Here is a 434,802-nt window from a genome sequence, read left to right as displayed (position 1 = left end):
TCTTTGTCAACGCACCATTGCGCAATGTAGACGCAACACTGGCCTGCTAAACAGGTCTCCAGAGCTATTAAATCCCACTTAGTTTGGGCTTCAAATGAATACCGAAAGGTGAAACAAAAATTCATAGTCAGCTGAAATTTTCCAAAAAGTTAACTTGGCTTTTTTCAGGAAACTTGAGCAGAATCAGCAGAAATGTCTACAACTTCACCAAACAAAAGGCAGCATGATGAACGACCATAGTAAATTTGACCATTGAGTTGCAAAAGCAGGAAAATACATGAGCACGTTTGCCTTACAGTTCAGAAGTTCCTGGTTTGAATCTCCATTCAGTCTGCAAGCTGTGATTCTAACATTAGGTTGTCATATCAGCAGTTTTCTGGCGCCGTTTTTTGTCTTCCTTAAACTCAACTTTCAACAACAATGTGGAAAATATCTAAAATCCTGGTGTCGAATGTACAAGAACACTGAACAAAACCATCCATCCATTTTCGACATGCCCGTCTAATGGAGCAAAAGACTGACTACACCACAGGCGTCAAACTCAAGGCCAGATCAGGTCCACCATGTCATTTGGTGCGGCCCGCAAATATAAATGATGTGCACATTTCCTCTTTTCTCGCTAAAATCACATCCAATCACGTGGCATCAAATGCACAATCCATTTGAAGGGAGACTTCAAACTTTGTTTATTTGCTGATTAGTAAATTACTCGCTGCAACCCTAGTTGGCAAAACGAATGGTTCTCTGAAGTAAACTCTAACAACTACGTGGTCCGCCTCAAAAAGTTGAACTGGTCACCAATCAATAGCAGTAATGTAATGATAACATTTACAATAATGATATAGTTTTGCCTTGCCAAAAAAAGCCACAGAAATATGATCTCATCATGGGAAAAGCCACCCAAAAGTGATAAAATGAAAACTCATGCCTGTAAAATACATGCTGTGTCAGTTAAAATTGACGGTCTTCACGGCCGTATCGATTTCAACTTGATGGACAATAATTAAAGGGCAGGGGAAAGATTTACACAGCTCCACTGGAAGAGTCTTGGAGCGATACATTTCATTGGCGAAAATTACAATTTCCAGAAAAACAGAACACTTTGTTAAGGACATAACAAGAACGAACTTCCTGTCACTCGCCATTCGTCAACATTCCCGACTGATGCTTTTAATCCGCCACACCTGGGTTGGCCGAAACGAACCCATCTGGAGTTAAGGGTGCAACACCTGTGGTTTAATGAACACCCTGCAGGAAACAACTCGAGACCAAGAGCACACATTCTGAGTTCCCATGTCTTGAATTCCATTGAGATAAAATGAATTGCATCGACTTCAGGGCTCAATGTGCAAAAGGTGGCAGGTGGAAATGGAGCAGAGAGATGTTCTCAGAACAGCAAAAACCTGCTCCGGGTGGCGGCGCAACTGGAACCAACTGCCTCGGGGTTAGGGCACGACGTGCACAGACATGTCGCAAAAGTCAAACCGGCTCGCATAGTGGGACTGAGACATGAGGAGCAATGGTAGAAAAAAATATGCGACATTTGCTTTTGCATTCACTTGCTTTCAAATTGAGTACTTGTATGATTTTACTACACATTTTACTTTGGCATTTGTTAGCGATTAAACAAATTGTGGAGTTGACTCACCGTACATCTTGCCCTCGTCCGACAAGATGATCTTCCTGCGGCCGCACGGCGGGTAGATGGCGAGGGCCTCCTGAAAACTCTGCTCGATATCCGGGCTCCAAACCCCCTCGGCGTCGCCGTCGATGGCCTTGTCCTCATTGTCCCCGCCGTCAAGCCCATCTTCTGGGCTTCCGTTGGCGCTCCAATCGTGGGACGCAATGGTGGCGGCTCCCCCTGGGCCCGAGCCCGAGCCCCAAAATGAAAGGATCGGGAGGAGAGCTGTAAAAACACAACCAAGACAAGCACTTAATTTGGACCACTTTTGTTAAAAAGGAAAAGTTTTGCGTGAGCCTAATGAAGGCCCTCGTTTGTTTATTTAGAGAGAGACAGACCTCAAAAGAAATGAGAAATGCGGGAACACATGGTCCCAAGATGTTATATCGTGAGATGTTAACAAGAGAAATGCAGAATCAAAACAATGTTGAAAGCAGCCAAAAACAATGTTTAAACTCCATAAAGAAACACCTGAAAGTACAAATACAAGATTTTTTTCGTCAATGTGCTGTGCGCTAACTTTAGCTTACATCTGGCAATTTCCATTCATTTGTAGTTCAATGGTTTCAGATATAGTGTAATGCTTAAGACTTTGACCTAGTCCTGCCAAGATCAAGATGCCGACAGACTGCTACTGAATCTAAGACTTTTGGAAATAAAATCCGAGGCCAGGCAAAAAAAAAACAACAACTTCAAAATATATCCCAAATGAAGACTGGTCTCCAGAATCTAAGACAACCCAGAGACGATAAACCCAGAGAGAGACCGAGACCCAGGCCAAGACTGAGTCTTTTGGGTATAAAATCCAAAACCTGGATAAAAACCTTCAAAATATGTCTTGAACCAAGACTTTTCTCAAGTGTAAAATGCAACCTAGAGATGATTCCTCAGACCAAGTATTTCACAGATTTTTGTGCCTTTGCGTTGGTTGATTGAATGCAAATAAATTCAAGTCAAACCATGATGTGACCTCACTAATCAGGACTGGCCTCGGAGAATGTCTGTGGTCTGGGAACTGTAGGAACTGTGTCTCAATGCGGTTGGATCGCGGCTGACGGCAAACACAAATCCAAAGTGTTTTTCAAGCTGCCTCCGCAGCCTCGCATTGTCTTCCAGACGGGGATTTATCAAGTAACCGCCATCTGAATACAAATCAGTATTATTTGCTTTTGTGAAGATTCACACTGGAGAATCATCTCATTTGACTTGAGGTCATTGATGAAGGAAAACACGGAATAATATGGACAATCTGGAGATTTCCAAGAAACTGGCACTGTTGTTTTTGCATTGTAGGACGAACTTGGACTACCCCGACAAAACCTGTTAAGCTGAATTTAGAATAAGTCCAAAATGTTTACTGCTAATTGCGCTGTCCCAATCCGTACAATAGTTTTTGACGTAGCGGAAAGTATCAGATCAAATTTGATGTTTTTTCATCACTGTTGCACTTTTTGACTACTGGAACTATTATTTTTAGTCATCTAAAAATATGGGTAGCAGATCGAATTGGTTCCAGCAAAAAACATATATATGTATTGAAAATAATCGGGAAATCAAATTTAAAAAATATATGCATCAGGACATCCCAACTTAACAATTGACAACAAGGAAAAACAATTTGACGATTCCAAATAATGCAATTTCCGCTCTAGAGCATTTAATCCCACAGATAGCCAATCAAATGTTCCCACCTTCAGACAATGAACCCTGTACATCCCCTCGGTTCCCACCGGCTGGAAATAAAAAGCCTGCCTGCATGAAATCCCATTTGCAGGCTTTAAAAAGCATAACAACGCAACAGGTGGCGGCGCTGTCACCCCGAGCCGCAGGACGTCGGAGCCGATCGGAACCGTGACGAAAGAAGCTTCCGGGAAGAGGCGCCGGAATTTGCTTCATTTGGGTTACAAGTGGCTCACAATGAACTAGTTTACACAGAGGCGGCGCACCAATGTTTTAAGGGTAATAGCACACATCCAAATGCAAAGTATTTCCACAACCTTGCATAATGATATCGCACCATTCGCAACATGCAAACTATACACAGGTGGACCTAGCTGGATTCGAACCCAGGTCCTCCACTGTGAAACTTTTTCACCTAATTCCGATCTTCTGCAAACGGGTCTGACGAAATCAGCGTTGGGAGATTCCCAATCCTCCCAAACTGATTTCACCGGTTGTGGCCTGCCACTTGTGTGTCCGCCAATCAGCTCCCACTCGTTTCATCCACCTGTTCTTTATCGTCTCGTTACCCAATTTCTGTGTATTTATACACCCAGTAAATCGGTTTGTTACTCTGACCTCTAGTCTGTCGTAGTGTTTTTGATCAGCTCTTTGTTTCTGGTCACTTTAATGAATAATTTTTTTGTACCAAGGCGCCCAACAAAGAGAGCATCAGTCGGAAGCACAACGTGCATTTCCGATCCGGTTCAAGTGAGGCGCTTCGCCGAGAACGCGGCCTGAATTCCAGACATGTCCTTATTAAGAAAGGGCCGCTGCTCGCCGACTCTCCTCCTGCCTCCCTTGTGTCAAAGGGACGCCCCCGCCCCAGACAGCCCCCTTTCCCTTTCAAACCTCCCCACCCAGCGTTGGGAACGTCTCTATCCAAATAAGGACAGGAGACCAGCGGAGAGGAGGAGTGTGTTGGTTGTGGCCGGGGCCGATAGTTGGTTTGTTTGTTAGGAGGGAGAGAAGGGAAGGGGGCCAAAGGGGAGTTGTTGTTGGTGGTGTGTGTGTGTGTGTGTGTGTGTGTGTGTGTGTGTATGTGTGTGTTGGTGTGTGTGTGTAGTTGGGAGGGGGATATCCAATTATGGCTTCCACTTTGGGGTTTGGAAAACAGAGTCATTGTTTGAGGCGGAATGCAAGATCAGCACAGTGAAGAGGCGGGGGCATTGGAAGTGGCGCTACTATTTGTTTAGGCGCTTTGTTTAGTTGGTTACCGATACTTTGCATGCGTGGGTTTTCTCCTGGTAGTTCATTGGAGTCAATTTTGTGCCACTTTTTTTTCCACTTCTATTTAAGGTTATTGACGGGTCACTTCTGGGAAAATCTGGATAATTTCCTATTGCTTTTGAGGGACGATCCGGGAAGCTTCTCGCTCGTACTTGATCACACGACTCTGGTAAATCTGGTTTTGAGGCGCCCTTGTCCAATGAGAACTGAAAGGCTTTAATTCACTATTTATAATCTGAATGCCCGTCAGGCAGAACAATCCCGTGGGCCGAATGCGACCCTGTTTGGGGCCACTTCCAGCCCGTGGGCCGTAGGTTTGACACCCGTGACTTGGACAACACAATTGGGTAACGACTCGGTTTTGGATAAAAGAATCCCCACAATGTGACTTTATGACACACAATGAAAGACTTGAAGTTGAGACACAACTCAGGCAAGACTCCTCCCGCATTCTGGGAGTCGGGCCACGGGACGCCCAGGCCAACATGCGAGAAAATTCCAATGTGCAGCAGGAATGTAAATAGCGCCGCTGCATGTGCACGTTTCATTCAAACGGCGCCATTCATGCCCTGTAAGCAATGGTGCTTTCCTCCGACCGCCGCCGTCTCGCAACTTCCTGCTCGGTGCAATCAGTCGCGAGTCTTGCTGGCAAGCGGCCGGCGTTTATTGCCCCGTTTCCTTTCTTCTTTGGGGAAGGAATGGTACGAGCGTTGAAATATGCTACTGAAATCCAGTCATTACTACTGAGTCACTAGCAGAGTTGTTGGGTCACATGGCAGGAAGCAGCTGGTAAAGCAGGAAAAAAGGGATTCCATTGTACAACGCAGGAAAAAAGTGGAACACAAAAAAGGCGAAAATAATTGGTGGACTACAAGTCGGTACTTTTTTACTCTGCTTTAAATATCATGTTCAGTGCGTCTTATTATTATACACACACAAATACATCGGCCTGGCGGCTGAGTGGTTAGCATGTCGGCCTCACTGTGGGGGACTTGGGTTCAAATCCAGGTCGCTCCGTCTGTGTGGAGTTTGCATGTTCTACTTGGGCCTGTGTGGGTTTTCTCTAGGTACTCCAGTTTCCTCCCACATTGCATAGACATGCGTGGTAAGCAGTTTGACACTCCAAATTGCCCCTAGGAATGTGTATGAGTGTGAATGCTTGTTTGTCTCCCTGTGCCCTGAAATTGGCTGGCCACTAATTCAGGGTGTCCCCTGCATTGACCTGGAGTCAGCTAAGATAGGCTCCAGCACCCCCCATGACCCTAGTGAGGATAAAGCAGTTCAGACAATGAGATTATGTATACACATAAACACACACACATTCATTCATTCATTTTTGGCAGTGGTTATTCTCACAACGATTGTGGGGGGTGCTGGAGCCTATCTCAGCTGACTTCAGGCACACCCTGAATTGGTGGCCAGCCAATGGCAGAACAAGCATTCACGCTCACACTATATCTAGGGGCAAATTAAAGTGTTCAAACAGCCCACCCTGCATGTTTTGGGGATGTAGGAGGAAACTGAAATACCCAAAGAAATCCCATGCACGCATGGGAAAAACAGGCAAACTCTACATAGTGAGGACCCACTTTGGTTCAAACCCCCAAATTTAAATTTGATGACCATATCAGCCCTCCCAATTCAAATGGATTATTTTATTGTCATCAATGGCAGCCAATAAATTCAACCATGACTCCCTTTTTCTCGCCAAATATAAAAAACACATTGTGAAGACATTTTCATCAAGTGGAGTATTTTGGGGGTTCTTTTCATTCTACGGTGTGTTTCAACCTAAATGTTTGGCTTCCAAGTGCTAAACCACAAACTCTGAAGCCTGATTTCAATCTGTACGACAGATCCAACACACACACACACGCACACACACACTTGACAGGGGAAACAACAGGACTTGGCAGGCAAAAGAAGCAGCTGCTCTCAAAGGTCGTATTACAGGAATAAGAAAACATTTTAGCGAGCGGTTCTGCGACAAGAACATGACTTTAGCCCCTGTCTGTCCACTTCCTTCAAAAATGATATGCAAACATTCCTGCCGTGCTGCACTCCAGTTCTAATAAATTTGCCGCAGCTCCTTCGATAACTTCCTACTACTTCCTCTCTGGCGTGATAGTCAGGAAGCAATCAGAGCTGAGAGTGAGAGACTCGTACCCGCGTCGTGCTGCCTAAGCCAACATTTGCACTTGGATATCGAAACATTTGAGTAAAATCTCGCTGCTAGAGAGACTCGTTCTGCACATATTTTACATTTAGCAACAAAAAGTGAAAAAGCATATTTAAAAAAAATAAAGGCTTTTCGGCTGAGTGGCGAGATTTTTCTTTTTTCCCCTCCATCATTGAAAGCCTGAATCAGCACATATTGCCAACGGGGAAAAAATTCGGAAACTTTCCACAGAATGTTGCATACGGAAACCAAACTCGCCCGGATTGGTCGTTCTGCGGCGAGGAACATTCAACCAGTTGTCATCTGCCAATGCTTCAGGCTGTCGGGGAAATGATCTCTAAAATCAACATTGCAGCCCTAAAACGTGACTGAGTGGTGCCAAGACTTATGTGTTTTTGTTTTTTGTCAATTTTACTTGGGATTGGTCATAATCGTTCAGACATTAAGTGCGAGGCCAATTAAGGGGCAGAGGGAGATCCTCCCCCCAACCCAAACAGCCTGATGGCATGGATTAAAGTGGTTTCACATGAGTGCCCTTGAGTCACTAGAACTGTGACATATTGACGATTCCTTTTTTTAAGGTTACTTTCATGTGGAACGTCACTGTAGAAGGGCAAGCGAGTAGAAGGACGACCAAAACAAAGACGACAGTGTTCCCCGATGGCCCCTTGCATAGCCTCAAGAGCTTATAATGGGGAAAAAGCTCATGGTCTGGAGGAGATATAAACCTAGGCTGAGTAGTCTTAGGTGAACGAGGAAAGTCCTTAGTTCAAATTCTTTGGTCAGGATTCAAAATAAAATTGATCCTCCCACATCCCAAAAACATGCACGCTACGCTGGTTTAACACTCCTAGTTTGAATGGTCTAGTCACGATTTGCCGCCAGTATTGGGCTGGGATAGGCTCCAGCACCCCACGTGACCCTTGTGAGGATACAATTAACCAATATGTCTAAAAAAAAAAGAAAAATAAATAAATATATATATATATATATATATATATATATATATATATATATATATATATGTATATATATAATATGTATATATGTATATATGTATATATGTATATATATAATATGTATATATATATATATATATATATATATATATATATATATATATATATATATATATATATATATATATATATATATATATATATATATATATATATATGTATATATATATAATATGAGATGTAAAGGGTGATCAATATGGAACATTTCTCAGTGTACAACAGGCGACACACGAATAATTTCTAGCCACAGTAAAGTCCTGTTTGATTAAAGTTTCAAGTTTAAACACATTCACGGTGGAAAAATACAGCAAATGCCATTTCATGATATCACACAACAAAAATGATAAAGCTGTGAAACGAGGAGGCGAGGTCGAAGGTCACCGCACGTACAGCAATCTGCGGCCGTGAAGCTGCGTATTGTCCCGCTTAATTGTCGTGAATGTGCTTCTGCCGAGAACCTTGCGCTTCACTGTGAGCCCTGCCTTGTGTGCTCATCACACAAGCACACACACAAGTGGTATTTGTTTCAGTCTGGCTGGACAGAAGGGCAAGTGTCCACCATTTGGGCTGTGCGACCACTCCTGCGTCTGCCGCTAAAAAGGCCCAAAGTGTACCCAATCGGATCAGATGGCATCATAAGATAGAGGTTTTAAAATGTAGTTATTAATAGTGGTACCGCTACTTGCGAATTCTTCTACATACCAAATTTTCCAGTTACGAAAGGCTTTGATATGCAAATTACTGTTCCAATATACAAAAGCAAGTTAAAAAAGCCACCAATCTATCTCTGATATTATTAAACATGAAAACAACTGCAACAAAAACGCTTGAATGTCTACCACGCAACAAACGTCTAAAGAAACTAAACCAGCATGTTTTGCAACAAGGTGACTCGGAGTCAAACTCATAAGTATGTGATAAGGAGAACAGAAAAAAGGACTCACTAGGGCCTCTCAATTCCACAAAATGAGACGTATTCCCCTTATTCCTGGCGATCTTGAATAAAAAAACATGCCCTGTGTGCAGCTGATAAACATCCTGAAGGAACACAGCTGGGGACAGCAAGGAGGGAGGACAAAGGGGGGCTTTAAAAAAAGGAAAATATACAATTTAAGAGGATAGAAAACTCCCAAGTAATCTAATTGACCTCAATGACATGGCTAGAGTTGAAAAACTTTGCCGTGAGCTAAATCCGCAGCAACTGAGAAACACGGGGAGGCCCGATACATTTGCGCTGCTTGGGAACAATGGGGAGAATCTGTCAGAGCAGCAAAATGGTTAATCCCTTCCAGATTTCCCTCCCCGACAGCATCTATTATCAAGCATCTTCTTGACGTGTCACGTTTTACCCGGACAACAATGCTTGGCTCGGCTTGTTTGCCTTTAAGAACATCACTTCCACATGTTGCAAGACACTACCCGTCCTATCGGGATGCCGCGCTAAAAGGGGTTTACCATCATAATATATGCGCCTGTTTTAAATCTCTATAGCCCCTTAAAAGAACATTAGACTGTTCCTACTGCTCCTATTTAGAGTACTCAAGTCTGTCAAAGTACCAAAGCTGACCTGCTGGCGGCAACATGGTTACCCAGACTGCCGAAAAAAAACGTAAGACAAAGGAGCAGCAGTAGAAGAAGAAATAGAGGTTGCTTTCTTATTTGTGAAGTTTTTATTACCCCTCAGCTACGCTCTTGTTTCCCTTTTCCACCAAAAAGTGAATTTTCTCAACTTAGAGATCAACCCAAACTGGGTGATAAAGTAATTTACTGCCAATTAATCATTTTAGTTATTCATTTGTCTCTTTATGAGTTTTTTTCCCCTACTGCTCCACCCTCTTGTTTTCCCTTTTCCACCTAAAAACTGAATTTTGCCATATTAGGATCAATGTCAATACCTTGCAAAACTTAGTGAATAAAAATGAACTCAGAGATAATGTACATGCATCAGTTTTGTGAACTTTTGTGTATTTCCCTCATCCACCCACATTTTCCATTTTCCACCTAAAAAGTCAAGTTTCTCACTGTCGGATAGGAAATTTTGTACCGTGGAAAATTATCAAAGAAATCAAACAGAAAGAAATCTATATCAAGAATCAACTACTTTTTTTGTAATCTTAATAATATCTTCAACTAACAAATGACAAGAATACACAACAATGTAATACTTTGAAAATGGTCGTACTATAATGTGTGACAGAAATTTGCGTAAAAAAATGCAGCACAAAAATTGCACTAAAAGTCAGCTTGGCAGATTGCGAAAAGTTTTTTGTCTCAAGCTTGACATTTAACGATTACATAAATGCTATGCACAGTGCGCTAAAATAACAACCCTCATACAATCCCAAAAACAAACTAACAAAGACAAGGTTACAAGATAATTAGTTTGCGACGGCAAAGCAGTCAAACGGAAACATTAACAGGTTCTTCTGCTCTCCCGCCGCCAACCAGACAAACGGCATTCTACACTTTGAGTCAAAGCTGTGATTTCAACTGCAAACCAAGAATAAAATAGCCAGCAATAAAGTGCCCAGGCTTAACATTTGGCCGGCACGAAAGACGTCGCAACAGGACAAAAAGTGACAATTCCCTTTTGGTTTTAAGTGGCACTTCTGGCTGTCATTATATAATTAGCTGAGTACACTCGGCTATGGTTTGTCACTGGGTGGGACCCTCAAAAGTGTCGCTTTTGCACGCTTGACCCTTAAACTTTAATGCTTTTAAAGCCTAGGAGCACACAAGTACCAATATTATAAATAATAATAAAAAAAGACAGATAAGCACAATTACGTTGAAGTGCAGTAATTAGGACAATGGAGTAACATTAGTGTAGTGCTGGACCTAATTTTCCATTTAGAAACAATAGAATAGGGGTGCCACAAACGACTATGTCGGTTAATCATCAAATATTTTTGCGATTATAAATCAGTTCATGCATGAATTATATTTTTCCGATTACACTACTACTATGTTGTGAACATTTTAGCTCATATGTGCAGTGGATACAAAAATTGAATGCAAATCATAAACGTTGGGCTAATATTATGTACCCGTTTTTCTAAAAGCTAAAGCGAATTGGGATTTTAGATATACAAATAGTCTGCTATCACTGAGAATTGTAAAAAAAAAAAATTCTTAAGAATTTGCATAGCATGACTTGAAATGAATAAAAAAGAATATATTTATACACAAAATGAAAAAAAAATGTTATAATATTGGTAATTATAATAATAGTTAACTCTAAAATTGTTTAGTAGTCGAGTCATCTGTTAATAAATCCTCCCAGATGAACAGACAATCCATTTATAAATTGCTAATTCAAGGAAAACAGTGTAGGTTCAGAAATAGAATCATGAAACCAAATTCAAACCAGATCTGATCCACTTTGAACTGCATCAATCCCATTAAACAAAGCACTATACTAGATGATTGAAGTTTTGAGATATGTGTATCAAAAGCTGGAACATGAACTCAACAACACATCATCAAAGTGAATATTAATCATTAGAATTAAGCCTGGATAAATCCATAAAACCGATATTAGCGAAACCAAATTCAAGTGGCATCCTCATTAGAAAGACACAATAAATAATAATTTCAAATGCCATTCAAAGTACTCAATACTTTCCTAAGCGTGTGTCAATAGAAACCAAAAATAACAAAGTTTTTCTTACCACAGCAAAGTCGAGTTCTGAACCAGATTTAAGCAGTGTAATCGCTCCAAAACGGTTCTGCTCTGCTGTTCTGGAGGGGGCCTCTACGTGGAACAAAACACAAAAAGCACACATGTCGGTGCGATTGTTCACTGTCAAACCACCAGCATCTTATTTTGATTTTGTTTTTTTGCTGTTTTTTCGTCGACGGTTCTTCCAGGGGACCAGCCGCACCAGCTTCCCCGCAGGAGCCATCCCACTCCCGGGTTAAAAAAATAGAAGGAGTCCCGACACTATCGTGTGAGCAACACCAGCGTGTTTCCTTCCTTCCTCCCTTGCCTTCCCTCCCGCTCCGCGGAAAAATGTCAAAAATGACAATGATCCGAAAACTTCACGGAGGGAGAGCAGCGAGCGTGGAGGGAGGAAAAAAAACCAACCCTCGGCAGCGAGAAGAAGCATTTTGCGTGGAACTTACCTCGTTACGATCCGTTCGTTCCAGCCGCAAAAAACGTGCTGAAAATGCCGACTTTTTTGGGCTGAAATTCCGGCGCCCTTGTTTTGCCCCAATATTTTCTCCGGAGCTTTGACAGTATAAGTGGAATGTGAAGTATGACTTTGGTATGAAATCAACGCACTACACTGGGAAGGCGAAGGGGGGAGGGAGAGAGAGAAAGGAAAAAAAAAGAGAAGAAAAAAAAAAGAAAAGACGTCCGCCGAGGAGCCATTGGTGAGCGTCAATCAACAAACTAGGGGGCGGTACCCGGGTGAGAGTGCAGCGGTTAATGTAGCCCTGCCCTGGTGCAAAAAATATAAAAAATCCCTACCATGTTATATCCAATCTACTGCCATTGACGGTGATAGACGCCCAATCAATTTGGACGTCTATCAACGTCAATGGTGGATGAGGACTTAATTGGTGAAATAACATGAAAACACTAAAGCAAGTGACTTTACTGTATTAGCAGACAATTTTTAAGTGGAAAAAATCTAAAAAATTAAAGCATTACGTTAGTAATAATTTTAGATGCGAATATGTCTTCTTTTCTCCGCTTTTCAAAATGCAAAGCTATTTTAACAGTTGGGAGGTGGTTGATGTGCTTCATTAGCTTCAATGTAAGTGATAAAATGGTAATTTTACATTGTGGTCAATGTAAATTTTCACCATCAATGACTCATTGAGGTAATGGACCACAGTACAGTCTTAATACAGGGGTTCAATTCACATGAAATTTCAAACACTTGTATCTGAAATTGTCTATGCAATATGAAACTAGAAAATGTGTGGGGATGGATGGATGCACAGTCTTCTGGTTTGCACAAGTACAAAAATTTGCATTGATGCGTTAATTATCGTTCTAGGGCACCCTAAAAACAACAACAACAACCAATTAAGTGGCCAAGAATGTACACGAGTACCAGCATAATGATAGTTGTTTACAAAAATGTTTCATTTCATCCTTTTTTTCTCCATTTAATATATGCGATCTTGGCATATCCCACAAACTGCTGTGCCGTTCACAGTGTATAATAAGTGGTTTAAAAATACTTAAGAAAAAAATGTAGAGAAACATTCACTTGCTTTTCATAGTCATGATTGAAGTGTGCACTGGCCTATGTAAAGTTTAACTTGTAATCTCAGCACTCTTGACGTCAGAGCATATAATATAGTATACTATAATATATATATATATACACATGCAAGTATCTATATATCATTTTAAGCAGCCAGCAAGCCACCTCATATTCAAGTTCAAATCTTTAAAATATTTGAACATAATGCAGTTCACAAAAAAGGAAAAGTATTCATAGGAATATATTCTTTATCCTCTGTGAAGAAAACAAGTACAGTATACTATGAGCGTCTTAAGTAGTAGCTGAGATTGTCTTTTCTTCTATATGGGTTTGTGTTGTACTGCCACCCGGTGGCTGCCTACCAAAACCATGGGAGAATTTGGTAAATGACACTAAAATAAATCTCAGAGTGAATACTTGTTGGTCAACGAGAAATTTCAACAAGAGTGAATGCTTCCACTACAACATAGAAGTGATAAAAATCTAAAAAACCCAAACCGTTTGTTGTTGGAAGTTGCAGAGAGGCCCTCCCCTTTTTCGGTGTAACATCTTTAGTTTAGGCTTCACTGAACCTGCGAGTTTGGACAACTGCCTGAGCAGGTTGAGGCAGAACACACCTCACTCTCTCTCTCTCGCATAGCCTCCAAGCTGTCATCTAAAAACTGGTTTTTCATTTGGACCACAGCTCCAGGGCACCTGAAACCTGTCGGATGATCGGCAAAGCATAAATTGGCTGTAAAACTTCATATAAATCTAAAATGTCAAATTAGACCGCGTGCATGAACTCAATTACTGCAGGACTACCTGTTTGGGTTTGCTTTTCTCTATACGACGTCTATAAAGAGTATTTGTAGGCCATGGTTATTTAATTGTAGTAGAAACTCTGATTTAATTTTTACAAATAATTTCGTCTTTGTTCATCACTCTATATTTTGTAAACTACTAATATAATGAAATGATCTTCCAGTAGATGTCAGAAGTTACATTATACATTATATATTATGAAAACATTATACATGTATAAAAAGCATTCAATTCAATGCAATCACTTAAACCCGAGAAGCACTTTGAGATCAGACAAATTTATGTGACCTTTGGAAAATTTCACGTTATAAACGGGTCTTGCAAATGTTAGAAGATGCAATCCCTTTATTCGTTCTTGAGTTACATTGAAAACAAACATAAAGTCAAAGAAACAGACGGACATATAGAACGGAATACATAACAACCACCTTCCAAGCAACTTTCCTGTGACAGTTACAAAGTTTCCCCTAATTTAAATTGGGACTCTTTATGAGACTCTCCAGGTTACCTTAGTGGGCCAGATGACAGTGTGAGCTCTCTCTTTTTGCACTCCTACAGGGAGGGACGACACACCTAAAAAGAAAACAGCGGCAAAGCAGCAGCAGCAGGTATTGTCAGTTTGTCACTGTCATCTGTTATCGGCGCAGATTGCTTAAAACAACATTTAACGGTGCGTTCAAAGGCCTGGGTTGGTCTTACAGGTGTGTCTGTGTCTGTGTGTGTGTGTGAGAGTGTGGCCTACAGAAAGGCAACAAACGGGACTTATTCGCAGGCAATTTTCCCGTCAAAACTTGAGAGTGCAATGGCGAAGGCCTGCACTGCACACATGGGGTACTTGTAATCCAAAGTGAAAATGTCGTCTGCTATCCGGCCAAACTGCATCACGATGTAGTCGACTGAAAGGCAACAAAGACCAGATGAGAGAAAGTTGGGTATTTTGAATCGCTAGCTCGACTCACGGTCTTTGCTGTGTACGATTTGGAAGTTCTTGATGGAGGCCTGAGTGACCCTGCCGTTGAAGTTGAGCACATGTGACGACGTTTCCTCGTTCCACACGGGTGTCTTATTGTGAAGATCGATCAGATTGTCTAGTCTTCGGTTCTGGTATCGCGTTAATAGGCCGTCGTAATCCTGAAAACATGCCAGATAATATGAAACAGTTCCGCATGCTCAAATTATGATTTAATTATGTTTTTATAGATCTTAAGCAATATTTATTTGAAACTTTTTATTCTTAGTAATGGAACATTTATATTAACCTTGTTTAAATTTCAAATGGAAACAAAATACATTTTTTATATAATATTAAAGTGGAAAACGGAAAATATCTAAATATTTTTTAGATTTTACAAAATGCTTTTTCACCTAAAAACACAACAGAAAATTGGATTAAAAAATTGAAATTATTGTTTTAAAAAAAGGGGAAATCAGAAAATGTACTGTACATCTATAACCATTTAAATTTTCTCTTAGAACAGAAAGTCGGCACACATGATTTACTTTCTCGGACCGCACAAAATGATGCGGCGGGCCAGATATGGCCCTCGGGCCGCCACTTTGACACTTGTGCTTTAGGCGATTATTACTAGCAGGGTTCTCAGATTAAAACCTCCGGTACGCCGCTGATGTGGTTACCATTGGGTAGTTCATGTTTAAAGCCATCAACACCAGTGAATGCTGAAAACATTGAATAATTTAGACAGTCTTGAGTTTTACTAGAACTGACTCACACTTCTGGGTCGGAGGGGTACCCGTTCATTGTTCTTGTCCATTCCCGGAATGATGACCGACATCCTTCTGGGTCCCTTCATCCCCAGCACATTTGTTTCCTAATGAGAAGTAGGAAGTAGAGTGTGCAATTTTAGTATGAGCAAAAAGTAACTTACTGTAAAAGAGCACATTTTCTTACATAGATAATGGCTGCCAACTCTTGCCGGGCGTTGGACATGTCCGGAAGGGCTCTTTCCGGATTTAGAGCATTGTCAAAGACAGTGAACTTTGTGCCCATTAAATTGGACCTGGACAAAATGGGAAAAAAGTTGAATCCGTATTTGCTCAGCAACTGTAGTATATTGGATCTGAATTTATACTGCATGGTTTAAGTAATCTGTTCTTGAAGCTGCAGTGTAAATTCGATCGATTGAATGAATGGTCGCATTACCTCAGCTTTCCAACAAAGTTATTGCCACCTCTTGACAAATCTGTGGCATCGATAGAGATGAGATAATTGGAGGTCGCACATTTCTTTCTCTTCCGGCCAGCTAACAAAAATGTCTAGAAAAGAATATGAAGGAGAATAATATCTGTTGGCTTAGTATGTGGGGAACAGAATGCACTTGGAATCAGTCAATCAATCAATCACCAAAAGAATTAATAAAGGGTTAGAGGAACTAACAGGTTGCAGAGAGGCTTAAGAAAAGGGAAAATTATAGGGTGGAAATGGGAAATAAAAGTCGTTAAAACTAGTGCTTAAAGCATTTTGTTGTCATTTTTGACATTCCATTTTTGTAACTAAAAGTCTTTTGCAGTGGTTTTCAAATCTTTGGGGGAAGAATTTCTGCTCAACTACAAAATGGACTTCAAATATTTTTCTGTAGTTTTAGAGGTTATTTTACAAAGAAAAGTATGCCTCTAGGAAGTCCAATAGTGCAAGTTTAAAGTATCACATTTAAGTGCCAATGATGAGGATAGATGATGGCGGCTAGCCCGATGAGACATCTGTCATCACCAATGATTACTAATGTAAGGTATAATAAAAGCAAAGAAAATCCAACAGACCTTCTTCTCATTGTCAAGATGAAGGTAGTAGATAGGATACATGCTCTTGTCCATTCCTCGCTGGTCTCGAGTCACTCTGCATTTGACGGTGGCGCCTTGAGGCGCGGGTTCCATCACAAACTTTTCCAAGTTGTCAAACTCAATCTCAGGTGAAGGCGCTCTTTCCTGCTCACAAAGGCGTCATTATTGTTTGGGCAAAATAACAAAGACACTTAAGACTCCTCCAGGTTATGTTCACACAAACTGGGCCATGAATGTTAAAAATGTAGGATTGGGTGTGCTCGCTTAAAATTGTGGAAAATGTTGAAATTACCTTTTTCTTTTTTCCTTTGCCTTTCTTCTTTTTGGATTTCTCTTCTCGTTCTGAATCGGAATCATCGTTCTCTTCGGCCTTGGCTGAAGGAAAAAGCGAGACGTTTTGGAATTTGTGGTTAAAAATGGGGGGCGAGTGTGTGGTAAGCTTGCCTTTCTTCTTGGTTTTCTTTTCTTTGTCTTTGTCTCCTGTCGTTTGGAACAAAGACGACGTGGAGCTGGCGGCGGATTTCTTTTTGGACTTTGTCGACTTGGTCTCCTCTTCGCTATCGTCACTCTCGGATTTGGGGGCTGCCGTTATTGGGGACAATTAAAAGCATAAATTAGGGGGATTTTTGACGTGCACTGACTCTATATGTTTTGTTGCACTGGTGCTGAAAGCCAAGTTGCCAATTGGCGAAAAACAATCTTTTTAGTCACCCTTCTTCTTGCTCTTGGAGTCCTTGTCGCCGTTTATCTGGAACAGGGAGGCAGCTTCCTTCTTTTTGTCTTTCTCTTTTGACTTCGACTTTTTCTCCTTTCCTTCTGAATCCTTGTCTTCTACGGAAACAAGGAAATGTTTTTATGCAACAAAACTTTCTCGCTGTCATTGACAAGGGTCAACGTTGAATTATTTTGAGCCAAAATGAATTACAGGTCAATGGCAGACAATAGAACTGGCCCTACTGTCACATGACTTAATTTTTTTAACCTATCCAATATGTCAAATTCAATGTGTCCCATGCCTAATACCCATATAGCTGGGATAAACTCCAGCACCCCCAATGACCCTTGTGAGGATAAGCAACATGGATTATGAATGATTCATTTGGGGTAAACAAATGTTTGCGCAAATACAACACTTTTTTTTAAAGCAGTGAAATGAGTATTATTTCTATACGGTGGAAAGACAGGCATTCTTGAATACTCGCTTTGATTGGCTACGAGACAACTTCCTTGAAATATTGGCTTTGATTGACATTTTTCTACATTATTACACATGTGAAAAAATGAAATTCTGCTGGCTTGTACTATTTCTTTTATTATTATTGACTTGAACCTAAATGCTGACGCAGGGTTTTCAAATACTGGAGGCTTCTTAACAGTATCAGTTGACAAAAATGAGACAAATCTGAAGACCAGAATAATATTGGAACATGCAATCCTGCTTTCTTTCCAGGTGTTTTTCTATTCTTTCGAGGGGAACACGAGCTACTCGCATCTGTCAAACAAGTTAACGCCAGCGCCTGTCTTTCTCCGTCTGTAACTTGCAACGGGCCGAGACTAAACTGCTGACGAAGCGCTTTGTTGATGTCTGTCGTGACTGTAGTGGCGAGCAGATGTTCCCAAGGTAAAGAGGCTGTTTATGACAGTGGTAGACGTCCAATTCATTTAAAAAGGGAAAGTATTATTCAATGATTTGTTTTTGGCACAATTACATGTAGGATATTCTGCTTGTTAATTCATTGGCTGCCATTGACACAACTTATTCTGGTTCTATTAGGGGTGACCCTACTTTGCGATTTTTTGATTATCGCGGCCATGTCTGGGCTACATTAACCGCAATATTTGAGGGATTACTGTAAAAGCTCTTAATTTTGACTTTTTTTAGTTACTATATAGCATAGAAAAGTATATTTTTCAAGTTGAGAATGTTAGTATCACAACATTACAATTCAGTGTACCTTGGAGTAAAAAAAAAACTTAATTTGTACAGAATATTTGTATGGAAAAAGATGAGTTTGTATCTACATAATGTTGCAGTTATTAATACAAAAGTATTATGTTGTATACAGAATTTTTTTATTGCACTATCGATACTTAGTTATGTATGTGTTTTTGTACTACCATAAGTCAATGGACGTTTATTGTCATGAAGTAAATTGGATGAAAATTTGTTCATTTGCTGCCACCTGAAATGGATTGGACATCTACTACTGATATACTCATTGAAGTTTACAGCTGACTAATCAAAAGACGCTTACAATTAGACGCCTATTACCATCAGTGACAGTGCACGAGTCATTGAACATGTCAGCTTAGCTTTAAATCGCCTTTAAACGGTGTACCTTTCGATCTGGACTTCTTTTCTTTGGCGGCGCTCAGCGATGGCGAGCTGTCTTTGGTTTTCTTTTTGTTTTTTTTCTTAGGGGTCTCCTCCTCTTCTTCCTCGTCGTCGTCGTCGTCGTCAGTTACGGAACTTGCTGCTTGAATAAATGTGATATTTAGATTGACGCTTCTGAGATGCAACGCACATTTAAAGTTACGAGTGGCTAACCTTTCTTCTTTTTGGGGGCACTTTTGGTCTTCTTTTTGCTCTCTTTTTCTTTTTCCTTGTCTTTTTCTGCTTCCTTGTTTTTATCAAGCTTCTTTTTCTTCAGCTTTTTCTCATCTGCAATGATACCAGAAAAAAAGAGGTTAACTCTGTAGTTTAAAAAAAAAAAAAGGAAAACAGTGATTTCTTTCTTTACTTTGCAACTCTGAAGTTTCTTCATTCTTTTTCGTTTTGAGCTTTTTGATCTTGGCTTCGCCGTTCAGTTTGGCCTCCTCCTTCTTCTTCTTTGGCTTCTGTTTAGTTGAGTTGCCTGGCATATATTTGCAAGAAGAAATTGTTAAAAATATAAAACTGGATGTAAGTAAATATAAATAAATAAATACACATATATACCACTAGAGTACAAATACTACTACCACTAATAATAATAATAATTAAAATCATGCAATTAAAATAATTTCTCTCCTGTCATTAGACAATATTCTTAATTGCAATAACACAATATTTATTATGAATATTTAAAAAATGCACAATAAAAAGAATGATCTAAAAAATGATATTTAAATTACTGCACAAATTATATAATAGTTTGTTAGAGGAAAAATATTGTGTAGAAAGTGTTTAAAATGAATATATAATAAATGCAAAAACGTATGATTATTTTCTAAAAGAATAATCTTTACCATAAATGTAATGTTTAATCCAATAATAATTATCTTTGTAGTAGTACTAATGGTAAAAGTACAACCACATGATTACTATGATCAATACAGGTTATTTTACATGCACCATGCATCATAGACTAAATGACAAAATACACCTAATACCAGTAAACAATAAAATTACAATAAATAAAATCGAAAGCATGAATTTGTATCTGTGTCATTAACTTACCCATCAAAACAACCATAGCAGGGAATGCAAGAAGGGCAAAAAAGTTACATTATATGTAAGCACCAGTCAAAGCTCATGATAATGATTATCTGGTTAAACACCAAATGATATAAAAATATGTATTTATATCTGAAATAACATTCCTGAAAAGTCAATGTGTACGTAGGAAGTCATTATGCAGTTATGCTAGTGAGTCACAGGCACACTACAAAACAAGTAGTCAGCCTTTACAAATCACATTGTAGTCTATGGAATGAATACTACTACTAAGCAAACTTTTGAAAGAGCTCCACAGTGACAAACGCCTCAAAGGAGGTCAGTGGAGAGAGGATGTAATCCTATTAGATTATTCGACATCCTGCATAGGCGCGTCAGACTTATTTAAGCGAGTCTTCCTGCGATCCAATACTCCGTCCACCATGTTACGACACAGCAGGACTGGACCGGCTGTCTTGACATAACTACAGTATACATGCAAAGGTAAACACACTAGTTCTTTCCAAATGGAATGACAATATCAGAGAAAACTATTTGTTCTGCTCTACAAGTGGGCAACAAAGTTGAACACCTGATTCAAATGCACAAATTCCAAATGTCCGTACATTTCAGAGAGTAGGTTCTTAGTCGATTCTAGTTAGAAAATAAACTAAAAGATTTCTTTTCTGCAAATCTTAACAAATTAGAATATAAACCGTTAGAAAAAATATTTTGAAAAATGACTTGGAAATTGTCTTTCCTTATGTATAAAATACAAATATATATTTTAGGAGCTTAATGAGCATTTCCAACATATTCTAAATGAATGAAATACCCTTTAAAAGTAAGAAAAAGTCTTAGTTTTATTTATTTTTTGCTTCAACGTAAACAATGTGGGAACACTATAACATGCCACATGGATTGTTTTTGTCCTAAATGAGAATGCCTCTACTGTTTAAATCAAGGACTTAAAAATGACTCCAAATTGCTCCTGCTTTTTGACTAATTCCTCATTAATTTCCCGTGTCAGCAATTACAAAAGCTCCTGACAATTAAAAAAATCCATTAAATGTCAATGCGAGTCCAATCCCTGTACCTCAAATTTATGAAACACGAGTCACATTCTGAATCCGGAAGGCTATGTCAAGTACTTCCAATCTCAATTATATGAAAGGACAAGTGAAGCCTAATCAAAAGACAATTGCCCCTTTTACCTTTTCTGCAGACATTCTGCTGAGAGCTCCAACGGCTTCTTGTAGTCGTTTTAAAATACAACAATAAAAAAAAATAATAATAATAATAATTTAAAAAAAGGCTGGAAGAAAATAAAGAAAGAGCGAGAAAGCGCCCTGTGTTCAGCACGTCTCCATGGGCAGAAAGTTGTTAATAGGATTTATGTGTGAAGCAAGCCATCTGCTGTGTAGAAACACGTCAACGGGTAAGTCCACGCGGGCCTAACGGCGGGGAGGGCTAGTGGTTAGTGTTTCGACCTCACAGATCTGAAATTATGACGTAGAGTTTTCCCCAGTTTGCAATGCATGAAGAATCTGAATTGTCTGTATGAGTAATAGATTATTTGTCTACATGTTCCCTACGATTGGTTGGCAACCAATCCAGGTCAGGTTGGTGCTTGGCAGGGAAAATGGAAGATGGAAAAATGTGTATTATTTACCTTAGTGGTTGCTTCTGGGGTTGAGTCCCAATTTTCCTTTTCCAGATCACTGTTGATGAAAACAGGGTATGAACAAATGTGTGTACTATTTTTAGCCAATCAAATGGTAGTATCTCAATTTACCCATCCTTCCTTGTTATGACATTAATACTTATTAACATATACATCTGTGGTCAAGACTTATATTGTGTTTGTGTATGGGTATATTGGACATCACAGATTAAATTTTTTTTGTGATTTGAGGTCACAGAAGGTAAAAAATAAAACATATAATGGTTTTAGTGTCCTAAACTTTGGCCTTTTGAAAGACCTGGTCAGCGTGTGAAACTGGAGCAAATTTCGTAAGTCAGTTTACGTAAGTGCAACAAGAAAAGATTTTCCTTCACCGCTTATTGGTTTAACACTACTTGGCGAACTGAGTTGGAAAGTCATTTGGTGTAATTACCAATGAGAGGCAGTTTAAAAAAAAAAGGGAAAATAATGTACTTGTAAAAACAGCTTCAGTTGGCAAATAATTTGATCCAATCAAGTGCAGTATACAGCACATAAAAAAAAAATCAAATATGAGTAATAACCAAGAGCAATTGGTTGACTTGGCAATCAGTGGAAATTGTAGTTGGGTCAAGAGCTTTTACATTCATACAGTTTGGGTATAAATGTTATATTTTGCATTCTGTTTTCCCACATCATAATTACAGGAATCAAGAAACAACAATAAACCTATCAAGTCTATCAATTTCTACATGAGTGAAGAATAATACAATTCTATTGGGGGAAAAATATTATCCCATACATATCTATATATATCAAACAATAAAAGTATACAGTAGCTGTTATTTAAGGACATACCTATCATGTTTCCAGGCCTCTTTCACTGCATGACGCTGGGCCGACATGGCTGATGTATAAAGGCGGCAAAATGGGCCCGGGTATGAATGCGGCTGCTCTGCCTGGGAGACTCCGCCGTAAATATTATCAAGTCACATGACCTGGCCTTTAAGAGCTTCATCCTCCACCCCCCGGGCAGCGTTCGATCCCACTGGCTCCTTTGTCTGGATTACGCTAATCAGCCACTTGCCATCTGCAAACATGAGTACAGTTTGTCAAATGGGGAAAAGCACAAAAACAATTGTTGTTCTTGAGAGGATTTTGTGAGGCAAGATGCAGTTAAGACAGCAGGGAGCACTGTTGGAATACTAAACTTGGGTACTGCACTATAGCACAGAAAATGTATAAATTATGACCACATATTTGTCCACAAATACACATGTTTGAGTGTATCAGTTAAAATGACATCATTTTCTAAAGGCCATTTTCTACATGACCTTATTGGTTGCCATTGACAGCAAATGACAATTATGACTCACTGCAAGGCTTTTCATTCGGAACAGATTGGACATGAAACTATAATCTTCATTAGTTTCTGTTTCCACCACATAATGAAGTGAATGATTGCAAAAACATACATTTGACAAATTATTCATAATTGACCTCATCAAAATAAACTAAAATCATAAAATATATCACTTTGTATGCATCCAGTTGATCTAAAAAAGATTGCACAGCACCTGTTCAAATGTGATGAGACCATTTCTTCTTTTATAGTGAAAAAATAATAAAAAACCCTTTTACCCCTAAAATACCCCTTTTCTGAATTTGGGAAGTATTTTTTTTCTTGCCCACTAGATGCAGCTGTAGCCCAAGACACAGTTGTTTTGAAAAAGAAAGAAAAAACAATACACAGGGAAGTAAATGAAGCCACACTGAGTACGGAATTTCAAGTTCTATAGATAGTTTAAAAGTACATTTTTGTGGCTTATGCAGATGTGAATGTGATGTTTCATATTCTTTTTGTCAGGGTTCATAAGAGCCATGAACCACACAAATTCTTCGTTAGGAAACACATTTAATGCTGGAGAGGATTTCCATAATAAGGTCACAGGTTCAACCGTGTGGCGACCCCAATTTCTCGGAAAAGACACGCTGGCGATGACCTGACCTGGCTTGCTCTGTAACTTTGGTGTGAATGATCAACTCGCAGACAGTCAAGACAAACAATAATCGCGCAACAGGAGGTATCGCTGTTTGCTGACTGTACAGTTTACCCATAGATGGTGCTTGTTTGAATTGTGGACGTGCCTGGGCAGCGGCGAGACGCCAGACAAGACCCGACAAGAAAACTCGACGTCTCCAAACTGATATATGCAGGTAAAGATACTCTCATTTCAGAAGAAATTTATTCACAATGGCGAAGATCGGTCAATCCAATGTTCATATATGTCTTGATTTGAGATTTGGATAGGCGCCAGCTCTTCAAATGATATCAAAGCAACCCAAAGTGCAGTCATTCTCATGCCCAGAACTCCACCCTTATGTTCTCAAGGAGTTCCCACCTCTTTTCATTTAAGGTTATTTTTGTATTAGGTTGGCAGATGCGCTATCATGTTTCTATTTGTCTCATCTGGTCTTCAGTGGACCATCAGGGCTGATTTGGCAAGTGCACAAGTTCCCTTATGAGACGCTATCATGTTCCAAAGGGCTGTTTCTGGTTTTTGAAACAATGGCGATAGAGTTGTGTCCTAATGAAACACATTACATGCTTCACTTGCCCTTCTTGACTCAAGATCTCCTGTGACTGCTAACAGGCTTTTGGACTGAAACAGAATCCAGTTCTATTCAATGACTTATGAACAAGGAATCAGTTTGTGGGAGATGCTTGAGCGGGAACCTTTTGGTCAAGAGCTGATGAACAACAGATAAATTGAGTTACACAGCTAACTAATCAAAAGTATATGTCAAGGCCCTAACAAATACTATCATCTTAAAGCAACATCATTGTAACTTTATCTTATGATCATGCCAACTACCAAAATAGTTCCACTTTAGAGCTATATTGTAACTTTCGGACTATATTTATGTCTAAAATGTCTTTTTCTGTGTCTGTATTCTCACCCTCTTGCCACTGTGACAATGCAATTTCCAGAATACGGGATAAATACAGTTATCTAATCTAATCTAAAAAACGACATTGTAAAATTTGCGGGTGTGGCTTAAAGTCAAGCTCCCATAAGGATGCCATTTTTCAAATCTTCTCATTATGATTCTTTGTCATTGTTTTTTGCTGTGAATTAAAAGGACTTTATGAGAAGCGGACATCCAATCTATTTAAAGTGGGACGATGGCAGCGAATGAATGTTCATTTGTCCGCTGCTCACTTCAAATTGATTGGTCGACACCACATGTCGAGATCGGTGACAGAAAACAAACAATGCAATCGTGCAATACTGGTGGAAACACATCTATTGACAGGTAGTCAATGACAATTACAATCTGAATATTGACCATGAAGTTCTCCAGATGCTGTAGCTGTGTAATCGTGCCTTCCCCACAAAGTCGTGTCATTTCAAGGTGGATTAGGACTCAGAATCCCACCACGAAGGCCCAGTTGCCAAATGCCCAACCCATCACTGCAGCTGCAGCATGCTGGGTAATGCGGCGAAGGCAAAACCAAGGCCGGAAGCGAAGCCCTCGACACCCCCTGACGCCCGGCAGGAAGTCGAGCTACTCGTGTGCACTTCCTTTTACCGCCGGCGCTCTGTCGCAAAGTCCCCGAGAGCAAGCACTCACTTCCCAGCGTCCCGAGAGAGAAAAAAAAGGAGGACTGGCGCGCGCTACAGGGAGAGAGAGCTGCCTCGTCACCCTTGTTTCTCCTAAATAAGCAGTGATATGTTGAACGGCTGCCAACGGAGGCTGGCCCAAACCCTCGCAGCGCAACTTTTACAAGCTGAGCCTTCGCCAGCAGGAAGGCAAAAAGACACAGAGCCCAGGCTTGGGAGAGAGAGGAGGCAGTTTGCTCCTCTACTTTCTTCCTTTCAGTGGTTAAGGAAAGTCAAGCTTTCAATTGCGGACGCAGGGAGGATTTTTTAAGGTGACGTCACAGAGAAAGCTGTCTTAGATATCGCCTGAGGAAAGAAGAGTGACACATGGTGGAGACTTCCAGTAGAAAAAAAAAGAGTCCTGATAGTTGTTTTAATTCTCTGGAATGATTTGCTCTTATTCTCTCAGTCCAATCTAGGAAAGCTTGACACGAAACAGCGGATTAAATGGTTCATCCTCATCCTCGATTGACTCCGCAGTTGGGAAAACCTGTACAAAAAGAGCACCCAGGCAGGTGCTGGACGCCTAAAAAAGACGAGTGGTCGAGAATGGGATCCGCCAGGCATGGACTACCTGGGAAGGTTGCCAAGATCTGACAAAAGGCGACGCGGGGAACGAGTCGTTTCGGGAAAGCGTTTGGACGGCTTCATCCGGAACGAACCTCGTCGGCGTCGCCCGCAGCCCGCCCGTAAGTACTCTGGATTCTTTTAAGCTGCCTTTCGTCGTCTGGCTCTAGCCCGTAATCCCGCAATAAAATGAGATGTCTTTGTGAGGACACGGCGGTCCTCAGACCAGACCACCTTTTGAAGTCGCTGGCTCAGGAAGAGCATCTGCCGTAAGGGTGTGACTCCAGGCGTGTTGTGATACTCATAACTTCTTCACTGCCGGCGCCAGAAGACGCCTCGGCTTTAACCCCGAAAAGCGTAAAAGCATTCCATCCTATTTTGGCGAATGCCTTCTTTGTAGGTAACACGGCTCCAGATATTTTTGTTTTAATCGGCATTTAGAAATGTGACTTTTCCATCGCCGTACGTTTTTGACCTCTGTGACATTTTTCGGAAATTTCGTAAATGGCCTACAGAGCTTTTAAAACAAACTAAAGAATGAAGCTGGAGTTGCAACAGTACCGTAAATCACAATTTTGACAGTAAAACTGTTGTTAAATGACAATTGGGTAGCAAAAATTCCATTCCAATTGCATATAAAATTGCTATGAAAATGACAGTAAATTCAATGACGAGTTGTAGTGATGCTGAATATTGATCGATTTGTATTATTTATCACAATTTATTTGCAAAACGAATTTGCAGAATTGCAAATTGTTGAAAGTGCATAGCACAAGACTGTATTATATAATTTTAAATATAATAGGTTAAATCAAAGGATGCATTGGGATTTTTTTTTAAAAAGCTATTCACAAGCTCGCATGTGAATTTTAGGTGTCATGCACAATACTGGCATCAATATACACTGAATGCTCTATGTAATAGAAACAAGTAATAATGGGTGGTCATTAAAATCTTCATGCCAAACAATGTTAACTGTTTTTAGCAGTGCACAATACAGCGGTTGTGCTTCCAAACCCACATGAACCCAATCCAGATGGAACCAGAAATCCTTGTTCGGAGCATGAAGGGGCTTGCAACGAAATGTAAGATTGCAGCAGCTTGTGTCTGGTGAATTTTTTGGTTTCTTTTTTTCTAAACACACACACACACACACACAAATCGATTTGTGCAAATTTGTCTGTTTTTTTTTGCCACCGCCTATGAACATTAAGGCTGCCGTTTACTTCCCCTGGCATGAACCCACTGCTTCCCATGACATTAAGCTGAGACCGTGGGGACCAAAGTCTCTTTTTTGGGCTTTTATCTGAAGATACACACATAAACCCACACGCATAAACACAAACTAGTCTTCCTGTTTGTTAGCGTGGCTGATTTACGGGCAATAAACGCTGTTTGATCATCCTCCTCGGACTCGAGCCGCTCTCCAACTACGACCACTTTAAACGGCAATGAGCAACCAATTACCAAATTTACAAAGTGAAAAAAAAAGGAAATTCTCAACACTTGTGTGTGTGTGTTAGTCATGTGAAATTCATTTTGAGATCAACATCTGGATGGTCCAGATGTCCTGTTAATGTCTGCACATTTGTCTGAACCTCTGCAGATTTCCTGCGAGTGTAACCGAGCATTCGCAAAATTAAATGCGGGGGGGGGGGGGGGGAACATATTTTCGGGATCTTTTTAGGAGTAGCATCCATCATTGTGTCATATGTTGAGGAGAGGAGGCTAAAGTTATAAAATACTGGCCATCTAAGAATGCAAACAAAGGTTTTTTTTTTACGTATTTCAACGTATGATCTCAGACGGAAGAGTTAAACAGTAAGTCAAAAAGATAACAACTTAATGGTGATATATATCATATTAGCATAGTAAATTATCTATCGCCACTACTGTTTAAATAATATTATATATTAGCCTAGTATTAGCTTTTCTCAACTCGGCAGTGATAATACTTTTAATGAACGACGCAGACTGACCACTAGACGTCGAACAGATAACTTATCGTCTATAACTGATGATAATAGACAGAAATAGAGCATTTGTGCAAACTTTAGGTGTGCATGTGTCCATACGATTCACAGACAATCCAAATAACCGTTGATTTCCCATTTTAAATTCATGGTAGCATCGCTAGATGACGAAAAGTACAATATGGCCCCATCAACGATGACTTGGACATTCTTCATGCATCGCATTTAAATTCTTCTAAAATAAGCAAATTGAAAAATAAAATGAGTACAATTGCTATCTTAGTTTGGTGACTTTCCACCTGTTAGATAATGACACAGGTTTGTCCGCAGACTGGACTGCATTATTTTCACTGTTATGGAACGTAGAGAGGGGAAAACACAGTTTTCTTGGTTCCCTTGAGGTCGAGTCATGCCAAGAAACGGTCATTGTCCACATGCCAACCCGCATCTCAATGAGGCAAAGTAAAGGCCTTGGAAGAGGGGGTACCAAGGGTACGGGGGAGCACAATAAGGATGCCAGATGCTCCTCGTAATGTCTGAAGCTGGCACTTGTTAGCGGAACGTCCACACAATGGACCGTGACTTTAGTCATCATCTGGTCTGCAGGAGACGGTCCGTCCATACAGAAGAAGACAATGTTTGGGGTGGGGTTATTCCTTACTCAAAAGAAAATAAGAGTGGGCATATAAGGCCAGCAGGTTATTTGTTTACCTTCTAGTTTGTGCTGTGCCAGTCTCCCATGCCCTTGTACCTTGTTTCTCTCTCACCCCTCCCTACGTCACCCTCGCAACACTGACACGTCCCGCCGCCTCCGCCAAAACATTTCAATCACTGTCGCCACGAATTGGGCCAAAGTGGAATCGGGGACAATAACCAACGACCCAGACGCTTTTCAGACGCTGCCGTTCACATGCTAATTTATGCAAAGAGTGCAAAGACCTTCACGCCGGTGCGCCGCGAGCCCGCCGTTCCCACATTGATTTAGTCGACAACACCAAAATTGCAAGTGAAATGTTTTTAAAGAAAATCCCTGAGCAGATCAACTGATTGGAAATTGTGCCTGATCCTGTAGACTAGTATCGGGTAAAAAAAAAAGATTCTCTTTATGATTCTTTTTTAAAGGCTACAATGCACAAGTAATCAGTTATACTGTTTTTTAAGTTGTGTAATATACTGTTAAATAAATTGCCCAGGTACAGGATTGGTACAGTAATTCCCCAATTATCGCGGCTTCACGACATCGCATCTACTTGTGAGGGAATTTTTTTTCCGTTAATTAATTTTTTTTTAAGTTCATAAAAATTTGAAAATCCACACTGAAACTCGCAAGCATAAGCCACTCCCCTGTCCTCCACTTGCTACCAGAACTGAAGAAAAGTTATAGGTAAAATTCAAAAAAATTTGAAAATCTACGCTAAACTCTGCAGCACTGAAGTAAAAAAATAAAATAAAATACAGGTGATCCTACTTCAAGGTTTTTCCTTTATCACGGCCATGTCTGGTCTACATTAACCGCAATAATCGAGGGATTACTGTACTCGGTATCGGGAGATCCTATATTTCAATCACCTTTCTATCAAACAAACTCATTTTCTTTCTTTCTTTCTTATGCCACAGGTGAACAGGATACAATCTTGTCCCATACAATCGATTCCTCTGTCCTTTGGACTGAGGTAGTAGATTGAATAGTTGTGGGGTTCCCATCCCCTCTGAGATAACTATACAATCTACTGTCTTTGCCCACGAGGCAGCTCCCTCGCCGACTACGAACACAAAATCCCGCCCATTCTCTCCATGTTAAACTCCACGGTGAGTGGAGCCTAGCGAGTTGAGGTAGTAGGTTGTATAGTTTGTGGGAATACGGCCAGTCCTCCCCAGAGTCGATAACTATACAGTCTATTACCTTCCTCGAGGGGCACAAAGTGAAGCTCATTCCACACAACCAACCATCAAAGGAACAAATGCTGCTTTTGTTGGGTCTTTATGGTCATTATGTGCATGATTTTTTAAATGATAATTCTGAAGGGCAATAATGTGAAACTGGCAATGTTCTTTCGTAAATAAAATAAAGTTGGCTATTTGATTTCCAAAGTGCATTACACTAAAAAAAAAAGACACGGTATGTTGTTTGTTTGTCAATATGTTGACCGCAAAAAAAATGCACACGTGCAACCAGACAGAGCCTCAAAAAAATGAGGAAGTGAAGAAACTTATCCAGTACTATACCTTTTCAAAATGTACTAAATATCCTTTTTGTGCAGACCAAACGGGAATTTTTGGGAAAGTCCTTGACCAGAATCCTGCAACACACAGCAAAAATCAAGTTATAACAGAATTTCAAAACTGCAAAGGTCTACTTTCACTTAATCATACATATACGGAAATTGAAAGTAATACTGAAATTAATTTCCTGAGGCCTGACATGTACCCAAAGGAGAAGTGTAACAAGAAAATAAGCAAATATGAGATGTGAAATTTAGCAGTTGAAAGCATGGTGAAGTTGAAGGATGGTTTTCGTTTGTCTTAAAAATCCACCAAGAAACAAGAAAATGCATCTTTTTCTACAATTAGATCATGAGACAAACATTAAAATAAGTAAAAGTCATTTAGTTTTAATTGTAAAATGTTATTGCATATTTAATGTAGCGCATCTCCATTATTTCTAATCAATGCAGGAAACTGTGTAGAATTTCAGTTTATATTTTTATGTATACAAAACAATAAATTCCAATCTGATCAAGACCGACCTATGTTGTGATTTTCCTGACTTTTTTGCAGTCACATTTTTTTTTGTTCTGGAAAGTTTGTTTCAGTGGTGTAAATTATATATTACTGCTGGCAAGCGATTAAAATTTTTTATCCGCAATAAACACATGCAGACCATTTTTATGTTCAGATTTTACATGTTTTGAATGCAAAAATGATAAGCCAAATGTTTTAACACAATTTCATTCTCAGGAAGTGAAAACAAGTTTGACTTTGCCAAATGTCTGTCAATCACACTGAGAGGGAAATGGGCCTTTGTCAGACTTTCCCAAACAACTTTTCATTGTACAATTGTGTAGCTAGATTTATATTTACATTGACCAAACATTATGTGGTTGGTAAAATGTTTTTTTTCTTTTCCTTTTTTCTACTGCACATTTGGGACAGCCTGAACATGCACAGCACGGATACTCGCAAAATTCCATTGTTTGCTCCAAAGCAGCTTCAATCTGCCACAACAGTGGTCTAAAAAGAATACTATTTATCACTTAATTAAAAAACAGGTTTTATTTGGCCTTTGCCATGACTGGATTGGTCTAAAACATTTTTCATAGAATGTGCAAAATGTGCGACCAGTTTTTCAATGTAATAGCAGACGTTTGAGACTTAATCTTAATAATTTGCATTTTGTTTTGATATTGATTTGCAAAAACAGTTCAACAGTCCGTAGAATTTTGTTGCTACTTTACTAATTCATTATCTGGTGTAAGGTGTAATCACTGGTCAAACCCTTGCTTTTGGTTCTGTTTTCATCCCAGCCGTCAACCCAAGAAACAGACTACTAATGAACCCCCCTTCCTGACGCTGCACATTCTCTATCCGGCGTCAAAGTGTACTAATGTTAACAGAAATAGAAAGAGGCACTCTTGACTTCCTCTAACAAATCAAGTCCGGGAAGAATGATTGAGTGTTGCCACGCAGAGACACACGATGCACCCCAGTGATGTAGCCTACGCCTCATCGGAGGCGTTTATAGCCATTTGCTGCTGCCTGGGCAATGTTCTGGTCATCGTCGCCGTGTGGACCACCAAGAGCGTCGGGCAGCCCACGTTTTGTCTGATCGTTTCGCTGGCGGCGGCAGATTGCGCGGTGGGCCTGGTGGCCATCCCGCTGGCCGTGCTGGTGGACGGCAGGGTTCGCACGTCTTTTGGTGCTTGCCTCTTCCTTAGCTGTGTGGTCATCCTCTTGACACTGGTGTCTATTTTATCCCTCATGGCCATCACAGTGGACCGCTTTCTTCGTGTCTTCATCCCTCTGAGGTAAAGGCTTCTTTGAGATGAGTCTTAGCAGGACTTTGGAATATTTTTGTAGGTTTTTGTAAGAGATTTTCAAGTCGGGCAAAAGGTTTAGCATGGTGCGTGGCCCTAAGTAGTTCTTTGCCCTGGTTTAGGCCTAAAGCTGTATTGCATAATACGAACAGCTGTTTTGTGTTTGTTGGTTTCTTCAGTTAGCTCTTTAGATACTACATTTGGATCTTGCGGAGGCTGGGATTTTTTTTCTAGTGGAAATGTTGAGATTTGTTTGAAATTAAACAGCATTCAACCACAGGACTTTGTTAAAAAATATATATGCAAAATGTTTTTTTCAAAAAACAAACACCATAGCCATTTGGTACCGGAGGACCAATAGTGAGACACTAAGCGAAATGAACTGGCTCATGGCGACCTGTCAGTTCTTCTAATCCTGTCCTTCCACCGAATGTCAGTTTTAATATGTCCCTTGGGTGGGTTGAAACTGAGATTGAACTTTCGTGAGTTCCATTGTTTGGCTCCGACGAAATCACCATAATAAAATGTCCCCTGCCTTTTTTCCAGATACAAAAGAACAGTAACACAGAGACATTCGTGGTCGGCAGTCGCTACATGTTGGCTCGTTGCTCTCCCTCTGAGTTTCATGCCCATGTTCGGTTGGCACAATGAAGACCCTACTTCCCACGGATCCCCCAATGCCACGTTCACCTGCCAGTTCATTGCCGTGATACCCATGTCCTATCTGGTCTACTTCAACTTTTTCCTCTGCACCCTGGCGCCTTTGCTAGCCATGTCAGCGCTATACAGCTACATCTTCTGCGTCATTCGCGGGACCCTTCGAGAAAAACCAGGCAACGGAGTCCAGGCCAAATCTCACATCTACCTGAAGAAAGAGGAGCAGTTGGCGGGATCTCTGGCCTTGGTCTTGGCTCTCTTCACTCTCTCCTGGATCCCACTGCATGTCCTGAACTGCATCGCCTATTTTGAATTAGCTGACGTGGCAACGAGTGCTTTCCACGTGGGCATCCTGTTGTCTCACGCAAACTCGGCCTTAAACCCAGTGGTGTACGCCTTCAAGATCCGCAAGATCCGGGTGGCTTACCGGAAGATATGGAGGAGATGCCTCAAGTGTGGGGAGGAGCTTCATGTTTCTCAATCCAGCCAGACTACAGACAACAACCAAAGCAATAGTGTGGACAATGTGCCCTTGCATGCTTAAAAGGGGACTCATTGAAAATGCTATAGCATGACTGTAAATAGAGTCCAAAATACACAATTGTAACTACTCAACTGCAAACTGTGCTGTAATACAGGGCAGAACCCAACATCATGTCCATGAAACTGGAGGCTTAGAATTATGCTATAAATGGTATTGGCTTTTTTGAAAGACCACATTCGTATTCAATTGGCAGAGTCCTAGAGTGTGCTGTTTTGAATTATTGGCTCGTGCGTGAGGCAATCCGACTATTCACAATCAATCGGGATTCAAATTTTCCATCATTGCCGTGCCCTACATTTCATACAGCATTAGTTTGAGGATAGAATTGCTGGGGACAACAGCTTGGAATGACCACTTTCGTGTTCATGCAAGACGTTTTAACAAGAATTCACCACTCGACTGCACCCTGGTGGTTATTCTGTGTTATCACGTGAAATAAATTAGGAAGTAGTATTTCACGTAACATTAACCCCACGGTGTCCTCATAGTACGTAGGGTATACTGATCCTCCAACAATTTAAGCATATTGAGTAGTTGCAACCAGACGTTCTGTTCATTCATATTTTAAATTAATCAAGAGGCATGTCCTTAACAATGCAACATATTTGTACATTTTTTAATATAATAAAATCTTGTTCCTTTCCTCACAATTAATCAAGAGGGTATAAATAAAATCACTATAGTCATACTCATAGTACTAATGCTTAAGGTTACATTTTACTATTCCAGTGTCCAACGAGAGTGTCCCCATAAAGTAAATTGCGTCATCCTCATAAACTGTGTGATAACCTGAACGATGTTTGCAGTGAGTGGTGCCTTGAATTGTATATCCTATCTCGTTCTGACACTCCTAACTCAAACACGCGATCACAATATATCCAAAACTATTTTCACCAGTGGCTTTTTTGATACCAATTTTTTTAAGATAATAAATTTTTCCACATTGCCTTGCTTACTTATCGCGACAGCAATCAGCGCTAATGCATCCATTTCCAATTAAAGTTATATTCAAAAGCCTTGCCAAAAGCATCCTTCCCATAATTACACTGAGACCACATCCTTTGAAACACACTCACGCACACAAGTTGTAACTACTACTGCAGAAAACGCCGGCACCCCCTTCAATCACTGAACTGCATTCACAGACTCGAAAGAGAGAGAGAGAGTGACTTGCCGAGTCTGAAACGCAGGCATTCGGCATCTTCATGTCAAGGAGAACAGGATGGACCACGGTAGAAAAGTGGAGGCCAGAAGTTTTCTCCGTTTCCAACCGTAGGGGTGAAGTATGTCTTCCTTTCCGGGAGTGAGGGTACGAGAGAATGTGGACATGGTTTACGTCTCGGTGGAGGCGGCCATCGCCTTGGCGTCAGTGGTGGGCAACGTCTTGGTGGTGCTGGTGGTGTACGTGAATCGTGCTTTGCGGGACACCACCTTCTGCTTCATCGTGTCTCTGGCGGTGGCCGACATCGCCGTGGGTGTGCTGGTGATTCCACTGGCCGTCACCATCAGTCTGGGGATCAGTACACAGTTCTACACCTGTCTTTTCTTGTCCTGTCTGCTGGTGATCATCACACAAGGTTCCATTCTGTCGCTGTTCGCCATTGCCGTTGACCGATACTTGAGGGTCAAGATACCAATCAGGTGAAAAAAATGGTTTGCTCTTCTGTGTTTCGCTTTCCGATGAAGTCCCCTGACCTAACCCTTGCGTAACCTCAAAACCTAATTCAAGTTTTAAACCTCTACTTAAAACCTTAGCTCATGTGTAAAGACATAAAATAGAGAGACAGACAACTATTCTCACTTGCAATAAAACTGTCACCGAATTGGAATCAAACCTACACATGCCCAACCAAAGTCAGGTGAATGGAACAATGCATGATTGGGTTGCCTTCAAATGAATGATCAAAAGATGAACCGAATGACCGAAGATACCTGAATAATGCGAGTTGTACTTCAATGTTTTAGTTAGGGCTTGAATCCTCGCCAACAAATGGCTTGCGGTTGCAAATAAAAAAGTACTTTTTGTTCCCTTTAGTCTACACTTTTACAGTCGATGGTTATCTTCATTCCAAACCAACACAACCACAAACATCTCAACTTCTTTTCGAGACTACCAAAGCCATCTTCATCTATCCTGCATAGACCTTCAACCGAGTTTTACCTGTTGTTTAAGCCTTCCGTAGAACCATATATCCTTCGGCCGATCAATGTGCTGTACATCTTAGGCTTTCAGCAAAATTAAAATGTCTGCCAAAATAACTGACATAGGCAGGAGTCTGTTATAAGGCAGCAGCTGTCTTTTTACAATTCCCCATATCTCACTTGATGCTTTTATTTGTTGCGGTCTTTGTTTAATACAAGTTACAGCACCATCGTGACGCAGAGGCGTGCATACGTGGCCGTGTGCTTGTGCTGGGTGCTCTCCTTTCTGGCGGGACTGGTGCCAATGGCGGGTTGGAACAACCGACAGGATCTGGGCAACCTGAGCAACTCCGACTACATGGTGTGCCAATTCACTGCGGTCATGCGAATGGACTACATGGTGTACTTCAACTTCTTTGGTTGGGTGATAGCCCCCCTAGCTGTCATGATCGCGTTGTACGCCGAGATCTTCCGCGTCATCCGCCGGCAGCTCAACCGACGGGCCGAAGCCACGTCCGATGGCGAGCGTTACTACCGGAAAGAGCTGAAGCTCGCTAAGTCGCTGGCGTTGGTGGTGTTGCTATTCGCCGTGTGCTGGCTGCCGCTTCACATCGTCAACTGTGTCGACTTTTTCCACCCGGAGCACGCCACGCCAAAGATGGCCGTGTACACCGGAATTTTTATGTCGCACGTCAACTCTGCTCTCAACCCGCTAGTGTATGCCTTCCGGATTAAGCGATTTCGGGTTACATTAACGGAGGTGGCACGGAGATGCTTGGCGTGCGGCAGTTGCGTGGTGGTCAGCCCGTATCCTGGTTGCCCACCAGCGGTGGTCGAGAAAGCGGATGCGGGCTTAAGGCAAGAGGAAAAAGCAAAGTGAGATGCCAGTAGCTTGGAATGCAGGCCTGTTAAGAACTAGGGTCTGCCCGCCGTTACATGGGGGTCTGCATAATACATTGATGGCTCAACTTGAGTAACCCAGATTTGCAGACACAAGCTAAGACAATTTTGTTTTGGATCGTTGAGTAGTAAAAGAAAAAAACAGGGGCTAAGTGGTGAAAGCAAACTGAACATTTTAAGCAAGAGCTATTGGAACAGAAATAGTGCATTAAAACATGTAATAGAGAAAATAAAAATATTCAAAGGATTACTCTATATTTGCCATGCTTAGTGGAAAACAACTATATTGAAGGATGGGAATTGAAAAATGGAATTTCCACTCATTCAATTGGTGAAACCAGATTTGAATTGTTTGTTGTTTGTGAAATTTCATTCATTCATTTTCGGAAACCGCTTATCCTCACTAGTGTTGTGGAGGATGCTGGAGCCTATTCCAGCTAACTATGGGCACCATCATATTGTTGTGAGGCAGACATTCTTATCCACTGTTTCCATGTGTATGATCATTATTTATAATTAGTATTTATTTATTTTTACTTGATTCACATTAAATTGCAGAACCATTATTACTGTACATACTGGAATAAAGAAAATGTTGCATTACCATCACTTACTTGTATCATTTGGGAAAAATGTTGGCTTAGGGTGGCAGAATTGAGTATAATTATACACATTTACAACTTCACTGCCACCCCATAGGTTGTATTTGCATCTTATGTCCAATCCATTTTAATTGGGAGGGGCTAGCAGGAATTTGCAGTGATTTATTGCTGCAAAACCCAAACTTGACTTGCAGGCCTTTGCTATATAAGCTAATTTGAAATCATAACCCCAACTTTTTTGTAACATAACCCTTACCGGACCTTTAATAATGTCTGTAAGAGAATTACCCCCGCAATGACAGTGCTTCTTATAAAGTATCACCATCTGCCACCATCTTCCTTGATGAGGGATTTCAGAAGTGCTGAGTGTGTTCTAATCCTCAGCCTTCATCTTAGAGAGGCCCGCCTTCTTACATTTATTTCCTCACATCACTCAATACAGAAGTAACCTAAACTTTGCTTTAAATTGTCTTCCTTGCAACTCATCAGGTAGGATCATTTGTTATATGAAAGTGGTACCAGAGTAGTATTTTTTTTGTCTGATCGACATTGACTGCGATTACCAGACGGAAAAGGACGACACCATGTCCAACACACGTGGAGCTGGCGGAGATCAGCGAGTGGAAGCTACCGAATCCTATATGGACGAAACGGAAGTGGCCTTGTTGCACTTTGGAAAATACAGTGAAGACCGACTGGCGCGTCCGTGGCAGCAATGGAGCTTCAGAGAAAAGGCCACGTACTTCATTGATCGCTTTTTCTTTGCTTTCCTGGTTGTTTTCCTGATTGTGCTTATGGCCGAATGCGCGTACAAAATTTGGTACGTGACCAACGTGGGGAGGATTGTGGAGTATGCGTCAGACGCCATTGTCTTTCTGTTTGACTGGCTCCAAGGTCAGGAGGGATACAAGGAGCTAGCTGAACTCTGAATTACATTTGAGCTATTTTGCATACATTTCTATGAACATAGGTAATCATAAATGACAATTTCTTTTTATAATGTCAGTTATGCTTGCTTGTCCTTTAAAGGGAAATAAATATGTACACTACAAATTGGGTTATTCTGTCGTGCCCGCCCTGCGATTGGCTGACCAATGTTTTAGGGGGTCTCCTGCCTGGTGGCCCTTGTTGGCTAGGATAGGCTCCAGCACCCCCCGCAACCCGCAGTTTGGAAAATGAATGCATTTATATGATAGTAAATTAAAAGTCTGCAATTGATTATATCAGGCTCAGAAGAATGATGCATATTCCTCACGAAAATATACCCACAAAATTTATCTGAGATTTGTTCATAAATAACAAAGGAAAAGATCAAAAATTATAGTACATTTACCTTCAACAGGAACATGAGCAGCAAGTTGACAAGTCTTCTAGCCTGTAAACAATAAGAAGTCAACTTTGACGTTTCAACAACAAGAGCAATAAACTTGGAGTAATAATGGCATTAATTTAACCCAAGAAAAATTATGGGATATAAATGTTGAGACATTGTTTGCACAGGTATCTATCTCCTCATCAGTAGTGTAACAATACTTTAGACGCATCTGCAATGTATGACAGTATAATGACGAAAGTAACTGTCACTCTTATTAAATAAAAATTGATATACACTCCAAAAAACTATTATTTCAAAATTATACGCTCAATACATACCAGTCTGCAATGAATTAAATTGTCTGTACAAGTATGACTAATCAAATATCCATTTTTATACCTTAGTGACAACAACAACAAACATACTCAATGAGGAATAGATCGCTATTGTTGTATGGTGAAAAAAGGACTTACAAGAATATAAAAATAACAATTCTTATTAGTTAACATGTGCGCACCGCAATTACCTGCGTGTACCAGCGCATGCGTGTTTTCTTTCTTCCAACCCGGAAGTGATGGGCATTGACAGTATGACGTACACGATTGTCAACTGAACGGACCAATTGAAGGGTTTTGCGTACTTACATATTTCAGACACGCCCCCTCTTCCCTCTCTCTTTCGGATTTCCGAGCGTGACCGACGTTTCGTGTCTATTTAGACTTAAAGTAAGTAAAATCCCCAATATTTGGCTTGTTTCCCCTTGCTATGCATAACGCTATAGTACAATAAAAGTGTCCCTTTCGTCATGTTTGATAAATAGAGTTTACCGACATACGATCTTCGCTTTATTGTGTCTTTAACGGAGGACAAGGGAAGAGATTCAGCCGCCATGCTGCCTTTCTTATGGCTTACATGTTGACCTGTTTTTTTCTACTACGAAACCCGGTTACTGCGTTTCCCCTAAACGTTAAATCGTATCTTCCTATCTGCTTGTCTTTTTATTCTTATGTTATGAATACTGATGTCTTTAGGCGCTTGCTAACCTGCCTATCCAGGCTAACTTGTTCGTCAAAATGTCCATCATCATGATTCAAATCAAGAGACTATACTACAACACCTTTCAAGAGCCAGATGGAGCATAATCTGTCAAATAGTTATTTATTTGGTATATTTCACATCAAAATTGTTACCTATCAAAGGCGATTAATGTCTTGGGGGTAATGTGAATATTGACAGTAATAAATTGTGCTTTCTAAAATGGGAAGTTGCGTCTGATGTCAATTTCCTGATGATTGGTGTAAAAATTGAATTCCAAAATACTATGTATTTGTAACTATTCACCTGAAATGGTACCTTAAAGCAGAAAACGTGGAAAAGCTGCTCCTATCCTTTCAATTGGGAATTTCATCTTTTACTCCATTCAATACTATGTTGAACCTTGAAATACAAATATTCCAAACAGTATGATAACTAAATTGTGTCCACAGAATGCGTTACGTGGCCGCTTACCTGTTGGCGGTGCTCGGTGGCAACAGCAGCCCCTCGGCCAAAGACATCAAGGCCATTTTGGGCAGCGTAGGGATCGAGGCCGATGACGGACGTTTAAGCAAGGTTTGTGATTAGTTTGCAGTCTAATTCTAGCAAAATCTGTAATTTTACATGCTTTTCTAACCTCGGCTGTATTTCTTTGCAGGTCATAAGTGAGCTGCAAGGGAAAAACATCAATGAAGTCATGAATTCAGGTAAATGTTTAGCAAATAAATACACAAATGCTTTACTAAGAAATGTTACATATTCATATTTCTCTTGTAGGTCTCGCTAAGTTGTCCTCCGTACCGGCGGGTGGCGCTGTGGCGGCTCCTGCTGCCTCAGGCGGTGCCGCCAGCGCCGGGGCTGCGCCTGCTGCTGGTATGTACACCTTACCGCACTACTCGTTTATACTTTGAAGTATTATAGGAAGTATTATAGGTCTTATTCTTCACCTTTGTTTTACAGCGGAAGAGAAAAAGGAGGAGAAGAAAGAAGAATCGGAAGAGTCGGATGAAGACATGGGCTTCGGACTCTTCGATTAATATGCGTTTCTTTTGAAAAAGCAATAAAAATGTAAAAGGTTTACACAGAATACTGTCTTTGCCCTCTTTTTATTTACAACTATTAGTCTTATCTGCTACACACATTGCTCAAAACAGACACACCCCACTTGCATGGCTTTTTACAGTACCAGGACTGACCTATGAGAGGCAGAATAGCACCGCATTTGAGATGTCTACCAAGCCACAAGATAGGGTTTTTATCATTTGAGCCTTGGCTGACTGCATGTAATATATTTAATTAAGGAAAGTTGACTAGTTGGTGACGCTGGTCGGTTATTTTAAGACCTTTTCAGCACATGACTGAAATTTGAGGCTTCGGCGAGTCAACCTTCATTGCATTTGCAAATGTGTAATAATAGAAATGCATCATGTCAAATTTTAATGTACTGGGTTGCATTATGATTCACCTAATTATATATTTCTCAGAAGAACCTTTGTTTTTCCTAATAGGAAGTTGCGCCACTCTGCAAATCTCCAACCACAAGGCATTTTTTTCCTGCACACTTCCTCTTTCACTGAAGTCTCAAGAAATGTCATTTGTTTTTTTTTAACCAATGACAGTAGGTACTAGCTAAATACAGTGCTGTTAATTTATGTTTACATTGTCCCTGCTGATTTGAGGCTTGGTAGTATATCTGATGGTTTGCTTTTTTGGTGTAGTGGCAGGTGGTCATAAAAAACTGAACGGAATAACGTGTTTAAGTGACTAACGCCATTTAGTGTTAAACCTGAGAAATGCAACATAATGTAGGCTGAATTGAAGCTGCTTCTGTGGGCCTCATGCAATGATATTTTCATAATTTGCTGCGGGGCAATTAAAACTGGCAGTTTGAAAACTGATACTACTACATTAAGATAAAGTACCAACTAGAAATAGCTTCTCAAGTCCCACCAAAGGGTCTTAGAGTGTTGACCAAAAAAGAGCCAGAGGTCATTTAGGTCACTCACCTCATTGGGACGTAAAGGCGCTCCTTGCCCATCTGCAGGGGGAACCTGTTCCTCAGTTGGGATACATCAATGCACGCTCCGACCTGGCTGCTGACAGGCTGCCACATTCCATCTGTTAATAACACATTTGCATTGAGCAAGGTGGCGTGCAGCATGACATAATTTGGCGCTGAATGTTCCTAAGGATTTGTACACGTTGGTATTTCCGTGGCGTGTTTTACAATTTCCACAATGTTGTTCCAACAAGTCAGAAGTTGGCAAAAAGGTGTGGCGCTTGTTGTCTTTCCACTTATTTGCTTGCTATGCTTAACATAGGCTAGCGGTGTCAAACTTAGTTTTGTCACAAGCCACGTTATATAATTTTGGTTTACTACAGGGCATTATTTAGGCAAAGACGTATAAATATTGAACTCATTTGAGTGTCATTGACAGCAGTATATGTCCATTCCATTTTGACACTCAATCAGCTTCAATGAAGGTAAACAAGGCTTGACTAGTGCAGCCTAGATTGACTAAATGATTTGTTAAAAAATATATAGACATCTTTCAATATAGTTGATTTCAAAATATATCTACTCCTGTTTTTTTGAGCCACTTAATATTTTTGTTTTGCATAAAACAGATGGTCAAAAGCAATTTTTAAATGTAATTTGTATTTGTATAGTCAATATTCTCTGATTTCAAAATTTTACTTTAGCAAAAACCCAACTTAATGCACAAGATTTATTATGGCAGACCACACAAAATGATACAGTGGGACCTGATCTGGCCCCTGTGCCGCCAGTTTAACACCAATTATGTAGGCTAATGAAACATGTATTTTTCATAAATCCCCAAAACAAAATCAGAGCTTTTGTTTATTTGACATTTTGTCTTATAAAAATGCCTGCATTCAGATAAAAAAAATGTCACATGGTATTTAAGCTCAAAATAAATACAAAAAAAAGTTTAGAGTTATACAATTTTGGCATTATGAATAATATTGCACGAGGTCGTTTCACGACAAAATCGGAATACAGTATTACGAGACTAATTGCACCTAAAACAATGTGTTTGATTAGTTAGTATTTTCTGTGATTTCAGATATAAAACTGAATCTAATGTTAATACATAAAATGAAATGCTGGGACATTTCTAGGATTTGCATAGTTATAACAGCTCAGCAAGAAAATCCAAAACTGACTGAAATTTCTACTTAAGTATTTCAGCAAACACTTGGTTGTGTTTACAACGACATGAAAAAAATCCACCATTACCCAGTTTTCATTTAAATAGCAACTTTCATGTAAACAATACAAAAATAAGTATTTAGCGCACCTGAGGCTCTTCTACACCAAATGGAATCATATTTCGAGTCCATTTTGAATAGAACCAACTTAAAACTCTCTTTAAAGTATCAGCGTCATAAGAACATGCTCTTCCGGCGTATTTAACAAAAGTGAGTCAACCTGGAAATGTAAAAGGTGGCCTCAGTTTAACGTCACTCGCAAAAATGTTTTTACCCACACGGCTGCTTCTTCCCTAAGAGGGATGGTCTGAACATGCCTGTAAAAAAAACACATTCATTTTTAAAAAAGAATCGCAATATAAGCCATATGAAAATGATCCAAATGTCTTACTTGTTTGTATTCAAATCGGTCTTGAAGGTATCGGTTTCCCAGGCCTGTGATGTGGCCGACATTTTGGCGAGAGACCCCCGCCACACGAGCGGTGAAGTCCAGCGTGAAGGCCAACTTGACCAACTCCGGAGCCGTTGGCAGTACGGCGGGTGGCTTTGGCGTCGCCTCCGTCTCTAGGTAGGCGTCAGCCAGCTTCTGGAAAGACGAGTATGTCATCCGCTGGAAAAAGCTATTCAGCGTGGAATTGTCTTTAATCTGCCAGAAAAACAAAGAAATAGCAATTATATGTTAACGAAACTTGTTAAATTGCACCACGTGAAGCACGGTGTAAGATTAGATAGCTCCACGGCAGCATGACGACATACTTCTCATCGTGTTAATGATAGAGTTGCTCACTCTGAAAATGATTGACCCAACTGATATTATCTAGGATGCAAGCTAACCAACGAACCTAGTACTTTACAAGTTTATGACCCAGATGCTAAATCTTTATACGATAATACCGAACCACTACGTAAATCAACTATCACAGTATCACCACATCACGTCTTGTATCCAGAAATATAGTATACCTATATGAAAAGTTTATAGCGTAGGAACAATAATATAAATATGAAACGGGGAAAAAAATGCCAAGTCACAATTGCAGATAATTTCAATGGCAACTAGAGAGTTAAATATTAGTACAGAGTCCAAATAATATTATTCCGGCAGGACTTGAGGAAATGAGGTATTACTGTATTTGATCTGATGATTGATGATCAATAATGTGTCTGGGAGTACGTAGTATTTTGTGAAGTTTAGATTTGGGTGGTGGCCACCGACTGACCTTGAGGTCGATTGCGTCTCCCTGCTCCTTTGTCAAGGAAATGATCCGGTTGAGGACTTCCTCTGGAGGGACGTAAACAAACAAGAGTTTGAGTTAGTCTGCTTGATTTAAAAGTACTCCAATTGATATAACCCAACACTTAATTTCCCTAATTTCAATCAATCTGATGAAAACAATGCACAATACCCTTACCATCCGACATGGGAACCACCTCTTCCTGTTCCTTTAACTCATGGAGAATCTTCTCTAGTTCTTCGGACACTTTCTCATAATAGGAGATGTTCGGTTCTACACTCACCATAGCTGCAAATCAACAACAGCACATTAGTAAACGCTACCAAAAGATCGGAATGACAAAATTGGTTCTGAAACCCTACCTTCTACTCCAGTGATATCTGCCGGGTTCAACTCCTCACGCTTATTCATCTTAAGAGACAGACGTTTCTTAGAGAATCTTCTCTTCAAGGTCAATCGCCTGGACGACTTTTTCGGCGAGAGGGTCGGCACCGCGGCGGGCAGGCACGTGGCGGCGATGCGATCAGAGTCGTCTTCGGACGTCTCTGCAATGTCGACAGGACATTCCTGCTGGTCTTTTTCCTCACTGTTCCTCCGCGAGAACAGGCCCACGAACTTGGTCCACAAGGAAGGCTTTTTATTCTTCTTGGACTTCCTGCCAACCATGTTGTCCGGCGGAAGCGGGTCAGGAGCGGGCGACTCAAAGTCTTCGTCCGTCAGGCCCCCGGATAGGTGAATGGATGGGTCGCTGGAATGCCTCCTCTTGGGAATGGTCACCCACTTAAGTTTTCGCTCAGGGCGCTTGATTCCCAGACATTCGTCGTTGAGGCTGAGGCTACGTTTGACGTAGACTTCCAGGAGACGCCGCGTGTCGTTGGGCGCCACTGAAATGACGGGATTATATTCTGTCCAATGCTGGGTTTTCTGGTATTCCATGATGGGGCAACTGCAAAAAAATTAGAGGAGGAATAAGGCACTTTCATTTCTTGCAGTGAGAAAACACATGTAAGCTTTTCAAACATTTTAGAATTATGAATGATTCACACTTGTAGTAAACAAGAGAATGTACAATGTTGCTCAATGTTTTATCTTTTTGTCCTATTGTGTTGGAGCAAGTGTCATAGAATGACTCAATCAGAAGTCAAAACAGTTCTTGCACGAGAGCCAATAAGTTCCGTGATACATCTTCAGTAAGTCTGAGGACACTAAATACACACAAAAAACAAATTCTCTAGTGCTTTTTGTTTTTAACACATGGTATTTGTCTGGTTTTTCTTCCTCATTTGCCTCTTTTGTCTATGTTATGACTTAACTTTGTTTTTGACATATTTCTAAATACATCAGCTTGTGCAACTGCAAGCACCCGGGTTGCAAATCTTCACAATAACTGTTATACTCTAATCACTGTGTTGTTTTTTTTCCAATTCCATTTCATGTAATCTATATCAAGCACACACAACTTACCCATTAAATGTATCTGTTGGTGACAAGTTAACTTACATCTATCTCACTATATATAGTATGTAGATTACCACTAAAAGTATGTCAAACAAATCATACAAATGGTACAAATAGTACTCAGAGTTATAACATTGTTGCTAAGAAAAGATCAACTGTGAGGACTCACCGAGTTTCAAGTGCTCAACTGTGTTAAAATGTTTTTATATTTCTCCAAGTATGCGGTCAAAGGAGGAAGTTCTCACTTCTGTTGCGCCTTGTTGTTGGCTACTCGTCTCTGTGCTTCACTTCCTCACCTGAGCTCAGGTGACGTCAATTCCTACGTCCAACTAGAGGGCGGGACTGGAAACTCCCCTCACTCACCTGCGAAAACCAGTTTATGACTGCAATAAGCAACATTTCCATCTTTGGAACTATCAGCACATCACCTGGCTGCTTAATTATCCCTCTTTTACAGCATGACGTCAAGGATAACAAACATCAGAAATACAAAATACAAATTACAATATTTTGTTGTGTGGTTTAATTACTCTATTATGTTGGTATATGTTCAAGCAAATATTGTGTCAAGAGTTATGAATATATATATATAAAAAAAAAAAAATATATATATATATATATATATATATATATATATATATATATATATATATATATATATATATATATATATATATATATATATATATTTTTTTTTTTTTTTATATATATATATTCATAACTCTTGACACAATATTTGCTTGAACATATACCAACATAATAGAGTAATATATATATATATATATATATATATATATATATATATATATATATATATATATATATATATATATATATATATATATATATATATATATATATATATATATATATATATATATATATATATATATATATATATATATATATATATTACTCTATTATGTTGGTATATGTTCAAGCAAATATTGTGTCAAGAGTTATGAATATATATATATATATATATATATATATATATATATATATATATATATATATATATATATATATATATATATATATATATATATATATATATATATATATATATATATATATATATATATATATATATATTCATAACTCTTGACACAATATTTGCTTGAACATATACCAACATAATAGAGTAATATATATATATATATATATATATATATATATATATATATATATATATATATATATATATATATATATATATATATATATATATATATATATATATATATATATATATACACACATACACACATATACATACATATACACATATATATCAAATGATAGAATCTCGTCAAAAAAAAATTGTAAATGATCAAGTTTCACACAGGTCTATAATTATTAAAATTGGACAATAAAAATGATTGATGTAATGGTTTACCTGTGCATAGTTGAAAGCAAAGACATTCAAAGGTAAGACGCATACATGACTGAGATGCAATGTTATCTTCCTATGACGTGGAATACAAAAAAGATAGTGGGTTCGAAAAGAAAATAGGTCAATCACCTGTTTGATTTCATATTACAATCCGCAAATATGATAATAATAGCCAGGTTTGCAATTGACATGATTCTTACAATAGCTTCTTCATTCATGGTTACCTTGAATACAAGCAAAAGACAAATTCAATATGACCCTCTTAACTTTGACCTTTTGATCCCAAATTAAATAACATAAATAAATAATCATTCTACCTTTGAGTTCACTTGAACACAAATACAGACAAATAGACATGCATAACCAATTAAAAAAAACAATTTCTGTAAATTTCACCAACTTGATGTGAAAGAAAAACATACTGTAGATCAGCATTGAAAACAAAAATGCATTGAAAGACTAAATGGGAAAGATGTCCTCGTCAGCAGTCAGGACGCCGAATCGACCTACAGGACTTGGTTGCCGATCAATAAGACACGGTGGATCTAAGCTACTCGTGTTGCGATCAAGGTCATTTTGGCGGTCGTTGAGTCATAACGACAGTCTTAAAGCAAAGGGCGAACTTTGACGCTAGTTTTACATGCAGCGCATAATAAGCGAGTGTGCCAAGTAAGCACGAGGCCGACAGGCTGATGTACGACTAACTCGCTTGCCTTTCTCGTACGTGCACAAGCCGCCATTGTTTTCAAGGAGGGGCGACTTGCCCACTCTTATGCTGTGGCTATTTTTAGACAATGGAGTATAAAACTGCTGTGTCACACAAGTCTGAGCATCTAAATCGGAAATGAGAGGAACACTCTTTAAAATACATGAAGTATTTAAATAATCAGTGCTGATATTTGTAATCCTAAAGTATCTAGAAAAATTATTGCCATCATTACTATTTGAGAAGGAAAAATGAGTAATACAGTCTTACGATAAATGCAAAATAAATGAATACAGTGCAGTATTATAAAACACAACTATATAATTACTATATTAATATATACTAGACTTTGCCTGACATTTGGATTCAGGAAAAAAGTAAGATGAAAACATCGCATGGGGGGAAAAAAAGTTCATTTAAATCCAAAACAAGAACCCTGACGATTCAAAACAAACTCGTATAATGACAATAAAAGCACTCAATTCAATAAATACAATTGTAGAATATTGCACAATCAATAAGACACGACTGATAAAAAAGACATTAATTTTAAAGGGAAAAAAATGGAACAAACAATAATCCCCCCTCCAAATATTGGACAACGAAAAAGAAAAAAAAAAAGGGAAAATATTTGTAAAATGTGCCAAGTATTCAGGATAATACAAAAAGGAGCCAAAAAAAACCCTAAAAATGAAATGAAAACACAATTGCAATATGTGTAAAGCTGCTATGTCACATGTCTGTTGACCTTAGCACGGATTCTTTTGGTGTAATACCTGATGAATTATAAATGACAGTGGCATCACATCAGCATCGACCTTGTGAGAGTCACCCGTGTGTGTGTGTGTGTGTGTGTGTGTGTTTGAGAGATTCTAGCTGTCCTCAAACTACCCACACAAGGGCACGATGTTTGTTCTCACCGATTGAAGCTTTTATAAATTATTCATCCGCTTACTCAGTCGGCCATTTAAAGCCCGTCAAAAGGAGAGTCGGTTGAAATCGGCACCGAAAATGGGGAATCTATGTGTCAATAAATGAATAAAATATATATGAGGCTAAACAAAATAATATACAATAATTAGGGAATCCAGAGTATTTTGCATTTTTTGGAAAGTGTTCAAAAGTTCAACCATGACCATAAGAAAATATTTAGAAATAATACAAAACTGGAGAAAAATATTTTTGTGAATTGTAACCCATTAATAAAAAAATAAAAAATAAAAACATAAATAGCTGGTATTAGAAAAGCAAAAAAAAGTCCAGTCAGTTTAAAATGACACAAAACTTTAGCAAAATATCAGAAAACAGAGGTAGGTGAGTAACTGAAATATTTAATATTTGAACAAAAAGAAACTACATGGAACATTTTTGGAAAATATCAGATAAACATGAAACGCACAGATTTTTGCATATTGAGTGTCAAAAATATTATGTAAAAAAACCAATTGGAAAAATAGAAAACAATAGTAGGACTTAGGAAGGAAAATCACCAAATATATATATATATATATATATATATATATATATATATATATATATATATATATATATATATATATATATATATATATATATATATATATATATATATATATATATATATATATATATATATATATATATATATATATATATATATATATATATATATATATATATATATATATATATATATATATATATATATATATATATATATATATATATATATATATATATATATATATATATATATATATATATATATATATATATATATATATATATATATATATATATACAAATATATAATACATATGTGCAGTCATTTCATTTAAAAAAAATCATAATTCAATGTGAATGTTTCTTATTAAACTATGACCTATTGCTAGATTAGTCCAGAAAATACACACATATGTATGAGGGTTAATATACAAAGCAGAACATTTTATACTAATAAGAAAAAGTGCAGACAAACCAGGTCAATGAGGTAAACAAAAAAAATTAAGTCACCCATGGTGCCTGGTACCTTAAGTATTAGTTGCAGTTTCCTCCAAACTATAAAAAAGTAAAAAAAAAAAAAAAAAACGTATAGTCAAGAAAATATGGTACTTTCTTTAAAAAAAAAAATCCCCCTAGTAGTATTCATTACCATACCTTTGGGACGGTTGGCAACCCTACTCAACAGTCCTCCATAATAAGTGCTTCTTCCTAACATAAAGTGCTGATTAGCCAAGTCACTAGATGATTACTTTCCATTCGCTATGAATTATTGCTGTGAGGTCAACCACTGGTCCCCCATGCCCATATATAAACATTATTGCATAAAGTACATTTATTGCAAGATTACATTCTCGGCCGCTTGCTTGATAAAGTTGATTTAAAATGACGTGTCATGGAGACACATTAAAATGCCACGTGCATTATAACTAGACCTTATAATTGGTTTCATTCCTTTGTCAAAAATGTTAGCGCGAGACTCATTTCTGCATGCCGTGCAATATAATGGTAATGTTACTTTGTTTCATTTCATTTGTGCAAAGTGAATGTGTCCTCTCTGCGCTTTTACTTTGAAAATATGCTTTTACATTTGGTATAACGGTGAGGATAAATGTGCTTCCCTGCATATATTAAAGAGACTCACAAAGTGCCTATGTGGAGATTAATATTCAGTGCAATTGAGCTCTTTTTACTTTCACTTTTCTATTGCATAAAGACGAAATGTGGCTGTACGATTGAGCTTTTGTATGTGCATGCGAGTTGTATTATTATTTACAACATGCAAATGATACTATGTCAAGTATTATTTAAGTACAGGTTCATTTTACTACATTGGGGGTGATAGTTGTCCAATCCATTTTGACTGGGAGGACTGACCATACCTCAAATGACCCATTGACCAAAACCTGAAACATGCCTTTGTGATATAATGTAAACTTGTCCTGAGACAAAAATCTAACTGCAGTTGTGATAAAAGTGATTCCTAAAACATGTTTTCTATTTCTTCCTATAGATGATCAATTAAAATATCAAATATACAGTAATACATACAAGCTTTTTGCTAGAATTTTGTCGCTATCATTCTTCAAATTGATAAACAATCTTTTTTTTTTTTACATTTAAAACATGATTATATATGTCAGACCCTGTTCATAAAACTATTTTAGCCATCTAATGGAAGACAAAAAAAAGTAATTTACAGTATATGGCTGGACAATCCTGGTATTAATTCTGAAGAGACACAAATGTTTTTGTATGGATGCATATTTTTGGGGTGTGGGAGAAAATTGGAGAACCCAAGGAAAACCTACGCAAGCCCAAGAAGAACATGCAAGCTCCAAACCTGTGATCCAACCCTCGATCTCAGAAATGTAAGGCGCTAACCACTCGTCTACCGGGCCGCCATTCAGGGGTGTATTGTTTATTATTTGCAGCATGCTAATTGGCGAGCACTACCGTGTGTACAGTACATCTGAATGGATGTAAATTGCACTTGTTATGATGGTTCTTCTTGTGCTGAGTTTTCTAGATTTCAAGACAACTTGTGTAAAGGCTCGATTCCGTGAAAAGGAGAAAAGGCGGCTCTATGAGCCATAGCCGTTCTTCTCTAGGTTCCAGTTGCTTTTGTCGATGGACGCCAAGCTGCCATGCTTTTCGGCCTGAGAGTTTCTCTGCGCCTCGGTGGCGGCGTCGATCATCTGCTTTTCCTCTTGCTCCGTCTCGCGGTGATAGAAGTAGTTGAAGTTGGACACGATGACGGGAACGGGCAACGCGATGGTCAGCACCCCGGCGATGGCGCACAGGGTGCCCACCATCTTCCCACCCATGGTGATGGGGCACATATCTCCGTAACCCACGGTGGTCATGGTGACCACCGCCCACCAGAACCCGTCGGGGATGCTGACAAACTGCGTGTGGGGCTCGTCCACTTCGGCGAAGAAGATGGCGCTAGAGAAGAGGATGACTCCGATGAAGAGGAAGAAGATGAGCAGGCCCAGTTCTCGCATGCTAGCCTTGAGGGTCTGGCCCAGGATCTGGAGCCCCTTGGAGTGGCGCGAGAGCTTGAAGATGCGGAATACCCTCACCAGGCGGATGATCCTTAAGATAGCCAGCGACATGTTCTGGCTTGAGTTGGTGTCGTCGTCGGGAGAGGTCGCCAGCTCCGTGCCCAGCGTGATGAAGTAGGGGATGATGGACACGATGTCGATGATATTCATGATGTTGTTGAAGAAGTCGCTCTTGCTGGGACACACCACGAAGCGGACGCCGGCTTCGAAGCAGAACCAAATAATGCAAATGGTCTCAACGATGAAGAAAGGGTCCGTGAGGAAGGCCAAGTGGTCTTTGGCGCCCGGGCGCGGACCGGAGCCCGGCCCACTGCCGTTAATAAGGTGGTCGGCGGCGGGTGTAAAGTCGCCGTCCTCTCGGAACTCCGGTAGAGTCTCCAGACAAAAGATGACTATGGAGATAATGATGACCGAGACCGAGACTAGCGCCACAGATTTGGCGGCGCTGGAGCTCTCGGGGTACTCGAACAGGAGCCAGAACTGTCTTTGGAGCTCGTTGGTGGGCAACAGGACCTCGGGTTCTTTGATGAAACCTTCGTCCTCGCGGAATTGTTCCATGGCCTCGTAACCCAGCTGGTAGAAGACGATCTCACTGGCAAAGACGTCTAACGGCACGTTAGCCGGCCTGCGAACCTTGCCCCCAGACTGGTAGAAGTACAGGACTCCGTCGAAGGAAGGGCGGTTACGATCGAAGAAATACTCGTTCTTCATGGGGTCGAAGTGGTGCCTTCGTTTGACGGGGTCGCCAAGTAAGGTTTCCGGGAACCGGTTGAGGGTGCTCATCTGGGTCTCGAACATCAAGCCCGAAACATTGATGACCACCTTCTGGTCCCGTTCTTCCACTGAGGCCTTCTCCAACGAGTCTTCATTGTCGTAGCAGTCCCGCGGCATCCTGCTGAAGACGCCGTCGGAACCCGACTCGCCGCTCACGAGGAGCTTCAGGTTAGAGATCAGACTGCAGCTACTTGAAGTGGCTTTGGACGGCGTGGAAGGGGACGTGCCCTCGCGGCGTACCCAGCGAGGGGACGGCCGTGGGGACGGACGGGGCGACGCCAAGCGGCGGGGAGATGGCTCTGGATCCGGGGCCTCCGACGTGGGCGACGTCGGGTAGCCGGAGTCGCTGGGGTCGCCCAAGTTGATGCCCGCATCGTCCACATTTTCGAAGTTAACCAGAGGAACCTAAATGGAGATATGGCAGGTTTTGCTCAGTGTTTCAGAGCCGGATTCGAATCCACTGTCATTTCAGCGCAAACCTCCATGGTTGTGCGTCTCCTCCTTGGCCGTCAGGAATGCTGAAGTGGGTCCCGCGTGGACCTGGGACCTGCCGGCTGGCATCCGGGGAGCTTGGGTTCTCTCCGTAACCTGAACGGACAGAATAACAAAACGCAAGCATGCTGCGATAAAGGCTTTTTTTCCCCCCAGCATTTTTGTTAGGATCAGCACACGACTCGCCATCTGATACCCCCCCACCCATTGTTCCCACTCGAGATCCTGACGGAAGTGAAACCTCGGCAGGTTTGCTCGGGAAATTGCTTACGCCCAATGAATGTCGGTGTGCTGATCAGGTGTTCCACGATTACTGCTTAGAATGTTGCAGATACTTCATTAGGTGCAATTTTATATGATGTATTGACATCCAATGGAAAATTTCACCTTGACAAAAGGAAAGGCCATCTAGAGATTGTTGTTCTTTGGGTTTGAAATATATACATCTTTTTTAATAAATCATTTTTTTTCAGGTTCCAAGTTGATTCATATTTTTAAACACCCTCTATTTATTGTTGGCCAATCAAACAATACATTCAAATTTATGGCTACTGCGCAGGACCAACTGTATTGAAGCAATACATAAAATCTATCTAAACTGCACTTTATTTATAATTTGATGATTTATATATGTTGCTATGGTCGGCAAAAATGTAAATTAATTAAAAATAAATGCATACAAGTCCAACGATATGACTAAATATTCCAAATCTAAATAAAAACATATATAATTACAATTTAATGATAATAATGGTAAAAATATAGCTGTATAAATGGTCAAAATAAATAGCAGTGGAAAAGGAGTCCGAGTATAAATCAATTTGTCAAATTGATCAATATTGCATGACAGATGAGGAAAAAAAATATCATTCACTTATTTTATATAGACATATTTTTTGGAGTTCTTGACTCCGGGTTCCTCTGAAGACTCAGTATAAGTGTAAACTGACATAATAGAAATAATGATTTAAAAAAAAACCTCAATCTTTAAAGAAGTTAAATCAATGCAATACTGGTCAGAGTCCAAATCTTTGTCACATGTATTCAATATTATAATTAACATGTATTAAATATATCAATATCAAAGTGATCACTCCTTCATCATGACGATAAATAACATTCACTTATTCTATTTTAAACCTTTTTGTGTGATAGGACTTAATCCATACATTAGTTAAATTCAAATAAATCCCATTTTAATGACTTTTCAGAGCATTTCTAAAACCAACATTGCCGTCTTAAAAGGGATTCACTACCATCTACACTTTACGGAGTCAATAGAGGTCATTCACGTCATGGTTATCTCCAACGCTTTCAATCAAGACAACTAAATTCTCCCAAAAATAAAAAAGTCCATCGGCCTTGATTCAACCTTTCAATCTCGCTCTATTGTTCTTCTTCCCATGAACACTTTTTTTTAATGCATTGCAGCACAATCCCAAATACTCACCACTGAGACTAATCCTTTTTTTGCCACGTCAGCAAAAAAAAAACCCCCGAAAAAGCAAAAAAACCCACCCAAAAACCAACATCCCCAAAACTTTGCCTTGTACCAATGACACCATCACCTTCACCAAATCCAAACAATCTTAAAGGATTACTCACCAAAGCTTGCGATGGATAATTGAACACCTGATAGCAACGGAGAGCGGTCACACACGCGCAAATACAAAACAACGCGCACCCGCTGGCGTGCTTTTAAATGCGGAAGGGGGACGGCGGGACGGGGGTCACCTGGATTCCCCCCACCCACCTCCCCCATCCTCCCATCAGCTCCCTGATAGGAGATTTAGCGCCTGACGTGGCGTGAAGGAAGGCTCAGCCCTTCTCTGGCTTTTTTTCCATCCTTCCCGCAGAGTAAGCGCGCGCACGCGGCGACCACGGTCCAATCCCACGTCACCTTGGAGATTAGACTGCATCGTGCCACCCCGCCAATACCTGACAGAGTACCTGCAGCTGCACACATCTGCCTAAAACACATCAGAAAAGACAATTGATTGTTTGTTTTTTCTTATTTTTTTTATGTCTCAGGCGTGCGTGAAAAACACGCGGTAAACACGTGCTACGTCATTAGGGGAAACGAGTCCTTCGTTGACCTTGGTCAAAGTGTCAAGTATCGATTGCGGGAAAGAAGTCCAGCAAAGTACAAATTCGATGCTTGTTATTGAACTCTATGTGACTTTTTGCAGTTTTTATGAATGTCAGCGTCGAAAAAGAATTCCCAGAGCAACGCTACGCGACAAATCTGTAAGAATACAGGTAGATAAATGTGTTTAACTGTTATTTTGGCCTTTCTAATACACGTACAACGTAGTAGTAGAACTTTGCGGTAAGCGGCGTCCAAGCACGGCGCTATCCTGGAACACTGCGCCACTGCAGCCCTCAAGGTCGCCTCCCCAAAAAACTTGCCTTAACAGTGGAGCGTTGGCGATCCATCATATTAGATCGCCGCCTTCAGGATCTCATTATGTGCACCCATGAGTGTAAACTTCTCAAAGTATGCATAAGCGGGAGGGCAACGGGGGAGGGATTTGAACGCCTGCAAGGTTAAAAGAGGACATTCCTATGAAAAGCTAATTGCAATACAACAAAATAAAATACAGGTTCGAACAATTGTCCTATACTACTTTTAAGTCCAGATCGCTACCATTCATCTGGGTGCTTTTCTTGTCTGACTTGTATTCTGCTTACACTACTTATGGTATATTCATACAAGAAAAACCTTCAATACTACTGAGAATTTGCTATTTTATTTTGGAGATGTTTTCCCTAACTTATGCATGGATGATTGTTGCATTTGACTACAGAAAACCACGAAATGCCACAAAAAACAAACCAATATCAACAGGCGCTGATCATTGAATGCCCCAAAAACAGCAAGTGAGGCGAGAGCAACAGGAATTGACCCATGATTTTCCCCAAATAAACTGAGAAAATGCCCAAATATTGAATGACGCAAAATAAAAAAGGAATTGACCCCAAAATCAGTAATGATCCAAAATCAACAGGACGTGCCACAACATTAAATAACTTTCACAACAAAATTGCTGAACGTCATAACCAGTACAATGATGCATTCGTCACATCTGTAAACTCAGTCATATTTGGACTTTTTTTTGACATTTTGCCAGCATTTTTTCACTTCTAAGCCCACCCAACAAACAAGCTGTCATACCTCACCGTCCACAATACTCCATCACTACTATCATGACACCAGGGCGCCTGTCAATGGATGGCGGGTGTCTATAATAGTCAGGGGGGGCTGCGGTAAACGACTAAAAGATGAGCCCCGCCGCAGTCCCGGGAAGTCGTGACTGAAACGTCCCCTTCCCGTGCCTGTCCTTCAACGCAGCACTCCATCCATCAAACCCATAACGCATTCCTCCCTTGCTGACATTCAAACCTTACCTGGCAACACTGAAATTTTACCATCACCATGTTTTTATATATATATATGTAAATATATAGAGCGAAGGGGCGGCCCACCAGCTTAGTGGTCAGCGCGTTGGCCTCACAGTGGGGCTACTGGGTTCAAATCCAGGTCGGTCCACCCATGTGGAGTATGCGTGTTCTGCCTGGGCCTGCGTGGGTTTTCTCCGGGTACTCCGGTTTCCTCCCACATTCCAAAGACATGCATGGTAGGCTGAATGGACACTTTAAATTGTCCCTAGGAATGACTAGTGTGAATGGTTGTCGTGTTCTGTGATTGGCTGGCCACCAATTCAGGATGTCAGCTGGGATGGGCTTCAGCACCCCCTGCAACCCTAGTGAGGATAAAGTGGAAAATGAGTTATAGAGTGAATGAATTATTGCAAAAAATGAATACACATGATAATTAAACACCCATTTTTGTCTTTTTTTTTACTTGATACAATCCTCTGTAAAAGACATAATTGGGCGCAATTTTCGATCACATGATGGAATATTGGACGTGGCTAATATGTCGTGAAAAGAAATGGCTCATTTCCCTTATTTTGCTTAAAAGAGTAGTCGCAACTTCAAAAGGCAGTTTTTGCATGTTTGTTTGCGTTTGCAGGGTCACACTTTGTTGTGTGCGGACCACAGATGTGGCAGGCTAAGCAGATTAAAAGCAGCGAGCCCGTCACGATATCTCCTGGCTTCGCCCAATCGTACAAGCTTAATTGACGTGTGTGGACGCCCGCCAGCAGTCACTAATCAAAAGACAAGTGCTAATCTCGATGGGTTGCCGTGACCAGTGGGAGGGAGCGCTGACCAATCGCTGAGCCCCTATGCTTTGTATAGTTACATTTATCTCTGGGTATGTCTTTTAGAGGCTATGGACGATATTTTAGATCAGAAATAAGAACCTTTTCTAAAAAAAGAGAGCCATAAACTACTCTTATTTTCTAATGTTACTTCTAAAGAGCCATTCTCAGAATTTAAAAGTAAAAATACATGCAAATGTGCCATTTTTACATTTTTTTTGTTTCATTTCACCACTTTTTAATCACAATAAGTCTGCTTTCTTTTGACAACATTATTTGCGCCACAGTGTCGCTCCTATTGGTGCATTCGGGACTCGGCTCTCTCACTAGTGATTTCTATATTTTACCTCACAGGTTAGTGGAGAGCCATATGGATCCATGAAAAGAGCCACATATGGCTCTCGAGCCGTATGTTCCCTACCCCTGTTGTACATGCAAGAATTTGTGAATTTATAGATTTGCAGAACTGGTTTCCCTTTGCGAAGACATTCGAAAAGCAAAGTCAGATTGAAAATAGCATTAAAAAAAATCCTTCCTCTTGCACTTCGTCCAGTTTTTTTTTTCACAATGTGAGCGTGCGATTATTCTTATAATTAACACATGATGGCCTCCTGTTATTTCACTCCCAATGGTGTTGTTATCTGACGAGAGCAGCTTTTACAACCCGCGTGCTGAGTCACAGCACGTGCATGGGTGTGGAAACTTTGAATGGGTGAGAAAAAAAAATGGAACACCACAGGGAAATGGTTGCTGGGTTAGCTTGTTTTAACGACACATCCGTAAAATGGGAGCGACCTGTAAAAAAACTATTAATAAGGGGAAAGAAAAGTTTATAGGATTTTACCTAAACGGTTTCGGAGCGTGACAGTCATGCTGATGAAAGCCGTAAAATTCATTTAAAAAACTATGAGAATCAAGTCAGAGGAAAGGGTGGTAGTATACGTATACTCTTGTACAGTAGGTGGCAGTATGCACCTAATTGTGGCTTGCAATTGGCGACGAATCAAAAACGTGGATATGCTAAATCGTTTGTGTTTGGGTAGACGTTGAAATTGTCATCAGGTGACACCGGACGACCTTAGCCAGTTGCAAGAAAGCTGTTGCATTAGTGCATTAGTTGTAAAGTTGACGATGGCCGCCGGGTGAACTTATGTTTCAGGGAATTGCCGAGTGAGATTAGAGAAAATGCAGCTTGTTTTCGTGTTAATCCTTTTAAGGGCAAACATTGACATTCGCTCCTGCTTGAAATGTTTGCTGATTGAATGTTGCACTTGGAAGGGAAGCAACAAAAGCCAAGTCATTTCATCGGGAGTTTTCATTTGCTCTGATGAACTGGTCTTATTTAAAATATTGACTTATTTTAAAATGTCATTTGAGACGTCGTGATTGGGCATATTACACTAAAACCTACTCGTCAAGTTCCCTCGGACCCCTAGAGGGCACAAATGCCCAAGTGTAACTTTTAGAGTGCACTTTGCCGCAATACAGTGCGATATGTTAAAGATGTTTAGTTTTTTCCCATTTGAACTACATTGGCTTAAAATCAGGGTTTTTATCTAAAATTGTTTTAAAATGTTAATCTGATAAAAATATGAAAGATTCATTGTCATACGACTATTATTAAAAACAACATTTGGATAATGTGACATTATTTTTTTGCTCCAAAGATTACTACACAATTAGATATTTTTGTTTAGATTTAGCCATTACAACAATCATTATTGGAGTACGTATTTTTTAACTTTTAAAGTACTATTCTAACAGAAATACACGATAATGATGATACAGCGATAATAGCACCACAAACAAGTCTTTGTTATTAAAAAAAAATCCTAAAAATACATTTTGTGATTAAAATTGGTTGGACTTATTATTGTTTTAATTATTTAGCTTCATTAAAAAAAGGGGAAAAATTAGTGTGCCAAGACAAAAAAAAGTAGTAATATAGATATAAAGTCAATAGAAGAAAACATCATTAAAAAAGTCATGATGATGATATGAAATGTTACAGGTTAGCTAGATATCAAAATATTTCTTTTAGCTTTATTATATTAGTTGAGTTAGTTTTTAGTCTAAAAACATTAATACATTAAAAAATCACTAAATAGCTATACGATATGATTATCTCTAAAGCATATAGCGCAGACATTGGCTTACACTTACTGTATAATTCATTTTCAGGGTTTTTTTTAGGGTGGCATTGATTCATTTTGCTCTAAAAGCTTCCGCTCTTCACAAGTGGTATTTTAAAGGATAGTGCCAAACTTTGTGATGAATTTGGAGGTGAAATCTGGGCCTTTTGCTCAAAAGAATCCATTTAAAGCCTAAAAAAGGCATCTGACTTGAATCCAATTTACTGTAAGACAGCTCCTATTGGTCATCAATGTGTTCCCACAACATCAAAATTAGAACTTGACTCCTATCAAGTCTTCTTTCCCTCCTCCTTCTTCTTTTCTTCTTCTCTTTTCCAAGCGGAATGCTAAAAATAGCACAACCGGCATTGGCTTTGAGCGTGCGCTCGTCGTCAAAGACACCGGGGGGCGTTTGTGGCCCGTCGATCTCGCTACAAAGCCCAAGAAAAGCGCCCAAAATAGCGGCAAAGAGGCCTTTCATCGATTTGGGCTCAAATTAGCCTCAGAGAGGAGAAAAGAAAATTGCAGAGGAAAATAAAAAACACCATTTTTCCGGAGTTATGAATATTATTATTGACAGCTCCTGGTCAGCGATATCAATCGGGACGACATGTTGTTTTTCAGGTCCGCAGATTGTCTTGTAAAGTGCAGATCAAACTACCGTTTGTCGCTATTCTCCTTTATGTACAAGGGGGGGGGGAAGGTGAAAATGGCGTTCATTCTTTCTTCAGCGCACACACACTTTACAACATATTGCATAATGGTCATCTTCGTCCATGTGTGTGTTTGTGTGTTTTCATGCAGGCCGGCCAAACGCCCCACAGTTGGAAAAGTTCGGGGCCATCTTGCACGTATTGCAACTTTCTCGGGTAGGGGTTGGTTTCAGATGCATAGATTTTGCCAGCGTTCCTCAGGAGTCCAGTTGGAATGGGAATAAATGGGGGATATAAGTGGAATTGTGTGGGAAAAACACTTTGTTTGGGGTGTGCTTGAAACACAAAAGACAACATTGTGCGTTTCTGCTACTGCTGGTTGGACGGCGTAAGGAAAGAATGGAAAAAATACAGAACAAATGTCCACATGCATAGAGAAAAATGACTTTTGTTGGACTATTTGAAAGTTATAGTACATGAATGACGTTCGCTGGGGATGCTATTTCTGTTCTCAGGAGGATTTAGTAGGGGAGTTTTAATGAAAATGTGACGTGAATTTGTAGAAAAGTTGTTGTTTTTTTAATTAAACTGGGGAACAATTTGACAACAAAGTCTTGTTGAGTTGTTTTTGATATGCTGGTTAAAACTAGGATTTCCATGCTGATTCTATTGCAATTTCTATCTGGAATGTTAAGTTCTTTGTTTTTTTTTATAGCTAACAACATCAAACATCAACAAAAACTGTGTTCCCCAGTTTTAAGAAACTTTTATAAATACTTGAAAATGGAAACCTAGAAAATTATTGAATAAAAATGTGCTTTACCTATTTGGTCCATCCAATTTAAAAAAAGAAAAGGCTAAAAATCATTTTGCTTTTCTGTACTAAAACTCGTAACTCAAAATGAGTGAGCTGAAACATCCCTACTAAATTCCCAATGAGAACATTTTCTCGGACTAGTGCTTCTTCATTGAATGAAAAAATGTAAGACTAACAACAACAACAACAAAAAAACCCAATTTAAACCACCTCCAACCACATTGGGCCAACTCCAATTTCCACCTGCACCAAACCAGACAAAAACGCTGTCTCATTTTCTCAGATTTTCCCATACGTTTTGGGGGTGTCGCGTGAGAGCGGCGAACGTGGGCGGCCGACAGCGTTGGCGTGACACGTGGTGTGGCCTAAAAATAGACGGGGCGGGCGGGAGAGTTCATTGAAAACGGCACCTGCGACGCACGGCCAAATGTCTCTGCTGTCGGTTGGGATCCGTCGGACCCCCCAAATGTCAAACCTGCAACGGCGGGTGGGGGTCTGCTACAGTGCTGCTAATTCACACCACCGTCGTAAAAGGGTGGACGGAATTCGGTCATTAATCTGCCACTCAAGTCTCTGGTGAAAGTGTACTGTATATGCCTATTGTCTAGATATAGAAAGGCCTATATATGATATGTAAATACGTCCATTTTTTTGTTTTTCTTCTCGAAGCTTCAAGTCATGCTTCTACGGATGAACTGCATGTCATGCAAAACTAGACTACAACCATTCTTCTCAATGGCGTCGGTTCGTAAAATCCGCTACGGCGACGCGCTTTTTTACGGCACCCTGGCGAAGGCTTCTGAGGTTCGGGAACATTTCGGGTTTTTGGCCTTTGTGTTTCTTAAAGAAAGTATTTCAAACTCTTTTGACCTCATTGGGCGCCATTAATAGCAATACATTTTACCCTGCCATGATTTACTCTTTCTTATAGATACCCCCCCCCCCCCAACTGAAAATGGATTAGATGCCTGTCCTGTGACAAAATAAGAAAAGTAATTTAAATGTCAAGAGCAGGGATGTCCAAACTACTCCAGGGTTTTAAAATTGTGAAAATATCATTGCAGGAAATTTGAGTTCAACCTACATTTTGTTCCACTTCTTAGTTTTAACACTGGATGGAGTCAGGAACATCATCAGGGACCCATACCACCCTGGTCACAATCTGTTCCAACTGATGTCCCCTGGCAGATGCTATAGGTCTCACAAAGTAAGGCCAAATAGACTTAAGGACAGTTTTTTCCCCACATCCATCAGAACTCTATACTTGCGGTAACACGACACACAATCCCTTCTGTGTAATTACTTTGGGGTGATGTAATATGAAAAGACGTTGGGCGGTGATCTGCCTTCTACTGGCTGACTGGAGGTAAGTGAAGGACAGGGAGAGGTAAGTGATCCACTAGAGGGCAGAATGCCAAATTACGAGTCTGATATGATCACTTATTTGGGTCTTTTGATGGAAAAGTACTACCAATTTTGTCATACGCAGTTTCTGGGTATGATGACAATTAGGCTTTTTGTCAAGTCAATGATGATGACAAAGCCTATGTCCAATTACTATTATTATTATAAACTCCAGCGCCTCCCGCGACCCTTGTGAGGAAAAGCAGTACGGAAAATGAATGAATGGGGTCTCGGGGGTTTGAAACATGAGAAGCTATTGAAATCAATGTAGGAAATGATAGAATTGCAGTATTCTGTTGACATGAATAAATTATTGATCTGATATGATAAAATGAGTGACATTAGTTGTGATTTTCCTTGACATTTTTGCTGTCGGTGGACATTTTCTTATTGTTCTGCTTGGACACCCCTGCTCCAATGTCGCATTTAACAGTCCGTCCCCCAAATTAGCGTCTATGGCGCCGCAAGAGTCGAGAATGGTCTAAATGAGTTTCGTACTATCGGGACCACCGTAAAACGGAGGACCCTGCCCACTGGCGACGACGATGTGACTACAGACTACGTGACTCTGTGTTCGGCGTGTAAACAAAAAACGCAAGCGGACGAAAAAATCTGTGACCAAACATTCAAATTGTCCTCAAAGCTCTGCGGTGTAAGACCAGTGTCTTGAAGAGAGTTTGCGTCGCGGCAACACGTTACGTAAAAGCGAAGCGCTTATCGGATATGGACCGGTAGCGAGGGCGTCTCGCCACTGGCGTATTGTGGGCAGCGCCCTCGGGGGTCTATCATCTGTGCGAAAACCAGACCTGGCAGTGGAACTAGTCGTTTTTTTTTTCTTCTCTATTCTATGTATTTTGCGGCGAAAGCAGTGACTTCAAGGTGTGGCATCAGCTCTTTAAAAAGCTTGTTTTTGTTTGTTTGTTTCCTCGCTGTGACATCCATGCAAATTTGCTTCCGTGTGGTAGTTTTAAGGGCAGGAGTGAAGAGCGTGGCGTGAAGAGCATCTGGCTCCTGAATTCTATTGCCTTTGAATCGTTTTTCTTAGTTTTGTTTGTGGTCTATCAACTACACGTCCGTGAGCATCTTGGTGATGTTGACGTAGTTTGTGTTGGCTAACGTGCAGTTGGCGGTCTTGAGGTTTTCCCGGCGGAAGTCCTCGTTGCTGTGATTGACGGCCTCCTGGATTTCCATGTAGTCCGACTTGCTGATGGTGGATCCGCTGCGGCTCTTCTTCAACTCCTCGCCCGACTCGCTCTTGGGCGCGTTGACCTGCAGGTACTGCGCCTGCTCCTCGCCTTCCGTTTCGCGGTGGTAGAAGTAGTTGAAGTTGGAGACGATGACGGGTACGGGCAAGGCGATGGTCAGTACGCCGGCGATGGCGCACAAGGAGCCCACGATCTTGCCCCCGATGGTGGTAGGGACCATGTCGCCGTAGCCCACCGTGGTCATGGACACCACGGCCCACCAGAAGGCATCGGGGATGCTCTCGAACTGGGACTGGCGCTCGTCGGCTTCGGCAAAGTAGACGGCGCTGGAGAAGAGGATGACTCCGATGAAGAGGAAGAAGATAAGCAGGCCCAGTTCTCGCATGCTGGCCTTGAGGGTCTGGCCCAGGATCTGGAGCCCCTTGGAGTGGCGGGAGAGCTTGAAGATACGGAAGACACGCACCAGGCGGATGACTCGCAGGATGGCCAGGGACATGGCCTGCTGGCCGGCCTGGCCGTCGTCCGGACTGTCGGCCAACTCGGTGCCCAGCGTGATGAAGTAGGGGATGATGGCCACGATGTCGATGATGTTCATGAGGTTGCCAAAGAATCCCGCTTTGCTGGGGCAGGCGAAGAAGCGCACCAGGAACTCGAAGGAGAACCAGATGATGCACAGCGTCTCCAGGATGAAGAAGGGGTCGGTGAAGTAGGTGGACGTGTACCGGATGACCGTGGTGTTGGTCTCCGGGGAAAATATCTGGGACTGGGACTTATGCATGCCGTCCTCCTCGTTGCGGAAGATGGGGAGGGTCTCCAGACAGAAGCTGACGATGGAAATGAGGATGACCATGACCGAGATGATGGCGATAATCCGGGCCGGACCCGAACTCTCCGGGTACTCGAAGAGAAGCCAGACTTGTCTCTGGAACTCGTTGTCGGGGAGGGGGCGCTCCTCCTCTTTGATGAAGCCCTCGTCCTCGCGGAAAATCTCGATGGCCTCGTCGCCCAGCTCGTAGAAGCGGATTTCCTCGGAAAAGATGTCCAGCGTGACGTTGACCGGTCTCCGCAGCCGTCCGCCCGACTGGTAGTAGTACAAGATGGCGTCGAAGCTGGGTCTGTTCCTGTCGAAAAAGTACTCGTTCCGCAGCGGGTCGAAGTAGCGCATCCTCTTCTTGGGGTCCCCCAGGAGGGTCTCGGGGAACTGCGAGAGAGTCTTCAGCTGGGTCTCGAAACGAAGCCCGGAGATGTTGATGACCACCCGCTCGCAGCACTCGTGGTCCGCCTCCGGGTCGTAGTCCAGCGGGTGTCCCGGGTGCGCCGCCGCCTCGTCGGACGGCTCGCCGGCGGCCACCGTCATCCTTGCGGTGAGCGTCCGCCGATCCGGGGCGGGGTGCGGGGACTCGGTCCGGGGGGGCCTCTCTCAGGGCGGAACTGCGGAGGGAACGGCGACACAACAAGGTCAGATAAACTCCAGACCTACTTCCCAGACTCGTACCTCCGTCAAGCTGTCGCCTGAAACTTGCTCCGCCGCCCCAATTAACACGCTAGTGGACTCCGCGTCTTGCATGTCAATTGCCTCCTCGATGCAGGCGCCGTCGGCGCGGCACCTCGTAAATTACGACGCCCTATCTGCCGCATCGTGCCGTTTCCGAGTCAAACCCACCGGTCCCCTTTTTTTTTATCCCCCCCCCCTCTCTTCTCCCCCACCAAACCATGCGTGAACACGAACGACAATGCGGCCGGCGCCCGGCGACAACATCACTGCAGTCCGACACGCGCGCACGCGCTCACGTTAAAAGGTAGCGCCCGCTCCGGATTCGGGTCGGGCGCCGGACGGACGCAACGTAAATCACTTTTTCTTTTTTTTTTTTTAAAGGCAGGGCCATCTAGAATACGGCGAGCTGCTGCGTTTGAAATATTCAAAAACACACGTGAATAATTGAAGAGCCCAAGGAAACAGCAGCCAAGGGAAGAAAAATGTATTCTCTTCGCTGCAAGGGTGATGAGTGGGAGGACTCTGTCACAGTTTTCCTCTCTTTTTCCCCCCCAAAAAAGGCAGAGTGAAAAATACCAAAACATGCCAATATTGTATGATTGTATGATGCACATACCTGCGGACATGTTGGTGTTTTTTTCCCTGCCGCTGCTCTGCGCCGCTCCCTTTTTCTCGGGAGAAAAAGCCTTGAATCTCGTGTCTGAAATGATGAGCGACGACGTGGGTAATTGGGCCCTTTTCCGATATGCGGGAGCGCCGATGATCACTTCATGGTGACGGTCGCCGCCGCCGCCACTGCTTCTGCTGCATCCTCTCCGCCGTGTGCGCCGGCCGAAGGCGACGGTGCGCGGGCGGGTGTGTCCTCGCGGCCCCCCTCCCCTCCTCTCCCTCCTTCCTCCGTCGCGCTTGTGATGCTGAGGATGAGGGCTTCCAAATGAAAAGGTGGGACCGCGGGAGGGAGGAAGATCTCGCCGACCAGCCTGGAGGGAAAAAAGTGCGCAGAGTGAAATTAGGTTGTTTTTTTATGATTTGAGGTGGAGGGTTACAGACTATGACGCAATTAATTGCAGCTGTAGACGGTCATGGATGAGAATTAATGGTCAAAAAGTTTGCTCTCTAGTACAAATCAATATGATTTTTTTTTGTTTTAAAATGAGGGTGTAACATTATTAAAACATGAATAGAACATTGCCTTCATTAAATGAAAATTTAAAAAAAAATCTACATACTAATGCACCACTACTACTACTTGTACTACTAAAATAAAGACGTATAAAATGCTATTTGTAGTATTGGGAATTCATGGGGTAAACCTTGTTTTTTCATGGTCAAGAGAGCATATTTACTATTTTTTTCTATTTGGAAATAGGTGCCTCCGTGTGTGAAAATGAATTATTTATAAACATGAAAAATAAAGAGGATAAAAATAGAACACTGCGTAAATGAAATGGTTTAAAAAAAGCATCAAATAAATAATGCATGGTTTTAAATATAGGATATGCTTCTTGAAGTAATTCAAATAAAGTACTTTTTAAAGGTGCATTATCTATTATTAAAATGATAAAATGATATTACAAATGAACCCCCACTACTACTGCTGATACTACTACTGCTGATACTACTACTGCTGATACTACTACTGCTGATACTACTACTACTACTGACACTACCACTACTACTGACACTACCACTACTACTGACACTACCACTACTACTGATACTACCACGACTACTACGACTACTACGACTACTACGACTACTACGACTACTACGACTACTACGACTACTACGACTCCTACGACTACTACGACTACTACGACTACTACGACTCCTACGACTACTACGACTACTACGACTCCTACGACTACTACGACTACTACGACTCCTACGACTACTACGACTCCTACGACTACTACGACTCCTACGACTCCTACGACTACTACGACTACTACGACTACTACGACTACTACTACTACTACTACGACTTGTACTATTAAAATGAATACTAATAAAATAATACTGTAAAGAAATAATAACAAGGGAAAGTGAAAAATAAAGTGAACATTGTGAAAAAATAATGAAAGGATGAAAACATTTGAATGCTTTAGTTAATTCAATGCTAAACCCTTTTGAAAAGTGCATGCTATATCATTACAATGACTAAAAAAGATTTTTAAAATACTCTGTTACACTGTTTGGACTGTAACCAATTCTGTTTAGGGTGCTTGCTGTGGGAAAATGAATTATTTAAAACGTGACAGAAAAAGAGGAAAAAATAGCACACTGTGTAAATGAAATGAAAAATTTAAAAAGTACAGAATACATAATGCAGGGATGTAAAGTTGCTAGAGTTAACTCAATATGTTAAATATTAGACATTGGGAGTCTTTACCTTACTACTTTAAAGACGACTCCTCCTAAATAACATTGACAAAAACAGACATCCCATCCACTTAAACTGGGAGGACAAATGTTATCTTTGAATGCCATTGACGCTGATGAATGTGCAACTCATCTTTACCGGGAAGGGCAAATGGTTTTCAAGCTTACCCGGCAACAAAGTGTCCATTAATAAGACATAAAAAAAATAAAAACACTGACAGAAATAGATCTAAAGCGCCACTGCGGCTATTTTAAGCCGTCGGCACAAAACGGCTCGATGGCGTCGTGTCCTCAGAGCGCGGGTAAGTGACGGCAGAACGTGACTTCGGGAGAGAGGCCTAAAGGTCAGCGGGATTCCCGTCACATATGGGCGAAAGGCGGGGTGGGAAGGGGGCTTTTGATTTACGAGGCTTTGCCAAGGTTAGCGTTGGCAGCTTCCATCAAGGCTGCCTCCATAATGGCTTTCCTAGCTTCCCCGTGACATTATTTATGAGACGGGGGACGACTTTAACCAAGGAATTGGACGCCTGTCGCGTGTTTGATGTTCTACTGTCTACACCTTCTATACGCCGATGCCTTTCATCCTTATCGGGGAATTATGGCCACTTTAGAATACTAGTTTGAGGCACTCCGAAGCGGTTTGGCACAGAAAAACGGGGTGCAGATGGTGAGGTGAAAGGGGGATGGAATGGCGGGTTGTCAGATGGAAGCCCAACGGGAGGGGACAAAATCAAATGAACATCACAGAAAGGATGGCACTTGGAAAGTAAAAGTAGTTTTTTTGTTTATTTCGAGGCAATTCTGGGTCATTTAAAGGTCATTTGCAATCACTTCTTATTCATTTTAGGTTATTTCCTGCTGATTTAAGGGAATTCAAGATGACTTTTGTTGTCACTTTCTCTTTAATTAGAGGCAATTCTGGCTCACTTCTTTTTAATCTGAGATGTTCATTGATTCCTTTGTTTTGTGGATATTGTTATTGACCAAAAACCTTTCATTGAATCCCATTCACACGTCCATGTATACATCCTTTCCTATTTTACAACTGATTACTAAAACTACAAAAATGTTTTTGCCCAACCCTCATGTCATTTCTTCACCACCCCAAAAAAAACAAATGACCTATCATGGACAAAAGTATTGGGACACGTGCCAATTGCACAACAGGAGCGTGAAAACTGAAGAAAACTGTGATTTTTGCAAGCAGGTCAGGTGCAAAAGGACACCACAACATTACTATTCAAAAGAATAAATACAAAATTGGACACGAGCATGATTCAGGAGGCAGGTGAGTCAGTGTTACTGAAGCAGGGATCCCCTTTTGTTGCCTGAGTCCATGCGTGCGTGCCCACACTGAGAAATCAAGCAAGCCAAGTGATGCATTTCCTCGGGGGGAAAGGGAGTTCCATTACAGCAAAGTCGGCTTTGAAATGATACTCTCTTTGGTGGGAGGTTCAGGAAGGAAAAGAAATATTAATAATGATCATGGCGGTGGTCCAGCGTAGGTTTAGTGTGATGGGGGTAAAAAAAAAAAACGAGTCTGGTTTGGAGAGAGGGAGGGAAAGTACTGCAGTGGACGTCTCTGCATGCTGCAGAGACGTCCACTGTGTTGTAGTGGGACGTGAGGGATTTACATAGATAGCCCCTGAGTCATGGGGATGAAAACTTGTCAAGGAGAAGATCAATGCTACCTTTTGGATTTCACCAGCAGTGAGCGACGTCCACCCCAGCTGAAGTTTGAGGGTCGTCCATTCACAGTAGAAGGTTGTTTGGACGCCAAATGGCGGGCCCGGCTTTTCAATGCTTGTTTCTGCTGGCATTATTTTCGCTCCTGGGGCCAAGCCTGAATTTCATTGCAAAAACATACATCACATTATTAAGCAAGGAGGGGGCATCTTTGCCAGAGGGAGAACAACATTATTATTTTTAATTCATTGTCTACCATGAAACGTGCTAGAAATTTGCATATTTGCAACTTTGCAACTTTTTTCTCGCACCTGGGGCCACACATGGGAATGTGCATCTTAGCCAGAGGAAGAACAACATTATTATTTTTAACTCATTTGCTGCCATTAAAGCTGCTAGAAATGTGCATATTTATGCTAAAAAAATTCTCACGGCCAATTGAACTTCACTGAAAGCTCAAGCATCAAATTATTTTTATATTTGAATAAAAACCGGGGGTGCTTTTGTCGCAATTATTCACAGTTCTCTGCATTTTTGTCTGTCCTACCGCCTGTTCTTGGATGGAGACTGTTGGAAATGGAGGTAAGTCACAAATCTGTCCGTTCGTCCGACTTTTTGCTCTTTGACGTGTGCATGATGGCACTTTATAAAGATTACTGGTCTTTAAAGGGCCTACGCTCGGGTAAAAGGAAGTCCTAAGAGGGAGGAAGCAACGTCTCCTTGAGGTACTCTACGAATAATGGATGACGGTGGGACATAGATACTAATCAAAAATGACTCAGTGTGCCCCAAATTCACTTTTTCTTATCTAACTACCGTTTTTAGTTAACCTTGTGTTTGAGAAGTGCAAACTTAAAGTTTTTGGGGAGGGCTGTAAAGGCCACTCACTTTATTGTTGTTGTTCTTGTGGACACTAAATTAAATCGCTTGTCCTCGGTCATTTGTGGACAGATTGGAATAGAATTTGCTGAGTATATTCAGGAGACCCTACGCATTGATTCTCTGAGCCCGATTTTTTATTTTTTTGGTCTTATTGATTAATATGTAATATTATAGAATAATTAATCCCATGATGTTGAATCAAACTAGTTTTGTCTGGGCAGTTGTAGTTTGTTTGAGCTTGTTTGTTTTAACCCATCTATTTTAGATAACACTTGTCCAAGTGAGGGTCACGGGGTGCTGGAGCCTATCCCAGTTGACAATACCTGAGACTGGTTGCCACTAAGTCATAGGGCACTCAAAATTTTAGTATGGTGATCAAAGTTAACAGAGGTCAGAGAAAAAAATCCCTGAAATAACTTATTAGCCTATTTTATTCAAATTTGCAGGCAGGTGTTATGATGAGAAGACAAAATGTGATGACATTGTAGGCAAAGCTAAGATGCTTTGAATTTGGCTCCTTAGGTTGCATTTTGCGCTTCCAGTTCATACATTGCATTGCTTTTGTCCCAGCAAATGACTGAGAGTATATTAAACATTTTTTAACAAAACCGAACATTTTTGTTGAACTCATTCATTGCCATTGCCACCGAAAAAGTGAAATTGATAGTAAATCTCACCCATTCATCTCTGGCGTGCCACGTGAAACATGGTCATGTGACCTGAAGCACCTGGCTTCCTCCCACTGCTGACGAGCATCTCCAGGGATCCGGTTTCCGTAGCAACCGGACTGAGGAAGAAAAGAACATTGCCACAGTGACAATGCCCATTTGGTGCACGCGCATCTTCCCAGTATCCGATATATATTTTTTTCCAATATGTGTTCACTGGGTGGTCCAAACTATGCCCGCTTCTGTGGAGGAGAAGATTAAAAAAAAATGTCAATGAAGGACACAGACAGGTACAAAGTCAAAAAAAAGGAGGGTAGTACCTGACATACTATACAAGGACAAAAGCAAGTGGTCGGCAAAACAGATAGAGCGTGTAAGAGTCATTATGGGATGTAGTTAGTCAGCATTTCATGAACATGATTTATGTGTTTTGTTTTGTAAAAAAAAAAAAAGTCAAACCTGGTGTGTAGACTTTTCTATTCTTATAATAGGAAAAAAAATTACATTGGACAAATTTACCAAAGTAAAGATTCATTTTATGTTGCTAGAATTAAAACTAAAGAAAAAGGAACCACTAAACAAGTTTACTTATTCAGAATGTCCCATTTCATGCCCTAGTTCTGGAGCAGATGTTTATTTTAAATGAAAGGAAAGTGGAACTTGCAATGTTTTATTATTGGATTTCTGCCCCCTGAAAAGGCTCAAAATAGTTTTTTCTCAGTGTTTATATGTTAATATAACAACACAACATTAGAAACTGGAAACAAAATACCCTTTTTCTCATTCATTTTCTGAACCGGGTGGACTGGCGGGTGTGTAGTTAGCCTAGGGACCAGGGTTCAAATCCAGGTCTGCCTGTGTGGAGATTCCATGTTCAGAAAATGAGATGAGATTTGCTGAACCGCTAGGGTCGTGGGGGGGTGCTGGAGCCTATCCCAGCTGACCTTCAGGTCAGGGTTGTTGGATAGACTGAATTGGTGGCTAGCCAATCACAGGGCATGAGGAGAGGGACAACCATTCACTCTTAGAGTCATACCTAGGGGCAATTTAGAGTGTCCAATCAGGTTGTCATGCATGTTTTTGGAATGTGGGTGGAACCCGGAGTACCTGGAGGAAACCCACACAGGACCGGGGAGATCATGCATACTCCAAACAGGTAGATGTGACCTGGATTTGAACCCATGACCCTAGAGCTGTGAGGGCGAAGCCTTGGCACAAAATACATATTCGTGTACCTGTTACATAATAATCACAATTCTTGTAATGTATTAGCTCAAGTCATTCGCTAGATGGGAGTATTGTGCTACTGATTGAAACAACACTTTCAAAATAAAACAACTTTGCCACACAACCTGACTGATTTTTAAAAAAATAATTTTGTATATATTATGATTTACTATAAAAAGTATGATTTGATTCATTTTGAAGTATTTTAAAAAAAAGACCAAATCTATTGTTGACCTACTTAAATGAGGACCCTCAAAATGTGGATTTAGTCCAAATGATCCTAAAACAGGCCATGAAACGAAGAATTAATAGCTGTTTGTTTATGGGATGCAAAAACAGGGAAGCCCTATTTTGTTGCTGGGGGAAACGGCGTTGTCATGGAAACTGCATGTGGAAGTGCAATCTTGGGATTTCCTCTTGGCCCCATGAGCCGGAAAAAACAAAATGTAAATAAATGTCACTTCACAATTACAATTTTATTTACAATTAACTTTACAGTATTTATACAGTGTAGGCAACTCTGAATTGATTAAAAAGTGGAGTTTAAAATTATCATTACTACTGAAAGCATACCTGATTAATAATCCCCATAAGCTATTTTGATTAAAAAAATAGACATATATAAAGAACACTAATCACTTAACAATCCAACATTTCACACCTTAGGCACACCTGAATAATATAATCGTAGCAATATCGGTGCAATAGCCAAAATGTGCCAGTAGCAAGCAGTATCGTCTTGAAATGAAGGTGGCAAAAATGTCTTTTAACCTCCGTTGACACCAGTTTCCATTCATAAAATGGTTTAAAAAATACATTATATTGTTCTGGCGTGCCTAATAAAGTGACCTGTGAATGTACATTACATCACTTTTTCATCCCTCCACCACTTAAAGATATGTACAGTATATAGGCACCATAAAGGGTTATTAATGTATGAATGCTACAATATAAACATGTTAAACAAGCCACTTATTTAACACATTTTCTCACAAAAATAAACAAACAGTTAAAAATTTAAATCAGCGTGAAGATGAATACTTTAAAAATAGACTCAAAAATAGAACTCCCATGAATAAGTAGAGGTACATTTTCAGGATGGATAAGAAATGTGCGCTTATTACCTTTTAGTTTGCATTTTTGCATGCAAATGATGGAGTGTCTTTGGCCACTTCTGAGAATTTAGCTTTCATGCTCATTGACTGCATGTTTTTCCAGATGATCCAGGCCAAGTGGTCAGGTGTTCAGGTGTTGGTTTGCAGGAGCACCTAAAATTAAATAAAAATACCAGGTACACACGGCACGCAAACTAATGAAGGTGCATTTGACATTGAAATGAAGTCAGAATGTGCTTTGATTTCCATGAAGGTTAGTTTTTGTCAGCTAAAACTAATGAAAAACAAAAAAGTGGGGGTCCAATGTAATGTGCAAAAAAACACGTATTGTTCACCTATGGGATTTTTCATTTTGTCAAATAGATTTAATTGTACACGACATCTTGGGGCCATGTATGTGTTTGATTACAATATTTTTGTAAGGAAAAAAATGTTTTTTTTTTTTTTTTAAATGGGTGATTCACTTTGTTATGTAATCCAAAAATATCGAAATGTGAGTTGTTGGTAATCCGACTTTATGTTGCACAAAAGATCTACAAAAAATATGTGTGTAAGGTCATAAAATGTCTTTCTCTTCATTGAAACGACTGCTGTATTAATAAACCTAGAGTATTTCTTATAATTCGTTGAGGGTCGGGGGGCCGAGGAGCAACCATGCCCAAGGTAGCATTTAAGCTAGAGGTGCCCCCGGCTTTCAAATGCACTTCTCTCTCCATCCTGAAATTTCACCCCAAAGTCCAAATCAAACTTTCCATGTGAGGAAAAAAAACACAGAAAAAGTTGGTTGAAGAAACATTCATTTTCCACAGATATGAACAATAATCAAAAATAAAAAATAAAAAGATATCACCGTTCCAAAACGACCCTGTCGACTTTAGACATCCGTGAACATCCTGGTGATGTTGACGCAGTTCTGACTGTTTCCATGAGGCCGCTTGTCTGGCTCCTCTGAGCCGACGAGGGGGTTGCCCACCCCTGCGAAAGAGTCGCAGGACACCCGTGGCCGGAGGAGCTCGTCGGCGGGGGGTTCGCTCGACGCCGGCTGCTCGTCGGCGTCCGTCTCGCGGTGGTAGAAGTAGTTGAAGTTGGAAACGATGACCGGCACGGGCAAAGCGATGGTCAGCACGCCGGCGATGGCGCATAAGGATCCCACGATTTTCCCCCCAATGGTCACCGGGTGCATGTCTCCATAGCCCACCGTGGTCATGGTGACCACCGCCCACCAGAAGGCATCGGGGATGCTGCTGAAGCTGGAAGTGGGGTCGTCCGCCTCGGCGAAGTAGACGGCGCTGGAGAAGAGGATGACTCCGATGAAGAGGAAGAAAATGAGCAAGCCCAGTTCTCGCATGCTGGCCTTGAGGGTCTGCCCCAGGATCTGGAGCCCCTTGGAGTGGCGTGAGAGCTTGAAGATGCGGAAGACGCGCACCAGGCGGATCACCCGAAGGATGGCCAGGGACATGGCCTGCTGGCCCCCGTTGCTCTCCGTCTCGGCCAGCTCGGTGCCCAGCGTGATAAAGTAGGGGATGATGGCCACGATGTCGATGATGTTCATGATGTTCCTGGAGAAGGAGGCTTTGCTGGGACACGAGAAGAAGCGCACCAGGAGCTCGAAGGAGAACCAGATGATGCAGAGAGTTTCGATGATGAAAAAGGGGTCGGTGAAGGGGCTGGGGCCCGGCGCGCCCCCGCCGTCCGTGGCGTTGCGGGTCGGCGTGCGCTCGTCGCGGAACTCCGGGAGAGTCTCCATGCAGAAGATGACGATGGAAATGAGGATGACCAGCACGGACACGATGGCGATCCCTCGTGCCGGACCCGAACTCTCCGGGTGCTCGAACAGGAGCCAGATTTGCCTCTGGAAGTCGTTCTGGGGCAAGACGCGCTCCTCTTCCCTGATGAAACCTTCGTCCTCACGGAATTTCTCCATGGCGTCCTCGCCCAGTTGATAAAAGCGAATCTCCTCGGAAAATATGTCGATGGGGACGTTGACGGGTCTCCTGATGCGCCCACCAGATTGGTAAAAGTAGAGGATAGCGTCAAAACTGGGCCGGTTCCGATCAAAGAAGTACTCGTTGCGCAGAGGGTCAAAGTAACGCATTCTCTTGCGAGGGTCGCCCAGGAGCGTCTCGGGGAACTGGCTGAAAGTTTGCAGCCGCGTCTCGAAGCGCAAACCGGAGATGTTGATGACGACGCGCTCGCAGCCGCCGCCACCGCGATCCGAGCAGCCCAAGTACGGCAGGGTGGTCAGGTTCGCCTCGGACCCGTCAGGAATGTTCTCCACCGTCATGTCGCCGTCGTCGCGAGCGAGCCGCTCCCCGACGGAACACGCCGGCGAGGGGATCTCGCCCGACTCTCGGCGGTCCATACGGGTGCGATGGAAGGAGGGAGGGAGAAAGGGAGAAAGGGAGGGAGGGAGCAGGTGGAGCGTGGGAGCGGGTGGGAGGGCTGCGGGGGTGCCGCGGCGGAAACACGCCTCTCCCACTCGAGCCCCGAGAGATGCGGTCGAGCCACCCGCCTAACCACCGCCGGCCATCCCCGTGGTGCGCTTGCAAGTGCAGGACGACGCGCTCGGCTAGCTCCAGCACCCCCCTCCAAACACAACACACGCGTAAAGTGTGCGCTCATTTATCTCCCTCACGCTCTCTTTCGCACAAAAATACGCGTATGACGGCTGCCAGTCGTCCCACTCATATGGATAGGGCGCCTATCGTCCTTAGTGACAGCCAATGAGTGGAGCATATATCCAGTATTTTCACGACTAAAAGGCGCACTTAAAAGTCTTAAATTTTCTCCAAAATAGACAGTGCGCCTTCTAATCCAGTGCGCCTTATATATGGAAAAAAACAGAAAACCAAAAACCACCACTGTTGGATATTAAAAAAAAAAAAAACGCCTGAACTGAAACAATACTGTTAAATATGCAGATGCCATCTTAGTTTACAACATCTTCCATCATATAGCTCCTCCCCACTGCAAGATTTTATACAAAAAAATCCAAAACATCAACGATGGCTAAATAAAACTAACAAATCCATCCAAAGCCCACTTTGGGGGGAAAAAAGCATTGGGCTTGTCCACCGAGCCTTGAATTGGACACCTCTAGTGTCGTGTCTCTTATTAAAGCATACAGGTGTATTAATATGAGCTCTAACATGAATTGGACTGATAGTAGCTGTCACTGTGTTGTCAGTGTGGCCTAAAGCAGATGGATGAAAGCAACACAATAGCAGGGCGCTTCTAATTGGGTCGCCTGGGCCGAGGCGGTGTCGTCTCTTTCTCTCTCTCGCTCTCTCCGAGGTGCTGAACGACAGTCGGCGTGTCAGCCAGGCTTATAAACAAACAAACACGAGCAGTCAGATCAGTGGCTGTGCGTAAACACGCACTACTAATCAGCATTTCCTATTTTGCGCACACCAAGCAAATCAGGATGAAAAGTGTCCCGCGCGTGTGCCTTTGTCAGCTCGCCGTTGTTTCACGCTTCATCAAAAGCCGCCGCCGCCGTTGTCTGGGCTGAGCAACACGTGCGCGGGTGGGGGGAAGGCGGGGGTGAGGGTGGCTTTTGCTTATTAATGAATCCAAATGGGATTCAGTGGGGTCTATTCTGAATGCTTCATTTTCCTTTCAACGTGTTAAAACCTGGAGAGAGTTGGAGAAAAGCTTGTCCAAATATGGCAATGCACTTAAAGTATGGAAAATCCTCTTAAAGGGTTGCCACTGATCCAGCCCAAAAAAAATAAAAAATAGATCTATGTATGATCCTCTTTTGCTGATAAGAAATAAAAACAGATTTGGCTAGTAAAATGGACGCTCAGAGTCATGTTTTATGGGGACATCACGTGGAATGAAAGATAACAAGGAAAATTCTATTTTTGCTCATTTCGGGGTGGACATTTTTCTCAATATTGACCTCTGCTTCAGGATGAAATTAATGTCACAACAGATTTATGCTGTTTTGGGTTCAAACAATCATGCCATCAACCTTGAGCTGATTCATTTATTCCTCCAAGCTGAAGGGTTGGCAGCCAATTGCAGGGCCAGGGGAGACTTACAACCACACACACACAATTTCAAGTGTTCAATCATTCTTTTAGATATATTTTTTTCTTGGGGCAATCGGAGTACCCGGACTCAACCTACACAGGGATGGGGAGAACATGCAAACACCATACTGGAAGGTCAGAACCCACCTGGGATCAAACCCTCGATCTCAGAACTGTGAGGCGGAAAGCCTCGCTACCTAACTACTAGATTTTTTGGACTACAGAGCGCACCTGACTATAAGTCGCATTTTTTTAAATTTTATAGGAAAACAAGTACAAAAACATGGCGCATGTCAAAGTAACAATAGTAAAATGGGGAACAATCGACTGAATAGGAATCTGTTAACATAATAGTTTTCCCATATAGCCAAAGAAAAATCACATAATAAGCTGTCAGTGGTCAAAAAAACTTATTTAAGTCGCACTTGAGTTTTAGTCACAAAGACACCAAACTAAGAAAACCGTGAATCTTATATTCCCCAAAAATACAGTTAGTGAACGGCAAACTTGAATTTGAATTTATCGCCCGGCATTCAGCTCTGCAAATTGCCTCCAGGGAGAATTTCCCTTTGGAGTCGGTCTCCTAGGCAACGCAAACGCTGTTGTTGTTTTTTCCTCCCCAAAAGAGAAAAGTAGTTCGCGTTGAAGACGTTACATAACTTCCGCTCTGATTTGTACAGGAGTAAGTCGACTTAGAGACTTTGTGTGATGCGCTCTGGCGGAGAAATGAGTGATGTTACATATTGGGATTAAGAGGAGGAGGCTTCCATTTATGCATGTGTGTTGAAAGCAAGGCTACTTATCACTAGGTCCAGATAAAAGGCTTAAAAGACCCCTGGAAGAGACCCACGCGTCCCCCTTTCCCGAGCACTTTTCATCTGGAATTCCCTTTCTACTCCAACTTATTTAGGTCACCCTGCGTTCCAACATGCAGACGCAAACGCTTATTGTGTCTGCCATCTCAGCTTGGGGCTGTGGAATAAAAAGGCAGAATTGACGGTCCCTGGGGGACGTTTGGACGCTCCGATAAGATGGAATGCACTAGAGAGCCGGCGGAATCCCATCCGGCTCCTTTTAGGACGGTGCTGTAAATTCCCACGATCCCCGCCGTCGACCGGTTATTTACTGCCGCGCTCCTATTGCCCACTCGGGTTTGATATATGCGCTATCAGGCGTATTAGTATGAGCTTGTTGGCATAGAAGTGCCTTGCTTTCAGTGGGAGATGCAACTACGTGATGGATTGGATGCAGTAAAACGTGCATGTTTTTACAACAGGGTAAACTGGGTTATAGTATATATCAATTGGCATATCTAGCCATCAATGTATATATGCATCTACCCATCTCTTGATCTATATACATTATAGGAAAGGTTTGTCCAAACGATCATCGGTTGTTTGTCTCAGTGGGCCCTGCGATTGACTGGCTACCAATTCAGGTTGTCCGTGTTGTTGTTGGCTGGGATAGCCTTTAGCACGTCCCGTGTGAGGATAAGCGGTAGAAAAAGTGAATAATTAAATATAGCCTGCACAAGAAGCTTTAGTTCAGCCTACATTTTGTTGTACTTCCGAACTTTAACACTGGGTGGAGATAGTCACGCAAACCTCTCTATAATCTAAGGCAGAGGCCTCCAGACTGGTCTTTGGCGCCGCTGTGGGTGCAGGTTTTTGTTCCAACTGATCCAACACAGTTTAACCAATGAGGTTTCTGTCTAAAAAAGCAGCACCTGACTGCAATCCATTGATTGGAATTTCCTCGAACAGGTTGGAACGAAAACCTGCATCCACTGCGGCCCTTTCTGGAATAGTTTGGGGACCACTGATCGAAGGGGTCAAAAATCAATGTAGGAAACTGTGTGTGGAATTTCAGCATTTATTATTATTTATTATTTTCTTGACTTTTTTCACTTCTGCTGAACGCAATCAGTTTGTTCTGCAAAATGTGTTCTATTAGCACGAATATCATAAATATTGCACTATCCTTCTACCATTGACAGTTCTAGATATCAAGTCCATTTCAAGGGTGAAGGCTGACAGAGAGTAATCATGTTTCACCGCCATCTTTGAGTATGGAGACTTAAGGATTTATTCAGCACGTTCACTGCAGCTGTGGCAGACCAGACGATCAATAGCAAAAATCGATGGCACGCTCATACATGGCCCACCAGAGCGGAATCGTTACACCATGCGCTGCCGCGAGGCAAGGTGAAGGCCAAGGTCGTAAATACCGCTAGAGTACTCTTACTCAGTTAAACGTGTTTTTTAGCGTCGATTGCTTCTGTCTGCCCCTGGTCTGGAAGCCAAAAGCTTTTCCATTGACACAATAAAGCTTGTAACGATGAGATCAACTATTTTGGTGAAAAAATGTTGATGTTGATCATTTGCTGATGTTAAAAAAACAACAACTTCTATGCCTGTCCTGAACACAATTGTGTGTTTTCGTTACTGCACTTAATCATTCTGATCGTTACTTTTAATGCTATTTGTTTATAGAATGCTATTTATTTCTATTACAATATTTGTCAATGCTGCAGAGGCATATTCCATTCTGAAGTCTACTAAGATTAGTGTGTCTTTAAAAACCTTGCAAAAACACCCATGATGAAGTCATGTCGGGTTATGCTTTAAAATAGTCCAATCAAAACACCTAAAAAAAAGCATGCATTGGTTCTTTCCTGGACTTTTAGATCAGACCCAGAGCATTGTTTTTTTTTAATAATAATTTTAAATTTATATATTTTAACAGGGATGGTTGCTATTGCAAGGAAAGCAGGTGGATTATAGGAAAAAAACGAACTCCCTAAGGGAGGTGAGTTTTTTTCTCCAAGCCCGCTTTGTCAGAGTGGATTTTGGCACCTGAAAGCTAACAATTGATTACAAACCCTCCACGCTTGAATATGTCACTCATAATATTCTCAATTCTTTCTATCCACTTTATTTTGTAGTTAATTCAAAGTAAACAAGTCTTTCCCGGAAGCCAATTAATCCGCTAGCGAGTGTGAGACAGGATTTGGAAGCATGTGAAGGAGCAGATGGGCGGACCAAAGTAACCCCGAATGGTTGCCAAATCGCGGCGAGGTGGCAGCACGCCGTCACGCGGGGATCGCGCCGTTGGGCCTCACTTAAGGAATGTTGGTGCAATATTTCAAAAATCAGCGTACGGTCAGCCGGGTTATCTTTTTTTTCTTCCCTTAGTTCTCCAGTTGAAAAGCTATAGGGAGAGGTTATAAATCAAATTGCCGTTTAGTAAGATATGAGGCGTTCCTTTGTGAGTGAGCTTGGAATCCAAGCAAGCTTTATTAAAAATAATTTAGCGAAATGCACAAGTGCATCATCATTTCTGTACAGCTAAGCAATCTAATAAAAGCAAATACAAAATTGGATTTTTAATTGCTTGTACATGCTCCTTTGGATAAACAGTCATTCACAATGTAGTGAACCTTCAATTATGGTTTAAATGTATATTTTCCTCTCAAAGAAAGATAAACACATTTAAAACAAATTTTAAGATTTAATATTTGATATGTTTTTTATTACCCTGATGTGTTCAAGTGCTTGGAAATATGGATCTGAAGGCCTCTTAAAGCTGGGTTTGAAATACCGGATTTTGTCGCATAATAGCCGCCTTTAAAATTGCGTTTCTTAAATTCCATTCGAAGTTGTGAAAGTACATTTTGTTTAGCATTTGATGTTTTTATCTTGTCTCTATTTTGAAAAACTGTCTTGTGTTATGGCATTTCGTTGATGTCAAGTCTAATTTGTGCGCATATAAGCCGTACCTTCGATTCAGTCATGATTTTTTTGGGTGACAAATGTGGCGTATATGCGAGAAAATACAGTTACAGATGTTATGGGTATGGAAGTGATAGTGTTTCATTGCTTTTCCTTGGTGATCTTGATGTCAAGACTGATTTCTTTGGTGACAGACATGTTTCGGAATTGAATTTTGATATTAAAAAAAATCTGTTAGAAAGACATAAATGCTTCAAATCTCAAAAGAGGTCGTGAGTTTGCATCACCCCACTTTTCTGACAAAATTTTGAAACAGTAGAATTCAAACTCTCGTGGCACAGATTGACTTCCCCAACAATGACCGCCAAAAGCAGACAATCAGTTTATGGCATAAAAAGCTTCAATTCCCAAAGCGGTGGTGAGTTTGCATCATCCGAGCTTTATACGACAAAAGCGCTCCAACTTCCTGAACGCGACTTGTCCTGATTTCGCGCGTCTTTCGGGAAATCCCGCATCCGGATACAATCCTCATTATGCCAATTAAAGTCTGACGACCCGCGGCACTTTCTTGCCCGGTTTTGCCGTCGTCTTCCCGCTCTGTCGTCATCTGCGCTGACCCGAATGGTCGCTGATTTTGGAGCGACGTTTTAACGCGACGTTCATCGAGCGGCAAGACTTACGTATGAGTGTGTGTGTGAATATTTGTACCCGCATGAAAGCAAGTGCGTAAACACTCCGCCTGGATTTTCCCTCCCTCTGGCAACGAATGAAAGTCCCAAAAAGTAGGATATAATCCTGATTTGCATGTTGCCACTCTGTTTGTGCGCATTTGCGAGGCGGAGAGTGCAGCTGCCGCGTTGGGTGGGCTCGGCCGACTGTGAAATGTGTTCTTAAACTGTTAATTTCACAGCCCGGATGGAAGGAAGCGTTTGCTGACGCGGTGTCACCCGAGGTCCCGTCGTTGCGTCCTATTAGCGAGGTAACCGTGGTTACCAACGGCGTGCCGTAAAAAGAAGTTCCCGCCATCTGTTTGGAGGAAATTGGAAAGGCCTTCTAGTTGTTTTAACCAATGTTCTTTTGCTTAAGTTTGCAATTTTTTTGTTGTTTTTTAGTGGTGTCAATGCCAAATTGGCGAAAGAAAATCGAGTTTAGAAAAGGAAAATGTCCAATAGTGCGTCTCGTTTCATCCTTCTGTTGCGAATTACAAAAACCTTTTAATGCACAAATTATGATTTATTTATTTTTATTCTAGTCATATCGGACAGGAGACTCAAAATTGTTACCCCGGAACCAATTGACCTTTCGCAAAAAAAGCGCTGGTTATTTTAAGTGATTTATTTCTGAGCAAAACTAGTGCTACACCCTCTAGATTGCAATTAAAAGGTTTGATGATTTGCGTCTGAAAATTACATTAATCATTTTCTGTACCGCTTATCCTCACAAAGGTCGCAGGTGGTGCTGAAGTCTACAACAAGACCACCCACCCACCGTGAATTGGTTGCCAGCCAATCACAGGGCACAAGGAGACAAATAACCAATCACGCATACACATGGATAACAGAAAGACTTCAACAATCCTACCTTTTGTGTTTTTGAGGCGTGGGAGGCAACTGTAGTACCCAAGTAAAAGCCACACAGGCATGGGGAGACCTTGTAAACTCCACACAAGAAGGTTGGAACCCATTGAAGACGGAACCTGAGGATTGCAGTGAACAAATTAAAAAATGGTAGCATGCTATAAAGGAATATATTCAATATCTACAGTAAAAACAAAGGGTTGACAAAATGGTGCATGAAAAGTAAAAACAAAATAAGTTTTAAGGCACTTACCAGGACGCTGTGTTTGCATAACAATGGGAAATATCACTTTAATGTTAACGCACTGCATGAAGCTAATTAACTTTAGTGAATGAAACAGCTACACCTAGACTTCATATCGGTTATTTGAATTTTTTAGAGTTGGGGGTACAAAAGCAGCTGAGAAAGGGAGAATTTTTAGTCCATTTATTAGAGATTTGTGTCATAGTATTTGATTAGACCCTTTCAACTGGAACAAGCAAAAGAGGGAGCAAACTACGTTGATTCAGGTCTCCACGAGGAGTCAAGAAATCAGTTTTTACATTTTTTTTCTGATCTGTGATGAGACGTTAACAGCACACTTCAACATCAACCCTGCGTCTAAATATAACCGTCATTACCATGCAACGACACCTTATGGATGAGCACCCGCAAAGCCTTCACGCTAAAGTGCTTTCCTGCCAAACAATCGCTCAGTTCTCGCTTTACCACCTCCGAATAAGTCTCGGACCCGAACGCGTTGTGGACTGAGAGTGTCATAAAGATCAAGTCACTTTTGGCCCGGGAGGGTTGAGGCCGCTGTCGGCCCGTCTGAGGAAATGGGAAGCTGCGAAAGCCTCATTAGGCGGCGACTTTGAGTCTTTCCGACAAGCGACGTGTTGTTGTTATCGTCGCTGACTTGCTCCCCCCGCCAGGAATGGTTTGCTGGGTTGTCTAATGAGTGCCCGGACCTGCCCCGTTGCTCGTCCTCGGAGACTCTACGGGCGGCAAAAAGGGATTTGTTGCGCTGGCAACTGGACTCTTCTTTCTTGAATGTGGTGTATATTTAATCATGATTCTCTCAGTCAAATTAGATTGGATGTCTATTGCCTTTGACGCCAGCCAATGACCATTGACTAGCCTTTTATTGCTTTTGGGGTATCAAAATCTTTTCTTTCAGGGGCAGTGGTACTTTTGAATAAAAACGTTTGAATTTTGGGACTTGCTGGTCTATACCGTGTGAGAAATTGTAATCATTTCCATCCTTCTTGTTCACAAGGCCTTTTTCCAAGTTCTAATCGGACAACAAGTGCCATTCAAAATCATTTCAATACGTTCTTGTCCCTTCTCTTCGCAACATTTTGACCCTGAAAGAGATATTGCCACATATCTCCACGGGGAGGCGATATATATGTTTAGCTGCCCTCCCTCTTGCCTGTCTGTGTTTTTTTTTTAGCCATCTTGTTTCAATTGCAAGCGAAAAGAGCGCCAGCAGTACTGCTGGAACCGAATGTGTGCGGCACGCTTAATTGGAAATGACAGCAAACGTTTAGGGATGTTTTCTTTCTTGAGCTTTTTTGGATGACATATGTTTGAAGTGATGCGATTGCATGCTCACCCAACCAGAGGGCAAGGACATGTGAAACAATTGTAAATGAGGGTCATGCACCAGACATGTGGGACCACTATATAGTGCTTTGTTTTACTCAAACATATGGCCTGCAGTCACCACCATATAAACTTTATATGTTTTTTTCCCCATGGTGTATTAATTCACAACTCTAATGAAGTTCAATGGAACAATTGCATTTAAAATAAAAATGATAAAACTGTACTGAACATAATCTCTCTGTTTTTGAGGTATTCACACATTACTACAAGCGATTTAAAAGAATGATTATATATTAGTAGTTTGACTATATATATTAATTAGAGAAAAATACAACAACAAAAATGTAAAAATCAGAAGATTTAATAAAAATAAAGTTGGAACATATTTAAAATGTGAACTACATTTCAAAATGTAAAAAATAAAATCAATTTACATTCATTTCTAAATGTTGCCCCAAAAACATATTTAATTTTTTATGTATTTCTATAAGTAGCCTTATTCTCTATTTCCTTAAATCATTTTCACGCTTTTCTTATTTCTTGATTCTATTTTTTTTAATTTCATTTTCTATATTCAGCATTAAGTATTCCTTAGATGTTATTTCTTAAACGTAAGTGTCAGGCATCATGGCTATACAGATGATTCACAAATGACAGTTAACTGGCCTCAAATTTGCGGATTTTGTGATTTTATCCTTTGCCGTTCAAAAATTCTTCACCGCATCAAACTGGCAAAGAATCTATGTCATAGAATATTCTGTACGTCTCAACCGTGCAGTATTTTCAATTCAAAGGGGAAAATCCTTATATAACGTTTTGCATGTGCCGGTAATTAACATTTCTACAAAAGGAGGAGCTCATGAATTATGGAACAACTCGTAAAAAGAGGTTTTATATTGAGGTGTGTGTGTGGGGAGGGGGGTGGGTGGGGGGGGGGGGGGTCTGCTTGTTGATCTCTGCAGGGCGGATGCGTCACTTCTTATTGAAGATGATAGACGTCCAATTATGTGGCGTCCATTCATCCTCCTGCGATTTGAAATGGGTTTATATCTTATAGACGTCCCATCCATTTGAAGTGGGAAGGTAGCAGCCATTCATTCATTTGCTGCCACCCTCCCACTTCAAATGCATTGGACGTTTAGTGTGGACAATGGGTTGATAGGTTGTTATTTTTTTTTAAAGTTTATCTTAAATAGGGCTTTAATGTTTTTTTGTGAGGGGGTAAATTATGCTACAGTATTTAATTTGCTAAGTGAATTAAGTAATAAAAAGGCGTGTCACGATGAAGCGATCAGGATGAAATGCCATGAAATTTGGTCATTTTGAAGGCTCATTACTCATGGAAGAAATTGGATCCGATACAGAATTGATGTCCGAGACAACACAGTCATTGTCCGGATGAAATGCGGAGAGTGCCCCTGAAGAAAGAAAGGGAAAAAAAGGCGATCTAGCCTGGGGCTTAATTTGCCCCACAGCGGTGAGGGGTGCGGGGGGGATATGCATGGCTCAAAGGTCACACGCTTCAAATGACGTCTGAGCAAAAAGCTCATCCAATCGTCCCATCTCAATTCGAAGAACTATGAAACCTACATCCAATATTTCTTCTATAATTCATCCGGGCTTCCTCCTCACTTTGGCAACGCCGATCAGTCGGTCTGTTCCGTGAACCGAAAGTCTGAAATTGTGGAAAGAGGAAAGAGTGGAAATCCACATCTGGCCCTGATCATCTCCAGCTACGAGCTGCGACGGCGACTTGACGGAGGAACTCAGCAGAATGACAAAGACGGTGCCGAAAATTGCTCAAGTCATGGGGTTTGTGTACATTAATATATATGAAACACTAATTCAGGTTAAATTTTCTAAAATGCAACAAGTAGAAAAGTAACTCAATGGCCGCCACTGACTCCAATTTTTAGATTGTCTTAAATTATTGCCTGCCATTGACAATTCATTTCATTTAGTGAGAATTGCAGCGAAAATGATCATGGGTTGGACGTTGATAGATGAATAATATAATAAGGCAATAACTTAAGACCTCCTAACAATTTGAGTTACTCTGGAATCTAAATTTCATGATGTTGCAGCGTATTCTTTTTGATAATGTCCTAACTTCGTTACAATTGTCCCTCGCGGAATAAAAACGAGCTCATGCCCCCTAGCGTTTGGAGTGCAAAACTCCAAACAGCAGCGTTGACGGCGGTAATGCTTTCGCGTAACGCGGTAAGCAGATTTGGCGTCCATATGCTCCCATTTGGCTCCAGATGTGCTAGGCTGCTGACATCAGTACGAACACAAGCGCTGCTTTTATTTTTCCGCCGTCATCTCACTTATGAGGAATAAATCAACGTCTCCCCAGTGACCTTGGCGTAACCTTGGGGCGGACTCGCGTGGGGAAAGGACACACGCTCTATTCCACAAGCGTGAAACTGAATCCCATAAACGCTCTTCATAATGAAGGCAACTTTTAAAAAAGGACAATTTTCACATTTTTCCACTGTTGAAAGGTAAATGTTGGACGCTGGGAATGGGTGAACTCTTGCGGGTTAGCCAGTGCTGCCTCGTAATATGTATCAGATTTGTACACTTGTAACGCAGACCTTTTTTTTTTTACAGGTTGAATGACAAAAGAAGGTGATCCAGTTTAAGACATCTGCTCACGATCAGCTCCGCAGGGAAATACGCGGGGGAATTACTGTACTCTTACAAAATTTTCACGCAACTTCGTAAAAAGTGCACATGTTCGAGTCAGACTGTGGGAAAATAAGAATGGGGAGCAGAGCTTTGAAAACTTCAGAAGGCACCAATGGCTTTGTTTTCTAAATACATTCTGCACAGGAAATGTGAATGTTTTTCTTATTAACCTCGGATGGTCACAATGTCTATCGCACAGAAAACTACAAGGACTGAGAAGAAAATGTAGCAATCTTAAAATTTAATGAGAAGTGAGAGTGACAGGGCGTTTAATGAATACAAATATGGAGTCAATGTCTCGGCACAATAAAAAGATCAGATAAAATGATCAGATGGAACCAGACCAGATCAAGATCCACCTGAAACCAAGTCTATATTAGCTAGAAATCAGAAATCACTTAGACCAATTGAACCCCAAGACTTTCTAGAGTAGGGATCAAGAAGTGCCTTAAAACAGAAATCTCTAGAACCAAGACCAGATCAAGAGTTAATTCAAACCAGTAATCCCTAATACCAAGACCAGATCATGAATTGCTTTATGCCAGAAATCTCTAAAACCAAGACCCGATCAAGAATTGCCTTATACCAGACGATATCAAGACTTTGAGGGGTTGCCACCAAGACCAGATCATGAATAGCCCTAAAACCACAAATCTTCGAAACCAAGACCTTAAAATATGTGAACTTGAACCAACATCAGTGTGAAATATCCATCACTTTAGGACAAATTTCTTTGAAATTCATTGAGAATGACTAATAGATCGAATAACATTCAACATGGAGATCCAACATGACAAATTCCTCCTGATAATCAGCATAAATCATCTTGCTCTGAAGCTTCTGGGTGTTTTTTATTTTATTTTTTGCTGAATTAACACAACAGCGGATCTCCTCTGTGCTTATTTGTGTTCGCTGGTGTGAAGAATGCACCCAAGGCGCCAATAGACATTCATTGAGCAATTAAGGAGTGCAACTGTTTACAAGGCATGTGATGGAAATACTTCACGTGACTCTTATGGTTTTCAGAGTGTCTCAAAAATATTTCTGAATCCAGCCAGTCGCAAAGAACCAGACAAGAGAGGCGGGCACTAGGACCTCAAGAGACATTAAACAAGGGCGCACAGTGTCTCGCTGTACTTGCACACTATCAGAACAAGTTTTTCAACAAGTGCAGAGAGCTCAGAGAGCAACGTTTGGGACAAATGACAGAGAATGTACTCGTCTCTCCTGAGGCATCCTGTAGACCCGCATTGGAATATATACTGCAATAACCCTGTGGCGGAACAACAAGTCAAGGCTTTGCAGAGGTAGACCAATATTTGACTTGAAACTCCTTGGAATTTTAGACCCTTAGAAAACTTTGCAGAAGTTTTTGGGGCCACTTTGGTGAAGGTTCTCCGCGTTTGCCGAAAATCACCACCCACTGCGGGATTTGAATGACTACCGTACTTAGCAGGTCGTAGATCAGCTTCAACGGGGAGCCTCCATCTCCAGCGAGTCTGCTGAAGCGTAGCCCCGAGGCTCATCAGGTTACACCGTGGCTGCTCGGCAGAGCTGCGCTTCTCTTCTCTGGAGGTAGAAAAAAAAATTCCTACAGAGTTTGTGTGGTATGTTGGCGTGGAAACAAGTAGGGCGCTGCGGGGCAATTTCCTCAAATTATTCTGCAGAGCACAGCAAATGAATGATTGCATTCTTGTTCTAATAACAGGTGATTATACTGGAGAAGACTTGCTACTATTTGGGTGTCTCTTCAAGAGCACATTTTCTCACAGGGTCTACTTCTTGGGTTTTTGATTTGCATGTCAAACTGTACATTTTGCAGTCATTGTTTGCTCAGATATCAACTTTGTCCGGGTCCTACCAATGATGAATCCAGGTTTGGTCAAGAAAAAATAGCCTTTTTGTAGAATCCGAGAGTGTGGAAAAGTCAGAGCGGGGCTGGAGAAGGTTGGTTCTAGAAAATATCAACTGTTACGCTAACTCTTTGTAGGGAAACTATCATGAAACTCTAGTCAGCGAAGCATTTGGTGGAAGGGTTAGGTGAGCCTTAAGTGATTGGCAGATCTCAGGTTAGATTCTCTGTTGCCTGCAGAGCTGTCGCCATAACCTTGAAAATCCTGAAGAAGCCTGAACTGATTTACTATTCACGTATAGGAATAAAGGTTTGTTCTATTTTTTCCAACTGTCCATCCGAATTAAAAGTTCAGGAATTGTGAATTTCAGGTCAAACTGTTGAGTGAATTACCATTGAATGGTTGATTGATTGCAGTGATCATTCACTGCCTGCCCTCTCTCGGAATGTCAATCAACTTTTGAGTTTTGTGTCAAAGCCGAGCGGCTAACAGCATTCCAAAAGAAGTTTGACAATCTCATTCTTCATTTTTGATGGTGAGGCCACATATTCTGGCCCAAACATGCCGATAGGTAAACTTGCTGCTCGGAAGGATGTTTCTGATGTCTTTCCAAACAGCCGCCAGAAAGCAAAAAAGGCTAAGCGACTCAGGCCTTTAGTCATTGGACACGTGCAAGCCCACCTTTTAGACACCGAGATTATAGCTAATGCTTTTAAGCAGCGTGGGCTGGAGGCGGAACGGTTAAAGATGTTGGCACGAATAACTGTGAAAGCTCATCTCTAGCTGCTCTACCTGATTTCTCTTGGGTGGACACTCAATACTCAAGAAAAACACTTAAAGCTTGGTTTTGATAGCACGAGAACAACATATGTTTTACTTAATGGCGGCAAGAAATTCTTATCCTCCAAGTGATTGTGAGAACGTTTCATTTCTTGTGCTTGCCCCTCCCTCGCCGGCACCCGAACCCGATTTACCCTCGATTCGCGTAAAAGACGGCAAGTACTGAAGCTTCCGTGCAGGCATGTCCCGTCGTCTCTCGCGGCCTGAGGCGCTCTCTGAACCCGCGACGGAGATACCAGTGAAAAACTTGCAGTGGAGCGTACACAGATACGTCTTGAAAAGTCAATGTTTCATTCAACAAATCTCGATTTTGCCACCCCTCGCCCATACCGCTGTATTTTGGGGGTTATCACTGAATACAAATCAAACACAAGTGAAGTGAAGAGTAACTTAGAAGAAGAGCTACAGAGATACATTGGGACCACACACATTCAAACAGTAAAACAGTGACTCATGAGCGCGCTAATGCTTAAAGTCCCACTATTACCTTAGGCAGTACTTTAGTGAATTCAATACATTGGACTTCACTGAGCCGCAACTTGCAGTCATTTTCTTTCTAAAATAAACCCCCAAAAAGTTCAGAACACAGTTTAAATGCCATTTCGCTATTGGCCAGGATTTGAGTTTTTTTCATCCATTTAGTTTCATTGTGTGCCGACCAGCTTTTAAATTGTTGTTTTTTTTGTATAGTAAAATCTTTTAAGATTCCTTGAGTTCAGTTTCAGTTTGGCTCATCTTACGATAAAATTAACTCTTGACTACTGTGTTGCCATTGGTTCATATGCCTTCTGTCGGAATCCTTGCATTGAATTATGTCACCGATTTCAACTATGCAGAGGCAAACCACGACAATTATTTGTTGTGGTTTCACAATTTTAAGAGTTTTGGATCTGTTTTGGAGCCTTGATATTTATTTTTTGATTATTATTTGACAGGAAAAATTAAGACTTGAAAATGGGGTTTCCTAAACTGTTCCATCTGAGGAATACAATGGAGGACATCCACATGGCATTAAAAATGATCAAGCCTACAACTGAAGAAAAACCCTGCATTTTTATTTCCAGGAATATATACTGCCTGCTATTGTTTAGAGAGCATCAAAATCATGAAAACGCAACATGCAAGCACAAACTATTGGTCCTGGCAATCCTCACAAATCCTGGCGGGAGACACGCGGAGCTATAAAACCAAGATCTGCTCTACACTTGTTCTCCGGCACACTGGCTTCTTCTTCAACACATTCCGTGATTTATTGTGTTTGCGGCACGACGGCACGCAGCGTGGGCCGTGTGGTACAAAGGGCGACAGACGTACGGAAACGCCGACGGAAAGAATGAAGACTGAATTATGTCCTGGCGGAGCGGTTTGATATTTTGTCCGAGGGCAGAAATCAAGAAAGTTTTAAATGAGATTGCTTTGGATTCTTGAGCATAAATCATGATAATGCCTTGTTTGGCTTTTATTCTGAAGTGGACCCCATGCTACTGTGATTCATAGTATGAACAATCGTTGTGACGGCTGCTTTGACTCGCGCTAAATGCCGTTTTGTGCTGAAATCCACATTGACGCCTCACAAGTTGCAGTTCCACAAACCCTGAACAACTTTTTTCATTCGCGTAACGTAAAAATCCAAAAAGTAACAACTTTGAAAGGAATTTTTTCCCAGTGGTTACGCCCAAAATATTTTGTGTTGAGAACGGCCCCTGAAAGCAAGCAAATTCTGGTTCACGCAATATTATACAAAACAACTTTCAACTCATAGTATTACAATTTGAATGCATTTGGATGCAGGCACGCACTACAGAACAGGCAGTTGCTGGTTTTTGGAATCATCACTAATTGAGAATCTGGTTTTAGTGAAAGTTTTGGGAGCAGTTAACAGGTCGTGCGAGGTTCTTATCATCAAACTCAGCTGTGCCCTCTCCATCTGCCAGATGTTATGCCAGCTAAGATTTTTCTTTCTTCTTCTTCTTCTTATTCAGTCTTTCACAGTTGGTCCTTCAAACATTTTTGGCAGGTTGCTCACTTCCTCGACCACAAGTCTTGTCCTTGGCACTAATGTTGTTTTTCACCAAAGGTTTTGGGATGAAATCGGACAACATATCCCAAGTGTACGACACATTTTGCACTGGCAGTAGATGTTTCGTGTCTTCCGAGTCCTGAGTTGGTCAATGCAATCAAAGAAGCTTTGGCTGAGATTGGCTTTGATAGCAAAGGGCGCTCTTATGAGGTTCGGCTCGGGTAACGACGTCCTGATCAGTTGATGGGAAATGTGTTGCGTTCCTAGTCAAACACCCCTTCGCGTGTTTATCATTGATGCTGATTATGTTTCATGTCATCTGCTATTTAAAAACGTTGTTGTGGTGTGATGGAGCATTCCTGTTGGAGCCGGTTTCACTTATGTAAGACAGCATATATTTTCCTCGGTTTTCATAAGCTGGGTTGAGTGTCTTTTGAACAGGAAGCACCAAGTCTTCTTACAAGACATTTTCAGATTGTAAATCAAACGAGTCACATTCACAGTCACGCAACGCGTGTATTGTGTTACACGGCTGGGGAAAAAATGGCCGGCACGCTGGTCCAGATGTTGTGTTCAGATCTTCAGCGAGTCATGGTCATCGTAGAAAAGTTTGGATATAATTGTTGGTGGTGTGAAAGACCAGATTTGCATTCAGGAGGCAAGCATTGAATGATGTTTCTGCACCAATGTCGGCAATAGATGTCCAATCTGTTATGCTAGAATGAATGTTGTGGTTTCGCCCATCAAAATGAAATGGGATATCCATATTGATCATAACAAGACCCACAAAAATGCAAAAAGACTCAAAGCCAGACTTTAACAGGACATCGGCTATGCTGGTTGAAAGCAGAAATTTGAGGGTGATTTCCAGAGTTCATAATTTGACGAAGACCAACTGGTAAAAACACTGAAAGCAGGGATATTTGAGATATTATTGTTATTACTATGTTTCCTACTGAACACATTAAAAGATTGTCTTAACCCTCCTAAACATTAATAATGCATACAGTTGAAAAAGCCAAAGCCACCAACCAAGACCTCCCTAGTGTCATTTTTACATCATTTTCTAAGTAAAACAGCAAACCTCACATCATTCTGTGATAATTCAAATTATAATTTCACCCCAAAAAATGTATACACATGCACAAACCTCAGCCTTGACCGGGGGCAGAAATTTGCAATGGAGTTAAAGCAGCATCATATTTTTAGTAACTAATAATAGCACTTTTGGCTTTCAGCTGAAATGGATAAAAAACTGAGAACTATTTTGTCCCATTTTGGCTATTGAACTTGTCAGTCAACACTGATGCTTAGCCCCTTCTGGAGAATTTTTTGAACCCGCCCAGTCAGAGGCGAACTGCTGACTAGACATTTATATTGTCTACTAAACCGCCAAAACTTTTTCACGTTAGGACCTCAAAGACGTGTCTGTTTTCTATGAGCGACTCAATGAGAGGACACCACATTTACATATCATCAAATTGCCCTAAAACTGACTTGAGCTTGAAAAACACAACAAATACTTTCTATGCTCTGACTCGAACATTTGGGTTGAATGAAAGTGTTTTTTTACAGAGCGGCTGTTAATAGTGTCCACATTGCAGTGCGTTTTGGAGGGAAAACTGGACTATAAAAGTGAAGTTAAGGACTATCCCAACGGCATTACAAGAAACAAACTAAATGAAATGTAGTATGCAAATTGTGACAATACCTTGCACAATGAAATGCACTTGGATTCACTTTCTCATGGGCACCATTCAACTTCCTATTCCTGCTCCTTAAAATAGGAATTAATGTACTACAATTTCCTGTAAAGGAATGTGTACTGCTTTTAAGTATTTTTTTTCTCATAGTATTACAATGTATGACATTTTTCTCGTAATATTATGAATTTATTTTTGTCCTACTATTTTTATTCTGTCTCTTTTACTCCATCGTATATCCAACATTTGATTCGCATCCGAGGATTCTGGGTTCGAACCCTGGTTAGCTTTCATAACGGGTTACTTTAAATGCATGCTTTTTTTTCAAATACTAAAATTGAAAATGTAGGTTATTGCTTTTGACAGTGTTTAAAGCAGCAGTGATGGGCAGTGCCCTGCTACCCAGCTTTGGGCACGCTCGCTATGTGATGTGTTTAGAGTATGTTTACGAGGACGTTAAAAGGAAGAGCTCTGCCTTGTGTCTTGGCAGGCGACGTGCGCTGGACGGGGGCCACATGGCAGGAGCCCCGAGCGCGGCACGCAGCTTCCCTCGCGTCCTCTAGGCGCCACGCTACCGTTCCCTAGCGGACACTGAAAAGGTGGGTGTGTCTTTTTAACTGGTTGCTCGCCACCGATGGCACTAGACGTCCAATCCGTTACTGTACTGATTCTTTAACCCCGCTAAGACCCAGACTTATGTAAGGCATGCATATTTATTATCTCTTCATACTTAGGCTAATTGTAACCTGGCAAGTGTAAAAACAAAGAATTAATATCATTTTACATGATGTAGTTTCTGAGAAATAGGATTTCCACTTCATAAATGGATGCCGGGCCATTGTAGTAGTCCAAAATTTAACATTGTAGTCTTGTGACATCCAAAAATGTGATGTCCACATTTGGACGCCAGGTCAAAAGAGGTTAAGGACAGAAAAAAACTTGACTGGAAGTGCTTACATCACTTCCTTTTTCTGACTTTAGCTTCCTGACCAACAGCGAGATGGGATTAAAACGACACTTTTAGGGGTTTATCCTCCAAAGAAAAGGCCTACGGGCTGTAGCTAGTGAAGTCCAATCTATCAACTTCAGTAAAGTAAGCCCCGAGGTGGCAAGGTGGCAGCGAGGGGTTTCCATCAGTGAACGACCCCTACCCCCCACTTTGGGTAAAAGAGTGTAATAAACCCACCTGACAGCGCAGCGGCTCGCCTTGGGCGCCGTCACGGGTGTCGACACGTCGCCTGTCATTCCCTGCAGAAAAGATTACAATTATTCCAAATGACACTTTCACAAGGGGTCAACGAGCCTTTCAACACTGCGCTCGGCGCCAAATGCGAGTGTGAATGAAATTTATGCAGCGCCTCAGTTTGGCAGATGATAATTGCAAGTTGCCGAGCATACTTCCGTCATATTCAATTAATTCAGTGTCACAATGAAGTTGGTGGGGTGGCTTTTTTTCCTTGTGTTTTGCCAGCTTCTTTTATGGGAATTTGACTTTTTGGGGTTTGATTTTAGTGCGAGAACGACCACTACTCAAAAGTTAGAGGTGAAAGCCAGAGACCGCCGTGGCGCTGGAGCATGAAAATATTTAAAGTGAATCAAAATAAAAATTGTTAACTCATTCCTTGCCATTGACAGCCATACAGGTCTAATCCATTTTAACTGGGAGGGGGAGACATTTATTTATTTAATGTCTATCGCTGACGATAGATAGATAGCAGTGTATGAGCTGAATTTGGGGTCATTAGTTTAAAGGTCACAGAGGTCAGAAAATAGTTTATTTGCCTGAAATATGATAAATGATGAGAAAAAATGAGTGATAACATTTTAGGGCATGGGGCAAATGTGGTGATGCTTTGAATTTGGCTCCTTAGGTGGAAATCTGGTACGCCTTACGTTTTTTTTCTTACTTCCCTCCCCCTGAAAGCCAATGAGTTCATATGTTTATTCTGATTACCATAACAGTGAATACTGTACTTCAGATGGCAGTAAACAGTTGTTGTCTTTAGTATATTAGTGACAAATGAAATTGACTAAATCACCCACTTCCACCGGCATCATTTAGGAGAGCTTTTGGCACCAAATAACATTTTTTTAGCCGCTAAGCAGAAGTCGGAAGGTTTTATGTGACCACTGACTTTTATTTGGAAGTTGGAACTGTTCCTAATTCCCTCCACATAGGCTCAGGCCCTAATTCCAGCTGGGAAAAAAAAAACGACCTGGCAAAACATCCTTTTACTCTTGGTACAGTGCTCAAAAATTCCTATTGGGCGAAGAGTTCAGCTTGGTTTGCTTGGACCAAAATGCGTTTTTTCCATGTGTTTGTTTTCTTATGTTACTAACGGATTTGTGAATAAACTGTCACTTCAGCAACTTTTACTTGAAAATTTGCATCATTTTAAAGGATTGCCAACGGGTTATTTTTTAAGATTTTTTTTTCTTACCTTTAACAAAAAGATGTTTTTATAATGAGGACAATGACTTTTATTTTAGCATGGATGAGGATCCATAAATAAATGGATGTAAATGTACATTAATGTCCATTTTGAGGAGTTTTTTCCCCCCAAAGTGATTGAAAAAAAAATACATATCGCAATAATAGTTTTAAGCATGGTATCGGAATGAATGGAGATAAAAAAAAATGATATGAGGCAATATACTCTCCTAAAAAAAGTTACTGGGACTTCTTTTCCACAGGCGGAGCGCCCATGAGGTCGTCTATGCTGGTCCTATTGCTTTTGTGCAGTGCCCAGGCCGTGGCCTCCGTCGGGGAGGACTGGGGCTCCCCGCGTGTGGACCCCAAACTCTTTGGCAGGCGGCGAAGGCACTCCCCCAGGGTTCTATTCAGCGCCCGGCCGCCGGACGGCGAGCCCAACGGGTCCCGCCGGAGCCGTCGGCGAGCCGTGCAGCCCCAGCACCGGGGCGTCTACTCCGTATGCGAGAGCATCAGCGTGTGGGTGGGCAACAAAACTAAAGCCACGGACATTTCCGGCAACGAGGTGACGGTGCTGCCGGACGTCAACATCAACAATGTCAATAAGAAGCAGTACTTCTTCGAGACCACGTGTCACGGCCCGCGCGCCGGAGACTCGGGGTGCTTGGGCATCGACGCCCGGCATTGGAACTCGCGGTGCACCAATTCGCATACGTTTGTGCGGGCCTTAACGTCATTTAAGAACTTGGTGGCGTGGAGGCTCATACGCATCAACGTGGCTTGCGTGTGCGTTCTCAGCCGCAAGTCGTGGCGGCAGTGACACTAAATTATTCCTGTACGGGGACTGCATGTACTTTAGATTTGATTTTTCACTATTTTGCATGAGGTTGCCTTCAAACCTATGGCTGCCATTGACGGTCGTGGACGTCCAATCCGTTTTGACTAGGAGGGGGGCCAATGTATATTGAAAATGTTGGTGTTGAACATTGAAAAATGAAAAATCCAAATATTTAATGAGTTAGAGTGGAGAACAAACATTCAGCTGATGAGAACTCAGCAACGCGCAGGTTGAAACTTGTCTTATCAAAGTCAGCCTAAGCAGACAGCAACATAACAAAACAAATACAACTATAAAAGTTGTGTTTTGCAGTACCAGGCTTGATGGAAATATTATTTGCTATTATTTATTAAACATATACATTTTAGATTGTGTTTTTTATAATTCATCGCATTCGCATCAAGGATGTTTTAAGACTGGGAATAAAAAAACAACAAAACGTGGCTTCAATTGTGGCTATTTGGACATTTTTCACCATTCCAGCTCAAGGATAAAGTTTCCCATAAATTATACTCTTGGCTCTTTTAGGAAATGTTATCATTAACCACCTATTTATTAGTATTGTTATTTTAGAAGTCATTTCCAGACAGTCAGAATCAATTGTTTTTATATTAGTGAGCTTCTGAAATCATCAATTAAAGCCAATACATTGTGTAATATCTGTAAGAGGTAGTAAAAACAAAGCAAAAAAAGGATGTTGCTTGCTTTTATGCCTTTATATTGGTTTTTCTTATTAATCAAATTTAAGCACAACGCTGCTCTCTAGCGAATAAACGCTGTAAATGCACGTGCCTCACAGGAATTGCACATTGTTAACACAAACTACTGCTGATACAACGTGAAAAAATGCATTTAAAAAGAAACAATTGGTTAATGATGTATTATTTAAACACTTAAAAAGTAACCGATGCAAGGAGTGGATTAGATTGCAATGTAAATGCTCATACCTTTTTCATAATGCCGAAAAAGCGTGCCAGGCTGGGGGAAAAATGTGTTTGCCGAAAAGGACACTGCGCATGCGAGGTGTTGCATTCGCTATCAGGACTTGAATCTGAAAAAAGAAATGTATTTATTATATAGAGTTTTTATTTTTATTTTTTTTAATTAAATGTTTGGTGGGTTGTATTCATCAGTGTGTGGTGTGCACAAAGTTGCGATAATTATTGACAATTTTAATTAAAAAAAACAACAACAACAACAACTAACTTTCGAATAAATATATATAGGCTTACTTTTGCATGTTATGTGGCCTTCAAACCCAACATTTGACTCGGAATAATTGGCTTCATGGACTGTCGCTCCATCATTTCTACAAAATATTCGGCAAAGATCAAAACAACAGAGTTTAGTCTAAAGAGAAGGTCTTTTATTATATTGAAAATAAGTGTTGAAACACAACAAACCTATTAAGTCGTTATAATTAGTTGCAAGAACAGTTGGTGTTGTGAGATAGTACGTGATGAATATGATACATTTTTAAAAGCAATAATTAATGTCATTTTTGTGGCAGAATTTCAGTTCAGGCTCCCCAGGAATGCCCCCCCACGCAGGCACGCACGCACTCAAGCGGTGGAAGGGATGGGCGTGGCCAGGCTGCATCTCTCGCTCACGCGCATGTTTTGGGACGTTGGTGCGCGCGCACGCTCCTGGTCGCGACGACTGTAGCCTGACGCGAACGTGCACGACCATCTCGATTGGAAGATCTTCGGAACCGAGCAGGTGGCAAACATGAGCAAAGTGCACGGCGGGATGAAATGCGTCAAATATCTTCTCTTTGTTTTCAACTTCATCTTTTGGGTGAGTCCATTCTACATCAGCGTGGGGAGGCTGGGGGGGGGGGGCATTGATTGAAATGACGTCATTTGTATTGTTTGTTGCAAGTTATCCGATGGCAATGTGCTGTGCATACTGCCATTTATGCTTTTTAATGCTAGAAATGGTGGATTGCATCTTAAAAAAGAGCAACCAGTGCATTATGTTGTTGTTTACAGTACACAATTTGCATGTTGCTGCTGCAGAGAATAAGCTGGAAACCCACCCATCCACCCACCCACACACACACACAGGCACAATCACGCGCACTCACACACACACACACACACACACACACACACACACACACACACACACACACACACACACACACACACACACACAAACACAAACATCTATTATAGGACTCATTACATTGTAAGTACAAAAAATGTATGGACTATATTTGCCTTGGAATATTTGGGATATTCTGGTTTTCTGGATTTGTTTTTTCATTCAATTTTCAAACAGCGTATCCTCACAAGAGTTGTGGGGGTGCCGGCGCCTATCTCAGCTAACTATGGAATGTGAACCTGAATAGATAAAAGTATGATTGTATAAGGTAAAGATGTTTTTTTTTTTTACAGAAATTGTGATTTAGGGCAATCATAGGGAGCTATATTTCATCCAAAGTCCAAACAAAAACATATTAATAACAGACAAGACAAAGCAAAATGAACTTTTTTTTAAATTTGCCCAAAATATCAGCTCCAAATGTCTTGAATATCTGTGTGAAGAATATCATTGATATATTCTTTGCGATATTCCAACATGTGTGACATTGAGCGGTGACTTTGTCACAGGAAACATCCTTAATCTGTTCGTCGGCTCGTTTGTTTTGGTCCGTCTCGCTTTCTCAGGTGTGATCAGATAAGACCACCCACAGCCAGGAGCCTTTTAAATTGGAATTTCACATGATGTAATCATGCAAGGATGTATTAAAGATGAATACTTTTCTCTTGTCAGGATAATCGGTACAGAAAAGGAATGAATGAATAACATAGTAGGAAAAAAATGTCATATTCATCCATTTTCTCTACTGCTTTTCTTAATTTTTGCCTATTTTTATGCCTCTTTATCTTTACTCTTCCTGCTATTTTACAAAAAAAACCTGCTTAAATCACGTAAGAAAATTAAATGAATATATCAATTTTTTTTAATGACCAAAAATGGTCTCTTAAGGTTTTAGTGTTAACTTGAACAGTCGTTTAATTAATCGATTGAGCATGCAACTCAATGGTGTTAGTGATGAACTGGAGAAAGTGAGCATCCCATTGAGAAAACCACGATTGGCGTCCGTGTCAAACCGGCACACCAGACAGCGTCTCTTTGTCGCCAGCCGGCCGTGGAACCGACGGCTCTTGCCACGCCGCCAAAGGAGGCGTAACGTTCCCTCGTTAGCTAGTTTTTAAGGGGGTGCGAGGAGCCGATGGGGCGGGTTACGTCACCCCTTGAAAACACCCAAGTGTGAGGCTGGCACGGCCTGTGGCCCAAGTGCACCATGGGAGAATGGCAAATGAATGGGGATGCTATACAGATGGCCAAATGAGGATTTGGGCTAACAATTTAAAAATAAATACGTTTTTTTTTCTCTTCTTATGAACTTTGACCCTATGCATTGTAATTTTTAATGAATTCAAATCATTAATCATTATTCACTGCTCACTCTTGTCGGGTTTGGCTATTATAGATAATGTATAAATATAGTTCATGTTAATTAAGAGTAACATTCAAAATTTCTTTTTTCATTGGATTCTTTTCATACCATTAATGGCACAAAATGTCCAATCCAATTTACTTGGAAAGACATCGGTAAACGTCCAATCCATTTTCATGGATCCAATTCAACGTCCTCTCCCTTGCAGTCAAAATCGATTGGACGTTAAGCGCCCAATTTGTTAAGTGAGTCCCCTGTAAGGGTTTAAACAATAGTAAGGGTTTAAACAATAAATATCATTTGTGCTTGACACGGTTAACCTTTGACATCACAACTGCATCATTTTGTCACTTTCTTTTTGTTTCACTTCATTGGACATTGTGCTCCTCCTTCTGCTCCGCCCATCTTGACCACTTGGGGGCAATATAACAGAGTCAAGAGGACGATTCAAAGTGAAAATAAATGTTTTGCTCTTTCATATTACTATAAAAGTTATCACTTTCATTTTCAAGACGTTAAATAGTGTCTTTTTCCCAATGTCGTCTGTACAAACATTCCTGAAAATGGACTCATTTATTTTTTGCACCCCCACAGTTATGCGGTTTGCTGGTTCTGGCCGTGGGACTTTGGCTCCGCTTTGACCCGGAGACGGTGGAGTTGCTGACGGGCAATGATGCCCCCGATACCTTCTTCATTGGTACGTGACTATCCAAAATATTTCACGTGAAATGAAAATGTTCCATCAGGATAATTTAGCACACAGCGAAAGCAATTTTCAGGTGTCGATGATGAATACTGTATTCAACGATGTCAGTACTTTGCAGTCGGCTCTTTTGTTTAGGAAAAACAACAGCTTGCTGTGCCCCCACGGGGCTTCGTTAAATTTGTGCTTCCTTTACTCGCTGGAAGGGGGTCCGATGATGAGGCCCTCAGTGTGCCGCCTGCCCTCGGGGGAGCGCAACAGTAGAGATGATGACATCCCAGCAGAAAGGCTGCCAAAGAAAGCTAGAAGGGTGTTTGTTTGGAACAAAAGAGTGGGATGGGGGTGCGGTACGGTGCTGCCGTCCGTTGGTAATCTGGTTAAACGTTGAATTGCAGTTGTGTTGCAATGCATATAGTAATTTTAAAAGTAGTTTTGTTCTATTTTATTATTCTTTTTAATATTTGGCTGTCAGTTAGGGTTTGATATTTCTGATCCATTTTGATAAATGAATTATTTGGTCCTCCAAGTTGTCCCATACGGAACATGAGATAGTTTGAATGAATAAGATGTCAATGGCAGGCAATGGATAAAATATTTAGGGCGGGTTTGAGATTTTTTTCATTTATATATGTATAATCAAAAGGAATTGGATGCCTAGTGTTGTTAATGGAAGGCAATGAGTTAAAAATAATGAGCATCACTCATATGTACATGTGGAAATTAAAAAAATATATATATATATATGATAACTAAATGCAAAACCAGAATTTTTTTTTAATTGTCATGGGGAAATCTGTTAATTATGAAATTCCCAAAATGTATTTACATATACAGCAAATATATATGTATATATTGATATGTATTTTTAGACCTGAAAAATCTACATGAAATTTCAACGGAAAGGAATTTCAGTAATCCAAGATGCAATCCACCTTGACCCCCATCTGACAAACAACAATTTTAAAATGCACCAACACCCACTTTGTACTATTTAAAGTTTTATAGGACTATTTGCAGCCTATTTATTGACGCCATTTGGCTCGTGTTTATCTCCCCAGCCGTCTATATTCTCCTGGGTGCTGGCAGTTTAATGATGCTGGTCGGCTTCTTTGGTTGTTTCGGGGCAGTTCGGGAATCGCAGTGTCTTCTTGCATCAGTAAGTTCACTCCAAGCGTTCTTAAACCTACCCACGAATGAATTGTAACCTTTGATTTTGCCTTGAAAACCTTCATTTTAGTTCTTTGCCTGCCTGTTGATCATCTTCGCTGCTGAGATTGCCGCCGGCGTCTTTGGATTCATCAACAGGGAACAGGTAGAAAAACAGGGAAGTGGTTCAAAAGGCACTTTAATAGAAATATGTATGTCTCTTCAAAGATTGTGGAGGAGGTGCAAAAATTCTACAGCAGCTCCATCGGCGACGCGTCCAATCCCAACGCCACTGCCATTGCGCTCATTTACCATAGAACAGTGAGTCCAATAGTTTCTGCTTTTTAAAAAAAGGATATTAAAATGAATAAAACATATTTGTATGTGCAGCTCGACTGCTGTGGAGGATCGACGTCGGCAGCTACATCGGACCTGTGCGAGGATGCCCCAGAGGGAACTAAGGTAAAGAAGAGTGATATGTAATGGCGTGCACTAGATGGCGCTCTCAAGCAGACATTTTCCCTATAATTCACTATAATTGCGCATAAAACTTCTATTTCTCTCAGTCATTTTCACATTAGCTTGTTGATAAAGGCTGTTTTACTTCCCTACTAATCAAATGACACAAATTTTTACTCCAAAAGAAAAGAATAGTCAAAGTTAAACATTTAAAACTAATATTCGCCATGTCAGTCATCTTGATACCTGCGTAATGTGTATCTCATGCTATTAGTGCACCCAGAGACTTGGTGAAAAGTACACCACTACGGACACAATCATAATATATGCGAGAAAATACAGTGATAATAGCAACATTTTACTTTCTGTTCTCAATGGGTCAAGACAGAGTAATATTTGGTCAATAATGAGCTTCCCCGTAAACACTGACATTAATAAACATTAATTGAAGAAATTTATACTAATAGCTAACAATACATGTCAATCTTTTTTGCCTGGGAGGGTTGGCATTGTCAAAATGGATTGGATGTTTACCGCGCTCAAAGACCAACATTCACAGCCCTTCCTTCTACTTTAAAAAAATTGGACGTCTATCGTTGTCATTGCTAGGTAACCAGTTAAAAAATGACATGTATTTACATAATAATAACAAAGGCATAATAAATTAAAAAAAATATTCATCTTATTTGATTTTAACTGTATTCACAGGACTGTCTGAGCGCCATCACGGATTTCTTCAATGAAAGGCTCCACATCATCGGCTACATCGGGATCGGCATTGGCGGAGTCATGGTGCGAATTCTCATTTTGTGTCAGTGACGCACCAGTGGAAATAATATTCAACACATCTTTGTCATTTCAGATCCTAGGGATGATCTTCAGCATGGTGCTATGTTGCGCCATTCGGAACAGCAGGGAGGTCATATAGCAGAAGACGTTGGAGATGCCTTCGCTACGCATGTAACAGTCGCTTTCTGCTTGTGGCACGCTCGTGTGACATTCCTGCTGTAAATATGGACGCCTCTTTTTATGTTCTACGTGCCGTGTGCCTCATTTTCTTGGGAGGACTAGCCAGCCTTTTCTGTAGAATTGACTTCATATACAATGTACATCATACTCCATGTGCCTACTGGACAAGCTTTGTGCCGTTAATGTGGGCCAGCACCTTTTGAAAAACTGGTTCAAATTTTAGCTTGCATGTGTTTTGCCTTATTGACTACTGAGCTTCCTATTGCATTAAAAAAATGTATGTTTTAGTTCATATTTATCTTGAATTCATTCACTGCTAATTAAATTCTGTAAATATGTATTAAAACCAGCCATAATAGTGAGATGTCCAATGAAAAAAAAGGCTAAAATAAATCTTTCAAACATGCAATAAGTACAGTAATAGTAAGTACACATCGGTGTACTAGTAAAATCATAGAAGGATTTCAGTCAACGTGTGCTTCTTTGTAATTGTGTGTTGTTATTAAAATAAACAAACCAACAAAGGGATCATATTGCATTATTTAATTACGTGTATCGTTCATACAGTAAAAAAAAGTTGCATGTAGTCGAAAAATACTTTCAATGAAAAGGCATCGCTGCAGGATGGGATTTCATTTTTTTGTGAATATGCCGGACAAGATGGGTGGACAAACGGAGGAGACATTGACATGTTGGTAACATGACTCTGTACACTTAAAAATGACTTCATGGGAGGCCTTCAGTGGCCTATCCCACAGTAACAAATGTACAAAGAGAACTTTCAGCTCCTTCCGCCCTCATGGAGGTGGAAAAAAAAAGAGCTACTGCGGGGAAAAAGAGGCAAAATCGCCACTCTGCACTCGGTAAAGCTGCCAAATGTAAAACAGTGCCGAGCGTAGTGAAGCAAAAGTGTTTCAAGTGCAACACAACTCTTCTTCCTCCTTACGTGGATGTAAACGGATAGAACGGAGCTGCCAGTAACGGGCTTCCTTCTTGATTTTGCGCGGGTGGCGCCGACCTCTCACGGCGTCAGAACACTGAGAGGCGAGTTGTCTAGAATGTATTCGCCAACGCCTACAAAGTACATAACTTGGGCGATGCCGAACAGAGGTGCGATGACCAGCGCTCGGCAGGCGGCGCCCTTCATGAAAGCGGCGGGTCCTTCCTTGCGTAGGATTTTGCTGACGCAATCCACAACTCCGCTGTAAGTCTCTTCAGCGGCCCCTTTGTTAAGTGACTGCAATCTGGTCTTCACAACTGAAAGGCGACAAGAATTAAAACGATTGTTTCACAATGATCGTTTCAAGATGTGTGCTGACCACTCGAGACTTACCATCACACGGATTAACGGCCACTGCGGCGGCGGATCCCGCCGTGCAACCCGAAAGGAAGGCCCAGTAGAAGGGTGACGATTGGTCGGCGCTCGGCTGCCCGAGTTTGTTCAGGTTGGCGAACAACGGGAAGTAGACCACGGAGAAAGGGACGTCCCTGAAACGCAGAATACATCAAAATGGTTGTTAAAAGTTGGAAGACACTTAAGAACTCTCTAAATCATTTTGACTGGGAGGGGTGAATTTCCGCCAACGTCGATAGCACTAAAACATGAGTTAAACCGGTTAAGTTAGCAGAAATGTTACCTCATGAGTGTGGCCCCCAGGCCTTTGTAAAGGCCTTGGACGCCCTGAGTTCGGAGAAGCTCCTTGGCGATCTGCGTCGCCGACGCAGCTGGCGGCGTTGCCATGGCAGCGATGGTTCCTGAATTGTATGAGCGGCTGAGCAGCGGGTTCGTGGCCACCTGCTTGAGAGCTGACGCCATGACTGGTTTTTGTTGCTGAGCGGCTGCGGAAAGATGAGAAATATAGATTGAGTATATCAAGTCGGCATCATGGAAGAGCCATGAGAAGCCTAAAGGGCTTGGTTTCAGATCTTTGATGACTCATTTGTGCCCGAATCTGTCTTACCTAATCGGCCAGCATCCTGCAACTGGATCTTCAGCATCTCCATTGGCGTTGTGACAATCACTTGACACATGCCGGCGCCACACCCAGCCATCATTTCCTTAAAAACTGTGAGACCCTGACTGCAAACACATGGAATGGGATGCCAGTCAAAATCTGAGCGGGTTTAAAGTAGCGGGGGGAAGGAAGAGCAGAATAAAAACTCACCCATTTTTTGAGAAATGGTGTCGGAATAAGTCGTTGGCGGCCAATTTGATGGCCTTCTCGGGCGTTACCAGGGTCAAATTGACTGCGGCACCTAAGGGAGAAACAAGACAACAGTTAGACGTGAAGTCATCACGTTGAATTTCGCATACATTAGACAAAATTCCCCCTCATTATCATTACGACACAAAAATTTCAACAGTCCTATAAGAGGCTAATAAAACACAAAAAGCTTCAATAAAAGAAGGTTATAGAGAAAACAAGGAGAGACAAAGACCAAAATAGAAAAGAAAAAGAGAAAGGAAAAAGAGAAAATAAAAATGGAGCAAAGCAGAAGTTAGTGAAATGACAAGCAAAAATAACGAGAGGAGACCGTGATCAGACTTTGGCCAAACTTGAAAATGGACGATTGTGAGTTCTCACAAGTCATTTTCAAGATTAAACAAAGTTCCAGAAGTGAACGAGCAGCACGGACATGACGGACAAGGAGTTGACTGACACGAGAGGGCAAAAAAAAATTAATAATAATAATAATAAATCAATAAAAATAAAATAATAAAACAAACAAACAAAAAAACATGTGCCTGTACTTTGAAATAGAGCAATATAGTAAGGACCATATATGGTTTGCCTCCAGCGTGGCTGCGCCTTATCGGCTAGCCTTCAATATCCCAGGGGGACCCAGGTCTGTAATATGAAAAACACAGATGCAGACAAACAGCATTCCTCACACAAGTAGAGAGCCATTACATAAGGCCCCCATTTTTTTTCTTATTAAACACTATATCCACTTTTTTTTCAATGATAACTAACAATCAGCGAAAAATATAAGTTTAACATGCGCATAGTTATGGACTGGTATAAATTGCAAGGTATATGTACTAACTGCTCAAGATAGAGTTAAAACTATTTTTTTAAATGATCACGTGTCATTAAGTATTGCAGTGTAACTTCCAAAGATGGTGAAAATATTTAGCTCCATAGGAATGTCAAATTACACATTGCATAATACATGTAATTAATGCTTTATCAATTTACACTGTTGATTTTTAAAATGATTTCATAATGAACAAAGCAACTATTCCGTATTCAAATGTGACTGAACCTATTTTTTTTCATAATGAATTCAGCCATCCAATAAATATATAGTTACTATCATAATTTAGCTAGATTTATTTTTGTTGGCCATTTGGGGACGCCATAATCACGTTTCATAAGAAAGATTTTTTTCATTTTTAAATGCCAAACGACTATTACTAGCATTTAACTTTGGAAGTTGCATTGCATAATGATTTTAACTCATCTGCTGCCAAGAACCACTTTAAATTGAAAGTCACCGTTGGAACAGGTTGGACTTCTATCTATTGTCGCAAATACTTAGCACATCCGGATTGCACCCTATCTTTACAATAACTTATTTAAGCAAGTCTGGTGATAGTAAACATTATATTTGGAAATTTACCTCTATACATGCCAAAGTATCCCTCGGATCGAACAGTTTTCACAAGACAGTCCATCCTACAAAAAAAAGTGAAACAATGATTAAAATAAAGACTTTCAAAAAAGTGGAATAAAGTGAGTTGTTAAAAAATGAAGATAACCAGCTGAAGACCAATTTTAAATAAACTTTCATTGTCACTTTCTCATTAATTACGGTTGGCAATTAAAAAAAGCCCTGATTGAAGTCTACATTGTGACATGAATGGGCAGTTTTTTTAATTGAGTAAGCAATTTATTTATCAAAACAGGCATGGTATAAAAAAAAACAATGGTCAACAAATTCAGGAATTTTAGGAATTGTGTCCACCCATGAATTACCACCAAGAGGGATTAGCAATACTCATACGCCTTTTCAAAGTAGAAAAGACAGGATATGTATGGTATGTGGAATGTATATTGTGCAAGTGTACTCATGTCAACTCACATGTTTTTGTAGACCTGTTGTCCTTGTCTCTGGTTCTGCAACCGGGTTTTTGCCAAATCAATGGGAAAAACGCAAGTGACACCCACAATGCCGGCGATACCACCATTGATGAGCTTGGCTGGGAGGCTGCAAGAGAAGTCATATTTAAAAAAATGTTAATATCACAAAGAAAATTTGACTTTTCAGTGTTATTGGCGATCCATCTGATTTGAAATGAATGTCTACGGTAGAACTGAAATAATGAAATAAGATTAAATGACATACCTGATCTGTTGCTGAGACATGATGACCTTGAGGTATGGATTTGAAGGTTTTTTGAAATGAAAGGCTGGAAAATATTAAAAGGCTCTGTTAAATGGATAGTTTTATAAAAATTGAAGAAAAGTCTAGAGCCACTTCTGTATCCAAACCTAACTGGCAGCACTGGTGTCATTGACGCAACCCACAACGTTTGGAGGCTTATATCCATTCGCCTCTTGAGCCACTAATTTGACGTCACAAAGTTTACAAACAGTGGGCGTAACCTTCCGCGAATTCCGGAACACCCAAATAAGGATTCGCAGAATCATCGCACGGAGAAGAGAAAAAAAAATCTATTCTACATGCAAAAACGATTTATTTGGAATACCTATATCATCACATTCATGTGCTGCTGCTCAATTAAAAAAAAATATATTTGAATCGGCTTGCTTTTTAAAAAAGTAATTTGGGTTTCAACTCATTGTTATCTATGCGTTTAATAAACTAGCAGCATTTAAGAATACAAACTAATGAGGGCACTCCTGTTAAACAATAAGTGCATTTAGTGTAGACCAGGACATAGTAAGTACCATTGTTCACATACTAATGCTGAGCATCCGGTTACCAATATCGGCAAAAAACAGGTTAAATAGCCCTGAAATGGACTTCATTGAAAAATAAAATACTATGATTTGAAATAATATCACTTACCAAATATTGCGTGTAGTTATTACTATGTAATCGACGTTTAAGTTGAGGAGAGGTTGTCATATACAGCTTCGTCTGAGGAATGCTACAGAAGAGTGGAAATTTCCATTGAGTCTTGACGTTCGCCTACAGGAACCCCGCCCACTCGACGTCAATTGGCTGCTGTTAACCCGCTGCCATTGGACAATCAACTGGTCTCGCAATCTTTTCCGCCAATGAATGGATAGACTCAAAGGGGCAGAGACGTAAAATGAAAAGGCTTCAAAATGAATAGGTCATTGTTCAATGTTAGAAAACTTGCATATCAGGTTTAAAAAGCACAAAAAGACACGTATTTAGACCAGTAGTGGTAACTTTTGACCCAATAAACTTTGCAATTTGTGTCAGGACTTTCGTTTTATTGTAGCCTTCGAAATGTACTTGACATTTTTGGCATTTCACATGTAAAACTCGGGCAAGGCCATTCATGTGCAAAAAAATAGCAGAATGCAGTAAGCTGTTGAGTTAGTTTTTTTCCAAGGATTTGGCAAGAAAATAAGTGGCAAAACTGGTTTCTTTCCCTTCACAAATGCTGTAAAATTCCTGACATGTTCCAACAGAAAAGGTTGGAAATGCAGTGGTATGTAATTATGCATCAAAGTTCAGGCCCATGTCAGTAGGTGGATACCAGCAGTAATAATACACTATAATAACATTTTAGAGTAGAATTTCCCAACAGTTTAGTAGTTTACAAAAGCGTGGCCAACAATGGTCACCTTTTTATGAATGGGTCATCACCTGTAGTCTGATAATCTATCCTTTTTGTGTCATCGCTTTTGCTTGGATTCATGGGACCTTGTTACAAGTGCCTGGGACAAAAAGGGTCGCAAAGAGAACAGGGTGGACACGACATGATGTGGGTGCGATGTCATCTATCACATGGTGACCTGCATCATGCGGCTATTAATACGCAACAGCTGTCAACCCGTAAGCTCTGTAGGGATGAGAGGAGTAATGCATAGCATGTAACCATCTTGCATGGAAAGTTTTTTGCGGAGGCAGTAGCTTTTCTTTAAGATCGTGACTATTTATTGTATTGTGTAAAACTCGATATTTTGACAGCCACCGCCTACCTTTGATCTATTACAATGACTCAGGTTCACGTGCCTCTCAATCTTATGCGACTTCTGGGAATGTTATTTTTTTTGCAACTAAGTGTACTAAGTAGTAAACACAGAGCAAGACCGGATGTGATTAAGTCAAGTGCGGCTTAGTAAGGAGGCTATTTAGAGGCTTTAATCGAGTGTTTATAATCAGCCTGGAAGTAAAACAAGCCCATTTGTGTACAATAAGAATGAATGAGGTCAGAGACCCGGATGCGCTTAAGGCTCACATGCCACCAGACAGTATATGATAGCAAACAAGATGATGATCGATTCAGAATAATAACAGGTAGTCTTCAGGGTAAAGGTACATATGTCTAACCGGTTTGGTGCACCCAGTGCCGCCCATGCCTGCCCGGTGGGCACATTCGTTGGTGTCAGTCCGACAGGCTCCGCAGTGGCAGCTGAGGGCCACCGGGTAGGTGAAAGCAGCACTAGCCGCTCGGGGACATCCGGGCAGCTGGGTCGTGCGGTACTCCACTTTATCGTAGGTGCAGCCTGCCTGGATCAGGAAGCGCGAGCCGAACGACTTTCTTATGTTACTGTCCTGATGGGCATATACACAAGCAGAGCCAATATTTAAGTTATTGTCCAAATGTTTTGACTGAAGTCAAAGGATCCAAGCATAAAATAAAACATTTGCCCCACAAAAAAAATAGAACTCACCGAACCTTTCGACTGTCACTAATATTCCCCCCAAAAAGAAGAAAAAAAATCAAAATTCATGAAGTCCCATATTTTTACATCCACTCATTTAAAAAAACACACATAGTTAACCCAAGACTATATTCAGTTTTTGCCAAAAATATACCACCAAAATTTGATAAAAAATGATATCATATGAATTTCAGTTGGGATTTAGCCATCATGTTTCCTTGCCAATGGCACCAATGGCAACCATTGACTTAACAAGGAGACCTGAAAATGCCCACAGAATAGGAAATAAACTATTAACACAATGACCAACCTTCAAATCAACGAATACTGATTACCATTTGTTAATTTGGAGTGTGTACAGTACGCACCCTGGAATAGCAATATCCCATGCAGATGGTGGTGTTGATGGCTACGCAATAGTCACACTCCGGCTTCTCCACGTACAAGGTGTAATCGGTGGCCAAGCACATCGGTGCCGCAGGACGGCAGAAGAGCAAGAAGAGACAGCAGGCCAGCATGGCAGTTTTCATGTCAGCTGGAATTGGAGTCAAGATGGCACCGAGCAAAGAAAGAAATTTTAAGCTCATGTGCTCTCTTTAGTGTTACCTGTTTGAGAGTAGCCCAAAGTTGCTGCGTCTTACAGTTTAAATACTCAATGCACAATACATAATGAATTGTCTGTCGTCTGGTCAGATTTTTATCTACAATCTGTAGCGAAATCAGGCCATTATGTTGATGACATGAATGAATTATAATTTAAGGTTAATATACAGTCTAAACCATCTCCAAATGTTTAATGCTTATTTCTTAGGATTCACTATGTTTGCCTAAAATGTCCTAATCTTCCTCTCATTTGTGTAAACATGAACCATGATGAATTATCTTCTAGCCTTTTTTTTAATTTAATGAAAACTTGTACTGAGTAAACTTGCATTACGACCAACCATAAACCTAATGTAATCTGAAACGTGCTATCTAGTCTCTAGAACATAAAAAGGTCAACAAAACATAATAAACATGATAAAAAAGCTTCCTGTACTCCATAAACCAAAGATACAGGAATGTCCTTATCCAGCCTTTCGTTGAATGATTGTCTGAGGAAAATAAGGTCATGTGGTTTGGATTACCTTATCAAACTTAAAAAAATGTCATTATCCATTATTATTATTACTATTATTATTATAAGTATTATTATTATTACATATTCTTATCCTTTTATGATATTTAAACAAGCTAGCAAGTTAATGAATGGTTTCACAGCAGGCAAAATGTTTAATTTAATTTCTCTTTGAGTGGTGGGAATAAAAATAATTTGAATCATGAATAATAGCATGAGGGTCTTATGAATTATTTCCCCTGTGTTTCATTATTCTGCCTCTCTTCTAAGACCGGGGACCGATTGAAGTGTTTAATCGTGATTAATCGCACGGCATTGTCATGATTAATCGCGTATTTCATTATTCAGCCTAAATGATATCTAATGATGGGCTAAGTTAGTTTTAAATCACATTGAATGACATGAGATCGTCTCCATGAATCACGATTAAACTCAGCATTTACTTCTTCTGCCAAATTTTCATTTTCATGATCATATTAACCCATGAAGACCCACGGCTTTATATATTTTATATTAATATATCTCGTGAATTCCTTAATTCCACCCGTTAGAGGCCTTGAAGCACTCTTAAACGGTCAGTTAGCAAACATTAACGCGAACAAGTGGACAATAACGTTAAGCATTTACCGAAACGTGTTGCACTTATTGAAACCTGAATGAAATCACCCAGAAAAAGCCATTATCCGTAAACACTATACAATAAATTGTACTTTTCTGTTGGAAAACAAAAGTTCTATTATCTTAAAAAGTAAGAGTAAATGGTTTGTGCACAATTTGAGGATTAAAACTAACAAACAACTAACAATGCCTGCTGTGATCATTTTTATGAGCAACTCATAGTCAACCGATGGTAGTATGCATTGTGTGACATCTAAACAACATGAGCAGATCACTACCAAATCTGTTGTTTTTTTTTAAGAATGAAAGCAAGGCAAAGCCCTGTGCTGTCCTCGATAGATGATTGACAAAAGGAAATATGTCTTTATGGTCTTGTATGCTTAGATAGGCTTAAGCAGATAGTGAGGCGGAAGACTGTCAGTGGGAATCAGTGCTGGTGACTCCACAGTACGTCGGATTTTTGTTTTGTTTTGCCTTACGACTACTTTTTGGGAACATATTGTTGACTAGTTTGAGATCTACTACTCAACTTCAAGACTCAGAACGTGAACTCGCCATGGTAGGCACAGGTGGCCCTGTGGCCACCTTCTCCGTGTGGGACTATGTAGTGTTCACGGGTTCAATTGTGGGCGCCGCCGGCGTTGGCCTCTACCAGGCCTTCCGAGGACGCGGGCAGAAGAGTAGCGCCGAGTTCTTTTTAGGCGGGCGGCAGATGACGGCCGTCCCTGTGGCCATGTCACTGACGGCCAGCTTCATGTCTGGGGTCACCATGATTGGCACGCCGGCCGAGGCATACCTTTACGGATCGTCTTTCTGGATATTTGCCATCTCCTATGTCATTATGTCTACCATCAGTGCTGAGATCTTTGTGCCTCTTTTCTACCGGCTGGAGATAACGAGTGCCTATGAAGTAAGACAAAAAAGTACAATGTATATAACGCAACTATCAATGGAAAATAAACTACAAATAGTACCTATTGTATGCAATATTTAGCAAAGCTGCTACCTTGATCTTCATATTTCGTGGTTTATTCGAAAATAATTGACTGGGTACAGTAATCCCTCGAATATCACGGTTAATTAAGACCAAACATGGCCGTAATAAACAAAAAACTGCGAAGTAGGGTCACCCCTATTTAAAAATAAAAATCTCCGAAGCCGCAATATTCGAGGGATTACTGTATTTAACATCAAGTAAATACAAAACAAGTGATTTGTTCCCTTTTCAATTTTAGTACCTGGAGATGCGTTTCAACCGGCTCATTCGCATACTGGGGACATTCATGTACACTACACAGACGGTTGGTAATAGACTGAAACTGTTTTGTACACTTAGCATAAGAAAAAAACCCACCTGGCTGTTTTGTGGAAAATGGAACCTTTCCATTGATGAATATGAACAAGCTCATTTTTCCCCCCAGTCAAATCAACTAATGGCAAGCTCTCATAACAGGTGCTGTACACTGGCTTGGTCATCTACGCTCCGGCTCTAGCTTTGAATCAGAGTAAGTAGCCCAAGAATACAATTTCATTAGGTCCAAATGACGTTCATGTTGCAGTGCCGTTGACAGTGATTGATGCCCAATGTGCCTTTTTGAACAGTCACTGGAATGGATCTATGGGGCGTGCTGGTAGCTACGGGGATAGTTTGCATTATCTACTGCACTTTGGTTGGTAAATCACCCGCACCTGTTTGTGACATTTTTTACTGCCACCCTAAATATCTCCAAGCTTCAATTTGATCATCTGCTTGAGTGAGCTGACACGTGTGTCATCTTCAGGGAGGCCTGAAAGCGGTCATCTGGACCGACGTACTGCAGATGGTGATCATGCTGGCGGGTTTCGTCGCCGTTATAGCGAGAGGGGCCGTGCTTCAGGGAGGCCTCAGCAAGATCTGGGAAGATGCCGAGGAAGGGGGGCGCCTTGAGGCATTTGAGTAAGGAAAGGCGGGTTGAATATCATTCTTGGGAAGATGTGTTAACGACTCAAGAATCCCAAAATAGGTTTACTACTACTAGGTTGCTCTGCAAATAATGAAGCTCGTAACTGAGGACCAACTTTGTATTCAAAGGATTTCCCCACATAAGCCATGTTTTTTTTTTTGGACAGCTTTGATCCGGACCCACTGAAGCGTCACACATTCTGGAGCATCCTTCTAGGTGGTAGCGTGACCTGGATGTCAATCTATTCCATCAACCAGTCCCAGGTGCAGCGCTACATATCGTGCAAAACACTTTGCCATGCCAAGACGTGAGCGCTCTCCTGCATGCTACATATTTTACTGAATTCATTTCATGTAACTTCTTCATAACCTGACAGCATCTCTCTTGTTTCTGGCTCAGGGCTTTGTATTTGAACATGGTGGGCCTGTGCGTGACTCTGAGCCTGGCCATGTTTTCTGGTCTCACCATGTTCTCTATTTACAAAAACTGTGACCCCTTCAGTAACGGTGATGTGCGTTCCACTGACCAGGTAAAGGGAACTTCAAAAACAGGCAATTGCACATTTATTTCTTCAATGATATAATAAAGTCTTGGTAAAAAAACAACAACAGTTGCTTCCCTACCTCGTCATGGACATCTTGGGCACCTACCCTGGAATTCCTGGTTTGTTTGTGGCTGCCGCCTACAGTGGGACACTCAGGTGAGGGGAAAAAATGTTATACAGGTGTGTCAATGTTAGCTGGCATCTGTTGTAATTAATAAAGTTTAATTACAGCATTTATCAAAATATGTAGGGGTGTGCCTGCAGGGCAAAAGCTAGTATTTAACTTTAAAACTATTACATTGTTCTAATTACTTGATGTGTGTGTACCATGTGTTGTTTTCTAGCACAGTGTCGTCCAGCATTAATGCCCTTGTCGCCGTAACTGTGGAAGACTTCATTCGTCCCGCATTCAAAAACCTTACAATGAAGCAGACTACTTGGATGAACATGGGTCTCAGTAAGTGACAATAAAATGTATTCAACGTTGATTTTCACATTTTTATGAACTTAAAAAAAATTCAGCACTAAAATTTTGTCAGTCGGGATAGGCTCCAGCACCCCGGCAATCCTAATGAGGATAAAGTGGTTCAGAAAATGAGATGAGATGAGAAAAAAAGGAGCAAAAAAAAAGAATTTGCGATAAGTGAAGTCTTGATAATCGAGGCATTACTGTACTAGTTGTTTCTTTCAGTGGAAAACTCACTGGTTAAACTACCTGTGCTGGATTGGTTGGATAAAAACCAACCTCTGCGTCATCCTTTGCACCGATTTGAATGCCTCTTATCTAAGTCAATGTCTTAACCCTTTGAAATGCTGGCCTGCCATCATTTCGCAGAGCATCCATTTGATCACGAAACCTAAAAATAAAAACGTCTCTGTTTGAATCTGTTAATCAGGTGTGGTCTTTGGTGCTCTGTGCATTGGCATGGCTGGAGTGGCTTCACAGTTGGGAAGTGTTCTGCAGGTAAACCATGATTTTGATCTCAAGCACCTGTGAACTGAACAGTGTCCTGATAGCATTATGTGTACAGGCAGCACTGTCCATATTCGGTATGCTGAGTGGGCCACTCCTGGGGCTTTATCTATTGGGCATGTTTTTCCGCACAGCCAACTCGACTGTGAGTGGTGCAAAAACATGAACTGATACACACCTGCTATCTCAACTGTTGGCACAGCAGCACGTATTATTTCACTGGCTTCTTGTTGACATTGCAGGGAGGCCTCGTGGGAATGCTTCTCAGCTTAGTGTTGACATTGTGGGTGGGGATCGGAGGTCAGATCTATCCGCCGTCACCATCAAAGAGTAACCCTCTGCCAGTGAGCATTGCGGGTTGTAACAGCACACTGCAATACAACATGACCACAGCAACTCCATGGAGTACTCCTGTCACAAAACCCAAGTAAGTCAATAGCACCATGTGTTCTTTTCAATGTCAATTAGGTCCAAAAAAATAGGAGCTGCCAGAATCAAATAGTACTTGTAACTAAATAGGTCACTTGGTGTGTTTTTTTTGATAAAAAAAGAATACATGTTTATCATGGAAAAAACAAAACAAAACTATTGGCGACTGTAATCATCTTGGCGTATCTTACTCTAGGTCCATTATCTTAAGTTTACGCCACTTTTGTGTCATTCTTGTCAATTATCTCTGGTGACTACTGTGAGCAATGGATTGAGACATAAATCAGCAATAAGTGTCATTGAAGTAAAAAAAAAACAAAAAAAGGAGCAATAAAATGGAACCTCAGTTCACTAGTATGAACAGAACCACACATTTTGCTGTGACTGTTGTCAATCCAAACAAAGTTTTTCAATCAGCTTCTCATTTACTTTCCACTATCATACATAGAACTGTATATGAATAATAAATATCTCCTGTTTATATGTCAGTGTTAGGCCTCCATTAGCAGACACATGGTACTCTTTGTCCTACCTTTACATCTCTTTCTTGGGTACAATGATGACCATTGTGATCGGCCTCTTGGTGAGCATGATGACAGGTGAGGACCACCCATCCACCTCCACTATGACATGGTGCTTGAGACCTTGTAAACACTAGATGCAAAAATGATGATTTACTGCAGGTGGCTGCAGGCAAACCAAACTGAGGCCCGAATTATTTGTGAGGAAATATAATTTGGTGTGTTTCAGCAGGAGTAGTAAATCAGAGGTAGGCCTTTTGTTTGTTTCCATGACTGAAAAAGCAAATTCAATTTACGGTTTTATTCTACATTCTTCTTTCATGACAGGACTTGAAGACCATAAAGTCTGCATCAGACTTGAAAATGGGTGTGGACAATTCACAATTTGTACACAGTGAAGGCAGTATTCTTGAAGCGACCAAGCTTTAGGAATAAAATATTTTTTTCCCCTCAAATGTAAATAGTTCTTGCACTTGATCTAACAGCTACTTTTATGATTTGTGTGATGAATTCAAAAGGAAAGGACTAGTGCTGTGTTCTCCATTGCTTCATTGTTGTCAGAGATGCACATTACAAGTATTTACTTGCAACATACCAATCCACCGCGTGATGTATCTTATGACAAATGCAGTTGTTGTCCTAGTTTTTATTGACGACAAAAAACAATTTTATTTATGTGATTAGACTGTAATTGCTGCTGGTCAACATTTGAACAAGTGAACTAGTATTTGGTCAATGCACAGGATTTGTTTGTATTTGATCAGCTATTTTTTTTTCACAGAATGTGTGCTTTTTTTCTCAACAAATTCAAATGCTCATCAAATAAATATTTTATATTTAGCATCATTTGTCTTGGGAACCTTATTCATTCTGTGTCAGCTTTTCAGGTTAAGTACCATACAACCCTTTTATACTTCAGATTTCCAACTTGAACTTGCTTACAAAGTTGGGAGTTCACCTTTTATTACTCAAACAATTACAGACATTGTCTTGTTTATTTTATTTTCCGAACACTGAATCCATTCAGATAATAAACAACAGGAAAAAGCCTAGTAAAACACCCTATTGTGAATATCTAATACAGTCTTTGCATACTACTATTGATACTACTTCAACATTGACTAATGAAATACTGTGAGTAGACTAGAATAGCAAACTTCTACTACAGCATAAATCCCCAAATACTAAACTATGACCACAACAGCAAACAGTGGCTACACAATAAAACTATAACGACTATTACAACACAAATCTCTACTACTACTGCAGCATTCTACAAAATAACTATATTTGTTTTACTCCGATGCGTATGACAATAATACACCCAACTCACCACTTTTTTTTTACAACACCACTGTTATTTACCCATTCCCACCAAAGATATGTATGCCCAGTAAAGTTGGAACAGAAAAGTGTGTAATGTTGTCCCCCAACAAACTTATGAAAAGATATCATGAGTGTTCTTCCTCTTTTTGTCAGAGTCAACAGCAGCGGTCCATCCAGCATCACGAATCCTCTTGAGGGCCGCAGACTTTGAGTTTGCAGGCTTAGCAGATGTGGGGTTCTGCAGGTGGGTGAAAAAAAAGAGATTTCAGAGTTTATAAACAAAAACAACTTTTAAACATGTAAAATATTTATGTTACCTTTTTGAATCGGGAAGTGCTGCTATAGGGTTGACCAGAGCAATGACTTGCTAACATGGTATCAAAATTCTGTGAAAACAACATTAACAATGCTTAATTATGGCTTAGCCCTGTTATCGAGTTACAAATACAAATATTTTCACCGAAACATTGTTGAGGTCAGAGCTGTCAGATGTGGGTTCCAGCTCTATGGCTTTTTTTCCCCAGCTATCCAGCTGTTTGGAAACAGGTGGTGTCTTCATTCTGTAGGTCTATAAAGCAGTACATATACATTAGCACTTTGAAGAATGCCACCTGACAGTTGAACTGCTCAATTACTTTTATTTTGTCTGTGTTTCCAGCCCGCCTTGACCTCGTTGCCGGTGCAGAAAAGTCTTCAAGACGCAAATCCTTGAGCTTGAATTTAAAGTTCATTAATTCACGTTTCATGTGAAAAAGACGAACCGGGGTTCTACCTTGTTCTTCTGTGTTCTTTGACTGGATATGTTTGAAGATTCAAATTCTAATTCCTAACATGTATGATGTTCCAAATGTTACATGTTATGGTGACAGTATATGAATACATCAGGCTTCTACAGACCTTGACAAAGTCAAACACGCTCATCTTTGCAGCCATGGATTTCGGTGTACTTGTTTGTCTCTCTTTATTCATCGCGTTGATGGCATTATCCTATAATGTACATGACACAATCAGTTATATGAAAAGGACATTTATGAAGGTATGACTGCATGTGTATTTGTTCCATGACTGTACTTTGTTGGCGTCTTGGGAAGACCAAGATGTTTTAAGTGATGACAATTCCTTTTTCATTTCACTTAACTCCTTCTGAAAGGTATCCTGACAGTACAGAAGATATTTGTTAAATTGGATACCAACATAAAATAAAAATAACTGCCCAATTGAGGTTTTTCCATTAATGCAGTAGCCTTCTACAGACCTTGGCGTTACCAAAGTCAAACATGCTTGTTTTTGAAGAACTCCCTTTTTCATATGTGTTCATGGCATTTGCCTTGAGGTACATGAATAGAACTGATTAGCTGATAGCAGCTGCTGTGTTTGTCATATCAATGCACTCTGTACCGTTTTGTTCCTTTCTTGGGATAGCTGAGTTGATTTAAATGATGTCAGTTCCTTCTTTGCGTCATTTAACTCCCTCTGAAAGTTCTCCTGATAGCAAAATACATAATAGTTAATAGCAACTAACTACTCCAAAAGAAAAATACAAGTATATTTCAATACCTTTTCAGTCAAATGTTGCTGCTCCATTAGCTTGTTTTCTGCCTGAAGGTTGGTTAGCTCAAGCTCCTATTTAAGATATTTTCAACCATAAATCTTTAGATGTGATAGCTTTTAGGCTAGATTCTTATCTGAAATGGTTTTAAATCGTCTGTACCAGTGACGTCCTGCTGTTGAGAGCCTCTATTTCACTTTTCTTCCTTTCTTCAACCTCTGCATCCTTTTCCTTGACCACAAGGTCATATTGGCTCTAGGAAAGACAAAATAGATAATGCAGTCATTACCTGTGTGGCAATTCAGGTTCTGTCCTCCAAAATCAGCTAAAATCGGCGAGGAGGGCCCATTATAAGTGTGTCAGAGCCTCATACTCCAAGCTTTAATGGATTGAGACAGACCTCCGCGCAGTATTGTGACATAACAGGCCTCAGAATGCACACTGTGGATGAAGTTATAATATGCAAGAGATTCACTCTGCGAAGAAACGCTTACTTTGTGTTTCTCCATCAGTGCAACCACATCTGCCATTTTGTGTTCACACTTGAGTTCTGCATCCTCTTTGCTCCTCACAGCTTCGGCGGTTGTCAGTCGCAACTCTTTTATCTGTGGGCAAAACAGTCATTCTGTTACTTTAACATTGAAAATCCCCCACAAGTCTTTGTTGTAAATGTAACCTCATTAGCAAGCTCGTCTGCTAGTGAAGATTTATCTTGGAACTCTTTATGCAGCTTCTGTATTTCTTCATCATGCTTCATTTTCATATTTTGGGACTCTTCATTCAAACTGCTCATCTGAAGACATCCAAATGGGCATTGAAAACATTTTCCAAAAGTGATTACTACCTATGACAAAAAATAGGACCATAACAACCTTTTCCTCAAGCTGATTTGTTTTCCTAAGCTCTTTTTCCATTAGGGTCTTAAGTTTTTCAACCTGAAATACACATGAAAAGTTAAACAGTGCAGAAACACATTGGCTGATCTAACACCTTATTGTCAAACCTCCTTCTGGTATTCGCCTGCTTTACGATAGGATCCAATTTTGTTCTTGACGAAAGAGCACTGAAAGACAAACAACGGTTTATTAGTCGTCATAAAGTGACAACATTAATAATAGCAAACTTCACCTTTGCTTCTGAGACTTTGAGCTGCCGTTCTGCTTGTTTGACCTTCTTTTTCAAATCCCCAAACTGCACAAAGTGGCAGGCACGTTAAGATTATTAAAGAAAAAATACCTACTGAGCTTTAGCCGATGTGCCTACGTTATCTTCCATTTTCTTTTGCAACTTCTGAATCTCTTGACACTGATCTTGAGTTAGGCTTTGCATGGCACAGACATCCACCCTATAAAATTCACAACATTTGAGCTATATTCAAGGACCAAATTCAGAAATTACAGCGTTTTTCACCGCGGGGGACTCCACATTGCAGAGATCTTAAAAAATCTCATCTACTTAATGTCTTTACTGCCGACTGACCTTAAACGTTGGTTTTCCTCCGTCAAAGCCTCAATTTCCCCGGAGAGCACCATGACCTTCTCCTCACTTACCTGCCAGTCAAATTAATGATGTTGTACTGATTGATAGACACAATTTGCAAACGAACATTTCACAACCAAACATGGGGCAACACTCAAACCTTCAAATTTTCTTTGACAGCTTCCATTTTAGAAGACTTGCTCTCAAACTTCTGCTCAAATGACTGCTTCTCACATTCACTCTGAATACATTTAGACAGCAGCTCTTCATACTTGGCTCTGGGAAGCAGAGTACACAATACTGGTTATTCACAATACAACTAGTGTCTCATCTCATCTCATTTTCTGAACCACTTTATCCTCACTAGGGTCATATTAAAAATGTTATTATGTATGTTTTTAATGTAATGTATCCACATGAGTTGCCAAAGAAGAGTTTGTCGGGAAACTTACTGATTCAGTGCAAGTTCTGTCTTGAGTTGCACTATCTCAGAGGTGTATTCTTCTGTTTTCTTCATTTCATTGAATAACTTTTCCTCCAGATCGAATAATTTGCTCTGTGAAAGAACACAAAAATGCAGATGGTTGAGTAGTACAATTGTTACATTGTGTCGGCTTTAAAATTCCTTCAGGTGATACAAAAACCTCAGCGATGCATTGCTTCTCCTTGAAACTCTCTTCTGCCTTTTCAGCAGCCTCCTGGAGCTTTTCGTTGTCTCCGCGTGTAATCTCTGCTTGAACCTAGTCCATTAGCAAATGTGAATTGGTCAGTGGTGGCATACAAAAATATATAAGTAATCTGAGATAGACGATGTGTATTACCGTGGCTTGCTGGGCTTGTAGAGTTTTTGCTGAAAGATCCACTTGAAGATCTTTCACCATGACCTCAAGTACATCAACTTCCGCTTTAAAAAGTTCTGATGAATTGATGTTTTTTTCCTAAGAGACACAAAGTGCAAACGTATTATTTTAAACTGACACAACAAATAATAGTTAATTAAAAATAAGGCTATGTCACCAAATCACTCAGAAGGACTGTGATTTGCTCATCTTTTCTCGAACCTTGCTCTTCAATTTCTCCTGCGTGAGGAAAAACAAAGTTACAATGGCAAATTTTTGGACAACATTCGAACAACTAAGACTCACGTAAGAGTTTGTTTGTCTTTTCGAGTTCTTGGTTTTGCTCCTTCAGTTTTTCCTCACACGTCTTAAACCTTAAAGATTAATTTCAGTACTGAAATGACCAGAGGAATCACAATGCAGACTTTTGGAGCATTGCAAAGATTGTGTACCTTTGTTCCTCAAGAGCTAACGAATCCTTCAGCTCCACAAGGGTCGTCTGAACTTGTTCGAGCTTCTCGGCTTGTTCATTTTTAACACGGAGAACCTCCTGCAAGCTTAAATCTTTGCTCGTGAGGATCTGTGTGTGCTCTTCTTTGCTCTGTCTAAGCTCAGCAACCACGGCTTCCAAACTCATCTTTGAGGGAGGAAGCATGTTTAAGCCGGAGCAAACAACCCATAGCTTTGCCACGTTTAAGGGGCACTTGAGAGTTATCGTGCCGAGCAGCTATGCAGATCAATCAGACATGGACTGTACGGTAATAGAACTCACCTCGCTTTGTTTATAGCGCTGCTCTGCTGAGTGCAATTTTTCCAGCAGAGTCTCTTGCTCCAATTTCAAACAATTCAGGTCCTCACATTGTTTAGCTAGAAAAGAATCCAACGTAGAAACATAAGTAGGCAGTAAATTAGGCAGGTAATTTCACATTTTAATTGTGGCACTTATTTAACTGGCTCTTTTTACCCTTAGCCTCTTGAATGAGTGTGCATTGATTCTGGGTATATTGGAGGTCACACAGGACTTTTTGCAGTTCTCCTTCTTTGTTCACAATTTCAGCTTGAAGTGTAGCCACCTAAAGAATCCAGCAAGCAGTGTTTTACAAATGCAGATACATTTGTCTTTTACACACTGACCTCTTTCTCATGACAGGAATATTCTTGCTCATATTTTTCCTTAAGCTCTTCCATTTTCTGTAAACCTTCCTTGGCTATGTATGAAAAATGAATATAAAGGGACATGAAGTAAAACTGAAATTAAGAAAAAGTGTGAAAGACCAAACCTGTTTCCATCTCCCTCTGATTGGCCTGAGCTTGACCCTGTAGCTGTTCAAATGCTCCAATCATTTTCTGTGAACATAAAACACATTATTCATTAACTGACTGCTTCTTACCATTTATTCAATAAATATAGAAATATATTTTACCTCAACATTGACACCATTTTCCAATGTAAGTTTATGCATCTCCTCTCTTTCAGATTCAACTACAAAACATAAAAATGTCAATTTACGGTACTACAATGAGACTGAGAGAAGTTCTGAACACACTCACATAACTGCATTTTGTTTGCTGCCCGATCAAATGTTTCTTTCAGCAAATTACACAAGTTGCGGGTTGCATTGTCTCTGGAAAAAAAAAACATTTATTAGACCATAAATATACAGTATAAAGAAAGTGTAAATGATGAGGAGGCTGATGATAATGTGAAAAGAATGAACATACTTGTTCCTTAAATCTTCATTTTCACTCGACTGTTCATCGAGTTTGACGCTGAGACTTTCATTTTGAAACTGTTAAAATTGTACATAGTGTATAAAATGACAATAATATATTCACAGTATTTGGCTGCGGAAAAGGTATGCACCTGCAAATCCTGAATGGCTTTACGTTGAGTCTCGATTATTCTTTTGTTCTCCTGAAGTTTTCTCTCGCTTTGCGCAGCATCACATGCCACTTTAACTTTCCAGCATTTGATTTTTTCCACCTCCTCAAACATCTTAGAACAAAGCTGACCAGGAGTACTGTCTCTCTATGGAGCATTAATGATTGCAGCAAGTAATTCATATTTGTACTTATTACATTTAGCAACCTGTTTACTATTTATGTTACCTCCTCTTTGTCTGTTGATGGTACTGTAATCTTGAAGCAATCTTTTGATGATGAAAAAAATAATGTATTCATATTTTCAAGTTTTGTGCAGGCCATCTTTATCAGTGCATTTCTGAGTTGACTTTACCTTGTGCGGTTGAATTAGTTGGATTTACAACATTTTTGTTGAAGGTGGAAGTCATGTTTTGGTCTTTAAGAAAATATTTACTTGGACCCTAAAGGGAAATTGCAGTTGAAGTAGTGCATGCAAAAAGTTTACACATCAATTTTGAAGTGTCAAAACATAGATAAATAAATATTCACTACACTTCATCAGACCAAATTGATAAGTCAACAATAAATCAAAATATTTATAGTTGATGTTTTTATTTTATTTTTTAAGGAACAAGCAAACTACTGTAGGTGGGCATGACGTACACAAGTAAACGCCAGCTATACATACCACTTTTTTAATGTAAAAAAATATCCGACCATTTGTACTTACCAGTTCAGCTCCATTATCAACATTTTCTTGAGGTTTAACAGCAAACACTTGGCTGCTATTCACCCTTGGTGGGACCAAGAGTTTGAAGTTGAAGCGCCCTTCTTTCTCCATCTTGCACTCAAATCTTAACTCTGGCTATATAATTGCGTCACGGGCAAATTAGAATTAAGCAGGTTAATATTCACATTCAAAAAAATATTCAAATGCATTGTTTTAATTGCCGGAAAATTCAGTTCTTACCTTCGGATATGACGAAACCCCCTTTTATGGTAATACTACCGAGGCCGTTTGGACGCAGATGGCGATGATATCTAGCTCGTGTATAATCAAACAAAAAAGAACGTTTATCTTGCAGGTAACCCTTCTTATTACTTCTTGATCCTACTTACAAGTAATTATTGAGGAATAGAGTGAATAACAAGATGGATCAATCAATGTAAAACTCATTTGTTACCGAAAATGTTTGTTATTTTGTTTGTATGTTAAGTACACCTGCAGGCTTGGCATTTCCTTGTAATTAATCAACACATTGGTCACGTTAGTACTAAATCCTTCTTCTGGCGTATAAATAATTGTAAAAAAACATCAGATTAAATGTCAATCAGGGGTTAGTTTTCAAAACCTGTTTCTTAGTTTCTTACCACTATGCTGTGCAACGTTGCCTCCCTCTGTCGACCAACAACACAAATAGTAGTAGTTAGTAATATTCCAAATGTCAGTTACGTTATCTCAAACCCACTGCCAAAAAACATTTTTCTTTTAATCGTGTAATTTAATTTATGCACGTATTTATTATAAGCATTTCTTAAATTTTATTAAAATCAATTGTAATTTTAATTTAATAATAATAATTATTAAAATTTTATTATAACTGATTTGCAGCAGAATTACTGTTGCCCCACCTTCAACCAGTGAATAATAATGAGGCAAAATGATGCATTGATACACTTAACAAATATTGTAGTATTTATTTGTATGAGGCAAGATTATACAGGGTAGACGTTGCAAAGTTCTTTTGTAACTGTGAATACATGATAAATGACTTGTGTGAGGTAACTGGGTGAATAGTGTATTTTACTGTACGAGAATATATGCAAGTAATCTGTGTTAATATAATAACATTTGTTAGCTGAACATAATGGTACATGCATAATAAGACAGCTCTTTCATAGAGGTGTGCAGTACATACGCTCCTTAATGCAACGTTTCCCAACCTTTTTTGAGCTGCAGCACACTTTTTTTTATTGAAACATCTCAAGGGACATCACCAATTGATTTATTTTAAATTTAGAATCATGTCGTCTATACTAACAATAGTCATTCTCATCAAAGTTATTGGGAAACACTGCCTTAATGAATTTGAGCCCTTTGCCGCATAAAACATACTTTGCATTATATGGCAGGGAACCTTATGATCATTGATTGTATGTGTTTTTCAAACATACAATAACAGTCCCTCTTTCAAAATTACTATAAAGATGTATTACAAATGCTGTCCGTTTAATTATATGTGACGGTACAATATAAATGTTTTTGTTGTTGACAAACACTGGAGAGTAACCTGGGATTTGCTCTTAATAAGCCAGGATATTTTCAGGTTTATTTACTATGACACCAAACGAATTGACTTGAAAGGAGACCAACACGTTTAAACAGCATCTGTGTTCCCGGCCTCAACCACTTTGGCTGCACTGTCCCTATAGGGTTTATGACATCCTACTCTGACCATGCGCTCCTCCTCTTTTCTCTCTTTCCTCAGCAAGCGGTAGTTGAGGCCCATGCCCAAGAAGAGGAGGAAACTGGAGACAATCAGGAGGATCCCACAGCCCTGGTATGTGTATTTGTAGTCATGGTAGATATCTTTGAACTTCCCTGCAAAGAGAAAAAAAACACAGGCAATTTCATTTCATTTTTGGAGTTTTACTGTAATTCTCAAATGTCGCCGAGTAATTTGATTACCTAGCAAAGGCGGCCCCAGCAAGACTGGGCCACATTCAATGATGGTGACCAAGCCAACAGCACTGGAGAATCTTTGCGCTCCAACCAGGTCCATCAAGGTTTCAAACAATACAGAGCTCAGCCAACCGAAAGCAAAACCAAAGAACATGGCGTAAATAACAAATCCTTTGTAGTCGACAGACATGGGGGCAAAAACGTGACACACGCCGTTATAGAGTACAGAAGCGGCAAAGAAATACTGGATTCTGGGCCTGACCCATTTGGTGTTGGCCACCATACCCATGGAGGGCCGAGCGACCATGTCGACAAAGGCCAGAACGGATAGTAGGAAAGCTGCTTTCTCTTTGGGGATGTCTTTGCTTTTTGCAAAGTTGCTCAGGAACACCAATGGCGCGAAAAGACCGAAGAACATGATAATATTTCCCGAAATGTAAAGCAAAAAGCCACGGTGCTTGAACAACGACAGGTCGATGAAGCTGTTCATGATTTGCGAACAGCTCCTCTTCCCTACAGTCTTCTCTGGCGGTTTTGGCTTCGGTCCGATGGGCCGCATGAGGGAACCGGCAACGCAGCAGTTTAGCAGAAGACCTCCTAGGATCAGGAAACTTCCTCTCCAGCCAAATTTGTCGTAGAACCAAGTGTTGAGTGGCGCCAACGTGGATAGGAAGACTGGACTACCAGCCATGGCGATGCCGTTTGCGATGGGTCGTCTCTTGTAGAAGTATTTTCCGATCATCGTGAGGGCGGGGTTTAGGTTGAAGGACAATCCCAATCCTAAAACACAGTTGCAAATATTGCTATAAACTCAGTCGCTGCCTATTTCAGTGATAAATGGCAAATTCATGTTGCAAACTAGCAATGCCATGGGAGCTCTTTCCTATATCCTCTGCAGCATTTGGACAACCTGTTGAAGTTTTAGAACACGAGATGGCAGAAGTGAGCAAGTCTGAGTGGAAAGAAATACTATAAGTACAGTACCTCCTACTACACCGATGCAAAAGTACAGTGCTTGGACAGAGTTGCAAAAAGAGGCAGCAACAAGACCCACTCCGGAAAGGCATCCTCCCAGCATCATGACAGTTCGACTACCATATTTATTCACCAGGATGCTGCTGATGGGACCTACGAATAGATAAAAAATAGATATAAGATAGACAACATGGTGACTGGATTGGTTTTGTGTGGATGAGAATGCAATTCTCTATTTTCCCACAAGAGAGCCATAGCACTACATCTGAGGCTCAGGAAACTCCCGACAACTTGTGCATCATTTTTGTCAGTGGTGCACTGCAGTAGATGTGTTTTCATTCCATTAATAAAAAGATCTGTCAGAAACACTGTGAGAGCTATAATGAAATAATCACTTATTTGGGTGGGAGATGCATGAAAAATTGTCAGATGTAATTTGTTTATGGAATTTCATTAAATTGACTAAGCACGTTTGAAAGATGATTGGACGCTCAGGCGTGGGGGGTTTATTTTGTGAGTTTGTGGGCAGGGCAATATTAGGGTAGTGTTTCAAGGAGGTTTTTTTTAGGGTGGGTGACATACAATACATTTAAATACATAATTGAAAATCCATTTGAAAGGATTTAAAAGGCATTTATATGATAATTCAAAAAGGTTATCATAAAATGTAAATTGGATACATACATATCAATCTGATACATACATATCAATCTATTACTACATATATTTATTCTAATTCATTACAAAGTATTTTATTGACTGACCAGAAATATTAACTTTGGTTGTGACAGTTGGTCACCCAAGTCTTAATTATACTGGAGTAGCTTCATCTAGATCAGGTGCTTTTCTCTTCTGATTGTATCTGTTGGCGGGGTCATCTTGGCAGCCCACCAGGCTTATAAACCCCTGGAAGAAATCCTGCGTAACCATGTGAGGACTATCCAATGAAGTAATGAGGACCCCTTTGCCCATGGGTCAAGATATGGACAGTCTCTGCATATCTCTGTATTTGAGAGGGCCCATGAGGAAGATGGCCATCTTGCCAAATCCCCCCACTGCCCAGTCCATCTAAATGGAAACTGACAGTTTTTGTTTAGAGGTTGTCTAAACTCATTTGCCAGTGCCTCGCAAGACAAAGGGTGTTTAAATTGTAATGCAGGCCATCTCTGCGCTGTCAATGAGTTCTTTCCTGGCTGCCCCACAGGGAGAGCTGCCCGGGATAAAAAGGTTGGAGAGGAGCCGGTGCAGAATATTATGAAGGTAATGGATAAAAAATGGAGGGAGTACAAGGGTGCGCAACAGTCACTTAATGAACTCGTACCGTTAACGTGCGGCGAATGCTTAGCGGCCGTCACAGCATCGTATAGAGGCTTTAACGTTCGATTCCCGTTGTGCCACTTGCCGTGAGTTTGTTTATTTGCATGGGAATGTTTGCATTAATTGGCCATGTCAACAGCCTTCTCGTGGAATGTGCTACTGTACGATAAGCAGCTTTGATTCATTTATGTTGAACATTCTGTCTTCTGATGTAATGAGGAATGAGTGAGGGAGTTTGACATGAAATGCACTATTGTTGGCTTGAACAGCCGAACTCACTTTTACGTAATTTAGGCATTTGCAATTCACCCAACTTAAGTTTTTTGGTTTGTTTTCAATTACCATATTTGTATCAAAACTTTGTGTAGTAACATGTTTATCCTTTAATGGTAAGCAAGTAGCTGTATGTTTTTGTAATTAGTTTTTGTATACCGTATAAAAGAAAGTGCAGAAAGACATGAGAGAGGGCCTATGTTTTTAAACCCCCTTTGAGAAATATCACAACGTTAACATCAATTGCCTACATGTTTTCATCACTAAGAAACAAAACTAGGACACGTACAGGTGTAGCCAAACATTCATTGAATACACTCATATTTGTAAACATCAAGGACAATTTTGAGTCAAGTTTGAAATATTTCAGTGGTAAAATGTTATTTTTGTGCATGCAGTTACCTCCGCCATACATGACCGCCAACATAATGGAGGAGATCCATGAAACTTGGCTGCTGGTCACATTGAAGATGACTTCAATTTCCTTGAAGAAAACAGTGATGGACTTGGGGAAGGCATATGAGAAGCCAATTGAGATGAAAGCCCCGATCACCACCATCCATCCCCAGCCGCCCTCTGGAGGGGTGTAGCCGACTGGCCCTCCAACGGCTGGTGCCATTTTTGAAAGGTAAGGGTGGTTCCTTTTTCTCTATGGGGTATCCTCTCTGGAAACAACAATGAACAATTAACTCACTGGGAACAATTGAATGGGGGTAATCTTTCTAATTCATTCAATAATAATACTATTTGATCCTTGATGAGGTATTATAATTATTATTGAAATCCCATAGTTAATATAAGTAAGCAACTAAACCCTATTTTGCTCTTTTTGCAAATGAATGTGACAAAGCATTCACACAACCAAATCCAAAATTATTTTACAATTAAATTAAAGCCTGGTTGCCTGCCAGGTTTTTAAAATATGAAGACGTGTCTTAACAATGACATTTAAACTGAGATCAATTGTATTGTTTATTTACAAGGTGAGTACTTAAGAATGAATGAATACATTATTGCATGGTACATGATCAAGAAATATTTGGATCCCATGCTGATGATGGTACTATTATTGTCGGTTTGATTTAAAATTTCACAGATTTTGAAGCCATTTTTCTGACTGTTTACTTAAAAAAACACAAACCTTTGCTAAAGATGCATGTTTAATGATCGTGTAATTCATAGTCTTTGAATTAAGCCAGACAGATCTTGGTGAATCATACTTATGAAATGATGAATACACACACTTCCTCAAATGTCGCTTTCTTAATCCACTTGATCTGGGATTGTTTCCAGTAGTCAGTCGCTGTCAATTATTCTAATTGAAACATATATCTATTTTCAACAATGTTAAATGGGTTAAATAAAAATATTTTAAAGAAACATTTTTAAAAAAGTGACAAAGAAAAACATTAATGGAAGTTAAGCAAGGAAGACATCATAAGCAAAGTAGTCCTCGTAGCACTCTGGAGTGGAGCACATCCAAAACATATTTCTAACTGGACATTACGGTGCAAGATTGAGAATGCTATTTAAGAGCTGGCTCCGTTCGGCTTGCACGCCCACCCACCGATTTCCCACAGTTTTGCTTAAGTCATGATGAGTAAGAGTCCATGTGGCAATTCAAACAACTAACGCTGTAGTTTACAATGGGGAGACCACTCGTAGAGCACATCGATCAAAGGAGGCAAGCGAGTAGTTCACAATGCTCTGTAATACCCCCACTACAACTGCAAATTGCTGTTTTTTTTCTTTAGCCCCCTTTGCACTTCATTTGGTTGAGAATTACTCGAAGACTGGTCTTATAAATGTATTGGATACGCCAGTTATGTGCAGTGACGAGTAAATATTTAATGTGTTAAAGAACTTTTGTTATTGAGCTGGGATTTTGACTGCTGCTATGCAGCTGTAAATGTGATTTCTCCATTGAACTAGTGAAGGGATGGAGAAGGAACTGCCGTATTTTGAAATTTACAACATTCATACACACCTGAGATACCACCTGCTGCACATAGCTTTCACCTTTCCCTTGAGCCATTCATTTCTGGATGGATTCCATAGACAAAGCATAAAAGCTTATTCCTGAATGAAGTTATTTTGGGGTGCTCTGCTGGCATTTAAAGGATGAAAAATTCCGCGACCGACTGAGCATGATGAATGGACGACACGGTAAACACGGATAAGGTGGATAAAGCGGCAATAGAAGGGAGATAATGAAAAAGCCTCAATTTATGTAAAAGGATTGATTTCCAAGCCTTAAATCAAACTGGTGAAAATTACATTCAATGAATAGACTAAGATGAGCAAGAATGGTAAAGTTGTAAAGGTCTAAAATGAGTACTTGGTGGCTTTTGTGTCTCTTCAAAGCCCAAAATCCAGCGCAATGATGGAAGTCTCAGCAGAACCACAGTGGAAATATGCATTACTGGCAAATGTGTACTCGACTTGCAATGAATTGATAAGGTAAATGATAACTTAAATAGTCAAATAATCATTAATAGACAATAAGAGACATCATCACAGGGAGCGTATGAACAGTTCAAATGGATTGGATCATACTTTTACCCCCAAAAAAGTAAGTAGCAGCAGCAGAAAAATTAAGTCCCATGATTAGAACTTTTCATTTCAAAGAAAAAGTTGTGAAATTATTGAAAATTTAAAAATATGTACTTTCATTATGAACAACTAAACGTGAACAACTGTCATTTGTGTGGTCCTCAGACTTTCATGGTCGACCACAGACATTTTATAGGAATTTTACTGCAATTTTAGACTCGTAATTTAATTTCCCTGACAAAGTTAAATTGTAGGTATTATTTGGCCTTGAATTTTAAACCTGTAGGTTGAACTGCTTAAATGGATTAGACATCTATCTCTGTCAATGGCCTGAAACAGCTTTGAGTATGTCATATATGATCAGTGTTGTACATCCATAAAGTTGCTATGAATCCCCATTGAAACCAATGGAAATGATGAGCTGAACACGCAGTTTACAACGCTTCCAGCAATTTCCTTCATTCTCCTCGCCAGCCGAGTTTTCGGCCTCTAGTGACTGCTAATCGTGTGGTTTTCTTTCATTGAATATAGATGAGTGTTGAATATTTGCACAGGGAAAGCAGATCTTTTAATACTTGGATATGTCACCATGACTAGACTACATTCTAGACTACCTTCACAATCAGGCATTTTAAAAGCTGAGCCTGGCTAGTGTTCATAGTGCGACGCCTTACCTCGGCTGGCAGGCGCTCTCTCAAACGGGGCCAGATAAGCTCAGCGGGACACGTCAATGCAGATCATGGAGGAGACGTCCTAAAAAGCAGCGAAAGGAAGACGCCGCATATGTTTCACAGACGCTCCAAAAGTGATCTCTTGAGTTCCATCCAGTCTGACAGCACTAAAACTTGCCGGCAGCAACCCTGCCTCAAACGTCATCAGATTTTTTTCGCTTCCTCAATATGGTCAAAGTTGTGAGTTCAGTGCCCAGATGAAATTTAGAGAGTGGTGCCAGGGAGGTTAGGTGGGTCACCTCTTATTAACTCGTGGAGGCTTAATAGTATGGCCTTACAATGCTTTCCCCACCCCTCTGTCATGTGCAGAGACCATGCTCACTCACAAACAGGTCCTTTGGCATGTGTGACCTAAGAGGATATCCAATCGGGTCTGCGCTCTAAGAGATAAGATGCTTTCTGCTACACGACTTCCTCTATCGGCCCATTTATCCAGCGTTGCATATAAGAAAACGTGACTGTCTAACAACAGATATTGTTGATCAGTGTCATATTTAACACTGTGGGTGAGCACTGACCCACATTTCCTTTCAAACCTCGGCGTCGTGTTTGAAGATTTGGTTTGTTTTGCCTTTGTTTGCAAAAATAATTGATTATTACTCGGCTATTGAAGTTATTGTTTGTGCCTGACACAGTTTACAGTACATATTCATGCAACAAGGCAGTTGAGTATAGAAATCAGAAAGGAACTGAGATTATATAAATCAAGCTGAGCCTGCTTCTACGGATTCAATCACTCCGAGGCAAGAACGACATGTTCTGGCATGGGGCCCCCCCCATAAGGCCAGTACCAGTGACAAATCCAGAACCTGCTCACTTCATTAGCCCAAGTGCCTTTAGCTATGTAAAGACTGTGGAATGAGAGGAAGCAAGGTTTCCTCATCTGTGCCATCACATCTCAGGATGGCTACATGTTGCAACATATTACCAGTGTGACTTTGAATTCCCAGATATGGCATGGCTTGTTTTATAGGTCGTAGTAGGTTTTACTGTTCGGATTAAATTGTCTACAGTGAAAGGGGTCCAGCTCAAATTGTGAGCTTGGACAGGATAAGACCCCCCAAAAATGTAGTGCAATGTATTGTTGCTCTATTAAGGTATTTAGTTTCTTCCTTTGTCTGGTTCTTTGGGTTTTCTTGTTACCGGGTTGTTATTGTGGTTACGTACTAGTTGCACCTGCTCTCTGTGTTTCAACCATTTTTAACGTCCCACAGTGTCCTTTTCAGATGTTCTTCATTTTGGTAATCTGCTTGTATTTAGTTAACACTTTGTTTCTTTCAGTTCTTCCTATACCTCATAGTTTCACTTTGTCTTTCTAGCATTTTATCCCCTCCATGGATATATATTTTTAATATATCTTCTTGGGTAATATCTACCATGCAGACTTGCATTCCTACTTCCCTGTATTTGAGTCTAGAACATACAGTAGAATTACCAATGACTAAGTATTGGGTAGTATTTGGAAGCAGAGTTAGGAAGCATAAACTAATTTAAAGTGGATATTGCAGGAGCCAAAGCATGGTATACTGTACATTCAAAGATTTCTCAGTTTGTCACCTCATATCACTCTTCAGCTCTACTTAGGTGAAACATTCATTAACACTCATTGGCTACGTGAGTTTCCATATGTATTCAGTGCAGCTCATTGTTGGAGAAAAAATAAGTCCATATAGCATTTTCAGTGGGATTAAAAATGATTATTTTAGCTAAAGACGGCTCCTACACAGTATAATAAGCTGTAAGGCGTCATGGCGCACGTTCTCCTTCAACGTGCTACCGTTCATTACTGCTCCTCAGCCCCCAAAGTGTGCCGCATGCAGCTTTTCATTTTACGCGAGTAATGCATGATCTTAACTGGAGTAGGTTGGCAAAACAACACCCCGCCGCGCGAGCGGGAAAGCAATAAACGCCGTGCCGCCTCCGCAACTTGGACGTGACTGAGTGTGATTGCGAGGCAGCCGACGTAAAGACGCGCTCGCGGGGCAAAAAGTCGGTGCCAATTACCTTTTACCCGCGCTTAGGTGCACGCGGTGCAGATGCAAGGGGAGTAAATCACGTCCTGATGGACTGAGAGGCGGCCAGGTCACGCGCAGAATGTTTCCAAACTCAATTAGCTAAAAGTAAGGAAACATCCATTCTGTTAAAGAGGCTGCAGTGACAGCAAAGCTTTCACCTTTACAGGGAACCAAACCAATAACACAACAACACATGCACTAATATGCTTCGCAATGTGTTTTGCAGCCTGTCTTGTCAATGAAATGCCAATTTTTAAAACATCACTTTTGATTTAGCTGTAAATCTCCATTGGATAACAAAAAATGCGGCAGAAAAGTTGTACTAAAATCTAAATGCAGTTCGACATTGGAGGCCTCTCATTCTTTTTCAAAGGAAAAGAAATATGTTTGTAAATAGTTGGAATTTCTGTAATTTTTGCACTAGGGAGCCTGAATATTAGCCTTATAAATTTTAGAATAAAACACTTTTTGTTTTTTAAATATATTGCACTGGATAGTAAAGTGCAGGATTGAAAATTGGGTTAAAAGTAGCTGTTTTTAGTCCCGACCTTATGGTAGTGGTTAAAACATAATCACTCCCTTTTCATCAAGGACTCCAAAAACTTGAATATATTCATCGTTAAGAGCCGAAGATTTGGACAATATTTGGTGAAACAATGTTTTATAAACAATAATCGATTATCAAAATACTTAATACTTAATTCATTGAATAAACGATTATATGGTGAAACGTGGGAGCTCTATTCACTTTATATTTAGTTTCCCATTTTCCTTTCAAAATGCTCATGGATATTAGTTTCTCTACCTAAGTAAAATCATGTGTAGGTTAATTGATTCTATCTCCTAAAAGAAAGGATATCTTTGCATTTTAAAGTTGAAACTTTTTTTTCAGTGACAGCTTGGAACTAAAATGACAGATTCTGTTTAACATTTGACATTGTACACATTTCATCTCATTTTTGCTTACAATTACACAATATAATCTCCATCCGGGGTATAGAAGAAAAAGGGAAATGCATTGAGTCGTTCAAGAAGTTACAATTTACAAAAGCTTTTTGTGGGCTGTTTTGTGAACGAGCCAGGCACATTTCTGCTATTGCTGGGATTGTAAACGGGACACAAAAGGAGGACCGCAACATAAACCAGTGGGCGCTACAAAGGGGAGCTATGATGATGTCGGAAATGACAGCTTTTGGAAAGCTTCCTGATAAATACGTCGTTTGCATGAGATTTTTTCTTCAAGGCTTGCACAAACACATTTATGTTTATACACACAAATTGGACTCTCCATTTAGTTTGGAGCATTTTAAGTAGCTGCTTTGTGTTTGACAGACATCTAGCTACACAATGCTTTGCTGTCATAATGTCAAAAACTACTGCAATCATGTTTTTTAGTGCAGAAACATCGTGATAGTATCACTGATTTGAAAAGCCGTAACTTTGAAAAGCTTTTTAATCATGTTTCCCTAGAAACATAAAAAAACACCAAGTAATATTAAAGGAATTTAAAATATTTTACAATAAAATAAAATATATCCAAGCTTGCTAATGGTCGTGTGATGAATAGTTGACAACCCTCATATAGCCAAATAAAGTAAATTGTAGTATTTTCCTAGTTATACTGCAACCTTCTTGTTTGTAGAAATGGACACTAGGTAAAGAATGAAAGTTACTACAGTAAGAATAGATTGGAAAAAAAGCGATTAAAAATGAAAGTTGCTTAAATCTTACCAACAGCAAAGTAAGACTAAAGAGGGATTCAAAAGGACACAGCGTACTTTTGAACACAGTACTGAAATGGCGGAGTCGACTTCCTGCCCCTTAGTGGTGCTTTCAATGGCAATCTCTTTTTTGCAGGCGTCACATTTCATCTGTGTGACACTTTTCATTGTACAGTATGAACAAATACTCCATTAGATGTGAAATACCGCGATGGTCTTTGATCTGGCCGAGCACAGAAAATGTTAAATGGCATTATCACACTATATTACAGCAAACCCACTATGGACCTTTTGTTGTATGTGTACGTGTATGTGTGTGTATGTACATATTTATTTATTGTATACCCTGTACCTACAATTTCCGCAAAAATGGCCACGCCATAGTCTGGGGGAAGTAGATGTCGGGACTTGGGAGCTGTTAAAACGGGAGAGGTGATGCGCCACTTTGTACAGGTGCTTTGAGAGCTGACCTTGAAGGGAATAGGGAAAATTGGCCCGTTGGGACAGGGTGGGGGTGAGGCACAGGGGTATGGTAACAAGTAACAAGAAGCTGCCATATATCAGAGAGGCAATTCGGAGCAGTTTATCCGATGAGGGTCAATTCTCGTTTCTGTGCCGTAGATCAGAGTTTTCTAAGTCTAACGCAGGCATCGGTTTGGTAACAAATATTGGGACATCTGACCAAATACAGGTCAATTTTTCTATGTTTCAGTACCAAAACCCTGTCCGTAGAGGGGGAAAAAAAGTATCCACTTCATGAATATGCAAATCCTTCATGCCTAATGTCTTTTTTCTCCCCATTTTTACATTCCCCACTGAGTACCTGACCCGTTTTATTTTGGATCACTGTCGCCGAGCACCTCTGAGAGAAGCCAGATGGCCGCTGTGTTGAGTGATACAATTTGAGAGACAAGAGCGCCGTTGCACTGTGCTGCCGCGGCCTTTTGGCTCCTTGCCCGGAGCTGAAAAAAAAAAAACAGCACACGGATGATGTGAAATACTTGAATTCTTTATCACCATCATAAGTAGGCTCTGAATACAGCTAATACAGGCCTGGCAAGTATAAAATGAGCAGGTCAGGGGACTGCTCTTGAAAGAAATTGAAGTTATGGTAGCCTTCTGAGTCTTCCTCCATCCTCTAAAGGAATTGGGCCATCTTGTGGACAGAGTTAATGTTGCGCTTCAGTCTCATGTTAAAAGAACTCTCCTTTCGAAATAGATATGAGATGCTGGTTAGTGTGGTCAAATAACTTCTTGCGTGTCAGGCATATCGATCGTGCTGGCTTGACATGGGGATCAATCAGAATTACCTGAAGAACATCAGGTCTTATCTAAGTGTTGTCGGGTGCTCGGTTGACTGTAAACAACTTAATTTGCACTCGCTGATATTGTATTTCTGTTCCTTTTAGGCTTTGAATTGATGTAGTAAATATCTCCGAATTTAAACTTTTTATTTGAATTCCATTTTGGTCTGTTTGAGAGGGATGGGCGTGAAATGAGTCATTCCCTGGTGACGTTTAGGATTGTTGGAATAATTTGTTAGATGTTAAAAATATCTATTGAATATGGCAACTATTCTTCCCTTAAAAATGTTGTTGCCCAGAATGTGAAAAGTTATCAAAACTAATCCAAATGTTCAACGCTGTGTCGTGAATTACAATTTTCATCAAGGTTTATCCTTTTGAGCAGTTCAGGCATTTAAAGTTTCGCTAAAGTATATCAGTATCATTGTGTATTTGTGCAAAAGAAAATCTATCTTCTCAGGAAAAAGCTAAAGAGCTAAAGTACGTTACACATTCACATTGTCATTTTTGGTGGTTAATGAGTTGGGGAGACAAAATATTCAAGGCCATTGGTTCTCCAACTTCAGTGTTTTAGTGTTTTAAAACAAGAAAAAAATCTTCTTTGCTCACTCTGTGCTCTGGACTAGTGCTTGTGGAAGCTAAAACTTAAAAATAAAAACTGTTAAGTACTGTAAATGATTGCCTAAGCTCGGTACATTACCCTGGAGATCATGCGAGAATATTTCGATCTGGTCTATAGGACGTTCGATGTTTTCCCCCATAAAGCCGATGTATGCGACGTACCCCAGCGGTGCTTTTTTGCATCTTATCCGCGCTCCGCTCATTTTCCGCTTGGGAAAGTAAGCAAAATTGACTGGGAATTGCTCAATGCAAACTAGCTGTTCTTGCTGCGTTGGTAGCATTGTGCAGGTAAGGGCAGGCTTTTCAATAAGACTCCATCCCATAACAGGAGACCGCCCGAGCGTCCATCCTGCAAATAAAAGCCATCAGCAGTCACGCATTTACGATGGCGCTTGTGTCCCCCGCAGGGACGTTATAAAAAAAAAATGCTCTTCATGCTTGGCTACGATAATGGATTATGTAGTCAAAGTGCCACCTTGGTCTCCTTTGAAAACCAATTTGTTGTGGTTGGTGCTGGAGAAGGTGATACTATTGTTTGAGCTTTTCCGTTAAATGTGTTACTATTAAATGATGACAGTCATTTAATACCCTTCTACACGTTAAGCAGCAAATTTGTGAAAATACGATCACTATAAATAAGAAATCTGTTTTTATTGATTGGACTCACCGATCATGAATCAGATTATACTTCACTATCACTGGTTTTCAAATTCGTCATTTTTACTTCAGTGATCGTCACTTCTTACTTATTCTTGAGCATTTTCCGTTGATTTTTGTTTTCATTAAGTAACTACATTTGGTGAGATGAATGGCAATCGAGTAAATCAACTATGTCAGTCTTTCCAGTTAAATTGGACTGACAAAGAGGAACAATCAAAATAACCTAAAAACAGTAGGAAAACCATTCAGAAATCATAATTGAAAGCAAAAAACAAATCAATGAATCAAAGAACTGTCCTATAAAGTACTACAGTTGTGTGTCACGTATATTGTAAACAGGGTGTTTCACAGCCAAAGGCCGGAATACTTTAGAATGCAGGCAGGAAATGAATTTGGGACAAACTAATGACCTAGCATTGTCCTTGTGATCTGGTGTGTTAATTACAATTGCTCAAAGGTGTGCTCCTTCCTACGCCAGTAGCCATTTAAGAGCGAAATAAAAGTAGGATGAATCACCTTGATTCTTTGTTGTCGAGTTGGTAGAGACACTGGAATGTCTTGAAGTTACATTAGGTTGTAAAAGCCAGTACAGTCATTTTCTTGGTATGTAGTCTACGTAATTGGTTAGTTCATTTGTTTCATATAAACACGAGACTGCGTGATTACATTGCACAGAGCAAGGATGTTTTTTTTTTCCTTCCCCAGTAAATCGAATGTTCCTCTAAGCTTAAGTGTGTTAGCAAGCACAACATATCCATCACAATCATTTCTCAATAAAGCTGCAATCTTAGTCTTGAGTTTAGTAAACAAAGCTACCGAGTAGAGGGGCTGTTATGTAACTCAATTTGCAGTAGATGTACATGAAGTCCTGCCTCCCAGAATGCTAATGCTACAACAGAGGCTTTGTCAGAGAAGCCCAAGATGAATAATTAATAGCCACCACAATTAGGATGTAATTTACCTAGACATTATGCAGTGATTTTATTAAGGACCGTTGATAGGTTGGCAAGAAACCAATGCAAAATTCATGGGGCCGTTGCACACTAGGAGGATTCAGAGTAAAGGGTGGTAATACAGGGATAACAAATCTCTCTTCTCAGAAAAAAAAATGTTTCAATAAACAGCTTCTTTAGAGTATGTGGGTGTTGGATTAGAGAGGAAACCTCTCTGCAAGGGGTCTCCTGAGAACATGATGCGCCAAGAGGCAAACACGCTTGGGACGTAATGTCCATAAGAGCTTACTTGGTGAAAAAGTTACCCAGCAGTATTGAAGGAGCGGTCTATACTGAAACCTTCACCAAATTTTATTTCCTAAATAAGAATGGTTCCAAAGCTTTTAGAGATGTAGTCAACTGTGAGCAATGTTGTAAGGCGACTAAATGTGAACACCGATGACAAAATTCATTGAGAATTATAAAGCTGCAAGCTTTTCATATGAACTTTCTTACTTAGTCAAGTTTGAGCATTACACTTGAAATTATTTAAAAGCAGACATTTGGACTTTTGGTATTTTACACTTTAAGTTGCTAGGCAACACGAATTAAAATGACCCAAAATGTCATGTTCCTCTGTCAGACCAAAATTTGAAAGTGAGTCCTTAATTTAGATCAAGATATTCAAAGAAATCTGAATATGTTATACTAGTGGGCAGCACAGTGAACGGCATGACTGCCTTCTGATTTTTGTTTGAACACTGTTCTCTTTAATTGTCTAGATTAGGCTATCTCATGCAATATTTGCAGTAAATGTCTATAATTCATATCCCATCTTCCTTATCCTCACAAAATTGGGTTACCCCAGCTCTTGGAGCTCCTTTTTATGAGCACCCTTTTTCCTTCTAGTTATATAGATTGTTTTTAATATGCAGCAGTCTGCGACCAACCTCACGGACATCTGTAAAATCGTTACTCTTCACCGTAATTGTGTAGAGAAACTTACATATTCATTTCAGCCATTGCAGACGACAATAAACGGATGCCCTTCTTTGACAAAGCACTTGACGAGACCGCTCGAGCCTCCTAAACGGGAAACATCGCCGAGCCAAACAGCTTTTTAATGCGCCTAACATCTGTATGCAGGCGGCGAATGTGCAGCGCGAGTCGGAAATGAAATATTCATTACGTTCTGTTTCTTGACGAAGAAACAATGCGACGGCCCTCCGATATATCCGAATGCGAGAAGCCGCCACCTTGCGTTCGGTCTTATTTTTGGTTCAACAAAACGTAAAGTTAGTTAATCAACAATGTGAACAAACTAAAACCATGCCCTTGAAAGAGGATAACCTACAAAGAGCACATTGTATGTAAATATGGTGCAAGCATTGCCATGCATATTTAAGGCCCCGACAGTGTAGCACAGGAGATAAAAATAATTCTCCCGTCAAGTGAGGACCTCCTTATGAAATGGGGTAAAAGCTATTCTGTGTTATCAGATTTTTGTAGCGAGAGCGGCGTTTCTTTCGGATTGCATCATCTTTTATTTAAATGTTAGGACCCGGTGCTAGATGACGACTGCTTTTCACAGCTTGCCGAGATCAGCCCGATGAGACGGGTTTCGGAATTGGATTCCGTGCCGCTCGCCGTGCAAAAGGTCAACGGAAAAACAAAACAAAAAAACAGAACGACAAAACAGCGGATTACACACTTTTTAGATATTGAAGATTATTTTATCTCTTGTGGAAATCCTCTCAAGGGGATTGTTTCCGTCTACAAAAAAAGATTTAGCCTCTGACCTTCAATTCATTTGATATCGATCAATAGCAAGATTAACCAATTGGATTGAGTGGCCAGACGCTGGATGATCAATCTCTACAATTCTGACCTAAGGCACACAATAATGTTTTTATTTTGGATGTATTGAGCCAACTGTGCAATCCAAGTTTCTAGACAAGTTAACTCATGGCCTACCATAGTCGGCATTAAAAAATTACTCGCCGCTAGTGGTTTACTTTGAGCCAATCGGCGTTGTCTCGTGATTGCAGCCATAGCCTGGGTAAATACATGTGTTTTTTTGTGTGTGAGTAAACAAGTGTACATACAGAATGGATTTGTGTGATCAGTATAAGTACACACAAGAGTGGATAATTGACCGCGGTACACAGTGTGCTGACTGTTTCCATTGTTTCTTGTAGATTGGGATTTTGTTTGGTGTGCGTATGGAAATTGGCAAATTGACATGATTGAGTTGCACTTTAATTTAAATGCTGAAAACTTTTCTGATGTGTTGAGCAAAGGAAACTGACACTTCCACATGCATCCAAAAGTTATTTTGGGTTATCTTAAAAACAAACAGGCAGACGGTATGTCTATAAAACAAACTTTTTGGGTATTCCCCATAGAAATTAGAATCTGTTACATCATAATCTGCAATTTCCACAAAAACTATACTACAGGAAGAGTCTTGGGGCTAACCCTATCAGTTCTAATGAATTGAACGTCTAAAGCTGTCAATGTTAGTGAATGACTTTAACACACACATTTTCCACGTGGCACTACAAGACCATGACATGTGATATCCCATAAACGCAAATTTAGTCCGAATGAACTCTGTGTAGGTTATCCAGTTGATCATGGCCACTTCAAAAAGTCCACGATGCAGATCCGGGTGAAAAGGCCTGCCTAAGCGAGATACAGAGTTGTCCGATTCAAAGCCAGCGCCTGCTTGTGGCGAGATTATGTTATCATGATAACATCTGACGCAGTTTATTGGATGTCCGCACTCTGCTAAAAGTCCAGAGTAGTCCAGAACACCCCGGGTTGTGCGGTACGGCCACTGGATTAAAAGGCAACACGCATTAGGGTTTGTGCATGTGTTTATCTGCCAATGCAGATGGGGATGTTCATGGGCAGCTACAGTGACTGTTTGTGTTGCTCAGTGTACTGGCGGCAATTTTATTTGCTGTGTCTTTGGGTGATAATAAGTAATAAGACTGCATGGTGATGTGGGGGGTGTCTTTTAGAGGTCGTGCCTTAGCTCCTTATGTAGGGTGAGGCTAGGCAAGTTAATGAGTTAATGCTGAGGTAATTTACTATAATTAATGGATGCATGTAATTTAATCACTATTAATTTAATATATTTATTTAATGCACACATATGAGTTAAATATAGGCTGTAGTTATTTTATTGTTTGCGCTGTCAGGTTTTGACTTTAGACATGGACCGTTTTAAGGTTTTAGAGGGCAAGTAACTAAAGAAAGTAAAGATAAAGATTATTAATTGTGCTTTAACAACTTAATTAATAAAAGCTAAATGAATGATAGACATCAAATTCATTTAAACTTGGAGGATTGCCTGCTTTGCCCCGATTTGACGTCTTGCAGCAATTGAATTAAATGACTGCCTGATAAAAGGTTAGTTTCAATCATATGGCATTAAAAAATAAGAGTGCTACACATTACTTTTGAATTTGTCTGCATAGAATGCAAGTAACCGTGATTAATAGCCACTGCAAAAATAATCACTACCCAGAACTAATTTAAGATTTCATTGATCTCCAAGGCAGAAATTGAGGCACTCATGAAGCAATGTTACATTTCTCTCTCAAAACAAAAGCTCCCAACACATGTCCGGACACCCCCATTTAGCAAAAGGAGTGTCCGCAGACACCCATTTATTGAGGAAATGAATTGTTAGGATCTGAAAAATTACCATGTTAACTAGATTAGGCAGGGCAACTTATCAAGTAATCTCCTGATAGGCTCTCCAAACGGCGTGATGGATGGCGTACCGCCTCGACGCACCGGGAAAGAATTCCTGATTGCTCGTTGCAATTATGTGTTGCCACAAAATAATACATATTAGTAGGTGTTCTATCTCCTCAAAGATGGGCACATTTGCATGAAATTCACTGTAGAAATGGAGCATATCCTCATTTCTAATACACTCAACAATAAAATCTCTTATTTCATCGTTAAACACTAACCAAATGGCATTTGAGGGATTGATTGGACCACACCTTGACGGCAATAGATTTTTGCATTAGACACATTAATGATCTCCTCATATCGATGTGTAAATGTTTAAAAAGGGGCTCGTGGACGCAGTGTGTCAAACTGCTCCATGAAATGTAAGATATTACGTCTTCAAATAGGCTCGGATCGCCTCGGAGAACGTTATTAAACATCAGCATGATTAATGGAAGAAAAAAATCATTAGGTGAATTTATAGTATGGATTTATAAGTTATTATGTAAATCTATAAATAATCATTTATATCCATTGTAGAAATAAATAGCTTTTATTTTGTCTTGTAAATATGACATAGTAGGACTGGGGGGGGGGGGGGGGGGTAAGATTGTAATTATCAGTACTATAATAAATAGACTGCATGGATATATGCATATGCAAACCGACTAGTTTGGCAGATATTGAACAGTTGCTCATGGTTTTTAAGTGTTGGTTCATGGATCTTGGCTGATCTAATGAATTTAGGGTTATCGGTGATCTATTGATTGCAAAAACATTAACCAATCTTGTCCGCCAGAAGCTTAAGTTAACTGGTCTATCTAATAAGATTTTATTCGTGGACTTGCATTACAAAATAGAATTTTAAAATGCATGGTTGAGGAGTCACTGGTTCATTAAAAATATGGGGAGGTGAAAAAAAAAGTCAGTTACAATAATTAGTGAATGATTAGGTACTGTAATCAAAGCAACGTAAACTAGGCTGCCCCTGGTGGGTAGATGTTGAATAGGAGCAGAAAAATGTGCACTTGGGGTGACATCATATTATAATGAGTTTTCATTCAAATGAACTTTCCTTTTGTGGGCTTCCATGTTTTATTTTAAATGGAGAGCGAGCCACAGACAAATCAAAGTGTGTTCTTCCGTTTATTCCTCAGAAATAGATTAAATCTTGCTTTTGAAACGAAATGAAATTGCAGCTTCCGTCGGAGCGACCCGAGAGAAGATAAAGATTATCCTTGAGGGTGTAAAATAAAAAAATAAAGTGATATAGAAAAACCTGACATGTGCGCGTTTGAAGACTAGCCAAGCGATTGCGACTCTTCTACTTAAACGCCACGTTAGGCATATTAATTTAATATGACTCTTGCTTCCCGAGAACGTGTTCAACCCGCTGCTAAATCAATTAGCATGGCTGATTGGGGGTTTAATTGCTCATTAGTATGACCCGGCGATGCTGTGGTCCCACGGGTGTACGCAGCTCTCTCCAGGGCTTTGAAAGTCAGTTCGAGTAATGCTAAAACTCCTTCTTACTTACTCACTCTTACATATGAACCTCTGTTTTAAAAAATAAATCATAAAATTATTACTCAGACACAAAAGTCTCCATTCCCCTGTTTAAGTGCCTGTTTTCTTGGAAACTAAATTCCGTATTTTCACGACTATAAGGCGCACTTAAAAGTCTTAAATTTTCTCCAAAATAGACGGTGCGCCTTATATATGAAAAAAACAGAAAAACAAAAACAAAAAAACACCACTGTCGGATATTAAAAAAACACAAATGCCTGAACTGAAACAATACTGTTAAATATGCAGATGCCATCTTAGTTTACAAAATCTTCCATCATATAGCTCCTCCCCACTGCAAGAATTTATACAAAAAAAATCCAAAACATCAACAATGGCTGGCTCTAGAGGTGACTGTGTAGTGAATGCTTCATACCTGGAAGTCAATAGCAATCACCATATTTTCACAACTTTAAGGCGCACTCAAAAGTCTTAAATTTTCTCCAAAATAGACAGTGCGCCTTATAATACTGTGCGCCTTATAATACAGTGCGCCTTATAATACAGTGCGCCTTATAATACAGTGCGCCTTATAACACAGTGCGCCTTATAATACAGTGCGCCTTATAATACAGTGCGCCTTATAATACAGTGCGCCTTATATATGGAAAAAATGTCATTCATTGAGGGTGCGCCTTATAATGCGGTGCGCCTTATAGTCGTGAAAATACGGTACTTATTATTTACAAAGTCAAAAATGCTCAACGTAGAGGGAAAAACTAAGTTTTTCACTGGAATATACGTCTCACTTTTAAGTGCAACTTATTTTATATGACACGCAGCAAGAACATAATACGTGAATAAATAAATCTCAGTATAAAAAGCGTTGTAACAAAGTATTTTTACTTTTATTACCTCCGTACAGAAGCCCGGCTACCATCGCACACACACACACACATACACATACATACGTCCACACGGGGAGACTAATATTTAATTTTCCAGCTCGCAAGGTTAACAGCGTCGTTTGTCTTTTGATGATGTGGCCGGCACATCGATTTTTCTTGGGGTTTGGCACTATGCGCTATTTCCCCACCGACCACAACATAACAGCAGAGACACAAACAACCCTCACGCACCTTGACCCTGTGCACCACAATAAATAAATAAAGAAACGGGGGAAAAAAAGCCTAAAAGCTCCATGGCCTTTAGTCGGATGGCGCCACAGCTTTCTTTTTTTTTCTTAAATCAAAATCCAATACACTCCCTTGGCATGCTCCCCCCACCCGCTTGCCTCCCCTTCCTCTACCGTTACTCAGTTCTGGATTTCACTTGAGGTTATTAACCTTTAGGCCTAGCGAGCATGATTTCGAGGTCCCTGCAGGCAACGTGAGTTGTTGGAGAAGGAACAGGTGTACGAAAAGCGGTGAAGCAAGAGATAGTTACAAAAGAAAAACTGCCGAATACGTCTAACAATAAGACAACAAAAACACATTTAAGTCAGGATATGGATACTGTAGCAGAGGGACTCTCTTCTATTTTTAATGCGGCGCAGCGCTTGTTACAGAAGGCAAAAATGCGCCCGCCTCTGCCAGATAAAAATGACATCCAACACAGTTTTATGTTTGTGTGTTATCAGGATGACAAAACATCGTTTTCATTGGAAGCTGCAGTCCAGTGATTGCATGCAGCACAGTGAGGAAGGTGTGGCATCTCCATCTCCTCTTCCTCACACTAGCATTATGTGAAGGGCTATAGCCACAAACATATGCTTAAACTTTACCTGACAGCTTGTCAAAGCGAGAAAGCTGGCATCATCAATGGCAGCCATTGAGTTAACAGAGAAAATGCAGAAATATGCTTTATTACTATATGTAGTACTCCAAAAACAAATGCTGCGTTTGACATACTACATTGCTAAAACAACTGAGCAAATAGTGTAAAGAAACTTTTTCAATCCAATATCAGAACATTTCAATATCGATAGTTTGATACACATCTGTACTTATAAAGAAAATACTAGAGTTTTATAGTCTGAAAACTATGGTCCCCTATTAAATATTCTCATGAATACACATCACTGAAAGTACTAAGACAAAACCTTGTATAAATAATGTACTTTGAAATACGTTGAAGTAATCTCCAGTGAAAATGTACCAACTGAACTCTGCACAAATCAATTAGAACCTAACGGGGTTTCATCCCTAACATATTAAAATGCTCACTTTACACATTTTGCAGTCAACAGAATGAAAGCCAGCCGTGATCCATAACTTGGTAACAAAAGACTTTTCATCGTCATTTAACCTTCACACTCAATTTCATGCCTGTGCAAAAAGCCAACGCTACTGTTTTCTTTGGACTCCTGCAGGCGCTTCTTGGGGAGCAACAAAGGGGAGTTCCACATTAAATAAAAAATGAGCAAAGCAGGCAAAGTTTCATTATTCATCTGGAGCTGGCGACTACCCAGCTTCCCATAGGGAACACAGTGCAATTTCAGTTGGCGGGATGTTGTGGTTTGCATTGCGTTGGATTGTCAACGTTGCAAACTCTGTCTTCCCTTTGGGGTATGGGTGGGAAAATTTCAAAGAGCAACTAAATCCTGGGCTTTCTGAATTGTCCACCTTTCAATTTAGCAAGTTAACAATCAAGGGTATTGACGCAAATATCTTTTGACAGCTTAGAAGAGAGTTGTTGTTAACATCTGCTTTTGTACCAAGTGGTGGACAAATAACAGCCTTTTGAGTGCTTTTAAAATATGTTCTTTTTGGTATTCCCAATATTAGCACATTTCTATTGGCATTATGTCCATTATGTGTGGCTTGGTTGCTTGTATGAGTACTTTTGTGATGATGTTACAAGGATGTTGCTGGAAAAAAAAGTTTTGAAGTGCGAGTTAATGGATGTCAAGAACGTAAGTGGAGAAATAGAGAGAATCATCTTTATACGCTGTGGATGTTGGGAAAACCACTTGAAATTAATTTACATTTTTTAATTAAGTTTCATCCTGAGCATAAATGCAGACAGGCGCATTTCCTTTGAGGAGAACAGGGAAAACAAAAGGGTAAAAAAATAGTTGCCAGTTTTGTTGTTTGAAGTTAAGTAAGACGACTTTGTATAACTGAACGATGCACAAAATTGTATTGCAGGCAGTATTCATTAGAATATTTCGTTATAATCATGTTTCAAATTGGTCATAATGTTGTGCAAAAGTGAATGTGCATTCACTCTAGTCCTCAATGATACAGAAATCAGTCTCCCAGTTCATATGGATTGGACATCTTTGGCCGTCAATGGTAGGCGTCGAACTAAAAACCAATGTGATTCTTTGTGGAATCGCTCAGCCTCATATGTCACATGCTAATGGATACTAGCAAGTACTCAACTTGCAAGCCAGTAGACCCAAGAAATGAAAAAAAGACAGCAAAAATACCTCCCAGAGCTTTAGGAGGAATCGCGAGGAGAAACGTTGGCAGGTTCTCTTGTTAGATTTGACATGCCGCATAACGGATGACAAGGCCTTCTCCAGTGGCTACAACATGACTATACGCCAAAGCCCAGCAAACGGCGAGAAAACTTTGCGAGAATCCCGCGGGGTGATTATCTGCTGGCTCTCTTTGTGTAGCCTCAGGATGGAAAGAGGAAATGTGTCTCTTATATACATTTGAGTCGAGAAAAAAATGTGATTATTTGCAAACAGTGGCAGTCGCCGCTGAGGCGGCTGCCTTTCCAGCATCGGGTGATGAGCGTGATGCCTTCCGGGGGTTTTGAAATCCATAATAACGCTGCTAAACTATGAGCTCATGAATAATGCATCAGTTTAGAGGAAATCATTGCTGCTCCTGAGTCAATTACAGCTATCAATAACAACGGATGAAATACTACACGGTGTGGAAGATTTTTGGTATTATGAGTCCAGGAGCTAACGTACAGTGCAATTATATCAGACCGGATGGAACTGTATTTGTGAGCCACCTCGTATAGTCAAAATAAGATATGTTACCGTTTGTTTTATATATTCAAATGTTTCCGACTCAATCCTCATCTCAGAAACTCTGTTGATGGTCGGAAGAGAATTTCAGATCTCAGTTGAATCTTTTTAAATCAAGGGTGTCAAACAAAATATTTGTCCTTTGCCACATAGTAGTTTTGTTTTTATTCGGGGGTGCATTATGTTTGTCCGGTTGCCAGAGTTCCTCCATTAATTGTCAACTAATGGATTAGCTATTTAGTTGAGGGTCAAGTTGTTGTTCACCTTTATATTGTCCAAATATTCTCTTTTTTTTTTTTTATTAAGAAAGAAAAAGCCAATTTTGATACTTTATAAACCTGGTGGGCTTTCAGGAAAAAAAATATTATACCATAGGGCATATTCTGAAATTTTTAATTACTATTTATTTTGATAAAAGGAAGGGAAAATAGAAGCAAATATTCTCTTATTTTGGAAAGAAACATGAACCCGATGCATTTTCAAAATAGGGGAGGAACAGATTTGACACATTGTTACTTAAATTAAACGACAGGCATTCAACGTTTGCAGAAATCTTCATTAAAGAAGAGATTATTTATGGATTTCTCCAAAAATGATTTAATTTTCATTTCTTGGCTGCTCCGAGCTTTTAGACACTCAATTTGCTATTAATGATTGTGAGCCAAGCGAGCTTGGTGAAAAATAACCTCCTCTGGAGGTACCCACCCGACATAAATCTGATTAGATGCAAGTGTGAAAAAGTCTCACCGGATAAACTTTGAATGGATTCACTCTGTGTTCAATACACACTTCATAATGGAGGAGCCAGAGGTAGGCGGCAGATGTAGAAGAATGTGTTTACTGCTGTGTGCAAAACGTAAAGTCTCTGCACGCGAATGAGAACAAATGTAGCGCAATGGAAGAGCATCTCTGGTTGCATCCATCATGAAAGTCCTGATGATACACAATCAGAAATTCTATCGAGCAAGGGTGGCCCAACTTTTTGTGAAATGAAATCACTGTCGCCTAATACCACTTCTAGTGGTAAGCGTGAAGGCCACCCGAGTCATCTGTGGCAATTTACAACATCCTAGCCAAGTGCCAATGATCGGACAGAGGGAAAAGGCAGACATTTTAAGGCGGCCGGCCAAAAGCGATTGGCTGTGCGAACAATGATTTGACACCAGCAGTAATTTTAGAAGTGAGAACGAAAAGGGATATTGACAGCGAGGGAGGGCCCGTGTGACAAGAAATCCCAGCGAGGGGCAAGCGAGGGGAAGATTGGACCCGTCACGGGTGAAACAATTGGCTTTGACAAGCAGATTTACTCAAGTTGTTTACTAAATTTTGGTGTTGGGAAGGTTTTCAGAGAGTAAAGAGGTGATGCATCCTTCATATTTATCAACTTGCTTTAGAATTTGTGCATTTGTACTGTTCATACTCAATGCACAGAAAAAATGTAACGCTCCGCCCAGTGCTCGCAGAGACATTACAAAGAGTTAGTTGTGATTTTGTCTTGCGTAATTTGACAGAAAACTTAGTTCTGGTACCCTGTCCTCACTTGGATGTACTCTTTTTACAAAATATTAAAACAAATACAGTCTAACAATTGATTAAACAACTTGAAACTTCTTTTTTTTGATTAAATGGTTACTATTTTCTAATCTAATTTATTTTGTTGAGTTGAATTGAACTTATTGCCATCATAAAATACGAAATTGCCTGCTTCAAAACGGTGAAAAAAATGCAGTTTTCATTCATTGACTCAATGACAAGTCTGTTTTTTATTTTCTTCATTACCGATGGTTTCACTATGCCGAAAAACAGGAATTTCCGTAAACTTGACGATCTTAGTATAAATATAATATATGTTGACAATACTCGGGAGGCAGACAAGCATATCTCTGACAAAGTTTTATAAACTCCCCGTTTTGGCAGTCATTTAAGAGTAGAAAATAAAAAGAAATGAGAGTCGTATTTTTTCCCCCTGACTCTGCAGTAAACACACTTTCTTTTTTGGGCAAAGTTTTCTTTTCATTGTTGTCTCACAGAAGGGAAGCAGCAGCTAATTTCTACCATCTAAAACCTCCATTGTAAGCAGTGTTGACTCTAGCTTTTCATCACAGGCAAATACACACCGTCACCTGTGGCGGTGCGTTCACGGACACCGTTTATATTCAAGGTTGATTAACAGCGGGGTGTCATTTGCATTATTAGAGACTGGGCTCTAATGAGACTTCAGCTTTTGGGCCTTAATTGGATTGCTTCACCGCGGTCCCTTATTGATATTTGCATGCCACAGTTCATCATGATAAGTAATGAGAAGATTATTCACTGGAGGTCTCCAACTGCAAGCTCCATCTGGGATGTGTGTATTTGTGGGCTACTGTCCACTGTGGGGGGGATGACAGCACAATGACAAAAGGGACAGGAATGAAATGTTTTGTTTTACTAAAAGCCGTTTGTCCTTGTTTGCTTATTTTAATGGTGGTGGAGAGTGCTGACTTGGAGGGAAATCTCCCAAAAATATGTTTACTTTAGGGATTAAGCCTTCTATTTGTCCTCATTTGTACTAAGTTGACATTTGAAATTGTCTTTTTAGATGAATTTTTGTGACATTCATGGTGTTTTTATTTTTTTACCTCCCAATCCTTTACAATAATTGTCTCATTTTTCTATACTCCAAAGCACAGGTGCCAAATAGCCTTCCACATTTTTTTGTGCATCGACTTTATTTCTTTTTAGAATTAAATTGCAAAAAATGGTCCTCACTAAAAGATATTGGACTACAGGATTCTGATAATATTTACTGTTCAAAATAAATGAATAAAAAAGGATAACTAACTTTCATTAGACATATTTTTCAGGAAAAAAACGATTTGTACACCATTGTACAATTTGTTCCCCTTACAAAATAACAATCCAATCTGCCAAGTTATTTTTTAAATATAATTTAGCATTTGTTTTAATGGGCCCTGATGAATTTGAGTGTGTTTTTAGAGAGAATAAAAATATGAGAAGCATGAAGCGAGGCGGCGCGAGTGGTTAGCACTTCGGACTCACAGCTTTGTGGTCCTGAGTTCAAATCCAGGTCAGTCCACCTGTGTGGAGTTTGCATGTCCTGTGTGGGTTTTCTCTGGGTACTCCGGTTTCCCCTCACATTCCAAAAACAGGCTGATTGGACAGAGGATCCAGGGTGTCCCCTGCCTCTGGCCCAAAGTAAGCTGGGATAGGCTCCAGCACCCCTGCGACCCTAATGAGGATTAAGCAGTTCAGGAAATGAATGAATGAATGAAACGAGGCGAAAGTCATACTAGATGCAAAATATGGTAAGAAGCAAATAGCGCATACATTTTGGCTGTTTGACACCCTTGCAATAAGATGCCTATACGTAGTCATTCTCAGCACTACATTTGTAGTTCTTATTAGCTAATAACCTGTCTTTTGTGAGGGGTGGAGGGGACAACTGTTCTTTCATGGCTTTGCGGTGTATTGTCATTGAAATATGTCCTACTACAAAAGCAGAAGTCATGGCGAGGACAAAAAGCTCCCGTCTCATTAGCAGTGAAAGCAACCTGCCGGTGAAGAACACCTAAAGGAGAACTCGGCGCGCTTCGAGTGTCCTTTGGGTGTCGGGTTCCGAGAAATAGCATTAGAATCTGATAATTAGCCAAGAGGCTGTGCACCGTAATTAGTCGTGAATTGTAGCAATTATAGGTGGCCATTTACGTGAGTGCGCAAACAAAATGTTGCTTCTCTGTCAATTTTGAAATGGTTTGTGGTGGCAAAAGTTCAATTCATGTACTTTTGCTGTAGTGCAGGGCTTTTTATCTCGGTTTTAATTGTTCCACTTTGCATAAGGACTCACAGACTGAATATTTTTCAAGAAAATCGTTTTTTTTTGTTCATTACTTTAGCTGTTTTACTGCCAGTGTTATCATTAGGTTAAAATACATTGCTTTTTCTTGAGAAAATACATAGATTTTGAAGAAATTTCTAATTTTAAATGGGACTTCATAGTGTGCTCTATCTTACTTATCTTAACAATGATAGACGTCCAATTCTGCTGTAAAATTGAAATTCGTTTCTCAATAAAAATGTATTTTTAAAGTGGTAAAATCTGGCAGCAAATGTTTAAAAAAATAATGGTTTTGTAAGAATAATCAACAATACCTTGTATAAAAAAAAATTATTCAGTCTATCCCTTGACCCATGCTTTTGAAAGACAGTTAAAACGTAGTTTATTCTCCGTCCACGAGAGGAGACATACATAGCCTTCATTTATTTTTTTTCAGTGTTCCCGAACAAATGTTAACAAAAAGTGCTGTCGCTCTCATTAAAGTGAGGTGAAATCCTTGTTACATGCACAGCATTAAAAATGCATTTTAGAAAATTAATTGTAAAAACAGTCATGGTATAACTTTTAAATCTATCATTTAACTTTGCTCGAGTTTTACCCAGTACTGCCAACCTTCAATTTCATTAAGGGTGTACCTAATAATATGGCTGGGGATGAGATGCAACTGCACTAGAGCACTTCTTCCTCATCATTGCCTTCACGATTCCCCAGACCTTTCCGCTGTGGTCCATTGCTAGCGACACTGTCCCACTGGAATCCCATTAACAGCAACTATCACCCCCCTTCTGCTTGATATTCATCGGTGTAAAAATGCAACCGGGTTCAGGAGCTGAATTCGCATCCATTCTATTGTTTTCCTCCAACTCTTGCAGTTTCTAAACCAAATGAATGCCAGCCCTGGAGGTTGGATTTGATTTAATGGATGGATGGATAACACGGCAGCAATGGGGCCTCGCTCGGATAGAAATATGTCCAATTTAAATGAGCCTTCAGCCTTCCGTTTGTCTACGAGAGGGTCGCGCTGTTCAAACCTGGGTGTCATGTATGACATGATGATGCTACATCGACAACTGTGGAAGCCGCCCTCATCTCAGACATTCTCTATGGAGAGGAGATGTGAATATGCCCGTAGCCATGTTTGACACTTAGCTGAATGATATTAGCATAAAACAGCATCTGGAGTTTGGAGGTTTAACTTACACAGCATGAAATATAAAAACGAGGACCCCTCATCAGCAACAGTTAAATGGTTTGTCTCATGCATTGAGTTCATTTAAGCTAAGAATGGCCCGATACTAGTTTTTGACTTATGATGTAATCCATTTTTTTTTTTGCCTATTCCGATCTGATGCTTACATTTTTACACCAGTAAGAATAATGCAGTCAGTCAACGACAGCTAAGTAGAAATAAAAATAATAATGGTAAAAAAGAACAGTTCAGTAAGGAAGTTCAAATCAACTTTTCCCATAGAAATGAAGTAAATACAAAAGTTAATTCGTTCCCACTCTCTGAAAAAACACCAAAAAACAGGATATTACCATTGAAAATTATTTTCATTGGTTCTAATTCACCATCTACTAACAGAGAGACAAATTACTATCTAGTGGTGATGATGTTCAACACTAAAATGAGACATTATTCAGTACAAGAGGAGAGAGATAGAGACACACATTTTGCACGGCATTGCGCTCGTAACATGACATACATTTCACTAAAATAAACTAAGATTATGATACAGACACACTTTGAAATGTTTTAATATTACCTCTCACTAAACTTAATTCAAATTTTTCTTTCATGTTTTTCACTTATCTTCTTCCGGCTTGGCTCCTTTTTTGCCTGGCTTCCTTCCACCTTCACTCTTACCCGGAGTTTTTAAAAGGAACCTAACCTAGGGTTGTTTGTTTTTGTCTCCCCTTTAAAATGAAGAGCCAGCTCCGTCACGGGTACACCACTGTCATATTTTTCGATTAGTTTGTGCTTAATATTGATTGCCTTTTCTTCGCACTACCCTTCATTGCAATTACAATTATCATGCTCCTTAGGACAAAAGGTAATCTCACTGGTTGATTCGCTACGACCCACCATCTCAAATATGTCTGCCTCCGCTTCAGCTACAACATTGCAGTATTCTGCTTTAGCTAGTGGAGACGTCCCTCTAACAGGGAAAGCCAGAAGGTTCCGGTGGTGCACAAATCCATATTTTTATGTTTATTTGGTCCTCTACTTGCCAGGTCACCAAGCATCATCAATAACATCAGAGTGGAATCTCAAACACTCGTGTATTAATTTAAAAAAGAAACCGTTTGGTTTTCAACTGTATTACGACAATTCTTGAATCTGCTCCTCAATTTCAATCCAAATTTTTAATATTAGAAGGAACTTTAACCAAGCGTCAGTCTCGCAACCCCTCAGTTTTTAGTCCTTAAGATTTAGATCTCGGCTCTGGTCATTAAGGGCAAATAGTGTATAAAGCTGATGCCCTAAGGGAAGAAGCATGTTTTATTCGAAATAGCTGAATAAAGCCTCCCAAAAATTGTAATTCTTATAATTCCAACATAAAAGTCAGCGCCGAGCAAAAAGGCTCTCTCCCTCTGGGCCGATCGTTTGAAATGGTCACGAGCGAGGAAAGGTTGCTCGTGAAAGTTGAGCGTCCGACTTTGTTCCCGTGCCCCGGAGCACATCAGCCAGCCTTCCACTCGCTTATGTTGCATCAGTAATCCCTCCGCCTCTCTTTGCGCCCGATTGGCCGTGGCTCTACGGAGCCATCAAAGCGGCGAGAGGCCTCTTTCTTTTTCTCCTTCTTTCTTTTTCTTTCTAACTCGCGGCTGTGGGCACAGGCGGTGCCTTCAAAGCACCGAAAAAAAAGATAACAAAAAATTAGGCAGGCGTCGAGGCTGAGTGGCATTTTTTCCCCCCAAAAAAGAAGCACAATCATCTGCATCTTGCTGTGCACCTCATTAAAGGCACGCCATGCCACCTTTTAAGCTGTCTTTTTGACTTGGGCAACTGTGGTGATGAATGAACTTTGACTTTGCTCCTTTTTGTTAGAAGTAGTTGAGTTATTTTTCAAGTTTTCATTGCTTTTGCAATATACGTAGTTAGCAGTTATTAAAGAGGACTTTAAGACACCCACCCTCAGATTCATAAATATTGGATTTTTTTTAGACAGTAGCCATTTGGCTTTCAACACCCTGAAATTATTGCTTGAAGTTTGTATTGGAGTGAGAGAACATTATCTTTGTTTTGATTTCACATCCATGGTGGCTCGTGTGCCAAATCTGGCCTGTTAGATGTTTTTTCTATGATCCGTGAAAGTCACTTGTATCTTGTAGACTGTACAATTTTGGAGGAAACATAGTTTCCCTCCCCAAAATACATAAAAAATGACTGACAAAATATACCTTTTTTAGTTACTTTTTGGTCAATTTTGAGGTCAACAATGTCTTCAAATTTTGTATTGACTATCAAAAAAATGAGCCATACTTTACTTGAAAATACTCTTTGGCCAAATCAGTGGCCAAATGTTCAGTTTTTGCAGAGTATTGGTCATTTAAGTCTCAACAAGCAACTTTTAACAGCAGCACCCCCCCCCCAAAAAAACAACAACAGCTGCATGCCAGCAGGAGTCCTAGCGTGTTGATGCCAAGTAAAACACATTTGATACCACCGTTTTGTTTGGATCCTTTTGACAACGTATCCGATTCTTCTTTTTCAACTACTGAGCTCAGACACTATTTCAGAACCCGCAGCAGAATGCCTAAATAATCTCAGTGAGAAATGTTTCATCATGTCTGCTTGGTGACAGCATACGGCAAAGATTCCCGTGGCAAATTGTTTGTTGCCAGCTTCGTTGTGTGGGTTCGGTCTCACATGTGCATTTGGGCCGGATTGCTTTATCCCCTCTTCAATCTTGCTTTTTGTTTCGCTCTCATCATGAAAATAAATGAAACTGCGCAAGTCTTCTGCAGAGGCGAGCGGGGCCCCCTCGACCGGAGGCCTTCGGGCTTGGTTGGTCGAGCTCTCAGCAGTACGTTGTCATGGCAGTGCAGAACGGGAGGGAGAACACGGCAGCCCGCGCTCTCGCGGAATGACAATTGGCGAGGCCGAGTGGGGTGGGGGCAACAGCAACGAAAACCGCAAAAGTGATGTTGTTTTGATAAGTCATGCCATAAAAATATCCATTTGAAGTGTTAGAGTTAAGTGATGGATGAATAATCCTCCTACCTCAGAAACTTTCAGATCAGATTTTGCATCCGTGTTGATTGTTTGTGCAGTTTTTGTAGAAGACCCATCGTCAATATTGAACAAAAAAAGTTTTTTACATGAACTCAACACCTTACACATTCTATTGGGTTAAAATATTCCTAATGGGTTGGGTACATGAAGCATATCTCTTCCAATCAGGCTTTTAATCCAAATAAATGTGTCCATGTAAATATAACCACCGGCAAAGTTCATTTGGCCCGCCTTCTAACCGAATAGGCGCTTTAGCTCAAAAGTTCTGCAGAGTTCTGTGGTTGGTGTATAGTTCAGCCTTCTTTCATGGCTTTATTTGCTCAAATGCTGCAAGTTTAGTGGGATGAGGGATCAAACCCCAGGGAAAACCGGTTGAGATCTTAATGAGTTGCGCAACTTCCTCTGCCGCCGCCCCGCATCCTCTGATGTAGCGCCGAGGCCAGCTTCGGAGGGACTTAAGTGTAATCCAGAGATGGAGGGAGATTTGCAGGTAGACAGGACGGAATTCTGATTTGATGACTTTGTTTTTCCAGACAGAGTGAGATGTCGGCCGATTGCACGTGTGCGGTGATGGATGGATAAATTCGCTCGGAAGCCGCAGAGGCTGACTGATTTCACACAGTCTCTTATGTCAAATAACTTTATACATGCTACTACTTAATCAGGACTAGATTAAGTGTGTCACAGCTGGCTTTGACAGCAGCCTCCGACCTGACTAGAGTTTTTGTCGCAAAAATTTGAGAAGAAAAACTCTTTGGTTGCAATTGCAGACGCTATACTTTAAATGAAGGATTGGAATTGGCTTTCAGAAATGGATTTTTAAATATCTCATTTCGTACATAACAGGGCGGAATTATTTTGAGGCTGACTGTTGATCCCATTACAGAAGAAGTTTAAGGCTAGCTTGACTCAATTCCCATTTAAAAGGATTTATTACCATTGTGTGCATCAAAAAAGCGGCTATACTAGAGGCTAGCTAGTGGCAGCTTTTAGCATCTGATCTGAAATGTCCATAATTCGCGACAATGGGTACCAAGGGGTTAAAGACGAGGTGTTTTATGGCTTCTATTTTAGCTATCAAAATGTGCAAAACCTTTACTTTTTCATCCCCACTAAAGGTGTTACTGTAGCTTCAGCCCATTTTAAAAAGTCATGAACTCTTGGGGATTATTCATAGCGCCAAAGTGTTAATGGAGGAAGAGGAGGTGACGGGGCGCTGAGGGATGCTACACACGTTGGTCCTGCCAGGGTGAATAAAGTGCTCCCGATCGCGCTTGGGTCCGGCCGAGTGTGTAATCAGTCAGAGGTGCGGCCTGTCTATCAAACTGCCGACAGCCCGTCGGCGCCGCTGAACGCCACCCAGATCAGTGGCCGTCATGTGACAGCTTCCAAACGAGGACTTTAAATTAGTTCCTTGGGTGGTGGAGCGATTCCCGTGAGTTCTGTCCACACAAACACACACAAACACACATACACATACATGCCACAAAGCTCCATTTCCTTGCTTAGACTCCCACCACCTACCCAAGTGTATGATCACAAACCATCAATGTTTCCTTTTCACAAAATATTCCAGCTTGTTTGATACTTTTGACTTCTTTTGCCCTACACTGGACATTGGACACATCTACGCAGAGTGTAAAAATAAAAGGGCCTGAAGTGTTTTCCTTTGTGGAAGTAGCCTCAAAATTGCTTTTGTCGAAGGCTAAAGGGGGAGTAAACACACAATATTTTTAGAAGGATCTGTATTATGAGCTATAGTATGTCAAAACACCACACTCTGATAATACTGCATGCATGGAATGATAAAATATATTGTGTGGTAGATTGAAAGTTTAAACCCAAAGTAAGGTAATTATATTCAAACACAGACATTTATAATCTTTCATGGAAAACACTATTTTAGATTCTAAACCTTTAATCCAGTGCATCTCAAAGCCGCACTATTATTAGTACAAAAGTTGTATTACAATACGTTAGTCTTTTTGATCTTGTTCATTAAATCTTTTGCTTTGTCATTAGAAATGTAATAACTATACAGAAAACACTCTTTTCATTTTTTAATATTTATTTAAATGTTTTTACATTTCTTGTTAATTAATCCATCTAACTTTTTCAAGGCCATAATAAATATGAGACTTTAGCCTGCCAGTAATTTCCGCGAGAAACGTCAACATAAAGTAAAGGGAGCTAATATTGGACTGCCTTCCAAAATGAATGATGATGCTCGTGAATATCACATCAAACATCAATTTTCTCGTAGTTTTACTGGCAATACTGCCTTTATTGTTTTTAAGTTTTCCATTTTGCAACGTGATTGCTGACCTTCTTTTAACAACCTCTTAAAGGATAGTGATTTATCATCAGCAACTGCAAAGTGAGTAAAACACAAAGAGGATTGATTACATTCTGTTCCTGTAGGTAAAGTTGTGTTATGGCACCTCCCTCCAAGAAGAGCATCTTCATTTGACGGAGCGGCTTGTCGATCTTCGCAAATAGTTGCCACCGCGTCGTAAATGCTGTTCAAATTTCTTCAAAATCTAACCCCATGTGATCTCCATAATCTAGGATTACATCGAGTAGGAAAGCAAAAAGAGGCAATCAATCTTCTTTAAAGGATTTAATCCCTTATGAAATAGACTAGATTATTTGCTTGGGTTAGGCTTTATGACTGAGATGTAATTCCCTGGGAGTTTCAATGCCAGTTTTGTGTTTGCCTGGCTCCCTCTTACTTCCTCCGGTTCCCCACTAGGGGATTCTTGATTTATAGATATCATTTGACCTGTTAAGGCAACAGTCTGCCAAAAGTCCAAGATTAAGTGCCAATGTCTGATCTGACAGCGGTTCCTGCTGCTAATTTTACATGATCTATGGGGCTAATACCTGTTCTCTATCCACGCCCGCGCCTCCTGTCGTGCCCTGGCGAGAAATCGACTGTATGTCAAACCGTCGCGCAATTATTGCGATGAGTTTTGGCACTGGGCTTGAGAACCTAGAAAGCAGGTTTTGGAGTTCATACTGCCGTTGCCCTCCAACAATGACTTTCTTGCCCGAACATGAGGGGTCGTCTCGTATATTTTTTCGAAGGTTTTCCATGCCTAGACATTCTTCAAAGTCTCCCTATCCAGTTCTGCTCTGGTCTGAGGTCAGGCAAAGGATGTATCAGTATCTCTAAAAGGAGACAGAGTAATGAGTCAAGTGGATTAAGAGGTTGAGAAAAACAAAACATCCATCCTTTTTCCGTTGTGCTTATCCTTTTCAGGGTCACGGGTGAGCTTCCCCATCCAGGCTGACTTTGGGAGAAAGGTGGACTCCACCAAGGACTGATGATGATAGGTCAGTGGGACTTGTTTCTACTATTATTTGAAGTATCAAGGACAGAAATCTCTATCGTCTTTAATGCTTCAAAATATTATTATTCCATATTTATGTGCATTTAGTCAATGCTTTTTAATTTGACCCCAAATCCGTTTTTACTGGGAGGGCTATCACCTTTGTTTGGACAAATATTTTTATACCTGGTCTAATCTTCGTGACACATTTAGTGCATGTGCAGCCTGTTCAATTCCGATAAAATCAATTCAACAATTATTATTCTGTCTAAAAACACAACAAACAGAACTTTAGCTGTCATCTCTAATGAATAATTAAAAACCTGTCAAGTTTGCCACATTTCTTTCTGAAACTATACTTCAAACTGTCACTCACATATAAAATGCATAAAAAAGCCACATAATCTGTATTAATGCTTGTCTAAAAATAGTTCCACTAACAAATACTCAATTTACTGATTAAAACACATTTTCTAAATATGTCAGTACCATCTGTCTTAATTCATCTGTACAATGTCTAAGACATGCAGTAATTACCAGCGGATTACAACACTACACATGCTACTGTGAATTAATTAACTATGATTTTGATTAAAATGTCTTAAAGAAACAGAAAGACCTCATCGCTAAATTTGCACTGTCAACTGTTGGTATGGCAGAGATGCTGAACAGCGATATAAACAAAATATTTCTAGATTATTTCATGGCTGCAGCACGTCGAAACACTGAAGCTTGAAAACCCCGTAGGCGTATCTTTTAAAGTACATAAAGAGGAAAATCTGTCATGCTGCCGTGTCCAATTCATAGAGATATCTTGCACAAGTCCCTGACAAAACCCATTTAGTCAAAGACATACAGTACATGCTAAATCCATACACGTGCAAGACAGTTTTTGATTAGGGAGATGGCACTTTTTAATGAACATGGTGTTAACTTAATCTTTTTAGCCCCTGATTTTACCACCTTAACTTGCTGGCTTCCATTAACCGCAATAAATGTCCAATCTATTTGATCCATGAACTGACAATTTCGCTTTAGTCCTCCGGTAAAATGCCTTCTTTCTTCTGGATTGACGGCAATAGATTTCCAGTTTGTTGGAATATGTTAACAATGACTTAGGTGTGCCACAGGGCTCAATCTTGGAGCCCCTGTTAGTTGTAAACAATCATGTTTGTAGTATTAACTCGCTTGCTGCCAGTCATTAGCAAACAATGAGTTAATAGTCTCATTATTTCATGTTAAACTCGAGTTTAGTAAAATCATTGTAAGATGCTATCCGTGAAGTTGTCCGATTCAACGCCATTTTTCATGGCTTTTAATCTGGACATTATATTCAAGTTTCCTTGCTAAGCGAATTCAACGTACCATATCTGGAAACTCTCTTATATCTGTTCAAATTGGAGGCAAACTTAGATCCTTTCATCCTGATGGGCTACGGTGAATGTCAGTACGACTGGAGGTTGGCCATGTGAGGGAAGATGAAGAGCCAGGCTAAATATCCCTGTGATGGATGCGGATAGCTCCGCCAAATCCAGATTGAGCCTCGCCAGCCGAGGGATGCCTTTGATATGCGAAAAGGGCTAATCCCCGCGGTGCTGGCTGCTGCCACGTCTTCATTCTCCCAACCACGTGCCCTTTCATTAACCTTTGACTCGCTCTGGCACTGCGTTGGGAGAGGCCAGATTGAAGTGGCTCATTTGATCCTGCCACAGTATTTCTCACAGCTTGCCCACTCCTCTTCAGGAGTAAGCGTTGTTGATATTTGTATCATTTTGTTTTCTCCATTTAAGACCTAATTATTACACACGGATATATGCATCTCAATCCACTACAGGGCAGCAGAATTGTGCCTAAGCAATCCAATTCAAATCAATGCCCATTTTCTGACCTTTGACCTATTCTCTTCTCTTCTTATCACTTGAAATTTGAGTGAAATGGGGTAATCCATATCATTTTTTTGGAAACCTATTCGAAGTCATTACCCCTGAATTGAGTCACCTTTTCTGTTTCATATTAAAAACATGCTGTAAATTTGATAGTTATCCCTTCCTGCGCTGTCAATGGCTGCCAGTGAGTCATATCCTCGATAGCGTTTACTCCTTGATTATTTTACACGCAGTATATAATTCAACTTAACATTAAATGGGTCTGCAATCACTCATTAGTTGAACATTTTCTCCTTTACTTTGAGATTTCCTAGTATATTGTGAGGCAATTTATATAGTCATAGTAGTTTGGTCCCAATTTTCCCTCATTAGAATTTCATTTGAAAATGCAACAAGCACACCAAGTCCACTCCAACCCAATCCAATATCGTGATGGCTGGATAAGGTGTTTGCATAATCCACGACCTCATTTCAAAGATTTTTATTTTCTAGGCAGTAAGAGGATAAAATAGATATTTTTGTGCATGGATCTGTTGGGACAGCCAAAACAAAGTGCTTTCTGTCCATGTTCGACAAAGTGGGAACAAAGAAGAGGGAGGAGGCCTTAGAGTGAAGTCGCATCATTAACGTTGAAGTGTTTTTAATTGTTTTCATGCTCCGTGCTCCTCTGAGAGCGCACTTCTACTCAGCAGCAAGTAAGCACATTGGACGTGAATAATCAGCTACTCGCCTTTGAACGGCAACACGGTAGCCATTGAGCACTGGGCCCTGAAATGACCATTTTGTTGTTTAATTATCTATGATGCCTCTGAGTGAAGCATCCTGGCCTGCAGCCTGTGTAGCCAACAACTTAATTAGAGCTGTACCTCCTCCCACCACTCCGTGCTCTGGGAATGATCCATCCTCGTAATATTGCCTCTGCAATGCAACACGTTATTTCAATGAAGACTATTAATATGATTTGGTCTTAACGTTGCATGCTGCTCATCTGCCTTTCCTCTGAAGAACTCTTATTTCTTGAAGCTTTGCTAATGTTGGACAGTTACACACTGTAGAATTCAGCAGTAAAAGAAGTGGGAATGGAATCATCGGAATCTCATGGCGCATATCAGAATTTTATGGGGATGCAGCTATGGATACAAATGAATTGTGAGGTGTATACTGTCTATTTCAATGTTGATTCGAGAAAGAATGGAGATATCGATGAACGTGGATTCAGTGATGAATGAGTTTGAGATCTGGATGGCATGTTACCGATCCGATCACCGGAAATAAGGCCTTGTCGTGTCTTTTTTGGAAGATCGGAATTGGGTAAAAATGATTGGTGGACTGGACGAAGAGTTTGTGAGTTGGCGTGCAAGAATTTGTTTTGGAAAAGTGATCCGAAATCTGATCTTTACAGTTTGGGCTCCTGGCGCTCATTTGATTCATGTTCTGCAGATTCTTTTTGCGTCACAAGACTTTTCAGTCAAGCAGTTTTAGTCGAAGCTGAGAGAAGAAAGTGCCAAAAAAACATTTTCCTGTCTTCCTCACCTCGTGTGACCATTCATGCCACCGGCTTGTTGTAAGCACCTGCGGTCGTCCATCACTGCTTCGCTCCGGGTGGATTGTAGACGGTCTCCATCCACCTCGGAGAGATTTGGCCCTGTATTTCAACTCCAAGCAAAACACACAGCACTTATTTTTTAACATCTGGCAACAACAGATAAACAAAAAGCCTCACCGTTTGCCCATGAAATCCACGTTAAACCACCCGTTAAAAATAGCACATTAATTAACCTTCACAGTTCTGTGACAATATCACGGCAATGCCAACTGGGTCTGCATCCTAAGCGGGAAATATCCCAACCGTAATAGGTGATTACTGCCAATGGCTCACCGGCGGCTGCTTTTTAATGAAATACAGACCCTGGTCTTTAGATGCGCTATGCAGTAGGTTGTGGCTGTCAGCTTACTGCTAATAATCTCAGCCAAATGACAACAGAGACCAAATGCAAACATGCCAATGAAGATTCAGGAAAATGTCATCTTGTTTATTGCGTTAATCCTGTAAAAGAAGCGATTTTGACGTCTGTGACCAATATTAAATTGAACCCCTTTGATGTCCAAAATTAGATTAGATTTTTTCTCCCTCTTTAACTCACTATCACAATATGAGTTAAGACTATGATTGCTTTTGTACAGATGTGATGTACAAATAAACCCATCTTTTTTATCCAAAGAATAACCCAGGAAAAACACAAAAAGATTTGGATGACAGGATCAAAACAAATATTTAAAATGCTAAGCTAAATTTAAACGCTTCCAATGTCTTGTCCTTCAAGTAAACCTTGTTGGTAAACCTCACACAGACGTTAGTTTGACATTTTTAGAAGGGAGCTGCTCCCAGAGGACCAATTTAGGTGAAGCAGAGAGCAAGGCATGCCACATTGACATCCTTAGCGTCTGAAAAGTGACACTTATAAAGAGTCGGAAAAGAAGACTGATACTCTCTCACTTACTTTATAGCTGACATCATGTTTCTATATGTGAATATTCTATATGAACTAGTTTAATTTTGTTTGGACGTCAATCCTATTTGAGTTATACAATTACATGTTTTTTTTTTATATAATTCAAATGTTTTAAGTAGCAGCCTATATGTTAACATCCACAATTACTACTTGCACTTTTTCGGGTATGAAAGATTTTAAGTGCAAAGTCTTAAAAGTACAATATAATAGCTAAATAGCCACCTGGCAATTACCCAAAATCAACAGGACGTAAGCCTAAATCAACAAAAAGCCATGCAAAAATCCCCCAAATAAAGAAAGTGACCTAAAATGAACACGAGTGCTTCAAAATCAACAACATTTGACCCAAAATAAAGAAGAATTTACCCCAAAAAATAAACAATATGGCCCGTAGATGCCCTAAGATCAACAGGAGACGAGTTAATCAACAGGCAGAGCATAAAATCTTAAGCAATGTCACTAAAAATTGCATTTTCTAATTTCCATGCACACTGATTGGCAATCCCTAGTGAGGTGAATGCTTTACAGAATGGATGCTTGCATAGATTATACTTTGCAATAATTAGCCGCCATAATTCAATGATCCCGCCTCTTAGGGCCAAACGCTGGCATCAAAAAGCCCTTTTATGCTTTGGGATGAACTGTATTTTAAGTCCATCTTTTGGCATTTGCAACCCTGCACCCCTTGAGTGCGCTTCCCAGTCGTCTCTGCTTCACTGGGGCATGTGATGGGGGAGCTTCCAGCAGTGTCCCAAGGTAGCCAATCTTTGAGAGATGACAGGCCACAAGTTCCATTTTTATTATGATTTATTCCAGTCAGCCACTTTTCTGTAATGGAAATTCATCGGGAAGCATCCCGGCCATCTGCGAGCGCCGCCAGACGTGTGCGTCGGCCCCATTTGGCCAAATGAAAGTGCACATTTTTTAATGCAAATATTTGCCAGACCATTTTGCACAACTCTAGCGTTGTGTACATTTCCTTACGATTGGATTGGCGTGTTTATTGGAAACTTTCTGCATACCGTTTTGCATCTACATAGTATCTGCTCATATCGGGAAGAATAAAGAACCACATAGTCAGCAGCAACAAAACATATAGTGCACATTCCCTCTATATATTGTCATCTCACCCCCTTAGTTTTAATGTAGAGTACGCAGAGAAACTATAAGTAATCGCTCCTATCATTCATCTTTTACATCCAGTCTGTAAACGTCCATATTTTTTACACTTTATATTTGGTTCACTTATTTTGCTGGAGCCATATCGGTGAGAGAAATAAACTTTTACTTGCCCAGCTATATTTTCTTATGGAGTGAATCTTCCTATTGAAGAAGTTTCGCGCTTTGGAGATTTATGAGGGAGGCAAGCCCACACCGTAACGTACAGTGTAATTCATGCCCGATCAAACTAAAGCGGAAAGATGTTGGAAAATATGATGACTTTAAATGGAGCCGCTCTGTCATGGGGACAGCTGGTGCCGTTCCTACATCTCACTTCCATTGTAGTCCATTCTCAATGTGTGGTAATGCGCCAGTCTGCATGGAACAATAACCCCTTTATGGACCCTGAGTATAAAATAGTTCAAACAAAGAAACCATAGTTTTGGTTGGTGATTGTATTTCGATCTCTGACCTGCTAAAAAAACTAAATTTGGGGTTTAAAAATGAGCCAAGAGTAGTAAATATTTTATTTTTATTGCTTTTTCAATTGAATGTTTTTAATAGAAGAAAAAAAAACACTGAACTGTAAACTTCACCCATCCTTTAATTTATTTTAATAAACTTTAATTAAAAAAATAACTTTCATTTATTAAATTAAACTATTAAAAGAAAAAATATATATATACACATAGTATGTGTTTATATATATATACATATACACACAGACATACACATACACATGTATTTTAATTTAACTTCAAGTTGATTTACTTCAGCGGGCCACCCAAATCATCCTGGGTTTCACTTGGCCTTTTTGGCCACTACGTTCCACACCTGTGGCTTTGCGACTATTATACAGATTGTGTACCCACGGTCAAACGAATGCAACGTCAATCACCAACCAATGTTATTCCGAGTCGGAGGCTCGCCTGAGCGTGCTCTGTCATGTTCTCGTCCTCCGCGTCAATCAACGTCGGCATCGGCCGAGCTGACTGCGTTGACATGCTGAGAGGTTTTTCCTCATTTGTGCTCCTCCGCCAATTACAGCAAAGATGTCGACGGCAGGATTAGGTTCAAGGCAATTGTAGTGTATATAATCTACTGGACGTAGATGAACTCTGTCAGTGCCCTTGACGTTGATAGACGTCCAGTCATGCTTCTGCTTTGAATTTCAATGTGTTCCTTTTACAAGTAGAGAGCCAATGCATTTCAAGTGGGAGGCCTGGCAGCCTGGGAAGGAATTTGGCATCCAATTATCCTTCGGCTGTGAATTTAATTTCCTTTCGGTTATCACTAGTAGTCGCCCAATCCGTTTTTAGTGGAAGGGCACGTTTGCTGCCCACTCTCCCACTTTAAATGGATTGGGCATCAATTGTAGTCCAGGTCAGCCAGTGAGTTGATTGTCAACTATGCTGCCTCCTTGCTCAACAATTTTGATAAAATACTTTATAAATATTTTAGGTCATAGCTTCTTGATTTTTTTTTGTCATTTTGCGATATGATTTTTTTTAAAAAATCATGTTATAACCAAGCAATCTATCTCTTAAACTACTTTTTTTCTTCTTAAAAGCATGACTTGTTTTCCTCTTAATATAATTCCTCTTTTTATTTTTTTTTAAGTAACACTTCAGCTTGGTGAAATTTGAACTTTTTCTCTCTTATTATATTAACTATTATGACGCAAAATGAAGTGCTCTTTTCCCATCAATTATAAATCCTCCGAGTATCCAAGAGGCATTTTAAGCTCTCACCTGCAAAGCAAATGATACCTTTGCTGCACGCGTCTCTCTTTCTTTAGCAGCTTAAGTCCTTTTTAAGTGGCAGCTGGATATGAAAAGCAAAGACAAAATATGAATAAAACATAAGTATTTGGAGAACATATGGATACAGAGGGTGTATCTTATGTAAATATGCTAAACAAATAGCATTCCGGGGGTATATTTAAATATATCCCTGCTAAGACTGGAGAAGGTGATGGTGGATGGTGAACTGAGAACGGAAATCTCATTAGTTTGATATCAAATAAAGGCTTCCTTCTGGAGGAAGACACGAGGGCATGTTTGTCTTTGAAGTGCATAGGATTTACACCAGAACATTTTGGCCTATTTCATGACCAATCGTAAGGGCACGGAGTTGGCAAAAGGAAGGGAATATTGACGCCTTGATTGCATTTATATTTGATTTTATATTCTATATTCTTCAGTAGTGCCATGTTTGCTCGTAACGAGTGTTTGGCTGAGAAAATTTTTCAACCTAAAAATAGTGAATAAAAATTGTTGAAATTGTACCTGCGCCATGAGGACTTTCATTCGAATAGGAAGTATTTAAACCGTTTTTGACACGTTTAGTGCTCATGTTCTATGGAGATTGTGTTGCTCCTGCAGGTTTGCATGAAAAGGTCGCATTGTAGGCATTATATTACATGGAACAAATTACATTTTTGAGGAGGAAAATGTCCAATCATATTTGTGTAAAGGGGCTTATCAATTGTCAGTCATTGTAAAGGAACAGACATCACTTTGTGTAAATGACCTGCATGAGATAGTTGCCTATAATATGTAAGTACGGAAATGCGTCCTTTCTTCTAATATCTGATCAAAAGTAAAAAATAATTTTACTCATCTATTTACTAATATAATTTTTGTCAATTGATGACATGTCAACATATTTAAAAAAGCAAAAGAAAAGCTACCAAATGGAAAGCGGAAGAATTGCTTTTTAATTCTTGTTGATTCTACTAAATATGAATTCAGTGGCACGGACTACATATGAATTGAAAGGGAACCAGGAAGTGTAAAAAATGCATCAGAGAGTTGCTCGATCCAATCCCAGTTACCGCTAAGTAGCCCCACATAAATCAGTTTGCAATATTTCTTCTTTGCCAATGGCCTGTTTTATCTGTTAATGATCAATTCCAATCACAAGTCGTCCACACCAGCGCGCATCTCGTGTAAATGTTTTGCCGCAGATTAACTGTCACGCTTTACCTCATTAAGCTCGACGCGTCAGGCCCGTCGTATGACACGTCGCGAAAGGAGGCAGCCGCACAATTAAATGGAAAGTCGACATCATGCAAATGCAACGCCTAATTATGATTGTGTGTCATAAGGAATTATTTGCCTGTTATTTGATCAGTGGAGGGCAGCGCTGTGGTGGGGAGAGGCACGCCTAACGACAATCTGATGGCTGACGCAAAATATTAGCGTTAATTCACAGACAAATTGTGCAAATTTGGAGGCTATTTAAAACCGGTCATACTTGGAGTAACACTTTAAGGATCAATAATTACAGCAGCCCTAAGAGACTGCTATATTTATACAAAAAAGATTTACTATTTTCATTTCTTCCCTCTTACCGCACACTAAACGGGCTAACCAGTCAATCATCAGTGATCTAAATATATTAAACAAAACGGTGCGTCATAGCTGCTGTATAATGTATTATTCAGCCATTACTGACACAATTGTAAATCAGTGTATCTGTTCATTTATTCATCTAAAGTATGTATACATCAAACTTCCATAAAAGGCCTAGAATCCATTCATGAGACCACCGCTATATCATAATAACCATCATCACCCACCACCAAAGCTTGCAAAAAGCCCAAGGTGGGATTGCGTTGATGGATTTGGGGGGGCTAGGTGAATCTCGATCAATGTGAGGAGCTGTAGCCGGTTCGCAGGGGGTCTCGCCGTCATCCTCAGATTGAAAAAGCAACACTCCCTGATCCATAACGTGCTGTTCGCCCCATGCAACATGGGCGCCGCCGTAAGACCATAGTGGGATTATGGCCATGTTTGTTATTTCAGAGCTAGAGAAATAATTAGTTGTTGTCGTAAATATCCGGCAGTGTATCGTAAAAATCTTCATATAACTGACAGGCCAGTGAAAAGGAGCAATTACAAGACTCCATAGGTATTATTATTATTACTTCAATTAGCACAATTCCTAATGATTCATTTTAAAGCAACAAGTATTTTTACAAGACTCCCACACAAATGGAAAATGTGGAATACAATGTTTTCAAAGGAAGCCAAGGGGGGGAATCTAATGCTGTTATTTCTCCACTGGCAAAGTCCTTCTACTTCATTCCACTGTATGTCAAATAAACAAGAATCATATAAATTTTGATGCTTGTGAAACCATTTCCCTGTTACCGTACCATATATTTTTGGAAACAGTTTATAAAAAAAAAGTCCTATTTCCCAGGTGACCTGCGATATGGGAAACAAATTAAAGCCTCGGCTAGTGCAAACCAAGAGGGGCCACCTAGAAGCACGTCCTGCCGTTCAAGGTTGAGCTTGTCAATAGAATCGCAGCCTCATTAAGGCAAAGCGAGAAGTGAGTGGTGAGGTCCACCGTAGTCCCAACTATTGTCATGAAAGTCATCTGGCTGGCTTTTCCCGCTGGTTCGCAGGCTGAGATAGTGATCTAAGAGGCAGCTCCTTGATAAAGATCACACATTGAGTGACTGGGACGCCCCCCCACACCCCTTTCGGCTTCACTCCTCTCCAAGGATTTAATTGAAGTCATAGCATCTTTGATCCAAAAGTTGACCCGAGTTACTCTTGTTTCGGAACCGCGCTACACCTCCCCGTATGTAGTATTACTAAAGCACTCAACTGCAATGAAATCCTCTCTGGGTGTTCTATTGATAATTCTGTTAGCTGCTATTTGTTGTCATTCATGCCCTTTGGTTAATAGTTAGCACGGCCTTACCCTAATGCCTGTGGCTCTGGAAGGCTAATACGTACCAATCGGTGTGTGATTTCAGCTTTGATCCACACCACGGTCTGCTTGGAAACCAACCGAGACCACTTGGCCCAGCTGTTTGGTCTGCATTAAAGGTTGCTAGTTTGTATTCACTCCAGCCCAAATGGTGGGCACCACCAACATTTTAGGTTTGGACCAGACAAGGCAGATGTGAATCTGCCCTAAAAATCTCTACATTTGAAGTCCCAAAAATGGGACGTTCAACTAATAAGGAATTTTCTATTTCCAATCTATCTCGAAATGTCTTCTGTTTAAGCACCTGGCAGGTGCCACGCCACCAGTAGATTCATCTAAAATCCAGGTGCACTCCGTTGCCAGATCCTAATTCCCGTCTCCACTCAGGCGTAACATAGACAGCCATCTTCATCCGTCGGTATTGTCGAGCAAAGTAAAGGCTGGCACTCACTCGGGCTGATATCAGGATTGTCGTGTATTCTCTCCCAATCTTAATTACCAAGTGTTCGCAGCACCCGGCCCCCCTGGCCCGATCCCCCTTGGGGTTCAAATGCAGCCCCCGGTAAGTGGGAGAAGCGTCTCGTTGTCTGCAAGCGTCGCTGTCAGGGCGGGACAAGGACCCGGTGATTGATGTGTTTCCCTGAGTGTTCCGCCGACTTGCCCCGCGCACCAATAATGACACATGATGGAAACGCTTGTCAACGAGCCATGAACGCGAATGAAGACGGATGGCGTCTAGGATGGGAAGTGAGTTCTGTCGGCAGCCAAAGTTGCCAGTGCTTTAGGGAGATAATCGGCTTGTGTCATTATCAGGTCGCCGTGGATTCCGCATGGCATTTTGGAAAAAGATCACCGTTTTTTTTTCTCTTCTTTCTTTAAAACTACTTGTCAGAGTTGACCTTACAGTAGAATGCTTTGGAAATGATAGAAATGCTCAATCATCTGTTGACCACTGAAACTTGGATCATTATCCATTATTTTTTCTTTATTATCATTTTAGGCAACATGGCAATTTCATGTCTTGTCATTAGATTATTCAATACAGTAGCCAATGAGTAGCAACATCATATGGAACAAAAAGTCCAGTTCTGGCCCCTGGGCCTTGAGTTTGACATCTATGCTCATGTAACGACACCCTGGACTGGTTGCGTCCAATCGTAGGACACTCATGGTCCAACCATTTACATTAAAATCGATGAACAACAGCCAGGATTCAAACCTCAAGACTGTGAGACGCAACTCCTCACCACTAAAGGCATTCTGCTGCCAAGTGAAACTCAATCACTCTTTTTGTCATTTTTATCTCTTTCGGTTCCATTTTCCTTGCGTTCCTTACATATAGAAAAAAAGCGTATTTGTGTTGCAGTTGAGACGATTAATATTTTTGTGTGGCTCTTATTTATGGATGGCATATTGATAAAAATATACATGTGTCAGATGAAAGGCTAGATAGCAGAAAGTGGTCTGAGGTTTTTTTTTTCTACCCCTGCTGTGGATTTGATATGCTGCTTGCTAACACGTTTTTTCAATGTTGAAAGGATTAATGATGTTTCTCATCATTAATGGATTATTTTCTCCATCTGTGTGACACAAGAAAATGTGACAAATTTCACACAGATGTTCACACAAAAAATACACGCACATTGTTACTCATAACTGTCTCACACTCTATTCATGTCAGCGTTTAGTAGGGTAGGGGTGTCGAACTTAGTATGTTTGTCGCAGGCCACATGTTTTATTCTTTATTTTAGTATATTTCATCAAGTACCACAGGAAATTTTATTCAATAACTGGCCCTTGGGCCTTGAATTTGGAACCTGTGTTGGGAATCTCGGTCGCCATTGACAATGACTTTTTCAACATTTTCTACTTCTGCTAGCCACGGCGTTATGTCCACGCTCTGGCCACCGCCACATTTGAGCGAGCGATTGTGTGTGGCTAAGCCTCCGCCAGAATGATTCATTGTGCATCACATCAGGTGGGGGCCCCGACGCCTCGGAAGACGGCATGAGCTCGCCTTCCCCTCTCTCTCCGTCGCAATTTTACGGATAAGCCGGATGATTTTAATTTGTCAAAACTGTTTACCAACACGCCACCGAGGCTATTACTGGTGTGTCACTGGGGAGCAGATAGGTAATGAAAAGCATACAAATGTTAGATGGGGGGGGGGTATAAGGAGGAGATGACGAGCCAAGTCGGGTAATGTAGGTGGACCTCTCATGTAAGGAAAGAAAAAGATGGCAATGATTTATTATTCCATCTTTTCTTTGGAATCAATTATGCGGAAATGCTAATGGCGGACATTAAGAGATTCTCTCGATGAATAATTCAAATATTTATTGTGTGCAAAGAGGAGGAAAGTCAAACATGGCGCCGTCCTCCACTCAATGCAGATGGAAGAGAGCGAGCTAATTGATTAGATGTAGCATCTCGGGGCACCATTGTATTAGTTGTTGGAATGATCAGACATTCATTCATCCATTTTCCAAATCGCTTATCCTCACAGGGGTTGCAGGGGGTGTTAGAGCCTATCCCAGCCAACTGTATTCAATTTCCATAAACATCCAATTTAAAATGTTCCAAAAGTTGTGTTTCCTAGTATTTTGTTGAATTTATTAAATTCACACACCTAAAAAAACGCACTAAACAAAATCAAAGGGCAAAATTTTCCCAGCCACTTTCTGGCAAAATGTACAATTCCACCAAAGTTTCACACAACTTCCCTATACATTTTAAATTGCCACATGCATTTCCAAACCTCCATTTATATCTAATTGCACCTATACCGTATTTACTCGCATATAAGCCGCTTTTGTCGGACAAAAAAAAAATGATGACTGATTCGAGGGTACGGCTTATATGCACATTTAAAGACCACACATGCACTAAACAGAAAGTGATCAGGAAATCCCTCAGAGTTAATAGCAAGTGACCCAAAATCTACAGGAACTTACGGTAAAGGGCCAAAGTGACAAAGTCACCTACGGTAGTTTACTGATAAGCAGACCATAGCACCACTACGGACTCTCTCCAACTTGAAAAGCACTTCGACCACAGATAAACGAGCAACTCCCAGGCGACCAATCGAGCACAGAAGTAGGGCAAAAGCCCAGTTTGAAAATAATCCATCTGAAAGACAAGACCCTGACGAATCAATCCCAAATGGAATGCGCGAAGGAGAGAAAGAGAGAAAGTGGGAAGAGGTGTCAAGCGCCTGAGAAGTAACTCGGCCACACAAACACACACCGGAGGACGACAAGGACGCGTCTGGGCCGCGGTCGTCATTTAGGTCCCGCTGAGAGGAATCCGCCACACAAGTCGAGGCGCATTAATGTCACACCGGCCCCATCACCGCACTTTAATTACACACCTGTTAATAACGCTGCTCTTGCACACATACTCTTGTTTGTGCGAGTGTGTGCGGCATGACGACTTATCGTCCATCTCGATGCAAACTGTATTATGACATCATATCCAGTACACCGGAGACTATACCAATATAGACTTGATTCACTGACAGATCATGTTGATCACATGCCTCTGAACATATTTGCTATCCCTTTAAATACGTGGACATCACAATTTAGGTATTGTCGGCCAGAATATTTATCCATTCACTGCCATTGATTAGATGTTAATTCCAGGGCAAATGAACATCGTTAATAACAATGAAAGATGACTGACTCCATAAACAAAGAAAAATCCATAATGAAATCACTTGATGATTGCAAAAGTAACAATAAATGACATTTTAGGGGATGAAGGAAAAAAATGGTCAAAATCAATCATTAGTTTTGAATTAAAACAACAGACATACTTTTTTTGTCTAGGCATCTTTCAATAACTTTCCTTGAAGCATGCACACAACGTTTATAACCCTAAATAATGTTAAAAAGCAGCGTATTTCGGTTCTGAATTTCGGTAGCAGAGTAACCTTCCCTAAACTGTAGCCATTGACAACATAATTAGTCTCCTTGAGCAGATACATCGGCAGACGAGTGGTTAATGGAAGGTTAGTTGCGGCCTGCCCTGGGGTTACTAAATGATTTGTCACGGAATCAATATGTTGATTGACAGCTTCAGACTGTTAGTAAGTACAGAATTCCCATTTGCGACTGCAAGCCAATGAGTGGCAGATCACGGCCCTGTTCAAATGCCAAGTTTTCATGATATCAGAAATCCAAGTGCGACAGCCCATTTGTTTGGTCACGTGACTCATCACATGACGGCCAACTCCGCAGTGACAGGTGCTCGGTGTTAATTAGACGAGGCTCAATGCGTCGCTCCGACAGCCGAGTGCGGCGCGGCCCCCACTAATCGCATTGATGTGATGGTCCCGCGGGCGCGGCTTGAAAGCAAAGGCTATCCCGCGTATCCCTCTGAAGTCGGAACGAGGAGAGAAAAAGTCATCTATTCCTCACAGATGTAATCTGGGCTCCTGTGGAATTTCTTTCCAGATGCCAAGAAGTGTGTTGAATGGTCACCAATAGATGACGGTGGATTTTAAAGCATTACAGCATCCTATTCGCTGTTGGGGCTTATGGGAAAATAACAAGCTTTCAGAAATGGTCAACATTAAATCGTACTGAACCGAACCCGACTAGAATTGAACGGATGGTTGTTGGATTTATTTATTTATTTTTACACCACTAACGCTCAGAGGCGGCAAAATATTGCGGACTGACACGCATACTAACAGGAATTCTTTATCCTCTGCCAGGAATTGTAAATCTTATTGTACCGCTGCACATTTTTGGTTGTCACAAGACTACAATGTTAAATTTTGGACTAATACAAGGCCCTGGCGTCTACTTATGATGTGGACATCATTTTTCTCAGAAACTACATCATGTAAAAAGATAATTCTTTGTTTTTACACTCATCAGATCCCAATTAGCCTAAATATCAAAGAGAAAAGAAAAATGCTTGCCTGGGTCTTAGGAGGTTTAGAGGAAATATTGTAGATGGATTTAGTAGTGCATCCCAATGCAAATAATGTTTTTTTTTCTCTACCTGTCTTTATGCTTCGTTGCATATTTAAAAAATATATATTTTATATATATACATATCTATATATTTAGAACTTTCCAATTTTTTCGTAATGTATTTTCCGATTGAATTGACTATATTTTCCATACTTGGTATGTATTCTTGCAACCATTTTTAATCTATGTTTGTTAAGTCATTGGCGATAATAGATGTGTTTTCTGTACTTTCAAGGCATTATAGTAAACTTAGGATCCTCCATGTTTTTCTGACATTATTTCAATAGCACCAAGATGTTAGAATTTGCTTGCAAGCAGAATAGCTGAACGTTATTACAATACATCTCACTCAGGGCGCTTCAAATGTCACCCCTACAAAGTTAGGACCTTTTTGGCAATATTGCCCGCTAGCAAATGTCAGCAAAGGCGCAGTGCCGTTGAGTGTCGCCCGGCCACCTACGTGACTCCTATGCGCAAATTCTTTTGATAAGAGACACCACCTCGCTACGCTTGTCGACGACACTGGCGCAGCCGATTCCTTATCGAGCACGCGTGGGATGTGTTCCGACCGTCATCGTCGTACAGTTGACGGATGAAGACGAATACGGTAGCCGTCTGCCGTGACCCCATTTGCGAGATTGACTGCGGCATCGTCCGACGGATGTTGCCGCTAAATGCAAAGCGCTGCTTTGATACGTCATTTATGCACTCACGATCCATAATGGGACTATTTCGTGGAAATACTCGGAACCTCTGCATTTTTTCGTAACACTTTGGCTAAATATACTTACTTTTCTCTTGTTAGCCCTGATGGTTGTACACAGAAATCCATATTTTGCAGCAAACACTGGCGAAATCAATGAGATTTTTTCTTTCTTTTTCACCGAATAGGTTGTCTGTGAATAGAGAGCACAAAAAGAAATCTTTGTTCGCACCTTTTTAATCTGCAGCTATCAGATGGTGTCATTTCTTACCTGGGAGAATAAGGAAAATAATGATTACTCCACACAAGTAGAAAAAAAACAGCGGGAACGCCATGTTCACCAAAATGACAGAAAATGAATGAGTGAGGGAATGAGGAATGGGATCAGACTTGAGTTTAAAAAGCTGTTACCAGATGCATTTCAGACAGCAGGTAACCCAACAGGATGGCTTTCCTGTTGAGAGGCCGTCTTGACCTTTTCAGTATGCATCAGCAGATTGCATTGCCCGGCCCTAAGCCAATCAACAGTGTGGAATTTCCAGGTCAGCATCGTTTTCTCCAACTAAAAGGTCACACAAGGAACGTCCGGGGTCTTGGTGGGCTCCAACTAACCAATTGCGTCATCACCTGGCTTGGCTTCCTTTTAGGAAAGTGTCGACTGTAACATCCGTCATTGTGCTGATAAACTGCAAAAACACATTAGTTAGGCTTCTAGATAAAATTGATTTTGTAACTTTTATTGTTCAGAATATTGTATTTGAAGTTTTACAGTATTTTATTGAATGACCTGGGAGGAGGGGGGATCTAGGGGTCGATATTTTAGCGCATTGGCTTCACAGTTCTGTGGTTGAGAGTTCCACAAGTCAATCCTCACTGTGTGTAGTTTGCAGGACTTTGTGGATTTTCTGTGGGTACTCTGGTTTCCTCCCTCATCCCCGAAAAAGTGCATGGCCGGCCAGTTGAACACCCAAAATCGTAAATAGGATTGGAAAAACACTTTAAAACTGTTGCATTTCTTTCTCACTTGTTGTTGACAAAGTGGGGTTGCTTCTTGTTTATTAAACAGAGCCAAAAAATGGCATTGATGCAATACTACAAGGAACTAATTGGTGGCTCACCCCTTAGTATTTAATGTCTCAAGCTTCCTGATGTAGAGATCACAATAACAGAGGCTTTGACAATTCCTTAATGCATCCCCTCTGCCTAGCAATAACGGTCAAGAGCGCTTACGAATGCTCTCGCCGCTGGATATTTAATCGCTCGATCAATCTTACCTGCGATGAAGGCTCCTTATCCGCTCTTTGGCAAGTGCACAGCCGTTTCCTCCCCGATGGGATGGCGAAATAAGACTAGCGACGGGGGAAGCGACATGGAAAGCGAGGGGAGGGAAGAATGTTTAATCTACACGTTCGATTGCTGCCAATGGCTGCTATTCTACTGCTCTGTCAGCAAATGAAGCGTGAGGCCTAAAGTCCATTTTATTCTCCGTACTTGTCAATTTTGCACCATCTCTCCTGCTTGGTTGCCTCCAGTCGTAGGTTTGAAAAAATATTTAAAAAGCAGTGTTTTAGAAAAGGATTTTAGATAGGTGGTACACAGCTCTAAAACATGTGATGATGTGACATTTACCGAGTGATAAAAAATTTTATTTGAAAAATGTTGGACCGTGAACCGCTTATTCAGTGGAATGGCATTATTATTATTATATTAAAGTGAAGTTAAAAGCAATGTGATGGAACAGCAAAAACAGGGTGAACTTTGGTTTTAAGGTCATGCTTTGGGTTGAGGTTGAACATCAAAACTTAAATGCACTGCACTTTTGTATAAACAGGAATGGATGCTTGGAGTAGAATCTCCACTAAATAAAGTGATCATTTCTCAAGCAAAACATTCTTGCAAAATAAACTTTTAGTCATGGTATTTTGTAAAGCTTGTTTTGACCAAAGTGACACATCATTAATTGGTCTACCTTTTAGAAAATTAAAAACTACTTCATTTTGGCCTTTTGCTCCACAAAAAAATCCCTTTTAGCAAGTTTGAATTACGACCAAAAGCATTTGTGAGCTTTTCCAACCAAATCAGACACATTTTTAAAGTAAAAAAAGAAAACAACAAATTTTGCTTCTTCTTTGGGGCCATCTTGTGAAAAATGGAGGGTGAAAAATGCAAAAACAAACAAGCACTAGCGCTAGTTGAGAAGAACCTACGGCTTTTATTGGTGGACAAGACACAGTCGTTGTTAGATCGAAACGTCGTAGCTCGAGCAAATTGTAACTCGAGGACTTGAGGTAAACAATGAAAATGGGTAATGAATTGGCCTAACTGCCATTCATGCTTTGCCTCACAGCAGACAGAGGCCTCAATTTAATTAACTTTGAATGATTACGACCACAAGCCCTGCTCAAGTTGCCACAGTTTAGCGGAAAGCTCTCTAACACTTCAATCTGTGAAAATAGTATTTAATCAGTGGAGTCTTTCATCCAAGAAATGAAGAGTTTCGCTTCTAAACACCTGTATTCATTTGCCAAAGACCCAGACTCAAAACAACATTGTTCAATTTACAACATTCAGCTTAATATTTAATCACATATACTACATTTTTATATAATATATGACATCCGATTATAAAACATCCTCTTGGATTAAGATTCCAACCCACGAGTGATTCATAATGTCACAAGCGGCAGTTCCAAATACAAATACGCCATTTGCACACTAAAAAAAACAATAAACACATCAACATTGATGTTTGTGTAACGATAAGAATACTTTAGGATTTTAAGACACATTGCTGGTTTAGACGAGGAAGGCTGCAAGGGTCGACAAGGATGCGCTTTTACTGCACTTTGTGTATCATCTTGCGTTCGTTGATTGTTCACTGAAGCATAATTTCTTTCATTTGTAGATTTACGGAGATTTGCAGGATTCCCATTATGGCTCCTGAAAGACGCATATAGTTGGAATGAATAGCTTTTGGTGATTTTATGACTTTTAAATACATAATTCTTGTGCCTCTATCTCAATTTGTTTTGACACTTGGACTATAGATCACCCAAGCAGTGTCAGACAAATTTACGACAAACTTTAACGGCAATGTTTGAATGCAATTCATCAATTTTGCGGGTTGAATTAGTTTTATAGAGACGAGTAACGTTTGCAGACCGATTAAACATTCCCAATTTTTGAAATGTCAGAGTTTAGTTTATTTTCAGGCCGCGCTGGGTGATGTGGAGGGCCGGATCTGGCCCCTGGGCCACCGCTTTGTTTTGGAACACTCTTGATTCTTTAAATATCTTTATGATAGAATCTCCAATGTTATTAAGATACTTTCAAATTGTTCATCGACATCACAAGACTCTTCAGAAGCTGAAGTAGTACTTATGGACAGAATATAAGCAACTTGTCATTGCTGACATTCAAGCCACACTACTTGGAGCATTTCCACTCATCCCTACCATTTTACAGATTGTAAAATTGCCCTTTTGGAGCATTATGGCTGATTAACAGGGAATTGTTGACCATCAAAACTTTTCCCTACAGACATCTCACAGTTAACCCTATTTTCCCTTGACAAGAACATCAAACCTATGCTCCTATGCATGCCTTCCTATTCCCTTTGAATATGTGATGGCTACTGAGAAAGCGACCCCGAGGGGTGAATGTCAAGCTAGAAAGAGGAGGACATTGCGCCTGATTGAAGGCGAAACGTCCGTCAGCAGGTGGCTAGCGTCCCAGTGTTTTTTCAAGGACAAGCCAATGGCCCTCCGAGTACGACGTCCATTGCTGGGTCGGATGGGTTTGCATGATTATATGCACAGTGTGAGAGCCATTTCTGGCTTCCGTTACAAGAAAGGGATCACACTGAACTGTGGGGGGACGATCATGTTCGAGCCACAGGAATAGACCGTATGGAGGATCCCCTGTGAGCACAAATGAGGATCATGAGTCACTGCACGCCTACATGCAGACTCTCACGTGTCCTGGATGGGCATAGAGGACACATCTGCTTTTGAAATTTCACTCCTGTCACATTGTGTCGCTGTCATCTCTCAGCAGCGTGTATCACACATGGTGTGAAAGAAGACATGAATGCAGTAGGCTTCTAGGCTCTTGATTGTCATATTCAAAGATACACTAACTGTGAATATAGTGACAAGGGTTTCATTTCTTGGGGAGTCCTTACATTTTCCAGATGTCTTGAATCAATTCTTGCTTCATGGTGAGAAAGTAGAGAACCCTACCAAAGTCAGTTGAGAGGCTGTAAACAGCCAATTTCAAGGCATGTGATTACAACCATTTACAGTAGCTTGAGTATGATTAACTTCTCACTCAATCCTATTGAGGATAAGCACTGTCATATTTGTATAGATTGTCAACATTATTAATTTGGGTCCTCAATGTGTGGAGTTTGCATTTTCTCCCAGGCTTGTGTGGGTTTTCTTGGGGTACTCCAGTTTCTTCTGCTTGGTAGGCTGGTTGAACTCTCTAAATTTCTATCATGTAACAGTCAGAATCGAAATCATTGAAGCCTCTTTAAAGTGTCGCTGTCACCTCAGGGGGTGCTGAATTGGATAGGTTAGACTTGACTGAGCCACAACTTGTAGCCCTTTTTTTTCCTGTAAAATAAACCAAAAGCGCAAAACGCAGTTTAATCCCGTTTTGCTGTTGGCCAGGAAGCCAGAGTCAGTAACTGGAATTGATGTAATTGAAGGCAGGCTTTCTCATCCGTTTAGTTTCATTGCTGTGATGGCCAGCATTTTAGTTGTTTTTTTTTTCTAAAGAAATTATATCGTTTCATTGGGAAAACGGTTAATACAACACAAGCCTTTTACTCTCTGTCTCTCACTGGCTTGTGCTGTGTAATGCCGATTCTACCTCCGGTTTCAACTTGTATGCTAACATCTAGAATCCATTTAAATTTCGCACAATGAAGACAAAACTCTAATTCTTCCCATTTTGTCCCACAACTTCTACCGAAATCCTTACTTTTGATTGCAACTTTGGCTTTGACTATACAGAGCCAAACTTTTACCTTAATTATTTCATTGCATAGTTTCAATGGTGAGTCTGATGATGATGAATCAGACTTTGAAATATTATGATGATGAATACGACTTTAAGGATTTAAAATTGTAAATTCCATTTGAGATTTGTGTTCATACTCGTAGTTTTTTTACCAGGTTTCCCATACCATATGTTAGGAATAAAGGTTTTGTAATGGCGACATGTGTCCACCATTTTCCAGTTACCAGTACTCGTGCAATCCTTGGTGTGAGTTGAGAAAAAGTGAAAATAAAAAATTACACCAATTTTTAGTCACAAATTATGGGTTCACATTATACACATGCACATTATCCTCGAGTAAAGCAATGTAGACTTTACAGTGTGTATTAGAGATTAGACATATGTCGACCAAGAGCCCCTTTCGGTATGTTGACCCCCGGCTCGTAGGACCAAAATGAGTAAATTGTGTCCTTGCTCCATTGACCAGCAGAGCTGGGTGTGCGTAGGTGATGTGTTAGTGTTTTGTATGTGTTGTGTCTTTGGCCCATCAACCAAATTTACTGACAGTGTTGCTTTGTTCCCCCACCCCACGAGAAGCACAGCGACCGTGCGCTTTCCCAGTGAATTTCTTTCCGTGATTTTTTTCCATGTTTGTTTGTTTTCACCCAGACAGCCGAAGAGAGAAATAGCGGCGGGTCATCATTCTTTACTGGTAGGTCTTTGTGCTTTTTGGTCCTGCAGTAGCTGCTTTACTGTGAGGGCCGGAGGGGGTGGGTGTCAGAGGCCAGTTGGAGTGTTGAGTTGGAACTCCCAGATTCATGGCTTGTTGCTGCAGCCTCTGCGACCTGCATCACACAGCCGCATCGGGGTAGATTGGGTGCACAGGGATGAATGAGGGTTGGACTGGGCACAGCGAAAAAAAATAAGACTCAACAGGGACATACACACTTGTGCAGTAATGGACAGGGATTGACAGAATATCCCGGTGGAGATGGAGTCCAATTGAATGGAAAGTGTTGAATACGTGTTGTATTTTCAAAGACGTTTTATATTTTGTAAGGCTGTGTTTATAGTTATATTTCAATTTTAGATTTCATTTTTGTTTACCTCTTGTACTGATATCAATATATCAAGAAAAATGATGATGTGCTGGTTTTAGTAATGGGACGGTAGCCATAGGTTTACTAATTAATGTACACATATTAGGTTTTGTTTTTGCTTGGACACAGATGTCATACATTTTTGGACCATTTACCTAGTAAAGTTTAAGGCACTTGGATCAATTAATTAAAGCGTGGGTGTCTAAACTGGTCCTCAACGGTCATAGTCCGTGGAGGTTTTCAATCCAAGTAATGAAAAAGATGGATAAATTTTCAACAATCTGGCGAATGGACAGTTTATGCAGGGATGGACAAGGATTGACAGATGGTAGCAGTATAGAAACGGTGCCCAGGGATGTGCAGGATGTGCAGTGTCAGACAAAGATAGATAGGCTTCACAAATATAGAAAGGGTATCTGTGGTTTGATTAGGTGCACTAAAAAGAACAAGGAATGACATTGTTCGGCGAATGAGGTACAAGTAGGGTATGCAGGGATTTGCTCCAGGTGCAGCAGAGTCAAAGGGTTGAGCAAAGATGGGCAGAGATTGACAAAAATTTATAGGGTGTGGACAGATACATGAGGTTTTGGAAAATGCATCAAGATGGAGGGGGATTTCGTTCTCCAGAATTGAAGGACTAGACTAACTGCACGTGGATTGATTGGTTGTGGTGTGATAGATGAGGATTTACAGACCAGAATGGAAAAGGTCTTCAAGAATGGACTGGCCGGTTGCGTCGGTTTAGACAGAAATGAACAGACACAACAATGTTTCCCAGCAATAGAATGGGATAGACAGAATATGCAGAGATGTACCAGTTGCACAGGTACAGCTGTTAATGAAACTCTGGAGAGTTCATTTTACTTTCCACTCGTATAAGTTGAGGGTAAAATAAAATGAAATTTTAACTGCTAGTGTCTCAGCAAGGCAAACATGCCAGTGCCATTTAAAAGCAATACCTCTCAGGAACCTTGAAGAAGAATAACAACAACAGTGGATGATTGGTGCATGCAAAGCAATGCTCGCATCGTCTGCCCCTTGAAGGACGTCCCAGGCTTTTGGGAGGGTGACATTTACAAGGTGCCAGGTTCAACCTTTAGAGAGCAGCTGTGGTCGCTTTGAATTCACGTCAGATACAATTTACTGCTACATTTCCAGTCATTACTGCAGGGAAACAAGGCAACCTTGTGGGACGCTCTTTATTTCGCCTCACGCTCTGGTCACAAAATAATGTACCACTACACGATAGCCTGATTGTATACATGTCACAGAGTAAAATGACAGCTGGTTAAGTATTAACACCTGCATCCCTAACAAAGCCTGCCTCTTTGCAAATACATCACTGCGGATTGAAGGCCCTTGTAATGAATAATTACGGCGCTGTGGAAAGGACGCACACGGCACAATAGAAAACAAAGAGATGTGTGCGTGGGTGGATAAGCATGGTAAAAACAGGCATGTGTCATGAATTATGCATGGGACACTACAAACGACACTATGAGAGAAGAAACAAGAAAGGATCCTTTCGAGAAATAAGTTGGATTTAGTCAGCCAGTTCTACCTTAAAGGTGTTTCTTTAGTCATGCTTACTGGAGATTAATTACCTGGGCTCATATGCACACTCGCTCATGGAGGATAAGCATGCATTGGATTGTAGATTCACCCTGTCTGGGATGTTCCACACTCAAGACCGGTCTTGGTTTAAGACGCTAAGACTTAGTTTTTGTCGTCTTGACCTCGATAAAGTCTTGACTTTGACTCGGTTTAATTGATTTGTGCTATTGTCTTTTAGTCAATGTAACACCAGTACCCAATAGAGTTACAGAATGGAAGTATTCTTCAGATTTGGTGGGTTATTTTGGAAATGTGTCGTTGATACATTACAGATGATTATTCATATTTTTAATCACATAGAATGTCAAGGCACTGTTGTTTTTTCATGTTCTATGCAATGACCATATTCTTTTTGATTGGTAGCCAACTAGTGTTGCAACAATACCATTTTGAATACCTAAAAATGGAAACAATACATAACAAAAAAATAACTTGATTTTTTTTACCCTATCTTTACGCAATCAGACCCAATTTCCTACAAATTCTAATGGGTTTTTTTTTATTGGGTACATCCCTAGAATGTACACTCACTCTAAATCTCCCGGGGAGTTTTACATTTTCATTGGAAAAAGGCAAAATACTTCTCCTTTTAAAGTGCAACTGTACATTCTGCTATTATGATCCGTCATATTTACCACAAACATTCCCCAACTGCCATGCGACCAAAGCTTCACGATATTGTAATTCAGTACAGCACTGCTGGGGACATTCCTCCCGCGCGTCGCATCTCATCGACCATGAAAATAAACCGTCAATTTGATTGACTGATTGAAATTAGTCCTGTAGGCAATTAGAGCCCCTGACACGCACTTGGTGAGCTGTTTATGAACTCTTACATTAAAAGACGTCAAGCTATTTGTGTCGCAGCCTCCGGTACCGCGAAATAATTGCGCTCTGCTGCAATGTCACACCCCATTGAAGTGCCGCCTCGTCCCCGCACGCACCGCAGGAATCGTCAAACGTGTCCAAAGTCAGTTTTTTTCCTAACTCGGTGCCTCCACCCGGTAAGGGATCGTGATAGGTAATGAGTGGCGAGTCAAGTGTTCAGGACATGACTTGGTGATGATCTGTATTCTCTGCAGGAGGCCCGGGCGCCAGGCCCTGGCGACCACCTCGCTTCCTTTCTCTTCGGGGGGTCACATAAATCGCAGCCTGCGCGCTGAGCCTGAAGCGTCATTATTAGTTGGGAAAGCGGCAAGGTAGACGAGTACTAATGTTATGAAGGCTTTATACAAAAGCTCCATTAACAAGTGGGATTTCTCATTGGGGTGGTTTTCTTGGGAGGAAATGGGCGAAGAAGCTGAAATCATGTCTAAGCATAATGTTCGAGGGAATGAGGCATAGAAGACAGAAGCTAAATCAATGCGCCTGCTCTGCTTCCCCGAACTAATGCTTGTGCACTGGCTCCCAGCCACAATAAGTCTAAATACCTTACCTAACGTGACCTATGGGAGCCTTCTTGTCAACATACATGGGAGACTCTTTCACATTGCCTTGAAGAAACATGGCTTAAACCTATTTAGTACTGCAAATAATGCTTTCAAACTAGAAGATGCAGTTTCTGGAGGATTCGGGTGGGGATGCTGTGCTCTATGGGTCACTTGTATATATTGAGCTATTTGCTAATAGTAATTCAGGTGACAATTTTGGTGGGATTTCCGGAGTTTAGGGAGTTTGTCCGGAGTCCCGAAGTTTGCATTGCATTTTTGGGGTTATCTCCTGAAATTCCAGAGTAGTTGGCAGCTCTGATTAATTAAGGCTGCAAGCAGTACTCGTACGAGTCGAACTTGACACAGCATGGGATGTTGCAAAATCAATCATGCGCATGAAGAAACGTGAACAAAAATTTCAAGACCATTGAGCTGTGTGGCCTCACCCACCTCCAAAACCCACATAAGTTTTTTATTTGGTCGAACAAAAGCATGAGTGCTAAATTTTGTGGCCATACGTGTTTACTAACAACCTGGAAAAAACTACATCCTCTCCATGGCCAACAACAGGTCACCATGGCAACAGGGACACACCTGTAGGACATGGGCTTTCAAATATTGTATGACAAAGGTCTTGTGACCATACTGACTGGAAGAAATAACCTGCTAGAAAGTAAAGAGACCCAATTTTTACTGCCACTGGTTGGCACTTATAATTTATGCAAATAAACCCTACTCTAGTCTTCAGTAACTGACTGTCTTCAAGTACATACAATTTTGTGCGAATACATTCAAAGTACAGCCAAGTTATTGTTCGTGTGTTATGAGTTAGCGGTTCCAAAAAATGGCAAAGCCCATTTTCAACTTCTTGTGTGGACAACTCTGATCATTGTTTTTATGGCACAAAAAGACCAATGTCTTAAGGCTTCTTTGGTGCAGGTTTGCGGTCAATAGGTCTTTTGTTCATGAAGGAGAAGCTTGTCCCGTAAAAACAGAGTATTTCCTGCTACCACTAGATTATTTAATGGAGGTGTGTTGGTGGAGGGAAACATAGAAAACACACTGGAAAGGGGTCCTAGATGACTGGAGTTGGGCAGCCATGTTGCACAGGATTCTTCTGAAATCTAGGGGCATAATAATTAGACTTTTTTTCCTGTCTTTGTCAACTTTTTATTACTTTGGCCTCATGGTAAGAACACGTCATTTTACTGAGGTATTAGAATATTAAATCCCTGCGAGAATGTTCTCGGGGTCCCCCTTTCATCAGATTTCGTTGATGCTTCACACGCACACGTGCCCCTTGATTGAAGAAATTAAATCGAATATATCAGTGTTCAAACGGCAGTGAGATAAAGGAGAATTGATTAAAAAGGGATGGCTGGAATTACTTGAAAAGGCGGGGTGGTGGTTTGGGGACCTTTTGCGGGGGCACGCTTAGCATATAAATAGTCAAAGGAGCAAGGAAGAGGAGCTTAAGTTATCGCTGCAATTATTCAACTCTTCTGGGTTTTGCGGTCTTGAGCTTGCTTGTCTGTCAAGATGATTCCAGGACACACCCACTAGGGGAGTGACAGTATATCCATATGGTGACATATGTCGATGCTTTGTATTGGGAATTGGTCGTTGAAATCCCTCCACCAAGAATTAATATGTCCATTTAAAAAGATTTGCCACCAAATATTTCCTCCAGACCAAAATGTTCTACTCAATAGTATCTATGTTGATTCATTGGCGCTTATTTGGATGGGGCAATTGAAAATTTGCTGATTGAAAAGAAAAATCACCACTCTCAGACTTGAATTGGATTGACATCTTATCACAGTCATGGCAACTAATCAGATTTTTAAAAAATAGATCTGTTTTTTCCCGATGCCAATTGGTCGAAAATGACACGATCGGTTTTCCCAATTTTCCATCTGATTGTTGACTTACCTGAACAGGATCATACTAAATTTAGACTGTCAACCCTCCTGGTTATAATGAATTGGACATCTACCTTGTGCTATTTAGGAGCTATGCTAGAATTGTGATGGAAAATCCATTAAAAAAACATGGCCTACAAGTTCAAAGCAAACGTAAGTGCTTTAATCTTCAGAGTGTCAAAGGATTCCAAATCCAAAACATTGCACGAGAAATTGCGCTGTTTCTTTCCCAGTCTGCATCCCCTCTGCAAACATTGGCCACCATGACACTTTTAAAGGTCCACTGACAACTTATGTTAAGCATGATTTAGCCTGCGGTGTCGGATGTACCGCAGAACTCACGCCGCCTTCATCTCTGTTGCTTTCTTGTCCGCGCTGGTCCTCAAGTTAAATAGATGAGAGCTGCTGATGTAAATTTCAAGCCAGCTACTTTTTTTTTATTCCAGGACCACCCCCCCAAACCCTACTTCCACCCCACTCCCACCCCCGCTATTTTAATAGCGGCGAAGCGCTTTCATCTTGACATCTCTGCCCGCGTCGTCTCGCTCTCAAAGCAGCTTGCTTGATATGATGCTTTAAAGCACCTTCTTGTTTTTCTCACCTCTACCCAAGCCCACATGCCGCACTAGGGTGCCATGATGGTGTACACCCCCCGTCTAACCTCCTCACCGCCGACATGTCAGCAGCACGCAGCGTTTTTGCTTTCAAAGCTGATGTGAAGCCTCAGAAACCCACTGGAGTGAAAAACCTCCGACAAGGCCAAACAAACAGTCGAGCATCGGGTTTATCTGATTCACAAAATCAGGAGATGTGGTACCACTCCAGCCCTGTAAGAAGCGGTACTTAAAACTCCACAGGGGTTGCAGATCACGTACTGATTTGGTCAATCGCTACCAGACAATGCATAAATAATGGAGTGTGCCCGCCAAACATGCAATAAACTCTGAAATTAAATCTACAAAAGAAAGGAGATAACATTTTCAAGTGGTTTTAATGATGTCATTCCGTAGGTAGATGTAGATGGACTAAAGATTAATTTCTGATATTTAAAATCCTCAGAAAACATCCTACATCCTGTCACTGCTGACATTAACAGCAACTTTTTACCATTTTTTATAGTTTGCCATTAGATAACAATACATATTTATTTATTTGATACTGATATTGACCCGGACATTTAGTATATAGTTACATTGTTTGGTTTTTGATGAGTTCTCCTTTGAGTTAACGTGGCAGTTTCTAGCATGGTGATGTTTTTCACTTGTTTTATTTTTACTTTCTAAAGGGTTTTCCTTTCTAAGTTTGGAATCGGTGGATTTGTCATTTATCTATTTTCGCTAACCTTTCGTCCACCTGGATGTCGCACTGTAGAAACACTTCACTTTAAAGCCACGGCGTGTCTTTGTAGACGCGTCAAGGACAAAACCCAAACAACGCTTCAAAAAGTGTTCATCAAGAACTGCAAAGAACGCAGCCACTGCATCACCATATGATACAAAAGGGCAAATCAAGCAGACGTCTAGGTTAGTGCTCTAATACTTGATCTCTGAAGCGTTGGGTTCTCCTTGAGCGATTGAACCTTTGCCAACACCGTGCAGATATGAAAATTGTCATTAAAAAAATCACATATGACCAAAAATAACACATTTATCTGAAGGTAGCCTTATTCTTAGCAACAGCTGCCTGCCTACAAATCATCAAGTAACTTCGTTTCCAACAGTATCCGCACATGTATCAGCATCAGTCCCAAAACAACATGACCGACATCAACAACCACTAATGAATGGATGGCTGCTGGGATGGAGAGAGGGATCGAAGGGATCGATCCGTGGCCCGGTATCTCATCCCCGTTTTTAGCCTCTGTCAAACAGGTGCCGAGGGGAGACGGATTTGGTCTGCCGGTGGAGTGGATTAATGGCGTCGAAGGGGAGTCTGGATGCAGTGGAGGGCTTCTCTGCTCGAGGCGGGATGGGGTTGTCAGAGGTGTTATTGACAAGACTCTGAATGGGGGAGGAACTGTCAGCACCTCAGGTGGGAGGGGAGAAACGCTTACTGGAGCTCGCTTGGTCGTGTGCCTTACCATGAGCATATACATCCACTCTGCTGTAATTTATTGTAGTAATGGTGGTGAAGGAAAATATTGAAGTAGATCAGAAATGTGTTGTTGTTTGAAAAGGTTGAAACAGAAGCTTGGATTGGTTGAGCCAATTCTGGCAGTCAAAATGGATTGTACGTCCTTTGCCTTCAATGGCAGCCAAAGAAGTTAACACTCAAAAATAGAATTTCTTCACTAGAAATTGGCTCGGTAACTCACTATGGAATGACTTAACACCAGTCTATTTTTTACAAAGTATCTGCACTACTTTTGAAGTACCTTTGCCAGCTCTGTGTAATTGATTACTGCGATCACACTTCCTGAGCATCTCTCGCAGGCACAATGATGAATGGTTGGAGGGCTCAGCCTCCCGTTCACCTTTGCCGGCACTTCCCGTTCTGTGAATTGAGCCGGCTCGCTCATGAATATGCATAGGTTTCGTGATGTGTTCACAACAGCTCGACACTGAGCATGTAAATTGCCAATTGCACCACGTTAATGACCCCAACACTACCCCGTTGTTCAATTCCCGTCGTCTTCGCAGGCAGGAATTAATCGTCCGCTGGCAGATTAGAGCAGACATCGTCGCCGCATGGAGATGTTTTCTCTAAATACATATTGCATTACTCTAATTGAGCGATGAGAATATTTGTCTAGACGATTGCTGATTGTGTGATGTTTGAGCAAATGCACCACACTTGTTAGACATTGTTCCCTCATCAGCGCAATTAGCCACAAGTCAGAGATAGAAAAAACATTTTCTATCAAGCGTGAATCAGTCAAGATCCTGACACTTAGTCTTCCCTCGATTATCGCGACTTCACATACTACAAATTCACATATCGCGAATTCACTTCATGATTTTTTCTGCTATTAATTATTTAAAAAGAATATATACATGTTTTAAAGTTCATCAAAACGTGAAAATTTACGCTGAAACTCTACTAGAACTCAGATCTGAAGAAAAAAAAGTAGTTATAATAGGGGTGAGCCTACTTTGCCTTTTTTCGATTATCGTGGCCATGTCTGGTCTATATTAATCGTCTTTTATCATCTTGTCATCTGTAAATAATATCAAAATCCCATAAAGATCTGTTCCTACAAGAGCAATGAGTAGATTGCAGTCAGGTGCTTCTTGTTTTCTGCAGAAATCTCATTGGGCAAAGCGTTTGTGCTGGATGGGTTGGAACAAAAACCTGCACCCACAGCAGCCCTTGAGGACCGGCTTGGGGGACCCTTAGCCTAAGTGCTCGCACACAGTTGGTATTCAAGTTAAAGTTTGAAGGTCACAGGTCTGGTAGCAGTTTGTGGCTCGTGCGCAGCTACCAACTGTTATAAATTCACCGTGCGGAGGCAAAAAAAGGAGGCCTGCAGGCTTGAGAGCAGCTCAGTATGCCGAGTACGTCGATCTTTCCATCTCTAGCTTTGGGCCACTTTCTTCCTGTGAAACATCATTTCTCAGGACGGCAAAAAAGTGCTGATCCCCCCAATCCCTGACCTCCTCCTTATTTAGTTTTGTGTGTTTCACAAAAGACACTCGACAAGACACCTCAGATTAATGAGCAGCACTATGTAAACAGGCGGCGCTGGTATTAACAAAGTTGCTTGTTTGTTGTCTAAGGACTGATAACTCAAATTTCAATTCAAGAAAATATGCGCCTTTGTCTTTGCTAAGTGGTAGCGATTAAATACATCTTGCAATAGAGCTTGCCGGTGTTTACAAGAGCTATTGTATCCACAAAGTTTTGTTCTCATGCAAAGTAATTAATAGTGTTTTTATTCAATATAGCATCCAACCCAGATGCAGCGGCTATGTTACCTCAGAGCTTTTGAGTAAACATGATAAATTACAACTTTTTAAACCTCATTATTATCAGCTAAAGAACTCTCAGGGTATTTCCCAATAGTAACTTGGCCAATGACTGGTCAATCAACCCTGTTCTGTTAACTACTGCTTACTTTGCTGGCACATTGTCTAATAATAATTATTCAAAAATGCACTAGAATTATGTAGAGAAATGAAAAAACAATAACAATAGAAGCATTTTAGGTGCTTACTATTCTATTGCTGTGTTGTATAAAGAGGAATACAGTAAATTATGAACAATAGTTCAATCCCTGCTGAGGTTAGGCGAAAAAGCACGAAAAACACTCTTTGAATGTTCTTCTAAGATCAAACCTATTAAAAGTCTCGTGTAGAAAGAAGCAGAATCTTTAAACGGAACATATGCCAGCTACACCTTCTGTTAGTCACAGCCTGAAAGTGGCCAGCTGGGATGCGACAGGAGTTATGAATATTGATCATTAGCATGCAAAGTAATGCGAGATCAATTTGCAGTGCTAAAGAAGCACCAGCTGCCCACCGGACGTAACGTAAACTGCTTGAACTCTATTTTAAAGTGACAGATTGAGTTTTTGCCGACCATTTAGGTTCTTTCCAGACCCGGGCTTAGAGTGCCGAGCTGGGATGAATTCAGGGGAGACGTGTGGGCGGAACTGGCATTTGAGCACTTGGAGACAAGGCGGAGGCGGTGGGGTCAACGGGCGCGACTGATGGATCGCCTTATCCGGACCGGCGAGAGGACTAGGAGTACTTTTTCTGCCGTCCCAGATTGTCCCATTTGTCAGTGTCTTGGCCAAATACAGATGAGCGCGAGTGTAAGACAGCAGTTCATTTTGAGAGGAGGGCTGGTAGGAGGAGGCGCCACCCCGAGATGAGCGCTTCGATCTGCTGCTTCAATTCAGAGTTTACTGTCAGCTTCACCAGGGGAAAGTTCTTTAACTTTGATTAGAAGACACTCCTTAGTGGTACAATCACTGGTTTGTTGTAGCGCCAAGGGTTGGAGTTTGGGCTTTTCGGTGTGGGCGTTTTTTCCTTCCTTGGTCTATTGATGGTTGATTAAAGACTAAATTCCCTGTAGTGGCTCTCTTATGGATAGAGTTGCACTGCAGGTCCATCTATCTGTGCTTTAAGTAGACTTTAGTCCTGGCAGACTTAAAGAAAGACAATTGGAGTATATTCTGGGCTGATCGCCAGTCAGCACACCTATTGGAGGATCTTTTGCATGGTCGTTGGTGAAAAAATGAAATCACGGCTCAATTTAAATTGATTAGTGATTAGATGAAACAACAATTTTTGTTAACGCTTAAGCTTTGTGATTTGTAAATGCTAATGTTGCATCTTTTCGTTATGCCACTTCGATAAGCTGCTATTGGGCTTCTAGGGCTGACTGTTCACTCTTAGCAATAATAATAGCATATCCCCTTGACAATTGCAGACTACGTTGCTTCTGAGAGCTCGGATTTTGCCACTCGGGAGCAAAATGGTGTCACTTGAGCCGTGTAGTGTAAATCTGCCCCACGAGAACCCGTTTGTCACTCATAGGATTGACACACAGGCTGCTTCCCAAAGGTTGAAGCGTTCCGGCCGCATAATGGAGCGCCGTATTTACCCTTAACAGCATTTCATTTGAGATTCAATGCATCAGTTCACAATTGTGCTTTTGACACTTGACAGCTGAATTGCGCTGCTCGCGAAATGCCTTCAATCAGAAGCTTGGTTCGCTGGTAATTCGAAGCACAATTTCAACATTGCTAAATCTTGTAATTAATCCATTCATATTGAAACACGCGTCAATGCCTTACACTCGAAATTCAAAGGGAAATATGCCATCAGCTTGTCAAAAGATCCCATAGTACTCCGATTAAGTACTCCTATTAAGGTGTTACTGCTGTGCCATTTTCATTTCTTTTCTACCCTTTCTTCATTCATCTTATGCAAAATGGGTGGCCTCATTTTGAAATTCATCTGGAATAAGAAGGTGCCTAAGATGTGCAAATATTTGCCAAGGCCAAAGCCAGTTTAAGTGACTCTGCCAATGCTTCGTTTCAAGTAATAATGGGATTCTTGAATTATTAGCTTTGTTAGGAACTCTTTAACCCCTTGAAGCCTCAATATACATTACTTATACTACTCTAGTGTACTTATACGTCTGGATTCTTTTGTTGATTTATTACTACTGACAGTGATAGACATCAAATCCATTTCATACTGGCATTGAGAGATCTTGTTTCATTCCTCGATCGACTGCTGCCAGGCCCTCACTCAAATTGAATTGGACGTCTATCTCCATTATTGGACGCCAATGAGTCATGACCTAAAAATAAATACATATAGAGATCTTATTTCGATCTTCTGAAAATGACGTGATCTGGCTCGATTTCTGATCATGTGAAGGGATCACGGACATCCCCGATAATGATGTTTGTCAAGTTGAAACTGACACGCCAAGCACCCAACAGCGAGAGTTCTCGGCATCTGATCACACGTCTGGAAGGAAACGCCGCACACACGTGCACACGCCTAATGTATTCGCATGCAAACACACCGCAGTATGTCGGAATCATCGCTCCCTAATGCAACCATCTGTTCTTCTCTTCACCCCGTTTTTTCTCGCATGCATTAAATGCCCAAGCAAACCTTGGCAAGGGGAACCTCGCTCCTCGCCGCCGTACGTACATCAGCGCAGATTAATGAGTTACCTGAGTGAGGACAGCTTTTGTGGGTCTAATGGGAAATTAAAATAGCTAACTACCCTGAATCAGCCAAACTAATAGGGAGTGCGACAGAACCCCTTTTGCGGGAATGATGGCAGAGAAGTGAGGCGAATTGAAGTTCTTAATGCGCAGTATGGCAGCTAGAAAAAGGCTAGTATTTTGGAACACTCTTATGTCATGTACATTTAGGATCATTTTTTGTCGATTTTAGGGTACCCTGTTTTTCTTAATTTTTCATTTGAAGTAAATGGGGCTTTTTGGTCAGGTATTAAGAACTTTTAGATGTGACATGGTGGCCTGGCAGCTGAGTGGTTAGCGTGTCGGCCTCACTGTAGGAGACCTGGGTTCAAATCCAGATCGGTCCACCTGTGTGGAGTTTGCATGTTCTTCCAGACCCGCGTGGGTAATTCGGTTTCCTCCCTTATTAAAAAAAAAACATGCATGGCTGGCCACCGATTCAGGGTATGCCCCGCCTGGTGGCTGAAGTCAGCTGGGATAGGCTCCAGCGCCCCCCCACAACCATTGTGAGTAAGCAGTTCAGAAAATGAATGAATTAATAGATGTGACATTAAAAAGGCGCACCACAAAAATCTGACGTATGAAACCAAATTCAATCCAAAGGAATGAAAAAAAAACATAAATGGTGAAATTTTACCAAATTACACTAACGTGACTGTTATTACGCCTAATGTACTCCAGTGTAGGAAGACACTCTTGAATCTTTCATGAAATTCTGGTTAGTCTCATAGTTTCCCAGGTACACCTTCCTCCATCTTTTCTATCAGCCAACATGTTTCAATCAGAAACGCGGCCTGGGGTCGCAAAAGTCACTGCGCATTACATCAGGACAACAGTTTTGACTGCTGCCATGACCTTCCCATCCCGCGTGGCCCCCATCGCTGTGTTGTAATCCACTCCACTTTCCATTCCGAGGTGCCACCTGAAGTTCTCTTGGAGAACAAGTGCATTATGGCTCTGAAGGGAGGTGCGGATGACATATGTAGGACGGTGTAGACAGAAGCTGGATTATTATTTAATGCTGTTCTTTGTCAGTTTTTTGTGTTTTTAATCTCTTGACGTCTTCATTTGCGTCTTTTATATTTGATTGTGCTTTTTATAGACTTCTAAATGCAGAATCATTTACAGAGCAGCATCACATCACATTTTCATAATGAAGTAATTCTAAAATATTACACAATCTAAGATATTGCACATTGTATTGTACACACATATACTGTTTATATCTATTATATGGTATATTTTCTAAATTATTTTAAAATTTTCAATCTCATTTCTTATTTTTGTGTTGGTATTTTTACTTTTAAGACATTCTGTATGTATTTTCGTTCTACTTTGTATTTATTTTCCATTTTTAGTATATAGTAGTTTTTATTTTCACTTTTATTTATTTTAACTGTATATATCTTCCAGAGATTCTTACCTGTTCACCTCCCTCCGCAGATGGCAAGTTGAAGCATGAGACAAGGATTTGTGGATAAAAAAAGAAAGCGATGGCCGGCACCTCTACAGAAGACGCCTTGAGTACTCGGTACGTACTACGACAGATTGTTAGTTGAGATCATCAGCTAGAGAAGTAGGTCTTGTAACGGTCAGTCTTACACATCTTTAATCATTTGTTGTCTGGAGATGGAAAGTGAGTAGCTGAAGTGAACTGCTTTGATAAGTCATTAGTATTAATCACAGCGGCCCACTTGAAGATTGTGCCACAAATTTGACGAATATAGACACACTCAATAAAACACTGTGTTCACAACTGGCATTTAGACCTTTAAGAAATTTAGCATTTTCTTTGGTGTGGTTTAATGTCAGAGCCTGAAGTTTTAAATGTGGGACATGCGTAGCGAAACCAGGTGCAAATGAAAGGCACTAAAAGCTCATTTATCCGCTGCCTGGAAAGATTGTCCTGAGTGATGATAGTGTTGTGCGTTATTGATTTCTTTTTCTCTCCCAGATTTGCTCACAAAATGTTTGCTCAGTTGAACGATTATCATTACACCAGGGTTTATAAATCCGTATAACAACATTCTTAGGTGATATCAATTCATCGTAATTCTGAAATTCCTCTTTTTTGCCATACTTAAGTTTATGGTTCACTGGTGTTTTCTTATAAAGCGGCTTACATTGTTATATGATGGCCGTAATGGCGTATTGGTGAATTATTTTTCACCTTTATATCATTAACAATCTTAAATGTTATATATATATGATTATATATAATATATAGTGATATATGACACAAAATAAGTAAAGAATATGGACCATTATGGTACACTGCCCTTTGACGTTTTGAATATAAATCAATATTCACACTATTAGACATGAGCGTTTATTTTCCCTTGAATTTATAAAACTTAATTTTGATCTTTTGACATGGTATTAAAATCCAAGGTTTTATATTAAGTACATTCATGATGATTTTATGTGGGGTCGTATATTTCCTCCCTATTTAGAATTTCATCAGTTTTAAGAGTGAATCAACATTTTTCCATTTGGTTGTTTTCATCAGGGGTCCTAAACCTCAGATGCATCTTCAACTGTTGTTTGGGGTCATACCATTGCATACTAGGTTTAAAAAAATCACTTAATTATTCATTAACCACTCCACCATTTCATTTTTTTGTCCTCACAACGGGTCATAAAAGCAGCTCATAATAATATCTTTTTAGATGGGTTGGGGTTATACTCTTGCTCTGTAGGTCATACATCACCCATGACATTTATTTTTGGGGATTTGCAGTAATTATTCTATTGTGAGGTATTAATCCATCTCTCATTTTATCTTTTGACATCAGTGTCATAAAATCCAGATATGAAGGGCAATATACAGTTAGTTTTATAGAGGGTCATGAATCAATAATCATGCATTCTCTTAGCCAAACAGAAAGACATTTGTCAGCGTTCACCTGTATTTCAGCCAATCAGAAGTCCGCACATTTTTACCATCTTTGTATGACTATCAGCCTCCCACTTTTCAGACAGAAGATGCATTGCAAACGCGGTTAAAAGTACACCACATGCCACAGTTGTCGTCATAAATGTGAGGGCAGACGTGTGAGCAGCCGGCGCCTTCGCGTCATCCTTCACGGGCTAATCGCCCCTCAGGCCGACCGAGCCTAGTGCGGAGAAACACGGCCAATGCAAGGCGTCAGGTACACCGGGAGAACTTTGATAGGAGAATTTGCGCGCATCTGGGTTTTAGCCTTGAGCGGGATAATCCCATTCTGCCTTCGGATCCTGAGACTCACTTGAAAATAAACTGTTTGGCAAGGCGTAACATTTTGAGCTGTAAGAAATAACATCCCGGCTCTAACACCACATGAATTAGCACATCCATTTTTGTTTGGACATATAACACACAGGCTATTGCCCGTAAAGCACAATCATTTTCTTTCAGATTTTTCTTGTACATTTTGAGGATTAAGTGGTTTTTCATTAGTCTGTCAGCTTTCATTATGACACGAGAAAATCAAATTAGTTTGGTGTATCTGACAGTTTTTCCAAACTAATTCATTCTGTCAAGATAAATGCAGCAGATGGTGTTTTTGTAAGTGAGAGCATGCTCTTCAATCAGAGCACTTAAGTAAAGTGGGAGATCTTTCATGTTTCGGATTCAAATGCTCATTGTGTTTTTGGTTTTGGTCATCTTGTTTTTGCAAAATCCAACATCCGAGAGTATTATCTTGTGGAACGCCAATGCTCATAAAAAAGGCCTGAAAATGTATTGAATTGTTAGGTTGTTTTGCAAAATAAATCCCAACTCGGTTCAATTCTGATGTTTCCCCTCACAGTTTGGTCCGACAATATTATTCATACATCAATAATTTTTACAACATAAACATCCTCTTAAATTTTTAGACATTTTTTCTAAAGAAACATAGGGTTCCCTCAAATTTGATAAAACAAACCAACAAGTAAGTGACCCAGAATAATTTTGCATAACCATTGACAACTGACAGCCAATGACTTAATCAGGGAAAGACCCAGAAATGCATCAAAAGAAATAGAATGTGACTAAAAATCAGACAAAGAAAAACCAAAAACTTCACAGCTCACACAAAGTCAAAAAAGTCATCCGCATCCAATAAAAAACACAAGAAGTATTTTAGTCATTTTATTTCCCAATCCACTCTATTTGGTCTGCCAGGGAATTCATTTTGGGGCAGGAGGAGTGGGAGGATTTTAATCAAGAGCCTGAGAGGCGTCCGTGTGTAAAATCCGCAGTGACACCAGCTATAAACTAATGACCTACACACAGTATTAGAAAGCACTGCAAAGACTTTGATTATCTGGAGCAACACAACACTAGTTGACTGCACGCCGGTGATTGAAATCCAGTCACTGAATGAATTTTGCAAAAAATATTGGACAGAATAGTGATGACACTGGAATGCTTTCAAGTATATTAACACAAGTAGGTTGACTATAATATAGCAACTAGAATATTATTCAAAAAGCTGGAACACAAATACTGTCATTCCAGTCCATATATTGTCAAATATCTGCAATTGGCTGGCCATCAATTCAAGCTGGCCTCCTGCCTGGTGCCAGCTCCAGCACCCCTCACAATCTCTGTGAGCATAAGCAATTCTTAAAATGGATGAATGAATGTCTCAGAAATGATTTTTTTTTGATGAATAAGGAATACATTTTTTTTTGCTATTTGTTCATCAACATCATTTTCTGAACCGCTCATCCTCACAATGGTCATGGAGGGTGCTGGAGCGTATGCCAGCTGACTTTGGGCGAGAGACGGGGGACACTCTGAATCGGCGGCCAGCCAATCGCAGGGCACAAGGAGACAATCAACCATTCAAGTCCACACTCATAGCTAGAGGCAATTTTGGGTGCATGTTTTCGGAATGTGGGAAGAAACTGGAGTACCGGGAGAAAAGTGAGACCACCTTTTCAGCAAAGTTTCTTGCTGGTTTGTTTGTATTCACACCAGCTCGAAAGGTGCGCACCACCAACTTTTTGGGTATTGTCTGAACCCAACGGGGCAGGTGTAAATAGGTCTTCAGAAACCAACTTGCTCCATCCAGTATTGGCTTCCCAGCTTTCCGACCTATGTCTGGATTTGAAGTCGACCTTCAATAAGTTGTCTCGGAACCCAATAAAACCAAAGTCAAATTTCAAGTGGTGTCGGCCAATCAGTCAAAGCAAAGCGAGGCAATTTCAGACTTACCCGGTCCGCACAAACTCCAAACTGAAGTACTCATTTGACGAGAGAGAAGCAAATGACTGGAGTCAACAGCATGGCGCGGCATTACAATCAGCCAATTCTCCAAACTCAGCCGATACATTTCCATTCAAGGTCCTTTTATGACAAAGCAACACAACCCAGAGGAGCTTTGTTACGAAAAGGCCTTTCATCATTAATAGAATATTAGCCCACATAAAGGTAAACGACGGAAGAATTGTGTTTTCCCCGCCAAAGGGCCTGTAAAGTGTGCAGAGGTTAATTGTCAGATCCAAGGGTAGATTTGCATCAGTGTTTGCCAAGAGAAAAGCTTTCTTTCCAGGGGCCGGATCACTATCTTCTTACTGTTACCCCACTCTGATTAATCTTAATGAATTATGCAAATAACCTTTATCTCAAATGATTTAGCAATGTTTCTCTATTGTTTTATTAATGCACTTTTGAATTACTCTGTATAATCATCAAGCCTTTCCCGCCGCCTGTTTGTAATTCATCGCCGGCTCTTTATTAAATCCGAGGCGGTCTCGGGTGGCTCGCATGCAGGAATGAGAAATTAGTCATTACTGTAATTTAATGATTTCTAACCAAACAAGCCGGATCGCTAAACACCCTCCCGTCCCAACTCGCTCCCACCCTCACTCCTCCCTCTTCAGCACAGGCCGTTGGGTTGGATTTGTGGGAGTGAATGCTTAAATGTTTTATTTATTTATTTAGACCAAATGAACCTTGTTTGAAATAAGCATCTTCCTGCAGTCAATGTTCCCATTTCAATTACAGACAGAAATTGTAAGAGGTTCTTTGATAGAGTCAAGACTTAACGAAGCTTACATAAGCGTCACTCTTGGTCCAAGTTTGATATTGGGCAAGATGTGTTGTGCATTTGGGGGGACTCAGATGCCGGTCTTGAAAGATAAACACTGGACGGATGGATGAGGCAGTCACCATGGCAACTTGACTCGTGATAGTGGGGAAGCGCAGTCCTCAGTAGTGAGTCAAAATAGTGACATCAGGTTTTCATTGGATTCGTTTGCCAACTGGAAATGAGATTAGGGGGAATTTGTGATCTCTTTTACTCTCGTTTAGCTTTTCAGTAACCAATAAGACTCAATATGTCATTCACAACCACTCTCGTTCTGTTACTCCTAACCCAAGGGGGTGGCCAAACCGGTTCTGGGTGGCTGCTGTGTGTGCAGGTTTTTGTTCCAACCGATCCAGCACAGACACTTTGACCAATGAGATTTCTCTAGAAAACAAGGAGTACTTAACTGCAATCCACTGATTGCCCTTATAAGACACCAGATTGAAGAAAAAGTGTCCTTTTATTGGTTGGAATGAAAACCCGCACCCACTGCGGCCCTTTGTGGAGTATTTAGCGCAGCCCTGTTCTAACCACTTACGTCACACCAAGACAGCAAATTCGGAAAAAAACCTTGCAATACGTTCCGCACAAGCAGATAAAATTCAGCCTACATTCTGTCGTACTTCCTAGTCTAAATACTAGATGGGGGTAGTCATTTTAACTGTTAACTGTGCCTCTCTGTTATCTCAGGTGTCAAATCCTGCAACACATAGAATTCAGAACTGTAATAGTGGCAGTATTTTTTTTTTACATCAATACATTTATTTACAATTTTGTTTGGGTATCCTATTCGAAATGTTTGAAAGAAAATCAGTTGAGTTTTTGTTGCTGTTTTATTTTGGTCAAAAGGAAACCTTGCAACTGGGTATTCAATAGATTATTTCATGAAAAGAGTTTGTTTCTATCTCTAGTTATTATACTTTGATCTGGGGGGCACTTTTTATGTACATACTCAACAACGCACCTATTGAATTTTTTCCACTACTCCATTCATCTATGCGTGTGTCTATCAATCCATTGCACAACATTTTGTCAGTCCCTCCCTCAGTTATTTCGACTGTCTGCCCATTCATCTGTCTGTCAGATAATCCATCCATTCACCCATTTGGACATCTAATCAATGGAATCTATTCATGTTTCCCCTGCAGTCCATCCATCTTCCAACTATTCACTTACTCATCACAGCAATTTTTCCACTAACTCTTGCATCTATCCATTCATTCAGTTGATCTCTAATCAATAATTTATGTTCTTCTCTTCCATGCATTCTTTCCACATCTGGCTATTTTTTTTTATGTTCATCTGCCCCCTCCCTGTCGAAAGGAATTGCATCTATTAGCAGCTAAAGAGTTAACATGGACACTTTGCAATAGAAAATTCAGCTCTAACGGAAAAAAAGTGGGTATTTACCTGTTGCTTCCTTTAATAAACAGTGAGACGTTTTTAAAACAATATCTCGTTTATTAGAGAGGGCATACTGATAACTTATTGGGAGCCAAAACCTCACAGTGGGGGTCCTGTGTTCAAATCCAGGTGGGTGCACCTGTGTGGAGTTTGCATGTTCTCCCTGGGCCTATGTGGGTTTTCTCTGAGTACTCTAGTTTCCTCCCACATGCCAAAAACATGCATGCTACGCTGATTGGACATTTTAAATTGTCCCTAGGAATGTATATGAGCATGAATTGATGTTTTTCTTCTTTTGCCCTGCGATTGGCTGGCCAGCAATTCGGGATGTCCCCCGTTTCTGGCCCAAAGTCTGGCTCCAGCACCCCCACGACCCTAATGAGGATTAAGTGGTTCAGAAAATTATGTTGATAAATGAATATATCGTCTCAGCCCTATTTGCCGACCAGTCTATTTTCCGTCAGCAAATCCATTCAGCCTTTTCCTTCAGTCCATCATCATCCTCCTACACATCTGTCCCACAACTTCATTTTTCGACTAATCAAATCATCCATCTTTTCCTCCACTCCATTTTGGCATCTACTTCACCATCAGTCCACTCATTCTTTTATCAAAATTACCATGCATCCATTCATCATAATCTCCTCCTGCTGGTTAGTTTAGTCATCTGGCTAGCCATTCATCACATCTTCATAATTGGAAAAAAAAATATTTCCATCCGTTGTTTAACTATTCATTGTTCATACATTCCATTTCCCCAAATCTTCCTCATGTTACCAGCCTGTCCAACCGTCATTTTTTTCTACCATCTATCCTTATTTTGCTCCCATCGTTCAATCTGCTAATTTGTTTGTCCGTCGTCCGACATCTCCAAACTGACACTTTTATTGTCTTTGGACCGGCAACTTTTATCAATGGGGAGACGCGGCGCCCGTAGGGAAATCATTTGGATCCAAAACAACAAAAAAAGAAAATCCCCTTTGTAGACATCCGGACAAATTATTTCAACTACGGCTCAAAACAAACAAAAGGCTTGTGAGATGAGGACCACCGGTTGAAAGCTAATCAAATAGAAATGAAGTCAAATCAAATAGGAGAAAATCAAGGTTTTTCAGGGTAAAAAATAATTATCAATCTCTCTCTCTCTGGGCTGGATTTTACTCAGTTTACATTTCAATATAAAAAAAAAGAAAACAACCTTCAAAAGTGTTTGATACGTGAGAACCAAATCCAAACAGGCCGCATCGTCCATTAGGTTTTATTTATTGAGATAATACTGACATTTTAATCGATGGTGGTCGTCAGGCTTTGAAAACAACAGGTACATTTCAATGTTTTGGCAAAAAAAAATCTAAATCTGTATTTTTTATTTCTTTTTCTTTTAAATCGTAGAGCCGCCACCGTTTCTACAAGTCTTTGCAAAGACGACTTGATCTCCTAACAACTGGATGAAACATAATGTCGCATCTCCATAAGGCTAAAAGGAATGAAAATGCTTATCTCACTTGATCTTCAACACAAATATGCTGTTAGAGTATCGGGATCTCTACGCGGCGAGAAGAAACACAAAGGTAATCACATCACATTTTGCTTCGGACGTTTTTTTTTTTCTTCTTTTTTTTCTCGTCTGCTGATATTATAATCCACAGTCTTTTCAGCTAATATATATCTTCATGTTGGAGTCCTCTGGTCCATAAGAGTCAAACTATATTACAAAGACATTTGGCGGAGAGTCGAGATACCGATGACGCTAAAGTTGGGAAACACTGCCTTGTTTGAAGCCCTGTTTTATCGTCTTTTTTTTCTTTTCTCTTTTGACGGAATGGCCGTGACCGAAAGTTCTGATTGGTCTCTCGTCTCCGACAATGCTAAGAAGAAAAAAAAATTATATCCCAGTGTCCTACTGTGAAATTAACGACGTCTGGCCACAAACAGACGACTATCGTGTGACCTAGAAAGAGAGTGAAAGGAGAGAAGAGTTAGAAAGCATTGCTCATAAACAACAGTCCATAAAATGTATAATAAAGTGCGTCTCTGCACTATCAATCATACGTGAAAGCGAACGCCGCCTTCTTCGAATGGAAGCGGCTTGTATCGATCGCATTCGGCTCTTTCTTCTTTTGCTCTAACAATGATATTTAACCCGAAGGCAATCGTTTTAAACCATCACACCGAAATAAATACTCGCTTGTTACGTCTTTGCTTTTTAATTGATTCTGAATATAGGCTAGCTTGGCGTAATTTACTCGCTCTGTTTTAGGAAAGTTTCCCTCCAGCCGTGTTGCCCACTGGAGAAAAGTTAAGGTTAATTTTTCATGGAACATTGCTGACTCGGTTTGGGAAAGGTGCTTTTCTACTTCAGGATAACACTGCTGGAAGGAGATTATGCTCAAGCTAATCATGAAATTTGAGCAACCGTTCCCCACTTACAGTCAAAGTCAGCCAAAGACTCATTATCGGATCTCTAAGCGATTATGCTGGGCAATTATCTTCTGGTGCGAGGTTTGTTGCAAACGATTTTTCCACAGCGCTCTGGTCGGAAAATCGGAAAAACAATCAAACCTGTTCAAAATTTACTACGGCAAGTACTCATCAACATAGGTTTACCGTTGTGGTCTGAAACGGAACAATAGGCCAGTTAAATACCTGCTAAAGTTGCAATAAATTGCTTAGTTCATAAAAAGGTTTGAGCTTCTCTGGTGGTCTAATCGTCTGCTTTCACTGTGAGTTTAGTTCAAACATTGTGAAAGCGTTAACAAACATTTTTAAGGGCACTTGAAAAAAGATACCATGTTTTATTCATTTTTTTTCTCATGAAAATAATATGACCTAGCAGCCCTAAAATAACCCAAAGGCCCAGAGGCAATCAGTTTGCAATCATTGTAAGGAGGGGAAGAAATCCACTTGACATTTGACGAGACTGGCGTTGATAGATACTTTGGAACTTTTTATGCGTTTGGTGCAGGAGGAATTTGTGATTGATTTTTGATCTGACAAATTCAGTTGACTAGTAAATTCATTAGCAGTTCACTATGTTAAAATTAAATGAAGTGGTTATCGTCGATGAACTGACACCTCTTAGGGCGAGAGTATCATCTATATTATGATTTTTTTTGTTATGTCTAGAATGGCTCCTGTTCTTGTATTGTCGACTCGTTGGCTTCTCATCTCCACCTGTTCTCTGTCAGCCAATTAGAATAGAAAAGCATATTGGTGGCTCATCTTGGAAAATAAAAAATAAATACATAAAAAACTGGCTATGAATGCTAACGTTTTACTGTTAGTTCTTAAGCGGATAATCGTTCCCAGTTTCCCCTTTCATGCGGGTGTTACATTATAGACTCACCTGTGGACAAAACCAACAATTGTTAAGAATAAATAAATAAATACAAATAATAATAATCTAATGCACTGTAGCACAACCGTAATGGGTGAACCTCCGATCCATTCCATAGATTTAATCATTTTGCTGCATTCACAGTGCACACAAGAAACACCTGCCAAATGTGGGCCCTTTCCACGGTGCATTCTTTACCATCTGGCACCTTCGGATGTCTTTTGCTGTAGATAGATTCGTTTGGCAGCCAGAGAAAGCAGACATAATGCCACAGTTTATACCTTCCATCCATAAGCAAGGAGGATTAACAGGATTCGCCTAGATTTTTTTGCGAGGCTGCATTAAAACCTTACATAAATATTCAAATGTAACCTGTTTTGATATACATTGCAAACACGCTGAATTTCATCCTTTCGCTTTAAAATATGCCCCACATACATCAAGATTATATTTTAATAGAATTCTGCAAAAAAAAAAATGTTTGCGCACTCAAAGGCTTGTCTAAGGTCAAATTGTCTCTGCGTCAACCGAAACAAGTTTTCTTTCTATCAATCGACGTATAATCAAAGCCATACTTGTTGAAAGAGATGTATTACATTAGCTCTGCAGTTCCGGCTGTGTAAATATTTATCGTCGTTACAGTAGCAGATGCTGCCCTTCCGAAGGCAATGCACGTTTCTGCCAAAGTGTGATCATCCAAAGCACAAGACAGAGATTGCTGTGTTGGGATGCGCCATCTCATTTTCACTTTGGGAACGGTGCGAAGAAAAAAAAAAAAAAAAAGGTGATTTTTCTCCTCCGGCTGCACTTGCGATAGAAGGCGGGAGATGCGGCAAAGGCGAGATGCGGCAAAGGCGAGACCCGGCGCGATGGGGGTGTCGCTGTGAGGGTTATCTGTGAGTAATCACACAAAGGGGTAGGGCCGAGAAGACCAGAGCTCTTTGGGGTTTGACGTATCTAAGCGGCTTCGGGAGCGCACGTGACACTTTGCACTGGTGGAGGTCCAAAGACCTGGAAAACACCCAACTCAGCAGAGGTGACATGAGTACTGACACTTCTTCTGAAGTACAGAAAATCAGAATGTAAAATTAGCAGTTTGCAGGTCCTGTTGACAAACACCCAACTCTGCAGAGGTGACATGAGTACTGACACTTCTTCTGAAGTACAGAAAATCAGAATGTAAAATTAGCAGTTTGCAGGTCCTGTTGACAAACACCCAACTCTGCAGGAGTGACAGCGTCTTTTAATACTGTTAAATATTGTCAGAGCGTCTCAATTCATATCACCAACGTGAGCCTCCAGTCAAGACTTAATAGGCTATAAAAAGAATCAATGGTGGTAAAAAAAAAAAAGGATTTTCACTAGCAATCCATCATATGAATATCGCCTCCAAGAATGCAGGCATTAGATCCATTTATGTATTTTATTTTAAGCCAAGCCAGATAGGAGAAGAAACAAAATGAATGTTCTGGGATGGTCACGGTGTTTACATGGCTTACTCTTGCTACCAGTTGAAAGGGTTCAAATAGATTAGATGATTAATGCCGCCATGGGCAGTGAATTAGTTTGGTGTTTAGAGAAACTTGATCAAAGATTAAGAAATAAATAAATAGTGATGAGTAGGGGATTTAAGATTGAGCCCTGTGAAACACCGTTGACATTATTCAAGCCAACTAAACCCACACTGAAATATATATATTTTTAGTTATGTTAAGATTTTACAATTCTCAAATTCATAATTTCTATGATGTAACTGATTTGGACTATTCCCACCTTATTTTTGTCAATTTGACAGTTTTCAATGCGTTTAAATAATTTGCATTATCAAGAAAGTAGAAAATATAAAATATTGGTAAAAATACATTTAAAAGATAAATAATTAGAATGTACTATTCATTTCCTCTTTTTTGAATCCTTTAAAATTATTGTTTACTTTTCAATTAAATTTCAATTTTTAGTTGGTAGTGGAGTAAACTTTGCCAGTTTATTATGATTGGATTGCCATCAGTGGGAACTCTGTGTTTGTTTCTGAGATTAAAGTCATTTTCAACACGAAAAGTCACCTAAGCTCAGAATGATCTTGTTTCCAAGGTCTGAGCGTGTGCACAAAAAAAGGCCTGCGGTCGCCTTCACTTCTTGTTAATATTGCTTCCGAAAACCCAGGCAGGTGTGAGAGTGTTGGGGTCCACATATTTTTCCCGCACTTAAGAGCGAAAAGCAATCACTTGTGAGCATCCACACTCACTGAGCGTCATCATTGCTGTTGTCAAGTGCCAAAAACTTGAAGCGTCTTTGGCCTTCTGTGCTCTGATTGATAGGGAGCGAGCACTGGGACATGACATCATTGCCGGTCACCGGTACTGAGAATGGAGTACGAGGGATTCAGGGAGAAAGGAATTTGTGCTTCCCGAACATGCTGTAATGATGATTTTGGGACATGAGGTGAATTGCTAATTTAGACTAAGATGACCTAATAGAGGTGACATTTAGATGGACACAATTCTGTAATTTGCTCCACGGTCCTTAAAAAAATGACCAACTAAACCCTTTAAAAATGATCAAAGTGTTCCAATTTCAAAGTTAAGATGTGATAAACATGGAAACATTAGAGAACATGATTAATTCATGTGTAAAAATGATTACCAAGCATGCAAAAATGTTTTCTGTTCGTGCAGATGCAAGGAAGAAGCTAATGTTAGGCTAAAAAAAAACCACATTGGGAGTTGTTGGGAGACAGCCAATGGGAGGCCAGCGGAGTGAAGTCAGTCAGAACACAATGCTACCGTGACCATTTCAAAATAAAACAACGGATACAGAAAATGTATTGACGTTTAGGGAGATTTTGTAACCTAGGTCTTTTTTTCGTATATTGGAACAGTTTTTGGTATATCAAAGGGTTTTGGAACTTTGAAATTGTGTATATTGAAGCATTTGTAAGTAGAGATAGCACTGTATGTTGTGGCTTTTGCCCATGGGTCTGAGATATATACACCGCAATTGGACCCCTGACTAAATGCTCCCTTACTTATACCATTCAGTGGATCTTGCCACACATTGAAAATGGTAAGCAAATCCGTAACCACATCAATGGTGTCCTTGTCTGCCATTCTCTTGATGAAAAATGTTCAGCACATTCACTGAGTCATTGTGCTTGTGATGAGTTCTTCTCGGGCCACCTTACTTGTCTCCAGCCGTGTTTCTGCTTTCCCCTCGTGGCGTTGTGGGAGAGCCTGAATTATTAACCCGGCTAAAATAAAAAGACTCGGCTCCGTCCGGGTCTCCTGTAGACATGAATAATGGACGAGGCGGCTCGGCGACAGCGTTTGGTGAGTCAAACACGGAGCGGAGTAGTGCGAGGGGGTGAAGGATGGCTAAGGCCGGCCCTCAATCTTCGTCCTAATTCCATTCCAAGTCGCAGTCGCACCCTCCAGCGCTTCCTGATATGTGATAATTGCCTTTCTGTTTAGGAACTTCTTGAGTGTCGCATGATTCCACATCTCATTTAACACTCAAAACACCTCATGAAAGTTGTGATAGAGTCGGATACGACACAGTTTCCATTTTTTCGATTTTGTAAAATGATACACTGCTCCTCTCTGTTGCAAAGTTGTTTTCTTCATGATGAATCAAATCAGTGGCCAGGTGTGCTCTTAATACCTTCTGTGGGAAACTTTCAATCATACTGCGGTAATGTTAAACTATCGTCATCGTTCACACTTCTTTTTTTTTTAGAAGAATGTTATTCATTCAGGTATGTGAAATGTTTTGGGAACTAAATTTGATAAAATTGCTTTAGTGTTTGAATGTTTTGTTTTAAATGTGCACTTGCATAAATAATAATTCGACTAAAGTCCAGTTTAGTGTAATCCATTTGTGTCAGAATTTGATCAATAGATACAAGATTATCTCATTATGAAATTGGTGATTTGGGTAATTTAGATCCATAGTTAATACTGTAATAGAATGCCAGAATTTAAAACAGAAATACATTTTTCTCAAACGGTTCTGAATGAATATTTAGATAAAAACATGAATGTAGATGGTAAATTTGAAATCTAATTGGTGTAAGAAACAGTCCTATAGCTGAAATGACATAAACTAGAATTATGAATCCTTAAACTGCCATAGAAACACACTATATCAAAAATATAATTGGACTATTTAGTGAGGAAAAACGTTAAAATTAAGTTGTACTTTTGGCAGCTGACCAATGCCACTAATTTCCAGTAAACTGCTATAGCAGCAAACTTATTCATATTTGCGCAAAAATCTCTACGACTCATATACAGTCCACAGAGAAAAGCCCACCTTGGTGGTCTTGACTTTGTTGCCCGTACTGCAGCTCCAACCTTTAAAGTCCGGCAGCACTTTGCACTCTTCGCCATCCATGCAGGGATGCATTTGGCACCACCACTTCTGTGCAACAATGGAGGCTGGGTAGAAAAATGCAAAATCTAAAGCTTTTTTTCCCCAGTAACTTTACTGTTAAAAGCATTGTAAGACATGTGAAAAAATGGCCAATTGGGGTTGATTAGATCCAAATTTTTTGAATTTGCTATCGATCTTTTTAATGTGGAAAATGGGACCCTGTAAATGTAAATATCTCAACTTTTTCCTCATAATATTATGTCTTTAATTTTGTAAAACTAAGTTATGTAACTACATTATTTTTTTTCTGGCAACATAACAATAAGATGCACGATATGACTTTTATCTCACTTGTCGTATTACAACTTTTCTCTAGTAATAGTTTTGTTTTGCCATTTTATGACTTCATTCTCATAATATTACAATGCCTAGAAACAAACAAAACAAAATGCAATTTCATTTGACATCAAAATTGATTTACAATTACTCACGTTGCAACAATGGACAGAAAAATGTTAAAGTTAAAGCTTTTGTCAATAACTTTCTCGGTCAACACATTGTCAGGCACATAAAAAAAAAATGTTTTAAATGTGCAGCAAAAGTCGTAAAGGGAAAGCAAGCCGTGTTGGCTGCGAGCCTCCGAGCCCGTCAAAGTGCTTCCCATAGCGACTAGACACGTGTCAACACGGAGGAAGCTGCTGTCAGAGGCAAGTTGAGTTATAGATTGATTCACTTGCAACAGAGGCCACAATTGACTTGATATTAAATGACCCAGTCTGGATGCTGTCTCCTCCGGTGGGCCATTCCAGCTTCAACCAGCAAGTGCTGGCTGAATCAACTGATCTCTATTTATGGCCCGAAGCCCAAACAATGAAATCGAACTGCATTGTTGCGGGTTTTTTTAATCATATCGAATCTTACTCTTTAGCAAGAACTAGAAAAATAGCATTTTTTTTACCATCCACACAAGAGGGAGCCGCCCTCGTGGTTCCAGCCACTTGTCCCGGGAAACAGGAGCATTTGACGGTCTGCGATCGCTCCTCTATCTTGTTCTTGTTGCAGCATCGGTGCGCCGCAATCACTTCGCACGTTCCTGCCTTCACGTGAACTATGACAAAAGCAAATGACAGATATTAGAATTCAAGCTTGGAAGACGATAATAGGTAGCATGTGTACAAAAGATTACAGTCAAGGTATTTGTGATTGACAATAAGTGTTTTCCAAGTGATTTGAAAGGACTCGTCTCCTACAAAAGATGATCAACAACATTTTTCGCATTTACTATTTCTTGAACACAGCATTTCTTTTTAAAAAAGGTGTCATTCTTGCCCAGAATGGAAGAAAAACTGTCTGCTTTGTCTGGAACAGCACCACTGTTATCGCATCACACTGAGACGCTGACCAAGCAGCAGTGTTTGGATCACGAGAAAAGGAAAAAAAACAAACCCTGACTGTAGTGCTCATCTCCCACATGACTGTGCAATGCTTTCATTGTTGAATACACAGAAACGTGCTCAGCAAGACCCCATGCATTATGCATGCACACCTGAGGAGTTCACACGGCGCACCGCAAACACACGTCGAGGAAATGTTCAATACAATTGCGCCATTGAGAAGCGATTTGTCTGTGGACGAGCAGCTGGCGCTACTTTAATCTGCTCTCGTGGAGTGAAGGAAGGTCGAACTTCGACCCCCTTTCGTATCGAGAGACCTCTGCAAGGGCCACCGAGTCATTTCTCGGCACGGTTTTCCAACAGCACAACCGGTTGGAATCCAGGTCATTCCCCGTGTGGGGGAATCCAGTCCGGCTCCCGCTCGGCAAGGTATCCTTCAGTGTCGGCTTTTCGAATGACCCCGTGACCTTTTGGCCAAGGAGATGTACATTCTTCCCTTTAAGGGAGCGCAACAAGACATTAGGGGCACCTGCGTGGTTTAATTAGATCCATTACAAGGGCTTTATTCACAGAGAAGGCGTGTCCAAGATGACCTTCACCAACTGGATTGCACTGTGCTTTGTATTTCAAAAAATTTACTGATATGAAAAATGAGGGGTAAAAAGTCAAGGATAAGACTCAAAGCTTTGTCTATTGCACTTTTGAGTATAATCGTGTTTATTTGGTTCTAAACTTGAGTTACGGGTTACGCGCTTTTCGAGCTGATTTTGCTTATGATTGACCAATCTTCACCAATCTTTGTTATGGGTGCAGAAACAGGGTGTAAATGAGGCAACCTGTTTTGTGACAGTCCTTCAAAGTGTGAACAGTTGGCTCCCAAACACATTTTTAGGCACAGGCAGCTCACAAAAGATTTACTTGCTTGTTTAATTTCACACTTCAGGGGTGGTCATGCACTCCAGAGACACAGCTATTTATAAACAAGCAATTAAAAAGTCAATTTTCCATAATATGCTCTCTCTAAAGTTTGCAATTATGTACAACTTCACTCCTATCATAACGAAAATTATCTGCATCACTGACAACAACTGATAACTAGAGAATTTGATTTCTGGATAAATTGCATGGGATGCTTTGGGGACATTTCCTGTTAACTTATGCTTTATTTTCAGGCATTTCTAGGTCACTTCCTTACATGCCCACGCACCCAATGACAATCTAAGTATTCCAACCATGACATATTGCATACTGACATTAGTTTAGGGTCACTTTCTGTTGCTTTTGAGTCATTACCAGGTTACTTCTTAATTTTTTGATGATTTTGGCAACTTGCAGTCTTCTTGAGGTAACTTTCTGTTGATTTGTGAAGATTTCCGTCTCTTTCCTGGTCATTTTCAGGTGTTTCCTGGTCATTTTGCAACTAATTTTGGTCACTTGTACTTGTTTCTGGCTAATTTACTGTTGATATAGGGGGATTTTGGGGAATTCTTAGGTTACTATGACTATTTCCCAAGTTTTTTTTTATTTTGATGCATTCTTATGTCAATTTCTTCTCATTTTAGGGCATTCCCAGGTCACTCTCTGTTGATAATGGCTCAGTTCCTGGTTTGGATGGACAAATCAATCAATGGCTGTTTTGGTAAGTCCATGTTCAAAATCAATAGAAATGAATGGGGAAAGAATGCAAGTGTTAAACATGCTGTTGTAAATTAATGAGAACAGACTGATGAATCAATGTGAATAATGTTCTTTGGATTGCACTGGAAAAAAAAAATCCAAGGTAAGTCGAGTTGATGCCAAATAAGTAAACTTTGGTTTTATCTGAGCGCAGCACTTTCTCTCAGAGTAATTTAGATGTTCACTGGCAAATTTAAGGCCGACCTGTCCATAATTTATACATGATTTATACATTTACAACCACATCTCTTCCAGTGGACTAACTGCTGTAGGTGAAAAAGCATTAGAGTGTCAGTTAGACAAACCTACTCACTGATGTGTGTGAAATCAAATATCGATACAGCTCTTTTATATTCATTGCAACCCTTGTTTGTTTCCAAATGTTGGCACGAAAGGCTAAACCGAGTCGAGAAAAATGTATCTTTGAGACGTTATTCAAACAGTTGAGAGGAAACTTCATTACACTTGTAAAGATTTTCAATCGGGATCTTGATTTGAAAACGAAATTGCGGCACAACTCCCGTCTTCCCATTAACCGCCAATGGCGAGATCTCATTTGAAACATTAAAAACATTGCGGTCGATACAACGCCCGTTCGCACTCACGTCAAAGGCGGGCGCCTTTACGCCTCGTCGGCCGACTCGCTGATGCGAAAATAAGTCGGCAAATAAATGAATAAACACCAGGTCGGAGTGTTTGCCCTTGCTCTGATTATCTTTCAGCTACCGGCACACCCTCTGGTCAAAGTTAATTTGCCGAAAGTCGCAACGGCGTGGAGGGAATATTCAAATGCGAAGCGGGGGAGCGAGGCGAACGGACGACAGGTGCAGGGAGCAGAGATCGTTGTTGTAAATCACTCGCTGGGGAAAGAAAAACAAATGCTGCCAGAATTAAGTCTGGACATAGACAAAAGAACCCACTGCAGTAGAATGGTACTGTAAAAGAAAAAAAAAGAAGATGACAGCGCTAAAGAAAAAACTTGTAAAAGATAAGATTCATTAAAAAGCATGAAGACAAATCTGCGTTAGTGCAGAAAGCCGCGCCGCATCGTTTAGTGGAGTCAAATAGCTAGTGGGAACTTCCATTTATTTAAATATTCACACATCAAATTCAAATCACTGAAGGCAATTTTCTGGGAAGAAAGTTTGCGAGGAGGTGAAATAAGATTAATGTTATGTTCTAAAATGAAAGCTATTTTATATGTATATTTGCATTTGGTTTGAGTTGTACTATACTGAACTTAGTTTGAAAAGAATGAAGGAAGGGAAAGTCTGAGTGTGGCAAGTACAAACTGTCTGAGTTTCCTAAGACCAGAACTTATTGAAGCATGACCAAGACCATAAAACTACTAGTGACAAACCTATTTAAATTCACTACAAACAGATGAAAAGATATTTGTACATCAAGCATCATCAATAGCACTAAAAAAGTTTCCAGTCATGTATTATGGATCATTCTTTTTTTTAAGGTTGAGGCAAAATCTCATGTTCAAATTGCTAAAAATCTGTTATTTTGTAACAGAATAATGCTAATACTGAGGATAACCTGTTAATGTGTTACACATTTGATCTAAAATTGTGAAGTGAATTCCGCAAGTGCTCTTCCACTCTTAAGTGCTGACACCTGCACAGAATCAACACACATTTTTAGTCCCTTTTTGTCCGAAAAGGTTATTCATCGTGCATTCTTTGGCTGGAGCCACCTTTAGTTGGAAAATATCATATTTTCTGGAATTTAAATGGCACTTTTATCATAGTTTGGAAAGGATGACTGATTTTTTTACTTCTTTTACTCTGACCACTACCTGTCTTTAATGTTTTTTTTTTTTTTAGCCTATAGTTATTTAAAAATACCCTGATGCCTTCTTAGCCTGTGCGTCTTATACTCCAGTGTCTTATATTTGTATTCTCTACCTGCTGCGACTTATAGTCCGAAAAATACGGTACTTTCTTTGTTTATTTATTTATCTTTAGGGCAGGAGGAATTTGTAGGTAGCAAATTGAGAGCATCATTGCAGTATTTGGCGGGAGAGACCTTTGCGATGATGTTCAACGACAAGAGCCATCAATTATTCAAAGGTCTCCCTGGTTTCACACGCACGTCTTTTATTTCCTCTTCACACAGTTTTCCGCGAAACGCGAATACGTGACAACGGAGGTTCATCGCGAAGGTCGATGGCGAAACTGATCGGTCAATGTTTTCCTCAAGGATACTTTGACAAAGCATGGGAGTAAGGTGTGTGTGTGTGTGTCAAAGCACCATAGTGACCCTGTCAGGCTGATAAAGAACAAAGCGTTGGCTCTCAAGTGTGAACGTATAGCACCAGCAGTGTAGGCAGGTGAAAGGTCCGGTGTGTGCGTTAGTGTGGGTGATCAATACGGTTCTATTAAAGCACTTAGGCCTGCCGTGAGTTAGAATCACATCAAGAGGAAGGAGATAAGACACCTCGTAAGGCGAAAGGACATAGACCACTAACGAGGACTGGCATGACGCCCAGCGCCCCCTTCAGACGATCGATAGCGCTCACCGTCGCAAACGACGTGTTTGGGAACGCTGATTAATGACCGCCATGAGATGCGTGCGTCGGTCATTTTGGGCCTCATTTTAAACATTTAAAAATAGAACTGTTGCAGTTCGAGAGTCCAAATAAAAGTGAATTTATTTGTATGTTGCCATTAAGGCTGAATGGGATTCCAATCCATTTTGATTGGGCAAGGGCTGGGCTTGATTATTTTTACAATGAGTTAGTCATTCACTGCGAATTCTTGAGCTTTAATGGAAAAAATATCTATATTCGTTGTAATAATACAACAGCAAAATTGTTCACCTTACATAGTTGTTGTGTGTTCATTTTCCCTTGTACAACCTTGTTTTTCTGTTTCCAACTAAAGATGCAAGGCACCGAAAGGCTAGTGTTTTCAGAGCAAATAATCTTTCTCCAAACAGTAGATTTGTTTGGGTTGTTTATTATTTGACGCTGTCAATATGTTTTCGGTTTGTCAGCTGGAGCTAAAAAGTCCATATTGTTTTCCCTTTTCCTTCTACGGAATCACATTGCTCAAAGTGAATGTTGATTACAGGGAATGAGTTGCTTACTCACTACCAGAATTAATTAAGAGTATTGCAAAGACACTTATTTATTCCTGTTTATCCCTTTTTCTTTAGTTGATTTCCTATATATACATTGGTTTTCCTTCTTTCACCTGAATGATGTGGGTGACGGTTATGAAAGGCAGTGGTAGCCCTTGAAATTTTATTGAAATGTGCCAGTCTTTTTGGTAAAATAAAATCTTTTTCTCCGGCTCTCCACCCACAATCCACCTTCTTGTTCAAGGTCAAAAGCATATACAACCAAACTTCACATTTTAGGTTTAAAAATCAGTGTTGAAATTCAACAAACATACCATCCCTTAGTGTCATTCTCAAACTAACACAGGTCAGTTTGACCCGCAACATAACAGGAACGTTTTAATAGGGTTCTGGCGTCGAAAAGCTTCACTGAATCAACTCTCCTTTGCACCATCCTGTACTAAATGAGATCTCTGTTGGCGATGGGCAATGTCGTTTTGATTGCCATTTCACGGCAGTATCTTTCTCCCGTGGCGGCCAGGTGAAGCTGAAGGATTCAGTGGTGCGACTGACAGCTGGGACACGCTTGTTAGCCATACTGCCCCACATGCATGTTCAATCAATTGTTTGATTGTCACCCTTGCGATTAGCACAGACAATAGGAAGAGGTAGAATATAATTATTATATCAAGGATATACTGGCCTCTCAATACTGAGCCCCAATAGAGCTGGACTTGGATTTCATGTGGATCATGGTAATCCTAATTAGAATGTATGTGTATTCTGAGAAAGACTCTGACAAACATTCAGGTTAAACGCGGGTGTGTGCAACCATCAAGTTGGGATGAAATCCACTATTGCATGAAGCTTTAGTGTAGACGCGACTCTTGTTTTCTTATCTCTTGGAAATTCAAACATGGCTTTTTAGTTGTACTTGATGACAGAAAAAAATGCAAATCTAAGGCATAACATAGGGGAAAAAAACCCAGAAAAAACAATATTCGCCCACTAGATTATATAAACAGCCCTTTTTTCTAGTTGTCTTGCCTTTGAATCATATTAGTTCTGTGAAAAATGAGCGCAATCAAAGAAAGTATGACAGCTACAGTAGTACAAATAAAGTGGAAGAAGGAAAGTAATGCATATGTTTACTTGTATGCTTCAGTTTCAGATACTTGTAGTGGAATGTAGCAGTTAATCAAAATTATTTTTGAACTCTTATAAGTTATTTATGCTTTTGTTGTGTTTTCACTAACTGCTTTTGATTTTCTGGGTTCATTTTTTTATCAACACACGTTACGCTTTAAGAAATATACTTTTGTTTATCACTATACTTTATTGATCCCTCAATGGGGAAATCCACTATCCAAAAAATTATGGACAAAAAACACTTGACTATGTATGTATTTTACCAAAAATACTTTTTCACCAGAGTTTTGATTAATGTGATTATTTTTCATGTGAAAATTACGGCATTTAAATACAAAGCAGGCCATAATTAACCACAGGATTTGTTTTATGTACCATTAAGAAAACACTTTGTTCATTTCCCCTTTATTTTATTTCAGATTATTTTTAGGTCACAAAGATATGATAATAACAGATAATGTTTTGGTTCTAAAAATATTTCACTTCTTGATGAGTGATAACAACGATGTCAGCATTATGAATATGACCACAAGTTAAATCATAAAACATCAATACGGCAGGCGAGTCCGCATTAGAGGAACCATAGATGACGAAAAGGTGAAGAAAGCAGGAAACAGAAATCTTTCATGTTAAGCCTAGTACTTAGTATTCTTTGGCTGGGACTGCGTCGGAATATACGCCGTAAAATTAGAAACTGAAGACGACCTGAAAGTCAGGCCCGAATATCAATAGGCCCGTTACATAATATGACACAGGGAGACTGCACTCGCATTAGACTATTTTATGGCCACATAACGACACTACTGGGATGCTGAGTCATGCACATGCAAGCAACAAAAGGCCAAAAAAGTCTCTTCTTTTTCTTCATCTCATAATAAAATGACTGAATTTAGATGCATACACACTCAGTAGAACTCATCATGTAAAAACTCCTAAGCGCAACTAGTTCATGAATGTTTACTTTGAAATACAGGCTTGAACCTATTTAATGAAAACTTCTATAAGAATACAAATTGGATACATCTACAGAGTTGCAACAATATTCTAGTTTTTATTTATTTATTTACTTGTTTTGGACAAAAAAGGCCCTTCAGGTATAGTAAAGTTGTTTAATGACCACACTCATAACTCAAAACACCCGTATTTTGAGTCCTATTTTTGCCATAGTCCTATTTTGTAAGAATCTATATTAGTGTGGCATATGTCAGGCGGTACAATGCTTGAGTGGTTAGCCCGTCTTCCTCACACTTCTGAGATGTAGTGTTCAGACTCTGGATTTATTGTGTGGATCATTTTTGTTCTTCCCGTTCCCTCGTGGGTTTTGTATGGGTACTGTGGTTACCTAAAAAATCCCCCCAAAAACAGAAAACAAGCATTTTAGGCTAGTTGAACACACTAAATTGTTGGTAGTGTGACTTACAGTCCAGTAAATACCTGACAGTTCTCAGTCATCGTAAAAAGACAACACGGAATGTGTGAAGAAACTACTTGTACTTAGTTGATGGTTATTTGGAAGCAGTTGTACTTTTTACTTCCCCAACATAAGCCCCCACTTCAGTTGCCTTACTTGCCGACTTTAGAACTTGATGGGTAAATGTTTTGTCATTGAACTTGGCGAACGGAGTAAATATCCGTACATCTGTCACTGGCACAGAGCGGTTCAAGGATCCTCAAGGCTACTTCACCATTTGGAAAAGCGATTAAATTCGAGTGATTGATTGAGGTAATTATTAGAATTTCTTGCAGTACGTAACTCTGAACACGGCACTAAAAACAACCGTTACAATGTTGAGGGCTTGCGATTTATGGAACCATAATACGGGGAATGTTTAGTGTACTGTTTGTACGTGAACTGGGGCGAACTGTGCAAATGGGTTTTCAAACTCTTTTGATTCAAGAGACTTGGCTAACATGCACGGTCAACAGATCAGGGATTTGGTTAATTGTCAGAGAAGTCGAGAGTGTCCATGCAACTCAGAAGACCCATCAGTGAATCTGTGTCGGTGTAACAGAGATTGTTGTGTGGGAATTTTCCCAAGCTTCCATTCAAATCATGTTAGGGTACAGTCTTTTTTGATGCACATGAGATCTGCTGTTGCAAAAATTAGCGACTAACTCCCCTCTCCACACCAGAAAAGACTGTTTTCTTCTAAAAGAAGATTCTGATTGTGGCAGCGGCAGTGCCGTCTTCTGGGCAAAAGGCACGTCTCTCCTGGTTTGATTCAGGCAATTGGTTCAAGTCATCTGCATTATTTAAATCTGGCGTTCCTGTGTCACCCATTCATGGTTTCATTACGCAAATAGATTAACAAAACACGCGCAATAACAACCTCGCCCAGGCAGGAGGGCCCCTTTGCTTGTGTATAGCTAAACATGAACGCTGTCAAGATATCTTTAGCATTGTTGCTAAGCACCTAACGCATCTGTTAGCTGCAAAGCCACACTGAGCAAGACATTTTTTCATTAACACTGTAGCAGACCGCTAAATAACATTACATCTGTGGTATTTTTGTATTTCTGAAAGGCATCAGACACTATAAGTGATTCAGTGACTTTTCCCTTCGATAAAACAAGTCTTTCTACTGCACCAGTATATAAACGAACTTTTCTTCTCTCTATTATTATTCTTTATGATTTAACCACCAGCATTTGAAGACACTGGCTGATAACTTCAAAAACAAGCTTGTTTTTTGAACAAGAAGAGGCACAGGCAACAAACTTGTTCATTCTCTCAGGCATGAAGTAATTGCTTTGGCACTCCAACACCCAGATATAGCGTGAATCCTCAATTCAGTTAGACGTGGCGCACCCAAAATCGTCCTTTTTTCAAGGCACCGCACGGAGAACTACATCAAAGAGTTAAAAAAGCGAGTGCGGCAGACATAAATCCACGAGGTCCAGGCCCCTATGAAATTCCAATGATTCATACAGTTTGCTCCACATTTGGGTAATCCACTTAGGTTCAAAGGCGCTATGCAGATTGCGCCTCATAAAAAAGTATATTCCGCAGTTAAAAACCTCCCAGTGATACTAAAAGAAGCGTAACGGCGGGAGTTAAAAATGCGGGGGTGCGTGTCATGCAGTATTAAATAAAACAGACAGGTAAAACAATTCACCAAACATGCAGAAGACAGACGGAACAAAAGCTTTTGCCGATGTCGACTGCTGAGAATACGGACGGCAAATCAGCTTTTAATTGAATTAAAGTATTCAGAAAAGACTCATTTTCGAAGCTGTAAACCTGCTGAGCTGACAATCAGCCTTGTAATTTTTTTTTTTTAAGTTTTCATTAATATTGGCGGAGGGTGAAATGTTCTTGGACTTTGTTCCTTTTCATGCACTTTGGTGTGCAAATCTCAAGTAAAAAGCAGTGGAAGTTAGAAGTGAGATCTTTAGCCCGAGACCGAACCCGGCCTGACCCAACTCGAATTCTAATCATTACTTCGGGTTTGGGTCGGGTCAGGCCAGGCTTCCAAGTTAAGGATAAACTAAAGACAGGAAAACTGAGAAGAGAAACACACCGGTAACAGTGAATTTTTAGAAAAGCTACAAATGGATTGTTGAATAAGCTTGAGAAACTTGCATTGGCACTTTGGTCTCATACGAGTGCAAAAAGATTGGCAGGTGGTCATCCAAAGCAAACAAGAACTACAAAGTGACCCCCGACAAAGATGAGTTTGACACTGTAATTTAAAGAACTATTAATTCATTCGCTATCACTGTCAACGGTAACCAATGAGTTAGTGAAACCAATCAACTATAGTCTTATTTTCCCTTTGGGGGAGACAGAAATAAAAGTTTCCCAACTCATTAGGCTGCTTATCCTCCTAGGTCAGATTACTGGTTGACAGAGCTGAAATGAGTTTTCCTGTTTCGCCCGCTTTGGTTGATCTTTAGAGAGTGCAAACAGATGAGTCAGCTCTGCCGCCCTGCCGAGCGTTGGCGCTTTTGACAAACCACTCATCCACCTATTCATCTATCTGACGCAAGGACAGGTTTCTGTACAAGCGCTTTAAAGGTAGTTAGTATTTGCGTTGACAAAAGCCACGCTGTGCGTTTTTCCTTTTGTTCGCATGCAATTTTACACTCTTAACAGGGTGAGAAAGCGGCAGTGTTTGTCACCATCTCATTTTCTACTGAGCGCACTCGCAGGCACGTTGGTCGTTTTACTGCTGATTTACTGTAAGCACTCGAATGAGCGCTCTTGACTGTTTCCATCCTTGTCACGGTCTAACAAGTTCCCTACTGATGAAAAGTAGTTTTGTGGCATTTAGTTGTCATTTGGCATTATAATGGAAAGAGGAGAAAAATAAAGCCATTCAAGTCTTCACATCCGGATTTATCTTGAAAATCTTAGAGATGTTCATTAAATTTTTTCTCAGTTATGAATATCTTTGCCAAAGTAAAAACCTTGAAATTTAAATGGTATGATAAATAATTCCCGGAATTCAATTGATCAGTAAAGCTGGCGTCTAGAATTTTTTTCAATTTTTTTTTTTTACAGTAGAATCATCAAGACCAATTTGATAAAATCACATTCAACTTCCACAAAAAAAATGTTAAAGTGACTCCAATTTAACAGTGACCAATGATAGAAATGATCCAAAATGACCCAAAGCAAATTGCAATTAGCTTAACGTGACCTAAAATGAATCGTGACTCATTTAAACGTAATGAACTGACTTTGAATGATAATATTTCAGTCCCATTCCTTCTAATGTGATTGGATCTCTAATTTCCGTTAATCATTAAGTTATTCATTGATCCAGAAATGTCCCAAAATGGATAGGAAGGAAGTGACTGACAATCTAGAGAAAGTAACCCAAAGTTTATAATTTCCTTAGAAATGATATTTTCTACTTTCTGTTCCCTGCCTAAATGTTTTTACAGTACATTTGAGTTCTATTTCTGCAAGCCTGGTGAGCTTAGCCGAGTTGTGGCTGCCAGCCAGTAGAGCACCACTAACGAGTGCGCTCTTGAAAGGCTTTTCAAGGCACGATCGATAGGCCACCACGCCGAGGCCAGCCACACGCGTGCCGAGCTCAAACCGCACAGCGCCGGCGCCTCTGTCCGCCGCTCGTTTGATCTTGACACGCGCGGCTATAGCGCTTATCTGTCATGTCTGGTCCGTAACGGCCGCCGCCGCCGCACGCCAACGCCGTGGCCACGCTCTTCATCTTTCAGCTCCTGCGGGTTTGACTGACTGACAGAAAGACAGCGTACGCAGAATGCACATGCCTCGGAGGATTTCAGTTACTGTTGTTGAGATGGAAAGTCTCACTATCGCAAGTTTCGAAAAACTGATTGAATGATTGAATCTCGTCAAAAATTTAATTATTTTTGTAACGGTTTGCTTCTACGTAGTTGAAACCGATGATGTTTTTAGAGGTCAGGATTGCAGCAGACTCAATGGAAAACAGTAGGACAGACTTGTTTTTTTAATTTTTTTTTATTGTTCGACGAGTTGGAAAATGCTTTATGTGGCTGTTTGCCTCTGCATAGTTGAAACCGTGGACGTTATTTAAGGGCGTTACAGGGTATATGACTGAATAGGAAACAGTAGCCGAGACTTGTTTTTGTCATGCGACAAGATGAAAGTGGGTCTGGGGAGGAAGTAAATCTTGAAGAACATGATTCCACTGAGATTTTACTGTAAGGGTTCAAACCGAGGGCATAATCACCCTAACCCGGCGTAAATGAGTGAAGAAGAAAGAGAACGCTCGAGACGGATGCATATAAGGCTTCATTAACATTGAATCTAGTGAATGGTAAATATCTTTCATTTGCATCTCTGGACTGGAAAGGCAATCTCAGCAGTTGGAAAAACAAATAATTCATATTACTCATCTGAAAACACTGATTTTTTACTAGTACACTTTTGGCAACGCCGGCGTCAAAAACAACACCTATATCTGTCGTTTTTAACAACTTTTCATTTGCAAGATGTCATTTGTCACTGGGTCAAAACAGTCTTCTGTAGATGTTTTAATCAACAACAATTTAACATCAGAATAGGCTACTTGCCAGCTGCTCCACTTTCTTGTTCATTGTCCTCAATCCACTAATTTTACCACTTGGTGGGAAGGAAAAAAATAGAGGCTTATCTCACAGTGATAGTGTTGGAGCAATTTCCTCCACAACCACAACCATATCCAACACTTATCAAGCATGTTCCCAATAAATACGATTACATTTCCTCGAACAATAACTCAAATGTGGGCCACCACAGCAATTAAACTTAAAAGATGAAATAGCCCAGCATCACTTTTAATACAATACTGGCTCTTGGCCAACAGCAGAATGGGATTAAAACTGCCTTTTGTGCTATTTAGCTTTATTTTATAATCTTGTAAACAACCCTTTGCTTACTATTTCACATTTTTTAAAATACAATCATACATTTATCACAATCACCTTTGCGCTTGTCCTTTAAAAAGCCTGCGTTTGTTTACCGTCTACCGTCCTCGTAAATCCTAACCTTATTATAATTGCTCATTTGTAGTCAGCACAAGCTTATCAGCAACTCTGCATCAGGTAGTTTCCTAACAAACTAATCCTGTTCTATCTACGGCCTCATAGTTCCTCACTGGAGGAAGACTGTTGAGCAAAATAAGTGAAAGCACAGGCTGTGAAATGCTAGCCTCCATTTTTTTTTTTCCGCCGCGCGCCATGACTTCCACGAGAACGGAGCACTGTGGCGACTTGTCCACACTCGGATAATAAAGCCAACGACCAAGGCGGAGCATTGACTTTACGAGAATGGAGCGCCAGAGAGAATGTAATAGGTTGAACTGCCGGAATTCTTTCGGAATGAGCTTTTTTGTTTTTATCTAAGGTTTCTCGACGTCCTTCTTTGTCTTAGATGGGCTATTAAAACACAGGGCGAGCACTTATTGTCTTTTAATGGTAGCTTGAGGTGGCATGCAATTCCATTTGGAGTCTAATAATAATAAAGGTTTTATTCGCTGGCTGCCATTGATGGCGCCAGGTGTCCAATTCATTTTGACTGGGAGGAGTAGGTGTCAATTCTCTTTTTAGTGCGGTGGATTGGACTCTTGAGGGCTGTCAATGATAGGGAAACTAAGGTTGCCACGATTAATCAAGTAGTTTGGTATTAATCAGTTATCAAATGAACTGGTATTGATTTTGATTTTGGATTTATTGACGACAAGAGCTAAAAAAAATACTAGCAAATAGTTTAATGCTTGCTAGTAGCTGTTTGTTCCCGAAACCCTTTAGGATTCTTTAATTCTTTAGGGCTACAAAGAAACGAGAATTTCTGATCATTTTATCTAAAACAAAATCAATGCTAATTTCCTTAGGCGGACCACTCCAATTGACATGCTGGGCCAAATATGGCCCACGGTCCACAGATTTCACACCATGATCTGAGGCCTTAATTATTAACGCTTGGCTGGGTGGACCGGCAAACAAAAATATGGCGGAATATCAATGCAGTCTGTTAATAGCGGCCGATCTTTTTGATCACTCGTAGCCGAAAATGAACAAATATTGAGCACTGCACAAGAATGAAGCCGTTACAGCCATTTTGAAAAGGGGTCAGCCTTGAATCTCCTCCTAGTTCTCGCTTCCAACCAAGCGTGGCCCATTAACAGCACTACAATTGACTAACTTTAAAGGAGGCCTCTCTAATTGGAAGATAAAGGAAGGCTTTTAGTGTGTAAGACCCAATTACTGCCACACTGTTAGCACTTCTCCCCTGATTGCATTCATTTGCCCGAATCGCTATCATCTTCCTCCTTTGGTTTCTTTTAAAATCGGCCCCCACCCAAAAAAAACACAAAAAAACACCATGTTCCAGGATAGCTGCAAGTAACTCATAAAGTGTCGAGGGCTAATGGGTTTACATTTCAGTTGCGATTAGAGGCTCGGTGCTGGGATAAAGGCGACCGACGGATTCTCTTGGTAACGCCGTTTATATCTAACGAGACACAATAAAACGCGAGAAAATAATAAGTACGGCATTTGCTTGCATGGAAACACTGAGGCTCACAGAGTAAACATACTTTATTTCAGTAATGAGTGGGTTGCAATGAATTTAGTTGTGTTAAAGGTGATCCACATGGCTCAATCTTAGAGGCTTTGCTAGTTTGAAACTATCATGTTTGTTTAATCATCTAGTAATTTTCTCTAGATATAACGAGGGCAAAGTGAATAAAACCCAAAACAAAACTAATTTTGATAGAAGATTATTAAATTAATAAATTCAACAAACTATAAGATAAACTCTAACTCGAAATTATGTCTCGAAATTTTAAAAGCAAATATATTGACAGGGACATGTTAACATTCAATGTTAATCCTAAAAAAAATGCAGTTAACATAATTGAAATATATGATTGAACTCAATCCAGTTTGTAAAAATAACTGCCCTCAATTGAATGTGAAGCTTAGCCAATGGGCAGTTCCTCTGCAGAAAAGCGTTCATTGTTTTCAGAGTTAAATAACTCAATTCTAAACACTAATTTCCGTTAACGCCTTAACAGGTGTGGAAAAGCAGCAGTTTGTATTTGATCAGAATTAAAGACATCAATGGTGTTCCACAGGACTCAATCTTAGAGCCCATGTTGTTTTCAAACTATCTTGTATAAATGTAGTACCTCAAAACTCAACATGTTCTCAACTCTGATAAACTTGTATGAAGAGGAGCATTGGGATTCCTTCCACGTCCGCACATAAAAAGCATCCAAGGCCACACACGGCCACTCTGCGCTCATCTATACAGCTGCCATTCAACGCCGCTCGCCCCGGACGTTTGACGGTTTTCTAATCTAGGGAGCTGCCACGGCGAGGAGGGGGCCCGCCTCACCTCTGTCAACCCCCACGGTGCATCTCAAGCAGCATCCGCGTCTCCGTCTCAATCTCCGGCCACGCCGACACTCGGTAAACACCCCGACCGACTGGGTCGGTAGAAAATGTTAGGCTGAAGGCGAGCCAAGCTTCTTAGGTCATCGATCACCATTGACGGTGGTGTTCGTCGAATCGCGTTGCGCTTTTTATAGTTCTGTTACCAAAAGCTCCCACTTTAAATTGATTGGACATCTATTGCCGTCAATGTTAATAAATTAAACCTTTCAGGGAACGCAATCACTCAGCTATTTGAAGACGTTTGGTTGTTAAAAAAACTTCAATATTAGCCAATTTTAGTAGATCGATATTTTATTTTGTTATTTTTGCTTAATTATAAGTACCGTGTTTTCTCGCATATACGCCATAGTTGTGGGTCAGAAAAATGATGACTTAATCAAGGGTATTTCTTACATGCACACAAATTAGACTTAACATGCACAAAACTGCAAGGTTACAAAGACAAAACGCCATAGCGCAAGACAATGCGGCTCATTTATTTCAAACTCGAAAAAAGGGAAATACACTTAACAACATTTATTTTGACATCTATGACAATCCTTTCGATTCATAGTATCTCAGAAATAGCAGATACGATGATTTGTCTGAAGATTTTCCTTTCAAAGTAACACACTTTTACTCCCTATTAAAACCATGAATATGGAGGTAAAAAAAATTTAATCAGGGGGCATCTTACACAAGAGAAATTGTAAAATTCAACAATTTTAATGCGAGAAAATACTTTATATTTATGCTTTTATGTTATGGTATTTGAAACCGTTAAATTAAAATGAATAAAAACAACTATACACCGTTTTTTTAAAATAATATTTAGCCGCAAAATTTCCCGTGGGCTGCAGTTGATCTCTGGGTCATATGCTTAAGACCCCGACCTTTAAGAATGCAATTAAAACCAAAACATAGAAGGACAAAAAAAAGTGCAAGAAAGGGTTAAGATTCCAACAGCACGTCCACTGGCGCTTGCTTTTAAACAAGATCAAGCATATAATGTTGAATCCCGCCATTAATTTGGGCTCTGGAGGATCTCTCTTTTCATGCGTTAACACTTTAAAATGAATAAGAGGGCAGAGCAGCCCAATGACATTTGCATATGAAAGCTGAAAAATAATCAAAAAAAGGGAGACAAAAGCTCTATGAAGCACAAAGTCTAGCGGGAGAGGAAGCCATTAGGGTGCATCACACACTTTCACAAAGCTTACACCATAAGCAAATATGGAAATATTGCACTGAATTTCAAATGAGAGCTTGTGCACAGTTGCGTGCCATTAATAAGGCCGCCTGGTCCTCCTCCTCCTCGCGTGTACCAGGGTGTGCGCCTACCTCAATATCAACCTGACAAGTCATTTTGATCACAATTTGCAGGAGCCACGCTGCTTAATGACTTGTATTTAAAACAGTAACAGGTTCACGACCCCTAAACGCTACTGCCGTAGACTTTTTTTCTTTTTTTCCTACTAGATGCCTCTAGGTGTATCTCACAGTTTTTCTTTTCCCTTGTCAACATTTCAGCGTTTGCCCTCGCAGTCAAAACAAGCTGCAGCTTTAAAAAAAAAAAAATCACATACATATACACACTTGCCGTTCAGAAAAAGAACATGGTTCAAGTATGGTTGGTCAGGGTTGAATACTCTAAAGATTAGGCTTTTGTTGTCTGAAAAATATGACTGCAATGTTAAGGACATTTAAATGATGAGTATTTCCAGTTATCACAAAGTGGCTTCTTTGAAGTACACAGTATTTTCCATTCAGATTATTTTCTGCACCTATTTTAATTTGCAGTATTTGTGTTAAATGGAGAGAAATTATTGGGGAAATTTTGAATAATGAGTACTTTACAGGGTATGTTTAAAAGTACTGTTTTTAACGTTTACTAAACTTGAGAAATGTCATATTTAACCCTTTCATACATGTGTATGTACAATGAAATGCCATCCAGGTATGACATTTTGCAGTTATATTTAATTTGGTAAAAACTTTCAAAGACTGCAAGAGACTTGAAGGTATTTTTAATAGTTGTCTCAATACTTGCTTCCAAAAGCATGTTCAAATACATCTTAAGTTTGCAAACCTTGATGTTAAACCTTCTGAGGTGAGAGTTTGTTCGTGAGCATCTTGGAATATAAAGTCAAAGTTTCAGATAGAAGATAGAAGTTATACATTTTGTGCAGAGGGTGTCAAATTTCTGTCCCGTATGAATAGCTCCAACTCCAGTTTGATCCCGTTGGTCATCCGAAATCACAAGCAAAGCAGTTCGTACAGCCAAAAGCTACTTGTTAGCGTGCCCACATCCTCTCTAGACCACTTTAACCTTCAGCCCTTTCTTCCCTCGCCACTTTTTAATGACTAGCTAATGAATGTAGATGGTGCTCCGGGGTTTTGTATTAATGCAGCGATGTGAGAGCGCGCTGTGCTGGGGTCATTGTCCCGGTGAAAAGTTCAACAGCTTTGGCCAAGGGTTAAGAGATTGAGTGCTAAAGATGTTTGTTTGTTGGACCTACCTTGATTTGACCTCGCCGGAGGCGGGCCCGATTAGTGAAATGTGATGCTGCGCTCAACACCAATAACCAGAGTGACAGTATGAATGGACGGGCGAATGGCGCCGACATAAGCCAGGGGGGATTAACTGATTTAGCAAATATGTTTGTAGTCATACAAATGGGATTTACAGGAACACTGTCATTGGCAAATGCATGCATCAATGGTCCATTTAAGACTGGATTTATACTACATTGTCCAAGCAAAGCAATCCAGAAATTCCCTCCATGTGGCCCAAGTCACATGTGCATCATGGGAGTGTGAATTAAAAAAGAACATAAAAATGTCAGTACAATACGGGAGGTATTAGTCATTCTGTTTTGTGACTTTTCTGATATATTTGATGTATGACAAACACACCGTCGATCATTATTTCAGCACATTTTCCGATACTTTAACTCGAGCTAACCGTTAACCTTAAATTACTAAAACAATCATTAATGTTAGGTGAATTTGACCTAATAGGCCTCAGATAAAATACCTCCATTTCTTCAAACTTCAATTCCTGTAAAAGTGCAGTACTGTGTACCAAACTTTAGAACCCCCTTGTAAACGTAACACTATACCATATCACATTGTTTTTTGAAAAGTATCGTGTATTACTTTCCATATCCCAACAACATGCATGCTGGGCTAATAGTACGCTAAAATTGTCCCGAGGTATGCGCGATTGGTTGTTCTCTTTGTGCCCTGTGATTGGTTGGCAAACAAATCAGGGTCCCCATAGGTGGCTGGGATAAACTCTGGCACCCCCGCGAAAATAACTAACAAGTAACCTTGTCCAGGGTGCAGATTTCTCCAGTTGGATTAGTCCAATCAGATATTGGTGCAAATCCTAATAAGTGGAATACATTAAATTCTCTAAGAGAAGTCAGTCGTTCACCACACGCAATTCCTCAATTTTGACAAATATCATTTGAAATTGTTTTTACATGAGCCCAGAAAAACTCTTATTACTCTAATTTAGGGTAAAGTCATTTTAAACTGCACCCATATGGACACTATAAATGAAAAAGCAAACCCTATGCAATCTTATTATGCAGAAGGAAAATGAGTTATATTTGTTCATTCTGCTTCTGCTACTTTTACCTTTTCCTCACATAAACACACGCACGAGCCCATATTACCTCCAGGTACAGCCTCTCCGGTCATGGATGCAGGCTTTTTTTGATCCTCCGTCCGATCAAAGTGTTCGGCTGGTGAGGCTTTGGCTTTCAGCGACCGTCGTGCGATGGGAATGAGGCTCATTATTTCAATGTGTATTCACACGTTCTGCCCATCCGCCCCAGGACCAGGCCATCTATCCATTAAAGGAAATCACTTTCAAAGGGCTTGTCCTTCCCCGACCATACACACACACACACACACACACACACACACACACACACACACACATAACACTCAGACTCAATGAAGGAGGATCTCCATTACTGTACTGGCAGACTAAAACTTTTCCGCTGTCGAACTGTTTAATGTGCACGAACGCAACTTTGGGCTGAGCACACAAAGCGGAGAAAGAACTTTCTAAATTGAATGCTCATCTTATTTTCTGAACCATTTTATCCTCACTAGGGTTGTAGGGGGTGCTGGAGCTTATCTCAGCGACTTTGGTTCAATAGAGGAACACCCTGAATTGGTGGCCAGCCAATCGCAGGGCACAAGGAGACAAACAACCATTCACGCTCACACTCATAAGTAAGGGCAATTTAGAGTGTCCAATCAGCCTACCATGCATGTCTTTGGAATGTGGGAGGAAACCGGAGTGCCCGGAGAAAACCCACGCAGGCCCGGGGAGAACATGCAAACTCCACACAGGTTGACCCACCTGCATTTGAACCTAGGTCCCACACTGATGTCGAGGCGCCCTATATAGAAGGCAATATCTATATATAACAGTAAAATGGGATCGACAGTATCAAAAAATGTAGTATTTAAAAAAAAAAAAAATATATATATATATATATATATATATATTTATATTATACATTATACATTTGAGTATGCAGTGATGTAGAATTAAAAGGAACAGAGTTGGGTATCAAAATCAGTATCAGGAATCAAGAAATGGCGTTGCTGTAGCAGTTATAAGTTGTAGAAGAATATTGCCTCAAAAAGAGGAAGAAAATCACGATACGTGGAGTCATGCAGAGACGTACCGATGTGGCTCCTGTGTGACGTTGCGCTGCTCAGTTGCCCCCAAAGAGTCACAATGCAGACACTCAGCAGCAGCGCCTTTCTGCACATTCCCCGCAGGTCCCGTTCCTTCATTCTGCTACCAAAAAAGAGAGATGGGTCACTCACGGTCAACTATTCTGCTTCAAACTAAACCATGTTCCATTTAAAGGCAGCATCCCACGCAGACTTTCTCTGTCAAAATTTCAAAAAACTGCAATGTTGTGATGTGTGCAAACATATCTCATATTGTAGATGTCAAGCTTTTGGGAGAACTTTAGGGTTAAACAACGAGAGGTGGGGACAGTAGCCAAACATTTTACTCGGGTAAACAATTCCGAGACTTACTCCGAATTTACACCATCACGTCTATAAAAAAAATATCTCAAGTCATTCTATACTTGTTGCGAATGTCTGTGAAAATCAGACAAAGGACATCATGAGGGCTATCATATATTGTATTTGTCTTTTTTTCTGCATGGGGACATTACAATCTCAAGAAAAAACATAAATACTTTTCATGAAAATGGAAATTATGGACAGACTTCACCATCCTTGCTGACAATAGAACTGTATTTCGGAAAGAAAATCGGATGTTTCATTGTGTATCGCTACTCAACTTCCTTTTCATTGCGTTTTTTTGCAAATAGTCCACACCGTCCCCCAAAAAATAGACTTTAGCATCAAGCCGACGATGACACCCACCACATCCTAGACCAAAGGTGGGCAAACTTTTCAGCCCGGGGCCACATTGACTTTAAAATTTTTTATAGACTGGCCAGGTCAGCGTAAGATACGATACATATAAAAAACTGCATCCGTTAACAGTACATATGAGACATAAACAGAATAAAAGGACTCAAGTATTTTCATTCTCATCACTCATCATTAAAGTCAAAAGTTTAAAGTACAAAGTAAAGTAAAAAGGAATGTATTTCGAAATATTAAAATGCCATTTAAAAAAAGATAATAGGGCTGTAAAATGAAAAACAAATAAGAGTGGACAGAGCTACTGCCACTGGCCATCTTGGGTAAAAAAAAAATCATATTTGCACGTCGGCGGGCCAGATTAAAGAGCCTAATAGGCCAGATGCGGCCCGCGGGCCGTAGTTTGCCCACCGCGTCCTATACGGAAATGCAACCGGTGAACCTGGTCAGATTGATTAGTATGCTTGAGAAAAACCTGCGACGTTGTGAATGCATCCAGTTTTGTCCCAGCTGTTGGCCGTGTAATCTAGCTTCTAGACCTTGAAAAATGTATCAAGAGCAGTCTCCTGTGTCACAACACAACCTCAAAGTCCCCAGATGATGGCAGAGATACTCAGGAGTTGGTCAAGTGTTTTCAGTCTGGGTTGTCTTTGGACGGTAGTGCTCTCCACCTCTGCGTGAGAGGACCGCAGAGAGTGCAACACAAGCGGTCCAATCAGCATCTTATCTAGCTGCCAAAAACTCGGCCCCGCCGGACTTGCGTGAGAATCAAATCACAGCTCTGACTTTGAACCGCGTTCCAGTGCTACATTTCAAATTAGTCAATTTTTTTGTTCCTTGCAAGCATCAGCAAATGAGCGGATGGTAATTTGTCTCAGTTTTTTGGGGGGGGTTAATTTTTTTTGCTTGTCTTTGTACTGAATGCCAGATACTGTGTTTGGAGTTAGATAAGAGAGATGGGAAATTTTATAGGGGGATTGACGATTGCTGATTTTGGAACATGACCATGCCTTGCTTGGGGGTACAAGTCACGATTTGTGGAGTTTCAGGGTGAGAGCTTTTTTTGTGGGGTTTTAAAAAGTCAATACAATTGTCGTAACATCAAAAAGTAAGTACTTGAAAGCTGCAGATTCTAGAATAGCTCATTAGTGTCGCATTAAATTGACACATCATATGTTGTTGCAGTTTTATGAAGCATGGACACTCATAAGGAACACACATTTTTGATGCACACACAAAATATTTGACACCAACACACATTGTGGGATTTATACACACATCTGACATGAGACATTTGCACACTATATTGGCCAATTGCTTGCACCTAGTTTTCAACTTCCGTTCATTTATTACTGCCTGACAACAAGCAAAATTAGGAAATTGAAACTCTGACCGTATATTTCTAGTTTGAGCCCTCAAAAATATATGTCAATATGAGCCCAGTCGTGTTCAGGTGGCCCGACGGAGGAGGCTTATTAGAGAAATGATTTGGGCAGGTGGACGAGTAGTGGAGATCAGGTGGCTCATCACGAAAAATCTAAACTCATTTACTGATACTTCTACAGCCTGTGTACACGTTGTCATCTCTTCAGTTAATCAAGCCCCTGGTTGATCCAATTACGCTTCTGTGCAGTCCAGATAAAAGTCACAATGTCAGAGCCTTTATGAAAACTCAATGGCAAGAGGATTTTTACCCTGAATCAGACTTGATGCAAAATGAGTGCTGGCTTTGTTAGATATAATCGCAAACAAATGCCAGACCTTTGTCGCCATACAAAAAGTACAATTTTGTTCTTATACCGTCTCTAGATGGAGCTGTAGTAGTAGTAGGGAATCTGGTTATAGTGTAGAAGTAGTAGCAATAGTAGGAGTGGTTATATTGTATGTCAACTAGATGGAATTTCATACAATGATTTACCAATATTGATCCATATATGAGGATTATAAATTGCGCCTTATAGTGCGGAGGTAGTACGGCGTTATAATATATAATAATCTTCACGTCCAAATATCTAGACTTTGTAAGGGAACCCATCGAGTTCCAAGAACAAAAACATGGCCGCTTTAAACGTTGCATTACATTTATAAGCTTTAGATCAATGGTGTGTAGCTGATGTGATATGAATAATAAAAAAATCACAATTAGTGGATTGACGACCCTTGCCGAGGCTTTATTATAGCCCTGGTCTATCTGTGACGCCGTTTCACAATCTTGTTTTATTTTCAATATATGCTTTGTAAATGTATGCTTTATGTCGCCATATGTCCCTCCTAATGCATTCAAGGTCTTGTCCTTTAGCTTTGAGCAAGGGCTCAATTTTTATCTTTTTACTTCATAGACTTTGTTATTTTGGATAACAAGCGGGCACAAGATGGTTTACTGGAACGTTGATGCCGGGGCAAAAACAAACCAAAAAAAAGCCATGCTTTGATCGCGACCTGTTTTTGTTTTGAGAATTCTCGCCGGTACTCATTAGAGATCTCTTGTAAAATAAGATTGTATTTGAAACCAAACTTTTCGTTGATGAAATTTCGGGTAAAAGTAACTTGTACGAGTAAATACATCATTGTTGTACTTGTAGAAGCAACTTGGTGTTTGACCTAACTGTATTTATTCACACCACTGAAAACAGAACAAAGAGAAAATGTACAGGACCGCAAAAAAGCCTGAAAATCTATTGTTTTTACATGTAAAAAAAAACTACTGAAATCCTACTTTGATTGGAAATATTTACTTTTTTTGAGGCAACCTCTAACTTGTGTTATAAATGGGAAATGCATCTAAATGTAGTCTGGAATTAACATTAATTTATAAGTCATATTCAACAACCCATTCATTCATTTTCTCAAAGTCTTATCACAAGGGTCACAGGGGGTGCTGAAGTCAGCTAACTCCGGTCAGGAGTTAGGTTGGGTTTAGACAGACGATCAATGAATTGGTTGCCAGCCCACATTCAATGATATTTTCATAATTTGCTGCAGCCTGATTAAAAACTAGTATGGAAATCCCTATTTTTTCGGTAGAATAAAGCTCGCCATGTCGTCCTCCTCCCCAATTTTGCCGTGCCCCACTTGCGATGATGCATCGGGACAGCTTTCTGATCCATGCTGTGTTTTCGCGCGTGTCCAGTGGCGTGGACCATGCTGAGAGGTCAGTGTGTGACTCAAGCAGACCTGACTGCAACACCATGGAGGAGGGCAGATAAAAAAAATACAAATAAAAAGAGAGAGAGAAAAAGAAAGAGAGCAACAAGGGTGGCAAAATCAGACAGAGGAGCTAGCCAAGTGTGTCAGAGCACTCTAGCAGCACCCAAAAAATCTAACCTCTTCCTCCACATTGCCCCCAGGGGTTTGTCCTTCCAACAGGTCTGAGCCTAATATTGGCTCGTGGAGCTAAATTCTGGGGCTTTTCTGCTCAACCACCTCTAAAGTAGCCACATATGAAGCGAGTGCACCACGGGAATACAAGAGCCAAGACCCTAACACCTGCTCTAGAGTTTTGCACCCCTGTCCGCTTCCATTTAGTGCAGCCAAAGACGCAATGGGAGGCGGCAAGTCACATGTTTTGGCATTTGGGCCATTTTTGAGTGGAGAAATTTTGCGAGTTAAGCCATGTTTTGTGCTTGGAGATGCTTATATTTGTCTTAAATGTTGTCAGATTGAATGATTTAAAAAAATATATATATAGGAAACTATAGTTTTAGCATTGATAATACTTGTGTTTCTTAATGCAGTTAGTTAAAAGTAAACAGTGTCAATTTTTTTAGCTAAATTAAATGGATGGAACGTTTCTAAATCAACTTTCATCTATCATGACTTGTTCTGATGACGAATAAATTAAGTTAAAGTTAACTTCTCAATTGAATCCACTGTTCTTGAAAGGTTTAAACAAATTACTGTCCTCCATAAACCTAGCCATAGTAAGGCCAGCCTATGAATCAAAATACCATTTTTTTAAATGTAAGACATTTTCTTAAATATTTTTGGTTTGCTTTGTTCTTGCATTTGTCAAAATCATCTAAAAGATGAGTGCCCACTCTCTTATGGAATACTCCGCTTTCCCATACCCCGTAGCAGAGGTTGTGTGTGGTCCCACTTCAGTGGGGACAATAGCTGTGATATTTGCCAATCTCTACAATAACCAGCACATACCACGCACATGTACTCCGTGGACGAGCGATTTCCAGCCGAATTGGGATGACTGCGTGATCAGCTAAGCGTGTCGCCTAAATCCCCGGATGAATGCGCCGAGAAAGCCACTATTTCCATAAAGTGATGGAATTTCCCCCCGAGCGTGTTTTTGTACCTCCAAATCTCGTGCAATCCGGCAAGACAGCTGCGGACAAGGGAACAGAGTAGGTGGGGGAGGGTTGTAAAATAAAAAAACTGAGAAAAAAACGAATTCCGTGTCATGAGACGGCACGTCGGGGGAAAATCGAGCGCGGCAAGGAACAGAAGAGCGGCGCGCGGATTTCGGCAAAAATCACAACTTGGGAGGGAAGAGCCTGTGTAATTTGCCGCCTAATTAACAGGGTGGCATATGGTGCGCTTGGCGGTGGGTGTGTATGCAATTACAAAGCTGTCGTACATGCAGGGAAAATGAAGAATCGCAAAACAAAGGTGAACTCGTAATACTCCAAATGTGTTCAAACATCTTTTCGAAACGCTGCATTCATTTAACGAATCTATGCTGTTGCATCCTCTACTATTTTCTGAACTGCTTATCCTCACAAGGGTCGCAGGGAGTGCTTGTGCCAAGCCCAGCTAACCACTGGCATACCTTGAAGCCGTGGCCAGGAAATCAGAGACAAACAACCATTCACACTCATGCCAAGGGTCAATTTAGAGCATTCAACCAGCATGTTCTTGGGATGTTGGGGAAAACCGGAGTACCCGGGCAAACCCATGCAAGCTCAGGGAGAATATGCAAACTCCACATGGTGAGGATCAACCTGGGATTGAACCCTCGATGCAAGAACTGTGAGGGTGACGAGCTAAGCTTTCGGCATGGATCACTAAAAATAATCATTTGCACCTTCAGGCTTGCTTTCACAGAATGAGGAAACAGGTGGTTTCTCAGAACACCTCTTAGACATTTTGAATGGCGTCAAAGCCATTTTTACAGCTTCAAAGGTGTTCTGTCAATCATCTGGCACAGCCTTGAGTCAGACATATTTAGTTTAGTTTTATCTGAACGCATCACACTCCAGTGCATTCACGAGTGCTCGGTGCATTAAAATCAGCAACAGGCAGACCAAGTTAAACAAGTAGGTCCATATTATTTTGCTTCAATATATAATATGTCCCGCGACCCTTGTGTGGATATTAATATGAATATCTATTATGTTGTCAACCTAAAGGTTCCACTGCCACATTTGTATTCGCCTGCTAGAAACTAGCAGTTTACAACGTTAGATTCCAAAGTGATTGTTAGTTCTATTTATTACAAGCACCATAAAATATAGAAAAATAACTTAAAATAACCACATCATTCCATCATCAGTAATCCACCCGGAATCAAGAGTAACTCCCCCCTTTGAGATATGAGCTTAATGTGTTCCTGGACCAAACTCGTATGTCAATTTACTCGTATCTCAAATCATTTTTTCTCATAGAAATGAACTAAATACTAATTATTTTTTTCCATCCTCTGGCAAAAACACCAACAACAGGATATTACAATGGAAAAACATCTTTTTATCGGTTCTAATTAGCCATCTACTCGCAAAATAAGAAATACCTATCTATTGGTTAGGATTTTTAATACTAAAATATGACATGATTCAGTACAATACAGAGTATGAAACCATTAAGCTTATATATCTTTACGTGAGGGAGATTTTTCTCCAATGTTGGGGCACTCGTATGTCAAGGTATTACTGTATTTATTTAATACATTCCTGTCTTCGATTAAACATCCGTCCAATGGCCCCTCCCAGCCGAAATGGATGCGACGTCTTGCCCCATCAACAGCATTCACATCTAATGGCTGCCAGCCCTTTTGGGTACAACATAGCAAGTGTTTCATTGACCTAAGAGTAATATTGTAAACTCAAAATCTTCCATAGCAAATCTTTCACTTGTCGCATATCACGATTTGGTTGCTTTTGATTCATTTCCATGTTAAATATAAATCTGATCAAGTCAATTTGGCGTCACTATTTACCCCTGCAGCAAAAAGTATTTTGTTGCTTTGGCACACAACATTCCAAGGCGTGAAAAGCATCCGACATTAACCGCGGGCCCGAGCACAGCCGTAAGCCGTAATAAGATCAAAGTAATGCTAAGTGGATCTTCAAGCTTTATTACCGGGTTTTCATCCGACAATGTGTCTGGCGGAGCAGAAAATTATCGGGCCGTTTTTTAAAGCAATGGAAGTCACCGGAGAATAAACAGCGTTTCACTCGGTGTCCTCACGCGGGTGCAATTAAGCCGTTGCTGACGGACGCCGCAGATAAGACGCGCCGAGCTGACTGATGGCGCCGTTGCTCGGCCCCTCCGTTCGTTTTAAGACTTTAATTAAAATCCAACTTGCCCGACAACGTCACTTGGTGTGGAGATTAACGACACTGCATTAACATGAATGGTTTTGATAAAAATGTTTATGTTCTACTAAAGCAACACTTTCAAAAGGGTGGTGGTGGGCGTTTGTGCTAAATGGACTTAACAAAGGAAACCCCATTTCATTGTTCCATTCCAGAAAATCACTATGATCCAGTACTTTATATTAATGTAGAATTCATTTGTAACCCATTTAAAAAGACAATGCCACGGTCTCAGGACGTATTTTACTGGATTGGATATTTTAGACTTGACTGAGGCTGGACCAATATAGTGCTTTTCTTTGCAAAAGAAACCCCAAAAATCACTAAATACAGTTTTAATCCCATTTTTTGTATGCCAGGAAGCCATAGTAAAAACCTAAATAGAAAATACAAATACGTACACTTTGTGTACACTTAAAAAGTAAATCACAATGATATTTTTTTCACATAACCCATTTTATTCATGTATTTATTTATTTTTTCAAATCACATTATAGTGTGATACTTTTATTGATATAAATAGTATTTGATTCTTTCCCTTTGTGAACATTGATTTGATACACACAAGTCATGTAACTTGTAAGTCAAGTTCCTTTTTGGTCTTAATCTACTTAAATGAATGCATTGCCATAATATCCAACTCCTAATAGTCCTGGCACAGCGTTAAATCAAATTTTATCACAGTGTTATCAATTATTGCCTTTTTATGATTCAATAATCAACAGCGCGGGCTAGCGAAGCAGCTAAAAGGGTTCAATACTGCCGAGTGAATAATTGAAGTGTTACTAATTACAGAGCTGCATAATGACTGATGGTGTGTGTGTGTGTGTGTGTGTGTGTGTGTGTATATCGAGAAATAATTACAGCTAACAACTCGGTCGGAGGCATTGAAATATGCACAGACGAACCATGTGCGGTGGATTCGGCGTGCGGCAGACGTGATTAATGACAGTGTCACCTGCGCACCTTCAACCTGACACCGATAGAAAGCCAGCTTCTGTTTGCATGTCGCTACTGTGACATAAGTTAGCGCGACACCGGGCGGGTTTTCGTCTGCTCCGAGCTGGCAAATTTAATTGTAAACCTCACTCACAATGTGCAAAAACATGAAGTGGTATTTTAATTGGAATATAGTTGTCAAAATACAACAGAGTTTTATGAATTGTTTCTAATGGGCGCACCACTTTTATTGGGCGTAATGGTGGTTGATAAGAATTAGTGTTCCATTTTATTGTCCAATCAGATGACAGATTCTGCCTGCAATTGTAGCCATGGTCATATAACCACACCCACAATGAGTTTGGAGGGAGGTCAGGTGGGATGTGTCACATTACCAACAATGGGCGACAAAATGAAGCTTTTCAAAATCAAAGGAAAGACTTAGCAAGTCGTTTTTTACATTAGCTGAGGCTGTCGGCACCATACTTTGAATCTGATGAGATCTACTGATAGAAGTACCTTGGCAATGAACTGGTTGATCGCGATCAACGTGATTAATTAATTATTTGCGGAATTTAAGGCTTTTTTCAGCCCACCCAGTGTGGCCAAATGGGAATTTTTTTACTGCTGCCCCTCAAAATGAACCGACTCCACTGTCATTAAACATTTGCATTCAAAGCCTCAGTTTAAATGAATTGGACATCTATTGTTTTTTTAATAACAGGCAAGGAGTTAACCTTTGCGAAAGGTTTGTGATGAATTGGGGAAAATATCCTTCAAATTATATAATGGAATGTTCAAATAACCCCTGCCAAAAAAGCAAAATGCAACTAGTACATGCAGTAAATGTGACATCATGTATTATATAGCCTTCTCCTTAAAATGATGTGTTTCAGCATAATTGAATTTAATATAGCTTCACTACAATATCTTTCATAATTGCATTATGGTTTTCTTTGCTTTTCTTATTAGAAATTGCGTGCAATGCTCATTCACTGCCATCTCTCCCACCATTTTGAGTTACTTTGATGACAGTTTAGGCCATGCATGTGTTAAAAAAACACACACACAATCATGCCTATGTCTATTCAGCAACGCACAAACACACACACACACACACACACACACACACACACACAAACGCACAGTTTGCTTCAGTGGTAGCGGAACAAAGTCTTTCCCCGACCCAAATCTGCTGCAGACAAATGCAATAATAACAGCATTTGCATAAAGCGAGACTCAGCTGTCGTCTCAAGCATTAAATAGGTCAGATTTAAATTTGTGAGCGCCAGTCAAAATCAGATTGGGAATAAAGTTGAAGATGGAAGCAAGTTTTTAGTTGTTATGTTTTTGAGTTTTACTTGTCAGAAATAATATTAAATCAGTCGCCACTACGGAGGGTCATTGACGACCAATCCATTTGAACAGGGAGGGTTGGTAGTGAATGAACAAATGGCAGCGAATGAGTTAAAGGTGCTATGAGATGTGAGTATGTTAAAAAATGTAATACATTACTGTAGAGAAAGATAATGATAGTACAGATAGAAAACGAATTTGGTAGACAAACATGTTTTTGTTTTTCTGGTTGTGACATCACAACCAGAATTGCTAATCATGTCTAGCTGTCTCGTACTACGCTAGCTACTAAAGATTGACAGGATGAGTGTTGATGTGACACACTATCAGACTGCAAAATTCTGCAGCAAATTCTGGATGTGAAATCATCTTCTTTTTTGGAAATTTTTCATTTTATTTTAGTGTGCTGCGAAAAAAAGACTTCATACAATCTACTTTAAATTTTAAGCCTTTTCCGACACTTTTTTGAATTTGTGGCTCTGCTCCCAGTTTAAAGTTACTTCCTGTAGTATTTCACAGCACCTTTAAAGCCAGACAGAGAGACTCTTTTTTTGCATACAGCCAGCCCCATACCTCTGGAAAAAGCACAAGTTTTTAGCCCTTGCATTATTTACAGCAAAGCAAGGTAGGGTTCCCACGTTCGGCAGAAGCGGCTTTGCGTGCATTCATAAATAATAAACGTGTGAGGAGCGTACATAAAGATGCTCAGCATGAGAGAGAATCAGCGAGGGGGAGAGGGGAAAGAAAAAAAAAACGCTGCACTTGAGTCATACAGGAAGAATGAAATAAAATGTGCATATAAAAATAGAAAATAAACATAACATTTGCATATGCGACAAGCAGGATTTTTTTTCATGTAGCATAACATACAATAACATGTGCAATGTGTGACGGTTGATTGACATCTAGGAGGGGGGGGGGTGGATGCGTGAGGGTCCATCTTAACTGTGAATTTCAATATTGAAGACAAGGTTAGAAGATATAAGTGCCAGGTGATGCACTACTTTGAATATGAGATTAGGTGAGTTTGTGAGTGAAATAATGGTGTTTATTGTGAAAGCAGCCTATCCTTTTCTGATGATTACTGAATATAAAGTATTATTATCAGAAGATTACACGATACGATGCTGAAATCCCGCTATGAGTGAGTACTTGTAGATAACACACTGATGCAGTTTATTGATACGAATATATAATTGTGAACACAGTGATTTGTGTTTCTTCACTCACTTTGTGAGTAAAATGGTGCCATTTTGATGAATCTAACCAAAGCTTTTTCGATGTTTGCTAATACCGTTCTGCCAATTCTGGGGTTAATCATCAAATTCATGAATATACCATAAACTTTCACTTCTTTGGACGATGATAAAATCTTTCCCAGTATAACAAAGAGCCTCAGTTCGATTTCAGTCACTTAAATGATATGTACAACTGAATCTGTTTCATTTCAAACAAAGCAATAAACCAAATCATTTGTAGTATTTGAGAAAATTGACTTTTAGTTGTGCCTGAGTCCAGGAGTTACAATACTCGAATTAGACCCCTCCCAAAATGCTATAAATACAGTTTGGTACATCCCTTGCTGGGTTAGATACATGGAAAAACCCAAAAAATTGGGATTAGATGTCAACCCGCTGACCTCGAGACCAATCAAGCCCGAATTTTCAAAAGCCCTGCCTTCATTGCTGCAAAGAGAGAAGCTAATGAAGGCCCCGGGAAACTGCTCGCTCGCTCGTGGCTCGTAATTGGACGTCCAAGCGAGTCGAGTCTACGTTTGGACGAGTTAATTGCGCCATGGACTTCAAAGTTGAGTTTGGTGACCTCGTGGCGATAAATCCATGAAATGATAGTGATTAACCCCCGAGAAGAGATTGAGTTCATCCAAAGAAACAAACATAACGAGGGTTAAATGGAGGCTAAAATGACTTTTACGCGGATACGCATTGCCTGTCAGTAAGCAAGTGTTATTAACACTACCACGTGAGGTTTTTTCCTTTCTTTGCTAGAAGCCTTTGCAATGTGGACTGCAGCATCTTGGCAGGCCCGTCCGCATGCATTGTGGAAGCCAAAAAGACTCCATTTCTTTTCCAATGGAAGCCGGTTTAATTTTTTGACAGCCCGGCTTAATTTCCTTTTCAGAGCGCTCCGTCAAAAGATTTTGTTATGCGTCGCTCATCGGTGTATTTTCAGTAGGGAGTCAAGCGTTTGCTTTTTTATTTTTTTGTTATTTTTACTTTTTCTTGGCCGTCTATCCTGCCTGTTTATGTGGAGCCATTTAGCGGTGAAACGAGAGCCGGGATTGAAGAGTAGTAAAGTCTGCTGTTTATTTGCTTCACTTGCTCTAAATTCTTGTATTGTAAAGAATGATGGACTTTGGAAGCTTAGTGATTTGGAAATTGTCTTCTGGGTAAGGAATGTTTTGGAAATTCTCTTAGTTTTGGTGTATTTTTAAATTTTGGGTCTTTTTTTTAACCTTTTTTAGGCATTTGGTGGTCACTTTTCAACTTACATCCAATTGATTTTGAAGCATTTTGGGCCTACCGCTCTTTTGGGGGCAATTGCATGAGACATTGTTCATTTTGTGATCATTTTTTATTTATTATATCAATTTTCTGTTTATTTTAGGCCATTTCTTGGTGACTTCTCATTGGTGATGAAGCGTTTTCAGGTTGTGTTTTGTCAATTTTGATTTTTTCTAGCTTATTTTTTTTATTATATTTTTATTTTTTTACATATTGGCTGCTATTGATGCAAATCAGATCTATTCTAACTGGCAGCAATCATTCCCTAGAGCGGAATAGACATCATTGGCACTGAAGCATGATTGTTCTCTGCCAATCCTCCCAACTCAAAAGGAATAATCATCAGATGATTTCAAAATAACTCCACATCTGGTTTCTACCAGCACTCTTCAAAACAAAAGCAGAACACACTCGTCCTTTCCAAGCTTGAGCACGGCTTCCTCACTTTTCCGCGTCAGATGGCACCCATAAATCTTTCTTATTGAAAATGTCACCGCGGCCCCACCCCGTCCGTCCCCCTCACCTCGCCGATGAACATCTACCAACCAAACAAAAACAAAAGATATATATTGTCAAAAAAAGATGAATGTTGCAGAATGACATTGGGAAGAAAATGAGGTCCAGAGTTTTATCCTACGGGTGGGGAAGTAGTGTGGGGGGGGTTCAGTGTATTTTATCGTTAAAAATGACAACGCAGCATATATCCACGTTCACCTGACCGGTGGAACGTCGTTAGAATATTCTGCTGCGCTTTCGTTTCGGACCGAACGCGATGAAAGCACTTTTTCCTTTTGAGCTTTTCGCTCGCTACCAATTATTTTGCCACGCTGACAAGTTTGACCCGCCGGCACCCCCCCCCTCCCACGCGACAATGGGTTCAAGTTCGTCAGTAAAGCGGTATCGGGTGACCGATTGGAAGCGACCGGATTAATTAAGCACCCCCTCCACCCCGGAAAGTTTCACGTGTCCGTAATTTGGTCTCACCTTCGCCACTAGAGATGCGATATCATTCGATTCCAAGCAGGAAGGCTCATTTATATATAGAATGATGTCACGGATTTCACTGTTCATTAACAGATCGTCTGACAGTGTAATTAAAAACAACTCACTGTGAGGAATTAATGACTCCGACACTCTGACACGCTCTTCCCGTGTGTAGTCATTTGACACATTTGAACTAGGAGGCCTGGTAGGGAGAATGATCATGTTTCAGCGCCATTGATGGCAATAGACAGTCCATCCAGTGTGCTTCAGTGCTAAGTCCTAGTAGCAACCGGAGGATTGGGGAGTGGCTTCTGCTTACGAGTTTCACTGTGGTTATTAACATTTTTAGGAAAAAAATAAAATTAACTTTACTGAAAATCTGTGATGTAGTGAAGCCATGATATTCGAGGGATTACTGTATTGGGGCTGCCAAAATGGGTTGTTATACATTTATTCCTGATAGTGATTCTTGTATGGTAGTGCAAACCTAAACCCAACATTTTCAGTAGAAAGTGAGTAAGGCTGGTGTGTAAAAAAACAACAATTTTGCGATGTTGTGCGACAACTTTTGACCTGCGACGTCCTCTTCTCGACCCCAGCCGCCAAATGGCCCAGAGTGATGCTGCGTCATGTTCATTAGATTTGAACCCACGTCACACTGCGGCCGAATTCCACTTACTTCCCTATCCCCTCCTCTATCCCTTTTAACCACACTTAACACTCTTTTCCACTTAGCGTCGGGCAGCCCCACGAGAGCCGGTCGTGGCACATATGCTCGGGGATGAGTCGAGTCTGAGTGGACGGAAGAGTGTACGGGCTGTTAAACACAAAAGCGGGAGTCCACTCTACCCCAGAGCTGCGCGTTAATTCCTCTAACCTCCAATCTGCAAAGCTTTAGCTCAAAGTGTCATCCAGCCACCACTTTACGTGTTATTTTCTATGTAAGCCATGAGACAAAACAGGCTAGCAGGACATGCAAATGTGCCTTTTCATGCCAAAAGATGAGAATTAGGGAGGTTTTACTTTTCAAATGGATTGGATCTGGTCTATTGCCTCCGTTGGCAGCCAATGTGTTAACCACAAAGAGAAGCAACATGTGCAGACTGTACTTCAATTTGTATTCCCGATTGATATTTTTTCTGAGAACTCAATTCTAATCTCCAAGATAAATCCGTACTAGCCTTGTCTTGCATTGCAGCTTGTTGATGGATAAAAATAGATTCTATTTATGACTTAAAACACACAAGTCTTTCCTCTCCACAACATTTGCTTTGCCATCATGTGCTCCCCAGATGGCTTTTTTTTCACAGTCAACATTAGACAGTCATTCTTTAGGTATGAACGGCCCAACTACACGGAAAAAGGAAAACAACAGAAGCAATGGGAAGGAAAAAAGGTTTGCTCATCAGGCCCTGATTCCTTTTTTTTTAAATGGGAAAACAAGAGGTAAAAAAATAGCAATACATATCGTCACACTAATTTTGTAGATGATCTCTTTGCATTGAACGTTCTAATTCCTCAGTTGGAAAAGCCAAAATAAGATCTACAATGGAGAAAAATCAACTTTAATTAACAGTGCCTCAGTTCTTCAAATGGAAAAGGGAAAACAAGAGGGTGGGTGTTGGAGGTTCCATTAGGAAACAGCAGGGAGTAAATAAGCAAATCATCATTCGCCACGTAAAACAGATTGGACATCTAAAAGCGATGAACCCATTGCAATTCACAGTAGAAGATTGAAAAGACCATTTTTTTCAGTTTTTTTTACTTGTATCAATAATTGTAGTATCACCTTATTGTAAGTTAATCATTCTTGTGTCAAATATTAGGTAGGAATTTCACAACCCTGAACACTTCACATCCATTAGCTTACTTCTCCATTGCAATTGCCATCCGTTGTTTACATGGCCACTTTTTGACACTACTTCCTCATTGTGTTCCTTTATCAGTTTGCCATGTTGTCTATCTACTCTTGCGTCCTCTCTGTTCGACTTGCATACAGGTGTGACTACAGCTCAGTAAAATAAGCCTATTTTTGCGCCTTTTGAATGCTGATAAGAAAGAAGGGGCTCCTCTTCTTACCATGCAGAAGCTTTACTCTGGGTGAAGTGTATAATCTGAATATGAATATAAATGATTGACAGTGAGGTAGGAGGACAAAATTACTAATATTCAAGTCTACAAAGACTTTCTTTTTCAAGTCAAAGCCTGGTTTATTACCTGGTAGACTGCCATTGACTGCACTAAACGTCCAATCTGTTTGAATTGGCAGGTTGGCAGCGGATGAACTCCCCGTTCAAATGGATTGGGCGTCTAAATGTGATTAAAACTTGTTGAAATTCACAGTAGGAGAAACATGATTGGACTCCTATCATCATCAATAGCAGTTTAACTCTATTTTAGATTGTATATTCATGTTTCATCTTCTAATGTGCAAAATCCTCCTACTTAAAAAAAATGAATCTGTCTGATGACAATAGTACAAAAAGCACAAATTATAATTGCATAACTACATTAGCATGCTGTGATGCAAATGGAGCGCAATTAAAAAAGATGCTAATTGAATTTCATAAAATCAAAGCTAAACACAGGCCTGAGGCGGAGCTCCCGTACACAAAAAAACATATTTTATTACTCAAATTAAAAGTGCAAACTAAATCCACCCAGCCATAAAAAAAGTTACACTTGATGGTTTATTTCGGAATACTTTAACAATATTTATTTAATTATTGTATCATAAATTGGGTTTACTAACAAGAGTGAAAATATCTCGCCGGCAGGAGTTCTACCCTCATTTGTCTCTACCCTTCTCCACCTGTGATTTGGCAATACTAACAGTTACTAACGAGCATTTGTCACAAAGGCTCCTTTCTCTCCTTCCAAACAGACGTTTTTCCCGAATATCTCCCATCATGAGCAGGCAAGCTGGCGGCAAGCTGCGCTCGCGCCGTAAACATTTGATTGCAATTTACCAAGCGGTCGGGAAGCGCCCAAACGAGCAGGAAAATCGATTATTTTGCGAGGTATTGTCAGAAAACTTTACACCAAGGGGATTGTCTAAACTTTTTTTGCAGCTTTGAGAAAAATCAAAGTGTAACATTTTTGAAAAATGATGTTTTTAAAATAGATTGTATTGTAAATGCCACATCTATTGCCGTCAATGGCATCAAACGTAATTATTCAATACCACTCTCCCCAATTGGAATGCATTTGACCTTTACAGCAGCCGATGGCAGTGAATTAATTAAAGGCTGCTAGCATCCAAATAATCCTGAGGTCTCATCTCTCATCTCTGATCTCATTTTCTTCCGCAGCTTCAACAGGGAAGGCCAGACATCCCTCTCCCCCAGCCACTTCATCCAGCTCTTCTGGGAGTATCCCAAGGCGTTCCAGGGCCAGCCAGGAGACATAACATCCCCAGCGTGTCTGAGGTCGAGCCGTGGCCTCCTCCCAAACGTGCCCGGAACACCTCCCAAGGGAGGCCTCAAGATGCCCGAGCCAACTGCTAAGGTATGAGGATTTATTAGTAAATAGTGAAAAAATAGTAAACGCAACTTAAAACATGATTAGCGTTAGGTTAGCGCTTCGGCCTCACAGTGGGAGACCTGGGTTCTAATCCAGGTCGATCCACCTGTGTGGAATTTGCATGTTCTCCCCGGGCCTGTTTGGGTTTTCTCCGGGTACTCTGGTTTCCTTCCCACATTCCAAACACATGCATGCTGATTGGACTCCCTAAATTGCCCCTAGGTATGGGTTAGGCTCCGGCTCCCCCTCCCAAGTCAGGATAAAGCAGTTCAGAAAATGAATGAATAAATTAATGAATGTTTAACAACATGAAATCTTACTGTCTATTTAAAATTATACATATAAGAAAATTACATACAACCATCATGGCTCTTTATCAGATGGGATATTTTAAAAAGAAACAAAACAAAATTATGTAATTCTACACCGTTTCTTAAATTGATTGGAATTAATGTAGAGACACCGTTTAAGTGATTAAATCCGTTGAATGTTTAAGATAAGAAATGCAACAGAATGTAAGCAGGACTTAAGATTCTTTTGTGGCCATATTCAATGCTATTTTCCTCATTTGTACATCCTGTGCTCCACACTTTGATAATGACGTCATATGGCTAAAAATAACATTTTTAGACACTTTCTTTGGGCTCGGGTGAAGGGAATGTCCTGTTTTCCGCGTTCAGATCGATAAAAGCTTTTTATATGTATTTTAAGAAAATGAGAAAGGAAGCTCTATGCCCAGAGCCCGTGTTCTCTTCGAGAGTTATTCCTGGGGGGTGCAGGAGGCAGGCAGGAGCAAACACAGCCACACACTCATTATTTTTAGTCCTGTTTGCTCTGGGCTCAGCACCGAAATGCCCTCTGCTTCCTCCTTCTCCTCCTCCTCCTCTTCTTCATTTTCCTCTCTCAGCGGCAGAGAAAGAAATGGAAGGAGGGCCGAGGACACGGCGTACACATTAAAATAAAAAATGTAGGAAATGACAATCGACAATTGGACGGTTCGTGTGAGCCTAAATGCTCACTTGGTGGAGGAAATGGAACACTCGCGTTGAAAGACTTTCCACATTTGAACTACGTTCAAGTCTGAGGCATCCATTAAATGTGTTGTTGTGCCAATGCTTTTATAGGCAATGAAAAACATTTGAATGATTATGAATGTCGGCCTAGAAAAATCAATTGAAACGCAAAGTGATACCATTTAAAAAAAAAAAAAACTATGGCTTTGTATGTGGTGATGCAAGAAAAAGAGACCATTCTATTTGCAGTTAAAACTGTGAAGAATAATCTTGTAGATATTTAATATTATGTATACAATTAAGCTGCTAAGGATGCTACATGATAGTGGAAAAATGACAAAAATATCAGTAAAATTATATGGTGACAAACAATAACCACTGGAAAAAAATGGTGAAGAATAATAATTATACTAATAAACGTTTTCCCTATTGCATTGGCAATAGTTGAAAATATGAATAAAAAATGCTCAAAATTGACTAGACTGATGCACAACATACTTTCAAAAGTTTTATATTTCATAAATAATGATAAAATAACTTGTGATTTAATGTAATGTTAGTAATGCACATTTCACGTCTGAAAAAGCAAAGATACAAAACTACAGAGGTGGAAAATAACTTTCATAGATTTAGACTAGACATAGAAATTATTTTAAGAATGAACCCATACATTAAAAACCTGACATATGTTCCAATTTAATTTTTTTAAAGTCATTGCCCAACCTTATGAATTTATGGCTTTACAAAATCTCGCACTCTTTCAGTGTACTTCCACCGTCAACCACTATTTGGCTGTAGTCTAATCACACTAACACTAATGCTGCGTACATTTTACCAGCAAAAAAAAAAAGAGTTTAAACAGGAAATTATAAATTCATAAAATCATTACAGAAGCCATGCGAAAAGTTTCCAGTTAAATGCTGCCATTGGCTGGCAAAGCAATGGGAAAGATCTGATTGTGGCGCAAAGGGCGTCGTGCTGCTTTTACATGGAAGCCCGAGACGAAGCGTGCATGATCTATCATGCTGGGCCACCTGCTTTCTCCAAAAGAAGCACATTGAAATGCCACACAGCTGCTGCGCTCAGCCGAGCGGAGAAAAAATAACACTACAGCACAAAAGGCGACTCCCGGTGTCTGTGCCAATATAGTAGATACAGTATAGTACAGTACAGTGTGCGAAAACGTGGTGAGCTTTATTACAGTATAGTTGTTGTTGTTGTTGTTTTTTTAATTGCTGTGTAAGGGCATCAACGATAACAATGCCAGCATTTTTGTGCCGTCTTCCAATAGTATGGGCACAACACCGACAATAAGAATGTCGACAATCTAACTGGAATTGGAATTTGGCACTTTTTTAATGTTGGATGATAATTGCCAGTTGTCTGATTATTTTGTCAGGCTTAAATTAAAATACTTTTCCAATGGAATCCAAGGATTGTAGTTTTCTGTAAATTGGATTATGTAATAGCAGTTTAGGATGTACACCCCCCCACTTACCTATTTTTTACCTTGGTTTTAGAGCATTGGTTTGCATTAGTATTTTTTGGTTTATTAATGCAACAGTTGTTGGTACTGTATTCATTCATTTTCTGAATCGCTTATCCTCAAGGGCTTTGTAGGGTGATGTAGCCAATCCCAGGGAACTATGGGCACCAGGCAGAGGACATTTTTTTGAATTATTGGCCGGCCAATCACATAGCACATGAAGATGGACAACCAATAATAGTTATGGGCAATTTAGAGTGTAAAATCATCTTACAAAACATGTTTTCTATTAAACCCTAAATCTCAGAACTGGATTATATTTAAAAAATATATACATTTACAAAGGAAGGCCCAGTTGGTGTAGTGGTCTCATCAACTGACTTGGGTGCAGTAAGCACGGGATCAATTCCAACTCAGTGGCGGTCTTCCTGTGTGTTATTGAGACACTTAAAAGTTCATTTGAAATCTCCAATTCATGAAAACAGTTGGATTTACCTTTACTCTATTAAGCACCTTGAACTCTGCAATGTTTCAATCCAATGTTTTTCCCCCAATGGAAATCACTCTTACGAGTATACCGTACACCAATGAATAATACCTAAAGTTAATCTTTTGGAGACTTCATTTGTCAATAGTGAGACAGATATCCAACCTCGATCGCGGTTCTTTCTTCCCGGAATGATGAATATCTCCTGCTCTCTTCCACTTGACAGCTTCCATCACCAATCACAGTTCATTATCACTGAGCCAGAACCCTTTTATTTCTGCCCGACGTGTTCTACTCCTCCCCTTTGCCTCAAACCTGACCGCTGACATCCTGTCACAATTGCGGAACAGGGTCTTCGGGGGGTTGGACGGCCTCGGAAAAATGTGCCGCTTCACGTAACTGAGGCTTCATTCCCACTACTGCCCAGAGGCTCTCTGGTTTTGGCAACATATGCCATATTATAATCCAAAAGTGCCCTCTGACAAATCATGAAAGCGGCAAAAGGAGCCGATTCTGTCAAGTTCTTTTCTGTTCCCGTCACTCCCTCAGAGAATGTAGACTTCACGTGCTTGTCAGCTTCTCGCCAACATCAAGACGCGGCCAGGCGTTTATCGACGGATTGCCGACAGCGTCGGGGAGCGAGACCTACGGAGTTGGGAGAGTCGGTTATGGCGGAGATGGGGGGGATCGATGAGGAGCTTAAACTAATACTTTTTTTGCCGATTTACAAAATCAAGTTTTCCTTTTTAATCAGCATTAACATTTAGCTTCTACTTTTGAGAAAGCGCTAACATTGGTAAAAAAAAATTGCGACCCTGTTGCTGGAATTTTGCATTTGAACAGAATCAAGCAATTTCTGATTTTTTTTCTTTATTTATAAGTAAGTTTCCCTTTTTATCTGCATTAAAACGTGACTAAATGGCTAGCTTCTACTTAAGAGAAAGAAAAGCTAATGTTAGTACAGATTTACAACCTCATTACTATGTCTGGTATTATTATTTACTATTGTGAATGTTAAATATGAAACGAGTCCTACAATTTTAGAACGATCCGTGGCATTTTCATCAATATAAATACTATATAACGCAAGAAAAAAAGACCTCCCCTCAAATAAATTGGACATGTATAGGACTCCATGGCCTGACCTTTCTCGGACACGTTTTCCCTCACAAATGATCAGCCCCAGTCGCGTAATGATAAAACCAGGGAAGTGGTAAAAAGTGATTGATCTCAGCATCCTAACAGGATCTCATATGACCTACCAGATCCATACTTTTAGCCGGCTTGATTCTTCGTTTTCGCCTTGGCTCGCTTTGCTGCCACTTTGTCAGCGAGTGTTGGACACAAAATAATTGCTTCTATATTTCCTCCATTGATTTCTGGCACACAGGGCTGGCTGTTCTATCCTCCTTACTTGCACATCCACGCCAGAGCCACCGTTAACACGTTTACAACTCGCGTTTTTGTTTACACCACCACTCGTTATTAAGATAATGTCACCATGGCTCTTGAATTAAGCATGGCCTTGCAATGTCCAAGCCACAGATGCCCTCGAAAAACAAGGGCCGAGTGATTAAAAGACGAAATAAAAAGCGCATTCTCGTCTTGCGAGATAGTGGCTGCCGGTATGCGAGTGACGGCGTGTTCGAATTCCCTATCGCAGTCATTGTTTTCATAAGGGTCGTAAGTCAAAATCATTGAGAGACTGCCAATGAGTTTCCTGCAGGTCCATTTTGAAGAAGAAAATCACACAGCGACCCTCCGTCATCTTTTCCCTGTAATGAAACTCCCTTGGTGTGATTTTCCGTGCTTAATTACTTCGCTTTCCATCCTACTTTACCCTTTCCACTTGGTGAGTCGCCGCTTTAATGAAGCACCCAGAGCTCTCCTGCAGCATGCTGCCATCATTTTCACTTACTCTTCTAGTCTGCTCTTCCTGGGATGACCATTCAGCAGAAAGGAGACTACAAGTGGGAAGAATTATCGATCACCTAATGCGTCACAATAATCCCATCTCCAATGTAATATCGAGTCCCCTTTAGGCAGCCAAGAGTGTTGAAGACCACACATCTCTCTTAAAAGAAATACAACTCCACGGCACAGACATGATGGAGGTTTGGGGGTCGAAACCAAGACCAAAACTGAAAAGAGCATGAATCTGAGAGTCTTTTCATTCATTTGGGAGTAGCGAACCAGACCAAACCTGACTAAAGACCCAAACAAAAACAGGACCAGGATCGACAACACACCAAGACTGAAATAAGAGAAAATCTGAGACAGGATTGAGATTTTCAAGGCCAAGACACAGAGCTGTGATTGGGAAAAAAAACACAAAGACTAATTCTTGAGACCGAAACAAGACCGAGACTCGGAAAAGACCGGAGACTTGCGAATCTTCAAATCAACAAATTGAACAACATCAAGACCTGATCTGACCTGACAATAACCAAGACCAACACAATACCGACAAAAGAACTGTTGGAATCAAGACCAGGACCAAGACCTAGAAGGACACATTTCCATCAAATTCGCCCCATGTCTTTGACTTGCTTGGCATTTTACAAATAGCTAGCAAAACCCGGTGATTTTCCATGAAATATACTGTGAAATATCCAACTTTTGTTCCCCTAAATCTGCTTCAAAAATACATCATCCCCTCAGTGTGAGACAGTATGCAATTAGTGAGCGCAAAAGGCATCCGTGCAGGCGCACCCGCCAGCGGCAGGACGCCCGGGGCAGGGCCGCTGACATGAATTATTGAATATTTGTAAATGAATTAACGCCTAGGGGAGGAGGTTTCACCTGTGAACAGAAGAGGGATTATATCTGTGGGCACAGTGCAGGAAGGCTTGGAGGGAGGAAAGAAGTCCACCTGCATCCAAATGCTTCTCAAATGACCGAAACAGGAAATGAGGCACGTTAGGATCGACTTATGGGGCCACATACTCAAACGCTGACAGCCTCACAACATCGTGATTTGGCTCATAAATCTTTCATTGGCAACCGTTTTCAGAATAGCAGATTTGGAGTATTCTGACTGGAACTTAAAGTATTATGTTTTATGTCTGTAAACATGAACAACACTACATGAAAACTGGGTCTTTTATCGGTAAAAGCATAGTTTGTGTCTGCTTTATTCTGTGGATTGGTTATCCAAAGTAGACATTTGCTTGTTTGCCGCCATTGACGAATTGTGCCTGCTTTATTCTGTGGATTAGTTGTTCAAAGTAGACGTTTGCTTGTAGACCGCCGTTTGACAAATGTTGGTTTAACTTTTGAAAGCCCTTTTACTATTATTTTTGGCTTTACTATTATATTTGCACGCATATTAGCCGCCTCTGTATTTAAGCCGCAGCCTTAAAATTGCCTTACAATCGTAGAATTTTACAATGTCCCCCGTATAAGACACCCCCTGGTTCACAATGTTCACCTCCATACTCATGGTTTTAATAGGGAGTACAAATGTGTTACTTTGAAGGGAAAATATTAAAAAATCCCTACATGTGGTATTTCTGAGATTCTGTAAGAATTGAAAGGATTGTCTGCTCTATTGCACACTCCGAAAGGGTATTGCCTGCACGATATTTATCGAGGAAATGATATAAAACTTTCTATAGACCAGTATCCAGTAGTAGCGATTGTTCCATCCGGAAATTAGAAAGTACACAACAGATAAAAATAAGCATGGCGGCCTTGAACATTTTATGAGAGTAGGATGCAAAACAGAGCGAAAATCAGGTGACACAAGACACCCCCCCCCTCCCCCCCGCCGGGTGGCCTCCCTTCTTTATTTCCTTGCACCCCCATCCAAAGCCCAGGAGAAATTAATCCCGCCGCACGCTGCTGCCGGTGAAATTGTTGGCGAGGGACCTTGTGAGTTTGCGTCTGTGTTAGGAAGCAAGACGGAGTGCGAAGACAGCCCGAGAGAACAACAAGGTCAGGAGAAGTAAATTGTTTTTCCGCGGCGAGGTGTTTAATTCGGCTTTATATAGGAAAAGTGGAAGATTGGCATGCTGCAGCTGAAAATGAAGCACAGTGTGTGTCAACTCAATCAAGTATAGGACTCTCAAATTGCTTCAAAACAAGATCAATATCTCACAATATCTTTACTCAATTGTGCCGATGGGAGTTGCTTCTTTGTGGATATGGAGGATAAACATGGGAATGTTAAGAATGCTTAAAGAGAAGGGGGGGAGGACTATTATGGAAGACGAAGAAGAAGAAAATGGTTAAAGGAGGAGAAAGAAGAAAATGGTGAAGCAGATAAATTGAGATGACAAGGTAGATGAGGAAGACCATTCACAAGAAGAAAAAATAGGAATATATGATGACAACGGAGATGACGTTGGTTGAGGAACTGATAAAGAAAGCAATAAGCAGAAGATAAAGGGGTAGTATTGTCTTAATTTGACAAAGATGGATAAGATGACACCAAGACAAAGAATTTGAAGCTCAGCAAATACAGTAATTCCTCAAAGATTGCGGTTAATGTGGACCAGACATAATCGAAAAATCACAAAGTAGGGTCACCCTTATTATCTTATCTCATTTCCTGAACCGCTTTATCCTCATTAGGGTCATGGTGGCACTGGAGCCTATCCCAGCTGACTTCAGGCCAGAGGCTGGAGGAAACCCTGAATTGGTGGCCAGTCAATCGCAGGGCACAATGAGACAAACAACCATTTATCCTCACACTCACACCTAGGGGCAATTTAGAGTGTCCAATCAGCCCAGTGTCTTGGGAATGTGGGAAGAAACTGGAGTACCCGGAGAAAACCCAAAGAGGCCCGGGGAGAACATGCAAACTCCACACAGGTGGATCGACCTGAATTTGAAAACAAGTCTGTCTTCGTATTTATTTATTCTCTTTTATTTCTGATTTTGGGGAAATTGTGGTGCAGTCTTGCGTGCAACAGTAAAGACTACGACTCAAACAACCAGGAAGAACGTGACTAACCCTAATGAAGACAAAGATGTTGACAAGTTAGACGACCTCGAACTCGGAGACAATGAAGACGAAGCAGAAAAAGTCAACGGCTAGGCCTGCCTGATCAATCCTTTTTCCATTACTTGTAATGGGCCAAAAGCTAAACACAACAATGTTTCTACATTTCCTGCCCTTATTGATTCTTTAATAAAAGTACTGATCTTGTCTTGTGGTTTACACTATTAATGTGATTCATCAGGCGGGACTAGGGGGGAAAAAAAGAAGAAAAAGAAGAAGAAAAGAAACAACACCAAAGAGTGAAATGTTGCGTCGGCACTAAAAGATCACGTCCGTTGTGTAGGAGGAAGAAGATGAGGCGGGTTCTAAAAGATGAAAGTGAGCGGCGTCAGTTCGCTAGACGTCAAGACTCAAAAGCTGACTTTGTCGACATGTGTGTCTTTTTTCTTTTGTGCAGAAAGATGGAACACGTTGGGATAGCAGCAAGCTCGTCTGGTTGACAGTTCTGAGTTCAAGTCCAAGCCCAGTTAAAAGGAATTGGACGTCAAGTACCATCAATGGAACTGGACAATGAGCATTTACACTTGGTATGTATGTCAATAGCAGGCAATGCGTCAAAGTTACAGAAATGGGGGTTTAACAGTAAATATCTTTCATAAGTTAATTTACTTTATTTTTTTGTTGGTTTAATTTGAATGTTTAAAGACAGAGAAACCATTCAAATATTCTGAATTGGATTATATTTACCAATAATTCTCTATCATTAGCAACCATTGACGGGGCAAGGTGTCCAATTCATTTTGCCATTGGTTCCCATTCTAAATTAGAAATTACAATTAGATGTATATCATTGTCAATGTCAGGTAATGAGTGCAAAGGGTGTGAGAGTAATAAGTTTAATCCATATATTTTTTACTTACATTACATTCAAATTTGAAAATGTGATTTAGGCAGTGAAAGGGTTCATGTAACATTAACAGTTTTTGGGGATAACTATGGCCTAAAAAACACACAGCAGAACAAGTTGTCGGTGGTCAGAGTGGAGAAAACAATAGACATAAATGTGTCACTTGAGTATAAGTCGCAGGTCCAGCCAAACAATGAAAAAGGGGCGTCTTATAGTCGGGAAAATACGGTAGGCGTCTAATGGCAGCCAAATATGAATCTGGGTTATCCAATGTACAATAGCATCAAAAAAAGATGACTTTGACAGCCCTGCTTTGGCCGGTCCACTTTTTTAAAGCCAGTGCCGCAGTCGCTCTCTCTCCCAACACGATTTTTTTTTGTCTCCACCCTCGCTAGCTGACATGCACAGGGCAAATTAGGATGAATAAATAAGAGATGGAGTTGTGCCTTCCTCTCCGAGTCTAATCTCAGAGGTAGGGGGTAGAAACAGCTTGCCACATTGTGAGTGAACGAGCGGGACACTGCTGGCTTTCAGGAAACCAATTTGTTTGTTTATTGTCTTCATGTTTTTTGTGGGCGGTTACACTCCAGTGCAGCCGGGACCATCGTGGACACGCTCGCCTTAAATGGCATCTATAAAACACTTCCTCCACCCTCCCCTTTCCTCGCCGAGAGAAAGTGCCACAGTGCCGCTTTTGTTCGCTACGGTGGGCCGTCCAATTTCCCCTTAAAACCACCGTCGGATTCGCCCTGGCGGCTGGAAACGGCGCGCCGAGAGGTGGAACAAAGTGCTTTCTAAACACATTAGGCCCGCTTCCACGCGGACGCTCTTGCCGTGCTTGGAAATCGGGCCTAATCATGGAGATAGATAGGCCCACTTTTTATTGCTGGCAACCGCTGTGTGAGTGACGGCTACAGTCTTAGGAAGGATGATGATATTCACATGCTCGCGCTGCTGCTGTGCTCGCTTCCGCAAATGGGAAAAGGAATTGGGAAGTCATTTTGGTGTCAATTCAAAGGGAGTTGTATTTGGAGGGAGAAAAAAAAACATGATTGGCAAAAGGGTGGCTTGTACAAAATAAAAATAGACTTGAGATAAAAGATAGCCAAAAATAACACACATTTAAGATAGCAGTTACAGAGCTCACAACTTATGTGGAATTTCCAGAGTTTACCGCAGAGAAGTAACAAGTAATCCCCAAAAATTGTCACCGACATTTTTTTAAGCAACTATCTCCCAAAAAGTGCCAAATTTAGAATTTAAATGCCCCGAAATTCACTATTTTTCCGCATTTTACTTGCACATTTGATTCAACTGCACATTAAACCGGATGAATTCGGTAACACGCTTGCAATGTGAGTCATCCGAGCATAACAATAACAATTGAATTTAAAATGTTACATTTTACGAGAATCACATTCACTCTTGATGAATACATAAAACTCCTGAAATGAGGTTGACAGAGTTTGACAGCTCTGAAATTGTACAAAATAATCATAAGAGATGAAAAAATGTAAAAATATGCAATAGCAAAAATAACCCGTGTTATAATGTTGTAGAAAGAAAGTTGTTGTACAAAAGAAATGTTTAGTTGAAGCTAACATGACAGTTCTAGATGCAGATTTGATGCAAAAGAAAATTGTATTGATAGAAAAAACAAATGCTTGGCACAAATAATTTATACTAAATTTAAATAACATATATCTTTTTGACAACTATTGCATTTGGCCCAAATTTAATTCCAAAGGAGAATATTGTGCTGATATCAATGAAATGAACAAGACTAATTATGTGTACGTTGTATTCATACCTGCCCCTTTTGTTTCAAACTTAACCCAAAAACTTACGTGCATTATCAGCACATCGGCTAATGTGAGTTGCGCTTCGTTGTTGAGCAAAAAAAAATGCCTACATCAAAATTACCCATGCATTATGCAAAGAAAATTGTCGATAAGTTGACGACCTATAGCACTACAATGGAGTTAAAGGCTTATTATGGTGTTTCACCCTGTAACTGTGTCCAATGGCTGAACGTTATTGGCACACGTTAGGTAGTCCAATGTTGTCCAATCCTTGGACTCTTATGAAAATTGTAATGTGAAAAGCAACCCGCAAAAGAAAGTGAACTGTTGACTTTCCTGGTGTGAATACGCCCTTAGACTCACACACTCGCACACAAATACACCTATGTGTGGCACTATTGATCTGACAGCGCAAGCCTCTAGCCCATGAAGAACACAAATACAGCCCGCGGTGGCTCCTTAAAAACTCCAGACGAGCCTCTTCATCCTCACCGTTCACCTCTTTCTCCCCCTTCTGGAAATGGCCTGGTGCTTCATGCATTTCAAGCAACCCGCCTGCCAACAGCGCCTGTTTGTAGCGCCAAGGTTGCTTTAGAAAAAAAAAAAAAGTGAAAATTGCCATACCCTGGCTTGCAATCTTTTTCTTCTGAATGCTTCATATTTTTCACAGACTTTTACGATACCTGATATGCTAACCTTGCTGACAGCATTGGTCCGAGTACCGTAATTTCTGGACTATAAATCATTCTTTTTTTCCTAGTTTGGCTGGGCCTGCAACTTTTATGTCCTTTTTTTCCTCAAAAACTGTTAATATGTTACATTTACAGGTGCTTTTTTCACGGTTGTTCCCTATTTTATCAGCACTTTAATGCATCATGTTGTACTATAACTTGTACTTGCATGGGTTTTCTCCAGGTACTGCGGTTTCTACCAAATAGCCCAAAAATTCCGATTTTTTTTCTCTTCTTTTCTTCTTGCATTCTTTGGCTGACTCGATTTATACTTGCACTTTTTTTCATAGTTTGACCAGACCTGGGACTCAAACTCAAGTCCGACATACTTTTTCTTCTCTTTGACCACCATTAGCCTGTTTTTTAGCCCATAGTTATCCCCAAAAACTAAATGTTACATTAACAGGAGCCTATCTATCCTGCTTTTCTCCATTTAACTATTTTTACAATTAAAAAATGCCCGCGGTAAGATACAATTTATACTCCAGTGCGACTTATATAAACTTTTTCCTTCTTCATTGCGCATTATTTGACTGGTCTGACTCATAGTCCAAAAAATACCATACTTTTTCCCCTTTTCATTGTGTATTTTTTAGCAAGTGCGACTTTTAGTGGGAATAATACAATACACGGGATTCAGACCCAACCGATACTATCACCAAACTGGACTTTGGATGTCACTCACAATCCGTCACTGAGTTTCCATCTCCGCTAATCTCTGGGTGGCCTTTGCGCCGCTTGTCAGCGTCGGCGGCCAATAACGCAGCACAATAAAAGCCTCCAGGACAACAGCGGTCCGCAGGCAGCTTCAAGGGCTACTGATGGCAATCTATAAAACAATATAATGGCTCTCCTGTCAGCCAAAGGGTGGGGCGAGGAGGGGAGGGGGGGTAAAGGGAAGATCTACGCCCCCTCGGTCTCTCCGAGGAGACTTCAATTAATCACTGCTGAATTGCATCGGCCCGCAATAGGCGTGTAAGGTTATTACCATGCTCTCTCCGCAGGATGAAATGCGATGATGGTGCTAATTGAGGCGAGGGGGGGGGGGGGGGGGGGACAGCTGACCGCACAACAGTTGTCAAAATGGATGAAGGGCAGTTGCAAGCACAAGGTGAACACGCGAATGGGAGATGGGATGTTGAAAATCACGTCAGTGTCCTTGTCACACACACCGTTGACAAGGCTTGGAAAAGCGTCTGGTCGAGATTCCCCAATATGTATCGCTTAACTGGGGAGGGGGGGTCCCAAAAGTGGGTTGGATATGGAGAGATTGTGTTAGGAAGTTGTTGTTCACCTGGCTTGAAACATCTGGTTCAAGCAGGTCATAACTGTTGGAAACTATTGGATATTGATTACAGGTTAATGGTCAAAGTCGGTAAAGGGCCGATCGATAGATGTCTTTGAATGGTTGTCCTGATCAATTCGCGTGTGTTTGGGCCACTGGGGAAGAGTAAAGATTGATTTTTGACATCTGATCTCCCCGGGAAATGGCAAGTCCTGACAATCATGAATCTGTTCAACGATGTGTTCGTTCTAATGTCAGTGGGCGACACTGAGTTTTTTTCCATGCCATGTTTGTGCCGATTAGAAGGGTAAACAATGGTCATCGTCACCAATTATCCTGTGGTGTGGCATGTGTTAACGGTGACTTTTTGGAAACCGATCAGTCCTGAACACGCTTAAATGCTATGCTACCAGATGCGTGAAAGGTTACACATATTGATAATCGGGACAGTTCAATGTCAGTTCCCTGTCACAGTCATCAAAACCCTGACAAAAGGCATCTGAATGATGATCTAGACCGATTTTCTTCCAAACCAGTCAGTGCCAAAAATCAAAAACGGTTTAATGTTGACGATCGCATATTTGTTTGTGTTCTCATCACTGGATATTGATGTGAAACAGCGTGAAGAATGCACACCTAAAAATAATCCCCCATCAAATCTACGAGCTACAGCACCCGATTCCCCTTTAATCTCAACACCCGTTTACTATTTCTTTACCTATTTCCAATGACAAATATCCAAAATGGTTATGTTACACACACTTACTGACACAATACCTGACAACATCCCTCTTAAATGCATAAAAACGTACATATTTATATATCTTGTATATCTTTTGTGTTTCAATATATTTTCAATGGAATAACATGTTAATCAGGTAGTACGGTGGAGCAAGTGGTTAGCGTGTCGGCCTCACAGCTATGGAGTCCTGGGTTCAAATCCTGGTCATGTCCATCTGTGTGGAGTTAACATGTTCTCCTGTGTGGGTTTTCTTCGGGTACTTCTGTTTCCTCCCAAATTCCAAAAACATGCATGGTAGGCTGATTGGACACTCTAAATTGCCCTTAAGTATGAGTGTGAGCGTGAATGGTTGTTTGTCTCTTTGTGCCCTGTGATTGGCTGGCCGCTTATTGAGGGTGTCCCCCGCCTCTGGCCCGGAGTCAGCTGGGATAGGTTCCAGCACCCCCCGTGAACCTAAGTGAGGATGAAGGGGTTCGGAAAATGAGATGAGATAAGATAATATGATTTCAATTGTAGGTGTGTTTAAAGTTTTGAAGGAACGTATATTCACCACTTCCAGTCAAAATTGATTGGACGTCGAATGCTGTCGATGACTTAAATGAGTAGTTAAAAATGTTCATAAATGATTTAATGCTTTTTTTGTTTTGTTTTTAAATGCGCAGTCTCTTCATGGCACTTTTCACATATAGCGAGTAGGTGGGTGGAACACTCACGACAAATGGGGGTTCACTCAAGCATTGCAATGTGTGATGTCACATTTAGTCCTTTAGGGGGATTCCAACGCCATCATTGCCATGAGCATTCGTTGAAAAGATAGCTCAAGCACCCCATGCCCGCCCACACCCACTCACACACTTTTACAGTAGGTGGGGAGGAGAATCCATGAAGAACTTAAGCCCATATGGATGTCATCTTGTTGATCATCTCCTGGTTGACCAAAGCATCACATTTATAGCCTTTGGATGTTGAGGAACATAGCTTTAAATTGGAAAGGTGGGGAGGGGGTTTGCCATTTCTTTTCCTACTCTAGTCGTTTGATCCAAAGAGCACGTAGCAACTTGTGCTTTGAATATACTCAACATGGCTGAAGTATAGGCAAAATAGATGAGCATTTCCCCCAAAGATGTCAAAATGCTGTATATTGTAAAACCTGATGGAGTTTCTCTTGATTGTTGGATTCATTATTAGTACTCATTAGCTGTATTTTATACAATTAGGTTCATTTTTTTGCATTTTGATGACAGATTCCTCCCAAAACAGCCCAAGCAGGAACTTTATAGTTCACAATAAAAGAGTAAAAGGCGCCCTACCTGTCGTCGTGATCTCAGTTAATCCCGAGATTTCATTTATTCTCCATTTTCAACCACAAAGCCCAGCCAGTCATCTTCTTCTCCTTGTTCTAGCAAAAGCAATTTCCCCTCTGCTCCACCAAACATCACACACATGTAAAAGATAGGCAAAATTTATGACGTTATGGATGATTTCAAGCAATCCACCGGTCCGTGCCAGAGGGATGGAGGAGTCAGAAGTGAATAAAAGTTGCAGCTCCTCAAGTTCTCATCTTCTGCTGCTCCCGAGCGTTTTGAGCACACGCCAAGCAGTCACGCATGCTTCCTACCAGGAGTCATTTTTTTTCCAAAAAAAGGAAGGAACAAGCCTCCATCTTGCTCACTGGTTGAGGTTGTATTTTCACTAGAGATGCTTCTTCCTCCGCTCGCTAGGATGATTTGCTTTGAGTCCGAGGATTTGGTGAGAGATGCCGAAGCTGTCGCTCTTTACCGCGGAGAAACAAAAAGCATCTGTGCTGGTGCTTCAGTGTCTCCTAGTGAAAATTTGCAGTACTCCAGTTTGGGAGGTTGGATGACCTCACTTTTGGGAGGGAGTTGAGGGGGGTTGTCGCACTCTAACAAATTAGAAAACGAGTGATGAAAAGAATATTCTAATAAATCATATTGACAGTGATAGTGAACGTCTAAACCATTTTCACTGGGAATTAAAGTATCCTCACTTTCGATAATGGAAATCACATTTATTTGCCGCTTCCAGTCAAAATGGCCAGTCAATGATCCTTTTTTTGCTGACTTTGGTTGCAAGGGATGGAAAATGTATTGATTGGCATCCCCACCATTGGGTCAGCATTGATGTGCTCATCATTTTTATAATTGGGAAATTATATGGAGTGAAGCCTTTTGGATGTTGTTTTTGTGCATTGACTGCCTTCTGAGCGGAAGCTGTGTGTGTGTGGTCATTGCTCTCGTCCAGCATTAGTGCCAGGAACTCTTCCCTTCACTAATTTTGTTATCATGGCAATTTTCTTTTCCGTTTCTCATGCAGTCGCTTCGCTCCGCGTGATCAGTCCAGCAAGTTCTCCGGGAACAATGAATCTTGTTCTATCTTATTCCCCTTTAACCACTAATTTACTGCCTGCTAAACATTGAATTTTGACTGCTATATCCGTCAATGGCAGCAACGGATACTGTAACTTGATTTTGTGTAAGCCATGTATTTTTTATGGCAAAAAAAGGTTGATTTTCATGTATGTGACACATGTTGAGATTAATATTTTGTGAGTTTTGAGAAGGAAGTTTGATTGATCCATAATTCATTGAATATTTTGTACCACATGACAAAGAGTGACAATTTCTGTTGTACTTCATCGTCATCTTGTTTTTCTATTTTATATCCTGTTGTAAAATAACACGTCGCCACATTTAATTACAAGAATAGGCGTTGTAGGATGTGTTAATAAGTTATACTATTGAATTAATGTATGTCTTTAATGAGATTCAGTTGCCATTAATATCTTGTAGCATTTGGTAATACTATATCCTATTGGAACATAAGATTTAATGTAGTTTTGTCAGGTATTATAACACATTGTAATGTCATTTACATGTGTTTATTTACACTTACCTCATAGGTGGCATATCATAATGTAACATATGTTAAAGTATTGATGCATATCTCTAATTCTGCAAAATCCCATAGCATTCATTTTGGATTCATATGTCTTAGCGCAGATCCAAACCAAACATCAGCCATTGTCAATATTTCACAGCAGCCAAACAAACAAAAAGCTACCTGATTAAGCTTAGCTTATTTGTGTATTTACATAGAATCAACTAGTTCCTAATTTGCAGCAACGTGGCACCCAACAAGGAATTCACAGCAGTCTTCCTCATATATCTGCACGGAGGAATTTGATCCTTTATTCAACCTTTCAATTGTCTACCAAGACATCGCTGTCGACGGGTCAGTTGGGAAAGCTGCTCTCTACTGGGTGTCAGTCCAATTAAAATTGATCATTAATCAATACCGTACTTTGAAGTATGGATTTGCTTTTTCAAACTCCCCATGAGAAGGTAATCATCCTAAATGGAAACACACAGGAAGGAATACACATATCCGTCCAGAGTGGATAGCCAACAATGTCAGGTTATTAGCATTGGCCCGGTCGAGCTGTGATTTTCCCATCTTATATAAGCCCAATGGGCTCGCCCCATGTTTTAAATCTCCACACCTCAATAACTGCATATGAATAGGGAAGCTGCTTTAAAAAAAATAAAAATCTATTCATATCTGTCATTATATGCTCGGCAAAGACATCATATTTCCCACCTTCTTCTCTGTCACTTGCCCACAGAGCGAAAAGATGACCTCATTAATCTTTGGAGCATTGTGCCGACCCGCCTCGTCATCCGCCTGACACCTTAGTTTGTGACACAGGCGCCGCTCATTAAATCATGTGACAGGATGAGGTCGGCCTTGAGGTGAGGAGTCTCAAGCTGCGTGGGTGAAGATAGCCGAACCCGCCGGTGCTGGCTTTTCTGTTCGGAGATCTCCGGCTTTGGATGTGGCAGCCAAGGTGAGTCATGAGTTAGCCGCGGTCACTTTGGTTTTGCCATGGAAAAGAGAGCTTTTTGTCTGTCATCTTCCTTTTATTTGAAAGTACTTATTCGCCTATAAAGGCTTTATTGACAACTTGTGGCATTCTGGTGAAATTTTATGGGAGATGTGGGCATGCTGTATTTAAAGGGGATGAGAGGAGACCTGTTGATTGGTGGTGTGTCCAAGTATTTGTTTGCGACATGCAGTTTCCAGTATACTACATCAAAATGAAGTATTTTTTATTTGTGTCCTTGGGATGTGAGTGTGCTGAATTAGCACATACTATATGATAGAATCAAGAGAATTGATTGGTAGAGTATTCATTTATTTGCCTTTAAATGCTTGTTGCTATCTTGTGGGATTTTGGTGCAAAAAACTGTTAAAGCGAGGTTGTTATTTTTTATGTTCTGCATGACACGTGGGGGTGCCTTCCTTATTAAAGGGAATGAGAGTAGTACAGTTGATTGGCGGTTTATGGAGTTTTTCAGTCGTCACACCCAATGCAGACAAACAATGATTCTCAACCTATCAGTTGCCAAGATTTATGACAGATATTGTTGTTTTATTTGTGTTTTTTTTAAAATTAGCAACAACAGCATGCCACAAAACATAAATAGTAATCATTGGATGTTTTTAGTGAGGAATACATGTTTACACTTTCAATCAGTGTCAATTTTCATTCATTTTTCCAGTGTTAGAATGTGTTTGAACATGGACTGCTCTGCTTAAAGCAAGAAGACACCACAGGGAGTCGTTCAAAACCTTCCCCTGAACCCCCAGCTTGCCTTCATTGTTGCCAAAGTGTGTCTGAAGACATGGGGGACGGCGGGCGAGCCACGGTAAGAGGGAAAATAGCAAGCATAATGGCCTCCGGAATGGAGCGGGCCATCAATAATGCAGAGGAAGCGGCGCTTAATGCCCCCCGTTAGTCCAACAGGTCGGCAGCCGCCGGGACAGTTATTCTTCCTCCGCCGCAGACGCTCGGCTAGAGGCCGCTACATCAAGGCTTTATGTCTTTTGCCGACCTCCGTCCCGCAAGAGTCGTTAATGGGTTTTCATCAAGGAGCGGCCATTTTGGATGAGAGCTGTAATCAAAAGCAAGTTCAAACAAAGGGAGCCATGTCGTTTCAGGTTGAGGTCGAGCCTGACAAAAGGGAAGCTGGAGAATATTAACGGCAATAGTCGTTCAATCCGTTTGACGTTGCCAAAAGTCCTGGTTCGACCGTTTTGACTACAATGGATATGTATCCTTTTTCAGAAATATGTATTAAGTATTTGGAAATGTACTTTAACTATATATACACAGCTGCATGTAAATCCTTCCCTCAATTGGCACACAATAGTGCAACTAAACTGTCAGTTTATCTGCCAGTGCATGTAATAATATTAAATTGTATTTCTAAGCAACATTAATAACACTCAGGGACATTATAAAAAAAGTAGTAAGAGTATGAGTCAAGTACATAAGGCCTTTTTTGTCAGTGTATGCATTTAATTCCAACTAGCAGTTCTTGGCGTCCATCTAGTGGACAATTTGCAGAACACCGCCTGGTTGTCACATGGGTGCTCCGACTCTCCGAGAAAGAAAAAAAAAACACAAAAGAGCCAGCTCGCTTCCTGAAATGCTCCTCGTCATCCATTGCGTCTTCTTCTGTTGGCCTCTCGAATCTTTTCATATCTCCCTCCTTTACGTTTGACCTTTTTTTATTTATTATTTTGGTGCAGCGCGAGTCGATGCCGAGGATGATAAGCAAAGTGAAAAGCGCCATGTCGTCTCTGGTGGGAGGGATGATGCCGAACGGCCATCATCACCACCACCATCACCACAGCCATCCCAACCATCACGGCGGCGGCGGAGGAGGCGGTTCACAGTCCGGGGGAGCCGACGGCCTGCCGCCGCGCTTCCCCTACGGTCGCCCGGACTTCCTGGAGCTCACTCCGGAGCTGCTGCAGTACTCGACCGAGCACGCCTCGCGCCCGGTTCTCACGCTCAAACGGGGCAGCAGGCTCCCTTGGCACACTGGATACGCCGAGTGAGTGCCGTCTTTATGGGGATTGTTGTTGTTGTTGGCATTTTCGGGCTGGTTGCATTTCAGTCGCACTTGCGCGTTTTAACCGGGAGCGGTGCCGCATAAATGGCAGGCGCGCATCATACGTTATGCTGCAGAGGCGCTACTTTCTTCGTCCACAGTTGTGTTGGTTCTATTCCTCAAATTAACCAAGGAGGGTTGTCGTGTAGGTTTTATTCTTTAGAATTGCCCCCCAAGTACTGATGTTATGTAGGTTCTTCTATAAGGTGATGCTGTGTGATGGTCTCCGTTTGTGTCGTCATTTCTAGTTCTGTTGTCAAGGCCTGTTCAGTGAAATATTTCAGTTGATGGGTAGGATTGCATTCTAAACCACAGTGCCTGATGCCGAAACCCACAATATTGAAAAAAATATATATTATGTATTATTATAGGGTGGCCCAGTGGAGCGAGTGGTTAGCACTTCGGCCCCGCAGTGGGAGACCTGGGTTCAAATCCAGGTCGGTCCACCTGTGTGGAGTTTGCATGTTCTCCTTGAATCTGTGTGGGTTTTCTCTGGGTACTCCGGTTTCCTCCCACATTCCAAATACATCCATCTCCAGCACCCCCCGTGACCTCGATGGCCAGCAGGGCTCAAGGAGATGGACAACCAATCATAGCTAGGGGAAATTTAGAATGTCTAACCAGCCTAATCCAGCTCTTATTGGGTCGTGGGAGGAAACCCGAGTACCTGGAAAAAAGCCACCCCTTTTGGCCACCGGTGCTGCCAAAATCACATAAAACCGAAAGATACTTACTGTTGCAATAACATTTGGACCTGATACTGTTCTTCAAAAACTATAGCTAAAACTTTTGACCTCATTTTTCATTTATAGTGACCAGAATTTAGTAAACTCATACAACTTTTATCCAGGAAGCATTATGCCTTTATACCAGTCTTACCATAATATGTTACAGAACGAGCAGAAAAACAAGAACTGACACAGGAAGTTGACACACAATGGAAATCACATCTACAAATTGAATATGGGACATCACACAAGCATTTTTATTTTCACTTAACACCTCAACTTCCTCTTATTTGACTTAAAAACGAGCATTCAGGTGGAGCTTTGTTTAGACTCTCATCCTCCTACGCCACTGATGAAACAATGAATTGAAAGTGTGCCAGTTTCACGTGACAAGCATGACTCACACATGGTTATGTTTCCACAATCTCTACATCTGTTGTATGACTGTTGAGTAGATGTACTCAACTCAAATATTGTTGTGCAGGTCAGAAAATAGTGTGTGGAATTGCTGGCTCTAACAGAAAAGAGTGTCTCTCAGTACTGGTTGTGTGCCAAAGTGCACAGCCTGATTTGGCCTTGCCAGCAAACTCTGTCCTGAGACTTTAAGTCTCCCTCTCCATTAGTCCTAATGTGCACCATCCTCCCAGTGCCAGTCTTTTGCTTTCAACTGATTAGAAAAGTTGGGGGAAAAAAGCCTTTTTTTCTGTTTTTGATAGGAAAATATGTATAATCCAGATTTGGTGGATTTGTCTATTTGGTCCTCTTCCATATCAGGCCTTCTTATGATTATATTCAACTATATTATTTGAAGTGAGTGGTCAGATGTTGTGTTAGAATTTCTTTTTGTTTTCAAACCTTTTCGGGGGTCTTTTAAAGGTCTCTTTTCCAGCTTGTCGCAATAAGTTCTACTCACATGAGTGAATCTTTCTAACCCAGTCTCTCTGTGGGAAGCCAATACATATTATACAAAACACGAGGCGGCACGTTGGGCAGGGTGAATATGCAAACTTCACATAGGAAGGTCCAAACCCACCTTTTCTTTTGGAATTTCATACTGTACTCATCTTTCAGTACCATTAGGTTACCTTTTTCGGCCCAAAATAAACTGCTCCGCCCCAGATGACATCTAGTTGGCATAAATGTAGCCCGACGACCAAAATGAGTTTAACACACTCGTATAAACGATGCTGCGAGACTAGCAAGCTGCGTTCCGCCCGACTCCATTATCCTCCGCAGGCACAAGCTCATAATTAATCTCTTTCCCGATTTCCCTGCGGGACGCATCAGCATCCTGCCCCACTTTTTCTGTACTCGCTGGATAAAATAGCAAACATTTTGGTTAATCCGTTCTCTGTTGCTAACTTGTGACTCTTATGCACCAGGGTGATCAATGCCGGCAAGAGCATGCTGAACGAAGACCAGGCCTCCTGCGAGAAGCTGTTTGTGAGGAAGCCCAGCGGGAAACAGCGCAACTCCACTCTGCAGGAGGACAACGGGGTGAGCCCGGGGCAAAACTGCAGTTACGGCATCCAATCAGGAGCCAGAGACAGGGGGGAGGTTGGCTGGCAAGCTATGCTCGCTCATCATTTATAGTGTACACTGTTGTCCTGATGGCAAAGTCGCTTAAGGACGATGGAACCAAAAAAATCCACATTTATATTGTCGCTTCCTACTTCTGCTAAGAGATAAAGTGTGATAACCAAAATAGAGCTTTTTCATAACTTTGTTAAGTAACACATATTGGCCGTGTTTCTCACTCTCTGCCACAGGTGGATCATTTTTGAATGCTTTTCTTCACTATAGCAAATATCTCCTGAAATTACTGTATTTTCTCTCATATAAGCCACATTTGTAACAAAAAAAATGTTGCTATACTATTTTTTTACCAGCAGATATTGGCAAATTAACATTAGTACTAGTTGTGGTTATTTTTAGTTTGTTGTATTACTGGATAAATTATCTACTTCTTTATTATATTGACACTAATAAGGCACTTTTGATTCATACAGTATCTCAGAAATACCACATACGATGATTTTTCTGAAGATTTTCTCTTCTAAGTAACATATTTGTACTCACTATTAAAACCATGTACATGGAAGTGAGAAGAAAGGAAAAACATTTTAATCCCATGTGTTTTTAATTCAAGGAATGAGGGAATTATTTTTTAAACCCGGTGCTTTTTTTACAGGACGGTACGGGGATGCCAATGTATTTCTGGGGCGTCTTTGATGGCCACGCCGGCTCGGGCGCCGCCATCGTGGCCTCCAAACTGCTCCCCCGGCTAATCCGAGACCGACTGGGGGAGATCTTCCACTTGCTGAATAACAACAGTGGTGCACCGCCGCCCATTTGCTTGGCCAAGAATGGCAGCCCGTACCAATCCGAGGTCAAGAAAGGCTCGGCGCAGGAGACCGAGGAGCCCGACGCCGTCAGCGATTCTGCCGTGCGTTATCACATGGAGAAGGTGGTCAGTCTGGAGAGTCTCGTCATGGGCGTCATTGAGACTGCGTTCAAACAGATGGTGAGGAAATTAATTGTAAATATAGGTGCTCTGTGATTTATTGTTCAATAATTTAACATTACTTCATTTCAGGATGATCTGATCGAAAAGGAGAAAGCGTCGTACGCCATCTCGGGTGGCTGTTGTGCCTTAGCTGCCATCCATCTGATGGGGAAACTATATGTGGCCAATGCTGGAGATAGCAGGTGAGCTTCAAGCTGTTCATTCCATCTTGAATATCTGATCCAACAGTAGACTGGGGATACACTGGATTGGTTGTCAGCCTTTTTTTTGCCTGATCGACTGCATTATTGAATGAGGGGATGTAGCTCAGTGGTAGAGCGCATGCTTCGCATGTTTGATGTCCAGGGTTGAATCCCTAGCATCTCCATTAATCTACCCTAATTCTGTAAATACATATGCAAATAACATACAAGTACGTCTATGTACATAAATGTTTATTATATATATGTGCATATAGATATACATGCGAATGTACTTATATGTACATTGAAGGAAAACAAAGAATAATGTATTTATTTTGCCTGTGCTTTTTTGTCATCACAGAGCTATAATAATCCGAAATAAGGAAATTGTTCCAATTTCCAACGAGTTTACACCAGAGTCAGAGAGACAACGACTTCAATATCTGGTGCGCTTTGTCTTGTCATGATGTACTGACATTACTTCATGTTTTTTGAAAATGATGTTGCTGGTCTATTTGATGGATTTTTTTTTAAAAAGTGTTTTTTTTTTCAATTTGCGCTTCATTGTTTTCCAGGGCTTCTTGAGGCCGGAGCTCCTCGGAAACGAGTTCACTCACATTGAGTTCCCGCGTAGGATCCAGCACAGCGAGCTGGGAAAGACGATGCTATACAGAGACCACACCATGAGTGGCTGGTAAAACCCCATGTCATTTCCTAGTGGTATACTAACTGACAACTTCCTTCAGTTCACTTATGAATGGAGATTCAATAAGTGTAATGCACAGTTAGTCTACTTTCCGTTGTTATTTATTTGTGGTAAATGTGGACTTTCTTGCAGGGCATACAAGACAATCATTGAAGACGATCTGAAATTCCCCCTCATATATGGAGAAGGTAAAAAGGTAAGATGCAGCTGTGAGATAATATTCTAATTGGGTTGGCAGTTAGTGCCCCTGTGTAAGTGGATTCGATGTCATTTTCTGACAGTTTGAGTTAAATAGCGTATTGTCCGAACTATAAATTGCACTTTTTTCATAATCTGGCTGGGCCCTACTGTCAGTGCCACTCTTATTTGTCTTATTTTTCATTCTGACTGCCATGTTCTTTTGGATTTTTAGGCTATAGTTCAAAACTTAAACTTAAACACAAAAAAGTTAACATATTACATTAACAGGTGTGTGTTCGTCTGTTGTTTACTATTACTTTAACGTATAATGTTCTTTGTTTCTTTTAAATAAAAAAAATGGCCACCAAAAAATGTAACTTGGACACCAGTGGGACTTTTAAATATATATATTTTTTCCTTCCATTGTACAATCATTGACTAATGTAACTTAAACACTGGTAACACTTCAATTGTGTATGTGTTTTACATAGGCACGAGTTATGGCGACTATTGGAGTGACTCGCGGTTTGGGGGATCATGACCTGAAGGTGTACAGCTCCAACATTTACATCAAGCCGTTCCTCTCGTGTGTCCCTGAGGTCAGCACAATGTCAAAATTATTCCTTTAAATTTACTTGTTGCTTTACATTTGTATTTTATTAGGTTTTACTAAAATGCATTATGTATGTTTTTTTTAATTGGAATTCTTCAAACTTCTCATGACATTATTTATATAGTGATACTTACTGTGGTTGAGGTTTACTATAAAATATACATTCATTTAAGTAATGGTTAGCCTCTTGAGAAATTAAGGTAGTTTAAGAGAGATTTTGTATTTTACGATGTACATTTTTGACAACATTCTTACCAACTGAGTTCATCAATCTCCATAGTATTTAATTTTTTTTTTAAAGAAACATCTTGTTTTAAGAATGGAAAACTGACATTTTGTCCTTATGCAAACATTTTGAAACCCCATTTGTTTGCATGCAAGTTATTTATGAAAAAATTAACAATGATCCTCTTTTAACAGGTCCAGATTTACGACTTTGATGACCACAAACACGGTCCAGATGACGTCCTCATCATGGGTTCGGATGGGCTTTGGGACGTAACCACAGATAACGATGTGGCGGATGCTGTCACTTCCTTCCTGGCGGGTTGCGACCCATCGGACCCCATGAGGTAATCATCATTGGTCTTTCAAAAAAAAAAAAAGGTTCTGCGATATATCGGACAACATTGGCGGGCTGGATTAAAAAGCCTAGCGGGCCGTATGTGGCCCGCGGGCCGTAGTGTGGGTTAGCACGTCAGCCTCACAGTTCTTGAGAGTTCGATCGTAACTGGGTCATGTGGGTTTTCTCCACGTTTTCCAGTTTCACATGCTGGTTAGGCTGGTTTAAACCTCTAAATGGCCCCTAAGTATGAGTGTGAGCATAAATGTACTTTTATGTCCATTTTAAGTAGTTTTTTTTCTGAAATGGTATACAAAAATCAAAATAATTGTCCTCAAGTGTACTATCGGGATTAATTTGGGTGGTATTGAATCGTGATACACATCTCCTGTTTCGTCTGGTTGTTTTCTAATGTTTGTTTTCCAATGTTTGTTTTCGCCAGGTACACTCTAGCAGCACAGGACCTGCTGATGCGTTCCCGAGGAGTTTTGAAAGAGCGCGGCTGGCGGCTCCCCAATGACAGGCTGGGCTCGGGCGACGACATCACCGTATTTGTCGTCCCACTGGCGGGATACGAGGCAGAGACATGAAATGACGAGTCTCCAGGTTTGAAAACAAAGGAGACCGAGCAGACCTCCCTTGCTAGAAGACTCGGGTTGGAGCAGCATTATCATCCACCTGTAGAATTTCACATCCCGAATCCTAACAGGAGATTTGTCCAGCGTTGTCTTCCTCCTCGGTTGCTCGTAGTACTTCCAGTTTACATTCAAGGCTGGGCAGCTAGTTGAAAAACCTCAGCATCCACTGTGCATCTTTACACCTCTCCCAAATGTGATTTTTGTTGATAAAACAGGGCCTGTCTGTAGCGTAAAGAATGTGGAAAACCAAAGAGATGCCTTTGTGGCACCAAGATGGAATGAAAACATCATGAAAAATCAAAGCATGGAGTGGAAGTGAATGGACTTTTTCCTGCGCCACATAATCATCAGTCTGTAATATCCTTCATTGATTGTGGAGGTAAAACAGCACTTGAGGTATGTTTGCACATATGATGTCTTTTTGTTAAAGAGCAAATAATGTACATGTTAAGCATGAAGGATCACAATTATATTGTTTTCAGAGAACATTAAGCTCTAGGTATTGTAAGATGTGATAACAGTCACACATATGCCTTACTCAAAGAGGACAACAGCGTTTGTATTATTACCTTATTTGACGTTAAAACTTTATGCGTACCGTATGCCTCTCTTATTTGTCGTTGTTGTTTAGATCCTACCTACATATATATTTTTAAAGAGTACAAAACCATTTTATTTTCATCTATCTAATCCATAAGTGCTTGTTTATAGGGGTGGTATACCGACAGAAATGTGAACGATGTCATGCACCTCTTTCAAAATAAATCACAATGTTCCCATTGGACTGGCAGGATTATGTTCTTTCTAGGGCACTCATTCAACTCAATGGTTGCCATTGACAACACTAGACATTCAATCCCTTTTGACTGGGAGATGGATTGGATATCTAGTGCGGTCATTGGTGCTGACAGGTGAGGATTTGTGTCCGGCCTTTCCAATTACATACTATGAAATTAAACTAACAAGCCAAATAAATCAACTTTAGAGGTCATGTAAACTGCTAATTAATTCCAAATGTTAATCTTTGTACATTATGTCGATGCCAAGTCGTCATGGGGTTTTTATTTTTATAACCAAAATATACACGGGCCCATACTTGAAGGGTAAAACGATGCTCTACCGCTAGGTGGCACCAAGCACAATTAACCTCTGAAACCACTTGTTGCCGTTCACACTAACAAAATCCGGATTTCACAGGAAATGTATTTGGGTGTAAAGTCATTGTGTTTACTCAAAATGTCGTGATTTTTGGGTCCACGGTGATAACCATGATTAAACATTGAGTGTTTCACGCCCACAATCAAAAGCAGCACCTCCTGTTGCACTAGTAACCGTTTTCCACTTTATAGATGATGTCATCTTCAACCAGTGAGTGGAGGCACGCGAATGACTCCTGCTGCCTTGCAGCAACCACCCTGCGCCATTCGGCTATATTTATCGGAAACTAAAATATTTTGCTTTCAAATCAAAAGGAAGTTTCGTAATAGGCTCATTGTAATTTCAATAATCAATGGTCATAATTATTTGAAAGTAAATTTAAATATTGATGTGAAGCATTCTGATATGAATGTATTGCACTAAACATTTAAATACATCACACCTTTATGTCTTAGTGTATGTTATTTTGAAAACCAAACCGGAATCAGTTTTCTAGCAGAATCAGATAGGTGGGCAGGTCTTCTTGTCTCGTTGTCTAGCTTTCAGCGACTGCTGCAGTAAAGAAGGTGAAGCCAACTCATTTGGAAGGAAGCTTAATCAGGGACTTGTTATCTAGAAAGAAGGCTTAAATCGCTGTGGAAAAGGTAATTATTATCTTTTTTTGTTTGCAAAAAAAGCTTGACTTTTATTCAAAAATCCTTTCGCGTGACCCAATAGTTGTGACTCATTTAGGGTGGTGGCTCCTGCTCCTAACATTCGCCCTGTTCCCCCCTTGGACAAACTAAACTACGCCTAACCAATTGTGGATCGTTTTATCTTTTATTGCGGTCATTTTAAGTTGATATATATGAGTGCGACACATATGTAATATTATCAATCACGTGTCATTTTGGACACTTTGTTCATCGTGGCGACCTGTAAAAGGTAAATCTAATGAGCCGCCTAGTCTATTCCTGGAAAGCTTCATTAATTAATCCTTTAATTTTTTGTCATCAAACCATTGAGCATTATTGAACTCAATAAAACTTTAATTTTGTAATATATATTTACTTTAAGACCTTTGGCGAATATGTTGAACAACTTTAAAGGTCCGAGAAATGTTCTTTTTTATCACCAGAAGGAAACGATTACCCCCTGAAAACGTCCCCATGGTGGTATCTTCCGCATTCCTATGGGAATGAAGGGGATCACAGGATTATGTCATACATCCTATAATGCTTCCCATTTAAATTGATATGTGCTAAAACCTGAACGGGTAATATATTTCTTTGGTTTAAACCCTTCAGAAAAACATCTATGAATTTTTGCACCAGAAAAAAGGTATGGGATTGCATTAAATTCTGAGGAAAATACAAAAAGCACGTCCGCCTCACACTTTTCAGACTGTGGGTTCAATCCCCATTAGTTGGTTGTTTGTCTCAATGTACCCTGCGATTGGCTGACAACCAATTCAGGGTGTCCCTGCCTACTGCCCACAGTTGGCTGGGATTGGCTCCAGCACTCCCACGACCCCTGTGAGGATTAGCGGTGAAAATGAATGAATGAATGAATGAATGAATGAATATTACAATACTTTGGATCCGGCTAAGTTATCTACATTCCCCTGCCAAGAATCAATATTTTGCTTTAAGGGTGTTTCACTTTAAAAGAAAAAAAAAGAACTAACAGGCTACTTGGGTAATTATAACTGTTGATAACTTGTTGGCTGCCATTGGTGGTGAAAGACATGCAATCCATGTGATGTTGGAGGACTGACAGCAGATGAATGAATATTGTTGTTGTTTTTTGTGTTTATTAGTAATGTCGATGTGTTTTTCGTCAGATTCAGAGCGATGACATTTTCATTTGCCGCCCCCTCACTGGGGTGGGGGACAGCCAGCGTCCCCCAGCTGACTCTACCTCTGCTCCAGTCTTTTTGTAACAAGTTTAGCCAAAGAATCAGGGAAAATGTCTTGGCATGTGGTATACAGTATCTTTGTTATGAAACTTATTTCAAATCAGATATTGCTACATGAAATGGACAAAAAAAATCCACTTAGTAATTGTATGCTAAAATTAGGACTGGGTAATGTGTACAATTATTTATAATAGTTGTTAATGGCTTCAAGTACTCCATTAATTATGATTCATCATATTTGATGCACAATTGATTATTTTTAAAAGTAGTGCAAAGCCCATTTACATGTTTGATGTGTTTTTTGAAGGGAAGGAAGCCAACACATTAACAAAATGTATTTGAGATTAGATCTCACTCAATGTAAGATGTGAAGATGTCCCTTTGATTACCCCCGCTATCTCCGGCTCTACCTCGCAGGTCAAAGTCACATTTAACTCGTTGCATAAGAGCCGCCGGCCCCTAAGACGCACGAAGCCTCCTTAGGGAAAGAACGAGGCGGTGTGTTCATTAACCCGCCACATTGTTGGAATATTTGCACGGCAGCCTCGGTGCGTCTCAGTGTATCTGCGCTAAATGCTACCATTCTTATCGTGTCTTTCACAACGTCCGCTTTGTCATCGTCTCCATTACCAATGCATGCGTGATACAGACCGTCAACCAGTTTATTGTTTACTATCACTGCCAGGTTGTCCGACCGGAAAAGTTCGTTTTGATGGACATGTTTGCAGTGTTCAATAAGAAATCCGCTCACCAAAAGACTTTGCATAGTCGCACATGATCTCGCAAGGAATTCTCAATAAATTGGTGCATAAGAAGTGGAACAGGCGCTGTATTCACATCTCCTTTTTAGGTATTTGTAAAGCCTCCTGTGGGATCAGAAGCAATTTGTATTTTCTTTCTCAATCTGTTTTTGTTTCATTTTGCCAATTTATTCATCATTTGATATTAGACAAACCAGTTGAAACAATAATAATGTTGACTGGAAGGAAGTGGTTGGTCCATTTGTTGAGAAAACTGCTCTCAAACCAGCATGCCAATTATAATATATTCATTTATAACAAAGCTGGCACAAATGACAAAAAAAAACTCAACTTTGTTGTTGCAACCATTTGGTGAACTTCCCGTCATGCCTTTTTTAGCTTCAACTGTTTCTTGTTTTTTTTCTTCTGTACACTCTGCCTACATGTGATTAATGGTGCGTGCACACTCGCATGTGCAGAGCAAGTAGGCCGGCTTCCACAAAACTATGAGCACAGGAAGTGGATTGTTGTTTTTTGTCGGTGTGCGAGAAGGGGGGTTCTCATGTGCTCATTGGACTGCTTGGTTAAAAAAACAAAAACAACGCTGATACAAAAAAACTTTGTGGTGAAGGTGACAAAAAACGGGGAGTTGGATGTTGTCAGTTTACATAAAGGCCTGTTCCAAAAATTGATAAAATCAGATGCAAATTGGATTAGATTAGATATAGATTAGAGCAGTTGACCACTATTTATGTTGTTGACAACTATTTTGATCATCACTTAATTATTTTGAAACATTGTTTCCCCTGAAAAAATCCACATTCTTTTATTTTGAGCCTCTTAAGAATATTTATCAGATTTATATGTGGTCATTGATCTAAGGAGACTGATAATATTTGTAAAAAAAAATGCTCTGGAAGATGATACTTCATAATGTTACATTCATTACTGATGTCGAATGAAATGACAAAACATAAAATGTATAGAATTTTTCGTTAAGTGAAATATGATTTTAAAAAATTCTTCACATCAAAATGACAACTTTCAATGCAATTTCAGAAATATTTTTTGTATAGAAATAATAATAAAAATAAGTGTTATTGATATATAAACCAGGTTACCAACTACACAATAAAATAAAATAATATCCAATTAGTTGACAAGCAAAATAATAGTATATGGGAATCCTACATGGAAATAGTCACGCAATTATAATTGGACTCTTAAATCTGTCTCTTTATAGCATCGTCGTTTGACTCCATTGCCTTCTTTTGTCTCAGCAGATATGGCGGCCATTCGGAAGAAGCTGGTGATCGTTGGCGATGGCGCTTGCGGGAAAACATGCCTCCTCATCGTTTTCAGCAAAGACCAGTTTCCTGAAGTCTATGTGCCCACAGTGTTTGAAAACTACATTGCTGATATTGAAGTAGATTGTAAACAGGTTCGTACAATGACTGCTTTAATGAAACGAAACCCCAGTCCCCATCAATGGTGTAGCCAATGCGTTTTTCCCCAATACTGAAGGTGCTAAATCCACTAGTGTTCGCTTCAGATGTCTTGTTTTGTCCAAGGGATTTGTTCCCGCTACACAGGATCAGCCCTTATCAGCAAAACAGGAAATGAGTCTACCTCACGGCTTCCCTTATAGACGGGGAAGGACCACGTCGTCCTCACAAATCCCCCCCCACCCCCATGCTTCATCCCTCAGGACTTTCCTCCTGCTGCGATAAAAGTCTCTCATATCCTGTCATTTTGCCACTTGGATGAAAGGAAACTCCAACTCAAGGATCCACAGTGGCGCTTTGTTCCTGTGGGGAGGGATCACTGTGACTTTTAGAGGATTTACACCCCACCCCTTCGCTTTAGAATTAGACTGTTATACAAGCAGATCAAATAGAATTTGTGCTTTGACTAAAATCCCTCACCTACAAGCGGATGGGTTTTTTCCACTAAAATTAGCCCTTTTCTGCTTCTTGCAGTTTTTTTTTAACTCCCAAAAAGCCTAAAGCCCGTGGGAGCGTGCTCACTCCGATCGCTCATGCGTCGTGCTGCCGCCTCCCACCTTCTGCCTCTGCAGACCTCTATTTTAGGCCCTGCATCCTCTACAGACGATTCTTTCAGTTTTTTAGTACTGTCTTTCGCTTGAATCCATGATAGACTAAAATATTAGCAAAAGATTGTAGCAGAGCACAGAAGGTATTTGGTTTTGATGCTTGCTAATCTCCCACTTTCCCTAATTGAATGAATTAGCAGCTCGGAGGGATGAAGCCAATCCCCGTGTGCGTTCCCACAGCCGCGACAACGCGTCAAAGACGATGATTAAGATGGAGTGATGATGAGGGTAGTGCCGTCACACAAATTTCATGCCACCAAAACCGCCTGCCCACTCTTGAGTGTGAAGATAGATCTCATTTCAATTTACTTTAAACCAGTGGTTATGATACAGGATGGGTTTTGAACGTAATCAAATGTTGACACAAAAATTTGATGTATTTACCATGTCCTGTGTTTATGCAGGTGGAGTTGGCATTATGGGATACTGCGGGCCAAGAAGACTACGACAGATTGAGGCCACTCTCCTACCCGGACACCGACGTCATTCTCATGTGTTTTTCCATCGACAGCCCGGACAGTTTAGGTATGTTTGTGTTTTCTGGCAATTCCCCGTGAGTCACAAAAAAAGTAGTTTGACTACATGTGATGATGTCACCCCATAAAGCCTGATGGCAAGTGGGAATATTGCAGCTAAAAACACCCTAGCCTCGAGCAGCTTGTAGAGCAATCCATCATTACAAGTGACTGTCCTCCTTTTTATAGTCAACCCCCTTGAGTATTTTATCTCATATCCTTCTCTTCCCTCTCTTTTTTTTCTCCACTGCGGCTCTCTGGGGACAGAAAACATTCCTGAAAAGTGGACGCCGGAGGTGAAGCACTTTTGTCCCAATGTCCCCATCATCTTGGTGGGGAATAAGAAGGACTTGAGAAATGATGAGCACACACGGAGAGAGCTGGCCAAGATGAAGCAGGTATGCTAGAAACAGTCTGGTTGCATGCCGCGCTTGAAAAAGGGAAAATTAGGGTGAATAGGTGGAAAAGGGGAATCATTTTCATGGTTGGATATTGCACCAATTTGGTGTTTCATGAAGTGAATGTATTTATTTCAACCGGAAAGCAATTAGGTCAAAGAAGGGCATTAAGACTCGCAAATTGGCTAGCGACCAGTCCAGAATGTGACACACCTCTTATCCAAAATCAGAGGGGCAATACTTAAGCAAGTGCATCCTTAGATTCGGCAGGTCAGAAGTCTTAAAATTGACTGCAGGTTTGAAGATTCAACAAAGGTCGAATGCTGTATATTAAAACAAAAACATTTGTGGTCACCAGTAACACCTTTGTCTATCATGCAGGAGCCGGTCAAGGTTGAAGAAGGCCGCGAGATGGCCAATAGGATCAATGCCTTCGGATACCTGGAATGCTCCGCCAAGACCAAGGATGGCGTACGGGAGGTGTTTGAGATGGCCACCAGAGCAGCTCTGCAGGTCCGCAAGCGCAAGAAGAGAAGTGGCTGCACCCTGTTGTGATCACGCTACCATCAAGCGCGGTTGTTAAAAAAAAAAAAAGGAAAAAAAAAGAAACAGGAGAGAGGAAAAAAAATAACACAAAAAGGACTGACCTTTTCCCCCCAATGGCATCTTTGTACTGTATCCTGCATTTCATAGTAGGAGTCAGGCAGGCAAATTATACGCAAAACGGAAATGAAATGAACTTTGTCTATATTAGAAATTGACGTTTTGGGGGGAAAAAAACGTTTTCTGTTTTTTTTTTTTTTTTTGGTCTTCAAAACAAAAAAAGCATGTTTTTGATTTTGTAACCCGGCAGCAAAGAAACGTGGACGCTTGAGCACCATTGTCGAGCGAGGGCGGCCAGTGTCCTTCCTCGCTAATGTTCCGTCTCTCTGAGGAAGGTCCCGTCCAATGAGTTTACTCCCGCTAAATCAACGCACGCGTTAAAAGCTAGTGCCTTTTTGTACGTTTTCTACATCCCGGTTACTTCTCTTTTTGTTGTCATTGCTAAATATGCCGAGGCGTTGGCTGCTGTTCATGCTTTCTTGTACTTGTCAAGGATAAATTGCCTGTCCCTGTTATGTGACAAACGTAGGAACACCCGAGCGCTCGCCAAGTTAATCCAGATGCATTTGCTAACAGCTGCATTATCCAAGTACAAAACTGTGAGGGGGAGAAAGAAAACACACACACATGTGCACAACATATTTACATTTTTTCTTACCGACGTGCCCACCCACCACCAGAATCCGTGTTCAACTGGTTAGCCCGGAACTTGAGTTTTGCTATCATCGTTTGCTCACGTAGGTTTTCAGCGGGTCGCCACTTGTTGTGTATTTGACAGGAGTTGACAGAAAGTTTTTTTTTTTTTCACCCCCTCCTGGTGCCTTGTCGTTTTTGGTGTGCCATCAGAATTATGGACTAGACCTGATTGACCAGTTGAGCTTGAGTTTCAGTTTTAGCAGTTAAAAAAACAAAAAAATTGCATATTCTGCTTCAAGGTGATATTTCAGAATGGATTTAAAATTTGAAATTTAACCCAGGAGGCTGAATATGATTTTTTTTTATTTTTTATGTCTTGAATACTATTTTACGGTAGTCAAGTTAACCACATCTTCATCCTCGCTCAGCGTAACCCACGAAAACTGTTGTAAAATGCTTCCTCAGCTTTAAATCTCCCCGCAAATTGAGTCTCGGATTTGACCGTCCACGGGTTCCCCGAAGGCATCATCAATGATGCATTCGAGGCCTGGCCAACAACCTTCCTCAGGCAGACCGCATCCCTATGTTGCTCATTGGTATCATTTAACATGTTTGCATGGAAACTATTTCTTCCATTTATATTTTTCTTTTCTTTTGCAGGATAGGCTAATGAATGTATAATAAAGATGTATTATTTGCTCCAGACACTGTGCAATAATACACTACAAGCACACTGACTAACACAAAAAAATAGTAGAAAACTTCTGAGGCAGTTGTTATCAGTGCACATTAACCTCATCGCTGTTTAATTGCATTTCTCGGATTGTGGCGGTCATGCTGTCGAAAGAGTGGCATTCCCAGAATGTGTCGTGCATACGCTTGCTTGTGAGCGGCAGTTCAGTGGCACGTCACTTTTTTTTTCCTTCTTCACTGAGAGCATTTCTCATGGTGAAATGCAGATTTGGACACAAAGTCTCTGGCGTACACGGCTTTGTTAACAACTAATGTTTCATCCCAAGTGAACGTTGTTAATAAACTATTTTTGCGAGCAGATGGATGTTGTGGAGTTATATCTAAATGATTGAAGTAAATCAAGAATACATGTGGTTTGATACATTTTATTTGTGTAAACCTTTTTAAATATGATGTTAACCAGTTTGCACTAATTGTAATCATATTACTACAGCATAGTTAGAGTATGATACTAAAATGTAGTCAGTCTTGTTCTCCAGTTCACAATGTAGTAATTGTAGTTGGATGTGTTACGCTCTTCCAACCAGCAAGTGGCGAAAGTGAGTAGTCGGAAGAGGCGGAAATTCAAGTGTGATTTAGCGCAATTGGCGAAACGAAGAAGAAGAGGAGCAACAGAGTGGGGGGTCGGATTTTTTGCATGAAGATCGTGGTGAAGTCTGCAGTTTTCGGGATACACAAATCGCGAAAAGCATTTTTGAAGGTGACTACCGAACGTGTTTGTGTTCTAAGAGGCAAGCGAGTTAATGGTACTTGATGAAAAAACACGTGTAGCTGCTTTGTTCATTTTCGTTCGCTGACTCGTGAGCTAAGCTAAGAGCTAACACGGAACATCTACGTTATATTATACGTACCCGAACGCATCAAAGCTAACATGTCGATCTATTAAATAGGTGACTGAATTTACACGCTAACTTGTCTTCCAAGTGAAGTTAACTTGTGTTTCTATGGCTGGATCTTTTTGTATATCCCCGTTCAGTTCTCAGATGCTCGCGGGTGCTTTGGCGGCATACTCCATGTTGAATGTTCACAGTCCACACAAGCTACGCTGCTAAATAAGATCGCTTGATTTTGACTATTGTTTACGACTCTAGACTGTAAAACTCGCACATATTAGTGCATTTGTCTAGTATAGGTGGATGCATGATAGATGAGATACAGATACGTATTATATTATCAGATCATGTCTTCAGTATTATCCAAGAGTAGTTCAATGGACTTATGGGTACTTGCTAATACAACGACATGCCGGATGTCGGCAGCATGAGGCATGTTTTTACATATTGCTGTTAATTATCAGTATATTCACGGCATAAGAATAATATTTTGGGCCCGATACTTAGTACTGTAAACTCTTGCAGAAGCAGTCCATTGGCAAGCATCTTTAAAAACAAATCTCTAAATTTATATTACTAAATATTTATATTCTAAACAGTTTGGATGGTGCTGCTTTAAAGAAAAGAGTATCTTGCAAGGAATACGTGCAATCGGGGTACTATTTTTTGCATAAATAATCTTAGCGTATGTTTTTAAAGAAATAATAAATAATTTTATACCAGAAAATAACTTTTCTTTTTAACTTTCTTTCAGACTTTCACAAAGTTAGCAGCGGCCATCTTCACTGTCCAGATTCCTGTTAAGGTAATTGCGACCTGTTCGTTGAACAGCATTAACTCATTCTGTAAATGTTTGTCTGTCATTTGTTTTGAAAAACTTTTGAATGGATGACAAAGTTTTGCGCCGTGCCATCCAATACTTTCATTTCTGATGGCAACACGTGTCGAAATTTGGGATTTCTACATTTGTCGAGACCCATTTCATTTATTCCAAAGTCAATATTAGCCAAGACATTTCCACTTGAATCAACATTTACAAGGACAGGTTGACAAGGTGGGCAAGAAGAAATTTTGTTTGGAATTTGCCTTCATGGATCGTGTATTTCCCCACCTTCAATTTACTTGCGTCATTTTTGGACGAACAATTTCACGACTCGACGGTCATTGTGCAGAACAGGCGTCGTCCATTTTTTTCCCATATTGGAAACCCTTCTTTGCCAATACGAACATTCCGACGTTGTACAGGGGGTCCAGGGTTCAATGTCACAATTAGCTAGGTCCCGTTGTGGTAGAAGAATACTAAATTTTGGAAGGCGAACATGTTTATGTATCTTTACTTTGTGCCCAGGTGTATTATAGTGGTAAATTTTTAGTGACATGACTTGTCAACCAAAAAAGGATTTGGTAGCTACCATCAGAATAAAACGGAGGACCTCCTGTACTCACCCGCGTAATAATACTCGACTGACAGTGGTCAATTGAAAGGACCTCTCTACGAATGACAGCAGTGATCCTTGCCGTCGCGCGTTGAAGAATCCTTTATGCCGCCCGTGCTCAAGTGGACTTTGTGATTTGATGAACCCAATGCACCTGCTTGCGCAACCTCAAAGACTTCCCGACTCGCGTTTACGTTTCCTGCCTGATTTAAATTTCTTCATTTCCAATGCACTCCCCCCTTTCTTCATTTACAACTTTTCATCCTGCAGAAAAAAATCGCTTATGCCCCCCCATTGACATGTTTCAGGATTGTGGACGCTCGTAAACACTCAAAACAAAAAAATCCGGCCATTTCCGAACGTACGAAGAACAATTCCGCGAAATCTTGGAATCAAGTCATGTCTCGCAGAACAAGCCGGAGTCCATCGCCAGCAAGCTTCACTCGCGCCTGTAGCAGTAATAATCCCAGAGACATGGAGCGCAGGATTTTTGTCGGGAATTTGCCGACGTCTGACATGGAAAAGAAGGATTTGATTGAGATTTTCAGCCCATACGGAAAGATATGTGGTCAGTAAACACTTCTTCTGCAACAAAGTTCATAATTTGAAGACAATTGTCTAATTTGTCTAAACTTTCTTTTAACCTGACTCATTAGCATGTACTACTGTCAATTAATTCACATGCTTGCCTAAATGGGTACGTATCAATTCCATTATTTTTCTTGTAGCACTTAAAATGTCCCTTTTTCAGGCGTTTCCCTGTTTCGTGGATATGGATTTGTACAATTTGAACGTGTAGAGGAAGCGGAAGCTGCAAAGATGGCCCAAAAGGGTCGAATTTATAAAGGTTATAGAATAGGTAAGCCCTGACTGCACCAAGTCTGACTATACATCTTCTACAATACATGCAGATTAATGAATAAATGCTAATACAGAGGTTTATATACACTATGAAACGCTTGTTTCTCCTAAATCTTAAAACAGATTTCACTTTTCCTGTTTAAAGTTGGGATTGGAATAACTCTGCAGTGTCAGGATAACAGAACCTTGTTAAATAAAAATTCAAATAGTCGTGTTTAAACAAAACTAAGTTTATTATTTGGAAGATGCTGCTGCTCGTTACAACTTCACCGGACAAAGGGTAGATGAAGATATCCGGAAGAATATTGTGGACCTGCACGAGTGAGTCATCCTTGGGTGCAATTTCCAGATACTTAAGCGCCATGTTCAAGTACCATGGACATTTCTTGTCACGAAGGTGGTTGTTTCTGTTTCCTGGAGAAGTCTTTTAGTGTGAAATGTTCAAATTTCACAAAATCAACCAAAATACCTTAAGATGCTGGCAGAAACTAAATCACGCTTTGTCAATGACAGTAAGACAAACCATGGGCTAAAAAAAGCCTTGTTGCCATCAAACCCAAAAAAATATTCCAAACACATATTGGACAAAGGGTTTTTGGATGTATCCTGTTGTTGGAAGCTGGTGAAATTGAAGTATCACTAACTATTGTCATGCATGAAGAAAAAAGGAATCTTACAAGCTGAAGAACCAAATCCAACTTTCAAGGAGAGGCCACGCATAACCGATTAACTGGCATTATCAGGAAAGGGCATGGAGAAATCCCGAAAAATGATGAAGATATCAGTGAGGGAGTTAAAACATGGGAGCCAATGGATCTTTCAAATAAAAAAAGACTGGAGGCATACTGCAAATGCAAAGCTGGTTACCAATCTGGAAAGGCCATCACAGAAAAAAATGGCCTTTGGGAAATATCTTATTTTGACAATCCCAAATGGCTTAAAACAGGAAAAGTTTCGACAAAATTAGATTGTGGAAAAAATGTGTATGTAAACATTTGGTTAGCATTACAAACAAAATGGCTTTGTAGGCCACATATGATGAATGACATGTGTTCCGGATTATCAACGTTAAATTCAAATACTACGAATGTTGATTTTGGACATAATTCGTAAAAAAATGATGTTTCTTTTTTTCTGAATGGAAATTCTGTTGTAGGAGACATTTGGAATGATTGGCAGACACAACAAATAAAAGCAGTTGTACTATTAGTGTAACTTCACCCAATTGTCTGCATTTTTTGCAATGGCTTTAATGTGTCAGCTTGAAATGCGCCGTCCTACCAGTTTGCCGACGGAAAAGAATTTCCTCCCCGCCACCGTGATCGCAATTTGGCAGACTTCTCGTCCTATAAAGAAGCCCAAGTTTGGAGTAACGGCGCATTTGCATTTTGGACCGTTGGAATTTCTATGGCGTCGAGGTCTTCGGTTTATTCTGCGCGAAATCTGATTGACTTGTCATTGTTTTTTGTTCAACGTTTGGATTGATTTATTTTCAGATGTAAATATGGCAGTGGAACGACGGTCAGCTAAACCTCATTCCCAGCAGAGCCCTCCACGCAGGTAAAGTAACACGAATTCGGTGGGAAGACCTTCCATCGTCTCTTGGGCAAGATTTTAAACCGCAAACGCTTATGGTTGACGGCCATATGAACACTTAGGCAGGTTTGCGAGCCAGGATTATTGTAGTTGCTTCAATTATTTTTAGTGGCAGGAGTTTTAAAAGTAAAAAAATAAACCTGTTGGCAAAAACCTCTTCCTGAAATGTTCTTCTACGTCTTTCCTTTTTGGTTTTGATGCGCAATAGGAAGGAAGGATTAGTGGCAAGTTAGGGTGGTGCTATCCCAATTGCCTGTGGAACACCAATATCAGGCTAATGCTCTCCTCGCCATGCCTTGTTGCATGAAGTCTTGAAGCCTGCTCCACTGTGAGGCGAAACATCTGACAACCAGAACAGTCCAGTTCTAATTGATTCAGTGTTCTGACAAGTGGTTTCTCACCTGTTTTTGCATCATGGACTAAACTCGAAAAAAATGTAATCGGAGATTGATTTCCCTCCCAACAAGCCCAGTCTTCTCATCTTGTGAGCCATAAAACGTAGTGTTGGACAGAAACCAAGACTCTTCAAGACCAAGACTTGAAAGATTTTCTTTATTCGGCGTTGTTATTGGACAGATTTTCGTGGGGAGTCGGAGCTCAACTTTTCGCTGCTGCGCGTGTTCGTTCCTCTAGCGTTATGACTCGTTTCGGTCAAAATTGAGCTCTTAAAATTAGTTCTCTGAAATACGGCACCGATTTCAGTGTTAGGAGTGCGCGGTCCAATAATCACAACATTCGTGAAGTCTCGTTCGGTTCAAATTTGCGGAAAACTCCAAGGTTGATCTTTGCGACAAAGCCAGGACTCTGCAATTTTCTCTGATCAGTTTTCGACCGTAACACCTTTTTGGGGATTGTCATGTGGTTACTGAAACTTAGTGCGACAATTTTTACTGGAATTGTCACTTTATGACTTTATCAACACAAGGAATCAAATCTCCAGCGGGGAGAATTAAAAGGTCTTTCATTTCGTAGTGACTTTCTGATGGTTCCGTGTAAAATTATATCATCGGTGCATATGATAAGCAATGCCTTTTCGTGTCGAACACCCGCCATACACGGTCCCATCACCCATACATATGCGGCATGTGTTGTTGGACTGTTTTGTGAGTGTTAAGTTAAACATCTGCAACCACGGGTATTTTCAGTTGCAGAACTTGTTGAATAGCTTTTTATTTGAATGATTCCTCTCTTAACATAATTCAACTAATCAAGTGGATTTATTTGGCATCTTATTAATTTGACTTTACATTTATTACTTTCATTCCTAAATATCTTGACCTGTCCAAGACTAAAATCTGGTAAAATCTTCGTTAACAAAAAAAAAAATACTTTTCTATTTATTTTTTCCTCTCTTGGCTTATTTAGCCATCCGTTCTTATGAATGTGTCACATTTGCTTCTAAACCAGACAGTCGGTATCTGCAGCAATCTTAAGATTTCTAAAATGGACAATTTCTTTCGGTATCGGCAGGATAAAATTTCCCATTTTCGTGGTGGATTTGCGATGGTTTACAACCAGGGTCACTTGTTTATTCACAATGGAAATACACTGGAGTCATCTGGGTCGCATGTATTCCCCGCTGTGATAATTTAAGTTTCCATACCATTACTTGTCTGTCCTCCCCTCACTTCTACGAACTTCTGCGCAGGGCATTTGGTGGTTACGGAGACGGGAAAGAGCCACGACCCCGGTCCCGCTCCCGCTCTCCAGGTAACCCTCGCGAGCCCCGAGACCGCGACGCTCGTGACCCCCGAGATCGCGACAACCGCGAAGGACGTGACGGGAGGAGCTCTCCCGGCAGAGAGCAGAGACCAGGAAGTCACCCTCGCGACCACGAGTACCGTTATCGTGGTTCTGAAGGCAGAGACAAGGACCTGAGAGGACCACGAGATCCGGCTTATAAGTAAGGTCTACATTTCAATCTATACTAACCCTGAGGACGTTTTATGTAATCCTTGTGTTGAAAATCTTTTGATACAACAGATTGGATTATGACCGTTACTACCGTGGTGGAAACCCGGCCGAAGACTACTACAGAAGAAAGGATGAACCATTTAGGGACCAGTACAGGGACCCATGGAATGGCCGTCGGGAAGCTGAAGGTCAGTCACCTATTAAGATTTCTGTCGGTTATCGATTGCCAGCTCAAATGGATCGGGTGACTAATACCATCGATGCCAAATGATAAGATAAAGCTCGCTTCATGCCCAACAGATGATCGCGTTCGTCCAGAGGAGCGCAGGCGCAATGAGTTGTATCGACAGTACTACGAAGAACTGCAACGGCGCCAAGAAACTGATCGCCCAGTCGACTGCTCCGTAATCGTCGTCAACAAGGCCCAGAAGTAAGGCCGGATTCTCTTTCTGAGAAACGTCTTCCCTCGAGACGAACGTTTGATTACCTGTGTCTTCCCGACCAATAGCCGGGAGTATGCCGAGACAGTTGGCCGCAAAGTGCACGATTTGGGCATGGTGGTCGACCTGATCTTCCTCAACACCGAAGTGTCACTGACACAGGCGCTGGAGGATGTGGGCCGTGCCCGCACACCCTTTGCAATCATCATTACCCAGCAGCACCAGGTGCACCGATCCTGCACAGTTAACATCCTGTTCGGCACACCTCAAGGTAAGCTTCCCCATGTGCAAGATAAGATGTACTCCAGCAGTTTCAAAACAGGCACTCTCAGTTACTAGTGTACTTTATTGCAGTAAATCGATATTAAATATGTTGTAAGTTTGACTTTCTAACCGGGTTGGTGTCATTTGGTCACGTATTGTGTTACAATGGTTCCACAGAGCACCGCAACATGCCAATGCAGGACGCCATGATGCTGATCAGCCATAATTACGACACTTATAAGATGGAGAACCGCGAGAAGGAGCGTGAGGAGATAGCACGCAAGGCTGCTAAAATGGCTGACGAAGTGTTGCTTCGCGACCCCGACCGCGAGAGCCACCCTGTCACCGTACTCACGTCTATCACGCTACTGGCAGAAAACAGGTATGAAAATGAAATCACTCAGGTGAGTTTTCTCATTAGTGAAACAACAGTGTGATGTTAGATGACAAATAATACTTTACTCAACGTGGCACTTGAACTTCGTTCTTGTTCGAGAGTGATAACTATTACAGTAATATCAACTATCGACATAAAAAGCAATTTGGCAGCCACAACATCTTAAACTTCTGGTAAGAAAATTGTAATTTTGTAATTATAATAATCAGTTTTGGTGGCTTATATGCGAAAAATTGTAAAATTCAACAATGTTAAAGCAATTTTAAGAGTATGGCTTATTGCGAGTAAATGTTGTATTTGCCGCATATTGGCTCAATAACGGTTGGGTATGTTGTCGTCGGGCAGGTTTTTAACGCCCGAAGAACTGGAGGGAATGATCTCGTACCTCACCGACAAACGTGCTCGACTCGTACGAAATCCTGCGGACCCTCTTGCAGGTACAACTCTTCATCATTCGTGGTCTTTGTGGCAGTGTGGTCACATACTAATTGTTGTCTTTGGACAGCTGCTGTCCTCCCCGCCACTGCCGATGTGCCGTCTGCAGTTGGCATGGGAACATCAGCAATGGGTCCTGGCCTTTCTTCCCGGGTGGCGCAGCAACAGTCTGGTCTCATGGCGCCCCAGTCTGGTCTCATGGCACAGCAGCAGACTGGCCTTATGGCATCCCAGTCCAGTCACATGGCATCCCAGTCTAGTCACATGGTACCCCAGTCCAGTCACATGGCACCCCATTCCGCTCACATGGGCCCTCAGTCCGGCCACATGGCTTCCCAATCCATGGGATCGCAGTCTGCCTCTCTGGGCGCGCAGTCCAATTCCAACCAAGAGCTTCAGGCCAAAATTCTCAGCCTGTTCAAGAGCACAGCATCTTCAAGCGCCTCCTCGACTACAGCTCAGTCCCAAGACTACGGCTCAGCACGGTCTGCTGGGGTGGCAGCTCAGGGCTATGGTGTCCCCATGGGCCGTGGCTCTGCAGCCTCGCCAGGTGGTCCAAGAGCTGGCAATGCTTCTGGTGGTATCAATTTTGATAACCCAAGTGTTCAGAAAGCTCTGGACACTTTGATTCAGAGTGGACCAGCTCTCAACCACCTGGTGAATAGTGGAAGTTTAATGCCACAACAACAACAGCAGCAGCAACAAATGCATCACCAGTCCCAAATGCACCAACAATCTCTTCAAGCAGGAAGACCAGCTGCCAATATGGGCCAAATGCAGCAAATGTATCCTCGACATTATTAAATACCACATGATGTAATAGATGTATTTTGTAAGCAATTTTAACCTTTTTTTCGTTAGTTTTTTCTTATGGTGGCTGTGAATTTTGCATCCCATCTTCTGTTGCTATTAGGACATTTGTGCAGTCTTCACCCAGCATGTGTATTTTAAGTTGATAGTCATCTCTGTTGATTAAAAAAGTCATCACACAACTGCTGTAATAAAATGGCATTGGTTTATTGCATTTTGTGCTGACAAATCTATAAAATACGGGTATCATAGCCAGAAGCCATAGAGATAGAAGCATTTGAAATGCAAGATAAAACTACTCTTTTCTCGTTTTTTTTAAATGTACCATGAAACACAATAGCGAGAATACATGTTGACTTTCCTTTTTTTTAAACCATAGAGTACTTAACTGACACTGACACAGAAAATAAACACTTGCACACTAACGCTATTTAATTTATTTACAGGTAGCCCACCCTCTCACCTCCCCCTGCACCCAGCACATGTGCAAAACACATCCCACCCCACAGAACCTAAAGGAAATGATACAACTTTACTGCACAATGACCAATTTTCAATGGTAGAATTTTTTCTAGTGTATTTGCAGCACAGTATATACTTACAATACATTTTCAAGAATCCATACCAAGTGTTTTGCTTGATTCCAGTGAATTAAAAACAAGGTTAGGTTAATTAAAGTTTCCTTAAGGGCACCCAAGTAACATTTTAAACATTTTCAGATCATTAACACTATCATATCAGTAGGTGATCTAAGTTTGCGCTCTGGAATACCCTTAATGTGATCAACTCATTGGCTGCCAGTGATGTCAAAGACAGGAAATAAGTATCACTAATGGGGCCTCTGATTAAGCCTTGTGGATAACCTATGATTTCAAGTATTCTTTAGATAAAACTACTATATTTTAGTAAATTATAAGAATAATACCCAAGTAGTTTGGTACATTCCCCATTCAACATTTGGCTCTACAAAATAAGGTTTGCATCTAATTCACTGGAGCACATATCTGCACAATATGTCCATATATATAGATGTGTATATATATATTTATATGTATAGTTAACATAAATATACTTTGGTAATCATTTTCTCCAGATACATGAAAAATAGAATCTCATACTCTACTATAGTAATAATCATTTGGAAACACTTTAAGTGCTATAAGATAGCGAGGGGAGAAATACATAGTCGTGCGACTGTAAAGTGGGGATGGGGCTATGGGGAGGGACACTAGATAGCACAAACACTCAAGTATATTGTCATGTTCACACGTGCATGCACACGTTTACACTGTGACTGAAGAGCGGCTCTGCTCGCAACACTTGGACAGCCGTAACATTTTTTTTCTTTTTTAAATCATGTACTCAAGTGACCTTATCGCCAATAATTTGGGGTACAATCGTATTTGTGTGAGTGTGTGTTTTTGCGTCTTTACCTGCTCACTTGTGTGTTTAGTCAGAGCCCTTGACATCCATTTAAGGATGGAGACTTAAGGAATGGTCACCGGCAGCTTTTAGTGTCTCATGCTACAGTTTGTTGCTTGGGGTGGAATTGGGAAGTGGTTAGGGGTCAATGTGTGGGCGGGGCCACTTGGGAAACGGCCTGTCGTTAAAAGCGCTGTCCAAGCAGAGCCACTCCCAGAATTGGAAGCGCGAGTTTCTGTTTTCTTTGATCAATTTGTGAGAATGATACTGCAGATACATTTGAAATACATACACACCTGGGAGCTGGGCAGGAGGGATCAGGGGGGCATAGGTGCTAGAATGGAGGGCTTCGTGAGATGATGGATGAACATTTGGAGCACTACAAACTCAGAAAGTTACAGATTAGTATTATTTTTTTTGGGTGAGAGCAAGAAAGGGATTAAATTGGTCACAGCATGCGGGGATTTAAGGGGAAAAAAACAATGAAAGTTGGGAGTGGGCAAAATGAGCAGGTAGTATTTGGAGCTTGGAACCAAGCAAGTTTTGTAGAATGGATGGAAAGTCAATGGTGTTTTCAGTAAAAATCATACAACGTTTTGGTTTTATCCAGTTATGTCCCAATAATTTAAACATGCGTGCTTTTCCATTGGATAGAAAATTTTACTTAATAATCAACATTTATTCTTTTCATCTAAAATGCAACAGGGCCAAATTGTATGATTTTTTTTATATCCAAAATGTGAGAAAAATCAGATTTCTAAGTATCAAAATCAAGTGTTTCGAATTTGGGTTTTCAGCAATTGCTGTCACAGTTAGTTTGTTCAACAGCCAATCAAAAACGAACATTTTTTTTTAAATTAAAAGACAGGACTATCATAACTACATAACAGCATTTTTCCACCAGAGCTCATTTTGGAATTTCTGTTAAGGAAAATATTCGCCAACTGCATTCTCATACTTAAAAGATTTTCTTTGCATTTAGGATAAAAAGACTAAACATGCTTTTTTTCACTGGACAGTGGCATTTTCAATCTGCAATGCACTCTGGGGCCTCCAGAGATCACTACGAGGCTGCGCTCTATTTTTTGGACGTCCGACTGACAATTTTCAGACAAAAATAAAGCGACCGCCGACGCCTCTTCAAGGCTGGGATATTCAAAAGAGGAAAAACAAAACAAACAAAAAAAATAGAGTAATATTGCACATCATCTTACAAAACTCTTAAGACTTGAGCCCACAGTGATTGAAACAGTGTACAAGAAAAGACAACACTAGTAAGATTACAGTGTCTGTAGTGATTCATTCATATGTACAAATGACCACCCCAAGGCCTTGCAACCAAAAAATAAACAAACCCCGTCACAACACTACTTTTAAGCAAGAATAGAACAAGTAACGATAACGTGAGCTTTTTCTTTTAAAGTTTCTTTCGCCAAAAACTTTAATCCACCAACATTTTGCTAGCCTTTTCCCCCCCTTTGAATCGTATTAGCGCGCGTCGTCACTATAAAAACCACAAAAACAAATCTCGCCACACGATACCATGCAAACAGCGATTATAAAACACTGATATATTTTTTAAATGATTTTACGGAAATAGATTACGATAAAACCTCACGCGTTTTCCTATTGGGACTTTTTCCAAAGGCTCAGTTGATGCAGGCAAATCTTAAAACCACTCGCAAACTTAGTTTGTTTTTTTTTGTTTGCCAAGATTACTCGTGAATTAGTCACATTTTAACTGTGAAGGAATAGTTTGATTGACAACTTGAGGGGCGTCAAAGCTTGTTCGATTGCATCAGTAAAGTTGTTCAAATGCTTTGTGGATCGCCGCCGTTGATATGTATTGTCTCGACCCTTTTCAACGTATTCCTTTTTAAGACGACCGCTTTGTGTTGATGTGGTTTTGGTGGTCTATATGTACAGTACAAAGACATCTACCGATACTAGCAGCATTCACCACAAATGGTCGTGGACATTCGAGCAACACTGAAAAGAAAGCTTTTTTTTGTATGTTTACTTGTTTTAAATACAGCTCTAGAAACTAATCACCTTTTTAAATTCTCATATACTGTAAAGATATATGTATATATGTATAGTATCTATTTATAGTTCTACTACAAGTGCAAGTGACTCCCCCTAAAAGAAAGAAAGTGACTCGATGACTCTAACGAAGACGTTGTACAAAATAGAGGAATTAAAACAAAACAGCGCGAGTCCCCGTTTGAGCTATTGCACCTTCTTTCCCAGATACGTTATGTAGCTTCGTACCACAATCCAGTGTACGTAAATACAGTAGGCAAGTCTTGAGCCACCGTTAGATTGATTGTTTTAAACTTGGATTAACCCTGTGACTGCCTTCAGCACATTTTTGCCAAAATTAAAAGTCTTATGACAGGCCTAAATTGCAAAAATGCACTGAAAAAATGCTTTGAAATTAGTGCCATGCGGGCAGGCCTGTGGCGCGAGTGGTTAACACATCGGCATCTCAACTCGGGTCCTGGGTTCAAGTCTAGGTCACGTCCACCTGTGTGGAGTTTGCATGTTCTCCCTTGGCCTTTGTGGGTTTCCTCTGGGTACTCCAGTTTCTTCCCACATTCTAAAAACATGCATGGTTGGACACTCTAAATTGCCCCCAAGTATGGGGGTGAGTATGCATGGTTGTCCGTCTCCTAGTGCCAATTCAGGGTTTCCTCCGCCTCTGGCTCAGTTAGCTGGGATAGGCTCCAGCACCCCTCGCAACCCCAATGAAAATAAAGTGGATCAGAAAATGAGATGAAATTAGCGGCTTGCTCCCGACACCCTGCAAAAATGAAAAAATAGGTTTAGAATCCGTTAATAATTAGAATAATCAGAAAGGTAATACCGATATATTTGTCTACCGATATAATTGTCAAATTATGCAATAGAAGGAAATAGAACCTTCGTATATTCGAAGTAAAATGCTAATTTTTGGATGCATCAATTGTCCCAGCATCAGGCAGCCAAAGGGTTAAAGAAAATTTCAAGTTGTTTTGTATTCGGGGCAAAAGTAGAGTTCAGTTGCATTTGACTGAGGCACAATATAGTTACAGTTCATCTTTAACTCATTCACTGGCAATCGTTTCTCATTATCAGTGGCAGCCAATCACTGATCACAATGGACGGACGGTGTTACTCAGGGCTCCATCCTAGAGCCCCTGTTGGTCTCAAACTAAAAGTGCATCAACTATATTCCATCCTAGAGCCCCTGTTGGTCTCAAACTAAAAGTGCATCAACTATATTCCCTTTCCATTGACTATTACCGTGAATAAGTTAAGAGCTATTTGTTATTTTCAAACAACTTTAGTGCAATTTATTTGAATTTAATCATTATTATTTGGGATTTCCTATAATAAACTCTGTCCAAAATGTGCAAATACGCCTCCTTCTATTTAACGGGTAGGGGGAAGTAAAACAAGTCTGTTGACAAAGCTCATTTCTTGGCTGCCCTTTGGGGCAACAATTAAGTTAAATATACTTGAAGGACTAAATCTTTGCCTCATTTGAGGCCTGCGGTTAAAACAACAAAGCTACTGGTGGCTTTGAGACGTGCACCAAGTCCTGTATATATGTAAATATATATTAAATATGTATATAAAATGTCACTGGTGAATCTACTGCATAGAAGTCTGTCTGATGGACAAGGTGGGTTTCTTGCTACAGAAGCCATTGTCCTCTTTTCCGTCCTCTACTTCTCCATCCCATGCTTTTAAATTCACTTAGACCTCTTTTAGATTTCGCTTTTTTTAAATCTTTAAATAAACTGAGCACACTTTGCTCTCCGGTTGTATAGAATTTGACTCTGCAAAAAATCATATGGCACATTTAATGTATATAAATTTGGCAAAGAAACTGACACCGACATGTCGAGTGATGACGAAAAGCTCTGTCTCTAAACAAAATATTGTTTTTTTTGTTCTCTAGATGAAAAAATACTACTTTAGCATGAACAGTGCAGGTGCAGTGCGTGCGAATGCCATCCCATAAATAAATAGAAATTTAAAACCGACATTTTCGAGCATTCGCTCGTAGCAAAGGACTAGTTCTCCCTTTTTTTTTTTGTTTTTTTTTTTGGAATATATCACAAAAATACTACACTCATACCCAACAAGGCGTCAGAGCTTGTACATTATTTACAGGGATCCACACAAAGGGCTGCTGGTCTTGATGGTCCACCCCCTACCACGTGATTAACTCATCTTGACGCGCTATTCACAGTTTGTCTAGTTTCGATCCGTGTACCGTTTGGCAATTTGTTTTTTCTTTTGTTTTTGTTTTTTTCTTCACCAAAATTTGATCTCAGTTGGAGTCAATTCTTGCTAATTAACAACAATCGCGTTTTTGTTGGCACGTTCGTCGGGCGTTAACAGCCAAACGCTAACACGTGGATTTCACAGTTGGTACGTGAGTGAGGGCCTCTTTCCTGGCTGCTGGTGCTCTTTGCGACAGTCTAATGTCCCAAAGTCGGAACTCGATTTTTTGAGACCCCCCCACCCCCGGTTTTGGTTGAACAAACGACAACCGAATCAAACGGAAAAGACAAAAGTTAGCATGCACTCACGGCTCGTTTTAACGCGCCTGACGGCCAATGCCGATCTGGCGTCAATCTACGACTCGGTCTGGCGCAATTCTGCTCGTCGGGGCGCTGAAGCCGAGTCGGGCGCGCTACCCTTAAAAAAAAATGGTGAGGGCGGCGACGTGTGATGATGAAGCAGCATTGAGTGAGGACTTATAGGATGAGACATAACGAGGGAGCTCGGGGGGGGGAGGGGGATTGGCAATGGTCGTGTAGGAGGGAAAAGAGGGGACAAAAGGATTTGCTTTTTCAGGAGTAGATGGTGATGACCTCCCGTCCGCCTCCACGGACAAGGAGGACACGGTTGAGACCTTCAGTGAGGACCTCCAGGAACTCCATGTCTGGTAAAGGAATGCTAAGGAACTTGTCTCACACACATTTTTGCCTTGCCATCTACTTTTCATTTCTTGGGAGAGAACCTAGGGCTACTATGGCTACTACGAGTCTCCACTACAGTTTTTCCACTGATTCATACAGTCATCGGTTTCTACTATGCACAAGCCAACCGTGAGAAAAAATCATTTTTATAGCACGATTTTTGATTTGATGCGATACTCTTTGATAAGTAGTCAGTAGTAGTAGTATGACTTGGAGAACACTGAATAAATACATTTCTTTTACTGCTTAAAAGAAACTAGCTGCCACCGAAACACGAATATTTACCTCCATCCTCCAAGTTCTGATGGAAAGGATACAGTTTTCGTCACCTGTCCGGTTCTTGGGTGGGCCGGGCATGTTGAGCAGAACAAGCTTAGCCTCCGAGGACTTCTTGATGATGGCCTCGTTGAGTCGCAGCGCCGTGTGCATGCGTCGCACGTTAGACTGGTTCCTGTGCGGATGCAGACAAAATACAAAAATCGTTCACACATGTAAGCAAGGTAAATCTGTGTCCGTGGGTGACAGATGCTCACTCGTACACCTTTTCATTTGGCCTCAACCGCTCATGTCATGTCAGAATGAGTTTGAGAGGATCTGGGGTACTTACAGATTCTCCCATTCACTGCACAGCGGGAGCAAGAAGGGAAAGATGTACATATCAGAACCCAGACGAAGTAAATAAACGTAGTACTTAAACTGTATGTGCTTAGTACAAGTTCAGGTACTTGTGTGAAAAGTGGTAAGAAAAACTCAATATGATCTATTATTTTCTTCCAAAAGTTAAATCTCGCAATGTAAAAATAATTACAACAAGTTTACAAGTATTACTCACGTTTTCAAGTGAGCGCGCTACTTACTTTTCAAAATAATTGAACGTTTCGACAATGTAGAAAGTGCAAAACTTATTTAGAACATGTTGTGTTTTGAAGTTAATCTTCATGGTAAGTGAAAGTGGAAACTCGAAAACTTTCTAAATGTTTTTTTTTTTCATTTAAATTGCTTGATTTTTTAGTAGTTTTGATGCAAACTGCGTATTTAGTAGTATGGAAAAGACTGGCAGAAGATTTGTCGTGTTTGAAGTCTCTGGAAAATCAAGTAGTAAATAAAACATTGTGGAAACGCTGAAGGTTGACTCACGGCTTCATGTTGAAGATGTCTTTGATGCCGCAAGGTGTTGCGGCGCCGGCCGGCTTGCTAGCTTCCCCGTCGCACTTCTCAGTCCAGGTCATCTGGACCTGTTCCCCGGGGCTCTGAGCCGCCTCGGCCGGAGCCGGCGCGGCTGCGGCGGCGACGTCGGCGGCGGGCCCCGTCGGGGTGGTGTTGTCGTGGATGAGCTGCACCTGCGCGGGGGCGGGCACAGGGGGAGAGGTCGACTTTGACTATGAGGAGGAAGAAGGGGTGGCGAAGAAGGACGGACGGATGGGGGCGAGGCCGGAAGTGGAAATACACGTAAATCCACGAGTGTTGGAATGCGGGTCAAAGTCACAGAATGTTTGAGAGGGACAAGAGAAAGGAAAACTGTTTCAATCAAGAACACCTATTTTCCAAAGTAAAACATTTTTGGTCAAACAGAACAGATAATACAGTAGGAGTTTTCTTTTTTTTTAGGTATGGAGATCCAAAAAAAAAAAAGGAATGAACAGTTCAGTTTTTACTATTACTTACTTTTTGCTCATGGCGAATAAAATGTTGTGTTTGTGTCACACCTGTCTTAAGTGTTTTAAAGGCAAACACTCCATTAACGGTTTGGTTACCTCCTCTTCTGGTTTCTCCTCCTTGCTAGCGGATGGCGTTTCTTCACCCACACTCAGCTGGGTGGTCACAGTCCCTGGGTTCTTGCGCCGGATGGAGCCACGGGACGAGTCAGTGATGCTCTGGATCTGAGAAGATTGGGAAAAAAAGCTTGTAAGCCAGGGTCATCATAGCACAACTTTTTCTGCTGTCCTTCCGCTGAGGTGAGACACAGCGCCGTCAAGTGGCACAACAAAGAAATAGAAGGGGAACACATCGGAGCCTATTTTAACCAAAGCCCAGGAGCGTTTTACGTGACACGTCAAAGCCAAGCTGTCGAGTCGTATTTGCCGACGTGTTTTTGACTGTGGCGTTCTCAAAGAGTGATTGGGACTTTCTTACCTCCCTCTCACGCTCGTTCTTGGTCAGGTTGATCTGCTTTAACATCTGTGAGCGTTGTTCCATCACCAGGGTCTTTTCATAAGTGTACGCCGAGATGTCGCTTTCGTGCTGGAAAAAGGCTAGAATTAATTCATGCAGAGGTGTCCAGACTACAATAAATCTGAAGGTCTCATTGCAGAAGGCCCACACAAGAAGCTTGACTTCATTGTTGTACTTCTCAGCTTGAATGTTACATTAAACAGTGCATAGACTTTTAAAGGGTCATAATCTGGCAAAATGTTGGAATCAGTGCTTGAAACTATAGAATGACAGTATCTTATTTTACACAAATGTATATAAATATAAATATACATATACATATACATATACACATACATATACACATACACATATATACACATACACATATATACACATACACACATATATATGTATATATATACATATATATATATATATATATATATATATATATATATATATATATATATATATATATATATATATATATATATATATATATATATATATATATATATATATATATATATATATATATATATATATATATTTATATATATATATATATATATATATATATATATATATATATATATATATTTATATATATATATATATATATATATATATATATATATATATATATATATATATATATATATATATATATATATATATATATATATATATATATATATATATATATATATATATATATATATATATATATATATATATATATATATATATATATATATATATATATATATATATATATATATATATATATATATATATATATATATATATATATATATATATATTAAAATATACTGTGTGATTTTTTTCCCTTAAATGTTGACTCACCATTTCTACCACTTCCACCATAGCATCGATACGGAGATGGTAGAGAAATGTTGTCAAGTCCTTCTTCATTTGAATGCTGTTGTCGTCCAACTGGGCCACGGTAAAGATGCGCATCTTGCACTTTCTCCAAACCTGAGGAAGAAGCAAACATTTTAACACCGTGACATGTTTTTTTCCAGGATAAAAAGGCGTGGGCGGCACCTTATGCTGGCGCAGGAGGAAGGGGAGGAGCATCAGCATGCCACCGTCATGGACAATCCACCACACGTCGATGTGGCCCTCGGTGAAACGCTCGCCGTTGGACGGGAAGGCGGCAATGTTTTTGGGCACCAGTAAAGCCAGATGAGCCGCAGTGGTTTCCCGCACAAGCTCTGCAAGAATGACAAGAGGGACAAATGGTCAAATCCAGGTTGAAGTCATTGTGTCTGTAATAGTGTAATGGTATGGTAGAATCATTTGCAAGGCTGATACCTTTTTTGGCAAAAAAAAAGCCTTACCGTACAACATGTCTTTTAAAAAATGTCTATTTTTTTCATTTGATGTCTTTTAAGAAAGTATGTTTATGGAATAAAAGCCTTACTAAAGAGAGTCATTTTTTGGCAAAAAAAAGCCTTACTGTACAGCATGTCTTTAAAAAAAATGTCTATTTTTTCATTTGATGTCTTTTAAGAAAGTATGTTTATGGAATAAAAGCCTTACTAAAGATGGTCATTTTTTTGGCAAAAAAAGCCTTATTGTACAGCATGTCTTTAAAAAAAATGTCTATTTTTTTCATTTGATGTCTTTTAAGAAAGTATGTTTATGGAATAAAAGCCTTACTAAAGACGGTCATTTTTTGGCAAAAAAAAAGCCTTACTGTACAGCATGTCTTTAAAAAAAATGTCTATTTTTTTCATTTGATGTCTTTTAAGAAAGTATGTTTATGGAATAAAAGCCTTACTAAAGATGGTCATTTTTTTGGCAAAAAAAGCCTTACTGTACAGCATGTCTTTAAAAATATGTCAATTTTTTTCATTTGATGTCTTTTAAGAAAGTATGTTTATGGAATAAAAGCCTTACTAAAGATGGTCATTTTTTGGGGAAAAAAACATGTTTTAAAATGTTATTCTAGCAGTCCTGCATAAAGAAGCTAAATGTGTTCTGGCACACGCTTGACTGACTAAGTTTAACGTACCGACAAAGTTCCTCCAGGTCTGATGCTCGTCACCCTGCTTCCAGTTGCGCGGCCACGACACCAGCATGGCGTTGTGCTTGAGGCCACCCAGCCCGCTGGCCTGGAGCAGGTGGGAGGTGGCGTCGCGCAGGTTGGACGACACCGTCACCACACAGAAGCCTTTCACCTTCTCCGTCTCCATCAGTTTATGCAGCGCCTACAAACACGCAGATTTGCACACTCATTCCGCCTCAGTCTCAATAACCCGTGCTCCACAAGACACACCACTTCTGCCATTTTGGTTTATCTCAAAAATAGCTTTCCATTTTCTCTGCCTTAGTCACCCTCTTGTTTTCATCTAAGGAACTGTTACAGTGGCCGAAAAGTGTCGAGTGAAGGGCATAGTTGCAATACTTCATATAATAAAGAAAAAGAACCAATGCAAATAGCCACAACATGAGGCCTGATTCCCTACAACCGTCCACATCTTAAAGGCAAATAGCCAAATGTGAATCTCAATTGTCAAAACTCGACTAGAACACAATGTCCAATTACCAACAACACAAATGCACAAACCAGTTGGGACTCTTCATATTTGTATTGTGGCAATTGGGGTTTGTATTGTGGCTATTTGCATTCGGTCAACCAATTTGCTTCAGTGCAGTCCATCCTACCTGTTCCGCCCGTTGGGTGTGTTCATAGTTGTCCAGGTAAGTGCCCACCAGCGCCGTGCCAACAATGGTCAACCCCTTGCCCGCTTTTAGCTGATTTGTGAGCGAAAGCAGCCTGGGTTGCTCCACGTTCTGCTCGGCATCCGTACTCACCAGCACCAGCAATTGTGGCCTGGGGGGTACAAACAAATTCAGGGTGGTGGGAAATAAAACACAACCAGGGCACGAATAGGAAAGCAGCTGAAGATGTGAGTCAAAAATTCCAATTAGTAAGTGACAAGTACCACATGACTATGAAAGAGTGTATGTGTGCTTACCTCCAGTTTTTGGTGTGGGGAGGGCCTTCCTCCAGACGCATGAGTGCGTAACGTGCAGCGCTGAGGGACAGACCTCGAATTCCGTCACCCCACTCCTTCTCCGCACTGCGAAATGCACGCAAAGCCTTGAAGGCGGCCACTCATCAATCAAGTGGTCGTTTTTTGGCCAGCTCAATTGAAATGCAGTGCTACACAGCAGAGAGGATTTAGTCGAGTACAGGCCACAAAAGCATAAGTACAAATGGGATCTCAAGGGAAAATAAAACTTGATGTTATACTTTGTTCTGTAATAACAGAGCAAATCTCACAGTAGAGCAAAACAAATGTATTTGTAAATGTGGATGAAATTTGACTGTCTCTTTCACTGTATTCAATAATGTCTTAAACTGTTTGCATTTAAGCATGTCATTTTAGTTTGTTTTTATTTTATTTTTTCATCTTACTGTACTGGTTTTGTTATTTTTTTTGTGATTTAGTTACTTTACTCATGTATTTCGTTTTATGTATTCAATTTATTCAAGTTGTTTTCACACATTTGCTTGAATATGATTGAATTGATTCATACTATTGTTCTATTAGTTTTAGTATTAAAACGTCTGACATAGTGAAAGAGTGGTTAGCATGTCTGCCTCACACTTCTGAGATTGGGGGTTACACCTCAGGTGGGTTCCAGACTATTTCGAGGATAGTCAACAGCACCCCCATGTCCCTTGTTAAAAAAAGCGGCTTGAGTAATGTAGTAGCATTTTTTTAACAATATGATATATAAAAAATGTCAATGTTGATCATGATTTTGATCAATTTTACTGGATCGCTGTTTGATCACTCACCCTCATTCTTATCATAAACCCTTTAAAATAATTATCACCACTTTTGCTTTCTACTCACCCTGCAAACTCGATATACTTGTAAATGGAGCTGGCGATAACCATAGCGACGATGGCGTAGTACCAGGAGCACAGGAACATGAGCGTGAGGCACAAGCTCATACCCAAGAAGGACAGAGTCCTGCAGAGGACAAAAGACCAAACTGCTCAGAGGGCGCAGGGCCGTCATCAAACGGCATCTCCGATGCGCACCAGTGGTAGAATTTAAAGCGGGGCCTCCAGTTGGGGGTGCGCAGCAGAGTCTGTAAAGCGCACGCCAGGTTCACGAACATGTAGCACATCAGGAAAAACCTGGAACAATAATTTCCCCATGAAAACGTCACCTTGAGATTCCCTGGAAAGTTCTTACAGACTCACATGGACAAGATGGGAGCCACCGCATCCAGGGACGCGATGAGGATTCCGGTTTCGCAGATGAGCGCCGTGAGGAGCAAAGACCAGGTGGGCTCTCCATTGGCTTTCCCGTGTCCAAAGATCTACCAGCCAGCAAATTAGGCCCATTTGTCTTACTCATCTGAAGTAGTGGTCTCATGGTTCCATACTGACCCGTAACGCGGGGACAATTCCGTCCTTGGCTATGGCCTGTAGGAGACGCGGCGCCCCCGTCAGGCTCTGCAGACCGGCCCCACAAGTGGAAAAGAAGGAGCCGATGACAATCACCCACGGCGACGGCCAGGCCAAGGTGCCGATAACCAGGTTGCCGTGCACCGCTTCCCCGAATCTAAAGTGGGACAGTTTGCGTCAGGTTGTGGAATTGAGCAAAAGTTAGATTCAGGGTCACTTACTTGTCTCGGAGGACCACACCGTCAATGCAGGCGCCAAACAGAATGACGCTGGACATGTCTGTGCAAGTTCTAATAAGGAACACATTTGATAGTTTTATGCAGGTCAAGATTCGGATTGCCACGTGACTTCTTGCTCCTGACTGTGGGAACCTGGACTACAGTGAAACATGATTAAAACTGGGAATAGTATACTTGTACAATCCTATATATTCAATTGTGTAAAGTACACCCCCCGGCCGAGTTGATCATGGGTCTTTAAGAGCAATAGGGGCTTTAAGATTGATCCCTGTGGAACACCTTTAACATGAACAAGTGAAATAATGGCTGCTATTCTACAGAAGACAATGCTAAGAGGATACAGACTAAGGAGGTAGTGGTGATAGCAGCAATGGTTCCAACAGGGATGGATTTCTGGGCGTCACGCAGGTCACCGGAGCGGTTCGACCCGGCCATTATTCCTGGACGAAACGAACATATAAAGGCTTGGCTTTAGCATCGGCGCATCAACGGGGACGACCCAGAAGATGAGGCTCACCTGTCACCGAGGGGAAGTAGATGCCAACGAGCAGTGTGAAGAAGCTAGTGATGTCGGCCAGCACGTAGCGGTTAGCGTTGGTCAGTGGATCGTCCTGCTCCTCCACGGACTCCATGTTGATGCGGTCGATCAGGTCGCCCTTCTCATAGTAAGTTCCGAACACGTTTTCTGCGCGGGGACGAGAGTTGCTACTTTCTTAGCAACCGAACAAGATGGTAACCGGAATTTGTTGCGCGGACCTGTCCAGATGCCGCTGGTGACTCCGGGTATTCCCTGGATCTGCGTCACGTTGTTAGCCTCAAAGTACTTGTCACAGGTGGCGTTGAGCAGCGACGAGTCGCAGAACATGCGCCACAGCTGTGTGGTCACCGTCCCGTTGGCCGTCTCCACCGTCTTGGCGCAAACGTCGAAGGTCTTCCAGACCAGAGTGCGGTTGCCCAATATACAGACGCTGATTAAAAGAAGAAGAGAAGATTGACAACTGATCTCGAAAGAATTGGCACTGGCAACATTTCAGGACTCACGGAAAGTCGGGCGGTTCCACGCCCGTCTTGATGACGCCGGCGTAGACGGCCAGGATGGAGAGAATGACGCAGGCCAGGAAGACCAAGGCCAGTTTGTTGACATACTTGACGCCGACGAACACCACGGTGGCCATGGAGGTGAGCAAGATGGTGCCGTAAACGCGCATGTTGTTGAGTAGGGCCGCCTCCGCCTCGGCACCCTCGAGGCCCTCCAGGGGGAAGATGGCCGCCTTGGGGAAGATGTAGATCTGGCCGGACCGACAAAGACATCACATTATTTTTCATCTTTGCAAAATGTAATATATTGTTGGATGTGTTGAAACAAAGAAGACATCAAATGCAAAAGTAATGTGAGATTTACAGAATGATGAAAGCATGCATTCACTTTCCGAACCAAACATCCTCACAGGGGTTACAGGGGGTGCTAGAGCCAACTATGGGCACCAGGTACGAAACACCCTTTACCCAACAGTAATGTTTTTACAATTTTCAATACTATAAATGGTTTAAAATTGCAAATTTTGGTATTTTTCATCGTTAGATTGTATTTTTACATGTAATTATTTTCATCTTTAAAATCTTTATTTTTACTTTGTGGTTTCAGTAGAGACTAGCACTAAGATTAAAAAAAATATTACTATCTCTATTATAAAGAATAGTTGCACAGGTTAACTGACAAAGAAAAATAGAATGCAATTGAGTTTCGGAGTACGGTTGCAGTTATGAAATATGATCTAAATCAGAGGTATTATGGTGTGAAAACACAACCTTGGCCTCAACGTCATTTAATTAGCTCGCTTCAACTTGTCAAAAGAAAACAATTATCATTGTTTGGCCTTATTATTAAGGCTACAAAGCCATGCCCAAAGGTTTGGGCGTTTTAAAACATTAATATAGTGCTAAACCTGTTAACCCCTTGTGGGGAGAGAGACTATTTGTATATTTTTTGTAGTGAGTCAATTGTAATTGTTTTTTTTTTAATAATCATTGTATGTACATACACATTCTGTCTGGCACCACCAATTGGGTTACAGAGAGTCCTGTAAACGAAACGACCTGAAATTGAATTGAGCTGTTTTATTAAGCTTCGCCCCCATTTTGGATGAGCACACGTGCAATGGTACATTTTCCACGGCTGGCAAACGCGTCTTCTGCATCAACGCAGCCGTTTCCCAAAATAGCCGCATCGGCTTTGCACGAGGATCAAACGTATTCAAATGAGGCTTTTTCCCTTCTTCTTCTTCTTCTTCTGTGAGATGCGCTCCTCAGGATTGTTATTGCACAATGAAAACTATAAGCCAGCATTGACCCAGAAGACAGAATTAACCTCCAGGCGTGATCAAACTCTGCATTGAAAACCAAGAACACACATACACACACACACACACACACTAAAGTGTGGTATGTTCTTAGCGGGGGACCGAGATGTTTGAAAGTATGCTGGCGATGTCTTGATGTCCCCTTCCTCCGCCTCCTCGCGCCATATTTGCATAATTAGCTGCACCAAGACGGAGATGAAAGATTTCGTCGTCACGTTTCATCAGCTGATCAACATTCGGCGCGGAGACGACGACGCGGTCGGAGAAGTCGGCGCTTCAGATTTGGAAGCAAAGTTTGCATCGGCCAATCAGATGAATCAGAATAAAAAATAAAAGGTTTAAATATATATGTGTATATATGTGTATATATTTGTGTATATATGTGTATATATTTGTGTATATATGTGTATATATTTGTGTATATATGTGTATATATTTATGTGTATATATGTGTATATATTTATGTGTATATAAATGTGTATATGTGTGTATATATATGTGTATATATGTGTGTATATATGTGTATATATGTGTGTATATATGTGTATATATTATACATATTTGCGCAAAATAGGATTTGTCGATTTATTAAAGTTGAAATAAAAGGAGAAAGGTGTCGACATCACTCACCAGGAGAAGCTCGATGGCCCCCAGGATGTACATGGCGCCGGCGTAGGTGGTCCCCAGGTAGAAGCAAATCCCCACCGCGCCCCCAAACTCAGGCCCCAGTGAACGGGAGATCATGTAGTAAGACCCTCCGGCTATGAAGAGAGAACAGAATGTCGGCACAAGAGAAGAAAATTCCGCAAAAAAATATCTTCCACTTTATGTATTTCACTGTCCCGGTCCAATTTTTCCGTCCGAGCGGCCAAAAAAAGTCATCAATTGGTAATGAGGAGGCCACACAGAGAGCCTTGGCAGACAGCCACACTTTAATGTAAACTTGCAAGATCAAGATTCACCATAAATCCTCTTTTAACACACATTAACATAGAAAATGCCACAGACTATCGTTAGAAATGTCAGCCAATCGGCCAGCGGTTTCCTTTCTTGCTTGGTTATATACTGTCAAAATCTACATTGTGTTAAAATGAAATGAATTGGGATAACTTCAAATCATTCTTCCATTTTAAAAGTACTTATTTTTTCTTTCAGTCTTGTCTGAGGAGCATTTCTTCATTTTTTTTAGGGCACAAAACAAACAAACAAAATTAAGTTGTCTTAATACATGCAAGTACGAGCGTCAGTAATTGAATAATTCTTTGTCCCTGGGGGAAAAGCATTTGCGGCGCAAATTGCTGGTGTCACGCGGAGCAGTCATTCTTTCACTTAGGCCTCGTCGCTTATCTACCCGAATTTTTGTGTTACCGTGGCATTTGCGTTTTCTAATTCCATGCAAACAAAGGGAATATAAATCAAGAACAAGTTTTGTCACGCCAAGAGTCGCCATAATTGAGCGACCCAGCCGAATAGCGGCTAAGTCGCATTTCCGATGCTTTTGTTTGGTATAAATAACATTTTCCGTGTCTGCTCACCCACCTGGCACCACTCCGTTGGTAGCGATGGCACTCATGGAGATGGCAGTCAGCATGGTCTGCGTATGGGAGAGAGAAAAAAACTTGAATTTCAAACATTTTCATCAGAAAAATAAAAATAAATCATAAACAAAATTAAAATCATACATTTTCTATGTGTGGCTCCAGTTTTCTAACTAGGTCTACAATGTCTTGTGTGTCTTGTGTCTGTCTTGCTAATGCAAACGGGAAATTTCCCGAATACGGGATGAAATAAAGTTCCAATCCAATAAAATACCACTGAAGAACGACCAACGGCTTTCAAATTTTCCATCCTAATGTACTTTTACGGCATGAGGTTCTTCCTCAGGTCAGTCCGGTCACCGACCCTGCCGGACTCAGCACCCGCCGAGACCGACCTCTGATTGATGAGATCAAATAACACCTCTGACGGCCAGAGGACGGTTTGGATGTAAAAATGTAGAACGCTGCAAAAAGTGGACGTATGGCTTCCGAATGGGATTTGAGCGAATGTCATAATAAAATGACAGAAGCGAAAATGAGACGACGGGATGTCACCTCTCCTAAATTCCCAGACGCAATTTTCCTGATGGGAGCATTCAAATTTTAGGTGTTGCTTTCAACATTGGGACAGCCCAGAAACAGTGTGAAACGGTCACGTTGCCATCGCGTAGGAAACGGACGGCGGCATCAAGATAAAACCCTTAAACAATTAGGACCTTATCTGTCGTGGTGGGAGAAGAGCTCGCAGCCTCATTAGGTGCCGATAAGCGCCAAACAGCCCGGCAAGGACAACGTCACGACTTTCACGCGTGGGCAGGTCATGTTTTATAGTGCCCATTGACGGTCATGGACGTCCAATCAACTTGAGTCCATGCCTCTACCATTGATAGCAGATAACGAGTTACACAAATTATTTCAGGTAATGACAAGTCCTTTATGAATTTTAGTTGAGAAAATGGAGTTTGGTGGCAACTAGTTTAGGTAATCATGTGAATTTTTATAGCTAGAAAGTTGAGTATTTAAAAAAAAAAAGAATTATTTGACAATAAAGCCGCCAGGGATTAAACCCTCAATCTCAAAACTATGAGGCAGACCTATTAAGCACTTTTCCATGTTTGCCTTTTTACGAAATGAAAAAAAATATTCTCAGAACAACTTCTTACCACATGCGAAAATAAGCCATAATTGAACACAAAAATATATGAACATAGGCGGCACAGTGGAGAGCGGCTAGCACAACTGCCTCACAGTCTGAGATATTAAGTCCACTGCCCACTTTTGCACTTCATGTCAAGGGGATTTCACCATAGAAAGAGCAAGCACGCAAATGACATCGACCACTGCGGGTTGGGTGGTGAGCCGTTACATAAGAGAGGATAGAAAGGTGGCGGGCGGGGGTCCCGGGACGCCGTATATCGCCAGAGGCGGTCTCGCGACGGTCTCGGGACCGATCAGAAATGCGCCTCTTTTAGGCGTGTGTGCGAGAGAGCAGGAAAGACAAAGAAATTAGAAGAGTGTTTGTGTATGTCAGAGTTAGCCAGCTCTCAGCTTGTCTTTCCTGTGAGTGCGTGCTCATCACACTTACCAGATCGATAGAAACGGGGGAGGGATGGCGAGCAAATACGGGCGTCACGCAAAATGCGAGGGGAGGGGGCGCAGAAAAGAAGTGGTCGTCTATTGCATTTGAGGGATTGTTACAGTGGTGGAACAGATTTGTACACGGCCCGGATGCGATGATAGTCACGGGCCCCTGTGTGTGTGTGTGTGTGTGTGGGGTGGGGGGGCTCTTTGTGGGGCGTACTACATTTTTGGAGTAAACAATAAGTTGTGGCAATGTAGTATTAGCAAATGGAGTATTGAGGCAGCATATTTAGCTCAGATGGGTTCAATCCCCGCTATCACTAAACTGTCACAGTAATCCCTTGAATTTCGCGGTTAATGAGGTCCAGACATGGCGGCGATAATCGAAAAATCACAAAGTAGGGTCACCCCTGTTAGAACTAGTGGCAGGAGTGGCATAGATTTTCACATTTTTATGACAATTTAAAAGAAAAAAAATGTTTTTTAAAATAATTAATAGCGGAAAAAATAGTAGTGAATTCATGATAAGTGAAGGCGCGATAATTGAGGGATTAGTGGATATGTTTAATTCAACTGAAGTCCATTTTATTTCAAATGTAAAAGAATAACAATTGAAGTACTGTATTTTTTAAAAGATTTTGGCTTAGCCAGTGACCAATACTGAATTGTCACTTGTTTTTAATTATTGTTTCTTGCCAAAATTTAAGAAATCAACTGAAATTGCCTCGTTTGAAAATTAAAATTCTTATTATTTCTTTTAACAAAATGGTACTACTCACAGTGGTGCAGCACATGAAGACGATGACAAAGGTTCCGACGATGCCACCGATGCCGACCAGCCAGGTCATCCTGAGGAATAGAATCACCCCAAAGATGTTCTGGATGCAGGGCAGGTACACGCCCATCAGGGTGCCGAGCTGGGGGGCCTGCCGAGGACAAGAGGGGAGGGGTGCGCTTTAAAATTATTATTTAGGAAGAATAAAAGTAATTCACACATTGATGTTTCCACAATTTAATCCTCCTAAAATCAAAACCTTTTCACATAATCGATGAATTTCATTCAAAACATCCTCAATTTGTTGTAGTAAATAGAGGATTTTCATCACTAATTGCAATGCATTAAATCTCCACAATGTCCCTTGTTTATTCTGCTGTAACCTCCAGACGTGTGTACCAAACCATTTTGATTATGAAACGTATCGATGTTCAGCCCACCTTGAAAAGAAAACATTTTTCAATCTTCTGGTGCCAAATCAATATTCTCCGTCCCCCATTTTGGTTTGATTCCGAGCCACTGGCACTCACGGCAATGCTGTTATTAAGCACTCGCTTATCCCAAAGTACAGCCACCCCTATTATAACATGATATATAATATGGAAAAAATATATTTTTCTTCACTGATGAGTTATGAACTTTTAAAAGATAAACAATTCATTTTACTAATAATTAATGCAGATACAATTGCAAAGTAGGAAATTTGTGATAAGTTAAGGCGCGATAATCGAGGGATTACTGTACTAATAATGGGAATCGGTCCTGAAAAACCCATATCAGACCATTTCTAGCTGCTTCTATTTTAACCACAATTGGTGTTTTCATTTCACACACGCGCGGGCACACAGAATGAGTTTGGCGAGCCAGTGGCGAGCCTGATTTCCCTCGGGAGCTGGCCACCGTGAGCGCAGTGCTGCACAGCCACAGGTAGGCCAGCAGGGCACCGCTGCTGAACAAGTTGCGAGGCAACAGCTGCCCACCGAGAGTAGCGCCGGGGGGTTGGGCTTGCGTCGTCAGCCCCCGGAATAAATGGCTCAGGTGGGCCGGGTGCAGTGCCTTTGATAAATTTACCATGCCACTAAATTGGGTTTCCTCACGCTCTGACTCTCGCTACTGGCCGTTCACCAAGCGTAACTTTGAAGTCAAGCAATTCAGTGACTCGAAAACCCAATGATGAGTCACTTTCGCATGATTTTCGCTTACTTACAAAATGGTGGATATCGAATCCAAATGTAAAAACACGGCTGAATACATTTCACCAGATCTTTGTTATCCGGGCCCAATCAAGCTGATCCGACTGTTTTTGAAAGTATTTTGCCTTTCTGCAGCTGGTAGCATGGTATTTTTGAACTTTTCTCTATTCAGCCTGGAGACATTTATTCCAGATTTGAGGTGCGGACTCCAAATGTGTGTTTTTTTTTAAATCAAACCAATTCATGCATGTTGTTGAAGACTCAAGTAAAAATGTTCCATCTGTTTCTGCCTTTTCCCATTAAAATGTCTGAAATTCCCCAACAAAAAAGATCAAACACAATAAAATTGCTTTTTTCTTTACAAGTTCAAGTGGATTTCTTTATAAAAAATATATTGTATCCTATCATTTATTATATTTTTAAGAAATAGGTGATTTATGCATTTGGATACCAAAAGAATAGCTCAATTTGATTTTACGGTATTGGAAAATGCACTGATCTATGCAATTTGCACCTTGTTTATTTCAATCTGAGCTGCACAAAAACTTTTATCTATCACACTTTGCGGAATCACAGTCTTGTTTCCATTTGGCCCACGGACATCTACCCAAACAAATTTGCTCCAATAAAACTGAGATTACGCTGAACTCCAAATCTTTAGTACGCCTTTGGGGTAAAAGGAAATGGAGAGCAAAAATCGGGTCACTATTTACGTCCACGGGCGATGGAGACCAAAAGGTCAGGATCGGGCGGACTGCACTGGAGGCTGATGGAAGGACTGCCATCACCTTAATGACTTCTTACCAGATTATTCCTACCGGAGGTCAGCGCTTGCATCTTGCGGATACGGGGGATGTAGCACCTAAGCGTTCATGTTTGGGCGAGGGAGGAGGACGCGGCTGAATGACTAAGGAATTTAATGGAAGGGAGGCGAGAAGGGCGATCTTGTAAAGCCGCCAATGCTGCCACGCTCGGCTGGACGAACAGGAGTCCATAGAGCAAATGCCTTCCTACTCAGGTGCGCTGAATTATTAAAGAGGACAGCCAACCCCAGAATATGCCCTGACGTATCGTCTAGAACAGGGGGAAGGAACCTATGGCTCGGGAGCCATATGTGGCTCTTTGGATGGGTGCATATGGCTCTTGAGCTAAAGAAGTAATATAGCGAATTAATGTTGCCATTTGTCGATGTTTATCATCACATTACTTCGACATGCATCTGATTGCGTCAAAATTAGTTGTGTTTTAACATGTCAGAAAATCAAAGCATTTCTAGGTTATGTATTGTAAAAATACTAAGCAACAAAACAACTTTTATCTTGCATTATTACAATTTTAATAGCGTAATATTTCATTGTATGATGTATTTTTTCTAATCTGATTACTTGACTGTGGTAATATTACAACCTTTCTTTGGCAATTATGATGTATGACTTAATTCTCGTAAACTGATTACTTTAATATGGTAATATTATGACCTATCTCTAATAATTATGATGTATGACTTCATTCTTTATTTGCCACTGCTGTAAATTTTGCCAAATTGTAAGTGATGTATTATTCCACCAATGATGGAGGTGAAGATGTAGGCCAAAGAAAAAGACTTGTAAAATGGTTGAGCAGGGCATATAAACCATTTATGATTCAAAAGATTTAAAATCTGTGTTAAAGGGTTGGGCTCGATTAATGTTTCATGACAACTGAAATACTTTCACAATTTTTTGGGGGGGTCGGGGGCGAGTTGATTTGATGACATAAGAGCTCCGTAAATGTTGCCATTTTTAAAGAGGGAACTACTTTCTGCCTAGGAACCAGCTTTGACTAAATGATGAATGGGAAGTGCCTGTTTGGGACCCTCGGTTCAGAAAGGAGTTCCGTTTTTTACTTCGGTAAAAGAGAGAGTGAGCGACATTTTAGCTTATTGCCTGCCATTGACAGAGATATTTGTCAAATGTGGGTTGTTAATAAGGACAAGTGAAGGAAGCCAAATTCAGATTGCAATTTCTGGACTATTAAAGTTGCATTATTACCTTAAGGGGGTACATGACTGATTTTGGCCGCTCGGACACAGACGGGTGGTCTTTTCCTGCGTCCCTTTTTGTTTAGTTTCATTATTTGGTGGCCAGTGTTTTAGGTATTTTTGTTTGTGTGTACAATTTCAATAGTTATAGATCTGTATGTATTAACAGTTTATTTTTGCATACTCTATGATGAGATTCTATCAATCAACTAGCTTGTAAATAATAACAAATGTGATTATTGGACATAATGGTGGATATGTCCATTGGATTATAGCGAAAGTTCATTTTGCTGTGACGGCGGTTCACATATGCAAATGTCACTTGGGCTGGGTAAAATTACATTTATCAGGATAGACGCAGGCGAATGGCTGCTTGCGATGAAGGGGTCGAGAGGCTGATTAGAGGGCGACCATAGAAGGCGGCCAAGGGAAACGGCGTTAATGGGGGAGAAAGTGGAGGTTGTAAAAAGACCAGGCGGTTCGTTTACGGAATGACGTTGAGGCCACGGGCTGGCAGATTATTTATACAATCGGACATTAGGAGATAATATGTTTTAAGACTGTCATTTATGGGGGGCGGAGAGGAACTAAAAACACAATTCTTAAGAATTAAAATATTGCCATATGTTGGTGTGTACAAGAATATGATTCTTTACTTTTGAATGATGAAAATATATAAAAATGGGATACAGGAAGTGAAAATTGAAGGAAATATGAATGATATCCATTTCAGGAATATTAAAATGTAAATTGCGAAATGCTTTATCAAAGAAAGGATTAGTAAAAAAAATATATTGGGGAAGAAGTCATTTTAAACTGTAATAGATATTAAAATAATGAAGATACGTATATATTATTTGCAGTATTCTCTTTTTGGGAGGAAACTGGAGTGCCCGCAGGAAAGCCACACGAGCTCCACTCAAGAAGGTCCGAACCTGGGATTGAACCCTCAATTTAATAAGTGCGAGTCCAACGTGCTAACTACGAGGCCCCGGGGCCACCCTATTTGACAGATATGGTCCCAAATTGGAACTCTTGTCCTTGATTTATCTGCCGCATGGTCGTTTTATGGCATTTGGACTTTGAAACGTGGTCCCAAATAAGCTTGACACAGAGGCCAGTTTGTAAGTGAACTTGCCCGACCTCCAGATGCTTCCCTCATGTCACACAAGCAATCTGCCAATCTTGCCTTTCACGCCGGCGCACAAAGAAAAGCCATCTCCTGGTACGAGCTACTCCCTGGCGGCGGGGGTCGATGATGAGCGAGATGGAGAGCGGTGCGGGAAATGGAGAGGGAAGGTGATCGGGCAAAAAGAAAGAGAAAAAGAGAAAGAGAAAGAGAGAGCGATAAAGCACCACAGGCCATTTTAATGAAAAGCCTCTCGCGGCGATGGCGAGATTGGCGGCGGAATTGGCCGGCTGATTGGCAGAGCCGCAAAGGCGTAACGTGCATACTAATTAAAGTATCCGCGGTTAGAGGCTTACGGAGTGGAAATTAGTCCTGCACCAAAGGTTTTTAAATTATATTTTTTTTCCAACTCTGGCTGCTAGTGTATGCAGACCTAAATAGAGAAATGAAATTACGGCTATGATATAGTATTATTTGTCATGTAAAAATGTATTCTTCGTTCATATGCTTTCAAATGATGGTTAACTTTCTGAAGGGCCACATTAGGATATTTCATGTAAATTTCCAGAAGTATGGATCATTTCAATGTCTGACTAACTCCAATTTCTAGCCTCAACTATTCCGATGACCCTTTTTAGTAGGTGAACTACCCAAAGTGTTTCCTGAACATGGCCTGGCTTGATTGAATACTTTTCTTACTATCTTGGGCTTTGCGTCTTGCTGACTGTGGAATTGAAACCCCCCGATTCAATTTGTCTATGTGGTGCCTTTTACTAAACTGAATTCCATTCTTTTAGATTGAATCAGGCAAAGTCCATCCATTTCTATTCTAAAGTGGTTATTTTGAGAGTTCTGTAGGGGAAATGCTGCCCTTTTGGTGAATAACATTCATGGATTTGACTGCAGTTGATGGCGTTAGTTTTAACTGGATATTGTAAATGACTTAATAAACACCAACATTCTGGAAAACAATGATAAATCATCAGAAAAATAATGTTCTACATGGAAATTTGTTTTAAAATGTGTGTTTACATTAAGCACTCAAGAATTATAACCTATCAAAGGGGTTCCACCCTGCTAAGACCCAGACCTTTTCAAGGCATGCATTTTTATTTTGTCTTTGATATTTAGTGTAAAAACTAAATGATCTTTTTACATGATGTAGTTTCTGAGAAAAATGATATCCACATCCTTGTAGTCCAAAATGTAACATTGTAGTCTTGCGACGACCAAAAATGTGATGTCCAAGTTAAAACCCTTGCTGCTCTTCAATATGTTAGTTTATGTTTAATTTTTGTAAACACCAGCACGTATGGCAGTCTAACAGTCTCGCATATTGTCGGAATCTTCTTTCTATTATAACGGACACAAATCTAACAGTAACATCACGTTGGGAATGATGATGCCTAAGGCGCTGAACTAGAAAGTGTTATACTCCCCAAGAAGTGACCTGGGGGTGCTGATGAAGCACCTGGGCGAGACAGACTGGGTCATAGGCGGTGAGAAAACTGTCAAGCTGTCACCTAAGCAGCACATCCAAACCCGGTTCTGCCTCCGATGAACCGAGCCCTTGGTTTACGTGCCTTGTTATCTCGCATTGGCACCTTAGCTAAAAATGTAGCCGGCAAATGTAGTCCCAGAGAAGCAAACTCTTTTCCGACCGGATAATGTGACGACGAATCATTAGCCAGTGACATTTAAGAAGCGACACGGTAAGAGCAAGCGGGGATTTAGAATGTCAACTGAAAATGATTGACGGCGTCGAAGGTAATTGAGATACTGGAATCCCTCGCTGCTCCAAACATTTGTGAAAATGTTTAAGAGACCAACGGGGCCAGTCACACGACAACCCTAATAGAGGTGAAAATGCAAAAACTTTTTGCAAGAGCTTCATCATTGACGCAGCGACACGTGTTTTGCTGAGATGAACTCATGTCATTCAAATTTGAAAACTCCTTACAGAGTGGAGATCTTGACAATGTAAAAGGTAAAAGCGAAGTTTGGGTACCATCTATACTCCACAGTAGGTGGCAATAATGACAATATGCATTACTACCTCCGCATACGAGCAATTTGAGATACGAGACAAATTTTGAGCAAATATCTTGATACGAGACAAATTTTGAGCAAATATCTTGAGATACGAGACAAATTTTGAGCAAATATCTTGAGATACGAGACAAATTTTGATATACGAGCATACAACAGACGGGAGAGTCTGCTCATAAGAACATCAAGGGCACTGTCTTTCTGGTCGCAACTCCTTCAAATTTAAATTTGTTTATGTTATGTTACGTGCGCGTTGCCGTGCAAAAACTCCCCCCTCACATTTTAGTACTATTAAACCACTAGTTCTTTGTTACTTTGTTTTTAGATGGCGAATCTGAACAAATAAAAATGTTTTTCCAATCCAATATTCTTTTTTGGGTGTTTCTTTAGAGGGTTGAAACGAATTAATTTGTTTCAAGTTCATTTCTATGTGAAACGTTCGTTTGAGTTACGAGTAAATCGACATTTAGGTCGTATCTCGAGGTACCACTGTATATATCACTTTTGCGTTTTTCTTTTAGGTCATTGACGTGTAAAGGCTTAAAGAATGCTGAGTAAATATCCTAAATGGTGTAGAAACGTCTGATTTGAGGTTAACTATGATCAGATGTTGTACTCCAATGCCTTATTGTTTCAAAACCTTCGGTTGTTTTCTTGTAAAATGCGTAGGCACAACAAGGGCGCTCTTAAGCCCCGAGCGGCTTTGACATCTTTCCGTAACAATTATAATCAAGCGTAAACACAATTAGATGATGTACACACCAGAGGTTACTAGTGTGAGAGCGAGTGGAACCTTTGAATTGTCACTTGTTTTGCTATTGGACACAGACAAATGGGCTAAATTCTGACAATACCTTGACAGGCTTCTTGCGGGATGACTCGGCCTCGTTGTTCTCGGCCTCCTCGTGCTCTTTGCTCCCCTGAGGCAGATTGGAATAGTTGGCCAAGCTGCTGAGCAGTGAAGACACCATGGGGCTGGTGTCCATCTCTTCCTGTATGGTTACAAAAAACAACCAAACATATTCACAAATGTCCATTGTGCTATAAACAACATATAGGGAACGTTATTTAGGGAACATCTGATAGGCGATGAAACATGACCTCATTTAATTTTTAATCTAGTACCATCCATAAAAGCTAACAATTTCTTTTCGGCTTGATGTGTAGTTTCCAGGTTTTTGGAACAAAGAGCCTGGATTTGATAAAACCTGCCAAGGTAGAGTCAAACTATTTCTGTAAAAACGTATTTTTCTAATTTAGGTCCATACAGAATAACCAATAACAAATACACAGTAGATGTGTTGTCATTTCTCCCCCTCTCAGCTTAAATGTCACTTATCCAGGAACGTTTGAGTATTTGCGCCGAGGTTTGAAACAAATTGCCTCTTTTTACACGTTGATCCTTGCACCCGTGTGAGATTAGCTGGCATTAACCCGAGGCTCCCGCGCGGCCTTGGCGCTGTTGTTACCGGCATCGATCGACGGCCAACCGGGGCCACCGCTTAAAAATGTGAGAGGGATCCTTTTCACATAGCGACGGGGCTTTCTGTGGGTACCTCAAACAGGGCCATGTTCTTGCCGTCGTACTGCTGGCTCTTCTCGGCCGCCGCATCGCTGCTGTTGATGAAGGGGCTGCTCTCCTTGGGGTTACTGTCGCCTGCCAAGACAGAAAACAACAAGGAGTCAATTTACAATATACTCACGGTTATTTATAGATTGAGTGGAACAAATAAACTGTTACTGATGGTGACAGACTGGATGATTTTTTGATCAAGAATGTAATTGAAGAAAAATTGGAGGGTCCAGCTTTTATTGGTCCACAACAGCACTTCTCCATTAGCTAAGAGGTCAAAATAATGAAATGCATGTAGGAAAAGGTTTATAGCTTTTGCAGTATTGCAAATATTTTTAGAGTCAAGGAAGTCTTATGAGTTAATGAAACACAAACTACTCCATTTGCTCCAAATAAACTGCAACGATCAACACTGAAAATGACTGGCGGGCCACACAAAGAGCGCTTCTGTTCACGTCACCTCGGGGAGACGGCAGATTGCGCTCCCTCTGGCTTTCGGCCCTTGGCGCTGCCAGACCGGGTTATTTATAGCGGCGAAGCGGCGGCCATGTGGCATGACGGCGACCAAGACCAGACACAGACCGGCGAATGGATTTAACTAGTAAAAAATATCTTCTAAAATGTTGAGCCACATTTCTGAATCGAGGTGCGTACCAGGCAATCCGGTGAACTAAACCATGTCTTCTGGCCATAGGCTTTAATGAGAGATAAAAGCCAGCTCGGATGTTCTCGTGCAAAAAATTCATCAAAATGTGCCATTGTGAGTAACTTTTGCTTTGTTGTTCTTTGCAATTAGTGTTGCTTTAAAGATCAAAGAAGACGACGAACAACAGTACTCGCCAACCAACTAATGAAAGGGACAAACAAAGCATCTGATGCACGCCACGTTGAGAACATATAAATGTTGACTGCCCCCTGCTATTTCAGTTCATTTCTTCCTGCTCCTTGACAATTAAAGGCCATCATTGCACAATTGATGGACAGTCCATTTCAGGAAAGATGACACGGCCCGAGAAGAGCAGCCCCCTCCCCATCCCCGAAAGGCTTATCGTGCAGTCGCCTGACGGGAGGCGGCCAAAACCCAGCTCACCCTGTCAAAGCCTCTCGCTATCGACGGTCCAAATCCAAAGCTTTGAGGCTCACTGCGTTTTGGATCCTCTTACAAAAACCAAACACAAAAATTTGCACAAGGCTCAAATCAAAGCTTTTCTGTAGCACCTGCATTTATTTGCTAGCTACCTAACTAGATGTCAAAGGCACTTTATGAGACTTTACAGCCAGCGACCCAGTTTAAATAAATTGGATCTATGTGGTTGTCAAACAACAAAGTAAAAGAAACTCAGTACAATTAGTTAAAATGATAAAAAAAAGTGTATCGCTACAATTTGTGGCCAAAAATGTGATGTTTTATGAGGCAAAGGTTCCATAAAAATACAATTTTTTAAAGTGACTGCGTATACAAAATGTAAGTAACTAATACATCCCATGACAGCCAGCTTTAATAGATTGGAATCATCATCCGTGTCAAAAACGGAGGTCAGTCTTGTACGAAGGTGCCTTTGTTGGTTGACATTTTTGTTGCAAGTGTGTTTACCATCTCCTGGGCGACCGGCCAAATCCCCTCAAAGTGTCCCAGACACGCCTTCTATGCAATTTAGGGTTCAGCTACCAAACAAGCCAACTCCCACAACCTGTCCATGATTCCATTTGTCACTACATACATGAGTACCAGAGCACAGTTTTGGAGGGCAATTGAGGGATAAGGTCAAAAGCACATTTTTGCAGTGGCAGGTAGAATAAATAGAGTTGGAATATCACAAATAGAGCAGTGGAGTGAATAGAGTGAGTATTGTCCTACAAAGACATGTCTCGCAAGTACTTTGTTTGCACTTTTTGCAGTTCACAAACTCAGTTTAAAGTTCTCCTGTTCTTTGGACAGAGCCATAAGGGAGCACTCGTGCAGAAGTATTTGAATTTGCGCTATCGACCGGTGCGCTGCCTCGTGAAGGGACTCCAGATTCAACAATTTAAATGTGATTACTGGTGGAAAGTTTGGGCTCATTGTTAGAGTTGTCCCTTCCTTTAAACTACATCGGGAAAATGCTATCAGTTTTGTTGGCAGGTCTGAGCTAGCGAGTTTGCTGCGCCCTTTGCCGGTGGAGCGAGGTGAAGGATTAAGGTCACTTTAATCTAAATTCCAGTCAAATCGGGATTGAAAAAATATTAACATGTACCCAGACTGATCCACGGGACGCACTGTTGACATGGCAAAGAGATTCTTTGGGACGCTAATCGTGGCGTCGGCAGATTTTGGCGATGTTTGGATGGACGGTTTTGGAAGAGACAGTCTGGGAGTCCCTAATCTGCAACCTGAAAACTAGTTTTAAACCTTAACCCTAATTTTAAACCAGTATTTGGAACATTAACCCAATATAAAATCTTGATTTGAAACCCTTCCCCCTAGTTAAAAAACTGCAATGTCTTCAACAGAACCAGACAGTTATTCACAGATATCATATGTTAGCGAGGTTGTTGCATCTTCTCTACACTCCAAAAATATACTTTTTAACGCCATATGACAGACAGTAGCTGTCGAGAAGGGGCACGGCTCATAGAAATCCTGCACAAGTGAATTCCGCACCTTGACAGGCACAAACAGCGTAACGTGCAGAGGAATAAAATAGCAACGGCATATGGTTTGGTGCCCACATCTGCCCACACGCGCACACAAACACACACGAGCCGTCATAAATAGACATTTTCTCATTTCCTCGCCGCTTCCCAGCTGCTTTGGCGGCAATGGAAGAAGCACATCAGAGACGAAGCATCCTTGTATAAGAGGATATTTGTGTTTCTCCCACTCGCCTCAGCTCTTTATTATTCTCGGCCGGGATGCATTTTTCAAAAGGAACATTTACGTCGCGGTTACTGTACTGAATGTGACTGCAAGAGCGGACCTCTGGCTTTCTCAATATTCAGGCTGCCGCAAAGGCTCACGATGAATTTTAATGCCTCGCCGTCTTCCATTTTGACACGGGTCCCTCCGCCTTGCCTTTAACGTCTGCCTTTCTGCTTGCAGCTTCCCGATTGGTTTGCTGGCCTTCGACGGTGACGTCAACTAGTGAACGTGTGTTGAGGCTTTTAGTATGTTGTCCAGGTCTTTCACTCATGGTCAACGATGATGAATGGGGCAGGTTTCGCCAGCGCATTTTGGGATTATCTCGGATTTAATGGAAGGTTTGTACTTGAGCAACGCCTTCCTTGCAGAGCCTTTGTTAATCTGGCTGCCAGGATGACAAAAGCAACTCAGAGCCTTTTTGATTTAATCTTTCAAAATACTAAGTGGATTTTTTTTCATTTTTTCAAACTTGAACATGTTGTATAGATGTTCAAAAACAGGACCAGAACCAAATAAAGACCCCAAACCAGAACTCTCTGTGACAGAGTGAAGATCAAGACACAAGGGAGTCAAGACTGAGACTTCAATCCTACTAGAAATGTTTGGGATGAAGTCAAGATCAAGGCCAAAACGCAACACCAAAACGAAGGTTTTTCTAAAACCAAAAGTTCAAGATTGAAATGATTCTATCGTGGGTGCTGTTGTTTAACTTTGTTTTTGCATTTTCTGGAGGAACATGTTATCAAATGTCCCCTTCCTTGTTGGACAAGGACAATGGCGACCTATACAGGCATAAATGTAACATCCACGTTATAATGACACACCGTGAATAGTTGATTTGTTTCCTCGTTAAACCTCATCATTCTGCGACGGAATTCAATTTATACGATAATCTTAGCGTGTCCTGAGATCAAACTCCTTCATAATCTGGGGTGCTTTTACTTTTCGTGTGATAAAGTTGCAGATTAGCAAAGATTATCGCCGCGGCGAGCAGAGCGTGTTGAATTTTTGGAGTGCATCTGATAGCGGCAAATGCAAGTGAAAAGCTGGCAACCAATCAAGCAGTGGAAGAGAAATAATATCAGAGCGTATGCAGGCCCAGATAAAGTTTACTCTTGTGGGAATAACCAACACAAAGCAGAAAGCGACTTTTTGTGTTCTGTGGAATAAATGATTTAATGAAGTGTGGAATAAAGTGGCAAGAAAAATGATAGGAAGCCTTATTTCTGTAGACTGTTTTTGCAATATTCAGGCGGCACAGAACCTTTGCTGAAGTAGAACCAATAATCGGCCTCAAAATTATCCTATCTTTATCAAATTGGCTGGCCCTGCAACCATGTCTGAGTAATGGATGCGAAACAAGTGAAAATATCAACATAAAAAGACACTGTGTTCCCATATAAGTATTAAATGTGGGCGGTAAATTATCATTCAGTACTAGCTAGCCCTCCGACGTCAAATCGATCCAACATCAATGGCAGACAATGATTTAAGAAATATCATTAGTTCCTACGTCCAAGATAGACCTTCCCACAAATTCGTTCATCCCAATTAGACGTCGAATCTATTTGAAGAAGTGAAATGGCAGCAAGTGAATGTTGAATCGATCACTGTCAACCCTCCCACTTCAAGTTTATTGGACATCCAGCTTTATAAATGGCTGCCAATGATTTAAGAATGAACATGAGTTCTTTTTCTGTTCAAAAAGAATCCTTACACCAATTAGTTTATGACTAGAAGAGTAGAGTAGTAGAGTAGTAGTAGTAGTAGAGTATTCGAAGGAGGATGGCAGTAAATAAATATCTTACTTCAAAATATGGAAGATAGTAGAGCTTCCCTGGTTTGTACATTATAGACATTTATAACAGACGGAGTAGAATAAAATGGCTTTTCCTGACATGAATTAAAATGGAAAAAAATGCAGTGTTTCTTTCGCCTTGTATTAGCTCTTGAAATAGTGCTGCTGTTTATTTGATTTCCTTCCCTGAACAAATCATTTCAGGAGGCTGAAGCATACCGCAGCAATCTGAGCAGGACTTGGACCGTCGAGGCAAAAATTGCTTCCGCATTAGCATTTCAATTTTCCAAACAGAACGCAACATCCCTCCGCTGTCACTTCTCGGCATGTTTGCGAACACGACACGTAAACGGTGAAGTGTCGAGCCCAATTCTTCCGGTGGTCTGGGGAACATCAGTCTGCAATACAGCTCTCTCGCTACGAAGGACACCACGGCCTACCGGGAGTAAATCGGGCTTGTCGTCGCCTGCCTCTGAAATTGGTCAGAGCCACCGACCGAGCCCAGGGAGTTCCGGATGATGGAAAAAAAGGAAGGTCGCAACAGTGCGATGAAAAGCGGTGAAGGATTGAGTGAGAAAAGCAGGGGTGAAGTTGGATTACAAGGCGCCAGAGTCATTTGTGGAAAAAGTTGTGAGGTGACGAGTCAGAAAAAGGTCATCCAATACATTCATTTTTTGACATTTTTAGTGCTGTCTCATAGTCGCCACTGAGTAAGAGTGTCAATCAATTGCCATTCAGTTTTATCATTTCTTATAAATCTATGAAAATGCATGTCGGGTCAAAGCTACTAAATGATAGTGATACTACAATAGGGTTACACTTTTATTTAACGTTATACATTTTCCGAGAGTTAAGTGGTAAACAACAGCAACCTGACCCACTGCACTACATGAGGTCATATAAAGAAGTTGAAAATTGAATGCACAAAGTGAGAGCAGTTCAAATGAGCCAGCCAAGCTTACCTCTGCATTATTTAGAACTCAAAAAAGCTCCTAAGCTGTTTAGCACTGCACATAGACAGCAAGATGCCTTTAGGTCATCTCGACCATCTTTTTAACATCATCTTTGGGGTTGCACCGTTAGCCTTTTTGGCTCTGGATTGTGTGGTAGCAGCCAATGCCACAACTTGAAGAAAAAAAATCCCTTTAAATATTAAATACTCTGCTGTGAAGTCATTTCTATGATGGCTTAGTCGAACACTGCTTAATTCATTGTCTGCCATTGACAACCGCAGAGTTCTAATCTATTTAAATCCATGTTTATTTGTATCAGGGAGAGAGAGAGACGCCATTTTGTCCACGATACAACTTGGCAAGGGAAATAATGAATATTTTTTAACTCATCTGCCATTAACTGGTGGACATCTACTGCAGTCAATGGCAGATAATGGCTCTTTTGGGCTAGATTTTCAACAGTATCCAAAAAGGATCTTGTAAGAAATGCTCATACACGGTCACAAACACACAGACAGAAGAACCATCTTCTTTTGTCTGGCTCTGACAGATAAGACTGCAACATTCTGGGATTTATCAGTCGCCTCGGTACAGGTGCATTACCTGAGCGACCCACTGAAGTCCCATTCATTTACTGATAACGTGCATAAAGTGTGTGAGTGGAAATCTCAGCCTTTTACTTCAGTGTCTGTGTGTAAGAGACACACACCGCAAGGTTTTGATGGCGGGGATCATCCCGAGGAAGACGGGCGGATCTTTGCAGATATTTCCAGCCTCAGGCAGACGACTAAATAAATAATGAAACAACTGGTTGGGAGTTACGAGTTGAAAGCACTATAGGCTCGCCTATGTTTTGCTCGGCAAGGACTGGAGGAATGTGCCAGAATCTGACAGCGTTACGACAATCGGTGCCGGTATCTTTAAAACATAAACTCAACAAACTGGCTTGACCTTATTTTTTTAGCATGATCTTATTTTGTGTGGCCTGCAAAATGATATTTTTTGACAAAATTTTGCCAGCTAGTTTGAACCTAGGCAAACTAAAATGTCAAAGTACGAAACTAATTTACTGGGGAGGTGGCAGGATGGAAAAAGAGGAGCCCACATCAACACAACAAGGAATAAAAACAAGCCAAACTACACACATGGGGTAAGAAAACGATGAAGAAGAGGTGGAGCAGATTGGTAGACACATGACAGGCATTGGAATGTGTTATAAAGCGCAAAATATTGAGGTTATTTTTAGGTCAACGTCTCAAATTGATCACTTTGATCATGAAAAGTGTTTGCTACACATATTATACAAATATATACAAGTACATATGAGAAAAAAAATAATCCTCAATCTCAGCAAACGAGTTAACAAGACACCTAAAAATGCCCACCAAAAAAATGAGGTGGCCCGAAAAATGAAGAATAAATATATCGGAAAGTCCACCAAAGCCAATAGGAGATGATCCAAACATTACCTGAAGTGACCTGTGAGTACGCTAAAATGGAGTCAAAACTAATTGGATGTCTAGCAACCTCAATGGCGGCAAGTAAGCTAACTTTTTGGTCCAAAAATAAAATGGTTTGGCACACATGAGATCTAGTGGGCATTTTAGTGGCCCGCAAACCAAAATGAGTTCGACAACCCTGGTCTAGACACAAGTGTTCTTTGAACAAAAGCAAGAAGAGGGAAGCTGGAGGCAAAAGAGGAAAGGAAAGAGGTCATCCTTCCATCTTTACCCCGCTGTGACGTGTCGGAAGGTGTCCTGGTGGAACGGCGCGCTCCCAAACAGCAGCATTTGTCTGCCTTTGATCACGCCTATGAATTATGCATCCGCTTATCCTGTTTGCGCTGGCCAGGGTGCTGGATGTGTGCGAGCGGGCGGGCGAGTGTGCGTGTGGACCAGAGCCAAAGACTGCGGTGTTTAGTGACAATGATGACTGACGCTATTTTGCCCTTCCCACAGTCTCCCCTTTACACGTACCCGCACACCACGCACAGCAATGCGCATATATGCGGTAACTCAGTTACAGTGACTGATAGTCGTCCTTGGTGGCTCTTTAGTTGCCCATCAGTCATCGCAATCTGTGCCCACCCGAAAGGTCTTACCTGACTGCCGACGACCGATCGCTTTAGATTCTAGATTCGAAAATGTAGGCAAGGGTTGTAAAAGAGGGACATTGGCTGCCAGTGACGGGGAAAGAATTTCAGTTCATCCCACTTTAAAAGGAAATCGAAATAGGCCTGGGCAAGGTGGTAAAAAAAATGATAAACTTAATTGTTGATTTTAAGCTTTTTTGAGTACAAATTGATTAAATCTAATTATATATATTTTTTTTTTTTCTTCAGAAAGTTACATTTACTATGCACACTGTGTACATTTTTTCTTGTGTTTAGTCAAGTTAATTGGATTATAAAAAACTGCCCAAAACCACAAACTTTGGAATATTTGTGCAAATGCCATTCATACTGAAATCTGCAGCAAAATGATGTCTTTGTTGCGATAGGGTCTGATTTTCTTTTTTCAGCTCGTCATTGCGGCGTTCTCATGCCGTTTGAATAGAATCCACTTCAAAGGCAACTCCATGCAATTGTTCCTTCAAAAATTCAAATCACTTTGCCCACACACAAAGCATCTTTCTGGGCTGAAACACCAAATGAATATTTCAGATTGTGCCATAAAAATGAAGACTAGGCTATAAATAGCTCTTTTTTGTCAAGTAACTAATGGATAATACGTCTTTCAAGTTACAGGTTTAGACATGTTAGGAGTCCAGAGGGGACACGCAGGCACTCCATCCTTGCGAGAACATGTTGAAATCCCAGTGAGACACCATTTTGTCGAATAGAAATTGTGCATACTGAGGGGTCTGAACACACAGAAAACAGGAAAAACTGTGTTGTCCACACATTGAGAGTGTAAGACTTTATCATACTTTTCTGGCTGCATCTTGTAGATGGAGTATTTCAAGGCTACAAGTTATCATGAAGTGACCTTCAGTTGTTCTGTTCACACGGGAGCGACATCATTACGCCGTAAGGAACCCCCACCCCCGGTATGGGTCACTACTTTGCGTGCAAACAAATAGCACGGCTAAGGGTGGACATATGGAAGCTGCACAACCTTGTTGGTTAACCATATGCCTAGCTGTTCAGCCTTTTTTACGAACCGAAAACCAACTAACTATTCCCGGGTTACTGGAGCCTATCGGAGTGGTCTTCGGGTGGAAGGCAGACTACACCCAAGACTGGCAGCCAGTCTACAGTATGACACACAGAGGGACAGACGAGTGTTTGCACTAACCATCATACCGCGACCAACAGGAATTGAGCATGTAGTGTTCTAACCGTAACAAGCTCTGTAAATCATGACATTACAGGTGTCGCAATTTACCAACCTTGATTTACCAACCTTGATTTACCAACCTTGATTTACCAACCTTGATTTACCAACACCCCAGTCTTCTAAAAAATATTGAAGAAGTTTCCTTAGGCGTGCACAACCGAACATATTACTCCTCAGCAGATGTAAAATAACGATAAGGGAAATGTTATGGAAGTGTGGGTGCAGAAAGAAAAATGTAGTAGGGATGCCGCGTTCGATATCTGTTCTGGGGCGACGGCCGAACAAGAATTGAGAAAATAGATCAACAGATGCAATCTATTCATTCTAAAAAGACTTTCCACCAAGGCGGCATGCTGCTAGACATCCATCTCAGACACAAAACAATTCCTCAAACTGTGGATTCTTAAGATAATGTGTCTTGAACATCATCTGTATACCCGTCATATCCCTGCCTAGCCATCATTTGTCACATATCAATATGATAGAGCAAGCTATAACAAGCAGCATTATTTAACAGTGGCTGTCTTCCTAACTAAATTAATAGTGTCTTGTCAACATTTTTTAACAAACAGATGGCAGGCGTAACAAATGGAGCATGGATGTTGAAACCGTGAGTATTTACAAACACGGGGACTGAACTAAATGAAGCATGAAGCAGGGACGCAAATACGGTGGTCATTAGCAGTGAGGCAGAAGTGACCCACAGACTTTGCAAGCCTTTGTGACTTCATTGGAAAAAGTAATGCAAAAAAAGTTCTTATTAAAAGAAAATAACCATTAAGTGCTAGAGTAGTCTGTGGTGTTGTACAAAAAAAGCATGATCCAGACCAGAATTGACTGCACCCCCAGTCAAGTCTGAGCTTTTAAAATGTGTTTTCAAATTATTACTGGTCATTGCCTCATCTCCATGTAAATCTAACCATTGGTCTCAGGTGTTGCTCACTCAAACCTGTAATTTCTAGTTTCCATCCTCTGAGCTTGTAGGTTGAAGTCATCAAACAATATGGTACTTTTGATCAGTAACCTGAAGACTTTTACCCAATGCCTTCACCTTCCAGTCTTAAACTGTAGCCCAGAACATCCTCCACACCGAGAACGGTTGGTGTCAAATTTTAGACTGCAGTCTCTAACCTCTCATCTCCAATTTTCCAACGAGTCACTAGGTTGCAGCGTTTATCTTAAAGGTCTTCCGTCTCCAATCTTTATCCTGAAGCCCAGAGCCATAGCTTTTACCCTTCAAGGCCTGAACCTCAATTTCCCAAGGACAAATCTAAGGATCGAGGTCTACAAACGTTTGTACTCCAGTTCGTAGTGTCACCCTCAATACTCAACCACAAGCCGTGAAACTCTAGCCATTAACCTTCAACCACTTTAACTACTTTGGACTACAAACTTCCAATATTGGTACGGACGTCTGCAGTCCTTGCTCACCACCTTCCCCAAAAAACAGAGCTAACTATATCCTCTTCTCTGGGGAACGCCTAAAGCTAAGTCACAACAAGCAATCGATAGGAGTTTTTAAGGATAATGATGCTTGACAGTAGTGTATACTAGGCACCGGGTAGATGCCATTAAGATTTATGAAGCTTTAAGCTCCTCTGGGGGAAGTTCTACTAATGAAAGAGGCATGTCGGAACGAAAGCTTTCTTAATATACTCTTAAAATGTCAGGTTTTCTAGCAGTGGTAGCTGCTTCAAATCATCCGAGAACTTAGAATGACTCAATATTGAAGTCATGTTTACGGAGATAACCTTTCCCAAGCTAGTCTTATTTCAAATGGCAGCCACTGTGTTTTCCTACACTCTTTCTCATCTATAATGAGGCAAGACCTAGCGATCAATCCTCCTCGTCACTAAACTGCTTCGACCGCTGAGCTCCTCCAAGTTCGTCATGAATACCGAGCTTCAAACCATGTGTGCAGTTTGAATAATCAGGGTTTGATGACAACGCTACTGACTGAATCGGTAGCAACGCGAGTCTGCACGTCTTAGAGTGAGCACCCATGTGGATTAAAAAGGTTGGTGTTGACCCACACTTGGCACAACTTCACAACATGTCCAACTGATGCAGCTGAATAAAACATGATGCACTGTCACATATAGAAGTCAATCTGCGGTTGCGGGAGAAAAGACATGTATACGGTAGTCGATCAATGCCCCTTTGGGATTTTACCTTGAAAAACTGCTACGGAATTCCATTCTATTTTAGGATTTTCAGGTTTTAAGTAATATGGTTAGTTATTAGAATGTGATACGGAGTATTGGTGCCAGATAAGGCTGTTTTTGTTGTGTTTGGTCCCAAGATCGGATCCAGTCCACTAATCACATGTATTTGCAGTACAATGGTGCTACTGAAAATCATATTACCAGTCAAACATTCTCCTTTTTAGAAACAAATGATTGGAACTGTTTAAGCATTGGGATATGTTTAGTTATGAGTGCACTGAGGCAGTTAAGGCTAACACTTTCTTTTCAAAAGCTCAAATCAGAGTTAACATTACCGTAAGCCAAAACAAAAACCCCCAAAAACGAGTCTGCTTTGAGTCAATGCTGTCCATGCAGTGTGGAGGTGAACATCCCTGACAGCTGAGCCACCCATGACTGATTTATGGTACGCGTTGTTCTGCTCCTAGGCTAAACCTCTCCTCATCCGCAAGGCAGCACCATCCCGCCAATATGTTTTCGGCGTCTAATCCCCTCTTCGTCCCGAGGAAGAAATAAAAAACTCTCATGTCATAACCCCATATAATTCCTTCTATCTTCACTTCCGTCATGTCGGCCCACTGTCCTACCCCCGCGAGTTTCATAAGCAGCTGCTAAGACAGCGGGCGGAGGCAGATGCAGTGCGGGTGTCACTCTCCAGGCGAGCACACTTGAGCTCGTCTTGAGGGAACATCTGTCAGGGGTCGCCCATGTCCGGCTTGACTGGACCAAGGGTTTTAGTTCAAGGGCATAGGGTACACATCTCATTTGTTGGGGATGTTAAATGCTTCGCTGTGATCAATGGAATGTAAAGCACGTTAATCAATGTGTCAACTGACAACCAAATCGGCCAGAGGCTAGAATGATAAGCTCTACGCATTACAAAGGTATAACACAATCCTGAAACTGAAGCGATTAACCGTTTGTCACTGATTTATGACGTCAATAGTATGAAAAGGTATTATTGGATTTAAGGGTATAGCAACTGTCATGCTGTCCATCCACTCTACACATACACAAATATCCATCTATGATTGACAATCACTACTTAAAAAGCCGTTATGGCCCATGCATACATTTTGGGACACGGATTTTACACAGGATTGCCTTTCTGATGGAATTTGTCCATTTTTAGCCAGGCGTGGCAACCGGACAATATTTTATTAGCTCTTAAAAAATGCCCAGAAAGATGCTAAAGATGGCAAGATGTTATTCTTACCTTTCTGCCCTATCATAGTCTTTCCTATCCTTTCTTTGGCAATCTGTGAGTCCAAACCAGACAAGTTTACCCTAGGGCTGCAATTAACATTTTTTTCCCCTATTACAGTCAAGTGCAGGTACTGAGATAGGAACTTCAAATATTTCAACCTTGTTAATTGCTATAATGCAGGATGTCAAGTTTAGATTTTTCAAAGTGAAAAAATAGTCACTTAATATTAATATTATTGTATCATGCTGCAAACATGAAACTAATATAACATTTACCCTTACATAATCGTTGTGATGGCCATTTAAGGACAAACTAACCTATTTTTTAAAACATACCTATCTATTTTTTTCAATGATTGGAATTGGCATTGGCGAAAAAAAATTAAAAATATATATTTTAATGGGAGAATATTTCCAGATGTGGATGCAGAGGACAGGGCCTCCTCACTGGTAGGGAGGTACATGCTCAATGTTCCTCACCATCCCTCCCGCCTTTGAAGCGGCAATGCTGGGAAGAAGAAAGCCCAAATAAATAAAGAAAGCTAATTACCGCAGGCCGCACGCGCACAGTTTAAAGGCGCAGCTGAAGCTCAAAGCCTGCCGCTGAATCTGTTCTGCTCCGAGGCGCTTCCACAACTGCGGGGCCGACGCGGCGGCACCAATATACCTCCCTCTCTTGCTCTACCCCCCCGTTTGTTGGACTCTGTATGTTACATAACCTCCCTCCAGAGTGTGTGCGATTGTGTATGCGTGTGGGTTCCTCTTCTTGTGTAACCATCGTAAAATGAAAGATATGACAAGATGCCGGGTGAATTTTATCCAGTGCAGCATCAGGGACCTGCACACTAGAATAAAAACCAATTTAGTGTTTAAAGTGGTTCTCATGAAACTAAATTGAAGGTGAATTGTATTTGTACTATGTATGAATATTCATTGCAAAGACATGTTAGTTTAGCTACCATAATACATGGTGTCTTCCATTAAAAATTTGAATTAAGCACTCTTCTTAATGAGTTTTCCCACTTCGCCGTCACCAAATGTTTTTGTCAGAATGACCTTCATCTTGCCAAAATTTGATGTCTGCCTATCCCAAACAACGAAATAAATAAATATATAACTTATGAAAGGTTTTTAACCATGTAATGTTACAAATTGTTCTTCTAATATTATCTGAACCTCCTAATATTATGCAAAAACATTTTTTTGTCCATATGTCGCCAAAACTCTCAGCCCATGAAGCGAAACAAATTCCAGTTCTCAAAACGTAAAAGTAAGCAACAAAACAATTTTAATCTTGTAATATTATGATTGTAATCCGCTTATATTGCAATATCTGATTTAATTTTTATTTTGAAATCTGACTAATCTTGTAATATTCCTGCTTTATTTTCTCGTTATTCACTATTTTTCTCATATTAAAATGTACAATTTGATTCTAATAATCTTGCAACTATAATCGTATATTTTGACATTTCTTAGTCTTATAAAGTCTTTCTTTGCTCTTTTAGCGATTAATTATTAAAGAAGATTCTGCTCTAGCAACAGAAGTTATATAAATGAAAAACATGATTCCTCCAACTGTCGCATCTGTACTTAATTATGTTCAAATAAACATCACTGTCTGAATTTATATATATATTTTTACATATTAAATTTCAATCCTAAAACGACTAGCATGATCTTTCTTTCCAAGGCAGAAAAAAAATCATGTATCTTACTGGCAAAAGAATCTATCAGCAAGTACAGTGTTACTGACGTAAGATGGCCGGCATGATGTTTTGCTGCAATGCACCAATGGAGCCTTTTCAAAATCGACGCTGTACGACAGGTAAATAGAGGTCACTTTCTGCAGGAGGGTGACAGACAAATGCATGAGAAATACACACCCACCCTGCAACACTCTGAGGTGATTTACAAAATGTGTCCACTTTGCTAGCCAGGAAGGATTGGCCAGAATATCTTTCACCCTGTCACGTTCAACAAACCAATGTGACTCCAGAGGATACAACTAGTTGTACTTTTTATATCATCAATCAGTGCCAAAGTTGGTTTTCTATTTTAGAAACATGAAGGTTTTGGGGAGGGAAAAAATCTTCCAAGTAAATAAAGGCGCGTTGCTGTCTAGAATTGAATATTTTTTACAACAACAGGACAATCTCAAAAGATGAAGAAAAGAAAAAAATCCAAGACATGCAAATCACGAGCACCGATTGCAAACAACGCTGACAGATCAATTGCCAAAGCTGAAAACTTCTAAATGCGTTGAAAAGACTCGACTGTTCTATTTTTGGCCCTGGAGTCTTGTCCTAGTTTTGCGCCTTTGACTGAAGCAATAAGCGATGGCGCAGATGACGAGACTTCATTTCCAGTCCCGTCTCCCAGTGCTTGCCAGCATCCGAGCTTCGTCCTCAGTAGAGGTCCAAATTAATCTTTCAGATACCTAGTATGTCAACAAGCCTATCGTGATTAAAAGTAGAAAGACCGTGATGTGTCACCTTGGCTTACGAGTGCCGAGTGGAGAGCTACTTTGTGATTCTGGAAGTTCCGGGTTACGTAAGATTTCCGGTCACAGCAGGGATCATTGAGTTGTTAAGGAAGTCTCGGCACGGCCATTCTAGACACGTGAGCCCCAAAGACCTTACACACTCACCTTGTAATCTCTCAGTCTTCCGGCACTTTGGGTAAAATCTTGTGGCTCTGGAATACTTCTTTACGCATAAACCCTAAAGTACGAGTATGGGTGATCTTGACACTTTTCCTGATCCTCATCAAGCTGTGTTGATCTTCCCTTATCCAGGTCAGGGGTGAGCTAGCCCAGCAGACAGTTAGTCCTTAGCTGAGAATCAAAAACTGGAACCGCTCAAGTGTTTGGGAGATGTGCCAAGCCCTTGCTCACTATTCAAACACTTTCACTAAAGATTCCCTATAATCCTTTAAGAATATCAACACTCATTTGTCTATCCTGATCTAGAAAGACAGTTTTTGATCCCGAGCTGTTTTTCCTGATCTTCAATCTTTACAATTTCATTACATCCAGACCCTTCTGGTAGATTCCAAACAACATTCCTTAACACTAGTTGTTCATTTCCATCAGATTATATCTACCCCTCATAAAATATTTCTAAATCTGCCAAAAACACTGATTTTCATTAATGTTAGGCTCACCTTAATAAAGGGGTAGGCAAACTATTCCTCAAAGGGCCGCAGTGGGTGGGGCGTTTTGTTCCAACTCATCAAGAGTAGAACTTTTTAACTAATCTGGTGTCCTACAAGCGCAATAGGTGGATTACAGTCATGTGGTTCTTCTTTTCTCAGAAACCTCAATGGTTAAACTGTCCGTGCAGGATCAGTTAAACGAAAAACCCGCACCCCTTAGCGGCCCTTGAGGACCAGTTTTCCGACCCCTCCCCTAAGCGCTTATTTGTGATCTACATGAAGCTCTTCCATTCATATTGACCTCTTTTGAATCTCATTTGTCTTTGCCAATCTTCAACAGTTTTATACCATTGTGATGTTTAATTAGTTTTTCTGGTCTGCAACTATTCATTGCTTTCCTGGGATAATTTCTAATTGTCATTTGTCTTTTGAGATTCCAACTACTCACAACTCTACACAAAACTCTAGACCAGCTCTTGATTCTCATCTGGTTTTTAATCACCAATCTTCCAATGCCTTGTGTCACTCTTGTTTTGATTCTGATTAAAATTTCATTTCATTAATTGTATTTCTCTATATTATTCATTCATTCCTTATTTTCATTTTTCTTTTCAGATCCTTATCATTCATTCTTGTGTCTCATCAATCTCTCTGAATGCTTCCCCAATGCCTGCCGGGCAGAGGGAGGTTGAAGGACCGTATGTTCTTTGCATAGCAAACAGTTCAAGGTGAAGGAGAGGTGACATTCCAAATAAGTGATTGCTTAAGAAGGTGTTGATGTTACAGAATAGAGAGGCTATTGACATAAGCTACAAGTGGAAATAAGACCATGTGGCTGTTAATATGGTTAATGCATAATTTAGCAGTAGTCTTAATAGCGATGATACAGTTGCAGGTATGATTCAACAATTTAAATATACTATACATGTGTCTCCACCCCTTTCCTTAACACACTTGACAAACAGATTCTTTCGTTACGCTATGATGAACTCCTACCTTGCAATTCTTCCAATAACATGACAACTCTGCAAAAACGTCTAAATGTCAAGTAACAAGAGGTTTGCATTGACATTGCTTTTGTTATTTACTTTAACGGGGATCAATTTACATGGCATTAGCCCCATAGGCAGGCATTTAGCAGCAACTCTCAAGACAGGATAGATACATTGACTCAATGGATAGAGGAATACATAAATAGATAGGTTGCTCAGTCAGCCGTTGTGTAGAGAACATGTCACTAACCTTAGCATTTTCATTACCGCTACTCTAGTTTTAATAATGGCCTCATTAAATGCACTGGAGTTAATCTAAAGGGAAAATGAACTAAATTAATGTTACTTTAACTTTGTGACTCATTAAATTTAGTGATTTATATTAAATTATTCAGTATGTCTACACAAAACGTATAAAATGAGCCCTACATTGATAGAACATTTTAGTGTGGTCTTGCATGACAGTACATGCTCAAAATTTGTGATATGCCACTGTTTTTTTTTTTCTTTGCTTCTTGCAGTGTTTTTTTGTGTTAGTTTTGTGTGTCCATTGTGCGACCTTCTGTAGATGCTGCACTAACAAGTTGGCAACCTGGTCCCACCCTGTCGCATATGCCGCCGAGCGCATTCAATTACAGTAAAGTAGCTTTTTGCTTTAACGACCACAAAATGTTAGCGTGTCACACTAGCGCAGTATAAAAGCATTGCCAGTGGCTTTCATAGCCGGCAAATTAGGGGGGAAAAAAGCCTATTCTTTGAATTTCAATGAAAGAACCGCAGCAATTTAAAGGAGTAGTACAATCTTTAAGACGACTTTACATTGCCACATTATCTCGAGACATTTTGCCAGAAGACTCTTTCCCTGTAAGACTCCATTTGAATGGTAAGCATTATCAGAAAAAAAAAGATAAGCGCCACTCGCGTGATGATTGTGAAGCGAAAGATGGAATTGGGTGCATCTCATTTCAAGCAATTGTTGGTCGACTCGGTAGGCATGAAAGTAGATTGGTAAGTAGTAACACAACTTCAAGGACTACTGTATCTATGTATGTATATATGAATCAATAAAACACTTTCAAAACAAACCATTACAATGCACAAATACATATATAATAAATTAATGTTTATCAAAGTCCCATTAAATACATTTTGGATTTTTTTAAATAACCCTGTTTAATTACATTAAATCTAATACAAAAAAAGAGAGCAAGCGTGAATATGTGGTCAAAATATATTGTGTAATTAATATTTATGAATTACAAGCTGAATGTGGTCATTTTTGTGATTAATGCTTTAATTTTAGAGGCCCAGTTATATAATACTCATGGCTTTTCACACCTGGTCAGTGTTGGATAAATAATATATCGTGCGTCCAATCACCCTTTCAAGGACAACTGACTGGGCCTCTATTATAAGCGAGCCCTCTCCTGGGTTCCTTTCCACAGTCTTTCTGATGGAGAAGGGGGCTGTCACTTTGCATCTATGTTGCCGTTGCACACAGGAATCTGCACAGCACATCATTGCTCTGCTCTGCGTGCTTGATTAAAATAGCCCAATTAGCAAACCACTGTTCCAGGAAAAAACGATGTTTGAGCATTAATAGCTTTTGTATCCGAATTCAGGTCGTAGTAGCAAAACTGTCTGACTGGAAATGTCTACATATTTAGATAATCAAGCCTGATAGGACTAATTGAATAAATTTGCTGCCACGATGATACTCAATCAATTTGCTTCGTCAATGAGTTCCGCATGTCAAAAAGGTTCCACTCACGTCCACTCAATCTCACATCCCCCATTCAGGGTTCATATAGGACATATTTTTTTTATACTGATTCCAGCACCTTGGTCTTTCATTCAATACTTTACCAACCAGATAGCCTTGCATGCATGTTTTTGGGATGTTTTGGGAGGCCCTGGGAAAATGTATCAACTCCACATAGGAAAGCCCATTACCTGGAATTCAATGCCCGATCCCATCCATAACTGTAAGGACGAAGCGCTAACCACTCGACCACCTTTCCAAACATGTAACCGCCAAAATTTAGCCTACAGAGGCTAAACCCCAATGCAAATTCGTGACTGGGAAGCAACCACGTTGAGTCTGCCATGAATCACAACCAACAAAACCCCCCAGCGCCCCCCCGACCCCCGAAATGTTTTTGTAGTCAGCACTAGTTGCACGATAATGACAGCATAGCACATTGCATCGTTTAGTATTTACACGCCGGGCTACGCAAAGATAGGCGGAAAGCGGTGAGCCTGTGTTAAGGTCGATGAGATTCGATCGAGTACGCTTATTGGTGCTAATATCCGCAGTATTGACGACGTCCGGGGTGGAAGGAGATGAGCTAGGTCAGCCTGTTGTGTTTGGATGCCACTTGAGAGAAAGGAGGGATGGGAGTGGAAAAGAGATGGCGGGCAGGTGAAAAGGAATGTAAAGTCATGTTGCTATGGCAACTAGCTAAGAATGGAGGATGGAAAAAGAGAGCAAAAGACAGCCTCCTCGCAACATCCAGCCAGCAAATACCTAAGTATCTATCCAGAACAAATTGACATGAAAACAGCAGAATGTACTTGTAAAATACCCCCCCCCCCCTAAGAACACAATTGATAGAAAACAAGCAAGTGGCCATTGGCATGCAGATGGCAACACCTGCAATGGATTTTGTAAAGCAATCCACTTCATTTAAAATCCCTTCTGTGCAAGTGTGAGCATCTAAATTCAACAAATGATGAATAATTGATGTGTTTATATTTGATTGCATGATTTTCGCGCGCGCGTCGCCAGAATAACGAAGCATTTTCCCCGCTTTGGGCTTTTTAGATTCACTCGTGCTGAGCGCAAACATTTTTTTTCCTCATTTGCATTTTCACAGCTGAGTCTCTTTTATTTTTGGGAGGTTTGTTGTACAATTCAATTGCGAAGATTAGTGCCGAGAGCACATTTAAGATGGCAATCGCGTTGCCCGCCATGCGGAAAGCTGCTGAGGCAGAGACGGATGCTAGCGCTGCAGGTCATTTGTATGCTGGCGGTGGAGACGCCGTCGTTGTCGTTTGCCGAGGCTGTCCTGGTGAATAATGGCAGCTGGGAAGCAGCATTAAAATGTATTACAGTAGGTTCACCTTAAGTACAGGAGAAGCGTGGCGCTGTCGTGGTCTCTCGGTAATGGATTAAAGTGAGAAAACGGGCTTTGAAAGTAGCCAAAATTTGAATTCAGTCCTGTGATTACTGTTTTGCTAATGGGCTTATCCCCCAAATGCCTGCCATCCTTCCCAGTTCAAATGGATTGGACAATGGCAGCCAAGAAGTTAACTGTAATAAGGCGTTACATAACTAACTAACTCGTAATATTAAAAAAATATGAGCGAGTTACCCAGGACGTTTGTGTGAACCATTTCGGGGTTTGCGAGATGTGCAACCCGAAATTGAACAATTTCCAATATGATGCTTGAAATCCCAACACGAAACGTCAAAATCTTTCTCTTTGCTTTCAAATGGGCAAACCCAGAGGCTACAGAGATGTTTGTATAACATTTGCCCAGTCGCCATCTGTGCCCATGTTTGTAGGTTAGAAGAGAGGAGGAGCTACTAAGCAACGCTAAGAACAGACACTTCCGATTGGCGATCCACCTGAGGTTTGCCACGCAAACGCTAACGTATAGCCCTGCTGCCCTAAAAGCCTAAATATGAATCCGTTGGCCTCATTCAGTCAGAGGCAGTTTGGCCACCAAAGACCCATTAAGCCTGTCAGGCCTTCCGGCTCGTAACATTCCAAACACGGATGATTATTATTCCCCGTTGTTTTCTTGCTTTGGAAGTCGGCGTGACAGCTGCCATAGAGGAAAAAACAACTAACCCTCTAGGCTTAGTGTTTTAACTCAATTTTTCCTTTCTCTGTCGGTCGGAAGGTTTGGCTTGGCCTGGAATGATATTGAAAATATTCTTGTACAAGTACTTGATTGTTTTTGTTGCTTGAGATTGTTTTGGGGACATCCCTAACTTAAGTGATTGGACATCATTTCTATTCAATTGTTTTTTTCTGATTCAGACTTGTTGAACCTGGAATATATATGATGCATTCAAATAGTATGTGATGTCATATTAAAGATGATAAAAAGGACTCATTTGCTCAATCATAAATTATGAGACAAGCTTCTATTTTAGGAAGCTTTTAAATCCCTTCTGCAGTCTTCCAAAAGATGCATTATTGAATGGTAAAGGCCCGAATAATACATGCATTAGCGGGTATTGAAATGGTGAGAAGGATGTTGTTTTGGTGAAGTGTAAAAGAAGACTTTGAAGGAAGCGAAAGAGTACCACGTCAAACTGGAGCCAACCGGTCTGATTTAACACACAGAGGCTCAGTCCATCCAACACAACAACAGGTGTCTGATCAGATCCGCTTTGTTTGTCTGGCGCGTTCATGCCAAAGGTTGCTTGAGGCCACTACGGGATCCCCCTCAAAAGTAAATATTTGACTCTTCAGCTGCCAAATGGGCCATTAGGCCAAACATTACCTGACATGACACAACTGAGCTTCGGTGTTGATAAATGTACATTAATGCTTGGTAAATTAACTCAGACATGAGCACAGTTAATTCTGAAGCAAGATTTGAGCATTTTCAATTTCTGTCCAATCAAGTATTGGTCAAAAAATGTTGTATTTAACTAGTAACTGTATGCAACGTTAAAAATTGTTACTGTACTAGATATATAACAATACAATCAATCGCAAAAATGTCATGCCGAGAGTTTGAAGTGCTTTAATGCCAAAAAAGTGCTATAGCAACCAATTTTAAAACCCTAAAGCTGTCTGCAGTTGGAACGTTAAACCTTTTCATAGACTATTGGCATGAAAAATAAGAAGCTAGAAAGGTTGTCGGCAGGTTAACGTCATTTTCGAGCTTTAGCGGAGATGTCTTTCCGACAAACACTTCATTTCCAATTACTAAGAGCGGGACGAGCAATACTATTCATGCCGGCGTATCAGGCCCAGACGCCGGCTTGGCGCGGACTTAAGCTGACACGCGAGAGGGGGAAAGCGAGGTAGAGTCGAGGAGCGAGCGAGGTATCTAAGCGGTCAGCATCGCCAAAGGCCACACTTCACTGGAGAGAACGGCACGTGAAATTCAAACCCAGCGGCATAAATAGTTGATGGAGACATTACACATTACGGTTATACGTCCACTTAGCTCGCTCTTGTTTAAGTGAATGGCGAGCCATCGCAGGCCGCCGCCAGCGCTTTTTAAGTGCCGTTTGATTGCGCTGTCGTCGAGAGCTTGAAAAAAAAAAAAGGTCACGTGTTTTACTTGCATTTAAATTATGAATTCATATGCTGACAATAAGAGTCGGTAATGTTACGTGGAAAGGATAAATATAGGGATGCCAGCCCACCTGTCAATTTCCCGTAAATCTATTTTTGTAATGTCAGTGGGGAAAATTACATGTGTCTAACCTTTTCTTTACTAATCAAAGCAGTTCCTCTCATCCCCTAAAAATGTGAAGTTTGTTACATATAAAAATCTGTACATGCATACATATACACGTGGATATATGTATGTATGTATATATATATATATATATATATATATATATATATATATATATATATATATATATATATATATATATATATATATATATATATCCATGTGTATATCCATGTATATATTTCCTGCTAAAATTAAACTCGAGACAAAACACGCACTCTGACACAGACACACAAAGAACAACTATATATTTTATAGCTGAAATGAAAATTGTTCACCCACATGCAACAGTTTTCACACCCAAGCGCAGCTGCGCCGCCTACAAAAACCGAGTTGTTTTAAAGCAGTATTAGTGAGCGCAATTCGAAACTATTTCTTACATGATGAGATTGAGCATGCCCCACGGACTTCAGAAAGCGCCATGCATCATAGCGTTTATCTAATAACACCTCCAAGTGTAAACGCATCATTGAATTAGCTGGCGCCACAAAGGGTGGGGGGGCTGAAAAGTGTCCTCTGTGTAAAAAAAAAAAAGACCATTTTCCCAGACAAGGCCATTCATAGACCTGTCATTGTATACGCTCAAATTACAGTGTGGCGCTTTTGTGCGCCCCTTTCGTAATGATGGCCTCCTAATCCAGTAATGTGTCTGTGTTTATCTTTTGCGTCAAGTAAAAAGTTAATGGCAATGTGGCACATGTGCACTAAATTGTTAAGTAGTAGTGAGTAATGGAATAAAACAAGATGAGGATAGACGTCCAAATATCTGTTTTTTTTTTTACCCGGCTGTGACTATATATTACTTGGTCAGTTGTAGATGTTCAATGCATTTGTAAAGAATGAATAATTGTTCCTCGTTGTAAAAAGACGATTTGACCCGACCCTATACTACTCTGCCCTACCCTACCATAGCTACTCAACGTAATCGGAACTGCGATCAGCTCAATGATAATTAACAGCCCTTCTAGTTCAAATGGATTGGACAGACATGAGAATGAAATTATATTTGAGGAGATCCCAATATACAGAAAACATTCAAATTGATTTTTTTTAAATGCTACTTGTTGCTAGGCAGACTTTAGAGAAAAACTACCTCCCTCCAAAAACTATTATATGCCAAAAGGTATACAAGTACTGCATTTGAGCCTCCTTGATGATGATAGTTAATCAATCGATTGCTTCCAAACTTGGTTAAAATAGTTTGGACGTTAGTGAATAAGTATTTTCTGACCAGTATAAATCGAATAAAAGTAGCACGACTAGTTCGTCAATCACGTCTAAAGGCAGCACTTGTAGCCATGACGACGCACGCTAGTGTTTTTTTCCTCTCTCTCTCTCTTTTTTTCTCTCTCTCTTTTTCTCTCACTCTCTCTCTCTCTCTTCTCTCTCTCTCTTCTCTCTCTCTTCTCTCTCTCTCTTCAGGCTTGATGAAAAGAAACGCCAAGAGAACCACTAGGCGCTCGGGAAACAGCCGGCCCGAGTGCGAGCCAATCGATGGTGGGCTTTTCATTATGCATCTATCTTGGTCCTCGCCGACGCCAAACGTGGCGGAAATTGAGACACCCGTCAAGGACTCGGAGGCCGTCGACGTGACGTAGGATTCCAAATACAAAATGGAGAAACTTTTGCATTGCAGCTAATTTGACAGCGTTACAGTTAATATGCAATCTTAAACGTTCCCTATTCAGAGCCGACCTTTAGAGAAGGTTTGGATTTTTCTGTGAGTGCCCACTCACCCCGCCGCTCTCGCTTGATGATGAAATAAATGAGCGAGAAGATGAAGGTCCCTGCGTAAAGCTTGTTTGGGGATGATTCATCTCTTTGCTTCATTTCTAGCGAGCTCCTCTTCCCCCATAAAGCGCTCATCTATCTTTCTTTCCGGTGGAAATTTACCTCAGAAAACCTTTCGCTTTTTTCAGGGGAAGAAAAGAAAATATTTGGGAGTGGAATGTGGCAACCACGCAGCGAAAATGTAAGAAGAACAAAGTCAAAATTCGAAGTGGAACAATCTTTTTTTTAAGGGGAAAATAGTTTGGATATTAAATATTAAACGAGGTTATTTTGTTTGAAGGCTTTTATTCACTAAACGCCTTGAACTTTTTTCTTAGGATTTTTTTTTTCAAATTGACCCTTTCAAGCATGAATTGAATTTTAATTAATTGTTTTTACATTCATATAGGAACAATTTGCATTTAGCATCGAGTTTTAGTTTGTGTTGCGAAAAAAATACATACATTTAAAGTACAATACGTAAATGTATGATTCATGAATCCGTCTCTGCCTTTGGTTTTAATTGGCAAACGGGTCGGCAGCCATTTTATGTGGTCGTCCACCGCCGCCATGACCCACGCTCTTAATTAGCCAGTCAAATCTATTCATCTGCGCCAACCCACCCCAACACCCACCGACACTGCGTCAGCTCTCGTCTCTGCCTTCCATTAATACTTACCTTGAATAAAATCAATGAAGCCGTGTGTAATTACGAACCTTTTTTTTTTTACTCTCGAGTCATTAAGGCCGATGGTGTCTAAGACCATTCTGACTCATCAGCTGCTAAGTAAATGAAGGCAAAGAATAAAACATAACAAAGCCTGTTACTAAGTGTTTAGATGCGATAAATACATTTTTCGTATATTTTCATCCCCCTGACCACAAAACTAGCTATTACTAGAACTTTTGATGATTGTTTTTTTAACTTGGTCCTTATGTTTATTTGAAAAAAAATGTAAACTATATTTTTTCTATTATTATTTTCTTTGGTTCAAATGGCATCAACAATTGTATGTTAGCATAAGGCGAGCGGGTGCTTCTATCATACTTATTCATTATACTACACTCAAATTATTTATCATTGTAGTTCTTAGTTGTGTAAATAACACAACAGACGTGGCAATTAAGTATTGAACTGTGCCGATAGTGGCCTAAATAACTCGCCTATGCGCGTCCACTCGCTCGAATGTAACGCACTTAGCGAGAATGCCCATTTTTGTGTGGCTGTACCTTTCTAAGTAACAAGTGCCCTCATGTAGCCAGCCATTTTTCTCTCTCTCTCACTTGCGGCGCATTTGTGCTTGCTCACCCGCTCCCTATTCACAGCAGATAAGTCGCGGGGCGGAAAGCCAGAGAGTAATGACGGCCGGCGTGCACAGCAAGCGGCTGCTCAAGAGTGAGGGGAGGGACGGGGGGCGCCTGGGGAGCATTTTGCAGTATTATGCAGTCAGCTATGACTAAAACATGATTACAACCCTATTCACGGGGATGAAAGGAGTGCAGCCTGGATGCAGGGAGGCCGACCGGGCGTGCACCAATGTGGCGTAAGACCCCGGGAGATAGGCCACTGAGGAGGGGGGGGGGGGGGGGGGGTGGAGGTGTAAATTCTGTTGATTTGTGAAGATTGGTATTGTTATTTTAGGATTACAAGCAGGAGTTTGCATTTAATTGTTATGTATCCGAGGTGGATGACCATTTTTTTCGGGCTATAAGTCCGCAAAACACGATAACGACTACAGACGATTCTTAACAAATCCACGTACAAAGGACTAAGAACTCATTTTGGACTCCAAATGATGATGAAATAGAGCACGTGCTCAATGTGTCATCTGGAAGAAGCAATATAGGCTGGCTTGTCAGCCTCCGGAAAGCGCTGTGTGACCAATGTGTCACATGATCAGCTGAGCTAAAGACTTAGCCAAATATGGCTAATAAAAGGGCAACAATATTTGGTTAAAAAAACATTTGCAATTGAAATGGAGGTGACTGCAAATGTAATTATGCAAATGGAACTGTCCCTTTTCTCCTGAAAAAATAGCAGGAGACAATTAACAGCATGACGGGAAAGCAACGTGACCACTCGTGTGTGTGTGTGTGTGTGTGTGTGTGTGTGTGTGTGTGTGTGTGTGTCATTTTGGCTGCCGTGCAAAAACGTGCAACTCTCAAGCTGCCTTATGACCCAATTTTGGATTCGGCGGGTGGAACGCAAGCCATATTGCATCTTTGCCAGCTCATGAGCAATCAACTGATATTCGAAAACGAAAATATGCAAAAATAAAATATGCAAATAATTCTGTTCTTTAAGAGAATGGTAAACTAATACCTCCAAACTAATCGGTTCTTAATCAACTAACCAAATAATCATTTGTGACAGCCCTAGAATACACACATCTAATTCTGTGCCTCCATAAACTATGCAAACAGATGAAAAAAAAAAACTTTAAAATCCCAGAACAGCCCCAATGACACCAAATCAGTCCTATTTCCATATTTTTTTCGAAGAAAGATGATAATCAATATAATCACATTGTTCATGTTCATTTTGGTGCTCCCCCGCCCCTTTGCCGTCCCCCCGGGCTGTTTGGTAATGAACGTCATCAATCAGGACCAGGGACAGCGACGTGATGAACATTCAGCACCACGAACAGCGACAGCAACTGCAGCTGCGCTTGTTCAACAGAGGTTAAGAGACCTTGACGCTCACACCACCAACACCATCGTCAATCTGGCAAAATGCTACTGGGAGGCACTTTCCAGTCACTTGCTATCATTGGGACAGATGAAGACTTTCTGTTGCCGTCAAATGAATTCCAAATTGGAGATTTAGCGTTTTTAGAGCGAGCACTGATTCTTATCTTAATAGTCAACTCGTCACTGATTATTTTTGCAATTAGTCGGATCACATATAAATCATATTTACCATGGGCGATAGAATTTGTGCATTATAACCAGAAAATATGCAGTGAAAAACATGAAAATCACAACTGTATCGTTTTCCAAAACCAAATTACAGAAATTTGTCACTTAACTAATCATTTTTCAAAGGAAAATATTTAAAATGTTGTACGACTCATGACTGATGAAGTGGCATGTTTAGACTATTATGATGGGAGAAATGCAATAGTATTATAACTGCACTGAATGATTTCATGGACAAATGGAGTTGAATCTTTTTTGTGACGTCACTTGTTGCTAGGCAAGTTTTACAAGGCTGGAGTCTCATAGTTATTTCTTTAAAAAATAAATACAAAAATGTATGTGAACAAACCCTCTATGACATTGACTGGGATAGACATCCAGTCGACCAATCCCTTATTGTTGTCAATGGCAGTCAAAAAGCAGCACAGATACCAAACCCCCCCTAAAAAAAAGACGGAAGCCCGCATGAGGTTAAATATTCATGCTGCCGCTGGTTGTCTATTTTTAATCATTAAAAACTCACAGGTAGATGCAAGATACGACGTTCTCGTCTTGAAAGTTCTGCAACACGGTCATTGCAATCTTTGGGATTTTCATATATTTTGCCAAATAATAATACGCGTATACGTGTTCGTACAGTACACGATGACACTAGGGGTTAGCATCCAGAGGCACACGTCTGGGATGGATTGGATGGAGCAGGAGGCTTATTTTTGACAGCTGGGTGCGAGGAGATTAGTGGAGACGGTGGGCTTGGGAGTGTGTGTGTGTGTGTGTGTGTGTGTGTGTGTGTGTGTGTGCATGCGAGTGGATGTGTGGCTTGTCCTTATCCTGTTGGCAACCTATTTCCTATTAGGGCCATTTTGGTTGGATAGAAAGCCTGTCAAACCTGCAAATATCATTTTGCCAGTGAAAAATATTGGTTTTTGGTCGGCCTTGATAAAAGCAGATGGATTATTTGTTTAAATGGAAAGGGTGCTAGAGACTATACCACCCAACTAGGGGCAAATATTTATCAAATGAGGTAATATTTGAATGTCAAATGCATGTGTGTGTGTGTGTGTGTGTGTGTGTGTGTGTGTGTGTGTGTGTGTGTGTGTGTGTGTGTAGAACGTGACTCAATGTGTAAGGCAAGTACTTAAATTACGAGTCAAAAGGCAGTATAGCGATCATTTGCTGCCAACCTCCCCCAGTTCAAATGGATCAGACAGTCTATTGCCGTCAGGAGTACTGAAACGGGTTAGCGTATGTGCCTCTTGGCCTCTAGTGGAAGAGCTGATATTGATTTCATCCATTCATCTTTTTTTTTTCTAACAATGGGGCAGTTTTAGCTTAGCCCCTATTAAACATGTAGAGAAACAATGTACATGACCAGAAAAAATGACCTGTCAGTCAAATTGGATTGAAACCTCTATTCAGTTCAAGTGGATTGGACATTTATCAGCATCAATGGCAACAAAAATTAAACATTTTTTATAATAAAAATGGTTGTGCAACACCTGTAGACCGTTAAAAAAACCATATATTGTCCCAAAATGTCGGCTGGCCGACATATTGGGACAATATATGAACTTTTTGTTCAATAGACTGATATATAGCCACTTAAATCGGCTAATTGTTATGTTGAATTGCCCATTTGATTTATTATTATTTTTTGGTCAAAATTGGCTAATATCCACCAATATTTAGGTCAACTGTTTGAGTGATCTTATCTATCGCACGAAAGATCGGGAATATTACATGTTTTTAAAATTGGCATTAGCTTTTGAAAAACAAAAATCCTTTAAACTGCTAAAAATGACAATATTTAAAGCATCCATGAATGAGTTAAAGACTTTGGATTCTTTCTAAACCATTTGTTGCGAAAGGAGTTACGATCATTTGCCGCTTTGACGGGACCTGTCAAAATTTCCTGCGGGGTCCAAAAAGAGCCCACGCGCCGTGGCTGGGCCACCCGAGTAAAGCGCCGCATGATGATGATGATGATGCCCTGGTTGGGGCGCCCCTGTTCGCACATACGAAGGAGCCATCCATCGCATTACTATTCCTGTCACAGCACCCTTGCAGTAAGGGGAAGGCAGCGCGCGCATTTGCGCATCACCTCCACCCTACGTGGGAATATAATCCCGCCGGCACGGCTGGATTGCACGGCGCGCGGTGCGCGTGCACGCGTGCACGCGTGACATCCCATCACTCACCCTGGTTTTGCGCTCCCCCGTCCCCCTCCTCCGTGTCAGTCAGGTTGTTAAGCATCCCGACTGCGCTTCTGCCCGTCTCCTTCTGTTGCTCTTCTGGTGGTCAGCGACGGAGGGGCCTTCCGTGGGGCAGCTCTCCCGCCGCAGAAGTGGCCAGGCAAGGCGGCGTGGAAATGTGGCAGGCCGCACTCCTCTTCGCCGGATGCTCCAAGAGAGGCGGCGGGCAGAACGGAGACAAGGATTTTTTTCCCCCTCCCTCCCTCTCTCTACTCTCTCTCTCTCTCTAGCTTTCTCTCTCTCTCGTTAGGTCCTCCTCCTGACGGCTCTTCTGTGGCTGCCTCGTAAAGCGTGACTCCCTCGCTCGCTCACTCTGTTGCTCGCTGGCGACGCGCCCCCGAGAGAGCGAGGGCGAGGAGGAGGAACTCGCCAGAGTCGCACCAAAAAGATGCACCGGGGGAGGCTCGGTTCGGCCGACGGGGCGGGGAGGAGTTTTTGAACGCAAGAAAAGTCGAGGTCTTGGAGTTTTTTGGAGATGCTTGACACTTGTTGCTAGGCAGATTTTGTGGGGCTGGAGTCCCATATTTTGACCACTCAAAAAAAGCATGCGGATAATGCTTGTGAATATAATGCAGTTATTTTGTCAATATCATGAGCTTTAGTCCACAGGAGTACGTTTTGAAATAATAGAAATATCGCATATTCAATATCTCAAAATATACAACACAATAAATACTAAAGCTCAAAATTGATATAAATGTCTATTTAAATTGTATTGTATTTGTATAGACATACATTTTTAAGAAAATTATTTCTTTATACTTCAAAATATTATGATTGGTAAAAATATATGCATCTATATGGAAAATTCCAAACAAATCTACATGGAGTGATCAAATGCAATGTATTTTGTTTTGAATCATTCATTCACATTGATAGATACTATGAGGTAATATTGAATTGTTTTTCTCAAATAGTGATCACATCAAGTTGCTAGAAATTAAATGCATACATATGAAGATGGAACAAACTATTATATGATTAATATATAATATTTGGAGGCTATCCCAGCCAACTATGGGCAGTAGAGAATAGTCCAAATCACATATTAAAACATGATAGAGGGTAATATTAAAAACAAGATCTACTCATTATCTGCCATTGATAGCGCTAAACGTCCAATCCATTTGAACAAGGAGAGACCCCCCCCTCACTTAAATGAGTCAAACAAATTCTTTAAAAGTCACTACAATCTGAGCACACAATCCAAAAAGTGATAGCTATGCCAACTCACTCACAAATCCAACATGTTTGAGTGCAACATTGAACAGAGAACCTCAATTAAGTCATCTCATTTCCGTCCTCGTACGTAAACTCGGCGCTGGTGCGTTTGTAGACAATTCCAAACACGGGCGCAAAGCCCGATTTACGACTGCGGCAAAACAACAAAATGACTTTGGTCGACGCGGAACGTTTCCGCCGACGGTTTTGCATTCGGCCGCGGCCTTTTCTGGCACTCTCCCGCGGCCGTTAACGTTTAATGAATGCATCCTCATTTGATTTTGCTCCGGCGCCATTCTGAGCACACACTGCTGACTCACTGGGGCGTCAGAAAGCTTACAAGAAGCAACTTAACCCCTGTTTTGTCCCCTAACAAGAGCCCTGTTTTTGGATTTGTCCAAAAATAATTCAGAAGAACACGAATAGGTGTTCTCGGCCATTTTCTCCCTCAAAGTCGTGCAGCATTTGTGCATTCGCCTACCGTATTTTAACACATAGGGTGTATTTTCTGTAGGACACACTACTAGGGTTTTGTTGGCATGGTACACAAGTTTGCAAGCATGATAGCGTATGTGTTTAAAAAAGGCAACAGGAGAAAAACTTAGTTTGATTTTGTTTAACTGATGTAATGTGTATTGTTGAAAAGTAATCAAACAACTACCAATCTGTCAGAGTCCTCATCTTCTGCATCCAACTCAAATACTTCAGCTAATTGCACGAATTTGCCAACAATGCAGGGTTCCATCTCCTTGTGAGGGTCAGAGTTGTCGCCGTGGGCTTTTGTAATAGTGTTTCCAGCTCTGACAAAAGCTCAAACTATGGAATACTCTGGGAGGCTATTTTTAGGATGAAAGTTTGCTGGGTTGATCACAATAATTAGCGTGTTGGCAGGAAATGAAACTAGTCAGTCAAGCGGTCAGGGTCATACAAAATGTGGATTTTAGCGCATAAACAAGGCGCACTGATTGACTGGGAGCCATGTCCATTTTTGAGAAAATGTTAGACTTTTAAGTGCACCCTATAGGTGTGGAAATATTGTACTTTAACGTCAAGTTGGCGTGGTTAAATTTAGCCATGTTTCAGGAGTGCTTTTCAAACTGCCTGAACTTTAAGAGAAAGGCTCCGACCCTCAGCGGGGACGGGCATTATTGGGCTCCGCTGTCATCCAGACCCCAGCTGGGTTAATATCGACCCGTTTCCCTGGGAGACTGGAGCGCTCCGTCTTTCTGCGCGATGACTTCCACGCTGTGCTTTCTGAGCTACTCTGACCTTCGTCTTCAAATGGGAGGTGAAGAAATGAAATGGGGGAAGCGGGTAGAAAAAGAGCAGCTGCTACAAAGCATTATTTTCATAGGGGCTTTACTTTTTTCTTAAATATAAAGTGTCGATATTTACATTTAGTTTGAACCGTATTGCCTTTTTATTTATATAGTATTTAAATACATGAAATGAACATAGTATGTTATTTACTAATTGCATTTGTTTAAAATTAAATAAAAATAAAAGGGAGAATATTGGTTCATTTTATTTTAGATTAAAATATGTTTTATTATTCTTTGGATTTATCTACATAAAGAAGAAGATATTTACATATTTAATGTTTATTCTATTTTTTTTCATTTTAAAAATTGTATTTTCTGTTTTTACTATAACATATCCATTGAATTATTTACATTAAATCAGTATAAAATAAAATATTAAGTATTAAATATTAATTATTAAATATTAAGTTTTGTACAGTGATCTAGTATTGTACCTCTTTTTTGTTTTGTAATATTTTAAATAAAGTATTGATATTACAATGCTACTTTTTTACTAGATTATTCACATGAATTGTGTTTCCAATTGATTCATTTCATTAAACATTGCTCCATCACAATTTTAGGACCACACAAGGTAAAATCCACGCTAATGTACCACATCGAGCTTGTTATTGGACACGGCGCTAAGCGTTCATTCAGTGTATGTTTTATGACTGTCGGTGGGCCATTCCATTCACCCATTCTGCCAAAGTGACAAACAACTTTACAGCGTTGCCGTTAATTGGCCTCATCAAATCAACCAGCTGTTGTTGTGTCCTTCGTCAAATGAGACCAATCACGCTTTGGTCTCTCGTGTCGGGACACGTGGTGGACAACGCCGACTGTCGTTGTGTCATTAAGAGATGGAGTCAACGTGTTCTATACAAACATGTACAGTCACGTGACTTCAAATCACACGCAATTCTAAAGAACATTTGTTCTAGGCTTAAAAAGCTGCATTCAAGCTTGGAGGCATGAATAAGATGCAGATTGAGAAAGTTGGCATTTTGCAAAAGGTCAAGCATGGGGCCGAGCTTTTATTGGTGGTCGGCTTTGAATACAATAATGTGAGTATCGGAATATTGATAAGGGCGTTTCACTTGAACATTATTGTAGAATGGCATGGCATAACACATTATAAGAAAATGTAAGAAATACTCGCAATATTATGTTTGGGTTTTTAGGGCAGCATTGTGAAGAAGCCATTTGAATAATAAAGTTTGTTTAACACTAGTTTAAAGTATTTTGAACCCATTTGAGTAGGCAAAAAAAAAGTGTATATATACATATATATGATTTAATACTAATACGTATGGATAAATATTAAAAATGAAAATGATAAAATCACTTCATGTCCAAAGATTTTAAGTTTTAAGTAACAATAATGTACGAAATTTAGCTTTGAATTTTTGGACATTTTCCTCATCCTGACATGTGACCTGCCCATTTGCGAAACCATGAACTTTTAAACAGAATACTATTAGGAAGAAATATGCGCCATTTGTGACAAACTATTAAAACAATGATTCTGAAAATCCTTCTACAATGCCCGAACTAAGCGTCAGCTGTCCCCAAATCAATCATTCTGCCATAATGATGCCCAAGGTGTGAATTTACAGTAAAATTGCAGAGAGTAAAACGCCAAATCATCAGTCGCCCTTTGGCAGATGATGATTCCAGCACACACTGAGGGCATTGCAGTTTTTGCGTGTCCGTGTTCGAGCGTAGACTGACATGTAACCGCATTAAAAAGGTGAAGCCGACAGAAGTATTGAGCTGTGGTGAAGAGCGCTCGGCACTGAGATGCCAGATAAAGACGTAGCGGGAAGAAAAAGAGCATCCTGATACATCTTGTTCAAGAGAAGTAGAAAAATCAGACGGTACAAAAAGGGGCAAAAATCCATTCCAGGGTTCTGGTGACGTGGGGGGGGGGGGGGGGGGGGGGGGACTAGCATTTGCCCAGAAAGAAGGTGGTTGCGTATGCCTTCGATCTATCACTGGATCATTGAATTAAGCGTTTTTTTTTCCTCCCCATTATTCCATTTAAGGACAAGTGGAACAAAAAAAGCTGAGGGAAGGAAGATGTGACCCACTTTGACGTCCTCAAATAGAAGCAAGACAGAGAGGAAGAGCACGTCAGCCCGAAAGGGGAAGGGAAAATAAAAATCGGAAAGCACCCAAGATGGGGTGGAGATGTTGTCGGTGGCATCAAGGTGCTGCCGGCAGCTCCTTCCTGCCCTGCGGGCTCCTCATGTAATCTGCAAAAGAGCAGATTTTTTGTTTTCTTTTTCTCCCCCCCAACGTCACAGAGGAGACACTTGAGTGAGGAACGTCGTCAAGAGGCAGCCAATGTTTTTGCTGGAGGCCCCGCAGAAACATGAAGAGAAGGTGCTTGAATACCAGCAGAAAAATCAGTGCAGTTTCACTATGAGAAGTTGTTGTTTTTTTCCTCACGCATTTTAGCTATACGGTAATACCTTGAGATAGGAGATAAATGTGTTCCGGAACCGACGTCGAATGTCGATATATTCTAAATACTAAATACAAATTAATTCATTCCCACCCTCTGAAATAAACACTAATATCAGGATATTACAATGGAAAAATATTCTTAATGGTTCTAATTCACCATCTACTAACAGAGTAACAAATAACTATCTAGTGGTTATGATTCTTATTACTAAAATTAGACATTTTTCACTACAAGATAGGGAGAGAGAGAGAGCAATGCACTCCTAACACAACATAAACATGAATTTAACTTAAATGAACTAAGATTACGATACAGATGCCCTTTAAAAATAGGTTCTACTCTTACTTTACACTAAGCTTAATTACAGCCCTGATATATAACACAATTTTGAGAAGTTATACTTTTGAAGAAAATTAGAACAGAAAATCTAAACTAATATTAACAGTTCCATAAATTCCCAAATTAGTAATGATTTCCAGCAGGATACTAAGACAAAAAGACAATGGTCGAATCAAATGGACTCAATTTTCTGTTACGATTCATCGCTAAAAATATAAAACCCTCTTTTCTTCTATTAGTACGTGGCATAAAAGCAAACAGCGTCTATCGTGCTATATTGTAGTTTGGGGGCCGTAAAAGGAAACTGGGGCTGTAAATTGCCTTTATTGGAGTAGAAAATGAAAAGAAGAGCTTACAATTGAGGGTGTGCGCGATCAAAGTGTTTGGAGATTCGCATCATCACAACCTAAACACTGAATCGGCGCAGAGGATAATTTCCGAGCACAGGGCGGCCAGGTGCGACATTTGTAACGCTCTAGTTTTCCCGAAATATCAATCACACATGAACTAAAACGTGTTCCGACGATGGGTATGGGATCCCAAATGGTATCCAAGAGAGTTTTCAACTGAGATGATCGTGACGAGGATTGCTTGCGTGCAAAATCAGACTTTGGGGTTTCAAACGTGTTCTGGATCTGTGCTTCTGAGCTCGGGAGCGGCGTGAAAGGTCACCTCATCACTCGTGCCGCATTAACTAATCCCGAGTCCGCTTTACGCGCCGCTGACTTCTCTGGCTTTTTCTGTGGCGCCGCGGTGCACCTGTAGGCCAAGCGACACTGCGGTGACATTTCCACCCAAGAACGATCCCGAAAAAAAGGACGGCATGTTGGTTTTTCCTGGTATTAGGTTTTCTACACAGTTGGAAGTTGATAGACGTCCAATTAAATGGAGTTAGCGTAGATCAGGGGTGCTCATTATGTCGATCGCCAACATACTATTGGTGGATGGCCTTAGAGTATGATTTGATCCAGTCTGTTAGTTTCCTTGAAAGTCTCATTTGTACTGCAATATCGCAATGTTCCCACCGCAATTCTCAAACTTTTTTTAACATGCATATCCAACTTATTCAACAATCATTAGACTCTAATCAAGATCATAAGTGAGGGGCCAACAGTCAAGGAAAATATAAATGACCTGTCATTGCTACTTGTTAAGTCTTTCCTTTGATAATAAACAACAATCAAATTTATGATATCTTCAAAAAAAATATCTTCAAAAAATGAAACAAGAGTAGAAAACAGAAAGTACTCTGTAATATACATCACTTCTTAATCGTTTTAGTCACTGTGAAACCTGTTATTTTTAAGCATGACCAACCAGAAAAAAAGGGTATCTTATCAAATGCTATCAAAACGTCTGATTCAAAAGTGTATGTCCAATAAGATGCCTAAGACTCAACTGCCCACTGCACTGAAAGCAAAAACATCATTTGTCATTCGATTTTCACTTCCTGCTCAATATGGAATCCATTACAGTCGCGAGCGAGCGGGAGCAACTTGGGAGCAGGTGCTGTTAACGTCACACACCTTCCAATTTGCCGCTACTTTTATCCGGGTTGTTTTTGTTCCATTTCAATGGGGAATGAGCAGCATTGGGACCTGGAGAGAGTCAAGTACTGCGTTCTTGTTTTCATTTTATTTTATTGCGGCTCTGCTTTTCTATTTCTGGACATTTAAGTCTTGGCTTTGGCAGAGGCGGACAAAACGCACAAAAGCCGTAGCGACAAAGAAAATATCCGCACATTGCATTTGGTGTCCCATTTGGATGACGCCTCAGTGTGATGAGCAAACATTTAACTGTCCAAAACAAGTCCTTCTGCGCAATTGAAATTTAGTCGTGAATTCTACCGAGTAGAAGTCGAGCCTAAAAAAAGACAGCTGTTTGAAACTCTTGTTGTTGTGTCGAAAGAGATTGTCTATTTTTAAAACAACAGAGCAAAAACAAATGTGGAGATATTTTTAGATCATATTTTTGGGGCTGATTTACATTTTTTAGCTCTGCCAAACTGCTTTGTTACAAAGACTTCTCACAAACAGAGGAATTTATAAAATGTCCTATAAACCATGACAGAGTGGAACAAAGTCTTTCACTCTAACGACTACAAAACAAAGTGGTGTTAAGTACTAACTAACTAACAATTTTCACCCATATCCCAAAAACATGGATGGTAGGCAGATTGAACAACCTAATTTGCCCTTCCGTATGAGTGTGAGCACAAATGGTCATCTGTGCCCTACGATTGGCTGGATAACAACATTAAATATTGACCATTAAAAAGAAAAATAATAATAAATAAAAGCATCATCTCAACACAAATCAGCCAACATTGGCAGGGCAGTAGCGCCGCCCTCTCCTGCGGCCAAGACAGTGCTGATTGGATCAATGGACACCTCTGGCTTATGATAGGTGATAATGTGCTATTGTGAGTGGATAATGCCGAGGTAATCTGGGCCCCAAATCGCCATCCAGCGCTTCGCCTCCGCCCGGCCTTCGACTCTCTTAATAGATAACACGATTACGGCTGGCTGATGCAATTACCACTTTATCATGGTGCAACATTGTTTTTTCTCTTGAGTACCTCAATGGATTTAGACGGGCATCTAATGGTGCTGTTTTTCTGCACAGTGTGTCCTTATTAGGCATCTCCATGCCGGGTTCATTAAAATGAACATGGGCCGAACTAACTTTTGCACACGTGCCAAAAATCAAACAAAGCATAAATCAAACAAATCCACAACATGTGCCTTTTTCACCGAGAATGAATATTTGATGGAATGGAAGGTGATTACAATATAGATCAAATGTTAATGCTATGTATGACAATATTAGCAGTTGATGACGACGTTTTCGTCTGCTACCAGTGACCAAGACGATCCGGATTAGAGCTGAAATGGGTAAAACTAGATCAGTTTTACAAAAAAAAACATACAAAAGTTGTTATATGGCGTACACAAACAAACATATGTTTTTCTCTGGGCTTTATCAGCATGCATCCGTGTTATGTTCGCGATAATAGTGGAAATCAGTGTCTGCATTTTGTAAAGATGTCATTTCCTCCGCTGCCTATTGAGTGAAAAGTCATCTCCTTGGACAAGTGCTGAGTGAAGACAGGCTGTTTGTGTTTAGAGCGGCCCTGTAGATGTTTTGGATAACAGTGCCCGCGAGAGGGGAAAACACATCTCACTGGAAGGAGATTTGAAAACTGCTGTGTTCCCAATACTACAGTTTAACCTGCAATATGGAGATTATGTAATTGACTCCATCAAAGTTCATTATGTATTATTGGTGACTTTACAAAACACAAACTTTGTGCCGACAGAGTAACAGACGGTTGCTATAGCATGTCTTCCAAAGAGCCAACCGCCAGGAAAAGTTAGCAATGCAGCCACCCGTCACTTTGATGTGACACAGTGGGGTCACGTATCACCCTACAGCATCACCTGCTCCCGAATGGCACAGCAGACAAAATGACGCTTAGGAGAACCAAGAGAAAAAGCAAAGTTAAGCTAACGTTAGAAGCGCTGAGGCACCTGGACGTCAGAAATGAGATTTTGACATGGACTGAATCGGACAGGCGTTGGTGACAAGAGACTGCGAGAGACGGGCCAAGACAAAACTGACAGAAAACATGGTGATGCAACATAGAATATGCTAAGAAGAAACACACATTGTCCCGATGAGACCTCACTGTCGTATGCGGGGGTGGTCTTGCACAAAGACACGCGCGAGGCTGAGATGTGAATGCCGCCTCTTGGGAAAGCTCCCTCCGGGTATACACACCAGACAAGAAATACTGACACGATGACCCGCAGGTGACGGTCCCACAGGCAAACCATTACGTAACCAGTCTCTGCGTAAAAAAAGGTTTTTACAAAGGGACACACCAAGACATACAAAGACTGGGACTTATATGATTTGAACGTCCAAGTTTAAACTGGACCAAGCAACACCTTAATGGCTTACTTGGTTTTGGTTCTGGAGAAAAGTGGATCAGCGATAGATCTGGATTTGATCCAAGGACAACAATGTCACTCATTGTCCAAAAACCCAGTCAAGGAAGCCAACATTTTCAAGATATGGTTACTTCCATTATTACCTACAGTGTGACCATAGGTGAGTTTAGAAAGGTAAATCAACAGATAAATGGAGAGCTTATGGTTGAGATCATCAGCACCTGCATCACTGCAGATGCTACCAATCAACTAGTCGATGCTCTACTTTCTTCAAATGAATTGCAAAGTCAAAGGACTGCATAACATACATATGGAACAATCCATTTGGATGCCAAGTTACAAAGAAAGAGCAAACTGGAACAAATACAAGACTTTATTCAGATTATTTCCTGGTTTGCCACACTGGAAGGTACAATAGAGGCAATATGTAATTTACAACATATTAACCATTTCCAGAACTACTGTAACATTACGAATCCTACTCAATCTCAGAGGGGATCAGTCAGAAATTAGACAGCGGATCGTAAGCGTAGGCAGTGATAGAGGGAATCGACATTGTCAAGCAGTATGATTTGATTCTGTGCATGACAGATCAGTAGTCATGTCTATCTATCCTCATGGGAGGTTTGTAGCAGAATGCGCTGGAACGTGAGATCAATAGAAATGACAAATGGGTTGTGCATCAATGAGAAGGCAGCGGATTCATAGTGTTTCCAACCCGGCAATGAGCGCACGGCCCAGAGGAGATTGGGTTCGGCTTGTTCTTGCACGTAGAGCTCATTTGGTATCCAATCTCCAGTCAATGCGGCTAGATTTATATGCGCGGCCAGGCGAGTCACTGTCAAACAAATGCAGGGGCCTCGACCGGGCTTGGGGGACGTGTGCATGTATGCATGCAAACCTTCCCACAGGGACTGGTAACACTAATGTGAATGATTGAAAGGCGTACGTTGGAGGACAAGGGGGTAAAGAGCCAGAGGTTTAGCCGAGTGGTGGGGAACAAGACTTGGGATAAAAGGTAAGATGGAAGGATGTGAAGACAGCCAGGGTCGGGAGACAGGGGGGCAAACATGCTGTAGTAGGAGGGGGAGAATGGGTTGAGGTAGAAATAACGTAATCCAGAATCCAGATGGAGAGAGGCTTGCTGTTAGAAGAAGCAGGGGATTGGGGCTCAAGAGTTAATGTGACGGAGATGCTTGGTAAAAATAGCCCGGGGAAGCGAGGCAGGAGTCCTCAATGATAAATAATACACAAAGGAGGCAGGGGATGCTGAGGCTGGACTTCTTAGGTGATATTCAAATTAATTACAAGAACTCTGCTGTCACAGGACTCGTATAGAATGACCCAGTGAAAAATAGCACAGCTTGTCACGCTGCCTGTGTCAATATAATAAAGAAATGTAAATATTTGAAGATTCAGGATGAAGCCATGTTACACCACAGAAAAGAACATGTTTCACAACCATCTGCGTCCAAGCTAAGTGCCTGGATGTGAGGGGCATTTATCCCCACAATGCCCACAGAGACAAGGGCCTATACAGTACAGTCTTTACATCAAATATTCACAGAGGGGATAAAAAGCATTGCGGCGGCTGGAATTCCCCCAAGGATTTGTCTATGCCATGCATGGGCAAGTTTTTTTTTTCCTTTTCGAGGGCCATTTGGTTTTTATGTTTTGAGGGTCAAACTAAAGGCATATACACAACAGGGAAGTCCTTAGTATGCTTGTTTTGTTTCAGACCAAAAGTAAGTAGGACATTGATGAGTTGGTCAAGGGTAACCAAAACGAACTCTCAACGGAGCAGGAGCTAATGCAATGCTCGGCAAAATATACGAGGAATTCAACGATAAGGTGGCTGAGGAGGGAGTAGTCACCATTCCAACAGCACAAATTAGAAAAAAATCGGGGGAAGAAACAAACTTTCTGACTTTGTGGAAAAAAAACATCCTGAAAAAGTGTTCAGGAGTCGTGAAATCGCCCAGTTTGATGACATTTGTCTTGTGCATTTTACAGACATTACTAAAAGTCATTCAAGGCAATTGTCAAGGCAACAAGCACCGCCGAAGGGGGACTTAAATCCAAACAGGTAGATGTCCGACTGTACTCTGTAGCCTCAGCCATTATGGCAAATATCTACATGGCAACACAAAAATGCTCAAAACCTCCAATACTGCAATCTTCCCAGGTCTCGTCTTTCTCCTCACTGCATCTCTGATACACAAAACATTTACTAGATGTGCTGAATTGTTCTTTTCTGCTCTAAATGACTCTCTGTAATGAGTGTTGTCAATTGTTGGCTCCACTCATGTATACCATCGACTGCAGTTAGCCGATGTAGAAGGTTGCTACGTGACGACGACATGTTGTATCCACACACTGGCAGCAGTATTATCGCCACCTTCAAATTTGTATTGTAACATTGTCACGGAAGTACGGAAGTGCTATAAAAATTTCAGTACACGGACCTGGTGATTTGTTTTAAATAAACTCGGGGGTATTTTCCCCCAGACCACCGCCATATTAGCTAAACCCAGATGTGCGGCAAACACGAAATCCTCCGCAGTAATTCCACCCCGCTGCTCCAAATACCGACGGAGGGCTGCCGGTCGCCATGGCAACGGCGCTCCTGCCCGATCCAGCGCACTGTCGAGTTCTCTTGTTCTCACTTGTGTCCCTCCAGCTCGTTCCTTCCCTCGCCGACACGGAAATAACCTTCGAGTGCATTTGGTACGTGTGACGGTTTTACTGCGTGCAACTCGTAATCCTGCTCCTCTCACGTCACATTTGATCAGGGGCCGAATTACCAGTGGTAGTGATGACCTACATTTTCAAAAGAAATATGTCCACTCAATAAGACTTGCTATTTGTGTGTGTTTGGCTGCTTTCAATATGCTGGACTAATCACCGATTATTTTTGTGAATAAGCGACTTATCATACGATTTATTTTTAGTCTAGCTTTAAATGTGCATTAGAACCAAAGAATTGATGGCATATCATCAGGAAATTGGAAGAGATCATTTCACTATCCATCAAATCCTCCACTTCTTTCTCGTGTAATTTAACCATAAAACGGAGGCCTCCACTATACTTTGCCTACTTATTTACCAAGACCTGAATTTTTCCACTCGGTTACTCGGCCCCAGTGCCCACCACCGCGGCTCTGCCCTCTCGGCGGCCCCGCCTCCGCTTCCTACTGCCCACGGGCAAGTACACTCCTGCTCCTCTCCTACACCTTGTTGCCCCGCAGGAGGCTTCTTTCAGATTCCAATAAAAGTGGAGTTTGATAACGATTGTCTGCACTCTCAGCCAACTCTCAAATCTGTCAGATGTGACAAACACTCTCGCTTGTGCTTTTTTTTGCGCAGTGGACAGCTATTGATTGCTAAGCCACTTTTGTATTTTGAGTTGAATTATAAATGAGTTGGATACATAGGCGGCTGAACCTATCTGAATCAAGAATGGAGGTTTTCTAAGACCTAGGAATGTTAAAGCAATTCATTAAAAATGAAAAAATATAGGCTCAAACCCATCAAAGTTGAAATGGATTGGTCATCTAGCAGTAAAAAAAAAACTGTCTTTTAAGCTAATAGTTAGTTGATTGACTAACCAATCACTGCAAACATTGTGATTTCCAGACCAGAAAAAAATGGTAAATTTCACTGCAAATCATGGTGGAAAATACATATTTGGTCAATACCAAAAGTTCCTCTCAATACATTGTTATGTACCCTTTGTTGGCAATAACGGAGGCCAAACATTTTCTGAAACTCTTCACAAGCTTTTCACACACATTGGCTGGTATTTGGGCCCATTCCTGTATGCAGATCTCCTCTAGAGCCGTGATGTTTTGGGGGTGTCGTTGCGCAACATGGACTTTCGACTCCCTCCACAGATTTTCCATGGGGTTGAGATCTAGAGACTGGCGAGACCACTCCAGGACGGGCCTGGGTGTGTACTGGCTTCAGCAGGAAACAACAATTGCCATCATGCTTATTTTAAGTTATCAGGGAATAAGACATTCCAAACTTCTTCACTTGTTTGACACGGGCCACGTTAGCTCAGTAGTCAACACTTCCGACTACTGAGATTACCGAATGCCTGATGGTGTCACTATCATCAAGAGCAAAAAAAGTATATGCAATTTAGACTGCTTCTGTTCTTTTTAACAGTGAATCGCAGCAACCTTAGTTGTCAGTATTTTATCGTCATTATAAATGTATTGATCTTTCTATAGTGTAGGTCACGTTGACAAAAGCCACCACCGGACAGCTGCTGAACCCGCTTAGCTCACCACTGGGAAATCGCGGCCAAGAAAAACACAGCCACGTCTTAATCTGTTTTCACAGCTCAGCATATTTAGCCAACGGGATTACAAGCATGACTATCACGGCGCGCACACGTCAGCAGAGAATATCAACCCGTTGTTTGCCCGACGCCTAAGCTTCTTACCCACGTGCCATGTGGGAAAAGCATATACCAAATTATTGGGAGGTGAGAGGGCTACAACCAGAGTCAGAAGGCGGCGCATCTCCGCAGAGAATTTAGCAGTGCGCTAATTAGTACAGTTAATTATTCTTTCAACCAATGGTCCATCACGTTTGCTCGAGGGTGATAAACAAAAGTGGGGAGTGAGGCGTGACGTGTTTATGTATGTGCTGTACACTGGAAATATGCATGTTTTCAAAGCAAATATTTATGGGAATACTTTGACCATTAGTAAAAGAGAAAGTCAGACATATTGGGTTGAAGTTGGAATTTCAAGATTTGTGATATGACAATCGGCAGCCCGGCGGAAGGATGGTTAACCCTAAAGAAAAATCCACAGTGAGCTAGTTTGTAAGGAAATGCCAAATAATGAAATAATGAGACAGAAGAAAAGTGTACACTTCCAAGAAAAATGAAGTTGCATTCAGGAAAAATAAAAGTCAGCAGGTGGATTTAAAAGTACGGCTTTATCGCTACGGGTGATTCTCATGCACCAAGCCCACTCTGCATAATATGTAGCGACAGGCTCGCAAATGAGGCAATGAAGCCGAAAAGAAAAAGCCTGAATACCTTGCCTTTTTACATCTTATGTCTGGAAAATGAGGTTTGGCCCAAAATTACAGAACAGACTTTAAATAAGCAAAGAATGTTGTAGTGGCACTTTTTTAATATATACCCCAGGACAAATGCAAAAAAAAACTACATATCAGTCATTTTTATCACTGCTTTCCAAAATATGATTTCGGTACGTGCAGTCTGGGTTCGATTCCCACTCGATGCCGGAGTGATCATGAGCATTAAAGGTTGTCCATCTCTGTGAGCCCTGCAATTGCCTGGCAACCATTTTCAGAGAATATTTATGACTAATGAGACCGAAAAGAGGCTCACAGGACAATTTTTAGGTCAAAACATCTGCAAACTAGTACTTGACCATCAAAATAGTTGCCGATTCACAATATGGAAAGCACAACTACAATCTGGCCGGCTCCAAAGATAAGTTTGACACCCGTGTCCAAGCGGGAATCCTACACGCAGGGTGAGAGTAGGCGAGCTGCTGCCGTTTCTTTTGTTGCCGCTGCTGTTGCAGTTCTAGCACAGAGGTAGTGAGCGGCGCAGTAGTGAGATGAATCACTCTATCAATCTCCCACGTCGCCCTCGCTTGCCAAGGAGAAACCAAATCAGCACGCCCGGAGAAGTCAGAAGTGAAGGAACTTCGCCGGACCTCGCTGAGCTAATTACATCCGCGGGAGGAGTGTTTGCGTTCATTATTACAAAAACAGGGGGGAAAACCTGGCAGTTCTGCCCGCCCTGGTAAATCAACAAATAAGCATCCATATTAGATGGTTTCCTTGACAACACGGCATCCTGGCACTTCCAATAATAGAACAGTGTGACGTGGGATGCTCTGGCTTTATTTTCCAGAGGAAACAAAGCGAGAAGGGAAGGAAAGTGATCCACCGACAACTATCTGGATTGATTCCATTACAGCTCTTGTCCCGTCAGACCCCGGGGGGGTTAGGGAAGACCCTGTTGGATGGGGAAGGCCAGACACACACTTGCGCACACCCCCGGAGCAAAAGCCGCAGTATTGATGCGGCAATGGGAACGGCGATAAATACTCGCCGACCGCATCTGCTCGTGTGGAAAACGGTGCGGGGGACGTAATTGCTCAGGTCTGATTCAATTAGAGGTGCGCACGAGCCGCCGGGACAGATTTCGCTGGCTCAAAGTGAGGTTAGCACTGAAGGATATGCAACTGCGGACCGCGCCTCACCTGGGACGTTGATTCGATATTTATTGACAAAAATGGCTTTCTTGGGCCAGTTAATTATCAGTGTGCACCAATACGGCACGAAAATGACATCATAGGCAAGAGGAAGTAGTGAGAACTAAAGCTGTGATGCTGCAATAATTACCTTTCAAGATGGAGTTGTCAAGAATAGTAATAGATCATTTATATAATTGATTATTTTTCACTTTGTGAGTTAAACTTCAAGTGAACTTTTGTGGCATGCTAAACTTTCCCCAAAATACATCAATCCATCATGACAATTTCTTGCATATGAATGACAATCAATAAACTAGACATATGAGAAAGCTAATTTTGACCTTAATCATCACAGACAGAAAAGGGATGAGCGCCAACAAGTCTACTTTGTCACCCAGCCCAGCGCCAAACATGTCGCGTTTGTTCAGCCCGTGAACATAACGCCACCGTGCCAATGCGGCTAATCCGTGTAAACCAGTGGTGTCAAATGTACGGCCCGCAAGGGGTTCCGATCCAGCCCGCGGGCCTTTTCTTTCTACATTTTAGCGTTTGAGCACTTCTCACTCTTCCGTCAAAATGCCAACGAACCTTAAATTGTAGTAACCTGGAAATCCCCCCAAATAAACAGAAATTGACCAAAGAAAAGGAAGCAGCCCCCAATATCAATAGGAAATTATCACAAATTTACAAGAAATGAACTATAACCAATCTAAAATGACAAGGAAAACTGCTACGAGGACGCCCAATCATGCAATCCCCGTCATTAATAAAGCAAGGCCGTGCCTGGAGAGGAGTCGAAGCATGAAAGACAAAGACTTACGTAACACATGCATGGAATTCTAAATCGGTGGCTCGGCTTTGGCTTTTCACGAGTGGGAGTGTTGGCTTTAAATAGCTGCAATTAGAACAAGCACCACTTCACATTGGGTTTGCCCCATTCTAGGGGACTGGGAAAAAAATTGCGGGGGTTAGGGTTAATGTGCAGAAGAATATGGCTGTAATGATGCGTTTGACAGATTCCATTCTCTAGGAATTTTCTGATGCTTCCATTTAATTCATCAGCTGCTATTGACGGCGTGAGATGTCCAATTTATGTCAACTGAGAGGATGCCAGACCTTTTGATCCAGTGGAGCCATTGCTTAAACAAATTTGCATCAATTAGGGCTGCCATGATACAAAAATCTGATTTTATTTGTAAATAAATATTAAATAAAATAAAATATGATTTGTATACTATATTTTTAAAAATCTTAATGCATCATACTTTCAAAAAATAATATGGATATGAAAAAACAAGAGAAAAATAGGGCAGCTATGATACTAAATCGGTAATTAGACACTTACAGTAATACCTCATTTACGGTGTTTTATAAGTTCCAAGACCTACTGCAATAGGTAAAAAAAAACAATATTTTATTTTAAAAATATTTTTTAAATAAAAAATATATATATACAATTTTTAAATATTATTGGATCATACTTTCAAAAAATAATATTAATATAAAAAACAAGGGAAACATTTTTAAATAAACAGCAATAGCAATTATTCTGAGTTATGTGTATTCCGTGATTAACAAAATGTAACATTTTGCTATTTCTTTGGAAAACAACAATACAGATCCATGGTTAGGTTAAGTCAACTAATTGCAAAAATAATTAGTGATCCATCAACAATGATAAAGTGCCAAATCTCTTGGTTAAAAATGGATTTAACGCAGGCAGTGAATGAGTTAAGGCCCCGTGCATATTTGATTCACTGTACTTTAGGCGACTTCTTCTGTAGATATTAAACTTTGGCTCAAACACAAAAGGCACTTAGAGAGCGACGGCAATAAATCCGCGACTTCATCATCCCTGACAAAGTCGCGAATGTATAAAGATTAAAAGGGCAGACGGGACCGAGACGACTTAAACGAGAACTCGACGGCAACACGCTTCTCATTAGGCCACGTAATATCTGACAGATTTAATTGCATAAGAGATAGAAGGTGGACTATTATGGAACTTAAATGCTTTTACGTTTCACTGCCATGTCAGCTAATGAGTTCAAACTTAAAAGTAGAAGCGAATGCATTTAAAAAACCCAACCTTTTTACTTTTTTTACCTGCCCGATTCCAATCCTCTGAAAACAAACACCTCTGATATAGGCAAGATTTTTAGCCGGTGTTATATTGGCTATTTGTAGAAAGGCTCAGAACCCGACGATTCTGTTAATATATGCGAACCGGACCTTTGTAATGGAGAAGTGTGGCACCCTGCTGCAGCATCAGCAGGTGTTTGTGACCTCCTTTGTCTTATTACGCCCTGCCGCTTTTTGATCCGAGACAAATTAGGACAAGAGGCCCGATAGGAACATCGTGTGATCCTGAAAGCCACGTGCAGTTCAGCTGAGGATGCAAAAGCCCTTGATCAAATCCGTTTAATCAATCCGACACGCCGGATCAATAGCGTCTATGAAAAGATCTCGGACCATTGGTTTTACTTGATGATTGAAAAATTGTGGAAGGTGAAGAAGAAGCAGGTGGCGGGACAGAGGGACGGCATCCCTGCGTCATTTACTCTGAACCTGGCGCAGATTTGATTTGAAAGGGGAGTGAGGTGGTCGCAGTAACGGTTGGGCTCATTCAAACCACTTTGTCTCACGATAAGCCTCGAGAGAGCGAGAGGCACGGCGAGCTGGGATAAATCGGGGTCTACAATAAGCGTGGGACAGAGTCTTTGCCCGACAGTTGGCGGGGGGAGAGAAAGTTACACCGAGGGGGAAGCGGGGACCTCGTTCGGCGAGGCTGTTGTGTCTTCCGACGTGGCCATGGAGCCACTGCAATGCACCAAAACCAAGGGGAGCGAGGTTGAAAGGAGTGAGGGGGTGGGTAAGCGAGACGCGGAGAACGCTAGAGATGGGAGACCGGGGAAAAGACGGCTGGGAAAGGGAGATTTGAATCGGGGGTGGGGTGGGAGAAAGCCGAGGAAAAAAATAGGGGGCGTCGGAAGGCATGCGTGCATGTGTGCTCGTCATCAATCGGCATACTGACATTTGGGCGGCGCAAAATCAGCGTGTCGGTATCTCCCTTGCAAGTCAGTAGACACTTAAGGATGAGCAATTACATGATCGGGATCGTGGAAAAGACGTGAATAGGCCCAAGTTTTATAGAGGGGCTATATTTTCCTGGAAAATGGTCGTGATGAACAAGTGTATCTTTTTTTTCCTTTTATTATAATATTGCAATATATAAATTAACCACCACAAAATTACTTGAAGAAAATAAGAAATAAAATGTAGGGATATGATGAACCATCTAGGTATCTTAAATATTATTTGTCAATGCCACCATCACACACCATTATTTATTTCAAATATACTCATAATGTGAAGTTAAACTACTATTATTGGTTAAATATTTTGGTACTGATTCCTTATGCTTTCAGCAATAATCCAATGTGAAGATAATATTTAAAAAATAGCACCATCAATCGTGATCCAGTGATATGAAAAAAATAAAAAATAAAAATTTGCACGCTCCAACAGCTTCACATACAACAACAACATGACTGGTTCAAATATTCTGAATGCAATTGTAATAGTTGTTGATTATTAGCTTGATTTTGCCTGCAAAATCAGTCTCAAGTATCCGTCTCTATTTGAGATTAAACATACAATTCGCTAGTCTGACTCCCAGTCAAAATGGATTAAAGATCAATCTTAGTGAGTGGCATTGAATTTGTCAACAAAGCCAGCCCACCGCCACTCATCGAGAAGGAACCTGATTTTAAAAAGCTGCTATTCAGGAATGGCAAAACTCAATGTCGGGCAGCATCTGTCACGTGGACAGTTTACCCGTCTGACGAATAAATGACTGCGGGCCGGAAAAGAGGCTGTTTGGAGGGCCTCCTTTGAGGTCTCATTGCCAACTGCGGCACCTCCACTTTGGGTCGGCCAGAGATAAAGTGAAAGGTCACGCGGGCCTGAGTGGGAAAGGGGGGACAGCTGAGCAGCACACAAAAGGGGGAGATAAATAGCCCGTCATGGCTCAATAGAGGCTCAGAACATCTGCCGAAAGGCTCCCTAAACGGCGGCTGGTCAAAAGGCCGAAGTAATGAACTTGTACCGGACATCACAATGCACTTTAATGCAGAGACCATCAGGTGTGCTGCCAGAAATGATCCAACTTCAACAAATATTTGCTCCACGTACATTTAGAATCTATATTTCGGTGACCTTAATGACGTAGTGGCGCTCTTGTCCTCGATGGATAAAAATGCATTTAAGATGTGTCTTGACCTGTTGCCGTTGTTAACGAAATATGTTTAATTAACGAGATGACATTTTTGATTTAATGTACAGGAAAGAAGACTTTCGTCTTAACGGAAAAGGAAAAATCGGATTTGCTCTTTAACAGACAACACTTGCATTGACAGTAGTGTCCGAACTATAATAAAAATACTTGATTTTTGTGTACATTTATAAAGAATACAGTACATACAATACATGACCAAGTAGGATTTCTATTCTCTTGCTGATATGTGACTGTATAGTGATTTCCTCAACATTTACTAGCTAGCAGAGTACAAGAACGCTAGACATGACCGTCAATTCTGGTTTTGATGTCACAACCAGAATTGCAGGTGAAAAAAAAGTGGGCTTTCCCTGATGCATTGCATTGACACTCATCATCTAGAAATTGCAATTGCAGCTTCAAGACAAGCCTGGGCATCCCTGAATAAGTGGATGCACTGATCCATGGAAGATCAGTCAGGGGTGCACAAGATGGAGGAATTGGGTTTTCACCCTGGGGGCCCCATTTCTGCACGAGCATCGTCATCCTTGCATTTTCTCCATGAAGCACAAACACGCGTGAACTACATACAACAGGCATACAGCACACCTCCCCCATAAACCCCCAGCAAGCGATGTTACATAACACCGACACGAGGATTTCTGGATTTACTCCCCCGCTTCTACTGCTACCCTTTTCCCATTATTCCTCTCGCTGTCTCTTTTACGCACACGAGCGCGCACTCTGTTCGCTCAGCCATATGCTTAGCACGCACCTTCCATCTCTCACACACACACACACAAAATGCAGACTGTTGTGTAATTTACGGGTCTTTTGATCTCTCACTCTCTCATATGAGGTTTTTTCACTCCATGATTTTTGACAGCAGATGCCCGCAGCAACATTAAATGCAAGTGAGGAACACTGGCGCCTCCTGTCGTACGTTTCTTAACATTGCACTCAGACACATTTGTCTTCAGTCTTTTCTACGGTTAAAACAATGGTGTACAACATTTGTCTCCAAGGGACCAACTTTCGGGGTCAAGGCGGTGGACACCCGGAATTGGTGGCCAGCCAATCACAGGGGAGGAGGAGACAAACAGCCATTCATGCTTACACTCATACCTAGGGGTAATTCAGACCGCCCAATCAGCCTATCATACATGTCTTTGGAATCTGGGAGGAAACCAGAGTACCCGGAGAAAACCCACACAGGGAGAATATGCAAAATCCACACAGGAGGACTAACCTGGATTTGAACCCAGGACCCCCACTGTGAGGCCGACGCGGTTATCACTCATCCGCCGGGCCGCCCGCTTATTATTATTATAGATATTTAAATATTAAATGCAGGCAATATTACAAAGGTCCCCGACCATACTTATTACTCAAATCACTCATATTTCAAATCACCAATTACAAATAAGCATTTCTAGCCATTTATTTGCTATTCATTGGTCACCAGGAAGGTAATAATAATCAGACAAAGATTTTCATAATTCACTCTGACCCTTAACAACATTATTCATAGTGTTTTTCTACAAACAATAAATACTATATTGCTTGGAGTCTTGTTATATTGACTGTTTTCATTTGTTTCAACATTTGGGCATTGGCAGCCAATGAATTCAAGATTAAAATTAACTAAATAAATCGGTTGCTCCTCCCAAAATGAACATTTTTAAACACTTACACGCAAATGGCTTTACACTTTTCAGGTGTTAAATATAACGCAATGTGCCCCTAATTCTATCAAGAGCAGGGCACGTCGTCCCTATTTGGATGCGCCGGTGGCGCCGTCCCCAAGATACAACTGACACCACTTCAAGGTCAAAGGCATTAGAGAGGAAGAGAGGGAGGGAGGCTGTCAAGGTTGTGGATGGAGGCTATTGCAAATGCACGCCAGACGAGACATGCTCACTGGCAACTTTGTATCGATCAATGGAAACAAAATTAGCGCAGGAGAACAATCCTGTGCTAAAACGTCGGAATGTCATTAGAACCCTCAAAGCATCCGACGCCATGACCGCAATTTAAGCAGGGTGCACACATGCCGACAATCAGGACGAATTTGGACATTTTATCTCCCTCCCGATCAAAGCTAGCAAAAGCCTGATGTATCTGAACCATCCTCTTGAATTGCTAAACCTTTTTCTTATACTATCTTTTACGATAAATTGATTTAGTCTGTTAGACCAGAGAGAAGAAAAAATACTCTTCACTCAAGACAAACACAGGATAATCAATTACCATTCCAAAGATTGAATAATCGCATTGAGACATTTACGATTGTCACTTTTGATCAGGTCGACCAATCACCAGCCTGTCCAATCACCAGTTTCGACCAGATCCTTAAGAACAACAATCCCTTTTCAACACACATCACAATACACTGTACAGTCTGACAATCTGATTTCAACATGCATCATAATCCAGTTTTTACTGTTCGACAAGCTAAATCTGTAGGAAGAAAATCTTAACCCCTCCCACACAATAGTTAATCTCTCCGGATTACCATCTCTAAATATCCAGAAATGTGTTTATATTGTCTATAAACATTGTAAAATATTTAATAAAATATACAGTACATTTCATATGTCAAACTCTGCTTGCATGTTTTTGCAAGAGCTTGTGTTAGAATGCCCTGATCGGAAAGGTGACGTCACCACGGCAACAACATTGAAAAATACATGCATTCAATGACGAGGATTTAAACAAATAAAATAAAAGCCTCCGCAAGTAAGTTTGGCGTTTATGTATTTGGTCCTGTATGTTTGAGTTTTATTTATTGTATATTTGACTGGCATTTTTTTTTGTCCTTAACTTTGTGTTCAAGATAATTAGAGGATAAAAAACAGGGATTATTAACTAACTTGCAGGATTTGGAAGGGGTGATTGAATTAGGTCAAAAATCACAAAGGTCAGACAAGGAATTTTGATAACAGACCAGCCTGGTTAACTTAAATGTATAGGGTGGGTAGGTGATATAATAAAAGGAGAAAATGCTTTGATTCTGGCAGCTTAGGCAGAACTCTGGTCTTTCAGAGTGCAGTTCATAGTATACCTGGTTAATTTTGGTTTGCAAAAAGCCTTTTGTTTCATGTCCATGTGTTTAATAAATAAATCAAACAGGACACTTAAATAATGCAGAAAAGGATGAGCATGTGCATTGTTTGTGATTGCATTATCAGTTTGGTTTCTAAACATTTAATCAGTGTTTTAAAATATATTTGATAAGTTGTCAGGAGCAGCAACCAACCAATGCCACACCTGGGGGGAGGCTGTATGTAATCAAGGGACCGTTCCATGAATTGTTTGTTTGTTTGAGATCAACGTGGCAATCAAACAACTAAATCATGTCTTATTTAAGCATCACATATAACCATTTTAGTGTTGGAATCGAAATCCAAGTCAGGATTGTCAAGATCCTATTTTTTTTCACTACAATATCCCAGACTACAACAATAGGGGTCATACACATTTCAACCAGCACGTGTTAACTCATCGTAGAATATAAAGCAATAACCATCAGCATCATAATAAAACCGCATCCGGGGAAAATATCATCGGACATGTAAAATATTCAATTTGATCGTCCAGACGGTGACCTTTATGGGGCCGATTCCACATTCAAGTCACACATCTGTCTGATTTTAGCATGTAGCCGGTAGCTGTGCGGGTTTCCTACCTTTCAGCATCACCACCGTGGACGCCTCTTCGGTCGGCGATTGTGCAGCTCCGATCCCGGCTGCATCGCCATCGGACTCGGCTGCTGTTGGGGGCTCATCGCCCTCGAAGAGCTGGTTCACTTCCCCCTGGATGTCAACGGGGAGTCCATCACCGTCGCTCTTGGAGACGGTGAACCTCTGGCTCATGGCTGAGGACGCGGCGCGAGGTGACGCGACACCACGCGGGGTTCCGGATGGGAGTGAGGGGGGATTTTCCCACTTCCAAACAAAGCGCTCCGCGCTCGGCTTGGATCTGATGGGACCGATCGGTGCGTGAGTGACAACGGGCCGGGTGACGCTTCGGTCCTGGTCAGCTGAGAAGATGCACGGTGGACCGAGTCATCAACCGGTGTCTGCTCTCTGACAGGCGAGGCATCCAGGTCCTAATGCCGATAAATTACAAACAAAAAGGCACCAATACATGATGGTTAATGCCGAAACACCGATGATGATAATAATCATTTTAAAAATGATCGGGTGCATGTGAAATAGTATGCGATATGATCACGTTAAATGGTGGCAGTATGCCCATTTTCAACCTTTTTTTGACAAAAGTCCATGTTGCCAGATTGGCGTTGCTTGGCAACCACATCAGCCAAAGGTGGCGAGACACTGCATTATTTACAATTACCAACTAAGATTATACTAAAACATATTGCATTGCATTTTAATTGAATGTATGCAAATGTATAATTACATTTTCTTGGACCCTGATTTTTCATTGTTAGAATTTGATATCTATTGAATGGCGCTACTTCCATTGTCTTTACACCTGCAGTACACTAGAGGCCGCTGTCTACGCACACCTCACATCTGTCTGATGTAAGTCCCACTCCATCATGTCCTTGGCTCATATTTCAAATGACCACCTGATGGTGTAGTAGTTCACTCGTCTGACTCCAGTGCAGGGAAGTGCGCATGTGGTGGTGTAATTTAACAAAATGTCCACTGGAGGACGCCAGAAGCCTCATTCTTAGGGCGCCCCCTAACGTTAAACTGGAGATAGTATACTACTACCATAGCACATAAATACCATTTATCTTTCAGCACTAGTATTTCTCAAGCACATTATTTTGAAGCATTAACTAAAAAGAAATCATTTGACAGGCTCTCATTATTTAAACTTTACCTGAGTTACCCTAAAGGGTATACGGTATAAGTAATATAACTTCTTTCAGCTGAACGTCAAAACTTTCCCTTTCATCTTAGAGGGAAAAAAACAGGAATGAAAAGAAATATCTTGGCAAACGTGTGCGTACAAAAGCAACACATGACACTTGTTTTGAGTTCATCCCTACACACATTTCAGGTGAATGACACTTGGCATGACTCCAAAACAAAGAGCGCTATTGGGAAAGCAAAGTCAAGTAAAGTTACTCCTGCATGGCCTGTGTTATAACACTTGGCACACTTGGCTGTGTTTTTGTGCGCCGCTCTAAATGGTGCTTTGGGTTCACGCCAAACAAGAGTTGCCACCGCTGAATCTGTGTCAGTCACTGGAACGGGATGACGGCAACACACTTAGGAACGCTACCTAAATGCCTACAGGGTATATCAAAAGTCTACACAGTATAATCATCTAAAGTCTAAACCATTAGACTGGCTGACCATGACGTTACCAGTTCACTGTTTTGAAGGTAACAGAGGTGAGGTTAGACAAATGAACATTTCTAGTTCACATGACTTGTAGTTTCAAGTGTTTACTCAGAAATTTCCATTGTACTGAACAAAAGATGTGAAATTGGAGTCATACTTCAAATCTTAAGTTACCATAACTTTTTGGAAGATTTATTTTTTACATTGAATTCAAGCTAGGGCTTGGTGAAGCGAGTAGTTCGCGTGTCGGCCTGGCAGCTCTGGGGTTTTAGGTTCAAATCCACGTCACATTCACCTGTGTGGAGTTTGCATGTTCTCCCCGGGCCTACGTGGGTTTCCTCCGGGTACTCTGGTTTTCTCCCACATTCCAAAAACATGCATGGTAGGCTGATTGGACACTGCAAATTGCCCCTAGGTATGGGTGTGAGCGTGCATGGTTGTCCTTTGTTTCCCTGTGCCCTGCGATTGGCTGGCCACCGATTCTGGGTGTCCCTCGCCTATAGCCTGGGAGTCAGTTGGGATTGGCTCCAGCACTCCTAACGACCGTAATGAGAATAAAACAATTCAGAAAATGAGATAAGATGAGAGAATGCAAGCTACCAGAAACCAAAGCAAGTCCACCCCAAAGTAAAAATGTCGCCCTTGGACCAATTAGCCATTTTCCCGGTACCAGGTCACAGGCCTGAATGGGGACCAGGTGTGGAAAACGTGGCGTTATCGCTCTCATGTTCCCAGAATCTAGTCACTGGAAGTTCAATGCGGCAAAGAGCTCTCGGGTAGGAATGATCGCACCCCCTCAATGGGTGCACTGTTTATGAACCACGAACATTTGTCACTGACACTTCCTCCGAGACTTGATTAGTTTTGAGGAATGACATCAAACGCTTTCCCCAGGCGTGCTCCTTTTTTCTTTCTCAAAGAACTCCCGCTTGTGTGAACGGACACAAATGATAGCCGTTAAACCTCAGAGGCCATTAAGAGGCTTTTCTTTTTAACAGCTCTCCCTTGGGGGGCACTCGGGGGCGCGTACCAGTACGGTAAAATAATATTTACCACCCAATAAAGTGGCAGTGATGCATTATTAGGAGTGACTGCGCCTTGCTGTTTTAACAAGGAACTTTTTACAGTGACGCTGATTCCCGATCAGTGGCCTCATGTGTGTGTGTGTGTGCGTGGGTTTTTTCCAGAGGGGGTTTGAAGAGAGCACAACAAGTTTACGGCCACAAAGTGCAGAGCAGAGTCCTTTGGCAGACAGGCCTTGAGGAGGCGCTTCGGGGAGGAATCGATGGGGTTCAATGAAAGACAGTGGCAAAAACAGCCTTTGGAGAGGAGAGAGCAACGCATGTAGGATTACACAATGGGTTAATGATCAGATGGGTGGCCTCAAAGACGAGTCACAACACGCGTGGTGTGGTCAGTTGTTTTTTGGCCTCGTTGCCCTTGCGGCAATCGGACGAACGCCGATGCGAAAACATGGAAACAACCCACTCACGCAAAAAACAACCACAAATCATATTATTTCAAAGTCAAGTAAGAGCAGCTGACATACTCTGTCCTACGTTTCCCCCTTTCTTTGCGTAAAAGAGAAATCCAAAGCTAATTGGTAAACTAAAAAGCAATCCCACTTCAAAATCATGACATTTTGACAATTACTTGCCTTACCCAAAAGTTTCATTCCATTCCAAAGTTCCCACGTTATAATGAAACATCCCAGATGACTTAGGGTGAAAGGCAGACAACATTCCAGACAGGGTCACCAGTTAGCCAGAGGGCACACAGAGACAATCATTGGCACTCGCAATCACACTGCCACGGAGTGGGAATCGACCCCTCGGTTGCCCAAACCGAAGTCAGGCGAGTGAACCACTACACCATCAGTTAGCACATTTAAACTTCTTTGGGGAAAAACACAACCAAAACTAAACAGATTAAAAAGTCTACCTTCTGCCACATTCTTTCCAATACCATTTCAGGATTAAAATTAGATTAAAATGGAGTTTCGCACTTAAAAAACTTAAAAAACTAGACACTTCTTTGGGAAAAACACAACCAAAACACTGGCCACGATAGCAATGGAACTAAACAGATTAAAAAGTCCACCTTCTGCCACATCCTTTCCGATACCAATTCTGGATTAAAATTGGATTAAAAATGAGTTTTGCACTTAAAAAAATAAAGCATTTAAAAAAAAGCACTACTTCTGTGGGCCAGTAAATGTCCAGGTTCTCAAATTAACAAAAGCCCACCTTGATGTGATAATGGATCTTTAAAAACCTTTAGGGCATGTAACTATTTTTGGTCTGAAAATAGTTACTACACTTAACTTGACAAAGACTGTAAAGAAGCAACCACAATTTCCTTTCTTGAATCATTCCATTATGTAATATTTGTTTTTCTAAGCTGTTTCATTACTATAAGTGAATGTCTTCTGAATGCGGCACATTGGCACTAGCAGTCATGGATCTGTCACTTAGCAGACGATGTTGATTTACGTTCATTTCTGGGAAACGAGCGCATACGGCAACCGTGCCGCCTCGGTGAGTCAGAGAGAAAAGGACCATGATTTACGATGAAAAGGAAAAGTTTGGCAGAGCCCCCAACGTTAGAAGTAATGATAACAAATGGTGAGTGGAAAGTAGAATAATGGAGCGCATGCAGGAAACGGCTCCAAGTGTGTGCATTAAAAAGCAAATCTGCTAGTTGTAAAGGCATGTGGAAATGGATGCTGAAGCGTCCAGATGCAGCCAATTATTTTGTGCTAATTTATTACCAGTGGTAGCATTTAATCCACTCCATATTAGTGAGTGATTTTAATGAGGGACAAATGTTCCATGTGGATGGCGGTCCTTTTTGTTCTACACCACATCAAGAAAAACAAGGATCGCTGGTTTGTTTTTAAGTTTCCAAAATCACGTTTTGCTTTTTCTTTTCAAGGTCATGGTACGGTTGGCTTTGATGTCGTAAAAATGTTTAAAATAGAAAATGATTCTTCAGACACACGGCAGTCGAATTGTTTTTCTTTTTGGGATTCTGCGGAATGATACAAATGAAACAAGGAATAAATATGTGGTCTTTGTCGAAATGAGCTAAATACTGTGAGCAATCTTAACTTATTGATCGCGTTCCTGGATGACATAATAGTTAACTTTTACTCAGGAATACTTCCAAACTATCAAATTTTCATATTTGATTCAAACTTAACATTCTCCAACACTCAAGAATATCTCTTGTCATTACTGGAGATAGATCAAACTAAAAATCAACTTTTTCATTATGATCTCCACTATTAGACACCTAATCAATTTTGACTTCCAGGGGTGTGGGAGGAAACTAGAGTACCTGGAGGAAACCCACACAGGACCAGGTAGAACATGCAAACTCCACACAGGTGGACACATCCTGGATTCGAACCCAGGATCTTTAAGCTGTGAGGCCGACGCGTTAACCACTTGCCCCACCGGGCCACAGCTTCCTATCATTTAAAAAAACAGATATATTTACAGCATTAACTAATTATAAAGTAGTCAAAACAAGCAAAAATGAATAAATTCATTTACATCTTAGCAAATGGAACGGGAGGGATAGAAAGCACCTTTAATATGTTCATCCCACTTTAAATAATCTTGTTACTTTTCTACTATTCCAGTGCCTTGTCAATCAAATGCAGGTATAGTAGACTACCCTCTATTTCTCATGATGGATGACATTAATACCAATCATCACATGCTCCTGGCTCAAATCTATCAGCATTTACTACATATGACTATAACTGATATCACAAACTGTTGCCATGCCATTCCCCCCCCCAAAAAAAAAATCTCCATTTGCCTCCTTAAATACCATGAGATTTACTTATATTCCTTTGTCTGTCCCTTTAAAATGAACCATGTACTACTAAAGCTCCAACACTTTCACACTACTACAGCTGTACACGCATCAGAAATATAATGCAACATACACACAAAGGCAACCGTGGATGAATTATAGGTGGGTGGGGGGGTTTTCGGGGTGAACGAGTTGATGAGGGTCATCACTTTCAATCTTGTTGGCACAGGGAAAGGTCAACCAGTGCATGTTTTTGAGCTCATTCGCTCATTTACCGACATCGCACACCCCCTCCCGTTACGCACTCGCGCGCGGGTTTCTATGGCGTTTATGTCACTCAGGCGGAGTGTTCCCTTTATTTACTTGCTCTCCACAAAGCCAGAATGTCAACATCTTGACGTCCCCACAACATGAGGGCTACCTGGTAAACACATGCGCGTCCTGAGGTTGCAAGAGTTCATGGCAGGGTGCACAAGGACCCCTCTGAACTCTACACCTTGGCCCCTCTCCAAGAAATATTTCACCTCGGAAGCTCACATGAGCAGTCTTCGTGGCCTCCTTACGCCTCCCGACACATGCGAATGCACGCACACACGTGTTGAGAAAGAAAAAACACACACACACACCAGTTAACACAAATTCCAAAACAGATTTGGGAGCACCCGCTTTTGATGAGACCTCAATGACCCCAGCATGGGCGACACCCCGCGCGGAATCCGCTCCAGACAGATGTGCTAACAATCACCACAATAAAGGAGGAGGACAACTTTGGGAACAGGACGTCAAGATGAGAGGAGAAAAACAAGGATGTGGATGAAAAACAAGAGGGGAACAGTGCGGGTTCAGAAACAAAATCATGGATGGATAGATAACATTTGCACGTCACAACATGCATGCATTACGCTTTCTCTTCATACTTAGGTGAACTGTGATATACTTAATTATAAAGTGAACAGTTCAAATACCCTGCCAGTCAAAATGAATTAGACATATTTTTGCAGTTGTTGGTCATTTTTTGGCAATGTTTGTCAAGAAGTTAGCCAAAGTGAATGATTGACACTCACTTGATTGAAAAGTAAATCTTAAGTGAACCTAAATGGTTATTGAAATGAATTATCAATATCATTAAAAACCTAGCATTGCCTTTTAGACTTTTATCTCTAGTGTACATCAAACTTGTAAGTAACACACCTGCAGCAGGACTCAACACACGACTGTTTGTTTCCTGTTTACAAGGATTAAGTGTCATTAACGTGGCAGCCTAAACTTTACCACATGCTCTCTTCGCTCGGGAGAATAACAAACCCCCACGCCCTTTGGGCTTCGACCCACTTCACCCCTTCTAAACCAGTATTAAAGGACAATGTCGCCATTTGACATTTGCCATCACTTAACTCATTCACTGCGAGCAACGGTGATTAAAAACAAACTATAGTGGCTTTAAAAATGAACTGTTCTTACATCGACTACACAGTAACTGTGGCATATTACTACATACAAATATTACAACACACAAACAATCTTCCAAATGTGCTAAGAACTTTAACATTATTCAAAAAATAACACATAGACCCCAATAGATGTCCAATTTTATATAATATGGTCATGCTTTTCATGACTTTCACTAAACCTATTTAAATAGCTGACTTAGCTGTGGTAATATGTATGTATACGTATGAATATATACGTGTATTTAATGTATTTTCAGCAACACCATTATTTATTTATATATTTATTTTGTATTAACTTATTTATTGCCTATTTATTTATGTCTAAAATGGCTTTTCCTGTGTCTGTATTCTCCCCCTCTTGCTACCGTGACAATGACATTTCCCAACTACGGGATGAATAAAGTTATCTAATCTAATTTAATGTGCTGACCCTTGTCTGAACTCAAGGTCAAAAGTTCATTTTACGAACAATACATTTCATCCTTAATGGGCAGCCATTGAGTTCATGGACTTAATCACCATGTTTACGAGATGAAAATAATTTGAAAGCTAGAGCGCGCAAACATCTGCCAACAATGTGGAGCAGAAAAGACAAATAACGTTGTTGTGATAACTCCGTCGTCCCGGCCCACATGTGAATACCTCACGCACACTTTTCCACTGGCGGCCTCTCTACGCCGGCGGGAGACTTATTAGAGCCTCCGCATTGTCCCGACACGCTTGTTTTGATGGTTTTCGAGCGCAGCTTCCGAGTTCCTACGACGTCAGCCGCCAATGAAACCCGATCGTGTTACCGTCGTCTCAGGAATGTTTTTCAGCCGCCGAGCGGCGGGATGTGTACTCCCCCCCCTTCCATGCTCTTGAAAAGCCCCCCCCCCTCTTATTTTTGGGGCTCCGCTGTTTGCTCACTCTCACTTTATGAATCAGAAGCAACACATGTTTTCCAGGAAGAGAACGCGTACGAGTGTGTGTGTGTGTTCCGAGCATTGGCCCCAACCAGTCGTTTCCTGCCATGCTTAACCTTTGCCCTACCTTAGCCTCGTGGGAGACCACCACGAAGAACCTCAATAATGCCCTGAGTGTCTGCGGATATATTGCCCACTCTCACGCTCATATGTCACCGGCATCACAAGCCAGTGTGTTTCATTCATGGAAAACAAGGTGGAGTGCAGTGGCGGTGTGTCGAAAGAGCGGTGACCTTCACTTGCTACAAGTGGAAGGAAAACACATTCCTCGTAAATATGGAGACGCCGATACGATGGAATTTGGAAAAATGTGCCTGCTTTTTGCCACTGCTACACCGTGGATAAGGAGTTCAACTATATCTGAGCGGTGGCAAGACTTACAAAGCACTTCAAAACATTTAGATGATTACATCTCTGTGATTTTATTTGAAGCAAATTTGAGACTCATATCTGGTGGTCTTTGACAGTTGATAGAATAGGATTCCCTAAAACGTTTGCGAAATAAAAACAATTCTGTCAATCGTGGAATTGCGACCAAAGTGTGTTTCCATTTGATTTTCCTCTTGCACCGTTTAGTTTATCTGGAACCCTCCCTCTTTAAATGGATTAGACATCTACGGCTGTCAATTTCGGCCTATGAGTTAAGTAGTTCTTACTGACAAACAATCTCAACTAAATGGCATTTGCCGTAGATTTAGCTTATTAGAAATGATCTTCCAAGGAAAACCATACAGACTAAACAATACCATATCTAAGAGTAAAACATTGCACCACAGAAGCCAAATTAATGGACGCGGCGTTCATGTTTGCCTCTAACTTACACACCTTTCATTCCTCTGTGGCATACGATCAATCACAATCGGGACAAAAACACCGCTTTATGAAAGCATTTTTCAGTGTGCTAAATTAATCGGTCTCTGACAAACATAATCCTATACTGTGATGGATTTACGATATAGACGACACGCTCCCCTAAATGTGCTTAATCTTTCTAGGCTAGAGACAAGACCACCAATACTTTGGCATCAATACATGGGGACATGATGTCCTCAAATTTTGGAATGGCCTACACAATTTTCCCTTGAAAATGTTTTTCATGTTTAGTAGTATTAGCTACTCTGACAGGCCGTCGGTGCATGATGACATCCATCAAAGACCCTGCTGTTTATTTTGATAAGATAACCCGGGCAGGCAGCGGGGCGATGAGTAAACGGAGTGAGGACGCGGTAGTACACTCTGTATCCGGGGGTCAAAACGTCAACAAATTCACCCCAGTGGCCCGGGTCGTAGAGGAGTTAAATGCGCCAACGATGTCATTGACGAGTTGACTGCGGCCATGGTGGCAAAGGTGACCGAACGAGGGGGAGAGTCACTCGCTGTTTATTTTGGAGCTATAAGGATTCATAGGAATATATGAGGAAACTAACCTCAGTCAAATACACGTTTAAAAAGGTGGCCACAAACAATTATTTTGGTGATGGACTATCACCTACTAGTTTTGAGATCCGTCAGACGCAGCTGACCAAATTGTACCGTGAAAAACGCTAAGAAAAAGACATGCAAGTCAACCATTTGCAAAAGTTCCTGGGTTCAATGATTCTGTGTGTCCTAGGTGCCCTTGCCTGGTGCCCATAATTGGCTAGGATAGGCTCCAGCACCCCCTGTGACCCTTGTGAGGATAAGTGGTTCAGAAAATGAATAAATGGAATACTATTAAAAGGATAAAAATTGAGGATTTGGATCATTTTGAGGTCAGCAATGTCCTTTAACAATTATTACACTATCAATACTGAATGATCAATAGGATAATCCATTAGTTATTCAATAGTATTTGTGACCCTGAATGCCAGAAGTGTGATCCAGCTGTACTTAGTTTTAGAATACGGGCCAGTATTTGACTTGTTCCACTACTGCTTTGCTCTAGCACTTCCTTCCAGGGTCTGCCTGTTGCAGCCACAGAAGGCCGGAAGGGAATCCTGACCCAGATTCCGACTCGGAGGTGACAGAGAAGAGGCCAACAAGTTCGAGGAGACCACCTTTGAGCTTCTGCATTCGTCTCCTTCATTGCAAATGACCTACTTTGTGTACGTCAAGAATCTATAGCTGACTCCTGAGGTTTTTTTTATTGTTTGTTTATTTGAAATGTGGTATTAGTATTGGCCACAGGTCAGGAATTTCAATGCTTTTTCAGGGCCATAGCGAAAGTCAGGAAGTGGAATTATGTCTTTTAAATTACATAGCTCTGATGGAATTATTTTCTACACTATCTTGATTCTTGATAGTCGAATATTTTTGGAGAGGCCTCTATCAAAAAAAAACTATGAATATACTTTTTTTTTGTTTTCCATTTTTTTTTAGTCATTATTTTCATATTGAATAGTTTTTTGGGACTGAATTTGTTATTTTAAAAAAATAAAATGAACACATCTTTTTTAAATAATACAATCAAACGAAAATCTTCTTGTTTCTTTGTTTTAAAATCAGAAATGTATTTTTAAAAGAAAGGGGCGTAAAATATTCTCTTATTAAGAAAATCGCCTTAAAAGATAAATGAATAAAGTTGAATAATTGTGTCATTCCAGCTGTTCATTGTTGTTGTTTTCAAGATAACTTTTTATTTGTTTTCAGTGTTAAACTGCATGGAAAACTGCTGCAATAGATATTTATTTTTGCCATCTTATAACCTGAGAAAAAAGAGCAACGTGTGTTGATTTAGCTCTTTATTGTCTTGGATGTTGGTTGAAACCATTTTTATTTGAGAGAAGAAAAAAGCAAAAGGGCTCCTTTTACGGGCTCAAAAGGTCCAACATAAAGTCTGAACTCCCAGATTTCCCGAAAATGCCAAAAGGTTTTCGAAAAAAAAAAAAAACGTGGAAGCCAATGAAGTTGTCTTACGTGTTGTTTTTTTGCGGGTTTGTCATTTGGACGAGGTTGTGTGTAAAAAGTTGTTTTTAGTCGTCCGATAAGTCTGCGGAGTAAACGTATCTCCGGTTCATCTAGTTCATAGAGCCAGTTTACTGTACTCTTGGTGAACTCAAGGTCTGTGCTTCACCTCAGTTACCCCTCACCGTTTTGGAGGTTCGAGGTTTGTTCTAAAATTTTAGCAATGCAATTCTTGAATGATAAGCATTGAAAATTAACTACCAAAGAATTGATTAGGTCATCCTACAGATCAATAGTGGGGCATAATCACAGAAACAAGGTTGTATAACTGTATTGATGTTGACTTTTTCGGACATAGCTCTTTAATTAGCCGGTACCCCAAAACAGAAGGATGAACTTAGTTGTTTCAATAATCAAAGAAAGGGAAAAAAAAGGGAAAAAAATCATCTTACTCTGATTATACGCACAAAAGGGTCATGTGAGGTAAAGTGAGGGATTCAGTGAAGGATAACATGTCTATAAAAATGTGAAAAATCCAAAGGAACGCATAAATTTGGTCTGTTTGATGATATATTACATTATAAGAATTTTACGATACTTGGCTAATCACAGTTACAGGGTTGTAAATGTGATTTAATGTTAGTTATTTCTTAGGGGTAGAAGCTAGCTGTTTAGCTATCTGTTACTGCCAATAAAGAGGGTTAACTTAGGTAAATAGGTTAAAAATGCAAAGAATCTGAAGTGAGATATTCAATCAAAACTAGTGATTCCATATGTATATGAAAAATAAGAAAAGAATATGTCTTATAATGTCAAATCAGCAATCAATATTTAAATATCATCTCATTTTCTGAACCGCTTTATTCCCATTATGGTCACGGGGGGTGCTGGAGTCAATCCCAGCGGCCTCTAGGCCAAAGGCAGGGGACAACCACGATGTCTTATTCTGATCATATGCATAACAGGGTTTGTTAAGGGAGATTGAGAATTTCAACCAAGCCTAACATTTTTTTAATAAAAATATGTACATTTGGTTTAGCCAATGTACAATATTAGGCATAGTCACAGAATGCGTTGTAGGTTGTGAACCCATACTAATGTTAATTCACCCATACATATTTTCACACATTCCTTCCTCTAAGTTCTTTTAAATTCCGTCTAATAGGAAAGGAAAATGTACTCAGAAGTTTGAGTATTTTATACACGTGGGGTTTAAAAATGGACAAACATCCTGCAATTCCAACCCACACGAGATAAGACGCCACCATGAAATCAAACAACATGTTTATGAGCCTAGTTTTTAGGGGCGTGTGGGGAGCCTTGGTGGATGTGTTGTGTAAGACTGCGGCGGCAGGGGGAAGGCGGCGCTTCTTGCATGACTTCACCGCCGCTGCTGTTGTAAATATTTTCATTCAGACTTTTAAAGGGTGGGCTTTCAGGGCAGAGGGGGCACCTCACATTCTAGGTCAGCGCTTATTATGTGATCGCTCGTTGTCGCTACAGGACAAAGCCGTTAGGACAAGGCGGCTAACCACCTGCCTCGTGGACCTCGCCGTCAATGTGCGCCTGTATTTTGTGAACATGAATGTGAATCTTTGTGTGCACACGTGGCCTGCATAGCTCCTCCCTTCCCCGACCTCATAGCGGCTTCACATAAACCCGATCGGCGAACTCACTGACCTGTCAGTCAATTTGGACAGAGGTCGAGTCATCGAGTTTGCGTGCACGAGAAGGTCAGTAGGGCCTCCTATCTGGAACGCGCGCTCACTTATCGGATCCAACCTATCAGCCTGTGAAGAAAGCACAAAACAGGATTCGATCAAAAATAATCACAGACATCATCAAGAGCACATGTCAAACTTAAGGAAAGCTTTGAGATATGAACAGTCCAATTGTTTTCTCCTCAAATGGATTTTCTAGCTTTGTTTGGGAAACAAAACAAAAAATGTACAAAAAATGAAGCTATGCTTAAAGGAATCACAAAGCCTTTCCCTAAAAAAATCAGTTTCTAAAAGAATGAACAATAGAATATGACATCAAAATGTCAATGCATTCAAGTCCTTGATTAACCTCTAGTCACACTCAAATTTGTGCAGGAAGTGGCTGCTGCGGGCAAGAAAGCCAGGTCTATCCTATCACAACCTTTGGCACCCCAACAGAGAATTAATTATCATCCTCTGAGAATAAGTACTGGTACATCACAGTTGGTGAGCAGAGAAATGGACCCATGGAGGACAAAAACGGGCAGAGATGAACACAAGGGAAAGGGGTACACTGAAAAATTATTTAATGAGCAGAAAAGTGTTTACAAAACAAACCCTTAATACAAAATTCAAGGGAGAGTATACATACAAAATCAATAACTCAAATAACATATCCAAACTCACAGGGGCACACAAGGAGTATTGGTCAGGGGCACATGTGAATAGACAGTCCGATGTTAGCATCATGATGAGTGACTTGGGATTTATATACACAGACAGGTCTTGATGAGACAATCAGAAACAGCTGGGTAGCACCAGAGGCAGCGAATAAAAAAGAGACATCATAGATGGAAGCTAACCAGTAAAGTCAATGGGCAATCACCAAGACATGTCATCCATGTGAAAACCCAAGAATGTTAAAAAAACAATCTAGAATATTCAAAAACCCAAGGATATTCAAAAACCCAAAGATATTCAAAAACTCAAGACTATTCCAAAACCCAAGAATATTCCAAAACCCAAGTATATTCCAAAACCCAAGAGTATTCAAAAACCTAAGAGTATTCAAAAACCCAAGAGTATTCAAAAACCTAAGAATATTCAAAAACTTACAAATGCTCAAAAACCCCAAACTGTTCAAAAACCCAAGAATATTCAAAAGCCCCAAACCAACTTTAATACTCAAATCCTCAAGTACAAAACCAATAAATGCTGCCAGGTAGGCACTGCAATCAAGGGTGCTAAGTCACTGCTTTTGGGGTAGAATGATCTCAAGAATCTTTAGAAAGTGTGAAGTCTACCAATTATGGTGAGCCTGGGCCCAGTGCCTCCTCTTTGAACTTGTCTGTTTGACAACCCAGTGCCAAAAAAAAGACCTGAAGATCAAAACCTTAAAGCCCACTGGCCAAGCAGGAATCCAGTAGCCTGGAGTTCTGGTTTCAGTTACATGGTTAACTTTGAAAGCAAAACTACATATGCACCACCTCCACATTCTCCTCAATAATATGGTCTTCAATCAGATACCGCAGTTCACATTTGTCACTGCCATCAGTCTATTTTTTCCATCATTCAACAACAAGATTGAGAGAATACATCAGGAAATGCACATGGCTCTTCAGTGTATAATATCTAAGAATCTATTGTGTGAATCATTTTTTTAGTGAGTGGGATCCAAAAAGTTGGCAACCACGTTCACTGGCCAGTTCCAGTTTTTATTGGGAATTTTCACATTGAGGGGCTCTGTCATAGTGAATCATAAAAGCCAATCGTTCTGTCATCTACAGTCACAGTCAATCCTTTTTTAAAAAAATTCATATTGGCAGTTTTATATGCGACCCAGTGATACACGATCATCCATGAAAGATGCAAGAACCTAATTGTCCGAATCTCTCCGCCCTCTTTCTCCAACCATAAAGTTTGCCATATCACATTTGCCCAGTAGCCCCAGCTCTCTGCTTCACACCAGGACTTCTGCTTCAGCAAATTTGTCTGCCAATCCCTGTGGCTGTCGGCTACCTTGCGCCCAAAAACAATGTGAGTTCCCAGAATGCTTTTTGGTCATTTTGAATCAGACAATAATTCAATGGGAGTAAACTTGAGCTGCAATAATGTGATTTATCGAACATTAAAAAACTTTATGGTCCAAAACAAATTGCCAATTTAGAAAAATTTGGCACTTCTTCACAATAAAATGTATTGTTTTGCATCCTGTCTTTGAAGTGTTTGGCCAAGGATGATAGTCCAGTCATGTGGCTTTGGTTTTTATTCGCTAATCTTCATCACCACCAATAGCGTCTTGGGATTCTGGAGGACTTGGACACAGACTACAAAACTTGAAAGAAGATCTTGAACCCGCAAATCCTGAACATTCAAGATGGGAGTCAACAAACCATTCTGGATGTGGCTGTGTTTCAGGTCAGTTTGCATGCAAGTATTTTCTATCATCTGTGGTGATTCATGTGTCTCACTAAACCTTCTGTTATGAAACAATTTTTGGGATTGCACAACTTCGGCATCTGACAAAAACAGTGTGAGTTTAGATAAAAACAGGACCACACGTTTCCTATGATAAAGCCTCATTAGTTACTCATTGTGTTCAAGGTCAGCACAGAGGCTATTGCGTAGTCTGTGTTTGCCTGTGTAGAACAGGCCTAGAAAACATGTTGTTTTCTCTCAACATGTGCCAGCTGTCCATGACATTGCCAGAGTTACCTCAAGTTCAGGAGTGGAAATGCGACCCGGGGCCACAGAGGTTCTGGTGCCGGCTTAACGGGCCGTCCAGCTCGTTTTTGCTCAATTGGCTCATAAAAGGGCATAACGAGAGAGTTGTCTTTTTACAATGTTCTTTTTCAACGGACTGTACCGCATATAAAACGTGTTTGGAATGTGTCATAACAAGAATCAAAGAGCAGAATCCTGGAATGACCAATGCGTGAAATTTTGTAGATTTGAAAAAGCTTTTTTTTTTTATTAATATGACATTTTCCCAGCAGCCAAGTGGTTAGCGTGTCGGCCTCAGATCTGGGGTTGAGAGTTCAATCCCAGGTTAGTCTAAAGTTCTAAACTGTAAGTTTACAGTTTTTCTCTCAGTTCATACATTGTATGCTGATTGAACAATCTAAGTTGCCCATAGGTAGTGTGAATGGTCATCCATTTGATTGAGCCCTGTGATTGGCCAGCCACCAATTTAAGATGTTCCCCGCCTGGTGCTCGTTGTCCCACATTAGAATTTATTTTTCTAAAATTCATGTTTTTTTTGTAAAGATTAATACAAAAGCCTACTAAATACTAAGAAATTGGCCAATGTTAATTTTCTATCATCCACCTGTTCCTCCTTTTCATTTTCTCTTTGATTAAATTATAATGTGGTCAATATTTTACCATAAAAACACTTTAAAAATATGTCCTCTTCCAACCTGCCTCCACACATGCCTTTTCTCAACAAAATCCCACTAATTTCTGTTTATGTAAAGTGTGATTATGACTATTCATGCACTTGGAACTAATTGTTCTGATTCCAAACTTAGAGGTAAGGCTGATTTAGCTTAAAGTATAAAAGCGATTACTGTTTTCACTCGGATAATCTGAACTAAGCCAATTGCTGTCATGCTTTTGCTGCATATTGAGTTCATTCGTGCAAAAGTGTGTACATACATAGCATGGAGCACGTATGACTAATGCTCAAAGTGTCAAAAGTATTTCTTCAACTGTATTTTTCCAATCCCGACCATGTGCTCCCCCACCATCACATTCTTATGAGGGTGATTCATGAATACTGTGTGTGTGTGGGATTGACTTATGTGAACAGTGTGTAGTATCCGTCTGACAAAATAGCAATAATATGTAGGGATGAATTGCAAGTAGCTTATTTTTTTGTAATCGAGGCCAGTACTATACATTAAAAATAATTGGGCATCAATGGAAACCAACGAGGTAACTGGGCGCATAACTTAAAGTATATTGTGGAGTTGGGGAGAAGAAACATTTGCAATAATTTCGCAATGTACTCGATGTCCAAATTATTGCAATTTGGTTTCACATTTTGGTGAGATTTCTTTTAGATTTTAGATTTTAAGATATTAAGTTTCTTAATTTTTCAACTTCTCACAATCCCACGATATTGTAGTGTGACTTTAAATTAGTGAAATATTATATTGTATATTTAGGATAACTATGATATTTTTTAAGATGTTTTTTATAAACAATAAAATACTTAAAAGTATGACAAATGCTATCTGACAAAATTATGCCTGTTTTAAAGTGTTTCTGTTAAAATCACCTATTCAATGAAATAATACATTTAAGATGGGCGTAAAAATATCCAAAAGTGGGAGTGTCGTGAAATAAATGTGTTAGCATTATTGTGAGTTGTTTAAAAAGTTGGGCTTAAATTCCTCTTCTGACAAACACACCACGTTCCCATCCAAGTCTCCAATATTTGCATGACAAGCGTGCGTAGTAACATTCTCTCTGCCAAAGTTTCCTCGCTCCCCACTCCGCACGAACCGCGTCACCTCCACAGCACTTTGTTTATTTACGAAGCCATACAGGGCGAAGGGAGGGGATGGGGGAGGAGGAAAATGGTCGGGGGGGCTGTATGGGGGGGAACTTCCGCGGTCTATCCGAGGCCATAGACTCTCCTCTCACCGTGGATCCATAAATGAACGGTGGGCTCGACGGCCACACCATGGCGCACCGGCCCCTGATTGGCTCGGTGCGAGATCGGAATAAACCCACTCGGCGTATATATGCGGTGGTGAGGTGTGTGAGGCTTCCAGGAAAGCGAGCGAAGCCTCTCTCTTGGAAAAGAAAAGTCTTTCAGAAGAACGACAAGAAAAGCCACACCATTCTCCTCTTCTCTATAGGCCAGGCCAAAAAACCTGGAGGAGGATGAGGGCTCAAATCCAAAAAGTGCCACAGATGGTGGGGCTGCTGAAGAAGAAGATGGTGGGTCAGCAGCACTTGAAGCCCACATCCTCGGTCTGCGCCCTGGAGGAGAAGGATGCTGCGGAGCCTGCGCAGTGCCCGCACGCCGCTGCCTCCTCCTCCTCTTCCTCCTCCTCCTTCCCCTGCTCAGGGCTGCGTGGCCTGGATGCCATTCCTGGACCGACCAGCTGGCCCTTGGTCGGGAGTTTGGTGGAGCTCCTGCGCAGAGGAGGGCTCACGAGACAACACGATGCGCTGGTACGCTCTGATCATGTTGTTTTTTTTTTTCTTGAATTCTGGCTCACGCACGTCTTCCCCTCAAGGTGGATTACCACAAGAAATTCGGGAAGATCTTCCGAATGAAGCTGGGCTCCTTCGAGTCGGTGCACATCAACTCGCCTAGCTTCGTGGAGGTGCTCTACCGCAAGGAGGCGGTGCACCCAAAGAGGCTGGAGATAAAACCCTGGAAAGCCTACAGGGACATGAGGAAAGAAGAGTATGGGCTTCTTCTTCTGTGAGTTTTTACTTTACTTTAAAAAGTCTAAGAAGTCAGACATAATTGATGACATGCTCGTAATGGACTATTTTTGCGCATTTTAAAGTGATGTAAATTATTATAATCGGGGTATGTTTTATTTGATTTTTTTTTCTTTTAAAGACGAATGTATAAAACGGAATGCATAACATATAAATATAAATACAAACAGAAATATTCATGCTAGGAACCAAATTAGTACTCTTAAGTTGATTTATTTTGTATTGGAGTCATATTCACTATTAATGGGTGATCTGTTTAGGGTTAACTAGTTTTTTAGTTTTCCTTATATTAATGGTGAAGTTGAAAAAATGATTTTAATTAACTTAGATGATCAAGTTTGGAGATCAGACCTAAATTTCTAAGTTGTAAACTGAACTTGAAAGGATACACTTGAGTGTTTAGCTCAGTTGTCTGCAAGGAGAATATTTGTGTACATGTTGCTTACATTTTAATACAATATACTTAAAATGTTGAGAGAATAGGCATAATACATATGTGAAATGTTAAGTTCTAATCGTGAGCTTGTTTCAAAACATTAAATTTAAATAATTATTTGACTTATGCATTTATATTTTGAACAATGTGGGGTTCATATTTTTAACCAAATGAGCCCTCAAAAATGTTATTTTAATAATTACAGGGAGGGTAAAAAATGGCAGAGGGTGAGAAGTGTCTTCCAACAGAAGCTAATGAAGCCGACCGAGGTGGTGAAGTTGGAAAATAGAATTAATGAGGTGAGATGGTTTTTTAAAGGAATATTTTAAGTCATGAAGTGTGAAAATAATAAGACATTGTTTGCAACAGGTGATGGCTGAATTTGTGGGCCGACTTGGACAAATCAATGTAGATGGGAAGGTTGAAGACTTGTACTTTGAACTTAACAAGTGGTCTTTTGAGAGTAAGTTGTATTTTGATTGATATTTTTCCCCTCGTCATTTTTTTAAATCCTGGAAATGTCATTTTTGTCTCCAGCTATTTGTTTGGTGCTCTACGACAAACGTTTTGGTCTTCTGCAAGAGAACGTACACGAGGATGCCATGGACTTCATCATTGCTGTAAAAACGGTGAGTGCACTTATTTTTTTCAACAAAAATCAGACTTTTGTCTAAAAGATGTGAAAATTGAAAAAGGATAAGTTCATTCCTGTATTCTAAAATGATTGTCCATCACTAAACTAATTGGATGATAAACAAACAAGTTTCAAGCGTCTCAGGAAAAAAAACCTCAATTATCGTGAATTCACTTTCCCTGCTATTAATTATAAATTTGATATATTTTAAATCATGATGTGAAATCAGTGTTGCAGCTACTCGTACTACTAGGACCCGGCACTGAAGAAGAAAGGAAAAAGGGTCATAATAGGGGTGATTCTACTTTGCAATTTTTCAAATTTTGCGGCAATATCTGGTCTACATCAACTGCAATATTCGAGGGATTACTGTAGATTTTTTCTTAAAAAATCCAGTGAACGTAAGTGCAGATCCTGTAGATGGCAGTATTCCCTATTTTCTTCTAAGCAACGTTAACACCACTCGAGTATAGTGGCGCTTCCAGTAATGATAAACACGGGAGAATGACATCCACGTGTCCGGCGACTGGGTTCGTCTGGTTCACTTGCGTTGAGGTTAGCTAAACAGCCGCCAGTGAACCAGTAAAGCCGGTTACCGGGGCAAACCAATACCATCAATGTACTATCAGGGAAAGAAATAATTGGATGAACAAACTTGTTTCCCCATTCTCAGATGATGGGCACGTTTGGCACGATGATGGTCACGCCCGTGGAGCTCCACAAGATCGTCAACACTAAAATTTGGCGGGATCACACTGATGCTTGGGACCGTATTTTCTGTACAGGTATGTGAAATTGGTGACAAGTCAGTGCCCCAACGTGAAAAGATAAAGATGTACATTTCGCGCAAATCATGGAAATTCAAAGTAAAGTTCGACGACTCAATCCTTATTGATGCCATTTGGACTAAAAATCCAAAACTGCCTCCAAAAGCTGAAAATCACTTGAAAGAACAAATTCCCTTGGTTGACTTCATCCCTTCAATTTTTGTTAGTGCAATTTCTGTCATAAAAACGCCAAATTTTACCAACACTGTAAAGATGTCCCTCTGAGATCAGGTGACGATCAAGTACATTTAAACTAGCCTATTTGGTGTGTCCTTGTGTGAACGACAGCCAGAGTTGTAGTAAACTGTAACCCGCTAGAGGACAAACTTGCCAAATATTTGTAGTAACGGCAGCGAAGGGGTCGATGGGGACACTGTGCTCAGAAGTATTGCGGACAAGAACACCAGTTATTTCCTGCAAATAACGCCGAGTACTACTTTAGCCTTGACTATTTATGATTTTTGTTTTATTTGTCTCTCCACAGCCAAAGCCTGCATCGACAAGCGGTTGGAGTCCAACCATACCATAGCGCCGGACGACTTAATCGGTGACATCTTGCAAAGCAGCAACCTCACCCAGAGGGAATTGTATGCCACCCTTGCCGAGCTACAGATCGGTGGCGTGGAAACGGTGAGCTTTTAGGGAAAATGGCCATCTCATTTTCTGAACAAACGGCCACTCATGCTCACACTCATACCTAGGGGCAATTTAGAGTGTCCAATAAGCCTACCATGCAGGTCTTTGAAGTGTGTGGGGGGGGGACTGGAGTACCCAGAGAAAACCCACGCAGGCCCTGGAGGACCTGCAAACTCCACACAGATGGACTGACCTGGATTTGAACCCAGGTCCCTTAGTGTGAGGCAGATGTGCTAAAATAAAGAAATATATATATTCAAAAAATGGGCTGAAATTAATCTTAGCTCCAAAAGAAACAGGTGCTACAGTTACTGTTCCGTGAGGATGGAACAGAAGGGCAACCTGAAGCATTTGGGGACCCCATGCAGGAAAGCAATTCAAGGAGAAGCTTCAATGTGGTGCCAAGTCTCACTCGTATTTCCTTCCTTCCTTCTTTCAGACTGCCAACAGCATGTTATGGGCTATTTTCAACCTGTCGCGCAACCCTGCCACCCAGAGGGAGCTGCTGAGTGAGATCACAAGAGTGGTGCCCCCTGAGCAAAAGCCGTGCGGGGAACATCTGAAGAGCATGCCCTACCTCAAAGCCTGCGTGAAAGAGTCTATGAGGTAGGATTTTTATATTAAAAAATAATTAAATAGAAAAATACAGTCATCATTAAACTCTCACCTCAAAAACTTTCACTTCAAGATTTGCATCTTTAAGTTATGTTTTCGTAAGAAGACCCATCATAATCACTGGGAATTAAGTTAAAAAAATATATTTTTTTACGGGCACCAGTTGGGGGACAACACCCTGACACGGTGGCCAGCCAATCGCAGGGCACCAGAAGAGGGGCAACCATTCACGTTCACACTCCTAACTAGGAGCAATTTAGTCCTATTTGGCAACGAGCCAACATTCGTGACAGTACCACGAAGATTAAACCAGCGAAAATGTCTGCCGCGCATGACCACGGCTGGCGAAAACAATCTCCGTGAGATACAGGGCCTGGCCCTTTTCTCCCTGTGTGGTCAAAAGTCGTCGACCGTGTTATTGAAGGTTCCTAAGCGAATCACGCAGGGAATGTATATTGACCTCTGACTGGAGATTATAGCGCCGCCGGCCACTGTATGGAAAAAATGACCGTGTGTTTTAGCTCACGTTAAACAGCTTAGACATGCTACATTAGACCTTCATGAGGCCCGATTCCCATGCGTGTTTAATTTTTTTATTTTCTCCATCTTACAGGTTAACGCCATCTGTTCCGTTCACCAGCCGGACCCTTGACAAAGACACTGTGTTGGGAGATTATGCCATTCCCAAAGGAGTAAGTGCTTTATGCCATACACATGACATGAGTAGATTACACATATTTACATTTGAAATGTATAGACTAGGCATGTACATTTGTTTTGAAGGCATGGATGAGAATTGAGCAGTCGGATAGGCTGAATGTTTTTGAATTGTGACCTAAATGACTATCAATCACAAAGACACTTTAAATGATATATCAATATTTGTGATGCAGAGCAGCCAGATGTCAAAAATCATACCTCGTATTGAGTAAAGAGAATTTTTCTCAGTGGCATTTAACATTGAGGTGTGTAAAAATAAAGTTCAATAATCTAATTTTTGATATGATTGAGATGGCTATTATTAATTTTAATATTATCATTTTCCTTTTTTCAACAGTTAGCAAATAAATAAAAACTTAAATTTAAACATAATTGAACATTTTGAAAAGGCGCAGAACTTCTTTAGAGCAACATTGCATTTTAAAATGAAACATGTTAAGCTACAGCTGTGAGCCAAAAACCAAAACATTCAACTTTTTTTACCCCATTTAAATTGCTGACAACAAAAAACATTGCTTGATTCTTACTGTCCACTCACTATGCCTTTTCTCCCTCCAGACCATCCTAATGATCAACAGCCACGCCATCAGCGGCAACGAGGAGTACTTCGACGACAGCAAAAGCTACAAGCCCGAACGATGGCTGCGTGAGAACAACGTGGTCAACCCCTTCTCCCACGTGCCATTCGGCATCGGCAAGAGGATGTGCATCGGCCGTCGGCTAGCTGAACTACAGATTCATTTGGCACTCTGCTGGGTAAGCCACTATCCGATTGGCTACAAGCTGAGAGAAAAACGACGTTGACTCTTGCTCACCAATTTTCTTTCCCCTTAGTTGGTCCGAGATTATGAGATTGTGGCAACGGACCAGGAGCCACTTGAAGTGATCCACTCAGGATTGTTGATTCCTAATCGAGAACTACCAGTGGCCTTCATCAAGAGATGAGGGCTAAGCGGTGAGAAAACAAATTCCCTATCACGTTCGATTTCACCTGGTGCTGTTATATTCTGCACTTTGCTGAATCCCTGACCTCCTATTTCAGATGCCGAACTCCTCCAAATGCAAAACAAAAACCAGTACCCCTACCGGACCACTGACTCCCTATATTGCTGCTCTGTAAATAGACCTAGATTTGCTAAACATGTAATCACGCCATGAATACCTCAAACTTATTTAAAGCTATTACTCAAGACTGTTGATGGCTGAAATACCATTTATGTACAATTTTTAGGCAGCTGTCTTTTAATCTTCTGAACTTTTATGTAGATTTACTAAACTAGAACCATATGATATGGACATGTTTTATCTTTTTTTTGTGTAGATGTGCTATTAAACTTTACATTGTTATACTTAAATGTATTTTATTTCCACGAATAAAGTCATGAATAAAAACACTTTTGATTGAAGTGAAAGTTTCTGATGTGAGTGTTTATCCCCCCCCCCCTGAAATAATAATGAAAATATTTCGTGTTAGCCATTATGTTTTACATGAGTAGAAATGTATCACTTGCAGTCAAAATGGATACATTTTCATCGTTGTAATTGGTAGTAAATTAGAAAAGGTTAAATGAGGCAAAATAGCCTGAATGGGTTTATATATTCTGAAGTATGTTTGTCATAATAACCAAATCCTTTTAGGAGACTGATCTTTGATCCTGTTAGAAGCCATTTGAAAGCTTGGTTAAGTGTGAAATGTACTGCAGACAAGAAGGCCCAATGTTCATGTGTACGTCGTGCTAGTCTTAATCCAGGGTTTGTAAAATAAGGTTAACAAATCCCTTAAGGGGAATTGTGTGTTAATTTTAATAAGAGGTTTATGTTTAGACACTGTAAAAGAAAGTTATGCGATTTCAAGAGCAAATAAGGTTAAGTGCCGAGGCAAGTTTCAACATTTACATTCAAGAACCTATTTACATATCTTGGTTAAAATAGAAAAATACACTAACTGCTAATATAAAAGAAATAATTAAAAAAATAGCATGTCAGCCTCACAGTTCTCCCCAGGCTTGTGTGGGTTATCTCTGGGTACTCCAGTTTCCTCCCAAGTTCCAAAAACATGAATGGTAGGCTGGTGGAATTCTCTAAACTACCCCTAGGTATGAGTACAAGTGTAAATGGTGTAAATGGCCACCAATTCAGGTTGTCCCCCACTTTTTTTAAAATCCAAAAGTATAGTATAAGACCCTTAAACTTGGAAAAAATAAATAATACTGAAACTGTTCCCCCTACTTTTGTACCTTTCAATGAAAACAAATGAAGAAAAATAATGTTTACTGTTACTACATTAAGTGAAAAGGTTTATTTTCAGAATGGTTTTATCTATCCACTATCATGTAAACTGCCAATTCAAATAATTTTGAGTTTGGCAGCCATGGAAAAGCTACAATTGGGGAGTGAAATATTGAAAGAAAGGGTACAATGCTGTTCTCTAGTGGTCACATATAGCTCCACTGTACTAATTTATTTATTGACAAAATTCCAAATCAAAAAAAGTCACTTCTGCCCTATTATGTACCACATTCATTACCACCATCATTGAAGATCTGTTTTTGATAACAAAATGTGCTAATCAAATCAGTCAAAATGAAAAGTGCAAACAACCACACAACCAACCACACACACAACCAACCACACACACAACCAACCACACACAAACACACACACACACACACACACACATTCAGACACACAATCATACACACACTAGAGGCAGAGACAGGAAGTTTGCAGTTTGGGTTAAGCAACTCACCAAAACTATAACACACATCTCGCACCTCACATATTTGTTGACGTTGAGAGCAAACATTGTTTGGAAATAATAACATCGCAGGATGGAAATGGCGTCCGACACCAGCCAGGAAGACTTTGCCTTTTCAGACTTGTTCATTGATAATTCACCAGGAGGTGACTTTTCTTCTCATTTTATACCAGGTGAGCAATGACGTATAATAGTGTTGTATTAGAAAATAATTCATAATAGTAGTATTACAAATTTTACCAAGTATAATAAAATTAGTGTGTATAATTATTTACATCTTAATTAAATCTTTTATTTCCATTCTTTGACTTTAAAATCAGGGAAGAAATTATTTTTACCTTACCCACAATGCAGTACATATTAAATAATAACAGGATAATCTTCTACATGCATCTAACAATCCATCCTCCATGATGAATTATAATGCCAGATGATACCGAGCACCCGGTGCAGCTGGAAGTGAAACATCACACGACATTGGATAGAGATGCACCATTGCATGGACTAGCGGAAGATAGCTCACTGAAAGCAATCTTTGACTCCACATATTTGACCACGGCACCAAGGAGCATCCCAGCCGCCAGTCCCAGGATTGAAATCACTCCATCGGGGGACTCGCTGGCATCTGAAACCTTGCATCTGAGCCCTGGCTCCAAATCCCTGGGAGCCTATCGGGAGTGTGTAAGCCCCGCAAGTAGCAACTCTTCCACAGGCTGGCTGACAGATGGATGCTCTCTATCTGCTTCCCCATGTATCTCTCCTTCCAACAGAGGTTCCACAGAGTTGTCCACCTTAGATCTCTGCCCCTTCCTCCAGAAAATCCAAACATCTTCTGCCAACTCCTCCCCGTCTAACAGTTTTAGTGATGAGCTATTTCTCCTGCCTCAGCAACAGGTCAACCCTTCCACGCAGGTCCACAGGCGCTCCCGCTCAGTGTCGCCACAAGGTAAGCGGGCCTACGACCAGGTCCTCCCTTGTCCAGGTGGCACTCCTGTCAAACAACGCTCCCGGAGTCCAAGCCCTATCCCCTCATCCAACAATTTCCTGAGCTCTTACCCCCTCCACCAGGTTCAGGCTCCAGGTGAGCACCATACTCAAGCAAAAGCTTCTTGGCTTAGCACTGAGGACATTGTAAGCACGGTGGTTTTATCTCAAAATGCAGTGCAAATTTCACATGGTTCAAATCCAAGGCCAAGCTGCATGTATACTGAGGGACCTGAACTAGAAAGGGTTGAAAGCAAAGGAGATGAAATCAGATCTGGAGTCTTCTGTGTCCTCCCAACTTCCTGGCCTCCTCATCCAATCCATCTTGGAGCGTTTGGGTGGGTTTCTCTTCTCTTTCGTATCTTCAAAATACCAAGTGTCCCTTCTTTTATTGTTTTTTTCTCCTAAAGAGGAACTTCCTTAGTGTCACTACCCTCTCTAGAGTGGCCACTGCCCAGCCAGTCCAGTCAGTACGAGCTAAAAATCAAGACCCAGCCAAGGTCTCACCACAGGGCTCACTACGAGACCGAAGGCAGCCGCGGACCCGTCAAGACGACGGACGGCGGGCACCCCGAAGTCCAGGTATGTTGTTTGATCAAATTTCTCATGTCTGATACTTGGACATCAAGTGAGGAGAAAGAAAAAGAAAAAGTTCACTCTCACTTCTTGTCTGTGACATTCTTTGATTAAAAAAATAAGCAGAAGCGAGATTGTACATGCACAATCACATTTCCTGTAAGACATTGTGTCTTGATTCAAATGAGGAGTAATTCAACACAGGCCGTGATCAGGACACACAATTGGCATCCCGTGTATTTGCACATTACGGTTATGTGATGAACAAAGCCACTTTTCAATCATTCAACTAAACTGCCTCTTCTCGTTTTGTCAGCTTCACGGTTATCGAGGCACGGCTCCACAGAGCCTTCAGGTCTTCATTGGGACTGCTGATGAAAAGCTAGTTAGACCGCATGCCTTCTACCAGGCTCACCGCATCACTGGAAAAACTGTGACCACTCCTAGCATGGAGAGGATGGTCAATGGGACCAAAGTGTTGGAAATCTCTCTACAGCCAAAGAACAACATGAGTGCATTGCAAGTAGAACTAAATATGTTACGTGGGAATTTCCCTGATTAAGATATCTGGTCAGAATTTATTGGAAATTGGGCGCAATCCTGTCTTTTCCAGAGTTTCGGAATTGGGTAATAAGATCAGGTATTTTATGTTTTGCTGTGGCAGTTAATGAATTAGGGTAAGAAAATGATCCATAAGTATAATGCCAAAAAATCAACCTTTTATATGATTAGAATTTTGCAGCAGCTTAGGTGGACAAAAGACATTTGGATATACTAGCACTATTTCCCCCCATGTTTGGTGATTTCTTCTTATTGATAGACGTTTAAATTTCCCGAAGGTTCAACCAGTTATACTCAAGTCACCATTAATCTTATGCTGCGTTTCCCAGGATCGACTGTGTTGGAATTCTGAAGCGACGAAATGCCGACATCGAGTTGAGGAATGGCGAGACTGACATCGGACGCAAAAACACACGCGTATGCTTGGTGTTTCGGGTTCACATACCACACCCTGGAGGCCAATTGGTGTCCCTTCAAGTTGCCTCTCATCCTATTGAATGCTGTAAGCCTGTCGCTAACGCTATTTGGGTTGATCACATCTTTAACTGATGTTGGTAGCATTTCCCCTATGAGTTTAGATCTGAACTGCATTATTAAATACAGACTCTTCCTAGACAGTTTTATTCTTAAAGATGATTTTGCCTAATTGTGTTTGTTTAGCCCAGCATTCAGCTCGAGAGATCCCCTTGGTCAAGTTGCAGAACCTGGACCAATGTTCTGCTCTCGGTGGACAAGAAATGCTCCTGACTGGCCAGAACTTCACATATGAGTCCAGAGTGGTGTTCTCGGAGAGGACACAAGGTCAGTTTCTTCAATGAGGAGACAATGTGTGATCGTAGGCCTTGTACAGTAACCACACAAAAAGTACTTTGCAATTTTACTGCGCACAAGTACCGGAAACGTGCCAACAGACGCGTGCGTTCTACAATGAAAGTAACGGAACTTCTGCAGCACATTACTACATTCACTTTGGTCTGTTCAGTGGTGCACCAAAAACATAAAAAAGCGGCACCTTATTTTTATTTCACATGTGTACTAACATGGTACTCTTGCAAATCCTCTTTTTATAACCAAAATCCCTTCAAAAATTTGAGTTTTGTCATTAATCTCTTCTGTTGTATCCCATTAGGGAGGCAAGAGTACATATATTTTCAAATGACTTCATTCAAATTACTTTTAATCACTTGTCTTCATCACTTCATGAACATCTTTACCGTTGTGTGGAGTTCAGTCAACAGGATGTGGTAAGAAAGACTAAATTTGGATTTAAAAAATAAAAAGCTAGAGCAGGTGAGTAATCATGAGGGAGCTGAACAATGAAGTCGACAAAAACTGAAAACAGATTTCATTGTTTTGGTGCATTTAAATGCTTAAATACTTTCTCTTCAACATTCCGTTCACTACTTTCAGATGGCCAGCAAATTTGGGAAGTGGAGGCAACTGTTGACCGAGAAAAAAGCCAAGCTGTGAGTTTGCTTGTAATCGCCAAAATAAGTTACTCTGATTTTCAAACGTATCTGCTCCTTGCAGAATATGTTGCTGTTTGAGGTCCCTCCATATCGAAATCAGGCCATTTGTCACCAGGCCAAAGTCAATTTCTATGTTATCAATGGGAAGAAAAAGTGCAGTAAACTTCAAAATCTCATCTACACCCCTGTGATAGGTATTTAGGTATTTATTCTAACATCATTTTGTCCACGAATGCCATACCTAATCAATCATCTTTCTTTTTGTACAACCAGCCATTAAAACCGAGCTAGTAGATGAGTGGCAGCTCAACTTTTATGATTACTGCGACGCCCAACCTGGGTCTGACATGCCGGCAAAGTCACTTCTTCATCGGTTGGAAAAGGAGAGGAATCTTCAACCATTCAGTGCGCTGGCATCAGATTCATGGGATTACCCAACAGTCTTATACCCCTCATGGGCAGGCAATCAAATCAGCCACCCAGAGCTCTACTACCCTCCAAACCAGAATTATGATCCAAATTATGCTCCTACTGTCCGTAGCGGTCTTCTTAAAGCGTCTGGCAACGTGGGTTCTGATCCCAAAATGGACAAACTGAGTCAAGTACCAAAAATCCAGTCCCATTTAACGGATAGACTTCAAAATTACGTACAAGTTGTACCATCTTTAGGCACATCACTGCCTTCGACATTCATCCAAGGTAATAATGAAGGGAGGTCGTTTACAGAGACTGACTCAGTGGAAGGTGACCAAGAAGCTCCATCACAGGAGAGGGTCACAATCAAACAGGAGGGCCTCAGCTGTGTCTATCTGGAAGACGGTGAGTGAATTTGTTCTGCTTGTAGCCAACCCATATGTCTAAAGATTACAACAAAAAAAGAGTTGTCTGATTCTTGTGGTCTAATCTGCAAACGCAAGTAGGCAGATAGCAAGAGTTTGACTGCAAATGCTCACTTGTGGTTTTCAGTTCCGTTAGCTTTCCTGTATGTCGCTCTCCCTCTCAATCATTCTTTAACTTGTAAACAAGCACTTGCAGAGGCATTGAGCGCATTGCCTGCCCCAGATCGAGCAGCAACACCATTAGAAACATTTCAATCCTACAAACTGCTCTCATTGTGGGCCAAAATATCGGTTATCTTTATTCTGGGCGCAGTAAAGGGAAATATACAGTATACATATGCAAATACAAGTAGCCAAACCGGTTCTAAACAAAGCAGCAGTGTGTGTTTTTGCATTGTCCTGTACAAAGTCCAATCACATCAAACTTTGTTTTAGTATTTGTTGTTTTTGTTCTTTAATCTTATCAATGGAGGGAATTCACACTAGCTACATTGAATTGTTTTGAATGCTTAAGTTGCTGTTTGGTGTTTGCAGTGAACGACATAATACGAAGAGAGCTGACAGACCATCACAGTGATGATGATGGAGGCCTGCGCCATCACAGACTCTAAAATGGCTAAAAGGGACAACAACAACAAATCAGGAACACGACGTAATTGAGGGAAAATACATCCCGCTCATTGCCGACATCATCAACTTCGCATTTTCTTCTTTATGTTGTCATCAGTGATTTTTAAGTCAGCTTTTACAAGTCCTTTCATGTGATTGTGATTATGTGTGTGCATTATGTATAAAGGAGTAAGTGTAAAAATCTGTACCTAATCATCAAGACATACCGAGAAGCGGTATGCTAAATACGTACACATGGAGTGTTGCAGTACTTTAATACTCTGAAATGGGCAAGCAATTTTTGTGCTTATATTCATCCTTTCATTTTGTATGAAACAGCAAGAATACGTTTGGAATTTTTGGCTACCAATCCTGTCTCAACTGTTTTGGTGGGTACTCGTGAAAAAATAGTCTTTTCTTTAAGTTAACAGTGACAAACTGGTCATCAATTTAAATAGTATTGTTTTTTTTTTTGTTATTCCAGATTAAGAAAATGCTAATCTATTCAATAAATTGTTATAATGACCTGGTATTGAATGCAAATTTTGATTTCATGTCATTCTGTCAATTGCAGAGCACCAAGAAAGCATGTATGAGTTGAGAGGTTTCGACAGGAGACTTAGAAATGGCAAAACTATCAGGCATAAAGGATGTGACATATCTCCAAAGCTCAGTGAAATAACAAACATGACATTTGAGTTTCCAAATATGCAAAGTTTTGAAAGAAAGGTTAACACAGAAGTAAAAAAAATGAAAGTCAAAGACACATGGGATGTTACGGCTGACAAACAAAAGACCAACACAAAAAAAGAGCCCATCAGAAGGTCGCCAAGACTTGTCAACGCTGCGCGAGTGAAACAAATCAAGGAAAAGTCTGGCACAAACTCAAAGGTTTACCAAAGAAAGCGGAATGTCAAAGTCCCAGCAAAGACTGCCAAGATTGCACTGCAAAAGAGGACCCAACTCAAATGTGACACAAAGCTAACGAGCCCAAGTAGGCAAAGTGTCAAAGTCAAAAGGTTGTTAGGGAAGGGTGATCTAACAAAAAACACTGAAGCAATATCTAGCCCAAAACCTAATCCCAGTTGCCCAGAGAAGAGAGTCAGAACGGTGGCAGCGACCAAGCGGAAAGTTGATTCGAGACAACATGCCACCAGAAAGAGGCCGCGAGTCGATGATGCCGTTTTGATACAGAAATGTATTCCGCCTAAATGTAGCAACATACAATCTGGAACAACCCTTAAAAGGAAACCAAAGGCAGTGTCTGCGAAGATTGAATGCACCAATGTTTTGGCAAAGACTGAGAATAAAGGCAACAAGAAAGTGTGTGTTAAGACTGAGGTTGTTAGCAAACCCAAGTGCAAATCTAGTCACATGTCTGAGAAAGCAATGCCACCTGGAGGTACTTTGGGATGCAACACAAATGATGTGCAGGGGAAGAAGGCTGGGTCAGCCAATGGAGAAACGTTACCGAAACCAAAGGCTTCTTTCTCAGAGCAGGTGAAAACCATACTCCTAAGTGAAATAAATAGAGGTAAACCGACTCTCCTTTCAGTCACATTTCCACCAAGTGATCCTTCTCCCTTCTGCTCCAGCACTGTAAATCTCAATTTGTTTCTGGACAGACACGTTTGAGACAAGATATGAGAAGTTTGCTAAGATTGGTGAAGGCGGATTCGGATCAGTCTATGCAGGTCACAGGAAAACGGATTATAACCCAGTAAGTACTTGGCTTATGGTGGATGAACACTACCCAAATGCAATTTGATGATCCCAATACTAATCGAATTTATCGTAAAGGTGGCTATCAAATACATCCCAAAAGCAAAAGTAAAAAATGTCACATTGGTGAGTGTGAACACTCAAGATATTTATAACTTAATCTATATTTTATAAATGATTTGTACACCTACCTTGTGTGATGCTTTAACTCATTTACAGAGCATTGATGGAAAGATGCAAAAAGTCCCCTTAGAAGCCATCTTCATGCTCCAGGCATCCAGTATCAAAAACTCAGACGGCAAATCAGCAGTTATATCACTGTTCGACGTATGTGATTTGGAGAAGGACTTGGTTCTGGTTATGGAAAGGCCGGTCCACTCTGTAGCTCTGTCTACGTACTTGACCCGCCGGAAACTTAGTCTCCTTGAGGAAGAGGAGGCCAAGGTAAGTCAAATATATACATATGTATGTAAAATTGTCACAACTGATAAAACGTCCAAGTGTGGAAAATGGCGTTTTTTTATCACTCAGTACATAATGAAGCAGCTGGTGGATGCAGCCATCAAAATGCATGCTGCCAACATCTTTCATCGAGATCTAAAGCAGGAAAACATTCTGCTGGAGGCCTCGCCCGGTATAACTCGAGTACGGGTCATTGACTTTGGCTGTAGCTGCTTAGTCAGCATGGAACCGTATCGTGACTATCTTGGTAAGGGCTATGGAATTCTGATTTTGGGGTGGGGGTTCATTCTGTTATTGTTATTTGTCCGTTCCTTTGTAGGAACGTTAAATTACGCTCCTCCAGAGTATGCGCACAGGCGTCCGTACTGCGCTGGTCCGACCACAGTGTGGCATCTTGGGGCGATACTTTTTGAGCTGCTGGATGGAACGCATCGGTTCGACACCTGCAAGTTCCTTTCTAAGGGGCTTCAATTGAAAAGACATCTGTCAGAAGGTGAAATATTGTGACTAATGTATATTGCTACTACTACTATGTCTATGGCCTAAACACAATTTTGCTCTTTTCCTATCAGATTGTGGACATTTTTTGGGGATGTGTTTGAGTTCAGACCCCACTAAACGTTGCACTTTGGACCAGATGCAGTGGCACCCATGGCTGCTATGATATCCTCTTGCTTTAACCAAAAGTATCATTTTTTTAAAATGGTTAACAAACTAGCATCTTGAACTGTTCTGTAAATAAAGTTATGTACAGAGTGGGCAAAATAGAATGATGTGCGATACATATACTGTGTTGAGTTTGGAATTGGAAAATACTTAATTTGACCTATGTTCAGTTTGCATATACCTTTATTAAATTAAATAAGAATAAGTAAATAATAGCTGGCCATTTTCTAAACTTAACAAATACCAGTTATTTTTTCAATATGAGTCAGGCTCTTCCACTGAAAAAGTATATTTAACTACAGCAAATATTATACAAATAAAAAAATACAGTGTACACTAATAGACCTGAACACACGAGCTGAAGATTGCAATACTCAAAATCCACCAATGGAGGGCGACATTTTCCAAATACTACCACTGCAAGAGATTTGCCGAGTGGGAACCGGAAATTCTTTTGTAGAGCAAAACGTCATTTCCCAAAAAGGGATTGTTATATTTTCATCTGTGGGCCATTTTATCCCAAATTTGCTTAGTGTTTTACGAGTTTTAGCTGTCATAAAATTGCATTAAGGAAGAACCTGGAAGAAAAGAGCTATATTCACAGTTCTGGTAAGGTCTCATTGATGGAACTCACAATAACGCTGCTTAAATGCAGCTTTTTCGTGCTTTGCTGCGTTCAGGGCGCTCTATGCAGCGTCGTAAATTAGTCAATACAAGAGAATAATAAGACTGCGAATTTATTTTAATCGATGTTTTTCAAGCCTGTTCGATAAATATGTCGGTGAAATGTAAACGTACTAATGTCTTGTTGTTTTGGCAATTTAATAGATTATTTCTTTGCCTTGCTGCGTTTGGGAGTCTGCAGACAGCATCTCGGCACAAAAACTGGAATGCATATTAAAGTGGTTTTTGATGTGCTATTATTACATGAATGAAGAAAATACCTCATGCACACAGATAAAACTTAGCTGGCATTTACATATTTAATCTACTTCCTACATTTTAATGTCACGTTGTACCCATTTAATGCAAATCAATGTAATCTGCTGTGGGCAGCGTCGTGTCCCATCAATGATGGGACAACATCCTAGCATATCACTGAAATGAATATCAAAGTTTAATTTAAGATACGCTCTTCTTCACAGCAATGAAAAAAATGTACCCATGCAAAACTGACCTGCATTTACTTGTGTGGGAATTCTCAATGTTTTTCACATTGTGCTCTACAGGTTCCTGAATGCTGGAAAAATGTCCACGGATATGGACCTGTCTCCCCCAGAAGTTCCTGAACCAACTTTTCTCGAGAGCCTCCTTCGCTATGGCCTTTTCCTTGGTGCCATTTTCCAGCTTATTTGCATTCTAGCCATCATCGTGCCCACCTCCAAAGGGCATGAAAAGGTAGGAATTTCCTGATAAGACATCAGTGGAAAAAAAAGGTTATTTTCTATTTTGAATGTAAACACAAGTTATGCAACTTTTTGTCATATGAATTCCTGAAAAAGTATATTTGTTTTTGCACGTGCAGGAAGAGACAGAGTCTACTAACGGAAAGGCAGTGGACCATGCAAAGAAACTCAAAGCGGCTGTGCCTCAAATCAGACCAAAGTCCAAGAAGGAAAGCAAAAAGAAGCGATAACTACCACCATCCCTTAATTTAGTAATTCATTTGTCATTAATTTTGGCTTTTTTTTCTATCACTTTTATCTATAAAAAAGAAAAAACTTTGCAACAAAATGTTTAACATCAAACATTAATGGAATAACTCATTTTGTTATTTAATCTCCTGACTTTTTGTAATGGCTGTCTCAATAAATGAAACCCACTTGAAGGCTTGTATAAGAAAAGTGCCAATTCTTGTTCTATTGAATATAATCTTTTGAAAAGTAACCTTGCTGTCAAAACCCTGCAATGAAGAATCAAGATGCTGCTATTCACTCATTTTGAATGGCATAACGTCCTTATTATCTTTAGTGTCGTTGTAATGGGAGATTACAGCATGCAATCTTATGGTTGCATTAAGTGTGAAAACTTTTTTTTACATTAGTCCTTGAGTGTATATTATTTGTGGCTTGAATGTTTCTGACATGTAATTGGTCAAAGGTGCATATACAATAAAATACAAACAAAATAATGGCATTCTACATTGAGTGGAGAAAAAAGCCCAATAGACCCATTTCTGGTTAGGAATGCTGCCAAAATTTTGAGAGTGATGTTCAAGAAGCTGCAGGAATTTTTGGCATCCACTGGCTATTTTGAACATTAAACAACAGTCTCTCATCTTTAAATATCTTCTCTTAATAACACTTAAAATCACCAGGATAGATATGGAAAATGTGTTTTGGTCCATTGAAAGTTGGACTTTAATACTATAAAACTATGTCTGGTGCAGAATCATTCTTTGGAATTGTTTTTGCAGGGAATTAGGAAGAGTTCCAAATACCATTTAGAATTAGTGTTAACGTTCCACCCTTTATTAGAGTACTATGAATTTAGGACAAAATAATGTACTTTAAAGTGTTAAAGAGAATGTTTTTCTCAATTCCAATGGATCACATTGCATTAAAATTATATTTTTTTCTGAAATTCCACTTAGTTTTCTAGTAATTTTAACATGTTATTTGGTTTTGACACCACAGCTAACGGAAAAGCACTGTCTAAATGAGTAGCTCCACCTAGTGGAAAAAGTAAGAATTGCAACACACTATGAAACCATTTAAGCTTCTTGTCAGGCCCATGTTCGATGATATTTTTCATCATTAGCTGCAAGACAATAAAAAAAAACTGTCCATTTTGGGACACTGCTCAATCGTGACTGGCAGGGATTTTGTGACAAACAAGGATTGTGGGGGTGTTTATCATGCCTGCCAACGCCTTCGATGTGAACCCACGGATCAGTCAGTGAATACAGACTTTTGTGTCTTTTTTTCGCTTCCTTTTTTTTTTTTGCTCCGCACGGGGGTCCATGTCTGCTCCACGCTCCAGTCATCCGCCCACCTCCCCCCGCGTCGACACACGGACACGCCGCTAGGGCTACTACTCGCCGTAATACGTAGTAGAGAGGAAGCATCTTTGTCCCCCCTGTCGGTACTGTACTCACTAGAAGAGAAGATGCACCCCCCGCCATGACCTCGTCTTCCTCCTCCTCCTTCCTCTAAATTGTATCGAAATTCGCTAAATGGGATTCATCAGCGTTTCCATCGCAACCTGCACTTATTCGACAAATGAGGACGAGCGACGGGATTTATTAACACGTCTCTGATTTTGGCTCGGGCGTTATCTTAAAGGAAAAAAGGTGAGTCGGCGGGTGAATTAAGAGATTTAAAAAGTGAGCCATTGCGTATATTTTCCCGATCCATTCACTCGGCCGGTTCCATTCACTCAAGATGAGGGGCCACAATCGTTTGTTGTCGTCTCTCAGACAAACCACCCCCCGCGCCATCCCTATCCGGGCTTTACACACAATAAAAGCGACGCGTTTCAGGCCAAATATCCCGATCGATGGAGATCTATGTTGATTTAAGAGCGAGTACAAACATCGAAGGGGAAATCAACCCCAAAACGGGGGTGAGAAAGCATTGAAATTCAAAATGGAGCAGCACCTGTTTCGACTCATCTGGCTGAATAAGCCTCGGCAGCACTTTCGCTTTTTTTCGCCCTCATTCATTTAACTCATGGATCTTGTATGTTCTGGAATGCTGTGTCGGTGTGTAATATTATTCGTCTTTTCTACCCCCTCTTTTGAAATTCCGATTAAAAAACCCCCCTTGCAGAATGTCATTTTGACAGCTGCTACTCCGGCTGGCAGCTAGCACCCCACCCACCCCTTCGCCACCCTTCATCAACAACTGGACGCTAACCACAATATAGGCTACTATGTACTCACTTGCTTCTGTTTTAATGTAAAGGGGACGCATATCTTATGTTGTATGATTTTTCCCTCACATGCAGGGGTGTCCAAACTATGGCCACTAACAAATTATAAATAGATCTTCTCATATGGCCCGCACTAGAAGCTTGGGTTTATCTTAAATTCATTTGCACTATTTATCTTCATCCCTAGATGGAATTAGTCACTTAAGCAGCCAATCTCCATTAGTTCAGGGGTCAAAATTTGTCATGCTGAAAGCAATGTCACAAAATTAAGTAGAATTTCAGTATTTTGTTATACATGAATGCAATTTTATATTAAAAAAATATGAAATGAAATGAATTTGCATGTTTTCCCTCGGGCTTGCATGGGTTTTCTTCTGGTACTTCGGTTTCCTCCCACATTCTAAAAACATGCACGGTAGGTTGATTGGACACTCTAAATTGCCCCTAATTAGGAGTGTGACTGTGAATATTCCCCTGCTTATCGCTCCAGGTCAGCTGGGATTGGCTCCAGCACCCCCACAACCCTAGTGAGGATAAAGTGTTTCAGAAATTAAGACAATGTCTGCAATTATCTTTCGAGTTAACCTCACTTGACAGCAATAAATACATTTAAAGCCATCAACAATCACTGAGATGAATCTAAAAAAAAAAATCCTTCTTTGATTCTGAGTTTCCCCAGCCTTAATTTTAAAGCAAACCCTTTACTACAGGTGTATAACCCACTATATTAATGTCTCTATATTGTGATTATTCAACATAAGGTTACATTTCTATTTTTTGGGTAAAATATATACTAATCATTTTTTTGTTGAATTGGGGAATGCGAATGACTGCATGATCCTGAACGCAGCTACGGTTAATCCCGCAGGAATACGAATTAAAATGATGAGACAAATCCATTTACAGTTCCTTTTTTTGAGGGCTGGGATTTGGACGGGTCCCAGCTCATTATGCATGAGAGGAAAACAGATTCGGGGCTCTGCTGTGAATGAGATGTGTGAATCATTGGAGGGTACCGAGAAGGGGACAAAACATTGAGTTTTTTTTTACCTTTGAATAACCTTTTAAGATGTGGGAATAAACCAGTTAGAACTTACTTACCAGAGAACTTTAGTGGCATCTCGGTTCACATGCTGTCATTTATTGACAAAGAACGCAGCACCTCCAACAGTGAAGTAGAATTAGTAGCCCTTGCACATGGCAACACTCCAAAGCAGGCACTTGCAGATGGTCAGAAAGGGAAGTGCTTTTTAATCAGAAAATGCCAGCATCCTCTGCTTGTCTTCTACTTCTTGACAAGCTCAGATATCGAACTTTCCTACAAAAAAAAAACAAGAAAAGAAGTCCTTAGAGTGGGCAGACAGAATGAGATTGGAAAGCACTCAATTACAGCGTGCATTGTTGCGTTTTAACCCCAAACTCTATCTGTCCACCATCGGCATGCATCGCTGTAAAGTCGACGGCGTGAATGTTTTTGGTTTGAGAAGATAACACTGAAGACATCCCACCCGTGACCCCCTTCCCCCGCTTTTGTTGGACTGCAACATTGGCAGTGGCGACTTCCTTCGCTCACCCAGGCAACTGTTACCGTCTGTGGTGACTCATTCACGTTTACCACGGCCAAATCTTCGCATCATGATAATAAATGCTGAACGGGGGGGGCGCGTCGAAAAGTCCATAGTAGTGTTGGGTCGAGATAAACCTAGATTCGGGGTGTCAAACATGTGGGCCGGGGGCCAAAAGTGGTCCAAATGTATTGGATGTCTAGGGCCATCAATGGCGGCAAGTAAGTTCAGTTTTTAGGCCAAAAATAAACTGGTCTGGCCCATGTGACATCAAGTTAGTGTTAATGTGGCCTGCGAACCAAACTAATTTTGACACCCCTGAACTGGATGAAGCTACATCCTTGTCTGCAAAACTAATTAGGTAGACTTATATGATTTTGAATGTAATCATGTTTTTTTTTTATTTTTCATTTTTCTTACAAGCATCAATATGCTTTTCTGCCATTCACTGGTCTGCCCTGGTGATTTGTTGTAAGCAGCACAATCTGGTTGGCCCACATTCTTCACCCGAATGGACAAGCTGACAAAGTGTCGGAAAGTCTTTCCCACCCTGCTTGTAATTCATTTTGGGTTCCTCTTCTGTCTTTATTTTGTCTCCTGCAATGAGTGATCACTGTTCCTGTTTTATCTGGATGTGATGGATGGAGCTGTGTGTCAGCACATCCTGATATTAACTCGCCCTGACGCCTTATTAGGAGCAGGCAGGATGCTGTTTGGCAGTGTGGGGTCGGATGTTTACATATGCAAGCTGGGCTGTTTGGTTGTGTGTTTGTGAGTTGGCTTTCAATCTTTTGCCAAGTGCTTTCATATCATTTCCTAAATCAGCGATTCACAACCTTTATTTAAAATACGCAAGGCTTATGACCTTAAAAACTAAAAGTCAAATCTGCCAGATATGTCGAATGACTCGATCTGACGAGTAGAAGAATGGTTATGTTTTCCTAAATGGCTAACATCCACTTCTGTTCCTTCGACCTTCTGAAACTGAATGAAATTGTCATCTGGATAACTCAGAAAATCTTTTTTCTATGCAATATTTGCTTGTTCTGCAAAATGTTGTTTTATCAGAGTCCTTCAACTTCCTAAAACACGATTCCTAAGCTAATTAATGGTGGCAAGTGTGTCCCACTTCTCTCTTTTAGTCAACTGGGCTAAACTACAGTTCAACAATGAATCTGAACACAATGTCATGTTGCAGATTTTGCTTGAACTGTGGGATAGAATATCCCACAGTTTACCCATCAGCCTGAATACGACAACATTTTAGGGTGCAGAACCTGAGTTAACTTTTGACACATTACCCATTTCCCACATTCTACTCGTCCATCATTTTCCGCAGACCCATTGGTGTGTGACTCACTGTTGCAGCACAAAGAGGCCTTCACCCCCCAAAGCGCAACGAGACATCTTTGGCGAGAGTTGAATCAAAGCTCTCAGGAACGCACGCCTACGTGCCACCCCTTCATCATCAGGGGTCTTCCTTATCTCTCGACATACCTGTCTCATTATGCACGCACTATATATTCAAATGAAAATTAAATACCAACCTCACTGAGAGCTGAAGCTGTACGTCAGCACCTACGCATTCTTTTTAGGGCCACTGGCACTTCCTCCTTGCCTGGTCTGTTAATAGTCTCCTCAGACTCGGCGCACGTGTTGGAAAAAGGATGTGAAATGCTACCGAGGTTGAGCTCGAGAACTTCCCGGAGACGATGGAACAGCTGCTTATGCGCACATGAGTTCGCACACTGTCTGGAACTGAGAGTTCCTTCATCCATGTGAGGAAGGAGGCTGTTTTCAAGCCGCTGTGACTGTCTCCGTTCCAGTCGGCCTGAAATAGCTGGTCTCGCAGTGAGTCATCTTCAGCTTCCCAGAGGGAGGTCTGCCCTCGAGTCGTGGAGCGAACTCACACAGGCGCACAATGTCACATCTTTCCGGGGATGCACTTAACGTGTCTCTGTCGACATGTGTCGAGATGACGCCATCGTTCTCCACTGACTGTAATCAATGCTTTCAACACAAAGGCACTTCCACCAGGGTATGTTGTTCAGAGCCGTAGATCATTCTGTCGAGTAGAGGGAAAACAAAGTGTATATATAAAGCGTAACAATCACCCAAATAGGATTGAACGTCTATCAATGACAACCTATTGATTAAAACTTGTGTGAACGTAGTTTAGATACACTCATGCATAAGAGACACCGTGCACTACATTTCTGACAAGCCTTAAGTGTGATTCCTGATAGTATGGGATTCACACATCTACTACAACTGTCATTATGAAACTATACTCACTGTAAGAGGTACATAGTACTTAAAAAAACGGTAGACAGATGACATTTCTATTTGAACAGTACTAAACTGTGGTCTTAAGTATGTAGAAGATTGATGAGCTTTTGCACAGTTGTAAATCTTGCTCCTCTGCTAGGACATAATAATCATGCTCAAATGTAGTAGTCCACAATTTCGCTTTCTCACTAGTATAAAGCTCTACGTTAGAGGAACAGAGTACCTCAGTAATTTGAATTTCAACATAGTTTCTTATAAACCTTTACACCAGGGGGGTCAAACTCATTTTGGTTTGGTTCGGGCTGCTTCATTCAGTACGTATAGAATGAATGAGCTACAAATGAATAACCTCGCGGTCCAGATCGGCCGCCTACTTCCGGCCCACGGGTCGCACGTTTGACACCGTTGCTTTACACGCACATTGTAATCTCATAATTACCTTAAACATCTGTGGAAACAGGTAAGGGGAGGTAATACACATTCCAAAAGTATTGCCAAACAACTCAAGGACAAGAAGTCTTCTACCACTTTTATTAGCTCTTGAGATCACGCAGCACTTACAATGAAAGAAAATCACAGATTTCTAAGCCTCATCTTTACCTCTTGTGTTAACATGTAAGACTGTTCTTTGTGGTGACTGAATCTGTCTTTGTCAATGTGTAGGCCCAAGGACAACATTGAGGTTGGATTGAGAGGTATAATGAGACATTCATGTTTTCAGATATGTCCAATTGTATAGTGAACAGCATCATTACAAATGACTTATAATTGGCATAGTATGCTGAATTATTAGCACTAGTAGGCATGTATGCACATTCGAACAATCAGTCGAGGCTCTTAATGTCCTTTTTCTGCTTGATACTTATTGTTTCCACACAAAAAAAGGAAGTGGTTACCACAATATAGGAAGTTTTTTTACTGGTTTTGGTTCCATATTATGTGTGGAATTAATCCATTGGTAAATTTCTCTTCACTCGACAAGGAGACAGCTGGTGTGATATGTTCTAAAACTGAACCGAACCGGCCATAAATCCCTTTTCATTACTGGCTCTGATCCCAGGTCTCCACATGGGGGGCGTCAAGAGCAAGCCGAAGGAACCGGGCCAGCGCTCCATGAGCGTGGACGGCACCATCGGCACGGGCTCCGACAGCGGACACTTCCACCACCTGGGCCCGGCCCAGCAGACCCAAACTCCAAACAGGAGCCCCGCGGTGGGCACGGGCCGACGGGGCTACCAGGGGTACCAGCACGCCCCCGCCAACACTCCCGAGCTGGCGCTCTTTGGGGGCGTGGATCGCACTGGCGCTGTCACCTCGCCTCAGAGAGGACCTTTATCAGGTTTGTTTTCCAGTCATCCCAATGTGAAATGTTACTTTAGTTTCAGATACAGAACAATAGATCTTTGGATCATGTTCCCCTCTGGAAGCAATCATTTCTCAATGACCAAAAGTGGCTTCTTTGCTGGTTGCCAGGCAACCACTATTGATAACGCTTTGTATTACATTCACACAATGATATATTTTTTTAAAGCTTGGAAGTGGGTGAGTAAAATGGAATTCAAACAAGGACAAACACCGGTTCGTTTGATTTTTAAGATAAACTAACAGACGTCAACCATGGGCGGGCTGAAAAGTGAACTAATTTTCTCTTTGCTGAGGACGAAAACTAGAAATGTTTTCACTTTGATACATGTGGACATATTTTAGTGATAGCGAGTAAGCGACCAATGGAATGTTATTTTCTTCCGCAACCACAAGCCAATACAGGTCCCAACAAAGAATAAAAAATCTAAATTAAGAGATTAAGAGATTAACGTTGCAATATTCTGAGAATGAAGTCATACATTGAAATATTACTAGATTAAAGTCCTCACATTACGACAATACTACTTGCAAGAATGAATTCATCCATTACATTACAGTAAATGATCAAAATTGTAATATAAAGTTGTCTGTTGCTAAATTTACGTTACATTAACCAGAAGTTGTTTTGTTTCATAAATTGAGACATTTGGCGTTGTACCAAAACAAAAATAGTTTTGGCGCAATATTAGGGAATAATATGATACTAGGAAAAAAGAAGTGGTAAAATCATAACGTTAAAATGATATTCATTTTTAGGTTACGTGAAGTGGAAGTGGTATTGGATCACTTAGTTAATAATCACTCTTTAATGCTTTATTTTTCCTTTTTTGTTGACCTGCTCTTCTGAATGATGCTCAGCATATAATGTCACAGTACACATTTGCTTCAATATCAATCTCAAAACAATTTCCCAGACAACAGAAATGTTAACGGCAACAGCGTAGGAAGAAGTGCATTTCCTCCCCTTCTCGACCTTCGACTGTAAAATAGACTTGAAAGCTCTGACGTTAAAAGGCCGGTCGGTCGGTGCCGTGCCGACTTGACATTAAGCCTTAATGTGTCTAGACTGGCCAGATGGTTGAACTAATGTTTCTCCGTCCACTGAATCGACAGTGTACTATATGACCCGCAGTTTTGCTGCCTGCTCACATCAAACATGGCGGGCATGTGAAAAATCAGGACTGGACAGCTGCCAAATGTCAAAAATCATATTTCCTAGTGGGTCAACTGAATTTTTCGTAGTGGCATTTATCAGCGATGCAACAACAAGCATACAATAATAAAGCTCAATACTATCTTCATTTATAATGCTTTTCAAATAGTTTCCTTTTTTTACAATAAAAATAAGGTTGTAAATTGCTTCAACAATGTATTTTACCTAAATAAATTTATGAAGTGAGTAATCTTTGTCACATAATGCCAGAAATGGAGGTATTTTAGTTGTGATTTGTTTTGTTCGTACAGGGTCAATATAAAAAAATATATTTTGTAAATCTATATATACATTTGCATTATACTTATGGCTCTTAATGTTATGTTAACTCATTAACTGCCAGAGCTAATGATTATATTTTAATGCCATTGCCATTGAGCAAATTATTGCTGCTAGACCTCCCAGTCAAAATGGCAACTAAAGAGTTAAAAAATAAATAAAAGTAGTTATTTTTCTCTGATTATGACACTATCGGGCCAGATTTCCAATAAATTCCGATCCGGGGACATACCTAGTATCAGTTTGTTTTGTCCTCCACATGATATCAGTCACCTGGTAATGTCAATATTTCAAATCAAACCGCCACAAATTGTGCAGAGTGTACGCGAAATGAATATGGATCTCTGGCAAATGAAATTGAAGGGCAAAATCTACCTCCCAGGGTGAATATTCACTGTAGAATTGTTCTCTAAACGCATGTTGACGTGCTCTGTCTTGCAGGAGGTGTCACTACTTTTGTGGCGCTGTATGACTATGAGTCAAGGACGGCGTCCGATCTGACCTTTCGGAAAGGCGACAGGCTACAGATTGTCAACAACACGTAAGGAACCGTGCTTGGCCCTGTGTGTGTGTGTGTGTTTTAGGCCCTTCAAATGTTTTACTGCCATTGAATGTGATAGATGTCCAATCTATTTGAACAGTTCAAAACTGTTGTTTAAAAAGAAGAAAATGTTGCATTTTTTGTGTTGATAACATTCTACTCTCTAGTCGTGAAATGAAGGAAACTGCTGGCAAACGTCATAAAATCATATTTTGTAGTGGTTAAGTAGAATTTTCAGATTTTATGACCATTTTGTCATCTAACAGCGACGTGTACAAAAATATAGATCAATACTGTTATCTTTTTGATGCCTTTAAGTAGTGTTAATACATAATGCTATTTTAGTAGAAAATTTAAGGGAAAATGGGAGACTTATTGACAATTTAGAGAATATAATAATAGAATGTTCTCAACTATAAAAGATTGATTTACTTATATGTGTTTGAATATACTTTTTTTGTTAAATACTCGTACTACCCACACTGACTTAATGACCAACCACACTTGGATAAAATTAGTTTGCGACCCCTGATGTAGAGAATTCAGCCAAATTGAGCAACATTTTAAACATGTTTCTGTAAGCTATTCATACATTTTGCTAGCTCTGCTTTTCGTCTGATGGTTGTGATGGCATAGTACGACAAAAAAAATGAAAATGTTGATTAAAAAATACATCAAGCAGACTCCCAAATTCCAACCCTTGAAAGGATAGAAATGCACACTAGGATGCGCTTGCGTACCAAAATGATGCTAGACGTACTTTGCCATCCCAGCGGCACGTGTTCTCCGCCTCCGCTGTGTCTGTCTGAGTGCTGCTTGCCTTGCTGTGTTTTGATGTGTCTGCTGTGTCTGTTATCTCTCCTTCTCTCTCTCTCTCCCTCTCATCGTTGGTCTCTTCTAGGAAAAAGTACAGCTTCAGGTCAGTGATTCTCACCGCAAAAGACAAGACACCTTTATTCAAATGAATGTTTGTGTTGAGATGATGAGCATGAGAAATGCATACTGTGCATAACCATATATAGTGGAAAGTTGATTATTTGTCCTTTGTCTGACTCTGGAGTTAAATAAGAGACATTTATCAGCATGAAAGAAAACAAATTTCAGTACAGTTGTGCTCAAAAGATGGAGGCTTGAACAAAATTCTAGCAGGCTGAACTACACTTTATTGTTGTTGTAACTAGTTTACAAAAGAGTGTTTATTTTAATCATGTACTTCTACAATGTCACACACTCAAATTTCAATCTAAATGTATTTGTGTCCTAAATTACCAAAATATTTCAACGGGTTGACATGAAAATGTAAAATAAACAAAAACAACAAGTGACTAACAACTATATACAGATATTAAGCAAATAGGAATAAAAATCAATGATGTCATTCCCTCATCTACCCCAAACAGGCAGCGGAAAAAAATAAGAAAAGAATAATAATAATAAAAAAATAAACAATCACTGCTCTGTCCTAGTTGTTAAATATTACATCTAATAACCAGTTCCAATCAAAACTACTTTTGTTTACCTCAATCTGTGCACAGGGATGAGTGAACTAATAAGTTAGCTTTGGGATTTTTCCTCCCCTTTCTTTAGACGGCACATCTCAACTCGAACAGTCTTAAACTGACTCCCCCATTCTGAGTTTTAAAAAAAAGTCACTAGTTGACCTTAATGGGGACCCTGAAACCCTTTCTAGGATTACTTTTATGAATTTGGGAGGCACTCAGGAGCTTTGCATTAATTCCCTTTTTCCATTCTCCAGAGAAGGCGACTGGTGGCTGGCTCGCTCCCTGACGACCGGAGAGAGCGGTTACATCCCCAGCAACTACGTGGCACCCTCAGACTCCATTCAAGCTGAAGAGTACGTCGCCCGACGGCTGACCTTTTTGACCGCATGGCCCACAGACTCATCCACTTTTTTTTTTTTTTTGCCAGGTGGTATTTCGGGAAGATCACTCGGCGGGATTCGGAACGGATCCTTTTGAATTTACAAAATCGCCGCGGGACCTTCCTGGTGAGGGAAAGCGAGACGACGAAAGGTGAGACCAAAAAAAAAAATTTGAAGAATCTATCTTGTGGTTTACAAAATTAAGGAAAGACTAATTGTACATTTCAGCCATGATTTGAATTTTTGTATGTGTTTATGAAACATTTAAAATGGACATTTTCCAGTGAAATATTTTTCTCTCTTGGCAACGTCTGACTGGTTTTGCTATGCTTCCTCTCGATTGATCTTTTATCTTATTGCCAAATTTACAACAACATTATGTAGTGTTGAGTTCTAAATCTCAAAGGAAAAAAAATGACTTTATTCCATCTTGGAGTAAAGCTTTAAGATAGTAAAATGTGCAACAAAAAAAAGGAGAGTCGCGACTATATCTGTACCTCCAAGGCTTACATACATATTTTACAACCTTGTTAAAATGTGCTGATACTTCCGCACATTTCATTGTAACATTTCCATTTGTCGAGTTGCACAATAGCGAATGGTACCATCCATTAAAATAATTTTTCAAACAGGCTTTAGTCGATACACTCAGACTTGCCCACACGCCGGTCAATAAAACTTGTGACGAAGGGATTAATAATGACGCTAAAGGGCATTTGTCAATTGGATGACTTTTCCTTCCTACTACATTTAATCCTTTTAAGGAAAGTGGACAGCTTTTCTAAAGTTGACAAATAAGGCATTTAACCCTTTATAAGGCAAGTGACAATTTTTTTATGGAATCAAAGTAATGGTATACAATGTTAATAAAAACTAAGATCATGAAATATATGCTAGTTAAGGCCCAAAGTAACATTCTCAATTCTTCTTTTCTAAAGTTAATAGTATTTATCTCATTGTCTGTCAACATCAATTCATTTAAACTGAGACGACTGGCTCCGTGCGCTCATGTTTCTGTGCCGTGGATAACGAATGATCGCTGCTCGAGCTCCCAGTCGGAATGGATTGGACGTTAGGCGCCATCAATGGCAGATAATCAGTTGAAATAAGTGGTTTACCACAAGAACAAAATATGCAAAAAATAGTGAAGCTCTGGGAACGTAACGCCGTTATCGACTACCGCATTCAAACCTCAGTTTCCCATTTGGCCCGCGCTGAGCATTCTAATGACCAGAAAATGGGAAATTATATTTTCTCGTCCTCCCCCGGTGAACTTCTGCACGAGCTCTTAGGGGAGCCAATTTGTAAAAGCCACCAGTTGGTCATTACGTCATTCCCAGGCGCCTTTGTTCTCCCGGCCCGTGGTGGCGTTTCTGCTCAGTTGTCATCTTTCAGGGGTTGCATGTAGGGGGGGTTGTTTTTGAAGGAAGCGCGTGTGGCGAGGTGGAGGGGGGGGGGGGGGGGGTGGCTGTGAATCACAGTGTCAGAAGTAGGTCAGCCGACGAGGGTGCTGCCATTCCCTCCTGGCTACAAGCGCCAGTCCGTCGTAAAAGAGGAAGATGAAGCTGGAGGGGTGGAATGACATCGAAAGGAAGAAGGGGGCAGGGGGGAATGGGGGGCTTAATCTTTGTTAGAAGTCAAATGGTGACAGGTATGTCGCATTATGCACGAATTGAGTCAGGCTGATTAAGAAGTATGAGTCACCCCAAGAAGGTGGCGTCATTGTTTATAATTGGCCTTCACAACGAAGGGTTAGGGGGGAGTCGGAGTTTTACTAGTTTGATATTTTGTGTTGGAGGAAATTTAATTAGCATTTTTTTCCACTGCCTTTTCATCAAGAATGACCTCCTCCAGAAGGAATTGCTTCATCTTCTTTCGCCTAATGCCGAGATGGAACTTATTAAGTTATGAATGAATGGATAGTCAGAATGTGTCCATTCATGGAAATGAATCCTTTCAGTTACAATCCACCTAAGACACATAAGTCGGTTAGCTATATATACTTTGTTTTATGGTGGCGAAATGGCCAAAGAAACTCCTGTAGGACATTCTCCTAAATAAAAGCCAAGCGCATCCACACAAGACCAAATGACACTAGTGCATTCTTGAGGCTCCTATAGGGGACTTAACCCAGCACAGCTGTTGGGAAAGCAGAGCAGCTGTCCCAAACGCCTGATACGATCTTATTGTTCCACTAAACTATGCTTCCCTCCCCTTCACAGGAGCGTACTGCCTGTCAGTGCTGGATTATGACAACACCAAAGGCCTGAATGTGAAACATTACAAAATCAGGAAGCTGGACAGCGGCGGCTTCTACATCACGTCACGCACGCAGTTCACCAGTCTGCAGCAGCTCGTCTTCCATTATCGCAGTGAGTACCCTCAAAAAGACAACAGCTCTTCCAAGTCTGACCCCGCTCGTCTTCCAGAGCACTCGGATGGGTTGTGCCACGCCCTGACTGACGTGTGCCCGGTGGCCAAGCCTCAGACGCAGGGACTGGCTCGGGACGCCTGGGAGATCCCACGGGAGTCCCTCCGCCTAGACCTGAAACTTGGTCAGGGCTGCTTCGGAGAGGTGTGGATGGGTAAGAAGGAGTTTGGTGGAATGCCATGTCGTGAATTCAGACTAGTCTAGGGTTTAAAGGCTTTTGATTTTTTTTTCTGTCAGGCACGTGGAATGGTACCACGCGGGTAGCCATCAAGACCCTAAAGCCAGGCACCATGTCGCCAGAGGCTTTCCTCCAGGAAGCGCAAGTCATGAAGAAACTCCGGCATGAGAAGCTGGTCCAACTCTACGCCGTAGTGTCCGAAGAACCCATCTACATCGTCACGGAGTACATGAGCCAGGGTGATTCATAATTTGAGGACTATGATCTAAAGTTCTAAACCATAAAAATGTTCCGTTTAATTTCATTGTCATGGGTTCACTTGGTGGATTAGGTCCATTAAGAATGGTATCTGGATACATTTCACGTTTATCATTAAGGTTTTGTGTTACAAGGTGATGATATGTTCTCACGCCTCGCACCATAAATTTGGAAATTTCATCTCTGAGAACTTTTTAATAGGCTTCTTAATATATAGCTTCCTGATAATTGCATTTGGATCTCGCCAACACAGGCAGCCTACTGGATTTCCTTAAAGGAGAGGCAGGCAAAATGCTTCGTCTTCCTCAGCTGGTGGACATGGCAGCTCAGGTTGGGCTTCTGTCACGTAATTCCACTTTTTGGTTTGGTTGGATTGGTAACTGTATTCATCCTCTTTTTTTTTTTTTTGCTTTTACTTTCTCCAGATCGCCGCAGGGATGGCATACGTGGAAAGGATGAACTATGTGCACCGAGACCTGCGCGCCGCCAACATCCTGGTGGGAGACAACTTGGTTTGCAAGGTGGCCGATTTTGGCCTTGCCAGACTCATTGAAGACAACGAGTACACTGCCAGACAGGGTAGGTTTATCTGAGGACAATAGACTTTGAGTGCATTTTGACTTAGAGCTTCATTCACCGTACCAAATCAACCCTTGTGCGGGTTCAAATCCAGGTCGGTCCACCTGTGTGGAGTTTGCATGTTCTCCTTGAACCTGTGTGAGTTTTCTCCGGGTAATCCGCTTTCCTCCCACATTCCAAAGACATGCATTGTAGGCTGATTGGACACTCTGAATTGCCCCTAAGTATGAGTCTGAACATGAATGCTTGTTTGTCTCCTCGTGCCCTGAGATTGGCTGGCCACCATTTCAGGGTGTCCTCCTCCTCTGGCCTGAAGTCAGCTGAGATAGGCTCCAGCACCCCCCGTGAGAGGATAAAGCGATTCAGAAAATAATATGAGATTTGGGGATTTAACTGCGTTAATTAGAGCATTTTCTCTGTGACGATTCAGGAGCGAAATTCCCCATCAAGTGGACGGCGCCCGAAGCGGCTCTTTACGGGCGTTTCACCATCAAGTCGGATGTGTGGTCCTTCGGGGTTCTGCTGACAGAGCTAGCAACTAAAGGACGAGTTCCTTATCCAGGTAAAGCCATGTTACTACCGCTTTGGGTTATTTCCGCAATTACGTTCGTACATTTGCCCCTTGCCAATAAAAATGTGCTAATTCTATTTTATTCTTTTACAGGCATGGTGAATCGCGAAGTCCTAGACCAAGTGGAGCGTGGCTACCGGATGCCGTGCCCGTCCGAGTGTCCCGGTTCCCTGCATGAGCTCATGCTGTCCTGCTGGCGGAAGGACCCGGAGGAGAGACCCACTTTTGAGTATCTCCAGGGCTTTTTGGAGGACTACTTCACCTCTACGGAACCCCAGTACCAACCGGGGGAAAACCTATAGAACCGCCCACTCCCATTCAAACGCACTACCACACACACATTACACTCAAAAGAAATTCCGTCTGCACTAAAAAAATTTAAAAAAAAACCTCAGAGGAGAACAGGAACCTGTGAGGGAGCATCAGTGTCATTGCCGAAGGTACTTTTCATACATGTTCAGGACACACTCAGGCTTTGAGACTGACTCAATGGTGCCGTTTTACAGGTTCTGGATGAGAGAGACTTGGAAAAGCTTGGAAATTTTCCAAAGTGGAAACTTTTCGTGGGAATTCCTTCAAGCTCAAGCGTAAATATTTACACTCATAAATGGACTGCCACTCAAAAGTAAAATTTACTGCGGTAACATCATATCTGGCTCAATGATGTCAAGATTTAACCCTTTATCGGGCAAATGATTACTTTTGGTCATTTAAAACCAAGCATACACCAACATTGTAAGCCACAATTAAGTAAACAGTGTATAAAAGTATGGTTTACATGGCCTAAATACTTTCACCATATATGATTATTACTTTTCCGAGTTAATTTCCACGAAAGGTTTCCAACTTTGAAAACTGCCAGAATTTGAGGTATCGCGTGTTAAAACTGATCACTGAATTTTCCTTTCCAGTTGTCTCGAAAACTAAGGGTGCAGGGTTTTCCAGGTTTCACGGTCAAAATGGTTGCTATTTTGCGGACCGTCTACTGCCATTTTACAGGATTTTAGCCTGAAAGTCAGCGCTTCAAAGTCCTTTGAGCATTTAGTCCTCGTCCGGGTTGACGTTCCACTCACTGGTGATAGGCATTTGAGGGTAATGGAGCTCAGGACTGAAAAAGAACTTCCCGTTTTGAGTTTGCAGAGAAATTCCGAATTCAAATGTGCCACCGTGGCCATTTGGAAAGCATGCTTTTTGTGACGACGGCGTCATACATCCGCCAACACGCTGTATTTACTTGAAGCTACACGGATGCCGTCTAACTGCTTGACAAGGACTTTTCATTTCGTCCATCTCATCCGGTCGTCGCACTGTAGACAATGTTTGCATTTTGTATCATAATGGTAGACATTTACGTTGTGGATGGCCATCACTCCTGACATATTTTGTTTCAAATATCGGGTAGTTAGGCTCGCTTTAGGTTGCTACCAACCTAACTATAAGCAGCAATAAGAGTCCATGTGCAAAAAGGCCCTAACAGGAGATGAATAGGAAAAGTCTACACACCCCAGTTGAATTTTTTTTCCCCCAAAACCTTTTCCACTACTCATAATCAATAACTTACAAAAAGGATTGGGGCAAAAAAGTGGGAACATTGTTTTCTATACTTTTACCTCCTCTCTGTTTTTTTTTTATTACAATACATTTGAAAAAGGGTATGTAAACTTTTATATTCATGTTTATTAGGGCTGGGGAACCTAACGAAGGGTATTCAATTTGAAACAAGGAATTCTTACAATATTTTGTATTCCTTTGATAAATTGATATTGTTTGTTTAGTAAATATTTTAATTTATCATAAATGATATACTGTTAATTTAACAGTTTAAAAATCTGAAGTATGCCCAAAAAAGGTACAAAAAGGGTTCTCTAACTAATCTGCAGCATCTGAAAATCTGGGGTTGCCAGATTAGGGTTATTAAAAGAAAAAAAAGTATTTAATCGATTGTTCTCCAGCATATTTGAAGGTAAACCAAAAGAAGCAATTGTGTGTATATTTCAACTTCAAAAATCTTTAAATAACTAATCAAAGAACCTTTTGGGTTACCTAATATTTCCCAAAATTAATTATTTTCTAACGTGTCAATAAATTCCATGCAAGACTCATTAGCCTGAACCGTGGTAGCTTGTAATTTATTTTTACAAAATTAATGAATTTAAAAAAAATAGAAGCAGCCAAGGTTACGGAATTTAAACAAGAGTTACGTGCTGTCAATTACAAAAAGAAATTGCCAATTAACTTTTAGAAAATGGCCGTCAGAAGAAGTTTACGCCCTTCCTCTCTCCTTCACCCCCGCAGACGTGTAATTTGCTGTAAAGAACTTTGACTACGACATTTGGACGTCAAAAAAATGTAAATAGTATCGTCAATGACTGTGACTATCAAGTAATGTTTTATTTTATTGTTTTTTTTAACCAATGACATCCCAGGAGGTTTTCACAAAATGGATTTTTATTTTTAATTTCTATTGGATCTTCATAGCAACACAGATTGGGTTTGTCATACGTATATATTTCCCGGAACAAGAAGTGTTCATTTTCTGTTCTTTTTTTAGTGTTTGTTGTGACTCACCGGAGGGGAAAAAAAACAAAGCAAAAAAAAGAGAACGTGTGAATAAAGCCAAGGTCTGTTTGGAAAACCTCTGCCATGATGATTTCAAGCGTCTCTCGGTGTTGTTCTTACTATTTTTAATGTTTACGTTGGTTTGCTTTTGATAAATCTATGCAGCTCGGGCAGACGTGGCGGCGGACGCCGCGGGCAGTTGAGCGTTTGCTTTTGTTTGAATCCAAATGGGTATTGTGCCACTTTTTTTGTTCTCTAAATGTGCAATAAAATCAATTTCAAGTGTGTTTTGATAAGTTTGTGTGCGATGTGGTTGACGATAAGTCACCTGTCGGTCATTCCATTATAAAATGAATTGACAAATATATAAATAGTCGATTAGGGCACACTTTGTTGTAATAAGTCTTTAAAACACTGTTGTTCAAAATATTTTCTCAACGTTTCCAAACGTTTACTCAACCCATACACTAAAACCAAAGCCAAAAAGCACCTGCCCTCTACTGGCTGACTAAAAACCTACAGGCAACAATAAGTCTGCTTTTCATCAAAGTAATCAATAAACTCAAACCAACTACAATGGTGATAATTTGTTGTCGTCAATGGCAACCAGAATACATTCAATATTATCTTCCCCAGTGCGATACAATCGGTCCAGTAAGGCTTAGCAAATCTTCTCGTGGGCATCCTGTCCACAAGAGGGTGGTAAAAGATGGGATTATGATTTGGAGGAGGAAGCATTATTTGAGTCCACCTGCTGTATTTTTTGCCATTTTCTGTCTGAATCTCAGAAACACTATTAACACGCTAGTCTTCCTCCTTTTGCGTCTGCCCAAAATCCCACAAAAGTCTTCATTCCGCCTGATAATGGGTGACAGATGCGCGCATCCCCGCACCGCCGAGCGACAGCCGCAGATGAACGTCAAAAAACTGGGGTTTTGTGAGTTTACGTTCAATTGGATTTGATTTCATGCTTGTTGGGCACCCAGTGGTTCGTGGTACCATAGGAAAGGCCACATCAAAAGAATAATACAGTTGGCAGACAATATAATGTAAAGCATTTTCATAGAAAACATTTAAAAGTATCAACATATAACACTTAACTCTATATGGCCAAATGTATCATACTGGATGCATGAATTTTGAGCTATTTGTTAGTGTGATTTGAAAAAAAATGATGTGTTATATAAATATTATAAACACAGGACTAATTATATCGAAATGTTCTAGTCTGTTGGTTCCAATGGACCATTAAAAGCCTCAAGTTTTAATTTGCTACCAATTATTTAGTAGTTTGAGCTTTAAATGGTTAAAATGATATACTTAAGTTTCCCTTTTCATGAACTACATGGGGTCCAAAGACATTGTCAAGTCCCCACCAGGAATATATGTTGGTAACACTCAGGGGTCCCCTTTAGTAGCTGGCGCCCTAAGCAACTGCCTAGATTGCCTGTCCACTACCATTGATTGGCCATGATAAACATTTGCGCCAAATTTCATGTCAATAAGCAAAAGCTGTACTTTTGGGGATCTTAATTTTTCAAACTTGACCCAGTTAAGTATGAACATTATTCTCTCATCTCATTTTCTGTAACTCTTTATCCTCATTAGGGCAAGACCTTGATTTGAACCCAGGACCTGTGAGGCTGACGCACTAACCACTCACCCCATCAGGCCGCCCACGAACATGAATTTTCACTAGAACACCCAAACTCTCAATATTTTAAGCCTATTGATGATCACCAAATTATATTGTCTCACATTTGTAACATAGGATCAAATAAAATCTTTCTCACCGGCCGTCTAAATGGCTCCTTACCCTGTGACATTTGTGCATCTGCGAGTGTTTTTTCACCATCTGCCGAGCGGCGGTGCGAGCCATTTATCTCAGTTTTCCAGACCGTGTCAGAGCTCCATCTGTGAAAACAGTAAATACACACATTCACTCATTGCCTAAGTGATAGCGAATGGAAGACACACACACAGACAGAGAGGCACACAATGACATTTACTGTACAGTACGTATTTGTTTTGAACAATACACTGTCAGTAGCATGGCAACAATAGGAAGAAATTGGCGGCGTTTCCACAAATGTTTGTTGAATATGTCACACAGCAGCGCTTACGTTTGGCTGTGTAGCAACTAGTTTTGGACCGATAAAAGGTTTTGTTTGGCTCCTGATGCCAACTCCGCAATCAAGATGTTTTGTATCATCTGATGTGTTCTTTTGATAACATTCACAATCCCAGCTTTAATACTTAATTATGGCTTGCTCACTTGAATGGAAATAAATGCTTGTTTGGTCAGACACATGAAGGGACCAAAATGAAAAGTGAATTCTTAAAACTTGAGGATTGAAATCCTCTTTAAAGCTAAAATGTTTGATTTTCTGTGTTTGTTCAATGTTTGTTTTGAAATACTCCCATCAAGTCCACAGTAATTTAGCTCATCTTTTACATTTGCAGAGGATGTTTGTCAGTCTTATTATACTTTTGAAAAAAGGCATTCTGGGCAAAAGTACATCTGAAGATTTTAGATTGTGAAGATTATTTTTAATTTCCATGCAGGATTTTGTGATTTATTTCATTTGTATAATTATATAATAATAATAATGTCATGTATTTCATTCATATAATTTAGTAATGGCCCATTTATTAAAAAGACGACTGCTAAATGAAAACAACACTTACCTGATTAAGAAAACACACTTTTCCCTTCCTCTTCTGTTGCTTCTTCTTTGTCACATTTGTCACATGTGGTCATCTTGGGAAGGGCAACCTGGGGTTGGAAACTATCAAAATGAGAGCATGCAAGTGCAAAAAGGGGGATTGGATCCACATGTAGGGGAAACTGAGGCCAGGCAGGGTGGTGATAACTCAAAATGTTTCATTGCATTAAACCAAAAAAGTCCAAACAAAAGTAGGGAATCTAAAATTAAAAAGGCATGACATCGATGATGATGAAACAGGAAATAAACACACAAATGGCATTTAGATCCACAAACATGGGTTAACGAGACATGGGGAAACAGGTTGGTGACACACAAGGGAGTGGGCGGATATGCTGAGAAACAAAGGGGAGTCAAGAGCAGGTGAAATCAATAGGCAATCGCAGACATGCATTTTAATGGCATATCAGAGTCATAAGCGACAAAGTTGGGCATCTGCACGTAAAATTATCCTATTAGGACAATTGTAATAAACAATATACTGGATGCATTTGTAAAATAAAATTTAAAAAGCATAGGACCTTAAATGGAGCCTTAAGGGCTACCACATAAGTTGCTCCAGTTGTCAAGTTGTTCTGTACATGAAGGCTTAATTGTGTAGTGTTGCTTTGAATGTTTCCCCTCCATTTGTCAGAAGCACTTTGCTCTTTTCCACTGGCTTTACCCTCCCTCACTCACATATTACCCCTCCACGCACACCACCTGTCGGCCTTATCTTTCCTCTCACTCCTCATTGTCCTGTGGTTTCCATTTTTTCCTCATTTTTATGTCCTGTTGCTACATTAACGTCTCGTACCATCTGTACGCCATCCATCACGCTCTATTAGGTTATCCGTCAGAGAAGGAACGCCATTGGTCTATTTTCCACTGTGCTAGAATGTTGATTAATATAACTTACGGATACAATAATGGATATCCAAACTCATCAAACTAAAAATACAAGAAAAAAATTAATGGTGCGAGACTTATTGTCGCTATTTTACCGGAACAGACTTTTGGAATCCCTGGAAAAGGACTTGAATCTAATAAAACATTATTTTTATTTATTATTCCTGGCACAGATGTTTTTGCTTCTTTTTATGCCATCAAAGGCACACAAAGAGCTGCTTGGAAATTGCTTTCATTTGTGTTGGGAAAAAAGCAGATGGAAACACAAGCAAGACTTCTGGAGGAGATTTCACGCCTAACCTCCTTGTCAACACCACTTTGTCATTGGCGAGCCTATTTTGCAATGGCGTGCTCGTTTCCCCGTTACGCCACTCAATTAAGCATTTGCGTCCAATCTAAAGTTGAATTTCCATTCCGCAAACGAACAAAAGTTTATCGAACACTTATGCCGATATCCATTTAACTGGCATAAGACGTCCAATCCAAATAGCACACAGCAAAGTTACGTTAGTATTAAAGACACATCAAAGACGTTGCCATTAAAGACCATCAAAGACACAAGTGAAACGGATTGAAAGCAAAATGGATCTTGATCCGCAGCAGAACTCCGCCGAGGCCCGAGTAATCCTAAATAAAAAGAATGAGGCGCTAGTGTCAATTTGAACAAATCCGAAACGGAGTCGTGTTTGCCTACGGAATATTCGGCAAGTGGAGTACAGAGGAGTATTTCTCTTCCAAGCGCTTGTAGGACTTAGGGCCTAGTGGAAAATGTTTGGATTGGACACCCAAAGGAGTTTGCTTTTGCGAGAACTTGAGCCGCTGTTTAAGGCCGGTTTTCGAAGGAGACGGAGGAGAAGATAATGCGCTGCCAAAACAGCGTGAGCTCATCACTGAATCAGCAAAGCGCTCGGCTATCGTCCACGTTTCATTACGCCAAAACCGTGTTGTGCTTGGAGATGAGCGGCTCCCATGTTCTTCTTTTCCGCTTTTTCGCTCATAACCTGCTTTTTCCACTTTTTCCACTTTTTCCACTTTTTTTTCTTCATGCTTCAATCCCTTGAGGCCTCTTGGGCGTCCTCCTCCTCCTCAGGTCAGGGATGGAGCCTCCGCCAGACGTGGATAAAAGGGTTCGTGGGAGTCAAAGCGTGGAATTCTGGGAAGGAGTCCTGGGTCAACCGAGCGAAGCAGATGTTCCAGTGTGGCTTTTTGGATATCAAAGTATTCTTCTTATTTTTTTGGAGGGGGGCGTGATCGCTCATTAAAGAGCAAGAAGAAAGCGTTTGGAGTTTTGTAGCAAAGAGTTGAAACATGTAATCCGTTTCAGATCATTGGGTGCCATTGGTGGCGATGGATGTCCAAGCTGTTTTGCTGTCAACATGTGACTTTAGGTTGGAAGAAATTCAATTCATAAGCAATAAAGGTTGAAAAAATATGTAGATATTAAACAATAAGACAAATTGATAAAAATATATGACTACAATGCATTTTGGCATGTGTCATTTGTTGACAGTTTGAATTGCTGAAATATAGTGTGTAGGTTTATTTCTTACTTGTAATAATGTGACTAACTTTATATTGTAATATTGTGACTTTATATTGTAATGTTGCGACTTTTTCTTGTAATATGTGACCTTTATCTTGTAATATTACATAGTAATGTAACATCCCAACTTTTTTTCCCGTAATATTCTGGAAAAGTATGTAACATTACAACTCTCTTCATATTACATCAACTTATACAATATTATGACTTTAATCTTGGAATTGAGTAACATGTAACTTGTACTAACATATAATGTGACTTTTTGTAAATCTGCCACTTTAATCTCATCCCATTATGACTTCTCGGAGTAGAAATGTATCATAACTTTTACTCATATAATGAAGTTATGTGGTACTAAACGATATTGCAACATTTTACCTTAGTAATAAAACCTATGACTTAATTTTCCTCTTTTGACAACTTTAATCTCCTAATATTATGCCTTTATTTTCATACATGCCTATTTTCCCCTTCTCTTGGACCTAGTACTGTGTGGTATTTATTTAAGATCTATTTCACAAATTTCCAGCAAGTGTGTGTTCACACCTTGCAAAAAAAATGTTTAGACACAAATTGCAGGTCAGATTCTGTGCATGGCGTCCAAAGAATCTGCCGGCCCGCCCGCAGCAAAGCGAATGGAAATGATTACCCGTGATTGAGAGGTTTGGCCGCTATGCGTCTTTCTGTCTCTGCTCTCCAACGGCAGCCGGCGAATTCCAGTACTGATAAAAGGCATTTGGCCTGCAGGATCCCCACAAACTTGACATTTACAGTCCAATATCGACGTTTGCGAGATGAATTTGGAAGACTATTTGAGGCCGAGATTGTCATTGAATGGCGATAATGTCTAATCAGCGGCGACCCATCGTCTGCCGGGTTGTTGACCTTCTTGAACTATCTCTCGTTTTCCTTCCTCGGGTTCCACTCGCCGCTGTCGTCTGTCTTGTATCGCCGGCACCAGACGGAGGATGTCGTGGACGGGCGGCTTGGAGCCGCCAATAATCAGTGTCAGATATGACAAGACAAAAGATGCGTAAGGGGAAAAAGTGGACAATATCTTCGGTTCGGCTTTGTCTTTCATGTCCAGAAAAAAACCTCAGATTGTGTGTCAAACTGACTTGGAAGACTTTCTGGGTATATTTCTGAGCAGGTCTTTTTGAGGGTGTACTCTGGTCAGTATAGACACACACCAAATTTCAAGTTTCTATGATAACATCAGGAGATAACCTTCAGAGGGGAGCCAGTTAAAATACATAGAGAGTGAAGGAGGCCTGACAAGTGGCAAAATAATTTATGTTGATTTCCGGTCATGGCTTCTTGAGATGTTTTTTTGGGGGGGGTGAGTGTCCTCATGATAGACACACCTACCAAATTTTAAGTTGTTATGTGACATTGGCTTTATCTAGTGTGACAAAATCTTGAGGCTGAATATCTTTTTGAGCAGGGCTTTTTTGTGGGTCAGTACATGATGGAAAATGTTACCAAATTTGACATTGCTAAGTAACACTGGCTTTGGGGGCTGAATTTTAGAGTGGCGTAATGTGACGAAATATGGAGCAAGTATGATATTTTTTGGGTGTCTAATTGACACATTTTTTGGGTGTGCTCATAATGGACACATGAGCAATACTACAAGATCTTAACATTGTAAAAAGTACTGCAAAATATACATTTCAGAGCAACATAAAATTTTGGTGTCTTTTTAGGTCATGACTTTTTGACACATTTTTGTCGGTCTACTCAACATAAACAATCAAATTTCATGTTGCTTTGTAACACTGCTTTGGGGTTGAATTTGTCAAAGTATTTTCAAAAAACGTGTTTCATGGCAATTCGGGAAAATGGATGGTATGCTTTGACAAAGGTTTAAATAAATTTTGTGTTACTAGGTTGTCCATTTGTCCCTGAATTTCGGGTGCCTGTGATGTCTGAACTTTGAATGTGTACAAGTCAGGGGGCAGACGCAGGGCAGCGGGGATTACAGGGGGGGCCCTGGATAACACACAGGTGGCTCAGGATCCTAGTCCGTGCTTGATTCCCGCTCCTCCCGACAGTACACACAAACACACACAAACACTAAGACTTCCCGATTTAGGGCGGGGGCAAACGGGGGTTGCTTGGGGATGCGGACCCGGCCAAATATCCCCAACGGCATTACGCCGTGACGCCGGCGATTCATCTTCAATTTCCACTTTACCGCCGTGAAGTGCCACTCTGACTCGGTGTTGGTGCACATGGTGGGGGGCTTGACGTTAATGGATGGTCTTTTTTACCAGCAGGGAAACCCCCCCTTGTCCCCTGGGGTACACACTACCAAGTACACATCCGTCAAGGCTAGGCGGCATGCATTCATTATGGTGAAGAAGGAGGTCGGGATTAAGGAAGTGGGTCGGAGTGGGTCGGGGTCAGAATTCGGGTACAGCCTACCAGGGGAAGTTTCTTTTGGGGGGGTTTGAGACTTGGTGCAAGTGTTTCAGAAATGTCTGCATTATTAAAAGAGGATTTGGACTAGAAAGCTCTGAGTGGATTACACTGCAAAGGAATTGGAATGAACAAAGGACATACACAAGCTAGTAAATAAAGCAGACGTGGTACGAGACGAGGGAGTTACTTATCACGTAGGTCTGGGCGATATGTTCCAAATAGTTTGATCACAAAATAATTGTCGTGGATTTTGAGGATCAGGGAAATGTTTAAGGGATCAACTTTAAAAGTAAACATGTGCAATAAAGAAAATGAGACATGTTGTTCATTTAAATACAATACACCCTGTATTACTTTGAGCTGAAAGCCTGCTGGCTTAATGTTCTTTTGTAAATATATTTATTTATTGGTCAATTTTTGATGATTTTTACCAGAATTTTTGATTTATTATTGCATGCTTACAATTGTGGATTTGCTTATTCAAATATTGACTAACAAGTGTTGACTGTAAAAGTTTTTCATTTAGTGTTAGAGTCTTTAAAAGTGCTAGGTACGCAACAAAGGGAAAACAATGTTCAAAAAAGAAGGTGAAGATAATGTAGATTGGACAATATGGGAAAAAAAAATGTGATTATTTTTCTGTTCTATTTGTTTTTGGTGGAGCGGCCAAAGATAAGCCAGTCCACCTCCGTCTGGAGTTCAGCTCGCCTTCTTCACTGATCCCTCTACTTCAAACCTGCATTATCAAAATCAACCAAAAACAAAGAGTTGTGCGTGCACGTGCTAATTTGAAGTTCAACAAGCAGGTGCCGACAAAATAAACCGAGGGGGATTTTTAAAGTGGGGCTCCAATTCCCTTCAAAAGTGCTTCATCCCAACATGTAATTAAGCTCACAGGTTTTTTTTTTTCAGGGCAGGAGCCGACATGTTGCTTGCACGCTTACTTTGGGAGCCATTTTCCTCAAAAAAAAGAGAAAGGAGGGGCATGTACAGGGGCGCTAAGGTAACCGGACCTCATAAGGGAAGCCGTTCTCTTGAAGGATCACTAAATTTCTGTCATTTAATTCCCGCATACTTCCCGTCTCGTATCTCGGCAGCTGGTCTCCAAGGGACAGCGGACGGAGTAAATAATAGCTGGCAATGGGGCTTTACAGTAGAGAGACCCCGAAAAAAGGTTGCAGTCATGAATACACAAAGACGTTAAAAAATGCCACGGATGATGAATTATCCGAGAGTTGGTGTAAATTAAGCTTTATAAATGAAAAGGGAACAAAAGTGGATTGTAGGGAGATAGCATGTGAATTAACTCATTCACTGCAATTGATAGACGTCCAATTCATTTGAAATAGAAGGGCAGGCAGCGCAAAATCAAAGCAAGTAATGTTCGCATGGGTTTGCAAGTGTTTTGACTACAAAGACAAATGTCCCCTATGCTTCAAATAATACATCAAATGGCTTTTGTGGGGGTTTCGCTTGAAGCGTAAACCCACTTTAATCTTGGAGGTCTATCTGAGAATCCCATTGATGGCGCTAGACAGCCATTTTTGATGGGTGGGGCAAATGAACAAATGTCCATTAACTTAATTTAAGTCAATTGACTTGAAATTTCAAGTTGGGCCTTTTTTTTTGTTATTTTTTTTACAGTTGCATCAGAGTCCCATTTGGTGGCAAAATATCTTTCCGGAGTTTGGGGATAAAGTCAGAGGCCCTTTTTATTGACATAGCTGCCATCCTTTTTTTTTTACATCTTGCCAATAAATCCAACACTGGCGGTTCCTGTGGAACCCGAACCAGATGATGAAGATCCTGTAGTTCAAGGGAACACTTGAATAAACACGCATACATACAAGAACACATGCATGCACGCTCTACACGCACATTTTCACTCAGTGTGGTTGCTGTCATGTGACGTTCAGCTCCATTTGCCCCCCTTAAAGCTACCCCTATCTTTTTGTCATGCGGTGCAGCATAGATCCCGCCCACGCCATCAAAAATGGAGTTCTTGTCAAAAGAGATGCATTGCATTTTGGGGATTTACGAGCGAACGACAGGCACCACCCGGTCGCCCTCCTGCCGCGTGCTCGGGGGTTCCGTGCACGTGTTTTGATAACCTTCCAGATTTATTCCCGGATAAATACAGGCCTCCTTGTCCCTTCCGCATGATTGGACGCCGTGCGGTACATCAAAGACACCTCCAGTATTTCACGTGACCCGGGTCAGCTATTATGGCCCATATCTTTCATTTTATGATGGACGGTACTGTTAACAAATATGCGTACACAAGGATGGAATTTTATCTGAGTCCAAACTATTTTCCATTGAGAAAATATCAATGAATATGTCCTGCACAAGAAGGTCATGTAATGTTGCGCTACTCAGTTTTCAACAGGAGTTGGCGTTATCTTCTAAAAACCAGTGTTTCCCAACCAATTTAGAACGGAACTGCATATTTTAATCAACATGAATCGAATAAACACCATCTCATCTCAGTTTCTGAACCACTTTATCCTCACTAGGGCCACAGTGGCAATTTAGAGTGTCCAATCAGCCTACCATGCAAGTTGAAGACCAAGAAACCAAACAAATTCCAAGTCACGAAACATAAAAATAAGCAAGAAAACGACTACCCGACGATGGAAGAATTTATGCTTCCCAAAAATTGCATTTCACTTATACTGGAAGGATCTATATCCGGCTTTTGCATGGTTTTCTGATGTTACGGAGACCATTTCCCACTGAATATAGCGATATTATCTTTCTGAGATACTTGATATATTTGACTGACTACTTTTGAGCGAGCGCCACGGTCCTCGTCAACCTGCCACAACACGTTTTTCCCTATTGAAAACCTAAAGAAGCCAACGCAGCACGCTTTGTGCACGCAGAGAAATAGCCGCAAATCCCTCCGCTGAGACTTTCTTATCGCTCTAACGCAAATATGTCAGAAAAAATAGCCGTCTTGATGTTGAAACGACAGGAATTGTTCGGTCGGTGACAAAGAAACAAAAAGAACGGACCGTCTGCCCGGAGACCGTTTCTAAGTTTGCAAAACATGCATTTTCTCAAGAAACCGTTGCGAGGCGGGAAGACTTCTTGGATAGATTGACAATGTTTTGCCTGATTTTGCTGGCCATGGAAAATTGATACTTTGCGCTTTTGCACTTGTGCCAATTGTTATATTCATCATTTTTGTTCCATTCAAAAATGAAAGCAAATTGTAATTCCAAAAATGCTGCAAAATTCTAATATGGCCTGTATGTATTTTGCTAATGAGTAATAAACAATATAAAAATATCTACAGACCCCTCTTCAAACGGCAGGTTTTTGTGCTCTACTTATTGTTCCGGTTGACAGGCGGAGCGACCGGCTTGACATTACGGGCATGCGTCCAAAAGGATAACGTGTGAACCATAGGAGACGTTTCCTGCCCTTGGCAGATAAGACGCTGAGATGTGAATGTGTTATGATTAAAGCAGGAGCGACTGACTATCTGCAGCTGCCTTGAGTGTGTTTGTGTCTGTGTGTGGTGTTTGTGGCCAAGATAACTAACCTGACAGAGGAAATCAGCAAAGGTGGTGACCACAAAAGCATGAATCAAGACAGTAACATAGTATGCGGGTGTTGGTGTCTTTGCGCTTGTCTTTTTGAATGTGCATAAATGCATGTGTTTGTGCTAAGTGCATGCTTGTGATTTTATTTGTGGGGATTATGACAGTGTTTTTGTTCTTGTGTGTCAATTTGTGTGTTTGATTAGCTGCTTCTGAGTTATTTTGTGCATACGTGTTAGTTTTTTTTTGTTTATGAATGTGTGTCTATCTGTGTACAGTTGGTGGATGTTTATTTTTCTAAATATTTGGTTAGTTTCTTTGTTGTTTTTCTGTGAAAGTTAGTTTTCTGTGTTTGCATGGTTGAGATTGTTTGTGTATTTTAACCGTGTATGTCTCATATGTGTGTGTGCTTGACTATATTTTGGGATTGTGTGTTGGTCTTTTTCTATATGTGTCCCCGTTTGTGTTTTTAGTCCATTTTTCGGTATTTGGGGTGTTTGCCTTTGTGCTCAGTTGTGTCTGTTATGTTTTGTGAGAAAGTGTACGCGTTTATGTATTTCATCTATGTAGGCTTACACTTGGTCTGCTATTGATAGATTTTTTAATGTATATTTGTCCATAAGTGTATTTTGTGTGGCGCAAGGTTGTGGATGAGTGGAGTTTGCATCTATATTCTTGGGAATTTGAGTTGATCTTACTCAATAAATTCTATATACATGTCTATTTGAGGGATTTTGTGTGATTTCCATGTGTTTGTGTATGTGCACCTGTGTTTTGATGTGTGGGATGAGTGTATACGTTTTTAATCTGTGTGTGTGTGTGTGTGTGTGTGTGTGTGTGTGTGTGTGTGTGTGTGTGTGTGTGTGTGTGTGTGTGCGTGCGCGTGCATTCGTGTGATTATCGGAGCGTGTTGACATGTCGGATATGAGCCCAAGCAAACACCACACACACACACACACACACAAAGGCCACCATAGTCGTTAACCACGCCGAGGTATTAGTTACAGGTTGGAGGGGGTTTATTTGATGATAAACTAGTGTGGGTTGAGTGCTGTATGTTTTCCCTATGCCAACTATTTATGTGCCAACCCTGTAAGGGGAGCGTGTGTGTGTCCGTATGTGTGCTCGCATTCCACAGTAGATCAAAGAGGCCGAGACCCCAGGCCGTGTCCTCTCCAGGGAGTCCACAGTCAGATCTTGGATCAGAGATCAGCCGCGTCCCCCCCCCACCCCCACCCTCAAAGTGGAGGGTCCGTCACAGCAAGTTTCGAGATCAGCCACAGGCGCTGATCCACCATCAGATAAGATTGACAAATGCGTGTTTTTTTGCTTATTTTTAACAGTAAGTCACTCGGCGTCACTGATGGTGATGGATGTTCCATCCAATTAAAACACTACATTAAGGAATAAATAGTCGATAGAATGAAGTCAAATAGCCGCTTATCCTCACATGGGTCGCGGAGGAGCTGGAGCAAACTATGGGCATTAGGTGAGTCACCCTGAATTGGTCACAGGCACCGGGGAGAACATGCAAATTCCACACAGGAGGGGGATTGAACCCTCGATCTCAGACCTGCGAGTCCGACTATAAAACGCCTCAAGAGGAAAATGTGGTCTCAGGTTATTGAAGAAACACAAAGAGCCGATATGCTGACAAATCGGAATCGCGCAGTCTGAAGCGAGCCTTAGTGCCGTATTTAAATAAAAATTTGGCCAGTGGCGGGAGTGCCAGTCAGTGCGGTCGGCCCACCAGTGCGGTCGGCCCGCCAGTCATCTGCCCGCTGCCAAGTCAGGCTTTTGAAGGCCTTCCTCACCTCAGCAGAATCAACACAATCACGGTGACTGAGGCGTTTATGTGGCGCTCTAATGGGGTGCCGGACATGCCGTCAGAACTTTTTCCGCCTGGCTAATAAAATCACACACTTTTGATGTGTTACTATAAGTCAGGGGTTTCAAACATGGGGTCCCCGGGCTGGAAGTGGCCCGCTAGGGGTACTTTGTAGCTCATTCCTACTCAAGGCACACAATCCAATGCTTCGATTTTGATCGAATTTTCTGCAAAACTAGACACTTGTGACTTGTGTGACCAAGTACGTGCACTACTGCATTTGGCTCAATTTCCTATCCGCAATATCAATTCATTTTCCGTATGCTTTATCCTCACTAGGGTTGCGGGGGTGCTGGAGCCTATCCCAGCCTTCTTTGAGCCATTAAGTTAACTTTTTATGGCCAAAAACAAACTGGTCCGGCCCACCCGAGCTCTAATTGGCATGAACGTGGCCCTCGAAACAAACTGAGTTTGACACCCCTGCTATAAGTGGAAAACGGTTGCGGTGGATCACATTTCTGTCTCTGTGGAGACTAATGAGCGAGCAATTACACGGCCGGCCGTGCGAAAGCATCCCGGGAAAACAAATTGAACAGCGGCATCTTGTTCCAGAATTTCCCCGACTCGCCCCGTGAGCCGCAGACCTCGCCGTCAACACTTTGGTCGACGGGAGGAGCGCTCCAATGTAAACTGACGGTGGTGGAGGAAAAGTGACATCTGGACATCTCCGAATATGAATGTGAACATGTTTTGGGACATTTCTTTTTTCTTTTGCCTTTTCATGCATGAAATATATACTTTTCTGACATATCTAATCATAGGCTGCCATTAACGGTCCTCCCAGTCAACTTGGTTTGTCTATCAGCGTCAAAAGCAGGAAATTAATTAATTGCTCTGTATGTGTTGAAATCAAACAACAACAAAAACTAATATTTAGTGCATGAAAAGGTAAAAAAAAAAACTAGCAGTATTTTTTGTCACAGGGTCTGCTACTACTTATATGTGGTTTGGTATAGGGTTTTTATGTTTATTTTTAGGCTATGGTCATATGAAAAACTGCTATGCTCACCTGTTGTTCTCCATTTTAGTCTTGTTCCTAAATTGCCCTGCCAAAAATACAACTTATACTCCAATACACATATATTTTTCCCCTCTTCATTGTCTAGTGTTTGGCTGGTGCGACTCCTACTCAAGTACTATCTATAACCCATAAAATCCAGTATTATGGAAAAAAATGACGTATACATTTAGATATTGGTCAGTCACCACCTACATCTTAACTTC

At 40.7% G+C, this 434,802-nt stretch overlaps 25 protein-coding genes and 3 long non-coding RNA genes across 59 annotated transcripts in view; 14 read left to right on the top strand and 14 right to left on the bottom strand.

Annotated features, from left to right (window-relative positions):
* tead3b (TEA domain family member 3 b) overlaps nt 1-12,140 on the bottom strand; it is a 25,444-nt gene extending 13,304 nt beyond the window's left edge. For 4 of the 6 annotated variants that reach the window (XM_077726662.1, XM_077726664.1, XM_077726663.1 and 1 more), the window contains exons 1-3: nt 11,954-12,139; nt 11,500-11,582; nt 1,649-1,906 (exon numbers count right to left, since the gene is read on the bottom strand). In XM_077726662.1, the coding sequence (XP_077582788.1) occupies nt 1,649-1,655 (7 nt within the window). In that variant the 5' untranslated portion in view covers nt 1,656-1,906; nt 11,500-11,582; nt 11,954-12,139. Of the gene's footprint in view, nt 1-1,648; nt 1,907-11,499; nt 11,583-11,953 lie in introns of all 6 variants that reach the window. The other 2 variants (XM_077726659.1, XM_077726660.1) reach the window with 1 other exon arrangement.
* Nucleotides 12,141-13,334: 1,194 nt separating this feature from the next.
* LOC144202893 (tubby-related protein 3-like) lies at nt 13,335-38,181 on the bottom strand. 8 transcript variants are annotated; one of them, XR_013327576.1, is made up of 17 exons: nt 38,149-38,177; nt 30,163-30,236; nt 22,590-22,821; nt 21,741-21,789; nt 19,395-19,491; nt 19,202-19,315; nt 18,993-19,130; nt 17,365-17,484; nt 17,098-17,235; nt 16,946-17,028; nt 16,633-16,797; nt 16,016-16,128; nt 15,764-15,872; nt 15,585-15,683; nt 14,814-14,985; nt 14,363-14,750; nt 13,335-13,753 (listed from the first exon to the last, which is right to left on the bottom strand). XR_013327576.1 is itself a non-coding variant. In XM_077725985.1 (16 exons), exons 3-16 carry the CDS (start codon nt 22,634-22,636, stop codon nt 14,617-14,619), a joined length of 1,575 nt encoding a protein of 524 aa, XP_077582111.1. In that variant the 5' UTR covers nt 22,637-22,821; nt 30,163-30,236; nt 38,149-38,181; the 3' UTR covers nt 14,182-14,616. The 8 variants fall into 8 exon arrangements, 7 of the variants coding, with proteins under 7 accessions (XP_077582111.1, XP_077582109.1, XP_077582112.1 ...); XM_077725985.1 differs by lacking the exon at nt 13,335-13,753 and having other exon boundaries at nt 14,182-14,750; nt 17,365-17,481; nt 38,149-38,181; XM_077725983.1 differs by lacking the exon at nt 13,335-13,753 and having other exon boundaries at nt 14,182-14,750.
* On the top strand, nt 23,807-27,050 carry LOC144202897 (uncharacterized). 2 transcript variants are annotated; one of them, XR_013327578.1, is made up of 3 exons: nt 23,807-23,948; nt 25,806-26,085; nt 26,949-27,050. It is a non-coding gene; the product is annotated as an uncharacterized LOC144202897 (long non-coding RNA). The 2 variants fall into 2 exon arrangements; XR_013327577.1 differs by lacking the exon at nt 26,949-27,050 and adding an exon at nt 26,171-26,898.
* Nucleotides 31,600-34,102, top strand: adora3a.2 (adenosine A3 receptor a.2). Its single transcript, XM_077725990.1, has 2 exons — nt 31,600-31,961; nt 32,517-34,102. Exons 1-2 carry the CDS (start codon nt 31,633-31,635, stop codon nt 33,169-33,171), a joined length of 984 nt encoding a protein of 327 aa, XP_077582116.1. The 5' UTR covers nt 31,600-31,632; the 3' UTR covers nt 33,172-34,102.
* Nucleotides 34,457-36,418, top strand: LOC144202896 (adenosine receptor A1). Its single transcript, XM_077725991.1, has 2 exons — nt 34,457-34,812; nt 35,533-36,418. The coding sequence occupies exons 1-2, from the start codon at nt 34,457-34,459 to the stop codon at nt 36,191-36,193; spliced, it is 1,017 nt and encodes a 338-aa protein (XP_077582117.1). The 3' UTR covers nt 36,194-36,418.
* Nucleotides 38,182-38,710: 529 nt separating the features above from the next.
* rplp2a (ribosomal protein, large P2a) lies at nt 38,711-40,252 on the top strand. Its single transcript, XM_077726388.1, has 5 exons — nt 38,711-38,855; nt 39,618-39,741; nt 39,824-39,872; nt 39,943-40,038; nt 40,126-40,252. The coding sequence occupies exons 2-5, from the start codon at nt 39,619-39,621 to the stop codon at nt 40,200-40,202; spliced, it is 345 nt and encodes a 114-aa protein (XP_077582514.1). The 5' UTR covers nt 38,711-38,855; nt 39,618; the 3' UTR covers nt 40,203-40,252.
* A 1,665-nt stretch (nt 40,253-41,917) lies between these two features.
* LOC144203334 (uncharacterized) lies at nt 41,918-45,508 on the bottom strand. The gene is made up of 6 exons (XM_077726724.1): nt 45,262-45,508; nt 43,997-44,580; nt 43,812-43,922; nt 43,620-43,681; nt 42,791-43,045; nt 41,918-42,716 (listed from the first exon to the last, which is right to left on the bottom strand). Exons 2-6 carry the CDS (start codon nt 44,568-44,570, stop codon nt 42,693-42,695), a joined length of 1,026 nt encoding a protein of 341 aa, XP_077582850.1. The 5' UTR covers nt 44,571-44,580; nt 45,262-45,508; the 3' UTR covers nt 41,918-42,692.
* Nucleotides 45,509-49,340: 3,832 nt separating this feature from the next.
* On the bottom strand, nt 49,341-54,760 carry LOC144203588 (potassium voltage-gated channel subfamily A member 10-like). 2 transcript variants are annotated; one of them, XM_077727111.1, is made up of 3 exons: nt 54,112-54,760; nt 52,494-52,602; nt 49,341-52,419 (listed from the first exon to the last, which is right to left on the bottom strand). In XM_077727111.1, the coding sequence occupies exons 2-3, from the start codon at nt 52,497-52,499 to the stop codon at nt 50,758-50,760; spliced, it is 1,668 nt and encodes a 555-aa protein (XP_077583237.1). In that variant the 5' UTR covers nt 52,500-52,602; nt 54,112-54,760; the 3' UTR covers nt 49,341-50,757. The 2 variants fall into 2 exon arrangements, with proteins under 2 accessions (XP_077583237.1, XP_077583236.1); XM_077727110.1 differs by lacking the exon at nt 54,112-54,760 and having other exon boundaries at nt 52,494-52,687.
* A 4,717-nt stretch (nt 54,761-59,477) lies between these two features.
* Nucleotides 59,478-70,220, bottom strand: LOC144203354 (potassium voltage-gated channel subfamily A member 2). Its single transcript, XM_077726752.1, has 4 exons — nt 70,066-70,220; nt 68,526-68,663; nt 65,055-65,418; nt 59,478-64,374 (listed from the first exon to the last, which is right to left on the bottom strand). The coding sequence occupies exon 4, from the start codon at nt 64,298-64,300 to the stop codon at nt 62,804-62,806; it is 1,497 nt and encodes a 498-aa protein (XP_077582878.1). The 5' UTR covers nt 64,301-64,374; nt 65,055-65,418; nt 68,526-68,663; nt 70,066-70,220; the 3' UTR covers nt 59,478-62,803.
* A 1,520-nt stretch (nt 70,221-71,740) lies between these two features.
* Nucleotides 71,741-75,415, bottom strand: LOC144203518 (potassium voltage-gated channel subfamily A member 3-like). The gene has a single exon (XM_077727005.1). It carries the CDS (start codon nt 74,758-74,760, stop codon nt 73,273-73,275), a length of 1,488 nt encoding a protein of 495 aa, XP_077583131.1. The 5' UTR covers nt 74,761-75,415; the 3' UTR covers nt 71,741-73,272.
* A 30-nt stretch (nt 75,416-75,445) lies between these two features.
* Nucleotides 75,446-96,747, bottom strand: LOC144203519 (uncharacterized). Of its 2 annotated transcripts, none has more exons than XR_013327703.1 (4): nt 96,658-96,747; nt 93,628-93,689; nt 81,748-81,862; nt 75,446-75,723 (listed from the first exon to the last, which is right to left on the bottom strand). It is a non-coding gene; the product is annotated as an uncharacterized LOC144203519 (long non-coding RNA). The 2 variants fall into 2 exon arrangements; XR_013327702.1 differs by lacking the exon at nt 75,446-75,723 and adding an exon at nt 79,573-79,645 and having other exon boundaries at nt 96,658-96,741.
* ngfb (nerve growth factor b (beta polypeptide)) lies at nt 95,147-96,024 on the top strand. The gene has a single exon (XM_077726946.1). It carries the CDS (start codon nt 95,147-95,149, stop codon nt 95,690-95,692), a length of 546 nt encoding a protein of 181 aa, XP_077583072.1. The 3' UTR covers nt 95,693-96,024.
* Nucleotides 96,748-97,301: 554 nt separating the features above from the next.
* On the top strand, nt 97,302-102,984 carry tspan2a (tetraspanin 2a). Its single transcript, XM_077726130.1, has 8 exons — nt 97,302-97,507; nt 99,774-99,876; nt 100,941-101,038; nt 101,120-101,194; nt 101,257-101,349; nt 101,419-101,490; nt 102,196-102,279; nt 102,350-102,984. Exons 1-8 carry the CDS (start codon nt 97,439-97,441, stop codon nt 102,413-102,415), a joined length of 660 nt encoding a protein of 219 aa, XP_077582256.1. The 5' UTR covers nt 97,302-97,438; the 3' UTR covers nt 102,416-102,984.
* Nucleotides 102,985-107,618, bottom strand: slc25a55a (solute carrier family 25 member 55a). The gene is made up of 9 exons (XM_077726129.1): nt 107,494-107,618; nt 106,807-106,870; nt 106,543-106,668; nt 106,081-106,136; nt 104,622-104,712; nt 104,418-104,536; nt 104,094-104,295; nt 103,790-103,944; nt 102,985-103,713 (listed from the first exon to the last, which is right to left on the bottom strand). Exons 2-9 carry the CDS (start codon nt 106,824-106,826, stop codon nt 103,478-103,480), a joined length of 1,005 nt encoding a protein of 334 aa, XP_077582255.1. The 5' UTR covers nt 106,827-106,870; nt 107,494-107,618; the 3' UTR covers nt 102,985-103,477.
* A 249-nt stretch (nt 107,619-107,867) lies between these two features.
* Nucleotides 107,868-109,891, bottom strand: tshba (thyroid stimulating hormone subunit beta a). Its single transcript, XM_077726319.1, has 2 exons — nt 109,658-109,891; nt 107,868-109,179 (listed from the first exon to the last, which is right to left on the bottom strand). The coding sequence occupies exons 1-2, from the start codon at nt 109,874-109,876 to the stop codon at nt 108,907-108,909; spliced, it is 492 nt and encodes a 163-aa protein (XP_077582445.1). The 5' UTR covers nt 109,877-109,891; the 3' UTR covers nt 107,868-108,906.
* Nucleotides 109,892-111,442: 1,551 nt separating this feature from the next.
* On the top strand, nt 111,443-116,270 carry slc5a8l (solute carrier family 5 member 8, like). The gene is made up of 15 exons (XM_077726761.1): nt 111,443-111,934; nt 112,260-112,325; nt 112,478-112,529; nt 112,627-112,694; nt 112,806-112,960; nt 113,134-113,274; nt 113,367-113,496; nt 113,579-113,667; nt 113,856-113,968; nt 114,408-114,475; nt 114,543-114,629; nt 114,727-114,911; nt 115,403-115,512; nt 115,597-115,682; nt 115,762-116,270. The coding sequence occupies exons 1-15, from the start codon at nt 111,581-111,583 to the stop codon at nt 115,861-115,863; spliced, it is 1,806 nt and encodes a 601-aa protein (XP_077582887.1). The 5' UTR covers nt 111,443-111,580; the 3' UTR covers nt 115,864-116,270.
* Nucleotides 116,271-116,418: 148 nt separating this feature from the next.
* Nucleotides 116,419-123,967, bottom strand: sycp1 (synaptonemal complex protein 1). Its single transcript, XM_077725569.1, has 38 exons — nt 123,862-123,967; nt 123,461-123,531; nt 123,221-123,355; nt 122,864-122,951; nt 122,737-122,777; nt 122,492-122,656; nt 122,350-122,417; nt 122,179-122,252; nt 122,052-122,110; nt 121,908-121,974; nt 121,762-121,835; nt 121,592-121,700; nt 121,400-121,494; nt 121,080-121,264; nt 120,934-121,001; nt 120,806-120,867; nt 120,610-120,726; nt 120,433-120,528; nt 120,241-120,344; nt 119,949-120,066; nt 119,789-119,859; nt 119,573-119,654; nt 119,438-119,500; nt 119,313-119,372; nt 119,182-119,244; nt 118,986-119,102; nt 118,804-118,914; nt 118,472-118,564; nt 118,318-118,383; nt 118,159-118,245; nt 118,016-118,087; nt 117,832-117,915; nt 117,658-117,747; nt 117,533-117,586; nt 117,396-117,473; nt 117,221-117,328; nt 117,078-117,146; nt 116,419-116,998 (listed from the first exon to the last, which is right to left on the bottom strand). Exons 3-38 carry the CDS (start codon nt 123,329-123,331, stop codon nt 116,873-116,875), a joined length of 3,195 nt encoding a protein of 1,064 aa, XP_077581695.1. The 5' UTR covers nt 123,332-123,355; nt 123,461-123,531; nt 123,862-123,967; the 3' UTR covers nt 116,419-116,872.
* On the top strand, nt 123,495-271,573 carry ppm1j (protein phosphatase, Mg2+/Mn2+ dependent, 1J). Its single transcript, XM_077726762.1, has 21 exons — nt 123,495-123,575; nt 124,980-125,051; nt 128,137-128,366; nt 158,863-158,936; nt 194,092-194,179; nt 201,504-201,682; nt 210,773-210,849; nt 245,067-245,262; nt 253,666-253,795; nt 262,319-262,540; nt 263,256-263,807; nt 264,069-264,596; nt 266,764-266,878; nt 267,573-267,905; nt 267,978-268,090; nt 268,452-268,536; nt 268,666-268,784; nt 268,929-268,992; nt 269,468-269,575; nt 270,010-270,161; nt 270,594-271,573. The coding sequence occupies exons 11-21, from the start codon at nt 263,800-263,802 to the stop codon at nt 270,739-270,741; spliced, it is 1,773 nt and encodes a 590-aa protein (XP_077582888.1). The 5' UTR covers nt 123,495-123,575; nt 124,980-125,051; nt 128,137-128,366; nt 158,863-158,936; nt 194,092-194,179; nt 201,504-201,682; nt 210,773-210,849; nt 245,067-245,262; nt 253,666-253,795; nt 262,319-262,540; nt 263,256-263,799; the 3' UTR covers nt 270,742-271,573.
* slc16a1a (solute carrier family 16 member 1a) lies at nt 124,747-128,357 on the bottom strand. The gene is made up of 4 exons (XM_077726763.1): nt 128,141-128,357; nt 126,158-126,301; nt 125,180-125,953; nt 124,747-125,092 (listed from the first exon to the last, which is right to left on the bottom strand). The coding sequence occupies exons 1-4, from the start codon at nt 128,355-128,357 to the stop codon at nt 124,869-124,871; spliced, it is 1,359 nt and encodes a 452-aa protein (XP_077582889.1). The 3' UTR covers nt 124,747-124,868.
* Nucleotides 201,354-260,475, bottom strand: tafa3a (TAFA chemokine like family member 3a). Of its 2 annotated transcripts, none has more exons than XM_077726767.1 (5): nt 259,986-260,475; nt 228,686-228,798; nt 208,775-208,924; nt 207,757-207,881; nt 201,354-202,062 (listed from the first exon to the last, which is right to left on the bottom strand). In XM_077726767.1, exons 2-5 carry the CDS (start codon nt 228,795-228,797, stop codon nt 202,051-202,053), a joined length of 399 nt encoding a protein of 132 aa, XP_077582893.1. In that variant the 5' UTR covers nt 228,798; nt 259,986-260,475; the 3' UTR covers nt 201,354-202,050. The 2 variants fall into 2 exon arrangements, with proteins under 2 accessions (XP_077582893.1, XP_077582892.1); XM_077726766.1 differs by having other exon boundaries at nt 228,686-228,801; nt 259,986-260,474.
* An 855-nt stretch (nt 271,574-272,428) lies between the features above and the next one.
* On the top strand, nt 272,429-279,900 carry LOC144203369 (rho-related GTP-binding protein RhoA-D). 2 transcript variants are annotated; one of them, XM_077726764.1, is made up of 5 exons: nt 272,429-272,591; nt 275,868-276,025; nt 277,102-277,222; nt 277,480-277,610; nt 277,992-279,900. In XM_077726764.1, the coding sequence occupies exons 2-5, from the start codon at nt 275,870-275,872 to the stop codon at nt 278,163-278,165; spliced, it is 582 nt and encodes a 193-aa protein (XP_077582890.1). In that variant the 5' UTR covers nt 272,429-272,591; nt 275,868-275,869; the 3' UTR covers nt 278,166-279,900. The 2 variants fall into 2 exon arrangements, with proteins under 2 accessions (XP_077582890.1, XP_077582891.1); XM_077726765.1 differs by having other exon boundaries at nt 272,433-272,591; nt 275,865-276,025.
* A 241-nt stretch (nt 279,901-280,141) lies between these two features.
* On the top strand, nt 280,142-288,802 carry ncoa5 (nuclear receptor coactivator 5). Of its 6 annotated transcripts, none has more exons than XM_077726459.1 (12): nt 280,142-280,302; nt 281,190-281,240; nt 282,180-282,439; nt 282,623-282,730; nt 284,229-284,292; nt 285,977-286,231; nt 286,312-286,430; nt 286,543-286,672; nt 286,751-286,953; nt 287,124-287,328; nt 287,689-287,780; nt 287,849-288,802. In XM_077726459.1, exons 3-12 carry the CDS (start codon nt 282,271-282,273, stop codon nt 288,580-288,582), a joined length of 2,079 nt encoding a protein of 692 aa, XP_077582585.1. In that variant the 5' UTR covers nt 280,142-280,302; nt 281,190-281,240; nt 282,180-282,270; the 3' UTR covers nt 288,583-288,802. The 6 variants fall into 6 exon arrangements, with proteins under 6 accessions (XP_077582585.1, XP_077582587.1, XP_077582589.1 ...); XM_077726460.1 differs by having other exon boundaries at nt 280,202-280,333; XM_077726461.1 differs by lacking the exon at nt 282,180-282,439.
* slc12a5a (solute carrier family 12 member 5a) lies at nt 288,775-368,961 on the bottom strand. Of its 5 annotated transcripts, none has more exons than XM_077726453.1 (26): nt 368,539-368,961; nt 316,040-316,140; nt 315,338-315,475; nt 308,097-308,243; nt 305,738-305,792; nt 304,829-304,959; nt 302,880-303,127; nt 302,595-302,806; nt 302,356-302,523; nt 302,180-302,278; nt 301,821-301,878; nt 301,582-301,756; nt 301,393-301,511; nt 301,228-301,326; nt 301,037-301,156; nt 300,149-300,253; nt 299,835-300,003; nt 299,182-299,377; nt 298,209-298,378; nt 298,008-298,139; nt 297,120-297,227; nt 296,741-296,866; nt 296,124-296,365; nt 295,594-295,608; nt 295,304-295,437; nt 288,775-294,949 (listed from the first exon to the last, which is right to left on the bottom strand). In XM_077726453.1, exons 1-26 carry the CDS (start codon nt 368,723-368,725, stop codon nt 294,858-294,860), a joined length of 3,546 nt encoding a protein of 1,181 aa, XP_077582579.1. In that variant the 5' UTR covers nt 368,726-368,961; the 3' UTR covers nt 288,775-294,857. The 5 variants fall into 5 exon arrangements, with proteins under 5 accessions (XP_077582579.1, XP_077582581.1, XP_077582583.1 ...); XM_077726455.1 differs by having other exon boundaries at nt 296,124-296,326; XM_077726457.1 differs by lacking the exon at nt 368,539-368,961 and adding an exon at nt 344,980-345,269.
* Nucleotides 368,962-383,249: 14,288 nt separating this feature from the next.
* On the top strand, nt 383,250-391,738 carry cyp24a1 (cytochrome P450, family 24, subfamily A, polypeptide 1). 2 transcript variants are annotated; one of them, XM_077726972.1, is made up of 13 exons: nt 383,250-383,416; nt 385,867-386,185; nt 386,251-386,441; nt 387,106-387,199; nt 387,270-387,363; nt 387,438-387,529; nt 388,208-388,319; nt 388,846-388,991; nt 389,437-389,603; nt 390,226-390,304; nt 390,891-391,088; nt 391,167-391,287; nt 391,375-391,738. In XM_077726972.1, the coding sequence occupies exons 1-12, from the start codon at nt 383,376-383,378 to the stop codon at nt 391,275-391,277; spliced, it is 1,644 nt and encodes a 547-aa protein (XP_077583098.1). In that variant the 5' UTR covers nt 383,250-383,375; the 3' UTR covers nt 391,278-391,287; nt 391,375-391,738. The 2 variants fall into 2 exon arrangements, with proteins under 2 accessions (XP_077583098.1, XP_077583097.1); XM_077726971.1 differs by having other exon boundaries at nt 391,167-391,405.
* A 1,360-nt stretch (nt 391,739-393,098) lies between these two features.
* On the top strand, nt 393,099-399,650 carry LOC144203150 (nuclear factor of activated T-cells, cytoplasmic 2-like). The gene is made up of 12 exons (XM_077726458.1): nt 393,099-393,263; nt 393,521-394,171; nt 394,253-394,412; nt 394,485-394,656; nt 394,967-395,169; nt 395,541-395,713; nt 395,872-396,012; nt 396,622-396,677; nt 396,742-396,874; nt 396,954-397,499; nt 398,054-398,517; nt 398,703-399,650. The coding sequence occupies exons 1-11, from the start codon at nt 393,164-393,166 to the stop codon at nt 398,128-398,130; spliced, it is 2,412 nt and encodes an 803-aa protein (XP_077582584.1). The 5' UTR covers nt 393,099-393,163; the 3' UTR covers nt 398,131-398,517; nt 398,703-399,650.
* A 185-nt stretch (nt 399,651-399,835) lies between these two features.
* manbal (mannosidase beta like) lies at nt 399,836-402,806 on the top strand. Of its 3 annotated transcripts, XM_077726465.1 has the most exons (5): nt 399,836-399,976; nt 400,070-400,294; nt 400,382-400,559; nt 400,632-400,805; nt 400,885-401,583. In XM_077726465.1, exons 1-5 carry the CDS (start codon nt 399,896-399,898, stop codon nt 400,974-400,976), a joined length of 750 nt encoding a protein of 249 aa, XP_077582591.1. In that variant the 5' UTR covers nt 399,836-399,895; the 3' UTR covers nt 400,977-401,583. The 3 variants fall into 3 exon arrangements, with proteins under 3 accessions (XP_077582591.1, XP_077582594.1, XP_077582592.1); XM_077726468.1 differs by lacking the exons at nt 399,836-399,976; nt 400,070-400,294; nt 400,382-400,559; nt 400,885-401,583 and adding exons at nt 402,208-402,376; nt 402,504-402,806 and having other exon boundaries at nt 400,661-400,805; XM_077726466.1 differs by lacking the exons at nt 399,836-399,976; nt 400,070-400,294; nt 400,382-400,559; nt 400,632-400,805 and adding exons at nt 402,208-402,376; nt 402,504-402,806 and having other exon boundaries at nt 401,012-401,587.
* Nucleotides 402,807-403,964: 1,158 nt separating this feature from the next.
* LOC144202936 (proto-oncogene tyrosine-protein kinase Src) lies at nt 403,965-420,848 on the top strand. 3 transcript variants are annotated; one of them, XM_077726067.1, is made up of 13 exons: nt 403,969-404,270; nt 409,766-410,044; nt 412,004-412,103; nt 413,005-413,022; nt 413,860-413,958; nt 414,033-414,136; nt 416,208-416,357; nt 416,415-416,570; nt 416,654-416,833; nt 417,106-417,182; nt 417,278-417,431; nt 417,862-417,993; nt 418,096-420,848. In XM_077726067.1, exons 2-13 carry the CDS (start codon nt 409,774-409,776, stop codon nt 418,302-418,304), a joined length of 1,650 nt encoding a protein of 549 aa, XP_077582193.1. In that variant the 5' UTR covers nt 403,969-404,270; nt 409,766-409,773; the 3' UTR covers nt 418,305-420,848. The 3 variants fall into 3 exon arrangements, with proteins under 3 accessions (XP_077582192.1, XP_077582195.1, XP_077582193.1); XM_077726069.1 differs by lacking the exon at nt 413,005-413,022 and having other exon boundaries at nt 403,968-404,270; XM_077726066.1 differs by lacking the exon at nt 413,005-413,022 and having other exon boundaries at nt 403,965-404,270; nt 416,208-416,570.
* LOC144202937 (uncharacterized) lies at nt 413,818-423,522 on the bottom strand. Its single transcript, XR_013327586.1, has 3 exons — nt 423,250-423,522; nt 422,378-422,475; nt 413,818-414,108 (listed from the first exon to the last, which is right to left on the bottom strand). It is a non-coding gene; the product is annotated as an uncharacterized LOC144202937 (long non-coding RNA).
* Nucleotides 423,523-434,802: the final 11,280 nt, after the last annotated feature.

This window comes from Stigmatopora nigra, chromosome 10, assembly GCF_051989575.1.
Source record: "Stigmatopora nigra isolate UIUO_SnigA chromosome 10, RoL_Snig_1.1, whole genome shotgun sequence".
Classification (NCBI taxonomy): Eukaryota; Metazoa; Chordata; class Actinopteri; order Syngnathiformes; family Syngnathidae; genus Stigmatopora; species Stigmatopora nigra.
Note: the sequence above shows the minus strand (reverse complement) of the source record. Positions and strands in the feature narration are given on the sequence as shown.

What these genes read in the sequence shown, in the direction of transcription:
- LOC144202893 (XM_077725983.1), bottom strand. Translation starts at nt 22,636, where the DNA reads ATGTCGGCCCAGCGTCATGCAGTGAAAGAGGCCTGGAAACATGATAG. An exon ending in AAAGAAGTCCAGATCGAAAG is followed by an intron (nt 17,485 to 18,992) that starts GTACACCGTTTA and finishes TTGTTTCCGTAG; the next exon opens with AAGACAAGGATTCAGAAGGA. An exon ending in AACTTTGTTGGAAAGCTGAG is followed by an intron (nt 15,873 to 16,015) that starts GTAATGCGACCA and finishes CATTTTGTCCAG; the next exon opens with GTCCAATTTAATGGGCACAA.
- adora3a.2 (XM_077725990.1), top strand. Translation starts at nt 31,633, where the DNA reads ATGCACCCCAGTGATGTAGCCTACGCCTCATCGGAGGCGTTTATAGCC. An exon ending in CGTGTCTTCATCCCTCTGAG is followed by an intron (nt 31,962 to 32,516) that starts GTAAAGGCTTCT and finishes CCTTTTTTCCAG; the next exon opens with ATACAAAAGAACAGTAACAC.
- LOC144202896 (XM_077725991.1), top strand. Translation starts at nt 34,457, where the DNA reads ATGTCTTCCTTTCCGGGAGTGAGGGTACGAGAGAATGTGGACATGGTT. An exon ending in AGGGTCAAGATACCAATCAG is followed by an intron (nt 34,813 to 35,532) that starts GTGAAAAAAATG and finishes GTTTAATACAAG; the next exon opens with TTACAGCACCATCGTGACGC.
- rplp2a (XM_077726388.1), top strand. Translation starts at nt 39,619, where the DNA reads ATGCGTTACGTGGCCGCTTACCTGTTGGCGGTGCTCGGTGGCAACAGC. An exon ending in ATGACGGACGTTTAAGCAAG is followed by an intron (nt 39,742 to 39,823) that starts GTTTGTGATTAG and finishes ATTTCTTTGCAG; the next exon opens with GTCATAAGTGAGCTGCAAGG. An exon ending in CAATGAAGTCATGAATTCAG is followed by an intron (nt 39,873 to 39,942) that starts GTAAATGTTTAG and finishes TTTCTCTTGTAG; the next exon opens with GTCTCGCTAAGTTGTCCTCC.
- LOC144203334 (XM_077726724.1), bottom strand. Translation starts at nt 44,570, where the DNA reads ATGGAATACCAGAAAACCCAGCATTGGACAGAATATAATCCCGTCATT. An exon ending in AGATATCACTGGAGTAGAAG is followed by an intron (nt 43,923 to 43,996) that starts GTAGGGTTTCAG and finishes GTTGATTTGCAG; the next exon opens with CTATGGTGAGTGTAGAACCG. An exon ending in ACCGATTTGAATACAAACAA is followed by an intron (nt 42,717 to 42,790) that starts GTAAGACATTTG and finishes TTTTTTTTACAG; the next exon opens with GCATGTTCAGACCATCCCTC.
- LOC144203354 (XM_077726752.1), bottom strand. Translation starts at nt 64,300, where the DNA reads ATGACGGTGGCCGCCGGCGAGCCGTCCGACGAGGCGGCGGCGCACCCG.
- LOC144203518 (XM_077727005.1), bottom strand. Translation starts at nt 74,760, where the DNA reads ATGGACCGCCGAGAGTCGGGCGAGATCCCCTCGCCGGCGTGTTCCGTC.
- ngfb (XM_077726946.1), top strand. Translation starts at nt 95,147, where the DNA reads ATGAGGTCGTCTATGCTGGTCCTATTGCTTTTGTGCAGTGCCCAGGCC.
- tspan2a (XM_077726130.1), top strand. Translation starts at nt 97,439, where the DNA reads ATGAGCAAAGTGCACGGCGGGATGAAATGCGTCAAATATCTTCTCTTT. An exon ending in TTTTCAACTTCATCTTTTGG is followed by an intron (nt 97,508 to 99,773) that starts GTGAGTCCATTC and finishes GCACCCCCACAG; the next exon opens with TTATGCGGTTTGCTGGTTCT. An exon ending in TCGGCATTGGCGGAGTCATG is followed by an intron (nt 102,280 to 102,349) that starts GTGCGAATTCTC and finishes TTGTCATTTCAG; the next exon opens with ATCCTAGGGATGATCTTCAG.
- slc25a55a (XM_077726129.1), bottom strand. Translation starts at nt 106,826, where the DNA reads ATGTCTCAGCAACAGATCAG. An exon ending in CAACAGGTCTACAAAAACAT is followed by an intron (nt 106,137 to 106,542) that starts GTGAGTTGACAT and finishes TTTTTTTTGTAG; the next exon opens with GATGGACTGTCTTGTGAAAA. An exon ending in GCAGGATGCTGGCCGATTAG is followed by an intron (nt 104,296 to 104,417) that starts GTAAGACAGATT and finishes ATCTTTCCGCAG; the next exon opens with CCGCTCAGCAACAAAAACCA.
- tshba (XM_077726319.1), bottom strand. Translation starts at nt 109,876, where the DNA reads ATGAGCTTAAAATTTCTTTCTTTGCTCGGTGCCATCTTGACTCCAATT. An exon ending in TGGGATATTGCTATTCCAGG is followed by an intron (nt 109,180 to 109,657) that starts GTGCGTACTGTA and finishes TATGCCCATCAG; the next exon opens with GACAGTAACATAAGAAAGTC.
- slc5a8l (XM_077726761.1), top strand. Translation starts at nt 111,581, where the DNA reads ATGGTAGGCACAGGTGGCCCTGTGGCCACCTTCTCCGTGTGGGACTAT. An exon ending in TCATGTACACTACACAGACG is followed by an intron (nt 112,326 to 112,477) that starts GTTGGTAATAGA and finishes CTCTCATAACAG; the next exon opens with GTGCTGTACACTGGCTTGGT. An exon ending in ACTCCTGTCACAAAACCCAA is followed by an intron (nt 114,912 to 115,402) that starts GTAAGTCAATAG and finishes TTTATATGTCAG; the next exon opens with TGTTAGGCCTCCATTAGCAG.
- sycp1 (XM_077725569.1), bottom strand. Translation starts at nt 123,331, where the DNA reads ATGGAGAAAGAAGGGCGCTTCAACTTCAAACTCTTGGTCCCACCAAGG. An exon ending in CAGGCGAATACCAGAAGGAG is followed by an intron (nt 119,245 to 119,312) that starts GTTTGACAATAA and finishes TGTGTATTTCAG; the next exon opens with GTTGAAAAACTTAAGACCCT. An exon ending in CTGACCTCAACAATGTTTCG is followed by an intron (nt 117,147 to 117,220) that starts GTGAAAATATTT and finishes TTGTTTTCACAG; the next exon opens with AATTTTGATACCATGTTAGC.
- slc16a1a (XM_077726763.1), bottom strand. Translation starts at nt 128,357, where the DNA reads ATGGCACCAGCCGTTGGAGGGCCAGTCGGCTACACCCCTCCAGAGGGC. An exon ending in TTGCATCGGTGTAGTAGGAG is followed by an intron (nt 125,954 to 126,157) that starts GTACTGTACTTA and finishes ACTGTGTTTTAG; the next exon opens with GATTGGGATTGTCCTTCAAC. An exon ending in GCTGGGGCCGCCTTTGCTAG is followed by an intron (nt 125,093 to 125,179) that starts GTAATCAAATTA and finishes TTCTCTTTGCAG; the next exon opens with GGAAGTTCAAAGATATCTAC.
- tafa3a (XM_077726767.1), bottom strand. Translation starts at nt 228,797, where the DNA reads ATGAAGGAACGGGACCTGCGGGGAATGTGCAGAAAGGCGCTGCTGCTG. An exon ending in GTCACACAGGAGCCACATCG is followed by an intron (nt 208,925 to 228,685) that starts GTACGTCTCTGC and finishes CTTTTGTCATAG; the next exon opens with TTCACGTGAAGGCAGGAACG. An exon ending in GGCTCCCTCTTGTGTGGATG is followed by an intron (nt 207,882 to 208,774) that starts GTAAAAAAAATG and finishes TTTTCTACCCAG; the next exon opens with CCTCCATTGTTGCACAGAAG.
- ppm1j (XM_077726762.1), top strand. An exon ending in TGGCACACTGGATACGCCGA is followed by an intron (nt 264,597 to 266,763) that starts GTGAGTGCCGTC and finishes CTTATGCACCAG; the next exon opens with GGTGATCAATGCCGGCAAGA. An exon ending in GCCAATGCTGGAGATAGCAG is followed by an intron (nt 268,091 to 268,451) that starts GTGAGCTTCAAG and finishes TTGTCATCACAG; the next exon opens with AGCTATAATAATCCGAAATA.
- LOC144203369 (XM_077726764.1), top strand. Translation starts at nt 275,870, where the DNA reads ATGGCGGCCATTCGGAAGAAGCTGGTGATCGTTGGCGATGGCGCTTGC. An exon ending in TTGAAGTAGATTGTAAACAG is followed by an intron (nt 276,026 to 277,101) that starts GTTCGTACAATG and finishes GTGTTTATGCAG; the next exon opens with GTGGAGTTGGCATTATGGGA. An exon ending in CGACAGCCCGGACAGTTTAG is followed by an intron (nt 277,223 to 277,479) that starts GTATGTTTGTGT and finishes CTCTGGGGACAG; the next exon opens with AAAACATTCCTGAAAAGTGG.
- ncoa5 (XM_077726459.1), top strand. Translation starts at nt 282,271, where the DNA reads ATGTCTCGCAGAACAAGCCGGAGTCCATCGCCAGCAAGCTTCACTCGC. An exon ending in CCCATACGGAAAGATATGTG is followed by an intron (nt 282,440 to 282,622) that starts GTCAGTAAACAC and finishes TCCCTTTTTCAG; the next exon opens with GCGTTTCCCTGTTTCGTGGA. An exon ending in TTATAAAGGTTATAGAATAG is followed by an intron (nt 282,731 to 284,228) that starts GTAAGCCCTGAC and finishes ATTTATTTTCAG; the next exon opens with ATGTAAATATGGCAGTGGAA.
- slc12a5a (XM_077726453.1), bottom strand. Translation starts at nt 368,725, where the DNA reads ATGAGCCAGAGGTTCACCGTCTCCAAGAGCGACGGTGATGGACTCCCC. An exon ending in CACGGTGGTGATGCTGAAAG is followed by an intron (nt 316,141 to 368,538) that starts GTAGGAAACCCG and finishes CTGTCTTGGCAG; the next exon opens with GCGACAGTAACCCCAAGGAG. An exon ending in AGAACGAGCGTGAGAGGGAG is followed by an intron (nt 296,867 to 297,119) that starts GTAAGAAAGTCC and finishes CAATCTTCTCAG; the next exon opens with ATCCAGAGCATCACTGACTC.
- cyp24a1 (XM_077726972.1), top strand. Translation starts at nt 383,376, where the DNA reads ATGGGAGTCAACAAACCATTCTGGATGTGGCTGTGTTTCAG. An exon ending in TGGATGTGGCTGTGTTTCAG is followed by an intron (nt 383,417 to 385,866) that starts GTCAGTTTGCAT and finishes TCTTCTCTATAG; the next exon opens with GCCAGGCCAAAAAACCTGGA. An exon ending in TCATCATTGCTGTAAAAACG is followed by an intron (nt 387,530 to 388,207) that starts GTGAGTGCACTT and finishes CCCCATTCTCAG; the next exon opens with ATGATGGGCACGTTTGGCAC.
- LOC144203150 (XM_077726458.1), top strand. Translation starts at nt 393,164, where the DNA reads ATGGAAATGGCGTCCGACACCAGCCAGGAAGACTTTGCCTTTTCAGAC. An exon ending in TTCTTCTCATTTTATACCAG is followed by an intron (nt 393,264 to 393,520) that starts GTGAGCAATGAC and finishes TTATAATGCCAG; the next exon opens with ATGATACCGAGCACCCGGTG. An exon ending in ACCGAGAAAAAAGCCAAGCT is followed by an intron (nt 396,678 to 396,741) that starts GTGAGTTTGCTT and finishes TGCTCCTTGCAG; the next exon opens with AATATGTTGCTGTTTGAGGT.
- manbal (XM_077726465.1), top strand. Translation starts at nt 399,896, where the DNA reads ATGATCCCAATACTAATCGAATTTATCGTAAAGGTGGCTATCAAATAC. An exon ending in AAGTAAAAAATGTCACATTG is followed by an intron (nt 399,977 to 400,069) that starts GTGAGTGTGAAC and finishes ACTCATTTACAG; the next exon opens with AGCATTGATGGAAAGATGCA. An exon ending in TTGAGGAAGAGGAGGCCAAG is followed by an intron (nt 400,295 to 400,381) that starts GTAAGTCAAATA and finishes TTTATCACTCAG; the next exon opens with TACATAATGAAGCAGCTGGT.
- LOC144202936 (XM_077726066.1), top strand. Translation starts at nt 409,774, where the DNA reads ATGGGGGGCGTCAAGAGCAAGCCGAAGGAACCGGGCCAGCGCTCCATG. An exon ending in TCAGAGAGGACCTTTATCAG is followed by an intron (nt 410,045 to 412,003) that starts GTTTGTTTTCCA and finishes TCTGTCTTGCAG; the next exon opens with GAGGTGTCACTACTTTTGTG. An exon ending in CTTCGGAGAGGTGTGGATGG is followed by an intron (nt 416,571 to 416,653) that starts GTAAGAAGGAGT and finishes TTTTTCTGTCAG; the next exon opens with GCACGTGGAATGGTACCACG.